At 33.4% G+C, this 576,716-nt stretch overlaps 11 protein-coding genes across 12 annotated transcripts; 2 read left to right on the top strand and 9 right to left on the bottom strand.

The window, feature by feature from the left end:
- Nucleotides 1–4,926: 4,926 nt before the first annotated feature.
- Nucleotides 4,927–30,476, top strand: LOC124370950 (flocculation protein FLO11). The gene is made up of 4 exons (XM_046829279.1): nucleotides 4,927–6,580; nucleotides 18,194–18,386; nucleotides 28,217–28,441; nucleotides 28,542–30,476. Exons 1-4 carry the CDS (start codon nucleotides 4,927–4,929, stop codon nucleotides 28,600–28,602), a joined length of 2,133 nt encoding a protein of 710 aa, XP_046685235.1. The 3' UTR covers nucleotides 28,603–30,476.
- A 4,158-nt stretch (nucleotides 30,477–34,634) lies between these two features.
- Nucleotides 34,635–49,334, bottom strand: LOC124366826 (myosin light chain kinase, smooth muscle-like; the record flags this gene model as incomplete). The annotated part of the gene is made up of 5 exons (XM_046823428.1): nucleotides 34,635–35,403; nucleotides 40,462–40,585; nucleotides 45,906–46,058; nucleotides 47,467–47,666; nucleotides 49,185–49,334. Coding segments are annotated over 5 exons (1,140 nt in total), but the record flags the coding sequence as incomplete, so codon positions are not given.
- A 126,633-nt stretch (nucleotides 49,335–175,967) lies between these two features.
- Nucleotides 175,968–328,119, bottom strand: LOC124370871. The gene is given in 33 exon segments (XM_046829199.1): nucleotides 175,968–176,468; nucleotides 188,588–188,720; nucleotides 191,766–191,996; nucleotides 196,436–196,706; nucleotides 197,287–197,447; nucleotides 200,587–200,843; nucleotides 201,770–201,994; nucleotides 202,961–203,124; nucleotides 206,697–206,872; nucleotides 211,593–211,605; nucleotides 213,484–213,592; nucleotides 214,571–214,743; nucleotides 216,993–217,310; nucleotides 219,360–219,485; nucleotides 220,874–221,125; nucleotides 222,181–222,368; nucleotides 222,581–222,735; nucleotides 223,360–228,032; nucleotides 228,034–237,156; nucleotides 239,220–239,486; nucleotides 239,635–239,815; nucleotides 243,126–243,281; nucleotides 245,445–245,581; nucleotides 246,420–246,617; nucleotides 247,613–247,795; nucleotides 249,447–249,665; nucleotides 253,867–253,958; nucleotides 254,689–254,858; nucleotides 256,494–256,618; nucleotides 262,088–262,268; nucleotides 265,794–266,073; nucleotides 303,749–303,896; nucleotides 327,993–328,119. Coding segments are annotated over 33 exon segments (19,218 nt in total). The 5' UTR covers nucleotides 328,009–328,119; the 3' UTR covers nucleotides 175,968–176,351.
- Nucleotides 328,120–333,273: 5,154 nt separating this feature from the next.
- LOC124366817 (titin) lies at nucleotides 333,274–373,608 on the bottom strand. Its single transcript, XM_046823422.1, is given in 10 exon segments — nucleotides 333,274–336,517; nucleotides 337,727–338,466; nucleotides 339,581–339,753; nucleotides 341,745–341,872; nucleotides 346,608–346,671; nucleotides 346,673–346,896; nucleotides 347,831–348,053; nucleotides 348,303–348,565; nucleotides 353,454–353,573; nucleotides 373,476–373,608. Coding segments are annotated over 10 exon segments (4,101 nt in total). The 5' UTR covers nucleotides 373,537–373,608; the 3' UTR covers nucleotides 333,274–334,412.
- Nucleotides 373,609–376,392: 2,784 nt separating this feature from the next.
- LOC124366809 (melatonin receptor type 1B-B-like) lies at nucleotides 376,393–447,666 on the bottom strand. Its single transcript, XM_046823412.1, has 4 exons — nucleotides 447,613–447,666; nucleotides 436,311–436,382; nucleotides 397,808–397,992; nucleotides 376,393–387,996 (listed from the first exon to the last, which is right to left on the bottom strand). Exons 3-4 carry the CDS (start codon nucleotides 397,989–397,991, stop codon nucleotides 387,065–387,067), a joined length of 1,116 nt encoding a protein of 371 aa, XP_046679368.1. The 5' UTR covers nucleotide 397,992; nucleotides 436,311–436,382; nucleotides 447,613–447,666; the 3' UTR covers nucleotides 376,393–387,064.
- A 4,501-nt stretch (nucleotides 447,667–452,167) lies between these two features.
- LOC124366801 lies at nucleotides 452,168–459,646 on the bottom strand. The gene is made up of 2 exons (XM_046823404.1): nucleotides 459,491–459,646; nucleotides 452,168–452,568 (listed from the first exon to the last, which is right to left on the bottom strand). The coding sequence occupies exons 1-2, from the start codon at nucleotides 459,599–459,601 to the stop codon at nucleotides 452,392–452,394; spliced, it is 288 nt and encodes a 95-aa protein (XP_046679360.1). The 5' UTR covers nucleotides 459,602–459,646; the 3' UTR covers nucleotides 452,168–452,391.
- Nucleotides 459,647–459,693: 47 nt separating this feature from the next.
- LOC124370785 lies at nucleotides 459,694–477,679 on the bottom strand. The gene is made up of 4 exons (XM_046829113.1): nucleotides 477,598–477,679; nucleotides 462,335–462,496; nucleotides 460,070–460,272; nucleotides 459,694–459,871 (listed from the first exon to the last, which is right to left on the bottom strand). The coding sequence occupies exons 1-4, from the start codon at nucleotides 477,646–477,648 to the stop codon at nucleotides 459,694–459,696; spliced, it is 594 nt and encodes a 197-aa protein (XP_046685069.1). The 5' UTR covers nucleotides 477,649–477,679.
- A 7,848-nt stretch (nucleotides 477,680–485,527) lies between these two features.
- On the bottom strand, nucleotides 485,528–499,388 carry LOC124366791. Its single transcript, XM_046823396.1, has 7 exons — nucleotides 499,154–499,388; nucleotides 496,203–496,369; nucleotides 491,800–491,990; nucleotides 491,228–491,371; nucleotides 489,558–489,698; nucleotides 487,263–487,450; nucleotides 485,528–486,136 (listed from the first exon to the last, which is right to left on the bottom strand). Exons 1-7 carry the CDS (start codon nucleotides 499,312–499,314, stop codon nucleotides 486,067–486,069), a joined length of 1,062 nt encoding a protein of 353 aa, XP_046679352.1. The 5' UTR covers nucleotides 499,315–499,388; the 3' UTR covers nucleotides 485,528–486,066.
- Nucleotides 499,383–529,291, bottom strand: LOC124370703 (condensin-2 complex subunit G2-like). Its single transcript, XM_046829023.1, has 17 exons — nucleotides 529,139–529,291; nucleotides 526,332–526,513; nucleotides 521,328–521,582; nucleotides 519,632–519,769; nucleotides 518,699–518,884; nucleotides 518,121–518,234; nucleotides 516,679–516,870; nucleotides 515,033–515,206; nucleotides 511,687–512,019; nucleotides 509,658–509,813; nucleotides 506,504–506,699; nucleotides 504,816–505,072; nucleotides 503,491–503,745; nucleotides 502,522–502,692; nucleotides 500,083–500,184; nucleotides 499,809–499,910; nucleotides 499,383–499,499 (listed from the first exon to the last, which is right to left on the bottom strand). The coding sequence occupies exons 2-17, from the start codon at nucleotides 526,503–526,505 to the stop codon at nucleotides 499,383–499,385; spliced, it is 2,922 nt and encodes a 973-aa protein (XP_046684979.1). The 5' UTR covers nucleotides 526,506–526,513; nucleotides 529,139–529,291.
- Nucleotides 529,292–535,337: 6,046 nt separating this feature from the next.
- LOC124366780 (U1 small nuclear ribonucleoprotein A) lies at nucleotides 535,338–549,894 on the top strand. Of its 2 annotated transcripts, none has more exons than XM_046823383.1 (6): nucleotides 535,338–535,483; nucleotides 538,886–538,983; nucleotides 542,461–542,633; nucleotides 547,260–547,470; nucleotides 548,724–548,829; nucleotides 549,637–549,894. In XM_046823383.1, the coding sequence occupies exons 2-6, from the start codon at nucleotides 538,920–538,922 to the stop codon at nucleotides 549,794–549,796; spliced, it is 714 nt and encodes a 237-aa protein (XP_046679339.1). In that variant the 5' UTR covers nucleotides 535,338–535,483; nucleotides 538,886–538,919; the 3' UTR covers nucleotides 549,797–549,894. The 2 variants fall into 2 exon arrangements, with proteins under 2 accessions (XP_046679339.1, XP_046679344.1); XM_046823388.1 differs by having other exon boundaries at nucleotides 535,342–535,479.
- A 15,090-nt stretch (nucleotides 549,895–564,984) lies between these two features.
- LOC124370610 (solute carrier family 35 member E1 homolog) lies at nucleotides 564,985–571,883 on the bottom strand. Its single transcript, XM_046828928.1, has 4 exons — nucleotides 571,794–571,883; nucleotides 570,937–571,062; nucleotides 569,824–570,066; nucleotides 564,985–567,277 (listed from the first exon to the last, which is right to left on the bottom strand). Exons 1-4 carry the CDS (start codon nucleotides 571,881–571,883, stop codon nucleotides 567,101–567,103), a joined length of 636 nt encoding a protein of 211 aa, XP_046684884.1. The 3' UTR covers nucleotides 564,985–567,100.
- Between the last annotated feature and the right edge of the window lie 4,833 nt (nucleotides 571,884–576,716).

Here is a 576,716-nt window from a genome sequence, read left to right as displayed (position 1 = left end):
ATAAATGAATTTATAAACTGACTGAATACAACCATAAGAAATTTTTACATGTGACATGTAAAAGTTTACATTGATGCATTTTTACACATGCATCTTTATGTTAGCAAAAATCCTTAGCGAAACCTGTAACGCGACTCGTGGTTTGTACTTTGTAAATGGTGATTTCTACTTCAGATCAGAACTCGCAAACACTGTCGGTATAATCTTTCAATTTCGGTACCTCTACAGCTCATCGGAAGAGGATTGCCAATCTAGTGAAGGAGCCAACACATTACTATCTACACAGATTTCCCCGTATCGTTGCCTTAATTGATGCGTTTTTAATCATTAAGTATGGCTTTGAACTGTATAAAAGTGTCGTTGTGTGTATACTCTCCCCTTGTCCGACTTGTATGACAGTGCACACTAGTAGTGTTTTGTGTCGATGGTCACGTATGACAGTTCTAGATTGCAGGTTGTAAATTGTTGGAGGCTAAAGGCATGAAGTTCAAATAAAGTAATTTGTAAGTTGAATGGTTTTCGTTGCTCTTGATCGAAAAGTTGTACACATTTACAACATTTTTCTCCAGTATAGGAATTTTTAATCTTTATTACAAGTCAAAATTACCACCCCCCTCCACTTTGTGTGAAAGACTGAACTTGAAAAAATTTTATATAGAGAATAATTATTGTGATCCAAATCATGCTTAACACTTGCCAAGCCATGTTAAGTGCTAGTAAGCCATCTGTCTAATGGAGGTGTTGATACCATGCAAATAGGTCTTGACCTTTTCAGTTTATAGAATAAAAGGTTTTAATACTTTGCGAAGAGAAAGTTATCGTAATGAATATGTTGAGGGAAAGGTACTTAGGGATGTATCCTGCGGAAATACTAAATCAAAACTTACGTTTAATTCTGATTATTCAAATTCAGAACTTATACTCTCATCTGTTAAAAGTTAATAACACACAGCTGCCAGACAATCTCGTAATCAGCATATCAAATTAATCTATCCCCCTCCCTTCTAACACTTTTCTTTCCTTTGTGTTTTTTGGATTGTAATCATAAATATCCATTCGAAATTAATAATTAAAATGAAAATATTCCGAAAAGGATAATGTAAATTTTGTGCAAATAGTGCTATGCTATTTATTAGCCAGATAATTAAAAGTCAAAGTCGTTTAATTTCCAACTTGAAGCTGTGTAAAACTTTAATATTTCTTTCCCAGTATAAGGTATGCAAGAGATATAAACGAGTTATTTGATTCCCTGTTTCTATCCTAAGGATTTATCTTTTTGGTTATACTCAATTAATAAACACTTACAAAACTTTTTAAAAGCCTTGAACTTTTAAAGTGTTAGTTATTGAATAATACAATATTATAAATGATAAATCACTACATACATCCTTCATTAACAAAGCTACTTGAAATGATTTATATATGTCTGTTATCGTGGGTATTTTCCCCCTTCATTCCAATCGTGTTGATTATCAGTCTTGGGCACATGAGCCATAAAATGTAGGTAAAATTCGGTCAATAATAAAAAAAACCCGACCAGTACCTTGCCCTGTTTCTGTAATGAAATATTTCATTACAATATTTTGCCATAAAAATCACTGTCATATTTCGAAGATCAATATTAAACAAGGCTTCGAGCAAAGTACTTGTTGAAAATTGTATTTATCTCTGTGCTCAACCATTTTAGGTTCAATTTAATTGAATAACAAATTTAAATGTTGTATTTACAAAAATGTCATCTAATAAGTCAAACGTCAGACATCTAAATGGTGTTTATGCCGTTTTTGTAGCAGGTCGGTATCAGGCTAAGTTCAGCTAACTCTCTTGTTGCAAGGACGTAGCCAGCGAGGGGGTCCAAGAGTCCGGATCCCCCAGATTTTTTCAACTACTTTTTTAGTAAACGATTATTATTAGTTAAATAATTCAGTATTGTTCACATGTACTCTGAAAGATAGATCTTAACAAAGAAATGAGTCAAGAACGTTTTAAGGAACAAAATGGGGCATTACTCTCTGTCCACTACGGGACAATATCAGTTGTCTGGACCCCCCAACATGTTTTCCTGGCTACGTTCATGTCTTTGGAGGTTCTAGACCGTATCGTAATCAGTATAACAAATTACCTTAAATACTTGTCCCCCAAACACATTTCTCTCCTATGTGTCTTAGTGTCCTAAAGCAAATTAAAATAGTTTATTCAAAAGGTCTAAATACAGTAGAGTTCCAACCGACTCCAAGTGACACAAGGAAGGCACCGGCACGACAACGGTTGTCGCATGCGGTGTCTTGACACCGCTCATAAATCTGCATCGAAAGCACGAGCCAGTTGCAGGTTTGAATGTCTAGGGACAGCTTCACTCCTTCCAGTGTCGACCGATACACGTTCAAATTGTTGATATCATATTGTACGTGTATATGTAATAACAAAATGTATAACCCATTCATAAAAATATCTGTGATTTGTAAAATAATATTTGTAAAAAGGTTTAAAATATATATTTTTAATATTTAAGCGATATAAAATGAACGTTAGAGAGAAGGGTGGTCGAATTAGGGATGCAGAGGAAGATACGGTTAATGCTGAGTGGTACCATTTAAAGAAGTTGCGTGAGTGTAAGTGTAGAGACGACATACCTTTTTAGTTTTATTGAGAAACATACTTTGGACTAGAAAATTATGGGAGAGTCAATAAGAGATGTAGAAGAAATGGCCGAGGTGCAGAGGGTTCCAAAACTAATAAAGCTTATAGCAAATCTAGTACACCACACTGTTTTATACGTATACATCACACGGTGCAAATGATACACACTTGTATTTCATTTTTTAAATACATGATACAAATTATGCACACTGAAAGGATCTTGTAAACTATAAGAGATACAGCAAAGGTTAAATGGACAAAGTGGTGTTGTACTACTATTATACAATACCAATTATGTTATACTTTCATCATGTCTTTCATCAAATAATTCATAAAAACCCGTCGCTAAAAAACTAACATGCTATTTTACTAATACATTGCAAACTTTAAAAACAGTAATTTTTAGACTGGCCATGTCTGGATTCCAACAGTGCGTGTAGTGAAACATCAGTAAGGTTTACCAACTATTCGAATAGTAGAATAACAATTTCCTTGACACAACCATAATTCATACAAAAACGGGTTTTTTATGAATTATTTGATGAAAATTACGAGAAAAGTATATTGTAAAGGTTTTATAACATAGGATGGCAATTTATAATTATTTAAAATATATTCTTTCCTTTGATTAAGAAAAAAATGGGAAGTTACATTACAAAAACTGATTCAAACCTTATACCTCCTGGTGTTGAAAAACTTTTCATTATAACATTTAAAAATAGAAAAATGTCATGCAGATTTATTTTAAAACAAGTGTCAATATAGGTACTAATAAGAGAGCTGCAACGGTTTGAACATTTTTATTTAAAACAGTTTATTGAGCGCAGCGAGTGAACAACATAACCAACAATCAACTAGACCACATTAATTTGTTGGTCTTGTTATTAAGCACAATTTTAACAATTTAATCTTTGATGTATCTCTTATAGATTCCAAGATACCTTCAGTGTCCATAAAATTTGGAACACACTGTATACTATGACTTGTAATCCAGCATCTAACAATTCGGTAGATGAAATGAAAGGGATAGCTACGAAGTACGAGACTAGGCACCACGAAACTTTGTCTCCACGAACTATTGGTACCACGAACCTGCCTAAAACAGGGCCCAAAATAATTACATTTAAGCCGGGATATTAATTAATATGAATAAAATAAAAACTCCTTGACCCGAAAGGATAAGCAAGGAACACATGTAACTAACCACTTATTAACCTTCGGAAAAACACAAAAGTAGAAATCCTCTCACATTAACACTAGAGACTATTTTACAAACAATGTTTTGGGCAGGTACTCTTGTTGAAGAATACGCGGTATATCTGTCTTGGAACAATGTGACAGGAATAAAATGGCGATATATATATATATATATATATGCTGCTATTTAAGAATTTTGTCTGACTCCTTGTGGACCGTCCCCCAAAGGGATTATCCGCTCGGTAATTGGGCAGATGTGTGCGTTACTATCACCAGTAAGCACGTGTGAACTTTGGTATTTCTTTCTATTATGGTTCAAAAATTAAAAAAGAGGTTCCAGACTTAATTGACACCCTGTATATATATATATATATATATATATATATATATATATATATAAAATTAAAATTAAAAAACTCAGGTTATCGGAAGTTTTCAGATGGCTAATTCATTTAAATGTATAATTATTTATTTCAAACAAATTCTGAGTTCAAATGTTACAAAGACAGAGAATATTAACAATCCTTATTGATAGAAGTGTGCTCTGACAATCCGCTAATGTTGTATGGAGCATCTTAAAATGTGACTAATTTAAACATTTTTTCCCCAATGACAGATAGTGAAATTATCTATTTTTGGCATGGCGGCTGTAATTATACCATTTTGGTTCATAACAAGTATTATTGATGTTGCAAACATTTCAAAATAAATCAATACTATGTACTTCAATACGTTATTGTAATATGTTGTATTATGCAATGTGCTATGTTTATTAATACCTTTGCTTCAAAACTGTAAGACTTTTAAGAGTATTTTTTAATTTTTCGTTAGTAATTTTATATTTAAAAAAGTTTGATGAGTACAAACTACTAACAATCAAAGACACATAAATAACACAGAAGTTGTTAAAGTAAAGTGTATAAATGGCGTCTTAGCGTCTAGGAGCGTTAAAAGTTTTCCAATTAGAGTCGCTCAAGTGTTATCGCGGTCGTTACCGAGTAAAAGGCTTCATTGTGTATTGTGTGGCGGCCTTGGGACCGATCGGTTCCAGCGATCGACCTGACCTGATCGGTGATTGTTGCAGGGGCGATGAGCGGCAAACGGCGAGCCGGGGGGCCAGTGCGACAGTTGAGCCTGCAGCAGTCGCAGAGGAGGCAGCTCCGCAAGCAAGCGTCAGAGGAGAGTCCTAGAGCGCGTTACTGGGGGGACCACGGTCTGCGTGTGTTAGCCAGCTCTCTGGTGTCACAGGAGCCGCCGCTTCCACGACGGGAGGCACAGCCCGTGGTGGTGAGGCCCAGGCCGGTGAGGATCGCGTGGACGGAACGTCGTCAAGTCTCCTGTGAAGGCGATGTCCCGGTGGGGGTAGTGGTACAGCGATGTAAGGGGCTTCCCCGCCCCGTCACTGCGAAGCCCGCCAAGACCGCCGCCCCGCCGGACACGATCCTCTACTCCCGGCAGCAGCTCGCCGAGAGACTTCGTATTGCCTGGAGGGATCGTCAGGAGCGACCGAATCTTGACATTTTCTTAGCTCACAACAGCGTCGACAAAGGGGACGAAGACGCCGTCCTGAGTGTCAGAGAAATCGTTACTCAAGTGGAAAATAACTCTTTAAACTGTAACGAAGACTTGAAAAACAGCAATTTCAATCCTCTATCAGACATAGTAAACACGAACTTCACCAAAGACTTTCGACAGTTGGAAGATGACCCGCGGGAGAGGCCACGATTCAAAGTATCATCAGTGCAGACGTTCCCGACAGCGACCTTTCCTTTGGCAGCCTTTAGGGAGCCTGACAGTGATGTGGATACCGTGACGCAGCCGGTCAGGCCAAAGTTGACACCATCGATAACGATATCGTTCGATCACGCGGACGACTCCGAGCCCGCACCCAACGACAACGAGGCGGACGACGAAGTGCCGTGCCCAGAGAATACCACAAGCGAACACCTTTTGAAGCCGGAGAGCTACTCTCGGATTGACCTTGGGGACGAAAGATCTCAAGAGGGTGAATTAGAAGGGAAGAAAAATGATAAGGTGAAAGAACCTGATAAACCGAAGCAGGATAATTTGACAGCAACGATGAGAAGGGCAAATTTCAGAAATAGCAGCAACAATCCTGTGATGTCCGGGAGTCTCAGTGTTTCCTCGACTCCTCCAGCAACTCCTTCACCACAAGCGACCAAACCTATATTGAAGAAATCGTTAATCCAACCCTTAACGAGAATGATGTCTGCTCCCGCTGCCGGAAGGAGCGCTCCTACCAGAGGACGTCTGGTTAAAGACAACAATTTCAAGGCAGAAACCACGGACCTCGACTACGATGAGGACGATATCGTCACTGTACAGAAGGAGAGAAACATAAAGTCTGCTCCTGCCCGGAGAAAGTTTACAGGTGGGCGGCGGAAAGTCTCGAAGAGTCATGAAGATGACAGCTCAGAAGAGGAGAACTACGGAGAACCCCTGCCAGCTCCTGCCAAGCCCCGGAACCGCAAAAGATTCATAGAGCGGGGAGCAGACATCGTGACCATGGTGTCGCTGCTCAGCCCCAATGAAAGTGAGGGCGAGGATCTTCCAGAACCAGTCGTGCAGCTGCCTCAGGAGTCGCCTTGGTCTCGCTCTCATGGTACCCAACAGGAAGACACCAAGTCAAACCCCGCCTCCTCTGCCGCCACTACCGTCACCATCACTACTCCTGCCACCACCCCTGCCATCGTCTGCCTGCGCAAGTTTCCAGCCAAGACCGGTAAGTGGGCATACACTTACCCTAATGTTTATTCTTATTATGAAAATATTGTTCAGTAAATCCTACAAAATGAATTGAGAAGGTTCCAAGCAAAAGCAAACATGTCCATAAAAATAAACATTTTAGTTAGCAGCTGATTTGAAATCATGAACATCATTGCTATCACTCCATTCACTTTTATTTCATTCAAAAAAATACATGTCCTATTTAAAATAAACACTGAAATATGCAGGTTTCAGAGCAAAGAAACACATGTCCCCGCTTAGTTTCCAAGCAGACACAAACATGTCCCTCTAGCCAATGGGAAGGCTCCATCTGATCATGTGATCTGCAATATTATGATTTTTTTATTTTCAGTTACCTGCTATTTGGGTTTGAGGTTATTATACCAGTGTTTGTATTGCACAGTCTATCAATAATTTGCAATAGTGTTAATGATGTTTTAATTTATCAAGTTATGGAAAATATGGATGACAATGGTTTAGTCAGAATTGGTGATGCTAATCAAGGCTCAAGAAAGAAACCAAAAAGACAGCAAGTGTAAGGACATTAGCTAAGTTTAAAACGACATGGTGCCCCTCTTGGTTGTCGTGTTTTCCAACCTTTGAACAAAGGTGTGAAATGTGCTCTAGTGAGACCTAAAGATGCTTTGAACACAAGACAAGTCCTTTATAAGGAAGCAGAAAAGAACAAACAAGATGGAATTCATTGCCAGCTGGGTAAGTCCTAAATAACATTTAACGAAAGAGACCTAGGCCTACCTCAATTAGCTCAAAGGAAACACAACTTTACTGTGAAGTAATATATAATTTCTGTAACTGGAAAAGATAATACCTGTGTGCAAAAAGTTTTTTATGCATATCACCCTTTTTAAAAGCAACCCCGCTTGCACAACATTGCTCTGAAGATAAAAAATGGAGAAAACTATGACAGACAAGAGAGGTGGCGATAGGTGCAGCCAAACGTGTGAGCCCAAAAAACAGCTCTGAGGTTATTTTTATGCAATCTGAGAGGAAGAGAGAGCCATTACAATCGAAAGAAGTCGAAGAGAATATACCTGCAATCAGATTTAAACAAGGGAAAATTGCGCGTTTATATACAATTGCCACACAGTGTCAAAAGATCTAACAGTTTCAAAAAGCATGTTTAGCAGAGTTTTTAATGAGTTCAATATAGGGTTTTAGGTCCCCTGCCACAGATGTATGCTGCACTTGCTATGAACTAGATCTTAAAATCAAAATCAAAAAAGCTAAACCTAATGTAGATAAATCAGTCATCACCAAACTTATGTTCGAAAAAAGAATTCACAAAATAAGAGCTAAGTGCTTTTATGAACTCATGAGGGAGAAATAGAGATGACGAAGTAACTTTCTGCTTCGACCTACAGCAGGTACAACCTCTCCCCAAAACCCCCATCCAAGAAGCGTTTTATAAAAGGCAACTTAAGCTTTTACTGCCTCTGTGTTGTTGGATCAGATGCAAGAGATCCAGTTATTTTATACTTGGACTGAGGAACTAGCTGGACGAGGGGCAACCGAGGTATCCCCAGCTATTTTGGATTTTCTGATTTCAGAGGCAAAAAGTTTGTCTGAAAATGTCCACACAATAAGACTGTTTTGTGATGGGTGTCCAGGACAAAACAAAAATAACCCCCTTGATCCACACTGATGTATTTTTTAGGCACGGAAAGTCATAACTTAAAAGAGATTAGCATTACATTTCCTGTTAGAGGGCATAGTTTTATGCCCGCTGACCGAGTTTTTTGGCAGAGTAGAAGAAGTTATTGAGGAAGCAGCCTACCATGAGCACCAAAGAAGATTACTACGCTGTCTACCAATCTGTAGGAGAAGTGCGGAAACTGGGAGATGAGTGGTCCTTGGTAAACACAAAATGTTTATCTTCAAGATTAGGAACGTTGATCACATTTTCTGAAAAGAAGAGAATTTTCTTAAAGAAGGGAAAGGCAGTAGTGGAAAAAACAACTGGCCGTCGTGAAGTTTCCACTGTTAAAGTGAAATCAACTGATCATTTCAGATTTCAAAGTGATACTGAACAGTTCATTTCCCTGCAGAAGAAGGGTTTGGTCATCTACCAAGTGTTTTTCAACCCCTTTAGAGCCTGTTCGACTTGGACATGCTATAAAAGCATCTAAGAAGAAGGACGTTGAATCGTTGCTGAAGTTAATGTAACGGTGACGAATGGAATAAACAATACTAACTTGTCTTGGTACAAGATAATTCTTGAGGAGACACCGGAATGTCATGAAATTGAAGGTGACGAAGAAGAGTGTGAGTGTGACTGCTTGGAGCCTGATATGGGACTGCATATCTGAAAATTTAATTATAGCCTACTTTCTAAAATAGTAATTCAACATAATATGTAATAAATATTGTATACCATAAATAAAACTAGTATTATTACTATACATTTTATTGTTTACTGAATTTTTAAACCGTGCAAAAGAAAACAACATGTCCAATGTAGGTTTATGCAAAAGCAAACATGTCCTTTGTGATCAGTCAAATAAGAACATGTCCATATTTGTATTGCTAATAACGAGCACATTACGTGAAATATATTTGAAATGTGCACGTATTTCGACTCAAAAAAGTTTACAAACAATCATAACAAATATATCAAATTTATTGTAATTTTGCATAATGTTGTAATACTAGTTTTTTCCAAATTCCCCAAAGTTCCATTTGGGTGACATGTTTGCTTTTGCTTGGAACCTCCTCAATTGAAAAATGAAGTTTAAATACTCAGTGTTGAAAGGCTATCTAAGAAAACAGAACACTTACTTGTACACTAACAGTAACACGTAATGTGACTTGAAGTAAAACTATTAGTTATCAAATGGTCAACTTTAATGTTATTAATAAGTTACAAATAGAGATATAATAACAACCGCAGGGATGATTTTTTCAGTTTTATTCGGCAGATAGAACCTTCTGTTGCCCATTATCTAGCATTTCTTAGATTTTAGTAAACCTATTCTTAACATAAGATCGGTATTTTATGTATATCATTAATATTGTGTGTGGTTATCCTGGTATTTTTACCTGTACTAAAGTAGTTTCAAGACTGGTTTAAAATCTCATTTAAATTTGTTCCAAACTTTCCAGAACTACTAACTAAATTATACAATGATCGCATTCGGTACTTTGGCATATTTAAGGGTCTAGTTGAGGATCTTTAGGCAACCTTGAAATTCAAACATTGTTAAATGCGCTCTTGTGAAAAGACATTGGACATTTTGTTGTACAGTGTACTGTGTATCAACATATGTATTACTAAATGTACAAATTTGTTGTTTCGTTTACAATAAAGGAAAATGTTTGGAAAATAGATTTTAAAGAAGTACGAAGTATACTGTGTGTGTGTTGTTCAGAGGTACATTAAGACAGTAAAAGGGAACAGTACAGCACAGAGTGCAGTGTTGTATACAACTATGCACCTACACGACACCTGAGGCAATTATAAGCGGGAGGTGCTCGGCGCGTGTCTGCCAGGCAATTACAACTTACACCAACAGCTTGTCTCTACTTCCGCCAACAACAACTTCCGCTCTCTCGATAGGCTTCTTTCATGCGATCAACTTCACCGGAAATTGAAATGTATCGCCGGCCGGCAGCACGTTATAAAACTTCATGTCGTCAACTCTCCGCACGAACCCTTCACGTTTCGGGTCGATGCTGCTTTTAGCTGATGTTAAATCAAGTAGGCTTTTAGTAAATTTAGTAATCTGTAAACCACTGGGCCGTGTAGATTTTAACCAAAATAGATGTATAAAATAGATGTATAATATGACTGTCCTACCGATGTAAAGTATTTTAGTATCATGTCGAAGGTACGTGAAGATCGTTAAGACGACAACTGGTAAAAATCGCTGTCAAACATTTTATGAAACAACAAAAATATTCAAAACGTCAACAAGAATCACATTTTGTCATAACCATTATGAAACAAATGAAGAACAAACATGAATTAAATGTAGAGAATACGCGTTATACTGTTTAGTCGAACAACAATTTATTAAAGTTTAACAACACAATAATATGAGGATAGATTGTCTCAGATATTTTCGAACTAAATAAATGTGATAGTTTTTTTCTAATAATGATATAAGTCTATGGTTTTGTGTAGATTTTAGTAAAATCTGATACTGAAGTTTTATTTTTTTATCATTTTTAAATGTAGTAGTAACTATAAGTTTAATATATTTTAAAAAAGACAAAATAGCAGGAACAATTACGAAAATGTATGAAAATAAAGTTACATTATTTTGCATTTTTCGATACCTATGTGTATGTTATATTGGTTGTAGAAATAATTTATTTTCGTAAAGAAAGTTGTACTATAATCTGTAAAGAATAATATATATACTAAATAAATATAATAATTTATTACTTTAATTAAAACTATCCCGAAGTACAGTGGGTTGTTAAAAAAACAAAACAAAAAACATGTACCTGTATGCTTTCAGAACTGACAATTATTTATTGTAACATTCTGCCATTATTAACTGACAGTTGTCTGTGATGAATCGCTGACCGGCTTAATAATTAAACCGCCTTTTAACAAATTACAATCCCTGTATGGCCCTGAAGACTTCTTTTATATCAACTCAAATTTCCCAAATAAATGTTCTAATAAAATAAGTCCCTTTAAGCTGATGGTCATCCGAACTGGTAATTCAGAAATGTAGACCCCGAAGTGTTGCTCATTAAATCTTTGACCACGAATGTTGATCATGAAATCCTAAAACACCCGTCTAAAACAACCACAAATGAATTAGCTTTAAGCCGAGACATTAATTATTAATATAAAACCTGAATCACCATAAGAGTAGAGCATGAACAACTACTGGTTTTAATCATAAAAAATAAGAACATTAATAACTGAATGGCTTTTATAACTCACTGAATAACATGTTAATATTAACATATATACAGGGTGATTCAAAACTAAACGGTAATCTCTCGAGAGCTTATTCTATAGCTAAAAACAAGTAAAAAAGTTCATATAACCATATGCCCGGAAACGCTTCGTTAGCGAGTTACGCCTAGCGAAAGATTTCGCCCGGATTTCAGAACCCTTGGTGAAGTCAGGCCGTATAAAAATGGTAAAGGTAGTTACAAAGATACAAATACGATTGTTTTTTATGTTTTTATATCTGACAAATTTATTAAAATTCGTCCCAGAGCTGTAAATGCAATACTTTCAGAGATATCTTACGTAAAACACAAGAATTGGTGCAAAGAAATAACACATTTTTGTGTTTAACGTAAGATTACTTCCATAAATGTTAAATAAAGGTCATTTTTTGACGTGACAACGTCTTAAATTAGGTTGCGGCTCGGAGTCACTCATGAAAAAGTGTAACGCCCGGTAACGTTACGATGCCCGTCCAGTGGGTCCGCCGCACGGGATCCGCACGGGATAAAGCAGATAACTATGTTTATTCGTGAAAATGTGGAGTGCTTAGATTCGTCATTTACAACAACTACAACAATAAAGGTAAATAATTGTACACTGATATTTCATTATCGTTAACTATGATTGATTGATTAATTGTTAGATTGACACAAAAGTTGAGAAACTGAGTTTATAGGTTATGTCATACTATTGACAAATGTTGATAGTGTTAAGTAAATTATTAGTTTAAATCACTCTGCAATCAATCGTAATTCAGTTGATTGAGAAGAAACAGCGCGTATTGCTAGTCAAACATTTAAAATAACAAATTATAACCTCTAACCTGTCATAACAGTGCGACCAAACAAACGAACTAAACCGACCAATCACCACGCGCGGAGTTAGAATTTAACTGTGTTTAGCAAGAATTTCAAATTCCAATTTTAGTAAATGTTTTATTCAACTTTACCATTTACAATAACAAATTTTAATTAATTTCAAATTATGTACAATGTTTTAGTAAACAAAATATATTTCTATAGTTAAAATTTGTGCAATTCTTATTTTCATTCAATTCCTTGTTCCTATTGTGCAATTTAATAATATTCATATCAATAAATATTCTACCGAGAAAAAGACGTTGTCACGTAAAATCTTCGCCCGTAAAACCGACTTTACAGGCAACCATAATTTTTTCTTAAACAGATTTGTAGAACATTTAATTCTGAAAAGATTCATGTGAATTACTTAGGAAAAAAATTTAATAATAGGTATTGAAATTTAGCTTTATTTAAAAATAAAACAGACGCACAAAAATGCATATTCTTATCTGCATAAAATACAACGAATTATAATAATGGAACGCGCTCTGGGCCGGAGAAACTGAGCCGAAATCCTGGGCTGCGTTCCGAGCCTGCAGGCGCTGGAAATGGGCAAGAACTAACTCCGTCCATATGGCAGGCATTATAGTAATGATCTTACATCATTTTAAAAACGCCTTCTAGACTTAATACAATTGTTAAATACTAAAATTTATTTATTATTACAAATGTTAGTAGCTGCTTTTTACCGTGGATTTTTATTTTTAGTTAAAAAAAAACTGATTTTTGTACAATATCAAAATAACTGAGATTTTGACTTTTTATTTTTCTTTCAAAGTCGGAAACAAAGATTACAGGCATTAAAATATTTCCCAGGTGAAAAAAAACAACTTTTTATTGACAGTATTTTATTTCAAATTAAACTACATAAAATTTACAAGCATGACATACTTAATTTACGTGTTAGAAAATAAAATTATTTTGACCAATTTTTTGCCTTATTTCTAAGTTGGATTTTTTTATAATGTCAAAAGTTTTCTGTTTTTTCGATGTAACGAGATATTATTTAAAAAAATAGTTTAGTCCCAGTTTTAATTAAAAATAACTCGTGGCTTCCAGTAAATTCGTCAATTTAGAAGTGGTCGCATTTGTTTGAGATAACTAGAGCAAATAACAATATTTTACAATTTTCAATGCCGTACATCATCACTTGATCTACTTAATTTACCCTTAGATTTAAAATCAATAAACAGTTAATGTGTTCTAAGATCAGCATCATTGGCATGGAGTACAGAACTCGGTGAGTTCTTGCCCACTTTAAGCGCCTGCAAATCCATGGATACACCAGTAACGCACAGCTGTGTGCGACCGGAAAACACAACATGTGGCTTATGGGCAGTGCGCGTTCCAGTAGTATAGTTCGTTGATAAAATATTAACTAATGTTTAGGTTGTGAGTAACAGCTGATCATTTATTCAACACTTTTTATCGTCATATTTTCTTTGCAAAGGTTGGCAATATCAGCTGATCAACAATTAAGTTCATGAAGTAATATTTGAATAACCTTTATGGAGGTTTTTGTATTGTGGCGTGTGAAGATTGTATTTTGTGAGATCCTGTGATTATTTGGAAATATTTTATACAAGTGTATAAAATATTTTATTAAATATTTATTTTTAAAATATTTTATTAAATATTTTTTATAAAAGTGTATGTAATTATCTTAGTAAATAATGGCAGATAATGTAAATGGTATGTATTCGTTTGAAGAGTATACGGACATGATACTGATTTACGGCAAAGTTAACAAGAATGGTTTAGCTGCAGTTCAGGAATATCGTGATACTTTTCCACATCGAAGAACACCTGATCGCAAAACATTTGAAGCTGTGGAGAGACGACTTAGAGAAACTGGTAGCTTTAAACCGAAGCGAATAGATACTGGTCGTCAACGTAGCGCAAGGAACTATAATAATTAACAAGCAATAATAAATGCTGTAGAATTATCACCAACCACAAGCACCAGACGATTATCACGTCAGTTAAATATTTGCCAGTCAAGCGTATGGCGGACACTTCATGAAGCACAGTTGTACCCATTCCATATAACACGTGTTCAAGACTTATTACCGCAAGATCTTAATAAACGGAAGATGTTCTGCCGCTGGTTAAGAAGAAATTGTTTACGACATCAGTATTTCTTTCGGCGTATTCTCGTTACTGATGAATCCTGTTTTACTAGAAATGGAATTGTAAATTTTCGTAATACCCATACTTGGGCGTACGACAACCCACATGAAACTGCGACGAGGCATTTTCAACATACATTTTCAGTCAATGTATGGCTTGGTGTTCTGGGTGATAATTTGATTGGTCCATTTTTCCTCCCTAATCGACTTAATGGAGTAGCGTACTTAAATTTTTTAAGAACAAACCTGCCTACCCTCTTGGAAGATATTCCTGTTCAAAACAGAATAAATGCATGGTTTATGCACGACGGAGCACCTCCACATTTTTCTAATGATGTGAAAAACTATTTAAATGATACATACGGTAGACAATGGATTGGTCGAAATGGACCAGTAAAATGGCCACCACGTTCTCCTGACCTCACGCCAGCAGACTTTTTCTTATGGGGTTGGATGAAGTCAATTGTTTATTCAAAACGGATTAACACCATAGAGGAGTTACGTAATCACATTACAGAGGCGGCAGAAACTATCAAGAATGCTCCAAACGTTATGAAACGCGCTAGAAAAGAGTGGATTCGTCGTGCGAAAACGTGCATTGCTAACAACGGAGGACACTTTGAGCAACTATTATAGGTGATTATTACAGTTTTATAAAGGTAAATACATTTTATGTTAATGTTCAGTCTAGAATAAATGATCAGCTGTTACTCACAACCTAAACATTAGTTAATATTTTATGCAGATAAGAATATGCATTTTTGTGCGTCTGTTTTATTTTTAAATAAAGCTAAATTTCAATACCTATTATTAATTTTTTTCCTAAGTAATTCACATGAATATTTTCAGAATTAAATGTTCTACAAATCTGTTTAAGAAAAAAATGACCTTTATTTAACATTTATGGAAGTAATCTTAGGTTAAACACAAAAATGTGTTATTTCTTTGCACCAATTCTTGTGTTTTACGTAAGATATCTCTGAAAGTATTGCATTTACAGCTCTGGGACGAATTTTAATAAATTTGTCAGATATAAAAACATAAAAAACAATCGTATTTGTATCTTTGTAACTACCTTTACCATTTTTATACGGCCTGACTTCACCAAGGGTTCTGAAATCCGGGCGAAATCTTTCGCTAGGCGTAACTCGCTAACGAAGCGTTTCCGGGCATATGGTTATATGAACTTTTTTACTTTTTTTTAGCTATAGAATAAGCTCCCGAGAGATTGCCGTTTAGTTTTGAATCACCCTGTATAATTCTGGGCTTAATAACTACTCATTGTATGCAAAATCAATACTTACGGGCACAGATCGTGGGAATTTGGTTTCGTGGCTGAGACGGCCAATTTGTCTAACATACACCACCACACTTATGCCAGAATTGGGTGTTTACTTGTATGCAAAATCAGTACTTACGGACACAGATCGTGGGAATTTGGTTTCGTGGCTGAGACGGCCAATTTGCCTAACGGACACCACCACACTTATGTCAGAAGTTGGTGTTTAATTCAGATAGGTAGAAAAGGAATGTTCGGGACAATTGTTGATCGTATTACCAAATATTATAATTATTCCGTATGGTAAAAAAACACTTTAAAACGTATAATAAGATCAACTCATATTTGTATATACAGTATATATAAATTTACCATGCCGGAAATAATATTTTTTAAACTTATAGTAACAAATAATGAAAATATAATTGAATGAGTGAATTAAATATATATTGTTATTATATAAGCGATGTAGATGTAGTGAGTCAACGACACACACATCTATAACAGTGTTACATGTGTCTCAGTGTGTGTTGTCTCTAACTGGTTACAGAAAACAAGTTATTGCATTACGTTTGTTCAGAAAAATGAATAATTCTAGTTCAAGAGATATCTTGTGAACATGACACAATTAAGGTTTGAATTGTCGCTGTAGTATTCTGTTCAAGCAATTGGATTGTACACAGAAGTGTAGTTCTTATTTAACGGTTTATTATATAAAGATCTCAGTTGACATTTTGGCCGACATTGTTTTATATATTGAGCTACTACAATTTAACTTAGCGATCTTGTAGGACTAGAGAATATTGACGATGTGACTGAACAATATCAATTAAGGACGATTGGTGAATTCCATTGCAATGATCATTTTGCTCCTGTTCACTGAAAAGGACTCCTGCAATCAGAAGCTAGACGAGTACAGCCATAGTACGCGTCGCACTTTGACCACAGGAGCACGGCGCCCGGCGCTGTATGGCAATATAGGTACTAAACAGTGCTGCGTACATTGCGTACAAGACGTTTCGTTAGCAACCTACAGCAAATCAATGTGAGTTCATTAATTATAAAAAAAACATAGAGAGAGTGGAGACCAAATAATAGAAGTCAAGTTTTGTGTAATCTAGAAAAATAATTTACAGTCAAAATATATTAATTTACAACTAAATTATATAACAAATGGAATGAAGTTATTACTAAATGAAATGCAATTAGAAAGGACTAAAATATCATTTGTTTTTTACTAACCAATTATTAAACGTTTAAAGTATGAATCTGAACTTTCATCACCGTTTCTAATTTAGTTAACTACTACTATATTAGTTTAATTGGAAACAAATTAGGGTATGAAATGCTAGTATCAACTATAAAAATAAACCTATGAAAACAAAATTAAATGTGCATGTTTATCTACAGTATTTTTTAATTTGGCATTTAAGTGCGTAAACATGTTGAAATCATGTATTGATGGTTGAAAACTCAAATCCACATTATCATTTGTATCATACATGTAAATACAGTAAATATTGACAAATTTGTTACTAGTTGGGAATTTCGCGGAACTAGTAGTTCTGAGCCACTATTCCAAGTTTCTGGAATTTTGTGCTTTATAGCAAATAAATATTCCGAATTCCTAGCGGGTTTTATATACTAAACATTCCCTACCTTCTATAACTCCCAGACATTCTGAATGGCGGTCACAGAACTGCCAGTTCTGGGAGATTCCCAACTAGAAAAATTGCTGCTAGCTTTAAACATGCTTCCGTGTCCAATCACAACAATGCCTTTCTCACTGACATTACCATTACTAACGCTGATTAGAAATCATGAAAAAAAAACAACCTTATAAGAAGAATAAACTACTATGACTACGGATTGGTATTGTACTAAACCATACATACTACTAGTTACCTGAATATCGTGTCTATACTATTTAAAAATTTAGATAATTTTAATTATCTGCTAAAATTAATTGCACGCATTTCCATATGCAGGATTTCGTACTTTTTAATTATTAATGTCTAATAAATAAAACTAATAACAACAGCTCAATCAAAGAGAGTTTAAATTTAATACTGGTACAATGAATGCGCAGACGTAGAATAAATACTAATACTAATAAATAGTAGCACTGACCTTTTGAAGTTTATTTTCTAATTTTGTCCCGTTTAAACAAAATTGTGGTGGGGAAGTAGGCAGATCGAAATGTTCTAATTAAAGCGACTACAATAAATCAAAATAAAAACAAAGATTTTTTCGAAACACTCAATAGTACTGCATGTTACTACTGCTTGCAAAATAAGTTATTTGCAATATTTCCTATAATTTTGTTTAAAGGTAAAGACTATGAAACTATCGTATTTGGTTTTCGATTGTGTTCAGTTCACGTTCACTCTAGTTACATGTGTTCCAGTGAGTTTCCAGCAGGGCGGATCCCGCAGTTATACGGCCAGCTTTCCCTCACGGCGCGGGGCCGGTTCTCTACTCGTACTACCGCCCTCGGAGCCGCCCTCGCCGCCGCCCGCGAGCACACCGGCCCCAGCGACACCACCGCCTCCATTGGTGCGCCGTCGTCTCGTCAAGGCCAAAAGTACAGGCAACATCGGGTCAGTTCATTCACTATTTCTTTTCTTACTGAATATAAAATTTTAAATACTGAACGAATACATCTTCAAGTAGGTTAGGTATAGAGTAATTGATGTGGTAGTCACTCACTATTTTAGATGTAAGGAGTGACCTGAAAGATGCACTGGTCCGAAGTTTCTAAAGGCAAAGGTAAAGAATGTCTTATTTTACCAGGCGATGTTAGGTCTAACAAGCCCTCTCTTACATTTAACATGGGGCCAACGGCTTAAAGGTAACTTCCCAACTACCACCAATAGCCGGTAGTAGCCTCGCTTTATTCGGTTATTTTGCGATAACCGCTGTATTTACTACGCGGTGCCATTGGCTTCTAGTCTGATTAGATGTTTATTTTCAGTGCCGATAATCAACTGTTATGCAGCTGAGGTTTCTTCATGTGCTTGCCAGATTTGAGTTGATGTATGACTTGATGGCATACATTGATATGGGAGGTTGTTTTGTTGAGATTATTTGTGTTAAAGAGCATTGCTTGTCAGAAGGCAATAGGTGAATTTTGAACCGTTTAGATGGGTGTAACGTTAGATATTTTTTTGGGAGAACTCATAATACTTTTTTTGGGGCGGTTCGTATGTGTCTGTCCAGAAGAATCTGGAGGCAAGTCTATGCGCAGATATTCAAAGCTTTTTAATTGAGAATATAATAGAGCGTTCAGCAGTCGAGATGGAAACACGATCATCTTCTTTCCCTCTGATTGTAATAATGTTGTATCACCCCCCCCCCCGATTCTAATAATAAATTGTTTTTGGAACAGTTTGAACATATTTTATCTGTGCTACTTAAAGACACCTCACGAAAAGACATAATTTTTGTGGAGATTTTAATATTGATAAAATTGGGGATTCAATAGTTAAAAGGGATTTGTTGTGTTTATTTGAGTCACATTTCATCCCCAACGTGGTTAGCGATAACCTCCAAAACCGCAATTGATTACGGTTTGTATTTCTCGACCTCTCTAAAGCATTTGACTGTGTGCATCATGAAACACTGTTGTACAAGTTAGAAAGGAGTGGTTTATGGGGTGCAGTGTGTGCAGAGGTCCCGGGTGCTTTATTCTCAAAAGCAAAGATCACCCATAGAGTCCCGCAGGGATCTATCCTTGGGCATTTTTTTTCTTCTTTACGTAAACGATCTGAACCCATCGATCCAAAATGGAAAGGTGGTTCAGTATGCTGACGGCACGACTCTCTGTTTTAAAGTCAAAACTTTATAATTATGTATATAATAATAATTATAATAATTAATTTTTCTGAGTTGAATTCCTGCATTTAATTTTTTTCTGAAACCAACCTGAAAACAAATGTATCAAAATCAAATTTCATGAAATTTTTGCTAAGGAAACAAAAATCTGAAACAACCTTCAGTGTTTGTGGATGATCTCCCGCTCGATGAAACGGAATCAACAAAATTCCAGGGAATGTTCCTAGATCGAGGACTAATCTGGGACGTTCACGTGGATCATGTCTGTGCCAAGGTTGCGTCGGGCATCTTTGCCCTTCGCAATTTGGCAAAGCACTGCCCAATTATGGAATTGAAAATGGCATAATATGGTTTAATTTATCCCCCACTTGGGATATGGAACTTAGGGGCAGTTGTGCACAGCACAAGCTGGAGCGAATCTTCAGGCTTAAAAAACCGTAAGCGTAATTCTGAATTTAAACACTAGAGAGTCGTGTAGAAACGCGTGTATGGAGGTGGGATTTCTGACTCTGCCCTGTCTCTACATTCTTAAGGTGATCCTTTACTCCGTGTCGAGGTGTGCTTTGGTTTGGGGAGGGATTTTCACCAACACGAGACGAGAGACAGGGACAACTTTCGCGTCCAACAGAACAGCACAGGACAGATGCGTTCAGAAACGTACCATCCCAAGTTGGTGTCAGATTGATCAATAGTCTCCCTGAACACATCAATAAAAAAAATGGAAATAATTCAAAACTCAGTTGAAAACCCTTCTGATTTCGAGAGCATTTTACTCAGTTGGCGAGTTTATGATGGATCGCTGGGATGATTGAAACCAAAAATTCTCAAAGACCTCAAAGCAAATAAATTTGCCGGGCCTGTAAATTATGTGAAAGAGGCGTGAGTGATATAATGTATGTCTGAATGGTCTATTACCAGAATGAATGATTAGGTTAGGGAGGACGATTGTGACACAATGTGTGCATTGTCTGTTCACAATAAAGTTTATTATCATTATTAAATGAATAAAAGTGAAACACTATTGCAAAATTAGAAAGTGTGCTCAACATAAAAATTAGAATTTTGTTTCAAGATCTTCAATGTAAATCAATAAACTTAATTTTTTTAATTCATAAAAATTAAAAAAAATTAACAACTTTAAATAAGATTTGGAATGATACACAGTATGGGTTTTATTTTTAACATAACTTTTATTGTCAGTTCATATGAAGTGAAAGCCACAGGGGAAGTAATAGAAATTGTATAACGCAAGATACGAAAAATGTGCTATGATATGACTGACAACTATCAACATTTACAAGAAACAAACGTATAGTAAACAAGCAAGTGAACGTTCCAGGACATGCACATATTTTGGCAACTTTATATGCTAACTTTTGTCGTACGATAACATAACTTTGTGCCACAGGTACTTTCAGAGCCTTGTGTGCCACGGAAGGAAAGAAGTGAAAACTGTTTTAAAAACAAGTATAAACTCGTAAAGCAGTTGAAAAAGGGTTCAAGAAAAAGTAAAGTAGGCACAATGGTTGTTTCTGTACGCACAGGTACGTACAACAGTCACGCGCTCCACACCCCACCCAACATCCTGTCTAGTTATAACCGACATTAGGAAATGAGCTGCCACCCTCACGCGACCCTCTCTTTCTGCAAGGAACAGGTCACATTTACTTACACTCACAGAGGAATTATACTAATCCACAAATTATATTATAAAAGAAAATATTTGTATTTCAAATGTAAAAATAAATTTTTAATTGTGGATTGTTGTTAAAAGCTATGTATAGTATTTCCTAAATAACGGGGGAGGAATCTTAGTACACCTTGTCTGGATTTATTTTTGTTTAAGATGAATTGATCAGTCTAATAGTGGCAACCATGAAGTCAAGTAGGGGAGTATATTGTGTGTTTTATTAATACAAGATTTGAACGTAGGCTATGTGTTTTTGTTTATCAATACCTGTGTATACTTTAGTAATTTCAATCATGAATCGTATTATTTCTCTAGAATATATAAAAAAAACAAGTTTTCCTTTTAAAAATCTATAGCAATTCGATTACAGTCTTGCCATGTGGTTGCAGCATTGGAACAATGGATCAATCGCCTAGTCGGCAATCAATTTGTAAATTAAACAAATTGGAAGAGACAAGTACAGTATGGTAAATAATTTATCCAGAAAATTGCCACCTTAAACCCTCAGTACCCTTGCCATATGGAAGTTATAGTCCCACCATTTGTTATATTCCCACTCACATAAATAAAACACAAGTTATAGGTAAGCTGCAGTTTCGGTTCATTGAGTTATGTCGCAATATGTGATTCCCGATAAAAGTGCACATATCAACATGTGTGATAAAGTTGATAAACATGTGGTATCCTATTTATATAATTAATATACAGAACTTCTTCACCGGACTGTCCATATCTAATGTTAAATCCTTATGTCGAAAACGGTTTCCTACGTAAAACGTACTATAAAATTTGTTTTATCAGTTTACGAAACAAATATAATTTGGTGACTCTAGAGCTGTTCGAATTTCCTACAAACTATGATTAAATGACAGCTCCTCTTTATAATCGAGCAATAGTTCAACTCGTATAAAGCCAGCATTCCTTCCCAATACTGTCATGGAGCCTTATCTAGACCTACAGTTTTCTGTTAATGATGAGACACTAAAAGGTTTGTGGAGAAGAGTTATTGATATACTATAAAGAGTTCAGTGGATTTGGTGTGGCAATAATTTGAGGTTTAGAATATATACGTATACCGTTAACATGCGCGTGTGCGCTCGACAAGACAGCTGTCAACTGACAAGTCACACCCTCCGTACGTACCGTAGAGTAGTAGTCCACAACTAGGCCACAAGAGGAGTAACCATCGATCACCTTACTGTATTTCTGTTCCGTATTCAGGTTACAATAAAACAGAGATAAATATCGGAGAGTTAGTGTGACCTTCCTTACATTCTTGCAGATGTCGCAGTAGATAAAAATGGCACGATCGATTTATATTACACAAGGCCGAGTCTACAGTAGTAACTAAAGTATTTGATATAAACCGTTGTGTAAAATAAACTTGACAACAAACAACATAAATAACATAAATGAACAAGATCCTATTCATATAAAATCCTCTACTCGGTATTTGGGGTGAAATTGGAAACTTCTTCTTTTTCACTCCTTAAACGATCAAATTTATTATTTATGTACGATGTTGGTGGTTCGGACAGAGGCGGATTTATGTAGCCTATCTTCAACCCCTACTACTACTAGTAGTAGGCACCATTATGACGGCTCTCCTCTGTCATAGTTATTGCACATTTCCGGTGTCATTTTTCTATGGCAATGTCAAGTTCATTATTTTCAGACAAATTATGCCAAACATGTGGATAGATTTTAATAAAAGAAAGAGTTTTTTTCTATTTTAATTACATCACTTTTACAAACTGTTAGTTATAAAATGTTTAAAAATAATTTATAAGGTGTATGACAGTTAAAAAGCTTGATCAGTATTAACTACAATTAATGGATTGTTATAAAAGCCTGAAATGGATATGACAAATAAGAACTAAATTTAATAGCTAGTTAGGAAATTAAACATACTCCGAGATTTTTTAAACTGACATATCAATACGAAATACATAGGTTAGTAAACTAATTTTATTTACTATCGGGTTTCTTCTACAAATTACTGAGAAAGATCTTCAACTATGAACTTGCCAGCATCGGCTCGTAGGCTACAACAGCCAGCGAGTTTAGTTCATCTTCATTGATTCTGGATCCAAGACAAGACTTTATTCTTTTAAAGAATAACTTTTTCAATAGCCTACACAAAGTCTGTGTTCTCCATTTAACAATTTCGCAGTAAAGATATATTTAATTCTGACCGATCCCTCTTTTTAATAATTCATCAATAAGTAGTGCCATTTATTTCCAATTCAATAGGGTCGTTACGTACAGTGAATTTTATGACAATTTGTTGTTAAATTGAAATATCCGAATATGAACTTCCACTTAGTAGTAGACCGCTACTGAGTGTGAGATTATCCGTCTCTTCGCCACACATTTCGCGATCGATATTTTAATTGTCTAAAAACGATGTCGACTTCTTTCAATGATTTCATAACATTTTTTTCACACAACTTGATAACTTAAAGAAAGGAAATACACATATTAGTATTAATCTCTTGCAGACAATATCCGTGCGTTCGGTGCACCTGCTGTAGTTCGTGACGCCCTGCGATCTGTAGGCTAGTCTTCTGTCAAGTAACAAATGCCCCTGAGTCCTGTTAACTTTTAACAATGTTACAATATGCGATATGATTTTCCTAAATAAGTATCTAATAAAAGTATATTAGAATGTTAAGAATCTAAATAATACCAACTTAGTTATGTGCACAATTTAATAGAAACGTTATTTTTATTTTATTTTATTCTCCTATAATAGTAAATAGCCTACATTATTCACGCCTGCAATGCTAAATAATAAAATATTAGTGAAATTAAATTAACAGAGTTTTAAATTCAAGCGATTTATTACGCATTCTCTATTTATCTAAACAAATATAAAATTAAAACATTGCTTAAAATAATTATAGCAGGACTGAATAATTTTAAATTTTAAAATCCAATAACCGAGTCAAACATTTCACAAACTTTGAATAATTTAACAAGTTACATTTTGATTAATTATTATTGGTTCAAGTTTTTTTTATAACTAAATGTGTAATTTTAATCGTGGTTGGAACCGTGCCTAACTTGTTACTGTAATGGTATTTGGTGACGTTCGTTTCAAATTGTGTGTAAATATTGCCGCTCACAGTTTAAGGGATGACGAAGAGTCGTTACTATGAAACAAGTCTGCAAAGAAACGAGGTTAATTCTTTGCTCGTTTCACAAACACAACAGTAATGTGACAGCGTTACAAAGCCGTCTATCGGAACTGTCATGTTCGACTGTCAACGTTACCAGACGAGCGGGAACCGTACACATGGGGAGAACTAGGCCGTGTCGATATCGGTGACCGGGAGCGGGAGCGGTGACCCCGACATGTTAGCCCTGTACCCTACCCTACCCTAACCTCACTTTTATACTCGGCCTCTGCTATTGTTAGACACAGTCTCCACTATGCCGCCTCTCAACTACCACGGTTTCATCCCCAGGTAAGAACGCCCACTGAAGGTCAATTATGTTAAAAAAAATCTTTTGTTAGAAAAAACAACTCACAGTTATTACTCCACAAACGGAGCGGCACTATACGATAATTAATGATGGACTCATTGGAATCAAAGATAACTCAAACACATGTTCTCAGAAACTTAATTAGGACACATTATTCATCACTATGAAGATATTTTCATATAAACAATTATAACAATAATTGTAATCGCTCTCATAGTATCGTACTTACTGCAAAAGCAGGGAGTGTGAAATGTCGAAATGTGGAACTCCTTGAAACACGTTTAGAGTGACTATGCAAGGCTTTATATAAGTTTGGCTCATAGAATGGGAGTATGTGATTCAACTTTTAACACTTCACTAGAACAACTATAAATGTTTGATAATAATTTTAAAACTCAAGAGTTTTAATATTATTATTAAATGTAATACCAAGTATATTATTACTTTTACATAAATAATTCAAAGTAAAATTAGAAAGTGGCTCATAAGTAGGTTTATAAGCCTATTTATTCCTCAGACCAATAATATACAGTACTACCATCTACCTGTGGATTTGCAGGTGATTTCCTATTGAATAACAGGTAAATTATAGGAATAGCCTTACACACACTCCTGAAAATGATTGATTGTCGCTGGAAAGTCTCCTGAACAATTTCAGAATAAGTAAAATTTAAGTTTACACAGCACCAATGAATACACAAACTTCTCTATAACATCCATTTAAATTATTAGCTCCAACAATTTCAGTAAAACTTGAACTATTTAAGGCCAGAGTGGAAGAATACTAAGTCCGTAGTAATTTTTGTGTAAGCACATATGATATAGTATGATGGAACTCTATAATTTTCAATCGAATGTAGACATGTTAGATGTACATATTATTGCAGTATTCATTGCTACGAGATTCAAAAGGTAAAAAAGATTTGCTCTGTGTTCCTACTATAAGTTATTTTTGGCGTAGTAGGAGTTTGTCGGTCAATGAAGTTATCTTATGAGTCTACTTCAATCAAAAAGTGAGCATTTCAGGTACCATAGCAGCGTTTGTAATGTTGCCTCAATTAAGAAAACATTCATTAAGTTGGTCTAAAAATCTGCTTTGGTCACAAGGTTACAATGTCCTTTATTATAACCTATTTCCTGTTTAAGGTATTTTGGGTAACCATAGTCTGTCAAGGGAATATTGACATGTGTGTCAAATTTCACTTTCTAAGACAGCTGGATGTTTTTTTTTTTAAAATATAGTTTTCTACGTGTTTCAACCCCATTTAAACCTCTACAGGTGGTTGATCATCATGCAAATGATCTTGTTTTCCAATGTTAACAATGAAGATCATGTGTGTCTAATTTCATATTTCTAGGACATTGGAAAGTTATAAAAACACAATGTATAGCTCTTATAGGAGTTGCAACACATTTTAACATCTTTGGGTAGTTGATGTTCAAGACACATCTTTTATTTATATGCTGAGAGAGAGCATAAAACATGTATGCGTAAAATTTCATAGATGTAGGACACTGAGGAGTAAAAAACAAAATACAGTTCTTCTAGGAGTTGCAAACCTATTTCAAACTCTGTAATGTTTGATATTTAAAACATATCTTTTTAATTTTATATGTGAATCAGGATGCACGTGTGAGTAAAATTTCATCTCTGTAGGACATTTAGGAGTTGGAAAAAAATATAGTTCTTCTAAGGATTGCAATTTCATTTAAACCCCTATTGGTGAGTGATGATTTTCATAAAAATGATTGGTTTTTCTATTTAGGTGATGAGGAACATCTGAGTGTCAAATTTCATCTTTATAAGGCATTGGGAAATTCGAAAACAAAAATATAGTTCTAGTAGTTGCAACAGACATTTTATCACATATGGGTGGGTAATCTTTGATTTGTCTATTGAGAATATAAGACGTGTGTAGTTGTTCTAGGGGTTCAATTCCATTTCAACCCCTATGTACGCTTTATCTTTATAAAACTACTTTAGATTTTCTATTTAAGTTGTGAGGCATACAAGTGTGAAATTTCAAGTTTCTGGGATATTGGAGAATTACTGATGAGTGAGTGAGGACTTTGACTTTTATATATAGAAATGACAGTCAGGTTGAGGATGAGTCTAACAAGTTCAAATACTGATATACCATAAATTTGTGAACGTTTTATATAACAGAAGTTAAATTTAAAATTAATATAAATAATATACCAGTAAATAATGAAATGAGACTACTTTAAATGTCATAACAATTCTATAAATAGATGTCTAAGTAAATAGAAAATGTTATTACTTAAAAGATCGTTTTTATTAAACCAATTATTCCAATGTACTATTTATACAATATTAAATATTTAAAATGAAATAAAGACATGTCTCAGCTGGAATTGTGAGGAATATGATTTATTGAGAGAGCTAGAGGGTAGAAAGTTACGGCTGATACAGTCGAGTCGATGACAGACGGAAAGTTAAATTGAATCTGACTTGTACAATACAGTACAGGTATGGAACATATCCATATATGGAGGGCACTGAGACGATGCCATATCCATATATCTGAGGACATGGAGCAGTTGGACAGTTCTTGCTGTTATGTCTTCTATCAGCCCTGTCTCGTGTATGGCATTGAGATGGCAGCTTCATCATTTTTTATTTCTCTAACTGGATTGATAGTCTATTCTTCATTACTCTTTGTAATTATTTAGTTGGATATAGTTGTCACTGTGTGTTTGATTTTCTAGGTTAGAATAATTTTGAAATAATAAAAGTTTTACAATAAAATAACAATACATGTAAAGTTGGTGGATAATTTTCTCTGCGTCCTACCAAATTATTTGTTGAAAAAATTTTTTATTTATCTACTGATTAACATGTAACTGTTCTTTAATCACTGAATGTCAACTATTTGTAATACAGGACATCTCTTCTTGAGAATATTTATTGCTAGTAATTATTACTTTGAAATTAATCATTAGTTCTTAACAGTGAACTATGCAATAATAATTTATATCTAACAAATTTAGCAAACATGAGTAGTTGTGGTAAAAATGTATTAAAACATTTTTAATTTACATGTGAACTTATAGCACACAGAATACACGCAAATGTATCACTAAATTAATAATATCAAATAGTTATTACAAATTATCCTTTTTGTTTTACAACTTCATAAACCTGTTGTTTAGTGACTGTATATTTATTACAATAATGCATAAAAAAACCAAAAAAAAGTTTCAATGATATTTTTGTTTTCTGTTCCAAAACAATGTTCCTATCAATATTAGCTTGCACAGAGCTGAATAAACTGTATCAGATAAAAATAGCAATAATCATTTTTAGTTGTACAAAACACCTTAATTCTCAAAAAAGATATCTTTGTTTTCAGCATTATATACACTTTTTTTTAAACTGAGATATTATTGTTGCAGCCAAGACAGCAGCTGTGATGGTGAGCCTCCATCTGAGGTAGAGACTGAACAGCAAGCACTCACTCCACCACCCCCCACTGCCTCGACCACTGTCCCCTCTGTGGAGCCCCCTCCAGACCCTGATGCTGAGCCCAACTTCAAGACTGATAAGGAGCGCCAGTGCTGGCAGATGTTCCGTAAGATGGCAGATAAGGGGGTGGCCATCTCCTACGACACAGTCTTGAGGTATTGATACTCGAAAAGTATGTGAGAAAAACTGAATACAATGTATTGCAGCTGAGATAGGTAAAGTTAGTATGATTTCTAAACTGTTTATGTATTTCAGAGGTATGCTGACGCCTACGGAGTATCGGTTGCACAAAAAATCTATGTCTTCCACGTGTTGAAGCGTCAAAGCAACACCAACCAAGATAACTCAAAGGATATGAAACGACAAGTCAGGAGCATTTGTAACTATACATCTAAATTGTATATCACAGAAAGATCTCTATTATTGTTGAAGTCATTGAGTATGAGTAATCTCAGGGTATTTTTCTGCCATAGTCAAAAAATATCAGTGCCAGTTGGTTATTTTGGTCACTTGGTAATAACTTAATTTGTATGCACAACTATCAATTTTCCAAAAAACCACCAAGTTTTAATAACATGAAATGGAATAAAAAGTAAAAAAATCCTTGATTATATCAAATTAAGAGTATCTCGTATTTGTAATAAATCCAGGTGAAGATTATGTGTTAAAGCTTTCTGACTAAATATATCTCAGAAAATTTGATGATTTAGTCATATAATACTAAAATTGTGCATCACACATTAGACTTGTAGATGTGGTAAGTGTTCATCAAAACAATGACAGAGTGGAGTAGACAGAATATAACATATGTTGTTTTTAATTTAATATATGAAAGTTGAAAATACATAAATAGAAGAAAGTGTTATCAGTCTGTAAACAGCACATTCAACATATATTGTGGAGGAATATTAAAAAAAATTGTCTAAAAACTTCAAAACACTACTTCTATATACTGCCAAAACTTTCACTTCCTTAGAGGAAACCTAATTCCATCCCAACTTCTGTTATACCATTTTGTTTCATCTCCATACTATATCAACTGTTTAATGTCCCACAAAAGACCATTTTAGACACATCAGTAAATCCAACTATCACAAGCTCCATTTATCAACATGATGCCATTTTAATTGAAACTCTTGTTTTAAATAACAATACTCAACTTCATAAACACTGTTATGTTTCTTCCTTTTTCACCAGTAACTGGAGTTGTCAAGTTACTGCTTTGTAATACTTTTGTTCCCTTCCCCAAACATTTTTTCACTAAAAGCTCTTTTTAATAATTTGAAAATTTCAGTAAATAGAAAGGTGAGCCTAATTATTTTCACTAAAGATTATTTCTACCAATTGAAAATATATTGCACAGTCATTGGTAGACTATTATTAATTTTCTGATAGTTGGAAAATTTTGTAGTAAAAGTGTTTATTTACCAAAGAATAAATAATATAATTGATAAAATCACACTAGCAGATCAAATAACATTGCTATATCTGTTTATGAACAATACCATCACTCATCATGTCTGTGGTAGAAGATTGATGGGACATATTGTCCATTTCATAACACATTCCATTTTTGTTGTGTGTTTATATTTTGGGTAACCCTTGAACATATTTGTAAGAACTCACTTAGAAGTCCAATGAGTCTTTTTAACAAAAGCTGGGGTTTAATTGAGGATAATTTATTATAGAAATCTTAATTCAATTAAAACTTAAGCAAACCCCATTAAGAATTATGTCAATGGATAATATAGAATACACTAAAGATGTATATAACTTATATTTAAGTTTTATTACACAAGAAGGGTTCTGATTTATTTCAGCATGGTGTACTAAGTTGTACTGACCATTTAGAAATCCTTTGTTTGAAACTATGTACAGTTTAGTGACAGGGACTCATAGAACAACATAACTGTAGAAACTATGTGGGTTAAGGCCATAACAATGATAAGTGATGATGTGAAATCGTGCCTACAAACGCTTATACCATATCCTCAAGCACAACTTTATAGATTAAATAAGATATATGTTAGTTGATACATGGACATAGAGCTATATTATGTGTTACGTACTTATATAAAGTTTGTGAATTACATATAAAATGTATTTTTAGAAATGAAGATATGTTATTGAGAAAGTTGTTATACACAATGAAAATGTTTGTTGTTCATTGAGTAACAAATTAAACTTTTAATAAAATGTTGACTATATTATTGTGTCTAAGAAACATCCCTTTAAGTACAAAAGATTTTATCATATATGAATCAGTTCACTTCTAGAATTTTCTTCTACATTTTATTTCTGTTCTACTATGACCACTCTTGATGTACTATAATTCTTTTTCTACGTTGTACCTTTTGCTGAGGTCTTCTTAAGCCATAATTTTTGCTGTGCATGCTAGAAGTAAAGTGAAAATCAGTAAACCAACCCCATCACATTTCCAGCAATCCCACAAACCAGTTAAAATAACTAGTAAAACTCCCTCTTAATGAAAAAATATGGGTAACGAAGGAATCACTTTCAAAATTTTAAAGAGATGAGCAATATGCAGTTTATATGTGCTGGCTACATTGTTACATATCTTGTGAAGGTGTTTCCTCAATTGCCCACGGCCCATGATCAGGTCCACTACCCAGGAAGATTAATATATACCAACCCAAAGACGTGTTGGAGGTAATATTTTTAAGAGATTGTGACCGAAGAATCAACTTGCTCATTCTTGAACGCAGCAATGATTGCTGCATCCAGGGATGTTCAGAGTGATGCTAGCACCCAGTCAAAGCGGACAGGGGTGGCACTCCTTTATGTCTAGACTAGCGACTTCCTTTAACACTTAACCTTTAACCAATTCCAATAATCATCCCCTGCAGTAGACTAGTAGACTAGACAAATTGATCTGCATGTGTACCCAATATCTAAATATTTGTGGTTAGTGATGTGCCACACCTGAACATCTACAAGATTACTCAGATTTGTGTGTGACCCATCTGCTTTTCTGAACCCAGTGCTAGAATCCAGCCACAAGTGCAACACTCCTGGAGCAGTGCCATCATAGTTACCCATAAGACCAATGTAAAAAAGTTTGCTAATGCTCAGTCAAATCCCATTGCGATATTGCCTATATATATACATGAACACACACACACACACACACACACACACACACACACACACACACACACATATATATATATATATATATATATATATATATGTAATAAAATATAAAAAAATATTATATTCCTTTACAGTATGTTATTTTGATGTCGATTATTTAGAAAAATATAAATATTTATTCATTTATGAAGTTGCCTAAAGATGGAATCATTGATTCTGAAAGACCTTGCAAGAATAAAATTAATATTGGAAAATGTGTATTTAAATACTCGTGATATTAAAATAATATGATTATTACCCAAAATTTAAAATAAGTAACCAAGTTAATACAGAGTACATATTGTTTAATATTGCATATATTACAAATAAATAAAATATAATTTGCAAAACCATGATTATTATGTATTAAAATGTTTTGTGGATGTAAATGGATCTTTGTAAACAGTTAATTAAGTATAAAAATTTCAATATTCTACTACAAATTCATTAAAATTAAATGGAGACTGATGATTGAAACTCATTTATACAGTTTACAAATCTGTAAAATTTAAATGTATCAGAAGGTTTCTAGGTATCTCATTTCCTATTTTGAGTGTATGGATAGCTTCACATAGCGGAAAACTGAAGATAAAAATCAGAAATAAAATACTTTATATAACAGGTCTCTGGTATTTGATAAAACAATTAATGCATTAAGAATATGGTGTCTAAACTTATCTATATAAGAGTTGTCAGTTTCAAAAACAAATAAATCAATTTTTGTAAATTTTTAACTAAACAGAAAACAACAATGTTAAATATTATTAGAACAAATAGAAAGTAAGTACAAAGTTTTGCATTTTAGATCTTAATTTTAGAAAATGTTTTAACAGCCTTATTCCATCTTCATGAGAATTATTGGTGTATTCCACATCAATTGTTGCCAACCGTTGGCTGAGGTATTTCAGATAGTTTGTAAATGAAGTATCTTCTACTCTAATAATTTAGTTAGAGGTTGCAGACAATCATCAATGTAAACAATTTAACACTATGAATTCTTGAAAATAAAAAAACCTATGGATGACCCATCGTTTCCAGCTTTGATTCACCCTCTGAAGGAATTTCCATCTGTTGGATCTTTTGACAATAATTTATAGATTGTAGTAATGCAGAGTTGTTTTTCAAAACATCAAAATCATGGATGCAATCACAAGAGATCCCATCAGAAGTTGAGAGCATTGTGTTTTATAAGATTTTTATGGAGCATTATGACTGTTTACATTGTTTTCAGTGGAAGAACAAACATAATGAAGAGAGTAGTGATAGGCCCTCTCTTGTCAATTATTAACAGTCTTTGGGATGCTAAGAAGATCTTAGCCATTGATTTCACGGCATGTGGTGAGACCACCACTTCTGAAGATTATTGTGGAACTTTTGAAAGACTAGAAAAGCAATACAAAATAACAACTGGTCTTCTCAGATCTGGTGTTGTGATGAAGAATGACAATGCTCAAGTTTAGAGAGCTTGACAAATAATTAAAATTTCAAATGAGATGTTTTGACCATCCCTCTTACAGCCTGGATCTGACTTCTAGTGATTTTAATTTATTCACAAATATTTGAGTAAATTATAAAGACACATTAACACTTTCAATACATCAAGAGTAACTGTTTGTTTGTGCCACCATTTTTCCACAATTGTATTGTTTGACCGAAATTGTATTTCCAGATGATCGGTTTTTAAATTAAAAATGTTTAGTTTACTTCATGTATCTTGTCATGAGCAAACGATTACTTGCACTGTACTGGTATTAAGTTATTATTTGTACCCATTCAGTGCAATTTTTCCCTACCAGGAGAACTACCACTTGTATTTCTCTCCTGCCATATTGGACGTAAATCCATCTTTTTAAATACCTACGTTAGATATATGAAGTTATGAATTCAACCAAATTCTGTGTGTGGCACAAGCAACCACTGATTCTTTTAGGCTCCTAATGACTTCCTTTATTGGCCATAAGTTGTAACAGTTCTCAAACTAATCTAGAGTCCTCAACAACTGTCGGGTGTTGAGGTAGACTGCACAGATAGTTCTCCGCCCAACAAGTAATGTTTACTAGTATCACACATCTAATGTTTCTATAAGAGTAATTGCTTACTCATTACTCACACAAATAATGATCATAAAATTCGAATAAAGCAGTAAATGGTTAAACATAAACATGATTAATACAAGTAACTTGAACTCCAGAATTTTTCTGATGACGAGAGAGCATCAACACCATAACAGTTTGGATATTTGTTATGCAGTAGTTATTTAGAAAATATTCAAAGCAATAGTCTTTTAACTTACTATAAATTACTTAACTTTTAGTTACAAATATTTTTGTCAACATTTACAGAGAATGAATAATAGTACTGATTTATTTGTATTATTTTGATTATCATCCTCTTTTTTCACCACATACAAATTGTTCTCTATAGTGAGCTGACACCTCACCAACATAATATAGCATAGTCAAGTTATTGTTTTGAGCTGTAACTAAGTTTGTAAACACCTGCTAATTTGTATGGTATTATGGTGTTTTTGTGTTGTACTTATTGTTGCTTTCTTATGGGTTTATCTTTTTTTATTTATTAAGAGTGGACATTTTACAAAAAGTCACTTAATCTTAGAGAGTGTAGTATTGATATACAGTACAGTATATTATATAGTCTTTCAAATGTAGTATTTTATTAATGTTATTTAGCTTAAACCGTAATAACTTGTGAGAGATTATATTTCTTAGATGACTTACCTATCTATCTGACAAAAAAACAGATGTGTGAAGTTTTTGTACACCAATCAAAATAGAAAAAATATTGTGACTCTAAAAATTAGGACAAATATTTATTTTTTAAGTCATTACAAATTTTGAACAAGTCTTAGTCTTGCAGTCTTGGTCTCAAATACACTGTTTAAGTTACATAACAGAATGTTTACAAAATTATACATATTTTATTTGCTTTAAACATTTTCTTAAAAACATAATTTATTATTATTATAATTTGTACAAAATCTAATAGATTATAAAGAAACACTTGCATGTCTGTTGTTGAATTAGTGATGACTGTGAGTGACACTACTGCTACTTCTAGAATTAACATTCACACTTTTATCAGTCACTTACACTAATTTCAAACCAGCTAATTTGTGAAAGAAAAGTGCCAATGGAAGGAGTAGCAAATCACAGGTTAGTAAAGAAACTTTCCTCATAATTTTTTAAATAAAATTTTAATTTACTGACACTAATAGTAACAATACAGGACACAATATAATAAATGATATGAAATAAGTTATCAGTATGATAACAGATGTTAAAAGCTATATATTTACTCAGCTATAAGCATAACAATAGTTAACTAAACAATAACAGACTAAACAGAAAACATGAACTGTTCTATCGAAATAGAACAGTTTCCAAATTAACAATAACTTTGGCAACGGACGAGGTGTTTGTACATTTGATTGTTACTGTTTCCAAAAGGCAAAGGCCTTTTGGAAGTTCTCATTTTTGCTGAAGAGTTTAGCGTCCTTTTGAAGCGTGGGTGAAGGCGCTTTGGCCGGCGGCTCAGCACGCGGCCTTAAGCTACTTGTCGATCGTATCTTGGCTGTGACAGAAACACCAGAAGTTAACTTACCATTGACACCGTCACACGATCGGTTAGTGTTCACACCGGGTCTACTGTAACTACTGGGGTCACACTCGGGTTCTTCGCAGATGGAGTATTTCTTGCCGAGCAGTGGACGTGCGGCACATGTGTTAATAGAGCTGCAGTCACTGATACCGCTGTCACTACGCTCACTACACATGCGCGCGCGGTTAGTCTTGTTAGCATCCGACTCCTCCTCGCCAAGGCTGGACAAGCGTGAAGTGGCCAGGCTCGGGCGGGGAGAGGGTGGGGTCGAGCCACTCGAGTTGCGGCGACTGGCGGCAGACAACGTTGCCATTCGGCCCAGAGCCCGTATCGCGTTCCCTGTTTTCTACGGGTTGAGCACACAAAACCATGCAATATTAGATCACACAAAGCGGTTTAATACATATGTAGTATTATTAAAACTGTTAAATAATTCAAAAGCTAGTGATGAATCAGTTCAGGTTCTCAATAATCAACAAGGTTCTCAATTCTACAAATTACGTTATTTGCACAATTAAATGGCTCAAAAAAGATGTTTTTATTGTTTATTTAAATTTATAATAAATACTAGTAGTTATTCGTTGCTTTGCACACAATTTCATAGGTTTTGCATCTTTATGAGCACTTCTGGTTTGAATGAATTATATTTCCAACACCAATGTTGAGTTTGCCTTATTGATACGATCAAGAGAATGTGTAAAAAGTGTATATTTATAACCATTTTAATTTACAGTATTTCAGTATTTTAATATACAGTAATCTTAGTATTTTTTGTTCCATAGTCAATTTTGCCTTTTTCAAGAATATATATATATATATATATATATATATATATATATATATATATATATATATACACACAATTAAGGTTAGACTACTTTGTCTTTTAAATATAATACTTAATATTTGCTAAAATGTACATATATTGGATATTTTTATTTACATATTTATTTATAAACTGAAAAATACCTTTTTATGTTCTAGAACATTTAGAGCTGGAATTGGTACATTAGTTCTAAAGCACAGTCTAGTGAACTTTCATCTAGCCGACCGCTTCAAAGGAAATCTCCAGAGTCAAATTGTGACCATCTTATGTTATAGGACATTTTCTAAGGTGTACTTATCTAGTTACTGAAATCTAAAAACGGCATGAGAACTAATGATTACTCTTTAGAGAATTTAATAAATGTAAATAATTTGGAAATAATGATTAAATTAATGAAATATGTATGGTTGTGCTGTCATAAAACAATGTTTATGAACAGTTGATTACATTTCACAGGTTCTTTCAATTAATATTTCACAACTTTATAAGCCAAGATGGGATTTCACACTACTTTATAGACCAGTGAGGGGTAGCCTAGAGGAATTTTTGAAATAAGAATAGGCCTATATTTTTACCAGAGACCGTAAGAATGTCCATATAAAATTTCAGTACAATCAGTTGAATAGTTCACACATGAAAGCAAAAGGATAAAATAAAGGCACTTTAGTATTTAACAATGTGTAATGTCTGTGAGATAATAATAGATGTGTCAAAAGTAATTTATATGTAATCCTCTGCACATGAGGGATTTATCCAATAGAATATAGCTTTTTTCAATACCTGAAGTTAATATTTAGAGGACTTTAATGAACAATGAACTACTAACAATAGAATAATGGAATTGACCCATCACTGCTTTATGCTAACAAAAATAAAACGAAAAAGCATTAAAACAATCAAAAACTTGTGAACACTGCTTCAAACAAATGTTATTAAGTAAAACAACATACAAATCAATGTTAATAATATCACAACAAAAACACAATAATATCACTCAAATAAATGTAATGAAGATAAATATAAGTATAAAAAATATATTAGTTATTTTGTCTTTTTATATGTTAAGTATCATATAAAAAGACAGTACAGGGTGGTGCAGAGAAACAGGGAAATTTTGAAGTTGTTGTTGGTACACCTGCAAGTCTCGTAGGAGTGGGGGACGGAACTCTTGACGCCAAGTAGTAACGGTCATTTAGTTGAGATGGAGCAGTGGAATGGTGTGGAGCATGCCGTTGCCGTGAGAGCATATTACAAAAATGGCGATAGTGTAACAGCTGCACAACGAGTCTTCCGACACCATTATGATATTCCTCCCCACGGGCGAGTTCCTTCTTCACATGCCATATCATCATGGTTTTTGAAGAGGCTGGTTCGGCCTTAAAGAAAAAACCTCCTGGGTGTATAGTGACTGTTCGAACCCCAGAAAATGTCGATGCAGTGCGAGTCACAGTGGAAAGGAGTCCGCATCGTTCTGTACGAAAAATCGCCTCATCATTGCGACTTGAGCATCAAAGTGTGCAAAGAATATTGCACAGCCTGCAGTTTCATCCTTACAAGCTTCAGATTGTTCAAGCTCTAAAACCAAATGACGGTGAATTACGCTTACAATTTTGTGAACAGCTACTGACTAAAATCAATGAGGACGCAAATTTCCTTGAAAATCTTTGGATGTCAGATGAGGCCCACTTTCATTTAAATGGGCATGTCAATTAGCAGAACATGCGTTACTGGGCTTGCAGAAATCTCGGTGAACTTCATCAACGTCCGTTACACAGCCTTAAAGTTACTGTATAGTGTGCAGTGTCTTGTCGAGGGATAATTACTTCTTTGAGGATGGTAATGGTTCCACTGTAACTGTCACATCTGAACGGTACATTCATATGCTGAAGACATTTTTTGCTCCACGGCTTCATGCTTTTCCAGATATTGATATTCAGTAAACCTGGTTTCAACAGGATGGAGCCACCTCACACACTGCCAATCTGTCAATGGCAGCACTGAGGCGTTTGTTTGGGGAGCGCATAATTTCAAGGAACGCTAAAGTCACTTGGCCTCCATAGTCTCCAGACCTCTCAGTATGCGACTTCTTTCTGTTGGGACATCTAAAGAGCGTTGTGTACCAGACTAGGCCAAGAAATCTTCTTGAGCTCAAGACTCAGATTGAAGAACACATCGCTAACATCCCAGAGAACACATTGCTTCGCACAATGATGTTTTCGAAATCGATTGAATGAATGTGTTAGGCGCAATGGACAGCACTTAACTGATGTTATTTTTAAAAAGTGACTTTAGATTTATTGTTATTTCCAATATTTCTCATGTAATTTCCACTCTTGCCTAACACATTTTAAGCATTAAAAAGCTGTACAATACATTGGTTTATTATGATTATTTCAAAATTTCCCGTTTCTCTGCGCCACCCTGTATTATGCGGACATATTTCAGAGAATTTTATTAATGTGTATTCACAGTTTTTAAATATAATAAAAACATTAATCAACAGTTTTAGATTGAAAGTATTTTAATGCATTCATAAATAGCAGTTTCTCACAGGAATTGTAATTATACTGGATTTTTTTTAATTCTTCACAGGTAATGATCAAAATAGCAATTATAAATTTTAATCTGTTTTAATTCTTCACATGTAATGATCAAAATAGCAATTGTAAATTTTAATCTAACCAATAATTAATTGTTAAACCAGTTGTTGCTAAACCTTAAATAAATATGTACAAGAAATAAAATGAAATGTTGGTTTAGAAAATATTATTTTTGCACTAAAACATTAATCAGTTCACTGTTGTATTGTATTTAACTTATAAAATCAACCTAAAACTGTTTTATAGTAATACAATTTAGGTTTGGATATTTAAAGTAACAAGATGCATTTATTGTCTACTTGGAAAATGTTAAACAAATTTTAATAAAAAAGAGTACAGAGTTGAAAAATCAGCATAAAAATAAAATTGTTTTGTATCTTCTACAAATTGTCTTTTACAGCAAGGTGATTAACCAGGCAACTGAGTAATGCAATTTATAGTAGGAATCCAGTTTTAAGACAAAACATAAGAAACATTAATACATTGTGAGTATTATATTTCATGTGGATTTTGTAAATACTTGAAATTCATTTTAAATTATACAAAAGTTTACATTTCCCAACAATTTTTGGATGAGAGTCATTATACGAGGCATGTTCAGAAAGTAAGTACCGTTTCTTTATATTACTGCCATAGAACTCCAATTGATGTCCGTGCATGTGCTCTAGTCGTCCTTGTTCACTGCCTATCGACTCACGCCATTTTAGTTGTTCTACATTGTAATTTCAGTTTTCTCTGAACGTTTTAAACATTTAACACAATTAGTGATCATGCCGATTATGAGATTCATTCTGTAATAAGATTTTTGAATGCAATGAATGTGAAACCGGCTGAAATTTATCGTCAACTTCGAGAGGTTTTAGGGGGAAGACGTGATAAGTGAAGGAATTGGATTAGAATGTTCAATGGCGGTCGAAAAAATGTGCATGATGAGAATCAAAACGGTAGGCCTTCTCTCGTCACCGATGATCTGGTAAGAACAGTTGACGAAAAAAATCCAAGAAAACAGATGTTTCACTATGACAACGCTATCTGACGATTTCCAACAAATTTCACACATTCTTTTGTACAAAATTGTTACGGACCGCTTAGGTGCTCACTGACGTGCACAAAACCAAGAGACTGGGAAGTGATGGTGAGGATTGTTTAAACAAAATCGTGACAGGTGATGAAACTTGGGTCCGTCATGTCACACTGGAATCCAAACAGCAGTCAATGGAGTGGCGACACACGCAATCCCTGAAGAAACAAAAATTCAAGACAACAATATCTGCACAAAAAATCATGTGCACTGTCTTTTGTGATTGGAAAGGTGTTTTGCTTATTGATTTTCTCCCAAGGGGTGAAACTATTAATGCGGCAAGGTATTGCAAAACTTAAAAATACTAAGGCGGGCAATTCAAAACAAACGGAGACGAATGCTCAGTAACGGATTTGTGTTGCTCCATGACAATGCTCAGCCCCATACCGCTGGTGACACTCAAACATTGGTTTGACAATTTTGTTGGGAGCAGTTCGATCGCCCGCCCTACAGCCCGGACTTGGCACCGTCTGACTACCACTTGTTTCTGCACATGAAGCGCGAACTAGGTGGCCAACACTTTAAAACTGATGAAGAAGTGAAAACTGCCAAAGAGTCATGGCTAGATTCGTTGGCGGGAACCTTCTACGAAGAGGGTATAGACAAATTGATCACCCGCTACGACAAGTGTTTGAACATCAGTGGAAACTACGTCGAAAAATAGCGTAAGGTTTGGGCTTTCATGTAGAAATAAAATTGTGTTGAAAAAAATTGTTTTACTTGTCTTTTTTTTCAAACGGTACTTACTCTGTGTGTGCGTGTGTTTTTTCAGAAGAACACGCCTCGTATTAGTGTGAAGATTTTCTTTCAATAATATTTACAAGTCATTTGAAGACAGTGTAAACTCAGTTTCTTGCCCCTGCTCACAATCTCTGTGAATGTTAAATGAGTACATACCTGCCACTTTCGCCTGATGATGAACTTTTTCAGTTTGTCAGTGCTCAGTTTAACACAGCTCATGGTCATATCACACTGGGTCAGCCACTTGTGCTGCAAGCACTCCTCAGCAGTCAGCCTCTTCCTGCAACACAAAAATATAACCAAGAGATTTATTAGGCATGCTCCTTACATGAAAAGTGCTCTTTACACATATTGTGGCATGGTGTCAATATATTTCTAGATTGATGTCACATTAATTAGAAGTGCCATTAAATGGGTTAAAAAGATCTTAAGACCTATAAATATGCGTATGAATAGATCAATAATCGTCTACACTACAGTTTTTATGCTGTGTACACTCTTAAATCTAGTATAAATAAATACATAAATTGTTCAATGTTTGTAAATATTTTGTGAGAATCTGAAATCATAGTGGCAACAACACAATTTCACTGAAAATAACCTTTGTTCGCTAAGTAGTTATTCAGGAAGTATTGTTCATAAGCAGATGTTATTGGAAATAGTGTCTAAACTCTTGAAAATTGAAAGAATTAAATTTTTAACTATTTTGTACAATATTATATTTTAAAAACCAGTTTCATTGTTCACAGTTTAATATTTTTCCTTGGCAGAAGTCAGATATATTGGGCCTTCAGACATCCATTCCTTGCACTAATCTGTTTGTTTACTAATTTTCATCAAATAATAGCACAAGCATTCTAGTTTACAGCAATATACATGTGAGTTTGAGTTGCGATCTCTGGAGTTAAAGACTTCTAACAGTTGTTGGTTTGTAAATCTTGGCCATTCTTTCTGTCTGCCGTTACTCATGTTCTACTATTAGGAGTACGTGCTATCAGTATTTTGTAATCAGTATTTTGTAAGTTGTGTTATGATAATATTAACCCTCTCCCGGTCACAAGCCATGAATCGCCACGCACTGTTCCGAGCCACTGAAGGTCAAACGCCACAAATCGCCACGATCTACATTACCAACTGTGTCCGTCTGGTGCTGACTCCCATCGGCATTAATTTGAACTATTACAGTTTCTAGCCTATACGGAGTCCTACTTCTTAGTATTGAAACCATTACAACGAATTATTATCTATTATTTTGGCAGTAGTTGAGTGGTAAATATGGCTGATTTTAGGTGTTCGCTTCGCAACAGTGAGATTGATCGGGAGGTGTGTAGTAATAGTGATATTAGTGATGTTAGTGATGCATCAAGTGTTGGTGATTTGAATGATGTTGACGATAATATATTACTGACTGAACAAAGTGATTCGGAGAGTGCTGGTGAGTCAAACGATGTTGCTGACCTTGAGCCTGGCGAGCCGACGACTAGTTGTCGCCGACAAACATGCGGCCGTGTGCCCCCTCCCTGGTCTCGCACAATAACTTACACAGAACCAAATTTATTTTACAGTGATTTTGGGCCATCTCACACTTTGCCTGTTGGTTCTGATGTCGTAGAATATTTTATAGGCCGCTGAGCGCTCACCGTAACGCGCCGCCGCGAATTAATAGGTCTCGTTCTGCCGTGAGCGCCTGAAATTAATGTGACCGGGAGAGGGTTAAAGTTGTTTTTATTGTAAGAGACTTTATTGAATGTTACAAAGTTAAATATGAGGCTATTCAGAAAGTAAGGAACTTTTTCACCTGAAGCTGCCAGGTGTGTGCCAGTTGTGTATATATCGGTGTGCTCATGCTCGACATTTCAGTCAGAGTCCAGCTGTGACAATGGGAACATCTCAATGCTGCCCATATTTTTAATATTCAAATTTGAAATGTGCACTGCAAACTCAATATAAATTTATCAGGAACTGTGTGAAGTGTACGGGAACAATGTAGTGACTGAAAGTTCTGTCAGGAAGTAGTGCATTCAGTTTAAAAATGGCAGAACAAATGTTCATGATCAAGAGAAGAATGGACGTCCAAGCATTGTGACTGACGATCTGGTTGCCAAAATTGACAAAATGATTCGTGAATACCACTGTTTCACATGAACCAAGCTTTTTATTGATTTTCTCGAGCGTGGTGCAACAATAAACTGTGAGCGGTAAAGTGGTCATGCTCGATTATGAGTTGATGGATTTCATTGGAAACAGTGCCATTGGAATAATTGTAATAACAATTTCAAAATAGTTTTACCTTTTAAAAATTGAATAACATATTTAAAACAGCTGATGTCTATCAACAGACAAAATGTTGGTCCGGGCTTGGTGTAGGCATACCTACGAGGTGTGTTCAAAAAGTATCGCGAATTTTGAATTTTCGCAGGGTTCTGTATATTTGAATTTCGATTTTTTTGTGGCGTTATGTTGGTACATATGTCTCTCACTTATGTTGAAAATTTCGGCCATTTTGAATGTTCAGTTAATTGTTGATAGCTGCTTTGATTGTTTTGGTTCGTCTTCGATTTTTACCTATTCAAAAAAATGGAACAAAGAACCTGTATCAAATTTTGTGTGAAAAACGAAATTAAGTGCGCAGATGCATTCCGAATGTTGACTGTGGCATACGGAGAAGCTACTTTGGACAAAAGCAACGTTTATCGGTGGTACAAAATGTTTTCAGAAGGGCGAGAAGATGTAAACGACGAAGAGCGTGCTGGATGCCCGAGCACTTCAACAACAGATGAAAATTTGATGAAGTGAAGAAAATGGTATTGGCCAATCATCGAATCACCGTTGATTTTCGAGGACCTAGGCATATCGATTGGCTCGTGCCATTAGATTTTAATCGATAATTTGGGCATGAGACGGGTCGCCGCAAAATTCGTACCAAAATTGCTCAATTTCGATCAAAAACAGCATCATGAACATTGCTAATGAGATGTTGGAATCTGGAACGACCCGAATTTGCTCCAGAGGGTCATAACTGGTGACGAATCGTGGGTTTATGGTTATGATGTGGAAACCAAAGCTCAATCATCTCAATGGAAACTGCCGCACGAACCTAGACCGAAAAAAGCACGCCAAGTTCGGTTGAATGTGAAAGTTTTGCTTACAGTTTTCTTCGATTGCAGGGGCGTGGTGCAACATGAGTTCTTGCCACAAGGTATAACGGTGAATAAGGAATATTACCTGCACTTTATGTGCAATTTGCGCGAAGCAATCCGCCAGAAACGCCCGAATTTGTGGAAAAACAAAAATTGGCTTTTGCACCACGATAACGCCCCTGCTCACACATCGCTGCTTGTACGCGACTTCTTGGCCAAAAACAACACACTAATGATACCGTAGCCACCGTATTCCCCAGATCTGGCCCCCTGTGACTTTTTCTTGTTCCCGAAACTGAAGAGGCCCATGAAAGGACGACGCTACACCACGATTGACGAGATAGAGACGGCATCGAAGGAGGAGCTGAACAAGATACAAAAAAATGATTTTTTGAAGTGCTATGAAGATTGGAAAAAACGTTGGCACAAGTGTATACTATCCCAGGGGGATTACTTTGAAGGGGACAAAATAGATATTCACGAATAAATCAATAATTTTTGAAAATACACAAAATTTGCGATACTTTTTGAACACACCTTGTATAAAGTGAGCATGCTTGCTTATGCGTTGACGGATTTCATAACATAAGGTACCATTGGAATTGTATGAAAATGGCTAAATAGATGGTTTCTTGTGCATTTTTATAATTATACTGGTGCTTTTGTTATCTGACTTCTTTTAAATTTTCAACAGATGCAATTTTGTTAATATTAAAGAAAATAACACAATTATTTTTATACATTTTCCATATGTCTATTTAATCCTATGTGGAAAATTTGATTTCTTTAGCTTAGCTAGTTTTAGAGATAATAATTTCTTTATACAAAATGGCGGCTAGTGCTAAACAAATTATTTCTCGAAAAAGTAATAACCAACCTAACTACCTAACTAGGTAGTACCAGTACTTACCTTTGTTGGTAAGTTTATATGACATTTTTTGTTTGATTTGTTGAGTACTATCAGCTACAGAAGTTTGTGATACCCTTTTGTGAACACCTGCGTATATACATATATATTTAACTTTGTTTAAGTTACAAACAACATTTTCTGTGAATTTTTTAAATATACTTGCACTCTGTTAAAAAAAGTTACCAAGCAGTTTTTAACACTGTCAATGGGAGGGCTAGGTAAAATACAATATTTGAAGTATTAAACATTTTCAAGTATTAAAACTCTAAACAGTAGCCAGAAGTGGAATTTCACAAGTAGTATAAGTATAACAACTGGTATGCTACATTAATCCAACGCTATTGATAATAAATGGTTGTACCAACATTGATAAATTATGTTAAATACCTGCTAGAATTACTCCTCCTACAAATGGTGATTACTTAAATAATATAGATCTCACACATGCCCATTTTGATTATGTTAGAGTGCACATGTCAACACTATCATTGTGATTTATATGCCACTAAAACTTGAAACAGTTTCTGATTTTTGTGGTACATTTTGTTTCCCTGTATCTATAAGATGTCTTGGTGACAAAACAATGAATAAAAATAAAACAATCGCTTGCCATCATTTTTGTTCTGTTTAAACTAAAAAGGTCATTATTTGATGAAATATATAGTACTACATAGTCAGTCTTTTATGAATAATTCGATAGTATGAAAAAATATCTGTGACATAGTGTAATTCGTAGATATAGCTCTGTACTCGAGGCTAATGTGCTACCTACATGTTGTAATTATTTTAGTTCATTTTAGGCAATAATGATTTAGTGACACATACTTTTATTTTATAGTGCGTTCTATGTTCTAAATTCTGGTATAACTTAGACATCCGTAGTGTAAAAATAATGTTTTTGGGGAATTTTCATAAATAAATAAAAAAATTATAATTTTCCATAAAATATTTATATTGTAACTCTAAACAATTTATGAAACCACATACATTTTAGAATGTTTTAAAATATTATTATATTATCACATACTTTGTTTTTGGACACAATCTTACCACTTTTTTAAAAACAAAACAAAAAAATCTTTTTAAATATTTGGCTAGAGTGAAAATATTTGTCATAAAATAAAAGGCTTTATGCAAGATAATTAGCTACAGATTCTTCTGGAAATTAATATTATTATATATAGTTTATAGTATATATACAGAATTAAAAATATTGTTGAAGTAAATATCCAAAACACACAACAATGGCCTGCTGATTAAGGACTTTTCAATTGCATGTTGAATAGTTAATTCATTAAATAATTCAACACAATTGTATAAATCATTTCAGATTTATTAATTAGCCATACAAGCTTTTGCTATAATCAATCATATAGATTTGATATCTTTATTGATAACAAATTAATCACCACTATATAACAATTACAGCATCTTCTGTAATAGCACTAATAAAAAATAACATAATACAAGAGATAGCACTTGTGACAGAAACTCTGTTCTAAATATAAAGTTGTTAGAGAATAAACATTAACATGTAATTTCATACATACTCTTTCCTTTTAATCAAAAGGGCACTGATGAAGTCCTTCGCATCTTGAGAGATGGCATCAAAAGCCTCATCATCAAAGTCATAGTCGGCTCTCGTGATGTTGGCAAACGTTTCTGCATCATTGTCTCCCATGAAAGGTGAGAGGCCAGATAACCTGGGACATAAAAGATGATAGTACTTTCTGACAAAATAGTAAAAAATTTAGTTGGTGATTTCTAAAATTTTACTATAATTTCTCAATTTAGTAAATTTATGGCTAAATCCATGGTGCTGTAAATTATACTAAATAAAAGTATGCCACACTATGTGTTGCACAACAGACTTTGCTAAGGCTTGTCAAATTTCAAATCTATAGCTACGTGTGTTACTATGTCACATATGATTGTATTAAGTTTGTTTATTCTATGGTTTTCATGGTTACCTATAAGACTACTGTAAAAATGTTTACTAATTTTTAGCTAAAGCACATGCAGTGACATGGTACCATCATTGAACTCGATGTTATATATATATAGAAATAAAACTTTACTGACAATTTCAAGTCTACAGATCACTTTGTTCTTGAGATATCATGCAGATAGACATATGAAAAAATGTAAATTTGCGAGCACCATGAGTAATAGGCTCTGCTAATGCTCAGCCAATAAACAAAAACATTTTTTTATTGAAGTAAAAAATTGTAAAAATGAGATTCTTCTTCAGGCAGATAGCAAAATTAGTGGTAACAAAACAGGACCACTTTTTAATGCACTGTCAGCGTTACACACGTTTCGTTTTGTTTCCTCTCTCTTCTAAATATGGTACTCTACATCACTATATTTTTATGTTATTATTGATGCCACTGATAAAAAAATGTTGTGGTATATTTTAATAATGTTTAAAAAATAGTTTAAAATCAAAATGGGTTAGTTTAATCACCTCTCCTTTTGGATATTACATAACTAACTTACTCTGTCAAACGAGTTAATCCTTACTTACATTTTTAAGACTAGATGCCAAAATTGTGACAGAACTTTTTCTTTTTTTTTGTAAGACAAGAAGTTTATAAATTGCACTTATATCTATAAGAACCTTAGTGCTGCTTCTGGAGTGACAGGATATTCAGGATGGGTAAGGTTAGGGAATATGATTTTCCAATCCGCCTCCTATTGAAATCCATGAGGAAGAATTAGGGCACTAATCTCAAAGTCATGTCCCCCGGAAGAAGGGGAGGCCAGCTCTGAACCAGCCTCTCCAGTCATAGCAGGTAAGGGGTAGCACGCCCTTGTTGAGGTTAGTAAGAACCTCTGATACTTAGGGAACGAATCCTACCAACTCCAACAGTCATCTCCGCAGTAGACTTATTGAATTACTCTTGCACCCCAGAATCTCGACATTTGTGGTTAGTGATGTGCTGCTCTTGGACATACATAAGGTTGCCCAGATTTAAGTAACATATCGGTTTTTGCTGTGCCTAGTGGTGGTAGGTTCAACTGGAAGGTTTAAACCAGCCAGAAGTGATTCCTGCTGGGTGATGACATAACTTTAAAGTGTTAAGATAAGGTATTATTAAAAGTACTCACAATACGTAGCAGATGACTCCAACTGACCACATATCGGACTCTACACCGATAGGCTCGTAGTTGATGATTTCTGGAGGGATGAACTCTGGAGTTCCAAATAGTACTCTCACTGGAGTGCCAGATTCTAACTTCTGGGCCAGGCCAAAGTCTATGATTTTGATTCTGTGAGATGTTCTTGTGTGGCACATTATGTTCTCTGGCTGAATAAGAAAGATTAACTCAGATTTTTACCAATATTTTTTTGCTGAAATTGTATATCAGGCTAGTTTAATTCACATACGTTTTAATGAAAGCAATGAGTTCCGTTTACTGTTCGAAAACTATTCAACTATACAAGTATAGTGCCAACTGGATAGTGAACATGGATATCTGGTTGATTTGAGATCAATATAAACACTTATCAAAGTCATGTCTAGTTTGACAGGGTATTGTTTGGATCCCAATAAGCGTGATATTTTTATGACAATGTATTGGGAGACCTTCACCTTTACCTATTCTCCTGACTTGTTCAGAAAAGAGATTAAGTGCCAATTTGCACTTATAAAAAACACAACCTAGTTTTTCGAGAAATTGATAGAGGAATTGTCCTCTAAGAAAGAAATTAATCATAATTAGTCAAATCCACTTTGGTAGGGGTCGAAATAAGAAGATCATTAAAGGGTTTAAATACACAAAATTATACATTTTTCATAGGTCATGCGTTTTAACTTGAAACACTTAAAACCCATAAACACATAAATAATAGTTACAATAACCTTAGCCAAACAAGATAAAGATATTGTAAATGGTGACTCGGTCTCTTTCTCATTGGTTAACTCTTGATAAAACTATTATTTACTTCTCTGATGGTCGGTTTTAAGTGTAATGATAAAAATATTAAAATAATAATTTAATATATCTGGCTCTTTTGTTACCATACTAATTTAACCCCAACAAAATTAGTATGATTAATGGTCAATTCCTTTCTTAGAGAACATTTTGAAACAATTTCACAAAAACTAAGCTTTGTTCTTATAAAGTACAAATTGGCTCTTACCTCTCATTCTAGAATGTTTGTTTGTTCGTTGTTATGTTACCTACATAATGTACGTTTTGTTATGGTCTGTGAAACAAATGGGTAGCCTATGAACAGTTATACTAGTGCATAAGAATGAAAAACGATTAATGTATTAAAATGTATGTATGTTTGTGTGTATTATCATAAAGTGTAAAATCATGTTCATAAATTGTTCTTGAAATAAATTTGACTAAGAACAAATGTCTAAAATTCCATGACTTCAAGGTAGAATACTATTATAAATAAAAAGTTGTTTATTAATATCACTTTAAACCAGTTTTGATATTAAAATATCCCATCACATATTTCCAAGTGGAAGTTGGTACAATACAGTTATAAGATAAATAATTCTTTATATAAATAGATTTTTGTTGTACAAGTGTTTTATTTAAACTATTAATACAAAAATATACACACTATACTTAAAATGGAACTTTAACAAAAAAATCAACAAAAATGAAAATTTATTAAATATACTTTAAGATACAATTGTAACATTTTATAACAAATGTGGTTACATTTTGTATCAGTGATAGTCTTGCTAATGAATGATTATGTTTAGTGAATACAATCATACACATGAGAGATATAATCATGAATCAAGATAAATCAAGTACTGTTATCAATACAATCGTACCACCATCTATGTTTCAAAGCCCACCTTGAGGTCCAAGTGCACGACATGACTCTGGTGCATGTAGCTCACTCCCTCACAAATCTGCCTCAGAAATAGGATACAATCTCGCTCTGTCAACGTGAAGTCGTCGGCCACGACACGCTCGAACAGCTCACCTCCAGATATGCTAAAATATTAAATACACTTGGAACTACAACTTTTTAACTTGGTTCCCTTCAATAAAAATGATCAGGAATTACCAATTTCACTAATTATGAGAAAGGCTAACTTAAGATTAAAGTAAATCTCATAAAAATTATTATTTCTTAATATCATAATAATGAATAAAATATTATGTAAACATTTGATTTAATATATTGTGTACTGGCTCTTGAGTTGGCTCATTGGTTAACTTATCAGACTAGTTATTTAAGAGTCCTTAGAGTGGATCATTGCAATTGGAAATGCTATGTCACAACGCTCTGTAACTGTTTCAGTTACGGAACAACAGCAACAAAAAATAAAAGGTTTTACTGGAACTATTGTGACAATACAACCAATGCAACGTTAGAAGTGGGTTGTTTCTACTAGTACCCTCACGGCATCCTTTAACTTTGTCACTTAATGCAATGAAATAAACCTCTTATGTGCAACGGGTCGATATGTAACAAAGTAAATTGGTGTTCCGTTGCAACGGAACTGTTAGCTGAAACCAATCCACAACTGGAACAGATTAATACACCTCTAAGAGTTATTGGTTTGATTATAACATTGTACTGATCAGATACATTCCTTCTTCTAATAATGGATCCCTAATTTGTTTAAGATTTATTGGACTGAATGAGTTTAATACAAAAGGTTAAATTGAATTAAATATTGAAACAGAATTAATAATAATAAATAGCACTAAACACAAGAACTGAAATTTTAATAATGTTTATAAACAAAGTTGCAATCAATTTAAAATGAACTCAATATTAAAAAAAAGAACAGTTACTGTATGTAAAAAAATGTAAATTAAACTGAATGTTTCTGAAAAATTAAATGTAACACAAATATTATATAGAAACAAGTTGACATATAGACTGATACTATATTCTAAAAGTGTAATACAAATTAATTCATCCTTATTTTATGTTACTGTTGTTGATAATTTTATAATAAAAAGTTGTTACCTACTTTAGTTACTCAGGACAAAATACTTAGAGCCTTTGTAAATTAATAGTAAATGGAGTCATGATGAGGCATAAATTGAGCAAAATACTTGTGAATTAATTTCTAATTGTGTTAACTTGTACTTAGTTCTCCTATTTTAGCACTAACAATATGGCAACTGAAGGAATCTATTAATCCAGTCATATAGTACCAAAAAACTGACCTTATCTATATAAAATTGAAATTGAATTAGGCACACTTAATTAATTGCAGTTGTGATAATATATGCAATGTCAATTCATATAACTATCTAGGAAATGTGTTTGATACACAGATGTGTTAGGTAGTGCATATAGATCACATGAAAAACAAAATAAGAACATTTATTTTTGTGTTTATATTACTCTGTGTATATATAGCAACCTAATCCTTAGCAACAGTCAGAATATTCCAGAAAAAATCCTTATCAAACATAAAATACTAACTTTAATTTCAAGTGATTTCCAGAATCGATCTTAGCCACCCATTTGTCAGTTCCAAAACTTGCCTAATTAGTTGGTACCATAACAGGCATAATCCAATGCCCGTGTCATTTGTTACATGAAGATTTTCTCATTATTGTATATTAAACAGATAAATGTATACTCTGAAAGAGTATTAGATTTTATGCTTTCATATGTTGGCAACCCTGTGCACTTAATATCAACTCAAAAGCAGTACAACCAAAACAAACAATGGTAAATATTGTAGCTTTACCTATTCACTGAACTGAAGTTTGGTTATTGATTAAAAAAAAATTGTTTTTAATCTTTTGGTTTATACAAATGAAATATTAAGGATCAATCTGATTTTACTGTAATTGCTGCACTAGGTAAAGGTATTCCTCAATTTATGTTCTCCATTCTTACATGCCTCCAGACCGAGTCTTTGGTATCATTGAAAAAGACATGAAAATAAAGAAACAATCATACAGCCTCAAGAATATTTTAACATATTTTCTCAGCACAGTACAGTTGTTAATCTGTCATTACCAGACTGTCCAGTGTACGTTTGGTAGACAGTAACTGAAATAACTTTTCTAAAACCTGGTATTTGGAATTTTAAATTTCTTCCATCAAAAAGGATTTCTGATTTTAGATTTAACTGTGGTATATTAAACTAAGAGATGAAACAATCTATCACCCTGTTCTGTGTGTTTTTAAGGGTACTAAAAAATACAGTCTCATGACATAATGTGCACAGACATTGTTGCACAAAGTACCTTAATAAAGACAAAGATGCAAATTACTAACAAAAAATTTTGTAAAAGGATAGCAAAACACAATTTAAGTGATCACCCAGAAAATGAAGAAGAAATTCCGTAGCAGAACATGTAAAACGATGAAAGTTTTGAGAACATAATAATGAAACAATTGAATGAATAATTGAAACAATGTGACTTTATTGACAAAATCAATAACATTTTTATATGGGTTTTGAATTTATTTATTTTTAATCTCTGAAATTTCTTTTAAGCTTAATTTTAGCTGCAGTTACAAACCTAATCTTTTCATAAAGTCAATTTTCAGAACTGATCTTATCCTTGAGGGCAATTTACATAACTGATCTTATTGATGAGGGCAATTTCCAGAACAGATCTCATCTATGAGCGATTTCCAAAAGTGGTCTTGTCAATACTTTAAATGCTTATTCATTGAAAAAATTGTTAGCAACCTTCTATTTTTAAGACAAATATTTTATTTTACACTAAGTTAAAATATAAAAAACATGAATTAGCAGCATACATAAAGCAATAAATATTTATAATTTTTTTGTCTTTCTTAAGGGGATTCTGCATCTAGATGGGTGTTTTTTTATATTTACTAACATTTTATTATTTTGATGTATTTTTTCAATTCCCTACATGTAAAAACTAATATGTAAATACCTTTGGTGTCATATTTTAATTTTACCTGGATACAATAAAATAAATACTCGTTTTTATTTTGTAAAAAACGTTAATTTTTAAAATTGATATTCCATAGCTGAATGGACAATCAAATTGTTATCCTGTTTATTTTATTTTGATGCTATTGACAGCTACTACATTCCTATGTATTTTCATTGTCATACCCCAATAGATTAAAATTCCATGGGCTTTTAAAAATTAAAAAAAATATTTTCTCATTTTATTTTATTTGTTATAATTAAAAAAAATAGGTTAGGTAAGCTGTAGAGTTATGAAAATACATAGGAATTTTAGACATGATATGAATAATACCTGGAAAAAATTTCAGCTCTCTATGTATTATGGTTCTCAAGCAATATCAATTTTTATTCAAAGAAACCTAACTTTCGGAAAATCGCGATAAACTAAAATAGTTTCATTTCTTCAATGTAATCTACAAGTTTATATTAATACAACAATTTTATATAACATAATATTACATTAATTTGTTATTTTACATAGGCCTATTAGAATAGTATCCATAAATATTTTTGTTGGTCCAAAATCTAAGTTTTGAAGTCTTAAAAAAAAAAAAAAAAAAATTAGACCTACCGTATCAAGTAGTGGTTCCAGCATTCAGATCTTTACAGCCAATGTAGCCTACTAGGTTTTTAGACCTAGAATTCTCCTGCACCATACACCAGCCCTTCTGTTGCTCTTAGTCTTTCTTCTTCTGCTATCTGTTGCCACTTTCAGTCTCCTCCTATATTCTCCAATCTGTAACTCTTTGCGCCTTTTTGATAGTCGTTAGCCTGCTTTTATCAAAGCGCTTAGCTATCCTATAACTGTGCCTCCCAGGACTAATACCTGCAGCCTCTTGATCTGATAGCTTGAACAAGTTTTCATATAGCCTGTGTTGTAAATGCTGATGGCTTCAAAAATACCCAGTTCAAGTTTTGTTTTAGATGTGTAAACAGTTTTGGGGCACTTTGACCAAATAACATTGTGGAGCGCCTCATTGGCATTTTGAGTCCGACCGGCTAAACACCTAGTCAACAAAGTTTCGGTGGAGAGCCTCTCATATAAAGGAAGCATTTCTTTCACTACATTAGGAGAGAGAGGTGTTTTGATTTTCAATGCATGTGGTTCAGGAGATCTTCCATCAGCAATGGCTCTTTGGTTAAAAACACCAAGATTCCTTCCCTAGCGGACATAACTTATGATGTGGTGACTCATCAGTGGATTTACAGTGAAAGAGAGTGGCATATATTGCCTCTTTCATTTTGGTTACATTACCAAGGTTTTTATGTATACCATTGTGGTAATACCTTGTTAGTTTTTGTATAACTGGTTCACTTAGGTGGACCTCGAGATCGACCTCCAACTGGGTTTTTTGATTTTGAACGATCCTTTACTAGTTTTCTCAATCCAGTGCCTAACCTCTTTGCAACATGATTGAGGCACTCCACTTTTTCAATCTGTTTGTCACCATAAATATTGCAAATCATTTAGATGTGCAATTGTTTTTGCATCGCCATCCCGACAACATGGTTGTATATCTAAATCCAATGCTTTTCCGAACGCCCGCACCACAATCTTTCTGCTGCCTCCACCTCCATTCCTGGTGATGAAACCTACATAGTTTTGGTTACATACACCTTTGTGATTGTTGTACCAAGTCTGAAAATGCTCAGGGTTGCTAATTTTTCGTTTTGCTACCTCACATATGTTACAAAATTTGGATATCACTTCAAAATCTATAACAAGACCTGTCAAAATTTCAATTACAACAACCAATCCCATATTTGGATGTGAAAACCACGTTTCTGCCCATGATCCGTCATAACTCACAGTTATGTCAAACACCTCATTGTCAGCATCTAAAGTGCCATAACACTTTTTTACTTCCGAATTCGGGCTAATTCCAAAACATGTTCCATTTCTGTTTTTGAAGAAGCGTGTAGGCTACTTATATGTTTTTGAAACGTTCTATAATTCATTGGACTCATGTTCAAGGACATACAAAACATATCTAAAGCCCTATGCCCTTTGCCAATAGAAGCAATTGCTTTGACTACTCTGCGGTTTACGTCATAAGAACCTCTCGGAGTGTCGTTTGTATTCGTCGACTGGGACGTACAAAAGCTAGTCTCATAATCACAGTCATCACATTTTTACATTCAGGGTAAACAGCAAAAAACCTTTTATGCATTTGGTTATTACTTTTGACCTCTCAGAAAAAAACACATTTTTTACAAGGAAAAAGAGCCTATAAAACTTTCAAGCTTCTTGGTTTCGACTAAAATGTATTCTGATGATTCGTTTTTTTTCTGGAATTATCTCATTATAACTAGAATATAATGCAAATCCAGTAGGCCTACTTACATTTTCCACAGTCTCTTCACTTACTTGTTGTTGGACAAATGGTGCATTTGTAACATGTTGCATACTAACACTAGGTTGTGGATCACAAGTTTGTAGGTTAGGCCTAGGCTCAACTGGAGCTCTATTTCCATTGTCACTTGTATCTTTCCATCTTAGCGAAATCGCTTGTCTATTTCTATCACTTAGTCTCTTTTTGGATGTTCTTTTTTCGACCCATATTTGACCTAAACTATTCACTTATTGTAGACACTAAAAACACAAGAAACTGCACAATTTACAATTGTAAACAAAACAGAATATTTTGTGAATGTTTGTTTGTGATTATGCTACCATATGACTCAAATACATTTGATCAGCTGTTTGAGCAAACAGTTGTTAGCTAACTAAACATACAAGCTAGCCAGAAAGACAAACAAACAAAGATAAATAACTATAGAAACAAAGAGTAAACAATAATGCTTATTACATGTAAAGTTTTCTTTGAAACCAGAAAATGTCGAGTTCACACTCAGGACATGGCCGAATAAAATAAAATATTATGAGATAAAATATTATTTTTTTAGTCATAAAGTTATGTTTTTCTGGTTCAGAATTAAACAGAGAACAAGAATATGTATAAATATTTTTTTTCAAATTTTTGTCATTTTTTTGCCATTTCTAGATGCAGAATCCCCTTAAAAAGTTATTATGAATGGTGGGGTGGGGGGGGGGGGGGGTGGGGGGGGGGGGGGGTGGGGGGGGGGGGGGGTGGGGGGGGGGGGGGGTGGGGGGGGGGGGGGGTGGGGGGGGGGGGGGAAACAAATCCTATTGCAGATTCTCCACGTCTGAATTTTAACCGAGATGAGAATTCGCGCACAAATCGAGCTCTCACGAAAGTCTCCAACTTGGACTGCTCACCTCACACTCCTTGACTTCTGAGGCAATGAAATACACGGCGTATATCTTGGTAGAGCAAAGCTCACATTAGCCCTCACACGTGCTGGACGGGACTGACAGCGAGCCATTTACTGGAACGGTCGAAAGAAGTGAATAAGTCTGGATAATGGAAAGAGGAAAAACAGAGAAAAACCCCGCTGGAAATTAGCGTCGTGAGCAATAGATAACCACAGGTAGATATAAAAAGTTAAAAATAGAACTCTATGTGGAGAGAAGATAAAGTTCTATAATCCCCGGGTTTGAAAAATATCTTCCGTCAGAACTACGAGATATCACGTTTTTAATTTTAGCATGTCAAACCCGAAACAATGACTTCAAACGAATATACTTTATTAAAATGAATTTGCTATACAAAAAAGATTATATGATACAATTTTTTCTTTTAAAAAGTGGTTAAGATTTGTACGTACCTTCTGATTGGTTTATACCTTAACTATCCTCATGGACGACCATACCATGTATGTGAGGCGATATGAAAGTCGGAATGTGAGGTGTTTATAATAGCAGAAATATTGTTTAGCACTGTAATTTATCCAGGTTATGTCCCGATGTTGCAGTACAGTTTCCACCACTGGCTACTACTGCCAGCGACAACCACCCTTCCCACAAGAAAAAATAATTGCGTCGCTGTTTCAGACCAACGCTATTAAAGACGTATAGAGCTAGAATCTTCCACGCCTTGCGGAAGCTCCCCCCCCCCAAACTTAGCTGATCATGGATAATAATCCACTCTTCGGCCGTCACGTCTCGTCGAGTCGACTCTCCGCGACCGGCAGCTAACGCAATCCGAGTTCACGACCATGAAACTCAGCACCCAACAGCGCAGCACAGCGCCCTGCGGAGTCCCATTGCCGCTCTCATGTCCTGCATGCCGACCTGAGAATGCGGCTCCTTTGTGTTCCGAGGTATTTCCTAACAAGCATTCCCTCGCCAAATTTGACCCAGAGGCCTCTCCTCGGATGCCTTTAATTACAACAGACCTCGTACAAGTGTCGCAGCCCATTCTTTCTAATTACGAATGGATTATAACTGCAGTCAATCAGCAATTACTCATTAATATTTAATTGTTTGTAATATAAATTCGAAAATTCCGAAATTTACGATATTTTGGTCTAATTTAAAACGTTTAACTTAATATACTTAATTAATGATGCTTTTGACAAAAGGTTTTTTTAGACTAAAGTGACACTTACATTTTTTTAAACAAATTATTTATAGGTTTTCAATAAGATTAAAGAAATCAGGCCTGAGTTTGAATAGTATGTGATGTCCGAAATGTATAGCTCATTGACTAGCACATTTTTATCACAGCGATATTTCGGCAACTATTGAACATGAAACTGTCTCTAAGCATATCTTTTCTGAGATTATAAAAATTTAAGATGTGATATAAAAATTAGACCAAACAACGACATTGCATTTTATGAGTTGTCGTGATAGCGACAAGTCAGACGCGGCAAATAATAAATAGTAAGTGAGAGTATGGTGTGAGTCCATTTAGTCATATAATGGTGACAATTCTGAGGTCATAAGGCTGTATTCTGTGTCAAAATTCAACATAATTTGTTCGATATTTTCTTTTTCAAAGACACACTTATTCGAAGCTAGGGGTCACGCAAGTGTGAACAAAAAAAGAGTAATGTTTCAATAGCACTCAGACTATATTATACAGACAAAATATTCAGACAAGCAGTACAGACACAAGGAGTTCACGTTTCCTATAGCACAGAACACACCTAGAAGTGTTAGAAGTGTTTCGCGTGGGGTCTGACACTTTATGTTTGTTAGGTCCTTCAGATCATCTCATTAACAATAACAGTCACGTGTAGGTTCACTCACAGGACGATGACTGTTCGCTTCTGTCTGTTTGTCAAGTCAACAACGCCGGTGTCCAACAGACTCAGTGGACACATAAGAAGATGCCGATCTGGATTTCGGAGCTTGTCAGACCTCAGAGTTAATTAGCTGACTGACTGACAGCGGCGAAGGCGGGGAGGCATGAGTAGAGATGGATAGCAAATTAATTAGGCACGGTCCGATCTACTGGTGAATAAGCCGAGAGCAATCGACCCGACCATCAATCTCGACATCGGGATACACTGACACTGACACTGATATCTGGCCCTTGTCTAGTCGACCATTAGATCTCGATTATGATCAGATGTCATCAATCTATTTGGGTCGCTGGATCTATGTAACCTAACATTTCACAAGACAGGAAACCTAAAGCTAACTAGTTTATAAGTTGGTCACAACGGTGGTGAAACTAATAGAAAAATACTAGTTTTTTTATATTGAATGGTTTTACAGCAACGGTGTACAGATGAAATGAGTGATTTTCATCAAATGGTGAAGTCTTAGTAATAAATCACGAACCATCGGTACTAGTACGTAATTCCTTAAACTACTCTGCCACACTATTTCACTCAGATCCAGAACTCCATCGCTAGTTGTATTATATAAGAAAACTTCCAGTTAGTTAATAATAACAGGCAGATTCTAGTTGGTATTGTAATCAATATTGTGTTGGTCCACACATAACTATTTTGTAATAACTCTGCCTTCTTACAAGTTCAAAACAGTTTTAAAAATGCAAACAAAGAAAGTGAATCAATTCTTAAGCCACATTATGCAGTCAATAACCACAACTTGCATGATGCTCTTTGTATTGCGGATGACGTAAGTGGCCACGCCAGGTTCAATTATCTGATAAGTATCTGCACTAATGTGCCGCCTGTTCAACTCTGAACTGTCTATGCCAGGTTAAAGGGCAACTTAATCACTCAAATACTACTTGCATTGCTCTCATACGCTTGTCTGAGACTTATACTCATTATAGACAAAGTAAGAGTTAATGCTACACCACAAGTCGCGTAACATACTTTGCTGAGGTTGTATGCACAATTCTAAGTATAGACTTATAGAACTTATTTCACTCTCGAGATTTCCTGCGGATATCTGATAGACTGACAGAAAATTATACAAAAGAATTTTATTTACATCCTTCTAGCTGACGAAAGAGAAATTGTGTTAGCCTACTGAGTGATAGGCTGAGGTGATGGTTTGACATGCACCATCATAGATCACATTCTGTCTATAATAATAACAATAATAATAATAATAATAATAAACTATTGCTTTTGAACATGTACATGTTACAGCTATTGTCAAGGAAGAAAAGAAAATTGTCTACAATTTGAATTCATTTATGATATCTACGTTCTTTTCATGCATACATGTGCATGTGCTATGAACTCGTCTGTACTGTAAAAAGCTTCTGAGAGCAATGCGGGGTTCAGACGAGTTTTTAAATGCCATTGCGGCACTTTTAATAAAATTTGGCAGTTTGTTGACTAACTGAGCTCCTGCCTGAGAAGGCAAACGTTCATGTACTACCCGTCCTGTGTCTCCTAGTTTGGTAGTTGTTCCTGCCTCTGATCTCTTGCGAGTGTAGTCACTACCTCTAATGTAATCGTATTTTGATCTGAAAAGCAGAAACGTCTCTCAGGGCAATGTCAACAGTTTTAGATTCATTGAAGTTTTACAATTGTTCATCGGCTTTTTTCTGGAGTGTAAACACTATAGAGGAATGTGTGTTTGCACAACCTCCCCACAAGACCACTCCCCACTCCGTATGGCAGGTGAGGGTATATCAATCCATAATACGCCGTCATCAGTAACTGGGTTGGGCAGCGTTTAGATAACTGCCTCAAAACATAAATGCCTGAGGATAATTTTGAAAACGATGTCAACTTGACTATTCCATGTCAACCCTCGATCAATGTGTATTCAAAGGAATTTAGTCGAGTAGACTTATTCGATCTCAGTCTCCTCCAGCATCACTGTAGGACTGTTTTATCTGAGACGGCTGGCTGCAAAGGAAATGGGACAAACACGGATTTTCACGGGTTTGTACAAACTGTGTTCTATTACTGAGATACGATTCAAGCCACAAGACTGACACTTCTCGTATCCCGCAATATCCCAGTCTGCGAATCAGTCTGTGATATTTTCCCGTTGCAGTCACGGCTACTTATAAAGGCCAATGTAAAACTATTCGCTCAAGCTCAGCCAAATCCTATAGAGTTGCATGCACTATCATCGAAACCAGTGTTGCCTATACAGGGTGAATATAAAGTCAGGACCCCCCCCTCTACTTTTTTCTATAGGTAATATAAGGAGATATCCTTTGGGTAGTGGTGCAATATGGAAAGGAAGTTTCATTTTATGATGTGGGGCAACCCAAAAATTTCAAATGTAAACCCCTATCAAGTGACCCCTCATTTTAAAGAGCATGAAAAAACCTAAATAGTGGTGAAAACCAAAGATCGCTATCTCTTTCCTAATCCGAAATAATAGCCAGTATTATCAGAACAATTTTAATAACTCACCACGTCACGAAGTCAAATCATGTGTTCAAACTGAAGCCCTCCTAATATTTGGCAGTGAGACAAGCATAGGGTGAATGCCTCTCTGACGTTTTGGAAAGTCTGAGGTGGTATTTGGTTGCAAGAATCAATAATCCTGTTTCTTAAATCTTCAAGGTTTGCCACTGGTGTTTTGTAAATTATGGATTTTATGTGACCCCATAGAAAAAAAGTCCATGGGTGTAAGGTCCGGAGACCGTGCAGGCCATTCTATTACACCACGCCTACCAATCCACTGACCACGTAGCTGAGTTCCCAAGAAATGTCGTACAGCACGATGATAATGTGGTGGGGCACCATCTTGCTGGAAATGAACGATTTTTTCTTCAAATTCATGTTGATTCTCCCTAATAACAGTATTTATTGCAGGAAAAATTGATTCTTGTAACATTTCCAAATACAGTTGACCATTGAGATTCCCATTAATAAAAATGATCCTATAATGTGATTCCCAAAAATCCCGGCCCACACGTTAACTTTTTCTGGGTACTGGGTGCGAGATTCACGGAAAACATGGGGATTTTCTGTGTCCCAGTACCTGCAGTTGTGTTTGTTTACATCTCCATTGACGAAAAAAACTGCATTCATCACTAAACACAACGTTTCGAACAAAAAATGGATGATGAGCAGAAATCAGTGCTTCCATTTCTTCACAAAATTTTAGACGACGGTCTGGATCGTCTTCGTTTAACTCATGGATAAGCTTAATTTTATAAGCGTGACATTTATTTTTTTTTCAGTAACTTTACCACAGACATTTGGGAAACATCCCAAAGATTTGCTACTAATCTGGTGGACTGCTGCGGATCTTCAACAAATTGTGCAACAATTTCAAACAGTTTGTCACCGCCTAAAGGGGGCCGACCTGAGCGTGGGGCATCTTTGATGGAACCAAATTCTCGGCACTTATTTACTAAAGTTCTTAAGTATTTCCTTGTCATAGGTCCATCAGGATGTGCCAAATTAAACCGCCTTTCTGCCTCATGATAATTTTCATTCGAAGCCCCGAGAGTAAATATCATTTCTACTTTATCTTTGTGACTACGTGCCATTTTTACTCGTAATCAGTATTAATTAGATAATATTATTTAAAACTTACAATGCGAAAGTGCATCTAAATAAATTATTGTAATAACACTAAAACACATAAAAACTTCTCAAAATACTTCACGGAACAGTAACCACACCATACCACTGGATAATAATGATCCACTAAGATAATAACTACTGTCAAAGTATGACCTGTTCTCACAAGATTGAAACAAAGAATGGACTAGTTTGTACTAACTGTACTTCGAACCGGGAAAGCCCAGTCACTCGTTGACAATAAACTCCTTATCAGTATACTTTCCAACATTGGATTCTTCGTCCATTACATGCCTCACTCATTGAGAACACAAACAACCAATAAACCTGTTTCCACGCTGACGGAAACTGTACCCAAACAAAATAAATTTAGGTGTAAAGACTTAATTACAATTTTTATTGGCTATGTTGTTGGAAAAGAGATAGCGATCTCTGGTTTTCACCACTATTTAAGTTTTTTCATGCTCTTTAAAATGAGGGGTCACTTGATAGGGGTTTACTTTGAAATTTTTGGGTTGTCCCCAAAATTTCGCATTTTTGGGGGACACAAAAAATTTTCAATATCATAAAATGAAACTTCCTTTCCATATTGCACCACTACCCAAAGGATATCTCCTTATATTACCTATAGAAAAAAGTAGAGGGGGGGTCCTGACTTTATATTCACCCTGTATATAAATGAAGGTTCCTGAAAAATTCCTAGTGTATACACCAGGTTGTTTGAACTAGAAATAAACTTTTTCAAGCCCGCGAGTGATAGGCTTCGCTAACGCTCAGCCAATTAAATATTTGATCTTCCCGATACACAAACGTTTGAAAAAACGTAACGTAAAAGAAATCGCCGAACATAGTAAAGAACTCTGCGGTATGTCATGCTGCTCTATATGATATGGATAGCCGTTGGAAAATTTACTTTTGTAAAAGCCAAGGCATTTTACTAGATAAACAAGGTAGCTAACTAATAAGCGGATAGTAACATAATGTCGGATGATCTAGTGGGACAGAGTGCAAGCTGCAGCAGTAGACACTCCATATAAGCGGGATATCACCGGCATGCGGCTCAAAGTGACTGACGACATTCTTCCGTCAGCACTGCCTTATCCGAGGCTACTAGTAGGCACTCGTCAAAACGTACTTTTAGTATAATGAGCGTCCACTATAATTACTGACGAGTATAATGAACGTCAGCAGGCTGAGACTGGAGCTGGAACTGGAGACTGGAGACCTCCACTGGAGTGATGGCCGCGCCGGCTGGAGGGACTTAATTGGTCAATTAATATAACGGCCGTGTTCCAGCCAACTCCGCTAATAGTATAAAATTCGATAGCATGATTTTGTGAACAAAAACTAGCTTTTGCTATTTGTAACTTATCAGTGCACTGTAACTGTCAATTTTGTCTAATTATACTATACATCGTCTAATTTGTACTGGATGCACTCTACAGGACTTCGTAACATCCTACTAACACAATACAACCTACTAATACAAAGTCTCTCTAACTGACACTGTGTTACTCTTGCTGACAGCACGGGTTTCAATGTTGTCCTGACGGTCACTTTAGGAACTGTTAGCTGATCAGAGAGAGGTCCGTCTGTCCTTCTCTTCAAACAAGATTTATGCAACAGTCTTCTGCAGATAACAATACAATTAAAACTGTTCTATGCATTCCAGACTTCATAGTCTTACAAATGAAATTGGTCACTCTGTATCCTTTAATTTGGTCTTAGAATTACTTATCTAAGACCAAATGAAAAGTATACAGTGACTTGTTCAAGATTCTAACCCGGGATTTCCGTGAAGAGGTTGACACTTTTACATTCTTTGGATTACCTTGAACTTCCTCACTTTAACCTTATTTGACGCTCATGTTAACACTGTCTAAGATATTCGTACACTGTCCGGCCACCATTACGTCCTGTGAATGATAGAGAATGTAACTCAGCACCTCTATAAAAATCTCTAAACTTTGCTTAAAGTCCATGTATTTATTCATGTATATAGTTTACTTACTTGATCTAAGTTTATCTGGTTCCAATTCCATTTAATTTTATATCCTTGTATAACAAACAAGTTAATGAAAAATTAAAAACAAATTCGTAGAACGTTATACTGTAATGAATTCAACGTTCGAGAACCCAACCAAACCCAAGAACCTCGACTAAAATGGGTTTATATTGTTCGGGATCCATGCAGTTGAATATTTTTAGTTTATACTGTTTATTTTGGATTCCAATATTTAGTATACCAAGACTTTTATAACTCCTCACTCCCGCCTGAAGACAACTATCACTACCCCTTTTACACAACATTACATAGCGTCACCTCCTGTAATTGCTCTTTCGATGTTCCTCATCACACTGAATTATACACATGTCAAAAATTCACTTACTGTTTTAAATTTGGTTATATATAAATGTTATATATAATTGCAATGAACATTGAAGTACGAAAAGCACTTACCCCGTTTATACTTACATATAATTTATATATTACAACGTTAGCATACGGTTGTTTGTGTTGTTTTATTATTATTGCATACGAGTGTAAACCGTCGTATAGAAATTGGAATTGGCGAAAGTTGATAAATTGGTTATAAGACAAATCAATGCAAGCCTAGACGTTGGCTTTATTGTTTATTAATAATGTAAGGTGATCTCAATTAATAATTATAATGCTAGTTTTGTTGCAAAAAGTAATCTTCTACACTCGTGTGAAGTTTAAACAATATACCTCAGGCATAAGTTAATTAAACAAAAATGTATTTACCACACTTTATTTACACAACCTAGCCTTGCAACAATCGTATAGTGAATATTACAGCAAATCTTCTGATATTAGGTTGGCTAGTCGACAATAACTTGCCTGAGCAAGACGTATGTTTTAGTAATCAGCTGTTTTATTAAATTAATCAAAAATATTCTCATATGATTAACATTGGAACTTTGTAACCCCGATGGGCAGAGCCCTGTAGCCGGAAGTATTTACAATCCACAAAAGGCACATCTTGAATGTAACAGATTTCGATTGATACCAAACATGTGTAAAAATATATAAATTATATTAATGAAATATATAGTGAGTAAAAGTTGCGTCTTTAGTAAAAACGTGACAGTTTCGTTTTTCATAATGTACCTAAAGCTATTTTATCTACATGGGTTTCAGTTTAACATTTGAATTTAAAAATATACTGACATTAATTACACATTTAATATGGAATATATATGTTTCTTTGACTTAATCACAAAAGCCTAAAACCCATAAAATAACGATTTTTTGACAGCTTTTGTATATACTATACAATATATTTAACTATACAAAACACTAATGAGTTGGACTCACTCGTGTATATATTAAAATTTTGTTTCACTAATGTAGACTAAGGCCTTTGGGTGTTAGACAGATATGCCAAATATATAGATAGCTCGATTAGTGTCAGGTACACATAACTGGAATACAGAAAAAAGGGTATTATAAAAAACATTTCAGGGCAAAAACAAATTATGAAAGTTAGCTAGCTGTCAAGGATGTGCCACATTTAGATGAATGTCAAAATGTAGGACGTCCAAAAATGGCCTATATTCCCTACACTTTGCTTGGATAATCATTATAAAGCTCCACCCTTGAAATGGGACTGTAAAGGTGAATAAGTATTATTGGCAGTTTCGGTTTAACATCTATTGACTGAGATCACATTGAGGTCGAAATATTTGAAGAATGTAATTGTGTAATCAATTTACTGACTCAGATCCAGCCCGTTTACCTCAGGAGTGGCGCGTTAGCCTAGGGAGTGGTATTCTCTTAGTAATCCATAAAATAAGACGTTGAATATGCACAGGAAGGAGCAGGCCGACACAGGAGGACAACAGGTATGAAGGAAACATATGAGCAAAGCTGCGAAGAAAATTATGTGTTCAGAGACAGGAACAATCATCTAACTATGAAGCTCTCTGCAAATTATAGTTACAACAAAGGTTAATTTGTTGGCCAACAATAAAATCATGTACCGACACATGTCTGGCCCTATGTACCCGCTCAATTTACAATCTAACATCACATCATCGATCGTCAGATATATCCGTGTAAGTGCATTCACGATTGGAACGTAATTGATTTTGCTGGCGTTGTTTTGATGGTGACCGGGTAAAATGTAAGTGGTACCTTGTCAGGAAAACAGAAAATTTTGTCAGATACACTTTGAATCTTTAAACGCCAAGAAAGCATTAGACAACACAACTTCTATCAAGTTCTGCTCCCCTCCACCCCAAACGGAGTAAAACCTTCATATGACCTCTTGCTTGAGGAGAGTGAAATAAGAATGGAGACTAGATGAGAATCTTTATGAGTGGAACAATCTAGAGATGTAAGTGGATTGTGATAGTTCGTAGTTTTATATTATAGTATGGTCTATTTTATAAGCTCCACCATTATCGTTAGAGCCTTGTTTTGCTTAGTTGTGGAAGCTGTCTTGAGCGCTTTGACCTAAGATTACATATATGAGATTGAAATATAAGCTCATAGACTCTAAAGTCACATAGCGGGCAATTGGATTTTGTTGATGGCATCCTCCTGTTTGCTTAGTCGAAGAAATAACGCTAGATCGGTTGAAGATAAGGTCTAGGCGCATGATTTGCTTTAAACTGTAAGAGCAACTCAAATGTTCACCTGGTAGATGATAATTAACGCATATGTGTCTTGTTTGAGTGATCTGAAGTTGGTTCTCCATGGTAGCAATGTCAAAACAACGACTCACTGGTTGTGTCATAAAAGTACAATGTTGATGCTAATAACACACAATATTGTAATTATGCATGATAACACTGAGCAGATGCAATTATTTTGGGGTACAATCCTTGAGAAATATGAGTGGGGTCAGATTGCCCGCTTTTCCTACCCTACGTGTGCGAGTCAAGGTGATCAGTATTATGGCTTAGTGTGACAACATGTGAACGACAACATGTTAACACAAAACCTACAGAAGCACGCGTGGTCAGATTGCCGCTTCCCCTTCCCTACCTTACGTGTGCGAGTCAAGGTGATCAGTATTATGGCTTAGTGTGACAACCTGTGAACACAAAAACCTACAGAAGCACGCGTGGTCAGATTGCCCGCTTCCCTACCTTCCTTGTGCGAGTCAAGGTGATCAGTATTATGGCTTAGTGTGACAACATGTGAACACAAAATCTGCAGAAGCACGCGTGGTCAGATTGCTCGCTTCCCTACCCTACGTGTGCGAGTCAAGGTGATCAGTATTATGGCTTAGTGTGACAACATGTGAACGAACAACATGTGAACACAAAACCTACAGAAGCACGCGTGGTCAGTTTGCCCGCTTCCCTACTCTACGTGTGCGAGTCAAGGTGATCAGTATTATGGCTTAGTGTGACAACATGTGAACACAAAACCTACAGAAGCACGCGTGGTCAGTTTGCCCGCTTCCCTACTCTACGTGTGCGAGTCAAGGTGATCAGTATTATGGCTTAGTGTGACAACATGTGAACGACAACATGTGAACACAAAACCTACAGAAGCACGCGTGGTCAGTTTGCCCGCTTCCCTACCCTACGTGTGCGAGTCAAGGTGATCAGTATTATGGCTCAGTGTGACAACCTGTGAAAACATCTGCACAAGCACGCAGGTTCAGGTTGTCTCCTTCCTACTCTTCTTGTGCGAGTCAAGGTGATCAGTATTATGGCTCAGTGTGACAACCTGTGAAAACATCTGCACAAGCACGCAGGTTCAGGTTGTCTCCTTCCTACTCTTCTTGTGCGAATCAAGGTGATCAGTATTATGGCTCAGTGTGACAACCTGTGAAAACATCTGCACAAGCACGCAGGTTCAGGTTGTCTCCTTCCTACTCTTCTTGTGCGAGTCAAGGTGATCAGTATTATGGCTCAGTGTGACAACCTGTGAAAACATCTGCACAAGCACGCAGTTTCAGGTTGTCTCCTTCCTACTCTTCTTGTGCGAATCAAGATGATCAGTATTATTTAGCTTATTGATACCAAAACGTTTCTATTTTTCATTTTCTCTTAGAGAGCCATCATTTGATCCAATGTTCCGTTTATGTTAGTAACGGTGCGTAGAAATTAAATTATGACAAACAATATTTTATATAAAACATTTTTTTATTATTCATATTCTAAACTAGATTTAGAAAATTAGCTTAAGGCCTAAGACACGTAAACCATTAGGAGTTATGAAAATACAAGTTAACCAAACATCATTTCGCGTATAGGTTTAATGGCATTGTTGAAAGGAAAACAATTATATAGGAATAGGACAAGAATTTATGTTATAGTAAAAGTCAAATCAATCTTAAAGTTTCAGTGGCTCTATAAAAAAGGAAACAAACATTGGTAATTTGTAGTGTTGGAATTACGGATATCAAATCAACCATATAATTTGTTCACAATGATCAATCCAAATATAAAATATAGGATTTGAGTTCCAGAAAAGCTCGTATGTGCAGTTTGGCTTGGTTATTAACTGTATTAACTACTTTTGATTTTGAAATATGTTTGATCCTGAACATATTACAAATGTTTTATTACTTACCATTATTTAAAAATTGTAGTAATTTTCGCGCAGTTTTGTACTTATTTTTATTTTTAATCATTATGTTTATAGATACAAATTTAATCATAAGTTGGTTCCTAAAAGTGACCTATACTTTGTTTAAAAAGTTGCCTACGAAAACCTCCACTTTTGAGGGGACGTAACAAAATCATGACAAAAAACAATTGACAATTAATTTAAATTTGAAGCATCTCAAACACGATGTGATAGTTGAATAGATGAATTAGCCCAGAAAAACTTGATTATCATAATACACGGACCGCAAACTTGTTTCGATCTGATTACGTGTTATTAACTCGGTGACTGTAATAACTTTGGCGTGTTTATCCCACGCTAATTGTTTCATAGTTTTTGCTCTTTGTCTAGTGTTTTGCTCTCTTTTTGCGCCAAGCCCTTAGTTTATAAAAGCGTTCTATTTAAGTTCAATTACGTCGTATCAAGGACGCTGACAAATAACTTGCATTTTTTCGTAGCGTGACGTTTGTATATATGTCTATTTAAACTTCATATTGCCTTTTAAATACGATTTTACATGTGTCGTATTAATAGTTGATGATCGTATTGTAAAATTCAGCGTCGTCTAAGCTGTACATTCTCAGTTCCGGCACATCACATGAGGGTACGACCACACCGAGCCCACACAAAATACTGTATGTGTATTCAAGTTTGACAAATGAATAACAAAATGTGAATAAAGAAAGTTTGTATAAACACAAGTGCTACTATAACAGCAAGCAGTCTAGTGTGGTATACCTAGTTGTTAGCTTGTATATTAGGACAGCCTGCAGAAAACACAGTATTAGTCATTATTTGTCTACCTCAATGAGAAGTAATATTTTGTATAAAGTGACTTAAAACCAACCAGAAACTTCTCATAAAGTTTTCGTATTGCGTACGATAATTTATAGCGTGCATTTATATACTATAGTAAATAATTATAGTAGTAATTTAGTGTCTCAGAACTTCTCAGGAATTTGACAATGTTTAAAGCAGTTACGAACCAATAAAAACATTTAGAATTGAAAATCGTATCAATTATATAGGCACAAAAGAATATTAAACTCAAATGGTAAGTTTGTCTTCATGTATTAATATCCTAATTTATTTTCTACCGTTATTTAATAGTTAAGTATTATTACTAGTTAATATTATAATGTGTTTTAATTTGTTGTCTAAATTTCATACTGAGTTTACATAATATATATTCCAAAATATAAAAGTTGGCAAGGGGGTGTAAAATGAGCACCAAATTGAGAGACACCGCGCAAGATAATAAAAATAAAACAAGGGCAGAAACTGTGCTAACACTGCTCATATGACCAAGGAACATTACTGATGTTTTACTGGCCACAGTATGAAACGCACTATAACATTTATCGCTCCTGTTGGTACCCATAAATTATGTTAAATAGTAAACCGGTGATTTATTGTAACCGTTGTTGTCAATAGAAAATAGTCACTAAATTATCGCTGTTGTTCGGTGCGGAATCGATTTGTTCCGTGGCGTCGGCTTCACTGTTTAGAACCTGATTGTGACTAGGTGTCTGGAGTGGTCTAAGTGGTATTGGCTAATATGAACGGGAGCGCAACAGGCAGTGACAACATTCAATGTAAGTTTTTGCAACAGACGAATAATACATTATTGCTATGCTTGCAATACAATTTCAAACAGAGCTCATTAATGACTCCGAACTATGTAAAATACTGAATGCACCTTAAAATTCTTGGAAGGTACGGTTCGATTCACAAAACATTAAACACTGCCCACCAGTGTAGGATTAGTAATTATCTTTGTTCCATTAGTGAAAAGTATTGATCTCCGTCTCCCGACATATTTTCCTCGGTGCCTTAGAAGTCGCCACTGATGGCATAAACATGTTTTAGACCGTGTGTCGAAGTGCAATACCTAAACCCTAAAGTCTATTAGATAAACTATTACAGATTGTTCAGAAATATTCAAACTACAGTGGATCACGGTGTTCTCTGAGAGATTACCTCGCACACGAGGGTTAGGCCCGAATCTTGTCGCCAACTACAGTGGATCACGCTGTTCTCTGAGAGATTACCTGACACACGAGGGTTAGGCCCGAGTCTTGTCGCCAACTACATTGGATCACACTGCTCTCTGAGAGATTACCTGACACACGAGGGTAGGGCCCGAGTCTTGTCAACAACTACAGTGGATCACGCTGTTCTCTGAGAGATTACCTCACACACGCGGGTTGGGCCCGAGCCTTGTCACCAACTACAGTGGATACGCTGTTCTCTGAGAGATTACCGCACACACGCGGGTTGGGCCCGAGCCTTGTCACCAACTACAGTGGATACGCTGTTCTCTGAGAGATTACCGCACACACGCGGGTTGGGCCCGAGCCTTGTCACCAACTACAGTGGATACGCTGTTCTCTGAGAGATTACGTCACACACGAGGATAGACCCCGAGTCTTGTCGCCAACTACAGTGGATACGCTGTTCTCTGAGAGATTACCGCACACACGAGGGTAGGGCCCGAGTCTTGTCAACAACTACAGTGGATCACGCTGTTCTCTGAGAGATTACCTCACACACGCGGGTTGGGCCCGAGCCTTGTCACCAACTACAGTGGATACGCTGTTCTCTGAGAGATTACCGCACACACGCGGGTTGGGCCCGAGCCTTGTCACCAACTACAGTGGATACGCTGTTCTCTGAGAGATTACCGCACACACGAGAGGATAGGGCCCGAGTCTTGTCATTGTCAACAACTACAGTGGATCACGCTGTTCTCTGAGAGATTACCTCACACACACGCGGGTTGGGCCCGAGCCTTGTCACCAACTACAGTGGATACGCTGTTCTCTGAGAGATTACCGCACACACGCGGGTTGGGCCCGAGCCTTGTCACCAACTACAGTGGATACGCTGTTCTCTGAGAGATTACCGCACACACGAGGGTTAGGCCCGAGTCTTGTCAACAACTACAGTGGATCACGCTGTTCTCTGAGAGATTACCGCACACACGCGGGTTGGGCCCGAGCCTTGTCACCAACTACAGTGGATCACGCTGTTCTCTGAGAGATTACCTGACACACGAGGGTTAGGCCCGAGTCTTGTCGCCGGCCGGGTCCGGTGATAATGATAGCCACGCAATTACTCGCAGATTTATTGCGTGTGTCAGCTCGTTGGAAATCCAATTATCTTTCGCCTCCGGCGCGATTTGACAGAAAGAGTGTTAATAGGATCTTTAAAAGCGTGTTATTAGCATTACCCGGCTCGTAGCAGTGAGACGTCGGACCTTACATGGGATCTATCTGGCCACTAGAGCAAGGAGTTCTGACTGGTTCAGAATTCGCCCTTCTCGTGAAAGAAAATAGAACATCGCAGTAGACTGTGACTCTTCTAACGCTCATACAATACCAGAGATATAGCCTAACTCGGAAATATCAGGATGTTACTACAAGGTTTTGTTCTAAAGGAACAAACATTCACTGAAGGTAATAGGAAACATCTTCTTACATAATTGAGATGAGATTTTGAAAACTACAAACATTTTGTACAAACATTATCATAGAAAAATTTAATATGCTATTCGTCTTGTCTCTCAGGTGGCAAACATATCTGATTGTTGTACAGGTTCTTATTCGTTATCATACGTTTAACATCTCATATAACTCAGATAAAATTAAAATGTATGATTTTAGTCAATTTAATGCCTGTTAGCATATGATGGATTTTGATTCTCCTTCACTTCTGCAAAACACATTATTCGGAATGTTTAATCCTCTGAAATGGGGAGATGCAATGTGTTTCTATTGCCATCTGTAGAGGGTTCAAGGCGGTCGGGATCTTGCTTGTGTACTGTAAGTACTGTTTAGTTCTACGGCGTCCGATGTTCGCAATGGACCTTCAGCGTCGCCAATCCTTGCAATCGCAAATCGTTGATAGCTTCGGCATAAAAGCCGAGATCGTCTAGAAAGAGGGAAAGTTGGCACAATACCTCCTTGATGCCGGCCATCAGACTTAGAGATGACAGGTTTGGCGTCCAGTAACACCGCAACACGTTTCTGCTATCTCGAACATCGACTTTTTTTAACTGTTACGCTTCAATATTATTACCATCGATGTTGAAAAGTATGCTGTCATCAATATTTTGATGTAAAACTACAAATACATTTTATAAATAAATTTAAATATTTTAATGCTAGACTCACCACCAGTTTATTCTTTTGATGTATCTAAGTTTGACATTAAATTTTAAATCAAGCTGTACTTGTATTGAAGTCTGTTTCCTTTTTTAATAGAACGTCAAACACTTAATATTCGCTGAGGAAATCATGTTTCAGTATTTCCCAGCATCGATAGTTGAGTATCGATGCTGTGAAATACGAACTATCGAATATCGATGTCAGATAACCGATTGTCAAACACTGCACACACATCTCCGAAGGCCGGGTATCGCGAAAAGCGGCGAGTACTGGGCAGCAGCCCCAGCCTGTCATTATGCCCAAACATGCCTCGGATTGATTGGGCATTATATCGTGTAACTTAAGCAATCAAATTAATAATTAGAGGTGACGTGGCCGCGGTGGAGGCTGTACACTTTCACTCCATATCGAGCGGCATTGTCCCGGCCCGGCCCGACTCAGCTCCCGCTGCTCTCTCCGTCACGGTCGAGTCTACGACAGCGGCAGGACAGAGGACAAGCGCAGAACACAATTAACCTCTGTACTACTGGGAAAAGTACAAATATGAACAAAATTGAATGTTCTATTTGTCAGTACGTGCGCGCGCGTGTGTGTGTAAAGGAACAGTGCAAAGTAGTACTCCTTAAAAATCTAAGAAATAGTAGGAATATCTTAGCGATGATGTATATTGTTTAACCTTGACAAAAACTGAGTATGTAATACAAATTATCCAATTTGTATGATTTGTTTTATCTTATTTTCGCACATAAGAGCCCACAAGATATACTGGCGGAAAATCTCTAGAAGCTAATTTGTATACAGTCCAAAATTTATAAGATATTTAGATATAATAAATTAGAAATGAATAATGGCTTTTTTATTTGTTATATTAGAATAAAATTAACATTTTTAACTCTAACGCTGAATAACGATTTAGACAGGTAATATTTATGTTCACGTCAGATGAATAAAATAAAGGTTTGTGACGAAAGCTGAAAAGCTAATGTTAATTATGATTAATTAATTAAGGGTTCATAAATGCTGTTAAGGATATAACGCAGATGATACGATACTAACTCCTCTTGCTATTGTGCTTCACTCATTGCGCTTTGGTCTATGCAGTGGGTTCTTTTACGTGTAAATTTTTATGTTGGGTATCAGAATAATATTTGTATTCATAGATATTGTGTTTGACTTTGGCTTATTCAGAATCTTGTTTCTTGTTCTGTTATATTTTACGTATGGTTAATAATGTGTTAATTTTGAACTTGAATTTTGACATGAAATAGAAAGCAAATAGAAGTTTTCGAGACAAAGAGTTTAAGTTTTCCACTAGACTTAACGATGACAGTAATGCTCGCGATCTTTTCAGAATTGTCTATTTATAATGAATTATGAACTTTTACGAAAGAAATACAAATATGCGTAGCAAATACATTATTAGTCTTCATTATTTTAAATTAATAATTAATGACAGTTTTCTTACATTGATCAATGTGTTATGTTTTCGACTGATGATTACCTTTACAGTAATTTACTGATCGATCTTGTTTGTTTTTCAGATATCATACCAACTACTGGTGAACCAGTTCCCATCCTCACTTTCCTCACTATAAAAGAACTTTTTTTGATTAAACAACACACAGCATGAAATGTCTTATTTCATAGTACATTGAATGTTATCATTTTACTGTTTTCTTTGTAGAAAGTCATAACATTTTGCTTAACCCTTAATTAGTGAGGTACAACAAACTTGCGAGTTAGGTGAGTTGGGGTCTCACAAAACATGCAAAAGAATTTATGTTATGTTATGTATCCAGTATGCCTGGAGAATGTGCATGCGATACAATATTTTAGTGAAAAATGTATTATACAGTGTTTTTAGAAAGTTATTGAAATAATTTTCGGAGACACACTTTTTTCGGGGAGGGAGAGGGAATACATATTACTAATTCTGAATTATTTAAAAATCTGTGTGTAGCTAAAGCACAGCACTATGTAGAAGGGTTGAGAACGAGGTGAAGTGGTAGAGAGGACTTTATAGTCCTAACTTCGCCTCTAATAAAGACATTTTTCATTTCATTTCATGTAGAATGTTATACAAAACTTGCTTCAAAAGTTTATATATATATATATATTATATATATAAAAGTTATATATATATATATATATTCAATAAATATTGAATCACAAAAAGTACTTGCTCGCCGGGACTCGAACCCAGATATCTCAGTTGCTGGGTGAATGTGCTACCATTACACCATAGAGCCCCTACTTTTTACGATTCTATTATTTTGTATTTGGCCGTATCTGTCACATATGCGTTTAAATATATATATATATATATATATATATATATATATATATATATATATATTGTTTCTGTCTATTACCTTTTCTTTCACTTCTTGATCTTCATGTAAAATACATGTTTCTTATTCTGTATTATGAACAGAACTGTAGAACTGTTCTTATTACCTGAGCTATTCTTAGTAATGTCTACATCAGACTCACTATCTACCTGCGTACGTGTCACGCACATTGCTAGAGTTATGTGCACGCATTTTCATTGGAAAAGAAGCAACATTACAAAAATACACAAAATACAGAGAAAAAAAAAACAAAACGTACATGGTGAGGTGGGCTCGAGGAACCCCACAACAAATTTAAATATAGTTTGTCACAGACTACGTACAATCGCTTGTGATCTCAAACAACACGTTGTACTGTCCAGGAGTAATTTACCTGGATTTAATTGCACTGTTAGCTTTCCAAAAAAACTCAAATCCAAACTGCCCTCGGGTCTACGAGACCACACCTCACCAGTTAGGGGTAAATATTGCTCGTTTAGCTTCTCTCAGAACCGCACAACACCTAGAAAATGTAATATTTGAAAATTGCATGTCGGAATTCCGCCTCTGAGTATGCCCCAGTAGTGTAAATTAGTGTTATTAAGAACCTGGGTACACAGTATATTTATATTATCTGACATTTCAAACCGAATAGCAGAATCTAATAAATATGTTAATGAATATTACAGAAATAGTAACTATAGTCTAAGTGTTTTAAACTAACAGCAAACTACACACTAGTACAACGAAGAATTTGATTAAAACTTATATCAGTAACGGCGTAATGTTACACTGCTTGACCCAAGATTACAATGACAAATAATCTCCCTTTCACCTTAACTAGTGATCTAGACCACGATACAATGCCGCATAAGGGATTTAATGCGGATCAGACACCTAGAGGGAGACTCTCACTAATCCTTAGTGGTTTAGACAACGTTCTATGTTGTCCGAAATGTTTTATGATGTCATCGGATAACTACAGACAGACCATTATCACTAGTTTCACTATTCTTTGCTGATTTATACCATGTTTCGATGTCACCAGGGAGGTCTAATAAAATTACCAGTCACCATACGACGACCCTCACCATTAATCTCACTAACCATGGATGATCTGGATCCCGCTTAGATTCCGTGCGAGTGTGATCGGATTGGTAAGGAGAACCCCATCACTAGTTTTATTAGTTATGATCTGAAACCAGAATTTCATATGGTGATGAGATACTGCAAGGAGAATGTCAACACTAGACTCATTAATCATGTCTGATCTGGACCACGTAGATGCTGCCCACAGGGTTGTATAAGGTCATCAGATACCACACCGAGACCCTCATAACTTGTCTCACTAACCATAGGTGATCTGGAACTCGTTTATATGACATCCGTAGTGTTTTCTAAGCTGATCAGATACTACAGCAAGGCCTTCTCTCCACTAGACTCACCAACTATGGATGACCTGAACTCCGTTTCGTTGCCATCCCTAGGATTAGTGAGAAGATCGATACCCATTCTTCATAACTTCAATTAATTTTAAGTTGCATGCCCTCTATAAACTTAATTTTCTTAATAATGAAGAAATATCTTATTTTGTTTAATTATGAACGGACATTGGTTGTTGTTTATACACTTTTTCAGTAGTTAATACACGAGCTCTCAGTTAATTGAGTGAGCAAATGTTAGTGATCGTGCGCTCAATTATATCTGGCAGAAGCAGAAGAGCCGACACATGAGAGACGTGGGCCGGTGGAGGTCCGGAGACTGGGGACCTTGCAAGGACGATCGACGACCTGCTTCACCTGACCGAGGGACCGAGCTCGTTGACCCTCTACGCACCAGATGGCGCTACTGTCGCCGAACAGTGATGTCTCTATTGATTCGGACTTTTGTTGTTTAAGGAAATCCACAATTTATTACATTTAGAAACAAAAATAAAAAGTCAGCTCCCTAGAAAGACAATCACAAACTATAGTACAACTGTAGTTCAGCAAAATATCACTATTTGTTTTGTCTCTATCAAGGTTTAGATACAGTTTTATAGTTAAAACTGACTTGTTCTAAACAAAAATGTTAAATTTGTTTAACTGACTTGTTTTAACACGCTGTAAACGGTGAAAAATTGGGTATAAACGATAAACATATTTTTGAATATAAAACTTGCTGCGACTTTCTTAGTATTACAAAATGAAATTGTCATGTGTTGTCATTATTAGAAACGAATGACAAACTGCAAACTATAATATAGAACTTTTCGCTGGAGGTATTAGTAAATCTAATCACTACATTCAATAAAGATCAGGACGTTATATCTCTTAATGTCTCAAACTTCGAATGTTTTGTTAAAACAAAACACGATTAGTGTAATCAATGGCCCATAATCCCGAAACTTCACACAGCCAATACCAATTCAGAGAAACCGTTTTTATCGTAAGTTAAATCAAAAGTCTTTTATATGTTAGTAGAAGGCACAAACCTCGAGCGACGCCATTCTCGCAAAACACGTACCAGGAAGCTCCCAGGCATTTATCCCACGTAACATGAAGGTAAATGACAACAGAACACTTGAACATATACGTATAGAGTTATTAAAAAGAACATTTACAAGGTTTGCCTCTAAATGTCAACAGACGTTTAGGTGGGAAAAAGATATTTTAAAGTTGTTTCAGAAATAAATTCTTGAGCCAATCTTAAACATAATTCCGCTAATTAAAAGCCAATCCAAAATGGTATATTTCCTACCAGATGCAAGCCGGGTAAAGTTAAGCCCATCTTCCAAAAAAAAAACTGGATGGGAAGAAATTGCGCAAATATCAACAGATCTCACTACTGCATGTTTTACCAAATTGTAAAAAAAAACCTTTCTGTGACTATCTGGTAGTCAAAATTAATTGGCTCACGTTATTTTAAGAGTAATTGCATTGATGCTAGCGAAATTGTAATGGCAACATTTAAGTTTAGAATTGTACTGTTCTGTTGCAAGTCTGAGGTCCGTGTGAAAGACACGGCCTTTGTCTGGATAATCTCGTGCCTAAGCAATCGGCACAACGCAATGCCTTTCCTTTTTTAAATTTACATTAATGACATCAGAAAGGTATTCTCTTGGAGAAATGTGTTTACAGAGATGATTATTTACATAGAATTTAGGTGTTCTATAAAACCATAAAATTTTCAACATCCTTGAAATCAACACCTTTGTAAAGTTGCAAGTTATAATAATTTCATAAAAACAAAATTTTGGCATACATACACTTTTACTTTTTTACGTTTCACATGAAAGGTGAGCGGTTAGGGGCAATATATTTTATCTAAAAGATTTAAATTGAACAAAAACACTATATAAGTCTGGATCGAAACAAGTCAAAACAGATTTCAAGTAGTTTCCAGGAACGACATGTTTTCATAGGAAAAGCCAAAACAGTCACAAGCAAAGTCGCTGGGGTTGAGATTGAGGGGGGAGTGATTTGGATTACAGTGAACAGTTGGAACAGATTAAGCATTAGTCAAAGGAATGATTAGGAATACCAATACATTGATTTACATATTAAAAAAAAAAACAATCTATCACTGTTTAATCGGCCTCACATTTCCTACTCAATAATTCTACGGGGAGACGCCCAATAAAGAATTAAGCAGACTTTCCATTCGCAAAAAGGAGATTGGCTATATCTTTGGTTTACCTACATTGATACATTTAGAAAATTATATATCTTAACTGTAACTACGGTATACATATATTTGAAACATCTTTTTACATTTTGCTTAATGCATTATAAGTATGAAAGGATTATAAGATAAGATTTAGAGATCATTTTTGTAAGAGTAACAGAATTAAACTTTTTGAAATACGACATAGCAAACTAAACACTTTTCTAATATAGTATAGTTTTTATTAATTGATAAAATTACATTGTAAACAACAAATTACCTATCACGACTTCTCTGCGGTCTAAATTATGCCTATATTTAACCTGAACTATACAGATTTTGTTCTGAATGGAGAAACGCTGGGTTGGAGATCTCTGAGGTCGTAGTAATGAATACTCGGTATAGCAAAGTTTACTTAAAGTATAATTATAGCTAATAAAACCTACAAGCAAAATGTTAACATAAAAATAAGACTTGCCACGATGCTGCCAAAATTGAGTAAATTAACTACAACGATATCTGGGGGGTGGGCCTGGTAATTCCAATGTTCTTTGGAACTTTGCCTATGAACTTAATGAAATGAATTAATAATGCGTTATTTCAGTGGAGGATGCATTCACAATAAGGCAGCGACCCCTGTGATCGTCCATACACATTGGATGCCCTGTCCTATTTTGAACTCATCCACGTACAGTGTATATCGCTGCTCTCATCTCGCCAGTCTCGGCGGACCGCATTATAAAGAGAATGGCTTTATACAATTAATTATAAACTGCTCAAACAGCTGAGAGGCGCGGGCGATAAGGCGGCTAATAACAAATGCCGACTAATGAGTGTGTGTAGAGACAAAGCAGACACACGGGCAGCACGACACGCTCGTGTACGCGCCCACGTACGCGCATGTGCAGCACAGATAAGGCCACTATCGGTTGTACTGTATGTGGCAGTCACAGCTACCGCGTACAGTCGGCCCCTTGTACTACGCTTGTCCCAGGTCACTCTACACGACAAACGCGGCTGGGTACGTGATCTGGGCAACTGTCCATGTATACTTGTCGCTTGATACTTGGAAACTTGCCACCTGAAGATCTGTATTGTTTAAATGACTGATGTTTGTAATGATACCACCTTCTAGAGGAGCAGGATTTAATTATCTCTTCTACAATAGGTGGAAGGACTTAAGTTATATTTCGTCCAGAATCGAGTTTCATAAGAAGAGTCTGTTGATCTATCTCCATAATGCTTGCAAAAAAACAAAAGATTAAGTTAAAAAAATTTGGACCTGAAAGGGTTATAGATTGTTACACAAAATGTACTTTTCTCAGTAATATAATCTCTTTGTGTAAATCCTAACAATTAATCATAATTACATGTTTTCTTGCATGCAATATGAATACCAATTTTATAATAAAAGTACTAAAACAAATTAGGAAAAATTTTAAGTACTGAAATAAAAAACATAATTATTATGTAGTAAATGAAAATTCATAGTGATGGTGTGCACAGTAAATGACTTTTAACTTGTTTAGGGAATGTATCTTAAATTAAGAATGTTAGGAAATGGTACTTACTGCTTTCTATTAAAATGTTTATATATTTAAATACTGTATCAACATTTGAAATGCCAACAACTTCTTTAGAGTACAGTCGATACAATTATAAAAGACATGATAGTTGTAACAGTGTTTGTATAACATGCACAAAATATTACAACTTTAAATGGCAACAATAATAACTGAGGCATGAAGTTCAATCTCAGCTTACACTGCGGTTGATTAAAAACGTTAAGCATTACAGTTTAGGAGTGGCTTCACACTGCGGTTGATTAAAAACCTTCAAGCATTACAGTTTAGGAGTGGCCTCACACTGCGGTTGATTAAAAACCTTCAAGCATTACAGTTTAGGAGTGGCCTCACACTGCGGTTGATTAAAAACCTTCAAGCATTACAGTTTAGGAGTGGCCTCCTCACACTGCGGTTGATTAAAACCGCCAATCATTACAGTTTAGTAGGGTGCAATGCACGTATAGGTTTCAACTTTATTTCTTAGGCATTTAACGTGGTTTCAAGCGACATATTCAATTTCGGTCGACGTACTAGCAGCGCATATGTTGCTTTATGTGATTGTTTTTACTGACGTACTAGCAGCGCTTCTGTGGTTTCACACGACAGTGTCGGACGACGTACAATAAAGCTTCTGTGATTTTGCACGACAGTGTCGGACGACGTACTAGCAACGTTTTGGTGGTTTCACACGACAGTGTCGGACGACGTACTAGCAGCGCTTCTGTGGTTTCACACGACAGTGTCGGACGGAGTTTCTGTGGTTTCACACGACATTGTCGGACGACCTACAAGCAGCGTTTCTGTGGTTTCACACGACAGTGTCGGACGACGTACTAGCAGCGCTTCTGTGGTTTCACACGACAGTGTTGGACGACGTACAAGCAGCGTTTCTGTGGTTTCACACGACAGTGTCGGACGATGTACTAGCAGCGCTTCTGTGGTTTCACACGACAGTGTCGGACGACGTACTAGCAGCGCTTCTGTGGTTTCACACGACAGTGTTGGACGACGTACAAGCAGCGTTTCTGTGGTTTCACACGACAGTGTCGGACGACGTACTAGCAGCGCTTCTGTGGTTTCACACGACAGTGTCGGACGACGTACTAGCAGCGCTTCTGTGGTTTCACACGACAGTGTCGGACGACGTACTAGCAGCGCTTCTGTGGTTTCACACGACAGTGTCGGACGACGTACTAGCAGCGTTTCTGTGGTTTCACACGACAGTATCGGACGACGTACTAGCAGCGCTTCTGTGGTTTCACACGACAGTGTCGGACGACGTACTAGCAGCGCTTCTGTGGTTTCACACGACAGTGTCGGACGACAGTACTACTAGCAGCGCTTCTGTGGTTTCACACGACAGTGTCGGACGACGTACTAGCAGCGTTTCTGTGGTTTCACACGACAGTGTCGGACGACGTACTAGCAGCGCTTCTGTGGTTTCACACGACAGTGTCGGACGACGTACTAGCAGCGCTTCTGTGGTTTCACACGACAGTGTCGGACGACGTACTAGCAACGCTTCTGGTGTTGTTTCAGGCAATGTATGGCAGTGCTTCTTTGGCTTCACGAGAACGACACATTTTGGAGCAGATCGTAGCCTATACAATATATACTTCAGTTAGGACTATTTAAAGTCGTTGATTTAATAAATAGGCAGAGTATACGAGTATATTAGTGTACATTTACGACTCTAAACTACGTGTTTTATTCGGTGATTTGGCGAAATCAATATAATGACTTAACCAGTTGAGTGCTCCTACATTTATTGTGTGGTGGTGTTTATTAATAAGATCGTCTCAAATTTACGCTGTGTATTATGTTATCTAGTTACATTTTATGTGTTGGGTCATAATTTCAGTCAGTCTAAGTAATTCTTAACATACTATTTTTATTATTAGTCTTCTATGAAGTGATTTAGTTGGATGCACTTTGTAGGGCTCAGCAAATTGTGTACAGTTAAACTAAAAAAAAACTAAGTAACAGAGGATTTTGACCACATACAATAACACAGTTATAAGTTCTCCATACATATGAAGTAAATTAAATCTAGTGTGTTCACAATACTTACAACAGACAACCAATACGTGTAATATAATAGTGTACTTCTACACTTTATTAGAAACATAAACTTATAAAGCTATCTTTTTTAGAGTCTTCTTGTGTTGTGTTTTTCACAGATCAATGGAAGAAAGGACAGAGTGTCGTCACCTTTAAGAAGAAAAATGAATCTTTAAAAAATAGTTGACTGAATATACATACAATTATTTAATCTCTGGATTATGCACTTAATTCCGATACAGGTAGATTTTTTTATAAGAGCGTAAACTACTGTATTACGGTTGTGGTAATTAATGTTTGGTTGGGTTGACTACTTTTTTAATTTCAGAGTAATTTCTCTTAAAGATAACTTCTGTGAAGACTGAAAAAATATAGTAGCTTTCATTACTGCACAAGAATGTACAGGCATTTAAAGTAAGAATTTAAAGTAATCAGACCAAAAAACAAGTTTTAAAATTAAATATTTTTAAAGAAACTATATTGTTACGCTTAAACATGCGTCACTCCCTTCAATCATGTTTTATTACTTATAGTAAAGATTTATTATCCTTATCTTTAGCCGTATTCCCGTGGAACTAATTAAGAAGTACTTCAAAGTTCTTACTTTAAATACCTAATATTCCTCGTAAATGTACGGTTAACATGTTTTTTGTTTTGTTTGTTTTTTTACTAAACATAAAGTTACCTCAACCGACCACCGATTACGCCATAGAAACAGTCGCCGAACTGAAGTTCGGATGACAAGGTTTACTGTTTCTCCCGGATTCCAGTATGGAACTGAGCTCCTACAGCGGAAGATCGGTCCGGGCAGAACTGAATTATAGAGGACAGGGTTCACTGTTCTCCGGATTCCAGTACAAAACTGAGCTCCTATAGCGGAAGATCGGTCCTGGCAGAACTGAATTATAGAGGACAGGGTTCACTGTTCTCCGGATTCCAGTACAAAACTGAGCTCCTATAGCGGAAGATCGGTCCCAGCAAAACTGAATTATAGAGGACAGGGTTCACTGTTCTCCGGATTCCAGTACAAAACTGAGCTCCTCTACAGCGGACGATCGGTCCGGGCAGAACTGAATTATAGAGGACAGGGTTCACTGTCCTCCGGATTCCAGTACAAAACTGAGCTCATATAGCGGAAGATCGGTCCCATCCGAACTGAAGTACACACGACAGGGTTCACTGTTATCTCCGGATTCCAGTACGGCACCGAACTCATATAGCGGAATCTCGGGCCGGCCGAACTAAAGTAGAGATGACTGGGTTCACTGTTTCCCGGATTCCAGTACGGCACCGAAATCATATGGCGGAAGATCGGTTCTGCCTGAACAGATGTGCGGGGAAAGCGTGAGAGCGAAATATTTCAGCGGATTAGAAATCAAACTGGGCTTGATTGATATGCGGATGCGGAACCTCGGCAGCGAGGCAGCGGTACCGGGACGGCGCGAAAACAGAAACGGGACGCGGGAGATTGCTCATTAAGGCTGTACAGATGTAATGCTATACCATTAGGTGACGTGGGTACAGAGTAATGTATTGGATGCGGGGTAATAACGCATACATATTTATAACGGCACCGAGCCACCGCGACTGATACACATACACAGCGGGAGTCGATAAAAGTAATCGGGCCTCATTTAAATAGACTGGCCGCATAATTAGTGAGGGACGCCGTAAATAAATCTCGTTACTCGAAGGTTGATTGAATTACCTTACCGCGAACACACATATGGTGGTTGGCATTTGGCGAGATGTTTTACTGGCCACGCTGCTACCGCGTCCCCGGTTCGGATGGTTTCCGATCCGGTGACTTTCAACTCGTGATGGCTTCAATTAGTGAGTGCGCCGGCGTAATGCTGACCCGAATTGGTTTCCGATCGATCGTTTGAAGTTCGATTCGGTTGCCAGAAATGAGATTGCAATCGTTGCAAACTTAACTGTTGGTGATGAAAGAGCTACGTCATGAAATAAGGATTACTGATTTTGCGTAATGCTCTTGGAGTCATTTACTATGGACCAAGCGTTTCTATTTACCTGGGGAAGTTACTTCCATGACAATACAACTGTTGAAACTGAGTCAGAACTTAAAGTTTAACTACTCACAATTACTGCGTTAATTATTAAGCAGTTGTTGTAAATGTAAAATAATTATCATATCTAGTCCTCTGCTATCGTATGTATTAGCAATGCATGTTTCCATTGATACACTGTCCGTGTACAAATAAAAACTGTCCAAGGACTAATAATAATTAAATCCATATAATTCTGTAGCAAACTATACAAGTTCTCAGAAAATTCTTGAATAAACGTGGAGAAATAAGTGACACATATAGAGAGAACATCAGATTCTTCATTTGTACAAATTATTATCACTGTAATAAAATGAACCTAAATTTGAAAAAAAAACTTATATTGAGCCTCCAGAAGTGACTATTTTTAACTCTCTGAATTCGGATAGGAAAAGGACATGTGTTTGTAATTGTCGCGGGCTTTAACGCGATTTGCATGCAGAAGACAATTAAACCCGATCGCTCCCGGATCTTTGACTGCCAGACACAAGATACGATGACACAAGTGGCCCAAGGACCGAGCCGTCAGTTCCAGGGTTTATGTCCCGGTCCCGGGTCGAGTGTGTGGGCCGACTGCTCAAACTGGCGGCAATAACAATCCGAGATAACTGAGCGTACATACATCCAGACTCGGTCAAATCATTAAGTACCTTAAAATCACCGGAGCTTCGTATTTTAAAATTGTATAGTTCCACAAAAATTGTGTTTTTTCTATTCCCCAGTACACGCAAGGAAGATGGCCAGAAAAAATGGCGAGTGGTATTAGTATGACTGTCTCTACACTTATTCTTTATATTATTATTACACAGTTGCAATCGTTGTCTCTTCAGAAATTACTAAGAGTCGAGGTAAGTGTAACTCTGACTTGTGGTATTCAGAGAAAATCATTTGCTGACTGAAGCTCCTAAAAGCGAGGGCGGAATATCTAATAATTTTAATTGTTTTAGCAAACATTTAATGAGCAGGAAAACGTAGATGATAGTCATAACACTGAAAACGTACCACAAGAATTAAAATTCTGCTTCACATGTGTTAAAAAAAATTTTAACAGTTTAACGCTACTGGGCTAAGGCGAACTGAATTTATAGACTTTGAATGATCCATAAATCTATAGTAGATCTTGAAGCCCAACAAAAGCTCCGGATTTTGAATTTATTGCAGACTTCGTCACTAACCGGTATTCACAACACTACAGTAAGCAGTGAGCTCTACCGGTATTTGAAAAATGATGTGGTTAAACATGTTATACACGGGGTCTTCTAACGTTGGGTAATCTAATTGGGTAGATGACCAAGTGGCATTACTAACCAAATAAAAATGGCAATCCTTTCCTAATCACCGTAACAACGAAGTCTCTACCAGATTACGTTCCGTGAGAAGTGTAACACGAACATCCAGACCCAACTTCAAATCATCTTTTACAGTACTGTACGTCTTGTCCACAGGGACTTAGCTACATATCAGGCTCTGGAGGGGCCCACCGCCTTGGCTACGTGGTATAAAGCCCCATGTGGAAGTTGGCAAAATATTTGTAAATTTACATTATAACAATATAAACTTCTTAGTAGTTTAGCAATCGCCAGTGTTGAAAATTATACTTATTATTATACTATAAATAACGTTAAAAACTTACAACAATTAAATTGAAATTTCCTTTTATTGCCCCCTTCCTGGCTAAACCCCTAGCCGAACACCTACTCTAAGGTGTCAGATATAGGATATAGGAATATATAAGGTTATAGGAAGGATATAAGGATATAGGAACACGCTGTCGCTATAACAATTACAAACGCTGATATGCTGTCTCCAATCGGTATAGTTTTTTGACATGCCGATACACAAAATACTCGTATAATTCAAAGAGTTTACCAATTTGTATTTACGTTAACTATTATTGCCTTATGTTTAAGGAACAGACACAGAGTTTGTCGCCAACAATATAACCATCTGATAATTCAAAAGATGTAAATCGGCTACATAATAAAAGCTGTATAGTCATTATTAGATCATCTACGGTTTTTAATGGATCGAAATATTGTAAGATACGAGGAGGCTGAAACCTAAGTTACCTTTGATATGGGTGCGCGGAAAACTTATTCTATGACAGAAACTATCCTTTAGAGCCCATTTCGAGTTGGATAAGTTACGTTCAGAATCCTAACTTAATATTTCAAACTTAAATTTCAAAAAAGGGTCCGTAAGGAGTAATTCACTACCAGTTAGGCACATACCAGGTTAAATTATCTCAAATATGGCGATACTACGGATCATAGAAGTAGAGGAACCAGACAGAATGTACCCAAAGCCTATGCCGAAATAGTATGCCCATGAAATAAGAGTTGGATGTCCTTTTTAATCTATTGTCTTCAAAATTGATTGTCTTTACTGCCCTATGACCTCAAAACTATTAGAGGGTTTCCTTGGATCAAAAGGAACCCTACGTTCCAAGTTTCTACGATCTTTCTATTGAAAGTTATTGCACACACGTATGGACTGACAGACTGACAACGATTCGACGTTAAGAAGGAACTGTAAGATCCTTAATACTAAATATAAACAGTGAAAAAATAAGATGCAATATTTCTCCTTTCACACACAAGATGAGCGTATATTGTGCTGTTATTTGGTTCATGTTTGTCCACAGTAGAACGCTCTTTCGGTTCCACGGATTCAATTAGTCTAGACGTAGTGAACCAATTTGCGTTGTACGTATAAGCACACAAACTGGTTTTTTCCGTGACGTCACTATAGCAATTTCCCCTAAGAAAGAAATGGACTGTAATCCGTAATTGAGTGGATGTGGTGAGGATCGACATGAAGGGGTATCAAGAGGGTTAAAAATATGAAATGATGATTTTTATATCGTATTATATTTACGTCACTTGGCACACTAACCAACCGTTAGAGAATCAAATAATCGTTAAATCACCGCCAGTTAACGAAATTAAAAGAGTTTAAGCAAATATTCAGTCTTTATATGGTTGGCTGACCCTCATTTAACTTATGTTGATATGTTTGACGATTGTTTTCAGGTGTGTCAAAAATATGATTTCATAACAAATTATCGTTTGTTTTTAACGATATTCCTTTACACTACTATTTTTTAAAACCTTTAATTTTGTAAAAGATATTACAACTTTTTTAGAACATTTTTAGCTCTTAGATTGACACGAATTTTATACAAAAATTCTAAATTTTAAAACCCGGTCACATCTAGGTAGACATTGGTCTCACGTTTGGTAATAAACGACCTCACGAACGTTAGTTCTATTTGTACCATTAAATGTAGTCTCCTGCATTTTACATATGCACTTGGTTTCCTACATTGTAACAGTGGGCTGTTCTAATTGAGGACTGTAGAGAGAGACGTGACACGGCCGAGTGGCTCTGGTGGGTCTTGTATTGACAGTTATTAACTAATGTGGATCCTCTGGGCTGCTGGGTCCAAGTGTTGCCCAGCTGTTTGTCTGACCATGAGGATCAATAAATGTATAGCCTCGTATCTAACGTGAAAGGTGAACCTGTGTATACTGTTTTCAGGATATTTGATGGAGGAAACTTAACAGAGTTCATGAATCGTCTCACAAGCATAGAAGGGCCTTCTTCTCTTTTTGAAAATTCAGTTGACGAACTATGTGTAAAATTTCATAATATTTTTATGCAAAACTACTATGGCAGCTGTTTTGTATAAAACAGACGAAGAGAAAGACTTAGAGGATATTTTCATCGATAGGGAATCTTAACTCTGGCCTCCCTTTTAGTCAAATCTATTTATATTTTTGTTTTCAACAATAAAAGCTTATTTCCTCAATATACCCATCAGTATAATACAAGAAACAAAAACGGTTACATTACTATATTTGGGACCAAAAATATTTAATTTCTTGCCTGACACCATAAAGAACTGCCCTAAAATTTATACTTTTCAATCTACGCTGGGATCCTTTCTTATGAATGGTGAATTTTACAACTCATCTGAATTTTTTAACTCTTGTTCATAGTTTCTCATAATTGTAGGAAGTTTTAACAGTAGTTTACGAAATAGTATTTACTATACGTTATGACTATGTTCGAAACATTGTAATATGTGTATGAACAATAAAGTACTCTATTATATTCTAGTACAAGCAGATTTTTCATCCGGCGTGGCGCGGCGTGTTTGTAGTACTCGGGAGTCCGTGTTTCGTCAAGCGTGGAGATAGTTTACGACTTTGTTAATTAGTCTATAAACCTGAGCTATCTACATGGTTCAAACGCCTAGTTGTGCTGTGAATCTCGTAACTTTCCTGGCCTACGATCTGTTAATTAAGAGTTCTGTCTACAAATTAGCATTTAATAGCTACTAATTTCCTATGTTCATTCCATTCATCTTTATTTCCGTAATCGTTCTAGATAAACAGTTTCAGACCTCTCAAAACACCTAAGTGTTTATGATGGCTGTCTTCTGGGAATTTTCCTCCATGATTTATTTGAGTTTTTATGGGTGACATTAGACGACAAATAGCACAACCAGTTATGATAGTAAATTATAGCTTATAAAATACAAATACAATAATAGCAGTTGATTCAATCAATAGAAATTGATCTGTTACGCTTGGTAAATTCGTATTTTGTATTTTTCTTAGACCAGATTCGTATACGAGTACAGTACACTTTATAATGACCAATTAGAGAGATTTTAAAAATATATTAAATCATACTGAATTGCTTATAATAGATTGGTTTAACGTCAATATTTAAGATGTTAAAGAATACGTTTCTAACCACCCCTAACTTAAATAAAACTATATTTTAAATGTCATCGTCACGGTCATCATGTTAGTGCTCGTACGAAGGGCAATTGGTCTAATTAAAAGGGAATGTGCTGCCATGTACTGTGTATGTAGAGTATTACGTACTGTCTGGTATATGACAATACTGTTACTTTGAAATATCGAAACTAAATGCTTGTTATACCTAATGTAGTGGAAGGATGTTACGGATGTACTTAGTACGGTTTTATACTATTTCCTTAATAATGGGACGCTTGCGAATTATTTAACTTTGGTTCATTTTTAACAACATTCTACTAATATTAAATACAGGATTATTATTCATTTCATAACTGTAGTATACGGTAATATTGGACATGCGCTTTGGAGGTATTGAAGTTTGGTTCATTTTTGGTGACACCGAACTATTAAATATTAAATACAGGATTTAAACTACTTTCGTAACTGTAGCATACAGTTAGAGTTAACATTCTCATTCCGATCAGCCAGATAAACGTTACTCCGTTGAAAATATAGATCAGGAGACAGGTCTTCACTGTTTCTTGTAACGAAACATCCATTATGGAATGATCTAGTTTTAGTAAATCTTACAAATCTTGGCTCTCTGTTTTACCCGGTTGTAACCATTACATTCATTTATGAACGAAATTAAAGAGAACAATTTATTTTCCCGCATCCCTTCACACGGTAAGGCCCGGCCCGAGCTGTCACCGCAAGGCCGGGCAAGGCAAGACGGGACACGAGGATGGAAGCTGCGAGACCGGGTCCTTATCTGGCGAGAGGAGAGTGACTCACTCGCAGTTCCCAGGCAGCTCACGTCCCAGCAAGGCTGCAGAGCGCGCTCCCTGCTCACTCGCCGTCAACCACTGTTACGATTACGATTTGTTTAAACACCGGCTCCAATCACATAACGCCAATTCTGACCGTACTGGTGCTACGTCAGTAAATCATTCGGTTCTCTTTGCCTCCGCCGAATGTCAATAACGAGGGAATTAAAAAAATCGACATCCGAGGAACGAAACTAACAGAGCCAGAGATGTACGCCAGACCGTGTCTTGTTAAGCTTTTCGTTGAAGAATCATACAAAGTATTAAATCTATTACTTATTTCGTTCTCGAGATATCACGCGCAAAGACACACTTATATACATTATTTTAGGTCCATGATTTTATATACTTCGAGGATACTTAGCAGGATCCCTAGGAGAGACATGCACCTTTATCGAACTCAATGTTGCCTCAATGTATAAACATGTGCTGAGATATCCTACGGAAGACTGACAGACAGACAACAAAAATAGTGGAAATCTTCCCTCCCCTCAGTAACAGCAACATTTGAAGTATCCTGCGGACAGTTAGGCTTCGCTGACGCTCAGCCAAAGTCCATGAAGGAACATGCACTTGTGGGCTGGGACACACATAAGTGAATTTGTTCCTGCAACCTGATTTATATTTTTACTCAGCACTGAACTGCGAACTTAAAGGCTCATGTTCGTACAATACGGCAATGGTGAACAAATATAATAATAATAATAATAAATAGTACATATTATAATAAATAAATAATAACATAGAGCCATTCCATGACAAACTAACAAATTCAATTTATCTCACATTTTACTTTCTGCTAAAATTTTGTATAGTCGTAGTCAATTCTGAGACAGAAAAATAATAAAATGTTTATATCCGAATTACGCCTATTTATAGTCTCCAGAAACTCACCAAAAATACCTGAACAGTTGTTTTGAAGCATTACAGTGCTCAGGAGCTCTTGTAATGTTATTGACATAGAGAGCTGAGAGAGTTATAATTTTTCAGTATTTCTCGTGTTATTTCTATATGTAACAAAAATGTGTTTCGTTGAAAACATTTGTCAATGTACATATAAAGATCGTAATAGAATTCGTTCATAAGGAACATAATTTATTGGTTTCAATTATTTTCGATGATTACGTAGTAGTTATAAATAACACAATAAACTATAGATTTGGAATAAGAATGGGTTCTTGGTTAAAAACACATTTCTGACACTAGTTTTTCACAAGTAGCCTGTTGTGATAAAATAATAATACATATCTTTAAAAATTGATATTTTTGATTTGAGGCTCTTCCACAAAGTATAGGCCTATAATTTAAAGTAGGTTATTCAAACAAATTTTAATAAATGGTTATTACAGTTGTAAATTTACTGGCTAAAATATGAATAAATGATGATAATGGTTAGTTGTTAAGAAAATTAAACACATTCTAATATGATACTTAATTTAATAATGGTTTATCTTGTATATAGATAAAAGCAACAACACAATGGGTACTAAAGATAACAAAACTGCTGTATTATATCATATATAAATATAACTGTACTTAACAATCTAAACTTGACTTCATCTTCACATAAAAATGCATATCTTATAAAAAGCAGAGCTTAATCCATTTCAGTGCTCGAAGTATTTGTAATAAAATTGATCAAATAAATGTTTTTTTGGACGACACGAATCCCGATATAGTTTTGCATCTCTGAAACATGGTGATAACTTAAATAATGTTTTTTTCATAGTTATAAATTAGTTTCTTTTGAAAATAGAAGGAACCATGTAGGTGGAGGCGTTGCAATTTTTTCAAAAACTTTTCTGTGCAGAGAAATCATGGAAAATGTAAAAAGCTTGAGTGTGGAATCACATATAGAGTTGACAGGTGTATCAATCTCTTTTCTTAGAATTAATGTAATTGTTATCTACAGACCTCCAACTGGTAATTTTTCAATTTTTATAAATAGACTAAATGAATTATTTCTTTATCTTGAGTCTTCTAGTTATAGCACAATTTTTATGTGGAGATTTTAATATACCCTTTCACAATGTGACTAATCAAGAGTGTGTAACTGTTAATGACATGTTTCATTTATATAGATTTATAGCTCTTATAAAAGATTTCACAAAAATAACATCCACTGGTAGCAGTATTATTGACAATATTGTGACTAATGAGGATTCTAATCAAATCTTGCTGATAAAAAAATCTTGGCATATCTTTTTCAGACCATAGAGCTCAAGGAGTATATTTTAATATTTCACCAGGTGTGCCATTTAAAAACACATTCAAATAAAAAAACGTTCTTTTACAGACAATGCTTTTGCTACATTTACAAATTTAATGCAGGCGGAGAGATGGGACAAAGTTTATAATGCTACTGACACAAATGAAAAATTTGCTACATTCTCAAGAATTTTTAGGTATTGTTTTGATATAGCTTTCCCGCTTAAAACAAAAAAAAAATCAATGTTAGAAAGAAACAGCCACAGAGATAGATAACTCCGGATTTAAAACGTGACCATGAGAGTATTCGTTTTTTACTCTCCTTACGGACACCTGAAATCGAACAAACAATATTAATGAGAGGAAACGTGAGTACAAAATTGAGGTTGACAAAGCAAAGCGATCTTTTCATGATAATCGAATCATAGATTCAAAAAAATCGTTCAAAATCAATTTGGAAAACAGTCAATGATACCTTGAAATTGAAACCACAAAAAGATAAGGAAAATATTGAACTAAGTGTCAATGACAAACGAATAAGGAATTGCAATGATGTTGCAGAGTATTTTAACAGTTTTTTTCAGGACTGGGGCGGCAACCCCTATCACAGCCTAGTGGGGCTTACAACCCTGTGGATGGTATCACCGCACGCTTGAATAGTACGTATGTATCTTTCTGAGGTGTCAGTTTCAGAGGTTGAGACGGCGGTGAGACGGCTGAGGAGTACAAATGCCGCTGGAGTGAATGAGATTCCTTGCACAGTGTTAAAGACATTTTTTCCTTATATAAGTGTTGTATTCTCTCACATTTGTAATTCCAGTTTATCTTCAGGTATATTTCCAAACCTCTTAAAAATCAGTAACATCATTCCAGTCTACAAATCTCACAGTAAACAACTACCAGAAAACTATAGACCGATTTCAATTATATCGTCCTTCTCAAAAATTCTTGAATCAATAGTGTCAAAAACTTGTGGCTTTCCTAGAAATCAACAACATTCTCTCTACTCAGCAGCATGGCTTCCGCCAAGGGAAATCCACTACATCAGCCATCTTCAATTTTATAAACGAACTATCGCTTTCTTTGGACAATAGACTTCATTCCCTTGGTGTTTTCTGTGATTTAAGCAAAGCGTTTGATTCCGTTGATCATAATATTCTCCTTGAAAAACTAGAAAAATATGGAGTTAGACGTCACTCTTTTCAATTCATGAAGTCGTATTTGTCTGATAGGAATCAAACCGTCCAAATCCACGATGGCCAAAATAAAGTTTTCTCATCATATAGAGCCATTACTTGTGGTGTTCCTCAAGGCTCTATTCTTGGTCCTGTATTATTTCTCATTTATGTAAATGATCTTCCAAAAATTTCAACAGACCTCAAAGTTACGATGTTTGCTGATGATTGTTCTTTTCTTGTTTCCAATAAATCCCCACATTTGGCTATATCGAATTCAGACATCCAGTTGCAAAGTTTAAATCAGTGGTTCAATTTAAATAAACTTAAATTAAACATCAGCAAAACTAATATCATCCAGTTTCATCTAGGGAACACAAACCAGTTTAATATTCAGGGTCTTATCAAACTAGGAAGCGAGGAAGCCAAGCAAGAAACCTCAGTTAAATTTCTGGGTTTATATATCGATAATAGGCTCACATGGAGCGGCCACGTGGAACATGTCTGCAAAAGGCTTCGAACCATGGGATTTGCTCTCAACTGTCTCGCCAAGGTCTGTAGCTAAGATGTTCTACGAACAGTATAATTTTCTCACGTTCAATCGATTTTGAGGTACGGGTTAATGTTCTGGGGTCCATCCAGTGTAGTAAATTTTAATAGAGTATTTGTCCTCCAGAAATGGTGTTTGCGAATCATCTCAGGACGTAGGAGATTCGAAACTTGTAAACCTCTTTTCGGTGAATTAAAAATACTTACTATGGCGGGTCTGGTGGGGTAAGAGCTATGCTCTTTTGATAAGGGCAATCCAAAGCTTTTTGTAAGCAATGGATACTACCATCAGTATCCGACCAGATCAAGAGGGCTGATATCTGTGGCTGCACATAGTACCACCGCATTTGAGAGGGGTCCATACCACTTGGATGCAAAAGCTTTCAATGCATTGCCATTGAATATTAAAAATGAGCAAAATCTACGTTTATTAACAAAAAAACTAAAGACACACTTTCTTGATAAATGTTTTTACTGTGTAAGAGATTTGTTAAGTTAGATATAGTTTTTAGTATTTGACGTGTAATGTAAATGTATTTTGCATTTACGAATAAAGATCTTGAATCTTGAATCTTGAACTATACCCACTCTGTGAAAGAGTTAAGCATCAAGCTGAAAGTAGATTTCCAATAAAATGTTTGTACAGATTAAATTTGCCCAATCAGAGTAATCACATTTACTTTTGTTAACCACATAACTATAACCACAAGATATCCGCATATCTAAAATAGGCGAATGATCTACTTTGGGAGTATATTGTGGGCATTATCACAAAAAGAAAATCTGGTAACTCTGATAGACAGAACATCAACTCTACGTAGAAGTAATGTAGCCCAACAACGATCCACTTTAATAGAATATAATCTGTACAAAACCTATTTAGAAAATACTACTTTTTACTCGATACTTAACTTTTTCAGAGATTTTTAAATTATGTATATTTGATTCTTTTTTCTTCAATAACTATTCTGTTGTTGCTTTTAGTTATTTAAAAAAATAGCTATTATTAAGTACTGGGTTTAGAGATTTCAAGCTTTAACGTCAACTTTTAACAATTGTCATGCTGCGTGGTACTTAAAGAATGTTTTGTTATCAAATAGTCTGATCTCTTTTTGATTAAGAGTTCTTATTGATAAAGAAAAGTCGTGTAATACCCAGGTAAAGGTAAAGGTGGGAATACCCAGATAAAATTCCCCCTCCAAGTTACTCAAATACCCAGCCACGAAGTAGCCGTTCAAGTTACCACAGGAACTTCACTGGAGCCAGTTTATTGTATTTTTTAATTGAGATACTTAGGTGTCTACAAAAAAACGGAAGCATTTGCATACAGAGTCAACAACAATAGACATATAAAAATGTAAAACAACAAAACTTTTGCCATCCCTTTCGCTCTCACTTATCTAAAAAAAAACATTCCATAAATATTGATACCATCATGGGTTTTAAACATGTAAATAGTGTAATAACTCCTGTTTTTGTCCCGACTCTTAATAAAGTAGTCCATAAAACGAGCTATTAATTGCAAATTCTTATTGAAAAATTAATTTTAAATCCGCTTATGATTCTTACTTTGATATATGATGCATGAAGTAACATAATCAGTCCTGGTAATAAAATCTAGGCCATAAAATATAAGTGTGATAATCAGTATTGGATATTTTATCTATTGCGCTTAGAAGAATACGCTAAATTAACTCTGTGATAGCATATGGCTTTGGCACTCAATTGTTGTATTCAAGGGGTTTCCTCACTTGTTAAATACACGTACTTCTATATGTATTTACAATAAACCTTTCAGCTGTGGTATTACAGACTAGCTGTTAAACGTATATTGTTCAAAATAGAATTTGATATTGGAAAGTAGTATGTAAAACGTCTTGAGAGTGAACAAAAATGTTAACGTAATCTCTATCAGGTGTCTTATAATAATTCTTTTAAATATCGTAAACGCTAATAATAGTCTTGGCGAGGTATAATTATATATTCCTTCATATTACGTAAGATGTGTCTTAATTTTCCGATTGCCAGCTTATTGAAAGAAGCATGCCTCAGGGCTCTAGATTGGGCCTGTCTTCTTTTTGCTTGCGATCTCCGCGAATACCGTCTACACGCATCCTTCGTGCTGAGAGAGTATAATTAATGCATCACATGTTGCTTTTGGTAAACTGAAACCAGATGGAAACTGACCGAATGCTTATGAAATCATGTTCCATAAAAACTATACACTATAATATTTTGTATATACTTTCATAGAGGCTCAACTTCTGTGGATGACTCTCGAGCCTATTTCTAAATTTTTGACTTTAAATATGAATTGAGTGCAGATATATACCGACTTAAGGCCTGTTAGTGTGCGACATTTCATATCAAATTGATGCTGAAAAATATTACAATCATTACTGGAGTTGGATCGAATCTACATTGCAAGAATCTTTTGAAAGAGATTAAATATTTATTTGTTCTTAATATCTCCCTGTACTTTGGGCAACCAAAACAATCGAATAAATATGAAATACCAATATTTTTACGAAACGTTAGACGAAGAATGTACGTTTCTATTATAATAATCAAATTAGTAACTAATCGAGTTATCTATATAAAGAAAACATTAAATGAGATAGTGAGTAAATTAAACTGCCGTATTAAACCGTACTAATAAACTATGAATTAGGGAATAATAGTTGATAATGTTCAAATCAAAGAAGCACATAAAGGTAACAATTTCTCTTAAATCACGTTTAGGGCATTCAGAAAAAATTATTTTTGATGCAATGCAATAGAGATGAGTTTTTGAATTTTTACATTTACATAGGACACGTTGGTTTTATATTTGGATTACCTTGTCATGTCTTCTTACATAATTCAAGATTGCTAATTTACGACCCAAATCTTTTTCTTGAGATTATGAAAATAGAGTTTCAAAATTGTTTAAAACATGCTCACAAAATATAAAGAAGATTATTTACAAAAACAATTTTCAATCAGTAACTGTATGCATCTAATAAATAAAATGTAAACAGGAATAATATTTACATTTTTTATCAATATAGTACAATAAAATTGAAGCAGGCGATAGTAGGCGTATATTTTATTTTATTACATTGATGCCCTCATAGGCACCTGTAGCACATAATAATTGATCTGAGACGATTTTTCCAAACCCGTCCAGTCACAGGAAACATTTATGTGAATTAATCTCATGTTAGAACGTATACAATTATTCTTTTTTATAAATATTGTACTAGCATTGTACTGATGGTTGATATTTTATGATACCGGTTACTCATGTAAATCTGTCCATGAGGTAAAAATAATACGTAGCATCCAAACAGCAACAGAGAAACCTCTTCTTCAAATGGACGAGTTTTTACTGGTAGTTACGTAACGGCCGTAGGATAAACAGTAAACACTCTATGTTACCTGACTCTCGGAGTATAGTGGTTAATGAATAACGCCCAAATGTATACTGAAATAATTGTTATATACGTTTTAAACAACACTCAAAATATATCTTCAAGATTTCAAAAGGAAGATTTGTCTCCAAAAGTAGCAAAACGTGATGTATATAAGAAGACACGAAGACGAGACCAAAAGTGAAACAACATGTCCTTGAATGAATGAATCATTAAACATTAAATATATTTTAATTGCATTCAACTGACAGTTCACATAACCAAGTAACAGTACCGGAGGAGTAAAAAGCGTTGAGTAACATAGGCAGAATAATGGGAAGAGAGTGGTTAAGGTTAATTAGAATTGAGAAATTGAGCCACAAAAATATCTAGTGACCACAAGTTTCCTAGAAAATACTTAAAAGATTTAAAAAATTACAAACTTCTAAATTTTTATCGATTATATTATAAGGTTTTTATAAGTACATTTGTACGCATGAATAACTCGTTTAAACTGAATCTTGTAGATAAATATGACACAATTTTATAAAGTAGGTGGTTTAAAATCCAATTTTTATTCTGAAAATATTTTTAAAGTTGAAAACCATTTGTGATTTCGACACAATTTCTGACTAAAACTAGTTATGGTAAAATATTGGGTTTTTTATCTGATAAGTTATGATGAGTGGTGGTTAACCTTTATATATAGGTACTACACGGAATCTAGAATTATTGAGTTTAAATTTTTTCTATTAAGAGGTTAACCTTAATGTGATGCTGTTTGATTGATTCTGATTCCGAAGGGGGAAAGAATGAACGTCACACGACTGGGTAAGTGGGCCATTAGCAAAACGCCCAAGGAAGACAAACATCGCCCAAATCTACTGTACAGGTGTGTACTATAATCAACGTAAGCAGTATCGGTATCAGTCGGCCTAAATTTAATTGCGCGCGAGTAGCAGACCTTGGGCTTCCATCTACGGCAGTGGTCGTACCTTGGGCTATCTTCCTTACACCATTCATTTGTGCAATTCCTAGGCACAGTACCTTGTATTCCAACCACCGTCTTTATTGCCTTCCACAGCCTGTACTTAAAGTTCTCACCATTCAAGTAGAAAACGCACGACCGCGACTAGTGCAGTAGTTAGCTGTGTGTGTTAAAACAACAAACACGGACGTAAATGCCAGTCTCGTCATCGATCCCTTGGCGGTCAAACGCACAAAGAAGTTAATATTTTTATAAAACATATGTTTTTATAGTACATATATTGTTTGTAGTTTATGGAGTTGTGTGACATGCACTTCTTACAACTGTAATAAATCCAACGATAAAACGAGTTTATGGTACAATATACACGAGAGATATCTTTTTTGTTCGTATGCGGAACGAAGTAAAATAACAAACCGTTGACTAAGACTACTATATACTATTATAATTACCTCCTACACCACTTTGGTAATATATTACGAGTACAAGTTAAACCAAAGAGCGAGTAGTAAGCTACTATTATAGAGACTTTAATGAGGCCATCAAGCAGTATGAGTCTCATTCATCGAACACAATATAACATGGTTGAATTCATGGCAACTAGACAATAACTTGTGAATTGTAATGATCAGATCATGCTAGTGGCAATCAAAAGTATGTCTGAATTTATGGTGTACAACTGAGAGTTTATCGAATGTAACTTTTTACATTGTCTTTATTTTAATGATTATAAAATGTCACAAAAAATGAAACCCTCTAACAAAAAATACGAATATATTTTAGGAGCAAATTCACAAGATATATACAATCCTCATTAAAATACAAAATACATTGGCTTCAACCTTTTGTTCACTGTAATTCCAATTTCTGTAAATTAGTTAATTCATACAAACTTAGAATATAGGAATAAAACATTATGTATGGGAAATCGTAAATTGTGTATTAAAGCCCAGGTGCAAAGCAAAGTAAACAGTGTCATATTTCGTAGCCCAGCGGAATCCATTTTATACAAACATATCAGTAATATAATTTTAGCTAAGCTCTGATTTATTTGCACTTAGTTAGAAATTAAGATAATGATTGTACTTACTTTTAATGTTAGATTCTAATTGTATACTATATATCATACGGTCACCATACAAAAACCTCACTAAAGTACAAGTTACTACACCTGAATGCAAGTTGTACGCGATCAGTGAATATACCGCTTTTCAATTTTGCTTTATGAAGATAATGGCAAAACATACTCATCCAAATTCGATATTTTTAATGGCCGTTCACTTGGAACCTTTAGAGCCAAAAGTTGTTATTATGTTATTTAATTCCTAATTTTTTATATTTTGATATCAATATATTTGTAAATAACTTTAACAAATTTCAACTGTCCGCTATCTTGAATCATGACAAGATAATAATATAATACTAATTTATTTCTCGATTTAGGACTGCAAGAACAATAATTGTGCCTAATTTGAATTTGTTATCTTTAATAGTATTTGGTACTTCTAAAAATTTAAAATCTTTAATTGAAGAGGGCATTTTACAGTATCGTTTAGCTTAATATACCCTGTTGAAAATGTTTAACAGTTGCTTAACATACCGGGCCTACGCGTTCAAAATATTAGTGCATTCCCCCCAATTTACGCTTTAGTGTTATAGATATTCAGACATTAAAAGGAGCGACAGACAAATACGAGAAAACTAAGTAATATTTTTATGATGCCACTATATACTATGATGCTACGCGTTCATAGGCCGATCTAGTATGGTCGGAACCTTCTTTGCCACACACTTGGTACATACAATCTGTGGTGACAAGTGGTATAATGTAATCACAAACCCTGCGTGGGGTGGCAGCGACGCGCCGGGAAGGGAAGGTACGGCGCGGCGCGGCGCATGTCCGGCGCCACTAGTACACAGCCGAGGCCACCCTCACTTGGGACTTGGGCAACGCCTCATGTAAATGACTCCAATTAAAAAACGTCCGCCAGGAGGACAAACTCGCGTCCATATTTGGTGCGGCCCCCGGCGGCCCGCAACTGTATCACACTATAATAACATCGCGCGGCCCCGGCCCGACTTTCGCCGCCATCGCCGCTAAACGTTCTATAACGCACCACCAGACTGCTCCGGTGCCGCATGCCGCATTACTCGTCACGTAGTACATGCGAGGAGACACTGGCACTGGACTCTCTTGGTCAGACACTGAGATAATACGATTATTAATACAAATCACAATTTAAGTAAATATTATTATAATAAGTTTATAATAGTGATAAATAAATGGTGTAACCGATAAATAGTCGACATCAGCAACCAAAATAAAATTACCTATTGATATACAAATATATATATATATATATATATATATATTTGTGTATGTACTAATCCGTGGTTTCCAACGCAGCGTTAGCGAGCGAGGCGCACGAAAAGTCAAGGTAATTCACGTATTGAAAACCGGGAATGCTCAAAACAATTTTAGAAGTCTCTATCTTTAACCTAGAAAATACAATACAAGTATTGGCCTTTGGAATAAGACTAAACTATAAAGTAAAAACGTAAAAAATGAAAAGGCAACGTTGCATCAAAAACACACCATTCTCACTCATAAACAAAAATACTGATCAGGCAATAACATAGTAATCAAAGTGACAGTCTAATCTTAGTTTTTGTAATCTCAGTTATGGTTTAATGTTTGTTGACTGAAAGGGGCTCTCTACAGCGAGGCCACAATAATTCAAGAACTAAATAATGTAAGCACTGTTTCGACGTATTTGAACCGGAAAGTTTGCATTAGAGCACAGACAAAGGTTTGCTTCTCTGTGATCATAACAACAATTATAGTGTTTAAACGTCATATGTTATAGGTCAAAATGAAGCAGAAAATTTCACTGGAAGTCGGTACTGTAATAGTAAAAAGAACAATATAAAAAACAACTTATTAATTGCTCTTTGAAATAACTAAACAATAGGCTAACTTTGATAAATATAAATATATCGATAAACTAATTATGATCATAGTTTCCATATTTAAGATTATTAAATGAACGCGGGGCTTCAATCAAAGTTTTATTCGACTTAAAAATACAAATTCATAATAACACACAAACACAAACAAATAGAAGCTAAAACGGCGGTTGTATAAAATCAAATAAATTGCAATAGAGACACAGCCACTACTCACCGACACCAAAACTATATTGAAGGGACAAAAGGTCATTCATGCTTTCTTCTCTGCTTACCTGAAATCAAAAATAAAGACGTGAACATTACATCAGAGTTACAGACAGTACAATAAAAAACAATAACTTTAACCGGTAGCCCCAACAATCTCACCGCACCATCCCTGTAACTTATATCCCTGTAACGGTTGAGACATTTCAAATATTCTGTGGGAAAATATTATAACCTGAGGACCTTTATGACGGATTTTAAAATTTCCTCCCTCCTCCGAAATAGTGGATAGGGGAAAACCGAAAAATATTAAATGTGATGACAAAGTAAATAAATGCGTACATAAAATTACAAAAGAGTAACAATAATGAGAAAAAGTATAATACTACTAAGAAAAAGTTGATAAAAATATAAGTTTAGGAACTAGAAGAAAATACGGGTCAGCTGGGTTCTCTGTCATTCCCAAAAATATAGATTTGTGAGGTAAGTAAAATAATTTTGTTTCATAACTGAACTAAATTGGTGTATCACTCAATAAGCTATCCTATTTAAAATTGTTCACTTGCGCTCCGCACCTCATATTATGAAAGAGGGAAAGAGGAGTATAATTTTTAATTAATGAAAATCATCAGCAACTGATTCTCTGAAGCGCCCAAAAGTGATATTTACAGATATTTAAAAACTCTCAGAAGCAGTGTTTCCAGCAATAAAACACAAAGACGAGTTCACTCGGAAACCTACAGACAAGAGACGGAGAGGAACGTGCACCAGTAATAATCACCAGAGCACGACAGGATTGTTATCGGATACGCTGGTGAGCGATACCTTACCAGTAGGGCTTACTCGGTCTGCAGGTAATTATCGTGGAATTGAGAGTGAGATTCTAGCGGGATAACATAATAAGGATATAACAGATCACAGGAATTTTACTCAGAGCCGCCGGTATTAGACATTACTTGACACCACACAGGATGCACCGTCAGGTCCCAATGCAGAAGACCAATGTTGAAGCAGTATATTATACGAACTCCGATACTTACGTAATTGTCTACATTACTGTATGGTGTAGCTCTACTTAAAAGACAAACAACGGTACTGACAAGTAGCATTATCCTCAACATAAAACTGAATATACCCTACATTTTTAAATTCTTAAAAGAATTTGTAATAACATTGTATGTTTGTCGATGTATCTAGTTTTACAGTTAATTAATAAAGACACTGACAAAAGTGTAAAAAGAAACGGGACCAATATTTTATATAGTATTTAGCTTATCAAGAAGTACTATTAAAACATTTATTCTATAGAGTTTGCTGTCTATTGTGTTACATGTAAGTAGTATGGAACGAAACTGTGTCGGAAAACATCAAAAAAATGCATCCATTTGTTCACACAAAGTTCCTATATAATCCCAAGCTCGACCAGTGTAAAAAACATTCATTCAGCAATAAACCTGTTCCCATGTGTAGTTACAGTTGTCATTTTTTATGAGAAGTAGACAAAACAAAACTTGTTATAGAAGGCATAGCTCTCAATGCTTGTGTTTCTTCATTTGATGGATCGAAAGACTGTGTTTGTTTTTTGAATATTTTTATTTTCTCTATAATCTACAAATTAAGGTAAAAATTATGTTATATGCAAACCACAAATAGCTCGACAATAGTTGCATTATTAAAACATACAGAAGATAATAAGGTTACCGTACTTTATTTACACATTGCACGTACTAACTGACAATTAGTTAAATATAACAGTTTAATTCAAATGTATTAATTTTTAACTTTTAAAGTGCATTAATGTTTAAGGTTTATGTAAAATACGTTCCAGTGATAACGTTCTATAAATATGCCTGCCAATACAAGATAGGTTGTCGAGTTGGACGCAAAACATCCGGGACGCAAAAGATGAAAGGAACAACTCATCCATAAGCATGATTTGTGCAATATACTTAGTACATGAAGGCAACTACACGGATAATGCCATAAACCCATATAATCCGCGAGTGCGAAGATAATTCGAGAAAGTGGCCTTAGACCCGTCTGTCGTAAAATACATTTTAGTAATCGCCATTGCTCATAGTCACTGAAGTATTAAAAAATGGAGATATGTACAAATTACATTTTACGGAGATGGTGTAGTTTTTGTGTGGTTTATTCGCTGACCTACTTATAAAGGTAAAAAGTTTATAGACCGATACGATTGCAAACGATCCTCTTAAGATTGTACTTAGAAGCCTGGGGTAACGTTACATGTCATTGAACAAATTTAGTAGCCAGAGCTGTTGGTGTTGCTTCTCTCAAACAAGCATCGTAGTGATCAGTAAGGCTAACAAGACAAGCGAAGATGCTGGAAGGATCGCCAACCTATTACAGTGTTGAGAGCGAATGATAGATCGGCCCAGAGTGTATGTACCGGCCGTTGATGTATCGTTTGCAATTAAAAGACGAAGCGGGACTCGCTGTTTATCTTGATCACGACTTCACGCCCGCCCCTTCATCAGTCGAATTCTGCACGATAGGTGCAACAATTAAGACATTTAAACGCGACGATCCATTTCCATCCGATTCGCTGGCAGAGTAACCCGAAACGATTTTGTTGATTAATTGGAGACCGAATTGGCGACGTCTCCCGAAGTCGCTGTGATGACGTATATCAGGCCAGTTAGACACAGAAGGAAACCACATCCATTTCATGTTGATTAATTAAGTGGTCTGAACACACCTGCAATAAAGCAGTAAACAGAATTTATGATAAGGCGATGCGTGCGCTTGTTGAAGGGTCGATTCGAAGATAAAATCACGCCTCACTGAGGCGCGGCGGGCAGGGGTAGACACGACGCAGTGCCGCGTCTACGGCTAGCCGAGCACGGGTGCCGCTGACAACATTGGCCTAGTAAGGACAGGGATTTGAAGGCGAGGTGAGTCACTGCTGCCGGATAAGGAAGCACAAGGCCGTCGTGAAGGCGCCGGTCCAGCGGATCGCATCTCGGCCAGATACTCGGGCTTGTACAACTCGACAACAGCGAGAACACAAAATTTGTGAACACTAATAGAATACAGAGTCAAGAATCTGGGGGATTTGAGAGGTTTTCCCAAGGTGTTCCGTGATTGGTAGAGGTCCGCTGGCCACCGTGCCGGTACTTCCTGAATCTGGGTACGCCTCATTTGACTGAGAACTGCCACTCATCTCGTGTTCACATGTCTCAATCAGATTAGTTTTTAAAACCCATGTAAACTAAAACCTTTCAGAATACAAAGAGCTCCAGCATCGTTCTCGAGGTCTCTACCGTCCCATTTTTGGAGTGATGGGCACATTTGAATTCTCCTAAGTGAACTGATCAAGAGACTATTATTTATTTAACCATTATTATCAATTGATAATAATTATTAAAATGTAACAAGACAAATAACATACCATCATCTCATAGAAAATACTCAAGTTTGTTCTTGAAAGAAAATAACAGATAGGCTCTACGCAATTATTTCAGTTCCGGCCAATACAACAGTTTCAGTAACTTGTAGGTATTTTAAGAGGCAAAGAAGAAATTCATAAGTACATTTTTAATGCCGATTATTTTGTATTACAGATTCATGGGTTTATATAGCTATACCATTATATTCACGTACCGACAACTATTTAGTACCGATAATAATTCTCTACTTAGAAGTTAGAATAATCTGTCAATGAGCTATGTGGATTTCTATGACTCTATAGAGGTAAGGCCCAGTTCATGATTTCGGGATTTCGTATTTCTATACTATCATGCGATCTGGGAGCAACCTAATAACGCATAGGTTAAAAATCGACTTCACGAGCTCGAGATTAAGTTATTATGCCGTTAATTCGATCATCCTAGTTTTAAAATATAGCTTATTTCTTCACAAGCTTCACAGCCCAAAATTATGGCGAGTAGTATCTTTTGCTGTATCATTTTTCTTTTCAAAACCTATCTGAAAGTAGTAGTACGAATAGCGCATTTTAAATACATCTACAAAAAAAGTAATATTTTTGTCTAAAACCGAAAATTTGTATACCTTGATGAATGTTTTATAAATGAATAAAGTGGGATCAATAGAAAAACACAAACTTAAGCAATAGGACCTAGACTATTTTAAAGGTTTAGTTCTAAGACATCATAACAAACAGCCAGTAATGTACTGCACGTCTTAAAACGAAAAATTCAGAAGGCGTTTTCGAAATACATTTGGGTTTAAAGAGCGTATAAAAATGTAGATATGAATGATACCAATTAGATAATGTTCTGTAGAGATCCAGCTTATAAGACTTCATACTTGTGTCGAGTTTATCCTAGACGATGGTGAGTTTAATAGGTATTGTTTCGATTTAGGAGAAAGCAGTACACGGGAGAATTTATATTTAAAATCTTTATAAATCTAATCCAGAAGTGAGTAGTTTAACTATACTGCAGAAAATAAGCTAACTGCAAGATACAATGAAACAAAAATATATTGGTTAGTGTCAGAAAGTACTGCTAGCATTGGCAATACTCAAAATCGCATGTAAAATGTGTTAATTCAGTACATTAACAGAAGTATGATCCTATTTTGTTCAACATAATTATGTGATAATGTATAAGTAAAAATAAATACTAATAGTAAAGAAATAAAGGGCCTCTACTCTTTTAGCGCCTCCTTTCAAAACACGCGATGCGGTAATCCTCACAGGAACTCTGGACGGTTGCAGGACCAGATGAAACCCTTGCTGCGAAGGCGCCCAGATGGCCTTTCACACGTTGAGAATAAGTGACAGTAATTTATGCCTCGAAGTGCCCTCCTCGCAGGACTCTTCTCCGTGACCAAGCGCTCGTCTGGAGGATACGGCTCCAGCAACCCACACTTCTCTTATCATCAACATCTCAATCCTTCTGGACAAGTAATCTTTGTTCGTGTTCGGGACGATATCATGATATCCCACATGTTCTTTTCTCTGACAGCTAATTAGCGTTATATTAGTAGGGAAGAGGGCGCTCTCCATTCCACAAACTGTAGGAATTAAATTATAGAATGCTTTGTCAACGATATACTTTCATAACAACTGAAGTATTGAATAAAATATGTGATTACTAATTTTAAAAAACAAATAAAAGCAACAACATTGTTTTAAATAAACTATTTCTACCCAAACCCTACATAAGAATAGACACCTCAGATTGGTCAGCGTGTCGGATAGTGATGTCATATGTAGAAATGATATCAGAGAGCTCAAACTCGTACATGTAATCATTTTGTCAGAACTCATTTTACCTTCATTATAATTCAGTTAATACTGATATTATAATTTTCTGCTAAGCTATATTCAAAGAAGAGTGTCGATCATATGAGATTGGAGCAAGTAGATAGAATTACAACTTTGTAAGGGTTACTACGGAGACGGCGATAGGTACATATAAGTATTTTTTTGGTAAATCCAACTCATTATGTCATTTCTCCTTTAGTCAATATGTTTCAATCATTTTGAACAAATGATTGTGCCATCACCACTGGAAGTAAGGTGATAATGACACACAAATATACATAGGGAAAGGATCAGTACCAGTACGGTGTACACATCTCGTCTGTCGGTTGATTGTTAACATAGGAAATTAAAATTCTATTATGAGAACATAAATGATAACTGACACAACATATACTATATTATACTGTTTCACTGTGTAAATTGACTGAGATTTTAAAAATTACGAGATAACATCAATGAATTTGTTTAAAGATGAAAGTTTAGTGGCAAAGTGTTATTGGCGCACATTGTAAAACTGTAAAATGCTATTATCGCTCTGGAGTTGAATCCAATTCATAGCCTGTCAGTGCATTCATAAAATACTGTTCAGTCAGGATTAATCCGTTTAAAATTAGGGGACATATACAGATTTGTGCTCAATACTAGAAGCCCCAGACGAATGTATGAACATATAATAATTTATTTCCACAATTAAAAATGTTAGATCCTAGTTATTTGTTGTAGAAGTAATTAAACTACAATTATACAGTTTGATATGGTCCTAAAGAGTGTTATTTATTATTGTAAAATGTTTTATAACAAATGGTTATTGCTATTTAAACCTCTCTATTGGAAAGAGGTATACATTTAAAGCGTACAACAGGAAAAATAGTAAATTAGAATATTTGATTAGCTAGAGGACGAAGTTAAAACAATTTATTTTATACAATTCAGAATAATACTTGAAAAATAAAGGACGGGGTAACACATCTAAATAATATTTATATCTGATAATCCGAATGGGTGGTCTAATAAAACCAAAACATTCTTAATATTTTCGGCTATTGCAATACAATATTTACTATTTTATTAAGTTTTAGTCAAATGATGATTTGTTTTAAGTGGTAAGAATATTTATAGTGTTTCAAATTGTCTGAATTCACACCTACCTATGGCATGTTTGATGTTCTGAGGACTTCTTTGATATTCAATTTAAAATTACTGGAAAGTTTTGTATTTCTTTTACTAAAATAGTTGTGTTACAATACGAAGAGCATTTCCTTCAATGATGTTTCTCAGCGGAAACCGTTCCTTTGTTTAAACTGCTGATTTTTCCAACAAAGAACAACACAACTGACGCACAATTCGGAATGAAAATATTTTGGTACCAGCACGATGGAGCGACTGCTTTTTTTTCGTACACGGCATCTGCTTCACGAATATTCCAGGGAAATTTCATTTCACGTTTTTATGACACCGTCCGATTTCATAATCTGCCTGTTCATGAGTTTTTTATGTCTGGTTGTAAAACTACATTATGACCAAAGGTTTTGTTACAAAATCTTACTTTATTTTCGATAAAAAAACTGCTCAAGAAATTAAGTTGCTTCAATACCAATGTCCATGGTACACGAGTAAGTGTTCAGAAGAGATTAGACACGTTCGTGAAAATCGTAAAAATTCGTGATGTATGTGCCATAAATGAAACTTTCAAGCATATTTAAATAATTTATAAATACTATTTCCTGTAACGTCTACTTATTTGAAAACCCGCCAAGGTTTATTGGACCACCTTGTACATAGAAATGAACTTTAACGACTGCTACTTTATTCATTTTTATATTAAACCTTAAAGCTTACACCGCAATAAATGAACTGCACCTCCTAGTGGTTAATCTTCCGTGTCCAATCACCAATACATTAAATATTTTCTGCTTTCTTGTACGTTAATGTGATAGCAGTGTGATATAAACATCTTGCATACTCATGATTAGTTTAGACATCAGATGAAGTCAGTCCTTCACAAGAGCTCGCAAATTGAGGAACCTTAAGAGTATAAAATGGAACCTGAATAAGTTTACTGAATAATTAAGTAAGCCAAATCTCTATACAAATAGGTAAGTATTTTCTAGTAATTGCCATATAAACTTGGAGCCCATGTAACCGACACCTGACATAGCGACGATCGTGAGGGCGCCATTATCAAGCCACCACCACGAGCCGATCTTACAGTCAGATACCAGCGTTATTAACGGTCCAAAAAACTATGTTACCAAAAACGGCAGTAGCCCAATATCTAACTAGTATACAACCGTCTACGGCAAATCGCGATAACACCCTAAGTTGGCAGCGTCGCGTCCGATTACTGCTCTATCGAAACTGTGAAATCACAAAACAGTGAGCTGTGGGTTCCGAACTGACTCCAACTATGGATGTATTCTGTGAAATATCTGTGCTCGCTAATACGGTTCGACAGAGGTGACCCCTCATTAGGAAATTAAGATAATCACGTGACGTAAGTGTACTGGTAGAGTAAGTAGTCTGAGAGGCGCGAGACAATTCGCATGATATAAGGACACAATTCACCGTTCCGTGAAGATGCAGAATTTAAGGAAGAAATCGATCGACATGTGTTATTAAATTCAAATTAGTTCTCGCACCCCAGGACTACAGCCATTACTCCCGTAAAATATAATCTGTTTCGCGACTGTTCAAAAAATAAACTACGAAGACTTAACAAAAAATACATTGCTTTATATATATACTTCTATGTTATTCCTGTCAAGGTTTTAAAGTGGGTAATTCTTCTACACGTCGACAGTAGTCAATGCACCAGTTTCGTGGTGTGTTCAGTTCCGGAAACTTGAATCTGTTATTTTCTGGCATGAACAACTTAAAAATGACAATGAAATAAAAACAAAGAATGATTATTATTAATGTTTTTAACTCAAGTCAATACGAAAATTACAGAACGCAACATATTAGAACCATTAACTAAACAAACATCGCCAACCGGATCCTGAGGAACTACGATGTTATAATAAAACAGGCATAATAATAGGTTTATAGTTAATGGTTACCCAAAACTGTAAATAAAACTTAAAAATACGAAAATCAAAAAGTAAAAAACATAAATGAAATTAGTAAAAATAAAAAAATGAAATGAATTCGTAACATTTAACAAAAAGGAAAATTAAATCGTACGCCCGCATTAAATCGTACAAGGAGTATAAATAATACGTGTCACGAGACTAACACAAAGATATACCATAGCCTCCATGTATAGTGCCGATGGAAGATAAAATAATGTTATATTCAATGGAGAGTGTAAAAGTTTTATAATAAAGAGTGTAGGTATGTACACGTGTCACGAGATTAACACAAGGATATACCATTGCCTACATATATTGTCGATGGAAGATAAAATAATGTTATATTCAATGGAGAGTGTAAAAGTTTTATAATAAAGAGTGTAGGTATGTACACGTGTCACGATATTAACACAAGGATATACCATTGCCTACATATATTGTCGATCGAAGATAAAATAATGTTATATTCAATGGAGAGTGTAAAAGTTTTATAATAAAGAGTGTAGGTATGTACACGTGTCACGAGACTAACACAAGGATATACCATTGCCTACATATAGTGTCAATGGATGATAAAAAAATCATAGTTACTGAACTGTGTAAAGATTTTATAATACAGAATGTAGGTATGTACACGTATCACGAGACTAACACAAAGATATACCATTGCCTACATATAGTGTGAATGGATGATAAAAAATCATAGTTACTGAACTGTGTAAAGATTTTATAATACAGAATGTAGGTATGTACACGTATCACGAGGCTAACACAAAGATATACCATTGCCTACATATAGTGTGACTGGATGATAAAAATGTCATAGTTACTGGACAGTGTAAAGTTTTTATAATACAGAATGTAGGTATGTACACGTATCACGAGGCTAACACAAAGATATACCATTGCCTACATATAGTGTGAATGGATGATAAAAATGTCATAGTTACTGGACAGTGTAAAGTTTTTTATAATATAGAGAGTGTAGGTATGTACACGTATCACGAGGCTAACACAAAGACATACCATTGCCTACATATAGTGTGAATGGATGATAAAAAATCATAGTTACTGAACTGTGTAAAGATTTTATAATACAGAATGTAGGTATGTACACGTATCACGAGGCTAACACAAAGATATACCATTGCCTACATATAGTGTGACTGGATGATAAAAAATCATAGTTACTGAACTGTGTAAAGGTTTTATAATACAGAATGTAGGTATGTACACGTATCACGAGGCTAACACAAAGATATACCATTGCCTACATATAGTGTGACTGGATGACAAAAAATCATAGTTACTGAACTGTGTAAAGATTTTATAATACAGAATGTAGGTATGTACACGTATCACGAGACTAACACAAAGATATACCATTGCCTACATATAGTGTGAATGGATGATAAAAAATCATAGTTACTGAACTGTGTAAAGATTTTATAATACAGAATGTAGGTATGTACACGTATCACGAGGCTAACACAAAGATATACCATTGCCTACATATAGTGTGACTGGATGATAAAAAATCATAGTTACTGAACTGTGTAAAGATTTTATAATACAGAATGTAGGTATGTACACGTATCACGAGGCTAACACAAAGATATACCATTGCCTACATATAGTGTGAATGGATGATAAAAATGTCATAGTTACTGGACAGTGTAAAGTTTTTATAATATAGAGAGTGTAGGTATGTACACGTATCACGAGGCTAACACAAAGACATACCATTGCCTACATATAGTGGGAATGGATGATAAAAAATCATAGTTATTGAACTGTGTAAAGATTTTATAATACAGAATGTAGGTATGTACACGTATCACGAGGCTAACACAAAGATATACCATTGCCTACATATAGTGTGACTGGATGATAAAAAATCATAGTTACTGAACTGTGTAAAGGTTTTATAATACAGAATGTAGGTATGTACACGTATCACGAGGCTAACACAAAGATATACCATTGCCTACATATAGTGTGACTGGATGATAAAAAATCATAGTTACTGAACTGTGTAAAGGTTTTATAATACAGAATGTAGGTATGTACACGTATCACGAGGCTAACACAAAGATATACCATTGCCTACATATAGTGTGAATGGATGATAAAAATGTCATAGTTACTGGACAGTGTAAAGTTTTTATAATATAGAGAGTTTAGGTATGTACACGTATCACGAGGCTAACACAAAGATATACCATTGCCTACATATAGTGTGAATGGATGATAAAAAATCATTGTTACTGAACTGTGTAAAGGTTTTATAATACAGAATGTAGGTATGTACACGTATCACGAGGCTAACACAAAGATATAACATTGCCTACATATAGTGTGAATTGATGATAAAAAATCATTGTTACTGAACTGTGTAAAGGTTTTATAATACAGAATGTAGGTACGTACACGTGTCACGAGGCTAACACAAGGATATACCACTACATGTAGTGTGAATGGATGATAAAAATGTCATAGTTACTGGACAGTGTACAGTTTTTATAATACAGAGAGTGTAGGTATGTACACGTGTCACTAGGCTAACACAAGGATATACCATTGCCTACATATAGTGTGAATGGATGATAAAAATGTCATAGTTACTGGACAGTGTAAAGGTTTTATAATACAGAATGTAGGTATGTACACGTATCACGAGGCTAACACAAAGATATAACATTGCCTACATATAGTGTGAATTGATGATAAAAAATCATTGTTACTGAACTGTGTAAAGGTTTTATAATACAGAATGTAGGTACGTACACGTGTCACGAGGCTAACACAAGGATATACCACTACATGTAGTGTGAATGGATGATAAAAAATCATAGTTACTGAACTGTGTAAAGGTTTTATAATACAGAATGTAGGTATGTACACGTGTCACTAGGCTAACACAAGGATATACCATTGCCTACATATAGTGTGAATGGATGATAAAAATGTCATAGTTACTGGACAGTGTACAGTTTTTATAATACAGAGAGTGTAGGTATGTACACGTGTCACTAGGCTAACACAAGGATATACCATTGCCTACATATAGTGTCGATGAGCGATAACATAGTGTCTTAGTCATTGGACAGTGAACAAGGTTCCTACACTGTCCAGATTGTCACTTTGTGTAATAGGAATATTGAGTAGTAGATCTGCCCACCACTGGTTTTCCTTTTAAAGATCTGCTATTTCTTTATACACTACAATACATGCAAAAATATATCGATATGTATAGGAATACTTTAATAATTTTGATTAAGTTATATTGTTATGTTAAGAGACATTGTTGAATTCTGGATTTGTATACCCAGAATTATAATATTGAGCAAACAAAGTAATAAATGCAATTTAAACGTGTATCTGATTTATTATATTTTTCTTTTTGAAGAATACCCAAATATTCAAATGTGTACAATTAACTTCAATTGGCTTAGAATAACTTTTAAAATATATCTTCCCTTAGATTCCACAAGGAACACTGTAGCGTTTGAAATAGTGATGATAGGAAAATTATGATTTCGAACGATATGACGGCCAGACGAAAACGGCTAAGATACAAGATACAAAGATGTGAGTTCTCCGAACATGTGCATATGTCTGAATTAATTTTTATGTAGGCCTACTGTCGTCTTATAAAATCATCTAGTTCTTGGTCTTGCAGGCGTTAAGCATGCTACTACTCTGTTGCTTTAAAGAATGAAAGTAATTTGTCCCAAATGACTTAAAACAATGAAAAATAACTCAACGGAAACCCGATTGCATCATTGAACAAGTACTAATCCAGCTGTTACCAACCAAAGTACTGGATATGTGGTGATTGGCTACTTTAGTCTCTTGTATAGTAATCATTGAGTGATGTTAAAGAACATAATCATTATTTAGTTCAGTATGATCTCTAACTTATAAATAAGAAATGTCTACATAAATAATATCTCAACATTTAGCATTTAGAGTCAAATTTCACTTCAATCCTATTAATTAGGCTAGTACCAAATTAATATACATTCCACATTAAAAAATACATTTAAATTTACATTACAATAATACGTTTTAATTTAACTACCCCAATTTGTGTTATGAAAATGATACATATGCATTATGCAAATCAGTCGTTTAAAATTCTGTGATTGATAAGCGCGACTTAGTCTCTATACAATTTAAATAACAACAGAGCTGACTAGTCCACGTTTGATATGAGAAGGAATTTCTGGAATTGAAATACCCATTACGATATACAGCTGATCTTCAATAATTAGTGTGCGCACTCTGGGGAGAACCGGATGGAGTTTTTGCTTCTAGCTCCTTTAGTAGTTGCATCCGATTTGATAGCCTTCACTGACAGTTTTTATTGGTTTGAGTTCGCTTTTATAGTGATGGGCCTAGCGCGGCGCACTTTTTAGGAATAAAATTGATAAGACAAGTAATGGTTCTGGCGGACTATTACTGCACTACAAACGCTCATAACACACACAGAGTACGGTAAGTTGGCGGCGCGGCAAGCATCACACACGTCGCGCCAGTTTTATTGCACCACCTCGTATATTCACATCTGTCATTTGTGTCATTGATCCTCCGACTGGCATCACATGCAAGAATACATTTTTATTGTAAAAAAACTGCTTTAGAGATACAAACTTTTAACACAAGTTAAATCGATGAAAAAATAATACTGTATTAACGTAAACAAACAGTGAAACAGGAAAAACTAGCGTTTCAGCAGCAACAGTATAATTATATAAGTATAGTATAATTTTATATATATATTTCCTATCTCTCTAGTTATCATCCTCTATTGCTCTGTCTTTCATCGTTTTCCTGACACATCCGTAATAAATAAAGTTGAATTTAGAGGCCCAAACCATGGAGAAAACAATATGTTTATTTTTTTTCTATTCAGTCATTTTAAATTTCTACATTACATTCTACATGAACACTACATTAACATTAAAAGTTCAATATAACGTTAAGGAATTCCCAGATGATTTTTGTAAATAATAACATGAAATCAAATAAAACTATGTAACGTTAAATTTATCAGAATTTTGTTTTTTATCGAACACGGGTTTACCCTTCGAAATTCGCTCTGCATAAATGGAAATTTAATATACAATATTTATCTTATGGTATTCAAATAGTCCTATTATCCATATTTTTATTTTGCGATGCCAATGTCCGAAGACTTCTTGTCATAGTGTTGTCAGTTTCTGGTCCTATTTAGTGTAATGATAGGCGATATAATAAGCTGCTATAGTTCCCGCCCAATGACTATGATTAGACAGGAGATGTTAGAGAACGATGCTCGTGTTTTTTGTTTCCCGGCGCTGCGTGGTTGATTGCGAGATAACATGTTTTAATCTAAAAATAAGGATTGTTTCGGATAACTATTGGTAAATAAAGGATACTTACTGATATATAAAACCAACATCCAAGAAAATTGTTGGATATTGTCCCGCACAGATTGTTGATAGAATTATATCAATCAAAAATACAGATAGAAACCTAAAATATTGATTAAGAATCAAACCTCAAGCACTTAAGTCGCGCAGGCCACTAATTCAAACGACCGTGTTTAAAATAAATGCAAGAAAAGTATATTCAAGGAATTAACACTACGCAAACCATACACTAAGGTACAATATTTAATCGTCCTTTTTTCCGCAGAAAACCGCTTCCACCCGCCGCGCCGCAACGAGATTCGCGAGAATCGGTTTATAATTGACTAGAAATTGATTTATTAAAGGAAATTACTTTTCAACAACCGTCATACAACGAGGAGTGATGGGGTAACGAGCTCGAGCTGACGTGGCTGCCACGAGATTGATTGGCTGAAGATTGATTCATTAGGAATGATAAATATCAGTAGGAATTGTCTTGTCACAGGTTTTGGCCGATCAAGGTCGATTCAGTCTTTTTTACATAAGTAAGATTTTTACATGGCCCACGCCTACAGCATTCGTCAAATACGGGTCTATTAAACACGGGGAAATATGAGCTTTGGCCCATCGACAGCACCTGAGGTGATGCCCTGCACGTTATCAATTATATTATAAATTGTACTGACGTTATCAAAACTAGTTAATTGCACCTGAGGATATCATATCTATTAATCGCACAACGACCAGTAATCAAATATAATCTAAGATAATGTACAAGACAGCTCAGACTTTGTACTCAGATTCTGACAGTTTATTAAAGGAATGTTACGAAATAAAATTACGCAACAATATGGCAGTTTAAACATTATCGAGATATTGCCATAAAATATACTCATGTTACCAACTTCAAACATGTCTGAATGAGAAGTGTCTTCATCAATCAAGAGTAATATTGGGAATTATTAAATTCTAGAATAGTGTTTACCACTTTGACCGTTCAACAATATATATCCGTTTGGAATATATCTAGGGGTATCAGAACTTAATTTATCCTGTATATATATATTTATTATATATATATATATATATATATATATATATATATATATATATAATTTTCAGTAAAGATTGAACCATAAAGAGTACTTACAATGCCGAGTCTCGAACCCGAACTCTCACTTGCCGACGAGCATGGACACTTACACTAAAATTCCCACCATCCTTCCTACACGGGTGACTTAAATTATTTTTTGCCATTGACTCACCACGTAATCTAAAAGCCAAAACTCATAGTGGTAAAAGTCTCATGGATTGCAGATTAGCAGGTTACTAACAAAATAAAATTTAATGTAGTTAATTAATAGTTAACATAGTTAAAATTTGATAAATACTATACGTATAAATTTGCGTATTGTTTATGTTATTTTGGTTTTTACAGGAATTGTGTATGACCTGGTATTGTTGCCAAAGGTAAAAGAAATGTGTCTAGGGTTAAAACTTTTGACACCCAGTACTAATCATAACTAGAGGAGAATTGTCTCTTTCTCTATTACGTAGAGTAATAGAACGTCGTTTACTACCACACAAAATGTGTGTTAACTAAAAACACGAAGAATTAAAAAAATCCCAGAAGAATTAACCAGTTACCACTGCGTGACGCTGTAATCTCTCCATCTCGGGTTCGAATATATCTGGAGGGTTAATAGCCACGACCGTACATGGTAGGCCGAGCCTCCCAGAGCGGGGTTCTATATGCAAATGTGAACCCATCACCAGCATCTGATCTTCCTGCATTAGACGCTGAAATTAGCTGTCACTGTTACTGAAATATCATTGCCGATGCGCTCGCAAATATGTGCAATAAATTAGTTCTCCTGATATACAGCCGTATTTCGAACTTGTACTTGAAATTACGGACTTGAAAGAATAAAGGCAAAAACGAACTAATGATGGGTTAAATACTATCAGGTACTTGGAACACCCTTCTGGAATGCGAAGTTTTGCAAAATTGTCATAAACATTTTCAAGAAATTCTGATGACGTAGCTGGAAAATGGTGGACTTCCCTATCGGGAATATAATGATATAATAAAATCGGGAATATCGGTGAAGCTTTATTAAAAGTGTAAGGTTGACTATTTTCGACATAAAAATGTATTAATATAAACTCCTGCTAGCCACAACAACCAAGGGAATTCTACTGTTATGTAAAATTGAAATTGTGGCTGTATAGGAGACTACCATTATTTGACTTATAATGCCATATTCCAATTTTTTGCCATCCAAAAGTCTCACATGACTAAACACTTTTACATATGCTCAATTTCATTAAAATTGGCGCTATAGATGCCATCTACGAGAGACGCTTTACATTAAACAAGTCTCAAATTAACCTCAATATGGTTAACTTACAAGTATCTGGGGAACTGTGACTCCCTCAAGAAAATAGAAGAATCAACTCTATTTTCTCAACGGTTGAAACTTTTCCTAGGTGCAATGTAGTTCAAGTGCGGAAGACGAAAAAAAAGAATTCACAATTTCATAAGAACAATTTCATGCAGAATTGTGGTACACCTTATAATCAGGGCCAAACCTGGAGATATAGATGATCTTAAATTATATAAAAGATGACAGAGAGAATGAAATAAGTTTTATTTATATAATTGTTTCTCATAAAATTGTTACATAAAAATGCATTATCATTACATTTGATAAAAAAATAAAAGTACATGATTCAACAAATCAATTAATAAATTTCACTCTTAGAAGCTATATCTCATATACATTATGCAAATAATTCATATCTCTCAACCAAGAGAATTTTTGGGGCTTAGTTACAAAATTATCTACATTAATTTTCCTATGTTAAACATACGTCATTCTTCGTGGAGGGGGGTAATCAAATAATATCTTGTTATATTTCATCCGTTTTCATTGAAGTAATCTTAAAGGTTATGATTTTATGACAATTTCTGTCCTTATAACAAATAAAAAATTTCCCAACCACAAATTTGAATGCACCATCTTAATCTAACGTCGACTCAGTGATTACTGCATGACCGCTTCAGCACAAAGTTGCCTCAGAGGTGCTGCCCTATAGGTCAGATTGAGGTCATAGACGATCCAGCCGTAAGACCGTTTACTGAACCCAGTATTTCTTTACAGGCAATCAATATGTGAAATACCACTATTACCGGATCGAAATCAACCTGTGCCGATATTACCAGTCCCAAAAGAGGTTTTCAGCTGCAGATTGGCACTTGCGACGGTAACGGCTTTCCAACCGGTGCACCACGATCGGCCTCGACCTCCGCGAGACCTTAATAATCTGAAGTACCTATGGAGTGGTGGTGGAGAACCCGAAGTGTCTGTAGGGTCCTCAAGTCGCCCGCGTGACTGGCACACCACCGTACAATAGTCGTAAACGAGATCGGAATGTCTCGTCGTGACGCAATATTGGCATTAGGAGATAACTTATGAATAGATCAAGGGCAGAGGATGCACAGTGACTCTCACTAATTACATCGAGTCATCTGGGTGTCGTAGACTACCTTACAATGGCAACAAACGAGAGCGGAATTTCTCAAAGTGATGCAATATTGGTATTTGGGTTCAATTGATGATTAGATAATGGGACAGAAGAGGCGATGGAACAGTCCATAATGATGTCGAGTCATGTCCGTGACTCGTAGACCACCTTACAATGGCGGCAAACGAGAGCAGAATGTCTCCTAGTGACGCAATATTGGGATTAGGCGATAGTTCGATCTAAACCAATATTTAAAGCCTCGGTTTGATCGAAACTTGAGTTTGCTAGTGTCGTTTGGTCCTCGTATACAGCAATACACATTGAACTTGCAGAACCAGTGCAAAAACGTGATATTATGAGATAATTAATGAATAGATCATGGGGAAAAGAGACACTGAACGTATCAATAATGATGTTGAGTCATCTGCGTGATTAGGAGATCAATTTATAATCGCGGCAAACATATGTATAATGTCTCGTAGTAACGCAATATTGGTATTGGACAAAAATTGATAAATAGATCAGAGGCAGAGGAGGCACTGAGATTGTCAATAATGACTTCGTGAGATCTGTGACCGACAAATAACAGCAAACCACCGACCAATAGCGATAAACGAGATCTAATTGTCGCGTAATAACGAAATATCTATAACTGCTGAATACCAATATTTCATCAGGACCAATTTTAGTAAACTACCATATAATAGTGGTATATGAGAACGTAATGTCTTGTGGTGACACAATTTGATATTCAGAGACAAATGGTAAATAGATTAGGAAGTGGACTGTCAATAATGACTACGAGTGACCTGCGTGACTGGCAAATTTCAGTAAACTACCGTACAATAGCGGAAAATGAGACCAGAACGTCTCGTGTTGATACAATATCGGTAGTGGAAGATAATAGATGAATAGATCAGGGGCAGAAGAGGCAGTGGAACTGTCACTAATGACCTCGGTCATTATCACATATTCACCCGGCGTTATATTGATTAGCGCTTCAATGTGGACAAACATTAATCATTCTTTTATTCTGCTGGATCTCGACATGAATGGCTCTCCTTGTACCAATTCCACGCTGTCTACTTCGGTCTCTGACTCCATCTCTACACCACGCCACACCGTTTCTCAGGACGTCTCGTCACCTTTTATTTGTTTCTCTCAGGGCCGGGTAGTGAAGCAAACTACATTCCTATTCAGGGCACGGAAAACGTACCCATGCGTTCTCTAGATACAACAATTCACCATTAATGAGGTTTTACCACTAGTTTGTCGATAGTGAGAATTGTGCAACCAGTGTCACTCTGCAAACGACGTGACGCGGTGGCTTAACGAAGACTCTTAATTATATCAACACATGACTGCATTGTGTGATTTCGAAGTTTTGAAATCCAAGTCTTCTTCTAAAATACATTTTAGATAATTCTATATGCCAATTAATGATAGTAGTAATGATATATATATATATATATATATATATATATATATATATATATATATGATATTAGTACGAATACAAATATTTAATTGAGATATTACTGGTGTTTAAATTACAAAGTAGAAAACTAATTACAAGTATAGAAAGCTAAGCATAGAGTTGAGCATCGATACACGGTATTGGTACTAAAACAAATATTTCCTGAAGAGGTATAGATGTTTATTTTCATCAAATACAAGTACAAGTACTTAGACGAAAGATATCGATGGTCTCCTTCCTATACCACATAGGTATTAATCTAAAATTCGATACTGTTGCGGTCATAAATATTGCTACTGTAGTAATATCGATGTTTATAATAGATGGCAGTACACGAGTAAACATACCCGAGATGGTATAACCGTAGCCCGAGGAAGTAGGAAAGATCCATTAGTAGATGAGTTATCAGCTCACTATCATTATCCTGGAGGAATGCTTTTACCAAGAGAGACGGCGACGACAGAGATACGGTTGAGATGAGCAGGTGGACTGAGTGTCCACTGGTTAACGTCAGTCTTTAGACTGTCGCATCTACTCACTTCCGGTAGCAGAACCACTGTGACGTCATCACTACTACCACCTTTCCAGGAGAGTAAAGTATTACAAATACGGAGTGCGAAGTTTATGTTAAATGACGGTGCCGAAATTCGATTATCAAGCGCTCACCGGAAATGGGCAGTTCTAGTTTCCATTATCTAACTTTATGGCGCCAATTTCAAATGAATCGATATTCCAATTTGTTCTATTAAAACATCAATTCTGCTGACAGGTTTATATACATTTTCCTACAATGGTCAATTGTTTTCGATTATAATAAATTTTGTTCACAGTGTATAATATGAATAGTGTTAGTAAGATAAGTGGTCTGCAGCAAACAATTTAGGTAACACAAACACGTGATTTACAATACATAACATAAATTATGAATAACACATACGGCCATGTGCGTCAATTTGCGGATCGAACAGGTTTGCGGCGTTTAACTCTAATGAGGTATCACTCGGCCCATCCTCAGATTTAAGATTACTTTGACACCCTCCATGGGCCTTCCACCAAATTTTGGCATGTGATAATTATTGCAACAAAAGTAGTAAAGAAGGCGTATAACACTATGAAAAGTTTATAGATTTCATCTGGAACAATTTAAAAAGTATTAAGGCGTTTCCAGACTTTTCAAACACACTATAGATAAAATCAGACAACCTAAAAAATAAAGACATTGTTATTATAACAAAAAGAAACTAACCTATCCTCAGTAGATCCTATCGGTTGCAATTTCTTAACAGGCTACCAAACCAATCGAGAATAAAATACAAACACATTTATCTATCATTAAAACTAAAACAACATATAGCACTGATTTTATCGCACTATATCAAAACAGGCAATTTTAATTTGATATTTATTCATGTTCTATTTATTAGTCGAGTAGAACTACTGGACGTGGGGGTTGAAAACAAGACTATCATAATTATATTTGTAACATATTTAAGGTATAACGGAAACAAAATTTTCATACTTTAAAAGGAAAAGTTTGGTTTCTAAAGTAGCAAAATGTGATGTATGAAAGGAGGACATGAATGTGAGATTTAAAGATAGAAAACTGCTATTTATACGTACGAAAACCTACAAGTTCACTCAAAACAGAGATGACATCTCATTTTGCAAGCCAAATATTTCTACAGAATAGATAGAACGCTACGTGGCGATTATTCACTTTTTTAATGCTGTAAAACTAAGAAAAATTTGTATCCTATGGGGATTTTTAATTTTTTTAATACATATGACTGTTTTGTATTTTTAATTAACTATCATAATTTTGGTAGACATGTTTAATTGATTATCGCTAGTATAAATAGTAAGTTTAATATTTATTATTTGAATAAAACATTGATAGATTGGTAATGCTATTTCGATGTTGTATTCGATATTTGTTCTGATACGGAACAGCTAGATATTATATTGCTAGTGAACTTAACAGCTTATAATATCTTACTGAATAGATTTAACGAAGATTTTATTTTATATATGTTTAAGTGAGTTTATCTACAGCTGATTTATCTAATTTGTGAGTTTATCTACAGCCAGTACATAGCATTCATCCTTTGTTCGAACCTTTAATGTCGAGTATACCAAAAATAGTACACGCGAAATACACATTGAAAATTCGATACCATGGCCCTCTTTGCTCCACAATCCTATTTGCAATCTTTAATGCATGCCAGTATGTGGGATTATCTATTGCTAGTGCACGACAGTAATCCTGTGTTCGAATCTTTAATATCTAGTATACAAAAAATAGTACACGCGAAATACACATTGAGAAGTCGATACTCACGCCCGCTTCATCCCACAATCTGATTCGCTATGTTCCCGTGTTTCTTCAGCACATGATAAATCATTGTTAAAAGCTTTAATCACCCGTGTATCTACCCAATTTGTACTATTCGGGGAAAGTGATTCGATAATGCAGTATCCAACACAATTACATACTGTATATGTTAGCAAGTTAAAATCTCCTGGATTTAATTTAGAAACGGGAATTAATTATTTATAAAAACTATACGATATCAACAAAATATTATAATATTACAAAAACACAATCCGCACCTCGAAAATAATATGTGTTTTAGTACTGACTTTATAGATTTTAAAAAGTTTTCTATAAGATTTTTGTATACAACACAAGGATATAATACAACGTTGACAACTGTAATTAAGTTAAAAAAACTATACTACTTCAAACACTAAGTTCAAACACGTGTAAAACAGCGAAAAGTGACTTATACATCTGATTTCGCACTGTGTCCTATAGGCTAAGGAAAAAAACTTGATGGAGTTACTGTTAATGTGGTATTTGTCAAGGCTACTGGAAATATACAGTAGTTTATATGCCGCACATAAAATCACGAGACGCAGTAAAATTAGAGAAAACAGTCATCATAATGGCTTGATTTCCTTTTTATACTCGTATATTACTCGTCTAAACAATTTATGTTATGATCTCAATATTTCTTTCTTGTTTACTGCAAATGGAAGTCAACGTCATAAATTGTCTCTAAACAGTACGTTGAGGGGACATACATACTTAGTGCTGATTACGAGGCAACACGATCGTTTTCCTCAGTTGATGGATATTTAATCTATGTGTTTGTACACGAAACGTGTTGACTGACTATAATATTATATGTCTGTGATTAAATATTCCGTAACATAAGAATGTCTGTCAATCAATTGGGATTAAACGTGTTGATCGATTACAACAAAACTGCGCTATAAGGTTCATTGTAAATTGGACTATTATGCACGTATTGATAGATCGCAATGTCATATAATTGTTCATGGTAGATAGGCTAATCAAGGACAACTATCATCTTTTCTCTAATTGTGGCCAAACGTGTTCAGTGATTGTATGTTTGTAGAATACAGGCCAATCAAATACCGGTAAATACATCCGTAAAATTATTAAGGTCAAACATGTTGAGTGAGGAAGAGTCCTTTGAAGATAAAACCGATCGATTACATGTTTCGACTGTCCGTCGAATTATTACGGCAAAACGTTTTGAGCGGTTACAAGTCGATGGAGACATACCGTATGATTAAACAGAGTGTCCACAATTTACTCTATCAGACCTTTTTCATTTGTCAGGTCAATATACGTAAAAAAAGGCATTTACAGTACAGTCCTATCTTGCTTAGTTTACTATCTGTCTATCAATTTGTTTTGTTTGTTTGTTAATATTTATATTTTTAAAATGAATAAAGATTTACTAGTTGAATATAGATTTAGTTCAAACTTTTGAAAAAATTTATTGTAAGTAGGAACTGTCTAAAAACAAAATCAGAATATATCATATCGGGTTTAAAACGACGACTATACACAATTTTTATACTATGATAACTAAACTCTTGGATGTTTTATGAAATATTAACAAATATAGTGGGATATGGGTTAATTTTATTTGGACGTTGGACGTGATACCAGATTTATTTTGCTCCGGCAAATAATAACCTAACAGGGTTTTACTGAGCTCTACCTCTGTCTTAAATATACTAATAAAGTTATTAATTAAATTTAACTGCTGGTTAATAATCAGCTAACTGTTATAAATAAAGTTGCAATCACTTACTAATTTTTAACTTAATAACATGGCTATTACATTTGCTTGGACTCTGTAGATGTTGTTTTGTGAATTGATGTATAGATGTTGTATAATAGCATAGCTCGACGTTCTAAGGAATGGAATCATTAGTGCCTTAAAAGTTAAAACATTCAAAATGTTGAAAATTATATGCGCTGAGTATTTTTGATAGTTTTCACTATAGTTTTCTTCATAACTCCGAGTTGCATTACTGTAACAATGTGCAATAGTTATAACTGCATTATAACACCTGTGTAATAATAATAGAATTAGTTCCAGAGGCGTTGAAGAAAACATTCTTCGGTCCTTTTCGAGTCGTCCGATTTGTAAAGTCTTGTTCATTGAACAATCCTTGGCACTCATACCTGTAGCAACTTAGTGTTCCCGGGAGTGCTACATACACCCTGTGTGGAAGGGCGGGTGAACACAATGTGCTACCGGTAAAGCCTCAGTGATACGAGTGTATTAACTGACAAAGTAGTAAAATATTATATTCTATTGATAAAATGGCAGAACGAGTGTAGTTTCCCTGTGTAGTCTCGATACTATCTCAGGTTTTGAACCACCGGTCAGGTATTGAGATGACTGTATTGACTGTGCCATGTAAAGCAACAAGCTCCCGACTCTGGTCCGGTCCATATTGGGATCATCTCGTGTAAGCTTGTTTGTACAGCTGATGGTGTTGTGTGGTGATATGTTAATCACAGTCCGAGATCGGACCAGCCCCGGAGGTCAGCACAACACGAGATAGCGCGGGCGCTGCTCCTCACGGCCGCACTCTGAGCCAGTGTTGACACTTGACACACGCGATTCCTTCAACAATTCGGCTACATCAAAACATCGTGTAAGCTTGTTTGTACAGCTGATGGTGTTGTGTGGTGATATGTTAATCACAGTCCGAGATCGGACCAGCCCCGGAGGTCAGCACAACACGAGATAGCGCGGGCGCTGCTCCTCACGGCCGCACTCTGAGCCAGTGTTGACACTTGACACACGCGATTCCTTCAACAATTCGGCTACATCAAAACATCGTGTAAGCTTGTTTGTACAGCTGATGGTGTTGTGTGGTGATATGTTAATCACAGTCCGAGATCGGACCAGCCCCGGAGGTCAGCACAACACGAGATAGCGCGGGCGCTGCTCCTCACGGCCGCACTCTGAGCCAGTGTTGACACTTGACACACGCGATTCCTTCAACAATTCGGCTACATCAAAACATCGTGTAAGCTTGTTTGTACAGCTGATGGTGTTGTGTGGTGATATGTTAATCACAGTCCGAGATCGGACCAGCCCCGGAGGTCAGCACAACACGAGATAGCGCGGGCGCTGCTCCTCACGGCCGCACTCTGAGCCAGTGTTGACACTTGACACACGCGATTCCTTCAACAATTCGGCTACATCAAAACATCGTGTAAGCTTGTTTGTACAGCTGATGGTGTTGTGTGGTGATATGTTAATCACAGTCCGAGATCGGACCAGCCCCGGAGGTCAGCACAACACGAGATAGCGCGGGCGCTGCTCCTCACGGCCGCACTCTGAGCCAGTGTTGACACTTGACACACGCGATTCCTTCAACAATTCGGCTACATCAAAACATCGTGTAAGCTTGTTTGTACAGCTGATGGTGTTGTGTGGTGATATGTTAATCAGAGCCCGAGATCGGACCAGCCCCGGAGGTCAGCACAACACGAGATAGCGCGGGCGCTGCTCCTCACGGCCGCACTCTGAGCCAGTGTTGACACTTGACACACGCGATTCCTTCAACAATTCGGCTACATCAGAAACATCGTGTAAGCTTGTTTGTACAGCTGATGGTGTTGTGTGGTGATATGTTAATCACAGTCCGAGATCGGACCAGCCCCGGAGGTCAGCACAACACGAGATAGCGCGGGCGCTGCTCCTCACGGCCGCACTCTGAGCCAGTGTTGACACTTGACACACGCGATTCCTTCAACAATTCGGCTACATCAGAACATCGTGTAAGCTTGTTTGTACAGCTGATGGTGTTGTGTGGTGATATGTTAATCAGAGTCCGAGATCGGACCAGCCCCGGAGGTCAGCACAACGCGAGATATCGCGGGCGCTACTCCTCACGGCCGCACTCTGAGCTAGTGTGCCAAATACTAAGTCTGTGTTGATATGATATGAATATTTTAATAATAAACTATTCATTTGCCTTAAGTCTAGATACAATTATACATGGAGAATGTTTAAAAATGTATTGAACTCATTTTAGTTTAGTTGGTCTAATATCACTCGCATAATAATTGTAAAACAGAACATTACTTATTTCTTATGGTATTACATGTTTCGTGGAGTATTCATGAAAAATGTGTTCACACGAATTTTAATGATTTAAAACTGCAATAAAAGAGACATAAAAGTTTGTATGCACAATTTTTAGAAATTAGCAACAGAGAAATTGTACTGTAGGGATATGCACTACATTAGTGCATGTCTCAAGACCGTACTTCCTGTTACATTCCTACAAATGATAAACATTCTTAAAACATTAGAAAGGCCAGAGAGCGAGGAGTAGGCGGAGTGTGAACAACTGCCTTCCCTTAAATTACACTTATGTAAATGATATTACAAAGCGAGGCGTGGCGTCATGGCCGAGGCAACGGGACCAACTACTGCCCATAAAAGCGTGATGAAGACCGCTTGTGCCACATGAACCGGACCGGCCCTAATAAAACACGAGTGTCAGTGTTAACTTCCGCGTGTGCAATAAACCATCATTTATCTGCAGCGCGAGTACGTCACTGCCTGTTACAGTGTTGAATAGCGCGGCTGGCTAACGGCTGCCGTCTTTCGCAATGTCATCTCGCAAACGTCTCGGATGACCTTTCTTACACAAAGAGACTTTGTAGCACTGCTATGCTTTGTTTTAAGCTTTCATACATTCGATATAGTATTGTCATAACATACATGATACCTGAGAAATGTATGATATTCATATTTTATACAGCTCAGACAAAATACAAAAACATTATTATTTCGAAAGCCACAAGGAACTTTGGTATTTTATGTAGAACCCCCCAACGATAAAGACTTATAGTGCAAAAGCTTTATAGTGTCTTGGTTCGAAGATATGGATTGCATAGGCTTAGCAATTAATTCTGTATAGAGTAATGCATGAAAGCATCGCTACCTTTAAGCCCACTGATATTGACTTGACTAGTTTTTCTTCTGTGTTCTGTACGTACCAGAAAGAAGTAAAGGCCTTAGAATTAATGGGTATACCTTTCACAAGAGAGGACCGTCCCCTCGTGACCACGTTATATTAAAAATCTGAACGAAGTTAATTTTTCAAAATGTATGTAATTATTTTACTATTGTTAAATTGCTAAAAAAGGAGTCTCGGTGTATTACGTATTGCAATTTTTATGTAATATCTCCATTTGATATTTGGTTGTACTCTAAAGTGGTTTCATGCGACGGCGATACGATTATAATGGTTAGTGAATTTAACGGTTTTGCTATTTAATTATTTTTGTGTCGTTATAATTGGTCAATAACTAAGCAAACATTTTAACCATGGAGATAAGTGTTTTTATACAATCATTTTTTATATGTTACGCATCTATTGTACTTATATATGTATTAATAATATAAATAAAGGTTGAAGGCTAGAAAAATTTTAAAACGAGGTTTGTTGTCCGAAGTATGGGTACGCTAACACAGATGTCTCTAAGTATGTTAATCTCAAAATGTAATATGCATAGCAAAAATTTAAATCAACAGGTAGTTAACAACAATTATTATTTTAGGAATGTAGACATCGTAAAACCTCAATTTTCTGAAATGTTAACTATATGAAATATTCAAAATTGTTTAAGTAAAGTTTATAACGCTATTTAAAGAGCAAACTTTTGTTCTTAGAAGTCCTTATCTTGAACATATTCTTATTACATACCTCCAATAAAAATAACCTTTGGTTATAAAAGTTATGGACACAATAATTTACTGAACACCTGGCATATGTTCTATAATATATAATAATATTATATTATTTTCTATTATTTAACATAATACCTACCGAGGTATAAGGTAGACAGTGTGAGTACTAATTAAATCTGAATTTTAATTATTCTAACAATGTTTAGACTTCTTTGCTGGAATTTATGGAATTAATTATACTTTTTATACAAAATAGGACATTAATAGAACAGTTAATGGACGTAAGTACGTAAATACTTGTATTAAAACAGTTATTGCATCTAAAATAATTACCCACCAAATTTCAAACAGTGACAACTTACGTATTTTTGCTACTTTGATATATTAATGGAACGTCTGAGCGAAAATTTATTAATTAATTACGTAGGACGTAAACATGAAAAAATATTAAATTAATTCATTTAGATTACCCACTGCAATAGTTTTAAGGGCATATTCTAAAAACCGACATATTATTTTGAAGTCCATAATACGAACAGAAAACAGAAATCCTTTTAGATTCTATATATCAACAGATTACGCTTGGATTCGCATCTCTGAATTATGTAATCCATATAGGATACTAAGGAAAGGTTAGAAATTACGTAGACATTACTGTATTGGCTGCGAATAAAGTAAAGATCAAGTTCAAAGAATGCAACTCGAAACAAAGAGATTTTAAAATGTTTATGGAACTTGAAATTAAAATATTGGAGGCAACAATGATTGTACTACTTATATTTCTAATACGATTTATCTATTGCCATTGTTTAAAAATAATAAATCAAACAATCATTTGTAATAAGTATTTGCAACACTTTTATATATTATACGTTTATTTATATCTTAATATATTTTATACCTTTATTAAACATTGTATACTAAAATGAGTAATAATAACTACTTGTACAATACATTGAAACGTATGTGGCAAGTAAGACGGTTTGTCAAAATGACCTAAGTGCGAACAGTCGAACAATTAACGTACTACATTACAAAACAAATTATAATAATATGTTAGAATTAGTTTTATCCAAGAAATCAATATATCTGCCCATACGCTGTGGCTCTGTGATGCTATATATATCATACAGGCGTGGCTTTGTATTATCCGCCACAATTTATCATAATTTAAGGAATACATATTCTTTAGACGTATAACTTTAAAATTTTTTTAATGAATAATAAGATGTATGGAACATTCAGAAACAACTAATAGAATTTATGATATAATTCGTCGTAATAGTTTTGTGAGTGTGTTTGATTTTGGTTTAGATATTCCTTCTTAAAACATAATTATTTTAAACTTTGCACGACAGTTATTAACATGATTTAGCATGTACTAAACATAGTTTTATATTTGTTAAATATTAACTATAGTCGGAGTTATGAAATAAAAAATTAAAATGTTCATATATTTCAACTAAAAGAATCGTAGAGCTCCCTGAGGTTAGAGCGATACCAGCCGACAATTCATCGAGAAAGTGTAGTAGTAGCGAGTAGCGAGCAGCGAGCAGCCAGCCAGCACCATTACATATGACACGTTGCCTTACAAATCGGTTGATAATTATAATAACCGAGTGCGAGTGTAGACGCCAATTATGTGGCTTTAAAAGGGCTATAAGCTCAAGTAGGTTATGTTAGGTTGGTTACAATGATGAGTCACTGTCGGCGCATTGTTCCCGCCAGATGGTGTTTACGTCACCGCGCGCATGCGTAGTAGTTCGCGGTTGCGCACGCACACAGTCGACATTTTACACCGTTTTTGGCGCACACTACACTACACCGGTAACACTAAACATTTAGTGGCGGCAGATAGTGTTCTCGCCACGCCTAACACGGCCTGTTTATGAAGTAGATAAATATCGCCGCCTTGGCACCTCTACGACTGTTGAGTTTTACTGTAAAAGAGCACCTCCCCGACCTTTGTATTGTAATGAGGCGCTGACAAAATACTCGTGATGATTTACTCCACGCTCGTTCCCCGAGTCGTAAGTTTTTAAGAGCCGGCAGGAGAGCTCTCACAATAGTTTCCGGTTAATTTCGAAACTAACAAAGATTCAATGTGACTTATACAAACAACTTTCCGCACATTACGGGTTCATATTACCAATACAGTATTTAAACGGGAATATAAAACTGAAGGATATATCTTCATATCGTCATGTTCACAAGTGTGTGTGTATATATACTCGCCTTCAGCTCGCTGGGGGCTACGCCCCCAGGTCCCCTTTTGGGTGTTGGCCGAATACGGGGATAAGCGGAATTCGGAATTAAATAAGATCTATTTTATTGAATTATCCAGTTTTAATCAAAGTTTTGATTGTAATGGCATTTTACGGCTTAACCGTTAGAGATACGAGCAAAAGTGACTGGATTTAATTATTTCGATTCTGGCCTTGATTTGAGCTATGATTTCTGGTATTCTCGATATGGAGCTTGGGAGAAAAGTGTGCACTGGGCAGCTAGTGTGAATTGTTGAGTGTAAATATAATAAAAAACCAACACTAAGTTAGTATTTTTAACTTGTTTAGGGAGTTTAATTTGATCAAGTGTTTATCTAGTCATACCAGGAAATTCCAGGGGTGAGGTTAAGGTTACCGGGTGTTAAGACACATGTAGGCCTCTTTTTGAGTGTGTTGTGTCTGTGAACATAATTAAAATCAGGGGAGTGGGTAATGTTACTGGGGGTTAAGACACACGTGGGCCTCTTTTGGAGGGTGTTGTGTTTGTGAGCATAAATAAAATTCACTATGTCCCTAATTACTATTGACCTTCGCTAACGCTCAGCCAATTCGCAATGTGCTCTAGTAGACGTATACTAGTCAGTCGTTTACGCAGTAATACAAACTCAATCTCAACTGTTTTGAATTGCACAATTTTTAGTCGGAAAAATCCAAAATCCCAAAAACTGCCAATTCACAAAAAAGATTTTGCCGTTGAAAGTGTAAACAAGTTTACGGAAAGATATAAAACAAACAGCTACTGAACCTTTTTTGTAGATCGTATCAATAGCTATTTCTAAATGTTTTGAGATTTAAGCTAGCACAATCGGGTCAACCCCTATCGACGCCAATAACAAAATATTCACGTACAAATTACAAAATATTAACATTTATTAGCCAAACTGATGGAGATAGGGCAAAAAGTCACTAGAACTTTTTTGTAGATCGCTTTATTTTGTATAAACAGATTATTAAGTTGATCAGGGGGTATAACTTAATCAGGAGTTCATCTACCTGGAAATTCCCGAGAGGGGGATTTATGTTGTCGGAGGGTTATAAGTACGCGAGGCACTTTTGTGGGAAATGTGTGTCGGTGCTACGAGAATATGTGTAGGCTACAGTAATTTTCATCAAAATAAAAAGTTGATCAGAGGATTTAAATTACTTAGGAAATTATCATTCCATACCAGAGTGTTGACAATGAATCACTATTTCATTAAATTAATTAACCACTACTATGTTCCTATTTACTATTGACGCTTCGCTAACGCTAAGCCAATTGACGATGTGGGGTTGTAGTCAATCGTTAACGTAGTAACAAAAGTTAAATCCGGAACCAGAACGGATTGCACAAATTATAGTCGAATTATATTTACAACTCCTGAAATTGCTAATTACGACCAAGATTTTGCCATTAAAAGAGATTTTAGGGCTTACGTAAAGATATACGACAAAAAGCAAGCTAACATTTTTTTAGATCTCTAGATTATCTAGTTATTGAAAATTTGGGATTTAAGTTATGAGCAATGGTTCGGCTGCTACCGCCTCCAGAAACAAAATTCTCACGTAAAAATTATAAAATATTTCCATTAAAACAGGTTTTTCGGCCAGACCATTTAGGATAGGGCAAAAAGTTACGAGACTTTTTTGTATAACACGTCATTTACTAAAACTTATTAAACTACGTGTTTTGAGCTACGACCAACCGTTTAGCCGCTATCAAGCGTGGAATGTAAATTTTTAGGCGAATATTTCCAAATATTTTCACTTAATCACGTTTTGCGGTCAAACTAATGGAGATAGAGTAAAACGTTACTGGTACTTTTTTGTAGATCATCTCATTTCCTAAATGAAACTTTTGTGTTATTTTGACCTCCGACCAATGGTTTTCACCACTATCGACCCCAAAACAAAATTTTCACGTAAAAATTACACAAAAATTGTACATAATCACGTTTTTCGGCCAAACCAATGGATATAGGGCAAAACGTCACTAGACCTTTTCTGTATATCGCGCAATTTACTAATTTTATGGGTCAATCAGATTTGAGCTACGACCAACGGTTCGGCCGCTATCGGGCTCAAAACGTTATTTTTAGCGAAAAAATCTCTGGAATGTCAAATATTAGAGCGTTTTGTCGCTTAACCATGGAAGATATAGCAAAAAGTTACTAGCCCTTTTTTGTAGTTCAATTCATTCCTGACTAACTAATTTTCGTCAGATCCGAGCTAGCTCCAACAGTTCGCCCGCTATCGGGTTTACAAAAAAGGCCTGCAATGTTGAAAAATGCACGGATTTTCTCGAATCTTTTTGAGGGGTTTAAAAGTAAAAATGTCTTGTTTTCAGACTTTTCCTGTGGGTTATATCGCAAAAGGTACCTGTGTGCCAAATTTCAAGTTTCTAGCACTTCTATAACTATGTTAGAATTTGTATCTATATATCAGTCAGTGAGTCAGTTACACATCCGGATGTATAGTATATCAGATATATATATATATATATATATATATATATATATATATATATATATTGATATCAATCACAATTAAAATATTACATAATAAACATACCTTATCTTTAAGAAATAAGTTCATAATTATATGAAAACAAACGAGCTCAACTATGAGCGCTTGTATATATCTTTGTGTAAAAATCAAATAATCATACTTCAAAGTGGATACTGTCCATAACGCCAGCGTCTGGAAAAAATAGCGACTTAATATTTCCAACTACTTAGCAAATCAAACAAGGCAAGATTACGCCAGACTACATATCGTGTAACAGGCATCGTTGAAGTTGCATGTAAAATTTCAAGATTACATCTTATTTCTTTCGAGAAGTGCTGCAGACAAACAGACAGGCAGAAGAGAAATATCTCCAGCCCACTGTCATAGGTTTCAAAGACGCTTACTCAAATACCATAAGGGACAGTATTACCATCGAACTCTTATCTTGTCTGTACATAAATAAACCAATACATTGGAGTATCACAGGATCCGGCAGAATGTAATCAAGTCTTACCAATCAAAAAGTTTAAGGCAAGGTTCTGTGTTATTTAGTGTAATTTAATACATAGTCTATAAAATTGTTGATATATTACAACTACAAAATAATACATGCTGCATGAATTCTTATTTATTGAAATATAATTCTTTACTTTTGACAGAAAAATATCGCTCATATATAGTTAAAAAGCTGTGCGACAAAGTAAAACAAGATAAAACAGTTTATTCGTAAAATAAAAATACTTTTGGGACACAACATAACAGAAAAAATAATTGTGAAAGGAATTCGAAATTCAGTTAAATCTCACTTACAATATGTTTCTTCAACAAACATTAAGTTTGGAAAAGATTTTCAACATATTTTTTAAACGTTTGTATATACCAGATTCACAACATAAATAATTTTTCTTAACGCAAAACAAAGTTTCCATGTATGAGTTATAAAAAAATTTCAAAAATACTATTTTTTGTACTTTTTTTGCTAACTTAAAGTTTAATTACCTGTAACCTAATATGTTACAATTTTTTCTTTATAATTAAACACGTTTCATCTAACATTCATGATCTATTTATTCCATAACAGTTCTAACTGTAACTAATTATCATTGTCTTCAAAATACATTGCAGTAATTTGAGACATCTCGTGCTGTTAATTACAATAATGCATTATTTTGAGACAGTGTCTACTGTACTGATGAGGCTACCAAATCGTTATCACCAAACTCTGTGCTTTGTCCAGTTTGCTGAGTTGAGTTATCGATCACAACCCACAAAGCTAGTTTCTATCTCAATTGTAGTGGGTTATTACGTTCTATTTACCTATATACGAGTATTAAAATAATAGTAATATATTGCAATTTTTCATTTTTGTTCATTACTCGCTGCACTGTGCATCGGTCTGCCAAGGTATCCTGTTAGTACTACTAGCAGTTACCTACAACAACGATGAGAACCGAAATAAAAGAACAAATAATAGGATCTCCAGGTAAGTTTAGATGCTGCTATGGAGATTATCTTCAATTACATCCGATAGAGGCGATGACATAAATGAGAGTCTCTTTTGCGCTTGTAGCGAAATAGAAGGCAGTGTCGTACAAAGAAACACATTCAGAGTGGGAAGGGGATTGTTAAGCTTAGAAAACAGGTATCAAAGAAAAGCGATAACGATATTTTTCAATCATTAAATCTGTTAGGATTACTTTTATTTGAGACAAAGACGGTACGCTCAGCTTTTGAATTTGTTGTTTCATTAATTGTTTAAAACTCTCAATTGTAATCGCATCAGTAGGAAGTGCAGGGTTGTCAGGTCGATATTTTAAAGTTTACAGAAAAGAAGCGAAGCTTGTAACATCGGTTGGGCTCAAGATTCCGGTCAAGGCTCTCCCCCGGCTACAACACTATGAAGGGATTAGTCTTGGGTTGATATACACCGCTCATTTCTCAAGTCGCTATTCCATTTCCGAAGGAATGCGAAGCCCATCTGGCATAGCAACCTACCGTCTGTCCTGCACGCAACGTGCGCTATTACTGCCGACAATCTGCTAGGCGTATATATCTATATATTACGTTCAGGAAAAACTGTGCCGTCACATCAAAGTTTAAGTAAATTGGATAGTTTTTCGAACGGTTCCTGAATTTTGCTGGGCTCGCTAAACATTTATCGTTACCTTGGAGGAACAGTCGACTTCATATCCGTTGTTTATCCGAAGTTGAGACAACACCAAGCGTTCACAACCATCCTTAACTCATAAGCAACCATGAATTTGGAATATGTATCTATTCTAAGGCAAAAGTCAAGATTCGGAGATGAGGCATTTTGAATAAACCTAATCTTTTGTAATGGTAGACCAAAATTTAATGCTAAGTCAGTAGCAATCTAAAAACAACCATATATGTCCACTTAAGTTGTTAAGTTGCTTGAACCCAGTTACCAATGCCGAGACGCGATATTTTATTAGCCTACTACAGGAAGCTCAGCTAGATGTTATGAATGTGTTGATTTTTGAAAGATCTGACTGGTGATATAAATATCACGTCCATTGGGTATCGACCTTCTTACTGTCTAGCAGAAAAATACTTAAATGAATCTAGTTTTACAAATGTCAGATCAGTAGTGGCGTAGATAGAACATCTTGGATAGCAGAGATAACCAAAAGTTTTCTCCTATCTGGGGTCGGATAAATATAACTGCAATCTAATATATCATTTAAGTAGCTAATTTGCTGAGGAAATGTGAAATTTCTTAATAATTGACAGATGATCATTTGGAAGATCTATGCACTACTTAGTAAGCAGTGGCGTGAGCGATATTCATTGTTAGTCCTTTGACCTACTGACTTACTTTAATCCCACCTTTTCTATAACAATTTTCCTGTTAACAGATGGGACTGAAATTTCTATCTGGTGGCTATACAATATTTCTGATGGTGCTCTTAGCCCCACCAATCTAACACTAACATCTAGCCTAGACACTTTTACGGAGCTCAGCGTATCTTGCGGGCGGGACAAATAATACGGTAAGTTCGATTGCAATAAATTATTTCCTCAACCCCGACTTTAAATAGCAGGTTACGATATAGCGCCGCGCCGCCAGCCCAGTATCGCCCGATCTGCCCAGTCACGACCTCAGCCGGTGACACCGGGCGTCACGATAAGCCGGTGTTCCTAATTAATCACCGGCGAATTGCCCGGATAATCGCTGTTCCGCATCGGGTTCATTTGTTCCCATTCAACACCCACCGGGTCGGAACGTTTGACGATTTATGGGCCACGATGTATACGATAATAGCTAGCCGTTGGCTTCGGTCGAGCCTCTGGAACATTGGCGAGCCAACGACCGCTGACAATTCGTGAGGTGGACTTACACGGTCATCACATCTCTGTCATTACCATAAACTCCATCTGCGATAGAGGGCCGTGACACTGTTTGGGTGGATGGAAGGTTAAAACCGCACGATTGGCTCAACAGGTGTCCAAAATACATGGTCCTGCATATGGGAAAATGATTCCACCGAGGATTACATTATGACTAAGGAAATATTAAACGAAATTGACAACGACCACCTCAGTACAGTTTAAAGTATAGGCAGTAACGTCACCTCTAAATAAGAAAGACCTAAGTCAATTCTGAACAACTAATTTAGCGGCAAAATAAAATTATTATTTATGTTTTTCGTGGGAACATTTGTTCCCTACTCAATACTGTGTATAATTTCCTAAAATATTCTAATTCAGTAACAATTTAACTGGAGTACTGGCTCAATAGACTGAACAGACTACAAAATTTGAACAGAGAACTCGTTAAAAAAACATGGAAAAAGTAACATAATTGGTTCCAAAAATATTACTATCAGTGCAGGTATGTAGTAACCGAGTGCAGGACGGTACCTCGTTCTTCCCTTCACCTCCGCTTATATTACACTTACAATTGGACCAAAACTTAAAAATAATAATTATGCAAAAATTACAAGTTTAACCCACAAAAGTATTCCACATAAATGTAAAAATCAAGTATACCATTTTATTAAACTTGCAAATAAATCTGAAATTGTAGCCGATATTTTTGATGGGTCTAATACGTTAAGTGTGATTTTTAGGATATAATTTAATTTAAAGTATTTTATATTGGTTGGATACAATGTATCCAACCAATATGAAATACTTTTATAAAATACCTTTATGTCATAAAGGTTGTGTTGTAGAATTAGATCAATTTCTCTATAAGTTTTTTCATATATAACGAGAGCACTCGATTATATAACTCAATTATATAAAGGTTACTTTTTATGTCCTGTCAGTCTAGCTTATTATTCTTCAATGAACTTTTCATATTCATCCACTGAAGTACATACCCCGAACAATAGGCCTATATACATTAATATTCTTTCATTGTTATTTTATTTATTATTTTCACTAATTTCTTTTCCTCTTCCAGTATCCTCCTCTTCTTGGTATAAGAATATAGAGAATGTCGACGTTACTCGCTTACTTCAAGTATGTACGTAAAAGATCTTTGCTTTTTCCATTTCTTCCCAAGTCCTCTGCACGTCTCTCTAAATGTCGATATCACTCACTTAATAGTACCACAAGGTTCAGTTTTAAGTTCCATTTTGTTTATGTTTTCACGCTAAAATAGCAACTGAGAAACAACAATTAAAAATGTGAATGCTGTGTTGCTACATAAGTGACTTTCTAGCGATCAGAGAAGTGGTGAAATTCAACAGATGATGAGACTTGCGGTCGCGGCGGTGCGGCGCCTCCGGTAACCGGACACCGTCACCGCGCAGTAGCGTCTCAAGGGCTCTGTTCCGCTTCTGATATACGTACACAAGTTAGTCTTGTTCTTCTCTTCATTCTGTCAATGTTGGAGTAGGTCCGCTTACACTTCACAAAAGGAACATGTTGTTTATACGTTTAGTAAATGTAAAGACAAATTTATTAATGTATATTTAATTGAGGTATAAACATTACTAGAGTGCCATTCGATTCTCTTAAACACATTGAAATACGGTAAAGATAACTTTGGCTTACGATTTATTGTAAAAAAAAATAAATAAAATATTTCAAAACCATTGCCCAAATTCAAAGAGTATTGATCCTTTGTTTTTGACGATGGAAGGATTGTGAAGGAAAGGATTTTCCGGACATTTGCCATCGTTCAGTGATACACAAACTCAACAACACTACGTTTCGAGATTTGCAATATCTCTTCTTCACGTTAGCTGTTTCCTTCAGTATTGATCCCTGCTTTTATAATGGAAATAGAGTAAAAATAACATTAAGAATAGCGTCTGTTTGTACCAAAAGGAAGTGTAGATGAGAGGATTTTGGAAATAAGCAATGAAATGTGCCAGAAGCAAGGCTGAACACTAAATAGATCAGGAAGATGAGGATTACATTATATACATTAAGCTTAACCCTGGTTGATGTCAGTTTAACCACAACCACATAAATTAGCTTAAATTACAACAACGGTGTGGTAGAACATGTAGTGCTACTTGGTGCTGAGATATTTTTATTTCTTTACATCAGGTAAAAAGGAACAAAAATTGAATTACATAACTAAAACTAATTAAATAACGTAATCCGTAAACTAGATGCTATATGCACCGCACAAGCAGAAAAGTCTTATTCCTTGAATTAATTTATCCATTGTAAAATACATTACCTCATTGTACTAATAAAAGTGGCCCTTGGTGTTATAGATGTAATTTACTAATAATAGAGGAATCCTGTACAGTCAAAACTATCGTTGCTTACCGCTCTAATTTGTTAATGACTATAGGCCATGACTACTACAGGTAATGAAACGTATGTACCCATCAGGTACTACAGCTAATGAGGCACCGTCAATTAACATAGTGCAGTACTGATAGCGAGGTACTGTCAGTTAATATCGTTTATTATAGCTTATTTATGGTTAAAAACCACTTGTACTCGCTATTTGGTTTTGAAACATTTACATTGTCTTTATATACGATTTTGTCTTTTAACAGTCTTTATAAATGGAAATTACTAAATATTTCCAAGCAAAAGTTATTATAATAACATGTCTTATAAGTTATTATAAAAATATGATCTAAGAAAGTAATTATCTTTTTATTTAATTTTAACTATTTTAATATCCTCCAATTACTACTTCTATATCCATTTCTAGACAAATATGGTTGTATGTTTATACACGTATACAATGCTAGTTGGCTCTCTGATCCTAGATTGTAACTTTGGACGCAAGAACAAAACTTTGTGTAACTTTATTCGCAGTTGCAGTATAGATTTATATGTGCGTTAAATAGATATTCATACGTCCAAATTGATTTTCTTGTATAATTCCTTCATCACGCTACTTCTCTGTAGCACATTGGTTTTGACTTTCACACATGTCCTTGTTACATGTTGGAACTTGCTAAGGAGTGTGATCGGTTTTCGTTTTAGTTCATTGTTTTATAACTTCAAAATCTAGCTCACCAAGATAACCACAAAGAATAACGGGGAAAATAATAAATTGTTGATCACTCTACGAGGAATCGCATTTTGGACGATATTAAATTCAATATAAAAACCCAATGAAGTTAAGGACATGTATATAAATTACGAGATTACGACTTAAGAGAATTACATTATATTTAATTAATTCAAACTAAGAAAAGACATAAAAATGAAGATCTGCACCATATACCAGTATGGAGGACTTTGTCCTTTCCTTCTGCAGTTAAGTTCACACCATCTAAACCGCATAATGTAACCTGTATTGAGTAAAAGTTTGATTACTACAGTCTACGAGAGATTATTATTTATCGTTCAACATATTTGTCATTCACATTTATTTCACGCTTATGATAACGATAGTATCACTTAACTTATCAGTGACGATAAGTTCTATTTACAGTTAAGAACGAGGTAGGAGAGGTACGCCAACCTTAGTAAGGCGTAACAGGCGGAAGTTGCATGCAACATTTCAAGCCTATCGCTTATTTCATCAGGCTTTTGTTACTAAATATTATATGATACATTGGCACAAAATGTCACATTTTGTTAAAATTTCATATGGTTGCATTCCGTTTTTCTACAAATTTATTTATTCTGCTATTTTCTCATTACCATCATGGTTACAAATAAGACCAAAGTAATAATGCTCACTAAAGCTCAGCCAAATCCCATGGATCGATTCTAACAGCAGACTCGTTATGCTGCTTATATAGAACTGAAACTTCATCCGTAATTCCATGTCTATGGACCAGTTCGGTTTCAAAATATCGTGTTCACAAACAGAAAAGACAGAGAAAGAGACATTACACTTTTTCCAGACCTCGAATAATAGACTTCGCTAACGCTCAACCAATGACTGTCAACACCGTTACGTCTTGCAGCAGCGTGTGGCTCTCCCTACATGTATCCATTTTTAATATCAAAACATAGAATATGGAGTACGTTGTTTTCAGACTCACTGTGCTGTCTGAATTCCCTAGTTACTGGAAATCTAGAAAGCCAGGATTAATTTAGAGTAAATTAAAGGAGTAAAATAGAACTGGATGCCTCTACACAATTGCATTGTGTTATAAAGGGATTTTTTATGCGACATACAAAATCACCAGCTATCCGTAAATTATTTCTCAAATAAAATGGAGCTCACAATATTCAAAAGCCCTATCAAAAAACATTCAAACAATGTATCAGTTAATAATGTGGGTTAAATTATTGTCATGCTCTATTATAATTGAAATTCTACATTTCTTCTGCACATTATGTGATTAAAAACTTGTTAGATCTATCACCTCACGTAACTGGAACAAAACATTTAAATATGCCAACACCTTTATTTTTGTCTTAAACGTTGCTGTTTCATAGCATCTCATACTGGCATTTATGAAAGTGATCAAAATTAATCAGAATTACTCTTGGTTACATAAAATGTTACATAATATACTCATTTGGCATGACAATTTGAAACACTCAAGGAAAATAAAGATTTTGTTGAGACACATAATTAAATGTTGTACGATCGTACATTTAAATTAGCCTCAACTGCCTTTCATTAATTTTCCGACAGACTCTCTTGATTTCATTATGATGATTATTAAAAATACATTTCCTTCAGTATATTTTAAAACTGTTTCAAATTGAAGCTCTTCTTTCATAGATTTAAAAGCACATTGCAGTGGTAGAGACCGCGTGTAGTATGAGTAGAGAGTCTCCCAAAAACGAAACAAAAATCTATCGGGACTCCTCTCCAACGCATGCGGACATGTCAATGGGGAACATAATGTACGCATTGCACTCGGTATTCACGAGCTGTCACCTAGTTGACGAATGTGCGGGCACAGATGGCAGCAAGTACCGGCACAAGCACCGGTACGCCGGATAGCGGTCTCGGGTCCGGGAACTGCAGCTCCCCGGCACATAAATCTGACGGCAGCTCAATCTCAATAACGAGGAGCTCGCTGGGAACGCGATACCTTCCATCAACCTCGCCGTCCGCCACGTTCGTGGCCGGTTGCGGCGTTTACGACTCTCACGGGTAGTTCACATTTTCCACCCGACCACTCTAATAAAGTGCGGCCGTACGTCTTTATTGCCGCTACTCCGGACACTCGACGCTCGCCAAAATGTGAAACGGCTGAGTGATATTATTGCACACTAAACCATCTTTCATGAGATTTAATATACTAATGTTAAATTGTTTAGGTTTTATTTTTTATTGGTATTATTTTTGTCTTACTAAATAAGTAGGTGTGGGAATTTGGAATTGAAGGTTAAAGTGTCCATGTTCTAGAGGTGGGGTTTGGGACACTACAAACAGCACTAGCTGTAGTCGGTGACTTCGCCTGTCCTCCATCTAACGACTGAGGTGAGGACAAACAGGCTTTGGTCCTCAGGTCCAGTTTGACAATTGTCCTTTTCACGTAACGCTTGGATTACGCGCTGATTACTACGAGTCTAACCCAACATCGGAACCCCGCTACAAGTCAATTATAACCATAGTATTATGTCCCGGACCCAATGGAAAGGAATGGTCTGCACGTGACATTGCAACGACGTTCATGTGAATCTGACTGGAAGCAGTGTCTTACTGATCTCTTTCGACAATTTCTAACGTCCACATTCCGACACAGTCCGAATATCGAGCGGCCACATTTGAATATTTAAGCCTACTTATAGAGGAATCTTGGGTGTTCAGACAAGCGACAACAGAGAAAGCGTCATTAGCAGATAATTGATTTTCGAAACAACCAAAATACCTGATTAGGAATTCCTTTGATTGAAAATGTGTTTCGTGGAATGCCAACCAGGCCGCAATTCTCTGTTTGGATTGAAAGCATTTGCTGGGAGGTTTTTTAAATTCCTCGTGTGAATATTGCAACAGTCTTTCTGGAATACAATGTACTGGCGATTAGTTGCCCAGTTGTTCTTTACAAAGGGGATCGAAACGCAAATGGATTAATGGAGGTGTAAAACACTAAATGGATTATTAAACTTAAACTGTAGTTTCTTTGAAGCAAAACTCAAATCGTTGAATAAATCGTTCATAAGCCTTTAATTACTATCACCTCCTTCTAAATCAACTAACTAGGTTTGATACTTCAATTAATTCTTTGTTTGAAGTTGGTTTTTGACGATGGAAGGATTGCGAAGGAAACAGAATTTTTCCAGACATTTGCCAACGATTAGTAATACCACGTTTCGAGATCTGCAATCTGATCTCTTCTTCAGGTAAATAATCAACCCAACAATCACAAACCAGGATAGAACAAACAAATCATACTAGAGCGTTGTGTGTAAGTCAGGAATTACAACCACCAAGTTGTGTGTTAACTTCACTAACTCTAAGACATGCACTCAAACCAAAAACTACACAGAACACTAATTATTAAAACTGAACAACATAATACAGGTCAAAATAAGTCTTCATTCGCCGACCAACCACCTACGACTGACCAAAGACCAACAGCAAATGGTAATCGTCACGGCAGAAACAAGATGGCGGCGAAAACAGAAGGAGAGGGCAGCCTCACTGCCCACTGAGTATGACTACGGACTATAATATACGAGGCCATTCAATTTTCATGCAGTAAAGTGTAATGCCTTGAATGTAATTATATAGACACTTTATGAAACGGAAATTACTTTAATTTTTCGTATTATTAACTATCGGTTGAAATATGTAGTATAAAACATAAAATATATGATACGGTTTTAGATTTAATATGAGTTCGGTCCTTGAGTAACGATTTTATCTTAAGTAAAATATGTCAAAATTAATTCGTATTCAAGCTCGATTTTTTATTTAAGGATAGCACAATATTAATTTCTTACGGATAAATTTATATTTTTAGTTTTATTTCCAAACCATTAACATTTTTAGAGAACCAAATAGTTTTTGAGTGACTGAATTTTATTTCGACGAACGATGAAACATTTGTAAAAGTATGTATTATATTGGTTAAAAAGTTAATAGGACACAATATGTGGAATTTATTTAAAGATACGAGCTGTTTAATTTATGGAAATCCGTTCTATTAAAAAACTAACTTTTCTATTTTTTATATTCACTACAGGTGCGGTAATAAACATTAATAAGCATACGGTACATAGTTATGGTTAATACTATATTGCACCTGTTATGCCCTGTGAAAATGATCTGTTGTACACAAAATTCCAAAAAGGATAGTATGATAATGTGCTGTGTTAACAACCCGGTCGCAAGCAACTTGTTCAGTTACCGACATACAATTTTACTAAAACTTGGACTATCAGGTTCAGTAGAGGGAGGAGTAGGTTGATTTCGTGACAGTTTAAATAATAATATGGTTTTTTTATTAGTGCGGGATTCCAATTACACTTGTACAAAAACAGCTCTTGTCTAGATCCATAAAAAACAGAATTGTGACTTTATTTAAAGTTTAAACAGCCACTGAATTCAAACTAAACAGCAAACCAAGCTGGCCATTAAACTGTGTCGAGATACTTATAAGATCAAGTCAAAATTTTGAATGGAATGTTTATGAGATACGAAAAATAGTTTATAATAAAACGTTTCAGGAATATTATATGAATTCCACAACAGTATACTGTACATACTTACACGAAAAGTAATGCATATTAAAATTGTAATGCAATGAAATTGTTTCTTCAAATAAAGCTCTTCCTAGAGGTGAGCTTCCAGCAATTACACCTCATATTCGAAGCTATAAACGTCACGTAGACATCCCACTTGACCCCGTAACGATAATGAAGACGCTCTGCGGGACAATGCGCGGTCCAGGAGCCAAATGTCAGCGGTGATCAGTCCAGTCGCTGACCCGCGGCTTCATTACCCACTCTCCGGTTTATTAGTTATTACAGAACGGTAAATTGCAAGGTTGCCACCGCCACTGCTCTCAACTTCCTCAGCGTCTGGGACGTGGTAAAAACAATGATAAGTGGGCCAGCTGCGAGCATTCCATTACACTTACATACGCAGTCTCCCTTACCCGCTTACCGACACATGCCCCTTACCCCCGCTCTATAAACACATACTCTAAAGACACACAAATACACATCTTCCTTACCTGTTTTACATTACACCTTGTCTCCTCTCAACAAGCACTTGTCCCCAATCCACTTCATTAACACACGAATCTCTCCTACCGACACATGCCCCTTACCCCCGCTCTATAAACACATACTCTAAAGACACACAAATACACATCTTCCTTACCTGTTTTACATTGCACCTTGTCTCCTCTCAACAAGCACTTGTCCCCAATCCACTTCATTAACACACGAATCTCTCCTACTGACACATGCACCTTACCCCCGCTCTATAAACACATACTCAAAGACACACAAATACACATCTTCCTTACCTGTTTTACATTGCACCTTGTCTCCTCTCAACAAGCACTTGTCCCCAATCCACTTCATTAACACACGAATCTCTCCTACTGACACATGCACCTACCCTCAGCTCTACAAAAAACATGTATCATCTTTATCTTCCCTACACACAGTGTACTCAACGTTATGCATATTACTTGGGATACTAAACTTAATGTAATTATTATAAGATACATTGTAGACTGTAGTTAAACGTTCTCGTAATAAAAATACAGTATAAGTCAAACATTGGTCTAAGTTCAGCATTTGCCAAATTATTTGGTCGTGGGGCTAAAAACGTATGCTACATTAATTAACTTCTCAAATTTAATAATTTATCACTTTTCTTGTAACTGTTGGAAACTGTAATTCCTATACTAATATAAGGCAAGATATACCTGGGCGAGTGCTAAAAACACTTATCATTACAAAAGACGGTCAGATATTACTCGTAGTATTAAAATAGCTGTTTAACAATTAAATATAAAGCCAATATGAGGTTCAGCCAAGCTAAGTAAGAAGTTGCCCAGACTTTGTTTTCAGTTGCTGTTTATTGAACCTGTTCGTTGTTGTACATATATTGCATACATTTTTTGTTATCTAACAAAAATAATTTAATCACTAACTAAAACAATATAAATAAAGTGGATTAATTTTAATAAAATTTGAACATTTATTTGAAGGTATCAATAAAAACTTCTTTTACCACATATGTTTCATTCGTCTAGAAAATAACAATTTGGTCAGTAAAAAAATCTAACTAACATTTGTTGTTGGCGATAAAATAATGTATCCACAGAATCTATCTCGACAACTTTAAATCCATTTTATAAAGTAAACCGTGACAATCAAGTTTTTTCTCAACTCAAACAAATTCGGTGTGTACATGGTTTTGTTGAATATGAAGTAATCCAATATCATAATATGTGGAAAATATATTATCTACACCAGAAGTACAATTGCAGCGTAACGCGTTCAATCACTCCAGTCAAAAAGACCAACTCTCTGACTTCTCGTCCAGTTCTTTTGAAATGTCACGCGTAATTTGCTCTCAGCGCAACAATAATTGGAGGCTGCATGCTTACGGGCAATTTACGAGGAAACCTTACAAAAAAGGCTGATTGCGAAATAAAATAAACTCTCTAAATATAAGAGACACAGATTTGCCAGAGTGCGTGAAGGTAAACTCGCATTTCCAGTTCGTTGAGAATCTGAGGTAGAGAGAATTGTATGTTAGTTCAAGTCAATATTGTACTACGCTATAAATTTCAGAATGAGTAAGAAAAAACGTATTACCATAACCATGTTTAGGCCTTCCTTAAAAATCACCAAGATATTACAGTTTTACTATACCTGCACTTTCTTTTTCCAAGAATATTCTTAAAAAGAGTATAATATGAGCAATTGGAATTTTATTTATTTGTTTAAAAACCGTGTTGTCTGTTTTGGAAAGAATCCAAGATAATGATTCCATATAGAATATGCGGGTGTACATAGCAATGCAGACAACCAAAGCCCTATCAAGAACTACAATTTCTGAAATTGTAAGAAGGAGAAAACGAGCTCTATCGAAGGTGTTTGAAAGGCTACTCACGTGAGCTTCCCAGGTGACAAGACTCTCTATCTCTATCTAGAGACCCTCTTAAAACGGTGTTTAGCAGTGGTCAAAGATAGGAATCGTCAACTCTTACAAGCCTCTGGCAATTAAAGTGAAGGTTTATTGCAACTATCCTCTCTGTATTAGGAAGCAGACCATTGTCAGAGAACCACTTTTTAACAATGAAATTTCTGTTTCATGATTTTGTAATGACCGGAAACTATTTAGATTCTTAATGGGAAATGTATTGCCATCTGTGTACAAAGTATGGTACAATATGACAGACATTTCGAAATGTAATTAATACGGGTATGAAATATATGATTGCATTATAGATCTCCAAAAAACTCCGTTTTTTAAGTTGATCTGTATAGAATAAATAACCTGAGATGCAATTATTACTTTTTAGAAAAGAGGAGATATGTTTGTCAACTATCCCAGGGTGTCCAGCCAACGTCAATCTCGAAATTCTTGCACAATTCCCGTATGTTTCAAGTACATAACTTTAAAATTCCAGGACGATCGAACTAAAAATTGTAGTCCTTACAAGTCTTTCCCAAGGCTAGATAATGTTTAGTTAATGCCTTAAAATATAGCTGATACATTAAGATGTATTCTTTTATATTATATTCTACCTTTTAATAAATAACATTAACACATTTAGTGGCAGTGACATTATTTGCATAAATTTAAATTTATTTTGAATAAATAAGGAATTTGAAGAAGTAAAGTCTTGTAATACTTATTTATCAGTAAAAATACAAAATAGCAAATGTATTACACTTTATAAATTAAAATAGAAGATCTGTTTATCGTAGTAGAAGAAACGCATGAGTATGATAATTCCTTTAGAGCCAAAAACGAATTATGTTGTAAGAAATTAAGAATTTTTAGTGTTTATTTTTAAGAATTAAGACCTAAAAATTGACATGCAGTTACCAAATATAAAAAAGACTTACTACGTTTATAACGTATTTTCAACTCTAAAAGTTCAAATTGGTAATCAAAGAGTTATAGTAGAAATCTTATCATAATTCATTTAATATGTATCGTTATATAAATAATCTAATCTTTATATTTTATAAAAAATATTTGTTAGTTCTAATTTAAAAAACTAAAATGATATAGTAAGAATCTAATTATAATAGATTTAATATGTATCAATATACCAATTATTTAAATGTTTATACTTTACGAAAGAAACTATTGTTAAGCTTATTCTCGATGTGTTTTTACGTAAGCTATAAACGACTTGTATTTATTCTGGTGAACCTCATACAAAGTTGCTAAATAGAGAATTACATTCAACAGGTATGAAATCGTGGTGGCTGTTAGTCCAGCAGTGATCGCGAAACGTGACTGCGATCTTTTCGCTACCAGTATAAATAGCGAAAACATTTGATCATAAACAGTATCGCTATTAGTAATTGAACGAAAGTAGCAGGTAAGAAATCGCGGTGCTGATAGACCAGCAATGATCACGAATCGTGATTGCAACTTTATCGCTATTAGTAACCGAACGAAAGTAGCAGGCAAGAAATCGCGGTGCTGATAGACCAGCAATGATCACGAATCGTGATTGCAACTTTATCGCTATTAGTAACCGAACGAAAGTAGCAGGCAAGAAATCGCGGTGCTGATAGACCAGCAATGATCACGAATCGTGATTGCAACTTTATCGCTATTAGTAACCGAACGAAAGTAGCAGGCAAGAAATCGCGGGAGCTGATAGACCATCAGTGATCGCAAACAGCGACTGCGACTATATCGCTATTAGTAACCGAACAAAAGTAACAGGTAAGAAATTACAGTAGTTGATGTTATTTTATGCGTTCTCTCAGAGTCAATAGGACATTTTAGTAAATGAAGATGTACTGTTTTATGTTAAAACGGTGGTTATTTAAACTTTCAAATTGTAAAATTAAGTTAATGCCTGTAAATAAAATGAACACTTACAAGTTTTTATGCACATAAAACGTGTTTATAGGCTTCGAAGGTTGAACTTAGTCGTTAATAATGTACTTTGAAACTAGAATTATAGCAATAAAACATATATATATATGTAACATATTTAAAACATATTGCTTAATACGATTTGAAATGTGTAATATGATTTATAAAATAGTAATACTTGTAAAATGATTACAGTAAAACAAAAATGAAAAGTAAACACACGAAACATGAGGTATATATACATATATACCTACCATTTTGGTGTGTTTACTATTTATTGAAATTTCAATAATTTTACAATTATGGCTTTATTTGATAAATCACATTTCAGGCCACACACACAAATATATATATATATATATATATATATATATATATATATATATATATATATATATATACGAAAGCTATATATCTTATAATATATGCAGAAGCAAGAATCTCTATTCATTTTTCACATCAACAGCTCATAATAAGTCAAATTGCGAAATCGAGGAGTAGCAGGTAAGTAGAAAGGGGGGGATCAGAGATCACTACAAAAATGATCGGCCGACGGCGGCGGGTCTACGTGACATCACGACACTTTCACTGGTGGCGAGTGGCCTCGAACTGTCAACTCACCTCAACCCTCTACCCTCTCTTTTACGAAGACGGCGCTGTCCATTATCCTTGAACTTGATCCCAAAAAATGAGCGTTAGACACGCTTCATTCATTTTACACGTTTTACGCATTTTCCTCAAAATTCCTGTAAATATCCCGTATGTTTACCACATATAGTGTATTTAAGTACAATTCCTGCACGCTGGACACCCTATAACCTTTGTTGCATGAAACAATAATTTAGGTAAGAGGAGATAATGGTTTATCAATAGTGTTCTATAATTTATCAAACGCAGAAGTTACTAGAAGTGTAAACGGCAAATTGCATGTTCTTTTTTCTGCAGAATTTCTTTCCAATGGAATGTATCAGTGTTTAAAGCAGATTTACTGACTTTTATGTAGCGCAGGTCGAAAATAATTGTCTATGCACGGATAGTAAACTACGAGCCGTGGGTCTATGATTTGACTGTAAGAACTTTGGATTACTTTTTTGAGTCGAGCATCAACTTTACCAAAAAATAACCTCTATTTAACTAAAGTCCATATGAAGTAACAGCCACTTTCCACTATTTATAGGAGTAAATAAGTAAATGGAAAACTGTATTCCATCTAGGCTCTAATATAGGAATGCAACAATGTAATTATTTAATTTGCATATCCAACATTTTTAAATATTCGTACTAAATATTCGTTTTAAATATTTCGAACTAGTGAGATGTAAAAAATGGTAATGAGCAATGCTAGAAGCAAACCGAGTCAGTTCCTGAAGTATAAATATTTTGAAGGAGTTTAGTTTAAAATCCTGATATCACTAGTACAGTCTCTAAAGGATAATATCCATTCCGGCACCCTTGGGTTATTAAATGTTTCAATGGCGAAAGCAACATTAAGGCTTCTTGAAAATATGTTGACCAAAGTTGTTGGTTTGACAAATTCTCTAAGCAATACTATTTTTACAAAAACAACAGTTTTGACCAAAGCTGTGGAAGTTGTAACGCTTACAGTCACTAAGAAACCCAAGCTGTGCATAATCGTGTTACGTGTCAACGAGTTGCCCAGGAAGACCCCACGGCAGGGATAAAGTTTGTGCGGTTTGCGGTGACTGGCCCAACCGAATTAACAGTGAACCAACCAACCAACCAGTCCCAACCAGGTCTTGTGGTTGCGGTCAGCAGGTCAGTTTTAGAAATGTCGAGTCGAACGAGGTAAATAGACCGTAAACAAAGGTGCATTAGCAGCAACGGTCAAATTATAGACTCTTCTTCGTTCTTACATCACACGATAATTTAAGAGGATGACGGCAATGGATTTCTAGGAACAGGTAAAGTGCTCAGAAGCTTTTGTAGGTCTAATCCTCGGGAAAAAGACGAGAAAAGAAGTAGATTATACTTATCGTTCCGGTCATTCCTCAGCTATGCGGTCTGTGGGAACTGGCTGGAACATTCCTGCCCTCGAGTTCTATCAGCAATATGAAAAACATCAACTGTCACATCAACGTGGAATTCTAACTATGAAATACGTCGTTAAGGTTAGCGGTAAACATGTGCCATGCTCTTTCTTGTGAGGATTCTTTTACGTACCACCACCATTAATTGTATATATGTAGCATGATACTCAATTTTTTTTCAATTAGATTCAATGGTGATACACACCCGATATGGGTCTAAAATAAACGTTACGACTTATTTCCTTTCACCGCTCCTATAAGATCTCGTGTCCAATCGATTTTTAACAATTTTTATTTCACTGTGTCTGGACTTTACCCGCTCTACTGCATAGAAATACGTAATTTACACCCATTCCTGTTTATAATATTGAATTAGAACAGTTATTCAGTTAATTTATCAAAGTAAGCCAAGTTTTCAGAGATTCCTAATAACAAGAATATAAATACGATAGGGTTTATTACACTAATGGTAACTCACAATTAACCGCTGCTGCAGCTAGGTCTATCGAAATTTATACTCCATTATCCGGAATCTATTAAAAATAATATTATTAGTACACAATTAATTCACAGAGTTAAAAAATGATTAATCCAATTTAACATTTAATCATCCGGTTGTTTCTTTGTTTGAAGTTTGTTTTTGGAGATGGAAGGATTATATAGGAAACAGGATTTTCCGGAAATTTGCCACAGTTCAGTAGTGTTGTGTTACTTACTTATTGTTTTGTATCAATCAGTGAAATATGGCAAGTATCCGGATAAAGTCTGTTCTCATCCGGTTTCCAATTCGCGGTCACATAGCTCTACGGATCAACCTGGATAAGACTAACATTTTAACTTGTGTAACTAACAAGAGTGAACTCATCCGATCTGTGCCGAGTGCGCGCGAGTGGCGCCAACGGCAGTAACCGGCACGAAGATTAGTCGCTGTATAAGGAGGGTCATAGGTCTGGCGAGGCTGCATGCGTACTCACTGCGCCTGCGCCCTGCACTCTCTTATCTCGCGACCATCGGCCTCACATAAACACTGCCACATATCTAGCCAGCGTATCTTTCCAGGTTAAGTACTAGTAAAGATAATATTATTACGGATTTACCATCACTTTGCAATGCAAACATAACTTGTGTTGTGTATTAGAGACGTTAACTAACGAAGTAACGCCAATCTCAAGAAACCCAACAGAAACAGTCGTGTCACAACAATTACTAAATAACAATCAAAGACTAATAAATACCTAAATGTAGTAATGCTTTGTTCAAATACTTATTTATTCTTAGAACATAGTCTTGTAAAATGTTTCAACCAAAATAATGCAAGAAATTATTAAAGTTTAACACTTAAGAGACACAACTCAAGGTCGCGTTAATGGCATTGTGTTCAACAAGCCAATATTGAATATTCAATGTTATTCCTGTAACAGGCTCGTATCTGAAGCCAAGTTCATCTTAACCATGTTTGGATACGGAGAAACTTATTTAACCTTGATCAATTATAGCGGTACCACATAGAAAAGTTGGTTGGCTTCCGTATATGGTTCACTCTGTACTAAGCATCCCGAGAATGCGCGTCGGAACACGATGGAATACAAAACACAGCTATGCGGGTGACGCAGTCTATAGATGTGGTAACTACGCGTTCATTAAATCTTCTCACCTATATCTTATCATAACTCGTAGCAACAAAAACTCGAGATAATCAAGTCCACACCAAAAATAGAGCGGCCGAATCGGATTATATGGATGTATTGTGCAACCACAGGATCTAACCTTTGTAACAACATGAGAGCCCATAAATATTCATGAGTGCTCAAACAATTTGAATGAGGAGTACGACTTATAAGATTTATGAGTCACAACTGGCGTTGCACAAACATTGCCTCTAGGAGGGATGTACTGAACACGACTAAACTGTTACACACACTATCATGACATTATGACAGGCCCAGTGCATGTTGCTTGTGACAGATTATGTACATTATTCATATTGTATAATAGAGCTTACTTATTAATCTCGCGAGAAGCAGGAGGAGGCACAATAGCTTTTCAATGTAATAATAGTTTCCTATCACTCTCTTTACTCGGCATTACTTTTGTAAAATGATTCCTACTAATTTGAATTGAATTTGTGTTTTTGAATAATTTTTTCTCTACAGTATTTACAAGATTTTTAACAGTATCGTGTGTGAAAAATAAAAAATATTGTATACACATTACGCATTGTAATATTTACCTACAAAGAATAATAATAACTCTACATGCTAATGAAAGCGCAGGTGAGTAAAGAATGAATAAGACTGGTCACAAAACAGAGCCTTGGGGGTACTTCCTGCACGATTAGAAGAGTGTAAGACATCTACGAATATATTTTTCATTTGTTTTGTAGCAGACTTTCCCAAACCGCCAGTAGCACGAACAGTAAGATACCTTCTGAACCATTTTTTCAGCGGGTAGATAAATTTACATTTAAATAATCTTATTTAAATACATTTGTAAACGTTTAAATTACTTGCAATATCAATAAAGAAACGCCTTTACAAATAAATCCAGCTGTATGCAATCACACACTGATACAGAAGTACACTAAAATGTATTTATTATTTTTATATGTACCCAATTCAAAATAAGATCATTACTGAGTGATGGATTGCCGTAATTAAACCGTTGTTGCGCGTTATCTATTGTCAATGATAATACACACATACCTTTAGCAAGATACAGATAAAAGAGACACCGCCGTGCCGTGCTGTGACGCTCTCCAAGCATCGGAAGCCCTCGAAGTGAGATTATTTATGATCGCAGATGTATCGAACAATCGCGAGGATTGATGGGGCTCGTTTAAATAGTGCGCTTGTCTGGAGAGAGTAATAACAGAGATACGTCACTGTACAGAGCTATCCGCTTGCAGGAGCCACGAGCGTGCGTATGGCTCAATCTGTCGAGGTATCTAAGGCTCTGGACTGAATTTTTTTTTAAAAGGAAGAAAAAGATAAACATATGTTGAAATTGTTAACCTCTTGTTGTGGTGACAGGCGTTGGTATAGGCCAGATAACGTAACCCAATACAAAATTCCTTCTTGTTGACACTTTATCTTCGATCACGTCTCAGTGGTTGTATAAGACACGTCATTTACAATTAAGTATAATATTTATATAATGTGTAATGGACTGATCAAACAGGTTCAACAAATTCCGTAACACAAACACATGTCACATAATGTTATCTTCATTCAGAACTTTCTGAAACTGTTTGCTTAATTAAGTTGTTATAAAGCAAGTAGTTGGATGTACCAGTTAATTTATTTAAATACCTAGTGTTATGCAAGCCCTTACGTTCTATATACTTTATATGCCAAAATATCGGGTTCTTATTACAAATTTGTTGTTATTTTCATTGATGGCCATATTTTTGTTTGTTGTTTACATATTGCATATTACACAGTAAACTTATAATTCACTTTGTTCAATACGGTTTACCCAAAAACGTTACGTACAAAATGAAATTTATAGAAATAAACAGTTTTCAAAAAATAAAAATAACTCGTATATGAATTACTTTTAATTATCTCCATGCAGTGTAACTTAGAGATATGAGATGGACTCGATCCTCCTCGTGTTCTGGTATCAGTAACACCCATGAATGATGGCTTCTCATAATAGATATAACTGATGAGCTGTACTCGATCACGAGCATGGGATGTTCAATGGTCGTAGAAATCAAATTTCCTTCCCAGAGAAAAAGGACTGCCAAAATAAGATATTAGGAGTAAGAGAAAAGCCAAAGTTAAAGTTTGCAATTCTCTAAATCTTTGTTTGTATAAATGTAAATAAAACACGTTCACTGTGTAGTAAGACTATGTTCAGTTGGCTGCTGGTGATTTACTTCGATCATAATCAATAGGCTACATGTGTATTAAACAAGCTGTAATAAGCTTTTTCACTAACCTTTTACATATATAGGCTATTTATATTACACGATAGTAAAGATGCTGCTTTAAGTTGCAGTAAATACGCTTAATAGACTAAATGATAAAACAGTACGGTGTCGTTAGCATACATTATCCTGGAAGAAAGAGTATTCTTTAAGAAATTCTGGTCGGTAGTTGGTGTAAAGCATAACTAAGACTGGTTGTAAGAAAGAATCTTGAGACACTCCCGTCACAATTTGAAAAGAGTTTGACCTCGGTGAGTGTATTGTTTTGTTTTTTTTTTTTGTGTGTGCAGACTCCTGTAAACTGCTATGATTTTGCTGCGGAAAATAGTTCCTGCACCATTCTTCAGTAGGCCGACGAATTACAACTTTCTTACTTTTCTATTATTAGTTCGTGGTCTAAAAAACGAACGGTTTCTTAAAATCACGTAATATGTCTGTTGCGATTTCTCATACAGTAATGTTAACGTTAATATCAATAAAACATGCACATAGTGGTAATATGGTCAATCTTTAAAGCTGCCAATATTGTCAAAAGAATATGAAGTTTTTGGTTACTTTAGGGAGACAGATACACTTAAATATTTTTGCATAATCATTTTATTATTATTATTATTTTTATTTTGAGTTATTATACATTCTCATGGTTTGTGTGACTATGTTTAGTAGTAGCAGTTCCAAATTAAATGTTTTGCATGAGTGGTTTAAGAATTTATAGTTCATTGATTTTGTACAAAAGATTTAGTTTTAAATACAGTTTAGTATTACAGTTGTTTCTTTGGTATTTCCTAAGTAAAATAACACTGAATACATATAGTTTATGTGACTATATTTGGTATAAATGTAATATTGTAGGGACATTTTCTGTGAGGTCATTCAATTTCGGCCATATGGGGACATACTTGTATTGTTCAAATTTATAAAAAACTGTTTTTATACAGTTGATAAACAAGTATAAGTTCAATATTTTTGTAGGTATTCAAGGCAGTACAGTTTCTAATCTTGAATAAATTTTCAAGTTTTTCAATCTGCTAGGAAAGAATATGTATTTTAAGAAAGTACTAATTGATCACCAGTCAGGAGTTTACAACGTTCTTCCGCTTAATAGCCTTAAAAGTTTATAGCAAATTTATAATTTATACCAGTTACTTAGTTTAGCATTAATGACATAATTAAATCGTCATTGGTATTTGTCTTTTTGGTTTATTGATAATTTCGATATTATCGCATCGTATATTTCTCAAGTTGAGAATGTATAGGTATAAAATGAAAGGTCACTAAATTAAAATACATATTCCATCAACAAGGACAAGTCTATAAATACACTTAACGTTTACTAACATAAATGTATTCCGGTTCACATCGTGTTGATACCTAAAAAACTACAAGCTTAAGAAATACCACACAAGGCTAAGAACTAAGTAGTTCGTTTGGGAGACGAAACAAATGAAACAAAATCCCTTTAAAACTCAAATTACCGCAACGTTTTTACAGTGTATAGAAAATAGGTGTTAGCAATTTAAACGTGACAAGAACATTCTAATGATTTATGTATGAGTTAAATGTTTTAACTCATAACACACGTAACACTCATAACTAACAATATTATGTGGTAAGTGAGAATATCTCAATGCTCGGTCCGTGAATTACAATGTACGTGACTTGGTACTTAGAACAAGTTGACGAGGTTCAAAAATAACTTATCTCTCATTTGAATTGTAGAAACAAGTTTTAAATGCATGATAACAGTAAACATATTTAAATCTTAGAAAATGTTTAATGACTGTGCAACAACAATTAAAAACAAATAATTTTTTATTCCAAACTTGACAATAAAGATAGTCATGTTTGCAATAAAAAAGTTTTCTGTCATTTCGCGAACCAAATGATATAATTTATAATCAGTTGTTTTGCACCACAATTTCATTTGAAAATATTTCTAGTACGTTTATAATTAAAAGTTATTTTCCCAGTCTATACTAATTAAGTTTTCCATGTATTATTAATTGATTGGCTAGTTTTAGAAAAATTCATTTGGCCAAACGATAAACATACTAGTGAACTAGAAATCAAACGGTGTAACATTAGGCAACAAATGACGCTGTAAACTGTAAATGAAAATAAAGTGGACAAGAAAAAACTTTTAAGGGGGAAATGATAAAATGCAGTCACCCGTTTATGTCCCACAAATGATATAAAATAATATGAAATTATTACATTTGTGGTTTTAATACGCATACGACTAACCATCACCCATAGTAAGCTCGATCGAAATGTTAAATAAGTAACCAATACTCCACATTGTATATTCTTACAACACGGGAAACATAAAATTTGAAAGAGTTCACGACAATTGCTAGTATTTAACCTTCTTGTAGGTTTTACAACACTTTACAATATTGTACCAAACGTGCGTAATATTTTACAGATATATTTTCATGTTTACGATATAAATGAGGATCATACAAAACTTTAATGATCTAAAACGTCTTACCGTTCAAGCTGATATTTTTCTAAATGTGTTTAAGACCATTTAATAGTACGATCACTCTACATTGAGCAACTTGATCTAGATCTTTAACACAAATCTAGCGAGATACGGATTTCCAATATATACATGTTATTTAAAACATTAAATTAAAATTGTTTAAATTTACATGGCAACATGATGTTTATACAACGAGCTAAGCGTGGGCATTAAATTTATTGAAAGTATTGCGCGTTTGTCAGCAATTTTATAAGTAATTTAATTGTAAAATTCACCCTTGAAAATTGTACTGGATTATAAAAATGATCAAATTATTCGTAGTTAACTCTACAATTTAATATATGAATACATCAACTGTCCAACGATTTTGAGTATAGTGTAAGTGCGTTTAAGAAGTTCATATATTAAAAGTAGAATCCGTGTAAATATTTTGTTTATTCCCATTAAAACAAAAACGGCAATAAGCGCCCACGGAAATAATTTTACGGTTTGAAAAACAAGAAAAATGTATTAAAAATAAAATAAACATAACTCAGAAACCAATATTATCGGTAAGTCATAAAATTCAAATGTTAAACCAGTAAAATACATCTGTAAATTAATATTAATTTTTATTTGATTAAGTTATACACAAAATGTAAGAGTTGCCGTCCAGTATTAATATTTTATTAAGAAACATAATTTGTTTCTGTTATCAATCATGTGGATATTAAACTGTGTAGGGAGTTATCGTAGGAGAAACGTTGTTATCAAGCTGCAATCAAAAAATTGAAACAGAAGAATTTCTCTCTGGTACAATCTAATCACAAGTACTAATTGAATAGTAATAGTAAGTTATTACTGAACAATACCGTTGTGGAACGGAAAATGCTTTTTACATTTAAAAAATTTAAATCGGCGAATATTTAATTTGAATGTTGATGTAATGGAAATATTAACTGTATTTGAAAGTTCCTTGGCTAAAATTTTGTTATATGGACAATGAGATATATATATATGAATAATAGTAGTAGTTGCTCAATCTTAATTACTAAATTGACTTAAATACGTAAAAAATATTTTTAGAAATATAAATATTTTAGACCAGAATAAAAACATGGAAGTGTGAGGAATTGCACTCTGATTAGGCCTACCTATTGAACAGCGCGTGCGTACAGGCGCAGGTGCAGGTGCAAGGGTGACGACACTACTCCGCGACACGACACCTACGATGCGCGCTAGTGCTGACTGACTGAGGGAGACCAGCCGCTTCCAGCCGCCCTGACCCCCCCACCCCCCCGCCATACCAAGCTGCCACATGTAATTGACGGCTAATCACTGTCGTACAGTATAACACACTATGTACCGTATATCCGTGGAACTGCCGGACGATCTAAACACTTCTCATTTTAATTATCTCATGTGTCATACGAATGACAGTACGCGTCTGAAGGCAGTGGATGAGAAATTTGAAACGGAAGCAGCTGGATTAATAGTATAAAATCCGGTCACGATAATACAAAAATTAAACAAAACTTGAACTGACCTCCAAATATTAAATAAAACTACGTTTATCATCAATTTGAGTAATTTTGATCGTCGTGAATAGTCTCTCGTGCTTTACGGCGGCTTGTGCGTGATGGGTTATTTATTACACACGCTACACTATTTCTCCTTCTCTTTACTAACTTGCATGAAAACAATCATTCTTGCACCAAAATAACAATCTGCATTATCATTCTTGCATAAAAATAACAATCTGCATTATTCAGGATCTCAGGAGCTATTTGTTCATTATAGGAGGAGGCAATACTCACATTGAGACGTTGAGGTGTTTATAAAACACTACTACGGACAAATAGGTTTTTATATGATAGGTTACTTGCTAAAACAGTAATGCAAGCCAAGAAAAACGTTGTTCTTGTTCTGAAAAGATAACAAAGCATTTATTGTTTCCGATATGTGTGACACTAATTCTTCCGTGCACACTGAAGCGACGATTGAAACATATTACTCGAGATAGTGCCTATCACGTAACTGAATATAATTCTAGAACTTCTGCTCACAAATATGTGTGAGAGCAATAAAATATTATAAACTGTAATATATAAATACATTTATATACAAGAAAGTTGGAATTTTGCGGACTGCCAACGGAATTTGATAATAAAACCTTTGCGTTAATGGATTCCTCACTGTTCCTTACACCTAGACATGTATACAATGTACTTGTGCAAGTCAGAACTTTGACTATGAAGATGGAATGACTTTTTGACTATAAACATAGCAATTAAATTTTAAATTCGAATCAAAATATTTGATATAGTCTATTATAAATGACTTATTGTTTAAACTGATTTATAGTGAATGTACTAAGGTAACAAATACTGTTTGAATAATTTCTGAATGTAATGTCATTAGTTTTTGAAGGAAAAAAGAAGTTGGTCACAGATCATAGATTTTCTGCAAATGTCAAGTTTTAATGGTTTGTAGGCTTTCCGGTGAGAGGACTGGGTTTATAATGACAAAGCATAAGTGGCTACAACAGAAAGACAATGGTCCAATCAATGTTTAAGGCTTCGTCTTAAAAATAAAAATCACGAGATTGTTTGTCCCTGTCCTGTTTTCTCTGCACTGCTTCTCTAAACAACCAGTAGTCTAAAACAATTGCTCCTACCGGATCTGTAAACATGGTTTAGTATAGCAATGTCCGCATCAATAGCAATATTTATGTAAATTAACTTTTTATACAGTCTTCCTCTTGCTAATTGTCAACAGTTTCAGATATAAAAATTAAACTTCGGAATGTACATAAATCAGTAGTGCCTACTCTCGTTTTTCTACTCAAAACTTCAACTAGGAGATTCAAATTGAAAATTGTATTTTAATTTCAAAATGTTGTAATTTCGACATTTTGAAAAACATAATTTTAAGACTTGGATGAGCAATTTACAAGTTTATACAAATGGACTGTTCCCTAAAAATGTAAAATAATATAAAGGGATTCAATGGGTTTAAATTGTTTACATTACCGGCAAAGCATTTACCTCTCGGAGGCTTAAAGCTTTTATCCTACATTGTTACCCTGAAAGTCTTTTACAAAGTATAGTATTTAGCAACAAAATTTTAAGTTTTCACATATTTCAATTAAGTTTATAAACTTTTGATATTGGGTCCGATATCCAGTAAACATTTTTATATTTCGAGATACTAATGAAAGTCTTTTCCATCAGCTGTTGTATATAATAATAATGTTTCGACAGAGAAATACAACTAAAGAAAAAGGAAGAATAGAAATTGATCTTGTATTTAAATCTTTTGTCTTCCTAGATTTTAAAATAATCAGACGTGTGATTTCAACATACCTTCAATTACCATTACGTTTGGAATTTAGTTTTAAATTATTCCTTTTAGGTTAAGCCGCTTTCGGATTTTGGGTACGTTGAATCGCAAATGTATATTATGAGAATTTTGGTGAACAGTTTAAAACTAATTATCATTTGGTTTGGTTAGTCTTTGTTATAGATGAGTGATTGTCAATATAATTGTTGGAACATTATGTACATGAGTACTAAGAAACCTACTATAGTCAACAAGCACCTACTTCCCAAGTACCTCACTTCTGGTTTAGTGAAAGATCTGAACTTCCTGATATACTTTACTCTTCAATAAACTTACATAGTGTTAAATCTCGGGTGTACACATTAACACACACAGACTTTTCAAACTGTTCCGACTTACCAATAATAGTTACGATTAGTTTAATTCCCTAAAGTAAATGTATGCCTGCTTTGGGGGTCACTTTTGTCTGTACATTAGTAATCGTTTTTAGAAGGTATGAATGTCTGTAACCTGACAAAATACATTATATGTCCTCTCTTTCAAGTATTGTAGTTCGCTATATCATCCTATCTCCTTTTAATCTAGAAATTATCTCATCGTTTCTAAATCTAATCGGTGTCGTATGCATCTTCTGCAATAAACGGGCGCAATATCTCCTCGACGATTTATGACATAAGCATTTGCGTATAATGGCTAGTGTACAGCTCTGTGGTACCATTTACTATGGTTACGGGCTCACTGCGCTCGCTTGCTTCCTGAAATTGTAGTCACGGAGCGAATGATTCGTTGAACCATGTCAGTGCCCGATCCCCCGTTTTTGTTCCTTCAGCTACTGTAAATATTGCCGACCCACATTGCCGACAAACAGGAACAATGTCAAGTATCTTACATGTAAAAATTCTCAATTTTGTTCCTTAATTAAATTTAGAATAAATTAATGGTTTGAATTTGTCACTGCTGTTATCTATAATTAAAGATAGATAATACTATTCGTCATTACTATATACATAACATAACGACAACTGGTCGTTATGTATTCATACAAGTACGTACGAACAACTCGTATACTGTGTAGTACGTTACGTTCTGTTAATCGTTTAGCGGTAATAAATATTGCCTACATTATTTAGATATGAGAATAAAACATATGAATTCAGAAATACTACCCTCAAATACTCTTTACAGTAACTTAAAGGAAAAAAAGGATTTATTGCAAAAAATGGCAATATTTTATACCAGCTGTAGTTATGTTGCGTACAATCTAATAAAAAAAGTATTACCTATTTGTAATTTAGTACATACATACAAGATTATTCAACCCAAGTGAAACGAAAAAGTGTTTTCTTTAGCCAGAAAATTGTGAGATTCGTAATATTTGGTACACAAACATTAATAATAGTCTGGTTTACAAATTTTTTTTGTAAAATTGAACTCGTATAATGTGTCAATAGTGACTGATAATTTAATAATTTCTTTCCTATACATGTACAGTAGGCTAGTTTTATTTAACATAAAATACGCATATAGCCTACGGAAAACGAAAAACTACGACCGATGCATTGAAAAATTGTGTTTCTGGAGTTACAACGTGTCCTCCAAAATTTGAAACTAGAAACACCTTTTACCACCAAGAACTGACAAGTACCTCTCTGTAGGCCTGGTAAATGTTCTTGCTTCAACCGGAATGAAAAACATTCTACCCATCTAACGACCTGACTCCGTAAACTGTTTCCAAACATCATACATCGACTGCACCTGCTTCTGCTCACCCTCTACCTCTCTCTGCTAGCCCGTCTTGGGTGTTACAGTATACTGCACAGAGTCGTCGACATCATACAGTCCTGCGGGATTACAAATCTCCACTACCGCTTAATCAGCAGACAGTTTCAACTGCTACAGATTATCAATAAAATACACCTTGAAACATATCATATTAAAAAGCGTAGAGGAAATGTTGCTTCTATTTTTAGGTAGGAGAATTTAAAGTTTGGATTACACTATACGTTTAAGTTTGTATATTGATGTGTTCGCTGTTTAAAACTGAGCATAACCGACTTACCAATACACCTTTAAGATCAAAATGCAGTTGATATGTATTCCATTATATACAATCGTCAGTTTTTGGATTTTTTTAAGTATACAAGATACTTGATAAAAACAGTTTCAAATTTATGTAACATTCCTTGCGTCTTCGTATACTTTTAAATATATACTCTTTTTATATTAGAGTATATAATTGTATTTAATAATACTAATAGTATACTATACTATATATCACATGTTTAACTTACCCAGTGAATAATTCAAAACTTCAGATTCATATTTACCTGCACAAAGAAAAAAAATGTCATGATTAAAATATATACTGCCTAGTACTACGAGTTTAAGTCAGATTAAACCTATTACAACTTTAATGAGGGACGCTTTATTTATTTAGTAAGCGTTTACCACATTTTGGCATCATTTGATTTGGTATGACGCCAGGATCGAGTACATTGCATGTACGAGGTGGTTAAGAACCAAATGCTTAAGAGGTTTCATTAGAATTATGAAAATATATAACAATTTTTGTCGGATATTGCTTTATAATACGGCAGCTGCATAATATTATACGTTGAAGAGACGTAAACTTCTCTGACTTATACGTTCGTTTTGTTAATGAAAAACTTTGACCATAATATACAGATTTACATTTTAGTAGTAACTGAATTTACTTTACAATATTTTAGAGGCATAAGGGCGGATGATTAGGCAAAAATATACTACCGTCTTATTGGAACAATGTAGTACAGCTCTAGCAAACGGCCAGTCCTAACACAAGATGGCGGAACCGGCTTCAAATGTTTCATAGCGCGTGTATTGGGACATTTACTCTGTGTATGTTGTGCTCTGTGATTGTGACACATCACGGTTTTATGATTAATCTATCTCCATTCCATTAGTTTGATTATAAATACTTAATCAAGTATTGTCTTGCTAAATGCTACTTTTAATATTTCGTGTCAGTGCACACACATTCTGTAGCACAACATTGAATTTCTGAGGTCTTCAAAACCACTATAGAACAAGAAAGAGTAAATTAAGATAAACGCTGAACTCATTTAGAAAGAAGAACACATTTTAATTGTTGTAATTAGTTTTCATGGGCTAAAAGGAGTTGAGATGTTACATTTATTAAACAGAAATGTTTACGAGGTATCTCCGTCGGTACACTCCGATACTATCAGCTGATCCACACCGGACACTCAGAGTGCTCCATACACTGTACACTGTATGGTGTGGTGCGTGACAATATGTTATTAAGAGTAGACAGTACAGCACAGCGGTTGTGGTCTACCCGCATACTCACCACTCAAGCCTGTTTACTGTGGCGACCAAGTGTGCACGTGTACCACCACAGCAATAGCCACAACTGATTTATCCCCCCAAAACAAGCAATGTTGTAATAGTAATTGTTCATTGATTGTAATTGTCTCAGATGGATTTAATAATACCACTTTCTCACGACTTTCACAAAGTCAATAACCAAGAATACATATTACAACAGTATACTTTTGTGGACGTATTAAGTAAATAACACATCACAGACTAAATATTACAAATATCTTAGACAATTAATGCAGTATCGGTATTTGGAATATAAAGATTCGATACACACTTGCTTCGTCAGCCTCTTGGTAACAGAAATACATACATAAAGAATACATTGGGGCGTTAAGAATGCAATGGGTTTGCCAACAACCTTATCTCACCATTTTCGAGGCAGTATTGGGGATACAGTTATCACAAACGATTGGAATATGCCAGTGGCAGATTTTATGGTATTTACAATACCCACTTCTCCCTACATTAAACCTCAAATGACGGACTTTAAAAAATAATAGAATTTTACATTATACTGAATATAATTTACAATCCTAGGTTTTTATGTGGTTACGTAATCCTAATTCTAATAATATTGTAAATGCTAATGCTAAAATATTCAACTGATTGTACTAAAGTTTTACATGGGCATTCTAGTCTTTTGAGAGAAGTAGGCTTCTCTGATCTGTGATATTCATTATCTTAACCGGGAAGCAAGACAAAATCAACATCGAAACAAAAAAATACTAGAACGAAGTAAATTACAATAGTCATAAATATACATTTGTCGACATATTTTCTTCATCGTGGCAAAAAGGCAAGTTCAACATAGGCGTCCAAAATATAATTCACTCAAACCAGCAGCAGTCATACACGTGCAACACCTACTAGATTGCGTGCAAAGCAACGGGTATCTGCTAGCATCTGAGATATAAAATACAAAGTAGTGTAACTTTACTATACATGTAAGGACTGTTACGAAACCTATCCTAGTTGTCGTTTAATAGATGTAAGCTACTCATAGCTGTGTATTTATAAATATTTTCTTGGTCGTAAAAAGGGAAAATTGGACAATGGAACAAAATACTACTAAGACCGGAGTAAATTATAATCGCCTTAAATTTGTTAACACATTTTCTTGATCGTAGCCAAAAGGCAAACTCGACATTGGCGTCAGAAATATAATTCACTCGAACCAGAAGACCTCATATAGGTGCATAACCTACCAAATTGCGTGCGAAACCGTGGGTAACTGCTAGTAATCTATAAGTACAACTCCTCCCGAAAATTCCGGATATAACACTGGATATGAATGTACAAGATTTTAAAACCAAACAACATATATACATCTCCATTAAATTCTCAATCAAATTAATTTCTTATGTAACGTGGACATGAAAAGAAGTAAAAAAATCAAAAATATGAATTGCCAGTTTAAAATTGATAGTACAAAATGATGTTGAAAGATAATTGATAAACATTAAGAACATTTGTATGTGTGTGTAATTTAATTATTTAAATTGCTCGTAGAACACAACAAACTAAGTACCTAAAAGATTGTGTTGATAAACTGTCCTACAACTTCTAATGTGTGTACACTGGAATTTATTTTAATAGTTGCTTTTGGATACGTACACTCTTTTTGATACCTCATTTTGGATAGTACAAATTCACATAAACATCGATTCGGAAACACAATAAACCCCATTGCATGAACCATAAATATTGGACTAAGTAGCATTTAATAAATTAACCGAGTTTGTGGCTACCAAGGGATCTTTAAAAATATCTAAACTGCTAGGAAAACCATTAGGTATATTTAAGAACTAATAAGTATTTAAGAATTCCACATACAGTAGCATTAAACTTTCTATCCAATAATGTAACCTTTATTGTTTACCACAACATAATTTTTACATGAGATACATAATAACTATATTTTATCAACTATAAAACAAATTTTCATTTCATGGATTTTATCCCTCATTTGAGACAGGAGAATTTCGTATCCTTTTTATTTTATCTTACTATTCCAGTGAAAATAGAATAAAATTTTAAATTTTAATATTTTTTTACTATGATTGTATGGATTAGTGATCGATAAAAACTTAAGCCTAGAATTCAGTAATGGTGTTCATTAAAATAAAGATATTAGATGGAATGTTAGTGTCATTGTTATTTATATGAAACTAAAGAAAATTTCATTGAGAGCCGAGGATAGAACTACTGATACAATTCTTTTATCTCCTAAGTGTTATTGATAGTGGGAGAATAACTCCAGGCTCGCGATCATCGATAAGATTATTCGTGAATCATAATCACAAATTGCCGCCACTTCGATCGATACGCTGACGACGCGACGCGACGGTTCGCTGAGACGTTTTCAACTGCCGATGAAAGTAATTTATCACAGGTGTGGCCTTATTTTCGCTCCACCACAAGTTATTCGAACTAAATGTCTCTAACTATGAAATACATTGTTCATTGGGGGCTGTAATATTAGAGTTAATTACAATATTAATTATAAGCAAATGTTTTTGAATGGGTATAGCCTAGTTGATGAAATATCATATTTTCACACAACAATTTCCAATAGAGGTCTATGCCAATTCCAGTTATCATAATTTATTTAATTGTACTATAATTGATTCTAATTTCTATAAATGGAAAATCAATGTCGGGGGTTGATGGTGCTACCAACTTACAATAATTATAAACGTGTTTAAAACAAACAAACGAAGGCAAATCCCACCGATTGCTTATGCTGCAGCAATTAATTTGTATAAGTTAGAAAGTAAAACTATTAGTAATTGCTGAACGACCCCCAAGCTCAGAGACGACGAGTACAGCTTTCAAGTATATTATGTCACATGATACTTACTCGCATGCGTTAGTTGCCGACTGAACATTTTGGTGCATTATTTTATTATTGCGAGAGCTTTCTCATTTTTATAACGTCCTCGGTAGCATTATAAATAATATCTTCGTTGGAATCACAGGTTTAAAAGCTTTCTACGTAGTTAATTTTTTTGATACAGTTTAACTGTCCGGCAGCCGAGGACTTTTACACAGTCCATTTGCTGAGCGCCGCAATTCTTACTGCCTACCTGCCGTTAGTCAACAACTCACTGGTACTATAACGTGCATAAATAACCTTTATTTTCTCTAATATATTGACATAATTTTATGAAACATGCTAGTTCTATGAAATATAAATAAAATGTGGCCAAACATAACGTTATATGTTTAAATTATGAGTCATAATTTTAATACAGTACTATTTAAATTATATTACCCTATTTAAAAAGTTCATCGTATTCGGACTTCACTCTATTTCCAGTTCACATTGCGTAAACACATTTTGAATACATTTAAATAATTTAAATATTTCGCCTTGTTAAAGAGAGTTAACTGAGGTTAAACTGTAACTGCCAATTATGCTAGTCTACTTATACAGATGAGTTAAAAGGGAACGGATTGTAACGCGGTTGGCCATAGGTTACCACATCAACGACTAATAGTGATTAAGATATCTTTATCGCAGGTTTCCAGCTTTTTTTGATAATTTATTCTTTGTTAAAGTTATTTTCTTTCTGTATTCTATTTTTCTGTATTCTGACGTTTCGTGAGCCTAACGTGTTCACAAATTTATGTAAATATCAAACGTATTTTTTCTTCAATATAGACTAACACCAACTACAGTAAATTCGTAGACTAAAGATTTGTTTCGTAGGCCTTTACTAGCCTAAAATAGTTCTTCAATGTTGTAGTTACAACATTGTAACAACAACAACGTTACAGTTGGATTTAATATAGTTTTCATATTACATATTTTTAACTGTCTACATATTTGATCATGCGTTCCTTGAACATAGGGTGGCAAGCCAGTTCTTGACATTCTTCATTTTGATTTGGATCTAAGTACGACAAACTGTGGCATTTTACTTTAAGACCTCCTTTTCAAGAGATGTATTGATCTCTAATATGCCCATTATTCTGTAATACCTTGTGCAATGTTCACTGGTATCTGGTATGTTGACTGCTGGATTAATAAATGTATTTAATTTCCCGAACTAGATTGCTATAAAGTGTTGAGGTTAAGAGTTCAATGTCTATTAGTATGTGTTAGTTTCCTGTATACAGATTGTCCTTCATCCCGTTCAATTGGACTGTTGTCATCACGACAAAAAATAGAAAATGCCTGTTATTTTCAACTTCTACGGTGAACTTGTTGGAAGGTCTATGTTTCACACATTTATCAAAGCCGTATTTAATGTGCGGTCGAATAAACTTTAGAACTTTTAAAATTTTAGTGTGACGGTTATCTATGTAATAGAAATTCCTGGATTAAATCAGAACTACTAATGTGGTCAGTGCACATGGCGAGCACAGCTGACAACTTTAGAGGATAATCTGACTATCTGTGCTTCTAGTTCGTGTGCGAGAGCGCTTAGGTTGGGGGAGTAGTTAATCCGTCATGGCCACTGCTGTTCGAACGGAATGTATTGTCACCCAGATAAAAGAAGACACCTCATACTGAAGTTACGCGCACTCATCGTCCACCCGGCAGTCAAGGGCAACTGATGGATGTCACTATCCTCATTACCGACTGCAGCAGGTCTCACGGCAACCGTATATAAACAAGAGCCTGAGAACTGACCCTATTATCAGCGAGTGGGTGGGCAGGCAGGGTACCGCGCGACACGACACCGACACCGCATGCTCCGAGTGGCATGACGGTCAAGGTACTGACCACTACCCGTGCCCACCTCACCAGCACTTTATTTACCCAACAGTTACACCACACACGTGTCTCTCGAGTGGAGTGGTCAAGGACATGTACTCGTCTTCAGTCTCTGTGTTACAGGGGTGCAAAATTTGTAAGTGGGTCAACGGAATCGTATGGTTTATCATATGACGCAAACCCTGCTATCCAGCTAAAGCTGTATACCGAATTATATTATTAATATCCCTAATAAATTATGTAAAATAAACATATGTTTTCAATAGGTTTACTCTTTGTAACAGAAATTGCGCTATCCATTCGGGGGAAGTTGGGATGATCAAAAGTAATGTGAGTTGCCATACCAATATTAAACGCGAGTTTTGTCTCTAGCATCCTCTATCACAGCCTAACAGACGAGCCTTTGCTGTAAACTTTAAGGTTAAACTTCTTCCTTGTCTATTGCCAAAAACGTTTGCTTGATTCATCTCAAGCCATAAAAATCCCAGAAAACATTCGCACTTGGATATGGTTCCTTTAAGATATCCTCCTGACATTTGAATCCAGGTGATCCTGATGATCTCATTGGCTCTAAGATTTTATTCAAGTATTCCTTTGACGTTTTTTGAGATTTGTGTAGCAGTCTTTGTGGTAACTGGTATAGCCATGGTGCCTGCATGTGGAATATTTAAGCTAATGCATGATTCATTTTAAAGGTAAGATTTGGCACTGCGTTTAATTTAGTAGGTAAAGCCCGCACCAAAACAGTCCGATGACTGTCCGAACTGAGGCGGTGTTGCCATATCGCTGCTGACCACCGGACATTTACACCACTGCGTGGCTGTGTACATAGCTTATACTCTGCTTCATTTACATGTAACCAATTATGTTTGTTTGTTGCAACATATGTTGAGAGGAATCAGCGATTTTTCATAAGAGCAAAACTGGAAACAATATTGGGGGGATTCAGATTCACCATACACCATCGGACTATGTTCGTACGAGCTGCTCTAATATTTCACTCTTGTTAAAATAACTCAACTCAAAAAAATAACAAATCCAAATTATCTAAATGTATGGATTTGATTTTTATTATTATAGGCTCAGAATCATCTAAGATTAAAACCAAGTTGGTTTGACCGATGGCTCACTGCAAAAAACTCAATTTAACTTCACTTCAAATTTAAAAGAAGAGGAAATACATACAAAAGAGGAAGTACACTTGTAAATCACTGCAGCTTCCGTTTCGTGTCCTCCTGGACACAAAACGTCGAGATACAATCAGTTGCGTGTACAGTATCAGTATCGATGTGGAGTCTGACAACCGAGGGGGCGTTTTTACGCCTCTAGAGAGATAATGGGTGTGAGAGTTGCTGGGGCTGCCGAGATGCAATCAGCTGATGGCGTATCACTATCAGATCATCGCAGATAACCGGACACGCCATCCAACACCTGTCACTGGCGCCTCTATAAGGCTAACTGCACGTTGTCATTACTGCACGCTCCCGGGCACGGCAGCTGCAGCTGCTGCTGCTCCTGATTTCTGGGTGATCTTCCAACTGCAGCAGAAACACTATCATCCACCGTACAGAACTTTAGAATACTTTCTTCTTAAGGAGAGATAAAGACACTCTGAAATTCATAGTATCTTTAATGGGACGACGTGCATTGCTACAATCCTGTTCAGAAATATAGGGGATCTCTTTGTAGACCAAAACGGCTTCTCAGGCGCCGAAAAACAGTTTCACTGATGACTAAGATAGTCTTTTTTTATGGTCTGGTGGCAAATGATGACCATAGGAACTCGTTAAATTAACAATGGTCTAATATTCTCCTAAGTAACACAAACCAGTCCAAGGAGTTGATTAGTTGTAGAGTCACTCTTTAACCTTTTCTTGAACGTGGAAACCTTTAAAAGCACTTCACTTGTTAATTCACCACGGCTAATATAGTAAGGCGAGTCTTAGAAAAACATGGAAGCGAAGATAATATTTGAAAAGTCTTTTTTTTATTTGTGAGTATAATGATATTGAAAGATCATGAGATACCATGACTAAATCTAAGGCCTTTAGACCACAGCCCTGACTAAACTTATGCTGGTATGATAGCGTTCTTTGACAACAAGCATCTGATAGTACAAGCGCCTTCCTTTTCTGACGAACGCCACAGGCTTTCTTCTGAACTTAAAGGATGTACCATGATGCTTTCAATCGTCACCATCGATTTTTCTGCACTGCAGTAACCACGTGAGATGGAAGTGAAATCTGTTCTCTGTCCACAACTACAATTTACGTTTCTTTCAGTGTCACACACCTGGTTATTAGTACTGGGTCATAAATTCCGTCTACTACTCAGCTACATTTGTCAACTAATTGGTAAGTTTCATAACTAAGGACCTTTAAACTTCTCTTCCCGGAAAGTCTGGAAATGGTCGGTTCGTTCTATGTCTAACTGCCGTGTCGAAATTTCTCATCAAGTTTTATGACCTTCGAATGTTACTTAAAACGTAGTTGTTACGTGTCACCATAGGAGCATTCTCTTCTTTTGCTTATTTGCTTCAAGACTTATGGTGTACTGTAGTTTCATTAAAATTCTACAGAACTTAATTATGAAACTAAAAAGGTATGCGTAGCCTGCGTAGGAAAAACTGAGAGATAAACTGGTAGGCATAGCTTTAACTCGTTAATGAAGACATTCCATTTAATAGTCAGGACGTGACCTAATATGTAGTCCACCTTGCAGGTGTTGTTCCTCGAAAAGGAAGTTCCTAAATCGTTACTCCGGTGTTCCACGCCACGAACGACTTAAATATTCTACATCAGACTTTACAAGATGAATGGAAATATCTAATTGTAGTTCATGAAATAATAAGTAATGTATTAATTAATGAAATAGTAAAAGAGTATCTATTTTAATAATTATTTTTCTGAACACAATAGTATTTTGAAATTGAACTGAAGAAACCAAATGAAGTCACATCAGTAATGGTAGTGAACAACGTCGAAGCAATCATAATGATAAACTAATAATAGACATCATTGAGTAAACAAATCATAGCACAATCACAGCAGTAAGTAATTTCAGCTACAGGCTGTAAAACGATCTTGATTTTTATCCCGTAAGAACAATGTTAAACTTCAAATACTTTTACGCCCTTATTTTTGGTCGTAGAATTGTGGGGAATGTCTTATATTTAACTATATGGTCAAAATAATACAATATACGAAAAATAAACTGACCTGAACAAATTCATTTTTTAATTATTTTCCTGTAAAAGAAACTATATTCCAAATTGAAACTATTTATTTGTTTCATAATAACATTTACAATTTATGTACATGCCATACTTAAAAGCAATATAGTCAAAGTTATAAACATTGCTAATTATGATTATCAAAGGAGAGAGGTTTTTTTCATGGCTCTTGAAGTGACTCTACATTGCCAGCAGGACTCTAACCTCGTATTGTTTGTGACAAGAGCACTCAGAATGCAGCACTCATAACCAACAACCCTACATGTTGAGTGAATTAGAAATAGGATTACATGATCCTCGTTGCTTTGTGTATCAAATCTCTGATGCACTATTTTTACATTTTGGTCCAATACAACTTTTATGAATCGAGATATTAAAAAGAAATCCAAACCGCAGTTTGTTAAAGGACACTGTGAGGAGGACCCAAATATTACACACCTGTGAGAGAGAAGATTGAGAAAAAAAGGCAAATGAAACAAACAATTCACCAAACATCGAAACCTCACAAAGTTCATTGATTTTCAAAAGTCGATTTATAAATCGCTGTGTTGGCAATAGGTAGTTGCAACGATTACATTGGAAACATCGCAGATTAGTTTTATTCAAATACTAAAATATGTTATGGCATTTAATGTATTGTGTTGTTTTGACTTGCAACAAAAAGTGTAAATTTTCTAAGGCGTTAATTTGAACTGATTTGACTAAATGCATGCGTGTTCTACTTGGGAGACATTTAGATTTGTCTACGTAGACTCGGAGACTACAGGTTTGATTAAAACTTGATGGACTACCGTTCAACAAAAAAAGCGATTATGGGGGATTATTTTTTTTTCCCGAGGAGTATTCCTAACAAGGTGTTTTCCTGCAGTTCAAACCAGTCAGCCAATCAGAGTTTTTCGAAACCACTCTAACTGATGACGAAGGGATACTGCTAAGTAACTTCCAGTGGAATTCCACAGAACCAGAGCCGTTTGGTACTGCTGGATGTGCACAGGAATGTCGTTCATGTAAATTACAAATAATATTTCTGATTTACTCTCCAGTTACAGTCAGAGCACAAACAAATGACGCTGCATTAGATCCAGAAGTAGGTACTTACACGGAGTTGCAATGAATAATTCAATATCATTTATCAACACCATTCTCTGGAAACATAACAAAGGTCTGGGGTGGAGTAATCGAGGAGAAGAACGAGCTCTCGTAAATGTCTTCTCCGAAGACAACACTCCGCCTCACGGTTGACTTATTTCATCACCAGGGAGGTGGGCGGAGTACGGAACATCTGGCCATACCGCAGCGCCGCCACTGCCGCGTCGTGTAGTACACAGTTCCAAAGATTTAGCACACTTGTTGGAGGAATGTGGCATGCGCCCGGTATCGGAGTAACAGATGTCCGTCGTTCCCAGGTCTGGTGGCTTAATTCAATTACTTACGTGAAGGGCCGGTGTCGGAGTGGGCGGAGACCTTGACCTGACTTGCATCACTGACTGTGGCGCCGACCACACCGCACCGGGGAGTCCGTGACTTTCTGCTGCCTGAGTGATGCCGTTCCGGCAAGTGCTCTATTGAACTTTTACCCAGTGATTGATCAACGATCGCCCTTGTACAGACCACCCAATGGCGGGGTTCACTTCACTGCTTCCAGAAGAACCATAATATGATCAAGACGTGCAACGAATTTTTCATCCGTCAGGAGACTTGTAAGTCCTTGGGGATCCGGATAACTTTTAGTGTTTCTTACATACAACGAAAGTGGTAAAGTATTCAGATCTTCATTCAATTAGCCTGGTTCTATTTAGGAAGTTTAATACTGAGGCCAGTAGTAAAAGATCACTTGGCATGGAGACTGGCCGTGTCCAAGCGCATTGAAGTCTCTGATCCTCTCCTTCTCCATACTTGCTTGCCTCTTGCTTAGTCATCCGAGGGATTTCAAGGCGTAAAATTGTATATTCCAATACTCCAGATGTTGTAAAGAAGGTGGCAGTACAATCATTACCACGGACGTGGGATGATTCCACCACAATTTCACCTATCACCCATGTCTTGTCCTCATTTAAAAAACATTTTTATACTTATGTAAATGCTATTTGGTTGACGATGAATACTTGTAAAACTTTCTTTGACTCATTGGCTGAAACTGATATAGAATTATTGAGATGTCCTGATGGTTTGTTATAAGCGTGCCATACAACTGAAAATTTACAAAAATATAAACTAACAAAGTGTATACTTTTGGTGTTTTGACTCTTTCTTAGCGACTTAAGACTCCTACCAACATTAATACAACTGACGATAGATTTCTTTCGTAGGAGGAATTTCTCCGACTAGGTCGTATGGTTGGTTGCACAATGGAAATCGGTTTATGCCCGGTACTAGTATAATTTTGTCATATTACTGGAAATGAAAAGTCCGTGCATCTGATGAGCTAATTTGGAGACATGTTTTAAACACATTAGCTCATTCTATCTATAATCTCGGTTTTACTACAACCAAAGGCGGATAACTGGAAGAACTCTCTAAACTTCTCTTTTATCTCGTATAGTAATTTCCAAGAGAAATTCCTAACCATTATCAACACCATCCAACACCATCTCAGTCGGAATGTCAGCCGTAAAACGATCGGGTAAATCGGATTCTCACCTGCCAGGAACTGTTTTTATGTGACACAGACCCACTTACGGTTTTTCTCCAGGTTCTAATCCGAGTTGAAACGCTCGCCCATCAGTATTCACAGTACATTGGGAGAGGGCCGAGCAGAGGGCCGGACCAGGTGGTCAGTGAACGATTGATGATCAAGTTCCCGACAATGTTCTCGAGCCCATTCGACTTTAGAGCTTTCTCGTGTTCCCCCCCTCTTATCTGGAAGTGTCAGGAGAGGAAATCTCCACAGATTCCAATCTTCAGCAATTAACTTCATTTGTTTGAAAAGTACTTAATTCCCATCGGCTTAAATGGTCGATTTAGCGCAACGGCCCGAAGTGACTGTTAATTGAAACGAACAAGTTTCCATCTTTCGCTCTCGCTAGTTGCTATCAAACTGCCGGCTGGTCTTCAAAAGGTCGGAAAGCTTGCCATCGGGTTGCCTTGTGCTTCTTTGGCAAATGAAAATATCGTGGGTCGTTGTTAAAGGATAACGCTTACCTCACATAGACATCAATTAATATCAACAAGGCTTCCATTAAGTACTAGGAAAGACAAACGATTATATAGGTTTGTTTGTCTGCTGTACTAAAAACCCATATACATATGTTACTATGAATACGTATTTCGATGTTATGTAGCTCTAAATATTCCTACAAAAAAAGGGAAATGGCGATTTGATACTGAAATGTATATAAATTATAACGTACTCTTCTCTTAATCTCAATATGAATACAAACCAAAGAGCAGATTGTCAAGAGTGTATAGTGTTTATACATGCAAATGTTTCACAAGGAGTTCATGTAATATCGTAAGAACTTAATTTTGTTCCAATGAAAAAATATACATATTTGATGACAGATGGAGCATTTTTCTGTTTCTGAAACACGAAGTCCGTGTTAAAATAACTACTGAAAATCATAAATCAGTCTACCATATAGAAAACCTTTGCGGAGGATTGCGTGTTTTTTATGGGAATAGTGATAAAATAATATCGTTTTATTTAGCTTTTAAACATTTTATCTACAATGTAACAAATTGAAAACCTTATATCTAACATCCATAAGGCCTTGATTTATTATAGAGTAATAGAACATTTATTTTTGGGTAAGGGATATCGGATATTTTGGGCTCTTTGGGGCCTCTTCTAGGTTTTGTTAACTAATTAAAAAAATGTAACTTTCAAACCAAAAGTTTTAGGGATTATGTTAAGGGAACTTAGGGTTATCCGAATATTTTTGGCTACCTCACCAATCCCCAGCTTTTGACTTTGTCGGGTGAATAATAACAAATCGCTCTGGCGGGCGCGGCCGGGCCAATTACCCCCCGCATCGATCCACCTTACTAGCGGGCCCGGCAAAAGCCGATAAGACTAATTTAAAGCGAAAGCTAATTCAATTAATTACACGCGTTCTAAATCGGACACGGCGGGACGAGGCAGGTGGCAAAAACTGTGGGAGTGGAAGCGCCGGCCGACGTCACACAGTGACACGCTCGCGCTCGCACGCACGCGAGTACAGTAATGGACACAGATACGCGGGTCCATAACACGTGTCACAACCGATTACAAGCGTCCGACACTCGGCCATTATCGGCAGAGGCCTTACAACCGCCGCGGCCGCTCTCCGCACCGCGTGTAAGTAAACAGTATTAATCTGGAGCCAGAGAAGGGAGTCCACTCGACAACTAAACTGTGTTTACTTAGTGAAGCTCATGAACATTGAGAACGTATGCATTTCCATAGGCAGACCGATGACCCAACCAGTGCACAAACAAGAGGTTACGATAAAATGCGTCAGCACTATACTGACGATATACAATTCGCGGAATCTCATTTAGAAAGCCGTCTTTTACTCACTCCAAGTATAGTAAAACATTCCGAATTAGCACTTTGAATCCAGTACTGGCAGTGGCATAGCCTTGGTGGGGTGTTATGGATATAACAACTCTTTCCCTTGGCACGTCTCATGAGGACTGCCGTCTTTTACTCACTCCAAGTATAGTAAAACATTCCGAATTAGCACTTTGAATCCAGTACTGGCAGTGGCATAGCCTTGGTGGGGTGTTATGGATATAACAACTCTTTCCCTTGGCACGTCTCATGAGGACTGCCGTCTTTTACTCACTCCAAGTATAGTAAAACATTCAGAATTAGCACTTTGAATCCAGTACTGGCAGTGGCATAGCTTTGGTGGGGTGTTATGGATATAACAACTCTTTCCCTTGGCACGTCTCATGAGGACTGCCGTCTTTTACTCACTCCAAGTATAGTAAAACATCCAGAATTAGCACTTTGAATCCAGTACTGGCAGTGGCATAGCCTTGGTGGGGTGTTATGGATATAACAACTCTTTCCCTTGGCACGTCTCATGAGGACTGCCGTATAAATAGAAAATAATAATAATAAAAAACGGAAAAGAAAACGTATTAGGAAAATTAAGCCACATATTAACAATTTAACAGTTACTCTACAGCGTCAATTTATTCTTGACGAAACTTACAATCAAGGGTTTTTATTTGGATTATTCCAATTTCCATATGCACAAACCCCCTTTTGGAAATCCACGATACATCACTTATGCAATCAGTTGATTTTACCGTGAGTATTTATATGGAATGTTGATACAAGCTGAAGTGGCCGGTTTAGGCAATTTTAGGGCCATTAAAAATAAACATTTTATTTCAATTTAATTGTATACACGATTTAATCTAACTTTATTAACATACAATTTAACAGTTCTTTGACATAAATTACACGTTTGTGACTTTTGTAACTATCAACTGTTTTCTGATCCATAAGCTTTTGACTTCCAGAGGTTTCAATTAAATCTAACCACGGCGTACGTTATTGCTCTCGTCGGCAAGATTAGCATCCAAGATTCTCGTCGACCACCAAGATTATGACTCCTGTATGGCGCCCAGTAGACACGATGGACCGGGACCGCGACCAAATGTCGCGGGGGACGAGGCTGCTCCTGCTGCGCCTTGACCCGCTCGCCGAGAGGTGAGGAGAGATTCTCGGCGACGCGGTCGCGGAAATCCGCCAAATATGGCCATATTGGGCAGTCAATTACCGGCAAGCTGAGCCGAGCTGGCCGGCTGCCACTCCACTCTCTCGCTCGTCGCCGCTGTTGCCGCTGTAGCCGCGCCAGACCCAAGGTTCCTCGTGGTTTTCCATTAACTTCTTCTGTTTCCAACATTACCGAAATTCGTAATAATATTAATTCATCTATTTAGCAAAACAAAGCAGACCAAATAAATAGCAATTTAAAAATCCCTTAGCGCGACTAAAAATGAGCCCTTCTAGTGATTTAAAATTACCTTACCTCAAAGGAAAGAGATTGAGTTATCTTCTATTATCAATCTCTTAATAAAGATAACTAGCAGTTATCTTCTATTATAAACCCTAATTTGGACAACTTATAATCTACAAAATTATGCAGAAGTCTTCCAAAAATGTTTTAAATACCGCACAATTTTTCATAAGAATTTGAATAAGCCGTCAGTACTAGTGAAGAAATGCCACTACTATAACACACAGAATTCCCCTTCTCGTTAGAGATTTAACTATAAATTAGTGGATAGTTATGATAGATCCATAGTTAAGCACAGAACCATAGTTATGACAATTAAAGCATAGAATTAGTAATTAGTATAGTTAGTGAAATGCAGACAAACCCAATAGGGTTTTTACATTTATGAATAAAATGATTTGTAATTTTTGTTGTTTCAAAGCATAAATAAATAAAAAAAGATCGTCATTTTTATCCCCATTATATCCCTATATCACTACCGTGAATGACATCACATTGGACTCTACTTCTCGGTAGAGTTCACACATGCCAGCTATTTAGAAGATTCTGGAAATTTTAGTTAATTTCATTAATAGGAAGTAAATAAAAGTTTATACTCGTAATTCAAAAATCAACTAAAAATATCTCTTCTGAGTTTGAAGTTAAAGTCAGTGAGCCTCTTAAAGTTCACTTCTTTCTTGGAATGTACAGGTTGGTAAAAATTGCAAGTCTATTTTGATGAAATGCTTCTAGTATAATAGTAGTTGATAAATGTTCTATTCTCACCAACTTTTATAGTTCTTCACCACAGAGTTATATAAAAAAAGGGCTTCAAAAAGAAAAATATCTCTCTGTGGTTCTTGTAAATAATGTGTTATATATCAAGTTTTATAATATTATAAGCAGGAAAATGATGTGAAAGAACATTAGATTGATTGGAAATAAACAATTATTAACTTATAATTATGTTAACACAAGGCAAAGATATTATTATTAAGGTGATTTATACTCATATTATATGTATAATAACAAAAAGATGTGTGATATCTCACAATAGCTTGGACAGATCGCCCTATAAATGCCACTATTATGACATCAATTTACACAATTTCTTCTTGATACAATTCGGACAGTAAATTAGGTAGTGAATAGCATGGATAGATCACTGTTTATATCTCTATAAAATCCACTACTGTAACGTTACTAAGGAGTCAGGTAGAACCTAAAGTAAAATGGTTCACAGGGCTCAAAAACCGTGTGTACAGTTATGTAAAAAAAGAAAAGTAATGCATTATTTTAGAAGGCGAAGTTAGAGCTAAGAAGCCCTCTCTAACAAACACATAAGTTGTATAACATGTTGCTAGTAGTGAGGTAGGGAATACACAAGCGAGTGAAATAGACCATTAAAGAACCACCATTATACCATTAGAGAAAGGGGCTATTAGAACAATCTAAAATAGTGGGATGAACATAATATGCTATGAAGAGAGAATTTTTAAACATAAACTAATTGAAGTTAATATCATAACACTAGCTGATCAACCGCTGATATATTCGCTCTATTCACTCTGGGCCCTTAACTATGCTTAGTTTTTTGACATATAGGCTAACTTTTGCCACATATAGATTAGTGTTTAATTTTAGTGGATGCTTAACCTAGGTTTGACACCTAATGAAGAGAAAAGATCCCAATCCTTAAAACGTAGTGTTTGATTTTTTTTTAACATTTGCAATGATAAATGTTATAAAACCTGTTATCTTATTTAATAATGCAATTTCTAAGAAGACAATAATGTAATAGATTCACCAGCTGTGAATGATGAGTAAATCTTGGCATTTTGAGCACTGCCATATAGATTTATAAAAACTTAAAAGGAATGAAAACTTTCTTGTATATAAAACAATATTTGTTGTACTTAAGTAATGAAAAGTACACAATAACAACATTATTACAAATCTGACATAAAGTTCTGAAGAAAGTTCTTAGTCATATTGTTGAGTGAAGCTTATCAAATAAGCCTGTTTACTAAGTAAAATATCTATAAATAACTACCTGGTACCACTGGCTTTGCATGTAATTTTCAAAATCGAAGTCCTTATACAACTTAGTAAAAGCTCTAACGACATTTTTCAAACATAAGGAGACATACATCATGTAGGCTACATATTATTTTAGTAACCATGATTAAGTGGATCAGATTTAACTGGACTCTTATATCATGTTTTGCACAAATTAATTAAATTTATACAATTTAAACGTCTACAGATGTTTTTGCTACATTGTTGAACTTCAGTTGAAAGTGTCAACAGCTGTGTGACACAGAAGTGTCAGTTAAATTTGGAATATGAAACATAAATATTAAAATTTTTGACGTGACAACGTCTTAAATTAGGTTGCGGCTCGGAGTCACTCATGAAAAAGTGTAACGCCCGGTAACGTTACGATGCCCGTCCAGTGGGTCCGCCGCACGGGATCCGCACGGGATAAAGCAGATAACTGTGGGTCCGCCGCACGGGATAAAGCAGATAACTATGTTTATTCGTGAAAATGTGGAGTGCTTAGATTCGTCATTTACAACAACTACAACAATAAAGGTAAATAATTGTACACTGATATTTCATTATCGTAAACTATGATTGATTGATTAATTGTTAGATTGACACAAAAGTTGAGAAACTGAGTTTATAGGTTATGTCATACTATTGACAAATGTTGATAGTGTTAAGTAAATTATTAGTTTAAATCACTCTGCAATCAATCGTAATTCAGTCGATTGAGAAGAAACAGCGCGTATTGCTAGTCAAACATTTAAAATAACAAATTATAACCTCTAACCTGTCATAACAGTGCGACCAAACAAACGAACTAAACCGACCAATCACCACGCGCGAAGTTAGAATTTAACTGTGTTTAGCAAGAATTTCAAATTCCAATTTTAGTAAATGTTTTATTCAACTTTACCATTTACAATAACAAATTTTAATTAATTTCAAATTATGTACAATGTTTTAGTAAACAAAATATATTTCTATAGTTAAAATTTGTGCAATTCTTATTTTCATTCAATTCCTTGTTCCTATTGTGCAATTTAATAATATTCATATCAATAAATATTCTACCGAGAAAAAGACGTTGTCACGTAAAATCTTCGCCCGTAAAACCGACTTTACAGGCAACCATAATTTTTTTTCTGAATTCCAAGCTATTCCATAAAAATTTCCCCATCTTTCTCTTCATATAAACCTTCCTTAGATTTCAACAAATATTTTACAAAAATATTAGCCAGATTGGTCCAGCTGTTCTCGAGATTACAACCTAGCAACACACAATGCGATTCATTTTTATTTATAAGTAATGAATTTCTGATAGTACCCGAAGATATAAACATAAAATATTAAGGTTAAGTATTACGAGCAGAAAACTATATAACTTCACATGTAATAATGACAGCCAGCATTATAGGAAGTTTCATAAAGCAAGCAGATCGTTTCCTCATCTTTGGTATACCTGGTATCTGGTCTGCTGCTAGCAGATAAGTCAGATCACCACCTAGAGGCTGGCCCCACCTGCCATTGTTCTGACCAACAATTACGTACAGTATGGTTCTATGTGCAACACGCCCCCAAGCAACATATACGTGTCCACTCTCAAACTCCACAGATATCTCAGATAAGACAGCGACCTTACCCAATAATCAGCTGTGCAATGAACTTGACCTTTCACTTACCGCACTGATACTACATAAACGATACACTTTTGGTTTTCCAGCAGAGAGTTCAATATGTGACAATAAGAATTCCTACTTAACCAAGGACATATGAGTCAAATATGAATGGATGATGTGTTATTAGAGGGACGGAATGAGTGGATGAGGTATAGACTTTTACCAAATAAGATCTACTGTTTCTTAACAAATGGAATTAGTAATCCATTAGTTAAAATTCCTATAGCAACAAATGAACAAGGAGAACAATTTTAAGAAGAGAACCATGCAGATTCTTTGCAGCCATATAAGCAAGCTTCAGACTGATTCCAATATGTAACCTCAAAACCATCTTCAGAACCTAACCTCTAATATTTAGCGGAATTATATGACCATCCACTCCAGCATTCCCTTATTAAATTAGAATAGTCCTAGTTTAATAAGTTGGCATCTTCACTCGTTCACCAATGGCTTATTTCTGGAGCACTTCAATATATCAAGATATTTAATGAAAATCATTTATTATTTCAATAAAAATCAATTTTTTGTATTGTATAATTCTAATCTAACAAGAATCCAAACCTCTATAAAAGAATAACTGGATTACAGGATTTAAGTAGCTATTATTACAGGCACTGTTACAATATACTATGTTTATGGGAAAGCTTTTCTTGCCTCAGTGTTAGGTATCATAACCATAGTAGGCCTGTAATTTACAATTCTTGTGTTGATATTTTTACTTCAGCATGTTCAGCATTTGTTCATTTCCATACATTCTTACCCCATATTTTAGGCTGAAGAAGAGAGCAGATCCCAGTTCTCAAATTGTTTCTGTTTTTTATAGCATGGCAAATGTCAATAATCTTGTTATCCTTTCAAATCTTCCTTCACCAATAATGAATTTTTAAAATTAAAAACAAGTTATATTTATAATTTTTTTATTTTTTGTAAAATATATTTAATTTATTATATCATGAGTAATACGTCATCTTAATGTGTAACTAGTCAATCCTAGCTTTATTCTGACTTTTTCAAAGATTTTAAACCTTGGATTAAGGTTTTAAAGACTTTTATGCATAGACATTTGCAAAAATGTAAAAAAACTGTACCTATTCAGGATTATCATCAAGTGGTATGAAAGTTAAATTCAAATAATAATGTTTATGTGGTATTAGGTATCCCTTTATACCTGAATTACAAATCTTTATACAATCTTTTGACATTTATTCTTCATAAATTTTCACTCTATAGGTAAATTTAAGTAAAAACAAACCACTCTAATTCGATACAATGGGTTTTATAGTGTATGGTTGGATTTCTATTGTCAGAAATAAAAATGGATAAAGAATGCCACTAATCTAACATCACTAACACATACTATGAGTGATGTAACTTCCCAGCATTTGACACAGCATGAAGGAAACTGTACCTCACTGTATTGGTCAGTTGAAAGAGCAGTACAGTTGGGTTCTGTACCATTCAAGATATTTGCACACAAAGCCACTCTATATGGTAATTTGCCGTCATAGCAGTGGAACAATAGCCAAGGCATGTAAGGCCTGAAGCACTCGAGAAAAGAAGTAGTAGGAAAGAAATAAAATACCTATTGAGGCAGAAAGAGATAGGTCAAGGGTCAAAGATCTTAACATTCATTGTATTGCTAATATCCAACAATTCGCTTCATCCATTCATAACATGCAAAACAGCCACTATTGGAATATTTATTTTAAAGCCAAAACAAATTATCTTTACAACATTAAGTCTAACTCTTTATTCTTGTATATGAATCCTTACACAATATATTGAGATGGAAACCGCCTCAATACAAGAAACTGAATTGATAGTAAATTGAATTCTGAAATATACAATGCAGTACAAAAACAATATCTATCAAATTTGAATTTTTACCATTTCAATAGCAGTATTAGTTTCATTAACAATCAGATCTATATTATATTTTAGTGGAAAACATTTTAATTACTATTTGTATTTAAATTCTGTTTATATTTATAATTAACCAGTACAGTAGTTTTAATTCATGCAGCCTATGTAAGCACTTTGCAGAATTAACAGAGGCCAGGGCTGACTTGTGACTGCACAACAAAAGCCATGTCTAGGGGACTGCAGCTCAACAGCATGTTCCGACACGCCGTCAGCACAGCACTGGAGTGAACTTGCTCATAACATTATCTTGCCGACGATGCTGTCCCGGTGCTGTGCAGTTGATGTGTTGTGTAGTATGAAAACACACTTTAATCTTTTTCATGTACTACTAGCTGTTAGCAGTGGCCTCACTTGTAATTTTCTACAATGTAACTGGAGCTAAGTGTTATAGGCATATCCTTTTTAAATGGTTTACCAAACACTCCTGAGATAAGTAATGTCTTTGGATAATCCCATTGTAAGATCTACTTTTGATTAATTAGATATAAACATTTTAATCATTATCATACATATCAGTTTTGGTATGATAGAAGTACGAACTTTAAAATTTTCACATCCATGTATGATAATTAATCAAAATTAAGATGTAGGTACCAATTTCCTATTTCCAATATTCTATTACATGATTGGGGAAGTATTTCGACTAATTTGTATGATATTCTTTTAAAATGTAATAAAATAGTATTTAATACACGAGCATGTAAAAGAAAGTGTTATATAATTTAGTATAAGGAAATAACACGTTTTTAAGTGTAGTTAGAAGATCCATTAATTGACTCACATTATGAGGAAAGCATATATTGAACAAAGCTACAAAAAAAACAGAGTCCATTGTATGTTAACAAAATACAACCTAACTAATTATTCCATTAATAATTAGAATAGAATAGAATGCCTTTATTGTCTTTTATCAATGTACATTGCAATAGACAACGTCAATCAAATTAATATTTCACAAGATCATGTGCCATTTAGCAAGTCATTACAGACACTACACTTGTCATTTTAAAAATCTAATATGGGTTTAACTATTATTGCTACACAATAATTTTATTTTCATAAACCAGTAATGGTTTAAAAATTTAACAATATGAATAAAAATATAACAGTATAAATTAAGAACACAATAGAATAAATAAATAAAAACACAACAGTATAAATAATAACAAAGAATTAAACTATAAAACAATTAATAATTGCTTAGGTAATGGTATCAACAAGGTTAAAATTTGTAGAAAAAATGTATCAAGGAAATAAAATGATTTACTTAAAAGCCAGCTAGACAACTTGGCTGCAAATGGTTTTAGTTCTAAGCTTCTAAACGTTAGAGGTAATTTATTGAAACATTTAATTTGTAAATAAATATAGCTTACTAATGTTTTTCTTAGTCTAAAAGAAGGTGCAATAATATTATGAACTCATCTAGTTCTAGTATCATAATCGTGGATTTCTTCAAAGCAGTTGAAGTTATTTAGGTTTGCTCTCAAATATAATAAATTTTGAAACAAAAATATAACTGTTATTATATTATTATCAATAAGACACTGTTTACAATCAATTACTCTACCAATACCTAAATTATTCCCTCCATCGTTATTTCCAGGTTCCATTCCACGGATCTCAAAAAAAAACAAAAAAATATATATATATAATGTTCTGCTGTTCTGAGTACAAGTCCCTAAACTATCAAAATTCAAAATTATATCAAGTTTTGTGATACTTTTAAAGTACTTTAGCACTGCTATTGCAGTTTATAACATTACTTACCAATTCATGGGTTTGGTATTGCTTAGCTTCTTTAGTGGGCAGGAAGAAGAAAACTAGAGAAATTTCTTATATGATCCTCTGTAGGTTTTGAGTTCATAAACTTTTACAGTTAAATTATTTTATATGTATGTAATATTATCAAACAAACATATTCACCCAGTAATATGAATACTTGCACAGTTTGTGTGCAGCATTTAATCTACACATCATAGAATCATATAACATTTAAAAAAAATGGTACAGGGATAATTCTCTAATGGACCTACATTGTTGTAAATAAAATAATTTTAGGTATCAAAAACCCAATATTTTTAATATTTAAAAAGTGTAGCGTTTAGGTAAGTGTTTATTGATTTTTAGCGCAAATCAGTGCTAGTCAATGCTCCTGTGAGTAGGGAAACTAAAGGACTTATAATGTTAGGAGGTATTTAAACCAAGTGGTTAAATACTTAAGGCTGACCCTCCTAACTTAGACAAGTCTACACGAATCCGTTCTGCTGTTGCCGAATGACACATGACCTGAGAGGACAACAGCAAGGCAGCAGAGTCAGCCAGCCAGGGTCCTGGTGACTCAGCGACCTCTGACCTCGCCACAGAACACATGCTCTGGCTGCCTGCCACACTCGTCATCAGACAGATTCACTGCTTTCGTGTACAAATTTGTATACAACAGCAGGGAACAGATAAAATTCTGAAAACAACTCTTCGGCAGAGGTATACAATGACACTTCTTTTCTACAAATAGCAACAGCCGGTACTCAGGTGAAAGATCCTAAAGACTTCAAACCTTATACTGAAATGTTTTCTTCTCTTTATATGGAATGTCAGGTTGGGAGTTTCTATTAGCTTATGCATATGTATTGAGAGCCAACATTATTGCCAATATCATAAGGTCTGACTCAGAACTCACATTAAATTACAACTCCTCTAGTAACTAGACGACTTCTTTGTATTAAACAAAAAACACACAAACTTCTAGACCAACAAAATTTATTGAATCAAATGTTGATTTATGTATCAAATACTATGAAAAAACTGACAGTTAGTTACTTTTTGAAGCACTCAAGAGGCAGTACTGATCAGAATATTAGAGGTAAAGAAAATATATTTTAAAGTCGCTTTATATAAATAAAAAAATAAGGATAAGATATAAGATTTAGGTCAGGATAAATTTTGTGGATTAATATAATTTCTTTCAAATTAAATTTCTAGAAGAGGAGCATTAAATAAAAAGTTAATTGTAATTGCTATCAGTGAATTGAAATTGTGAACATATTTTTTAGTAGTTCGTTAAAACATCATATAGATAGTTCTTAAAGTGAGCATAAATTATCTCACCGAGGTCAGCATTTACGATTGATAAATCTGTCAGTAATAATCCGATAGCACTTGGTTCTGCTTATAACAATAAATAATGTACTTATTAACATTCATATTTATGCTGGAAACACTCCTACACCTGAGAGATTTACAACCGACCCGACATAAACACAACACCGGCCCACGCGGTGTGTGATTTACGCAAGACAGATTATATCGGCAGCAGCAGCCCTGTAGATGTGACCGGACCGAGAGCGGCACATGGTACATGGTACTTGGCAGTTGCTGGCGCCAGGTGAAAGTGTAGTATCTCTGTCTCTTTCCCACCACAGTGAGTCCTAATGCTCTCTCACTCCCACACATACTTAGTGCTCCTTCAATGGCCTATCGCTCCTATCACTCAGTCCATCATATGGGTGATTAAACGCCAGCTTTACGATGCACGTCTCATTCTCCTTGTTCCGTGCCAACTACATAACACTGACCTACATATTAGTGATCAAGTCCTACAGTGCTGGAGAACATAGATAGGAACATTCATTGCCTTTTATAACCTTTCTTACTCACTGGTCCATATCAAGACATGTTAACAAATTATAATGCAGCAAGAATTTACAGTTTCAAATTATTCTGAAAAATATGTGGTTGCAATAACATCTAAACTTTAAAATAACAATAAATTATATTTATAATTTTAGTTTGTAAAGTATTGCTTTCAAATCTTCATTAATAACAAATAAAACTTGAATGGATAATTTATTATAAATTATTGATAAGATATGTTTGTATAAAATAAATTAGTCTTTCTGTTAACTGATGCTTGTGAAAGCATTTGATTCTCTAATATTATGATTGTGCCCATAACTCTAAATGGATCATTACAAAAATTAATATTAATGTTCAAGAAATATATTTCTATACTTGTTGTAGAGGCAACTGGACCAAAGAGGTCAGTGTTTTCTACACAACTACTCTAGATGTCTTGTGGTTGTATATTGTTTAGCTATAATTAAGACACTTTATGGAAAAAGTAATAACGCAGGATAGTCATTTAGTGTCCTTTGTACCAAGGGGATAGAGCACCAGTGTTTAAATAGCACAACTACACTACACAACTTATGAATGATTTGACATAACATTAGTATTGATATTTTATAAAACAAATATTAATCAAGAATTGCTTGAGACCAATTTTGGCTATGATAATGGAGTCCCAGACTCAAATAATTTTCTAACATCAATCCTGGATGTTCCAGAATCCACACATTTTTTTTACTAAAATTGGTATTTTTATTATATGGAAAACATTTTAACCAACATGTTCTACCTAACTAGTCTGGACTCCTTTTAGATCAGGACTAGTGATCCAATATTTTGACTGAATTGAAAATAACATGACTGTTCCATGCAACAAACAATAACAAAGAAAATTTTGAATATAAATTTGGATGAAAAGGGAATGAGTCTCTAGACATATAAACCTTCCATCACAACCGACATGGTTGTTAAAACATGGCCACAAGCATACAACAAGTTCCTAAAGTCTATTAGGTTGAACAGGTCCTTGAGGTGAGTTGAGATTTGTATGAGGTGATGTTTGTAGTGGGGATCTCCCAGAGCCCAAAACTTCTACAATCTGAAAGCTTCTAGAAGTTGAAAGGTTTTAGTTGTCTGAAGCCACTAGAGGCTGGAAATTGCTACAGTCCTAAAGCTCCTGTCTGTAGAAGCAGATTGAGTTACTCCTTTCCACAGGCAAAGATCAGTTGCTCTTAGAGACCAAGTAATAGATAGGTGATCCTAGTAGTCAGTAGGTAGTATACAGATTGTAAGCTTTTATATGCTACCTTGCTCTAGAGGTGGCATACTAGGAGATCTGTCATGAAATATGGTCCAAATCTTTAGGATGATAAGCAAAAATGTTTTGTGTAAATTGTAAATAGCTATAGAAAGTAAATTTGAAAATAGTATCTCCTTAAATTCACCATTAGATGTGGATACTTTCACCAATTTGGATTCATACTAAAAGGTTAATTTTAAATTTATCTTCATTCAACACAATTCTATCTTATTTAAAGAGTAGAATTAAAGCAAGCTCAAAAAGAAATAGTATATTTGAAAATTATTATTAATATAATTAAGGATTGTTTTGAAATTTTGTTAATGTTGTTACTTTCCCTAAATACGGATGAGCTACTTAAAACCTATTCTTACTTGACTTTCTGAAAAAGTCAAATTCAGCACATGAAAAAATAATCCAAATCCATTTTCAAACAGATTAAGTTTTACCTTTCTCAGTGGATAATTAAACATAAAAAATTTCAGTCCATCTGCTTAACTTTTTCTGATCTTACCTCTGGCATAATATGAATTTAAACCAATATTTTCATGTACGTGTATAATATACTATATATATATATATATATATATATATATATATATATATATATATATATATATATATACGTTAAATTGTATAAATGGCAATAGCCTTATTTAATTTCAATAAACATTGAATCACAAAAAGTACTTGCTCCGCCGGGAGTAAGCGCTATATATATATATATATATATATATTTGACTTAGTTACTTTCCCTTCATAATTAATAACATACGTATAATCACATTGTGACGATTAAAAACTGAATTTTGGTTACCAGAGAAAACATCTGTTTTCAAGCTAAAAGTAGGATCCACACAAATTTTAAATAAAAAATTTTCATGCATGAGTGCAGCTAATTACAGCTTTATACTATTTACAGCACAATGAGAATAATTGTGATAAGACACAATCTCCCTTTGTCTACCGGGGGATGTAAAACTTATTTTCTGTATCATTGTCTATTTATTTCCTTGTCTGTTTGTCCGAAGGACATCTCGAGAATAAAATGTCTAGAAATTACTAAAGACTAAAAATTTTACATGCAACCTCAGTGAATCTTTTATGCGACACAAGATATGTGGCGTACTTTGTTAAATTTAATTTAAATTTTATATATAAATGTAACTGAACTAACATGAAATCTTATCCTAGGTTATCCAGAATTCAATGGTATTGGGAAAATGCTAAAGTACAGTGTCAAATACGTGAAGGGTAAACTTTATTTTGTAGTTTTTCTTGTCTCAAGGTTTTTAAAATGAAATACAAGAAATCTATATCTTCATTAGATTTGCACCTGCCTAAGGGTAGACTTATGAGGATCTTGTCAAAACAAAGAGCCTATAAAGTACAAAAAAATGTTTATTTATAATTCTAAAATTTTTGCATAGAGGTTACTTACCTTCAACCAATCTCGAAGCCACATGACATCGGGCTGAGGGTCTCCCACCACTTCACAGTTGATCACCACTGTCTCCCCTTCTACTGCTTCACTGGAACGGGGTTTCGTCACAAATCTGGGTTCCTTTGAGTACCTGAACATTTTGTAGCATGTCAGTATACAACACGAGACTCATTGGGTTTATTTCACACTTACTCAATGTCAAAATGAACAGTTCAAGGGCTATTTCTTACAACACAAGTTTTGTTGTCATAGCCTTAACAAGTTACTCAAGAGCGATTGTTGCAGTTTTGTTTATATTAAGTGCAGGTTTTAGAGTTTACAAACACGTTTGTTGTCATTTTGTGATCTGGTATGATTCGTTTATTTTAACCTAGATTATATTTGTGTTAGGTTAGTCATTCATCAGAGGAAGAAATCAGATTGCAGATCTCAAAATATAATGTTACTAATTTTTTGTATCTTTGAACGATGGCAAATGTACGTAAAAGGCATGTTTCCTTCACAGTAAAATATTGTTCATATATTAAAGGGAGTGCATTAAACACAAGTATTACAATGGATCAGATTAATTAATTTCTAAACCTATTTAAGTACGTTGTAATTAAACAGTTTATAATAAAATCAATGGCTTTACTAGAAACAAACAATAAAATAGTTGTAGCATATATTCTCTGAGATTGAACATTTAAAAGTCCTTGGTGGGTTATATTATCACATTTTACTTTTTTGTCACATTGCTAGTAACTCAATACATTTGACCAACATTGTATATGGATTTGCTACAACATTTTTAACTTTCATTTTGACCATAAAAAAAACGTTTCATTATTTGTCTGACCATTTGTGCTATAACTCTTGAAAGAAATGTCCTGGAGACATGAAATTTGGTACACAGGTTCCTTTTGGTCCAAAAAGGATCTCTATTGAGTTTGGGATTAAAAGGTCAAAAAGCAGTAAAGTAATTAATACATTTCTCACATTTCCGCATTGGTCTTATGGGTAACCATAAATGCAGTGAGAAAATCACAGATTAAACAAATGAGTAAACAAACAAAGTAGACAGAAAAGTTAATAATTTTGAATTTTCAGTAGGTTACCAACAATTGTTGGTTGGTTGGTTTCGTACAAAGATACTCTGTTGTACAGATTTTTTAAATTTTTTTGGACTTGCTTTGATATATGATACTACTTTTGTAATGTAATGACGAAGAAGTTAAAAGAAAATAATAGACAGAAGTCTCTGAAACTAGAAAGCATTTTTGAAAACATAATTGAGGAGATGTTCTTCCTCCTAAATTTCTTAAACATTTATATAGATAAACAATTAAATTTTAAGGAACACATCAGTAATGTTTGTTCCAAAGTTTCTTCTGGCATCTATGCATTGAGAAATGTAACTCGATACTGCACAAATGTATTACAATTGGCCTATTATGGCCTTATATATCCTCACTTATCATACATTATTGCTATCTGGAGATGTGTAATGTAAATGAGTTTCAGAGACTGTTTGTCTCACAATAAAGTCCACACAAACCAAAAACTACACTTGAAAGAGTTATGTAAATCTGGTTTTAAAGAATTAGAACTTCTGACCTTGCCTTGTCTATATATTTTAGAAGCAACATTGCATTCAAAATTTAAATGTAAATCATTTTAGGGAAAGGATTACTACGAACACAACACACAATTCAGTGAAATCCCTAGACCTTAGCAACACAAACAAAATTTATTAAAAAAAACTTCTGTCACAAGCAGAAGTCAGATTTTGTAGCAAACTGCTAGAGTGAATTAAATTAGAAAACAATGACATGCAAAAGATTTTTGCTGTCCAGGGCATTCAATATAGTGGACCCATTCATGGAACATAACATTGCATGGATACGGAATTAAAAATTTGAGATTCATCTATATATATAAAAATGAAACTGTTCGTGTGTAACAGCATCACTCACAAACGGCTGGACGGATTCGCCTAATTTTTTTTTTTAATTTGTTCGTCTTGATCTGTAGAAGGTTATAGGATACTTTTTATCCCTTTCCCGATTCAGGATTCCGCCCCACTGGTTACAGAAATACCCGTAAGAAATGCATTGCAGCAAACATATGTTATTAAGTGAAAGAGTCTTTTCAAATTTTTAATCAGCTGTTCTTTGTAAACATATATAATGCGACAAAAAATATATTTATATATAATTTAATTACTACACTTATAGTTTTAAAGCATAGAGTAAGCTTAAGAGAAACGACAAATTTTGTTTAAACTGTTTCTGCAATCACTGTTAAACATAGACTTTACTATCCAGATAATACAATTCAAATTTGACGTAAAAATTCACCTTTAACTGCAATATTTATTTAATATAAACCATGCTCATGCTTGATCAGAAGAGCAATGCAGATATCATAATTACTATCTTACGTTGGCTACAAATATAAAGAATGTTATAAAATCAACCTTAGTTGTTTTTTTTTGACAGAAGTATCAGGAATGTGGTACATACCTTCATAATGCGCCCAAGAAGCTCACGAAGGAACGACTATCAATTATCTCAGCAATGTTTAGAATGTGATAGAAAATGAATAAGTGAATATAGTGTACTGTTTTCAACGGGAAATTGCGTGCGAAGCCGCGGGAAACTAATTGAAATGCGAAGCGAAGCGCGCCGGGTCCGCTAGTATTTTATAAATCTTAAGCATTTTTTATCTAAGATTAACTGGATATCTAAAAGGTTACTCAGTTATTATTAATTTTATTTACTTTTTAATATTAAGATATTAATTGACCACACATCCTATACATTAAAAAAAAATTGTATTCAATATTGACATTGATGAAACGACATAATGTTATATAGATCAAATGTTTCTTTGTTTGTTGTTACATAAGATTGGAAGATGTGGAGATAGTTATAATGTGTTTGTATATTGTGTTTTAAAGTGTAACAATATCTCAATGTTTGTTTATGTGTTTTTGACTACACATCTACAAAAAATTATAAATGGCTATTCTGCCCTAAAAATAAATTGAAAAATTAATATTTCTTACTGACAAATTATATGTAATTTTAAAGTAGAATAAAATGTATAACTCAGTTTGAATAAGCCATCATGTAGAATAAACTATTGCTTAAAATTCAAAGGACATCAGAGAATTAGAAAAGGGAACACTAACGGGACTGAGGGTGCCAGAATGGCTGGCAGATTGGCAGTGATCGGGGTAGTGCCACTGGTAACAATAACTTGACAGGAGGTCTGAGCTCGGCCCACAGCATTCGTAGCAGTACAGCAGTACAAGCCAGCCTCACGAGCTGTTATGCCGGCCAAAGACAACTGTAGTCGGCCCTCGCAGTCCACTGTCATTACTAGCCGACGACTCGGTCTAAGCCGCACTCCATCCCTGTGCCTGCAAGACAATTATACATTACACTCTAAATGTTACGAGTAATAATCATGTATCGCTATTTTTTCTGTTATTCTTTGGATAAGGTATTTTTAAATCAGCGATTGCATTATCAGGTCACTCAACAAACAATGATTAATTACTTCTCTGAAATTCTTCTTAAATTCAAAGAATTTACATTTTATGTATTCATTCAATTTTAGTAATGAAGGCATTCCCAAATATTAAGAGCGCAAAGGGTAAGGAGTGTAAATAACTTTATGTTCCAGTATTTGCGTCTCAAATAGTTAAAAAATTTATCTCAAGTCTTTATACCTCTTTAATTTTTCCTTCCAAATTTTGTTTCTTTATCTGTAATATGTCATATTCTCAGAGAATAAATTGCATTTCAACTGAAAATAGTTTTTAGGGTAGCTAGATAACTGAATGTTATTATAACGCTAAAGATTTTTGTTCCTCTTTTTATTTTTAAAATGTAATTTCTTATTTACATATAGAACACAATAGTAATTCAACTATAGTAGTTTTGCTTATCAAACCTTCACTTTAACTGACATTTCATATTATCCAACATTACAAACTATGAGGAAATGTATGACAAGCATCTAGTTTTGTTTTAATTAACTATACCACAATACTACAGTTCATAGTTTTAGTTACTGAGTTTTTAAATAAAAATTTATAATGAACTGATTATAGTAACTATAAAAAGAAAACTGTTTTCTTTAAAAATTTGAGTTCATAACAAAATCTATAATATGCAACATGTACATGTATTAAATAATCTAACTCGTAGGTTTTAGGCAAAATGTTGGTGTTAGACAAACAGCACTCAGTTGGTTTGAAAGCTATCTCAAAAGACGAAAGCAAATATTGGAACTAAAGGAAACAACCAAGGGACTCACACAATCACTACAATCTCACCCCCTACCAGTGAGAAGAGGAGTTCCACAAGGCTCGGTCCTTGGACCAGTTTTGTTTATTTATTTATAAATGACTTTCCAGAACACTTGAGAGAATATTGTCAAATGATCATGTACACAGACGACATAGTTCTGCTTGCACCAAATAGAAATACTGAACAACTGGAAATTAACACATACATAGCTTTCAACATGGCTCAAGAATATACAATGAGAAACGACCTCGTTCTCAATGAGAAAAAAACAAAACAAATGACTCTAGGCAGTAAAAAGGCCCTTGTAACTGAACTACCAATGCTGATGAAGTTAAACATCTTGGCATAATACTTGACGAGACATGCGCTGGAAAAACCATATAGACAGCCTCTGCCTAAAGCTTAACTCAGCATTGTTTGCATTAAAGAGAACCAAGACAACTAGTACTCATAAAGCCACGAGAACAGCATATCATGCGTTATTCGAAAGCCACCTGCGTTATGGAATAGCAGTCTGGGGTGCTTCTTCAACTGGCAATCTCCACAGAGTTCTGGTGATGCAGAAAAAAGCAATAAGGTTAATGGCTGGAATAGGACCTAGAGAGAGCTGCAGAAACATCTTCAAAAACTGGAAAATATTGACAGTAACATCCATTTACATCATAGAAACCATACTTTACTGCATAACTAAGAATCCTCCAAAACAAAGAGATCTCCACAGCCACTACACTAGACAAGCAGGGGATTACACTCTACCAGTCCATAGAACAGCATTGTTCGAGAAAAAACCATCATATGCTGGAATGAAACTGTTCAACAAGCTACCAGATCATCTGAAAGACAACCCAAGAGCTATAAAGAGAACCTTACGGTGTTGGCTGCAAGACCACGCATACTACACGCTCGATGAGTTCTTCTCATGGAATGATGAATTTTAAATAGACCTCTCATTTAATAATACAATTCACTTTTAAAAACTGTTTGACTCTGTAACATGTCTTGATGATATTGTTAATAAAGCATATTGTCTATTAGTATTAAGCTAGGTGTTAAATTTCTAGTGTGTCAAATTATAACTCTGTTTTACTTCTATTCATCTCAAGTTTATGAATAACTAAAGTCATGGCAGCCTGTTATACTTAATTGAAATTTAGTATTAACGATGAATAATTTGAAAAAATAAAATAATTTCAGAAATGTTTATCATGTTTTTATATAACAAAAATAGAACACATATTTCAAGAGTTCAAACCTAGTCTCATCTTTAGGAATCAAAAACACTATTTAATATAAAGCATGCACAATTTAATATAATGGTAAAACTTGCCGTAAAACTTGCCCAAATCATCATTCCTAAGTTGTATATCAAACTATCAAGCATATAGGCCTACCTGAGAGCCCACAATTTGTCTATGTAGAACTTGTTCTTTTGTCAATGATAACTTTGGCAAGTACATCGCCATTATATTTTTTTGTGCTTACTTAACCTTATGCCTTAAATTTATTTGACAACTGCAGAAAAGGATAAATTCCGATACTCAAAATGTGGAGTTCTATTTATGTTATAAATATTGCAAAGTATACAATTCTGTAATCCTAACCTGTTAATATCACATTGTGATTTGTATGAAATATACACATAAGTATACACTTTACAGGTTTGTATATCAAATATGGTATGAAGTTACAAAACCAAATATATTTATAACACGTTTCATGTGATTTAATTCATTTTACTTCAACAATAAACACCAAGAAAACATTGAACCTCACTGGATTTCATGTACTGTTTGAATTGTTTAGTATGTCATTACTTTAATATAATCTTGTATCCAAAGATTTTACAAAAGTTAACTTAGAATTATTGTCTAAATTTATGTAGTAATAATATAGGTGAGTGGTTAAAGTATTTAGTAATGTTTAATTAACGGATAAATAATAACGTTTAATAATAATTTAAAAACTGTAAAAATTATATATTTCCTATTTTAATGAAATCATTGTAATAAGAAAATTATCCAATAAAACACTAAAATTAACAATTTTGAGCTAATTATTGTATTTTACTTATTTATCGATAAAAAAGGGAAACACTTCTTATTATAAAATATATTAGAAATTCCTAAAAGTGTCTGAAAGTTAAACAGTAATTAAATAAAACAATAATACTTACTTATTTGCTGTTCATTGCCCTAGAATGCAATTTACAATTTCCAACACTAGAAAATCCATAATGTTTAAACAGTCAAAAAGTTGTCAATGTCTTTACAACTTGAAACCAACGTTTTTCAATGTACACCAGTCACTTTAACAACTACCTTATCAGTACATAACAAGGCTGATAACTGTGAAATAATGCCAATGCAATGTGTTATTTCAAATAACATCTCATAAAGAACAGTGTGTTTACAAAAATGTAATTGGAACATAATATGTTGACTGGAGCTTACAACAGTACACATTTTTACAACAAATAATAAAAATATTGGATCAGAAAATTTAGCAAAATGTGTAATGATCTTTTTTTCCACCATGGCCTTAACATTCCCATTTTTAATCTATATAGTTATTAATCTATATAGATATAACTATCTATAAAATTGTAATGATGTACTTCTGTTAGATATGTCTCCAAAGCAATAGAAATAACAATTTTAAGATTTTTATTTAAAAAGTAGGTATTAAAATTAATCTTTTTTAAAGCAATGAACACTAAGAATTTGTGGGATTATCTTGTTCTTTGTATAAACTCATTAAAGTGCATGGTATTTTTATAATACAGTAAAAGACCATTATGTTTTTTATTTTGTAATTAATTTGTTAGTTAGGTTTACTATGGTTAGTTAGGTTATCATTGGCTTGAACGGTTTAATGTGTTAAACTGTTGAGCTATAACAGAGGGACAATAAAGCATAATGTAGGTACTAATTCCTAAAGGTTTGCAGCATTGATTTTGTCAAAAAAGAAAACAAACAAAAAACCATAATTCTTCTTGAATTGCTTACCACCTTGATATTGAATAAAAGAACCATTTTTTTCTGTTTTATATAAAATAATTAATTGGTATAAATTGTTTTATCTACTCAATGATCAAATTGTAGACTTCGTTACAATTCAAATTGAATATTTTATCTGAATTTAATGCGAGTTACTTCTTAAAAGTAGTTCCTTCAAAGTAAGTAATTGTAGTTGAATGTAGTTGTATCATTACTTAAAAAAAATCATGAATAATAATAAAACATCAACTGATTTTGATTTATATAACGTAGCTATAGTTATAGTTTATCCTCTCCTGCTGCAATTTCTCATTTCTGTGATATCATACCTCTATTAAATTTTTGTTTTGTATATAGTTTTGATTAGTTGTTAGTTTCTATTGGATATAATTTGTAAAAAAATCTTCCAGATACGGCCTTTAATATTTTAAAATGTTTTAGATCACATCACTTTATGATACAATATGTTAAGAATGTTTTATTTAACTGTAAAATGTAATTTTCATGTCAAGCTTTGAAAGTTATCTATTTATTGTTCAGCTGTTTACCAGGCAATGCCGACTGTAGGATAAGCCTCTACTTGGGCGAAGATATGCAAATCTGATCCTTCCCGTACTGAAACCGTAGACTCTAGCTCTGAGGTGTAGTCCGGCGCTACGTAGGCTCGGATACCCTTGTCTACGGTCAACTGACAGTGACAACTCACTGCTCCTAGACAATTTTGGGCTGTCACCGTGTATTGACCTCCATCCTCCAGCACTGTGCGACAAATCTCCAGTGTATAGAAGTGATCTGCCTCCGCTACCAGTTGGTGGCGATCTGTATCAACCACAATGAAGATCAGAGTTGGGCTCATATGGAAGGAACTAAAAATATATCAGTGATCAAAATTAGGATTTCAGCTAATTGCCTTAAACAAGCAAAGCCTTAAAAACAGAATTGACTGATTAATTAATTTTTTAACCAAATTTGAACAAATTTTATATTTGTGACCAAATTTGTTTGTTCTTTATTTCACATCTGAAAACATAACATGTGTATAGATGAATGTAGCATGTATAAGATAATACAGATTATTTTAAACACACTGAATTAGAAACAAAGTACAAAACAAGAAACAAGACTATAATTTAAATGTTCAACTCATTACACAGTTCTGTGTGACAGTACAAAATTTAGTTTCTCCGAAATTTGTAATTGAGCTGGTTGTTATAAACACATATATTTCAGCTGTTGTGTGTGTGTGTGTGTGTGTGTGTGTGTGTGTGTGTGTGTGAAGTAAGCATTGTTCAATTACAAGCAAATCTTTAAACTAATTTCGAAACAACTTTTAATTTTTGGCTTTATTGAAATACAAAAAATATATTAGTTTTTGCTTAGATGCTATAGTTAAACATACCATCAGGAGAGATGGGATTGCCCTGGTGGGCCCAACTGACAGTAGGTGTAGGGTTGCCGACCACCTGACAACTCAGGCGCACAGGGTATGTAGCCTGCACCCTGCGGTCTCTCAATCTCATGGTAACCTGGGGAGCTGACTCTTGGTTCTCCACCAGATTCCTGCACCACCAGATACTTGGTTTAATAATGCAAGCATGAAACATAAGACTATCCAATATTCAAGAAAATGCAACTCACGTGAGGTATAATTTTGTTTGTTGCTATTTAAGTTGGAAATAATTAAAAGTGGCTTAGAACAATTGAAGTCAGTTGAATCCTGTGCTTGCTTATAAGTTGATTAATTTTGTTTTTACAAGGTATATAATGTACAGGAACAGTTGATTATTTAGGATTAAATATGCTGACCATGTCATAAAACTAACATTCAAAACTGTGAGTATAAAACATCAAATGTTACAATCAGAACTGAAGTTACCACTATGTCCACTAGGTTAGGGCCTGAGGGCACACGCCTCCTAGTGGTGTATTGTGGCTTTTATAATGAAATTTTAAAATAAAATTCCCTATGAACCTAAAATTGTATCAAAATTTAAATTCAAAATATAATTATGATATAAAAATGTATGCTACATCTAACGAAATATTTAACTGATTTAGTCTTATGAAATTGTTAATTCAGTATTAGTTTTGATTGAACAATCTGAGTAGCATTTCATTACTACTAGAGTGCATCCTGCTCCAAGTGTGGGATTGGTAGAGGAGTGTACTACTCGCTATCATTAATAACACAAGCGTCACTTTAATGAGAAATGAAGCTAAGGCTATGAACATAAATTAAGTTCCCTTGAGTTGACATTAATGACAATTTTATGCAACACAGTTTTAAAAAGATTTAATAAGGCACATGAATGTAAAGTTCCAATATAAAACCTCATAGTTGAGGGAAAAAAATAATAAATTGCTATTAATATCTTTGTGTTTTTTTTTTCAACAGTTGAGAAATAAGTTTAATCACTTAGAAAAAGAGCCAAAATCCAATTGTGAGCAGGACTATAGAATTGATAAAAAATGGAAAAGGAAAACCTACAAAGCCTGAAGAATTTGGTGATCCAATAAATGAAGTGTTATTTACAGGTTCTGACAATTTCCATGTAAATACTTTTAATGTAATATTGGATTCCTTGCATTTTGAGCAGCAAAGACGAGAGGAGAAGTACACTATTCTTCATAAAACGTTTGAAGTTTTAGAAATAATTAAAGGACAGGCTTAACTTTAAGCTCCAGAAATAACAGAAAATGTGCAGGAGTTGTTAAATGTGTACTCTGAGGACACTCAAGAGTCTCCTCAGATCTCCTGGATTTAAAAGCATTTTTGTTGCAAAACACTGACAAGGAAAAACAAACAATGAGTTACTTTACATTAGTAAAAAAAACCCCTGTCAATTTGACTTGGTAGATATATACAAAAATACTAACATAGTTTTGAGAATGGCACTTAGTGCTCCTGCAACAAATTGAACAGGAGAAATCCTTCTCCATACTTTATCATGTAAATAATTAATTGAGATCTTCAACTAGATATGATCGGCTGATGTCTCTGGCCCGTCTTACTTAATCAGAACATTCTTATACCGAGAGTTTTTTAACTCTCAGTATTTAAGTTCTTGTAAATATTTCTATAAAATTACTTTAATTTGTTATTTTATTATACTATGGGTAGTTCAAAAATTTATATAATATGTAACAATATATCATATGGTCTAAACAAGTGTTTATTTAATATTGAAACAAACTATGGATGCCCAAAGTTATATCGAACATTACTTCAGATACTAAAATATCGTTCATGTGAAGTAACAAAATAAATTTTTAATAACAATGTGAATTTTTCATGTACACTTATATTTTTAACCCTCCTTATGTTCAATTTGTCTATTGAATGTGAGACAGGTTTAGTAACTTTTCATAGTAGTATTAAAAAATGGGATAAGCAGAAAAACCAGTAGTAAAAGGGCACTATATCATATTACTCATGTGGTATTTCCTCATTATCTCCAATAAAAGCGCCACAGGCATATATAAAGTGAGAATATAAACATATGTTTGACATAGAACACATCTGTAATCGCTAGTACCTGAACATTCAAAGTTCGGTTGAAAAAAGGGACTGGGTGCTATCTTCCGGTAGTCCTATGGCATCAAATTAATAAATCTGGCTCTGGTTTAAACAACAGTAACAAACAGTTATAAAACAGCATTCAGCTCAGAATTCAAGCAAACCAAACCTAGCATAACACATCTAATTTTCAACAAATTCTGACAATGAATAAAACACTTGCTTGATTCATCAGCCATATTCAAATTTTAATAGTTTGTGTGTATGGCTGAAATGTAAAGAAAATAATGAAACACACTGTGTAAATTAGAATTTTAGCTACCTACTACCATATTCAAGATAATTCACTGGATTTAGAATCAACCAATTACTTGGCCCTTTTGAAGAGAAGATGGAGAGAGCTACCCAAGACTGAGAGGAATAGAAAAGTATGAAAAATCTCATGTGTATAAAAATAAGGAGCAATAATCATCTCACCTGATTTAGAATGCACTTCTTAGGACCCACATTACCATCTTAACTACTGACCATGATAATCAAGAAGTGAAATATTATACTGACCACCATCTGTGATACTCATCAACAGAAATTGTAATTTTTCCAAAAAGTAATAATGACTATTTTATGTCTCTGCATTACATATTTTTTATGCTCTGAATTAGCTGGAGTCTGTGTTAATACTGATGCAGACAGTTCTCAAAAAACTAAGCTAAAAGGTATTTCAACATGTTTTTATTGGATAGTTTTATTGAATTTATCAACATGTATTTATTAGAATGTGACTCTGCATGATTGATAATGCTTTATACTTAATCAAATACCTATTAGGATAAAAATGTTCACTATACAATGGTATTACATGTATTATTTGGTACAGAATCCTAGATAAAATAATGCAATTAAGGTAATTTCAGCTTATGTGTATCTTTAATATTATTTCAACACAATACATAACAAGTAAAGAAACACAAAGAAAACTTTAGTTTATGGTGAAGTAACTTGGTATAGTTGGCCTCGTGTAAGAGTCCATTATGATGTCAGCATGTATCTAGTTTTTTAAATGATTTTGATGACATATATTATACTCAACAAATAACCAATTTAAGTTGTAATTTGCTGATCCTTTTTACTCATATAACAATGAATCCAGTGAAGGGCTCCTTCTGAACTACTATCACTTACTCTTTCAATTTCCGGTCGGCCTCCAATAGACGGGGGTCAGAGACAACCAGCAACCGAGCATAGGTGGAGGCTCGACCCAATTTGTTAACTGCCTCGCAGACATAGCGTCCTGAGTCATCCTCGATCAGCTGCTTGACGATGAGGCGATGTGTGAGCTGACTGTCAGACACAAACACTCTGCCTTGAAGTGCAGCTATCGTTCCCACATCCTGTCCATCTCGCAGCCACTGAACATACGGTGGTGGGTCCCCTCCCACCTGACATACATACATAATGTCTGAATACTTTAAGTAGAAGAGGTTCTTAATTCTAGGTATAATATAAGCAAACTATGTTAAATGTAAAGTGTTCTCATTTAACATCTCGTAATTATTCAAGATTCTCAGTGTTTAACATCTTCAGCAAGTAAAAAATATGTTAGCCACTTATAAAAAAATCAGACGTAAAAGTCCTTAAATCGATTTTTTTTATATATATAATGTTAGAATGTGTTTTAAATTTAAACATCAATAAATAAGGTATGAAATGTAAATAAATTAACTACATTGAAACACATTGTTTGAGACTTCTCAACTATATACATCTATATATATATATATATATATATATATATATATATATATATATATATATATTTAACCTACAATGCTTCTAATTTGGATATATAATCATTACAAAAACTAGAATTAGGAAATTCATGCAACTGTTTCCATCATTGCATGATACTCAGGGCCAAATTATTAAAACCTGTGAAAATATTACATTAATTAGATTTCAAATTAAATACCAAACTTCTAGTAAACTTAAAAACTGTAAACAAATAAACTATCATTTCCATGTTGTTGTCATTCTTCATGGTCCATTCACTTTAACAATTCAATCTCTTTATTTTGCAAGTTTGCAGCTTTGGACACATCAAAACTGAAAAATCAGTAACTTCTCTCTCTTATGGGATTGACTAAGTGCTCAGTGGGCATAAAATATTTCATGATTTTGTGTTCAAATTACTGACGAAGATTTCATCTCAAGATGAAAAACATTAATTTTTTAATTTGGTTAAAGTAAATTTGCTGTTCTTATTTATCAAAACTCTTGTTATGACCGTACTTTCTGCTATTTTTTACCTTAAAATAAAATTTATTTAACATAATTATAAAGATACAAGAACATTCTGATTACTGACCTCACACTCCAGTGTTATGTTGTCACCCTGGAGAGCCTTGAGAGGTCCTGGCAAATCGCGCAGGATATCTGGTGGATAGTTACTGGCACTGCCGATAGTCACAGACTCTGTAGATGTCACAGACTCCCCCCACCCGTATCGGTTCCTTGCTGTGATACGAAACTTGTACTCACTACCGGGCTTCAGGAAGAATGCATCAAAACTGTTGATCGGCGTCACCCCAAGCTGTCCAAGAAGAATAAAAAATTTCACATCTAACAACAAATCAATCTATAGATCCAATATAAGGCCTTCAGTGATACAGTACCCTAAATAAGATACAGCTTTATTTTGGTGCATTTACAAAACAGAATATGGAATAATTGCAATTCAACCACAACTTTTACAGTCTCTAAAGAATTGTTCTACAGTTGTAAGAATTGAAAAGCAAAGCAAAAATATCATTGTAATTATTGATATTTTAAGTAACTATTAACACCAACATAAACTCATAAATAAAGGTATACATTACAAACTTCAGGGAAAATATAGCTCAAATAAATAAAAAAAACACAAAGCTACATGTACTAAACAACCAGTCATCCTGCTAATGTCCACACAACATGCTAATGTCCATGTAACTGGAGACATGTTTACACAAATATGCCCCCATATCAAAAACTAGATACTTAGAGCGAATAGTCAGCAGTTTTGGAAAGACCAAAGTAGAAAATGAAAAAACAATGAGAAAAAAGAACAAATAAATTTAATCTTAATTAAATTAAATGTAAGATGTTATAGTGTGGTATTAATTCAGAAACTGGAAAATTAATTGATAAGCAACTCAAAGGGAAAAAGAGCTTGGCCTTGTCTAAAAAAAAAATAAGATTATTTGTTCTTATCCCACAAGATTAAACGGTACAGTTTTCATTCACCATAAATTAATTCATTACATAAAATTAAACTAATTCAGTAACATGAATAGCTTCCATGCATAAAAGACAGCTAAAATTAATAAATACAGTGTTTGCTTTAAACTGTATGTTTGTCTAATGTTTAGAAAGAGTCTTCTTGTTACACATGAATGCATAGTAATCTAGTTCTGACAAATAAACCTTACAGTTTCGCTTTATGGAATGCATGGCATCCTGACTGTACTGTAAGAAAACGTTGAAATGATAAGAAGTACAGTTACACCAAGAACCCTCTAACCTCGTTCCAGTGAGCACCTCCCTCGGAGCCAAGCAGCCAGGCCTCTACTCGGTATGCTAGGACAGGGGCTGCCCCTCGGTTCTCTGGCTTCCCCCATGTCAGACTTACCCAGTTCTTGCCAGAATCACTCACAGTCGCCTCACTGGCCACTGGTCCAGGCACATCTGCATTTCAACATTAAAAAATAATATTTACAATTTCTCCTGAAAACCTTAATATATATACTGATGTGACAGCACTTACTATTCTCAGGATCAAAATGTAGGGGGAAATAATGGAAATTTTTGAGCCCTGAGTAAATTATTTATGAGCTATCTTGTAATTAAAAGTTTTTACAACCCAACAAAAATCATAGCCTCATTAGTAGTTTTAAAATGGCCTGATAATAAAATCTTGGAAGGACAACATGAATTTGAAGCCAAGCACACAGAATCTTCCATTCCTACCAATGTATGTATGTAACTATGATTCATAAGAACTTTTTCTGTCTACAAGTAACATAAAAGAAAATTAACAGAAGAAAATGTCCTAGTTCTTTCTCCACCCTCAGCAAAAGTTTGTATGTAACACCAGGCTACTTTTATTTTTATTTTTCTTTCTTCCTGTTTACTATTAGCATTTTTTTATTTCTGACAATACAAAATTGATAACAAATTCAACTTTATGAATTTATTTTTTCATGCACAAAATATATTAACCTTATTTTTAGTTTTGGAACATTCATCCAAATTGAAATTTGATATGGATTGGCATTGTCCTAATCTATATCTAAGGGACTTTAATGGTTGTGTATATTTTTTGTCACAGCTCTCACATAATGTCATCAGTGAAAGCACTATATCACAAACCAAATATAGCAAGGAAAGGAATGTTGGACAAGAATTCTGGCGCTTTAAATTTAACCAAATTCCAAATGTGGGATGGGGAAAACAATTGCCTAACTCATCTTTTCCTAACTCCTAAAGTTCTTATGGCTCTTTGATAAATCCAAATCATGATAAGGCTTGAACAGAAGATATGGAGGTCCAAAGTTATCAATAACTCTATACTCTCAAATTACTAGATTCCATGCACATGTTACCCCAATATGAAAAAATCTTAGTAATCTGAATATTGCAAATGTTAAAGATGAGCAGACCTCAAGAATTTGTTACCCTCATATTTGGCCAAATTTGTGGCATAGAAATCTCTTGACATAGCAATTTCACTCACTACCTATTCTCAATAACAGCATTATAACACTGCATAGTGTGATACAACAGGAGCACTAAAACAATCCACAAAGCTAGATACATTTTACAAAAGACTAAAATCTGTTTTAAATTGAGGCTCATACAATAGTGTTGATTAAGTAAGTTATTGACACCAAAAATAAAACCAAATTGAGGAATAACCTGCTGTTGGGTTTGTTTCAACATTGCATTGTTGAGCTCAATATCCCACTCAAAAAACAATTTGCTTTGAATATTTCACTGATTGCTATATTTATTAGATCATAACCCAGGTTAACTGAGTCTGTCCGATTATAATCACATCTTAATTAGGGCACACAAAGTTAAGAAAACAAACAAGTTAATAATACAGTTTATTAAATAATTTTAGAATTTTTTAATCACACAGAAGTTCATTTTAAATAACAGTTCAAATACAACTATAAATGAAACTATAATCAAATGTGTAAAACCTGTCTCCACCATATTCTTTACCAACAAGATATATCAATTTAGACAGAAACCTACTGAATTTGAATCAATCAATGATATTTTTATTTATTACAAAATTATTTTCTCCATGGTTAAATCAAAACTCCATGTTATATTTTAGTTCAAAATTTCAATATTTAAATGAGCTGATTGTAGTTAAACTTCTGCCTAGTTGTGTGAAAGAATATAAAAGCTTTTTATTATTTTTGTAAAAGTAAATTGTTGAATACTATACGTTTCGAATTTTTAATGAACATTTTGCAATGAGGTCTGATAACATAGTGAGTGAAGTGCAGGGCATTGCCCTGATAGTAACTAGATCTGATGCTCCTACAGACCCATATTGTCCTGACTCATAACCACTGCTCTGGCTCGGTGACAAGTGCTAGAAATAACTGTGTTTTCTATGGACGCCACACATTCATACCTGACCAACTATTCCCACACTGCCTTGCCCTTTCAAACTGTATTATCCCAGGTATACATTATTTTATTTGTGTAATCTCAAAATTAAACTGTCATAATTAAACTCTGATACTCTGTAAACTTGTTTCTATCAATGAATAATTTTTTTGAGTTATTTTTAGCTAAACTAGTATATATCCCTGCTTGCTTTCCGGACCTCTCTTCTAGCCTCACTCATCAAATGAGACATCTGGGAAAACAATACAGCCAAACATAAAAAGGTGAGATGGTTTAAGGTTTCCCATTGTTCTTATAGAACAAAACTCTAGATCACAAAGCTTCTTCAATACAGCTGGTTCCTATGTGCTGAGATGGATTGATGTTTGGCAAAGGATCACACACAACTGTAGTTGTGTTGTCGTGTCAGCATGCCTTAACGGTTAAAAGCACTGTTTTTATAATGGTAAGCCTTTCTCCTTTGTGTTTATTAAAGTAAAGTTGTGTAAAATAATTTACAACTAGAAAGTTTAATATGTTTATTATGTGCATTTTCTGCATGAAAAACAAATTAGAGGATTAGTAACCATTTCACGTTGTGTAGATATTATATTTATTAAATATACTCGAGTACAAACTATAAAATGTAAAATTATTTTATTCTTGATGAAAAGCTCTGAACTGAACTGCAAATATGAAATGACATAGTAAATACATAAGAACTATCAAAACATTGTAGGTTTGCATTTTATTTGCAATATAACATAACAAAATTATTATTATTATTATTATTCACTCTATATCAACACAGTTGCAAAAACTCTATTCCATATATATATATATATATATATATATATATATATATATATATATATATATATATATGTACCAGTTCTATATAATTTATCTTTTCTCCCTAGGAAATAGAATTTAACCTTTACTCCTTTTTTTAGAGAAAATAAATTGCTACTTTGCATAACATACAATGAAAATCAAATTGTAAAACACAGCAATCAAATTCTATATATTCTGGACAACTGCCAATACTATTTTACTCACTCTATTATTTATTAAAAAATCATTGTAACCAACATTTGAATAAAATGATACTCATTCACCTGAGTTGGGAATTCAATGTATTATAATATAATATCTAAACTGACAAATGCTACTCATACACTTGTACATTGTACATAGCTCCATGATGTGATCACAGATAATGTTATGGATAATATACAGGGATCATGAGTATCTCAGAGATGAAAGCTACACAGTAAAATTAAGCATTTATAAACATTGTCATTGATAATTTTATAATTCCAAAGAAACAACTGTGGAAGTAATTATTGTAATTAACTCGGTATGTTCCAAATGTGAAATTAAGTAATAACCTTTCTGAGTTAGAAAGGAGTTTGATTTTAAATCAAATACATTATTGTGTTTTGCTCCTCCGTAAAAGGAAAAATATAATAAATAATAAAAATAAAATACTATTCATTTTATAAAATAAACAAATACACTAATTAATATTTTTATACATCCATTGTGATATAGGACCACTAAGTTGAATTACACAAATTGAAACTGCTTCATTTGCTAAACTTAGTGTCACAAAGTACGAGATGAATGACCTTGACAGTCAGTAAGGTAGAGAAGGAAGTCGCTGACAGTTGCAAGGCAGTCGCGAGCGGCCCATCTCTGCCTGAGTACCTGCAGCGGGTTGTCATCTCTCACTACCATCGTACGCGGCCCACCGTCACACACTGGGTAAATATAGCTCTGACATCCACCCCTCCTCATACCCTCCCTGTTAGTAAACAATCACTGCCACCACCTCCACTTCTGTTAGCTCAACGCTTAACAATTCTATTGTGATGAGAGTCTACATTTGCCTAATGAGTTCCGTTAAACATTTCCAAGTTATGGCAGAATAAGGTGATTCAAATTGTGACAGATCATATTTTCCTGTCTAATTTTAATACGGTGTGTGTGTGTATTGTTTAAGGGGGTTTATTTTTGGTGATCCTGTCTTTGGTATAATTTTAATTGTCATACAACTCTTTCAGCCTGAAGAAGAGGATAATTTAATATTTAGCAAGACAATACAAAAAAGTGTATAGAAAAACTAAAACCATCTTATTAAAGAACTAAATATGTTATTCTCTGGTGTATGATAATACAAAAGAAAACAATTAAAAGTTAATTTGCAAGAGATTGTGCTTTGTAAATTATAAATCATACTCATAAAAACCATTTTCACAACAATTGTAATAGAGAAGCATGGTGATAAGCAAAATGATAAACAAAGCGACAATTCTTCATGTTTTAGAGTTGTTTTACTGGCAAAGATGATTGTGTTTAATCACAGCTTGTTAGTTAAATCTGCTACTAAGGCAAGTAGAGAGACTTGCGGTTTAAATGTGTTTCATAAGATACATTGAAAAGAAACCAACAGCAAGGGCGACATTTATTACCCAAACAAATAGCTTTTATTTCTAGCTATTATTATTGGATCTAAACTTAGCTCTACCACTGCAGACAAGCTTGTAATTTCAGAGGGAGTAAGAGCCACTGCAATGGTAAGTCTGTCGAAAGCGTGACAGCCATACATCTCTATTGGCCAACACCCTCCTCCCACACATCTCAACGTGCCAGAACACACTCAACACATTCCTCCTTGTTTATTATGTTAAATGGTGGAAATGATCCAGCAACTGCAGTCATTAGAACTTTACTATTAATCACTTTTATCAGATTTTATGAGTTAGTGGTTTATTACAATTTTATATTTTAATTATTTATATATGTGTCATTCAGAATGACCAGAATTGTTAAATCAATAAAGCATTAATTTTCTTAGCATTAATTGATGTAATACGAAACATTACATTACAGAAGGACAATGCTACTATTAAACATCAGATATTTCTATTAGATAGGGCTCTTATACATTTTTAATAAGTTTTCTGTTAATCAGGCCTAGGCCTATTATTCAAATATATTAATAATGATCAAATCTTTTATTATATATTATATAAGGAAACAAACTAACAATTGAAACTAATTCTTTTTACTATTATTTTTAAAATTTACTACTTTTAAATTTAATTTACCTCAAAAATCTTTCATATTGAACATGAAACTGCCATGCAGTTAAATTACGGTATTATCTTTTTAAACTAGGTAAAGATTTCAAAAATATATATTATAATACAAAAACTTTAAAACATAACAGATGGCCAATGTTTTTCTTTCATCTCATCCAAAATTAACAACATGGGCCGTGCTAACATTTTAAGCGTTATTTTCAGTGTTATTTTTCAAGGAATGTGCCAAGTCCTGTTGCCAAAATGACTCATGTCATATTACTCGACCCAACACAAATGACTTACACCCTGCTAAAAACCTGTTACTTCTTGGCTTTGACCCAAGACTAAATATAAACGACTTCTTGGTCCATATTTAAATCTTTTTAGTTAAAATTGTTGCTGTAAAGCATGTTAATTTAATTTTAAAAGCTTCACTCTAACATTGGAATATTATTGCTGCCTTCACCAACATAAGTTTACCCAATAATATGATTTATGAACTAATTTAATTTGGTTTTTAAAGTCCTGAAAATTGTATTTAATAAGAAAAGTATCCATAATTGATAATTAATGAAGTTTCAAAATGCGTGTATCATAAGAGGCAGTTAAGTTAAAATAGGAATCAAAAGAAGTGGATAATATTTTATCATACAACAACAATAGATCACCAGAATTTAATATTTTATGAATTTAAACATTACAAGCGTTCTGAAAACTGGTTCTACTCAACTTAAGAGTTACTGGATGGTTACAATAAAATAATTAAGTAATGTTATGATAAAATTCATTATGATTTTTACTACCCTGATTCAATTATAATATTTCAACCAAATTATATTGTATTTGTTTTACAAAAGAAGTTATCTTAACACAACTACAACTTTTCTGTAGCCTCTTCAACTTAAGTGTTCAGAATAATTTTTGTCTTTGGATAAATTAGCATTATTACAATCAGATTTTCAATCCTTAACAATAAAGAATTATTTTCATTACAACTGAACTGAGATTATATTTAAGGTGTAAAAATCGACCTTCACATTCCAAAATCCAAACAATAGTCTTTAATTAAATAAAAGTCTATTGTTTGGAGCGGCCAAAATGTAGTTGGCAAGCTAACAATTGTGGCGAACAACATTATTTCATGGTCAGTCTGACAGCACTAGGGATTGTGAGTAGGAAATACAAATAACATCCTTATCACAGTAATGCATCTGGGCAATATCAAATTATTTTATCTTTGTTATCCCTCTTTATAATAATTTAAACATCTATAATATGACAGTCATTTGGCTTTGTAATGACAGGCCAATTTTTGCTTTCTTGCTAAGGTACACAGAATTCTTTCACAATATGTACATCATAAATCATAAACTATTACAGTGGTATGCATTTTTGTCACAAAGAAATAACGAGTTTAGTAATAAAATTACCCATGCTTATAATTGAAAGTGTACAATTGAAATACACATGTGTGCTTTTTCATTTACTAAAATTCCTAACTAGGAATCTAAAAATGTTGTATTTTTTATGCAAAGATATAAAATATTAAAACATTTATTTTTATGCAAAATATAATTTAACCACTGAGGTATTCAATAGACTTGTTTGTAGGTTTTATGTAACAAATGTCAAAATATATAAACATTTTAATTTTTTTATGAAGCACTTCAGTAGGCAGAAATGAACGTTTTAGACAGAAAACTGAACTGAAAATATACTATGCAGATTTATAGATCTGCTCTAATGTAAAACCACTATCAGAGTCTTTAAAATATAATAATTTGTTTCTATCTAAAAATATTCCAAAAGTGGCAAATTCAAAACATATTAAAATTTTCATTATTACAGTGTTTAAAATATAAAATACAAATACGTTTTACAAATTTTATGCTGTAAAAGAAATATAATATTGTTATACTTATAAGTATTTTTTGAAGTTGCTCAACTTGGTCACATAGTACTTTCAGTTTGTGGTAATCTTGGCAACTGTACTGCAATATTGAATTCTGTATACAATTGTCAGCTTAACAAAACCTAAATAGTTCATCTGTGTTTTATATTCAAAAGTGCTGCTATTCTTTGGAATATCTTTTTTAATGTTAAGGTTATTAAAATCAAATCCATGGACTGAAAACGGTTGCAGTATTGAATTTTTGCAGTAGTAAAGCATTTCCTATTGATGATATTTCACCATTAGACACTTAGATGGTTTACAGGTTCTGGAATCTTTATAAAGAGCAAAAGAAAAATATTCAAAATAAAAACAAATGTACTGTTTAACATGTGTAATTCAATAATATTGATTATTGTTTTATTTTTTTATCATAATTGTAAAAGAGCCTGTCAGATTGCTAAAAGAAGATGCATTTAGGAGAATGGGAGGAAGAAGACCAGTACCGGTAGGAAAATCTGAAGAAAGGGAGGGGGAGAAGGAAAGTGCAAAGAGAAGACAACAGTTCTAGATGAGCGTTTCGGATGAGAGAAGATGTGATGATTGAAGCTGTTGGAGATGTTGGTTACTACTATGGATGATGGTTCAGAAATTTCTCAAAGGACAGTTCTTGGGGATATTTATAAAATCTGCAGAAGGTTCTTCCTGTTTTCATTATAGTGTTACACGTACATCAATAGAATTGTCATGTTAGCCATAAAGCCTTCTCAAAAGGTTTGTCTTAGTTACATACTACATAATAGTACTGTTAAATTCCACTATTCATATACCTGTAGTTTTTCCACAAAATAAGTTTTTATCAGCAATTTGTAATCAGATGGGTCAATGTTATCTAAACATGTGACAAATTTAATGTATAGTCAGTGTATTAATCTGTTTAATACCATCACAAGGTTTACCTCAAGAGTTCTGAGATAGGGACAGTTTTTGTTATAAACGTATAAAATTAAAGCATATTGAAAACTACACTTCTAGCATCAAAATCCATTTAAAAAGGAATTTTCAAGGCCTTATCAATTTTTTCTAATAAAGCCAATAATTCCAACAAATTGCATTATAAATGGTAATATTTGCTTTGAAAAGTCCAAACTTCATGGTGTCGTGAGGGGTGACGTATTGAATGGCAAAGAATTAGATCTCTCTAATTTATTTTAAAGGCATGTTCATTAATGGGAGTATTTGGTGTGTTATTTCTGCCCATGCCTTTTATAAAGTTATTGAGCCGGATAATGTACATTACATTTTCTTCACAGACCACAATTATTTCACACTTGGATTAGGCTTATCTTCAAACAACAATACACAACTCTCTATGAGGTAAAGTGTCACAATTGTATGCATTTCATCACAAGTGAAATTTTTATAAATAATCAAATAACCTTGCATGAGGAAATTCCAGGTTTTGCCAAATCTTATCTTTATGTTTTTATGTACTGTTATTTGGCATGAAGTGAAGAACAAACTCATTGCTAAATGCACAACTATACATGTGAGCCCATGCTGGTCACATTCATTGTCAATTAATCACATATGTGTGGAAGTTTTTAAGTACAAATAACCTCAAAATGTACATTTTGTTGCACTTTTGGGCTAAGTCTTGGAGAATATTTGTAAACAATTTTGTATATCCAATTTATATGCTAACAGCCCAAATACAAATAGTATCGAGTATTAGGTAGGTTTTATAGATATTTGCCTATTGCAATTACTCTTATGATAGAATTTACATATTTTTTTTTAAATCTTCGCTTAACACATCACTCAAAACATACAACAAACATCAGAAAAACTGTTTTTTAATAACTTATGGCTTATGCAATTTACATATGAAACAGACTTCACATCAATATTCGTACAGAGATAGTACACCTGAGATGGGTGTGTTTAGTCTATATCAACCAATAAAATGTTTCAATATGGCAATGTTCAAAATTGTGCAACAATTTTAATTGAACTGTTTCATAACATAGACCCAAAAATGACATGGTTTTAAGTAATGTTAAGCAATTTCCAGCTCTTTTTATGCTAAAGCTTTAAAAATGACACCTTTTCTAAGTATAGAAGTTGAATGGTTATATTGTATTAGGTATTGTGAAATAAAACAGAAAAAAATGAAAACGACAATTCAATATACATAACGTTTGCTTTTACATGATTTTTGATATCTCGTAAGATTCAAAGTAGTGATCATACAATGTTTTCAAAAGTATACAATAACATTGAATTATTGCAAGTGAATTTTTCGCACTGAAATCTTGTAAATGTTGGAGATTATGGAATTTCTAAACATTTAAACATTTAAAAGTGTTACGTGTTTATGACAACCATTAAAACTGCTTTAAGTTTTTTATGACAGCCACATATAAAAAAATCTTCCAAACTGTGCCATAAGAGATGTTACATTTGTTCTTTTTAACTGTGTTATTGAGACTAAACTATATGTATAATGGCATGGATTTATTGAATAAGAATTTCCAGCCATAGATGTGTTTGCTAATGTAATGACATTTTACTAATATGAGTATGATGGCTATGGAGAATAAGTTTTATTTGTATTTTTAGTTCTTAGGCTTATGCAGCCAGTTTAATCTAAGGTTGTCTACACAACATTAAAGCTTTACTCACATCAAAACATTGTCTACACAATTATATATTTTTGGAATATGTTGGCCATGCTGTGATAAGTTAGTTTCAGTCAACAGATGTTTAACTGAAACTACCAGAAAGCCATCTGCTTATACAGGTGAGTTAAAGAAGCATAGCTTAGTGTTATAATGCAGTGGCTTAACCAACCAACAAACAATTTGAAAAAAAAAAAAAAAAACAGTGATCAATATGGCTTCTTTATCACTAGCTGCATGCAAGCTTTTTGATAATTTCACACTATCTTCTTCATTTAAGTTATTTTCTTTCTAGATTATTTCTATGGTTTCTCTTATTATCATTCGATACTAATACAGAGCTTATGCATGTTCTTTTGTGTAGACAAATTTTAAAGCCACTTTTTGGTTTTGTAAGTTTGTTCCGCTATGGTCTATTTTTTTGTATCATCAGGTTTTTTATGTATTCACTAACTCCTGAATGAGCCACTACTACATGGCATTTATCTTACACAGGAATTGTATCCCTTATGGGTCTCATATATTCTATTATATATAGTTTTTATTCCTAAACTATTATGTCATCTGCGCACACCACCAACTTCCTCTTCTCTCTCCCTTCATCCTCCTTGCTAGATCTACAAGCGCTAGTGACATGTCAGTTAATCTCCTGAGTGCCAAGGACAACAACATTCTTATAAGTAACTGACATAGAACATCTTACAACATTATTAGTTAGCAGGTGAACAAACAAACTCATTGCCAAGCTATAACTCACCATTGACGAGAGCTCTGGTAGATTCATGGATATCTCGTAGCAGCGTGGAAGTGTCGGGACCACTCCAGATGGATCGAGTGGGCGTCAGGGATCGAGCCCTCTGTCTTACCTGCAACAAAAAAGTAGATTGATTATTTAAAATAAAAAATATAGATTTAAGATACCAAACAAAATTATCAGTGACTGAGTGTGGTTATAGTAGGAAAAAAATACAATTCAATCAGTTAATCCATGATTACTTTAGCACAGAATCTCATCAAAGAAAATATTTTAATAATTCTTGTACATTCTTGATTCATTGAGAACTACTGAATTTTGACATCATGTGGTAAAACACAACAGAAGGTAACCTGCCTTACCAAAACAGTATATTTTCTCTCAGTTGATTCTCAATTGGTTTTTATATCTGACTTGGTGAACAAAACTGGGCACAATTACAAATTATCGGTTACTTAGACTGAAGTGACTATTCTACTAGAGGTTTGATGATCAGATGGAGCTGGTCAGATGATAAAGCTGTATTAGTTCTCATCCTGTTAATTAATGCCAGAGTTTCTGTTTACCTTGAGTCTTAGTTCTTGTTCTTGTAAATATGAGCAGATCTGAAATAGTGTGAAACAGAACAGAAAACCAGACTACACTCTCTGAACCAAAACACAATTAAACAATGCTTCCCTAGAAAAGGGCTCCCATTAAAAAATTGTTGCATAGTTAATTGTAAAAGGCTGTAATTTTGATGAGGAAGGTATGGTAAATTCTGCTCTTCAATTATCTCCTTCTCGTATTTTCTATTTTCTTCATTATGTACAATACAAATTTAACACTGAGTCTCCACTTAGGAATGTATAACACTCCAGATAGCTTAAGAAAAAAATTCTTAACTCATGCAAAGGAGTTAGTATTTTCTATAAAATGAACCTAAAGCTGAAAACCATCCCTTCCAACCCCATAGCAAAATACTGAGTGCTGAAACAACTATTATATCAAAAAGCTCCATAAATCAAGGTTAAGTTGGTATTTTGTGGAATTGTAGGAAAGAAAATTCTCCATACTTTATTGAGTACAAACTATTCCTATATGAACTAACCCTGACAGTGACAAAGGCATGGTCCGTCCCATAAATGTTCTTGGCGGTAATGAAATAAGTGCCAGAGTCCATGATGGTGGCATGTTTCAGTGACAGGCGAACATAATCATTGACAGTTTCTTTCAGTGTCCGGATGTTGTTGGTGATATCCTTCATGTTTTTCATCCAGGTTACTGAAACCAATCACATAATTATATAAGAGAAGGATAAAAACAAAAAAGACCAAAATTAGATTACAAATTTCAATTAGTTCCCCTTTTCAGGATATAATTTTGGCTTTGAGTCTGACAGGAATCAATAGTCCACTCAAAATATTATACTTTAGAGCTTTAATTTATATAAATAAATTTAATTTAATAAATTACATGAGTTTATAAATAAAAGTCCAAAATAGTGACCAAAATCAATTTCTCTCCAAATAATTTTTATTTCAATAGCTTTATTCAAACAAAATGTACATCAGTGTACAATAACTAGTGTAATTTATAATTTCTAATTACATTATGTTCTTAAAAGTATGTCTTATGTATTACAGTCATTTTACAAAATGTATCTACATGTTGTAAAACTCATCAATTGTGCATAATACTACTTCAACTACTATGCTGTTTTCTCTTCTTACCATTTATGGCAATGGTCTAAGAAATTTTGTTCCTGTATATGTAGCCTTCTTTTTATAAAACTCTAGATTGTGATGTGTAGGTATGATGTGATTTATAGTATTGTACAAATGTATTTCAAAAGGTTAATCTATTCTATTTTTCTTTATATTATATAAAATTGTGTTATAAATAAATTGTCCATAATCTGTCAGAATTTACATATTCTTGAAATATTTCCTAGCTAATTAATCAGGTCATAATTTGTTTATAATTCTTATGGCTCTTTTTTGTTGTTTAAGTAACATGTGTTTTTTTAGAGGTATAGAAATTTAAGTTGGCAATACTTTTTTAACTGGTGGCCATTTTGTGAGCTGTCAAGTGATTTATGTTTAGTTTGGCTTGGCATTTCAACATGAATAGACTGACACCTGAACAACGCTTCCAAATTTATTTTGAAAATCATGGTTCTGTTCGAAATACGTATCACGCACTATGTTCATTTTACAGTCAACATAATTGTCCATTAGCAATTAATTCGATTAACTATAGTACGTTTTTACACCAAGTTTACGCTAAATGATAACACGCATCCACAGAGATGTCATACAGTGCATACAAAAGAAGTCATTGCTACTGTAGAGTGTAGCGTACAGGAGAGGAAGACCCGAATGAGTCTGTCCGCCATTGTGCACAGGAATTGGATATGTGTCCATCCACTTTATGGAAGATTTTGCTGAAAGATCTTGGTTTGGGTGCTTACAAAATCCAACTCGTGTAAGAATTGAAGCCACAAAATTACCTAGCAAGGTGTAGATTCAATGAATGGGCCCAAAACAAGATTGCCGTTGGTCCCAATTTTCATAAGCGAATTTTGTTTAGTGACGATGCTCACTTTTGGTTGAATAGATATGTCAATAAACAAAACTGCCGTATTTGGAGTGATGATAATCTTCAAGTGTATGTTGAGACACCATTACTGACTGTTGTCTGTTTGGTGTGCTTTATGAGCTGGTGGTATGATTGGTCTGTACTTCTTTAAAAACAATGCTGGCCAGAATGTTACAGTCAATGATGACCACTATAGAGCCATGATTAATGACTTTTTCATTCATCAATTGAACAACCATGATGTGTGGCAACTGGTGTCATGTGGAAGGTCTACGGATTAACCCATCAAAAACAAGTATGATAACCTTTACCAGGAAAAGAAAGTTCCAGCTTGTACAACCTGTTCTGGAAGGTATAAGGATAAAACACTGATGCAGTCAAGTATCTAGGCGTAGTTCTGGATAAAAGGCTAACATGATACCCAGATATTGAGAACACAATATCCAAAGTGACAAAGGTCATTGGAGCTTGTAAAAGACTGTTTGAAGTCTGAAATGGGGACTAAAACCCAAAATGATTTATTGAATCTATAAAATCATCACATATGCTGCATATGAGTCACTTGTTAAAATGAAAATTTTAAAGTGGTTTAAACAATAGAATCTGTTCAGCATAGGTCGTTTCATGGAGAATCATGTCTACTAATTTGTGAATAACAAATATTTTGAGAATCTAATAAGGGTCATTTGGGTTGGAAATTCAAACTTCTATTCCAAGTATTCCCACTAAAATCGAATGATTGGCAGCGATTTTTGCTAGAATATAGAATATATAAATAAAGTTAGTCCTTGCAGTCATTTTTTCAAAATAAATATAATTGAAATTACTAATATACAAATTAATGATTTAAACTATAATTATTTATGAAATTCAACTACAGACACTATAACACATAATAAAACTTCCTTATATAAGATAGCTCTAAAACTGACCTCTGGGTTTGGGGTCTCCAGTGACACGGAAGGAAATCGTGATGTCCTCGCCCACTGCAATGTTCATGCTAGTGTCTGGGCGGCTGACAAACATGGCAGGCTTGCCCCGAGCTCCACCCACTATCTGTACATTAACACTAGTGTCCCGGTAGCCATGCATGTTGCTAGCTCTACACGTGTAGGTTCCAGCTTCAGTGATGCTAGCGTCACTCATCACCAGCGAGTACACACCTCCATCCTCCAGGTAGCGGAACCGTGAGGACTTCTTGGGCAGGGGCTCCGAGTTACGATACCAAGTCACCTCCGCCTTGGGTGTCCCTACAGTACACATAACAGATGTCAACTCTTGTTTGAATGAAATCATTATTAAAATTTAAAGCAGAGTCAAATATTTAATTAAATGCGTGGTTTAATTCAAACCATTCATTTCATTGGATGATATTCAAAGCTTTATTCTTTAAAAAGTGTTTTGAGCAATACTACTGAAAGGTTTTAACCCTTACATGGGAGCTCTGCCACTCACGAGAGTTATTCCGCCTCCTAACTCTGGCATAATGAGTCTCTGGCTAACATGCCATTGTTATTTCCCATTTCATTGAGATAATTTTTAAAATCTAGCAAACAATGAATGGCTACAATGATAGGAACACTTACTACATAACTGTTGTTTTATAAATGTTGGAGTGTTACTCTATCTTCCTAAATGCTGGGCTGAAGAAGTAGTAGTTTTTAATCAATTGTTTCCAACAATGGAAGAGAAATTTGGCTTGCTAGCTGACTCACTGGTGGTTTATATACTTTGCACTGCAATATATATTGTGAAAGGGAGGGAAAAAATTTAGAATTGAGCAATATTAATTAAATATTTAATGCTTAAGGCTAATCGAATTTGGAAGAGCAGATGGTCGAGAAGACTACGGTGTTGTACTTTGTTTTTGAGTAAGAAAAAGTATAGGTTCAAATCCTGTCTATGACCATTACACTTTTTATCAGTACTATCAACCTTGTACTGTATCAACACTTCTTATTCTGTTTGATAAGATCCTCACTCCTGCCAGTGACCCATGAGGCTGGGCAAAATTAGCCTTAGAAGGAGATAAGCCTTTTCTTTTGACAAAAAACAATCAATACTTGTGGATGAGTAGGTTCTAGAAGTAATGAAATGAAAGTGTAAGTGTAAGATAAAACATTAAATAGCAATTAAAAATTTTATTAAGTAATTGGTATGATTAAAATAGTGACAGAATGTGTAGTGAATACATATATTAAATTATTGTTATATAGGGGCAGTTATTTTCTAAAATAAAAGAGAGAAAGAAATGCATTAAATTTATGTCCAATATTTATTAATGATGATTAAAATCAATTAAAATATAAAATTACTGCAAAATTGCGGTACAACACAATTTGGGAATTTTCTGAATAGTTTGTCACATATTGAAAAAACTAAATGTGCAGATATGTATTAATTATATTTTAAGAGACATATCTCACAAGTGTATGAAATGAAATGGGTGTAAAAATGTTTGAGGTTTAACACATTTCCTCTCAGAGCTTACTAGCTGACAATGTTGCTCACCTTAAAAAACAGGATATAGCTATAACTTTTGAACATTTTTAGATAGAAAGTAGAATAGCCCAAAAGATGCTTACAACTGAATGTTTTCAATTAGTGATTTATTTCTCCTTTTACAATACATAATTCTAAAGAAAAAAAATCAAGAATCATGGCCCAAACCATAGGTTTTTATGTTTATATCTGTTTTAGATATTTCAGGTCAAAAAAATTGAAATTTTAATTCAAAAAAACAAATCATATAGGTACTTTAATATGTTGAAAATGAAACAATTTTAACCTTTAACAGGGAATGAAAATAAAGTTTTGAAGTCTTTCTTGGAGTTAAAAATATATTAAGTTAATGGATAATTGTCTTAATATAGCTTGCAGAGCTGAGCAATAGGCACTCCTAGTTTTATTTTCCCAGCGTTCAAACGTAATTAATACATTTATTATGGCATTGGGAGCATTCCTTCAATATGTTAAATGTGCTAACTAGTAAGTTCCTTTGACATAGCAGTATTCCCTTTTTCCTTCTTTGATATGAAATCATTTTAAAACAGGCAAAGGAAAGGTGAACTTCATGATCGCCTGCATAAACCCTCTATAAACTTGCTCACTAAAAATAGTCTTTGACTAAATATTATGGTAAGCTATAATATATAGTTTAGAACTTGTGGTCGGTGTTATGCACATGTTATGCAAGTGAATGAACTGATAAAACTTCCTAGTTCCCAAAGAAATTGTTTCCTATATGTTGAAGAGTAAAACTATTTTTTTTACTTCAAATGAACATACTAATGATTTACCTTTGATGGCAACCTGAAGTGCAACAGTACCACCTTCCCTCACAACATGGTCTGATAGGATGTTGGTGAAGCGAGGCACCTTGGTATCTGTGAGGTTTCTACTGGCAGCCAGATGTTTTTCTCTACCTGGAGTGGCATATGTTGGAGTGAATTATAATTTGATAGTATGATATAATATTTGATTACACTTTACTGACTAAACACTGAATGATTTAACAATTACTTTTGACACTGTTTACTTGTACCATTAATGTGAAATTTACTTTATCCTACAACATTACAGTGTCTCCGAAACCAACAGTTTGTCTGTCCTGGGATATGGAGAGACGGCATCTCTACACCAGCACAGATTAAAAAAGAAGATTGAGAAAGGGTTTAGGAAATATTTGGTTTTAACAACTGATGAAACATAGGAATTGAAATGAATTATTTCTTAGTAGTGCCAAGACATAGGGTGAAAACAGTGTTGTAGTAAAACTGATGTTATTAATACCGATGATAAAGAAGCATTTATTAGGTCTCAAAAAGAGCAAAGTTAGATACGAAATCATTTTAACGATAATAATAAAAGATATATTGAAAGAGTAAGAAATGTACTAGTATATATATATGATATATGAAAAAGTGTTGCTACTTCATTGCCTCATTACCATGACCATAAAAATTAATTTGCCTCGTATTTTCTGTTCTCTGGGATTGTTTACAGTGATTAAAATATATATTGTGCCCACGACTGTTAGATTTTTTCTGTTATCTGGTGTTTGAATGTAAGGTACAGAAAAGCCAACCTAAATTCATCATCAAAAGTTTTAGATGTAAATGGAATGATGCAGATCTTTGGTGTGCAATTCAAATCAAAAGGAAAGACATGTTCAGTTAAGGAATTGTACTGCTCTATGACAATTCTCCATCCTAGCTGCTGATGACACTCAACGGATAATACAACGGTTCAGCTTGGAGCAGTTTGCTACACTTCTAGACCCACATTATGGTAAACATTATTACACTGGCAAAAAAGTTGTGATATTTCTATTAAAACAGTGCCTACTTTCCTGACACTGTCATTTTCTACAAATGGTGGCACTTAATGTTGAATACTGATTGAACCAAATCTTCCTGATTTGTTTTAAAATTACTTTATCCCCTTAAACTATCCTGACAAGGAAAAATGTATGGAATAGAACATTTATTTGTAAAGTCCATTTTTAACCAAAATATTAAATAATATGAACGTATTACAATGTATTCAAATATCTTTGACTGCCACAATTTTTTTTAAATCTTGAAAACTGAATGTTCTAGTTTTGTTTCCGAGATTTTAATGCATGTGGAATGGTTAGTACCAAAGCCTCTTCCGAGGAATTTTCCAGCAATCTCTAATATTGATGAAGTTGGCAGCCAGTACTGCACGTTAGTAATAACTATATGTTTGATTCAGTAGATGTTTGGTCAAAATGAACAATATTGAAAACGTTTGAATAGTAAAATTATCCTATTTGTCCAGTGGTAATAACCTTCAAACATGACGAAGCCTGAAGTCTGCTCTGACCACACCAAGTTCTCTGCCACACACTTGTAAAGGCCAGAATCGCTGGGCTCTGGACCGTGGATGACCAGACGACAAGTGCCATCCGTCAGCACACTCTGCTGGTAGCGGGAAGCGATTCTGAGTGGCTGACTGTCCTTGAGCCATGTTACAGATGGTAATGGATGACCCTTCACTCTGCACTCGATAACCAACTCATCTGATGAGCTCTTGTATTGATCTACAAAAAAACCATATATTTTAATGTAAATAATAAATTCTACCATCATACTACAATGTCCCAATGATCACAAAGCCAACAATTTCGAATTCAAAATAATACAAGTTATTTCTAAAGAAATGTAAACCCTCTAAAGATTGAATATTAGAAATAAAAACTTTTTCTTATTATGGACATTGAAAGGATACAAATACTGTAACATTTTATTGTGTCTAGTTCCACTCTTCGAGAGGGTTTCAACTTTAAACTCATTTTCCCCACAAATCTTCCTGGTAACAACGTTAAGAAATCTTAATTAGTTTTATCTTTTATTCCTTGACATCAGATAAAGTTGGACTGTTATTTTAACAAAAATTTTCCACTTTGAAGTAACAGTACACCCTAAAACAGCATCTCAAAATTTGTATAGACAGATTCTAATACAAAATCCACTATGTTGCACATAAAAATACTCCTAAACAATAACTTGAACAATAATGTCACCACTTGAATTCAAAATAATTTCTAAAAAATTACTTCTGTTTTATTACTTTTTATAGTAGTTTAACACTAGAAAGTGTACAACACTTGTAACAAATCATGCCACTACAGTTATTTACAATATTTTACATAGTTAATGATCACAGATTTTCTATAATTTTAAAGCATAAACTAGAGATATTCAAGCCTTAAAATCTGTGATGAAAAACTATGGATGTAAAAGAATACGTTCTATCAACTAGTAGAATACTTGCATGGATCTTATTCAGCTATTTTGATGAATTAAAAAATTTAACTTCACAACTTGACTTTTTTCACAATTTAAGTTTGGCTAAATGGTTTATTTTTCTGAATTCAGTTCTACTGATTGTTAAATTATACAAATACACATTGATATTTGAATAAAATTTAATTTAAATCAGCTTATTAGAAATTAACAATTTTGTTACGAATCAGTGCCATGATTTGGTTCTTTGCTAAATAAAAAGGATCAAACATTTTAATCTAGAAATTCCTAATCCTTGGCTTATAATCTGAATAATTTTCAATTATAATTAGTTATTGCCAACCCTCACCTTTGACAGCTTGTGTGAAGACTGGGGCCTCTGGAGCAGACTCTATGTATGAAAATATCTTGATGGTGGAAGTTGTTGAGGTTTCTCCACTAGCATTACGAGCAACACAAGTGTACTTCCCGGAGTCTCCCAAAGTTGCCTCGGTAATCTCCAGACTGGCCAGTCCATTGGATAATCTCATGTGGAGTCTGTACAGATGAATCATGAGGAAAATATAATTTTGAATTTTGCAAGGAAAATAAATCTATACTATTTTCAAGAATTTAAAATTCAGTGAGGCATAAAAAAACTTACTAAACTAAGCACAGAGAATTGTTTTCATATCCCACCATACATGATAATTATCACTAGCTTTAACCAGGATAAATTATAATGTATTCTGATTTAAATATGATATTACCTAGGATCTTGGACGGCACTAATAAGATGACCATCCTTGTACCACTGAACAGTCGGTTCAGGGCTGCCGGTGAGACTGCAAGTCACTTTGAGTTTGGAACCTTGAGCTGCTGTACGATCAACCAGTCGGCCACAGAACACAGGCTTGCTGGTTGTCTAAACCAACCAAACTATTAGGACGAAACAGTTAAGAAATCATAAGCACAAAACTTTGTGCGTACAATGCACATTTATGTTTGAAGTTAAAACATGCTTTTCACGTCTTACTATGTAGGAACTTTTCCCATATATAGAGATTCTCACACAGAGCTTTGGCTCCATGGAACGGGCAAAACTTGCCTTCAAATGATACTAAAACCCCTCTATTTATTAAATTATAAAAGTAAATTTTAAATATGGCTGTAATAATTGTAAAATAACATATTATAAGCAGTATAAATGAACTACTAATGTACTTTATTAATGTAACTTTTGATCACCAAAGAACCTATTTGGATTATTGTTTATACTTATTACAGTGATATTTCAGTTTTAAAATCATGAGCTAGTACATCATGTGTGTAAGTAAATGTTTACCTAATACTTTAATCTCTTAATTTGATAGGGTAATTTATCGATATTAACCCTTTAATTGATCTGCATCCTATCTGAGAGAAAGATCTGAAACTCAGAACATTCACTGAAATTGCAGCTGAGTGGTCTGAATACTCTGTATATGCTTAAAAAGACCTTAGATACTTAAAAGAACTTATTTTAAGGTGTGGACACAATAGAACAAACCTGACGTCGCTGGCGCTGATAACTGCTTTTCTCATGTAAGATTGTACTTGGTGTTTCGTACTTCTTTTCTGTAAGTTTCTTTGTTATTACTAATTGGCTTCCTTCTGATTCCTCTTTTTTACTTTCAGATTCATACATCCATTGCCGAGTGTCATAACTTTGACTTTTCTTGATTTTGAATGACTCTGAATACGATTCAGAGCTGTAATCTGATGTTGAACTTTCGTCCACAAATAACCTCTGTTTTGTTTGTATTTTATCGCTGGACTGAATATACTCTTTTTCTTTTTCTTCGCCTTTTGGACTAGGTACCGATATTTTAGATCTTCTAATAGTTACATTTTGATCTTCAACATTATTATATTTCTTTTTTATAGGATCACTGTCATCACGTTTTACATCAGAAACGAATGTGTCCCCTGATAATTTTGAATTAGTATCTTGGCTTTTTTCTTCATTGGCTTTAATCGATTTTCCCCCTTTCATGTGTTTGACTTTGTCAGGTATACCAGTTCTCTCAGGAGTCTTGGTTTTCTGATGTACTTCAACATTGTCTTTCATATTTTTCAAAGATGAATATTCTTCTTTATATTTATTGTTGATATCACTAACTTCTCCTTCTATAGTGGAAATATCTTTGGGTTTTTCAGAAACATGCATATCAGGGTATTTATTAGTATTGAAAGATTGTTCAACATTCACATTTTCAATAATTTTTTCAGAATCTGTTACATCCAATAATTTTATTTTGTCCTCTGTTTCTTTCACTTCAGATTTTTGTTTTTTGATGCTTTCTTTTCTCTTTTGAGTTTCTTTAGAAGTTTCGACTTTCTTGACATCATTTTTCTTGCCATGTATGTCTTCGTTTTTATCTTTTACAGATTCTGAGATTTCACTTTTAGTAGTTACTTCAGATACTTCTGGCTGCTTTGATGTTTTAACTTCCAAGGTGTCACATACATTTGCACTTTTATGATCAGGCTTTCCTTCATCCTTGAACACACTTACAGCATCTTTGCTCTTTTTCTTTTGTTTGACAGATTTAATTTTCTTTATATCTTCTACCTCCTCTGTATTATCTTTTGTTTTTGTTAATGCTGTAGAATCTTTGCTTTTCTTCCTGTCTGATGTTGCTTTCACTTCATATTTAGGTTTTTCTGAAGATCTGAGTTCAATGTCTGCTTCAATTGTTGGTTGTGTAGATTCTTTGTTTAATTCTTCCATCTTAAGTTGTGTTAATTTTTCACTTTCAACCTGAGTTACACTTTCTTTTTCTATGTGTTTATCATTATGTATTTCTGTAGGGGTTAGGCATCCTTGAGTTCCAAGTTCCAACTTTTTCAGTTCATTTTGCTCCTTAACTCCTTTTTCCATTTCATATTTGGTCTGTTCCCTATGTTCGACATTCTTCTCAATCGTTTTTGGTGTTTCATGTAAATCAGTGTTTAAGCTTTGAAGTTCTTTTGATGACTCAGTTTTAGTAATTTTTTCTCTGTCATGAATACTTTTTATACTTACATCCACATCAACAATCTTTGTTTCATCTGTATTTTTTATTTTAATAGATTCTTCTGTATCTTTAAGTACATTAACATCTTCATATTTTATATTTACACTCACATCCTTACGTTCAATATCGGACTCTTTAAGATTTTCCCCAGTTTTAATAGTTTCAGATTCTTTAATTATGTTTTCTATTGTCTCAGTAATTAAACTTTCATCTTTAATTTTAGTTTCCTTTTCATTAATGGTTTGTTTTACTTTTTCAAGTTTATTACTCGTTTTGATTTTTTCACTATCTTCCGTTGTATCTTTGATTACTGATGTAATTTCCAATATCTCTTCTTGATTGGCAGTATCTAAACTACAGTTATCCTTCAATATATTTATGTGTGTATTGCTTTTTACTTTACTATCCTGGTAAGTTCTCTCTTCTTCAATTATCGTTGATTCTTCTTTTCCTGTTCCTGATTTTGTAGAAACATTACAATCTTCTACCAGTTTAGAAATTTCAGAATCTGTAACTTGATTTTCCTTCATAATATTTTCCATTGCAATTTCCTCTTTTGGTTTTGAACGATCCTGAAGATTGGTACTCTTTTTCTTCTTTGAAACCTTTTTGGTTTCCTTGTTTTCTTGCTCCAATTTTATTGGTTCCTTCACAAAATCCATTTCAACCTTATTTTCTTTTTCCAAATCCAATGCTACATCAACAGTTTGTGTTATTGGAACAGGAGGTATTTCCTGTTCAATTTTATTATCTTTCTTTTCAAATTCATTCACTGGAGATTTATATGCTATGTGAATTTCTTTAGGAGGTTGTGGGTGAGAGCTTTCTGTTCTTTTTATATTGTCAGAATGTTTGTTTTCAGTAGCATCATTTGTTTTCATGTTTTCATCAATATATTTACTTTTAACTTCTTGAGTCTCATTAGTCTTTGATATATCTTGAATAGTTCTGATCTCTTCATTTAGTTTGCTCCTGTTTATTTCAATCAAGGACGGCTCTACTTTTATCTCAGTTGTATTATTTAAACCTACAGGTTTAAATTCCGATCCAAAATCTTTATCTTTTTCAATATCTATATGCTTTATGTTTTCTTCACTTCCATAGCTTATTTCTTTATTTGAAACCACTTGTGCTATACTTTCTATAGGAACTTTATCAATTTTTATATTTTTTTCAAATTTACTTTCAGTAATATACTCCGCGGTTTTAATGTCGTCTGCAGGTTTTCCTTTGGCATTTTCCTGATATTTATCACTTGTCCAAGATGTTTCCTTAAGATCATCTTTTTCTACTACTTTAGGAACTGTTGCTTGGTTTTGGTCTTCAATTTCTGATTCTTTTGATGTAAGAACCATCGTTTGATCTGATGTATTCAATTGGTTTGAAGTTTTAATCACACTTTTCTCAGGTTTATGTTCTTCTGTAATTTTTATTTTATGAGTATCTTCAACTTTTTCAGGCGTTTTATCTTCTTCTTTCATAAAGTTTGTTTCTGAAATTTTGAGATTTATAGAAGTAGTATTTTCTTCAACATTTTTAAGGTCTTTAATGTCAGACGTTCCTTTCACTGTTCGATCTAGTACAACTTTTTCAACTACCGTTTCTTCTTCCTTGGTAATTGTTTTACTGTCAGGAGTAAAGCTAGCAACACCTGACTTTTTTGCACATATTTGAATACATGGGGCATGTGTGCATGAAGCTTTTGCGTTATCCATTGCATGTTGCACTTCTTTTGTTGAAAATAAACTTTGTTGTAGTTCAACTTGTGCTGCAATTTTTAAATTAGGTGAACTTGTAAGCATACTAGTTACTTCTTTGACTTCACCCTTCTCCAAATTTTGAACACTACCTAATAATTCTTGGATTTCGGTTTGTGCTGCTATTTCAGTGATTTGAACTTGGGACATTTTAGCTTCAATGGTTTCACATATATGTTCTAGCTGTTGAGTTGTTAATAATATTTGTGGTAAAGCATTTTGTGCTACAGGTAGATTTGGTTCTAAGGCACACTTTGCTTGCATTGTTTCTTTTACACCCTTCAGGGACTCAACTGCACTTAAAATCTGTTGGAATTCAGTATTTACTGATGCTAAAAGAAGTGGTTCATCCACCACTTTAGCTTGAAGATTCTCCTTAAAAGTCATCAGATTTTCTGTAGTAAGTAGAAATTGTTGTATTTCAGACTCAAGGGCAACAGTTAAATGTGATTCTTGAACAATCAGTGATTTAAGAGTCTCTGTAGCAACATCTAAGTAATCAACTGCTGATAACACCTCTTGCACGTCATTATAATAAGCAATTGCAAGAGGTGATTTGCCTACATAAACTGTTTGAGAATGATCTCCCTTAGGCAAACTTCCTTTCTTCAATGCAGTTGTTTCGTTCGTATCAAAAGTCTGCTGGGTTTCAATTTGCACAGCGTGTTTGATTGAATCGCTCAAGGTAACTTTTTCTTCCAAACCTTCCTTCGAGCATTTACTTTTTTCTGTACTATCCAAATCCTGTTTTTGAGAATGAGTGATGCTTTCAGAAGAAGGTACATCTGTAAAATCTGATAAAATTGATAGTTCCTGCTCTGTTTTCTTCTCAAAATCTAAAGCTTGTGCTTCCTGAACATCAATATGGAATTGGTTTTGCAAATTAGTGACTGCTTTGGTTTCTGATATCAATGCTACACTATCATCACTCACAACTTGTGTTTCAATTTGGACTTGAGAGCTTGTCAATGAGGAAAAGTCTCTATCTGATGATGATAATGAATGAACAAATGTTTTGCTGTCTTTTGAGGTAACCGATTCTTGAGTTCCTAATTGTGATTCTTTTACACTCTTAATAAGGTTTTCACCATCTTTTGAAGTAAAGATGTCTTCATTGTTATTGTCATGCTTTTTATCCATGAATGCCACATCTGACCGTTGATCCTTTTGAGAAGACTTTTCTATACTTTCAGACTTGGTATCAGTATTGCTAGTGTCCTGAACTGTTGTTGTTTTTGCCATTTCTGTAGATGGTTTTCTGTCAGTCAAATCCTTATTATGAGTGTGATTATTATCAGATGATGATTGTAGCTTCTCAAGTTTTGTGCTGTCTTTCAATGAAATGCAATCTTTAACTATTGAATGAGGTTTTGTCTCATCCGAAAGCTCATCCTTACCTACATTTGAAAGCTCACTCTTTGTTAAATCTTTTTTCTGTACTTATTATACTAGTATCACTAATCACAGTTTCTTGAACTTTCAAAACTTCTGATATTTCTAAAAGATCTTTTTCTGGAATTAAAGGAGCACTTGTTGTGGTACACAATTCATCAGTTACCATCAGTACACTACCAAGTTCCTTTCTTTGTGCTGAGGGATCTAATTCTCCTATTCCAGATTTGGTGTCATGCACAATCCCAGGAATAATACTATGATCCTCTTTAGAAGTATAGACATCTTCTTTTTGAATAATAGGTTTACTTTTGTCATTTATATCTATGGATGCTAAGTCTGAATGCTCAACCTTTTTCAAATATTTTTCTGTACTTTTTGAACTGATATCACTTATATTTGTAAGAGCTTCTTCTGCAAGCAATGGAATTCTAGTGGGCGTACCCACTTCATCAGCTAATGATAGCGTAAGCTCAGGTTCTGTACTTTTTTCTGAGGAAACAGCTTTCACAATTCCTGATTTGATATCTTTCACAGTCTCAGGAATAACACTTTGTTCCTCCTTTAAAGTGTTAATTTCTGCTTTTTGAGTAATAGAGCTTTTGTCTGTGGATGTTACTTCCAAGGTTTCGACTTTAATCAGAGTATTTTCTGAACTTTTGGAGCTAGCATCATCAACTAAAGTTTCTTGAACTTCCAAAACTTTTGATTCTTCAGTAAAACATTCTTCTCCGATCAAAGGAATACTTGTCAGAGTATTATCTTTATCTGATAATGGTAGTATTTCCAAAGAATCTTTTCTATCTGTTGAGGTTAACGCTTCTTCAATTACTAGTTGAGGTTCTGTTGTACTCTTACAAACCTCTACTGAAGTGTTATCTATTTGTTGAGATATAAAGGTAGCTTCTTCTTTCTTAATTATTAATGGCACATCTGAACACATGCCCTTTTCTGAAGCATGTTCTGTACTTGAACTAGTATCACTTGAAACTGTTTCTTGAACTTTTGCGAATTCTGATGATTTTTTCAGATCTTCTTCAATCATAGACGTAACGTTTTCATCAACACTATGTTCTTTTAGTGAAATATCATGTTTCAGTTCTAAGGTATATTTTGCGTCTACTTGTTCTTTTATGACATTTTCCTGAGAAACTTCTACGTTTTGTAAGCTTGTATTTGATGGACAAACTTGAGAAAGAACGACAACTTTTTCATTAAGTGTTTCAACATATGTTTGGCTTGCTAATGCTTTTTTAACACTTTGTACAGCATCTGCAGAACATAAAATCTGCTGCAGTTCATTCTGAATAGCTGTCTTAATATCTAGTTCTTTTCCAGATTGAACTTTAATAGTTTCTTCTATAGTTTTCAAACTTTCACAAGCAGTTACAATTTGTTGAATTTCTATTTCAGTTGCTACATCAACAGTTTGTTTCTCAACAGATGCCACTTGGAGAGCTTCATTGATAGATTGTATTTCTTCGGCAATATTAAATATCTGCTGAAATTCTTTCTGAGCAATGCATTTTAGGGTTGGCTCGGTGCTAATTTTAGCCTTTAATGCTTCTGTTGTAGTCTTTATATTGCTTGTCAAAGAAATTAATTCCTGAACTTCAGTTTCCTCTGCAAATTGAGGAGTAGCTTCTTCATTAAAAGTTTTTTTGATTATAAAACTATTTGTATCAGATAAAACTTCTCTTTCTGTCATTTTATTTAAATCAGCATGATCTGGAACAATTTCTGTAACTGTTTCATTAGGTCGATACAATGGTTCTTGTAATATTTCAGTTTTAGAAATGTCATTTGGGGACAAAACTTGATGAGGCTCAGTTCGAGCATTATTTAATGATATTGCCTGTCTCAGGTTATCTAAACTCTGAGCAGTTGATATAATTTGCTGCAATTCAACATTGAGACTTTCACACTTTTTCAGCTCTTCCACACGTTTCCCATCCAATATTTTCTTTAAATTTTGAACACCTTCATGAGTTGATAAAATATCCTGTACTTTTGATTGGGTTGCTGTATGAAGTGCTGGTTCTTCTACACAAACTACCTGTAATGCCTCCTTGATTGATTGAATGCTTTCAGCAGCAGTTAATAATTCTTGGACTTCTTGTTGAACAGCTTTACCATAAAAAGGTTCGTTTTCAATTTTTGCTTTTAGTTCCTCTTTTATATCTTGTATTACACCTGCAACAGACATAAATTCTAAAATCTGGGATTGGACTGGAAGTTCCCAGAAACCTTCTTCCATTGTAACAGCTTGGGAATGTCGTGCTATGCCTGAATCACTAGTTAAGCTGTCTATATTTGATAAAACTTGCTGGCACTCAGCTTGAACTGCTCCTTCCAGCAAAGTTTCTTGTGTATTTGCTTGACTATAAACATTTTCTTTACTTTTTAAATCAACAACATTAGACATAGCTTGTTGTATATGAGCTTCTAATGCAATTATTGGTGTTGTTTCTACTACAGATGCCAAATCTGAGGATTTTTTAAATGTTTTTAAATTTTCTTCAGTTGATAGGATTTGTTGAATTTCATTTTGGAATCCAGTTTGAATGTCTTTTTTAACTTCTGCAACATGGGAAGTCTTATCTGTTAATATAAAGCTCTCAGCATCTGATAAAACCTGTTGAATGTTAACTTGAGGTTCAATCATAAATGATGATTCTTCAATGCTAATAGATTTCAATGTTTCTTCTTCTGTTTCTAAACTTTCAACGTCTGCTAAAGACTGTTGAAGTTCACCCTGACAAACAAATGCAGGCTCAAATTCCATTTCAACATTCTTAACTTGCACACTGTCATCACATGTTAGAGATTTATCATGAAGTAGTGCTTCTTGAGTTTCCACCTGAACTGCCATTTTTAAAGAACTGTCTTGTTTAATTCCTGATTCAAACTGAGGCTTTTCAATAGTAAGATTACCAGCAGGTATTAAAACTTCTTGAGTTTCTGCTTGAACAGCAAAATTACAAGAAACATCTTGAACTTCTGCTAACTGTAATGTCTTTGATTCATTTACAGAGAAGGTTTCTACTTGTGATACTGTTTGTTGAATAGCTACTACTGGTGAACAAACCTCTTTCTCGTTAACTGAAGCCAAGTTTCCATGGTCAATATTTTCTAGTCTTATCCTTAAGTTACTTTCTGATGTATTTTCAACATCTGTTAGAGCTTGCTGCTCTTCAATTACTGCTATATTTAATTGATTTCCTCTTACAGCTTCTGCCATATTTAAATCAGGAAAATCAGCCTTAAACGATACTCCTTGTTCCAATACCAAATTTTCGTTAATATTTAGTACTGCACTTACCATTGAGATATCTGTAACATTCGCTAAAGTGGAGAAATCTGATAATGTATTGTCTTCTGAGTTAACATCCTCTACAAATTGCTGTTCAGTTATTATGGCAATGTGCTTTGCAACTTCTTGTAAAGGCTTAGCAACCATTTTTAATAGTGATATATTGGTTTTAACTGACAAATCATCACCAAGGGTTTCCAGAGCAAGTTGATTTTCAACTAGTGCAATGCTTTCTTGAAGAATGTGAATGGGCTTAGCAAGCATTACTAAATTCTCCTTAGCTGAAAACGATTCTACATTACCTTCCATAATCTGATTTACTTCAATTGAAGCTAGTTTATTTTGCAATTCTTTAGCAGGGACTGCAATTGTTTTTAAAATGGATATGTTTTCAGATAAAGACTGTAAATCTGGCTCAATCAAAAGCGTTTGTTGCTCAATAATTGATGACAATACTTTCTTTAGTTCTTCAACAGGCACAGCAAGTGTTTTCAATGATGATGCTTTTGTGTCTTCTGATAACAGCTCCATGTTAGCTTCCATAACCACTTGTTCTTGAATCAATGCTACTCCACTTCTCAATTCTCTTATTGGTTTTGCTATTTCATATAGAATGCCAGCACACGACTTTCCAGGGATACCATTACCACTTGACTCAAGAATAATTTGTTCTTGTATTTGTAAAACTCCCTCTTGGATTTCCTTAATTGGCAAAGCAAGAGTTTTCAGCATGGTTAAACTTGATTGATCTGCAACTGATTCTGAGATGTGCAAAGAATTTTGTTGTTCTTCAATATTATGGATGTATTGTACAAGTTCTTCAATTGGATGAGCCAACACATCAATATCAACATTTTTCAGACTGGAAAAATCACCAGTTGAGTTCAATAAAGCATGCTCCAACTTCATTAAACCTAACTCCAAATCTGATGCAGATTTTTCAAAACGTTCTAGACATAAAGAAACAGCCTCTGGTTCTTTAATTTCAGATGTGGTCACAGGTGAATCTTTAGAAATCGTATCTTTAAATGTTTTCAAAGGACCACTTAAATTTTGTAAAATGTATATTTCTGATACTTCTTCTCCAAACATCAAATGTTCCTGAACTACTTCTAAGCTGTACTTTAAATGACTAATTGATTCCAATGCATCATGATTGTCTGTAAGATAAGTTTCGATTTTTTCAAGTTGAACTTTCATAGCATTAAATGCACTTACTAATGCCTGTTTGTCTTGTTTTTTATTACTAATTGAAGAATTAACTTTATCCAATGTGTTCTCAAGAAGAGCTTCTTCAGCAGTTTTTAATGAATCACAAAATGTTTGTAATTCTTGAGTCACTTGGATTAATGCTGCTGAGTGAATTAAGGGAATGTTTGCTGATTGTAAAGAAACTCTTGTCTCAGTAATATCATCAACAATCGTATTTACATCTTTAATTGTATCACTAAATGAAGCTGAAGAAATATCAGTGATGTCTCTGTTCATATCTTCTTTAAATGATAGTTCACCTTCCCATGTGCTTTCCATATGTGATAAGTATTCTAATAGATCAACAAAGGTAGTGGAACAGTTTTGGCAAAATACAAAATAGCCTGATGATAATGATGATTCATCTAACTTGCAGTTCATTAATATGTTAACATTTGATGAAAGTTTGGATAAAAATGTTTCTGTACCTTTTTTTAGACAATGAACAGGATGCTTTACATCTTTTATAGCTTTGTTAGATGCCAGTACTATTCTATTCTGAAAGTTTATCACATCACTTCTAAAGGAATTTACAGATTCAATAAGTTTAATATGAAATAGAGAATCCGGCTTTGACTCATTTTGGCAAATGAGATCTACTCTCTTCAAAGCATTTTCAAAATCTTTTAATAGCCCAGACAATTCTTGAAAAATAGGAAACATATCTAAGCTGTCTAAGGAATGTTTGTTAAGGTAGTTTTCTTGGATCATTATTGATGATATTTTGAGCTGCAGTTCATGATTCACCCTAATAATGGAATGTAAGTTTTTATTTTCTTTTGAATATGAAGATGATTGAGTCTTATCAGCCAGTAATCCATCAATTTCTAAAAATTGCTTCTTGAGAGCGTTCATGGGTTGTACAAGAGACTGTAAAGTTACAATGTTTGATTCCATTGTTGCTGGCTCATCACCATACTCAAATGATACTTGGTCCTGAATGATTAAAATACTTCTCTGAAGCTCTTGGATGGGTTGTTTCAGTTCTAAAAATATTTCATGGGAAATGATTTGAGAGTCAAGTTTATCCGAAATATTAATTAATGACTTTTGAAGACATTTGAATGGTTCAGCTAAGGTCTTCAACATATTAATATTTAGACTGTCCTTGTCTTTTTCGTGAATGTTTTCAATTATTTTATTTAATCCACCTTCAACTTGTGTTAATGGTTCTGCCATTCTACAAAGTACTTCAATCACAGCGGTCTCTGGTAGAGACAAACATGTGGTTGAGTGACGTTGCAATTCAGCTAATTCAGCTAAAAGATCACTCGCTGATGACTTAACTGCTTGGATACCTGTAGTGGGTTCTGGAAGTTTAGATATATCTTTTGAGACCAACTCTTCGGTTTTTATAATACTTGAGTTCAGTTGGTTAAAAGGAAGAATCAATTCATTCAAGGCAAAAAGTACAAATCTTAAATATGATGATTCATTTAAAGACTTTGACAAAACAAATTCTGTGCAACTTAAAACGCTTTTATGAACTTGATCTAAAGATTTAAGTACAATAGCTGATGCTGACTCAGGATTTACCTCCTGTAAAGGATCAGTCATTAAAGAGAGATGACCATACTGATCGAGTTCAATCTCGTGCTGCGCCAATGACAATTCTGTTCTAATAGCCTGCAAAGGTTTACACAAATCTTGAGCAAGATTATATAACTCAGAGCTGTTCAAATTTTTGCATTTCTCTGGCATCTTAATTTTATTTTCTGTCTTATGTAAAGTCTTCTGTAAATCAGCTAACGGTTTACATAGAGAATACAGTGAACTAAGAGAACTGTAAGTTTTCAAGGATTTTGTCATTGAGCGCAGAGAGTTGGATAGACTTCCAACAGTGTCATTCAGTTCCCTGATGATAATTACACCATCTTCAGAGACATTTTCTGCAAATCCTGTTTTTGCTAACTCCGGTTTAATAATAGATGAAGCATTCATTAAATGTTCAACTGGTGTAGTTAGTAATTCGACTGAAGTATGCTCTGATAAATTTTCAACTAGCTTTATGGTAGTCGTGAGTTCTTCTAAAGGAAATGATAGTTTGTAAAGCATCTGAATCCCTAGGCCACGTATTTCTTTGTTTGAATTAGAATTAGCAACAATTTCTAATAATTTGACACTGCTTCCAAAAGCATGAATAGAGTGCCTTAAAGCTGTATTCAATGCCAAATTTGCGGCTCTCAATTGTGGATCTATTGATTGGTCATCTTCCACAACAGTCAATAAGCATCTTTCGATAACAGTTCTGAACTGTTCCAGTGGAGCTATCAAATTTGATGTTAAAGTTAATATGTCCTTTATTTCATTATCAGTTGTATGATGTGCTTTTTCTTTTAAAGATGTAGTGCAATATTCCAGGGCAAGGGAATGCATCTGTAATTCATTGCGTAAATTGGAATCTTTAATAGTATGCAATGATTGTTGACTTATTATTGAATCTGCTAAACTTTCTTCTATATCTTGTACAGTAAGAGGAACAAATGACTCACTCTGTACTGCAGTGTTTTGCAAAAGATTTTGATCCGTGTTATGAACTTCGGTTTGTAGTTCTACAACTGACTGAGCATAAGTAGGTTGTGGAATAGTTGTTTTTTCAGTAAGATCATCCAATTTACTAGAGAATTCTCCTTCAGTGTGTTCTACACCACCCTGGACTATCAATAAAGAAGGTTTGAATGATTGGAGTATTTCTGAATAAGTTTCTTCGCCAGTTTCAATCACAGCTTGTTGTTGAATGAAAGCAAGTTCCCTATGTAGCTCATGTAAAGGCTGACTTACAGTTTCCAAAACAGATTGGCTTGTTCTTTTAAACAGTGTCAGCTCTTTGCTATCTAGGATATTTTGTTGTTCAATAACTGCTAAATTTCTTTCCAATTCTTGGATGGGTTCTTTGAGTGTCTCTAATATTGAGCTTGGAGAGTATTGTCCAGCTTTTCTTTCTTCAGCAATCTTTTCCACTTTTACAAGTCCCTGCTGAATCTCATTTATTGGTTGTACTAAAGATTCTATTATAGACAAACTAGATTTAGCTGATTGTGGTTCTTCACTAGATTCAGAAATAATTTTTTCTCCCACAGCCATCAAACCTTTTTGTATTTCTTGAACAGAATGGGTTAGGGATTCTAAAACCGACATTTCACTTTTGTCATAGGCACTATCCTCTGCAGTATCAAAATCTGCTGAATGTTCTTCTTCCTCCTGGGCTCTTGATTTATCACCTATACTTTCTAGATCGGAAGTGCTTCTCATTCTGTCAAGGTCTGAAGTACTAACAACTTTTTTACCTTTGAGTGGTTCACGATCTACTGATTCAGCTTCTGATGAAGGAGGTACTTCAATTTCTGACTTCTGGGACTGATCTTTTTTCTCAATGGAACCTGATTTCTTTACTGACTTCTTTCTTTTCTTTCTCAAATTAACTTGCTCAGATGTTTCACTTTTTATTGCAAAAACGTCATCTTTTTCAGATGAATCTGTTGATATACTTTTTGAAAATGGAATTTTTTGCCTTTCTGATTTTTGGGTAACTTTATCAGACAAAACATCGCTAGAAATTTTTCTTTTTTCATATTCAATCAATGAATCATCCTCTCTGCCAGATGAATCTGAAGCAGGTTTTATGTGATACCCCTTGGTTTTATTAGTTTCAGAAACTTTTTCACTTTTTTGCAACGATTTACGGCTCTCAAATTCTTGTAATGAGTCATCTTCTTTCTCAGACTCAGAAGACTTGTTTTTCTTTACTGCACCTTTTATTTGTGCTTGTCTAGGAAGATCTTCTTGTTCAAAGCCAGACTTTAAAGTTTTTCTTTTTTCAAACTCACGCAATGAGTCATCTTCTTTCTCTGAATCTGTTGATTTCCTTTTCTTCAATTGTCTTTTTAAGCTTTTCTTTTCTAAGTTCAGATCTTTTAAGACAGTACTGTTATCTTCTGAAATTGCATCTGGTTGCTTTTCAGTGGACTTTGACCTGCTCCTTGATTTTTTGCGTATTTTCTTTCCCTCAGACAATTTTCCGTTGTTTTCTCCTAAAGATGCTCTCAATTCCTTAGTGTTAGTATCACTGCTTTTCAAAGCTGTTGGTTCAACATCAATTACAGCTTTCTGTTTATCTCCCGAACTACTCTTGACACTGGTTAAACTATCTTTCTGAGATTTATCTCTATGTGAACTCAAAGCATCAACAAACTGTTCACTACTATCTTCTTCTGGCGAGACTTTAGCCTCTTTGAAACTATGATATGATGACTCGCTAGCATCAGCAACTCGTTTTCTTGGTGGTTTAATGGGAACAGATTGTTGTGTTGAACTGATAGGTTGAATTGTGCGTTCAAGGAAGTCTGCACTTAATTTTTCAAATGGCATTTCATCTGGTGTTATAACCATTGGAGACATATAGCCATTATTATCCTCGGTGATTGAGAATTCATCTAAGTCAGCCTCAGTTCGATCCTCTGCAGACGCATAATATTCTGGACTGACGTCAATCACCACAGCTTCCATCAAGAGATGTCCAGACGTTGATGTCTCCTTCACAAATCTCATAGGTGGTAACTCCACAACATTGTGTTCTGAAACATGGAATATTTAGTAATTTCTAGAAAATATGATTATGATGCATCTATTTAAAATTACACTAAAACTCTGTTGGTTATTTATCCTTTGTATACATTTTATACATTATTAAATATATTAATTTATTTTTATCCTTTGAGTGCCAGTTGGAAATTCTAAGAGATCTTGTTGACGATTCTTGAGACTTTTCACATTTGAGTCTACAGACTCAAAGAATTAATATTGCCTGTTGTCTACTATAACAGCAAAATAACACTACAAATAACACTACATAAACCTCTGAGTACTAACTGCCTATCCTAAGATCTTAAAGATTAGTCTACCTGTAAATGTCTCCTAGCAATTATAAGTATGAGCAAAAAACTCTAAAATAATAATTAGTTATTTATTTTTTTTAGTTTCTGGACTTTTAAGTTCGGATCTAATTTGGACTTCTAATTTATTAAATCCAATACAAAATTATAATACATTTCTATTAGAACACAATGAATTAAAATATGATATTATTCAAATGGTTTATTTTCAAAGTATAGTAAAATTGCCAGTAATAATTTCATATATAGTAAGTAGTTTTTACAAACAGTATTATATAAAGTATTCTTGTACCTATGAAAGCAGTGCTCTATTTTTGTGCAAGGGCACTACCATCTATTAATACCAAAACCCAAACATAATATGAAAGCAAATTAATATCATTCCAGTTATAAGCATTTAAATCCAAACAAAACATAAATATTTATAAAAAAGTACAAAAATTAGGAATATATAATCTTGTCATATTCTTAAATAGAAGTAAATAAAAATAACTTTTTAAATTGTGAAAGTGTTTTACTTTGATAAAACCTGAAATAATTTTAAATGTATAATGATTTCTGATATTGATATTTATGTTATATGAATGTTGTAGAAAAAGGTATAATTTGAATCTAGAATGTAGGCACTGTGGAGTGAAATAAAACCAAAGCGCAAAATATTACATTCATAAATGTAATTTAAAACTATTTAAATCCAAAAATGATCAGATTCGTATTTAATGTGTCTTTAAAGCTTTCACAACCACAAAAAATCAGGATGGCATGTAACTGGTGAAACCAATATAAGCATAAAAATAACTTAATTGAGGTCTGAATCAAAGACCGTTCATCAAGAAGTGAACACAAAGTAAAACTGTATTACATACTGTACCTAGACTTTTCACTTCTTGAAGACCTGAAATCAATGTGTACAAAAATGTGTAAATATTGTTTAAGATACACACTATGGTGACTTACAAACAAATAAAACTACCACCACACTTACCAAATGTGTTTCTAGTCAAAAAGCAATACCATTCCTTTTTTAAATTTACATTTTAATAAAGCTGTAATAAGTTAAATCTTTTTTTTAAACATTAAGTAAATCGGGTACAGAATACATAACCGACACCTTATGTCGGTGCTATACAATACTTATGCAATTTAAAACTGTTTACATACGAGTATTTTCAATTAAATGATAATATGGTTTGTGTTAAGTATAGTGTTTACTAAAACTAAAATGAATTATTATGTGGCAGTTATGATTATTTGTTATAAATTTCTACAAAGTTATCTTAATGATTACACTCTATTTTTTTGTTTTTTCAGGAAATGCATGATACACTTTTTTAATACATACAAATTTATCCAATTCAAGTAATTTTAAATTACGTTGTGCAAAATTTAATGATGTACAGTTTTGAGCAAGTCAAAACTCTGTGTAAGTAACCAGAAATTTGCTTTCACCTGCCTTTGAAACATTTTCAAAATTAAATCTTTTGAATATGTTTAATATCTGTATGTCAATTAAAACTTGTAAAGCTTAATTTTTCTATTTTTTGCAATGGAAGAAATTTTAATAAAGATTAAAAAATTGATATTTTAAATATTTATAAATATCTAGGTCCTGCTAATGTACTAGTCTCAGGACTGTATAATTATAACACTTTCTGATCTAAAACTATTACAAAATGATATTTTCTTACAACCAATGTCCAGTATTGCATGAAAGAAACAATTTTCAGTATGAGTGTGACAATTACCTGAAATGTGCTCAGACAGTTCCTCTGCGTACATCTCAACTACTTGCAGAGCCTCTTCCTCAGTGAGATCTGGTGTCTCGTATAGTGACACAGAGACTTCCTTGCCATCGAAGGAGAAGGATACTTCGGCTCGTTCGTCCAGTGTAGTGTCATGCATCTGGGAGGTTCGCTCTTCCTGTATTGTGGACAGCGAGGTCTGGCGGACCAGATGGGCTGCAGGAGGAGGCAGTGGACGCAGAGGCTCTGGTGGTTTCACCTGGCCACGATCTGCAGAGGACAACAATCCACCATGGTATTATGTCATGACCCTTTTCCAACTATTTCCATCAAAACATTAACTTAACTCTGTTACTGAAATTTTGAAGCTGTGCTGCATTAAATGTGTAAAGATGTTATAAAATTATTCAATTTTTACCTTCAAAGCCAAGAAGAGAAGCAGAACTTGAAACACTGCCCATACAGTTAGAGGCCTCACAAGTATAGGTGCCAAGGCAGCAGGTGCCGTCCTGGCCGGAGATGATACGGTGGATATCTCCAGGCTTCAGCTCACGTCCATCCTTGTACCACTTCAGGGTGGGTTGTGGCACACCAATCACCTGCATCGGTCAAAGTTATACTCTGTCTATGCATCTTATGGTAAAAGATTAATGTAAAAAGGATAATCAACTAGCAATGCAAAAAGGATAATCAAGTTATACTAGTCCTAGTTTTTTAGCAAGCTAAAAAAACTAGGACTGTAGATGTCTAAAATGAAAATTTCTTGTTTAATATGATAAATTATTGATCCAACAATATGAAAAGCAATTCAATTTCTTATTGAATATAATGTAGAAACCAGTTTATAATATAAAGGAAAACATCAATAATTTCTTTATTGTAACTTGGAAATGGGATGGGCATCTAAAGAAAATGTTCTCCACTAATTCTTAAATTATTGCACTATAAAAGAAAATTTTATTCTAATGATATTTTCTTGTGGCTCTTAACTATTTTTAAACAGATAGTAATATTATGAATATAGAGTTTAGCTATGTTTGTCCTTCCTCTTACTGCAGCATCCAGAATCTGATGATGTTACAGACTTGACTCCTGGAATCTGAAGTCATGTTCATCTGAAGAGACCGAAAAAAAGTAAACGATGAATAAGCTCAAATGAACCATTTACATTGTTTCGACATCATAGACACCTAAATTAAAAAATATAAAATGTAGTGTAATCCAGGTAAACTGGCATTCTCATTGTTTCATAAGGTGCACAATTGGCTTTGTTGTTTGTAGATAGTTTATAAATAGGTAGTTCATATATATTCAGAGGGGAAATACTTCATATACATTCTTATACAGCATATAGTACTATTTTTCTTTATGGCTCAACTACAAAATTGGTGTTGACCTACTTCTTCAAGCCATAAGAGATAAATTATTAGAGTTAAACTGTAGAATAAAGTGTCAGGTAATTTTACAATAAAGTAGCTATTTAAAAAAAGGCCCTTACATCTTTTAGGGGGTTATACCTTTTCCAATTTCATTTTAATTGATTATAGTAAAATGTTTAAGGTACATTGGTTGAAATCCATTTGCAAATTTTTATTGACCTTCCTGAGAATTAAATCTGTCACCTCTCGGTTAGAGATCCGCAGCCTTAGCTTACGGTTAAGGAGTTTTAGAAGAGTTATTCTTTGAATTTTATGTTGCAGACAAATGAATTTTGATGAAATTAACACCAGAGTTGTAGGTTCTGAGCAGAGTTATATATTCTATCAACCTATCCCACAGTTGAGTAATATTAGAATGAGCACTGTCATGAGTACCAGCATCTTTTCTTATTTTTTTTTCTTATATTAACTGGACATTTCTTCCTGTTGCTAGCTAGCAATATGTGTCTGTCAAACAAATACAATAAGTAATACTTCTGAAGATTGTTTTATAAAAGTATATTATAAAAGTGAGAATCATTACATTAATTGTATTTGGAATTTAATTATGAAATATACACATAGAACATAACTGCTTAGTATTAGAATTGTGTTGTCTGTACATCTATATAATAACTCTTTATAGAAAAGTCCTAGCGACTTGAAGTTTGGTATATAGGTTAGTCCCAAGAAGAACCATATTGATTCTGGGGTCAATAAATCTAATGACAGTCCATCCATTTGCCTGTCCATCTGTCAATTCGTCTGTACAATAACTCTTAATAAGGTCTTAAGAGACTTGAAATTTACTACATAGGTTTTTGTTTGTCTAAGCAGAAACTCTATTGATGTTTGGGTCTAAAGGTCTGTCTGTCTATCTGTTCAACTGGTGGTCTGACTGCCTCCATCTGTAAGGTAACTCTTTCGTTAGGTTTTGTTGGGTTCTTCAATATGCCATTGTATCAGTTTACTATCCTTCAAGTGTTTAGTGAAATTAATAAAATGATTTAACTTTATTTGCTGGCTTTCTGGGTAAACCTTCCACTCATCAGAATAAACAATTTGGATTGGCAAACTGGCCCTTTATGCTGTCCATTATACCTGCACTCTTTACCTACTGGTTGTAATGTACTTCTGATCTCAATCATGCAACTTCAAAGACAAAATCAGGTTGGCTATTTTGGTTAAGAAAAATTATAACTGGCCCTTATGTTGTTCTTGCACATATTTTCTAATTGTTTTGCTTATTCATAAACTGTATTTTTTCTGAGGATGGGTATATGCTAGCTATTGATTTTGGAATTGCTCAATTCTTTGCATTAATCAGTCAGAAACAGAAATATAAAACTTTAAGCTTCAGTTTATGTTTAATTCTGACAAAAATAAATTTCTGGATATTTAAAACACAAATGAGAAACATTGAACTATGTGTGGATATAAAGTTGTCTTTGGGTTAATTTGATTTCAACAGTTATACAATTGATTATACGAGTTCCGACTAGTAGATGAAGAGATTTGTGTTATCACTCGCTCCCTCCCTACTGCATTGGTAAGCCACAATGTGATGTGAATGTATAATTTTTCAGCTGAGTTGAAGAATGTATGAAAGCTGTAGATAAACCACCCGCAAAGAACCTTGCGAACAAGCAAAACTATCTGAGCAGCCACATGCAAGAGGAGCCCCCCTCCAGTGGTTGGATGTGGGACAAGCAGCTTATTGTCTATTTTATCAGCTGTGTGGATTGTATTGCCATTTTTTTACACTGCAGCTACCTACCTATTCTATAAGTATATTGTATTTTTGTGTGTAAGCCTATACAAGCATAAATATTAATTGAGCAGACCAATGTAGCCATAGATGTATCCAGGGAACTTGCGTTTTGGTGTGAGGTTAACCGCTAAGTGGCAGTGGCCAGGTCAGGGGATAGAGCAAATGGGCGAGTGCCGATCAGTGGTGGGGATACTGAGAGAGCGTCACAACGGTGGAGGGGTATTTACCCCACCCTGCGTGAACTAAAATCACCCAGTGTCTTTTTGAAAGCGGTTTGCCTATAACTAAACACTCAAGAAACACATCTGTAATAAAACTCGCAAATAAAAATTGGTAAATTTTTAAAGTTAACCAGAATGGTATTGAAAACTTAAAAACTTTCTTAATTAAAAAATTATAAATTAAATAATAATCTGACTGATCTGAGATTCAGAATAAAATTTGGAGAATTAGTGTGTTGGGGATTCAGCTTGGTAATTGAGACTTTCCAAGCATATATTAAGCATTTCTGTTGATTTTATAAGAAAATACTTTGAATAAATGGTATCAGAATCTATACTACTGAGCATCAATCAAGCTATCAAATATTGGAATCGACCCATCAATATTTAAAAATCTAAATTGAAGATTACAGTAGCAAATTTACGATCAATGTCTAACCTTTATAGAACTAACACATCAATAGTTCTATACTTTTAAAGTCTATTTCAAAGTTCTCACCTTACACTCAAGATTGACAGCACCCTCTTCGGACAGAACCGCCCTGAGGTTCTCCAGAAAGCGAGGTTTCTTGTAGTGTCGTGGCACGGCCAACTTGAGGAAGCATGAAGTGACACTCTGACCGTAGTCATTAGTGGCAACACATCTCCACTCAGCCTTCATGGATCACAATTACAACTTAACATGAGATTATAGGAAGTCACTTGCAGCAAAGTATTGCGTATCATCTACTCTTGCAAAATGCACACAACTAAATGCACTTGTGAACTTAAGTTTATTTTCTAAACTACTGTAAAAAAAATCAGAATGAAGCATTAAAATTTAGTAATTTATATTATGTTATACCAAAATTTGTTCTCTTTAAAAATGACTAAACTTCCACTGTTGTAAATACAAAAAACAAGACTACCCTAGAACTGGATACAAATCGTTAAAAAAACTAAACTACACAACAACACTCCTGTTTGCTTTACAAACCAACTCCAGCTTGCTGTGTTTGCTTGAATGTGTAATATTGGCTTTATGCCAGGGTAAATAGGCAATTTTATACCTTGTAATTAATACTGTGTATGTGCTCCCTTATCAGTCAACTCGAGCTAAGTATGCTTACTAGTTCTCTTGGTTTTATACCTGGTAAAGTCAGTCGAACATTTGCCTTTTGTCTGCTTTTCATAACCTTGCTACGATCACAAATTTCATCAGTCTTTGTCTTTAGAAAGTACAGAGTTTTATGCCTGGTTCTATATCATAAACGGATACCCTATTAAAAAATCTGGATTGCTACACACACATATCTGGCACTTGGTATTGTGCAACATGAAAGATTGTACCTTTCTTGTAAAACCTTTTGAAAATGACAACCAATAAACATAATAATAATTGCAGGTTGAAGTGACACACATTATTGGTTACTGCACCACTTGGAAGATAAAGTGTTAATACTATTTGTTGTTAGATGCATAAAATTGAACACATTATTTTGTAGTAAAATAATAAAAAGACACATATATTCTAAGTTTGTAAATGCAAAATTTAAAGGCCTGTCTGAAAATGCACTTTGGTTATAATTCAGATACCTGGTGAAATTTAAAGCAATATCTTCATTTACAATGTTGATCCTATTTTCCCTTAAACATGCCTATCATATAGACATTTAGACAGTTACTGTACAGAAATACTGCTAACCATAAAATCTTTCAGATGTGTTTTTGCTGCTTTCAAAATAAATTCACAAGTGTGATGATGAAATAAAAATTAGATATATGATAACAAATTGCATTGACCCAAAATCCTCACTTAAAGGGGCAAATCAGTAATAAACGGTAATTTATTTTGTTACCTTTGTTTGAGAACCTTATACACATTATTCTTGTAACATTTTTCATTATACTCTCCTGCTATTCTTTTAGCATTTTTCAATATAATCTCCTGCATGATCTACACACTTTTGCCACGTTTCAGGATTCCCTGGTCATAAAAAATTTTAGGGCAAGTTTAAGCCAATTACACACATGCCCCTCAACTTATTCATTGCTCAAATTGTTTTCTTCCCAGTGATTCTTTCATAGGCGAAAAAAAATAGTCACAGGGGACAAGTCAGGGCTATAAGAAGGGTGCTCAATGGTTTTCCAGCCATGGTTTTCAAGTGTTTCAAAGCCACAGTGTCTGGCATTGCATTCAAAGCCTGTCATTGTCATGGATGAGAATTCAACCTCGGAACCCATCGAGCACTAATTTTTCTGAAACCTCGCTCATCAGTGATTATGGATTGAACACTTCAATAGTTGATACGCCTTTCTGATGAAATTTCTTCCACGGTTAACTGGCGATCATGTATAATAAGCTCTCGAATGGCTCGAATTTTATCATCTGTGAGGCTTATCCTTGGACGTCAATCATGACTTTCACTTTCAACCCGTTCTCGTTCACTCTATAAACACACGATTCTGAGACAGTGTACTGTTCCCAAGCTGTGCCCACAAACGAGTTAAAATTTAAAATGGTTCTCTGCCTTCACTGGTTAAAAACTTTATGATAATCCGTTACACAACAGACAAAAGGACTTCTTGACAGGTTATGCCGAACTGAACAATAACCAAAATGGTTCCCCCACTCATCATAAACCAAACATCTACTCCACACAGCATTATGTAGTTAGGACCTGCATTCTAAGAACAATAGAAAAATTACTGTTTATATTTGATTTACTTTTTGTAAATTGAATATAGACCCTATTTATTGTATATTGCTAAAGCTAAATGAACTAGTAAAAGTAATTCACATGTATCAGTAGATTACTAGTGTAGAGATAAAACTGACCTGATCTACCAACTCAAGCCTCTTTATGACAAGATGGCAGATTCCTTTTGTCTCCTGCTCCTTCTTGTACTTCTCAGACTCTTGCACTTCCTCATCATCTCTGTACCAGGCAACTGTTGGCTGAGGTGAGACACTCACTACCAACAATAATACAATATTTTCACTCTAAAAAATCACAAATTGTAAGAAAAGTTTGAAATGTTTACTACTATAAAAACATAACTTAATAATTTAACTTATAAACTTTTTAATTAGCAAATTTATAATAATATATTATTAAGTATTACTATAAGTGCAATCTTGTAATAAAATTAAACTGAGTCTAGTTTTTATAACATGTCTTATGTGCTTTAAAAAAATTTATATTCAGTTATTTATATCAGGTCTAATTGAAAAATAATGAAACTAATTTTGAGCCAGAACTGACTAAGGCATCAAGGTCAACACCACGGTCAGATGACATCGTCTCTCTCCAGTTGGTGCTTGGTTTTTGTTTATATCAGATCTTGCATCAGCTGCCCAACAGAAAGATGCAAAACATTTTGAAAGAGCAATGGACTAACATGAAATACTTAGTAAAATGTGTAAGTCCACTTCAGAGGCTCATTCTCCATTGAAATAAGTGTATGTTAATGAACGTTTGTCACATACCCGTTTTTGAGTAGTTTAAAGCAGTTGAAATAGGGGTGATAACATGCTCTCAGAAGAGGACTTCAAGTGTTGAGTGTTCTAAAATACTCCTGTACAAGGATCATGAAGTGGGATACATTTAAAGGCTTTTCTCTAATATTACTTTCCTCTACTTACTTTTCTGATTAATACTGGGATCCACACGTACTTTATTGCTAAACAAAGTAAACAGAAGAGGTGCAGACACATATTCTTTGATTGTTAATGTTGTGTATAATCCACTTCCATTTTTAAGCATTTCTTTTAACTCTAAGTACCTATTGAAGCTGAGTAGCGATCACTTACCCTGTACAGTGAACCGGAGAGGATCAGTTATCTTAGCTTCTATACTTTTAAGACCTTGCAGGAAGCGAGGTGGCTGGTTGGTGCTGAATAGCTGCAATCTCTCCTCCTCATTCAGCTGACTCTGGATATCTTCCACTGTCAATTCAGCTGTGCTACTTGTCTCTCCCATACAGTTCTTGGCTATACAGCAGTACGAGCCTATACACACAGTATCACATGTTAAGTTTTAAATTACTGGAACAAGAGATAATCGATCTACATATAATATTCATTATGAAGGTTTCAATATAGGTTAAATTATTGAATTGGGCTACAAAGTTTCTTTTATAAACTTTTTTTTAGTGTACTTCTGTGTTCATTGGTTATATTTTTCTACCTAACTAACTTCACCTCCATCTGTTCCATAAGACATTGGTAGTAGTTATAATAATGATCAAGGTAATTGGTACCAATAATCCAGTACTGACAGCATTGAACTGAAATATTGAGCCTGTGAATGATACTAAAATACTAAACATAACAGGCCGCCCCATAGAAAAAGAACTACATGTTTAGTATTTCACTGCTGTTACATTTGTTACTATGATACACAAACAAGGAGTTATTCTCGAAAGTTAGTATTGTTATTACGAGAGCAATACTCATACAGAGAATTATAACTAATAGGATGATATTGCTTTGATACTAACACAACTAGACAAAGCTATGTTCCTCATCCACCAGTGAGTATTGAATAAATGGCACAGTAAATTAGTTACTACTGAACTACTGAGTTAGTGATATAATAATGACACAAGGGGGGAGGAGGTTATGAAACAGATTGCAGTAAATTAGTAGTATGACTTTCACCAATTTTATTTTACAGTGGATTAACATAGTAACATCACAAAGGGAATTGTTACTATGGTACTGACACGAGAATTTAATACTACTATTCCTATACAATGACATAGTATTATGATACTGACAACTGTTATTATACAGTGGATTAACATTGTAGTGTTACACATGAAATTTTCACTATTATACCAAGAGACAACTTGATCAGATACTAAACTAACAAGTCATTATTCAGAAACTTAACTAGGCAGTTAGTATACTGTAATATGAAGGGAATTGTTACCTACTAATACACTTATACAGAAATTTAGTTGTAAAATTGTGATCCATTGAGTAAGTACTATGATACTGACCAAGAGAATTAGTGCCAGTGAGCTGATAGACATCCCCAGGCTTCAGCTCCTGCCCATCCTTGAACCACCTGAGCTGGGGTGTTGGGTAGCCAACAACTTTACATTCAAAGGACACCAAACCCTCCTCAGTCAGGATAGCCTTGAGACTCTCCAGGAACTTGGGCTTTTTGTAGTTCTTTGGATCTGCAAACCCATTGAAAGTGTCATGTAGTTATTTAGGAAATATAGCTAAGCACTAATACATCATATAAAAACTCAGTACATTTTTTAATAGATCAGCAGTTTCCTACCTTTTTACCCCTTTGAACATTTATTAGAAGCATTTAACATATTCGGGAAGGTACTCCCGTACTCCATTGGGAGATACGGAATATTAGTAGTGGTTACCCACCACCCCCCCCCCCCATTAGGTCGGCCTAGGTACGCCTATGGTTATTGGATGGTGTTTTGTCCTGATTCAGTTTTCAACCAATTATCTATAATTAATGCGCTATATTTATATAATTATTGTACATATCACTCAAACAAACACTCATAGAAAATGACAACACTAACATTTACTGCTGAGTTCAGTAGATTAAGAGCACACCAAATACATACAATGACCGACCAGGAGTAGTTGCATCAGTTTTGAAGCATGCACAGACCAACAACATATGCTATAACACAGTATAAATTTTGCACAAGCAAAGTTCGACTGACAGCTACTAACAGGCATTGACACGGATACAGATTCATAATCAAGGCTTCCATGAAGGCCTATGTTAGGATCATAATGTCTGCCATTACACATTATTTTTGGCGTACCCCCAACCATCACATATCCCGGGTTGGGAACTGCTGGAATAGATGGATTAACACATGGATGGATTTGAAACTAATTATAATTTAGAGAAGATGCTGAAGATTATGAAAAGAAGAAAATGTAGATCTTGAAGATTATGATTAAATAGCTACAATTATGGATGTTGAAATACGTCCTTAATATTCATACTTGTCCAAAATGTATCATCATGATATACAATTTCTATGATAAAATGAAAAAGTAACAAATCAAACTATAACAATAAAACACTGATGAGAGCTTGATCTAACATTTTACATAAATTTCATCGAAATTTGCCAATTTCAATCCCTCATTACGGAATTTCCAGGAAGTGTTTTGCATTTTCTCTGATAATGACCACCAGAATCCAAAAGTACCATAACCTGAGAATGAGTACATATATATATATTTTCAAAATAGCAAAATATACCTATATTGTAACAAGGAATCCTAAGAATCTTTATGTAAATTTCAATACAATCGGTCCATTAGTATTTAAGTGATTATTTAAGTAAAACACACACACAGATACCATTAGATTTTCATATAAAAAATTGTATATAAATATATATTTATTTATTTACTTATTTACTTATTTTCATATATATTCACATTTTTTTGTTAGATTTTTATATTATGGAGTTTGTAATGTGTGAAAGTGTAACAATGATATTAACTTGCCAACATTTAGAGTTAATATGTAACACACTATCAGTGTTATGCAAATTATACATTTAAACTAATAATGCATCTTCAGTTTGACATTCATTTGAAATCTACCTTTCTCCGACTGAGCCGGAAGTGCATCTTTTTAACCTAACTACATCATTTATAGTTCAAAATGTAATCATATGATACACACTTGTCTTATACTGAGCCATACCTTACTGTAATCTCCATGCAAATATGAGCTATACAATACAATGCCTAAAACCACAAGGTCGTTTAGTTGCATCACTTTATAATGTGGTATTTAAGATCTAACTGATCACCATAAAGTCTACTCACAAGATACTGTGACGGTGCAGGAAGAGATACCCTTAACGCCATTGTCACTGGTGGCCACACACTTCCAGTCCCCATCATCAACTGCCTCTATTTGGTCCACTTCCACGCTGTAGGAGCCCAGGCCATCTGCAGTCAAGTGATAACGGCTCCCCTCTCCCCCCTCCACCAACCCACCCTTGTTGAACCATGTTATACTCTTGGGCCAGGGCGGCACCGTCACTGCAACACAGTTCTTGTTTACTCTTAATGCAATGCATGTGAAACTGTATTATTGTTCCCTGCTTAAACATAGGAACGGTAAAATATGAATACAAATATGTGAGGATGACATCCAAATATTGAGTATATACTTGAAAATCTGAATTGACAATTGGTGATACATATGTAAAAATGTTCCACTTTTTATCAGTGTTTGAGATGGCAAGTGATGCAAGGTATAACAACTTATAAAATCGTGCATGGCAATAGCAGATAGAACTTAAAAAATATATGTAACACTAAAAATATACTACTAAATTAAATAAACCTATAATATCCTGCACATGTACCTTCTTGTTAAAAATAACATTTTACTCCTTTGTATATTTTTAAATTGAATCAAATAGTGACAGACCGATAAAAAAATTTAATTCCGACTCTGATACCAAATTTGTCTTGATTCTCAATTGAATCGGTGATTTTACAAAGGGCATAAGTCAACATTTTCTAATTTTTCAGGAAACAAAAAAAAACGATTATCTTAAATGTATGTGATTTAAAACAATTGGTATTTTTTTGGCTGATAATATATATGATTATGGTATAGTTTATGTAATTTAAAAACATAATTATATTATATACAACCCGTAAACAAATTAAAAAAAACACGACTCATGCCCTTTGTGAAATTAGTCATGGAAATTAGCTATTAAAGAGGGATAAAACTGAAACTCTTGTTGTATTATGACAACAAAATTTATTACCAAATATTATATACTAAACATTTTAAAGTCCAGTATTCGGTTAGATAATGACAAAATTAAAATGGCTTCAGTAGTAGGCTTACAAGTAAAACATCTAGCCTCATTCATCTCCAACACTTTCTTCTTGGTCAAGCCTGGATCTACGTTCTTCGGTTGGCCAAGTTGTTATGTCATTATAGAAATCAAGATATTCATGAGGTATGTAACTGATGGTCTTCTTAATATCTTCCATTTTTTCAGAAGGGATGGGTATTTTCCCCATTGTACTTTGGTGCGGGTCCGGGTATGTTTGTTGAGTATCGGTCCTTTTTGCTAGAACAAAAGTTTGTTCTACAACATTATTGTCTATGAATGGACACGTTTTTACTGCACCTGGATGTTCATTTGAGTAGGTAAACATCATGTAAGGTGATGTATGAAAGGATACTTTTTGTTCCTTCTGTACTGCCCTACCAAGTGTCTCATCAGAAATACATGTTTTCTTAAAAAGTTCTGGCCACCAACTACTAAAGTTGAGAATATTTTCAGTTCTTACATTTTTAAGAGTAAAACCTTGAAGCGATTTCGGTAATAAGTCCAGAAATCTCACTGGGAACGTACAACCGGTCATATTTGTTCAATTTTCTTTTCAAAACTCCAAAATCCCGGTCACAGGGTAAAAAAGAATGACCCCGAAGAGGAAAGAAATGAATAATTTTTGAAAAAACGTTGGGTCATTACTAAACTTAAAAAAACATTCTAACTATTGTATTATTCTTATTTTGTCCGGAACAACCATCACTGAAAACGTACAACTCCTTGACAGAATCCGGAAAATTTGTCAATGAAATCTTTCAAGAAAGAGCAAACTTCGTCTGGACTTTTTTTGGCATACCTTCATGATACTGGTGTAATGTAGCTTTGTTGTTGGCTAGATTGTGGATACAAAACGTATTGAGGCCAAGTTGTCTCATGTAAAAAATATTCTTGAACTGGAATTTTGGGAAGGTATATAACTTGCATGAAGTCAAACGCAATAGCTAAAATGTCATTCCTGTTTTTTGACAATTCAGTAATTTCTTCCAATTTCTTGTAAAACTTTTTGCTTCGCCTTTTGTGAACTATTAGTTTCACCTGCCACTGCTCTTTTAACATTATCTAATAGATGAGGGCTTTTCAACTTGGCACCCAATTCTTCACATTTACAGCATGTATCGATTTGTGGCCTACCGATATCTTAAAGTAAAATTTTCTTTGAAATACTTATTATAAAATTCATATTTCACTGATAGGTCTGGGTATTTTTTGACAAAGAGTTCATGCATGGCCTTTACAGTAAGACGGGCATCTAAGTAAAAGCATAATTTGCCTGAATAATGAGTCTCTTTCTTCGGGAAAGACTCTATGTGAGATTTTATTTTCTCACAAACATCTGACGGAAATAACATTTCCGGGTAATTTATGGCCCCGTTTATCACTAGGGATGTCTCCAGTTTTAACAAATCACAAATTCTTCTAACACGTTTTTTCCGTTATTCCATGTAAACTTATATATGCCTTTTACAAACTTCATGCTTTTTGGACCCTACCTTGACATGATATTGAAAATTATAAGATCTATCTCTTTGGCTCATCTTGTCGTGGTCTTCTGTGTTTCACATTCTGTAAAGTTAGAAGTCCTTGCAAATATATATCTTGTTCGTTCTTAGTTTTATAACAAGAAAACAACCGTAAAATATCCATTTTGTCATTTTCAGTAAAGTGGTCAAAAACATTTCTTTTTTTACAGCTGCAGTTTTCGCCAGTCATGCGGTCAGGTACAAGCCTACCTTTAGAATTAGTATAACTCTTACCTTCTATTCTTGCTTTCTTCCTCACATTATGGTAGTACAAATTGTCATTCCTAACACCTTTCTTTCTTCTATTTTGAGTTTCCAAATCATTATTTAAAATATTGTTACCATTAGAATTCATCTTTGAGGTTATGAAACCTTCTAAAACCTCACTCAGAAAACTAGTAAATACGTAGTTTCAAAGTCGTAAACGTTACATAAAAAAGAAATTAGCTTATTGAGTCACATATGCAACTTGATGTTCTATTAAAACACTATAATTGTACTGATAATAACACCGACAAACCCACAAACAAAACACATCAACTTACTACACTTCAATAACCTAGGAAGCAGAGTGGCTAAAAGGGCGGCAATGATCAGCTGATCTAGTTGGCACTTGGCAGTAGTTGAGTGCTGAAACGGCACGAGTCACTGACTCATGCCGTTTGTGAACCACACGTATAAAATATAAGTCTACCATAGCAACACTGAGTATGTGACTTATTGCCGTTTGACAACTAAACAATGTATTGACCCTCCAGCAGTAAGAAACCAATATAAACTCAATTTCATAAAAAATGTGACTCATGCCCTTTGTGAAATCACCGATTCAATTATGAATTTGATACTGATCCATGTATTATACGTAACTAAGAATATAATATAATAAATGGAGTTGTTTTCTTACCGTTAATGCAAATCTGGCACTGCGAGCCAAACAGTTTAAAACTACTCTTAGCCATGACAATACGCCTGAAGATAAAAATATCCATATATTCTTATAGTAGCTGTGAACTTATACTCTACAGCTACACAAATTATGAGATAAACAAAAATTAGTGAATGTCTGATTATTTACCACTGACTAACAGATGACTGCATTTAGACACAGCAGACGTGCAGTGATGCATGGACATAATATTGAAAACAATAGCTGTGAATTAATATACGAGTACATTTTTTAACTTTGGTAATACTTTATCTATTTAAGTTTTTCATACACAAACTACAACAATAACATGTTTTAGTAGTCAGTATTGATTTATCATTTCTATTGATTTAATTCATTATTTCATAATAAAATACTGAAAACATTGGTATCAGAATTGAGTACAAAGAGCCATGATATCAAGAATCCATATTATTATATGGATAAATATATTGAGGTATCAAGATAATAAGTATCAGATTCGACCCAGCCCTAGAATCAAGCCCTTACACACATGATATGTTGGATCAAAGTTACTCAGCATTTGTTAAAACATCACCTGAGAAGACATTTCCAAAACCTTAATAATTAGGGTGTTTAGGGTAAGCTGTAAAAGAAATAACACAACAATCTTCTTGAAGTGTTAAACAAACAATTATAATGTATTAATTTATATTTAGATTGAACCTACAGTAGTTATTAACAATTTATTCTGATTAGTATTAAAAGGCTAAAAAATAGTTCCAGAAGCAGAGAAAAGTATTTTCAGTTAACAAATTAAAAATATTAATTGTAACTTTTTAAAATACATTTATCTACAGTGTATGTTTCTAAAAAAAACCACGTTTATATAAAAAAAACTTTTTTAGTACTTATGTGGATATAAACCTCACTAAGTTAATTGGTTAGGTATTATACACTTAACATATCCTCACCTTTACATTCCAGTGTTAATTTTCCGCCAATTTTCGCTTTCTCGTTTCGAAGTTCTTTGCAGAACACCGGAGGTGGCCCTCTTGGAACGATACTGTACAAATGTCAAACACATGATCGCTAAAACATGTTATATAGTAAAGTCTTTGCATAACTTATTGAAGGATCTTAGACTGGGAAGAAATTCTTCAAATGTTTTCTTGAAGTGTGTCTCTAAATGTCCACTGGAGGTTTCTGAAAGGTTTTGTCTAAGTAGGTCAGAAACCTGGACACCTAGTGGGCGAAGTGTTGGACCTGTAAAAGCACTTTAACTCTCCTAGTTATGGTTACAAGTCCTGGACTAGTGAAATGGATAAGATAATCCAACCAAACTGCCAGGTGACCATGTAGAGTCTCACAAATTCTGTATTAGTTCTCAAATATCTTTATCTGTCAAGAGTGATTCTGTTGTATGCAAGTTATACTACTGTTTGGTGTAGTTGTATACAAATAAATTTTCTATAAGATTACATGTAAGTTTATATCTCAATAGTTTTTACTATTAGTATGGGTAACTTAATGTTTGCTATAAAACAACTAAAATAAACACACCTATAAAGTTTATAAGCAAAAATTATTTATTCTGAAAGTTTACTTTATAATCTATCAAAAAATTAAAGGGTACAACTTTTAATTTTGTACATAATCATTTTCATGGAACATGCAAATTTCTTTGAACTAGCCTGGTAATTGTTTTTACTATCAGACAGTCTCCAAATGGTTAAATTAATACAACTGTCTTTAGAGAGTTAGAAGTTGTCAAGATCATTTTCTTCTCTTCTTACCTGTCAGCCGGCTGTACACTCCCCTCTTTACCCACCACATGTACTCTGCTAGTGGAGTAAGCTTTGCCCATACAGTTAGTAGCCTCACAAGTGTAGGTGCCCAAGGATGTTGCATCCTGAGGGTTGGCACTCAGTGCAAACACGTCTCCTGCCTTGATCTCTTGGTTATCCTTTACAGAACAAATGTATTTATTTATTTTCACTTTATTTTGATAGCTATTGACACTATAATCTATCACAACTCAATCATTGTGTCTCTTATTTGTTGTCAATTTGTATTCTGCTATGGTTTTTACACTTAATTAATCCGTATGATCATAAATACAGTTATTTTTGAACATTGTTAGAAGTAAAGATTAGACTGGAAAAAACTAATGCTATTACTTTACTTTGGCTCTAACATGAGTTACGCTCAGTACTCTTAACCATCCAAAACGCACTAGGGTGTCTGTCATAGTCAGCATGTTGAACTATTGTATAATAACTGTCCAACTATAACACATGTAGTCGACAACTTCACTGTGAATTTATACACATAGTGATACATTGTACTCTTAATGTTCCAGTATGTACTAAGGCGTCTGCCACAGTTAACATGTTAAGATATCTTACAAATTAAGGTCACCACACTGATAACTTTTTGTAAGTTGTATAAAACTTAATGTTAATAATCTTTAGAATTTTAGAATTTCAGATGGATTATAAGTGCTTAATACCGGAACATAAAGGGGTTTTTACCGAATAATTCACTTTTTACTTTGTAATTTTCAATATGTTCAAAATGACAACTGTATGAATCTACTGTATTCAGTCTAAAGATTAGCAATCTTTTCTATTTCTTATAAAAAAACACTATTTTTTGGCTTCATCTATACTTTTAGTAATAATTTAGAATGCTATTCTATCTATTTATTAATTTTAAAATACAATATATTTTTCTTAGACATAACAAGTTAAGAAAAGACAGTGGCACTTTGGTTCAAGCCAGACCAATTTATTAATACAAAATCACAGTTAAATGGCATTTTAGTACTGATTTAAACAATATAATTAAATGAAAATCACAAAAATATTATCTGTAATGTTTTCAAGGATAGGAGTACAATTTTACTATTCAAGTTTTTTTAAAGTACTGTTTGTATTAATAAAAAAATAAAATACAATCGGTCTTGTATTTTTATAAACATTATAAACGATGAGTAACCGTCTTAACCCCTTACCCCTTTAACACTAAACCTGTTTTAGTTGGACTGAAAAAAATTAAAATATCTTTTTGAAATTGCAACCATTTGATTACAATACTAAATTTATATTTTTTTCATGATATTTAGTTTTTTTTGCTTTGAAATAAATATACTTTAGGTTAAAAATTAGTAAGATTTATTTGTTAATTTCTTATAATTAAAAAAAGTTTTGTTCCTAAACTTTTAAAATCATTTTGCCTTATAATAAATGGGGTAAGAAAAAATACTGTGTCCAACTAAATCAATTTAAGTCAACCTATAATTAATCAAGAAAATATTGTAAGCTTATTTTTCTTAGAAGTATAATTCAACACATGTTTTATTTTTCTGCAAACATTCAGTTTGGCACAATGTTTGTTAGTCTCCATGTTAAGTTTTTAATATACTTTTCTTAACCATCTCAAATAATATTTATTACACAGTACCTACAATAAGTTATCTATACCTAGTTCATGTAGATAGCACTCTTTGTGCAGAACTATTCATTATTTACAATTACAAAGAAAAAGTTTAAGGTATGTGTTCACCGATAGAAGTCACAAATTGGTGTACTCCACTAACCTTAAACCATTTGAGAGTTGGTGTGGGCACTCCTACCACCTTACATTCCAGGGACACCGTGCCTTGCTGTGTCAAGAGAGCTACTAGCTCCTCTACAAACTGTGGTGCCTTGTACGCCTTGGGCACTGTCACAAGAAACCAATCATTCAGCTTGACAACAACAACAGCATTTTTCTATTGCTTATTGGGATACCAGGACATGCAATAAAATCTCCAACACCCTGCAGACACTATTGAGAAACTATTATCGTATTATTATGATTATTTTTTATTTTCATTCTACAAAACATGCAGAAGTCGAACTACATCCCAGCAGTTCTATAAAACATAACAAAAGAAAGGAACTAGAGTAAACTTATTGTTACCAATTCCACCCAGCACGAGTTGGTATAAATGTTTCTATTCTCAATTCTTCATTGTTACACTTTAACTAAAACACCCATTTCAAAAGTCCCAATAGGTGCCTGACTACACAAAGCCTGACACCTGTAAACTGATAAACTATCATTGTTTTAATTGAAACAACTAGACTGTGGGAATGTTTGATTGCTACTGCACCATAATGGCTAACTAAAAGTGTAAAAAAAGCAAAAACTGTGAGTTTTCATACTCTGCAATCACCACAGATGTGTGTTCAGTGTGTTTTGTGAGTTTCTATAGTTGTGTTTTTATGTCTTTAATTTTTGTTTTGGTTGGTGCGGAAGGAATTGGCAGAAATAATGAAGACATAATTGTTTGACTATTTTGAATTCCATGAAAATTGGCTATTACAATTTAGGTCCAATTGTTCACACTATCTTTGACAGTAAATACAGAGACATATCTCACACTTTAGTGTTGAATTTTAGTTGTAAATACTAAAAAAAGAAGGATATTATTACAAAATTTATTAATAAATTTGACTGACTGGATAACAGGATTTCGGATATTAGAAAAGGTAGAACACAACGTTTCAAGGATTGGAATCTATCCTCTTCGTCAAAAGGGAGAGTATTAATACATGCAAAAAATAAGTAACAGAAAGAAGAAAAGAAAAATCCAAAAGTTACAGAATAAAAATAAAGAAAAATTTACGTACACGTTGATTTGAAAATATAAAATTAGAACCACTTTTAGAACACAAAACACTCTTAGACAAAGTCTCATAAAAACCAAACCAAAAGATGGTACAAAGGACTTTAAAAACTGTGTTTACAGTATAACATCTCCTTGTAATAGGGAATATACATAGACGAGAAAAAAGATCACTAAATGTGAGAATTAAAGAACACAAAAAAAAGAAAAAAGAACTAGTGGAAAAGTTTAAAATTGCTCAACATTGTGGTCTGAAAATCAATACATGAAATGGAATGAAGCCAATGTAATACACCGCAAGGAAAATTTTTTAAATGAAATCTTATTGAGGCTTCTTCATGCATAAAATTGGCAGACCAACCGCTAAGTCAACCTTCGGTTGAGGTTAGACCACTTTTGGTACCAATACTAAAAAATGAACTAATTAGGATGTCTAAAAAGACTATACCAGCTAAATAAACCTCAACCAACACCAACAAAATTCGTACACACACCATGACACTAAGGCATAGGACCAATAAATGGGGCTGGAAGTGGCTTGCCTTTTCCCTTTCCCACCTCAAACCATCACCTTCCTGTCCCATTGTTTCAGATGACACAACGCAGTGCGACGAGACCCAACATCAATATTCTTGTTAGTATTCGACTTTTGCCTGTACTGGTGTGATGTGTGGTTATGATTTTCATATTCATGACTCGTGCTCGGGACTTGCAATCTGTGCAGTGATAATGTTTGGACTGAACTTCAAGCAGTTTTTGGGTATGTTTCAACTCTTTTCATTCTCTTCTTTTCTTCTTTCTGTTATTTATTTTTGTACGTATTAATACCTCCCCCACCTGACGAAGAGGATAGATTCCAATCCTTGAAATGTTGTGTTATACCTTTTGTTACATATAATGATGGCAAATCTTCAAAATCCTGTTATCCTTTTAAACCTTCCATTGTGAATAACAAACTTTAAACAAAGAATTTGATTCACTATAGAGTAACCTCTGTGTACATTACAAGAATACAAACAGTGAATACAAGTATGTTATAACATTGCTGGGACTTTAGTGATTTCATCTTTATGGTCAGCACATCTCGCCCTGTTGATACTGCAGTAATCAAGCTTTATGGATATGTTTTTCATTTCAAATAATATTCTCATATTGCATAAAAATATTCATGCATAACCATTTAGTATGGACCAATTATGGACATGTCTAGAATAGAAGCCTTTTGGAGCTTTAAAGGCCTGATAATTGAATGTAAACAATATATAACTCAATCAATATAATCAGACCAATACCTAGTTTGACCCACATTAAGTAAGAAGTTGCTCTAAATTAATTATTCAGAGGATCAGACCTTTACTTAACACCAATGGTTTGGACTTTTTTCATGAAAAAAATTTTAACTAGCCATTGTAGTGGACAACAAACACAACATGTCAAACTGAACAACTAATCGATACCTAATGCAACTGTAACATTATTATTTTATATAGCGTGTATAATGTGAAATTATGTATGATAATTTTAGATATTTGTGTACAATTTACAAGATTTAGGAGTATTTGACAGCAGAAAAATATTTTTTATAAAAATAACCCTCTGGGGAGTATTGATGTTTGGAAATGTCTCTACTTTTTGTTAATAAGAGTATAGATTGGTATAGGAAACAAGCTATACCCAATATCGTGGCAAAATAATTTTCTTTTAAAATGAAAATAAAAACTCATTTTAAATAATTTTGCACATAAAAATAGTTATTTGAACATAGAAAGTACATGAACTGAATATTACCAGTAAAACTGAGTATAACTTAAGAATCCGATGATCTTTAACCAGTTTCTACATATAATAATTAATTGTTTACACAGTAAAGAAGCTTCTTTAAGGTTCAAAGCAAACAATAATTTTTATGTAGGAAACTGTGATCAGCCTTTATAGGTTATAGAAACAGCTTTGTACTGTTTTTTCAGCTGCAGTCACACTAAACTGTATAGCAGCTGCTTCTAACTAGCTGCTGGTAATATTGCCAGCAAGCAGTCTAGTCTGATCCAGAACCAGCAGCTGGTGAATTCCAGCAGGCTATTGTTTACTAGCCACAATCAGAAGTTGAACACGTTTAACTTTTTAGCGCTGCCTACCCTCCTCTGGCAGTCATGTCATTTCCTAGCTGGCGCTAAGCAGCCAATATGAACCCCTAGTAGCTCAATTGCGGCTAGTAATTGTGTTAGACATGTCTAGTTCTATGCAGTGTTTAGTGTCATATATATACTGCATTTTTTACTTCTTTCAGTGAATAACAGTGAATATGGTTGACACGAACAAGTGGCCGGGCAAAAATATTATAATATTTCTAGATTTCTGAAATTATCGGGACACTTCATCTACAGACTAGATTTACAAAAATGCTAAAGACCAGCTTATGAGTGATTGCAAAAACGTTGAATGAAATGAAATAGATCACAAGTTGTACACACACACACACACACACACACAATGTTTTCAAGTCATCAAGAGCAACTGTAATAGCGGCTATTTACTTATAATGTGAACCCTACAGATCCACTGGCTGATTGTGATATACCAGCAGCTGGTTAGTAACAACTGCTAAACAGCCTAGTGTGACCACGGCTAACTAAGCAGTCCAAGTAATAGTGTTAGAATAAATTCTGCAACATTTTGCATCCTAATTTATTCTAAATGCAAAACCATATAGTTTTATTTTTTGGTAATTATGTAATCATGGAAATCACATAGTAATTTGAACCACACTGAAATAATAAAACATTATCTAAAAGTTTATTCAAATTATAACTTGATGTTTTGGAATATTAATAGTATTAATTAGCAAATGTACTGATGAGAAACTAATGTTAAGGTTTTAAAATTGTAAAATGTCATATTTCTAAAATATTGAATCTATACAAACTTTTACAAAGTTGAAGGTAATTTTGATTAATTACAGATATTATGAAACATTGTTCACAAAACAAAATATAATATGGAAATAAATTCCAAATTTCACTTAATTTTGGTGTCATATTACTTTGATGTAATAATACCATATTTCTTGAAAAGTTATAAAACTTGTTTTACACATCATGACTGCATGACTGCTGAAATTGAAATTTTGTTTTAGTATAGGTATTATGTTTTAAATTTACATTTTAAAATCAATTTTAATAGGTTTTGATTCAAAATTTTAATACAGAAATTTGTTTGATTAAAATTTCTCTAAAACAAAAACTAATACTACTGTTTTTCATCAGTTGGTAGCGAGAGAACAATATACTGAATATAACAGACTGATGAGTGGTGGAGGCACAGCTGTGGGTATCAATATAAAATATTGCAATCATACTGTAGTCACTTGTATCAATACACTGTATACTGAATATGACAGACTGATGAGTGGTGGAGGCACAGCTGTGGGTATCAGTATAAAATATTGCAATCATACTGTAGTCACTTGTATCAATACACTGTATACTGAATATGACAGACTGATGAGTGGTGGAGGCACAGCTGTGGGTATCAATATAAAATATTGCAATCATACTGTAGTCACTTGTATCAATACACTGTATACTGAATATGACAGACTGATGAGTGGTGGAGGCACAGCTGTGGGTATCAGTATAAAATATTGCAATCATACTGTAGTCACTTGTATCAATACACTGTATACTGAATATGACAGACTGATGAGTGGTGGAGGCACAGCTGTGGGTATCAATATAAAATATTGCAATCATACTGTAGTCACTTGTATCAATACACTGTATACTGAATATGACAGACTGATGAGTGGTGGAGGCACAGCTGTGGGTATCAGTATAAAATATTGCAATCATACTGTAGTCACTTGTATCAATACACTGTATACTGAATATGACAGACTGATGAGTGGTGGAGGCACAGCTGTGGGTATCAATATAAAACATTGCAATCATACTGTAGTCACTTGTATCAATACACTGTATTTGAATATTGTGTTAGAAATATCTATACATACTATAACAATATCATAACATTCTTTACAATATAGGATCTCACAGTATCTCATTTGTTGTTTAGTTGTGTTAAAACATAATATATTATTCCATTGTCTATATTATTTTATTCTAGCATATAGTAATCTTGCATTTCAAAAATAATTTGTGTATATAAAAGTGGTTTAAAGTGAAGTAAGTCACATGCCAATTTAAAACCTATGATTTGTAAAAAGTAATTTTCTTCTCTGCATTAAAAATCAACAATCTTATAATTTTTAATTTGATTTAAAATTTTAAAGGTATGTCTTTTTTCCAAAATTATCTAGGCCTTGTACTTACATACAAGGATATCTGTAGTTGTGAACATATATGATAGCATGCCTCGTTTTTATTTGCAGATCTCATCCTAGAAATATATATATATATATAAAAGACTCTCTTACCCAAAAAACTCTGAATTAGTTGGTCATTCATTTTAAGAAATAATAAAATGTAGGATAATCAAAGTGGACTTGGAAAAAAATAACTCACCAAGAACATTCAAGTGACAGAAGCACTTGGAGACACCATTGGAGTTGTGGGCTCGACATATCCATATCCCTGCGTCCTCTAGTGTCACCGGAGCTACATCCACACAGAAGAAACTGCCTTCATGGAGTAGGTGGAACCTTTCCCCTTCCAGCACAGGCTTGCCCTCCTGCTCCCAGCTCACCTACACAAATTATAGAATTACTTTTTACTACTCAAACATAATAATAGCATTGGAATTTAAGCATTACTGAATATTATTTACTACAAAAAATAAATGATCATTTAAGATAATTTAGATTACTCGGATCCATATGTGCGTTCTGGTTGAATGGACTGATATCTGCAGCCCTTAAACACAAAAATTTAACATTTCAGAAGTACATATTACTGCACTACTAACATCTTTAAATAGCAAAATATATTGAAATAACTGGTTGGAAGAGTCAGTCTAAAACTCTGGACTATAATAAATCTGATTTGAGATGGGTAGCTACAAATCCTGCCTGGATCAGCACAGAGATACTTTTATCAGATACAGATCATTTTAAATAAGGTATTGAAATATTGAGTATCATCTTTCTGTTAATTCTTTTTCCCCTTATTTATATAAATCTTTTCACCATTATTTTCATTTGAAATGCTGCAATTTGTGTATAAGCCTATGGGTTTGAAAGTTTAAAAAATATAATAGTTCTCTAAAAAAGGAACTTTTAGTATTTTTGTTAGTTATATGAAGTTTAATAAAACAAAGCTAATTTACTAGGATTTTTCCAAATTTGCTAATTTTCATTTTATTATCTATGAAGATCAATCAAATACTTAGCAAGTCTATTCAAACAAAATTGAATATACCGTATATCAGGGCAATAATTAAATTTATTATACAATACAAAAATATCAATGTACTGTCAGTATTTTTCAAAACATACTGAGACATTACAACCGTAAATAATCAGTTCAATAAAGTATGTTTACACAAGACGCTTTGGTTTTAGTGGTGTGAAAAGTTTGGAAACAGTCTTGAATACACAGCATATGTCAGTTGCAGCACATTTTGAAAAGAAAGAGGGATATTGTTCCCAACTGCAATGTGTTGGGAACAACGAGATTGATTGAAAGTATTTATAAGCATCTTTGTTAGGCCATTGGATATGTTCAGGCCACACAGCCATCAACCTTTTAATACCATAGTAGTTCCCACTTGACATTCAGGATTACCACAGAAAAAAAACATCATGTTTCTGTGTAACTCTTGGATTGACAGTCAAGGAGTTAAACCATTAACATTGTCAGTTAGTATGAATGTGTATTAAAACATTGACTGTGATGGATCTCACTGGTAATATCCTCGGTGTTCAGGCCACACAGCCGTCAACCTTTTAATACCATAGTAGTTCCCACTTGACATTCAGGATTACCACAGAAAAAAAAACATCATGTTTCTGTGTAACTCTTGGATTGACAGTCAAGGAGTTAAACCATTAACATTGTCAGTTAGTATAAATGTGTATTAAAACATTGACTGTGGTGGATCTCACTGATAATATCCTCGGTGTTCGGCACATATATCATGTCACAATGAAGGTGGTTTTATATATATATAATATACACATATAATATTTAAAATTAGATAATTTATATCAGCTAAATGATCTTAAGATCTCTCAAATGGTAAAATTAAAATGGCTTTGGAAAATAATATTTAGAAAGTGTAACAAATAGGTAAGCTACAAAATATAAATTTTAATCCAAAACATTTACTAGAAAGTTATATAAAATTAAAAATGTTCATATAAACTAAACTCAATGTTAATTAATAAAATAAATCAAGACGAAGGATAAAGTAAAAGAAAGAGGTACTAAATGGTAGTAAATGTTATGTTGTAAGTAACACAGACAGTTTAGTTCCTCCCTAACAAACAACGTCCAGTCTCGGAGTTTCTTCCACTCTCAAACATGCACTTCCAGGTTCTATACTTAGTCCATCGTTTATTTGGTTTACAGCTGTGAAAACACAAGCAAGATCAACTTTCCAGTGCAGTTGTTTTATTTATAAACAGAGGAATATACATTGTGAGATTTTAGTTCTTCTTTTATATTTTTGTGATAGAGTAACATTTTATAATTTACAGTACAATACTCTTACAAAGTATGAACAATAAAATGTAGAATTGGTTAATAGAACAATCTAGTTAACAACGAATTTCATTAACATTTTAACATTTTATACAATCGCCTGAATTTTTACCTTTAACACCTGAGGCAATAATATTTTTAACTGTTACTAAACAAATAAGTCAGAAACCCAGGTTTTTTAAGGTGTGTAATAAGGTCATTAAACCTGTAAAGTTTCAACATCATGTTATAAACCACTTTACAGGTACAATTTATTTTCTATAAAACACATAGCGTCAGATAGGCAAAAAACTAAGCAAGATAGGACTATACTATGATGAATATAGTTTTTTTCACCTGTATTATACTTTGGTAAATTTTTGGTTATTAATCTCAGGACATTCTGTATGTCTCAAAAACCTAATTTGGTCAAAAAATATCAACCGTCTCTTTAGATTAATTTTCTATTCAAGGTATTTTAAGTGCCATAGTTGAGTTTGACTTGTGCCCTGATCAGGAAAATATATACCAACAAAAACCAACTTCGATTAAAAAACGTCTACATTCGGCTCTTTAAATTTATGTTTCATCTAAGATTATTCAAGTGCCATCATAATAGTTTGATTTTTTGTCTTGATAAAAAAAATATATAACTTACATATGACTGAAAAGTTACTATGGTCCAAAAGAGTCAGATACTACAGATTAAATTCACTTCTGCTCCAATTTATTTATGGTTCCACAGTTTAGTTTATGTTGTTGCGCTGACCAAAAAAATAAACACATATGTAGGTTTTGGAATCCAACTTAGGTTGAAAAGCGTATATTTTTTGTCTGCAATGTTTCTGGTGCTATAAGTAATTTTGAATTTTACACCGATCAAGAAAATATGTGCATACGTAAGCTTAAAAACACTACTTTACTCAAAATGCATCTACTTCCATCACTTGTATTCTGCTTCTGATATAAGGGGAAGAGCGTGTCATCCCTTTGCTTTTCCTTTAACTACAGTAAAATTGTTAAGGGAGACAACCACTTTAAATAATCTTGTGCTAAACATTCACAGCTTAGATCAACAATGTGGGTTTTAAAACACTGTTTAAATATTATTTTCAATGCATTGGGTGGTTTATTTGTCACTAGTGAAATCTAAAATAAAAATTAGATGGTAACTTTGTCTTTGCAATCTGCATAACACTATTGGTCAAGCTCAGTATAATTATTCAATATTTTCTAAAATTTAATATAAACAAATGTTTCTGCCACTTTGGTGAACTTCAGTTGAAAGTGTCAACAGCTGTTTGTGTCAGTTAACTTTGGATTACATGACATTGTCATAAATATTATAATTATTTTCTAGAATTATTAAATAAATATCAATTGTCATATCATACAAACTATTCTTGACTTTCTATGATTAAAATATTGATGTATATACCTAGGAACCTACCCTAGTTCATAACGAATTTGACATTGAAAACTGTTCAAAATCCATTGAGTGCTTTAAAAAATATTGATGCACAAACAGACTGACACAAAAAGCAGTTTAACTTATACTATGTATTGATTGATTAATTTTAAGATCTTTTACCTTAACTTGAGTAGGGCTCCGAACTTCCACCAGGAATCTGGTGCGGGTGCCAACCTTGACAGCTAAGTCATTGAGCCGTCGTAGGAAGACCGGTACATCTCCTGGTCGTGTGCGCACCTCCAGCAATAGGTCTGAGTGTGCCTGGCCCGCTTCATTCTGTGTAGTTAGGGAGTACCTCCCCGCATCCTCCACGGTGGCATTTCTCACGGTGAGGTTGACTGCACCTCGCTGTGTCGAGCTGCTAAACCTCTCTCCCACCAGCTGATCATCACCTCTCGTCCTGCAACCATAATTAACTCATTAGGTATAAACATGATTGGTCTATATTGTTGTGTATGGCCCACATCCTCCTTGCTAGCCTTTCTCACAGTGAGGTTGATACCAAATCGATGAGTCAAACTACTCATTATCTCTTCCCTAAATGTTCACCTCCTCACTCATTAAAATTTACAGAATTAAATCTAGCTAGCAATGCTGTTCTAGAATAAAATAATAAGTAATTATATTAAGCATTTACTACATGTCTCTCTAATTGTAACCTAATAATATTTTAACTAATATGTTTTCAGTGTAAAAAGTTTATTTGTCTTATAAATAACAGTCTAGAAAATTAAAGTTGTTGACCCATACCAAATAAAAACATAATAACTCAGAACATTTATTTCTGAACCATATTGTATATAGTTCATTTTATTTTTCAGCCAATTTCAGTCAACTTAAGAAATTACAAGAAAGTTAATTTTGAATGAATTGCTTTGGCCGAACCTTTTCATATCTTCTCCTCATTACAAAACTGGGTAATATTGAATTTATCTATCGACTGCTCGAAGTTCAACAATTGTTTATTTTATTCAATTCTATGAACAGTTTTGTACATTCGTAGTCTAAATATGGGAATAACAACATTTTTAAAGTATCAACTTTAAAATGACAATTCTCAAGGTATTAATCATTATAGATCAGAACCTTTGTAACTTTTATATATTATCTGATACTATTTTGAGGGAACTTATATTTAGTTGCTAGCAAATGGGACCGCTGATGTTCAATGTTTGGCTGGGGGCATTTGTATCCGTCTGGAAATTTAATACTTTACAAGTATTGTCTACAGGGACTTTTTCGTTGGTCACCAACAGCAAGGGGCAACAGATAGGTATTAGTTTTAGATATTGATATATTCATTCTTTCTATATTGGACAGTACTTCATTCCATCTTTAAATGACAAAAAAATTAAATACATTTTTAGTTTAAATACATGCACCTCTTAAAATCATTCATAATATAAAACAAGATTTTTAAAATAGTTGAGAAGTCAGGTAAATTGAATATGTACCAAATAAAAACATTTTACTGTGTAATATGTTGTAGCCCTACAAGTGACTTAACAAAATATTTAAAAAAATTACATTTTCTGATCTGACCCAATAAACACAACTATAGTTCCAGACATTATCACAATCCTGAATTGTGGCAAATAAACACACTGTTTGATCTTAAACTTTGTGTATGGAAGATTAGTTTTTTGCGATATTACTAGTATTAAAATTACTAATCCACATTCCATAACATTATTAATACATAATAAAGCCTAATGTTAAGTCTTGCAATGATAATATGTATCATTCTAGAAATCATATTTACTAGTACATAACCTCAAAAATCTCAAATATTGTTTTAGTCTAGTTCAAATATATAAAGTGATTATACATTCTTAAATTATGTACAAGCTATCAGAAGGATAAGTTTTGATATACTTTTTGTTGAAACGTCTGACAAGACAGCCTTGCTGTTGTTAAGGCTTCACAAAATGTTAGAACTGGTTGTTGTGATTTAGTGATTACAATATCAGAATGATAATTTACTCATGTTTATGCAACATGACAATACTTATCCAATAAAGCTTAATCTTGTTCAAAAATTGAAAGGGAAAGCATAGCTAATCCACTTTACAATCATGTCAATCAATCAACAGATAGTAGGTAGTAAATTAATTTTTGGACAAATTGATAAAAGTGAATGGAAGAGTAGATAATAGAGTGAAAGGTTTATATAACAGTATGAGATTTAAAACACTGACTACATTATTCACCTTTGATTATACTAGTTACACAAGTCAGAGCATCTCCTTCTTTTTCCTCCTGGCTAGTTCATAATCAACTTATCTTTCAAACAACTAGTTTTGTTATCTCTTCCTCATGAATGAAGTCTGGATTCTTGTATTTTTATTATTAGTCTTTGTTTTATAATTTTATTTAAACCTAATTGAAATTTGAGTCACCTAGAATTGTAATTGCAGTGTATAAATTCTTATTACTAGTATTTTATTTATATTATAATTGTTACTGATAAAATTTTCGTTTATTTTGACCTGCAAGTTATTAAAAAATGTGTTGTTCTTAATGCCCTCCCTATTGAACGTTTAAAACAGTTGAATAAATGTTGCATGATAAAGTCCAAAACATTCAAATATCGATTTAAAAGAATCGCATAATTTATTATTGAGAGTAAAGTACAATTGATATCACAATACGAGTATCACCTGCAAGCAAAGCTACTTATATTTGTATAATTATTGAAGGCCAAAGCATATTTAACCGCTTAATGACCACAGTGCCATTTAGGTCACAAATATAACAATATTTTTTAACTTAATACCTATGTGTTCTTGGTGTTGTTTTTGATCACTGGTACATTTGTGGTACCTTCCTAATGCAAAAGAAGCAGATGAAGTGATCTGGTGGTTACTGTGGGGACTAATCAGATTTGCATAACCTCAACAATAGATAATTTCTGGGTTATCTGCTGAATCAAAAGGTTTTTATTCCAGTTTCAAGGTAAGTCTGCACCTTTATAAAACCACACGATATTTATAAATCTATAACCTGAAGTGTTAACAACATGTATATTCCTATTAAGGAACCAAATTATGTTTGTGCCATAAAAGGGCCTCTAGGCTACAAAGGAGAAATTGGCCATGTGGGTTTTGTGATATAAGTGGCACAATTGGATGTTATACAACTATTGTACTATTGTATGGTGTGCATAACGGATAGTGCAATATATTATAATTTGCTAACCTAACATAACATTGATTGATAGGTGACTAGGCTTTTCATTGACTTCTATTGCATTTAATTGACATAAATAAATGTGTGTGTGTTCACTATTAGATGGGACGAGTACGAAGACTGTATCTCCATGCAGTCTTCTAATCTTCAATGGCAGCGAAGATAGCTTTGCAAACGATACGGACGAAGTTCCAGACTACACGCCAAGAGAGCGACAAAAGCGGAAGCGCAATGTCATTTCCTTTAAAGGTATTAACAGTTTCCATTGTTTAAGTTTATGTGTAACCAATCAAACTCATAATAGGCTACACTAATATCCCTACTTGTTTTACTTCAATTCGTATAAATAAACAAAATATAGCGAATATAGTAAGAAATGTATGTTGGTTCCTTTACAGGCAGCTCTTCCGACTCGCCGGATCAAGAGGAATCTGAAAATTAACAGGAAAGGGCTGAAAGAAGAAATAAGTTCTGAACATATATTTTAATATGGTTCGAAGTACCTCAGTATTTTCTGATTAGAATAAGGAACCTTCTGAAGATATTAATTAGGGTGCTAAACTATTTTAAATATTTTTCTCTGAATTGGTTGTTCAAAACATCGCAAACAAAGCAACTTGTAGGCATACAGTGCTCAAAAATCTGTTAATAAGCCACTCAATACAAATGCTGTTTAAATTGAGCAGTTTATAGGAGTATGTGCTTACATGAGTATTTATAATTTGCCACGAAGTAGGTTGTATTGGAGTTTCAGGACCAGAATTGAAAAAATTGCCGATGCCATGACAAGAAGTCGTTGTGAAAAAATACAGTCAAATTTACATTTCAATGATAATGATAGGCAGCCTCCTTTAGATGACCCTGATCGTAACTGCTATTTTAAAGTAGATTTCTTGTAGATGCTTTACAAGATAGGTATAAGGAAATCCCGTTTGAAAATCAAATGCTTTGTGTAGATAAGCAAATAGTTCCATTTAAAGGTTCTTCTACACTAAAGCAGTAGCCTACAACCCACAAAAACCTCATAAGTGAGGCTACAAGATCTTTGTATTAGTGATCAGAAGGGCCTTATGCACAACTTTATCATATACTCAGGTTAAATAAAGCCAGTGAATGATTTTCCAGACATCTGACAATGTTCAAATATAGTTTTGGAGCTAATTCAACACGTTCCAATGTTATTTGTGACATTGGCAAATATGGGCATTGCTGCACTAGGCACTGTGCGAATAAATCGACCCCCAGGCCTAGGATTAAGATAAAAAATACGAAGAAAAAGTATAGATTCTATAGAGGAAAAGGTGACAGACATTGATGGTGTTCCTATTACAGCCATAACATGGTTCGACAACAAATATATTATTATGTCAACAACCTTGGATAGCTGCGAGCCTCAGAGCACCATTGTATTGATAGGAAAGTCAAAGCAAAAGTAAAGATTAGATGCCTTCGAGCTATCACTACGTACAAGTTCATGGGTGGTACTATTGAACTATTGAGGGCGTTAGGTTATATAACAAAACCATGTCACTATTACTGACACTTTTTTATTGGTAAAATACGCATCAAGCTATATTGATTCTAAAATGATTCTAAATAAAAATAATGTAAATGATAAATGGTGTTAATAAGCTAAAAGGTTAATATTTTCCGTATTTTAAACACAGTTCTCAGTACATTCAATACAACACCAATAAATATTTCAACTTGGGTAGATCGCGTTACCAGAAGTTAATTTTCCAATAATGTAAATAACGGTTAACGGTAACAGCTGATACTTTGAAATCAATAATATACACTCGCAGCTAATTAAATACAATGTACCTTGCTTGACAAGCGGTTATTTCGCTGTAGTATCAATTATCGTCAACAGCTGAAGCACGGTTAAACTATTTGGCACTGGTTTAACACCGTGCCATGTGGATGTGGTTGATGCCAAATTTGACTACCACGCATCTCAAGTTGTAGAACTTTCCCTAATTTACTGGAAAGCGGACGTATTGTTTGTCGTCGCATACATGGCGCTAAATTAGAATCGAACAATACTACTGTATTACAAACTTTAATAAAGTTAATATATTCTGGCGTTTATTCAAGTTTTGCTTCAGATATCAATACGATTATATTGAAATATCGAGATAATTTTATAAAATACAAATCTTTGACAACATAAGAGGAGTAGGCAAACAATTTGCATAACATAAACACAATTCTCAATTCAATTACATTAATCTTAATAAAAACTATCGCAACGATAAATCATATTAATGTGAAGCAGTTAAGCATTTGAATTGTAAATATAACAGCTGAAACATTGCAGTTAATGGTATACATCCTCAGTCAATTAAAAACTTAATTTCTTTCGGAATATGTATGTAACTGAATAACATATGTAGCAAAAATTAAGGGATACCCTTGACTCGGATACCATTATACGAAGTAACCGAGCCTGATAGCGTTTGTACAAGCATCGAAATTTATTTTGTCGGATAAGCACATACCTCAGTTTTAGACTGTTCTGATTTTAGACAGCTGAACATCTACTCTGAATAGAGGAATAATGAAAAATAGCCCAATTTTGAGCATGAATTGTACAACATTCAAAACTAGAAGGTTGAGAAACATAATGTATATAGAAGTGCATTTTGTTTTAAGTAATCGGACTTTATCTTGTAAAATATCGCATCATCCTGGACAATTCAAGATGTATACAATATGTATAACATATTTCTGTAAATCACACATTCCTTATTACCTAACTATAATAACTTAGTTGCACCATGAACAAACCTTTCTTTATTATACAAACTTTAAAAATTCTGTAACAATAGCTGATACATAAGCTGATAATATATAAGGAAGTACGTTAGACCACAATTTTGCGTAAAAAGCTTCATTGAAGTTGCATGCAAGATACGAGATACTTTATTTCATTTTCGAGATGCCCTGTAGACAGATAAAAAATTAGTTAGAAAAGACATTTTTACTGCCACCAGGCAGACAGAATAGAATTATTTTTTAGCCTACTAAAATGTATCCATAGAGGTAATTCTCCATCTTCAAACACGACGGTGACCATGTAGTAATGAATTTGCTAAGAAAATTGCATGTCCATAGTTCAATTTGTTCTTAAGATTTCCCGTGAAAAACAATCACACAGCAGATAGATAGACAGACAAAGACAAATTTTGTCAGTACTCTTAGTGATAGCTAAGCAAAATACAAAATTTCAAGTTTATAGATAAATTCATTCTCGTAACATCATGAGATTAAGGATGTGCTAAATTCAGCTAAATCTTATGGAGGGACATGCACCATCATAGAACTCTATCTTGCCTATATGCAATACACCGATTCAACAGAGTATTGAAGGACCCATTAGAATGTAACGGAAGTTTTATCAACCAATCGAACAAAGTAACCTCATTGCATGTGATACTATCTCACATGTTAAAATGTCTAATAAGATTAATGTAAAAATTTTCGCTGACGTTCAGCCAAATCTGATATAGTGGCATGAACCACGATCAAACTCGATATTATCTATATATATATATATATATATATATATATATATATATATATATATATATATATATATATACATATATATAGACAATAAATTGTATATATTTATATATATATGTATTTATATATATATATATATATAAATAACGATTTTTGCAAAATTTAAAGTAATATCGTACTTGAGATATGGTTGTGGCCAGAGATGAATGAAATGTTTCTAGCCCGTCCAGTTACAGACTACATTAACGTTCAGCCAACAATGCGTAATTAATAGAAGGTTTTATATAGAAAGATAGGGATTATTCTGCTACATAAATGTAAGGTCAACAGTATTGGAAGTAAAAAAGTTGTTTGTACGCGTATTAAATAATTATATAGGCCACAAAAACAACTTGTTATTAGACTAACAGCCTGCATCTCGCATAAAAAGCGTAGAGGGAAGAGGGTTGTTATTAACTTACATCTCTTTTCTTCGTTAATATTTTCACCGACCGGTATATATTTTCAGCATTGTGGTTTAAGATACAGTCAATATTCCTTGCTGATTCTTTGGATACTATAGAGGAAAGAGATTTTCAGTTCTTTGACAGCAAGTTTGAATTGACCAATCACGAATTAAGCCTTGAAATCATTCATGGTAACAACTAGCACCAGGACGGTGGCAACTCAAAAACCACAAAACAATAGTCATTGATCACTTGTAGAGCCGACCAGTTTTGTTCGGCAATTAGCACGTTCTTCATGATTTCATCAAAGCTTCGGCCCAACAGTTACAATGTCGATAGTTAAAATTTACAAACTGACTGTAGATAGTAATAAGAAATCGTTTACATAGTTTAAAGTATCCTAAAACACAGATAAAAAAGTACCTATAAGCAGAGTTATAAACAATAAAGAACTTTATAAAACTCGTGAGTTTTTACTTGTAGTTTTAATATTGAATAGTTTAGATAGTCTAGAAAATATTTCTTTTTTTCATAAAATAAATTAATAGCAAGGGTAACTAAACTTGTTCCTATCAGTCATCTTATTAAAGAAGCAAGTAATAATGATTTAAGCTATGCCTGAAACCTCAAAACGCAAAGCGGCTACTAAATATCGCAGTCATTTTTCATAGTTTAAACATTGTCACACAATTCATATCAAATAAATTCACATTCTATATATTTACTGGACTCATTAAACCAATGCACTCCTAGCAGCCATGAAGAAAATTATACTAATTCTTAATATTTCTATGATGTAATTTTTAATTTCAAAATGATTTATTACACACTTAACAAAAATCTGATACTGAACAAAACATCACAACAAACAGAGTTGAAACATGTTGAGCTCACCGCCTCCAGAACCACCGCCAGTACACGAAACTAAGGACGATCCAGAAGGTCACGATCATCTCGATGCATCATCGCCGTATAGATGTTAACAAACCGACAGCTCTTCGTTCAGTGATTGACTAAAAATAACGCGGGCTGCCCGCCAATCGGGAACAGCTTCACTGGTGTCTGAACCTATTTATTTATATTGACACATGTATGAGTACACCGATATTTTAGCATTTCGCTGTCACAAAGAACACAGAAACACCTGCTGCTTCCTTTTCATATCCAAGAGCAAAATCCGAAGAACACCATCTCGTGGGAAGTACGACAAACTGCTTTAAACATTAGTACACATTTGATAAAAATGCCAATTTTTATCAAATTGCTACACTCTTATTCCAACAAACCTCACGCGAGTTTTTACCAATTTTAGTTTCGATCATCATAAGTGGGCTATTTTAGAATATAAATTATTGCAAATCAATTGGAAATGTATATGTATTTATAATGGAACCAAAGGACATTACGACTCTTAGAGGAAAAACCTTTTTACAATCATTATACACGATGTCTTGTTGGATGTCGAGTCGTTTCAAGGATAATATGGATAAGTTAACAACATGATTAATCAACATCAATGTATTACACACACTCAATTCGATATTGTTCCATGGCAGTATCGAGTTTTATTTCATGAATACTTATATGTAGGCTTATGTGAATTTTCTTAAGCGGCTTTTGTACATCTAGTAAGGCCAATGACACCCAGAAAAGTAAAAATTCAAGAATGAAATGTCTCAATCAGCTTTCTAACTACAATTATGCAATAGTTGATAATAGTTGATGCAATAGTGGATATAACAGATATGTTCTCTTTAAGTCTTTATAATAGTTTTGAGATCTATGAGTAAATTAGGAAAATCACCGAATCCGTCGACCCCAAGAAATCTGATTGATTTAGAGCCAGAGCTTTGCGTTCTATAAATCTAGAATGCTTATGATAGTTACTTATGAGGCTGAGCGTGTCTGGGGTTCAAACAGCCAAAAACACTCATCAGCCATAATACTAGAAAAACTACTAGAAAAACACAAGTAAGACGGTAACATGTTATGTCTTCTAAAATGCATTGTGGTAATTACAGTATAATGAATTTAATACGCTTATTGTAATAGCTTATTGAAAAAACCAAAATCTACAAGATTAATTTATGATAAGTTTTATTGATACAATTTATTAAGGCGAGGTGTGGCTAGTAAGGCCAACAACACATGGTCCGTTTATGATTTCAAATTTAGCAATGATTTTAATTAATCCATATTCTTAAATTAGGAGCACAAAACAAATTAGCTGCGAATTTAGTCACATTCCATCTTCCACTCAGTGCAGCGTCTGAAATCTGAGACTGTCAGAGATTTGACCAATGAAAACCTTGAAAACGAACATCACTTAAATGCATTTACTACTGTTAATTTAATATCAATAGGTTGAAGTAAGCCTGACAACCACCTCAACAGAAACAAATACGAGGTGTAATAGAATATGTTATGTAATCCACAGATTGGACGTGGTTTTACAGTTTTATTCCACATATCTCAAGTATTAGAGTATCTTACGTAGTTCACTGTGGTATTCATGTGTTTTTAATATTGAAATTGTATTATAATAGGTTGCATTATTATTTTAATCGGATTAAACTATTAAGAAACTAGAATCTGCACCAAAATGTCTAAAATTACTGAAAAAGACATAATTAAATTGAAGACTTTGAATTTTAAAAAAGGTAATGTTCTAAAATTAATTTTTGTAGGTAACAGTTAAATAAATACTTTGATTTTATTTAAACGTATTACTTTCTAAAACCCTAAATGCATTTTTCTCAAAACTATAGTTTTTCAGAATTGTCTTTTTTGCAACTAACTACTCAAATGATAGCGAAACGATACAGAGATTGTTTTGAATGTCTTCGTTAGGCGAGTTTTTTTATCTTTCCAGACGGACGTGGACTTCAGAATCCAGAATTCAAGTCTATGACAGTGTCAGATTTCAGATGCGGTACTGATCGGAATGTGAAATGGAGCTTAACTAAACAGTCGCATTAAATCAACCCTTCCCACCATAGCTACGTTATCTGTGCAAATTAGCTAGGCTATCACCCTACAACGTTTTAACTTTTAATTACCACAAACGTAAGGCCACAGCGTAATACTTCACTGTCTAAGATTTCAGAAAGCATATTAAAACTTTGGGATTAGTCTATATGTACATGTTTTACATAAGGTGTCTAAAATCGATTGTGAGTGGACGGATTATCCTCAATCCAAATTGTGAAACAAACCGCTTCCCTACAAAACAGTTTTCCTCTGAGAACAGTTTTAAATATTTTCTGGCATTTCTATAGGGTGTACAAAATTCCGCAGTTCTGGGGGTTTGTTCTTTTTCAAATATAAATTGACGTGATGGTGTAAATTATTGTAGAGTTTTAATCCAAACACTTTGATGAAAACGAAACTTATCTTTATTAGGTAGATTTGTATAAAACAACCAGCCTATTGTAATTGTAATTACGTTAATACGCTATATAACGGTTTGTAGAAACGATAATTGCCGCAAAAAGCTCAAACTATTTGAAACTTGCTACAAAATTTGATCTTCTAGATATCTCAAGTAAGTTAGTAGCCAGCTTGGTTAACCATTTTGTTCCAGTATGGCGGCCGTTTCAACCTTTAAAATCCAAAATTCCGTTGTTTAGTGCAAGAAAGTAAATTATGCTATTACTAATAAAACCTTACAACTATAAACAAAAAAATCAATTGGAAAACACGCTAATAAATAAATAATAAAGATACTTTAGTCTTGTAAGATTAATTTTAAAATTGATTCTTTAAAAATGAAACCAAATTTCAAGATGTAGGCTAAGCTAGCGATTACGTGCACACGATGCCAAGTTTCACAATGCTTACAGCAATCGATCTTCAAGAGCTAAAACTGTTTATTGGCAGAGAAGCTTGATTGATTTATTGACTAATAGAAATTGCTGTAGATTTTATATAAATCGTATTTAATTTATAGTAGTTGAATAGTGGATTGTTTCCAGGGACGGTATGGTATCATTGGAGGCCCTCGGCTAGGAACGAATGTGGGGGGCCTTTTTAACTTCTTGTGATGTTACCGTTCTCTGACCTGCGGGAGTACTGTCAATTAATGCTGACTAGTCAGTACCAATTATCAGATGTGTTCTCGATTAAGTGATTATTTTACCTGAGTCCTTGTAAACAATTAGATGTTTTAGTACCAATGGAGAAGAAATATTTGAATACCTGTAACTGCCGAAACTTAAACTGTAATCTGCCACATTGGTATACACCATCTTGTACTTCAATCTTACACAAAGACTCAAGCTTTGCTGAGGTCCAATATAAAAACTTAAGTCTACAACTCATTTCATTATTAACATATAAAACGACTGGCAATCATATGTCAAAGAAATCTTTAGATTCTCCGATAAACGAAAGATAAATTGTGTCAGCCTACTGAGTGATAAGCATCGACGACTCTCAACTAAACTCCATGGTTGGACTGCGACATGGACATAAGATAGTCCTTATTTTTGTCTATGTAAAAATAAAGTTTCATTAAAAAGTTCAAGTCTACAGAATAAATCTTTCACGAGATATATTGCCACAAGATACCTTCAAAATGTTTTGATTAAATTGTATTTCATATCAGTATTTAAATAATGAATATATATATATATATATATATATATATATATATATATATATATATATATATATATATATATATATACCAAGTTACCATAACATGATGTTGGTTGTGTTGGGATAATTATACTACATGTGTTAAAATATCAAATGTTAAAATCTCTTACTGAATTCTTTTAATTGTACAGTATTTAAGAATATAAATGATGAGGAACGAAAAGTTTTGGGTACAAATTATTTACTCACTGTCACTATTTTTCGTCACTTGGTAATATTAAGTATTAAAATTTTACCACTCTCATTCGGTCGGTCAAGGTCTATTCGAAGGCCTTATCAAGCTCTCCAAACGCATTTTGTACCAATAAATCCTTTTACTGTTTATTTAAAGGGGAGGTTCCCAAAAATGTTATTGCGTTCACAATTTGCGTTCGGATTTAGGAACACATCATCGATAAATAATTGAAAGGAAGTGTACGGATACGGATTTTTCAGTTAAAATCGGTTATATGAGAAAATGTCAAGTGGTAAATTACTTAGCCCGGCACGGGTTGGAGTACTCAGGTTCTGTGGGTGCCCTCCGGTGCCTTTGCCAAACCCTCGCTGACCGGCCGATCTGGCCAAACCGCCCCTGACGTCAACTAGATTCCAATTAGTCTTGTACAACTAAAGAGTGCATAATGTTTTAGGATGAGTGAATAGAAGTTTTAACGTTTCTACACGTCATTACACGATGAGCCTCGTTAGTCACAAGTACGAACAATAAAGTAACTGCTAGTATGCTGACGTCATGTTGTCACAATAACACTAGAAGATGGCCACGAGATAGCAGCACAATTTGGCAGCTTGGCCCTGCTTTGTGGCAGAAATACTCCTGGCACGCCTGCCATGTTTACGCCGATGGCCCACCACTGCCATGCCACACGCCCGTCCTAATGCTCACCCTGACATTTCCCAGCGATCGGAGAGCTTTTACCGTTGTCATGTACGAGTGACAGGGAGTATATCGTCGGGCAACGAGGTTGTGCTCTCGCCAAAATTCTCTTGTACGCCAAATTTTATTCAGTGATTATTTTGTAATTTGGATTGAAATTTGTACTCGTACAGTACATTATTTGTGTTCCAAATACAACCTGTATTTCAGCAAAGAAATTCTTGTGTAAACATTTCAGCTATAAATATTTTTCAGTCGTGGATTAATACCTATAGTTTAAAACAAAATATTGAGCAACCTGTAATAGAAGACATTTGAATGAAAATTTACAATTCAGTGAGACTAATCTATAATTAAATTTTCATCCACAATGATTTATTTAATAAACATCAAATTCAGTAATTGATATTGGGTTCAAAATTTGAGAATGTGCGGTAAAAACATAGGAATTCTGTTGCTAGCTTTCATAAATTTATAGTTATTTCTTTATTGTTATTTAACTTGCTGTGCTTTTCGAATCCTATTTGCAAAACGTCTGTCCGTCTGCCCTTATTACAATCGACCTTTAAAAAGTTGTATTTGTTATTATAAAAATGTTACTGTAGTTAATGCATTATTGATTAGGGGGAATTACATGATTTAAATTATTCAATTTGAACAAAACTAATATTTTAGGAAAATTGTATACAAATATGCAAATAGTGCAATCATACTTACAATCATACTTGGCATCTCATACTTACATTCATACTTACAAAGGAATTTTCGGGAGACGTTTAGATTTTTCCCAAAAATGGCTCCCAGAATAAAAAAAACCACCATAATTTGAAGATTTGTACACGAAAACTGCAGTACAATTAAGCGGTCATACATTTTAAGAAGTATACTCACAGTGATTATATTTTCACACCTTCACTGTAAAGGTTCAGAGGTTCAGAGAAAAATTCTGCCTATAGGTAATTTTTTATTTACAGCTGGAAAGAGAGACAATCTAACGGGAAATAAATTTTTACATCCTCTGCCAAACAAAAGAGAAACGGCCAGAGTCTACGGACTGACAGGCTTTAACGACGTTGAGCCAAATTCAGTGGTTGGACATAAACGATCATAAAATTCCTTCTTGTCAACTTAGAAATTTTTCTCGTGATATCTTACAATTAGTGGATATTTTTGTTCATCGAATTGGGCTTCATATCAGTGTTTAAATAATAAAAGTCTACACAACACAATGTCACAATAACATTACGTTGTATGTTACGACATTTAGGCTACATGTCTTAATGTTACATTCTCTTGTAAGTCTACTGAGTTACTTTGCAAATTTACTTATTCTGGTATTTTCTTGTTCTTCATCATGTGTACACATAAGACCAATGTAAAAATATTATTAATTAACGCTTAGCCACATCCCATGGAGTGACATGCACCATCATTGAACTTAGTGTTTCTTATATAAAAATGAAGCTTCGTGTCCAATTTCACGTCTCTCGGCCAGATGATTTTCGATACAGACAGACAGAAATGTTTTCCAGCCCTTCAATTGATAGGCTTCGCTAACTCTCAGTCAAGGTATAAGATGATGAAATTTATACATTTATGAAATTGGTACGGGTATAGTGACATGAAACACATTTAAAATCATATACCATAGTGTTGTATAAATTAACATCCACAGGTTATATTAATTCGTTTACTCACATCTTCCGTTCGTGACAGAGACACCCATGAAATGTATAGGCTATTTATTCCTTTTGTGTCAGAAAGGATAAAGTTACAGCTAGTGCCTTATTATTGTACATGAGTAACTATTGTTCAATATAATCATTTTATTTTGAATACAAAGTAAGAAACTTTTAACAAACTATCCTGGTTGTTATTTCAGGTAAAAATATTAATAACACCATTTAAATAACGCAATCTTAATGTAAACTAAGCAACAAGAAGACTAATTAATATTCAGTCAAGATTACCCAAAAAATAATGACAGCAAAACTTATAACTCGATAGACTAGATCTACTCACCAAGGTCCGGAAGACATGGACGATGCAGAAGTCAGATGCTTGTTTTTCTTGTCATTAGCACACTTACAGCAGTTGCTCCCCATTACTCCCAGGTCTAGGCTACACTAAGGCTAACACTCTGTAGTCCGTACCATTGTAACTCGTTCTCTGCCAGTCCTCGCACGATCCGGACACTGGTGTGAGAATTTTATTACATTACGTGTATACAAACTGTGGTCTTTGTTTGTGTGATTCCTTCATTTCGTATTGTGTTGGTCTAAATTTGGAAAGAAAATACTGTGGCTATCCAACCTTGAAACACTCGACTCTGCGCTTGGAAGTGTCTATTACAGGTCAATTTTTGAAAATAAACATGTGTAATATTACACAAAAACTGAATACTTGACCTAGAACCGTCAGTTTTATTTCATTTTACTCTAGTGTATGTTAGGTTGAATTAGGTGATCATGTAGTTTTCTGTTGTGTTGTTGTTTTGAATCTCGTCCCAGATATTAAAGTGAGGTTATAATTTATTACATCGTAAAGTGTACTTAACCGTGATAATTGCTTTTAATTATTCAGCAAATTGCTTTTACTTATTAGGGGGTTGTGGTAAATTACCCTAAATCTTTTAGAAACACCGTTTGAATTTAATTTATAACTATTTATTGTATTGGTGTATTTTATATTATGATAAATAATAAGCTTTGGACAAATAATTAACTTTTGTTGTAGTACTCAGAAAAATAGTATTTATATACAAATTTGTAATTGAGTTTATTTGGCTTCAACATAATTAGGAATATTTTAAAAGTTTTTCCTGTAATCGTCCATGTTTTTCGTAACACCTTCATAATTATACGTACTTGTTCCTTGTTGTAGTTGCATAATACTACCGGTCAAGGTACATGGTTACCGGTCACAATTTTCAATCCCTCCTCAGTAAGTAAAAATAGTTATAGTTGCTTGAAAATGAACATCTATTTCCAAACGGATGAATATTAATTTTCAATGCTAAAGATACAGTAGTACATAATAAACGAAATTGTGCATGTAACGTAATACACCGTAGACGTTCTGTAGAAGGTAACGCAACGCACAGTTGGATTATTCAGAATTTTAAAATGAAGTGAAATAAAGCGTGTAAGATATGCTTCATCCAATTTGCAAAATTTTACAGAACTTTCGTTTTACATGAATTAATTATTTTTCAGACTAAGCTAGGACTACATAGTTCTTTCTTACACGTCACTAGAGCGATGAGGTGTTTTGCTGTTTTTTTAGATCACTGAACGATAGAAAACGTCCGAAAAACTCCCTGTTTCCATTATAAGGCATTTAGTATGTGAGCGCCTTGAATATTAACGGTTAATTCGAAACCATTACATGTCACTTTTTATCCTACTTTGTCTATTTTCTGGTCTTATGTAATAGCGTTGGGTGTGTTGTGTCTGACAATATGGTATCGACAAGAAAGATTTACTTAGGTCTTTATCTACCAATTTATTCTTCTGGTGTTCCTATTCTTCGAAACAGGTGATGTAAATAATGTATAGGATAAAGTACTGGATTAATAAACTGTTATAGCAAGTCATAAATCTCTCATACTATCACGATTGGACATGCTTGTGAGTAATCACCAGTCAAGAAAAGAGGTCCTATAACGCTGGTATGGAGTTCAATTGTGAAAACATTATAAGTGTCCAACATACACACTAGTATTGTTCACCAGCAAATACATTGTTGTCTACAGCAGTATCTACTTGTGACTACCAGACAACCACTACTGGTGGCCATAAGAAAAAAAAACTATTAGTGTCCTCAACTACTGTCATTAGTGATAGTCACCAAAAAACACTATCGGTGAAACAAAAATATTACTGTCCACCAGCAAAAGCAAAAGCTGTGGTGTCCACAGTAGCCATTAGTTGTAGTCACAAAAAATAACAGTTTGTGGCCGCTATAAATAAAACATTGGTGTCCTCCAGCAATCATATTGGTTGTCACCAGACATTCATTTGTGACAACTAGCAAACAAACTATTAGTTCCTGCAGATGAATACGTTATTGATAGCCACCATCGAAAACAAAGTGCAAATACTAGAATTTTGTCACTACCATGATTGATAATTTTAAAAATCGTTATATAAAGTAGAATTTTATGCTACTGCAATGATTTCAGATGGTTACTTCTGCACAAAACAATTACTTTTAAGCAGTAACCATTCTTAGGACAAGCTTATGCAAGATCTGCAACGACAATTAATCGTGTTCTGCACTTAAATTTGTGTTTTAAGAAATGCCCAGTAGAGCAACATGTCAAAATTATCTGCTCTTGAAAATTTTGCAATTCATTCAGTTTGGCATGTACGCAGCGCGGTGCGGTACTGCAGTGCGTGAACACCTGTTGCATGGCACAGTGCCACGGGCCCTAGGATTGCCAAAGAGGACAGACAACTCCTCCTCTTGATGGGCGTCTGGACCTAGGTAAGAAACAGGACCGGCGCCATACAATACATAGTGCACACTCGAATTTGTTTACAAAGTACATACGCAAATGATTGTTACTCGTATTCTAATATAAGAAATGTTTTATCTCGTAATATGTCCGTACCTGTTGTGTTACAATGCACGTTTTGTTTAAGATTTGTTTTTATTAGATCACTTTTAAAGGCCTTTTAATAAATTGTTTAAAATTATTTATTTATTCATGTGGGCTTTGTTTTAAGGCATGGCTAGTTTAATTAAAACGTAAATATTTTATTACAACGTCATTTTTTATTATGTTTTTGTGTCATACGGAAAAAACGTGTATAATATTCCTTCATATTGATTATTACCTATCTTGGTAAAAAAGATAAAAAAACTAAGTAAAGAAATTAAATATTTGTATAAAATATAATAATTACAGTATATATTTGAATTGCCCGTAGTTGCACGTGCTTTAGGTTTTGTAAAATGTACTACAGCAGTTATAAATTAAAATACCACTTGTATAAACAATAACTATTCAAACTTGAATATTAAGATACAGCGCTTAATTTCAACTAGTGCAAGTTGTCGCGGTGAGTAAAAAACGCTTAAAAGCTGTCATCATGCTCTGGATGAAAGAATAGATGTATTGGAGTTGGCAAAGATCGAACCGTATCTGTAAACCTTTATGAGTTTATTTATGAAGCTTGAACTTCAAGTGCGGGGAACATCTTGGAAATATCTGGTAGCCTATAGCGAGTCGGAACAACAATGGAGGAGGCTTGCCAACTGGCCGCTCCTCGCGAGAGGTAGGGGTGAGGCGGGGAGCTCATAAATAGAAGTTTGACGCCATTACCCGTTTCCAAATTTACTTATAGAGAAAGTGAGAGATTGCATGAGATAATTATGTTAAAATAAATTACTTGTTTACTTTTTAATATTGAAATCTATTCAGATTAATAACGTTTTTATAATGTACTACTTTTCTTGCTACCGCACTTGCTACCGTTCGGATTTAAGCCGAATGAAGTGTTGAATTATTCATGTTAAAATGTGTATGAACACTTTTAATAGTAATGTAATAATATAAAATTGTTAATGTAAAAACTGAATATTTACATAATAAAAAGCCACATTAACTTTATTGTTTACGTTGAGGAGAATGTCAAATTTAGTTTCTTTTGTTTAATTTAGGTTGTTGTCCTTTGATTTTAAATAACTAATACATGCTCTGAACCAGTACCTAAATAATTATTGTATATGGCAATCGTAAGTCACAATCAATAACCTCTTCTCGGAATATTTTTGCTGCACCAGACCCAAGTGTTTGTAGTCTCAGACAGAGACATTGTATATGGCAATCGTAAGTCACAATCAATAACTTCTTCTCGGAATATTTTTGCTGCACCAGACCCAAGTGTTTGTAGTCTCAGACAGAGACATTGTATATGGCAATCGTAAGTCACAATCAATAACTTCTTCTCGGAATATTTTTGCTGCACCAGACCCAAGTGTTTGTAGTCTCAGACAGAGACATTGTATATGGCAATCGTAAGTCACAATCAATAACTTCTTCTCGGAATATTTTTGCTGCACCAGACCCAAGTGTTTGTATGTCGTCAGACAGAGACATGTTTGTATATTGTATATGGCAATCGTAAGTCACAATCAATAACTTCTTCTCGGAATATTTTTGCTGCACCAGACCCAAGTGTTTGTAGTCTCAGACAGAGACATTGAAAACTGTGGCCCATTTTGTCTCAATGTACGAAACTTTGCCATAAATAAAAATACATAATTTGGAAACCTTATATTTTATGCGGGGTGTCCCTAGCATGGCCCAAGAACGATGAAGGAATGTTTAACTTCACGCCTAATTAGTTCCTTCATACAAGTTGTATTGCGCCTTTAAGTCCATCCATGGGTATAATGTAAGAAAAGTATTAGTTACCATATTCGGGTTTTTAGTGAATATTATAGTTCTGTCGTAATTATGTACTAATTAGAGAAATCTAACACATGCAATTTTTGAATTTCATTTCTTATATGGGCTCCTCTATTCCAATATTCTAAAGATAATAGTTAAAAAGTAGATATACATGGATTGTAGTCACCATTAACGTTAAAATTTGTGTATAATTTAAAAAAAAACTAGGTTAAAATTTCAGGTAGACTATTTTGGAAATTGAAGGAAGCGTTTTAAAAAGCTATATAGTTATAATAGATACCAAATGTTATATTAAACAGTTTGTATTAAGATAATGTAGTACAACAAAAAGCCTCATTAAAAATGTAAAGGTAGTTGGAAATAATAACTGGGAATTAAAATGTAAAATATAAACATAAGTTAATGGGATGTGTAACAAGTGAGTGGCTGGGTTAACGATTTGAACAATAAACGGGTTTTTACATTTGTGTACGGAAGATTATTATTAAAGAGCTTATACAAATCAGAACTTTATAATTCGAACAATACAGAATTCAACTAATTGAAGTTTATCAAAACTGAATTCACACATAAAAGATGTTTTGATAAAGCGTCATCTAGTCATCTAGCTTGCACTGGGTGGCTACTGGGTTTACCCAGCTTCTTGTTTACCCAACGTCTTGTTTACAAGACGGAGCTCTTTTATAGTGTTGCAGTCTCTGCTGTCGAAACGACGCAAATGGTTCGTTTTTTACATTTTCGCCGACGACTCTTGGATATCTTCAGTCAGACGTAGACTCCATATTCCAGGTGTCACGTCTGCGACAGTGTTAGGTTTCAGACGCTGCACCAAGCGGAAGGTGAAGTGGAGCTAAACTTAACATTTGCATGTTCCATCTCATTTTAACATCTAGGTGGATAGGCTTTCAAACATTATCTTTGTATACTGTTATAAGCTGTAATTTATTTAATAGCACTATCCACGCACCCACACATGTGATAACATCGTGTTTAGTTGTGGTTTCTCTAACCGAATAAACGCAACAGGCCGACACGACACCAGCAGGACACGTGGCGACTCCAGCTTCCTCTGTCTCTGTCTTGTTATAGCACATTCTTGCCTGGAGAAGTTGGCAGCACGTGGTTCAGATCTAGTTTTGTACCAAATTAGTCCAGCTTTGTTTATTGTTCCGGCCGGCGAGATAAAATCACAATAGAAAAAAGAGAAATTTCTCCTATAACGAACATTGATAATTGATAAAGCACAATAATTATGTGCTTCAATACGAGTAAATACGAAGGTAGATTTCGGTGTTATCCAAGATTTTGTGCTAAAATTTTAAATCGTAACCTAAATAATGCAAGAAAAGATATATTGTTATAATCAGTGTTTCATGCCAATGATGCAGATTACAGTAAAAAATAACATTTGTTGATTTACAATGTTCTTCCCAACATGAATAAAGGATGTAGGAAAATGATAGTTAAAATCTAAATTAAATCAGGAATAAATTTCGTATTTGTAAAAAAATGTGAATACTCTCAAAATGTATTTAAGGGAATTTCTTCAGATACATAAAGATTATTTTGGTTTAATACAAGAAATACATCCTTATATAAGATACTATTATGCAGTAAAAACTGTAATATTCGAAAATAATCATTAAGTATTGTCCATATTTTAACAATCAAAAGAAAACTTTCTGCTGCACCATTTAAGAAAACATTTGCACTATGAAAATGTAGAGATCTACCAGAACAGAAGATTTGTTTGTTTAATTATAGATATATTACGGTTTATTAACTTCCAGAAAATATGAAACACGTGAAAATGAAATATGCACTATACGGATGTAATAAAGTAAGGGGCAAATGAAAACTTATATTCAAAACATTAAAATACTATTTGGACCACGATTTTAATTAGTTATTCTACTCAAGAAATAGAAAATCAATTTTTTGTACGTTTTTCTTAAATTTATGTTGTGAATATGCTCTGTGCTCAAGGATATACAATATTACAATGAAGAAGGACTAGGTAAAAAATAGTGTTCGATTTTTTGTTAATGTTCGTTCCATGCGAAGAATAATCTTAAGTTAGGTGCTTCAGCGTGCACCAATTCTCAATCGTGGCCATACCACTACCAAACATCGAGACAACTAGCTAGTAACTGAAGTTCGTCTAGATTAAATGTAATACCAGGATATATGCAGCCATTAAGAGCTGCCAGCCGCACATCTGAGACTCCGCTTTTAACATGGGGCTACATTTTATAGCTGCGTTATAAATAGGAATTCGTCTCAAATCCATAAATTGTCCACTATAAAAACTTGTATCAATGGTAATGAATTGTAAAAAATACGATTATTTAATAATAATAATGGTTTATTATTGATATTCATTAGATGTTCCAATTAAGAAACACAATATTGAACATAAATCACAAAGAATATTAGAGCGAAAAGTATGTTAAGAGTTGATTAGGATAGAGACACTACAATATGATATTATAAAGTGAAAAGTTTATGGATTAAGATCAATACCTCCTTACTACGTTGTTTTAAACTATCCCATGTTGAAAGAGGTGTCTCAGATGCGCAGCCTGCCTTCTTTCCGCTTTTAAGAAATCACTCAGTTCTTTAGTTCAGTATAGTAGAGAATCCTCGATTTTAAATTGTATTAAACTAAAAGTATTGTCAAGTATAGTCAATAATCCTGATATTGCTGGAACAGAAAAGTCTACATTATTTAGTCATCAACAGAAAACAACCCACAATTGTTTGTTTGTTTATTGTTGGTTGTTGTTTGTTTGTGTGTTGTCACAATTATTTTTAGTTTGTTCGTCTGGTACCCTTAACTACCCACTTTTGTCTTTAGGATAGGATAAATAACCGAAGCCGTGATATGACTTCTAAGCCAGCTGACGCTGGTCTGATAATATAGCCTCTTGGGTTTTCTGAATCTGAAACTTCTTAAGTAGATAACTATGGTTTCCTCAAGAGGGGTAAAATGAATACCTACATTAATCGCAGGATTGAATAAAGTAAATAGACTACAGTCAATGTATGGTACATCAATAAAGAATTTTAATATAGTACTGTATATTACAAAAATATATAAATATTTCAAGAAATATGAGAAAACTTGATAATGTTCATACCTCAACAATGCGTTTGAGTGAAGTGTACAAATCTTTTGGATTATTTTTATTTATATTTTTCCTGCGAGAGTTTTATCATTGAAATGAGTTAGTTAACTCGGGAACTATCATTGACATTGAGACATTAATAACGACATATATTATTAAGTCCAGTTTCTAAGTAAATTTATGTTTCAGGTAACCAGGTCAAGTACAAAAAACTTGAACGATCATATAATATTGTTAACTTATTTGTGAATTGTATTTAATATTTAAAAAGTGGGTCCTCTATAAAAATGTATTAATTTAACAATAAGTAGTAATAGTCAAACGAAACAGGAAGTTAACACTTGTTCATTTGCTGGTATTTATTTATCAAAATACTTTATTTTATCAATTTAAAGGTTAACAGGTTCATTACCAATGTTAACGTGATTGTACGTGTAGTAATTTTTATTATTATAAATATCTCAAGGGTTGTTTAGTAATTTATTAAACATGTTTTGAAAAGCATATTATTTTTAGGTTTGCCTCAAAAACTATTTAGTCGTAACTTATATTATGTCAAGTATTGGTCTAATCTACTATTATTTAATAAGAAAAATTTGTATGAAATCCTATTATGAGTTATTGCTATATGTGATAAATAAAAACCATGTATCGATTTATGTTAAATGTTTAATGTTTTTAGATCGGCAAAACAATTATAGACACCCAAAAACAGGGTAAAACGGAGTGAGTGAGTGAGTGACGTAATACAAGAGAACGTGTTGAAGGACTGTGTCACAGTGTAGGAGGTATACCAGACAGGTGGGTCCGAGTATCCACACAGAAGTTAACACTCGCGGAGACCTCGCGGGAACACTGTCGGGCACACACTGACACTAGCGGTATTTTGGGCCTGGGGCGGGCGTCGAGCATGGTCTGCAGTTACGTCACTACCCTACACCAAGCGTCCTCGCCCTCGCCTCGGTTTGGCTTGGCTCCGCCATCCTCGCACCGCAACAGTAAAACAATTGCAGCTCTAAAGCCAATCCGAGCGGTTGTTCGGGTTTCGCAACCGACCGGGGCGTGTTTGTCAACAATCAAACACTAGCCATGGCTGCCAACCCAATAAGCGGTGTAAAGGTGGATTCATAAAGATTTATGGAAACTGTACACCCACTGTCTCGGGGAAACGTAAATTATTCGTGAAGTTAATACTGCCAACCCACAGAGCTATAACAGGTTTACGGAACTTTAAACGTGTCGGCTGGCTGCAGTACTCGTACACTTATTAAGTAATCCGATACAGAAAGTACTTTGCTTTGTGATAACATCAGGTAAAATCTTAAACCTTTACCTCTCATATTTGTTTTCATGTTTTACGTTTTTACCGATGTGTATATATTATATTTTATGAACAGATATACGACTGTAAAGGGAACCGTTAAAGTTACATATTATGAATTTTGATCTTATGTATAAAAAAATCAAAATTTAATGGATTGCACACCTAAATTAGAGTTTTAAAATTTCACACGTATCAAACTTATGCGTAACTTCTATTAAGGCTTTATTTATCTACATTCAGAATAAAACCACAATTGACCTTTCATCAATACTTCAATATGTATTTTTGGGTAACAATTTTTAGTACTTTTTCCTATAAAAGTATGTAATGTTTTGTTAAATGACAGTTGTGAGAACACTTTAAAACTTTATTGGCGTAACATGTTTCCAAAAACGTATAATAATGTTTCTAAACAGAGAGCTTTAGTTTGAAAACTAACTTTCTTTAAGTTTCCCAAAGATATATATATATATATATATATATATATATATATATATATATAGGCTATATACATATATAAACATATATATGTCTGCAATTTTGGCTAACTAAACCAATAGGTAATGTTTTTACAACACTGCGTGCAATTTCAATTATAATCCGAGTAAAGGTAATGGAAAAACTTAAAAATTTATGTTGGAAGATAAAGAGTTAGATAAAAAAGAGTAATGAAATTAATTAATCGCTAACTTCAACGGAACAGAGTGTTACAACAATATAAACATAAAGTAATTACCACATAACTACAACGATTGATATGGAAAATTACCATATTCTTGGAATAGAGGTTTATTCATGTATGGTGTCGAGTTATGAAGCAAAGTAACAAAGGTTACAGAATTCTTTATTCTATGAGTAGAGGGATGAGAGGTTATATATTAGAGTAGAAAATACTCCGAGAATTCACATTCCGGGAATCCTATCTTCATAGACCCCAGGGTCAATAATGTTTTGCACTAGCCAGAGCTTTAATCCTTTTTTTCTTTTCCTTGTTAACAGTGATGTGAATTTTCCTGTTCACATTAGTGTACAATTGCATAAACTAAGGTAAATCAAAAGTTAATGAGGATGGTGGTGATATAGTTAGAAATTAGAATAGTGAAGTTGCTGGAAAGGTAGTGAGGCTGTTTACTTGGTGTTGCAATTTGCAATAATATAGGCATAAAATAACAAGCAATGTGTTTTTTCAGTTTACACCATGTCGAATTTTTTAAACACAATTTAGTTTTTGATATTCAGAATGTCCCAGAACTCTCTACCAATATTCAAACAAACTTTATAAAACTCGATAACTGCTCGAGTATGCGCCATTTTGTTTTTTTCACAAAACTATTTTGAATTTGAAGACTTTTAAAATTTGGTATATATCTTTATAACCTAACGGCCTTATTACAGAAAAATTAAAGCTTTTAGAAGCTTTATTTTTAAGATGGCGGCTTCCTAAAATCTTTAAGAGTAAATATCTTAAAAATGACAGATGATAAGAAAGTTAAAGTTGTTTTATTTTAGTTTGACAATTTAATAAAAAATTCAACGATAGTACGTTTAAGAAAATCGGTTGATAAATATGAGATATCAAACAATTACATCTCAAACAACAAATCATGAATATTCTTAGCTTTTAAACCGAGTACTAAACAATATTCACTATCAACGTGTGACAGCTCAGTTTATGAGATACAGCAATCTGTGGTCATAATATCCTTACGTACTACAAGGATGTAAGTTTTTAAAATATTATAACATATAAATTTAAAATGTTTGTGTTTATGTTTGCTATTATCCGGAACTTAACCAATCGAAGACAAATGTGTGGTTTCTACATTACAAGCTGCCAGATGTTTTTATTACTTGCCACTATCTTCTTTGTTGAAGTTGTTTTCATTTATGACCATTGCATAATACTATTACATTTTTGTGAGTAATAATAATGTAACTTTATTGTTAATAAATACTTATATACATTTTAAAACTTAGTTATATTGTGAACATTGCACATAACTTTAAGTAATTTATAATGTTCACAAAGTATTTCTATGAAGCCATAGTATTAAAATTTGATGTTAAAAAGGTTGACTATATTTATTTAGCATGGTACGTCTAACCTTATAAAAGTAAAATGTAATCAAATAATGTCTCTCTCTTCTAGAAGCAATTCTAAGATAGGATGTTGTAAAATTAATAAGACAAACTGAAATATCTTAGGAAATACCTAATCATTGTTTCGCCGTTATTTTACAGCAGATTTCTCCTCTAGAATATTACTTTGAGAATTTGGTATCATGTTCAGCTGCCCATATTCTCTGAGAGCTCCTCCATATACTCATGGGGATTTTATACCAATAGATTATTGTTTAAAGGAGTTTTAGATACCCACGGAAAACATTAAACTACAAAAAGGGAATATGTATGAACTGACCCTACGATACACATAAAAAAGTCGCTAGTTAATTGAATGAGTCAAGATAAAACAAAATAGTTACATGTTTCTTCTTGCAGTAATCTAAATGGTTATCTTAAAACCTAGAACTGTTTATAAACTGATTAAATTTTAAAATATGTGGTTACATAAAAGGCATAGGAGCAACCCAACCCATGAATAGTCTTCGTTTTTAAGCTGAAGCTAAGCATCAAATTTTATTAACTAAATTCTTTGTTTTTAATATAGTGTATCTTTATAGGGAATTAATCAATTTTAATTTGACAATTTCAATGCATTTTGCACAATGAAGTTATTTAGCTCGGAATTTCCATTATACGTATAGTTGTAAATTGTAATCTTAATACATTTTTACTTTGTAACAATTTCGTCATTTTTGGCTGCATTCTTATTTACTGTACCCATTATCTATACAATTTTGCTTATTACACAAATAAATTACTCAATTGTATTTTCATTCGAGTAAAACGTTCTTGTTACATTTCATTAGTAACATGACAATGAGTTTAATAAACATTTAGGATTAAAACTGTAGAATTTTAAATACTAAAATGAAACGGAACTTCTTAAATAGCTAAAGAAACCCATATTAGTTATATAACAAAGAGATTAATACTTTACTAATTTATTTAATAATATATCAAGATAGTAATATTATTAAACAATGCATTTTCTTCAGCCCAACATAAAACTGTAGGCAATGTTTGCAGATCACCTGTGTATTACTTATTGCGGCCTTCTATAGAAGGCGCTACACAATACAATTCTTATAATAATTTTGTTGTTTACATTAACAAAATTATAGATTTGTAAATTAAAGCGTGGAACGATTAAGAAAGATTGCATTATTACATTACGTGAACATGCTCTGTACATTCTATTTCATTAAGCTATCAAAATAATTACTTCAATTAAAAATAGTGATACTTTAATAACTAAAAACGTTTAAAATAAATAAATACTAGTGAATATAGCTGCACATAAACACCATTTAAGGTATGTTCTTACCACGTCTTACCACATCGTTTCATTTACAAAGGGTGTTTCATTATGGTAGAATAGTCAAATACAGTATTACCTCAACTATTCAGACATTGGTTGTTTGAAAGTTGTCTGACACCTATTAAATAATTGATTGACGTATATAAATAACAATAAAAACCACTTTAAAATCACTTGTATCAACCTGTCGCAACACCAGATGTTGAAAACAACTGAACGAAATATAACACGTGATGAAATAACACAAATATTACTTGTAATACTAAATATAACAAAAAATGTGTAACTGACGTGAAAGCACTATTTACCCTTTGCATATACTGATGTTATATACTTGAACAACAAGAAAACAGTGGAATAAAATTAAAGTGAAGATGGCAACCTAATAAATCAAAAGACAAATTGAAAAAAGTAATAATATAAACGTTATAGCTAATGCCATTCAAGGGAACTAGTTTTATCCATATTTGCAAATGATTATACCAAAAGGGCAAAGTACAGTCTTGTGCATAGTAATAAGTGAAACATATTAGAGGCAAGTACACAAAACGATGTAACCTGGCGTTTCTGGAATGAATTACGTACAGAAATATGCACGCTGACCGTAAATAGCGAATGACTCAGCTTGGCCGCCTAGAACACACGCTAGTGGACATCGCCATCCCGGATTCATTCAGGTGGTGAAATCTCCCCTTTATAACTTACTTATATTTTTTATTTTCGTTAATTTGTTACTATTTAACCCGTAATTTAAAAAATAATCGGACATTGAAATGCATTTCTCATGTTATCAGTGGAACTCAACATTCCATTATAACTACTATTCTGAAATACGGATTAAATTCACAATAATTATTGATTTCTACGAGTACACTTAATCACCATAACGAGTACATTAGAAATGCTTACTAAAGACAGTAAATACTATTTCATATTAGTATTCAATTCTAATGCTGTCTAATGCACTCATTTTATGTTACACATAAGTGCTGCTCATAATGTAATGTATATAACATAATTAGAAACAATAGTATAAAGAAACCGGTTCTTTGTAATTGGAACCTAGATAGTGTGTAGGGAAAACCGAATTACTGGAAAGATATATGTTAAAAATATTAAGCTTACTGATTTTATATTAAAATGAAATTATTATTTCATGGGTTTGTTGTCGTAGCGTTCAAGGATTACAGATGTGCTTGTGTAATTATAAAGCGCCTTCGAATCAATAATACAATAACAATACAGCTCGCATATTGCCTATTTTACGTTAATGCAGGGGCAGTTGGTACTCATTTAGTAAAAACACTACATTCAATTTATTATACTGTAAAATGTTCACTCCATACAAAGTAAATTGAAAAATCCTAATGATGAATTTTAGCTATTTGTGAAAATATTCGCTTAGGACTCCCAACTTTTGAAAAGTAGTTTTCGCAGTCAATCCGATATTATACGCGCTTCAGTTTGTTGATCGTTATTGCTGGACGTTACCTATCTCTGATCAAACATTACCAAAGCCGTTTTGTACAGTAGCAAATTTTGTACCTTAAATTGAAATCCCTACAAATATTTAGTTTTAAATGACGCTGATGGAGAAATTTGTCGACATTCTGAAACAACAACAATGCAGTTTTCATTATAAATATTGTAATTGGCGATGTAAAATACATACTCGCTTTGCATGATTAATCATTTCTGGGTAATTGGTTCTCCAATGGATGTAATTAATTGAGAACTTATGAACTGTAATACAACTAGTATTAATTTCATTGTCGTTCTAAAGAAAATTTAATAAAACCATCAGGTTCTCGTTGGTAGCGCAGCAATTCTCCAAACTGACAAATTAGAATCTAAATTCCAGGTTAATAAGGACAAATAATTCAGAGCCCAGTAGGTTTCTTAGCTCAGCATTCCATAGTAAAATAAACGTATCTATAAATATATGTTTTAATACTGCTTAATGCATATAAACTTAAAATTATTCTCATACGAGGAATATTATTTTGCTATTTAGAATAAACATGTGAATTCGCAATTAAATAAATTCAATATTCTGGTTAAATCTCTAAACAGTTAATAAACATTGATAATTTAAAATTATTTATTCTCTTGAAAGTTATGTGAAAACAGTTGTGTATCTAAATTAAAATTAGTTGTGCTTAGGCAAGAAGTTATAACTGGCTATAGGTTCTTACATTGATTTAATAGCTAATAACGTTTAATAATTGTATATTTAATGGTATTTTAATGCTAAATGAACAATGTACTAGATCAAATCATTTAACAAATAAACTATCAAAGATTAAAACAGTAGTTTTTAAATAATTTGTCAGACGAAATATGAAATGGAAACTATGGCAGGCCATGCGCTAAATAAGTTTTGTGATGTTTATTCAAATTCTTCCATTGGGAAAAATAAACGACCTTGCGACTGCGTGACCCAAATCCGACAACTCGGCGCTTTCTGCTCCTCTCTGGCTTGGTGGGTGGTGGGTAGCGGTGGGAGGAGAGAGGAGTGGTGAATGACATTGTCTCAGGGACGTGGATGTACAGAGATTGTTGGCGGGGGTCCAGAGGTCTGGGGTGACATTCTCCAGCTGATTCACCCATCTGATATTGTCAGAACATCGAGGCTTCCAACGTGTCTGATTTCCGTCTGAGAGGTGGTGATTAAATTTTAAAACATCTATTTTTAAAATTTTGTGTTTTACAAAACTGTAAAATTATAATAACTCCACGATCGCACGATGTTACTAAAAAGTTCAAGTGATCAACATTTATTTTCCAAAGTTTCAGGAATGAATCATGAAAATAACATTAATTGGACACTAATTGAAAACAAGGTATTTATGCATAAAATAAGTATATTTCGATTTCGAGTTTGTTAACAGGTTGCTGAAACCAATTTCCAATGCCAAAATTTAACTGTTTACAAGTAACAGTAGTAGCAACGAGAGAAAACTAGTGGATTGATCATTAGGAGCTTCTGTGTCACTCAATGGATTGACATTGAAAGCACAAAACTTACTTCATCTTTATTTTGTCATTACAATTTAAAATTTATTTTTCGTTGATATATCATACTACCATAGTACTACCGCTACCGCAGTAGTAATATTCCAAAAGAGCGTTTTTACGAGTCATGAGAGTAAATAAAATTTATTAATAAGTATTTATTAATTATGTATTGAAATAAAAAATATACAATAATAATGTATACTGTTACAAAGTTTTTTTATCTTTATACAAATATTATGTATAGCACTGTTTATAGATGGGTTTTAAATAAATAAACCATAGTATCGAAGAATCCGCCACAAAGTAACGAAAGAGTTTTCGTACATACAGACGGACTGCCATTTGACCTTTTCACAACAAAAATCAATGGAGTTCTTCCTTCGTCCAACAGCAACCTATGTACTAAGTTTGAAGTATCTAGGACCTTTAAGTCAAGAACATAGGATGACGGATAAACAAAGACATGATTTAATGAAGGACCTATCTAGTCTTTAATAAACTATGGAATTTTAACAATATGAAATATTAAAATTAAAATAAACTGTTGCTCTCTAATCTGCTGAAATTCTCCTTCTAAACCATAGTTCCAGAATCAGAGGATCGTCATAAGTAAAATTGACTGACAAAAAAAATGTGAGTGACAACTCTATAAAAAAAATTATTTCTTTACTAACATACCAAAAAGGAAAAGAATATTTTACAAAAGTGAAGTCTATGAGTGGTTTTTAAAATATTATTTCAAGACACCTTTTTAATTATCTTTATACAATCTGGATGATTCATTCAGACATTTAATTTTATTATAAATTCTGGAAAGTCAATAACTTAATTTTTGTATGTTATTGTTCTTATTGGCAGACAATAGATTAAAATTACTATTTGGGTTTGCGTGTTCTTTTCCCTTTTAGTTTATTTGCATATATTTTATTAAATTGTGGAAAATCATTTATATAATTTGATATATCCTGACGGTATTGAAATTCATTCTACCTGTATATTGAAAGAAATTCTATTAATTTTGTTTTCAATAAAACGGCTTTAATTAGTTACTATATTACATGTATTGCATTAAGTCATTAAATAATTTAATTAAAGGGATTAAATTATCATGTCTATTCACTTTACCAACTAAGTTTTAATAATTATAGCCAACGATAAATTTCCCCTAGTTTCAAAACAAAGGTTTAGAAAGGTGTTAAAACAGTTATAACTTCGGTGAAACCAACTTTAAACAAATTTGCAACTAATATAGTCCAAAAGAGACCAAAATATTTAGAATCTCACTTGCTATGTACTAATAAAATATTTCCCAGAAACTTATTTTAAAAATATTTTTCATGTGCAAGAATATTAAATACCCATTTACGAACAGTTTAAGTTTATTTCAATAGTAAAATAAATTTTGTCAGGGATATTTTATTCTATCCGCAATGAAGAAAGTGGTAATTGTTGTTAGTATTTGTTTTATACACATATCTATACTATTATGGAAACATTCAATTTTATGTGTATTTGTGTTACGCCTCACGTAAAAACTATCGCTCAGATTGTACTAAAATGTTATTTCAATATTATGGATATACTTAGTCCTTGGTTAACATATAGGCAATTTTTTTTTAATTAGAAAATCCCTCCGGGATATGGCCCAAAGGTCTCTACAGTTGCGAGAAATCCCATCTTAGTCTCTAAAGTTGCATTGCAAATAACTAGTTTTACTAATTGAAAGAGTGTGTTACATGTAATCAACATTTTTTTCTCTAAAGTTGCATTACAAATAACTAGTTTTACTAATTGAAAGAGTGTGTTACATGTAATCAACATTTTTTCTCTAAAGTTGCATTACAAATAACTAGTTTTACTAATTGAAAGAGTGTGTTACATGTAATCAACATTTTTTTCTCTAAAGTTGCATTACAAATAACTAGTTTTACTAATTGAAAGAGTGTGTTACATGTAATCAACATTTTTTCTCTAAAGTTGCATTACAAATAACTAGTTTTACTAATTGAAAGAGTGTGTTACATGTAATCAACATTTTTTCTCTAAAGTTGCATTACAAATAACTAGTTTTACTACTTGAAAGAGTGTGTTACATGTAATCAACATTTTTTTCTCTAAAGTTGCATTACAAATAACTAGTTTTACTAATTGAAAGAGTGTGTTACATGTAATCAACATTTTTTCTCTAAAGTTGCATTACAAATAACTAGTTTTACTAATTGAAAGAGTGTGTTACATGTAATCAACATTTTTTCTCTAAAGTTGCATTACAAATAACTAGTTTTACTAATTGAAAGAGTGTGTTACATGTAATCAACATTTTTTCTCTAAAGTTGCATTACAAATAACTAGTTTTACTAATTGAAAGAGTGTGTTACATGTAATCAACATTTTTTTCTCTAAAGTTGCATTACAAATAACTAGTTTTACTAATTGAAAGAGTGTGTTACATGTAATCAACATTTGTAAAGTATTAAGAGATACAACAACATTAAAATAATGTATAAACGTTGTTTTATGATAGCACATACATTTAATCAATTTAACCATTATTTCCAAATTGTTTACATCTATAGTCCTGAAAGTATAGAGCTGTATAGTCCTGAAGGTTGAAGTAACAACACTTGTTATTTCAACCTTTTCTGCAACCGCTGTTGAGCACAGAGTAAATGAATATTCAGATAGGAAAATTATAAGTTTTAATAATAAAACATACCTTTAACAGTACAGTTTAGAAAATATTAAGTATTTCAGTGTTTGTATTGTTGGCTATTCCCTGAGAACCTCAGAGTGTTCATATGGTGAAATATGTTTATCCTGAGTAATAATGTGGTGTACCTCTGTCAAGGGAGTTATAGGACACTCAGTATATATATTTTCTTGATCGAGGAAATAAGGCAAACTGAACATTGACGTAGAAGTATAATTTATTCGAATCGAAAGTTCTGATACACGCGCAAAACCATGAACCTTGCGTGCGAAGCTGCGGGTAACAGTTAATATTTATTAAGAATTTCTTGTTTTGTAGGTTTTTAAAATTTTACGTTTGAAAAATGTTAAACTGCCTCCTTTCAGCAGCGTTAATATATTGTACTTTTCATCCCAAGTATAAGACAAACAGATGTGTCCAATTTTAACCTTGTTGTTTGAATCAAGTATGAGAGACACCAAATGATGGATGTAATGATAACGTCAGTATTGTTAGGAAGATTACTTGGGAATTGTATCGCTGTTAAATATTTATGGGTGATTGTTGTTTTTAACTGGAACCAGAATAAAACCATACAATTCTTTTAATTAAATCTATATGTAGAAAATATTAAAAAGTAAGTGCACTGCTGTTCCAAAAGAGTAAATGAAACCTGCCACAAAACTAAGTTAAGGAATCATCAAAACTATTACATTCATAGGCAGTGAAAGTTTGTGTATGGTTAATGGGAGAAACAATTGTATATTAATCTCAACACTAAAAGCCAAAATTTCACTATTTATATTTTTTTGCCGTTAAATTGTATTTATGAAATTACGTTCGTCAAACTAGTATTTATAATTGTGCGTTATATGTGTATATATATATATATATATATATATATATATATATATATATATGTTTTATTATAAAATTATATTATTTGGTATAAAATAAGTTTGACATTATTTTCCTTGTCTTCGGTTTCCATCAAGAGTACGTTGTCATCTAGGCTTATGTCACGGTTACACTAAACTAATGAAGTTGAACTCTAATTGATAATTCAAATTTGCGTGTCTGCTCAACAGTGTAGTAAAGTTTATCACACATTCATCAAAAGGAGCTTGCAAACAAACCTGCAGTGACTGCGACCATAATAGTTAAGTAACAACAGTTGATTAAATGTTTCATATGTTTAATAAACACACTAGTTCTATTTCACACAACAATTTTGTGAAATTGAAGTTAGGCATGGTCCATATATTGGTCTTATGTAATCTATGGTTCAAACTAACCATTCTTCTTTATAGTGCCAGAGATGACAAAACGATTCGTAGCTGGTACAAGACTAGTCCAAACACAAATGTTCTCCGCCTTCGTTTTGCTTATTTCATAGCCTTCAGAACGGAGTATCCCTCGGGGTGCCCATTCCATAAAGACGTTTTCTCAATTATCCATGTCCTGCAATTAGGCCAACTATCGGAGAATGTTCTGCTCATTGATCAGATGCTACCCAATTGGAAGATGAGTGTAGAATGTTCTTACCTTACTTACCTGCTAACCTGACAATTCAATACATACAGGGTGTAATTAACTCCTGATACGCCTGGATATATTCCAAACGGATTGAGATATCGATACAAAATCTTCATACCTATTAAAAACATTTTGGCCTTTTTGGAGGGAACAAATTTCACCGCCTTTTTCATAGGGAGGTAGAAAGGGTAACCGTAAATGAACAAAATTGCAACCACTATTGTGACATGTCATTTTAAAGGTCTATTCAATAGAAACACAACTATAATAAGAAAACATCTAGACGCCGCCGCCGTTTCTAATAAAAGTTATAGGCAAAAAATAATAATCTGTAGGGACAATATTTGCATGCGTGATATATTTTAGTAAGACTTTGAGGAGCCCAGCAACCCTTTACTTAGTACCTAATGTTTCTGGTGTGCATAATCTTGGTAAGAGGGGACCTTTTGTTGGTGGCATTACGATTTAAGGGGTTACTATCCAATAACTTTTGTTAAAGGGGGAGAAATACTTTTACCCTTCAAAAATTCAAAAAAATAGTATAATAAGTATGATAAAGATTGTACATAGGTATTTCAATCCGTTCGGAATATATTCAGGCGTACCAGAACTTAATTTACACCCCACACACACACACACACACACACACACACACACACACACACACACACACACACACACACACACACACACACACACACACACACACACACACACACACACACACACACACACAACACACACACACACACACACACACACACACACACACACACACACACACACACACACACACACACACACACACACACACACACACACACACACACACACACACACACACACACACACACGCACACACACACACACACACAGTAAATAAAAGTCAGTTGACAGGTATTTTCTTCCGATCATATGTTAGTTTGGTTATTTTAACATATGTGTGAAAGAAACGGCCAAATACAAAATAATTGAATCGTAAAAAGTGAGGGCTCTGTGGTGTAATGGTTCAGCCAGTAATGTTTCAAATGCGATTGGAAGTTTTGGTAGGAAGCATATCTGAGAAGAGAATATTCTCGAATCCCCAAGGTTCATCTCGCATAGTCGATGTCAGGTCACCTACTGTCCGCTCGCTATGGTTGCAGTGGTCCCTCCCTGTTGGGCAGTTCTGCCAACTGCGCAACTGTCGTCTCAAGCCAAATCCCACATCGCTGCCAATTCTAATTCCACCTCAAAATTTATGAGAATATCGAAAGCCCCTTTCGTCACCGACTATCGACTGCTGGACACGATATAACTAGCATTAGCGTATTCTAGGTTACGTTTTCGGTATGTATACTTCTAAAAGTGCAGCTGGGGTATTTGATTTGTTTATCACTATCCTTTGACAGTTGAAAAAGACTCGGCGTTTCTAAACGTTTATCACAAAATCATTTAACAATGACTAGCAAATATAAACCCGTGGTTTGCTGTAGTCCAATGTCGGTGTTAAATTAACGTGTGTATAATATGTATAACCCGACCCTTAGTGTGGCCGGACTTTTCTATACTTATTTGAAGATTTTTTTGATCAAAATCCAATTTCATTAAAACTTGAACTTGAATTAAATTCTTGAAAGATATCATTATGATCTTAATGGTAGATATCCATAGAGCCTGTGAGATTAGACAATGTATGGTCTTATAAAAAGCTAATTCATAATGTTTACATATAACATAATCGTATATAAGCCCACCCCTGCATACAGAAATTTGCAGTGAGGCTCATGCTTAAAATCATAGGTAATAATCTTTCTTTTATTTGTTCTTCGAGTTTATCGAGGGTCACAATTTTACATTCCATTGGTTGTTTTCCTAATTATTTTCTATATTGTTTAGAAAACATCAGTCAATGTTCCCATTCAAAATCGTTACTAGACCCTCCCAATTCTCCAAATAATGATATAGGATGATAGCGAATCCCTGCAGCTACAGAGCAAAATCCTTCATAAAAGACACGTGTATGATCGAAAATTCGTGAAATTAGGTTTAGTAGCTTGTGTGAGTTTCTATTATTTTAATACCTTTAAGACTATGAGGTAGAGTTAGTCGTAGAACGAAATAATATCATATAGAGAATCCATGATGTAATGAGAATACCTCAGCAATTATTGAGGGTTAGTTTATGATGTTTCAGTAATATTCTAGTGCCTGACCAGTGGGGTGTAGCATACGGCTGTAGAACAAACTGATTTATCAATGAGACAAAAAATAATTGAATGTTGTAATGAAATATTCTGTGTTTTACGTTTTCAAACTGGTATTTGTAATTTTGAATTATATGTATTTATACGATTTATTGTAAAATTATATAATTTTGTTAAAAATAAGTTTGAAATTATTTTCCTTGTCTTAGGTTTCCATCGTATAATGCTATCTAGGCTTATGTCACGGCCACACTAAACTAAGTGTGATGTCTTGTTGTTTCCGAAGGCTTTATTTGATAAAAACTATTTTTATATGCGAGTATTTTGGGATGTATTGCTTAATATTTGGCCAAATGCAATTAAGAGTTTGTAATTGGAGATTTATAAGTAACGTGTTGAGATTTTCTAATACCACGCATTTGAAAGTTTTCATTCCAAAAAACATATTCAATGACTGCTTTGTAGCTACCGTGATATTTAAATGTCCTATTAAAATACAACATTTTCAAAAACTACTGAAGTTACATTAAAAATGTAGTTTAATGAGAAATGTTTGCAACTGTAATGCGTGTTAAATACGACAGTAACAGTTTGTCTCATAACTGCTAAAGCTTACTTTATGGCGTTGCCTCATACCTGTTAACAACACGCTCCAACTAATTAGCTCGGTAATCAATGTCTACATAATTGTGTGCCAAGAAGGCTGTCATATAGTGAGGAAAATGATGATTTATCAATTGACTAATTCTATCACAAACTTAGAACTGTTTGGGACATCCTCGGAATCCAGATTAACTTGGTATTACCTGCCTGTTGGAGGCGATGGGTCCACCTGAAATGAAACAACACGATACGATTATTCTCCCTATAACCACAAATAATCAGATCCTTGATCCTTGAGGACTTTTTATGTGAAAGTTAAGTGTTCCTGGAGAGTGTCCTGTTATCCTGATTACTGGTCGGATTCAGCGAGAAGAAATTAGGATACTTAGGATGACCTTAATTTACTCAGCAATGTTTTGGAACATCTTTACATCTAGATAAGCACCCTTGATCGTATCGTCACTACGCTAATGAAACTTAGAAAATACTCAATATCTTATCAAGTAAGTCCAATATTTAGTGGGTAATGCAAACGAAGTGGAATGAAGTGTCTTCGATTAGTGAATGGGAGGTCTTCAGGGTTTCGCTGAGGTATACATTTTGGATAAAATCTACCGTACTATAATAGTATAACAACAACGTGTCCCTCAACAGGCCTCGAAAATGTTTGAGGCACTGGGAGCTTTCGTGACGGTATCCTAGTGGGATATGGTTCATCCCATTAGTAAACTGCCTTTACTGCTTTCCTCAAAAAGTGCTAAAAGCTGACCCTTTATCATTCTAGAGGCTGCCACACACCCCTAAATACCCACTATTTGGAGGCCATGTATGTATCCTTGGAGGCATCCTTGCCAGATAAGGGGGTGCTACATAATAACTTCAGCTATACATATTTGCAACCGCGTACATTGGTTTGCGTAAACTGTTTGTTCAGGCAACGAAGTAGGTACATCCAAACTTGAGAATACAAGAGGGTTTTAGCTTTTCAGTTAGAAACATAACACTTTAAAAACTAAGTACACACTTACTCACCAGATGATGGATGTAGGTTCACCACTGTCAGAAGCTAGAGGTATCGACAGTATGACGTCATCTCCTTCCTGCGCTGTAACATTCTCCGGCTTGAGTAGAAGTGGAGCTGCCTGGGGCTGCGTCAAGGTCAGGGTCAAGTCACTCACTTCTGTAACATCGAATGATAAGTTCACTATTTATTATTAACGAGTAAACTTGTGTAGAGCAAGTTGTTTTAAATCTTATTATATGCCATATTGAGAAACAATTGTATATACTTTATCTTGGAAACTAATTAAGTTACAATGTTTCAACTCAATATTCAAACATAAATAAATGGAAACGTACTTTACTTCCCAACAATGTATCCATATATGTATGTGTGAATATATGGATAGTAAAGCCTACATATGGCTATTTTTAGCAAACTGTAGAAGCAGGATTGATTTAGAGTAGGTTTATACAATTTTAAGCATTAATATTTGAAACACGTATAAACAAATACAATTCGTCGAGGTTACTATACAGGCCTCTGCTTTTGCTTGGATTGGTTTATATTTAGGATAAAAAATGTATGGGATTAGTATGAACAAAATTATTATTTTAGTATTAGTTTATTATAACATTTAATTATTTTTGCCAATAGCTCAAACATATAAACCAATTACATACAAATTGATTAGGCTACTTAAATAGTGTAAAAGAAAAAACAAGATTTTTCCACTTCTTGTTTCAACAGAAACTAATGAAAAGAATAAAAAACAGAAAATATTCCAATAACTAAATTTTTTTTAAATCTTTTTCAGTACTGAATTAATATTTCCTACAACAATACAGTATATATATATATTACTACAATGGTTTATTTCAGTTTTCACCAATGTGGTAACAATCATTGCCCCTTTCATTCTTCATCTTTCTGCATAGTTTATTGGCTTATTAGAGTGATGACAAGCTTATCACTCTAGGGGCTGGAAAACGTGCATTTATGTGTGTCTTTCTCTCAGACAAACTTACAAAAAATCTTGAAAAATTATGTATTACTGCTCCTCGTACATTCCTATCCTTCGGGGAATTGGAAACGTTATTTTCTGTTTGTTCGCATGATACATCGAGAAGGAACTGACCTGTAGGCTTAACATTCTGCATGATGCGTCATTTCTATATGAGCAAAATCGAATTTGATGATGGTAAATGTCACTCCATGGAGTTTGGCTGAGCATTAGCGAACAATTGACGTTGGCCTTATGGATAACCATAATGGTAACGAGAATATAGCAGAATAAAATTTGTAAACAAACCGACTACAACCATACGACATTTTAACATCAACCATATTAACACGTGTAACCTAATGAAAGGACTTGAAATTTTGCTAAACTCAGCGATATCTGTTACGAGACACGCGGTACACCGTACTCCTATTTTATTTACAAACACCGGCAAGTAGGGGTCAGGTATTTCAAGTTTTATTATAATGGATATCGTCCTCATCAATCCCATGTACTTATAGCATTTATCACCCTCTGTGCTCGTCATTTGTCATTTGGGTCAAACAGATTTGAAGAAGAAATTAAAATACTATCTATAGTAACATACGTAGATTAAAGCCATAAGATAATAGCATAAAATTACTAATGTATGTAGTTAGATAATAAATAAATATAAAATTGATTGTTCTTGCCTTTCGACGTAGGACCTTTAATAGTGGCATTGAGCTAATTTTATGCACTGGTTATTTAATCAGTTTCACGTCATTCATACATTTTGAATCATCTGAGAATATAATTCGTTAAAAAACTTTAGAAACACCAACAGTGCCTTGGTATAAGCTCAAAAAGATTAATAAATTAATCGTTTTCAATTAACATTCATCCAACTCAACGTTATATTTTACTTCGAGTGCCGACAGTAAATAATGTGTATATGAATGTATGAAACACACAAAGAACCGATGGATTTTTCAATACGGTTGATATTTTAATCAATATTTTTCATATCTCTTATCGTAATAAAGTTCAGGTAAACGTTTCAAATTTGTGGATACAACTATTAATATTTAAGCACAGTAAGATTGTTGAACTGAAAAAATAAAAATCAAGGAAAAACATAGAAGGTTTTGAGTAACAAGTTCTCTGATAAAAGGCTCCTGGTATCTCTCAAGTCATGTTGCACGTATACTTTACATTACACAATATTAATTAAGACATAATAAAAATGTCTTCCTCCTTCGTGTTATAGTTATTACTGCGTTACGTGCAGTAAAGACATTCAGCGACGGATGTACTACTGCGTGAGCCAGTGCTGTGAACTTATATAACATGATGAAAGAGAGACATATGAAAGTGTGCATGGCACGAGGTGGATATCGCAGGGATAAGGTGCTCAGGTACAAGAGCATTATAGTGAATCTAACTCGAGCCTTGTCGCATTCGCCCCATGTGTAAATTAGATTTTAGGAGTAGGTTACATGTGGAATATATCTAGTTGAACTAATAGAGAATTAGATACCTCTACATAACCATGACAGACCTTTAAAGTACTTTATGTTGTGTCACGGTTGCTAAGTTGTTTAAGATAAGGATTTTATACTTTATGTCAGGGTTTTATATTATGGTCTACAGAGAGAGAGCCTATTTATAATGATATGAAGTAACACTACAGGGTAGGTCAACATTCAAATACTTGATTGAATTAACGAACAAAATAAAATCGATATGTTTTTGAGACATGACGTATCTATTAACCGGCGTCAGTGGTACCAGTCCTGAACATCTTAATATGGATTCCTAATTACAACAGGACTTCAAAAACTGGCAAAGTGTATGACAAAAAACAAGGCTCTATAAAGTGAAAATCATTTTTAATTTTAGAAAAGGAACGCTACTTAAAGCATGGGAAAAAGAATGAGAGAATCTTAAATATGTTCAAATAACATAGATCTGTGAACAATAATTATGTAAAAATTACAAACGGAATATTATCTTTTAAATTGTAGTATTGTAATAAAACAAGTATATATTGCAAAAACACACATACCGTTGATAAAGAAATACTTATATCAGTAACACATACATATAAATATACATGTAAAATTTATATTGAGCGTACATCATAAAATAGCAATTCTTTATAAAATATATAAATCTTAAGAATTTCAGTCCATTTCGTCATTATTGTCATCATTATTCGTCTTGCAGTATGTTAATAACTGAAAATACTGCGGTATATAATACATTCATCAGCTTGGAAAACATTTAACTGATTCATGGGTTTACTGGTAGAGTAGAACGTGACCATATTCCCATCAGATAAGAGAGTTGTTACATTATAATGAATGACGTCAGTGCTCGTAAACCGGTTGTGTGAGTGGGTGACGATGTCTTACATATTGTGTACTTGACGGACTGATGATGAAGAGTCAGCAGTCGGAGGTGTTCAGCTGTTGAGTCATCGCCAGGGTAACCTCCCTCGTCTAATTGACTCGTAATTGGTTGTCATTGTTGGGAGCGAGGCGAGAGTATAAAAAGAAGTATTGAAAAGAAGAAACGTTCAATGTCACGCCCACACCGCGTGGGTTGTACGCTAAAACTCGTTAATGGAAACTTTTTAAAACAGACTTCTTTATCTTGTTTTCCTCTAAGAGTTAGTGTTTGATTAATAATTAATAGTTTATTTATATAATTCTCCACAATTTCTTCATTTTATCCCTTAATACTAAAATAAGCATTAAATATTACAAAACATTTTATTGTAGATGTACCTAGACAAATTACTTTATTCTTAACTAGCTTAACATAGTATAATATTTGAAATACAATCAACAAATGTTTAGTACTTCACGTTAGTAGCATGTTAATTTAAAAGTAATAATAGTTTTTAAAAAGAAAATGAACATTAAAACCTATTCTGTAGCTTTATGGTGTATTTCTTCCGCTGTAAAACTGAATTTTTACACTTGAACTACACTGATAGACGGTCACACTCAGGATACTATTCTAGTCCCTCTGCACAAAAATATGGTTTTCCAAATGTAACCTTCCTTTTGGGAATTCCTTGAACTTATGAGCACAAACCTGTATACTATAAATATGAGTTACGCACCATAAAACACATTTTACTAATGTTAATATTGAAGCAAATGGGAACATTTAAAACTCTACGTAAAAATAACAAATCTACATTTTTAAATTTAAATTTAGCGCGAAGCTTTTCGAGAAATACAAGAAATAACTTTACGTAACCCCAAAAATAAAAATTTACACGTTTCATATATAAAACTATTAAAATAACATACGGTATAAGTAAAGAATTTGGAACTAGGTTTAGCCAGTATGAACTATTCCGTTAAAGTAACAGTTTAATTTGTTTATACATTTATATGAAAGGAGAATCGAATTTTCAGTGGATTCGTCTTCACTATACGTAAGTTTTCTGGATTTTTCTTAGTTTAAATGTTTGCCAACCTTTTAAGTGCATTGTATTTATAACTTCTTTAAGTTTTCGTACAATTTCTGCGATTATTTGTTCAGACGCAATGGAGAGCTTGGCCATAGCAAACGTTTCTTTACTTCCATATTTTATATGTGCTGTATGTTCTTTAAATATAATTTTTATGTTCAGTTTTCTTTGGAAAATGTAAAATTGTAGTAGTTCGTAAATTTCACATTTGTTTTTATGTGAGTTTTGTGTTTTGATTTCTATAATATTTGTGAGCACTTATAATTTTTTAAGCAATTCCTTAGTGTTTTTTTATATGTTTTATAGTGATTAACGTTTGTTTTAATTAATTTCAAATATTGCTGTATGTTGCACAAATTAATCTTCATTTGTTGTTTGAAAGTGGATTTGACATGTATGTTGTTGTGATACACTGTAGGTATAACCGCTAAAGATGGTAATACTTTTGTGTTAAAGAACGTTTTATAAGTTTATTCTTTGTTGTATTTTTATTTTGATCTGGTTCTGGGCTGATATAGATTTTATATTACGCATTCACAGCTTGAAGTAATTTATTATATTCTTATGCTAGACTTCTTTCACACGATTACGGCATTGCCAAACTGCATTGTATACTTAAATAAATGGTGTGTATATGACTGTGATGTGTTTTTTTATTTATTTGAGTATTTGATTCACAATGCTATAATCGTGCACATCGCGTCCCGTATAAGAATATAATGGATTGCTTCAAGCTGTGAGTACACAATATAGATTTTTATTGTAACTGATTCCGTTTTTATTTATTTTTTTAATGCAGCATAATTTACTACGGTATATTTTGATAAGAATTTTATTGGTAATTTCAATCAAAGATTAAATTGTCGGTGAATTTTCTTTGAATGTTTTATAGACGCTTTAATAGAAAATAAAATCTGTTTATTGAAACACAAATTGAGTTTCTGATATTTCATTCAGGCAAAAACGAGCTTGATGGTTAAACATGCAGAATTCTACCAAAAGACAAAAAAACTCAATTTAAAATTGTAAATATAGTTTCATATGTTACTAAAAATTAATTTGATCTAAAACTGTCTTATTAGTTTCATATTATTTGAAATTTAAAATATAATCTGATTAGAAGTATATGTTTGAAGCTCTGTTGCTGTAGACACATTAATGCTGCCAAACACCCACGTAATCCGCTCCCTGTAGTTGATCTCCGGCTTGAACAGCATGTCACAACCACTGTGTATGTGGTGTGCCAGATTTCACGTTTCGTGTGACATTCTCGGTCAGAACTGCAATTTGCAAGAAACTTCTCACAGTGTCATTCCATATACCGAAAGTAATATTTCATATTTCATAAGTAATTCATTTGAAATAGACAAACATTTCACGATGCTAGAATTTTTTTTATATAATTCACCGGAGAGAATGAAACACCTATTTAAAAGTAATGACATGGTAATAACAAATTTGTATCCCTAAACTCAACAGGAAATAGGTTTACATTAGATATAAATACTTTTTGAATCAACATAATTTTACTAGCAAATCTAGAAATGTTTAATGATTGACATAATTCCTGTTCTTTCAATGTAAATTCGTGGATATTTCCTGTATGTAAATTTATAAAATCATTATATTTACATAAATTATAATTTATATTTGCTACTATATTATATCTCACATAAAAATCATACAACTAAGACGTTTGATATTCAATAATGACGATTAGGATTACAAATTCACATAAGACTCAGGTTTCAAACACTATTTTATGAATGGATTTGCGAAGAATTTCCATAAATCTAAAGACAACGCTCAGTCTCATTACATAATAGCACACCGTTGGGAGCTTGGAGCCGGTGGGGGGGAAGGGGGAGGCTGTGGCTAAATATATTCACACCTACGCACCGTAGTCGGAATGGATTCCTAGAATTGTCGTCATTTGTCTTTTGCGATTTGCAAGGTGTATCAATGAGATCATCTGTTGTTTCGATCTGCAGTATCTCTCCTCCCAACTCTTATTTTGAAAGGGACGCCATCCTCAGTAAACCGTCTGGTCCGGTCAGAGCCTTCGTAAACATGGCAGCAATGTGACAGCTAGACGAAAATTAAATATAGTTTGCCCACATACATACAATATATTTTCTCATATAATTAAAAACTATAAGTTTTCGTGTGTTCAAACCCTTAGATTAATAAACTAAATTAATATTGATTAATTGTAAGTTCTATATGGACTATAAACTGGTAATACTAGTTGTATATATAGGGTGAGTCAGAAATATGGTAAAATATTTTAAGACGTGATTGTAGAGCTAAAAATAAGAAACAAATGTTATATAAAGGTAGGTTCGGAAACGCTCCATTACTGAGTAATGGCTGGCGAAAGATTCTGCTTTGTTTTCAGTTCACCTGGTGAAATTAAGTGATTCTGAAATGTTTTGTTCATACTTTTTAACTCAAATAAGGTGGATTTATAAGGAAAATCATTTGAAAAATCAAATAAAACCACTCTAGAGGTTGTAGTGTGAACAGTTTTTTTAAAAAAGTATGAAATTTGCCACAAATCTAATAACAAAAATACCGTCTTAAATGTTTGATGTCTAATTACATTGTTAAATGTCCAATAAACACATAGTTTTTCATAATACAGATTATAGAGAATTTAATCCTGAAAACAACCATAATAAGCAAAGTTAACTAAATGTGTAAAAAAGTTATGAAATTGACTCCTCACGTATTACACTACACAGCAAACTTTTCAATTCAACTTCAAAAATTTCATACTTTTTCTCAAAAACTGTTCACAATACAACCTTTAGAGTGGTTTTATTTGATTTTTCAGGTGATTTTCCTTATAAATCCACCTTATTTGAGTTAAAAAGTATGAACAAAACATTTCAGAATCACTTAATTTCACCAGGTGAACTGAAAACAAAGCAGAATCTTTCGCCAGCCATTACTCAGTAATGGAGCGTTTCCGGACCTACCTTTATATAACATTTATTTTTTCTTATTTTTAGCTCTACACTCACGTCTTAAAATATTTTACCATATTTCTGACTCACCCTATATATACAACTAGTATTACCAGTTTATAGAACTCTGGTTGTTTTGTAATTTTTCATTTTTAAAAGGTTTTGAAGTGTTGTCTAAACTGTTAGTTTTAGAATCATTAAAGTACTACAAATGTATTATTTATTTATTTTTTAGCCTATGTTTTATACAACAGTTACAAAACTTACATTCCTTGTTCATGACATGTAGAGATGTATAAATACAAATCTTTGCATATTGTTTTGATACTTACCAACGTTACCAAAAGTTACCACCAGTTAAGTTCCAAAATGGGACAGTAAATTATACTTGGTGATTTATGTTCGGGGATTTGAACCTGAGATCTACGAAAAACTGGCGTAGTGTAATCATATAAAATAAAATAAATAATTGTAATATGTAGTAAGTGAACTACAATCTAGGTTGAAAAAAATCATAGAAAAGCGTTGTGACACGTAAATGAATTGTAAACATAGAAGACATAGAAAGTGAGTTGTCGTCTTACAAAATCGTATACTACAGCTAGTGAGGCTTTATCATATACTTATGTCCAGAAGTTACAAATTTTTCATCTAAGAAGAAAATGTTAAGCATATTTTACTTATTGTAAATAGATAAATTTACTATTCCTGACACCATAAATAATATTGCGTGAAACATGTGTCATGATAAGTAAACGTAACCAAATAGAAAATAAATTCTCTATTATATTTGAAAATCCTGGCAGAGTTTTTTCAAACTTTTTCAACAGATCTCAAGTAATACAATACATGAAATATTACTATTTATGTAAAATTACACTTAATTAATGTACACTGTTCACTGTTCAAAGTGTACAAGTTCATTAACACGGTGTATTACAAGCTTAATCGACTTTTAATATTAATTTCAATTTAATGAACACTTTTCGTATTCCACTGGTATTCTATTGCAAATACTTCCTGCGAATATGGATCAGCTTTCATTTACAATAACTGTGCCGCATGTGTAGGTGTACACACAACAATGTCTGTGTCAGTGTATGTCAAATCGTCGATCTTAAAGATATTGTTTTCAGAAGAATTGATCAATACAACTATTAATTTTGACATTCCTTTGATTGTCTTCTTTATTTAATTAGGTTTCATCAGGTGAATGTAATTGAATGTTAATTACAGTTCTTTTCTTCTACAAAAAAGGTGAAAAGTTTAAATCGATTGTATCGACCTCGGAAAGTCATATAATGTATTCCATATAAGATAAATAACACAAGATAGTATAATAAGGTATTTCGTAACTCTTTTTTTATTCTTTACAGGATTGTTTAATTGGATCGAAACTATAATCCGAATTTTATAAACCTATGTATGTCTGATACATTGAGTTTTTGTACGTATATGAACATGTTTTACTTCAAAATATATGATTCACGTTAAATTACTGCATTGCAATATATTGTTACAAAACAAAACTTGCTACAAAACAAGATGATGTTTGACTACAAGTTATAAACATTATCGTTATGATAATAATAATTATATTTAAATAACGACCATTTTAATACAGTATTAACTTTGACGGAAACTGAAGTAATAATAATAACAATAAAAGTTTAGAAAGAAATACAAAAAAGACAATAAGTCGGAAAACGTAATTCTCACGCTTGGATACACACAATTTAACTGAAAGAACGAATATTTCATTCTCTTTTGCAACATACATACGGGGATATTAATAGGGTGTGTAGGAACTTCAACAGTAAAATGCCATTGTTTGTTGTGAAATATCAGGTTTTAAATCGAATACTATTTTAAAATGGGTGTAAATATACTATATATTGTGCCCAAAAATAAACCACAGACAAATTAATTATAGATATACCAACCAAATTACAAACATATATAGACAAAAAAACATTAGTAACACATTTAAAAGATAGTCCAAAATTACCGCTACACTAAAACAATTATGTTGCAACAAACTTTTGTGAAAAGGCGTTAATCAAAGTAGTATGATTTGAAAAAGATCTACCCACTCGTGCTATGGCGTTTTTTATTCTGATGGTAGTTTTGGGGGTTTTCAAAATAGAGGGTTTACTTTCATTTAAAGAATGTTTATTGGAAGGTAAGAAACATTTGTCTGAAACGATTTTGTCTACTTCTGACTGTTAATAAACCAATAGCAAAGTGAAACCTAAAACATAATAATGCTTTTGATAAATATTTCTGGATGCGAATATCACATTTAAAATACTTTAAGTTGAAAAAGTTATATTATTTTCTGCAAAATATAATTAATTAATTATATTGAACTTAATTATTCATGGGAAAATATTCGCTTTTGTGAAATAAAACAGATGTGACAATTTTTTATTTATATGTAATGTCGGAAAGCCTACTCATTTAGTTGTGGAAATTTCAAGGTTAGGAGAGCCTATGGTCGACTAGTATAGGACGTCGCACTTTGAGCCTGAATTAGAGATAAAGGAGATTCGAATCTTATAAGTGATCGTTGTACTTGATCTTGATCTGTCATTCTTCCCCTTGTATAGTTTGATAAGATCCTCGGACAGGCCAGTGCAGTAGTCCATGCGGGTGGGCAGAATATGGCCAAATGGGACTCGACCTCTTCTTTTTTCTAATTTTCTTTTTTAAATTTTACCTATTGGTTTTACGCGAGCGTACTTCAGAAGACATCCAAAAAGTCATCGATGAAGAAAGGCCTCTTTTGTAGTCTAAAGGTCTCATCAGATCGGTCTCTCGTGGGATCTGCATCGATATCCATCGAAACGATGCAAAGAGTTCTCTTTGAACGTCTTCATATCCGACTTTTTGTTAGTCTACTGTGAAGGACGTGGACTTCAGACTCCAGCGGTTAAGTCTGTGACAGAGTCAGATATCAGACTCTGCACTGAGCGGATGGTGTTAATGGAGTTAAACTCAACATTCGCATTCACCCCTTATTGTTACAAGATTCTCTATATATGGGGTTTTTGGTTCCACGTCTGATTTTACCACGGAAGGATATAAAATATTCTGGTTACGTGATGTTTTTGACAGTTACATAATGTGCAAAAGCCTATCTCTTAACATATTTATGTAACTATTACGGCTTAAAAACTTCTGTTTCTTCTCAATATTCTGTCTCTATGGGGTTTAATGGACTCTCGTCAGATACTCAATAGTTTTCCATAAATTCCAATTTCACAGAGAAGACTGAACACTGGTTATGTTTTACGTTTCACCTTGCTATTTTTATAAAGTCAGGATTATAAAAAGCTTTTCAAACTAAAGTTTCTTACTTTTTTGTACAAAATTTGCATTTGTAGTGAACAGTATGAATTCCTATTAACAACCAAAGTGGTCCCATAAAATCCTGTGAAGGGAAATAAGAATTTTGAGAATGTTTCTCTAAAATTTATGCTGAGAAAATGTTACAGGGCTTTTACACGTTTGGCCAGGTAAGTGCATCTAGTGGATTACATTTAAAGAATGAACAATACTTGAGCAGTTTAGGAGGTAAAAAACATTGAATCTATAACTACTGTTCAAAATTCCCCATACATTTTAAAAGGTAAAAGCTGATTTTATACTAGAAACCAACGTTTTACAAAAATGTGTCCGTTATGTTAATAAAAACAATTAATATACTACATTGTTAAACATACTAATGTAATACCAAACAATCCTTTTACGATTTCTATTAAATCTAGGAGTTTAAAAGTAAATTATTACTTTTAATAATTTTGGAAAGTAAAAAATTCAGCGATTGTTAGATTAAATGACCACATAAAAACCAATCCACTGCACACGTAGAATAGGTTTCCAAGAAATTACCGTTAAACTTGAAAGTGATAGAGCAGCTTGTTATCAATGAAGTTTGTATTTTTATTTATGGGATTGTTGTGTAACTCCCACATAGGCAATGCTAATTATTCTTAGTACAGGAATTTCTCTGTAATTTACTATCAATTCTGAGCAAACAATGATTGAGTTAAGCTAAACAGTAAGTTGAAAGCTCAGGGAAGATTTCAATTACAATTCAGTTCAATATGAGAGGCATGCGCTGTTTCACAATACACAGCTTGCGCTCTTTGATTGTTTGATGTAGGCTACATAAAACGATCAAATTTTATGTTAAAAAGACTTGTGTAACCATTATACAATTTGTATGTAATCATGACCGGTTAATTCTTAAACAGGATAAACTCGTATTGATACTCGTATAAACGAGTACTTGAATGAAGTAAGAAAATAACCAATGAGTGAAGCAAGACACTGATATAGCTTGACCTTCTGACATTTCCACTAATTGTACACGGGTACACATACTCCCAACCGTCTGCTCTTCCTATTGTGTTCTTTCTTGCAAGTTACGTCGTTAATGCTACGAGATAGGCCCTGTGATTCGCGTTATTACGCGCCTGTTGGCCGAACGAAGATCAAAGTTTTCGTTACTTTTGACGACTACTTTTAGAACTCTTTTAAATTAATTATTATATTAGAATAATAATCTACAAAATCATTTCAAGATTTATTCACCAGTACGTATTTAAAATATCAAAACTAAAGGGTTAAGCTTTTGACCCCAAATTCAATAGATTTCTTCCTTGGGCCAACAAGTACCCATGTCCCCAATTTCAACGCTCTAGAACCTTTCCATCGCATATATGGGCAGACGGGGTGACCCACAGATAAATATATGATTAATAAGGCCCTTAAACCTGGGCCTTGAGTGGGAACCTTAACAGTTCATTTGATTCATTGTTGTTTCTAGACACTACAATTTCCAAAAATCGTAAGTGCCTTCTTTTTTGTCTGGTCTTCGTTTCACCTCATAATGTTTCTTTATTGGCTAAGGGTCAGCGAAGTGGTGGCAAAATGTCTCTTCTATCTATCGTTTAGCACGAAACATAAAGAGCGTATTGGCATATTATGAGCTTAAGATTTTTTAATAAACGTTCACTTTTGAATCAGCAACATCCAGTTTAGCTGATTTAATATCATTTATGAGACTTGAATGAGCGTTAAAAGAACCTAATCTGTCCGAAGGTTATATCGAAAACAGAATAAACAAAAGATTAAAAAGTCTGGATGAAAGTTTAGCAAAGGAAGTTACGTGACGCGTGATGTGGTGTACTCTTACGTTGAATTGAAAGCGAAAAGCATATTGTCTGCTTGAGATGACTGGGTTTTAATTTAGTTTGTTTTGAAGTAATTCTCAAGATATATTTTAATAGATACTGAATTCCTTCTTTCCAAGATTGCAAGAAAGATATAAAAAATGATGAATAATTAATTAATTTATGCAAATTATTATTTACATTAATATAAAGTGAAATTATGTGGCATATGCGTATAATGCCATTATGAAATAAATGAAATAAGTGGCATTATGTAAATTAAAAAATGAGGCTTAGCTGATTACAAGAGTATAAAATGTGTTGCTTTTGTAAAATAATAATAATTTTAAATACCCTCATTTCTAATGACTGAATACTACATAAACATAGTTTCCAAATTTCATTAGTCGTAAATCTGCTAGTACCAACTCCCAACACCAGTCACTTTAATACCAGTCACCTAATACTGATACCACCTCCGGGAAATATCTCAGGACTATCATACTTACCTGCATCCGGTCAAGGTCACATGCAACATTGTGTGCAATGGTACCAAAGTTTGTGACACGGAAACAATTTTCCCTCGTTAGCGTTGATGCTTCAGTTCCGGGAACATTGTCAATACAAAGTTTCCTTGCATCTAATTTGCTATTGTAATTTATTCATTGCAGACCACCCGAAGGGATGTTATTCAAGGTGATCATCCGAGTAAAACAATAATTTAGAGTGCACAAAAGAACGGTTTTAATATTTAAAAGATCTTGTAAGCATTTAACAAACGTCCATTTAAAACAATTCAATTGAATGAGCTTATATGATCTAATTGCATCCAAATTATAAAATATGTTGCGTAGAGATAATGTTATGATTGCAGCAGATCGTGAAGTAATCGTTGAGTTCAATTCCTGTTCACCTTCCGATAAGCGCAGAGTCTAAAATCTGAAGCTGTCACAGATTCCACTCCTGCAATCTGGTGTCAGCGTCAATCTGGAGATCCAAAACAAGTCGGATTTGCATTGTTTCGACATCAGAGTCATATATATATATAATTTATATATATATACATATATATATATATATATATATATATATATATATATATATATATATACACACAATATTATTTTATAAATATTTGTATATTTCCATTAGATAACAATGGTACCCTCTAAATAAAAATTACGGTTTTATTTTGGAACATTCCAAGTCTAATAAACTTATAACATTATATAGGATTTAACCTTAAATGTAAAGGAACATATAACTTTGTGTTCATTTTCTACAGCGAATAAACATGAAAATACTCTTGAAGAACTAAAAGTGATTTATCCTCATCAACCACGGTAAGTACCTGACAAGTAGAACGTTGTTGTCTTTTCGAAATAACGATAAAATGTGGATTCAGTACGTGATTAATAAATATATTAAATCGTATTTCTTCCTCAAATGTACTTACTGATCACAAATTTATATTTTAAAGTTTGAGAATATGTTAATATTATAATGGTTTTTATGTAATTTTAGAGGAACATATCAGTTTACGCAGTGACGATCAAAGTGTTGAGATTTTACTATTTAACAAAATGAAATAGCGCCATTTACATTTGTAAATATAGTCCTCATCGCCAATTAACTGGATATAATCATTTAACTTTGATTTAATACACTCAGTTTGATAAAAAGTGGACAATTTACATTGTAGGTCATTGCTTTAGATTATTTCATTTTAGATTATTAATAATTGTACGATTGAGAAACGAAAATTGAACAGCAGTTCTGTTCGGCATGTTCACATTATATTCCATTACAAAAATCTAATACATTGATTCATATAATATATTTTTTAACACCTTTTGCATATCGAATTAATTTTTGAAAAGTGTAAGTAATCAAGCAATTAAGATATAAAGAAGTTACGAAAACCCGGAGCGTTTCTCCCAGTTGCTGAAAATGTTTTCAGGTTGAACACACCACTCACCTTGCGAAACATAGAATGCGACTATTATATATAAATAAACCGGTTGAATCAGTAGCCATCACACTCGCATTGGCACACGTTCCTCTCGCACATTAACTGTAAACAAAGAGAGTCCTATATTATGTCTGGGTCGCCCTCCCTCCCCTCACCACCACACCGTTTGTGGAGCAGCTATGTTGTGGATAATGCGACGGAGAGCAAGTTGGAATGTTGGAGAGACAGAAACAAAACTGTGTACCCAATATACCAATATTTTGTGATTGACTACTGGTAGAAACGTATTAGAATATAGTGGAAGCAACAGAACAACCACTCATGATCATAACTACGTTTTATTTTAAATATTCCACTCAAATGTTTATTTGGAATGAAATATCTAGTTATTTGTTTTAAGTTCCGCTTATAACATTTACTTAATTAAATTAGTACAGTATTAATTTAATACTTTATAACATTTTACTACTGATACGAATCCTAAAATACATGCTGAATTCTGGATCTGAACCTACGATCATTTTACTCAACATTTCTTAATTTGGTAGACTTTTTATTCATGTAACAATTATATAACTCAATTCATATTGTAGTTAAGAATTTAGCTCCACGAGTTTAAATTAGCGAAGTAATAAAAATTCATACTTGTTTGAAGACTACATAGAAAATACATTGTCTTAACAATTTTCTTATCTCGAATTTTTTCATTAATACGCAACATGCTTGCTTATTTGTAGAAACGAATGTTTAATTCTTGTTCAGTTACAAAGAAGTTTATGTAGAGATTTTCAAGATAAAATTTTCAAATATTTTATATAACTCCAGCCCCATTCCATGGACAAGAATATAGCTAAATTACCAAAATACCAAATTAACAATTACCAAATTGGTATTGCCCGATTTCAACTTAACACCAACTTTGTCAAGTTAACCAGAGTGTAAAATAATAATTCATAGCCGAGGACAATCTTTTATACGGCCTTTCCTATAAAAATAGGTACGTTTAGCCAACTAATTAAAAATTTCTTTTACATGTTGTCTTTTAACCAACCAAAAGTCAAATTAGATGTAATATAATTAATATATGTTGATTATTATATTTTACATTTTTATAGCCTACTTAAAACGCACAATTCCTATGAATTAACGAGAAAGATGTCCCTAATGTTATTTTTTAGGGTAAATGTTATATTTTAGATTAAAATTCATTAATTAGCAGATTATGCACATATAAATTATTTTTCATAGACTTGTTCTTTGGAATAGTAGAAATCTATTTATATAATGAATTTAGAATAGTTAAATTAAATCATTCTATCTATTAATTAATTTGTTACGTAGTGATTGAAGAGTAGCGTATTCATCCTTCTTTTCCCTCTAATTTATAAGATCGGAGAATTGTTTTAAATAATTTACTTGCTAATTAGGTGTAGTCTTTTGCCTTATTATAGGTAGTTATTTGCTATCTGAGTTACTCGCTAGTCGGTCCACTAGACTTAGTCTGCAGCAGCGGTCGATTGCTCTGTAATGTCTGAGTGCCAGACACTGCACGCTCTAAAGCCTTGGAATGTCCGCGAGGCCGTTGTTTCCACACATTGCAATGAACGGTCTCACAGATTCGCTCGCTGGGGGTTATTTCTGGCCCGTACTCGCGTTATTATCGCGTCTCCCTTGCCGCCATTGTCGCAGACCGCCACATTGCCAACTTCTGCTGGACCGGTGCAGGCCGATTATAAGCGCCAATTTTACAACCTATTTAAACTCCTTATGCGAATCGGTCGCCGTCTTATGTAATCACTCCATTAATAATGTTGTAATCTTTCTTAGACTATCTTGAATGGATTTGACTGTACTTATTTAAAAAGGACATGGAAAAACTATAAAAGGTTTGTAAATTAAAGCCGAAGGAATTATGGGAATGAATGCTCTTAAAGAGATGGTTCCAAGAAGCAAGTCAGAAAAAACGTATGAGGACGGATTTTGGGCAGGGCGAATAGAAATAGAGTGTCTTGGAGAAAACTTTCCGGGGTTTTTGAAGATCAATGGCCTCACGAACAGGAAATTTGTGAAGTATGGAAACTCTATTCATGACTACTAGAAGACTTACGACTTAATAGAGACTCGTACTTCATGGGTAAAAGAACATAAAACACCTTATTCGAGACTCACAAATATTTTTTTAGTTTCCTTGAAAGGCAGTGAAAGAAATTTATACTGCTAAGATTTTACGTTATTTTGTGAAATAATCGAAGCAAGCTGAATTTCTAAACAGAAACAATGATTGTTTATTAATTTACTCATACACTAGTTTGTACTGTGTTCTGCGGTAGAGGTTATCATGCAATTCATATATGTAATAGAGTCTTGCAATAAGGTTCGAATCTAAACAGAATGGTTGGAATTGTTAAAAGAGTACATTGGCCGTGTACAGTATAAGACGATGAAAAATGGAAGACTATCATAAAATATCGGTTTGTTAATTTTAACACTCACCAAAAAGGGGTGTTAACCTATCTCTGTCAACCTTTTTCAGGTTGAACAATATTTCTTCAAGCCTGTGAGAAGTACGAAAATTATCAGTTCTTTACTCATGATTCTTATCAGTTCAACTCCTTCATCTATCAGCCTAATCTTACCGCATATGATGAGTCGTGATGAGCTGTATAGAATGCTCAGAAACAATTAATTCTACAATTCCCAAATAATTAATAATAATTTGTATAGCTTTTAAACAAGACACATTTACATTTGAGCACTAGGAATAGGCAGAGACCTTACCAGAACATAGAGTCTACCCGAAGGTTGAGCAATCGGTTGATAGGTTAATCTTTTAAAATTTCAGAATATAACAAATTTTTATAATAACTTACTAAAATACCAAAGTTTTAGAAAAAATTAAAGTTTAGAACAGATTTGAACTAGGTTGAAGAGGCAAAGGTGGAAGATAACCATTCGTATTTTCTCTCTGTGTATATGAATTAATGGTTTATTTTAACCTCCTTAAGACAATGATGTTATTTCAATCAAGTACAAATTGATAAAATTTCTTACTTCCTTACTAAACATTATTTAACAAAATTCTTTTATAAACAAGAAACTTGTAATTCCGTATTGCCATAATTCACATACGCAATGTAATAATATCATATAGTAACCTTTATCAGTTTGTCTGTGTGGACCTGAATCTAAGATATATCCAATTACTAATATAAAGTAGATTCGTACTTGTAGAAATATAAAACGTTTGAAATACTTTACAATCTTCAGGAAGATTATCTTAAGGGCTGAGACAAAAAGTTTAGAAACGCAAAGTTACACGCATACATGAATTAATTAAATACATGCCCCAGTGCCTTCGTTCTCAGCACGCATTTCCTTTGTCTTGGGAATGACAGAGACAAAAGCTAACTGCTGAGTCGCAACAAAACTTACTGGCCAGCGTCGTGACTCGATCTCTTCCCCAGAGACACATTTTAATCAAAGTCGCTGTGGCGTATTTTATTTGAACCTAATTCTAAACTGATTTATATTGTCTAGTTCTTGAAACAGTTAAGCAGAAAACTGACACAACCTCGTGAAGAATTGATTCGCGTGCACTTCTTGCACTCAACCTCATATCTTGCTCATATTGGAATTATTCAATTTATGTGTCTTACATCAAGTTATTTAGGAATAGTTTGAACAAAGTCGCCTTGAAGATGTAGAGATATTTTTTATATTTTAATAATATTCTGGTTACTTTTATCTGACTTAATTTGAAACTAATTCATTTAGCCCAAACATATACGAATCACAATTTTATTTATGAGACAACACGTCCTCATCTTAGTACTAGACCTCGCTGCGCTTTTTGGTTTGAAGGGTGTATCAATGTACGTCCTCAGGAAACGTAGGTAAAAATCTCTCTAACATAGCTGCAGTCGAATCTTGCTATTTCATCATATCCCATAAAGATACGACGTTTTAGTTCTTGAATTAACAAAATAAGAAAAACAACTATTGTTACCTAATCGGAATCGTTATTATTCTAAGAATAACAATTTGTCAAAGTAATGATAAACGAAAAGTCGTATAACCTTTCCTAGATAATCAGTCGGTAGGTTAGTGTCTGTTAGAAAACTTGTTTCGTCGCAGTTTGGACGTAAGTGTCAGGTCTTGTTCATGGAGGACTTGAGTTTTAATTAGTTCTGAAACTTTCCAACTGATTGTATTAATGCAATCAAAATGTTGTGAAAAGCAAATCTTGACAAGCTAGTAATGTAGCTTCTTTTATCATTATTTCTGATAGTGACGGAGTTGGTTTATATAATAACAAAGGGTTTCTCAGTCTTCAGAACTAAAAATATCCAACTACTGTGAATTTGGAATTTTTCATGAATTGTGAATCACAATATTTACATTCTTTTAATAGTAAATCATAATTGCATAAAATTGTAAACATTGTCAAAGAAAAGTAATAAACCATATAAAATTATAACATAATTATAAAATAAGATAAGAAGATTTAAATTATAATAGAAAACATCATATAATTTCATATCTTATAATTGTGGGTGAAACGTTCAGTTAGCTGACTATAATTTATCTATTTATCAATAGTTCCTTGTTTACTATTAGCCATGTTCAACTGGAACAATTTGATCAGTTGAGAGATCCTTTAATGGTATGATCATTACAACTGTGAAAAACTATTATTTATTTCAAACGAAAATATAAACAAGTTTATTTGCAAAGTTAGTGAAAAGCTGTATTTTAAAATAAATTATTAAATACTGGCTTCTTGTAGATGGTTTATAGCGTAGTTGTTTCCCAGACGTTTTTCTCAAGCCTCAACAAGAATTTGTTAATAACTACAACCTTACTTGTGCAGTTTTGTATCGGTCTTTAGTCACACTTTTAGCAAACTTTATAATTTTGAAACATAATTAAATACACTATTTTGAGCTTAAAATTGGAATTTAAATAACGGGCATTTAAATATTATTTTCTTGAATTTTAGAAACAGAAGAAGTTCTTTGTAGATGAACAGGATTACTGTCAGATTTACAAATGGAATACAAGATCTGAGATAAAACGATCACATATATTCTCCATAAAAGCATAAAACTGACACATATGAGACGTCATAGTTATAATTCTTGACGTTTATAGCCAATCATCTCCGTTACACCGCGGATTTGTGACACAACTCCGAGCACTAGAACTTATATTTGTAATATCTCATAAATACCGACAGCACAACATTTTTGTGAATTGACCTGATGACATAAAAGTACACCACTCCAAAGATTTAATAGTGTAGAAGTAATATAATACACATCTGTCATGAAAAAGGGATAACTCAAAGAGAATTGACTGGAGAACTAAGAATACGTATGTGAGATTTTGAGGTAAAGGAATTTCAAAATGTTAAGTTTAAAAAAGTACACAAGATTTTTTGTGGTCCTAACTGCCTTTGTTAACAAAGGATTTAAAATGTCATTTTATTGTTATATATAGGTAGATTTTAGAAGATATTTCAGGTATTTTCTTTATTCGGTACATTTGTGTAAGTTATAGTTTTTTATATACTGTAAGTAAGTAAGTCGTATTTAAAGATTCTCAAAAGGTAAATCAATAATGCTGATGATCTTCATGATGATAAATATATGCTTAATTATCATATTGCAAATTTAGACTAAAATAGTAGACCAATTTAAAAAAATCCCTTTAGGATTTGACATTCACTTTCACATTTTGCAAATGGGAAATTAGAAGTTATTTGTAGTGCGTCGAGTTCAACATGATCATGGATATACTTGTTTGGGCAACATAACATATTATGAGTAATAGAAATCTAGTCTCGAAACATAAAGCATGTCCTAAGTTTAATTATTCTGATTCTAATACCTTAAAAATCTTCAATTGTATTACTAATTAGAAGCTTGAAGTTGAAATATAGAAAAGTATGAAAGTTGAATGCCAAGGCAGTCTTTGATGTATTTCGTTTAAGTTTCTTTGCTTTTGCTATGCAATGTTACAACTCCAGATACATAGTTTACCAAATGTTTTGTAGGTTTTTGAAGGAACAATACATTTATCAGGCCCCATTAATCTAGATTTATGACAGGATATCATTATATATTTCGTTTAATTTCGACTCCATCATGCTACCAAATACAATTAAGTAAAGATTGGTTTTTTCAAACTTAGGCACACATAAGCAAAATTCCTCACAAATTCATAGCAAATACTGAGAAAAGCATATAACAAATAGCGAAATGATAATAACTTAGACTGAAATTCAGATGAATTGTGTATGTTTTTTATTTTGTATTTCATCAAAGCGAGTGTTTACTTTTTATTTTTATTTTAAAATGTTTTTTTGTAAACTGATGAAATCGATTACAAAAGAAAGAGCTAGTTTCTTTTTATTTTACCAAATTTTTATGTACTAACTAGTGAAACAATATACACAACGGCAAATCAAATATATTTAGCATCGTGTTAGTATCAATATAACACGTACTTTTAAATATAGCGTTTAGCAAATGAGCATGAATTACTTAACAGTATGTGGAAAAATAGAATTAAATTAAATAATTCATTAAACTTTCCCATTTAGTAATAACATCATATAACCACATAAAGTTCAAATTCCAATTAAATTTTAATCCAAAGGCATCTACCGAGAGTGTAGATAGACTCGCTGCCGCAAAATCCGAATGACTGCTTTCGTCGGTGTCATACCGATCAACTGTGGACTCGCCAGGGTTTGCTACTCTAATTAATTTAGCACATATAATTGTTTAATATATATATATATATATATATATATATATATATATATATATATATATACGCCTAGATAAATAGACCGTATTTCAAGCATGACTAAACGAGAGAGCAATAAACAAGTTTAAGAAGCAACTTGTTGCGGTTCTTGGAAAGTTGGCGCATCAGGAATACAAATGACGAGAGAGACTGTAGCACCTGAGTAATGTGAGTACGCCAACTGAGGTCATTATCTATATGAATTTCTAAGCAAATTCCATTGCAAAACTCCAACGTTTTAACGTTGGGTAAGTTAATGACGTAAAGATACAACACTGTGAATTTCTTTAACAGTAACACTGGCAAAAGTGACAGCAATATCATCCGCTAACATAACTATATTTGTGTACAGCATTCCCACAAGCAAGCCACGTATTTAAATATAGTTTATAATGCACTACAATCGATGTCTGACAAGGATCCAGCATGGATGACGTCCACATTATGCTCTCAAAGCAAGTGTAACAATCAATATATCCAAACACTCATGAGTTGAGAAAACAAATTCTTAAAACGTGAGTAAAACGGTGGTAGATAATGTTGTTATTAGTCGTATTGTTGCAATACGGTGTGCAACAAGGCTCGATATTGGTCAAATATCTTTATATTGTGATTGTTCATTACGACCTCTTTGTGGATTTCTATATGTTGTTAATCTTTATGAACACAGATAAGTAGGTACAGTCTGCTTTACATAATATGTTTCATCATTTACCAACTTCACCTGTGGAATATTGATTGGGATTCTTTACATAAATTAACAAAAGCCAATCATTAAAAAATCTTAACAAGCAAAGTTTTATAAGCTTTCATATTAGTTATTACAATTTCCACCATTCTATTAAGTAGATTTTTGGTTATACATTTATTCCAGACTTTGCCACAGTCATCCGTCATCTAATTACAAACATTCAATGCTATTTTATACTATCTAATACAATAGACTCACATACAAAAACAAGAGTATCTTGCTTATGCTCATTCTCGTATGGTGTAATGTTCTGAGGCGATTCAAGGACAGTCTTTAGAGTGCTGAAAGGACCTCTAGTATTTGATCCTGACAGTAGGAGGATCTGCCGAGTGACTTTTAGCCAGCGATTTGTAATTACAAGATAAACTATATATCTTATTTTAAGTGCGTTTTTGTAACCCCGCCACTCTACTTCCCAAGGATTATTTATATAATGGTGTAAAATTTCATAAAAGTCAAGGATATGCTTATTGGTAATTTTGTCAAAATCTCTCTCTTAAGTCTTAATAACAAGTGTTTATGTTTTCGTTGAACATATAATATATTACTATGTGATTTTATCTTAGATATATAAGACATGTAATAAACAAATTTATCTAGAAATAGAAAATACCATATGGAACAGTATTCATGTTACTTGATACAATTTTCAGTATATAATGTTTTAACTATATTTACTTCTAATCTACAAAAGCTTAGGGATATATCCTTAACAATTATAAGGGTGCAGAGGAGTTTAATGTACCCATTTGTAAACAGCGCCGCTTTCAATGGAAACAATTCAAGTTGCCATTTTTTTAAATTATCGTTGGCATATGCAACTTATACGTACATGAAGACAAATCATTCATATTTTATATTCTAAATTAAATTTGTAAAGCTCTGCCAAAAGCTGGAAACAACTTGGCAATAGCTCGTTAGGTGTTTTTTGTCTTATTCATTTACAACAGCGTGTTTTATATACGAGTATGCTAGTAACAAATAATGTTGATCTTTCTAAATGATATATTTCCGTTTATTACCAAAACGTATTTTAAAAATTTGCATTAATTTGTATTTCTTTAAAACATCACACGTTTGATTTTAAATCACATTATGTTACACTCACTATTTCATTTTTTAAACAGCTAATAAAAGGTATATGACGTTTTTCAGAAAACGTCATTTTACATGTCCATTTTTTTTAAATGGTACAACGATATTATATTATATAGACTCACGCTAGGATGAAGTGTGAGTTTTAGAAAGGTTCTAATGAGTATTTAGCGGAATAGATCACTAATACATGATTACTTCACAGTTCAGCCCAAACATCGTCTACAGAAACCACACGTAAGCAAAACCGCAGAGAATGCAGGTAGAATGCAGCCGTGCGCTGCTGAATCATCTAAACCTGCACTGACCCTCGACACGGGACTAATAATAGTGTTACTTCCACACATACCGTCCACCGGCATCGTCTCTCGTGCGAAGTAAACTAAGTCATGCGTGTCACACAATCTAAATTCCAATGAATACAATATATGTTACATAAACTCGTATATGTATATGTACAAAACCACACTTAATGTTTTACCTCATGTGTGTATGTGTGGCCAGATCAAACTATAATTCTACACTTTTTGCGAAAATCCATGTTTACTGCAAGTTGCTATGTTATTGACGATATGTAATCTAATTAACATTCAATTTTAATTCCAAAATTATGATGCGTGAACTACTTATATTCTTATATAATGTTGGTATCTTCCATTGCAGGCGTCAATAATATGAATCAAAACTGTCAAAGCAATCAAATCGAAATTTCATTTACTTAAGGTTTATTTATTTATTAAACATTTTCATTTAACACTTTTTTAACTTTTACATATTTTTTACATTTGACAGATTTTTAGTAGGTTGATCGAAATTAAATAAATATTTGGAATAATGTTGATCCCAAAAATAGTTAAACATTCTAATTATCTTGAGTCAAAATGTGGTCAATGAGACAAATGAATTAGTTTGATTTTAGGTGTGATTTCTATAGCCTGAAAGTAGGGGATGTAGCTAAGGATTAGAGTACGGTGACAGTCATTGTATAATGAACACAAATTAGATTAATTAGTAATAAATTTACCTGAACGAAGAGTCATGACGGGGTCACTGGGGAGCCATGTCTGACATAAGGTCGAGCGGGAGGTCTAGCGACGCGCACCTGCCAAGCAAAACTGAGCCTAACGACGAAGCGGCGCGGCGCGGCGGCGTCCCAGGCAGCTGCGGCTATATGTGGCGCGGAGGCATGCGTACTTGTGGGGCGTCGCGACGCTGCTAGCCGTCACGCATCAGTCACTGGATTCTGGACGCTGGACATGTCGTGGCAGCGTGACGGCGTGGCGCTCCAGCCGCCTCCTCAGCAAGTCAAAACTTAGGCTGACAAACCGATCGAGCAGACAAATAGGCTGTGACATAGTTGCTGAAGAGGGAATGTTCTACGAGTATAAGTTATTCCAGTGATATTTTAATTAGAGCCAAATAAAAGTGATAGTAATAATATTTTTATGGAGGAAAGATTACAAAATGAACTCCATAGCTGTCTATATGTTTCCACAAACATTTGCTTCCAGCTCTTTCTCCCCCTTCAAATATAACAATACGTTTTTCATATTTAAATAGGTATTAAATTACTGTTATGATTGAAGACTCTTGCAGCAATTGGAAAATTCTTTAAATATTACTAAATGTTAATGAAAACAATACATTTTTTCAAGTTGTTATGATGTTACATGGTTTATACATTGATCCAAGGAATAATAAAAAGTGAAGTAATATAAAAAAATATGAAACAATAATTATTTCATATTTGGAGCAAAAGAGGAAAATAGAAATATTTAGAATGCAGGTCTAACAACATACTAGCTTTAACAAATTTGAAATGTAACATGGAAGACCATTTTTTAGTTCGGAATTAGGAATGATTGTCACAAGGCTGGGGATCCTTTATTATTATAGTCTAAGTAATGTTTTGAATAACGAGGAATATATCTTAGTGGAATATTGTCACTTACTCCCTCACCGTTCGGAGTGTGGAGAGTCTGGGGCTTTGTTACTCACTCTGTCCAGTGTCCAGCACAGGAGTTCAGAGGCTGCATATTAAGGATAATTGGCTCTACTATTCTTACTTACTTTGTTTCGAAATAAAGTAGGATCATGCCGACCTTTATACTTTAACATAAAAGATTTTGTATAAAGTGCCAGTGCGTTTATTTGTACATTGTTTAATATCAAATCGCTGAACTAGGTAGGTGTCTCAAATAATGAAAATGTTGCTATTTACAAAACTTTTTCATTTTTTTTTTGGATGATAATTGAAACTTTGGTCCTATTAATCAAAACTATTGTGCGTTAGCTAAGAAATCCTATCAACACATAAACATAGTTTTACTTGTTGTTTGGTAACTATTTTCATGTGAATATGGTAGTTCTTGGAACTGTCTAACAAGTTTTAACAAATTTCTTTTAACTTCGGTACTTAACAAAATATTTATCGCTAAACCTCTCCCACCGGTGTAGCTTGCTTAGTGTTGTCTACTCAATCGAACACTTAAGGAGAAATTTGCCATTAACTGTAAAATTGGATAAGATTTAAGAGATACCTTAGTTTTAAATTGCTATTAGACCGTAGAAGTAACAATAAGAATGTCGAATTCCGTGTCTTTCATTTATTGTGAAGGAATGCAAACTTCAATATATTGAAAAGATAATGTTGATATTTTTAACGACTTAGCTTCTATCTACACAAATAGAGAATTTTCGGGGTTGAACCTAAATCACAATGTTTTATGAAAATAAGGGAGTTAGAATATATATATATATATATATATATATATATATATATATATATATATATACAGGGTGATTCATGAAGTTCTCCCCCCCACTTCTACAGCACATTTGTGCTAGTAAAAAATAATGAAAAAATGTTATATAAACATAGGTCCGAAAACGCTTCGTTAGCGAGTTACAGCTAGCGAAAGATTTCGCCTGAATTCCTGGATAAAGAGTAAAATAAAGCCATACTGAACTTTTGGAAAGGTTAATTAAGTAAGAAAATATCGTGGATTCTTATGTATTTTTTACCTGATAAAAGCTAATAAAAATAGGTTTCAGAACTGTACCTGTAGTAGTTTTTTGAGGGATTCAGGGTTAAATGCAAAAGATTGGGGCACGAAAACAATGTTTTTTTAAGTTTGATGTACAATAACTTTGTTAAATTGGTAATAAATACATAAAATCAACAAACATTAATTGTAGAGAAATTTAGTTCTGAGAAAATTTATATAATCAAAGTCTAAAATAAAACAGAAATAAGTACCAAAAAATCGATTTTATTCAGTATAATACATGACTAGCTGTAAAGAAATACCTTACGGTATTTAATTAATATAAAACAAAAACAAAATGTTTGTTCCTTAATGATGAGATAAATTGAGAAAACAAGATTAACTGTTAAATAAATTTGTTTGTAAATAAAAATATGTTTTTATTACGTTGTATTTTTTTTTATACAAATTTACATCAAATGTTCGAAAAATAAATGAAGCAAACATTTTTCCCATTATTGTTTACTAATCATCGAAATGCAGTTTTTTGTTTTATTAATTTCTAAGTTGGTAACGCACGAATAACAGCTGATCAACAATGGTTATTCTGTACTGTTACGTTAGAAACTGTGTATTAGTGGTGTTTTGCAAGCTACAGCAGGAGATCGGGTTCTGTGAATCGTGTTATTAAATGCAATTTTTCTGCGAGTTATAATTCGATTGTTTATTCAGCGAAAAAATGCCTTACTTTATTTACATCAGGAGGAATACGCTGATATGGTTTTTATTTTGGGTTACTGTAATGGTAATGCTAGAGCTGCTGTAGAAGAATATGAACTACGTTACCCCTAATAGGAGGATTCCAGATACCAAAACAATTTCAGGAACTTTTCGTACTCTTCGGGAAACAGGATCACTACCAAGTACTAGAACCAATTATGAACGAGCTGTCCAACTTGATGATGATATTGTTATTAATGTTGTTCATCGTCGCAGTCCAGGTTAATATTTATATGTTTATATGTACACGACGTATTTTCTAGGCGGATAGGAGTTTCGCAGTAAACGGTGTGTGGAGGTCCACTTAATCGAAACAAATGTTATCCGTTTCATAAACAAAAGGTTCAACATCTACAGCTAGGGGATGGTCCCGCTTCGCTTGGAGTTTTGCAACTTTTTGAATATTAATAATCAACTCTACAAGCGTATTTTGTTTACGGATGAGGCCACAATTTCACTCGGGAATGGTGTCAATAACTTGCACAATGAACACTCATGGGCAGAAGAAAATCCACATGAGGTAGTGGAACAGAACTTTCAACACCGATTTAGCGTCAATGTCTGGTGTGGCCTTTTTGCACAATCGGCTGATTGGACCTCTCATATTACCTGGACGCCTAAATGCTGAGTTCTATTTGCATTTCCTTCAAGAAGAGTTGCCCGCAGCTGTTAGAGAATGTTCCTTTACATCTCAGACAAAATTTGTACTTCCTGCATGACGGAGCACCTCCCCACTTTTCACGTGCCGTTTCTGCTTACTTAAATCATCAATTTCCTGGACACTGGATTGGTCGTGGAGGGCCCTCACCCTTGGCCACCAAGATCACCAGATCTATTTCCATTGGATTATTGCATCTGGGGATGGATGAAAGACATTGTATACAAGACAAAAGTGAATTTTCGTGATGAATTAATTGCCCGTATTATGGATTCGGCTGTGCAGATACAGGGAAGTCCTGAAAAATTAAGAAACACAACAAAAGCAATACACAAACGTGCTGCAAAATGTATTGATAATGATGGCCTCATTTTCGAACATCTATTATAAAAAGGTGCGTACGGTTGGCCCAACCTGATTAATTTTGCTTAAAACTAGTTTATTACACTGAATAAAATCGATTTTTTGGTACTTATTTCTGTTTTATTTAGACTTTGATTATATAAATTTTCTCAGAATGAAATTCTCTACAATTAATGTTTGTTGGATTTTATGTATTTATTACCAATTTAACAAAGTTATTGTACATCAAACTTAAAAAAAAACATTGTTTCGTGCCCCAATTTTTTGCAATTTAACCCTGAATCCCTCAAAAACTACTACAGGTACAGTTCTGAAACCTATTTTATTAGCTTTATCAGGTAAAAATACATAAGAATCCACGATATTTCTTACTTAATTAACCTTTCCAAAAGTTCAGTATGGGCTTTATTTTACTCTTTACCCAGGAATTCAGGCGAAATCTTTCGCTAAGCTGTAACTCGCTAACGAAAGCGTTTTCGGACCTATGTTTATATAACATTTTTTTCATTATTTTTACTAGCACAATGTGCAGTAGAAGTGGGGGGAGAACTTCATGAATCACCCTGTATATATACATATATATTATAAATTATTTATTATGATGAAACAAAGTAAAAAATAAACTTAATATTGTTTGCATACATCGTTGAAGAGGTATTTTACAAAATACATAAGCTGATTGAGCATAAAGTACGTTTATTACACATTTACATATTTATGTTTGAATTTATGGTTTGAATGTATAACATAATCTTACTGTAAATATCTCCTCTTTAACAATAATGCGCTGAGTAGTCTCGACGAAGAAGTAATGACTTGAATCAAGTACAAATATTCATGTAACCAGCATAGTTCGATGGATTCCAAATAAATTAAATATGAAACCGATATAATAGATTTATTTAATACAACGTAAAAAACACAGATACCTCAAGGTAGAGAACACTTTGCATAACTATAATATAAACTTCAATCACAAAAATTAAACTTAACAATTGTCATTATAAATATATATTTACGAATATACAATAGATTCACATTATTATGAGCAATAGAAACGCACATACATCTTTTTATATACACAATAATATATATATATATATATATATATATATATATATATATATATATATTAATTATATTACTTACTATCATTTTTATGAAGGAGGCAAGCAAGCCTTTGTAAATGATGACTCATGTATTGATATTGTTCAAGGTTACAGTTTATATTTAAATTTTTTAAGTAAGCATGACGTAAATAGTTATTATTAAGAAATTTTCTTTACTGTCTTTCATTAAATTCTTCTGAACTTTATAGACGTGGAACAATTATTTGAGTGTTTAATAAGAAAATAACTCAACTAATAGTAAATTATCCTTCAATTAGTTATCAGCAATATTTATTATAATATTTTGTTAGCACGTAAAAGTAATACAAATATTATCACCAAATAAATGTAGTTATTGGCAAAGGAATACAATGTCTCTGTCTTTATGTTTCGACTATTTATATTATGATTAATATTACGAGTAAAAATATAGTTTTTTTTTTTCATTTATCTAACCCTTCCTTTTTAATCAACCCGATATTGTACTTTGAAAATGGTAAGCAACTGTCTATATAGATTAAATCTTGAATTTAAAAATACTTTTTATAATGCAAGAAAGAGTTTAGTTAACTTGTAACAGCCTAATGTATCCATAATATGGACAGATAAACAGCACATGGTCATCAGACTACATTAATCTGGACTGTGACGGGTTAGTATTATGCTCATTTTATATTTCAGGTAATAATGGCATATGAGTTGTCATCCACTTTTACTATTTAACAGCGACGAAAAGAAATCTTCATCACTAACAAGCCTCAGCCTAACTGACTTTGTTAAGAATTAACAATTTGAAAGACATAAACCAACCGCTTTAAATCAATCCCTTTGATCAGGAGTGCATACTTGTCATCCCTAATCATTAACGGAAATGACTCTTATTTTTTAGTGCATCTTTTTAAATCTGAAATCTAAGCTGTGTCAAACAAACTAATACAACCATTGAAATTTCATTAAATGGTATTTAATTTAGTAATTTTTAACGAGTAAGACGCAATAAAAAATACTTAAAATACTAATATTTTGCACATATTTTTACAATAATCCAACATCTCGTTAATATCAAATAAACATGCAACAAAAACGTGATGTAACATTGTATTCTCATTTGAAAATCAGGTAGGGGATAGTGTAGTAATAATTCTAAATAAAATAAATTTTGATTTAAGTTTACCATAGTAAATTATGTAATGATTTATTTTGTTTGTCAATAATAGATTAATTTTGGTGGAAATTAAATGAAACGCCGATTGACTTCATCAGTGAAAATGTACTTTGATCTTTAAAATTATTTTACTAAAAATATAATTAATTATCGAAACACCATCATTTACACAATTTACTAAATTATATGACCTGCACACATTCATTTATGCTAAAAAACTGAGAGGGGTACATTACGTGTGTTTTACTTATAAACTTTCTAAAATTATTATCGAATAAAGACCTTACGTCATACAATTAATATATTATTATAAATTCAACGCTATCTACATCAGCAATGCGAGATGGACCTTGGCAGTTAAGAATGTTTAAAAATATTAACATCATTCATCCCGCCTCCAAAACCGTATGCGTCTTGGCATTTTGTTTCGAAGAGCTTCCATTTTTCTCTGGAATGCTTCATTTGCTTGCCTGTAGATCATCAAGCAGAGAACAGGAATAGACAACCGCTCATCCTTGAATATATACAGCCAACAGGCCAAAATAAATAAAGAAATGTCCATCAAGAAATCAAAGTAAGAGTGAACCTTCTTTTCTGTCGGTGTGTATAATCGAGGAGGGAGTTCTGGCGAGGGTGTTCGAATATAATCAATTTTTTCAGGGGGAGAATCTTGTACAACACTGGGTGGGATGGGTGGAGGTTTGGGCTTACGAGGAGATGCAGATCGTTTCTTAGCCGGCAATGGAGATTTTTTCTTTGGAGTATCGCTGACAGGTTCTAGCTTTATTTCAGAGCGATCTTCAACATAGGCTTCCAAATAATTTTCAGTTTTAATTTCTTCAAGAGCTTGTTCTACTTCAGTCATAGGTGCTGGAGGTTCAGGTTCAGGTTCAGGTTCAGGTTCGTATTCGGGTTCGGGTTCGGGTTCGTTTACCACGACCTCTGGCACGTCAGGTGCACTTTCCTCTTCTTCCTCAGCAGCTGCTTTCAATGCTTCGTAATTAAGATATAGTTTTTTCGGTGGTCTTCTTCCCCTACCATATTCTGCAACAATGTCACTATAGTGGCTAACAAGAACCATAGTTGCATCTCCTTCATCTCCAAGAGATCCCGTCCTCTCTCTTACTGGTTCGTCAGTTGAGACTTGGGTTTTATTGGTTGGTAGAAACTCTTCTGGAACACCCACTTTTTCTATAACAGGCGATTCTCTAGCCGTCACATCTTCTGGTTCTTCTATCCTTACTTGTTTCTTTTTGGTCCCTGTCTCATAGTCCGATCCTTCGTCTAGATTTGTCTTGTTCGGTTCTAGGTTTATTTCCTGTTCTACCCCAGCAATTGGAGCCCCTCTTCTTTGAACCAATGGTGAATTTGGCTCTTGAGAGTTTTCCCTTACTTTTAGGATTGGTTTTGGCATCATAGCACTGAAGTTCGGCTCAAACCGTTTTTCTGGCGATGTTCTTATTTTCGGTATTTCATTATCAACTTTTAAATTTTGATCATACTCTGACGTCTCGTTACTCTTTATAGGAAACTTATTATCAGCTGTAGGTTGCTTTAAGATTGGCTTTAATTTTATTTCACTGCGAGATGTAGGAATTTGAAACGGCGTTGATTGAACTGATTGGGAGACAATGGAGCCCGAACCTAAAATCAGAGGTCCTCTCCCTTCATAAGCAGAAATTAATGTATCTTCATTGTACTTTTTATTTATAGCGCTTGGGTGATATGTATCTTCTTCCATAGAATAGGAGTACCTACTTTCTTCTTCTGATTCTGAAGTATACAGAGATCCTCTTTTCTCGTCATAACTGAATTCTTCTTCATCTTCCTCTTCTTCTTCTTCTAATTCTTCTTCCACTTCTTCATCAACAATCTCATCAGTAATATGCTCCTCTTCCTCCTCATTGTAGTCTTCTTCATCTTCATCAAAAGAAGAATCTTCATATTCCATATCCTCCTCCGACGCTTGTTGCACTAGCATAGATTTCCTATGAGGATCTTCGACAGATAACATGCTGTCCATACTGTCTCTTGAAAATGTCTTCTTGTCAGAATATCCTCTTTGTGATGTGCTTGTTTCCAAAAGTTCTGGAACAGACGGTTTACTGGGAGTGGCAGGAGATAACGTATCCTTTCGTTTCGCTGTGTTTTCAAACGTTTTAACGGACGTTGGTATATCCTGCAGTGAGCCTGCAGTATCGGGAACGTCCTTGGGCCTGGGTGGCGAACGACGTTCAAAGCTCCGTCGTCGTTGCAGGCTGTTCTTCCGTTGCAGAGAGGATTCCGCTTCCTCGCGCGCCATATCTTGGTAGAAGCGAGCCATCGCACGTTCATGCAGCAGTTCAGTAGAACTGAAGGCTGAACGTACCGGTGGGAGCTCAGGAGGATCTCCATTGCCGAGTTCAGGGGCGGATAAAGACATCGGGGGAGCAATATCATCCCCTTCAATCGCCATGCTACTTTCAAAAAGTTCCCTTTTCGACGTTTCTGTAACAAATAACAAATATACCATAAATTGGAGTAGCCAACTTAGAGGTCGTAAACTAAATCTTATAAGACTAAAGTAATAATTCGTCATTTTTGCTCAAATTTTGCTGTAAAAAATTATTAAAAATTAATAAATGTGATATGGGTATTAAATACATATCCGATCACGAAAGCGTTATAACTAATTTAAGAAATGATATTTGGCACTGATAAGGGATTTAAGTTATACAACTACGTTTTCTAGTCACATTGATCATCTCTTTTTCTTTCAGCGGTTTGCATTTTCTATTTTGCAAATCTGTTTTGCTGCCGACGGATTACTGTAGATATATTTAATACTTCTGACAGTAAACCATTCTTATAATACGAGAATAGGAGTATTTTCATACTCAAGTTAATAATGAAAAATGTTTAGCGTAATTTAGAGTTTGTTGTTAATGAAATGTGAAATTTTAAATGAATTAAATCTTAATGAACATTTTACAGAATTAATATTTGAATATGATATAATTATAATTAGCATGTTAACATAATAAATGTTCAGTTAATAATGCAATATCGGCCAAATGTGTTTATAAATAAGGGTCGTGAGTAAACGGCTTCATTCCTTCAAAGCACCTACAGTGGCAATATCAGAACAATAATTTGTCTAATTTTCTAAGTCACATTCTCATATGTCTGCTTTGAAAAGCCCGAATTATAATGTCTTGTTCCCCAATCATCAGAAATGTGAGTGCGGATTATTTAGAAAGTCCTTAGCCGTTGTCTCTTCAGTTTGTACTTATTTGGTCATACAGCTTTATTTCATTACACTAAGTTATAAAAATATTAAAAGTGATGAAATTCTACATTGAATATTGACCTGTATGGATTTTAGTTACATCTGTACATCTGTTGTAATTAGTCGTTGAGTGCACGCTAAACATAAATAATAATTAAAAATGTTTTAACTGTGTGATTAAATGCATAAATCCATTGAGCTGATTGAAAATATAACTTATTATATTTAATTAAAAAGAAACATTATTTTAGCTACAGGTTCTACGTCCACTATGCTTGAAGGTGTGTTTATTCTCTAGTTCTGACGGGCGAACAACAAACCCTTCCGCGATTTACAGTTCGATTTGTAGCTTTATATTCTCAAATGCCGATTTTTCTTAATTTGTATTATAATCAGGTCATAATTTAATCACCTTTACAGATTCCTACCTCTTTCCTCTGTCGTAGCTCGACTATGCGGTAGAAGGACCAACATCAGCTCTGAACTTCCGTGAAGGGGATCGTGTTCTACTCTCGGAGTGTGAGATTTCTGAGGATCTTTCTGTGGTAGTTGTGTGTCTTTATGAGATGAATTTAGGTCCTTCAGAACCTTTGGAGGCTCATTTGTAATCGTCCTAGGTTCTTTCCGTGGTGCCTTCTGCGGAGCCTGTGTTTCCTTCTTCACTTTTAACTCGGACTGTATATTCGCAACATTTTGTTTAGAGTCTTCTGGTGTCTTCGGTTCTTCTGGTTTTCTTAGTTCCTCAGACCTCTTGAGCTCCTCAATCCTTCTCATTTGTTCGGCTTTCTTGATTTCATCAAACCTCTTGAGTTCTTCCATCTTTCTCTTTTCCTTCTGATCCCTCACTGACTCTTTGTCCTTTAGGATTTCCTTCTTCACTTCGATTTTCTCCCCCTTCCCTCTCCTCTTGGGTATCACCGGCTGGAAGTTCTCGGGTGTCGCTGGTGGAGACATGCTATCCTCACTCACTATGGAGTGCTTGTCAACCTGTCCCAGATCTGGCGTGGTCTGAGGAGGGGCCATGGGTCCTCGCTTTCTCTTTGTCTTCCGCTCGCCGTACTGTTCATCGATGGTCAAACCAGGAGAGATTGGTCTCTTCTTCTCCTCCAGCCAGACGTCCATCGCCGTCTCGTTCTCCGCCGACCCGTGCTCAGGTGGTTCCAATAATCTGGAATCAACAATCACCACTGAATAGACAAAACTTTAAACTTAAAACTTATGTCAGACTACAGTCACCAATAATTAATCATATTGAAAAGTAGCAATTATCAAAGGTGTGATTTTTGTAATTAGAAGTCTTTCAATAGTTATTATTTTTATAAGTCTCAGAAATTTAATTAATCTACATTAAAAGTAGTAATGGATTTTATCAAACTCTGTGATTAATTATGTTATTTTAAACTCAAATTAATAATTAAACTCACCTGTAATAATTATTCTTTAAAACAAACTTACATACTGTAGTTGTTAATGTTCATCAAGACGGATATTTGTACCATAACTTAGTCGATAGTATATTCAGAGGATAATATTGTTTAAATTGGTACGTGAATAGCAACTTTTAACTTTATTATACCATGGTAAACTATACGGGTATTACAATATGAACTTTGACAAAGTGATTAATTATTTTTTCTAGGCCAATGCCAAAGTTAGTTTAAATTCTGAAGCCAGCCAATTATAAAGTTCAACGCAAACTTTGCCTGTGCTAATAAAACTGGAAATATTGTAGTATTACATTAAATCTCGAGAGGCAGACAAGATATTCGTGCCCTCGTATTTTCTTTCAACCAAATCCAAAATTGAAAGTATGTTGTTTCCTCCTTCCTTTACAGAATTGTGATACATCGCAGATGGATCCACAAAACACCTGTTTAATGTTTGATTTGTGTTACTTCACAGCACTGTGTGCTGTTTATATTAATTAAGCTTATTAATTAAAACAATGCCATTTGTGTTAAATGAGATTCCCTTGTAACTCCTGTGCCCAGTTTTCACTTGCTATAAGCAAAAACTTGGATATCCCTTGACTGCTTCGAACTTAGAAATGTTGATAGTGAATGGATAAAATCTTATCTCGACCTAAACTACTCACCAAAACTGTACATCATAGACTGTCTAGATATTCCCCCTATTACGCCTAAAAATCCAAGAAGACGCAAAGGCATGTTGATCCTAAAGAACAGTCACTTCCCCACAAGTATTAAGTAACTGAATGCATTACTATATGTAAAAGTAATCCGTTTCGTACACTCTATGAAGAGTATCTCACTAAACCTTACCCTCTCTTCGGATCCGGGATGAACACGACGTCGGATTCAGAGCTGGGGTCACTAACACCGTACGGGTTCTCGGCCTTGACCCTGAACTTGTACTCCGAACCCTCTATCAGCTCCCCCAGGGTGGTTGTCAGCTGACGGCACGTGGCGGCCTTAAGCCACATGTTCCAGCCCAACTGTTAACACCAGTATTCACCAACGCATTATAAAATAATACAGGGTGTCAATTAAGTTTCGGAACAGTAGAGTTACAAACTTTACATGATGTGCTTGAAGTGCAATAAATAACTACCTTATATGTGGTGTTTTTAAATTTTATCCTGTCACCATTGTGCTCATTAGAGATAATACTTAAATATGCTCACAATGTTTTCATACTTCAAACTTTTAAGCCACCAACTTATTAAGGGTCAATTTTTTTAAGTCGGGTTTGCGGCATTGTGTTCTACAAACATAGAACTTTAATTGTATACGCTATTCGACCTATCCTCCACTAAAACGTTTCCTCTAACTCATTGCGGGCAGTCCCCCTGGGATTGTGACTTGTACAGGTACGTATTAGATTGTTCAAAAAATTTTTAATGTTCATTAACAACACATGTAAAGTTTTGTAACTCTATTTATAAAGTTAAAATAATATTAAGCCGTCCCGAGACACAATTTAAACCATGTATGGAATGTGTTGAAACGTATTAAAATACTATGGCAGTTTTTAGGGTTTTCAGTAGGAATGAATTACTTTTTAGTTATACTTGAAATAGTTTTATAGTAAAGACAACCACTCCATCATTAATACTAAATAACTGCTGATCGCAGGACTAGGAAAGATAGAGCTTCCATCTTAGAATTTAACAGTGCTTTATGAATACAATTGTTCTGATAGGATGTCACAAATACTGATATACGAATTAACAACTTCACTGCGGCCCTATACTGAGTGAGACCGACTAGTGTCAATCTGAGTATGTGCTGTAAGGCGTCTGCCGCAGTCATAGTGTCAAAAGTGTACAATTGTGTGAATCCATGAAATAGTATAAAAACAAATTCACAAAAATGTTTTATGACACTATGTCTTAGGACACAAGCTGTTTACATGTGTTAGCAATGGAAATGTGGTACAGTTTCCTCATGTTTATCGATGCTTAATTAAAGCCAATTAATTTAATTTTACTAAATGAAATATACTAAGCACTATCTTATTTGTAACGGTGTACGAATATCGAGTAATACAAAAATTCATATTTCAAATATTTAACTGAAAATATTTATATAAGCTTTGAATTAACAGTGATTTAGGCTACTATCCAAATCTTAAGAAATAAAGGAGTGTGCGATAATGTTGTCCAGGAATATATTTCTAATCTATTACGTTATAATTGCAAACCGTAATAACTTTTACCATTAAAGACCTATGTGTTAAAACAATGCAATCACTACACAAAAGTAGGCTACATATGAATGTTTAAATAAATATTAAATGACATTCACCCGGCAAGTGAGAGATAAGGGTTCGAGTCCCGGCGGAGCAAGTACTTTTTGTGATTCAATGTTTATTGAAATTATATATATATATATATATATATATATATATATATATATATATATATACATATATAAATAATGTTGTGAACCATTACGATAAGTTGACAAGTTGAGTAAAACCCCAGTTCGTTGAATTTTAACAGTTTACTTTTTGGATGGTAGGAACAACGACCCAACTCTAAATAAAAAAAAATCAATTAAATAGACAAGGGAGTTTTCTACATTTATTGAGCAATGTACCCTTTTCATTTTATTTCATGGGTAGTGACAACAACTTATACAACAAATTGGATGTCGGTTACTCAGTAATAGTTAAAAAGTCTTGATTTATACAATTTTTTTAATATTGTCACGTCTATAACTCTTAAGATTGTATTGATACATATTATTTATTTATTGTTAATGTTATGCTTTTCTGTTACTTAAACTTGTTATTACTCTTTAGTTGTACTGGAAATTGTATCATCGTATGAGTGACCATCGCATAATCTCATTGAAATAATTACTGGTCGCTCTTGACTGGGCCAGAGAGAGCCACCCTTGTAGTGAGGCAGCTGGCTGGCTTCACTTCGGCAGCCTATATTCTTACTCTATTCATATTTAGTGTTCAGGTACCGGTACTCACCCTGTAATACTCCACTATGTAGTTACCAATTTTACAGCCACCATCATCTTCCGGTGTTGTCCAAGAGAGAGTAACTGAGCGGCCCAAGGTCATCACCACCTTGGCTCTCCCCGGCGGCATGGGTCTGTCTGCGTTACAACACACGTCATAGCTGTACTACAGGAGATATTCAGTGTAGATAAACAGAGAAGGCGATAAAGCTTATGACGTTTGCTCAGGAATTTTTAGTTTTATTGATAAGTTCTTGTTACTTTCATACATCACAAACAACCCATCCTCCCCCGTAAGGATCAATGTTTAGGCTTTCCTGCCAATATCAGGAATACGAAAGTATAAGTAGAATAAGTATAATATTAAATTCGGATATTCTTTTATTAGACTGACTACTAACCCTTAATCAACAGATCACGTTATAAATTATTTTCAATTAATAATGTAAATATGTTTCAATTACTTTCAAAATTTAAATGTAATTCTCTACATTTTATTAAATGCTACAGTAATTGAACAATTCTGACTTAATGTCTGTTCTCTTTTAATTTCTTAGTAAAATAATAATTTTAATTCACAAACTGTTGTTGTTGTCTTAGCTCACCTTTTCTCATTATGCGGAGGAGGCATTTTAAGTTGCAACTGTATTATTATTATGTACCGAGTGTCCCACAAAGAGGTTTAAACGTTTGATTTTATATTACTTACCCATTTACGCACCGAACATTTTCAAACTGTACTAAATGCATTAAATAGGTTTTAAAAATATTTTGTGAAAATTTCAGCTCTCTAGCAACTGTCGAAACAAAATGGTGACATTTTGGAAAACTATACTTTAAAAACGGTAAAAAACTGTATTTTTGGTTTTGTAAAATTATTTATTGTCATATTCTAGAGAAATAAAGCATTTCAATCAGAAAAATTTAGAACATAGCCTATTAAAAAAAACCTACAATTACAGTATACAATTATTCGAACTGTAATCCATTCACAGCGACACACTGATAACAGCGCTTAACAAATTAATCGTGATTTTCACAGAATATTTTAAAAACCTACTTTATTAATTGTGTAGGCTTTAAAAATATTCTGTGCATAAATGGGAAAGTAATAGAAAAACAAATGTTTAAACTTCTTCGTGGGGCACTCTGTATTTCTTATAAATATAAAATAAACTAATAATAAGACTATTTTAAGTAAACTTTTCGGATCGGATAACAAGTTGTTGATTAAAGACTTATTAAGGCTATGGTTCTTTGGGGAACCACAAAAACATTATTTGTATTACTACTGTAACACATATAATTAATTTTTAAATATTATTTTGATATTTATAAATACAGATATATATAAAATTTTGATTTATGCCAAATATGATAAAAAATTTATAAGTATGCCAAAATGTACCGTTATTCTTGTTATTGAATATCTCTTTGTTGGTTTTTAGTTAGGGTTCTAGCTTCTGTATCCCTAATGTTTAATCAGAAAGGCATTACAATGAAGGAGGAGGAGCTCTTCTTATTGGAAATATCAATTTTCTATTATTTTACAAAATAAAACTCACAATTCTCCAATAATTTTTTGAGAATTCAACAAAAATTATTTGTGAGTTTTCTTTGTAAAATAATAGAAAAAAAGAAAGTCATTAGTTTATGTGATTCCTAACTTATAATAACATGTTTTAATTTCAAAAAAGCTAATGTCCACAGAATTTCGCCAGGTAAGAAAATTTATAGTGTCAGCTGAGAGAAACTTTTACAAATAGTATAGAAACAATAATATATACATAAAGTTTTTTTTAATATGTACACAATAATCACAATTGCATAAACAGTAATAAAAGTATGTACAACGTACAATTAATTATACCAATATTGTGAATAGTGATGGGCCTGCTAGATCACACACACACACACACACACACACACACACACACACACACACACACACACACACACACACACACACACACACACACACACACACACACACACACACACACACAATTTTGTTTCTACAATTCTACATATACATATATAGAATACAAATATACAACTATAGGGTACAAACGAGTACTGGGAATCGGACGGCCATCAGAAACAGGCAGTGTTGTCCTTTTAAGTGGTTTTCGTAATATTAAATATTACACATTGGTACATTTTAATTACTGTGTTTCTATCACAAAAAATTGCTGTTTGCAATTCAGTAAAAATTTTGGCATGAACTGAGACAAAGCTTGAAAGAATTGTTATATTACACTTACCTATTTACACGCAAAAAATGTATTATTTCAAAGTTATTATGTTATTTCAAAGTTACTAATTGAAACTATTTCGTTCTCCGACCTCGTTTACTGCGTTTAAAAACCAAATTATTTGAAAGTGGGTCTGTATATTGGAACATGTTTCAATGATCATCATTTGTCACAGAAGTTCCAGAATGTTGCGAATCCGTGTGTAACTGGTATTGTTATATAAAACTAGGTTACTATAATTTCTTACAAAATACAAAACAGCATTTTCAAACAGTTAAAAATGTTACATTATTTTCTATTTTCAGCTTAGCTTCCATATTTCATCTCATATCTTGTAATTGCTGTTTTTCTATACATTTATTTTTGCGTATTTCTACGTAATTACAAGTGGAAAGCCAATAGCCAATACAACTCTGTAGAAGAGAGCCAAGCCAAAATACTGCTGAGTCACCAAGGAGACATCTGGAACTTGACACCGGCCAAAGAAAACTTCTAAATGAAGAGTTAAACTTTCATGTGACCGAAACTCTCTCGTCCCGCTCTCCAACTTCGGACAATAAACCGAACTAATATGTTTAAGCTGGATAACTGTCTGAACCGAACTAACTTTTCTATTCATATCCAAGTGGAATTCGCTAATACTAGGGTCTTCTCTTATAGGCTACGTATTCAAGATTTTGTGTTAGCCATTCATTTTAAAATAAGTTTAAACTCTTGACTATAAGAAGCGATTCAATTATATGTGGTTTATTAGAATGTTACAAGGATATCACAGAATCTTGGAATTCTGCAAATTCAACGTATCCTCGCTGTTTTATATCAACAAAAATGTTAAAGATGTTACAATAGGTTATGAAATAGCGTGGATGTGATTTTGGTCTTTTAAATTGATTAGTGGTCTTACAATTAAATCAATAAAAATGTTTGGCCTTGTTAAAAACTTTTCTAATTTGGGTCAATATAAGAATAAGTAATAATGTTGATGAAAAATGATCCCTCCACATGATTTTAACTATTTTACTACAGAATACACATCATATTGTATTTTACGTCTTCATTTACATAACTAACACCATTATTTGGTATATTCAAAACCAATAAGCTCTGTTGATTTGTATATCTAATCGGCTACCTAATTCTCTAAGTGAGTCGAACAAAAATTTAAATGTTTCATAAGCTATTTTAAACTTAGAACCATATTGTCAGAAATTAAATCGAGCAATGGGCTTCTTCCAAACCAACCTCTATTAATTCATAGTCCATATCACATCGTATCCAAAGACAGACTGTTCGATCATACATCTTTTTCTTTGAACACGCAGCAGTCTTATTGGAACGATACAAGTCTCGTTGAAAGTCAGTGCAAAGGGCGAATGCACGTCCAGGCTTAGTATTACTATTGTACGAGACCTAGACACATCAGGGGTTCTGTTGACTGGTCCAGATAACTAACTTCAGTGGAATATATAGGGTTCGATTATCTATAAGTTCAATAATAATAAAAAATACATTTATTAAATAATATTTGGTTCTTGATAACTTACTTTATCCAAATAGTTTGTACTGGAAAGCCTAACTAAATAAGATTTTGTTTATGTATTTGGGAAGATGAAATATTATTCTAATATAGGTATAAAGATAACATAGGTACACCGAATAATTTAACGGATTTCTTAACGAATTTAATTTCCTAGCGAATCGTAGTGCAAATACCTTATGAATGTAATCAAATAATTTAAGTCCAGTATTAAAAAAAAAACAAAATTTAAAGTGTAACATTACATAATTTCAATAAACTACCATTTTTAAGTTTTTCCAAAGATGGGGTTTGAACATCAGGAGGCAGACTATTGTATGACTTAATAGAAAAGAATACAACGCTTACTGAATCCTCGGTAGAATTGTAGCATACCTCCTAGTATAACGATTCGTAACGTCTGAATGTCATTCACATTCAGTTTCTTTTCCAGGTAAGAAGATCTACCAGAAACAATAGAGAATATATATATCCTTTTTATACCTCCTTTAACCATGTTCTTTGTTACAAACACAAAGTGTGACACACAAATGTATGATCATTGTAGAGAAACTTCAATATATTATTATAAAGAAGAGACTCCTGCAATATTGTTATAAACATATATAAATAATCAAAACTATCACGCCAATTTAATTCTTGACGTCTGTATTACTCGTCAATCACAGTTGAAGTACACAAATTCTCGTAGTTGAATCCCAATCCTTAAAATATTGAGCTTCCAAACAAGTTTAGTACAGTGATAACCTTAAATATGGAAGTGCTCTATGGAAGTAAAGAGATTAGTATAAGAAACATAAATGAATAATTAATGCAAGGAAGAAAAGATAATATAAATAAAAATCATTACTGTATAGATACTACAATGTATCTATAAGGAATCAATTTATGCTAAGATTTTTTTTCACTCTCACAAAGTATGAAAGAATATTGTAAAGAAAATGAATGTAAGTGTAAACAATATCTGAATAGTATTATAAATCATTTGGCAAACTACTTACAACCCCTACTTGTAAGATTAGTTGCCAGTTCATATAAAGATACGTGTGTTTTCCGTGTACTGACTATCGTTACAGCTGACCTGCGACAGTAACGAGGAACGAGGCGACATCCTCCCCCAGGCGGTTAGTGGCGCGGACCTGGTACTCCCCCGCGGTCCTCCCTGCGGGCCTCCCCAACTCTGAGGGTGGCATATCGCTCGGAGTGGCTGGCCTCGTAGCGACCTCCCCCCGGCACCGGCTCGCCGTTCAGCAACCACGTGACCTCGGGTATGGGCCTCCCTGCCACCGACACCTTTAGCCGGATCACCTCATCCTTCTCGAACAGCAGACCCTCCTCGTACTGGCGCGGCAGTCGAATACTAGGCGGAGCTGAAGAGAACACACAACAATGGTTTACACTGTTTACAATTTCTTCTATTAATGAGAATACCAGAAGGTGAACATTTCAAGTTTTATGCATCAAGAAATTTCTAAGAAAAAAGTTCACATAAAAAAACACAAACTAAACGTAATTTTAAAATAATGAAACATGTTTACTGAATATATATATAATAATAATATAATATATAAATATACCTGTGGATGCTGCTGAGACTCAGGATTATAATTATCACTAATATACTTGCATAATTTATATAATATAAATATAAAAATTTAATAACAAAAGATATGTAAAACTTTAATCGCCATAAATCTTAATATTTATTACTGTGATTTAAATAAGAGACAGTAATATGGATTTCGAGAGGGGTATAGCAGCAATTTAGCTGTATAATGAATTCTCCATAATTTCCACACTAAGGCAATTTAAAACATATTTAGTATTTAAAACCATATCATCATTGATGTGCGAAAAAGTTTGAAATAAACATATCTTCTAGAATATAATCGAAGAAGGCCTCAAGGCTTAATAGAAGCCAAGAATTGTATAATCTAGAATACGCGATGGCTGCCACAATTTTTGGATGCACAGTCCTAATGCCCATCTGTACTGCTAATTACTGTGAACGTTGAGTTTAGCTCCAGTTCACCTTCATTTTAGTTCAAGGTCTAAAATTTGACGCTGTTGGAGACTTGACTCCTAGAATATGGAGTTCATTTTGAGCTTCTATGTCATCGACTTTTTATGAATCTCTTCAGACGAACATGTGTTCAGATTGATTCAACCCCATCCCACCATAGCTACTTTATGCAATTAATGTTACCAGAAATGTAGAATACACTTTCATCAACATGTTTGTAACTATACATAGCTCGTCTTGTCACAGTTATATATTGTCGACCTCCCTTTTCTTGTTATTACCTTCTAGCGTGAGTTTGGCCCTGGTGACAGCGTAGCCGACTCTGTTGGTGGCCGAACACTTGATCTCGCCCTCGTCAGTGAGCGCTGCTTGGTGGATGATCAGTGTGCTGGTCTCGTTGTCTGTCACGATCCGGTAACTGCGGCTGCTGAAGATCTCCGTGCCGTCCTTGAACCAAGCGATGGTGGGGGTTGGCGTGCCTCGCACTTGCACTGAGAGTTCAGCCTGCATTCAGGTACAGTTAGATTTAGGTGTCCAGATAGCTGTATTTCACAATTCGTTTATACCGATTCAATTGTTATTTCACCACTTAGAACTTATTGATCCATCGTCTGATAGAACAGTAAAACAAACTGACACTGAATGTTTAAAGGAATTAGATGAGAGTAAAAGTTGATTGATTACGTTCTTTGACACTTTAGTGTAGAAACTAATATATAAACACTGGAGAGATATCTGTAGTTATATGAATACCTTTTCATTCTCTAGAGCAACCGTATTCCTGAGTTCCTTGACGAAGTGGGGTGCCGAGGCCGCGGTGCGCTGCAAGGTGACAGTGAGCAAGTCCGAGAGTTCACCAGGCTCTGAGAGGCCTGCAGTGTTCTGGGCGGAGACCCGGAACTGGTAGCGCCACCCCGGCTCCAGGCCGCTCAGCGTCAGTTCGGGGACTCTGACCAGGGAGGGGGCGGAGCGCACCCAGTGCGGCGACCCGGTGCGGCGGTGCTCCACCAAATAGCCTGGGCATCGACAGTGTTCGGTTAGACTTATACTAAAACACCAGAGGCAATGGCGAGATGCTTATACTCTATATGAATACACAACTCGAATTATTGATTAAAACTCGACAAGAGAATTCACTAAAAGATCAATGAAAGGTATTAAAAGCAACACAGGAAACAAACAACAACAATTAACCAACAATTAATGGAATAATTAATTACCAGAGATTATGAAGTGGCATTGTTTGAAAAACTGTTTAATATTCAGAAATACAATATTAAGGCTGTAAATGTCAAACGAAGATGTATCATACTCGTACTTGATATGGTGGCCTCAAGCTATCGGTTACTGTGAACAATATCTCGCATATCTTGACTATTCATGTATTCGAGCTATTCTAGTCTATTCAGGTGCTTTAATAATGAAAATACATTAACAACCAGGTTTTGCTAATACATTTTTATTCTGACTTTGGCATACATTGAAATTTGCATTTCGCCTGTAGGGGACATTCGACCTTGTTTGTATCCAAATTTAATATTGAGTATACTTAAAATTCAACTCATTCACAATATATATTTTCAAAATATGGTAAATATTATTGTAATCTCACATTGCCGATTTGTTATTGAATTTTAACTTACCGTTGTGATGTTATAATTATAGACAACAATTCACAATGCCTTTTTTATTTCAGACGTCTTGGATCATATTCACTATTGAGAATGATTCAGTAATATGTCTAGTATTAGAAAAATGTATAGGAGTCACGCCTCTGCTTTGTACTTCCTCCCAGGACGTTCTTCAAGAAGCTGGTGAGGAGGATGATGTCCTTTTATTACGTGGCTGAAATGTTACGGGGATTTCTGACCCTCTATCCCCTATACTCCCATTTGAAGGTGATCTGTTTATCTTGATTAAGTAAGTAGTATTAATAGTTGCAAAAGATACATATCTGAAGAGTTTGTACTGTCTATATAGAAGATAATATATGCTAAATTAATACCTTAGATCTACTGGTAAAGAGATTGAGATATTTTAAACCAAAATATACACTCGTAAGCTATTTTGAATTATCCTACATTAAAAATTCTTAGATAAAAAGTATGGAACTATGAACAGGTTTGACAAATTTACTAAAAAGCTTTTACGAAGAGTTTTCAGGCCGACCGACGACCGATTTACAGGCCGTGGGCAGCTGATCGAGAGCACAGCTGGACTGGAGATGTCGAGAGATACATGAAGAGAAAGGAGAGTCTACTTGCACCCTAACTGCCTACTGCAGCAACTGTTGCTGCTTTGCTGGGCCATTTGCCCATTACGCGTAGTTTTACACCTCGGAGAAAAATTTACTTCGTCACAAAGCCTGAGTTGTCCAACTCTTGTGATTTAAAAAACGTTGTAGATTTTGCGTCATCTGTGTTGGCTCTTGACTTATTTTTATTATCTCTGATAAACAACTAAACTAGTCTGGAATGGATATGGAGGAAATAATAATCATATTGACAAGTTATTTGCTACTGTGATATCAGGGTATTACTGTTTCCAATGATAACGTTTTAAAATCTTTCTTATTCAAATAACTTCATCTGAGAGGGTTTCAAGAAACCGGTGTTCTAAAGAATGACCGCCAACCTTCTAATACATGTCGTATTATAATGCTGAGATTCCGTTTTGGAGGGCGTTTATGTTGACGAACTGATTAGAAACAACGGATAAATAAACATTTAGAATTATTTTGGCAACAAGCCAATTATTAATTATATTTGCTTTTAATTTCTATGGGACTTAGAATATGGACAAATATAGACGATGAAACGAGGGCAAAAAATACATTAAGGTGGATTGGGTAAATTTATTCAAGCACTACAATGCAAAATATGAGTGGAACAGTATCGTGAAGTAATCGTATTACTAATCAACTGTCAATTTAGTTAACTATCAAGTTAAATATGTACCAAGAAGAATTAACAAATGGATTGTGAATATGATGTTCCATACGGTCGATTTGAGGTTGCTTCTAGTTTGATAATGCGAAGGCGCTTTCATGGTGCTAAACAATCGCGAAAAGGACAGACTGGCCTACCTTGAATAGAAGACGAATTCAGCTTATCTCTATCGTGTAGTGTATCTCCAACAAGCTCGCCCGGCAAGTGAGAGACCCGAGTTGAGTACGGGTGGAGTAAATACTCTCTGTGATTCAATATCGATTGAAAAATTAAATCAGGCTATTGCCGTAACGTAGGCTATGTTAAAAGACGTTTGACAGGTATTTGGTTTTCTTACCATATTTTTGTTTAGTTATTATCTATTATGACAGAAACGGCCAAATACAAATTAGTTGATAGGAAAAGTAAGAGCTCTGTAGTGTAGTCGTACCATGATCGCCCGGCAAGTGAGAGACCCGGGTTCTAGCCCCAGCGGAGCAAGTACTTTTTGTGATTCAACCTGTATGAAAGTAAAAATTCTTGAACGCATTTTCTCACTAACGCCACAACACATGTTATTTAGTGCCGTTTCTATTGCTCGAGATGCACAAGGTATGGTATGGTTTTATCACCTTTGATAAAAATTGAAAAATTCCATTATGGCGTTGAAAGCGTTAAACTCTTCTGACAATACAGAACCATTAATTTGTGTATTCAACACATGAAAATACGATGAAGTTGCGAGAGTGCGTGGATAGAGAACACTAATGTCAAGTAACTAATCAACGTAGGTGCACGCAACTTTGTAATTAAGTACAAAGTTCAAACCCTTCAAGTTACTTTTACTGTGCTTATATCAGCGGAGATAAGATGCCATTCAAGATGCTTTCTGAGTATAATTCGTATTTACTTGGTTTTTAATTACTACTATAAGAGCAGTAAAGTTTAAAACGTACCGCATGGTTACGATAGTAGACCGGTGTTTAGCTTAATGAAACTTCGAAATCAGGAATGGGCCTTGCAGACTGTTCTATATTTGCATCTGATGCTCAAATTTAAACTGTATCACTCTAAATTACAAATTCTGCTGTATTAAAAATGAACTACAAAGTTTGTTTTGTAGTTCTAATCTTGTTATAATTATTAGATCTCCTCCGTGCTTACATCTAATCATATTGTCTTACATATATACCTAATAACTAAACTACATCACTTAAAATTTCCCAATGACTACACATTCACCTGTGATCCTGGAGCCGCCATCGTAGAGAGGAGGCTCCCACCTGATGGTGACGACATCAGGCTCAGCGGAGTGTTGGTCGCTGGGTACCAACTGCGGCTTACCGGGCGGCGACGGTCTGTCTGGCAGAAACACATTGGTATTAGTAATTATACATGCACCTGTGATCCTGGAGCCGCCATCGTAGAGAGGAGGCTCCCACCTGATGGTGACGACATCAGGCTCAGCGGAGTGTTGGTCGCTGGCACCAACTGCGGCTTACCGGGCGGCGACGGTCTGTCTGGCAGAAAACACATTGGTATTAGTAATTATACATGCACCTGTGATCCTGGAGCCGCCATCGTAGAGAGGAGGCTCCCACCTGATGGTGACATCAGGCTCAGCGGAGTGTTGGTCGCTGGGCACCAACTGCGGCTTACCGGGCGGCGACGGTCTGTCTGGCAGAAACACATTGGTATTAGTAATTATACATGCACCTGTGATCCTGGAGCCGCCATCGTAGAGAGGAGGCTCCCACCTGATGGTGACGACATCAGGCTCAGCGGAGTGTTGGTCGCTGGCACCAACTGCGGCTTACCGGGCGGCGACGGTCTGTCTGGCAGAAACACATTGGTATTAGTAATTATACATGCACCTGTGATCCTGGAGCCGCCATCGTAGAGAGGAGGCTCCCACCTGATGGTGACATCAGGCTCAGCGGAGTGTTGGTCGCTGGGCACCAACTGCGGCTTACCGGGCGGCGACGGTCTGTCTGGCAGAAACACATTGGTATTAGTAATTATACATGCACCTGTGATCCTGGAGCCGCCATCGTAGAGAGGAGGCTCCCACCTGATGGTGACGACATCAGGCTCAGCGGAGTGTTGGTCGCTGGGTACCAACTGCGGCTTACCGGGCGGCGACGGTCTGTCTGGCAGAAACACATTGGTATTAGTAATTATACATGCACCTGTGATCCTGGAGCCGCCATCGTAGAGAGGAGGCTCCCACCTGATGGTGACGACATCAGGCTCAGCGGAGTGTTGGTCGCTGGCACCAACTGCGGCTTACCGGGCGGCGACGGTCTGTCTGGCAGAAACACATTGGTATTAGTAATTATACATGCACCTGTGATCCTGGAGCCGCCATCGTAGAGGAGGCTCCCACCTGATGGTGACATCAGGCTCAGCGGAGTGTTGGTCGCTGGGCACCAACTGCGGCTTACCGGGCGGCGACGGTCTGTCTGGCAGAAACACACATTGGTATTAGTAATTATACATGCACCTGTGATCCTGGAGCCGCCATCGTAGAGAGGAGGCTCCCACCTGATGGTGACGACATCAGGCTCAGCGGAGTGTTGGTCGCTGGGCACCAACTGCGGCTTACCGGGCGGCGACGGTCTGTCTGGCAGAAACACATTGGTATTAGTAATTATACATGCACCTGTGATCCTGGAGCCGCCATCGTAGAGAGGAGGCTCCCACCTGATGGTGACATCAGGCTCAGCGGAGTGTTGGTCGCTGGGCACCAACTGCGGCTTACCGGGCGGCGACGGTCTGTCTGGCAGAAACACATTGGTATTAGTAATTATACATGCACCTGTGATCCTGGAGCCGCCATCGTAGAGAGGAGGCTCCCACCTGATGGTGACGACATCAGGCTCAGCGGAGTGTTGGTCGCTGGGTACCAACTGCGGCTTACCGGGCGGCGACGGTCTGTCTGGCAGAAACACATTGGTATTAGTAATTATACATGCACCTGTGATCCTGGAGCCGCCATCGTAGAGAGGAGGCTCCCACCTGATGGTGACGACATCAGGCTCAGCGGAGTGTTGGTCGCTGGGCACCAACTGCGGATTACCGGGCGGCGACGGTCTGTCTGGCAGAAACACATTGGTATTAGTAATATACATGCACCTGTGATCCTGGAGCCGCCATCGTAGAGGAGGCTCCCACCTGATGGTGACGACATCAGGCTCAGCGGAATGTAGGTCGCTGGGCACAAGTACTTTTCATATAAGTAACCATTTACGCACCTTGAGAAATAAAGAGGGCTCAACAAACTTTTTTTTTTAATATTCACTATTGTTCTCTTCTCTTATGTGACATGATAAACTCAATAACATTAATTTCACATATTTTGGTTTTATAAGAATATTAGAATTATTATTACGTGTAATAATGCGTTGAAACATATATTTAACAAGTTTCATTTTGTAATAATAAAAAAACTTGCATTCATAAAAACGTTGTCTCAAAAATACTGTATTAGGAGACTATAAAATTAGGTTCTATCTGCAGATCCTTAAAAAAGGATGGCTTAACTTATTGGGAAAAGACGTGTGACTCTTGACGTTACTTTGTATAAAATAATTTACTAATCTGACGTATTTTTTATTTTTAATGTGGCCAAAGGTTATATTTTTAGTAAAAAAGTACGATCTAAGTTGCATTTTTATAATCACATGTATGATTAAAATATATGATTTTCATTCTTTTAAGGCTTTAAAAATTTAAATTTGTCAGCAGGTAAACCGCGGTAGACGCGAATAATTGAAATTTTAAATCATGAAACGCTCATCGAAACAAAACACTGTATTATTCCGGTTGAAAGAGAAAACGTTTTAAATGTGAGTTTGATTTTAACAACTTTAATATTCAATATTTATATATTTATTTATTTCATTTTATGTCATATTGTTTATGCCATACAAATTGTATAATCTAGATAGTATAATACAAATTTGTGATAAGTAAAATACTGTTCTAAAGGCTACCAATTAAAATGATTCTATAATGTATATAGTCAATAAAATAAATAAACGCTTTTGGAAAATTTAAGAATAATGGAAAATCTCATATTAAGTAACATAAATAATATCTCAGTTATTGATTAAGGAACTCATCACAATTGTCTGAGCGTTAACGAAGCTTATCATTGAAGGGCTGGAAACTGTCATTTCTGTCAGTCTGTCTGTATGTATCAAAAACGAACTAACCTATAGACTTGAAATTATGCATGAAGGTTAACTATTGTATGAAGAACACTGTGTTGTGCACGTCACTCCAAGGGATTCGGCTGAGCGTTAGAAAATATTTTGATACTTGTCTTATGGGTAATCATAATGGCAAAGAAAAATTGCAGAATAAATGAATTTGTAAGCAAATTCAATAAGAGATTTTAACATAGCCTGAATATCGCAACACATGCATCATTTTATGGTATGTACTCTTGTACACCCAATAGAATGAACAAAAAGTGTGTGTATCATGTGGCAGGATATCTTGAGAAAGATTTCATCTGTCGGCTTGAAATTTTGCATGAAACTTTACTTCTATAATAATAATAAGAATGGTGTATATCCAACAATGGAATTTGGCTGAACGTCTTTAAAGCCTATCAGCGAGTGGGTTGCCCAAATTGTATGTCTCTTTATGCTGGGAGTTGTAAACAATTCTTGTCTGTATGATTGTCTCGTTTTATCTGCCAGTAACGAAATTAGGTATAGACTTCTGCATTGAATCTCAGTGTGGCGTACTGCTACCTTTTAATAAATTTGGCGTAGATGTTAAAGCCTAACAAAACTAAATTATATTGCCGTAGACAAACAGCTGCAGTCCTGAAACAATCTATTCTAAACTTTTAAACAGCAATACTTTGTTATACAGAATAAAATAAGAGAAATCACTAAAAAAAAGTAGTAAAAGCATCCTTTTACTTCATCAATCGTCTATGGACTTTCCAGGTTTAACAAATTTAATCTCCAACTGTCCTGTCACTATTTAGTTTTTTTGTGCCTCCTAAAATCTTTATCTACTCATTTTCCCCCTGTTTGCTCTCATGCGATTAACAATATTCTATTGTGTCCTTTAACAGCAATATGAAGATTTGATAGTATGATGTACAAATATTAACAAGACATAAATGCAAAGACTAACAAAAATTCTACAAAGAATTCTAGATTTAGGATGAAGTATATATTAATAGATATTCTTAACTATTTTAATATATTTAGAAAAACTCAAAATTTGTTTTACACCTTATTTAGTTTTGTTAGTACATGTATTACTTTATTCACAACTTTTATGTTTTTTTCCTTCGTATACACGTATCAATACAAGTTCGATTGCATAGCTTTACATTTTATTTTTCAGTTCGCAGATTTTTGTCTGGCACTGTATTTTATTTTAAACTACTATCACTTCAAACAAATGAAATGTTGGTTAAATAGCCAGCTCTAATGTGGTAAATATCTGTTTTTACTGCTCCACAGTTTTAAAACAGCGCTCTAACATTTTCTAATAAGCCGGGATTATAACGATGCTGTATAGAGAGAAAGCAATAAAGATCCCATTGTTATGGTTTCATAAATAGCCTTGCGAGAGCTTGCCAGACTACAAATATACAACCTCTTTCTGTGTGCTTTCAAAACTCGGCGATGTCAGAGTGATTGAATGTTCTTAGCTTCAATGACCGTGACTTTCAGGTTCATACCACTCCCCTACTAGGTTTAAACATTTTCCCTCGCTTAAACCCTTTATTTTGTTATTTGAGTAAAATCTGTTTGCTTTCTACTAAGTTAAGTATACTTATTAGTTAAATGACTCGTATGTTTAGTGTAACTGTAAATAACTTAACATGTACAAAACCTTACAATTTGAAAAAATGCTTTACATAATTTTACCATGTACGGTTTACTTTGTTTATGTTATGTTTTCGTCATACAATTCATTTGTTTCTCATTAACTTATGAGTCATTTTCCTGTTAATGGCAAAAATATTACTGTGATTGAGAATGTTCTTTCGTTCAAAGCAAAATAATTTTATACCAAACAATTTAAATTATGATTAATATGTTAAAAAATGTTTTACGTAATTTTAATTTTATAATGGTCAATACCCTTGTAACTATATATTATGTGCCCAGTTTACAATGTGTATTTTCAGGAGGTCTCAGTGGGCTTTGGTGGGGGGGGGGGTGATTGGAAGCACAAAAACGCCCACCACATTATTTTCTGCTGAAGGATTCGGGAAAAAACTAATAATGACTCTATCGCCCGGTAAATGGACAACAATATTTTTGACCATCAGCCTACAATCCTCTGCATACATACGTAGAGAGGATGAGAGAACTAAGAAAGCAGTTGAACAATAATATTGTATTAGTAACCATACATTATATTCCATACATTAACAATGTAACAAATCTCAGTAAGGTTCCTCTCAGGAGTGCATTAGAAAGCTTGAAGCAATGCTTGAAACGGTCCAGAGATGGCCGAAGCCGGCCTTAGTGGAATATATATGTGCTACTACAATGGAGTAGCATTTTCTCATATATCGCAATATTTCTGTACTCTGTCCGGAGGGCATGACCTATGGAGGAATATGGACCCTCTTCGACTCTTCCCTGACCATGATCTCAATGTGTATTGATAAACATTATTATCTCTTAGTACATTTATTAGAATATACCTTATTAAATATTTAATTTATATTTAAAAAATCAAGCAAATGAGTTCAATTACGATGTATTTATGAAATGATAAAAACTGTTTAAAACTGTATTAAAACCTTCAGTGCTAACGCCTCAAGCTCCTTGACACTGACTAGAAACACAATACTGTGGCAATGTAGTTATAGTTAACAATATAGTTAACAACATAGTATAGTATAGTTAGCATTCTATCGCTGTATAACACCACCTAGTATAGTTAATTAACAATCGCTGTATAACAACACACAGTACAGTTAGTTAGCAATCGATAAATAACAACATATAGTACAGTTAGCATTATATCAATGTATAACACCACCTAGTATAGTTAATTAACAATCGCTGTATAGCAACACACAGTACAGTTAGTTAGCAATCGGTAAATAACAACATATAGTATAGTTAGCATTCTATCACTGTATAAAACCACCTAGTATAGTTAATTAACAATCGCTGTATAGCAACACACAGTACAGTTAGTTAGCAATCGGTAAAAAACAACATATAGTATAGTTAGCATTCTATCACTGTATAAAACCACCTAGTATAGTTAATTAACAATCGCTGTATAGCAACACACAGTACAGTTAGTTAGCAATCGGTAAATAACAACATATAGTATAGTTAGCATTCTATCACTGTATAAAACCACCTAGTATAGTTAATTAACAATCGCTGTATAGCAACACACAGTACAGTTAGTTAGCAATCGGTAAAAAACAACATATAGTATAGTTAGCATTCTATCACTGTATAAAACCACCTAGTATAGTTAATTAACAATCGCTGTATAGCAACACACAGTACAGTTAGTTAGCAATCGGTAAAAAACAACATATAGTATAGTTAGCATTCTATCACTGTATAAAACCACCTAGTATAGTTAATTAACAATCGCTGTATAGCAACACACAGTACAGTTAGTTAGCAATCGGTAAAAAACAACATATAGTATAGTTAGCATTCTATCACTGTATAAAACCACCTAGTATAGTTAATTAACAATCGCTGTATAGCAACACACAGTACAGTTAGTTAGCAATCGGTAAATAACAACATATAGTATAGTTAGCATTCTATCACTGTATAACACCACCTAGTATAGTTAATTAACAATCGCTGTATAACAACACACAGTACAGTTAGTTAGCAATCGGTAAATAACAACATATAGTATAGTTAGCATTCTATCGCTGTATAACACCACCTAGTATAGTTAATTAACAATCGCTGTATAACAACACACAGTACAGTTAGTTAGCAATCGATAAATAACAACATATAGTACAGTTAGCATTATATCGATGTATAACACCACCTAGTATAGTTAATTAACAATCGCTGTATAGCAACACACAGTACAGTTAGTTAGCAATCGGTAAATAACAACATATAGTATAGTTAGCATTCTATCACTGTATAAAACCACCTAGTATAGTTAATTAACAATCGCTGTATAGCAACACACAGTACAGTTAGTTAGCAATCGGTAAATAAACAACATATAGTATAGTTAGCATTCTATCACTGTATAACACCACCTAGTATAGTTAATTAACAATCGCTGTATAGCAACACACAGTACAGTTAGTTAGCAATCGGTAAATAACAACATATAGTATAGTTAGCATTCTATCGCTGTATAACACCACCTAGTATAGTTAATTAACAATCGCTGTATAACAACACGCAGTATAGTTAGTTAGCAATCGGTAAATAACAACATATAGTATAGTTAGCATTCTATCGCTGTATAACACCACCTAGTATAGTTAATTAACAATCGCTGTATAACAACACGCAGTACAGTTAGTTAGCAATCGGTAAATAACAACATATAGTATAGTTAGCATTCTATCGCTGTATAACACCACCTAGTATAGTTAATTAACAATCGCTGTATAACAACACGCAGTATAGTTAGTTAGCCAATGTGTAAATAACAGCATATAGTATAGTTAACATTCTATCGCTGTATAACACCACCTAGTATAGTTAATTAACAATCGCTGTATAACAACACACAGTACAGTTAGTTAGCAATCGGTAAATAACAGCATATAGTATAGTTAACATTCTATCGCTGTATAACACCACCTAGTATAGTTAATTAACAATCGCTGTATAACAACACGCAGTACAGTTAGTTAGCAATCGGTAAATAACAACATATAGTATAGTTAGCATTCTATCGCTGTATAACACCACCTAGTATAGTTAATTAACAATCGCTGTATAACAACACGCAGTATAGTTAGTTACCAATGTGTAAATAACAGCATATAGTATAGTTAACATTCTATCGCTGTATAACACCACCTAGTATAGTTAATTAACAATCGCTGTTTAACAACACGCAGTATAGTTAGTTAGCACTCGATAAATAACAACATATAGTACAGTTAGCATTCTATCGATGTATAACACCACCTAGTATAGTTAATTAACAATCGCTGTATAGCAACACACAGTACAGTTAGTTAGCAATCGGTAAATAACAACATATAGTATAGTTAGCATTTTATCACTGTATAAAACCACCTAGTATAGTTAATTAACAATCGCTGTATAGCAACACACAGTACAGTTAGTTAGCAATCGGTAAAAAACAACATATAGTATAGTTAGCATTCTATCACTGTATAACACCACATAGTATAGTTAATTAACAATCGCTGTATAGCAACACACAGTACAGTTAGTTAGCAATCGGTAAATAACAACATATAGTATAGTTAGCATTCTATCGCTGTATAACACCACCTAGTATAGTTAATTAACAATCGCTGTATAACAACACGCAGTACAGTTAGTTAGCAATCGGTAAATAACAACATATAGTATAGTTAGCATTCTATCGCTGTATAACACCACCTAGTATAGTTAATTAACAATCGCTGTATAACAACACGCAGTACAGTTAGTTAGCAATCGGTAAATAACAACATATAGTATAGTTAGCATTCTATCGCTGTATAACACCACCTAGTATAGTTAATTAACAATCGCTGTATAACAACACGCAGTATAGTTAGTTAGCAATCGGTAAATAACAACATATAGTATAGTTAGCATTCTATCGCTGTATAACACCACCTAGTATAGTTAATTAACAATCGCTGTATAACAACACACAGTACAGTTAGTTAGCAATCGGTAAATAACAACATATAGTATAGTTAGCATTCTATCACTGTATAAAACCACCTAGTATAGTTAATTAACAATCGCTGTATAACAACACACAGTACAGTTAGTTAGCAATCGGTAAATAACAACATATAGTATAGTTAGCATTCTATCGCTGTATAACACCACCTAGTATAGTTAATTAACAATCGCTGTATAACAACACACAGTACAGTTAGTTAGCAATCGGTAAATAACAACATATAGTATAGTTAGCATTCTATCGCTGTATAACACCACCTAGTATAGTTAATTAACAATCGCTGTATAACAACACGCAGTACAGTTAGTTAGCAATCGGTAAATAACAACATATAGTATAGTTAGCATTCTATCGCTGTATAACACCACCTAGTATAGTTAATTAACAATCGCTGTATAACAACACGCAGTATAGTTAGTTAGCAATCGGTAAATAACAACATATAGTATAGTTATCATTCTATATCGCTGTATAACACCTAGTATAGTATAGTTAATTAACAATCGCTGTATAACAACACGCAGTATAGTTAGTTAGCAATCGGTAAATAACAACATATAGTATAGTTAGCATTCTATCGCTGTATAACACCACCTAGTATAGTTAATTAACAATCGCTGTATAACAACACGCAGTATAGTTAGTTAGCAATCGGTAAATAACAACATATAGTATAGTTAGCATTCTATCGCTGTATAACACCACCTAGTATAGTTAATTAACAATCGCTGTATAACAACACGCAGTATAGTTAGTTAGCAATCGGTAAATAACAACATATAGTATAGTTAACATTCTATCGCTGTATAACACCACCACCTAGTATAGTTAATTAACAATCGCTGTATAACAACACGCAGTACAGTTAGTTAGCAATCGGTAAATAACAACATATAGTATAGTTAGCATTCTATCGCTGTATAACACCACCTAGTATAGTTAATTAACAATCGCTGTATAACAACACGCAGTACAGTTAGTTAGCAATCGGTAAATAACAACATATAGTATAGTTAGCATTCTATCGCTGTATAACACCACCTAGTATAGTTAATTAACAATCGCTGTATAACAACACGCAGTACAGTTAGTTAGCAATCGGTAAATAACAACATATAGTATAGTTAGCATTCTATCGCTGTATAACACCACCTAGTATAGTTAATTAACAATCGCTGTATAACAACACACAGTACAGTTAGTTAGCAATCGGTAAATAACAACATATAGTATAGTTAGCATTCTATCACTGTATAAAACCACCTAGTATAGTTAATTAACAATCGCTGTATAACAACACACAGTACAGTTAGTTAGCAATCGGTAAATAACAACATATAGTATAGTTAGCATTCTATCGCTGTTAACACCACCTAGTATAGTTAATTAACAATCGCTGTATAACAACACACAGTATAGTTAGTTAGCAATCTGTAAATAACAACATATAGTATAGTTAGCATTCTATCGCTGTATAACACCACCTAGTATAGTTAAGTAACAATCGCTGTATAACAACACGCAGTATAGTTAGATAGCAATCGGTAAATAACAACATATAGTATAGTTAGCATTCTATCGCTGTATAACACCACCTAGTATAGTTAATTAACAATCGCTTTATAACAACACACAGTACAGTTAGTTAGCAATCGGTAAAAAACAACATATAGTATAGTTAGCATTCTATCACTGTATAACGCCACCTAGTATAGTTAATTAACAATCGCTGTATAACAACACGCAGTATAGTTAGTTAGCAATCGGTAAATAACAACATATAGTATAGTTATCCTTATATCACTGTATAACACCACCTAGTATAGTTAATTAACAATCGCTGTATAACATCACGCAGTATAGTTAGTTAGCAATCGGTAAATAACAACATATAATACAGTTAGCACTCTATCGCTGTAGTACAACATAAAGGTATAGTATAGTTGATTGACTATCGCTTTGTAACAACACGTAAAATTAGTTGACTGCCGTTGTGTAACAACACATAGTGTAGATAGTCAACAATCGCTTTCTAACAACATATAGTATAGTTAGTTAACAATCCTGTATAACAATATACATGCACGATAGTTGATTGCCTATTATTAAAACAACATATATTATAGTTCGTAGTTAGTTAACTATCACTATATAACAAACCTCCTGAATGATTTAACAGGATACACTAATGACGTGATTATACTCATTTTCTTGATGGAGTTACGTTGTTATTACACTGTTGCAATACATTACAAAAATGTTTAACAGTAGTTTGTGTATACTATAGTACCAGGTACAGGCAGGTAGAATGGGTTGCGTACTGTTATGGGGCACGGTTCCCCGCACAGAGTATAGTTATACCCTATAGTATTCAGCTCCCTACCGATAATCGCCTACTCGGTATTTCTATATTAATTCGGGTCAGTGAGAACCAATCAGAATAATATTTCAACTATAATAAGGTTACATCTAAAATATAATAAGACCTAACAACGCATACAACGCACATATGCTTGTGTACTACATCTTCGGAATCTGACGTAAATATAGATTAAACCGTTATAAAAATATAAAATCACGAGTCTATAATAGTGGAAACCAGTGTTAAACTTGACTCAAGCCATAAAACGATATCAAATGTGTCTTATAATTCAATTGAATCACCTCCCCGAGCTCTGAAATGTTAATCTGCGTGTAATGTTCTCTACTTGGCCATGCCAGGAATCTGTAGACCTAGCACATAAATGGTCATCTGTCCTGAAGAGATAACTAGATCTTTCCACCGATAGACCGAAGTTCACTATTAGTAGAATTATACATTTAAAGTCTAACCTACAAAAAAGACTTAACTACTCTAATAAGAAATTTGTAAAGTAGGTCCTGGATTAAGACGAAGACAACTAATAATGAATCAATGGTTTTTGTAGGTAGTGAAATTAGTACAGCGTGTTTTTAGGAGGTTTTAAAAACTTTAAAGTGCCCCGAAACATTACATTGCCAATATCATGGCTATCACGAAACACTTCCACAGCAAAGAAATGGTCTTAAACAGAACTGAATTTCTGTGACCACCTGAAAATGAATATTTACGTCATATATTTCCGTATTGTTTAGTGGGATATTTAAAATAATGTTTTATACTACAAATTACCTGTCTAGTCATGTATTAGGACTGTATATGAGAATTACAATACATTTTTATTCATAAGATAAGAAAAACTACTACAAGTTTATCAAATCCCATTGTAAAATTAAAATAATACTAATGTTTGTGTTATTACAAATCTCATTTATTGGATTAAAGCTGTTTAATTGTATAAAATAATATGATAAATTTTGTTTTTGGGTGCTTATTTAATAGAGACAGACATAAGGAGAACTTTAATGCGATTTACTATTATTGTCATCTAAAAATGTTAGGTTTTTAGATTTTTAGTATTCTTTAAGTTTGAAAATTGGAATATCACTGGCTACACTTTTCTTAAAAGAATAGCTATGCAATTGGAAAATATTTAATATACCTTCTCATATATTAGGGTGTAAGAAAACAATCAATAATTAGTATTTTTCTTAATTCAGACTTTTATCACTCTCTATGATGAGGTTAAAGATAACCAACTTTTACCCTGCGAAGATATTCATTGTAATGAGGCCTTTAAATTATGTCTCACAACTCATTTGTTCAATTGTTTCCTGAGCATTCTCCTACATTAAATCTGTCATGTTCCAGAGAATAGACTTGTATATCCAAATGGGAATGCTAGTTGGGAATCTAGTTAATTTAAGCATAGATAGCGCTACTGTAATAAATCACTTCTTTAGAGCTTTCATCCATTTTAATCTAGTAGTATTTCCCTAAATTTTATGATTTCAATAATTTTTCTTACTTTTTTCAAAATTTACTGAATATAACATGTTTAATAGTTTTCTGTTTTTAGATATATTTATAATAGCTGTTTCAATCGTTTGTATACTATATCGTCTACAACCACAACGGTTCAAGTGGCAACACATTTTAGCATTGGATGTAATATTTTCTAATAGACTGATATATACTTATATCAGTCTATATATATATATATATATATATATATATATATATATATATATATATATATATATATATGATAATATATGATTATGTACTTCACTGTACATAATCGAATACTTGGCTTACAACTTTCAGGGAGCGGAGAAGGAAGACCGTATGCCAATTTTATCTCATGTATTATTCCATTGAATTGAAATATATCTGTGTCTAACAAATATTATTTCAAACCTAAACGTATTATATGGGCACTAACATCTTTATTTCTAAAAGTAGATCATTATCACAGATATTTCTTACTCTGCTAGTAATCCAGTAATAGAAGAGTTTTATTTGCTACGATTAATTCGGCTTACTATTTCTTATCTTTGACATGTTGACTAATCCAACAATGAAAATTTAAGTTTATTACAATAATTACAAAAACATTAAATGTATTATATTTATTCTCAATTTTTATTTTATATAGTTGATCAGTTGACTAATACTGAAATATAATAATATTTTATTAACTTTTAATGTCCTCCAACAAAACTGTATTAACATTAAGTGCGTTAAAATTACAAGTTAAATAATTTGACACCTATTTTGAAAACACAATTAAAATTATAAATTGGACCTATTTTCTTTTAACTAATGTAATTAAGCAATTAATATTGTTGGATACTATTTATTTTTATGTTAAGGCTGCGCTCTACCACTCTGGTGAACGCTGATGCAAGGGTTTTGAATCTTCTTCATTGTAGGCTTATTTTTTTAGCTATTACAAACATTTTGATGTCATTTAACTAATTAAATACTTGTATACGTGCATTGGTTTTTGAAATTTCAATTTCGATTCAACTTAAGCTGCACATCAGGTGGAAAGTTTTTAAATAAAGGGTATTTTCAACGCTTCATAAAATAAAAACGTGAGTTTTTATTAAAGAATTGAATACAGACATTCGTAGATTGGAATATAGTAAGCGTAAAACTGCAAACGGTTTATTAAAAAGTTCTGAACTTAAGGTACAATAAGGCAGACATGAAAGGTCTGCAAGCGCTATACAACGCTCTGTCAGGTGGCACGCGTGGCGGCTACAGCCGGAAACTGTAGGCAACTCTCCCACCACTACCTGCTGGATATTTCCCCTCACCCGCTTTCGCTAGGTTATAACGTGTGGCCTTTCAGTCCGTACGTACCTTCAATTTTGTTGATTTATAATATCTATTCATACATTAATAACCAAGTTTCTATCTTGCACAAATGAAAAATTGTAGTCAATATTTTGTTTTTAAATAATAATGTACTATGAATAAGTATGTATAAAGTATGAACTACAATATTTTTATTTATTCGTTATCCGATAGGATAACAGGCCCCACTGAGCTCACGGGCGGCGGTGTAAAGGGACCGCGCTGCGCCGGGTCTTTCCAGCGGGCATGGACGAAACACTACTTATGCGCCACTGTGGCGCTCCCATTCTATGAATGATCGTGTCGTGTGGAAGCTCTCACATACATCTTCATATCACCGAAATAGTGTTTGCGAACTCTTTCCGTAACAATAAATTCGTAACGTGTAACACCTACCTCTACCTCCTGGGGAATAATAAATTATTGATTAATGTCAATATTTTCAAAATGTGAGTGACATACCTCATTATGAGGTATTTTGTTTAGTGCAATATTATAGTCTAACTATAATAATTTTATTTCACTTAATGTATGATTGCTTCATTTGATTGTTAAACAAATCTCATTACATGAGAAGCTATTACCCATTACAAAATAAAGGAATTAAAATTGTTGATAAAATTAAAATTATTTAAATTTTCTATGGGTTTCATTACAATTCCTGCCTTGCCCAGTTTTTCCACGTATTCCAGATCGGTAGACACTCTGACCTGACAATATCACTGGAATGATAACGTTTCTGTTCGTTTTCAAATATTTCAGTGGACCGAATTTAAATTAACAAAAATAAAATATATTTTACTAAAACGTTTTATTGCATAATAATAAAAGTATGTTGTACCAACGAGTAACGGTAGGAAAAGTACCGATACAGTTTCATACTGATTTAGCCGATCTCCGCGTTGTTACGAGCCGTACGCCACCGAACGCATTTTCTTTCGGCAAATAACTGAGATGCTCCGTAGTCTCGATACTGCGATCTGATTGAATCTCATGGCATCAGAGGCGTGCCGCTCCAATGGATTAGCTAATTTTTAGGCCACAGAAAACAAATCGTCCAAATCTCAAAAAATTCTCTGAACCGATTCAGCTGAGCTATGGTGTCTCTCAGGGATCAATACTCAGTCCGATTCTTTTCCTCATCTATGTCAATGACATGGAGTCATCACTACTGCATGGAAGACTTGTGCAGTACGCTGATGACACGATACTTTGTTTCACCAACAAATCAAAAACTATTCTGGAACAGCAAATCTTTCTTTACACCAACAATTGTGTCCAACACTTCAACAGCCTCGACCTCAAAGCGAATTCTTCAAAATCAAATTTCTTGACTTTCGCGTTGCGATCAGGAAACTCCAATGACGGGCCAGCCGTTTTATTGGATGACTCTTTCCTGGAGGAAGTCGACTGTTCAAAATTCCTCGGAATATTCCTGAATCGGGGATTGACTTGGAATTATCACATTGATCATGTTTGCTCCAAACTGGCCTCGGGCATCTATGTGTTGAGGTCTTTAGCCAAATACTGCCCTATTCAGATACTGATGACGGCTTATTATGGCTTGATCTACCCCCACCTCACCTACGATTTGCTGCTGTGGGGAGCCAGCGCAAACTATCAATTTTTCAGAGCATTCAAATTGCAGAAGCAAGCGATAAATCAGAGAAACATGCAAGGAAGCTTTTAAAAAACTGCAACTGTTGACTCTGCCGTGTCTCTACATCCTAGAGACAATCTTTTTTTGTATGTCTAAATGTGCCATGACACGTGGCCGAGACATACATTCGTATGGGACAAGAGGCAGAGATACCTACCGAACTGGAAGTCACAGGACGGGGGTTTACGAACACTTGCCTTCGCAGGCAGGAGTTCGTTTTCTCAACAAGTTGCCAAATTCAATCAAAAATGCCCCAACACCCAAGTCGTTAAAAGCTCGTTTAAAACGCTTTTTAGCGTCTCAAGCATTTTATAGTGCTGACGAGTTTATGGCATTCGACTGGGTGACCGCGTAATTGGAACACTGACAGCCGGCGTTGGAAAATGGGAAAATTGGCATGAGTGAATGTGGTGTGACTGAAATTTCTGTATGTTTGATTGGTCTCAATGTGGAGTGATTGTTCCAAATTATAGAAAAATGACTATTGCTATACATTGTTTGTAGTGTTCTGGCAAAATAAAAATGATTTGATTTGATCTCTGGCCTGTGGTACATCGCAGTCTTAACAAATATAAAACATGTACTGTAATATAAGTGTCATATAATGTTATTCACATGTAATATTTGAAGGAAGCCACTCCCAGTCTGATTTTTTCTATAATATTTTACGTATCATGTTTTGCCTAAATTATACTACAATATTTTATATATGTTTAGGGATACCTTTCATGTGTATCTTTGTGTCCATTTACTGTCAGTATATAGGGGCAGACTAATGTGAATAAAGCATAGCATGTGAAAACACGACTTCTGCTCAAGCAATTGCAGCATAATGCAGTGGTAAATAATGAGCGGTTTAGTGCAACTGATGTGTTTGCTTTACATTACTGGCTATTAACTAATGATAGTGATGAAACAAATTCAGTTGGAGATTTCATCAATACCATCAGTTCTTGTCGGTTGTTTGCTTTAGCAATTTGAAAGTATGTTGTAATTTTGGTGAAACTATTCTACTATTATATTATCTGTGTCACACACCGAATCTTCACCCTTGCTAACTTAAATTGTGCACATTCTGGTTAGCTGTATATTTTTATGTATAGGTATAAGCATTTTTCAACATTTGAACGATAAACGATATAAATAAACATATTAACTGTGGTTGATATAATAGTTTCTTAACCGGTAAATATTATAAGTATGATTATTTATTACTCGTGTGCACACTTCTGCACAATTCACATGGTTACCTGACTTTCGGCTATTAAATTGACTTATTTTTACTTTTGGGAATGAAATTGACAAAAATAAAGACGTACGTTTTGTATTTTCAACTTAACTAGAAAGTTCTTTGGATTAGCGGATATTACGTGACTATCAGTTTAAAGAAAAAGATTAGTTATACAGGGTGTAAATTAAGTCCTGATATGCCTAGGGATTGAGATATCGATGTACAACCTTCGCCATACCTATCAAAATAATTTTTTTATTTTATGCTATTTTAAAGGTCTATTTAATACAAACACAATGACACTAAGAAAACAGCTCTAAGCCATTTCTAGTAAAAGTTAATGGCAAATAACGCAAAAAATAATAATCTTTAGAGATAATGCGAATGTCTTACGTATTTTAACCCTATGTTTGCGTGATATCTTTCAGTAAAACTTTGAGATGCACCAGTTATCCCTTTACATACTACTAATGTTTCTGGTGTACATAGTTTGGTTCAGGGGTAATTTACTCCCTGTATATTGAAGGAAGGTAGACTTAAAAATTGATAGGCCTACTACACATTTTATTATATATTTCATTAATATTATGTTATTAACTCCACATCACAGAGTAATCTTTGTATTTGTATCAAAAATAGGCAACTAAAACAATTTTTAAAAACATTTATTTGTCATACACGTGTTTTGGCATTAAGATAATACACGGAACACTGAGGATGGCTTAATATACGTATATGGCAAATAAATGTTTTTAAAAAGGGTTTAGTTGCCTATTCTTTATATGCATTGATATTGTATAATCACCCCACTTATAAAACTATCTTCAAGTAGTTTTATTTCATAATGGAAATGAAAAACCACCCATTCCGGTTTTTGTATTCAGTTTCTAAGAAATAAACTTACGTTAATATGGTAACCAATAATAAAAGTGACTTAAAGGTCATACCAATCTTTATGATAGTGGCTTCACAAAATACTGTTGTTTTTTATGCTTGTGAGCAGTATAGTAGAGAGCAACATTTTCATAAGAATGAATAGCCAAAAAATAACTTATATAACAGGTGAAGAAAAGGTTTTAAACACCTCTCTGATTGACCATAAGCAAATGCTTCTTTCATCACTTCATACCAAACTGGGGCGCTTAAAGAATTTATTAAGGTTATGTATGAAGAAGGAAGAGGCTTCAAGCATTCTTATTGGCCTTCCCCCTAAATTAAGTAAAGCCGAACTGAAAGAGAGAATTCCTACCAAGACGAACATCAGAAAAGTAATTTAGAGTTTCTAAATTTAAAATAGAACTTAAAAAAGGATCGATTTGCATGGAATAAAATTCTCAAAGTGGTTACAGGTTTTCCAGCCATTAAAAAAGATGAAACTGCTAAAAATCTTATACAAACCGTTCTTAAAACATTGTCATTTTAACTTTTTTCCCAAAACTCTTGGATTAGTAAGTTGAGTAAGGATAACGCTTCCACCAAGACATCAGCACTATTTAGACTTGATACCAAGGCCGATAGGATCCAGGAATGAGGGGGACTACTGTTGTATTTTAAAAAAAAGATGATTTGACACCACAAAAGAGAAAACATTGAAAAGGAGAGAAAATCCCCTAATTTTAATAATGTCATTTCAATCTGTCTTTCATATTGGTGAAATGTAAAAACAATTTCTATTAGTTTAATAGTTAATATTCTAAATACATAATTGTAAAAAATATAATTTTCTTATTTTACATCTTAATAAGAAAAACAAAAAATGTTCTTTCTATAACAAAAATAATACGTACTAGGGCATTTTTATTGGGAAAAATGGTATTTGTAGGCCTTTGAATTTTGTACACATTTAAACAGGTGATTGTAAGTGATTGTAAACCTATTACAGGTAGTTACACTTTACAAAATATGTTATGTAATGTCATAGATTTTCTTTGTCTAGGTTGGTTTTTGTTCGGATCTTATCCAAGTACAGTTAAATGTCATATTTTATTATATAATAAGAGTTTTAACTGATAAGCTAAGCACTTCGACTTTACCCTCACTTAAGACTGAGGATTTCTTTACACTGGCCTAAATAGTTCAACAATTTACTGAAATCGTTTAAGCTATTCAATAACGTGAAATGGAGATACATTTCAAAGATACTAATAAAAAGGAGTTTCACTCTCCAACCTTAGGGCTCCATCTTTAAATTAAACCTAAATTGGATCAAGAGACTGGAATATCTTTCAGTACCATCATTTATCTTAGAACTATTTGGTGTCTTTCTCAGAAAAATATGCTCATAGTGTCCTTGTTTTTTACGATTTAATCATGTACAAAGCCCTGGATAATTGCTAGTGTTCATATAAATGCAAGGGGAATCGTATAACTTTCATAGAATCTATTTTTACAGCTACGCAAAGTAGATCCCAAAAGCAGTTAATTTTTTATGCATATGTGGGCGTTGTGTATGCCGGTTATAAGCTCATTATTTTGAAAATTGGCTAAGCTGCTACATTTCCATATCTTTAACAAGGAATGTGCAATAAACATGACCAAGTCCATCAAGCACAATTTTCACGACAGGAAAACGCCCGTTAAAATATCAAAACATTAATAGTTTAGGACTTAACTCCATGAAACTTGTAATAGGGTTCTTTGAATTCTTTGAACTTATAATGAGCTAGTATATTTTCAATAAATAATCACTGAATAGCATGAATCGATATTTAAAAATCTTTCTTATAAATAGGAGTATAAAAAATGTACAACCAAAATTTTAAAGTTTCAGACACCTTATTAATAATCTTCTATGCTTACAAACTCTATATTTACAATAACCTACAGCATAGGAGGTACAACAGCATTAGTGTAATCCGAAGCGTAAAACCATTACGTTAATGCACTTGGCTTATTCCTTATATAACAAATCCATTTATACATTAGAGAGAGTAACGACGCGTCTGGTGACTTTCGCAACGATCAGTCACTCGGTGAAAGGCAGGAAATATGTTTGATCGTTTTACGAGGGTTTATAGACACTTCAAGCAGTATTTAGGGACATTATATAGTCATGCTGAATACAATTAAAGTATATATGGATTTTTACATCATGTATATAACATAGAAGATAACCGAGTGTAAAATTTGTCAAGAAAAATGTATTCATAAAATATGTTTAGTTAAAAATTTATTTTAATTAAAAAGTCAATAATTTTATATTTATTATTTATCAAGTCAGAAATAAACTATGTGACGTCATGGTAAAATATACTAGTATGTTATTTAATAACAAGTTCCTAGTTATAATGGGTCCATTACAAAAGGTTTAAACTAAATAAAGTAACTCAGTAATAAGCCCAACGTATCAGGTAAAATCTGGACATTTAAGTTTCACTCTTGTTTAAGATTGAGATGAAGCATGTTGAATATTTTCAAAGCAACGTGGTACCACAGAGTAATAAGGTAACCTTATTACTCTGTAGTGGTACGGCGCCTTCTCATAGTGGGTCAATCGATGAATATGGTGGTACAAAGTTTCATGTCTCAGCTGGTACTGACAGGTAATTTGATTTTTTTAGATTTCGAAACAGGTTATGCAGTTTTTAGAATATTAAAAGTGAGTTAAAAGTTAATTCAGCTCACTGGGCCGAAGCCAGCCCCACTCACCGCCGGAACTATCGAACAGCTCAGGCCCTGCTTTATTTGTCAAAGTCGTGACATCCTCAAAGAGACAAGTGAAGCATCTGAGACAACATGTCGAAGGTCGTTTATATTCAGCAAGAAAAACTTAGGACCTAATACAGACCTCTGAGGAACACCTATGTCATTAATGAATCAGTCTGAGTAATGTATGAGTCATATACTATCTGGTAAAAACGTGTCACTCCCTGAAGGTATACCTCAAGTACATATAGTAATAAATTCATATTTGTATCTACGTCTGTTATTATTTGGGCTTGATTAAAATATTGCCTAAGAACTGCCTTGAAGGAAATTGTCTTAAAAACCACGCCTGAGAAAAAAACAGATTCCATTATCATATATATGAATGCTTACAGTGTCGAAGTTTGATCTACTGTACATAATCTCAATTTACATGTATTTAAAGGAAAAATAATTAAATATTTTTATTTTGGAAAATAAGTACGAGAATTACAGTTGTAGCTATGTATAACTAATAACCTTCTAGTACTACAGCTTCTCTTATTAGCAGAAGTTACAGTGGTGTCTGTAGGTGTGTTTATAAACAGACCCAATGAAATCCAAACAATGTCTAAATAAGAGGTAGAATTAGAAAGGGGCGAGCTTACATACGAAATGATTGACTTTGTTTCTAATTATCTTTATTTACGCCAACTGTTTATCAACTACTTTGAAATAGTTTAGATATCAGAGAAACAATGTTCAGCATTGAGTAAGGTCAATATAATTTATAACATTTTTTAACATGCTTTTAATTTATATTCTTAAATAAAAATATAAGTTTCAAGTATTTAATACATTTCGAATGCTAATGCAGATTATATGTACATTTTTAGTTTTGCAACCGGAACAAACAGTCAAAAAATAATAATGTATTGATTCAAACACAGCAATTTAAATAAGCTAAATTTTTTTAAATTGTATCTATAATGCTTTATTTTTTTATTTCATTTAAATAACTAAAAATATTTCGTCAACAACCATAAAAAACAGTATTATAACAACAGTGACAAGAACAAACCGAACTACTTTTAAAGGCAGCAGTTCTACTCGCATGTCCCAATAGTTATAATTACATTTATTGTTCGCACTGGCATAATGAATAAACACATTATTGTTTCCAATCTACTTTTTAAGAGATCCTGCGATAGGAGTGGGTTAAGTTCAAGTGGTTGTGGAGTGGGGGAGTACCGTGCAGAGGAGGGGGTACAGCATCGGCCACCTTGCACAGGGCATGTAGGACAGGTACACTGTGCGCTGGTTAACAGTTTCGTTTATACCACAGAATCTATACATCTATAATGACGAGACTTACCTGCTATACGTGAAGGATGTCTGTTGGGTCTTGCCCTGTGCTTGGAGTCCGCAGCTCCCATCCCATGTCTCTCCTCCACCCGCCCAGCTCACTCGGCACGTCTCTCTCTCCGTCTGTACAGATTTAGCCGCAGCTCCTCTGGCCCCCGGCCAACTCTAAATACTCATCCGCCTCTTTTGTTTTCACACTTTTCACGCGTGTTTGTTGACAAAGGTGGACGTGAAGCGATAATTGGGGAGGGATGGTTCTCGGAATAATATGACGTTACTGTAATAACAATGACGGCTGCCAATTTAGACTTCAACTTTATCCCAACTTGATCGATCGGTTGGGTTGTTGCTAAAACTCTCATGAACGAATATTCCTCAATTCCCCCGAAAATCATATAAAGACATGTGATTTTTCTTATTTCTTAGTAATAACTAAGAAATGGTTACTAAACCATTGACATAAGTTATTTATATGTCTGTACATGCTATAAGTTCGAAGTTTGGTACACTGATGCGCCTTTAATGGGGAGAGAAGGTGTCAAATAACAGAATGAAAAACATCAATATTGTTTTAAAAGATTTTAGTGGAGAATTAAAAGAATTAAAAAATAACTATCAAATAGTTCTTGTGATACAGACTTGATACACATTGAAATATCAAGAGGTAATTTTATTACTTTAACCTATGTTTGATCTATTAATAAAGAAAAGTAATCATGACTTTCCTAAAATAATTACTTTGGAAAGTTCTTAAACAGCTATATAAACTTATTTACTTAAACCTTTGACCACTGAGCGGCGCAGCGTCTATTGTGAGTATGCAGGAACTACTGTTAAGCTGCGGTAGTGAACGTGTTATGGTATTTCCTTACACATAGTACATACTAAAACAAAACAAACAAAAAACAAAAGAAAAAACTACAGAAACAATTTACTTTAATTTGTTTTGGAAGGGGAGGAGGTAGAAAGTAAAACAATTACTCTGGGCCACACAAGTTTAACATTTTCAATACAATCTACAAACAATAATTGAATCCAAAGATTGCTTGTCAAGACAAGTGAGCTAGCGGCAGCGTGATTGTTTTATATTTTCATTGTTGGTTCTGTTGAAAGTAAACAGGTTTTCTTAATTCTTTAAAACAATCAGCTGTTTGAATTTTTTTTATTTTGAAGGTTACATATCAGTTGTTCAAGTTGCTCAGATGCTAGAGAATTCCACAAGCAACAAATCTTTCGGCAAAATGATTCGCAACCTTTTATTCTCCCAAGCTCCAAAAGCCTTTTTTTCTGATGGTCGCATGATGCATTGCAGTATACAATAATTAATTTGTTAGATAATTGAATTTAATAGACAATTTTGATTTGCATTTATACTCTCAAATCAAAAAAAAACCCACAAGTAGTTTGAAGCTTTCTTGGAATGGGTTGGTTCCAAGAATTAATGTAACTGTTGAGTTCAGCTCCGATTGTGATAGTATCAGATTTCATGTTCTGCACTAAGCTGTTGAACTCAACACTCCCATACGTTTATATACTTTGTAAAACATTCAGGTATTCTGCACTAAGCTATTGAACTCAACACCCCCATAAGTTTATATACTTTGTAAACATTCAGGTATTCTGCACTAAGCTGTTGAACTCAACACCCCCATAAGTTTATATACTTTGTAAACATTCAGGTATTCTGCACTAAGCTGTTGAACTCAACAATCCCATAAGTTTGTATACTTTGTAAACATTCAGGTATTCTGCACTAAGCCGTTGAACTCAACACTCCCATAAGTTTGTATACTTTGTAAACATTCAGGTATTCTGCACTAAGCCGTTGAACTCAACACTCCCATAAGTTTATATACTTTGTAAACATTCAGGTATTCTGCACTAAGCTGTTGAACTCAACACTCCCATAAGTTTGTATACTTTGTAAACATTCAGGTATTCTGCACTAAGCTGTTGAACTCAACACTCCCATAAGTTTGTATACTTTGTAAACATTCAGGTATTCTGCACTAAGCTGTTGAACTCAACACCCCCATAAGTTTATATACTTTGTAAACATTCAGGTATTCTGCACTAAGCTGTTGAACTCAACACTCCCATAAGTTTGTATACTTTGTAAACATTCAGAAGTTTGTATACTTTGTAAACATTCAGGTATTCTGCACTAAGCTGTTGAACTCAACACTCCCATAAGTTTGTATACTTTGTAAACATTCAGGTATTCTGCACTAAGCTGTTGAACTCAACACTCCCATAAGTTTGTATACTTTGTAAACATTCAGGTATTCTGCACTAAGCTGTTGAACTCAACACTCCCATAAGTTTATATACTTTGTAAACATTCAGGTATTCTGCACTAAGCTGTTGAACATTCAGGTGAGAAAAATCTGTTTTATAGAGATCGTTTCCATACTCAATATTACCACCATTTGAATTAATGCCATAACCATTAACAATTAACTATGTAGTGGTATGGAACTCAAAAATTCTTTATATTCAACTAACCAAAACTAATACTTAAATACAAGAGAATTTTTTTAATACTAATTTTTTAACATATTACAAATGTGTAATCATAAAAACAAAGTTATAATAAGTTATTACCGTCCCTCTAGTGTTTGGAAAGTGCTTCGTAATGTAAGCTACAATATAAAATCACACTGAGACGGAAAGATGTGGGAACTTCAGAGGATAAAAAAGCAAATTTTAGATTTTTATACATGTTATTCAACAACAGTTACAAAATATACAACATTTATCACCATTTAAACATTTATTAATCATATTAATTTTTATATCATATTATATCTTAAAAAGTTTGATCTAAAACAACAAAATTCATTAGTCATTATTTTTAGTTTGATTATGGTGCTTTACCTACTTATGACTCAAATAAATTATCAAAATATGCATTTCTAGATAAAATTACAAAACAAGACTAGTGTCATTTTCAAACGTTACTACTAAAACTATATATTTAAAAAATAAAACATTGTCTTAACATTAATTTTGTATGTATTTTAATTTCTGGAAAACTTAAAAGTCATGAGTTATGAGAAGTAAAATATGAATCAATATAATTGTGACCATACATATATTGTGAATACTGAACTAATACAGGAGAAAAACATAGAACTGTGTGCATTCATAAAATTATTCTGTGTTTATAAAAATTGAGGGGTTTTTTATTTTAAAGGATTTAATTCTAATTTAAAACCAGAAATATTTTAAAAGGCAAAAAATACAAGCATGTAACTCACATGTAGTGTATGCTTGGAATTTAAGAAATTATCAAAATCTTGTAGACAATTAAAATATCATTGTTAATATTATAATTGGTCATCAACATGACACAAAAAGAAAATATTAATACTGAACTACTAAAATAGAATGAAATATATTCCCATAAATTTTGTTAAAAAATACATAAAATATAAAAACATTCATATTTCAAGTATTAAATTACATAAAAATTCATTAAATTATTATCATAAAGTTGTAATATTCGAAGATAAAAATCGAGTAATGTGATTAAATGCGCAAGATTTAATTTTTTTTAATTGCATATATTTCTTTGTAAAACTGTTAAAAAAAACCTTTTAATCTTGTATTTATCCAATATGTAAAGAAGAACCTAACAAATGGAATGTAAAGGAACCATCAATAATCTAGGTTCGAAATAGATCCAGGAATTCTGTTTTAAAAACATATAAAAATACACACAACATTGTATACTCTAACTTCTCAAAATTAAAAATAACAACACTGTACACATATAACAACAATAGGTACTTGTGAACAAGGGGAGTAGGAAAATACATACATTGAAAGCATCCATTGCTACCAACTACGCTACATTTTGCATGTATCTTGGTGGTACATTTACGGTAGATATCACATTTATTTGTCGTTGTGACGCAATTGTATTGGCGTCTCACAGTGCAAGCTGGGGAACATTTCACATCGCAGCAACAAATAACCAACCACGTTATGCACAAAAGGTGCTCAAACAAATTATTGTAAGACTGCTTTTTGTTTACGTATTAAACAATATACGCCTACGTAAATGATTCATTATACTGTTTTTAATATGTCTTGGAATATCAATCACTGTTGGATGCAAATATTTTATTGCTTAATATTTTTAGTTTCCGGCTGTGATTTGAAATTAACACATTAAAAAACCTAATTACCACAGTTAGAGAAAGTCTAACCGTGTGATGGACGTAGGTTTTGGGTTTGTTTTAATGATGGAAGCGTAGCCTCCAGCTATGTTTGTTGATCGTTATGTTAATACATGTTGAGACTATACTTCATACTCCCAAAGTTTGTAACGAATTAAATTATTATAAATTAATGTTAAATTTTACATGAACTTGATATTTTTATATTCAGCCCATACCAGACATTTAATCACTTATTGTAAAATATTGAAATATTAACGAGTTAGGTTGAAAATATTCAAAACTACAACCAGAGCCATTACAATTTGTTCGTAACCTTAATATTAAATAACGAAAAACAAGAATTAAGATAGTCCATGTCTTTTAAATTTATCTCCGTTGATTTACTTTGGCAAATACACACACAATTACTTTAGGTAAGTTTTATAATGAGCCTCTTTTGTGCATTTATAAGATAAACCTATTACATAAACTAAGTTCCATTACAAAAATTCACACTTAATATTTAAATAGCTCATAAAAAAGATTTGGACAGTCATTTCAGTATAAATACCTTAACATTAGGAACCAAACATAATGAAGTGCGTTGTTAAATTCAGCATTCAGTATTAAAGTGCATACAAAATATAAATATAGAACACTAAAGCACCATCGGGTTGATTCCTCAACCTTTAGCAAGGACGGTTTGCAGACGAGGATAGAGTGGTGGGGGGGGGGGTAAGGATTAAAACACGAATTGCAGACGACATAGACACGTTTACATGTGATATGGCATGCGTGATCAGTTGGTTTAACGTTAGGCCTTAACCAGTTGAACGCTCGAGCGTCTCTCGAGTGAGTTAATATGGTCCCTGACCTATGGAGTGGATCACAGACTGGACATGAATACATACAGGGAACATAACACATCCAATATAGAGAAAATATCGAGATGTTGTCAATGGTACTTCATTCAACTATTCACTTGTCATCTATACTAACCTTCATATCTTTTCTGTAAGAACATGTTCTCATAATATATAAGTTGAATATGTTTATAAATATGAAAATATATTATAACTTTTGGTAGAATTTAAATTGGAATAAACCGGTTCAGACGTAAAATAATTAAACAAGGTATTATTTACTTTAATAAGTATACAAGATATTATGATACTTGTAATCTAGCCTTTGGGAGACCACACAATAACACAAACCTAAATATAAACCATAATACGAGGTTATGTTAAAGGGATAAAAGTGTTTTAAATAAATGTTTAGAGAATTTAAAGAACTATATGTTATAACGCTCTACCCTTTTTTACAGACTGGAAAATGGGACCCCAAAATATATGTTATATATATATATATATATATATATATATATATATATACATATATATGAAATATATAGGCTATATGTCACTTAAATGTTTTAACCGAGTTTAAACTGCTCATATCCAGAATAAAATTTATATATAAGGCCAGGTTTAATCTTATAGGAACCTATACGAAACCTTATACGAAAATAAACGAAATACGGTATACACAAGTATATACGAGTATGTGTTTATGTATAAGACCAAATATGCAGTGTGAAATATCGAATAGTATAAGTGTTTTAAACCGTGAGTGATTCATTCTAATTTAACAATACTGTAACCAAGAATAAGTAGTATTGTAATGGACATGCTTTTAATACAAACTTGCATTAAATTATATAATCTTTAGAAAATGTACATATTCAAATTTGACTCTCCACAAAAATTGAAACACTAATTAATGATATAATCGCACGGATATTTGCAATTCGATTTGAATGGATAGATCTCACACCATTCAACACTCTTGTCGATGTAAATGTACACTTACGCCCCTTACTCCTTACTCTCCAATGAAGTGTCATTGCTATTGTGCAACGGCATCGAGCACTTCAACATCAAAGTGAATTAATTTTAATGAGATGCAATCAGTTTTCACGTTGATAAATTATTGCTGTACTTAAACACGTAACTAGACAATTTATATTATTACTGTTTAATAGAGATTCTTAACCATGTAATGTCAATAACTTTTAAAGACAGACAACAGTAACATTATTTTTAGGCGTTTTATTTTTTACTAACGAAAATAGAAACAAAACTGTAGTAAAGTATGAAATAAAGTTTTATGTTTCACTATTTCAAGATTTTGTAAAACTTAAAATGTTTCACCAACGGCTTTATTGATTGATTGGCATTTAACTCCTTCCTTGAATTCCTTAATACAAATCAAATAATACGTTTTAAATATTTTTTAAGTAAAAAAATACTTTGAAATTAAAAATTACTAGGCATACCGTGTATTATACAAACTGTATATTTCTGGTTCGATAAGTTCTTTTAAGTAATTTAGAATTTATAGAGTAATTAAGTATATAATATTTCTTTAAGTAAAATAGCATCACTAAATTTCAGTTTGTTGTGTGAAATAATGCCACTTCTTGTATTTTGTCTCTTTTAAATATATTTTTACTCCTAAATGCAAATTCTACTGTACTTAGGAGGCGAGTACTAGAAAGTATACCTTCCGGCTTAGTCATATGAAAGATAGATTTGACAGTTAACTGTCATTTAAATATTTCAAACTGTAGATTCATACACTTAACTTGCCCAACACCGAGTCTCAAGTCTGGCATGTTAATGTACGCTTAATAAACCCATCGTCTTGATACGTTTTACTTTTTACCTCTGGCTAACTAGCTGTCCTATAAATACTATGTGCAATACGTTATAGATATTAACAATTACGGCAGTTATAGTGTTCACAATTATTCCCATAACGTTGTACACTACTTAGAACGGCTGCGTTGTATTGTACGGCTGCTAATTTTATGATAGATAAAATAGAAACTTATACGAGTAAATATTTATCTACCTGACATGAGAATTCAGATATACCTTTGGCGTGTTGCTGAAAAATCCATTCTAGTTTAAATATAACTATTTCCTTTGCAAAATTTCATCCTGAAACCTTAAGAGGTAATAACAGTTGTTTAAAATTGAAACAACTGTGTAATGTTAAAATTACACATAGCAAATTTTGAATATGCAATTTTGGGTATAAATTAGAAAGTAGTGAGTTTTTCCACAAATGTGACTGGATTCTGAGAAAATCCAAAAAATCTTCCGAAAATTCCATCATGGACGATTGATATACAATTCTCCTACGAAATCCACATAAAAACAAAATTAAAAAATTAACGTTCTCATGTCATAACCATTCAATAATCGTTAATTTAATAGCCATTTTTTCTACGCTCGACTCACATCGGTTACATTGTATATATTCTTCTAGAAATATCTCAGTTAAATTGTTTTTTGGTCAGTCACTCATTCTAAAGTAAGTGTTTTCGAAGCACCAGCCATGTATAACGAGGGAGACAAAGCCCAGCTGTGAAATGTGATTAAACACTGAATAACACTTTAGCTTCCAATGATGAACATCGTTGTTTCACATGCTGAATCTTGTTTTTGATATATTGTGTGTTTCTTGTATGCACAAGATATCTTGTTTTAAAACAAAAATATACTAACAATTTCATTACCAGTACCATATTTATTTTGTATTGTTGTTGTAAAAGATCATCAATTACCTTAAATGTTCACGCACACAAAAGAACTTGAGATGTATCCAAAGCTGACTTGCCCATGCGCTACCTACAGGTTAATAAACCCCACAATTTTAGAGACAAATCTTTATATATAAAACAAGAGTTTTGTGTATGAAAAGGAAATAATTGTTGTGCACGGAGAACAAAAATATGTGAAACCCGTGTGGTTTCTGAAGGAAACCTTTTAACGCACTTTGGATAGGGTTCTACATCTCTACAGTACTTTAACAGGGATATAAAAGAGATTTAGAGAAAACCCACTACGGATAGTACGGCTTTGTACACTGTACATAATAAGCACCTAATATTTTACATACTCTTTTTCAAGAGTACAGTACAACCCTGTTGCAAGTCCCTGTTATACGTTGTTTGTTTTACATTTCAACAGTTATACTTTGTAACAATTCCACGACTACATTAATTAGTTATTATTCAAGATTAGGCATTCTATAGAAAATTGGTGAAGTACTGAAGTACCATTGACATTTTTGATTTCATTATTGTCACAACACCTACGAAATTGTTTTTCTGCATATTTACTTAAAACATAGATCTAAACTACAGGCTGTAAAAGTACAGTCCACACAAATACATACAAAATATACATTTATATATATATATATATATATATACTATACATGATATAAATACAGTGATTAAATTAATACATGATACCAGTTTAGCGTCGTTTTTCAATTAGTGAGAGTAATTTTATTGCAATGAATACAAACGAGCATTTAAAAACAAAGGTAAATGGATTTCCAGATTAATATTTATTGTACGCTGTTTAGTTATGAAATCATACATTATTTGTCACATATATTTAACCACATCTTAATTTAAAAAATGTTTTACTCCTTACACCTTATTCACTTAATTATCGTTTTATAGTTGGGACTTGGCTTACGAGACTGCGCCTTACAATATAATCTTATTTTCATTGCTGGAACGTATAAGTTAAAATTAACCCAGTATATATATAGCAATAATTTAGAAGAAAACGTCTAAATTTTATAAAGATTTAGATACCATCTTTTATTTATTTTATGAGTACTGTAGTATTTTAAAAATGAGTCATATATGGAAATGAAATAGCTCAAAATAAGTTTTGCGAATGCAGAAAGCTTATGTATAGATTATTATTCTTTACTGTGTTTTTAAACTAAAACATCTTAGAACATTAATTGTATACCGGAAACGTATAAAGTTCCTTTATTTTTACATATGTGCTATTATTTTTTAAATAAAGCACAGGTATTTGATAATGTTTTACTGGTTTAAAAATTGTAACTCTTAAACGAGTCAATGTCAACAAACAGAAAAAATTGAGGAAACGCACATAATGCCAAAATTTGGTACCTTATTTATTAGTAAGATGTACTATTTCTACTTAAATAATGATAAATATTACGCAATTGTAATTCATTAATTTTGTGAACAAAAAAGCAAGTGAAAATGCGTATTATATATAATGTGTTATCCGGTTATAACACATAAAGCCCAAACTGTCTGTTGCACTGAGAAGAACTTGCAGTCTACGTGTTTACTAATTTTCGGCTGATTTGGATATTGTAAAAATGTCAGATATGTCAATGGTAAATACATACTTACATTTATATATAGACTATGAAGAAACTATTATTTATAACTCAAAGCATTATGTGAGTATTTAGACACATAATGATACAAAATGCAATGCTGTAAACTGATACCGTTACCCCGATTATTACTTATGACGTTTAAACCGAAAAACAGATACTCATAGATATCAGTAGTTTAAAATTATGTTTGTAGTGTGACATTATGAATTTATTCGGTGTTTATTCTTCCCTATATAAATAAGTTATATTTATGTTAATCTGGAAATTCACTTACATTTGTAAGTTTGCGTATGTGAATATGAATAATTATTTCAATTTTTATTTGGTTATGAAACTTAATATACAAGAGTAAACATCACAATACATATAGGCACTTCGCTATTTTAAATACAATATACTGAACACTAGGACTGTGTTTTAGTTGGTCTAAACTAATGTTTCTTGTGCTTGCATAATTTAGTGGACTTCTTTTGACTAAATATATCGTAAAAGGTAAATATCTCTTGAATATCCCATTAAAATATATCATTTTACTGTGAACATACATAATTTGATTTGGATGAGAAAATACTTATGTCATTATTCATACAAAATACATCCACTACAATATAATATTGAATTACAATGATGATCAATTTTTATATAAGAGCCCACTGCATTCAAAGTTTCACTATGCTTTCAATTTTAGTCTTTGTAAACAGATATTACAAGATAATTACAATACAATGTTTAACTTCATAGTCAACATTTTTCTCAACGATAAAAAATACAAGTTAACTACGTTATTATGTTTTTATACTAGATTTACTAACATATGTTTACTAAGACATGTTTAATATATAAATTTAAAATTCGTTCCTCATAAAATTTATATTTACGAGTAATTGTATAGTTGTACCTCTTGACATTTAAAACATTCTTGAATGATGAAAATTATAAGAGTTGATTTTGTTATACATGTAAAAACCTGTAATAACTACAATAAACAATTTTTTTTCTTAATTTTTAAGTAAGAATACACAATTTTAGCTTATATAAAAGCAAAAAACTAAACACTAAGTATTGTAATGTCAATGTTTTGGCTGTATGTTTTCGTGAAAAGCAAAGAAAATGAACAACAATGTCCTCATAAAACATTTAGAAAACAGAAATAATTAAAAATAAAGCTACACTAAAAAGCGACATGTAATATTCAAAACTCTGATTGTAAAATAGTATTGAATAGTTTTTTAAATAGCTTTTTAAGACGGAGTGAATCAATTTGTTATTATTCCAGTCTTAAATGTAACCTAAATCTACTTAATATAAGTTTAATATAATGTTTTTTAATTTGCCGTTTTATGATAAATATGATATCCCTTTGATTCTGTAACATTCACAAAACCGATTAAATCTTGAGTATTAAATGTTCATAATATTTTAAGTTTACCGCTAAAGACTTGACCACTTTTTGTTTTGATATTCGTCCTCTGTTACAATTAGACTTTAAATAGTAAAATAAATATTTTCATACAAATATATAAGTATATCTGAGTTCATTTATTAATGAACAAGCAAAATTAACGTTATCCAATGCTTAATTGTACCTCCGTGTGAAATTTTAATTGATAAAAATTCCAGTTTCTGTTTAGCTGATAGCTAGGGGTAGGACTACGGCTTTGTAACCAAGAGGTCACACAGGTCTGATTTACGGAGAGGTCCAAGACTTTGATAAAGTCAATAAATATCCAAAGTTTGAACTCAAAGTGTTTAATATCATTCATGTAAATGCGACTTGAACCCCCTAGAAAAACCCCCTAGCAGATTGAAATAGTAAAATATTTAGGCAGTACACTATCTGTTACATTAAGGAGAGTTATAATTCTGAGAACAACAGAAAACTTAATCAACTGAGCAATTAGAAGTGACATAAGTGCTGTTTATGGTATTTTTTAAGTACAATATTTTAGTCTCAGCAATTTTCCACAGCCTCCTCCACATACTACTATAAACCAAAAGATATTTTGCATTAATCCATTAAATCAATGGGTGAGGGTTTCTAGCAGCTTGTTTGTAGACTAGTTCTTACTAATTAATTATGTTTATCCAAGTTCAGCATCGATAGACACGAAATCATTATACAATAATGTATAATTTTTTAATTCCGTAATTCCTTGCTAAAATAACTGACATTCGCAAACCGATCGAAGTGTTAAGTAATGGCAATGTTAAAAACTACCTTACTAGTGCGGTAGAAACCATCATAACTGATAGTATAATTGGGTTACTAGACTTTACCCACGACAAGTAGGTTTAGACATCTTTCAGTTATTTATATCTATTTACAAACTTGTTTTCTTTAAAGTTATTTGTCAAAGTTCTCACAAACCTGTGTCGTCTTTTACATTGTTAATTATGTATCTACAAGCTAAAACAGTAACATCCCCTTCCCACAAACACCTGTCGGCCACTGCCATCATTATCATCAGTTCACGACATGCAATAAAGCTATCAGGTGAATATTCAATGCCTAGCAAAATTATCGACAGACACTCTGGAACACAGTTCAACCAATATCCGTTGAATATTTTATGTCGCATGTTAACACAGATGTCTTGTTCGTTGTGTTCTTTGCTAAGCAAGAGACTTAATTGTGTTTAAAGCCCTTTCTTATAGAATATTACTGACGATGGAATGTTAACCTGTCAATCAGTTTTGTCGTTTACATTAACAAATAATGCAGAACTACTGAAAACCTCGAGATATATATCAGAGAGAGGTCTGTTCCTACTATCTGATTTTCTTGCTGTCTAATTTAGATAAAACAGGATTTCTTTTCAGAAAGATTGAGTAATCCTAATTATCAGCTTTCAGAATGGTTTTAACTTATTTATTGTTCGTTTAAATTATTTATTTAACCCTCTGGATACTAATCGACGACATAGATTATTGCAGATAGACTTTACCTCACCATACTACCTCGTCAGTGGTTTTAAACAAAAAGTGCTAATGTCCATGCTAGAACGTGTATATGGTCACTAAAAGAGTTAAACTACATACAATTGATACCTAACATCCGATCTTAATGAGGTTACAAAAAATATAATACAAAATATAAAAATAAGGAACAACAAACTATATTTTAAGCTTTTGGTTTTTAACTGTGTCTTTAAACTATGGCAACCTGCCAAAGAGGAAAATAAAGAAGACGTATATTTGTTAGCAATTGTATGCAAATAAATACGTTTTAGTTGTGTATATTTTGGTACATACATACTGTGTTTATATTGATTTAACACACAACTGGCTCTTGTTCTTCCCTGGTACGTAATGTTACAGTACTTTGGTATGACCTTTTATAACGTTCTCTCGTTATAATTTTCTGCAATAATTTCATTTTGTTATTCATTGTCTTCTTTGAAGTTAATTTTTGCTTATCATACATATGGCTATAGTTTGTTTGGAAACTTTTTGTATTTCCAAAAATTTGAAAATTTGTTCAGCCTTAGAGGAAGTGAAAACTAGCTAAATATTTAATTAAGTATTCGATGCTATATAAATTAAATTGTTAAGTTATAAATCAACGAAAGCTATGTTATAAAACGAAGAACGTAATGAGCGAGCCATTCGATCTTGTGCTGTGAATCCATAATAGTAAATTAAATTAACAATTTACTATTATGGTAAAATAGTAAATTGTCGTATAGTAAATAGTAAAATAGTAAATAGTAAAATGGTAAAATGTAAATACTAAAATGTCGAATTTCTTTACCAAAAATATATGGTAATACATGCGTGAGTTGTTCATTTCAGTGTTGTGTGAAAAAACGTGGTGAGTCCAACATTTGCCTTACTTAATTTCAGAATATTTCGTTATTATATTCTAGTTATTTAACTTGAAATAAAAGCAAAGAGACTCTCTTTTCACAATTTCTTTCATATGTTCTGTGCCTTGTTGAATTGTTCGTCCGATATTAATACACTCTTTACATATAAACATTTAAAACATACAACACACGATCAATGTTCTGCAGAAGTTAGAACATGCACACAATTAGACACGAACACCAGACATACAAACAGTGGTGTTTCCTAAGCGTATAGGTAGACACTCAAGTGCGACAGCGGGATACATGACATGACCACATCACAGGCAGACCCTAATAGAGCCGTTCTTACAGATCACATAGATACAGAGGGATGATCACAACTCGTAGACGTCACGGCAGTTGGGTCTAGTCCTGCCCGCGTTACTGCGCTTGCCCGGGGACTTGGAGGCTTCCCTGCCGGCCCGCTGGGGGCTGGTGTAGGAGTACATGTTGTATCCGGGTATGATGTGGACCCTGACGTCCCCCGTGGGTCGGACAGCCTCCGCCCTCGAGCGCCGCGAGAAGGTGACGGTAGTCTTGCAGCAGCAGTAGTGGAACAGGTTGATGTAAGCGTTACGGAAGTGCCGGTTGCAGACACAGTAGAGAATGTTATTGACGCAAGACTTGCCGAGGGCGAGCCAGGCGAGGTTGTAGAATACGAGGGCGGAGGTCTTCTTGCGGGAGGCGAGGCAGAGCACGATGCCGAACGGCAGCCAAAACAGGAAGAAGAGAAAGAAGCTGTAGAGGTTGGTCTTCATCAGTGAGTAGTCCCAGTTGAAAGCGATGGGCGGCTTGAAGCTCGGATTGGCTCGGGCGAGACGGACTTGCAGGATGATCCTGAGATAGAGTGCGAGAGTGACCAGTCCGGGCAGCACGAGGCAGAGGACGGCGGCCGTGGCCTGATACGGCAGGATACTGGTGGACTTGGTGCTGCAGTAGTCCGGGACCAGATCCAGATGAAACTGTAGAGCGACCATCACCCCACTGACCGCCCAGATGGCCAACATCAGCAGCGTGATCCGACCCTGAGTCAACGAGGCGTAGCAGTGCGGAGAGAGGCAGAGACGGGCGTAGTTCTCCCCCGCCGTGGCCAGCAGTGAGAGGATGGTCACCAGCCAACAGACGATGGACAAACACCACTGTAGACTACATACCGCGGACAGAGGCGAGTCCTTGATCCCGGCTAGGATTACCACCGCAGAAGCTGGCATCACTACTCCAGTCACTAATAGGTCCGCTAGAGCCACGTTTGCCATGAACGTGTTACCTGAAACCACATAAACAGTGTCATATTAATCCCAACTGATGGCAACCACACACATCATCTCTGTCAGTAGCAGATTGGTTAGTAGGTAAGGTTGTGTTACCTGAAAGAAAATGTTCTGTACGTACTATGGTAATGAAAACCTAACAATTAACTCCAGCTAAAAGTGGTCCCAACATCTCTATTAACAACAGACGTTAAGCAACGTTCGTCACGAATGTGACATAATATAGTGATATAGTTGCATTATCTTGCATTATGAGTTCCAGCTAATGGTGCCACCACCATCTCTGTTAACAACAGACGTTAAGCAACGTTCGTCACGAATGTGACATAATATAGTGATATAGTTGCATTATCTTGCATTATGAGTTCCAGCTAATGGTGCCACCACCATCTCTGTTAACAGCAGACCCATTAGTGTTATGTTTACCCCATGAATTTATTACATGAAATCACAACTAATGTAAACAATAGTATACTATCCCTATATGGTCTTGTTTGCAGTGTAACCACTCGGTTAATAGCAGATCCGATAGCAAAATATTTGTCATGAATATGTTGTCTGACGCCACGCCAACTGTAATGTATATAGCATGCTTGAGTTGTACGCTGTAGTATCTTGAACTCCATCTGAAACTAACACCTCTGTAGTCTACTGTGCAAGTATTATCCAAACTATATCCCATTTTCTTAGTTTTAATAAACGCGGCATACAATAATATACATACAATAACAGATAATAACAAACAATAATACGCCATACAAATAACACATCTTTGTGATATTATTTTTTAGACTCCCCGCAAAAGTGTTAAAGTTATATTAAGCATTTCTGTACGAATGGATATCAACTTTTGATTCCTCTACCAACTTTGATATCAATTTATTTAAACACACTTTTAATTAAACCTCACTTCTTTAAAAAGTTGTTAAAAATAAAGCATCTAACTGAAAGCTCTCTCGCTAAAAGGAATCTCCTTTATCTAGCAGTTTCTTTCATCCTCTCTATTTTAGTCAAAAGCTTTACAGGGTGTTAAACAGGTAAGGTGTTATTTTCGGAGAATTGTAAGTGTGCTAGGTGTTAAAATCAAGCAGATTACTTTGAATCTAACTACGCGATACAATTTTAACGATAAGTTTTAAATTTTCTTCGTAGGTAAAAATTGATGAGTTTCGTTACAAAACCCCTACGATGACTATTACTATAATATTTTATATGATCTTTAAAAATGATACAAGTAAATTATAACGTGTTGTGTACCTTAAAGTGTTGCAATCGGATTTTTTTGTAATAACTGTAATTTAATTATTAAATTTACAGCCCTTTAGGATAATTTCCCCAAAGGCAGAAAAACATGTGTATGTCACTCCACGAGGAATTATAGGTATTTAAAGTAGGGAGTGTTGGCAATATTATACAAAATGATCAAAATATAACTGATAGAGATAAAAATGTAAATTTTTGCATTATGAACATGATTTACAGCTTAGGAGAGACATGTTTATATCTAGTTGTATATCATTTAAGAAAATTACATTTTGCGATGTAATCATATTTAAAACAATGACATGTTTTAATAAGCATTTTAAAGAAATTGATTTTTTATAAATTGAAAATATAGTTTCCGCAGGCCACCTTTCACAAATATTTTTATCTTCAGCCTTACCTAAGAATCAATATTATTATTTAGATTTTTTGATTATAACTATGTTTTTTTAATTCTGCTTCAAATAACTCCTAGTGAAATGATCAAATATTTTTTTTATTTTTATTTTTTCATAAAAGTTAGCTAAAAGAGCCGTAAGTAAAAAAAAACTTTCTTTAAAAATTACAAAAATATTATTCCAACTGAAAATATATTGTACAACCTTAAGTATTTGTCTTTACGTCTCTGAACAAGATGGAAGTTTTACTATCGTACTAACTTCCGTATGGAGGGGAAAGTTCATAATTCGGCTCATGATATGATACATTGATTAGGACAGGAAAGTTGTTTCTAAATATTACACGAATATTTTATATTTGTTCACGAGAAGTAAATGGAAATGCCCAAAATGCCAGAATGTAATTACCATTGTCAAAAATTCAAATTGCCTGAGTGTCAGCGAATCCTTTTACTCAAGGTTCTGGGAAATTTTATTTCTGTCTGTCTGTCTGCACTATATCAGAAGACAAAATTCTTCATAAAGCCTCATTTTTATATTATCAAAATCAAATTTCATGGCATTGTATTGTATTAAGGTGATCGTTAGTGAAAGTTGTTCATAGGGTTCAGGGGTAATGATTATAACAACGATTTAATCGTAGAATACATTTATTTGTAAACAACCTGAGTAAAGTCATTTGTTGATAAACATGTATCTTAATCAAATGAGCAATGTACTTATAATTTTCAGCCAACCTGATTGAAGCCTACTGTGTGGTGAACTCCTACTTAAAATGCAAGTGACATAGGTATACGAAATGTATACAACCAGTGCTAATTTCTGGCATTGTACTGGGCTTGTTTAAGTAGAAAAACAAGGCCTAAGTCACAGACAATCTCACTGACATTAGTAACTGAGTCCAGTAAAAAAGAATCCATTTGTGTTATACTAAGTTCCGTCAATAGTACTTAGGCTGGTCGTTGGATCGCGCCACAAACTGATATTCCAACGAGACTTCTATTCTAAGAACAACATAGATGTGAGTATAGAATTGTGTAAGCGAACTGTATGTTACTTTATTTTTTGCGTTGTTTAAACTATTTTCAAATGTTATGAGCCATAGGTTTTTATACCTCCGTATATTTGTGATCGTAACATAATAATAACACCGGGGTGACTGCCAATGTCTCAGCGTGTTGTCAGGTTGGCAGCAATGACGACAGACGATACTGAAGGGACATTCCGTCCTCTGTCGGTCATATGTCGGTATGTCAAGACTTCTTACACCTTTTTGGCCACTCGTCTGTGCACATGATGCAAAGACAAAATTCAACTTTCAACTAAGTTATCTATATTTTACATTCATGTTAATAGTCATCTCTATGTAGACGAGGATGATTTCGTTGTGATGTAGTTTCTAGACAAGTCCAAGTTAAATATTTATAACTTTTTTATGTACTCGATCTTTTATTTTCAATTTGTGGGACAAATTATTCTTTTACAAGACCATTGCCTGCAGTTAACAAAGCCGAACCACTACCGACAAAATCATAATTTATAATTTTGGAGCTAGACTTCTTCTAACAAAAAACTACTATATTTAATGTCGAGGACATTTTACTGCTGATCATTATGTAGTTATTGTCATATTTTTCTAAGACACTAACTAAATACGGTGTTATACACTTCAAAATAAAATGTGCTATATTTTGTGTAGTATTTCCCCAAGGTACGAACAGAATTTATACGACATATCACCCAAGACACAACCCAAATGTTGTCCTGTTTCCCAAAATATGAAACTAAACCTTTGTATTATAATTTTCAAGCTTTTGTGTTATTTATATATATATATATATATATATATATATATATATATATATATATATATATATATTGTATATATATATTTATATTTTGTGTGTATATATATATAACGAGGTACAAGGTAACTGCTTTGCTATATTAAGGATATTCGTACCATCTAAGTGGCTAATTGATGTCCTATATTATTGTACTTGGCTATTATTGATATAGCTTATTTCTTTGTTATATTTTCCGGAATAAAACTAACACTTTTCAGTGTTAACTTAAAGTGGAAGTTTCTGGAACATGTCATATTGTTTTTAATCAAGCGAACTAGTGTTCTGTATAACCAGAGACATTACATTTCTACATTTCTGTAAATGTATTGTTCAAGGTGCATCGGTAATCGGAATTTCATATGGTATAATATAACTGCTATACTTTATTTCGTATAAGATTATATGAACAATCTATAGGAAACTTTACGAAAAACCACATAGAGAGTGCAGTTGAGGGAGGAGCCTCTATTTTGCCCGTAACTTGGAGCGGCCAAGAGCAGACGAGCGACGGGCCAAACCTTGTTCCCGCTGTAACCACAAGCGCGCGAGTCCAAGCATTCTTAAAATACTTATCCGTTTACGCTCGCAATGAAATGTTAGAGCTGTCTGGAATTAATTTAACTACGTATTACAAATGTACCGTTTTTACGGTCATTTTAAAAAAAGTTACATATCTGTAGCTTATTTCCATGTTGAGGTAAATGGATTGAAAATAAATTATTGTATTATATTACTTCATTTCGAGATCGTTAGGATTAAAATATTTAGCCGAAATATAAATTAAAAAGAAAACATAAAAATACCGCAAAAACGTTATAATTTTCCGTATTTAACAGTTAGATAATGCCATTATCATTGATATATAATAAGGCATTACATGTGTGCTTGTATAATTATGTTATGTTAAATGGATTTTCAATCTTTGGTAAGAAAAAGTTATTCAAATACATTTGAAATATATGTTCTTTTCCATAAATATTATTCCAATACATAACGATTGGGGAATTGTTGCCGCATACGGTTTTTGTTACGCACTTCGGTTCTCATAAATTTATAACCATTTGAAAGCATTGTCTTACCTGGCTATTAATAGTCTTGAATCAGTGATATGTAAAATTTTTTTTATTTACAAGTGGGTGATTTAATTATTTAAACTGGTCATAGTTGAAGAAATAATACAGCACAAAGTATTTTATAATATGAATGCACTTTCTTATAAAATTCTAAAAGTAACGGTTTTCTATAACATCAATGAATTTTGAACACAGTACATATTAGATGATTCAGACTCGAGTGAAAATGTGGAGGAAACCGGTGAAATACCTGTAATACAAAGCCGCACCAGCCAGCAGTGGTGGTAATACCAGACAGATTGAGTCATACTATTTCCAAAGAAACAGCCCCTTCCTCCTTCCTGTCTTGACCGTCAGTCAGTGCCTATTGTCGCTTATCAGTGGCGGTTTGAAATACTGCATGCTCTTCAAATTCCAGTACGGTATATTATTTTGGCTGAATTTTACTGTTGATGAACGTTTTCGTGTTTTTTTAAGTGTTGTTTATTGGTAGCTATTATAAGTTGTCCGATTATTTCTGTGTAGTGTCAATTGTAATTATCCTTGTTATTGTGATTCCTTAATTTGGACAAAATGGTAGTGTGATGATGTTTTGTTCATACTCCGTGCACAGCCATCGGAATTAGTGTTGGTAGCGGAAAAACCCCTACGTAGTGTGAGGAACGACGTATTATTTACAAACGTTTACAACTTTTTCAAAAATGTCGTTCGACAAATTTCGAGAACACTCTAAACTTTAAGCAAAGTGGGTAAACTGTGTGCTGAGGCTGTGTGTAAGTTGAAAGAACGTTAAAAGAAAGAAATAAGAGTATTTTAAAATTATATTGGTTTTAATTATTTTTTATATTTTTTTTTTTTTTTATTTTTCTTATTATTTTTGTTTTTTTTTTTTCATTTTTTTTTTTTTTTTTATTTTTTTTTTTGTTATTTTTTTTTTTTTTATATTTTTTTAATTTCTTTTTTTTTTTTTAGATAATTTTATTTATTTTTTTAATTTCTTATTTTATAATTTTTTAATGACGCTAAGTTTTTTTATAATTAATAATTTTTATATATTTTTTTAAATATAAAAGATTAATTATTAATACGTTTAATATTTTTTTAATTTTATTTTTTATTTTAAATATGTTTATATTAAATTTTTAAAAAATTATTTAAGTTTAATAATCTTTATTTTATTTTTTTTTTTATTTATTTTTTTTAGATAATTTTTTTTATTATAAAAATTTTAAAACAGATTTTTTTTTTTTATCTTTGATTTTTTTTTTAAATTTTATTAAAATTTTAATTTTCTTTTTTTAATTAATTTTTAAGTATATTTTTTAAGATGCTAAGTGGCCTGAAGAAAGAAAGATGGGACCTTCATCATCAGAAAAATTAAAGTTTTCAACGCCAGGAAAACAAAGAAGTACGAAAAATCAAAAATAACAGGCTTTGGACGGACTTTGAAAAAAAGATGTTTTGAGACGAACTGGTTCCTTTCGTACTTACGACAGAGGGGGAATTTCCACATCAAAAAGAATCCGTAGGATCTCAAACAAAAACTTGATTACAACGGATCGGTAACTTCAACAATGTAGATTATTAAGGCTTGTTGTTTCAGGTTATAGAAACCAATGAATGGTAGAAAGTTTTTTATTGGAACGAAATGATATTTGTAGCGGGCTGTTAAAATTTTGAGAACTATGCAGAGCTTAGAGAATCTGGTGATTGCTAGGGCCCATATATTACTCGAATTGAAACTGGGTTAATGAAAAACCTTACTCGAAAATAAATATGGCAGGATACGACTGAGTCTGGTGGACTAAAGGTTCTTCGGGCAAGGTATGAAGATTTAATAATTTTGTTCATGTCGGTTCGCAAAAGATGGGTTTTTGCAAGAATGTAAGTGGGTTTTTCGGTCTAAGACATCATCCGTTCTGGACTTTCACGTGAAATGAACGCTGAATCGTTTAGAAACCTGGTTTAACAAAATTGCTTTGCTTTTGGAAGAAGGGCTCGATCATCGTTAAGGTAATGCTCCATATCATCGGTACTCGCCGCGAAAATTCCAAATGCATCGTGGAGAAAGGAAGAGATATCAAAATTGGCTGTCTCGAAAAAAAACATAAATACTGTATGAAAGGAAACGAAACCAGAAAACTTATAAATGAGGGGTTCTCCCCATATAAAAAACCCAAACAAAAAACTTTTATGAACTCGACGTATTAGCCAGATGAAATGGACATACAGTTGTCAGGCTCCTCCTTATCACGCAGTACAATCCCATTGAAATGGTATGGGCTCAAGTGAAGGGACAGAGGTCAGCACGTAATAATACGACATTTAAAATAACCGACGTTGAGAAACTTGTTCATGATTATGTTGCTTGGACAAAGTGACTAAAGAAGACTGGCCAATCAAGAGTTCAGCACGAGAAGCCTTGCAGCAAGCTGATTTTGAAAAGGAATGTATCCGCATAAGTGTTGTAGATAAATAATTATTAAACTTTGCAGACAATTCTGAACGAAGTAGCAGTGAGGCAGAAAGTGAAAATGAAGAAGATCCGAGGTTTTGGCTACGATGTTGCCGCCTGATGAGCGAATAAATAACTATACAAGTGCAAAGGTTAAGAATATTATTAAGTCAATCATGCTTTTTTAACGTATTTCATTTATTAAATAGTAGGCCTAAAACTTATTTGTGGAAAATTTGATAATTTCATAATTTAAATATAATTGTTCGAATTTTAAAAATTGATTATCTTGTTATATTGTTTTAATTATTTTTAATCAAGGAAAAACGGCATGCTGTGTCCAATATAAGCAACATGTATATTAATTTTGTGTGTTGTTTAGTAATCGTTTTAAAAATCACTGAAAGTTGTATGGAATAAGCAAGAGTAACTTTTTACTCTGACTAAACTGACGGGACGATTTGATTTGTTTTTATATCGATAATAGTTCGTTTGTAAAACATAATATAAACTATACAAAGTAATTTAATATAATATAGCAAAACTGTCAACGCATTTTAAATATTGTTTTTCAAATTATACTGATAACTGTTTTAAATGTTCGTGTCAGTGTTGTTGTGACAGCGCAGCGGTTTATCAGCCACAATGCGCTCAGCCGTGCGGGCGGCAGCGGCAGTTTTGTGGCAACGTCGCGCAAGCCAGTCCATCTATTGGTCGCCGCCAACTGCACTCTCTGGTGGTTCCTTGTATAGAACAAAAATAAGTTTTGAATTGGTGCTTTACATTATTGTATGTTCTTTTTATTCCCTGTTTTTATACTTATGATATTTTCTGATAACAAGACAATGTCAAAAGTTAACCCTTTATACGACATTGGGTGAATAATTTTCCACCACGTTTTTACTTTTATTTATGTTACTACGCTTGAGATTCTTTGGGATAATAATTTCCCACATGCACAATACATACCATGAAGACTTACTGTAAAACATAAATTTAGTTTTCAGCAGTTTGGCAACACCAGCTGGATTTCTATCCAGCTGATAGTCTGAAAGTGGGCCCACTGTCAGAGATATAAATGTTTTTGTTCTTGTCCATACCTCAAACTTAGGATCAAGATAATTTCACTAATATACATCAAGAAATAATTTAAAGATAAGTAGTATATTCCTTAGTTATCTGTAATCATTTTTATATAAATTTTACTTGTATTTTGCAATGAAAAAATTTCTATTAATGAAAATGTAGCATTGTGAACTACAAGCTGAAAATGTAATGCTTTTTTTCAAAAAATATAAAAAAATAGAAATTTTATATTTGCTTGAGAGATTTATATTTATAAATAACAACAAAAACTTAATCTTTTTTTATTAGGAATTTGTCCATGTTCTGGCAAAGCAGTTATTTGGATGTTACTCTGGCAGTCTTGTAAAGGTTAGGTTACTGTTTGAGCCATTGTGTTATTCAACACGAATAAGGCATAATTGAAAATATTACGAAACAGGAAGGTTATACAACAGGAAGTGATATATAATAAAACAATAAAGATATAATAAACAATATCACTCAGAGTGGTGATATAAGTGTTGTGAAATGGGCGGATAGGGAAAAAAGTGTGTGTCAGTAATATCCACAATGTCCAATTCCTCAAAAAAGTCACAGACATGCAGTCAAACGGTAAAGGAAATCGAGAAGTCACTTGCCCAGAAGCAGTATCCGAGTACAAGTACATGGGTGGAGTAGATCGCTTTGATCAACACATGTCTAGCTACAATCTATCACAAAAGTCTACACGCTGGTGGATGAAGCTTTTTTATTTCTTTTTTGAGTCAGCCATTGTCAATAGTTTCAAATTGTACAGTAAAGATCATAAGGACGCTGCATCAAAATCAATGTCGCATTTGACTTTTAGGTCAAAGTTGGTCAGTCAGTTGATAGGCACTTTTACATCAAAAAAAAAGTTGGCTATACTTCCGGAAAGTCTAGAGCCAGGAAACGAAACAGTCCGTTTAGAAAACCAACTGTGGAAAACAGTCTACACCTTACTAATGTTGAAGATCACCTTCCACAAAAGATAGACACATACAGAAGATGTGCGCACTGCACCACCAAAGCCAAAGAAAAGCGAAACAATATGATTTGTAGTGGCTGTAAAGTCGCACTATGCAAGGGCTGCTTTTCCTTATTCCACAAGACCATGTAATCGTTGACCATTTTGCAACAACATACGTGTAAAACTGAGTGTTTTGTATGTTTTGTTTCATGTGAATAAGTAAAGTGAGTGTTATTGTTTTCAGTTGTATTAGATTATGTCAGTATCTACAATGTTGTTTCATATTGATTTGACAAGAATTGTTATCCCAACCATGGTATTCTAGGAATAGTGATATTTTCCATAGTATTTATACTGTTTGTAATAAACATTCACCATGATCCTTTTAAATTTATGTGTGTTTATTTACAAACCCTTTGAAGTGGGAATATATTATCCTAGTGAATACAAGACAAGACAAAAAATACTCATTGCCCAAAGATACATTGGGATAATAATTTCCCACCCTAAAAATCCTAAAAAACGTAAAAATATTTTTAAAACTATAATGTATTAGTGGTAACAACATAAGGTATCACATTAATATTACACTTAAAAATATAACATTTTATGAACCTCGGTTTCTTGCCACTTAAAGGGTTTTAAAGGAAAGTGTAGTATTTTATTTTTTATAAACAAACACACAAATCAATATGTGTATATATACTATTCACAATACCTCTTTTCTTCAGGTGATCCTCTATCATGATAGCACTGATCATGTAGACGTTGCCGACACTACCGATGACCGCAAGGCAGACGATCACCAGCAGCCGGGCAACTCTGCTCCAGTCTTCACTCAGAGTCACAGGAGAGACCCCGCTCACCTTCTCCAACCCTCCTACCGTCACGTTACTAGTCATCCTGCAACATACCACCTATCATATTGCCATTGATTATGTAGACGTCTCCGTCACTACCGATGACCGGAAGGCAGACGATCACCAGCAGCCGGGCAACTCTGCTCCAGTCTGCACTCAGAGTCACAGGAGAGACTCAGTTCACCTTCTCCAACCCTCCTACCGTCACGTTACTAAACATCCTGCAACATACCACCTATCATATTGCCATTGATTATGTAGACGTTTCCGTCACTACCGATGACCGGAAGGCAGACGATCACCAGCAGCCGGGCAACTCTGCTCCAGTCTGCACTTACAGGCAATCAATTGAAAAAAATTATGTCTGGATATTTTTACGTTGGTCAACATTTTATTGTTCAAATTATATTTTTAACTAAAAACATATAGTAGTTAGATTCAGAACACAAAATGAGATGTAAATAACAAGGATGCTTATGGGTATTTTTATCTTTTTATTTGGGCCTTGTAAAGTTGTATAAAATAGTGTCTCTATGTGTGTATTAAGATATCTCTGAAGATGTGAAGCGGGCTGGATGAAGTGGAAGCGCCTAGCAGTAACGTAAATAACATGATCTTTACATATTACACCTAGGTACCTCTTCATGGTAAGATCTGCAGAGTCATCATAACTAATAATCATCTTAAGTTTCAGCGATGTAATTTGGCTTAGCATTCTATATTATTTATTTTACAAGAAAAATATTTATTCATTATTATTGCTAAGTTATTACTACTGATTACTTTCAAAGTTACGTCATTTATGTTTATACTGAGCTCTATGAAAAAGAGAATTGAAAAGAGGAAAGAATGATATTGCGCCCTGTATACCAATATCTTTTTAATAACACAACGATATTATTTTATTGATTGCACAAATAACAGCTGCCTCTAATACTTAAGTTAATCTTTAAAGTGATTTTGTTGTTACTTTACAACAGAAATCTGAAAATTAGATAGCAATATTTAAGTTATTTCTTCAGTGCGCTAACCTCAAGTATTAAAACAGCTGTTATTTGCAAAATTTTATAAATATTTAGCACGAGAAAAAACTACTTACAAGACATCTGAATTGAATTCATCGATTGTCTGACCAACGTACTTATTCTACTGGTCTACAATAAGTCATTAATCTTGCAAATGCATTCACTCTCTAATCTATTAGTGACAGTGAAATCACTGTACAGTGTACAGTACATATCGGAGCTATACTAGTTAATGGTTGCTTGGCTACAAGTTGTCAGCTCACCCAAAGACTAGCTACAGTCTCTATTATGGTACAATTACCACTCCGTATCGATTCTCTGCCAAGGCTGCGTGCCAGCAACAACTTCCTGTTCATGCCCACCGGAAGTATCCGACACCTTCTCATTTTCTACCTTACCTGGGATATACTGGTGTACAGATATTTCTGTTTTCAGCACAAGTTGCCAATACATACAATATACATAACTCTAAATATAAATTTAGCAAAGATAATATTAAAATGACGTACAAACCAAACATATTCAAACTAAAGAGATCAAAACGATTCAATACATGGATATAAAAAATAATCTAAATTACTCTTTTTGAAATAGGTAGTTATTAATTAAATTTAGAGCAGGTAATATTAAAATGACGTTCTATACAAAACCCAAATAGATCTAAACTAAAGAGGTCTAAACGATCCCAAATATAGGTATAAAATAATGTAGATTATTTTTATGTAGTCTTCACTCAGTAGTCTACTGGAGTCTATTTAAATTTAGCACAAGGAAGATTAAAATAACGTGCCATTTAAAAACACAAAACGGATCCAAACTAAAGAGATTTATCGATCAAAAATATAGATATAAAAAATAATGTAGATTATTTTTTTTCTCAATTACTGAAATAAAATGATCGATGAAGCAACAATAATCGGCATAACATTTGAATACCCAACCTTACTCCAACTTGACCCCAACGTTTTTTAGCCACGCTGACTCGTCGATCACAGTTGTTTCATTTGGCTTTTAAATATAATACCACGAGAATAACACCCGGACATATTACTCCAAATATTTATGCTTATTTAACAGTCTACGATAAAGTTATACTACACATAAGATCATGAAGAAGCTGGCAGAAAAACTCTTTAAGGCCTAAAAGTAAAAGCTGTTCTCCAGGACCAAAATACAGTAATATTATTTCAGACACATTTTTAAAATTAATTTTGGGATAAGATAAAACCAGTACATCATGAAATACCCGTCCGTACATTGAAGTCAACATTTTCTCAACAATGGGCACAGAGAGTGTTGGTTAAATGAGGCGAGAAAAGGTTAGCTAATTGCTAACACTATCATTCATCCATCCTCTGCGAGTTGCTACAGCGATAATTACTCGCATCCAAAACTCGTGGTGTAACATTTGCGATTAAAAACGTGATCTGACCTGTCAGAACTTCATCTGGAGTCACTCTCAGGTCTATATTTATAAAATTCTTAAAACTACGAGAGATTGTACTGTTCAAAATATTAATACAGAATTGTGTACATCTTCCTGAATAAATAATAAAGTAAAATTTGTAAATCAAAGTAGCAAAGAATCTTTCTATAAATTATTGTTCGTAGATGGGGTGATTCAAATATAAATTTCTTCTGCAACTATTTGGTTCACCCACTTTGTGAAAGATGTAGGCCGCAGTGTAATATGACTTCGTCGTATAATAACAGTTCCTTGTACAGTCAATCACTCAGAGTAGATTTTTAACATACAGCACAACACTCACCGGCTCTACCATCGTATCACAAATCCGATACCCCTGTGACTGTCCGTTTGGAGCAGAGGCTAGCTAGACATTGTAGAACCGGCGGGCGGGGGTGGGAACTCGTCTATATTTGTTATTATCGCTGTTATCTATTGTGATAATTCTACTATTACAGTTAACTTTTATTGAAACTTTCAAATCATTTTTTACAATTTTACCTGAAAAAATTGTTTTCATACGTTTAGTTGACGGGTACTTGGCGTTATTTAATTATTCCTTTTGCTCCAAACTCTGTTCACCAATTTATGTAGTATAATATTAGTATACATCTAAATTGTATTTTATTATTTGTTTATTAATGTTGAGTCAGAGACTAGTTTTTTCACCACCATAAAGCATTTGATTCCAAACGACATATCTTCTTTCTATGTTTTTCCTTTAATACAATTTCCACCTCGTCGCATTTCACTTCGTGACTGTTTTCAATATCGTGTAAAGCCACTTTGTGCTTCTCAATATTCTTTGCGTCTCACAAACGGAGTTTCTGATTAAATTGGCCGTGATGTTCGTCTTATGAACGTTCTCATCACTGGAACACGGAATCTAATGCGAATCTTTTGAGAACGTAGGCTCATACGTAGGTTTTATTTTACGAAAGCTTTCAACGAATGAGATCCCACTTAAATTGCACTTGTCGTTGAAAATTTGTTGTTTAGCTCTGCTTTTTTAGATAACACTTTCCTATGAAAAGGCTTACAGGTATTTCTTTTCAAAAGGGAGGTAAACCTTGTAAAATAATAGACTGACAGTGATCAGATTGATTCCGTGATAATGTTTAATAAACTGGGAAGATACTGTTTGATTTTATAAAAATATAGTGATCTCTGATTTCATTTGATCAACACACGATGAGACTATTCGTTCTGATTATCTTGATTGATTTATCCGTCCCGTGGAGATTGGGTCTGGGAGAAGACGGATGAGCGTAATCAAGGTTGGGTGGGCTCATGATTGTTTTCAGTTCAATGATGCGACTAACTGATTTGATGGTAAGGGGTAATGCATAAGACGAAGTAAAATTAAAACAATAAAGTAAGAATTTAAAGCGTGTTTTTTATTTCAAATTATTATTATAGTATCTGTTGTAGAACCTTTAATTTAGATTTACATTTTTGCCTACAACGAAGTATTGAAAAAATTGTACATAATAGTGTATCTACGCAACTTAAAACAGAGAATTTCTAGAAATAGCAAAGTGAAAATGATCATTTTAGCGTAATATGTGTTATTAAGGTATTTTAATTTTTATATACAAATGGGAATTGTAAGACTCCGTCTGTTCAAAAGAACTCTGTAGGCTCCAGTTCCAGGTAATGTTAAGGACCCTCTTCTGGAGTAAAAATAATCGTCGTCATATTTGATTGGATTGTGAAACCCACAAAATAATTCCATATGTTATCAAGGAATTGATATGTATCCAAATATGCTAGTTTGAGACCCTCCCGTAAGCCGGTAGAATCCACACATCCCAGGCTTAAATAGGACTTACCGTTTTACACTTAACTTAAAGAATTAAATATTACAGAATTGAAGAATTATCGATCTTGATATAACTTGAACATTGTTCAGCTACCATATTCATAACTTAATACTAAAGATTGAGCTGCAAAAAGATGAAGGTAATAAAATATAAATTTTATGAATAAATTATTTCCTTGAATTATACCAAATATTTTCTTAGTGCAAAATACACTATCTAGATTTAAATTTGTACTTGTTACATTTTACATAAGCTCTGCAAATACATTGATTTACACTTTAATTATTATATTGGTTTTTGGATTGTAACTGAAATTTAATTCGTTTTTGGCTAGAGATATTAGTTTTTTTAATTATGAAAAAATGTTTCAATTTTATTTTACTTTAGAGCAATTTTTTTATATTTCAATTTGTGAGGAGAAATGAAATTAGTTTTGGTTTTAAAGCTTTGGCAAAGAATATAACGATTTACAGCGAGTTTTCTACTAACTTTAATAAATTAAAATTATATTAAATATTGCCTTAAAGTATATTTATTAAACATTTTGCCCGAAAGTGTTTTTTAAAAAACTGTATTTCGTTATTTTCAAGATATATTGAAATTATATGCAGGTTGTATACACACCATTCATATTACTACCTTGTTTTGGAAATTGAGTATTTCAGCGGTATAACGTCCATATCACAAGTGGACTTAACATTAATAGGAAAATTTGGATACCGAAGCTTAAAATATGGACTGAAAAGTCAAAACGTTCACTTATAATTATGTATGTGATTGAACATTATTGAGATTATGGGTCTGGTGCAGTGGGGAGATTTAAAATTAAAGACTGCCTTCTTATTCATGTACGCCAAAGTGTTTTGTTGTTTAGGAAAATTAGAATAAACACAGCACATTACTGCCCAACACTGCACTGAGTAAAACTCAAGATGAATTTTAAATATTACATGCATGGCAAAAAAAGACAAAATTGAACATGTGAAAGCTATTTAAAAACAAGACTAATCCAAGTAGTGCAAAACGAGAAAATGTACCTTAAACTTAATTCATAAAGGGAAAGGAATTCTCTTACAATAGACACTGATTACTGTCATTCTGATGACAGAGTTAACAACAGAGTCAGCGGTGACGTAACTTGATCTTGCAGTCTTCTACGTGAGGACTTAATGTTCGGTTTGGGTAGACCTGCCAACTTGTGTCCACCAATTTCTGTTTCGTGAGTTTGAACTAAGTGATGTGTTTTGATTCTCTAACAACTCCGACGAAGCTTACAACAGTAAGTATTCTGTACACTTTGATTATGTAAATTGTATACCAAAACATGGAAGAGAATGTCCACTATGGACTGTATAACACTGTACGTTTGGGCCTACATTGTTGAAATTTGCAGTTTGGCGTATTAGACATGCATTTTTCATAATCAGTAACTGAATTTAAACCTGGTTACCATTTTGTATCCAATTATTTAAGATATTGAAGCAGTATCAAATTAAAATACGTATTTTTGAATTGCCGTGCTGTCGATTTTTAATTAAAATAATGTAATTTTTTCATTTTAAAGACATTACTTTGTAATATTACTACGCTAAAGATAGAAACAGTCCAAAGCTTTTCTAATTAAACAACTCTATTTAATAAAGTTCACGTTTTTAGAAATAGATAACATTTTGTACTCTTCAGCTATCTTTCACATATATACTAACATTCTACATACCTATCTACATACACTAAATGTTACATAATTAAATAATATTTTTATATATTTTCATTTGTCAGCCTTTTTCCTTTAGGTCTGATTGTAAGACCATTTTATTTTTAAACGCTTACCAATCCATATGGGATAGTATAAAAATATTCATTTTTTTCCCATTTCAGGAGAGGTATTTTAAAAAAATATACAGCCTTTTTAGGCTGTGACCAATGTTTTGTTCCAAAATTAAAAAAGGGTATTCAAACCGAAAACCGATTGCACCATAATAGTAAATTACAGATCAGTATAAGTGGAATGCTCCATATAATGTTGTTAATACTAATCATTGTTTGCAATTAAGATTTTAACAAGCGCCAAGCCGCACTCACCATAATCGATACTCATGTCACTCTGATTGTACAGAAGCAAAACTGTTGATCGCGCAATCGTTTAGTGGCGGTGGTTAATGAAACCCGTAGTTTATGTCTGGCCGGCTACAATTCCCGAGGTGAGAGTGGGGCAAATGAGCTGGGAAATGTCAGGGAAAGGTCATCTCTCTTCCCACCTTTGTGTAAATCACCACCTACCTTATTTCTCTGATACTGTTTTGTCTTTATTACTACCAAGCACACAAAGGTACAAAGACATACCAAGGTTTAGGTGACGAAGGTATGTCACCTATTATATTATTTATCCTTTCTTCCTTTCTTCCTACCCATCCTTTCTTCCTCACCTTTGTGTAAATCTCCACCTTCCTTATATCTCTGATATTATTTGTTTATCACTAACATACACAGACATACTACGTTATAGGTGACAGCGGTTACTGTCTCTCTCTCACCTTTGTGTAAATCACCGTTTACATTACTTCTCTGATACTGTTTTGTCTTTATTACTACCAAGCACACAAAGGTACAAAGTTTTGCTTATCACCTTTCACGCAAACGTTCACAGAAATACTACGTTATAGGTGACAAAGGTCACGCTCTTTTCCCCACCTTTGTGTAAATCACCACCTTCCTATCTTACTTCTCTGATGCCGTTTTTTTATTACCACCTTTCACGCAAACATTCACAGACATAGGTGACGCCATAGGTGACAAAGGTCACCCTCTCCCCTCCCCCCCCCCCCCGTTGATTATTAGGTATTTTTGATTCATTAGGTATACAAAGTCTGCATACTGAAACTCTGTTCTCAAGGTAGCAATTAAGACAAAATTGTACTTAACATTACCGAACATGAACCCCAGAACCCCCAAACCATCCACTATTAAAAATTGTATATACATATCTTATAAATATTTTGCCTAAGCTCGTTGGCAGGTTGGTACGACATTTCATTTCAATATGGCACCCAAAATAAATATTCATAATATTTCAGTTCTTACAAAATCTACCTGATTCTTCTGACCAAAGATGGAAGGACTATTTTACCTTAACCTTACACTAATAAAAACAACCAACATTCTTATTTATTCTACAACATTGAATGTGCTGCACTTCCCAACATTGTAGACTAGCCTGCGTTGCTTGACAGCGAAATTTTAACACAATTTTTAGTGTTTAAATTTGTCCAAATAGGGGAAATAGTGGGGTATAGGGGAACATTTCCAAATTAACATAATCGAGTGAGCTGAACACCCGATAGTTGAAATGTATTCAATTCAGGGCCTTTGGAAACAAATTAAAAAATTTCCAAACCCTGAACAATAACTTTTTGTGTAGGCTGGGGTTTCCGGGGGGGGAAGGGGTCGGCTTAAATGAATTTTAAGAAGGATTTGGAAGTTTTAAAACATTGTCTAACTGTAAAAATTTATGAAATTCAATAAAACACGATTTAAAATAATGGATTTATATTGGGTTTTGAATAAGAGCTCGTTAAAATTAATAATAAGTAACATTTGTAAATGCAATGTACTAGAGCGAATTTGGAGAAAAGCCCATTATAATTCACAAGCATTTGAATGTGGCAGACGTGTTTATAAGCATGATTTTGATTGAACGGTTTCTCAATTTGCAGTTTTATTATTGACATGCAAAACTAGAATAATTTTATTTCATGTTTTATGTCTTAAAAATTTTTTAATCGGTTGGTATAAATTTCATATTTTTTACTTTATAGGGCAATTAGTTGCAAACAGAAAAGTTTTTAATTGATTAAAATATTCAAGTTTGTATCGACAATAGTTTAAAATACATTACTCATTAACACTCAATTTTACTTAGGCTATTTTATAATCAGGCCGAAACAATAATGTAGATTTTTTATGTATGTGCAAATGTACGTGAGATACAGCTTGAGGAAGTGACTTTTACAACTTATGACAAATGAAATTAAATTAAACAGCATTTCCTCAGGTCATAATTTATGTACATTTTCAAAATTCTGCTTCATATTCCTACTACTTCTCATGGAACGATAATACAATTTTTGTTGTTATAATTTTCAGAAAAGGAACCTTAAAGTGCAAAGACCAAATTTTAAAATTATTCCAATCAACAACTGATTGCTCTACATCAAAGACAAAAATAATGCGTATTTATAGAATTTATTAAACAATTTATTTTAATCTTTTACGATAAGAGGCCTGGAACACTTACTATAATTAAATAATATTGAAGAACAACGCTCTTATATTAATATTAAATGTAGAATATCTTTAACTAAATATCAGATTTATACGTGATCTTGGTCACGTGAGTTTGCTCATTTTCAAACATTTTAAAGAATATTTTTATGTTCGTCATAACTCCAGAATGATATTTTAATTATATATGCATTTGACCTCTTTTCACGAGGTCAAAATTAAATTAAATTATTAGCTTATTTCATCTGTATGACGAAAAATATCAAATAAATTTTTTTTTTCTTAATTACAAACATTTTATTCGGGATTTTACTACAATATATCAAACAGAGTGCTAGTCTAATTCTAAACTGTAATCCGAAGAAGATTACCATAGATTTAAACCATTGTATCGTAATTGAATGACATAGAGTCGGAAAGTATCACTGGTAAGAAACTATAAAAATAATACTAGAGAAGCAAAGCCAATCTATCAGCGTTATCCAGGGATTGTGGCCAATCTTGCGCTAAGCTGGCGAGATGGAACTGGTGTCTCGTGAACAATGGCAAAATATGAAACGGCCCTTTATAAGTCTTTTATTTTGTCACCAAAAACTTCAAACAAATCAATAAATTATAACTATGACATATGAAGTAAATTTTATGAAGCTTTCTATTTAAATGGAAATCTTACTTACGAAATAACAAACTTAATGCTGATCCCAGATTTTGGTAAGATAAGTTTCGTTTACTTGAATAATTAATATATGCTTATCTTGATACCTTTTAATAGAGAATATTGAAAATTTACATACTTTATGTAACACCCCATAAAGTTTAAAGTTTAAACATTTTTATTAATTCGTACAACATTTTAGGTAAAGTAAGTGCATTTTAAACTTTTCTTTACATACAAGGTGACATATTTTATCAACTTTTGAGTTTTTCAAACTAAGACAGTCCAAACACACACGTTTCTCTGAAATTAGTAACTAGAACCAGACAACAGCATTCACAATATTCAATCAGTTTTAGTACTAGGACTGGCCGCCAGATTTGTGAAATAACAGTTGTTCCAATGAGACTGTAGTTTTTTCGCTCCTGTGATTTTTTGAAACTCTAGTTTAAAATAGTTCATTTTAAACTTTTCTGCGTGCAGTGAGAAGTAAATGTTAAGCTCCAGAACATCCTAACAACAGATGGATGGATTCTAACAACATTCTAACAACACTAGCAAGTGTTACAACAGAACATTGCAATGAAATCACAATAAATTGGTTATTTTGATAACTCAATAGCTCCATTATCTGCTAGCTACAAGATAGGATTGCGCCACATCATAAAAGGCTTTGCTGAGGTTGCATGCAAAATTTCAAATCCATAACTCATTTCATTAGGCAACGTGTGTTACTTTATCACATACTAAAATGTCACCATTATTGTACTCAGTATGTTTACGAATGTATTTATTCCGCGATTTTCTCGTTGCTATCATGATTACCAATTTGAACAATGTGAAAATGTTCTCTAACGCTCAGCCAAATCCCAAGGTGTGACATATACACCACAATCGAATTCGGCGTATATAAAAATGAAGTCGTTTCATTTATAAGTCTGTAGATTAGATCATTCTCGAGATATCGTATGAACGGACAGACAATCGTATATGGAATTTTTCCAGCTCCTAACGCCCAAACGCAAGGCCCAATCAATGCAAATCAAATAAATTACTTAAAAATCAAGCACGGTAGTTCAATTTTACCGCACCGTCTCAATGTACATGTTTTATTCCGCATCTGTTAAAACACCAAATCTGGTTTATTTCAGTTCTTTCTCATCTTAATAAAACTCCTCCAACAAAAAGACAAACGTCTAGTATCTATTGCTTAGCCGGATGCCATAAAGACTGCCGCTCACGTGGTACAGAGTTGACAACGAACCCGTAGTAGTCTCACCAAACAAGCTGACTATCTAATCTTAGTTCTTCATATGATTGTGTGAGACAGACATTGTTTTGTATAATAGGATAACAGTCCCAGCGTCATGGAATTTGTATAGATAATTTTTAAAGGCAATTTGTCATGGATGATGAAATACCACAGCAACAACGATTTAGTTACACAACGTATGTAGAAGCTATTGATACTTTAAAAATGTATTTTTTACGACAGAGTCGATTTTTTAGAAACCTGAAAGAATATATCTCTCCTGTGTAGTCGTGCATTGGTGAACCTAGAGTTGCTAGTACAAGCTACAATGGTAGAACAACAATTTATGTTGCAACTTACATCTGGGCGATCCAGTGGATATCGAGTGGTTTATTATTAACCGACTATGTTAACTTATTGGGGGAAAGGACAACTTGATCGATAAGTCTAGTTTACTGCGGAAGATGGTTGTTAGAGTGGGTGGAGCTTCCTAAGTCTTAAGTGTATTTCAAGGCCTATCGTGAGAGAGAACCCATCCCTATCCGCTTTGACTAATAGAGGCTGAACGAGAGACTGACCCTCCTCATGATGGCTTACAACGAGATCTTGGCAGGAGGCGAGCCCCATCCCATCCTGAACATCCTGTTCCCTCCGGGAGTCAAAGAGAAGTCTTCATAGAGACTAAGTGTAGTTAGAGGTTTTATAAGTTCTTGCCCTAATAACCATACGAAGGTCATGAGACTATATACGAATATTTACTATTTACTTTACATCTCCAAACAAATCTCTTATCTCATTTATTATTGTATTTTGTGGAATTGGTTAAAATAAGAAGATAAGCTTTCAAGCCACATTCACCAAATCCCCATGCATTTATACGTGATATTTAATATTCAGTGACATTCAAAATGTCTGGTCACAATGGTATTTTAGAAAATGAATGTGTGTATAAAACTTTAATTCAACTGAACCAGAGGTTTTGTACGTGATGAAATGTTAAACATCAGTACATTCAAACTGTGACCTTTTCAATATTAGAAGGATAGTAAGTTATTACTTAATGTTTGAAGATAATTTCATTGACTGCATATCGTTAATTCAGTAATATGTGTAACAGGAACGAGTATAAAAAATACGCTTGAAATAATAAGAGCATAATAACACTATAACGATCTTTGGCAACTATCTTCGACTTACAGAATTTTCCGTGATATGTGTTGTAAACTTTGCATTTCTGTACATGTTAATCTATACTGTAATATTGATTGAGAAGGAAAATAGCGTTTTTACTCCCCTGCAGCTCGTTTATTTACATAATTGATCAAACTCTAAACAGTGAAGGTTCTTGCATTTCCAATGATAACAATCAGAAATCCAACGCCTGATCTGAACTTCCTGGTATCGTCCTAATAAGATCAATGTTGACACTGATCACATGATCAGGTTCAGTGCTCACAGTTCAGTTTGACTGGTCTCAAGCTCAGGCTGGCACTATTTGATTAGCTTTGTGCTTCGGTTCTGATCTTGTGTGTTTATCTTTTCTTCAACAGTGAAGGTTTCATCGATTTATATTGTTTTATATTACTACACATTTCCTGCTGAGGTTGCTGTAATAGTAGTCTGTTCAAGAGAACATTTTATATGGTTGCTCGAGCAGTGATAAGCCTTCACCGGATAAAAACAAACAATTTATTCTGTTGTAAGTTGTCAATCCATTGTGTACTTTTTCAGCTGTAAGGATGAACTCGGTAAATATAACATTCAAGGGGTGGTTTTATTGATTATATTAATTTCTGATAGAAACCCTCATACGAGCACTAAAATATATGGTACACGATTTGAATAATATTATCCTTAAACCTTCTATCGTTTTTCAGGTCTTACAAAAAAACTCCTTTGTATCATTACCTCACGAGTAACCCGACAAACTTCTCAGGTGGTTTCCTCTCATCACAATAATGAAAAGGTTCATATAGACATATGTCTGGAAACGCTTTGTAAGCGAGCTACGGCTAGCGAAAGATTTCGCCCGATTTTCTAGGAAAGGACAGAAATAAAGCAAAATTGATGTTTTTTTACGGCATAAAGATAGTTGTTACATTTTTTGGATGTGTAAAATGAACTGAAAATGTTAACAAAATACGTCCCAGACCTAGAGACAAAAATACATAAGACAAAATACATAAGACAACCGATTTCTGAGATATCAGCCAAATATACAAAATTCAGTCTCGAAAAACATGCTTTGTTTAGATTTGAAGTACATTAACTTCATTAAATGGGTAATAAACACAAACATTTGTAACCAACACTTGGAGCAGATGTAATTCTGAAGAGAGTGATCTAAAATAGGCCAATAATAAAGAAATACAAAATTTAAAAAATAATTTTTAATTAAATTAACACATAAGAAAAATAAGACAGAAAATGTAATATATGTTTATTAAATTAGCGATCTTCGCAAAAACAAAACATTTAATGATATTTTATCAGTCAAGTACATGGTTAAAAAATATTTGCAGTATAAAACATTTTATGTTGGGAAAAATATTTTAAAAATACAGCGTCAATTGAAATGCTTTTAGTTTATTGGGAATCGAGAGTTGATAGCATTGCAACAATACCTGAATACAAGTTATTATTGTACAGCTGTGCAACAATTCAGCTGTTGAATTAATTCGTCTATCAACTTTTTTATTTGTATATTTTTTATTTTATTTTTTATTATATTATTATATATTTTATTATATATTTTATTATTTTAGTTTTTTAACAAGATGCAATTTACATTTTCAAATCAAGAGTACACAGATATTATTTTCGTCTATGGTTTTGCCAATGGAAATAGTTGTGCAGCTAAACTTGAATATGAAAGACGATTTCCGAACAGAATAACACCTACTCACGTAACTTTTGCATCGGTTTTCAATAACTTACTAATAAATGGAACCTTTCCAGCCTTTAATTTTTCGAGAAAACGTCCTTTAAATACAGCATGTACGCGAACAAGATAATATTGACATGATACAACGCAGTCCTCAACTTAGCACTCGCCGGCTTTCAAATAGATTAAACATATCTCATAGTACAGATTGGGGAAAATGTAAAGAAAACAACATATCATATCCTTATCACTTACAAAGAATTCAAAATCTTCATCCAAGTGACAGTGCATAAGATTGCAATTTCCACGGAGGAATTAATTTTTACAAGGTACGGAATTCTAAATTTTAAAAATAGTCATCGATGATCGACTGAAAATCCAAAAGCAGTTGTAGAGTCGATCTTTTAAATTCTATTTTCGACATATTTATGTGTGGTGTGATATAATTGGGGACCAGTTAATAGGCCTATTTTTTTGGAAACCGCCTTACTGGTCTTGTGTACAAAGAACCAACTGCCAGTTCTACTTGAAGATTTTCCACTTGAAAGAAGACATCAAATGATATTCCAACATGATGGCGCACCGGCACTTTATTTACAAAATGTTGGAGAGCACTTAGAGATAAGGTTTCCAGGCAGATGGATTGGTTGAGGTGGACCAATTAGTTGGCCTCCTAGGTCCTCTGATTTAAATCCCTTGGACTACTAACTTTGACGTCATTTAAAGCAACTTGTATACGCAGAACCACTTAATTTCAAAAATGAATTATTGAACCGCATTTGAAACGCTTATAAACTATACTTATGAACGACCGAGATACTATCAAAAAAGCTACACGTGGGTTCGTTAAACGCACTAGATTGTGCATAAATTATCAAGGAAATCCTTTTGAACACCATGTATAATTTATAGAAATTGGAATAAAAGATAATGAATTTAAATGTTTTGTTTTTACGAAGAACGTTCATTTAAGAAACAGATATTGCATTTTCTGTCTTATTTTTCATATGTGTTGATTTCATTAAACATTAATTTTTGTACTTTACGTTTCTTTACCCTCAGGGTAAGTGTTAGAGAGGGCTTTCTTAGCCCTAACTTCGCCTGGTAAAATAAGACATTACTTTACTTTACTTTTACTTTTCTTTATTATTGGCCTATTTTAGATCATTCTTCATAATAACATTCTCTAAACGTTGTGGTTAAAGATTTTGTGTGCTTAATTACTCATGTAATGAAGTTAATGTACTTCAAATCTAAACAAAGCATGATTTCGAGACCTAAAATTGCATATTTTGTCTGATTTCTCAGAAATGGGTAGTCTTACAGGTCTGGTACGTATTTTATTAAAATTTTAATTTAATTTTACATAAAATCCAACAAACTTAACAACTATCTTTACGCCGTAGTTTACATCGCCTTATTTCCATCCTTTCCTAGAAAATCTTTCGCTTGTCGTAGCTTGCTAACAAAGCATTTCCGGACATATGTTTATATGAAAACTCGTTTGACACCCGTATATTTTTTATGTACAAATATTTGTATATCTTTATTAAAAAGAGTCTAGCATTTTAGTTCATACTGCACGTAGAAAATCTACATTTTACAGGTATGAGTTACCTGTTATTGTATTAGTAACTGGAATCAGTTTGTGTGATGTTTTGTGCGCTGGTATATTTTGAAACCTACTGGGGTCCTTGCTACTTAAAAATGTTTCTGAAATTAAATAACTCATTTATCCCATATAACAGCTCACATTATTAGATAAACATGAAGGAATTAACAAAACAACTGAAAGTTTCAAGTGAATCAGGGATTAACAGATTATCCGTGGAAAACAGCGGCTGAATCACACGGCTGCAACAACAGAATGATTCATCGATTGCTGAAACCACTAAAGTGCTAGATTCTGTTTATACTTGCTTGAAAGGTATAAATCAGTGACAACTGTGTTTATTATTATTAATTAATTTACTTGTCAGAAAGGGTTTGAGCCATCATTTATGGTCTAGGTTACGTAACTGCAACAACTGAATAAATTGAGCATACCTTCATTCTGTAAATAAATAAATAAACAAAATATTCCTTTATTTAATTGCATTTCTCAGGAAAGGCACTGTTTTAAAAAAGCATTACAGTAAATTCATGTTCTAAATAAATATTAAATAATGATGAATACACAGTTAAAATATAGAAAACTCCATGACCTCACCGTCCATAAACAGCTGTCTACATAGCTAATCTAATCTATTATTTATTACGTAAGAAAGAAAATCATTTTAGGTCAAGTAGAATAGCAGAATTTTATTTAGGAACGAAGTATGTAAAGCGTTTCCTTCCCTCTTGGCATTGTGGAAGCTAAGCAGGTAGACATGGCGAGTGCTGAGTCACGAAACCTCTTCTCGAGACAACAATAGGATCTGGGTTGTCTAGCTTACAGCATCGCGATAAGTGGACACGTAAGTAACACATAAGTCGAAAAATGATGTTGCCATACACGCAGGGTAGCATTTTTAAGTTACGTAAATATGATCGACTATATGTGATCCTATATACATAGTATACTGTATATCTGTACGAGTACATGTCCCGTAGGCTGGAAACTAAGCATGTAGACATGGCGAGTGCTGAGTCACGAAACCTCTTCTCGAGACAACAATAGGGCCTGGGTTTGTCTAGCTTACAGCATCGCGATAAGTGGACAGGTAAGTAACACATAAGTCGAAAAATGATGTTGCCATACGCAGGATAGCATTTTTAAATTACGTAAATATGACCATAATGTATAACCGTACAGTCCTGTAGTCTGGAAGCTAAGCATGTAGGCATGGCGGGTAAAGGAAGTAATTTGCACTCGTAGTTGGATATGCAGGATGAACCACCACTCAATTGTTACAAGGTATTGTAATAAGTCCCTAATAGACACTTAGGATCTATAGGCCAGAAGTATTTCGAAAAATCTAGATTTCGTTCTTCCAGAGCAGTCACTGTTCCGATCTCAGGAGTCTCAGGGGTCTAATTCATAATGCCAGTGGTTATGTTCCTCATCCCTCACGCGGAGTCGATATTCCCCAGGGGAGTCCATCATAACGAGTTTACTTATGAAAAAAGATCTTTATTATTTTGTTGTCTAAAAAAAGATTAATGTCCAAGAGAAAGTTTTTAAAATTCATTTTCTTGACAGAAATTAATATTACAATTTGCATTTCCTTAGAAGTGTACAACTCCTATTCCAGTTTTAATTACTGTAATTAAATACGTTTTCAAATAATGTTAAATACGTTATTACTTTTCCTCACGCTTCTTTTATCAAACTCGTTAATTAATTGGCATATTTAGTTCTTTTTCAGACACAACTATTTCCCATAATGTTTTTACTGGGCTAACACACTTTTTGAGGCCATACAATGTTTAAAATAAAAATTGAATTTTCATTCCCTCCATATTGAGTTTTTATTACGGTCAGCCATTCTCATTGATAGGTAATACGGATGCCCATGAAACTTATTATCTACTCGTATCTCGATAAATGCACAAATGTACTGCATTACTACAGTTTTTTTTTTAAAACGTTAGTGTTAATGACGGAAATCCCTACTAGTATTAAACGTTAACCGTTTGAAAGTGCAATAAAGGAGTAAGTTTGCAGGGCATAAATCGATGACGTAGAAACTCTAGTGGAGCGGATAAGAAGGTCACTGACTGTTATGAGTAGAATGGAGAGTAATAAGTGGAAGAACAGGAGAAAGAATGGAATGAAGCGGAAAATGTCAAATAAAGGTCGTCTCCGCTCCAACGTTCCCGATGTATCACAACACGCTTCTGTCTACCTCATGCAGAGTTTTGTACGAAACGTGTTTTATAATGAAATTATTAAAACAGCTTCAGGCCATCCAATAAACCACAAAGTCATGGTGTGTGTGAACTGGAAGTCGATGGGAGGGCCACCGGTGATCCTAAAGAGATAGCCTAAATGTTCAATTTTTCTTTTTGTTATCGTATCGGAGCGTTTTATTTAATCGGTTCATCAAATCCTGTATGTTGCGCAGTATTCTACATAAAATATAGAAATACTAGAAATAGTTTGCATAATATAAACTACACTCTTCCTTTTTTAATTGAGAGACATCTGAGATAATAAAATATATATTAAATAAACAGCAATTCAACTAATATCTTTAGATTTTCATCCTCTCTAATTAAGAAATTTGCCACAGAATTGGCTTCGGTACTAACATTTCTTTCTAATTCCTCCCTTTCTCAATGGTATTTTCTACAGACTTAAAAATAAGCTAAAACCTCTCCCTTGCTTGAAATGGCTTTATTACATGTGATGTAAACTCGTATAGTCCAATCTCTATTTCTTCAATCTTTACTAAGATATTCGGGAAGATTGTCCTGCCAGATTTTACACTTTCTTAGGGAGAAATACTATCTTAATGCCCTTTTCTATTTGGATTCAAGCATAATTACAACACCTCATGTGCCACAGCATTTGCACTAAAGAAAATGCTGTCTTCCCTCGATGATAGTGAGCTCACTTTGGGACTGTTCTCTGATTTAAGCAAAACCTTCGACGTGATCGACCATTGCTTTCTCCTAGATAAATTAGAAAACTATGGCATCCGTGGACTCTAGCTGAACAGACCTCCGCTCATAGCTTGTTGGTAGAGTCCAGTGTGTTTAAATCAAACATTGTGAAAATACCAACCAATCAAACTTTGCGGCTATAAAATCCGGGGTAGCTCAGAGCTCAGTGCTGGAACCCTTGTTGTTTTATTTGTATATAAATGTTCTCCCGGACTATCTCATTGACAATAACAATAAAGATTCACTTACGTTATCACCTTCTCTTTGCTGATGACACTTTTTTAATTTTTAAACACACAGTATGATTCTTAGTCCCAGAACATTTTCACAGCCTCATCAAGACTCTCAGATTGGTTCTCCTTTAATAAGGTATTCTTAAATCTATCAAAAACGCACATAATTGTATTTCACACTGACAGAGAGCTACAAGACGCAGTCCAACTTAGTGCGGCTTAGACCAAGTGTGTTTACTATATTAAACTTCTCAGGCCGCGTTTCCAGATAATTAAGATTGCGACCCTCGAATTTCTAGCAACATTGTACTATAACTATACAATACATCCATGGACCTGTATAATATCCACTGTATAATCCTCTGATCCCGAGTGACGATCTAAGTTGATAGGAAATTCATATTTACTTTTCTGTAAAGCCTATTTCTTAAAGCCAGAATCCTTAGTCAAGGGTATTTCGAAGGTTACAATTATTAATTATATAATTTTATTATGTAAAATATGTCATTACTATTAAGAATAATGCAAGGTTGCAAGGAAAATTAAAAAGAACACGGTTCCCATTGTTAGTACGGTACCAAGTAAAAATGTACCTCTTTACTGAATTCATCGCTAAAAACATTCGCCAACGGTAAATTTGTAAACGGTTTTCAGGAGCAGGCTCTTTTCTGAACAGTTGTTAGCACATGCTCAAACGTTTGGAGAAATACCAATTGTTATAAAATTTAAGAGAGATCAGTCGCCAGTGTTCGTGTACGAGTATTATATATTTATATTTATTATATATATAATATATATAATATAATATATATAATATAATATATATATAATATACGAGTATTATATATTTATATTTATCCGCTAAAGTTTAACTCTTACTCTTACCATAAATAACATTACCGTATGATCTATTATGACACGTCCAACGATAAGGAAGTCAAAATAAAACGGTCTATAAAAGCAGAACTATGAGAGCTTCTTTACCTTAGGCCAGCCATTATTCTCACAATAGGCTTTAGCAAAACAAAGACGCGGCTTAATAATCGCTGTCTATTGAGAACCTGACTCCCAAACAAGACGGCTCTTATTTACATCACTGTAAATGGATTTTAAATTGAGTAGGACAAGAAACCTCCCCAATCAGTAGTTAGTCAAATGCATTTGTAAATATAAACAGACAATATAAATTACACTTTTTTATTAAAAACTTACAGAATCATTGAACTAACCTGCTAAATATCGAAACTTCTGTAATATAACAGCCAGAACTAACTACTTGGCTCTGTGTATTCACCTCCTTGAAAATTATTACGGCAACCATTGAACTAGCCTGCTAAATATCGAAGCTCCTGTAATATAACAGCCAGAACTAATTACTTGGCTCTGTGTATTCACTTCCTTGAAAATTGTAATGGCAGGTGAATATTGAAACAAACACTTCAGAGATTATTTCTAACAAGCGGTGACCCACGGCCTTGCACGCAATTTCATATTAAACAACAGGGGAATCATAGGTATGTCCCTTTTAAATGGTATAATAAGAATTCTTGAGATAAGTGAAGGTCTGTAAGATATTCCAACCATTTTAGAATAATTAGTTTATGTATATCACTGTTGGAAATTTTTCCTGAACGTAGGTTAAACACTATATTTAAATTTATGTTTTACTTATCAAATTTAAAACATTTTATTACATGATTAGAAGTTACTGGTGGATTTGCACGCGATTTCGTATTGAATAACAGATATCTCATAGGTATATTGTTTTTAAATAGTGAAGATCGTTGTAAAATATTCCAATCTCCTGATCCACTTGGAATTGAAGTTTAAAAAGGCCCTGAATTCGGAAAGTGAAACAATTGTTGATGATAACATGAATAGACAAACGTCTCTACAACATTTAATTAATATTTGAGTAAATAGCCCTAACAGTTTTAGCAAAACGTGTAAATTAAAATCGATATTTTTCTGAATAATTCGCTAAGTGGTGTATCATTAAAAGATCTGAACGAACACTGTAATCTTCACTAATTACTTTTTGAAAGCGCAAACTTTTCAAAATATCTTAATATTTGATCAAAGTTTGCAAAATGTATTTAACTATCAGGAAGAAAAAGAAAATGTGGTTTTTCTAGGCGTTCCAGCCCTTTGTAGATCTTTGGCAGTTCTAAATCTCTAAATATTCATGAAAATACGTTTTTTCTTCTTTTTAAGTCATGATGCATGTGTGAGTCTTTCTAGGACATTGGGCAGTTTGAAAACAAAAACATAGTCCTTCTAGGGAAGCATCCCCTTTTTCAACCCTTGGGTAGTTAATATCCATGAAAATGCTTTCGTTCTTCTTTGTAAGTGATGAAGCACGTTTGTACAAATTTCATCTTTCATCGGGAAATTTTTAATACAAACATATAGTTATTCTAGAGAGTTTTACACCCCATTTCAATCCCTATGGGTGGTTAGTCTTCCTGGAAAAATCCTGGATTTATTTGTTGAAACCATAATACCATTGAAAAACAAAACATAGTTCTTCAAGGGGAGGGCTTGATCTTTATGAAAATGTTTCAGTTTTTTTAATTATGTACAAATTTCAAATGACGTGCCAAATTTCAAATCGGAAAGTTGGAGAAATAGTGATGACTGATATATATATATATATATATATATATATATATATATATATCAGTCATATCATATATATATATATATATATATATCAAATATATATTTATATTTATATATATATATATAAAATAATATAATATAATATATATATATTACTTATATATATATATATATATATATATATATATATAAGTCTTCACTAAGTTTATAGACCCCGACTTATCTCAGGAGAGCTTGATGTGCCATTTAAAATAAATATGCATATGACTCCTCTGTTACAGGACAGGATGATGCGCGCGGGCCGCTGATAACAACTAATATGCCAGTAATAAAAACTAGAGAATCTTTGTTACGGCACCGTGTAAAATTTTTCAATATCACAACAGCTGCTTCAATACGACTACAAATGATATTGAACTACTCAACCCTGATATAGCTTGATGCCTGATGAATAATGAATGAACTTGCATCAAAATTCCAATCGCACTTACCTCTTTCCACGGTTGTTTTCCACATCTGTCTGTTATTCTATGTGTACCGACAAATCTTCCTATTCGACTAAGTAATTGTACTCCTCAGCCAACTGTAAATACATTACCTAACATATGCGCTGTAAAACTTTGTAAAACATTATTTGATAACGTGTCAGTCAGTGTAAAATGGGACTTGTATAGTTAGACCATATTTTTATTTATTTTTTGTACTATTTAATTTTACACATTTTCAAGGACATAAGAGTGAAGTTTATAAATTTCAGATGCTGCATTAAGCGGTGAAATGGAGGTAACTTAACATTCGAAGCAAAGCATTTTTAGCATTTTTCAAAATACCTCAATAAGTTAAAATTTTGCAGATTTATTTAGGGCCTCCAGATTTCCTCTTACCTCCTGTGTCTGTGAGGAGCCAGAGGTAAAGCCAGAAAACTTATTATGTTTTCTGTAATAAGTTTAAGAAGCATTTCTTTTAAAGTAATAATAAACTAAGAACAAGGATAATAGAACAAAAAGTTTAATCGATATAAAAATATAACATTGAATTTACAATACTCAAATACTAAATATAACAAATCAATCTGTGTATATAAATGAACAAAATCTTGTATTCTAAATACGAACTTAGAATAGTCAAATCTAAAAAATTGTGAATTTAAATTACATTGTTTAACATAATTTCTAGATCACTTATGCTTCAGTAATATGCTTCAGTTTACATCAATTCTGAAATACATTTTTTATCTCTCACTATATTCAATCAAAGTTGTGGTAGACTTTTATAAGTGGTATATTTACACATCTAAACTAATTTAAGATGTCTATGTTACAGTTAAGATTTTAAAGTAGAGGTTGGAAACTTTAAATGAACAACATGTTCATGATTGTTAACATTTTTTTTAATTTTTCGAATGCCTTTTAGTCCTTAAAATGATATGCACTTATGATAATAATTTAGGTGTTCCACCAAATCTTTATGTGCCATCTCTCGGATGAGTTAGAATTTTCATGAAGGCATGAAAGAGATGGTTTTGTGTCAGTCTTATTTCATTTTAATAGCTTCCTTTCACAAATTAATTCAAAATATACATTACGCCATGTCCACGCATGTTTTTTTAAATAGTAAACCAAACCCTTGCAGGTTATTTGGGCAATAATGTAGCCGTATCGTACGTAAAAACGGATTATTTTTGCTAACTGTCTGTCTTTTTAAAAACATCTTGTTTCCTAGAGGATTTATTAAAGGGTTTTGTTGCTATATTCAGAATTTTATCCTCTGATATATGCAACAATCTCAGAATCAGCAGAGATTCAGCCAGGAAAAGAATCATCTTACCATATCTTGACTTTTACTTGATTCTCCAGTTGAAACAGTTTAAACTAGGAACGTTACTGTGAACGTATGAAATAATGTCGGTTCGCCGAACATTGTTAATTGATCCCAGCGCGGCGGTGTGGCAGACAATCACAGGAATGACAAAGTTCGGAGTGGAATTCCTGCACTGAAGGACTTTCTGCGGTGAAGATGGTCAGATATCAGTATTGGAGACAGGCAAGATTGAGTGAGATATTTGCTAAGGCCACTGAATCTACTTCTCTTTCACTTTTTTGTAGCGCTGGGGTATTTTGGAGAAGGGAGTTCTCACAATCTCAGTTTCTTAAGATGGTGCACTCGATTCATAGGCTTTAAATATAATTTAATTTCTGAAAACAGAAAAATATAAACACTCCACGACTATTTACTACAGGCTATTGAAATATAGAATGTAGGCAATTTTGTTGTGCAAGTTTTAGGGATAATAAAACACTGTTTGTAACAGGAATGAGAGTACTTTAATAACATTGTTATTATTTAGAAGAAACGTGAGTTATTACCAGTTACTTTCACAGCTTGACTTGTTTCAAAGCGAGAATTTCTGATCGAGAAAAATATTACTTCACTCTATTTGTATTTGGCATTGCACTATGCAATGTAGCGTTTATTGTGTTTTGGTATGTTATTAACCTGTGCTCAGCTACCAGAAAACATAATAAAAAAGAGGATAATGAATGGTCTTAACTACATTAACATGTATAATCGTCTTCTCTCAATAAATTTATTATATCACTAATTACTTTATTTGTGGGTTTATAACGGTTTCATCATTGCGAAGGATCATAATAAGAAACAGTTTATACAAACAAAGGTGTGCCGTCCAACTTTTTCAAGTTTTTGTGGCTGATGATGCTTTTATGTGGCAGAAGTGAGTAAAATAAATATAACTGATACGGGGTGCAACCAAATAACCATGATATGGGAAAACAGCTAAGTTTACTTACGTATATAACCTATAAAAGGACAAGTCTTTTTACTAAGGATCTCACCAAATCCGAATGTAAATTGTCACATCGATATGTAACCATGTAGAGGATGATGGGAAATAAAATTATGGGGTAGGGGGTTTTCAAGGTCATACACTTTTAGGTAATTTTCAGGTTTTTGCCTTGGCCAGGTAATTTAAATTGATTGATTTCTCTACATGTGGCAATGCTAACAGATGTTGAGAGTATCTTGTTTGTGTGAGATCACATACTGTTTTGTAGTTTGGATCGTTTGACGTCGTTTTATTTACCAAAAAGAAAAGTTACAACTTTGTTTCTTCAATACAGTATTATATCCAAATTGTATGTAAATAAATATTGGATAACCAAATCCTATTATCGTACCTACAATAATTCTATAAACTGCATTTCATTATTCAATTTTTCGGCATATGTAATGACAAAATAATAAAATTTTCCCTCTTTCATGTGCGCTTGGTCCCCTGTTCCATAATATATTTAATCCCCATAATCTATCATATTGGAATGGAATAATTTTATCAATAAATGTTACACTGTGCGCCTGGGAGGAAAACAGTAATGTCAGCGGAGATTACACTCGATTTATCAACGAAATCCCAGCAGATTCTCAGATTGCACGTATCAAGGGATCAAAGCGCGGGAGGGGCTTGTGTCAAGTGTTACATTTATTGATTTATACGTCTCATGACAAGAGGAATCTTGGTCTGGCTGAACCTCTACACATTCTGAGATTGTTGCATATATCAAATGATAAAAGCGCAGGAGGGGCTTTAGTCAAGTGTCACTTTTATTGATTTACACATCTCATGACAATAGGATTCAGCCTGGTTGAATCCCTATAAATTCTGAAATGATTGTATGTATCAGAGGATCAAAGCACTAGACGGCCTTGTGTCAAGTATCACTTTTATTGATTCAGCCGTCTCATGACAAGAGGATCCTTGGCCTGGCTTGCCCATCTCATCTACTTACTGTCTCATCTGCCACATCTCACTTAAGCTAGACTGCAAAACTTCTTAAACTATGGTTAAATCTTATGAGAAATATACGTAAACATTCTGGTGAATATTGTAAATGGTTTTAATATAACGTAGTTGGTGAAATAATAAGATATTGCCCTATATTATCATAATACGTAATTACATAATTTTTATAATGTAAAATATTGTTATACAATATTTGGACATTTTACAAGTCCAATGAAAGTTTAATTACTCTTTTAACACTTAAAAATATAAAAATGTGTAATTGTAATTTATAATTATACTAATAGCATATAGAACCAATGTTGAGTTGAATCTTAAAATAAATTAGGCTGTTTTTACCAAGTACCTTTGCTCATATACTTGATAAGACACTTCTGAATATAAAAACATTGATAAACATTAACTTTTCTGTCTTGTTCCAGTTTTAAAATTTGTAAGTAATTCCTAACTACATAAAAGAAGCTGTCACCTACTGCTATCGTTATGGAAATAACAAATAACACATAAATTTAGAAAAAGTAACACCAATTGTTCGTACCTCAATAAATTTAAAATACAAAGATATACAAATTATGGATTAAAATATTAATAATATAGAATATTATGATGATAAAAGAGTAATTTTTACAAGACTGCACAAATGCTAGCTTTTTTTATACTTGAGCTGGTCTATAAACTGATTGTTTTTCGATACCTTATAACTGAGATCTGATAAATCAGTTGGCGCACAACTCAAGTTCTTTAAATGTCGCGAACCTCAAACTTTGTGATTAAAAATAACATTTTAATTCCAATGTTCCGAACGATCTCTTAAAATTTCTACTCAGTATCTTGGACCAAAATGGTTTAAACGTCTGTCTGAAATAGATACCACGCTAATTTGCATTTGTTCATATTGAACAATTTTTAAATGGTAAAGAGTACTACCCTCCGAGATATGTTATATATGATTATATACGACACAATTATTGTCCTAGTTGTGAAACGTTGTAGATTCCTTTTTTAACCTTTCATTTATTTCTTTTAATATAATACTGGTAACTCAACTGTAACATACCTATATAGACTACTAGCGGACCCGGCGCGCTTCGCTGCGCATTTCAATAAGTTTCCCGCGGCTTCGCACGCAATTTCCCGTTGAAAACAGTACACTATATTCACTTATTCATTTTCTATCACATTCTAAACATTGCTGAGATAATTGATAGTCGTTCCTTCGTGAGCTTCTTGGGCGCATTATGAAGGTATGTACCACATTCCTGATACTTCTGTCAAAAAAAAACAACTAAGGTTGATTTTATAACATTCTTTATATTTGTAGCCAACGTAAGATAGTAATTATGATATCTGCATTGCTCTTCTGATCAAGCATGAGCATGGTTTATATTAAATAAATATTGCAGTTAAAGGTGAATTGTATTATCTGGATAGTAAAGTCTATGTTTAACAGTGATTGCAGAAACAGTTTAAACAAAATTTGTCGTTTCTCTTAAGCTTACTCTATGCTTTAAAACTATAAGTGTAGTAATTAAATTATATATAAATATATTTTTTGTCGCATTAAAGAACAGCTGATTAAAAATTTGAAAAGACTCTTTCACTTAATAACATATGTTTGCTGCAATGCATTTCTTACGGGTATTTCTGTAACCAGTGGGGCGGAATCCTGAATCGGGAAAGGGATAAAAAGTATCCTATAACCTTCTACAGATCAAGACGAACAAATTAAAAAAAATTAGGCGAATCCGTCCAGCCGTTTGTGAGTGATGCTGTTACACACGAACAGTTTCATTTTTATATAATAGATCGGAAACCTAACTCTGATAATTATTTGCACAATGTATTTTTTTATGATCAATAAATATTTGACTTCCATACAAGTAAATACAAAATAAACAGCTGTTTATATATGTAAACTTCACAGTATTACAATGTTGAATTGTCATTTAATAAAAATTAAATAAAACGTGTAAGTTTTAATTTTGTTTTCCCTATGATAAAAACTGTTATTCACCACCGAGCCAAGGTGTCTTTAATCGCTTAACCGTATTTCCGACCTTGGCTTCACTTCGTTTGGCAAAACACGAAAACAACCACTTTTGCTTCTATCCATGAAAACTACTACTTCATCACTCCGAGTATAAATGGTTGTTTTCTCTGTGCAACTGTGTTTGATAACATAAGCGTTGAAAGACGCACACTCCCCTTGTGGGATGAAAAAATTGTTTATCATATGAAAATCATAATTAACTTATAAATTAACTTAATTTTCAAAAAACTTAAATTTTGCGCCAGCTTATTTTTAAATTCCTACTAAAATGTAACACAAAAAATTTACTTCATAGGATAAAACATTTGTTATTTATTCAGTATAATAAAAATATTATTATATCTACCACACAATTCAATAACTTTTAATCATATTCAAATTTATTCTGTTTATTTCTTTTGTTTTTTTATTAGATGAAAGAGATTATTTTCATTTGTGTAAACTTGTTTATAATTTCTGTTAAATATAGAGAATATATATTCAGCAAAATATACTGATATTTCATGATTGTGTGTGTGTGTGTGTGTGTGTGTGTGTGTGTGTGTGTGTGTGTGTGTGTGTGTGTGTGTGTGTGTGTTTCTGACCACGCAACCATATGACTCAAAATTGCACTAGGCGTCCGGCGCTAAACTGCTATGGTTACTACTATAGGAGTTGTAGGCTTCTCTAAAGTTACATACAAAATTCATACCTAGAAGTACATCTTACAGAAAAGACATTTTTACATCCCCCGGTAGAAAAAAAATATTTTCCGCCTAATACGTACCTCAATGACGCTAATAAAAATTCCATGGTTTGACATGCACCATTATTGAACTCATTCTTGACTGCGTAGAAAATAAGTTTCATGCCAAATTTAGAACCTGCAGATAATCTTTATGGAGATATCTTGCCACAGACATTCACGTTTGTTTTGTTGAGTTAGGTTTCATAGCAGGTTTTTAATACTAAATGTTCCGGTGAGGTGGGGAGGGTACTAGAACAAAGGAGTGCGCTGAAATTAGACCCTCGACTTTCAGACACTAAAATTATTTCAGACCCACGAGTGATAGGCTTCGCTAAAATCTCAGTAAATGATTGTTGCTAGCTCCCATAGGTATCTAAAGCTTTCGATCAGCTCAGCAGAGAAGGGCGGGGTCGATGAGATCTAGGGAACGATAATGATTTGCTATTTTTAACGGCGCCTCCCTTTTGCAGAATCTAGTAGGGTGAGAATGAGGAACTGTCCCTTCTGCAGAAAGATGTAGGTAGGCTAGTCGAGAGCACACCATCATTGACTTGATTTATCACCCTCAGATTAAGACAAACAAATCGGCTGTTACAAAACATATGCATGAAACTAGGTATGAAAGGCTGAAAATAGTGATTATCACACGGAAATATAGCAAGTTAGACTCGTACTAATTAGTGATGAAATATATGGGATTTGTGTGGCTGGTTCTGTAAATTGAAAGTTTGAAAAGAACAGGTTTGATAGAATTTAAACTATGAGTCACAGTACTTAGACTACTAGATACAAAATCGAAATCAAGTAATCAATTACTAGTTTTAGTGTGCAGGAATAATAATTAAAAAGTTAGGTGAGAGTGCAACTTAAGGTATTAATAAGTAACCCAGGCTGGTTAACTTAAGGAAATAAAATACAATGCTTTATGTAAGATCAATTAAATGATGTTAATGGAAACTATAACCGTATCTCAGCAAGCTCCAACGATAACAACCGTTACCAGCGGAAAGAATAAACAATATATGAAATGGACCCTTAGATAATAAAGCCTACTTAAAATCATTTATAAATACGCTGTGAGAGCCATTACAATTGTCTATACTATAAAAGATAAAGAATGATGTAATCAGCGTACAGTTTATAGTTCAATAAATATATAATACATAATTACATGATAGCAATAAGAGTTATGCCAATAATATAATGTAATATATGCCCATAGAAATAGCTTAAATTATAAATAATATAAGTGTAGACAAAGCAATATGTCTTGTCGGGTGACCACTACAGTAAATAGAGAGATATTCCTTAAAACCAATAAGTGGACGAGGAGAAATAATTTATTTCAATCTAAGTTACAGCTTAAATTACAAGATGAGGACTGACGGTGCGATAAGTGACTGAGGATCCGAGCTCATAACTATCCCGCGTTATGTGCACAAAATATTCTATCAGTCTCAAATCCTCACAACCATATAATTAAATTCAATATAGACTGACTTATCAGTGGAAGTTATCATAGGTCCCTAAGGTAGGTGCAAGGAGATGAGAAGTTATCGCGTCGCGACTTTCACACCAGCAGATGAGCGCCGGAGACCTTAAGCCGACCCCTTGTCGTCAACCAGAACCCTTTCACAATAACTCCTCGTTCTTAAAATCTAAATATATTTATACGAACAACATTTATGGGAATGACCAATTGGTTTGTAGTCATGATTCAAAATTATAAGTAATTACTTTCCATTCATTGTAAAATGTATTTCTCCTTTACTACTGAGAATGCACAATATCCGACCTTAATGTTATTAGATATAATAAGTAGATATTCCAGTTTAACTAGAACTGAGGATATTAATGCCATTATTACTCAAAATACTAGTTTTAGTTAATCACGATTAGCAATAAGTTAATTATTAAATTAGTGAACATTATTAGCGAACAGTTAGTTACTAAATTAACTGGAATTAAATTACTTTTGGCCTTGGTTTGACAATATAATAATTTAATTAAAATTTAATATGACAAAAAGAAAAGTCATGGTTCAGTTTTAAACAAAACATAGCTTATGTGGTAACGTGATAAGATTGTGTACAGAACAATTAAAATTTATGTTAATTGTTATCAATGGACATACTGTTAAGTAACATGCATAAATACATTCGTAAATAATGCATAAGTAACTACTGGGCTGTTATCAGTTACAGTTATTTTAACGAAATTAAAGCTTCAAGAATAAATTACATAAAGTTACACGAACAAATTACGTACAAATAAATTAGCAATAACAGTTCATTGGTTATTATATCACAAATGAGTTAAAAGGTATTTGAACTAAAAGCCGGCCTGGTTAAGGCAGGATTCAAAATGCACACTTTGAGAGTTTTAATTAATCAAACATTTTGGAACAAAATTTTCAAGTGTTTCACTTTGAAACAAAATAAGTCGAACGGACACTGCTCTCACCTCAAAATCAGTTCTCCAAAAATTTCCAAAACTGTACAGTGACGATTAGGAAGACCAGAGGGTGATGAAAAATTCCTCACAATTGACAAACCTCGACAGGCGGATCTTCAAACGGCAACTTAATAGCTAAGATCGTCGCGCGCTCTAGGTCAAGGTCGAGCTTCGCCTAATAGTTAGTCTATCGGTTCACCAACAATGAAAATAGCAAGACTGCGATTCTAATGTTACTCCCATCTTAATAAATCAGACAAATTTGGGCACGCTCCAAAACTGATGAATATTAAATGAGGGGATCGGTCTCATTTACCGATTAGTAAATAAATTGAGGATTTATAACATCACATGCATGGTGCGATACTGCTATAGACCTCTGGACTTACTATCGCTGTTATCAGAAACCATATACACATCGAGACGATGGCAGTTGAGATAAAATGGTTTACGAGGCCAGGCCGTCCGTTACTATGGTATCGTCAGGATCGATAAGGTGATAGTGAGATAGTTGCTACCCGCGACCACTAGACATAGCTGTTATCAGAAACCATATGGACATCGGGACAAGTACAGTTGAGATGAAATGTGTTGTGAGGCACACAACACATTTCCGTTGCTATGGTAGCGTCAGGATCGATAAGGTGATAGTGCGATAGTTGCTACCCGCGACCACTAGACAGCTGTTATCAGAAACCATATGGACATCGGGACAAGGACGTTTGAGATAAAATGTGTTACGAGGCCAGGCCGTCCGTTGCTATGGTAGCGTCAGGATCGATAAGGTGATAGTGCGATAGTTGCTACGCGCGACCACTAGACAGCTGTTATCAGAAACCATATGGACATCGGGACAAGGACAGTTAAGATGAAATGTGTTACGAGGCCAGGCCGTCCGTTCCTATGGTGGCGGCGGATCGATAAGGTGATAGTGCGATAGTTGCTACTCGCGACCACTAGACAGCTGTTATCAGAAACTATATGGACATCGGGACAAGGACAGTTGAGATAAAATGTGTTACTAGGCCAGGCCGTCCGTTGCTATGGTAGCGCCAGGATCGATAAGGTGATAGTGCGATAGTTGCTACCCGCGACCACTAGACAGCTGTTATCAGAAACTATATGGACATCGGGACAAGGACAGTTGAGATAAAATGTGTTACTAGGCCAGGCCGTCCGTTGCTATGGTAGCGCCAGGATCGATAAGGTGATAGTGCGATAGTTGCTACCCGCGACCACTAGGCATCGCTGTTATCAGTACTATTTGATATCGATACGGAAGATTTAAGGTATTTATGAAGGTAATTTCAGGTTTTAATTTTAAAACATAAAATGGGATTGTTTGTTCTAGCGGCAGAATGAAACGTTAAAAGTGCGTTATTTTCTACTCGCGACTATTAGATAAAGTTACAGTATTCTAATCTTTATCACTAAACATATGGATATCGATACAGGAGATGTTGAGTTGAAACACATCAGAGGGACAGGATACCCGTTGCTATGGAAGCAGCAAAGTATATAGCCAGTGGAGTCAGTGATCGCGTTTTCTCTCCGGTTTTCCTCATCCTTTTTTAATGCTTAGCAGGTTTCAAAACTTTACACTGTTATGATTCCTCGTCGCTACACCAGGAACAACAAGATAACTTGCTGTAAGTACCCTTACGCCTGGCAATGGAGAAGTGGGATAGTAAATGTCATATTTTGAAGAACAGTTTTGAAATATGAGATGTGCACATGTCACTCGTTCAAGAGCATTATTCATGGACTCCGGTTGCCTTAAAATTAAAGGTCAGGGGTTTAATAATGTGTTTCAGGCTTCTTACTAACAAAAATAGTCACAACAGGAAAGTGCAGTCGAACGCATTAACTATCTACAAATATTAAACTTTATTGTATGCTACTTTAACAAATTTAATAGTAAAGTAAACCAATAACACAGTCTATTATTGCTTTGAGTAGATTAGAAAGTATTTCTAGTTTCCGAGCGGTTTTAAACAATTCCTCCGGCCATTATTGCAGACTGTCTCGCATTGATGGCGACGAACGAAGAACTTCCCTCGAGATAGTCCTTATCACGTAATAAAATAAAATTATAGAGGGTCTTATTACGAATGTCTGAGATAGCTAATAAATATTATAATCTCACAGGACCAAAGTTGGATTTCCAAATCCGGGTGACCTTTAGTCCTGCCTGGTAAATCAGTTTTTTTTTTTAAGCGATAAGCAGTTTGATTCTGAAAGTTTCACTGATAACGCCGAAACTGATTCTCAGTAGTGAATGCAATATACCATGGTGTATTACATTTTTTTAGTATTAACTAACTGTATAAAAAGTTTAAGTTAAAAGATGACGTGGAGGCATCTAACGGAATTTGAACAGAAATCGCAATTTCCATATCAGTCCGAGACGTCTGTCACGTGATCAATAGTAGTTCTTAAAGCTGTAGATCGCATCAAACGTCACGATTATCATTGCCACGGTTTTATACAATTCTGATGGCACCGTGGTACATTGACCAATAGTCCGAGAGTAATGGGGATGTCCTAAACAGATATTTGGATAAAATAGGTAATATGAGGTAATGTAAGATATATAAAGGCATATAAAACCATAAGTGATAAATGGAAATCGTTAGTTTGTTAGTATAATCGAAGATCAAACAGACCAGTACAGAAATTCAACAGTTTTGAAGTTAGGTTCGTTTCCAAAGTATGGCACTGAAGCCAGTACCAAACGTTTAATGCCAAGCTGAGTCACTGTACGCAATATAACTTAAACTCAATTAAAGTGTTTTTTCTGTAATACCTTAATGGCTGAAATAGAAATGTAGACCAAAAAACGCTGTCCTTATTATTGTTTCGGCGAAACTGTAAAGTATTTCTACTATCAAAAAAATCTGACACTAATGTCTCCGGCTACTGCAGGCTGCACCTTCGGCTAATAATGAATAATATCCCACGAAATAGTGTCTATCACGTAAAAGAACAACATTCTCAAGTGTTTGATCACAAATTTCTAATTTAGATACCAAATATAAGAAACTCATTAAACTTTATATTTCTATAACAAAAAGTTCTAATGAAAATAAATTTACGGACAGATAACCGAATTTGGCCGTAGATATCTCTTAGTGCGGCGTACTGGGTGACTTTGAATAATCACAACAAGACCAAATTTACTCTAGTTTGAAAAATGAGTTGAATACCGGAACTGCTGCATACCGTATGTTTGAGATCAGGCAGTTCATTAGGATAAACTTACTAAAAAGGACGAGAATACTATTGTTTCATAAGCGCAATATCTGCCATTATCTTCCTTTCTTATTTATTGTTGTTGTATATTGATAGCAATTTCTAATATAACGGATATTAATATAACTGCCTTTTAGACACAGAATCGTTATCACAAAATCTTTTGGGTATCATAACAAGAAATTGCTGGCATAAAACGTGCCCACGGGGGACCAGGACGCCCGTCTCCATGGTTACGGCAGGGTCGATAAGGTGATAGTATTTAAGATAGTAACCGCTCGCGGCCAGTACACTCCTAACCGGTCATTATATTTAATTGCGGAATACGGAATTATGAATCAGATATTTGATTAGAAATATTATATTTAATTTGTAATTTTATGAAGAACATGATATTTCTGAATCATTTATAATTTTCCACAACGTTAATATTCACCTGGTTTATTTCTATCTTACTCCAGTATTGGTAGATTCCTTTCATTTTCAAAATATTTAATCAGACCTACCCCTTAAAGTTTATAACACTTTTTAGACTCTTACTTTAAAAAACTAAACTAAATTTCAAAACAGTATAACCCAGAACTACACCATTAAAATCTTGAAAAGTGCATCATAGTAAAATTTTCAAAATATTCAAAGTCTTAGTTAACATGCACCTATTCAAATATTTATAAATCCTATTGAAACATTCATAAAATGGTAAACTATATGAGCAAAATGTTCAGTCTGACTAGCACGTCTACAATAAAAATAGAAATTTGTGTTTATATCTTACAGAAATATGGGGTATAAAAGCCTTGCAGTCTCCTTTAATTGCTTAATGTTTTAAAACCCTACCATAAATGTCTTTTTCGGATCAAGTTAAACTGTACCTTCAAAGTACCTTCAACTACTCTGAAAGTAAGAATTATAATTTATATTCACTGTTTAGTTAGAATTTCTATTTTTAAATGGTTTCATTAAACATTGATTTTGAATAATTATAAGATTTACGAAAAAGTATTTTGCGTCCTTTTCAATAATGTCAAATACTATCACGAAAAAGTATTTTTGTTGTAGTCTAATAGTTACGCTGATTTCAAAGTTTCGACAAAACTAACCTGCAATTAGAAATGAATCAATAATTTTCAATTTCATATTTAACTTGCATATAGGACAGCATGGTGGTGAACAAAATTTGATTTTGGTATTAAGAAGCTATCTTAAAAGGCCTAACACAGACAGGGCAAACTGACTACTCATTCTAATCTAAATTCCTTCCTTATTCGTCCATGACATGGCGTTCGGTATATTTAATAAGAATACAAATATCTTATAATGTCTTGTTGGATTGACTATTTTCTTAAGAAAGCGAAAATTTACTATAAAGAAAAGTTTGAAATGTTTCCCATTGGTTCGTTTTGTCTACCTTTTGTTTGCGTGCATTATTTTATTACTTTTGAAATTTAAATTATCTGTTAGTAAAATGAGAAAATATAAGGACCAGTCCAGCCACAAGACTGCGACCGCGGGTAGATTAACTCCGCTTATCAACCGCAGGGACGAGTTTGATTGTCATTCCATTAACTACTCCCCACCCTTCAACTTCTCTCTCCTTAACCATCAAACAAGGCCTCCTATCGTTTCTGAGCTCTTCAGTCAACATCTGCTAGGCTCGCATTACTTACAAAGTTGAGGAAGCATTTCACTTAAACACGCAAACGCAGTGTCGGGAAACATGATCCTTTTTAGCTAATGTAGATTCTTGGATTACAATTTTCTCTTTAGCAACCAATATTACCTTACGCAATTGGCAGAATGACAACAGCCATCCCTTGTACATTATGAGACCCCTTACACTTGTATGGATCAATGTTTACATATATAATTATGGGCCAATCGTCCGCCTGGCGTATAATAATACATAAAAAATACGCTACAAACAATTGTAATTTCAGGAAAAATTACAATTTTGATTTGATGAAAAATTTAAATTATCAGAGAAACATAAATATTATGCTTTTTTATACTAAAGCCCAAATGTTTACTTCCTCATGTTAGATTCACTGCTCTCCAAAGGCAGATGGAAGTTTACTGTAAAGAAAAATTATCAAATCCTATTATTATTTAATTATAAAACTATCCTATTGCTTCTTTTTAATATCTTGTATTTACGTTTTATATAGTTTTATCTATGGACTATCTACCGCTCTTGGATTAATCTCACATCGGTGTAACCGGCACGTCGTCGATCGCTGTTCAAGGATATGAGTCTCAACACTCAATAACAATAACAATGAACAAGTCACTACAGGTCATGTCTTAGACAGTATAATTGTATATAATATTGTTATAGTTTGTTGTAAACCATTTATGTGGGTATAGTGTATTGTATTTTGTACAAGTAATTCACACAATGAGAAAAGTTAAACGTAAATAAGGGATATTATCTATGAAACAATCATTACTATAAATCAAGTTAGTTTTATTATATTTTAAGATTGAATAATCAAGATTTTCGTTTTAACCGACCTTCCTCTTATCCGACTAAGCTTCGGTCCCGTAGGTGATCCGTTAATATGACGTCTACTGCATAATACAAAAATAATTAACTCATTATCTTTAGTTATGCTTTTCCTTCGTTGTTAACCAAAGTTTTATATTGATCAACGTTATATTCCGTTTAATTTTTTCTCACTTAAAAAACTAAATTTTATTATTTTTTTTGTTGTAAATGTGTTAAATATATTTATACGTACTTTACTAAATTGTTCAGCAACGGTTCATGTTGTTTAATCGTTATATAATATACTATAAATGTTTTCCTCAGGAGATGCATGCACGTACATTATCCGCAATAGAGTGTGCATGTTGTTTGGACACACATGTTTGTTATGATTCCAGACAAGCGTGTCACAACGCTCTGATATGATTTGTTTATTTTAGTGTTACTGATACATTGAATCTCTCTCTTTTCCTCTTTTTTCAATTACACTTAGCCTGGCATTACAATACCATAGTTCCATGACACAGATCTACTATAAAATATTTGATTATATATTCTCTATAGAAGAAAATATTAACTAGACATATGATCACATTTCAACGATTAAAATATTTTATAAATTACACAGTAATATTTGCTGTCAAAGACATATGATAATATATTTATGCCATATAACTATGATATGGCCAGCCTTAGAAATGTTCTATATTACAGTTGATGGCAAATTTGTCGTTCATGACATTCATTCATTTATAATTATTGTTATTGGATAAGTAATTTATTGAGTTCTGTTTAATTTAATTCGGTGATGTTCTGAACATAGATTTTGGAAATCAAAATACAAGCATGTTCAGTCATCATTACTTATCTCTGGACTGTTTTGCACGGCATTTAAAAACGGTGTGCTTATGATGTCCCTGTTATTCGGCAGACATTTCCGTGTGCAACCACAGCAAGTGCTAGTACTATAATAATATGTATTACATTAACTAATTTACTTTACATTAAACTACATTTATGTAAGGAGTAGTCGGTCAGCATTGTACCCCTTTCTCTCTTATTCTGGACAGCATGGGTTTTGCAAATTGTCTTATTTTAAGTATGTATAAAACGTACCCATACGTCTCAGCTCTTTTTATCAATTAATTATCAATAGAATACTTGAACCATATCAAAAAGCCCCCTAAAGGAAGGAAATCCTTGTTTGAGCGTCATTTGACACCTAGAAGCATCGGTCCATTCTTTTTTTTAGATAGACGATCTAAACTGGAATCTTAAAACAATAATATCAATGACTAACATTTTAAGTTTCTGACTTTTAATCGCAAACAAATAGGCTAATGGAGGTTAAAAACGAGGAAGTAAAATGGTTTAAGCATGTTACTTAATTTAACCAAATGCAGGGTGACCGACTGTAGACTTAGCTTTTGAGTGAGGGGCCAGGAAAATATAAAATTACTTGAGATCATAGAATAGCAATAAACTATCAACTGACGTACACGACCGAAGTTCGCTTTATTAAAGAAACCCACTCTGGCGATTAAAGTATGCTTGCTTTTAAGTTGGATTTTAGCCAAGTAGTGATGTTATCCCTCCCTATACAGTATATTACAATGTGTTAATGGTTGCCTATTGCAGCAGAATAGCTCTCATCTCACCCCCAATATTCAGTTTAAAAAGTTCGACATGAGTTCGAATCCTTCTTCGAGCTTGTTACTTTCATACGCCAAACAATTTAACTCATCGATAATTTAGTCATCTGAACCAAACTGAAATATTGTTTTAGGCTAGAGAGAGCATCGGTACAACAATTACAAAAGCGTCATAAACATGAAGTGGAAGTAAAAGTTGTAGGGAGAATTCTACTTTGTATTTTTAATCTGTACTGTATTTAGTTATTTTATTAAATATATTAATTTGATATGTTAATACTTCATCCAGAGATATTTAATCAGCATACTGTAAGAGTCTAAACATTAATTTTACATAGAACCACGGAATAGAATAATAAGTAAGTACTCAGAGGTATAAGAATGATATAGCCTACGTGACCAGCAAAGCAAGTCTTCTTCTTTTTCTTCTTCTTATCTGTAAGACCCAGCGAGATGCAAACTAATTTGTTCCTCAGAAGAGGTTGTATGAAAAATAATTTCCTTTAAATACGTTAGTTTTGCTAACATCGTTTACTTTAGTAATTTGAAAAGTATTTTCCGAACTGATGACATTAAGGATGAATTTTGGACGATATAAAAGGATCCTAGGAATTAATCTACAGAGTATTCTATGAAATAGGAAAGATGGGATGGGAATACGTTTGAAATTATTTTAACATGGTAAAGGTACGTAGGGTTCTGTTAAATTTTCAAGGTGTCTGTTTAGCATGAAATAGGTAATACGCACTAAGTTGCTTGATGGTCTTGTCGAAATAGAGATATAACACTTCAATTCTACATTGCAGGTTTATTAATAACAATATAAAGTTATTAAATGTTTTCTCGTGCTCGCTCACAGTTAAAATTCTCAATTATTCAATTTAAATACGTAATTAATAAGTTAGGATAGTGTGAGTGATGAATTGGAGAAAGAAGCAAATGAAGTTTTGGTGTACATTTCGTTAGTGAATTCTCTACGCGCATCACGATAAGCAGATTCTTACAGGTTTGGTGCTCACGTTTTTCACCCAGTAACATATATTACTCTTATACTCTTTTTATTATTTTGTTATGTAGGATAAGTGTAAGCCTACCTGATTGTTGTGCTGAAATCTACGTGTGTGGCCGGCCGCTACTCATCTCCCTCTCTCCCGAGCATCCTCTCTCTGTCAACAAAATCAAAACTTCTTTAGAAAAAGTATCGTTTAGTTCAAAAATGTGGTTATACAAAACAATGTCAAAAAATACATTCTTTATTTCTTTAACCTTTTTACTAAGCATCTCACATACAATACTCGCAGCAGCAGATTAATGATGCATTATTCTTAATAGACTCACATACAACTGAAAACAGTTGTATGAACGGGTGTTATAAAACGCTTTGTTCTCGTTCTCTTTATCCACATTAATTTAATAAATCTAATGGCTCTAAAACATACTTCAACATTCGTTATGTTTACTGTGGTAATGTAGTATTACAAAGTTTAATTCAGCAACAAAGGATTTTCATTTACCGTGTCATTTATTCTGTTACGGTGTAAAGCCTTTCAAACTTTTCAATTTAATTGGTAACACTTAGTGTTTCATGCTCTAAACTGGAAGATGGCACAACGGAGTGCTATGAAAGAGATTCTTTATGTCAGGATAATGTTATACATATATCTACTGAGTCTCAAAACACAGGCCTTTCAATTGTGCTGATCACCTCACAAACCTCTTAATTCACAGGTTAAGTAGTAAGCCTACGTAGTTTTTTAGTAGCGTGCATACAGCCATGATTTAAACTAAATTACTCTCTGTTAGATTAGGACACAATATCCGACTCCATAATTAAAACTGACGAGAACGTCCAAAAGATAGTCATACTGAGCTTTTTAGGAACAGAGTATACTGTAGTAGTTGACTTACTGCAATGACAGTTACTGCGTTGTATTTCAAAAGTCATAATAACTTGTTTATAAATATATATGTAATTTAATCGTCCTTGCACACACGTGAACGCAAGTGCTACATTCGTTTGTTCCAAACACCACTTAGGAAAAGTAACTCATTGTTTAATATTACAATTTTTACAATAGAAGCCAAATTTCTCAATGAGATAAAATTGAAATGTAAAAAAACAGTCCATGAAGAAACATTATTCTACAGAATCGAATGAAAGACGACTGAGAAATTAATTTCATTTGTTACCTTATATGACGAAATCTTCTATGGGAACACATAGTACTCACGTTCATTTCAATATTACAAATGATTTTCAGAAGAGTATAATAAATGTACAACATTATTTGTCATGTTGACAGTCATTTATTTACGTGTATGTTTATGTGTAAGTGTATGCTATTATATGGAGATCACAACATTTTAAAAAAGAGCTTCATTTTTTGGATCTATAAAAACAGTGTCTTACCGCGTTAGGTTAAAAATTTGTTCTTCTAGTAAAAAAATATCAAGTGTCAGATAACATGAAATGATTTAAAAAATTGATAAAGAATTATTTAGCAAAGCAAATTAAATATAACATATAGTTTTCGGGACTGTTTGCTATGCTTTTATTTTAACCGATTTAATCATATGTCATATTTTGTAGCGAATTTTAAATCTCGTCATTCTCCGCCATTTCATTAGTCCTCTGTAATGTGGCTACATTCCTACAAACTTAAAACTTAGGATGCATTCAAGGAACAGACACATAAAACGAGAAAGCGGAGCTGGCGCCTTCTCAGACAGGATTGCTGCACGGAAATTTCTTTCCACTTAGTAAATTGCAATACTGTCCCGTTTTCGAGAAACGTAGAAACGGCGCAACGCCCTTTTAAATAAAACTGCTTCAGCATCATTGTTAGCACCGTCCCGTAATGCAAACATAACTATCTCACTGTCATTCAGTTGTTGGTGTTACCAATAATTGCACTGGATAATTCAAAATGGTTCTTATTGATTCTTTACCAGTTTAAACAAAATTTACATTTCCCAACTACATGACCTGAATCCATTTCTGCATTTGCGAGTTACTAAGACTACGCTAATTCTTGTCATAACATACTTAGAGGCAATCTTTCAATTTACCTAACCTGCTAGTCAGGGAGCCAAGAGCCAATCTTCATTACGTAAGCACATGGAGCCTTATTTTCATGGAAACTTCTAACCAAGTAACGAGGCTGAGTGTCACCATTTTCAGCCTAAAAGTCTGTCTTCTTGGTTGGCTGGTACTGAATTTTATTTATGCGTCTGGCGGTTTGGTTTAAAGTGTCAAACTATAAAAACTGTGACTTAATAAAACATATCGTTTGATATTTTTAACATTTTTTATACCATATTAACGAGGCTGATAACTTATTTCCAGCGAAATCATCTTCCCTTGGGGAAACTGTTCTGTCGATTTCAGGAATACTAATTCGATTGTGCCCGTACTCGTATAATGCTAATTGGCCCTCGGCTCATTGCCTAATGAGTAGCTGGATTCTTGCATTAGCCTAGGGATCCAGCCAATCTAATTAAGTTCGTTTTAGAATATATTTTAGTGTTACATTAGGTATTTGGGAAGATTTGGAGCTTAATAGGTTTCTTTACTGCAATATCATTTTCTTTCCATATATCCGTAATAAGGCTTCTAAATAACGCTCTGTTATTTGTCTTAATATACCACACATCGGATTATTGTACATCACTTTAACAATGACTAGACTAAATGTCCAAAATCGTCTATTTACATATATAAAATTAACATAAATATTTCTTTAAGAATACAACTTATAATAAAACTAAAATATTTTCTTTTTATAGTTCTTTTTTCACAACTGGCAACCAAAGCGGCCTAATATAACTGGCGGGTCCATAAGTGTAATGTATCAAACTTGAATATTTTTAATAAAAGGTTACCAATATATTATGTTAGCTTCATCCCAATTCTAACTATAAATCCTCGCACCAACAATGATAACACATTTTTACCTTTCTGTCAGTCTCTTTCTCGCGTTTTCTTTGTGTTTTTTTATTGTAATATTTAATGAAATGTATTTTTTTATCGCCTATTTATTCCCCGTTACAGCTACATTTTATAATGTAAATTGTGGAATTCTGCAAGTCATTTTTGTTTTGTTTTTTCCTAGACTTTGGCTAAGACTTTGTTGTGAGTTTTAAGGACTATTGTTGTTTGTCGATTATTTACTTTGTTATCGCTTACGGTCTAACTTAAACTACGTAAGCAATATTTCTTCCACAATATCTTATTGTAAATACTAAAAAACGAGAATCTTCTTTTAAAATAACGAGCGAATGAGTAAACACTTATTATCTGCAGGGATTCCATTCACTGCTAACGAGATATCCCACACGTCAAGTTTGACCTATACTGACCTCACTGTCACAATAAAAGGCTTAGCGCTGAAAGTGCGTGTCGCGTTAACTTATCCAATTAACCTCTATTCCATTATAGCTAGCCGGGTCGCGCCACAATAGTCTCTCACCATTTCTATAGTCTTGAGTAGGAACGATTTGTGCTGCAATCCGGGGTAACATCGTTCAAATATGCACTTTCCTGGATATAGAAATATTACTTTCTGAACTGCACAAACTTGTTTAGTGCTATTCCACAGTCATCCATTCAATGTATGCTAATATTCAATATTTCATTAAAGTCCTTCCATTTTTATCATCATTTTAACTGTATTTATTATATATATACTGTATGTATATATATATATATATATATATATATATAATATATATATTATTATATATTTATGTATTTTTAACTTTTTATCAGGTTTTTTTCTGGAAATGTGGAACTTGTTTTATGTGTGGTCTGGTTTAGAGCTTTACATTGTGTGAAATTAGCTATAACCGTTAAAGCTCTTATTGAAAAACTGCATTTTTAAATGAAACTACAGGTTTTTATGACTCGAGTAAGAGTATTTTAATTTATTTAGCTTTACAAAATGTTTAAATTTTAACAGTGCTAAGTTGAACACATGACTTTTTATTGTAGAAGTGACTTAAAAATTAAACTAACAAGGTTAAAACCGTTATACTAATCTAAAAGTGACATAAACTTATAATCTAAAACTACTCACTAATCTAAAACATAATATTGATGTACTCTTCAATATAGTAATATTCCGATGTATACGGTGGCACTTGATGGCACTTAGTGTTGAACAGCCGATGAACAGGATAACGTAATATTTGATTTCTTGTGCTATAGGGATGGATTGCTTGATTGCGGTGAAAATTTCACACTTAGATTTATAAAACTTAATATTTCAAAGATTGTAAGGGTAAAAATGTAAATTTTTTTGAAAAATAGTATGTATGACAATTAAGATTAAGGTATTAAGAGTTGACATAATTTTTAATGATACGTTTTTGCATTATAAAACCTATTTTGTAATGAATGTCCTCCTTTTAAATAGGTAAACCCGTTTGAAATACTATATGAGTATATTGAAGTCTTGCAATAGATCATACACTAATGCGAACATAATCATTACTTGGGTTCGACCTGCAGGTACCGTATATATTAAATACTTCACAAACCGTGCAATGAAACTGTTTAATACGCAGCAAAATTATGTTGTACTAATTTGTCAACACATTGCTATTTATCGATATAAAATAAATATGCTTATTTATGTTCTCAGTACCGAATAAATCATTCATCCGTTGCTAAGACCCTCCCTGCATCAGTTAAACTGTTATCATATATTATTAGAAAACGGTTATCGTACTCTATTATCCTTCATTATTCCTACGTACTCAAGACTATTATAAACTGTTGTCTTACAATATTACAAGGTAGAGGTACGCCGTACCACGGTCCGCGTAACAATCTTCCCTGAGGTTGCAGCAACACATCACAATTATACAGCTCATTAGCTCATTCATTCTCAAGATATCTGCGCACAGATATATAGGCAGACAATCATACAGGAGAAAGTTTGTTCGTCCCCTTGGCAGACAAAAGTAAATTGTGTCTCCCTACTAAGTAATAAGCTTCAATGACGTTGAGTTGTACCGTATAGGTACAAGTAGGATATTGAAGGTTTATCATACACTGTTATAAACATTTATCATACACTATTTCATACGAGAAAGAAACAGAATTTTTTTTTTCCGGACATTTGCCATTGTCAAAAAAATCACTGACGTCCATCAATTGTGTCATACATTGTTATAAAGCTGTTCTCGCTATTGCAAAACGTTATCATATACTGTAACTAAACTCTGTCTGTAAAGTGTTGCGACTATAAAAACTAAAGACATTAAATAAATCATACCTGGCTTTCTTATATAGATACCAATATAATGAGGGTAGAACAGCTGTTCTACTATTACAAAACGTTATCATATACTGTAACTAAACTCTGTCTGTAAAGTGTTGCGACTATAAAAACTAAAGACATTAAATAAATCATACCTGGCTTTCTTATATAGATACCAATATAATGAGGGTAGAACAGCTGTTCTACTATTACAAAACGTTATCATATACTGTAACTAAACTCTGTCTGTAAAGTGTTGCGACTATAAAAACTAAAGACATTAAATAAATCATACCTGGCTTTCTTATATAGATACCAATATAATGAGAGTAGAACAGCTGTTCTACTATTACAAAACGTTATCATATACTGTAACTAAACTCTGTCTGTAAAGTGTTGCGACTATAAAAACTAAAGACATTAAATAAATCATACCTGGCTTTCTTATATAGATACCAATATAATGAGGGTAGAACAGTTGTTCTACTATTACAAAACGTTATCATATACTGTAACTAAACTCTGTCTGTAAAGTGTTGCGACTATAAAAACTAAAGACATTAAATAAATCATACCTGGCTTTCTTATATAGATACCAATAGAATAATGAGGGTAGAACAGCTGTTCTACTATTACAAAACGTTATCATATACTGTAACTAAACTCTGTCTGTAAAGTGTTGCGACTATAAAAACTAAAGACATTAAATAAATCATACCTGGCTTTCTTATATAGATACCAATAGAATAATGAGGGTAGAACAGCTGTTCTACTATTACAGACTAATGTCATATTATATTTTAAGTCACAGTCGTTTCGTTATACCTTTTTAACGTTTGTAAATGCTAACTTTATTATTTTATTACTATTTCATGAAAGTTACGAGGGCTGTTAAAGCTTTCTTTGTTCAATTTTCAGAGTCTTAGTATTAATTGTTATATTACATTTATGTTTAAGGTAGAATTACAAACCTTTATGGTGCATATAGTTTCGCACATGGGTGCTTATAGATCTGTTGTGCCATAATATTAGTTATAAATTGTTTAGAGTAACTTATAAATTACGTGTTTATATTAGGTTTAAATTAGTTTTATAGATATGAAAACTTTTTGTTCAAGTTAAAGTCTTTCATATTTTTCTACTATTATGTAAAATTGCTCGAATGGTTTATTATTATGAAACGGTCTATTATTATTTTAAAATATGGAATTTTTTAAATGTTACACATTTTTACCATAAATAACTATTAAATTTAGGTTTCACATAAACTTATGATAATTATTGTAATACATACTACAGTAAATGCAGTTGTGAACATATCTTGAGAGTCTGGTTATCATAGCTATGGTTCTTGGTTATCATAGTTCTTAAAACAGTGTCCAAGTTAAACAAAACACGTGTTTTGAGAAATTCAACGTTAAGTTGTGTTATCTAATAGCCTGTCAGAATGTAAATTACTTGTCTTTTATTTATATGTTCAGAATCAATCATAAACACACAGAGTTCATAAAATCAATGTTTTGATATTTTAAGGCGTACCTCAATCAATTCTTTTCGTAAACAAATGGAAATATTCCCTAAAGTTAATTAATACTATGAGATTTAAATTATTAAATTTTTTATTCCAAACATGTATGTATAATCTCACGTTTCGAAACACGTAAGAGTATGCAATGCATTTGGCTCGCATACAAAAGAGAACAGGAAACAGTAAATCTCGTTGCGCACGTCAGTTATATTTATACCCGCAAAACTAACACAACTGACTTACCAAGATAGCGCCTATGCCGCTTCCTGTGTATTCTTTATAAGGGAGGAAAACACCTCCGCGCGAATTTTATTACAGTTCTTTCGAGGAATTCCCCATATCAATGTTACAGTTATCACTGCCACATTTGCTGAATTTAATATCGTTGATTTCGAGTGTCTCAGAACGCAAACTAATTGTCTAATTAAATACATTACTTAGTTATTAATAGAGTGATTATTTTTTGTTGTTATCTCCGGACTAAACAACGTTTAGGAAAAGTACTTCATTATTAAAGAGAGTGCCTTAAAATAGTTTTTCAATAAACAATCCAACATATCTTAACATTAAAAATATTAAATACGTATTTTATCTGGTGATTTAACTTTGGGGAAGCAAGAGTAGAACTAGTTTTAAGAACTGTATTGTATCAAAAATCAATATCCAAACTATAAATGTTACTAAAGAAAATGCTCGACAAATTGAGTTTTATTGGACAGAAATATTCAGAATTGATTTCTGTCTTTCTGGTAAGGGTTGTAGACACAATTCCAAATAAATATCCATCAATGTCCCTTCATCAGGGTAGATACCGTTAGAAAATGCTCAATTATCACTGATCATAAATAGTCTTTATAATAATTTATATATTTATAATTCACTATCTGAGGAGGCATTGTCTAAAATGGCTTCTCTTTGAGAACATTAAATATCTACTGTGCCAGAGGGTTGGTTTAAAATTGTTCAGATTATATCTATCACATCCGAACCAATATATGAGAACATTATTTATGAAGCTAAAACCGACTTATTTCTTGTCTCAAAGGTTCCTCAGGGTTCTGTGTTGAAACAGTGATATTTATAATGGTAAACTATCTTTGTGGTTATCGCAATGGTTGAACTATTCAGTATGCAGAAAACACGTGTCCTCTTTAAAGCTTCTTTAGTTCAATTTCTTTCCTTCTCCCTTTCTATTTTCCATTCCAAGTAAATATGTTTCGCTTTGGGTGATGCTCCCATAACCAAATCGACCATAGTTTTTGGGATTCATTTTGGCAGATCGTTTGTGATAAACACATCTGTATGGTTTACAAGAGATACAGTATTTTAATATTCAGTCCAATGTTGCTATCCAGATTTATGGAAAGCGTTCTCATTAGTTAGTCTGGTTATTTCCATTAAAACAGTTTTTTTTCATATACTAAAAAAAATGTGTCACTATGTCATGAAACATGAACCATATGTCACGAGATGGAAGCCCTTTTGGAAAACACACAAAAACACCTTTATAAAACAAGAAACGAATTCAGTACGATTTTATGAATACTAGGTTAATTTACCAATTCGATGTACTCTTTGACATATTATATTGATAATATGTGATTTAGTATCATGTGTTGTATCATCCATGATAGCTTATCCAAATACCTGTCGCTTACACAAGTTTTGCAATGTGGCTTTTATTATAAAGATTATCTGACATAAATGGTATGCAATTGCAATCCATGAAAAATATGCATTTTAGATTTATGTAGACTTTATCGGTCTTGTTTGTAGGTGTCATTTTTCTCCTCCTTAAAAAATTACAAGAATATTTCGGTCTTATGGAGTATAGTGCTGAGAGACTACAGTTGTACCGGATATTCCTGTGTTCAGACAAGTACTGCCTTGAAAGATTGATGACTTTGTTAAATGATCTGTTACACAAGAAAAACAGTTAATCTTCAGAAAACCTCCAGGTCAAGTACTAATGAGGCGTAAACATTAAATTAAATTGGTTATTATAATAGTATAAATCAACACACGTACTATATTCTCGACCTATTGGCTATACTATCAACTCTTAGACAAGATATTGTTACAACTGTTGGATTCTTAAAATTCCATCTCATCCCAGAGATAGAAACCAATGTATGCCGATTTATAATATTATTTAATAATAAAAAACACGTAATGAGTCCGTTAGCCAATTTATCTTCTTTATCTACGTCAACGATCTACCGTAAATATATTAGAATACTCCAGACAAGATGAGATGATTCATTCTTGGAAAATGTTTTTTATTTTAAATCAACCCCAAAGAAGAGATTGCAATATTTCGCTCTCAAAAACTAAAAAGAGGTAAATGTTTTTTTGAATGTAGGCTAATCTAAAACCCAACATTTAAATGCATAATAATTTAAGTGTCGTCAGGTAAGACGTCTCAACCCGGTCTCATGGGCGACATTTTCCTAAAAACTACTTTCTTGAGAATCGATCGTGATCAAGATAACCACCAGTTAGTTATATTACCTTAAAGGTTTCATCGTTTTTACTACAGTAGGTATATTTTACGTGCGAAAATCTTGTGACTTGGAAAGCAGCTGTGCCTATAAACATACTCTTGCGAGTTTTAGGTTTCAAAAGGACTAAGCAAATATTGTTATAACTGTATTTTAGCCTGTCATGAAAGGTTTTAGGAAAAATGACTTACTTTACTCCTTTTCTATATTCATGACGTTCTTGTGCTATCGTTTGGAATTATAAAAACACGGAACCCTTTATAAAGTAAAAACACAGTACTATTGCTTGGATCTGTAAACACAAACAACTTCAGATCGCATTACATCTGAGAGCTTACGTCTAGCATAAATAAAATAAAACAATTATCTTTATTGAGACTCAAGGTTATCTATAGAGCAAGGTTATCTCTATTAACGCAGCTTCCGAAAAAAATATTACGGATATTACAATTGAGTATTACAGAAACAAAATAATTTATTCTTGATTGCTGGTATTTAAACTAGTATTTCAGATAAAAGTATTTACAACCAAATAAAGGAAGTAAATGCTTATCTAAGACAGCACAACATAGAAACTTACTTACCCAATGAACTTCTGGTTCTGATATATTGGAAATTGTCTGAGAAGCAATATTTAGAGATTGGTAGGAAAATAATGTTGGCGGTCGGAGATAATTTACTTCTAATATCAATTAATTATTGTTTGAAGAGTAATTTTATCGTCGTGTCTTGGATTGAAGAGTCTTATACAGCAATTATGAGCAGGCTGGAGATTATTTGAAATCAACCTTTACAGTTGGGTAGATTAAGTGGAACAAAACGAGATTTTACCGCCTCCTTAACATCCAGCGTCAATTATGAAGCCAGCCGCTTGAAGCTATGACTGTCAATGCTTGTCAATAAAGAGTCCAATATTTTGTTTCCTTTCTCAGAATAATCAAAATTAATTGTTATTGAGTTTTATTTAGACATAATATGCTTAATATTGGCGAATGTATTAGTAAATTTAAATGCTTTTTGTGGTTTATTTATCGTATGCTCTAGAAACTTATTTAAACATTTTATTTCGGTCATAGCCGATTTGATCAAATCTATTTGAAAGGTTGAAGGCCCAACTATAATAATTGCATTTACGAGTATTATAATGGATTATTACTAATCAGTAGCTACATATTTACTGTATAACTATGTACATAGCTTAACACAAGGCTTGATCTTATTGTTTGTGTTGTATTTTTAAACGGACACTTAATAATTTAATTGATTGTTATGTTTTCCAGATATCTTTTCTATTCTTAGATTATCACTGTTATGAGTATTTGTTTCATCCGTAAAAGTATTCAATCCACTTCATACTCATATCAGGAAAGTCGCATCTAAAAATATGATTGCTTTTATTTGGAACAAATCAGAAGCAATCTAGAAGAGACAGGTGGAGTAAATACGTTATCAGTAGCCGCGGCGCTGCGAGACAGCTGATGTTATCAGACATTTTGGAACCCAAACTTCATTACTCTACCTCGACTCTAAACAACGCTATCCAGATTCACAAATGTTATCGTTCGTACTTTTGATTTAAAAGTTGAACCAGACAAAAATATTTTGTCCTAAACTGTCTCTAGTCGTTAAATTCTTAATGGACTCGTCAGTTGTATGATTTTATTTAACTACAGAAATCTGAAAAATACTATAAACTCAGGTCTGAAAAATATTTGAAATGTAAGTGGTTTTAATGTAGACATATTTGTTTCCGTAGCAAAAACATCATAATAAACAACAAATCTTTGAGGATAAAAATCCACATATCTATCCAAAATCGCCAAAGCAATTGGTGATAGGCCATCTAATTATTTGCCTTTGTGGTATGTATACCAAATAGCTTTTTAACAAAATATTGAAAGAAAGTTTGTTTACAACACCATTTTGTTACAGCGCTCTCGTAGCTGTAGTTCTATGTAAACTAGGTTAAATCGCTGAGCTACCTCGGTGGATGCCAAGTTGGCGGCGCGGCCCGGCGTCCTGTCGTAAAACTGAAACAGCTGACATGTTGCATATGCGTCACGCGTCACAGCGCTCTATGCACAAAAGTAGCCAAAAGGCCTACCTGCGGCGGCGGAGACGGCATGACGTGCAGGCCCTGCCATTCCGGCGTCTTCTCACACACTGATGCCGGACGCCGCCCTCGCCCGCCCACGCACGCGCATACACGCGCGCACCCCATAACCACCTGATGATGCCTTATTGACCCTCTCAGTCTAATAGCATTGCTACAATATCACTGAATCCAGTTTTCATCCGATAATCGGCTTTGATTATGACTATTTTCGGGTTTATGTGCTCTCTATTCGAATCTTACCTTCCTGAGTTTACAAACTCTTGTGGAACTTATTGTTTTCATTTCAACAACAAATTTGTATTGGATACACATTTAATGCTAGTTTAATCAAATGCAAAATCAAAGGTACTCCAAACTGTATGAATACTATTTGAGTGTAAGGCCCATTACTAAAAAGTCTTAACTTGGGTTTGTAAACCCATTGTAGATTGGAACCAACGTTCTGAACTTTAGGAACCGCTAAGAGCAGAAGGGGCAACACACACACACACACACACACACACACACACACACACACACACACACACACACACACACACACACACACATATATATATATATATATATATATATATATATATATATATATATATATATATTGACAATTTCCAAGTCAGGTGTGAATATTGTCTCATAGGGCTGGCTAGTAAAATTTCTGAGAAGTGGATTGTTTCGGACTCAGTGAATCCAGCGGCTAGGTGAATTAGATGACAAAACAACGCCATGACAGTAATAAATACCATATCTAGAAGCAAGGAAAGTCAAGTTCCATGACGCTAAGGAATCGACAAGTACAAAAGGGCTACAACACCAAAAACAATAATACGTATTCCTATGCTAAAAGAAACTGAGAATCGTTATCCGAAGAATATGGGAAACCGTCAAAAGCGACAAGCAATCCCAAATCGTGCCTGAAACTCTCAACTCGATATCTTTCACAGGTCTAAAACAAAGTTATTATACTTTTGGAAGTAAAATATCAATGATTATGTGAACGAATAACGGTCAAGTTGGGTAGGGGTAGTTTTATAGTACTATAGAACCCTAAGACACCGGATAGAACAGTCGAGAGGGGTGTACAGAAGGATTCGGAAGGAAGAGGCAGTTTCCAAGTGCGGCTCAGACACGAGTTAGTGTTAGCCGAACAGATGCTAATGCAAACACAGCACCAATGATCATTGGATAGGCAGGCGTTCATCATCGCCGAGTCGGAAACAAAAGGACATAAAGTGGTGGTTTAGGATGACTGTCCTCATTACCTAAACGTCCCCTAAAACTATCGTGGCTAGTTAGACTCGAGCTTGAAACTAAGAAACGCTGGTGCCAACGAACGTCAAACGACTCAGCGCCCTCGAAAAGAAACAGTAAAAACTAAACGCGGACACTGCTTCGCTCGAAATCACGCCTAGCTTGACTTAAGCTTGAAACTAAGGAACGCTGGTGCCAACGTACGTCAAGCGACTCACCGCCCTCGAAAAGAAACGATATCTAAGTAAAAACTAAACGCGAACACTGCTTCGCTAGAAATCGCGCAAGTATAGCCAAGCAAAATCAATATAACATACGGCTAGGACTTACGTGTACCTTAGCACAACGTATGGTGTGGCGGAGAGAGCCAGCCAGGCGCAGCGGACTTACGTACCGTAGTACCTTAGCCCACCGCTGTAAGGCGCTCCGCCTTTGAAGCGATCTCCAGTGGACTTATGCCGAACCTTCGTGGTGTCCGTAACCTCATCGGGCTATAGCTCTCTAGCTGACATCTTCTGCATTGAAGTTGTACTATTAGGGACTAATTGTAGGTGATATAAATAAAGTTCATAACATTTTATTTAGACTAGGAATAGTGTCCTTTCAAAATAAAAAAAAATTTCCTTAAATAACCCCCTAAAAAGTAACATGCTTCAAACGGTTGAATTACACTTATGAATTAATTGCGAACCTAAGCAAGAAAACATAATCTTAAATAATTTTATATATTTATCTAACTTAACAGTAACTAAAAGAGATTTTGCAGTATTTATACATAATTTTTAAGTATTTCTGAAACTTTGCAAATTGCAATTCACGACTCATTTGCATGCAAAACATCACGTACACTTGCTGTATATTGTTAGTACATTTGATGCGTGATTCAAACTCATGGTACAAATATGTGTTTACATTCCAAAACAAAGAAATGTGAATAAAAAGAAATATGTATTTTACTAAATGGTTTTATCTAAGAAAATAACGAAATTGCAAACTTGAATTTATAACTAAACTACCTAATTAAATGTTATTAAAATCTAACTATGACAACAGATATATTTTTCAATTGATCGGTCATTAACAATGGGTGTAGACTTCATTAGTTAATTAATAGGACCCGACTGATTAACTGAACATGTACTTAACCACATTGCGTTTAATATGTTTAATGACTTCATTAGAAACGAGAATGAATTGTAGAATTGGTTACTTTGTACTAGAATGGCTATTACAGCAAAACGATGATTTGGGGAAATTAACCTCATTTGCTGTAAACATGGTCGCTACTGGCAATAGTGACAAAAATAACCAAGTGTAGCCAAGTACTATAATACCACAATAATCTCACAACTCGTTTATTCCATCAAAAACATTAGTCGGACACATGTTTTGCCCTCCTCCAAGTTCCCACAGTCTGTAGACAAAAGCCCTTTCTTAGTAGCTCGAGCCAACGAGTCAATGAATCTCCTCACTTCCCCCGCAATGACTATTTTCCCCTCTCACCTGCTCTCCTTCTGGACCCTGTCGTCCTCTATACCAGAGAGACGTATTGGCCTATGAAAGAAACAAGATTTTTCCGGACATTTGCCATCGTTCAGTGAAACAAGAAATCAGTAACACTACGTTTCGAGATCTACAACCTGATCTCTTCTTCAGGTAATAACTAACCTAATACATAATTACAAACTAGGTTAAAATAAACAAATCATACCAAAGCGTTATGGTACGCCTACGTCAGGAATCACAACCACCATGTTGTTTGTCAACTTCACTAACTCTAAAAACATGCATTTAATAAAAAAACTATACACAACACTAATCATTAAAACTTAACTGCAGAATACAGGTCACAATACGTCTGCATTCGTCTACTAACCACCTACGACTTACCAGAGGGCACTAGATTTCAGACGAGATTTAAATGCCTTCGGCATTGGGGCCTTTTTAACGAATTTCGTAATCTGTTGAGAGAGAGAGAGAGAGAAACCTCCTGCCTGGGAAGGCAAACGTTCAAACAGTACCGTCCTGTGTGCCTTCTCTAACTCAATCCTACGATTACCCTGAGTTAAATGATCAAGGTCCACATACCACTTAAGTATAATAATACATAAGTATATGCTATTTACTAAATTATTTTGGTTATCTTACTCGTTCCTTGTCCCAATGTTTACGCCAATCTTCTGAAGCATTCAGATACCTTCACAGAGGCTACCATACACTCCTCTTAACCCATGTTAAACACGTCTTCGTCAAAACTTGTCTTATATCTATCCTCATACTTCTCACAATCATGGTCTAAGACCTTTCCTCTTCTCCTCACCACACACGCCCCTCAAACCAAATCTCGCTAATTACACTAAGATGACCACCCCTGTCAAAGACTACGTCATATAGTGATCCTAGAGAATCCTTAATCATAAACTCTGTCTCTCTCTCGGATCAAGCCAGAAGTCATACGTTTTCCTTATTCACTTTCCACGATCTTTTCACACATAATCTATCTTTCCTGTAACACATCAAAGCTATCCTGCCACCTCATTCCATTCCGTGCTCCACATTCCTCTGTTCAACATATTAATTAACATCCTTATCTTACCATACGTCACCACTTTCTTTTGTTCTTTAACCTCAACAACACTCTTATTATTCGTATTGAATCATCCGACACTATATAAAAAAATTGAGTTACACCTAACAAAATTGTTTTTATCTGGCGCCATTAATCACTATCCTATTCTTCACCACCTCCCCACACAATTCGGCCCCGTATAATAACATCAGCATGATGATACTTTTATAAATAATATACTAATTGAATAGCGTAATGTGAGCAGTACTAAATGTGAATTAAAAGAATAAATTGAATGTCAGAAAAGGGCTCTCATCTAGCCACATTCTACTAGAATATGTAATAGACATATTATAATAAATGACAAGTTCAAAACATAAGCGATCACACCCGCTCTTGCAACAATCTAAATTTTGATATGATTTTGTATGATCTTTCAATATATCAAATTATTTTTTGTTGTGATAATTTGATAATATTCTTCTTTGAGACACTGATCCAAAATTATTTTACTTGCTTAAACGGGGTGGACTAAAACCGAAACGGTTAATATCTCTGTGTTTGGTGCTTCATCATTTGTCCCTTCTTTACATAAATTTGCTTACTCACCCTTCGGCCAATATGTAATGGAAAGACAAACAGATAAGTCCCACTACCATTTCAAGAAAATTTCCTAAATGGTAAAATAACGATGAAAAAGGCACCAAAATATAGGTTTGTACGTGATTTCTGTATCAACTGAATTTAATATAACCTCAATGAAAGATTAATCCTTTCAATATTATTTCTAATCACTGAACAATCCATCCTTAGTAAGTGTTTGTCGCTCTTATATCTTAAGTGAGTTTAACAAGACATCTCTGCCGAGTAACTAGGTAAAAGTCTACAAATATATTTTCTATTCCTTTAACAACGAAAAAAAAGCATATATAATGTATTTAATGTAGTGTTCAAGAGGTACAGCGAGGCTTAGGGAGCTCCTTGGGTCCTGTGACCTTGACGAAGATGTTGTTGCAGGATTTGAGAGTGTCCGTCCACAAATTGAGGACCATTTTGTAGCAGCCCTTGGGTACCATGGGTGGCAGTCGTTTGAGCGTGAGAGAAGCATCTTGGAAGTGATACTCCCCCTGTAAATAATACTGCAATGATATATATATTTACACACACACACACACACACACACACACACACACACACACACACACACACACACACACACACACACACACACACACACACACACACACACACACACACACACACACACACACACACACACACATATATATATAAAATTATACATATACTTTTTCACTCTGTGTAATATTACAGTATCATATATACGCACAATGAAACATTAAGGTAATTTATTAATAATATTAAATTAATAATTTTTATTCAATCAGGTCAGTTAAACTGTTGCCGGTCGCTTAGGTCCACTCTCTTCTTTTTTATCTATTTTCCAAGTCTTTGTACTGATTAAACATTGTTTGTTTAAAACGTTGAATTTTGATTGTGTTTATTGAAGGTATGTGTTACTTATAGGTTAAGATAAGAAAGGACGTAACAGCTCTGATTATCTGTTGTTAAATACATAAATCAAATAAACATATTTTTCGTGTTGGTTGGAAAAGTCGGTATTTATATTTGTATTAATTAATAGTTCATGTACCCACACGATAACTACCAAAGATTTTGAGTCCAAAATTTTACATTTTACTACGAATATGCTAAAGATTGTCTCTTCCCATAAGGAAGGTCCTAATCAAATTTGTTAAGTATCTAGTGAGTATGGCCGGTCCACATTCGAATTATCCTCAAGTAAAGGAAAAGGGACCTCTTCCAGATAATTAATGACATTTCTTACCTTGAAACCACGAGGTAAGAAAGTTCTTCATGTCTGTTACAGAGATCATAGTTAGCTACAGGCTGAAAAGCATTTGTTTTCATGGCCATTGTTTCAGAGACCTTTTCCACCGTCAGAAGGGGTAGATACCGAATGATATCTCATTCTCTCGTCATACTCATCGTAGTCGCCATATAAAGGTACGGTTCGTCTACCATCCTGACTTGTGTATGTCATGAAAGGAGAACGGGATCAGAACTAGTGATCGGCTTGTGAATCGAAGTCACTCAGAGAGATGTGGAAGACAGCACCAACAATAAAGGCGTCACTTATAGAGTTTATTACCTCTAGCGGACTTAACTCCGCAAATGTGAGATGTGTACCCACGTTTAGAGCTACCAGGTCAACGTACCAGAAGTACTCAACATATATATCATGGCGGAGAGCATGATTGCCAGTATATATAACTGGCACGAATTTTATGAATCTCTCTCACACAGTTGCTCTAACATTGGAGGACTGAAGTTCCAAACATGACACCTACTAAAAACCTATAAAAAAATTGGGTGTAATCCACAAGAATTAAATCATATAATAGTTAGCGCGGAACTGCAAGATTAACGATACAACTCAAATAGGCTAATTTGTAATTACTGCGAACAACTCTTTTGAGAAGAGTTGTGTATTTTTGTATTTTATTTAGCATCTATCTCAAGATCTGTTTTTACAAGATTGGTTTAGTATTGTGTTTTAGATTAATCTAATGTCAGTTGCCTTGAGCTTAAAAGCCTTGACTACACCCAAACAGACATTTATTATTACTTTTATACTAAGTGAATAAAAAGCCAGGACACCCCCCTTTTATTTTGTTCTAAAGTTTATATAAGGAGATATTCTTTGGGTAGTGGAGCAACGTGAAAAGGAAGTTTTATTTAGTGATTTTAAAAATTGCGGGATATTGGGTGCAACTTAAAACTTTTTAACGTAAACCCCTCTTACGTGACCTCTTATTTTGAACAGTATAAATCTTAAATAATGGTAAAAACCAGAGATCAACATATTTTTTCCATACAAAATAATAGATTGCCATAATTGTAATTAAGTCTTTACACTTACATTTTTGTTGTAAAGTTACTGTCGACTCTGTGGAGGAAATAAAGATTTGTATCTTTCTACAACATGACTGATGATTATGTTGTTCTATCTAACCCAGTTTCTTTCTGGCCATGGAAACCTGTGTCGGGAATAAAATAAATAAAGAATTGTATTTGTAGCTAGATTATCAAACACTTTATTTATTTTTAGAATGTATAAAAAATAACACTGCTTAAGAGAGCTTCTTTTGCATTCATAGAATTCTGATTATGTAAAATCAGTAATTTAGTACTGACACTCCTGGTTGTAAACTGTTGTAAACGGTTGTAAAAAGAGCAATCGTCAAAAATAATTTCGGCACAAACAAAACTCGAATCCTTCGCTTAGGAGGTTAAGGAGTAATAAAAAGTTGGATTTCCCGAAATAACTCGCAAATGTATGAAATCAGCGACATTGCTGCGCCATCAATAAACAGATTAGTGAGCGGTACAGGAGTGTGTGACACACGTTCTCTCGCGTTTCTGCGCTTAACTTGACACGTATCTCCAGTATATTTACACGTATCCTGCTGCAATATTACAAAATATCGTAGAGGACGGCCTTGTTGAATTTTGAAAGCTTGGAGTGTCTCTATGGGGATGTGGAGCACGATGAGGCCAACCATATGTTCTGCTTTGCATAAGGAGGGCAAACGAAAGAAAGGGGCTCAAACTACCATATGCTCTTTCACTGACCATTATTGTTCGGAAAATGTTGGGAGACAGTCTTGCTTATGTAGAGGGGGTGCAGAAATAAACAAAGAAACTAGAAGGAAGTAATAGCCTCAGTGTTGCCCAACCGATGGACTGATACTGTAGGAGCCCCCTGTCGGCTTAAGTACTCTTGAAGTAATACGCATAGTAGTCCCGAGAGGGAGTGATGCCTGGGCCGGTAGCGTTTTAGTGGGTGCGCGTGTGTATTTTCCTCATCAACACAAAAATATATTACAAAATATCAGAAACGGTGGTGTAAAGTTTACAGCCTAGTTTTGTTGATATTAACATACTCGATAGCAATATCCTGAGCTCAAACAAGAACATGACAAAATTAACTGCTTACTAGAATTATTTTAAGTGGAAGCACATTAAAGTATATGTAAAATCAACTCTTTAAAATTTCAAATTCAATTCAAAACAAACTATATCTGTCAACGTTACTGAAAATTTTACAAAAGTTAACCTTTCACGAGTATGTGTATTTGTTTTATTACTACCACTATCACGCGTAAACCCTAAACAAGCTAAACTGAAATACAATAAAACAAATAGTGTAGCTAGAGGAAGACTTCATACACTTACTCCAGTTTAGAATGTTACTTTAGATGGTATAAATTGTAAATATAATTTAAAAGATTGCTGTTGTGGTTTGTAGTACTCGTATTATTGTAGAAATATCCATTTAAGTGTATCCATAATTTTTAAAATAAATCTTATGAAATACCTGTGAGTGCGCTCGCTTATTATTTAGTGTTTATATGGTTATCTGTCTGTCCCATTCTCCGTCATAACGGATGTCATACGAATGGTCAGATTTTTTTAATCACGTCAACACTTCTTTTTAACTCCTTATTCTTGTACACTATTCTGATATTTAACTTTAACCCAAATTATTTTTTAATTGAGACGAACAATTGTGTCAATGTTTTATTGATTGAATACACATAACTTGAAATGCGTTAGATAGGCTCCTACAGCCACATACTCAATAAAACGCTATTAAATTTGTATCTAATACTAAGTCATGGATGAGGTCAGTTTTAACTATAAATGTTCAAGGTACGGAAATATATAAACATATTTATAAAAACAAATGTATAGTACTAATCTAAAGTATTTATCAAAATAAATTTCAAACATCGATAAATATTCTTGAGTTCCTTTTTGAATGGCGGTTGATAACAAATTATCTGCAGCGGTTCATAGGATTTGTATTCTAATTGAATGAATTACTCAGCCAGACAAATGCCCTACCTGCGTCAGCAAAGGTCAAGCTGAACTTATGCAAGAGTTAGTTATAAAGTTGTCCCCCAGCGTGGGCGTTGAGATCAACTCAACTCTTAATATCGGATATTCAAATCCCAACGTAGAATCACGATATTGTCAATTTATATTCAGATGATTGAAATATTCCTCTAATAATAAATTATAATAACATTGATTTAAATCTAGACTTTTTTTCAGATATTGGATTCTGCATTCTCCTCCTACAACTAGTTCCAATTATACAAGTTTAATCGTTAGAGTTATACAACTTAAAAAATTAGAATTGCATCAATAAGATTAGTCTAGACTTGTTTGGTGTTTCAAGATCTGGAAAATCGTTATCCAACTTGGCAGGTTTACCGCCCTATCGTAACGCCACGAGCTTCATTAAACCCTGTAAGTAGACCGTACTTACAGTGTAATGTCGAGACAGCATATAAGGTCTTTTTATGATCTTTGGACTAATAATTATGATATTAGAGCATCAGCTATTGGTCATAACTTTGCAGTGATTCTTGATTATACTAGTTACACAGTATATTGTGCAACTAATATGAAAGGTAGATTATACTATAGCCTGGAGTTTGTGAGCTTCTGGATACGTATACTACAAAGTTTTGAATGCATCAAAGATTTGCGTGACAACCGTTCCATTTATGCGGAGGCGGATATTACTCAGATTGTGACTGATGTGTTATGTTCTCTATTAGACATTGGGATTATATATGTTGGTAACACATAATAATGTATAATATATAACAATATATCACACATAGCAACACGTTTCATACAGCACTTGGTTTCGCTTCATTGCGAGTCTTTCCCCCTTGTCCTATAATGGAACCTGTTAGATAAACTTGTAATATATATTTCATAATTAATCTACAACTAAATGCAAAAAAAAAAACAACAAAACTCTGAGTTTGTATTACCATTCATATTTTTTATTATTAAATATAATACAAAAAACTATGAAAACATTCTTATCAAAACATATAAACTTATCCACCAAAGATGTAATACATGAAATAAGTGAATATGGATTAAAAGTCACCATTAATGACGAATGAATTTTTACAAATCCTACGCAAATATAAAACCATTTTTTTACGGATTATTATTTTTATTTTGTTCCTTGGGTGGTTCTTTTGTTCTGTAGAAAGTTTTTGTTTTCTTTGGAGTAATATCGGTTTTCCAGAATGTCCATAAGAAATAATTAGAACATATTCATATTACTGGTTTCAAGACCTTAACAGAATACTGACAGTATCAATACTGCACTTCAATACTCACAGATCAATACTGTACTTCAATACTCACAGATCAATACTGCACTTCGATATCAACAGACCAATGTAACTGATTGATATTCGACGTGCATTCCACTCGAGTTGTGTATTTTATGAGATAAATTGTTGGAACTTCCGAGTTTGGTGGGTGGGAAAATTGACTTTTAACCGCAGCTATAGTGTAAATTAGCTAATCATCTGAAATTGATGGACATATTATGGAAATCCACGAAATATTTCATATATTTCCATAAGCATTTCTACCACATTCTGTAGAATAATGATTCAAAATAAAATTCTGAAACCGAAAGCACGAATTTAAATTAATGGGATTTATAAGGACTACTAAGGACTGAATTTGGTTTTCGAATATTCGGAATATTGCAAAGAAATATTATCAGTGTAGTATACGTTGTTCTCAAATGCTGCTTTCGGGAAAAATGGGCTCAGTTTCGATTATCCATGTCATGTGGTTTGGCTATAATACGCTCATCGTGGATATTTCTATCCGATAATTTTCTAAATAAAATGTTTACAACATATTGTAAGTAAATTTATTTCAATGTTTTATACAAAATCTATACAGCATTTCACTACTGTATATTTGTATTATTATAAGTTGTAAAAATATAAAAGTGTTAATTCGATATTGACATATTTAAAATATAAAAGTGTATATGTTACCACAGAAAATAAGTAACGTACCAACGCAATTATAGTGGTCCGACTAAATTTATGTAACGAATGTAAAAGTCTCACTAATTTTAATGTGATAAAATGGAATTATTCATCTGACTTCACACACACACACACACACACACACACACACACACACACACACACACACACACACACACACACACACACACACACACACACACACACACACACACACACACACACACACACACACACACACACACACACACACACACACACACACACACACACACACAAAACCTGATTGTTACTACATGGATAAGAATTTGATAATATTTACTACAGAATTTTAGTAATTTGCACTAAGCTTTTTAAACTGCTTGGAAATCTATAGATTTTGATATATCTGCAACATAGCCAATTCAAATTTGTTGTAAAAAAAAGAGTATTTTGTAAAAGCATTTCTCAAGTCTCGTGTATTCTTATATTAACAGCAATGTTTTACTAGACAACGGACATGCGCAGATTTAAGATTTTTTTTTTAATTCTTTTTTTTTTTAAAAGATACCAAGGAAGTAAATAAATAATCGATTATATTTATGGGCCTCTCGTAATTTTACTGATTAGGAAATGCAGTCTGTCAACATTCCGAAGAACAAAAATAAAACATATTCCCTGAACTACCATAGTTTAACGGAAGACAGGGCAACACAGAATCGGTTCCTCTCGTTTCCCTTTCATGTGCAAAAAACGTAACACCGAACCACTTAAGAGTGTGGTCTTGTAACTGTCCAGCTACTGAGAGGTCATGTTTGAAGGTTTTTAGGTAGTGTATACTGATCTTATTGGTGCCTACGGTAAGTAACCCTTGGATAACTTCTATGAAGAAAATGTTTCATCAGTGGAAAGTTAGAATATACCAGCATTTGGAGCTCGATTTCGACACAGCCTTTCCGTGTAGCCAAATCGGTTTTGCATGCATGAATCTCACTTGAAGGCTTCCTTGGTTGCTCAACATAGTAATTCATTTCTTACATAGTAACATAATAATATTCTTCTGGATAACCTGCTGATTATGATCTGTGATTGTTCACTATCAATAACGAAGATACTCGTGTTATGTTTATATTTTACCTACCTTGTTTAGTGGACAGGCCGCAGGAACGTCACTGATCTTCACAAAGGCCGGCCAGAAGTAGTCGTCAGTCTTGATGAACTCACAGACTGTCACTACGTTGGTGTCCACCATCGACTTGGTCCACGTGCCGTGACTGTTCTTTGAAAAGGCGATTAGTCTCATCTGTAACATAACGTATTAGCTGGTCGTCAGTCTTGATGAACTCATAGACTGTCACTACGTTGGTGTCCACCATCGACTTGGTCCCACGTGCCGTGACTGTTCTTTGAAATGCGATTAGTCTCATCTGTAACATAACGTATTAGCTGGTCGTCAGTCTTGATGAACTCACAGACTGTCACTACGTTGGTGTCCACCATCGACTTGGTCCACGTGCCGTGACTGTTCTTTGAAAAGGCGATTAGTCTCATCTGTAACATAACGTATTAGCTGGTCATCAGTCTTGATGAATTCACAGACTGTCACTACGTTGGTGTCCACCATCGACTTGGTCCACGTGCCGTGACTGTTCTTTGAAAAGGCGATTAGTCTCATCTGTAACATAACGTATTAGCTGGTCGTCAGTCTTGATGAACTCACAGACTGTCACTACGTTGGTGTCCACCATCGACTTGGTCCACGTGCCGTGACTGTTCTTTGAAAAGGCGATTAGTCTCATCTGTAACATAACGTATTAGATGGTCGTAAGTCTTGATGAACTCACAGACTGTCACTACGTTGGTGTCCACCATCGACTTGGTCCACGTGCCGTGACTGTTCTTTGAAAGGGCGATTAGTCTCATCTGTAACACAACGTATTAGTTTGTTACATCTGTAACATGGTTCTGAAGTTTCCCACTTATTTATCACACTCTGCGGCCTTAAGGGTTACGCATTCCGTATTTGGAATGCTGAAGTTAATATCTGCCATAGAATCTGAGAATAAAGGAGAATCCCTAGTTAAAGTATTTAGCATAGATAAATATGTTAAAATCACAAAAACATGGGACAGCTGTTGGCCGCACGGACCAGGTCGTCTGTTTCGATCAGTCTAAGTTAAGTGACAGCGCGGTGGAGGCTAAATCCTGACTTGACCGGTAAACATTTTATCAAGGGTATTTTTTCTAAATCTATAAGCATTTGGTAAATGTTGAGATAACACATTGGCCTTTCCTTTTTATTTAAAAACATCAAAAAATATCGTCTGGTTCAGTACTTTATAAAAAAAATATTGTACAATCAGAAAAAAAATGTTATCCGTATGGAAACTGTAATATGAGTGGATGTGAAAAATAAAAACTGTATAAAATACAATACATTCTAAAAACAACTTGAGGTGGAGTTACAAATTTTCGTCTCTTGCATAGATCAAACTATTATAGATCAAGCTGGATTTAGTTTCTTTATCTCAAAGTAATATAATAAAAGTAATTGTCTAAAACGTGTCAAAAAATTAATTTTTATAGATCAGTTTAAAAATATTGTAATACTGTTTTTCTAAATAGAATATTGAGAGTACTTCAGATTCATGTGTTTGTTGATATTTAAGTTATCAAATACAATTGTTCGATGTTCTAGTTTGTTCTGTATTAAACATGCTATTTACGATAAATAAATGCATACCGATATAATTGTACTATTGGCATTTCTTAACTAAACCACTCGAAATCAAAGCTTCAACTAAATATTTAATAATAACAGCCACTTCATCTGATATTTTAGTTCAAAGGTCAAGTTAAAGGCACGTGTACAGTTTAAGTTAAACTTACTTAAATTTTCCTGTACCAATGTTCTTGTCTCTCTCTATTATATACAACTTAAAAGACCTACGATTTGTTCCTGTCACTCCGTAAGGAACTTTCATCAAATTTAATTTACGTTTTATGTAAATTATTCAAATTTTACTTTCAACATGTTGGGCCACAGAACAGTTTTATGCAATTCAGAATCTAGATCCAGTAAACTTTGTGTTATCTTTTTTATAGATAAACATCAACCAGTTTAATAGCTCACTTTACATTTATTACATAAGACAGATGATTCTTACAAGATGATTATCCTGTCAAATATTTAGTATATGTTTTATGTTATTCCTCACATTTTGTCTAAAGTAGAATAAATATTTTATTTGTGTATCTATATTCTATATCCTAATACTTTATTCCACTTTTTCTGTCCACCAGCACTGTACAAACCTTAAATAACCCAGAATAATTATATAATACGTTATAGTAGGTACTAGATGTAAATGAATAACAAAAACTGTAAGTCAGTACTTCACTCTAGGGCAAATTTAAATTTTGATCATCTTAGACCTATGTGACTCCGGATCTCCCTAGTTTCACATTATACAGGTGTAAATAGATTTACTTTTTATAGACAGGAGTTGCGCTAGTCAGTAAGAAATAGTAAAAAAGACGAAGTTTGGAAATTGTCACAAATGGTAATTTCTTATAATTTTGGGTAAAAGGATATAAGGATTTACTCTCATCTACAACCCAACATTAAGGTTCTGAGTTCAGTCTGCACGAGAAGGAATGTTGGTGGTTGTCTCAATAGATTTACTTATTTATATATCCATCCAGAATGTATACTAACTTTATATTTATTTAGGAAGAAAGAGTGTGAGAAGTCACCCTTTACAGAAGCTCTATCATGATAGTCTTTAGATGCTGGAGCTAATTTTGAATTCTGTACGGATTACGCGTTACATCTACTCTGCGTTAAAAATTAACAAAACATCGCTAAATAATAAATGTTTTGCGTTTTTATTTTTTTTGGTTGAGCGCGATGCCAATTAGGGTTAGTCGCCTTATATTAGCTAGGTCTACTGCAGGAAATAAAAAGTAAGGAAATTCACCATACTTTTGTCTTTTCATCGACGGTCTGCAGCATATTGAGGTTCCCTTGGATGGTTAGGGTAGTGCGATTGTAGTGGGACGCCTTGATAGAAGAGACGTCCACCAGACTGTCCAGTCCACTACCGCAGGGCGTGACACCCTCGAACCACACTTTGTACAGGCCCTGCTGCAAGAATAACAGAAGTGTTAGACCTTATCTCTCAAGATATAGAAACTATCACCTACGATCTGGCTGAGTGTTAGAAAATATTTATACACTGATTTTATGGATAACCATGATGGCAACGAGAGAATAATAGAATACATATTTTTTAAACAAACTGAGTACAAGCATATGAGGTTTTAAAAGGTGACATATTAACACGTTCATGTACGTGTACTCAAAGACTAAAATAAAAAATAATAGAGTGGAATGTCAGTGTTAAAATGAGGTGACATATTTCGATTTTAGCCTACTCTTGCGTTGTAGTATTCCCCCTAGGTCACCAGAACTTTTATTATTAAAACACTGATATGGAACCTAAATTAATGAATAAAACTTTTGACGATATCCCGAGAGAGGTTTTATGTCTTCATTAAGTTTGGTATGAAACTTAATTTCTGAATAGACAAGTATGTTTTATATAGAGGTGCGTGCCCAGCCATAGAACTTCGCTGAGCGTGGTTGAAGTATCACTCTGTAGGTTAACACAATTTATATTTTATTTGGGTAGGGTAAGATAAGCGGACCCGGTTTTTTATATCGAAGAATAGAATCATCGATACCTAATATTCGCATCTCGAATACTACACTATAAATTATTCATATAAAAGTATGTATAGTCCTAAATAACAATCATATTTTAAATTAAAATATAAGTGTATAGGAATATAAGAAAACTCATAAATAATTTTGAGGCACAATCCATATAGTTTATGTCATAATTATTGAATTGTTTATAACTATACACACGTAATTATATATTATTACGTGTATGTATAATAAAAATTTGTTTATTGTTTTATATATATACACGTAATCGTATATAATAATACTACGATTACGTGTATTATTTGAAAGTGTTTACAGCTGTAAATATAGATTAAGTTAATTAATCAAAATAATTAATCAGTATCGATTGGTTATATCAATGATTATGATTAAGTAATATCGTTTGCCAATTTCCATATAAAAACCGGGTCCGCTTATCGTACCCTACCATTTTATTTTTTTATTCATGTTGTATAATATGTAAAATATCTTCTCTGTATGATTGTCTGTCTGTATATCTGTCCGCAGAATATATTGAGAATGAAATGAGCTGTAGACCGTGACGCGAAACATTGTGTGGCGTACTCATACCTTATTGTGTGGTGATATACTTATTGAATTGATTGCAAACCTAGTTAGGATACCAATAGTCTTAAAGTATTAATATTAAATATCTATTGGAAAATATTTTATTAGTCCGTTCGAAATTTAGATTAAGGATATAAATTTAGTCTGTAAGAACATTTGTCACTAGCAACGATATTCAAATAAATTGAGGAATGTACCGCCCTGCCCACTACAAAATAGATCTGCATCAATTTAATACCTGAGTTAGTGAATAGAAATCAAATTAAATAGATCCAGACTTTACTACATCATTAAAGCCAATAGAACCGTATTTTATGAATCCTTCGGATGACCATAGCCTCCTGTTACTTTAATGGTTGCAAGGATTAACTGAAACTCAATATTTCTTTGGCACATACGTCACTCTGATATAAAACACATGTTTCAACTAAACGAAATCGATACGTATCGTCATCATTGAAAATTGAACTTCTTTACTATTTCAAAAATTTAACAACTTTCACTTTTTTATAACTTATAACTTTGGATACATCAATTCTTTCGGATGAGATGAGTACAAAACCAGATGCTTTCTAGCGTCTGTATAAGCAAATACTAATCCAGTGGGTGGAATGGTACGTTCCTCAGCCAATACGATATATTTCCTAGTGATAGATGTTCTTGATCACTTCATTAATGATATTTATACCCGTATAGTTAGTTTTGTTTTATATCCTTGTTTCTTGTTCGAAAATTATTAAAAACCTAAAATGGATTTAACTTTTAGAAATTCTTTTTTATTGATTTTAGAGTTAGCTATGATAAGTTGTGGAGTTTTCTATTTATCTATTGAGAGATGACATAGCACACAAGATTAAACCTGTGTTCAAATAGTATATATTGTATATATGTATATAACATTAAAGTAACATGTCATTAATGAATTATTCTAAGAAAGAAATGGGAAAGAATACATCCACATTCATAGACTTCAGTTGTCTTCCATTCATATTCACTAGATGGACTACGTAAATTGTCAATTTGTCAACGTCACCAGTTTGTATTTGTCGTCCATTGAATATTGCTGGATAGGCCATTATTCGTGTTGAGGCAATAAAGTAACGCTGTGCACATAATACCGATGTTATACCTCGTGTTACTTTATAATTTAACTTTCATCTTATATGAAATAAATTTGTGCTATTACAAAATTATATTTAGAATAAGTTAAAAAGATGTGTTTATTTAGTACTATTATGATGTTCTGTTTTATCACATACTTTTTCTAACGAACAACATTGCGAACGAATTATACAATAACGGCTGGCCGACGCGACGTGAAGGAATATCGATTTTATGCTAAACTATCGTTGGAATGTATTCAAATTAATTAAAATTATATTATTATTTCTCTACTATTTGTTTGTATTCAATTTTTATTAATGTAAGTTTTAATCCATAAATATTGAGAATGTCTCTAAATAAGATAGTCGATTACGCCCCATCACGTGTCGCGGAACAGGCTTCACTAAGATTGTATGCAAAGTGTTAAGTACACAGTTCATTTCATTTGGCTGCATATGTTACTGCCACATTATAAATGTCGAATTATTGTACTCTGTTTACAAATGTATTTATTTTGCGATTTTTTCGTTGCCATCATAGTTACCATAAGACCAATGTAAAATTATTTGCTAACGCTCAGCCAAATCCCATGGAGTAACATGCACCATCATCAATCGTGATGTTGCTTCTATCTTTGAAATAAAGTTTCATGCAATATTTTAAGTGTTTCAGTTAGTTCTGGAGATATCGTGCAGACACCAGAGAAACAGAAATGAAATTGTTCCAACATCTCGCTAACACAAATGTAACTACTACAGTACGAAATCCAATTAAATTAAGCACTTTTATTCATTTGCAAAAGATTATACCTCGTTCACAATGAACGTTTGTCAAAGAATGAACAAACGTTACTTGTTTCGTAACTACTCACCTTTATATTAATGAAACAATGGGTTAAATTATTATAATGTATCTATATGCAGAGCAAATAGTACAATTACTATTGAAATATTGAAGTTTGAATCTATAGCAATACAGAAGTATATTCTAATAGTAATGTTAGTCTCTAAAGTATACATAATTTGACGACTACATTCTTACAGTTCGTCCTATATTGTCCCGAGTTCATTTCATTGATAATAGGGATAATCTATTAAGCATATTATTGCTGTGGCGTCATTGTATTCGTATTAAACAGTTTTTTTTTTTTTTTTTTTATCCTTGTTTGTTATTCACTGATTATAAAAATCATAAAACAACGTACAAGGATCATAAAATCTCGTAAATAGGATTTTACAATTTTAAACTTTTTTTAATTGATGAATTGGGAGTTATGTGTAATGAGCAGTATACATTTAAGAAGTGCAGATTAGGTTGAACTCAATATTTAAAGCATTCAAAAGGATATTTTCACTTAATTTCCAGTTTTACATTTCTTTATACATTACAACAAATTGTTTCCATTGTTCAAGCTTTAGACAATATAGTAATAGGCTGCGTTCGTTTAATATATAATTAATATTCATAACCTATAAAAGTATAATTTTATTTTATGTGCTGATACAGGACTTTTATAAAGAAATATTGCAGAGAAAAGTTGCATTTACTTTTGCTTATATTAAACATCAACAAAATGCAAGTTTAAGCAAAACTTACATTTAACTTAATACTGAGTACATTACATTTTGATAGTCAGTACACATTTATTCGATATCGTGTGCTACGTTGGATAAATAGCCAACTCCATTTTATTATTTAACGAGTATGCACGTTCACAAAGCAAAGCTTTGCATGATGGTGTTTGTTTTAAGCAGGAGCACCATAGCTTCGACAAACAGCAGCAACGTCTGCTGACTCGCCCACAATGGCTGTTTGTTAAATCTCAGACCAACCAACAGATCAAAGCTAAAGCCTTTATTCACGATTCCATTCCAGACAAGCCCTGCCGACACGATCCCTGTAATTAACGTTTGAGTCTGGCTTCCGACAGAGCGCTCTCTAGTTCCTGCACCACAGTGACTACGGTACGGGCACGTCTAATCGTTTACAAGACAGAACTCGGTTGAGCACATTTTTAAATTGTAGGAGTTTTTGTAAAATTTGTAATTATTTTTAAAACCAAGCTTTAATTATTCAATCATATTTTTGGAGTTAATTAAATTACAATAGTTTTAAATGTCCTTTTCAAAATACTTCGAAAGTAAAATTTTATAATATTCAAAGCATTTTATTTTTGTTTTATTTAGTGTCATAACCTAGATGAAAATAACGTAAAAGTGTTGACGGGGCGTTAAAAATTAGTTGACGAGTAGTGCAAATAATAATAAATAAAAACTATAAATACTTTGTTGTTATGCTTACCGATACAATATTACTTACCGAATACTTATGGTAGTTTTTACTATTTCACCCATATAAATTTAATCCAGCTAGTTCAGTTTTTTTTTTTTTTTTTTTTTTTTTTTTTTTTTTTTTTTTTTTTTTTTTTGCAAAACTATTTACCAATCACATTTAATACAACACATAAAACCAAATGTATAGAAATCCCAGTTTAATATTTTATCGCTGTAGCCGATTCTGAGAATAATTACCGAGTTGACGCATCCAAAATTGTATAACAGAAACACAATGTAACAATTGTATTTGTACCGGGTAGAGATACAAAATATCTTCGGGTAGAGAAATGCGGGTAAGAAACTCGCGTAATTTCCGCCACCACTGCGCCTTCGTTAGCAAACCGATAACATCGACTTTTTGCTTATATTCTTCCTTACATAATCTCTACATTACCTGGCAGCCTGTTTTAAAAATTATTCGTTATATTGATTTATCTAGTTTTTCTACAACCTACTATAGCTATTTTATCATATAAAATACTGGTTTATAAAAACAGTACAATGTCAGACAAAAGCATTTAAACATCTTACAATCTGTGTAATATTACAGAATGACCACGAATTGTGCTGGGAGTATTACTGAACCCTTACAATTATTGTACATAACATGTCTTTACACTCCAAACATTCTATTTACGCTACTGGAGTTTTATGAATACATATACAGATCAAATATAAAGTACTAGCGGGCCCGGCGCGCTTTGCTGCGCATTTCAATAATTTTTTGCAAAAGTTGCCCGCGGCTTCGCACGCAATTTCCCGTTGAAAACAGTACACTATATTCACTTATTCTTTTTCTATCACATTCTAAACATTGCTGAGATAATTGATAGTCGTTCCATCGTGAGCCTCTTGGGCGTATTATGAAGGTATGTACCATATTCCTGCCTCTATCTAGCTGTTACCCACGGCTTCGCACGCAAATCTTAAGAACCGAAGTCCTTATATTACTTAGTAATTTTTTTTTTTTACTATAATAAATTTTAGATTAAATTAGTTATATCTCCGATGCCACGATTGAGCTTGCTTTGTTGTCTCGATCGAGAGAATATGTACACACGGAGTTTTGAGAACCATACTTCTGTCAAAAAAAAAACAACTAAGGTTGATTTTATAACATTCTTTATATTTGTAGCCAACGTAAGATAGTAATTATGATATCTGCATTACTCTTCTGATCAAGCATGAGCATGGTTTATATTAAATAAATATTGTAGTTAAAGGTGAATTTTTACGTCAAATTTGAATTGTATTATCTGGATAGTAAAGTCTATGTTTAACAGTGATTGCAAAAACAGTTTAAACAAAATTTGTCGTTTCTCTTAAGCTTACTCTATGCTTTAAAACTATAAGTGTAATATATGTTTACAAAGAACAACTGATTAAAAATTTGAAAAGACGTTAACATATGTTTGCTGCAATGCATTTCTTATGGGTATTTCTGTAACCAGTGGGGCGGAATCCTGAATCGGGAAAGGGATGGGCATAGCTTATAAACCTTCTCCGTGGAAAAATACATATACGTACAAATTTTCATCATGATCGGTCCAATAGTTCACGATTCCATAAAGGACAAACATACAAACATTCATTTTTTATATATATAGATTGTACTACTCGCATAATAACCTTCTGCCACAAGAGTTGTTTCAGACAATAATCCGTGTTTAACCCACATGTTTATTCTGCACAACACTGAGTGTTTGTTATCTCCTCGGTATTTGGAAACAGAACCAGAACATCTGTTCTACTATAATAACCTTCTGCCACAAGAGTTGTTTCAGACAATAGTCCGTGTTTAACCCACATGTTTATTCTGCACAACACTGAGTGTTTGTTATCTCCTCGGTATTTGGAAACAGAACCAGAACATCTGTTCTACTATAATAACCTTCTGCCACAAGAGTTGTTTCAGACAATAGTCCGTGTTTAACCCACATGTTTATTCTGCACAACACTGAGTGTTTGTTATCTCCTCGGTATTTGGAAACAGAACCAGAACATCTGTTCTACTATAATAACCTTCTGCCACAAGAGTTGTTTCAGACAATAGTCCGTGTTTAACCCACATGTTTATTCTGCACAACACTGAGTGTTTGTTATCTCCTCGGTATATTTGGAAACAGAACCAGAACATCTGTTCTACTATAATAACCTTCTGCCACAAGAGTTGTTTCAGACAATAGTCCGTGTTTAACCCACATGTTTATTCTGCACAACACTGAGTGTTTGTTATCTCCTCGGTATTTGGAAACAGAACCAGAACATCTGTTCTACTATAATAACCTTCTGCCACAAGAGTTGTTTCAGACAATAGTCCGTGTTTAACCCACATGTTTATTCTGCACAACACTGAGTGTTTGTTATCTCCTCGGTATTTGGAAACAGAACCAGAACATCTGTTCTACTATAATAACCTTCTGCCACAAGAGTTGTTTCAGACAATAGTCCGTGTTTAACCCACATGTTTATTCTGCACAACACTGAGTGTTTGTTATCTCCTCGGTATTTGGAAACAGAACCAGAACATCTGTTCTACTATAATAACCTTCTGCCACAAGAGTTGTTTCAGACAATAGTCCGTGTTTAACCCACACATGTTTATTCTGCACAACACTGAGTGTTTGTTATCTCCTCGGTATTTGGAAACAGAACCAGAACATCTGTTCTACTATAATAACCTTCTGCCACAAGAGTTGTTTCAGACAATAGTCCGTGTTTAACCCACATGTTTATTCTGCACAACACTGAGTGTTTGTTATCTCCTCGGTATTTGGAAACAGAACCAGAACATCGTTTTTATGTACGTTTCCACATCAACGCGCATTCGACAATCAAAAATCACATTTATGTAATCTTGTTTGGTATGATCGTTTTCCTCAATATGTGTAAACAGAAACAAAACATCGTTTTTATGTACGTTTCCACATCAACGCGCATTCGACAATCAAAAATCACATTTAAGTAATCTTGTTTGGTATGATCGTTTTCCTCAATATGTGTAAACAGAAACAAAACATCGTTTTTATGTACGTTTCCACATCAACGCGCATTCGACAATCAAAAATCACATTTAAGTAATCTTGTTTGGTATGATCGTTTTCCTCAATATGTGTAAACAGAAACAAAACATCGTTTTTATGTACGTTTCCACATCAACGCGCATTCGACAATCAAAAATCACATTTAAGTAATCTTGTTTGGTATGATCGTTTTCCTCAATATGTGTAAACAGAAACAAAACATCGTTTTTATGTACGTTTCCACATCAACGCGCATTCGACAATCAAAAATCACATTTAAGTAATCTTGTTTGGTATGATCGTTTTCCTCAATATGTGTAAACAGAAACAAAACATCGTTTTATGTTTGTTGTCACATTAAAAACCATTTGACAATCAGAAAACCACATTTTGTTCTTTTGCTTGATATGCTTGTTTTCCTCAGTATATGGGAACAGAACCAGACATTGTTGTTAGGTTTATTTTAACATCAACACCCATTCGACAATCAGAAAATCACATTTTGTTCTTTTGCTTGACGTGCTTGATTTCCTCAGTATGTGAAAACAGAACCAGAATATCGTTTTTATGTACGTTTCCACATCAACGCGCATTCGACAATCAAAAATCACATTTATGTAATCTTGTTTGGTATGATCGTTTTCCTCAATATGTGTAAACAGAAACAAAACATCGTTTTTATGTACGTTTCCACATCAACGCGCATTCGACAATCAAAAATCACATTTAAGTAATCTTGTTTGGTATGATCGTTTTCCTCAATATGTGTAAACAGAAACAAAACATCGTTTTTATGTACGTTTCCACATCAACGCGCATTCGACAATCAAAAATCACATTTATGTAATCTTGTTTGGTATGATCGTTTTCCTCAATATGTGTAAACAGAAACAAAACATCGTTTTTATGTACGTTTCCACATCAACGCGCATTCGACAATCAAAAATCACATTTAAGTAATCTTGTTTGGTATGATCGTTTTCCTCAATATGTGTAAACAGAAACAAAACATCGTTTTATGTTTGTTGTCACATTAAAAACCATTTGACAATCAGAAAACCACATTTTGTTCTTTTGCTTGATATGCTTGTTTTCCTCAGTATATGGGAACAGAACCAGACATTGTTGTTAGGTTTATTTTAACATCAACACCCATTCGACAATCAGAAAATCACATTTTGTTCTTTTGCTTGACGTGCTTGATTTCCTCAGTATGTGAAAACAGAACCAGAATATCGTTTTTACGTTTGTTTTCACATCAACACCAATTCGACACTCAGAAAATCACATTTTTGTTATTTGGTTTGGTATGCTTGTTTCTACATAGACACCCATTATTATATATTTAGACATCCATCAAAAGTTCTGTTCGTTTGCTACTTTTCACCGATTGAATCTGGCTAATGAACTATATGAATGAAATATATGATTAATATTTCTATATCATGTATATACTGGATCAGATGAAATTTACGTTAGACTGTGTTGAGATCCACACTATATATCTCATATGACCAGTGCGGATTTACTAGGCCCAAGAAGGTCGCAACTTTTTTTATGTTATCAACAGTAAAATTGTATTAGTAAAATGTATAAGAAAGCTTTGTTTTTACTGTATCAGCTGTTACCCGCTGCTTCGCACGAATTTTTTAAAATCGAAGTCTTTAGCCAAATTTTTTATAAAGCATTTACGATGTATTATGACGATGTCCTATTATATCTTTAAACGTAAATAAGCATACATATATAAGTATTATTTAGGTTTTCATCCTTAAGACTTCAGAGGTTAAGCGACAAACTCTTTTATCTGGTTATGTGTGTGTGTGTGTGTGTGTGTGTGTGTGTGTGTGTGTGTGTGTGTGGTGTGTGTGTGTGTGTGTGTGTGTGTGTGTGTGTGTGTGTGTGTGTGTGTGTGTGTGTGTGTGTGTGTGTGTGTTCGCCCACAGATGCCAGATTTCTGAGTCTGACTAGTTTCAATGCAAAAGCAGACATACTATCTGCCATCAACTATGATGACGTCATATGGGAATTTTCGTAAAAGAAGGAAGAACATTTTGATGTTCTCATTGATTGATTGTTAATATATTAATGTACTTTTTCATCTTTACTATTGTATAAAAATCTAATGGTGTCTGTTTGCGTGTTCATGTATCCGTTATTCAATCACGTAAACACTACTGGACCGATTGTATGTATGCTTATGTAATTTAACCACTATTTTCAATTTGTGTTCAAATCATAGGTTAAGCTTGATAGTAACAATACTTCTTATTTTAACCTCTTCTGCAACCACTGTTGAGCACAGATTAAGAAATTATCCAGATGAGAAAATTAAAAGCTGTCGTAAAAATAAATTATTCCTTGTAAAAAACTATTAAATGTATATTTTAAGCAAATACCTAAGTATGCCGTGTTTGGTCAGCCCTGTAATAATTCATAATTCATAATCTCTTTATTGCGTGTTTGACAATATGTAACATTGTATTGCAATAGTCAAATGCATCATAAAATATATCCTAACTACACATTCACTCACAGTCATACTTACATCTCAGCATTCTCACGACACAATCACACAGACTTCGGATCCATGATTTTCAATCATCCCAACGGCTCGTCATGAATTCATCAATCGAGTAAAACGCTTTAAACACCAACAGGCGTCTGAGACGAGTTTTGAATTGATTGAGGTTGTTGGAGTTTTTTATATCCTCAGGGAGCTTGTTGATTAGTCTGACACCCACCTGTGAGGGAGGTGTTGCGATAATGTCAGTCTGCGTTGATGAGTTCGCAAGTTGTCCCTGCCTCTAGTTTCATGTTGGTGAACGTCCCTGCCACTTATCAAGGCACATCTCGATCTGCAGTACACGATCACCTCAAAAACGTAAAGGCAGGGCAATGTCATCAATCCCAGCTCCCCGAAAGATGCCCTGCACGACTCTCTATAATTCAGTTTTAAAATTATCCTGACTGCTTTTTTTTTTGTAATGAAGATACCAAAGAAAAAGTTAGCACTGTAATTTAACTTTTATACTATAAATTTGAAGATTGTTATAAAATCCATCTTAAATGTCTTTTGACAGAAGTAGGCTTCTCTCATTTGTATGTACGTGGGTTGTGTGTGCGCGCGCGCGTGCGTGCGTGCGTGCGTGCGTGCGTGCGTGCGTGCGTGCGTGCGTGCGTGCGTGCGTGCGTGCGTTTGGTCGAGGAAACAAGGCAAAATCAACTAAATGGTATGAGAAATGCTAAGACAGGAGTAAATTACAATTATAAGCCAAACTCAACATTGGCGTCGGAAATATAATTTACTCGCACCAGAAATGCTCATACACGTGCAAAGGCTACGTACGATATTGCATGCGAAGCTGCAGCCTATGGGCCCAAGAAAGTTAAATCCGCATATGATCATATAGTTTTTGTATACACAATTTCGAATGGTTATTCAAGTTCCGATTTTGGGAGGAGGTCATAATAAGCGAAGATACGTTAAAGATTACTGTAGATTGTATTATGAGAATGGTTATAATATACATATTTCCAAGAAGTTCACTGAATGTATCACTAATTTTAACTTGAAATAAGAAAACCATATTTTGAACTGTATATAACTTAAATAATGTTCTATTTAATATAACAAAATATTGCTTAAATAACAGAAGCCGGTATATTAGAGGATCGAGGAGAATCGAGAAGTTCAATTATGCCCAGCCAGACGGTTAGCTTCCAACCCAATAATTGCACAACTGCAGTGGTTGAGTGAGTGCATTTCCACTTAGATCTTTAACTACACATCTGTCCAATTACATCCAAGCTAGAGACAGGTCAAAACCAATTTTAAACATTTTCATTTATAAAAAACGAATTTATACATGATTTTAGTCCAGTACTAAACCAGATATCTATTTATCGAATAATGCATGCGTGAATATTTATCATATAAAATGACCGAATGTTTGTTTCTTCCCGCTGGTGTAGGGAAACAAAGGCAACATCATTTCGTACGTATATTTTCAAGTTGAATCCCAAAAAAACACAATTCTGTTCGTAGCAACGTGTTTTTTATTTCACATCAACTCACAAATGTTACATTTTCTGTTCAAAATCTTGTATGTGCCCGCAACTCTTAAACTAATTCTATAGTCCCTAAATGTGTTTTTAGGCATTTGTGATCGACCCTCTAGTATGTTATTATGTTATATGACAGGATTTACATCGAAGATCTTTTTCGTTCTAGGGCCAATCAGTCTAGGTCAAGCAGCTCGCACTGAAAGTCGGAGGCATTAATGCCAGAAGGTTTGAAAACTTAAAAATACTTTCTAATCTTGATTAAACCAATCATAAAGAATGTTTCCTTGGGTTTCATTACTATTTCAGTAGTTTTAAATCTTAAACTAATTCACTAATTTTATATCGTCAACTGTGCTGCCCTTCTCTGATAACGGCAGACATATCTGGAGATAGTGGCTATCGTGTAACAGAATAACACTCTAGAGGGTCTGATCGGAAATGTCTGGGAGTGCTATCAATTTTATAATTTAATTTTTATAGAATAAAGCTTGCGTTTTAAACCCGGCTGACCAGTTCCAAGTTCGTTATTTTTATAGCGATAAACCAGTCGGTACTTTCGCTGATAACGCTGTAAAACTTATGTTCAGTAGTCATTATTAATGTAGAATGATTTATGAAATTGTATTAAAGTTAAATAGTTGTGTTGAAAGGGTGACAGAGTTGCGGGCACATAATCTTGATCTATTTATGTTAATAAATGTTTTGTTCGCTAGTTTCGAACGTGTTTTAATATCGACTCAGATTTCATCAACCAACATTTCATATTTCTGTTCCATTTTTTCACACAAACGACGATTTCGACAATTATACGCTCTATGTGAATCGCGATTTGTTAAAAGGGCATTAGTCCATTTTTTTTTTTAGAAATTCACTTTTTCACGGTTTTGCATTCTTCAGACATAGATTCATCTAACTGTGTTAGAAAGGCACAAATCCACCACATAGCATAAGCTACAGAGCTTGTTTGGTATTGAAAGTTTTGTTAAAAGGGCACTAGTCCGGGACTTGTGCCCCTTTAACAAAACGTTTGTTGGCAGCACTGTCTCCAGCTGTGTTGTTTAGTTTGTGTCTCAGCTGTTTTCCATTCCCAGATTGTTGCTCCAGACTAACCTTCTGCATTTTAAGGTTATAACTTGCTTTTGTTGTCAAATGCTTTGTGTTTAACATGTCAAACGACGGTTTTCCTGTTTTAAATGACGACGTTGCAATTGAAAATAATATTTCAAAGAAGAGGAAATATGATCCTGAGTCCTACAAGAGGAACATCATAAAATGTTCCATTTTGAAAGGAAAGGCATACACAAACCACAAAGGAAACTTTGTGAATGAAAAACGTCCAAAGTTATCTTGCGGGTTTTTTACAGTTTTTTACAATAATAACTTATAGAAAACTACTGATTTCTTAAAAAGGCAACTTAAGAAATATGACAGACTCTTCACCCCCTATGAAGTTGTGGAGCAAATTGTTAAAAGCAGCATACCAGGAAAGTTTTTGGTTAAGAAAGTGAACTGTGATGAAATATTGGATTTCAAAAACTGGTGGGGCAGGCATTACAAACTCCGCACAGTTTCTGATGAGACGAAAAACTTGAAAAGAGAGAGTAGGGTTTGCTTTGGTATTAGTAAACTATACCACTTTGTGTATAGGTCAGACTTAAAGGGTACATCACGGCCTATTCCACAATTAATGGCCTAGACAAGCAAACATTTTTCATGTCTGCTCAATCAGGTACGCCTTCAGCTCCAACCAGACTTGCATATCCGGGAGGGAAAATTCCCTTGAAGGAAGCCAAGGCCAATTACATCAAGAAAGCTCTTCAATATGTATCAGTAGAACATCTGGAATTTTATAATGAAATTGTAAATGGGCCCATTGGAACAGCTGAAGAAGAAGATTTGAGTACCAGAGGTTGAGACCTTATAACAACATTAAAAAGTGGCCAACTAATACTATGGCTCAAAAATATTTTCTCAAATCAAATGAAATGTTTATTTTGTTAATTTGACTAATTTATAATCCAAATGCTATACCAAACTACTAATGTAAGCAATAAAAGCATAAGTTTGACCAGAAATTGTTTATTTTTTATCCCTTTTTAGTGCACTTTGTTAAAAGGGCACAAGTCCATAGTTTTAAATAATTTAAAAAGTAATATAAATGAACAAAAAACACCATATCTATTGTTTCAGTAATTAAAAATAGTAATAAACTAAATATAACTAAAAAATATAAAAGATAAAGTTAATATTTTTCAAACAAGATGGTTTTTTGTTGATTCCTGAAAGTTTTACCAATTGGACTAGGGCCCTTTTAACAAATCACGATTCATGTACGCAAGCAATTCAACTAAATCGAGAGAGTGCTGTTTATATTTTTTTGTCAGACACCCTCCTTTTGTTGGTAGGCGTCCTACGTTACTTATTTTTGTAATTATTTGTATAAAAAAACCTATTTATAGCAATTCATAATAATAAGTATATGATAAAAATATTGCATACATGCATCATATTATACATACATGTATTGTATTATTATCGTGTTTTACACTGTAACTCTAGTCAGTGCAAGATTTGTACCTGGTTATAATTTAAATTTCCAGGTTATAAAAAAAGTAACTTATTGCACGACATAAATTATCCTACTTTGATATTAAATCACAACTTAACATAATTAATTTTTAATCATGTGAAACAATATTGCGATAAAATATATAATAACAAAATCTAACTTAAAGCATGGGATCACCTATATCAATTTATATTTAATGCAGCAATTCGATAGTTAACATAAAATGTTATTACTACGTAATTTTACGTAGGAAGTAAGTTTAGAAATGTTAAGTATTCAATGTTTATAAATTTTAACGTTCACCAAATTATTATATATAACGTTCGTAAATATACAATAAATGTTGCACAATAATGTATGATCCTATCCCGCTTAATTTTCGTCTGTTATTGTATTATATATAAATGTCTGTATTCATGGATAAAATTCAATTTGTCCTACGAAAATTCACCACAGTAGTTAGACTTACAAAAAAACCATATATACTTGCTAAAATACTCGTATATCACTCCAGATATCTGGTTTTAAAATGGCGGCCATTTTAGACCAGTGATGTCAACTCGTATTACAACAGACATGACTGCTATGTTGAAGTGATGTTTAGTTGAGAACCGATTGCTGCACTAAAATCTAGGATGCAAATGCTTCCTTATCGTCAACATCAGAAGTTAGGCTTTTTTGTAGTTACTCTGCAGTAATACCAGCTTAAATAATTTTAGAATCCACCGATGGCGTTTCTAAAAAATTGGGAACAACATTTAGGCTAATCCTGATTTGAATAGTTACAATTCCTTCCTCAGAACAAACAGAGGACAGAAGGATACGTACTTGGGCTTGGACGACGGACCCCAGGAGGAAGACTGCAGCGTATATCACCATGGCAACTGTTAGAGTGCCCTGAGACCGGAAGTGATACTGATCAACCCTGGATGTGACGTATCACAGGAAGTGCTACACCGAACACTATCGTCCGTATCGGCCATCGTATTATCTGATCATTTTACAATTTGAAAACTCGACACAATGAATCATAAAATCGTGATATATAGAAAATATGAGAGAAGTTTAATATAAACTGTTGTATTAATCCGTTAGTGTTAGGTGTAAAAGTGTATGCCCTAGCAAGAATTTGCAGGATCGCCCAAAGAGATGCTTTTCACTCGGCACTCGGCAAGGTCCGGGGTCAAGATTTATAAAACGTCTTATAATAATAACTCTCGTTCTGTGATACTTGTACTATTCTAAGAAAACAATTGAAGTAGAAAGTTGTTTTACTGTTTGAGTTAAAAAAAAAATAGAATAAATAACTTTCTTTATAATTTATATAGTTTATATTAGAAATAGACATAAATGATTTTTGTGATCAGACAACTGCTTAAATATAATGGGGGAATTTAGAGGTGTGCAAGAAAGAATTAAAGAAATTATGTGCTGCGATGGTCAAACTTGGTCAATGTTCATGCAGTTGGCAAAACTTGCATATGTTGTGACTTTTTTCAACTATATATTAGAGAGTAAAAAATGTGTTTTTGAGTTTAGTATATATGTAACAGTACCTTCCATTGCACAAAACTTGCTCGAAATTATTTTCATCTTTATAAATGGTTAACAGAATTTGCAACTTCAGCCAAAAGCTGATTCAGAAAGAAAGCCTCATACACCATTTTCCTAAATATAATAACATTATTTTGGCTGTTATTTGGGTACTCGTAGATGAAATAAATTTGAGAAATTTAACTCTGCAATCCCAGAATTAAAAAAATAATTGTATTTTAATTGTAATGTTTCAATTTTAATAGAGAAAAACAATTTCAGGATTTGAGAGAACAAATAATTGGCTGAGGCAGAGAAGCCTATCACTTTGTTTTGGGGGACATTTGATACCCCCAAATTCGTCAGTGTGTCAGATATACCTCATTATTTCTTATAAAAGAAACAATTACATTTTCTGCCAATATAAAATGGTGTACTTATTGTTTAACTATTATATTAATAAAACATTTAAAAATGTTTTCCTGTAGATTGAAATAAATATACATTTTCAATATCAAATAATTCAAATTTGAAATTACTTATTCTATTTTACATCTTATTAAAGAAAATTAATGAACTTTAAATTAAACATGTACAACTACATATAGAATGAAATGTCAATATCATAATCATCAATACCTCTAAAAATATATCATAACTATATATTTTTTACCTGCATAACTTTGAAAATATAATTCTTGGTATTTACATATTGTGTTGTATTAATTAATTGACTGAGCCTTAGCAAAGTCTGGAAAAATCATTTCTGTCTGTCTGCTTGATATCTCAAGAACAAACTGACCTATATACTTAGAAATTAGCATGGAGCTTCATTTATATATAAGCAAAATTGAGTTCTATGATGATGTGTATGTCGCTCCATTGGAATTTGGCTGAGCATTAGCTAATATTGGTGTAATGGGTAACAATGATGACAATGGGAAAATGGCAGAATGAATAAATTCGTAAACAAACTGCATACAACCATGTGTTATTTAAACATTTGATATTTGTATTCATAGAGTAAAACTACTCGTAAAAATAATGTGGAATCAGAGTGGATAGTCGGCGACAAGAATTTATTTCAATCCAACAACAACATACGCAGTCTTATGTTGTTGTACCCCCCAGTGGCGTAGCTATCTTGGGTGGCACCCGGTACGGAAGTTGGTGGTGTCACCCCATTGAAAGTGAAAAGCAATAAATTTTATATGATAAAGGTCATGGATATAATATATTTTTTTTCTTTTTATCATCTATCACTATAGAATAATACACGTTTAACAATTCACGCCAACCAAACAAAACACTTCACGAAACAAATGAGAAATATTGCAACTGAAACGTCAAAGATCGCGAGTATGGGACAGGGAATCCCCCACGACAGCGTCAGGCTCTTTTGCGGAAATTCCCAAAAGAGAAATTTTTGTGCTAGCAATTTATTTCTTTTTTGTTTGTACATTGTTCTTAAAGTTGAGAGACCGGGTGGGTGACACCCGGTGCGGCCCGCCCCCGCCGCTCCCCTTTGCTACACCACTGGTACCCCTCCCTCCTAGCTCACCGGAACATTTATTGTTTGAAAATAGCTATGAAACCTAAGTTAATGGCCAAAAATTTGAATGTATCATGTGGCAATATATCTCAAGAAAGTTTTTATCAGCAGATTAAATGTTACCTGAAATTTAATTGAATTAATTACATTACTTTTTTCAACATAGACAAGAATCTGTTCTATTATGGTGCAGGTCCAACAAAGGAATTTTGCTGTTTGTAATTTTTGTGTCAATTTCTTTTCTGTATGATTGTCTATCTGTCCACAATACATCTCGAAATTTAAAGGAGTTACAGATTAGAAATTTTGCAAACCAGTGACACTTTTTACATGACTGTTGTGGCATACTCTTACCTTTTAATATTACAGTATGGGGAAAAAATGATCAGTAACATAGCAATCAAAGACTTGCAAATCAGGTAATTTGCACTCCATTTTGGGATAACTTACTATCATTATCCTTTGCTGAAGCTGTTGTATTGTAAATGTCTATAAACTGCTGGTAAATTCCACTTTATGAAAATCCATACTACACCATTGAGATGTACTGTAACGTGTAATTTTAAGTGTGAATTTGTTACTTTAATGAAGAATATTTACTGCACACATCTTTCTTCTTCAATGCATAACCTAATTTTCTAGGTACAATTACGATTACATGAAGTTTAGTTTTTATCTACTCTGAACACTAAGGGAAATCCCTGCCCACTTCATGTGCCAGGTAACTGCCCCTGTTTGTTTCTTTGACATCATAAAGTTCATTACTGGCAAAGCCAGTATCAACTATTGTCCTGGATTGTGGTACCTTCTGAAGTTCTCATAATTCACGCTACTGTCCAGGTTTTCCAGTTCATGCCTCGTCAAAACTTTGTTAACACAAATGATACTCTTTATATTTTTTGGTCTCACTGTCGAGAGTCACCCTTTTTGCCACTGAATTATTTATTTAATCAAGTGATTTTTGGCTAAGTTAGACTAACCAAAAATTACTCGATATGCAGTTATTTAGTAAATATAACCCTATATTTCTAATTTTCAAATATTTCATATCTCACTATTTAAGAAACAAGGAAGTATTAATAATATAAATTATTTGGATTCATGGCTTTTCCATATGATTATGTGAATTCCAAAGTTAGTTCTTTAGTATACAAGCTCTTAATAGTGAATTTTGCTCAACAGTATTTCAATTTTTGTTCATAGTCAAAACCACTAACGATGTTCATACTTTCTCTCCCAAAGATTATCATGAGTGGTACTATACTAGCCTCTGCAATTTTTTAGTGAATATGATAAATACATGTTTTAAGTTATAATATTTAGATTTTAGGTTTATTTAATGTCCTTATAATTTTGTAACTGTGATTAATTGACTAATAAATTAAGACATTATGTCAAATGCAAGTCAAGGTTAAACAAAACTCCAGATAGTAAGTAAAATGCAGCTTAACTTCCAACATGTGATAAAATGTGGGAAAATACAGATAAGCGTCTGAATAAATAATATGCCTCTGCTAACAATAGTACTAATATAGAGATGAGAATTTTCAATTTGACTATTCACAAGTTTTGCCTATTTATATTTTGACTTGTAAAATTAGAAATGATACACAAAGAAGAGAATTTTCACTTAGACTATTCACAAGTCTTGACTGTTTGTATTTTAAATTGTAAAATTATCAACAATAAACAAACTAAAATCAATAAAAGTTCACTCTCCACAAACATTTTTAAAAGAATGTTGCTTTTCACTATATTCCTACGTAATGTTTGGGAAACTAAAGTATATAAAATGTGTTACCACAACAAAGGCATCATATTTATATATTTACACCCGTTGCATGTAGAACATGTGCAAGCTGTACATTCGATAGAGTAAGATGCAGTTCTCTACTTCTACAACAGTACAATGATATACCATTTGACTAAATGATAACTTTCAGTTAAATACGTAACCCTTACTTAGCATGACTATATCCATTTAGATAAATCATCCTGACCTTTAATACTCTCCTTGTTGACACACTAATTATATACTGCTAAAAAAAGGGTTAAACAAGGGCCCTTTGTCAGAGCAATGAGTAACATAGATGTCAGTACAGAAGAAAAGTTACCTCTTGTTTTATCAGCTGCTAAAAATATTGAAGATATCCTTTACTGATTCACTGATGCACTTAAAAATTAAAGTGGAACATTCTAGATAGATACGTCAAAATTAGATAGCAGCATTCACAATTGATGGTCCTCTACCACTTGTGTACAGTGCAGTAAACATTTCAAAATGCAGTAAAACCTACTTATTTTCTAATTTGTGGTTATTATGTGTTTTATTTAATTTGAATCAATATATTAAGTAAATATTTGTAAAACAAAATTTTTAGTAATCCTTTTTGTGCTGTACATGTTGGCAATTTAACCACTAAATTCAAGAATTTTCATATTATTAAGTCACTGTATTCCCATACAACCCTTATTGATAGATCTACATTAGACAATTCTTTAAATTCCCAACAAAATTGAGCACAATTACAAATGAATTCTAGAATATGCACTTTTTAATTGGTTCCAAATTAACATACTTACATATAAACTTTATTAACCCTGGAACTGGCAGTAATTTATTCCTCATAAGGCAGGCCATTTTTTAAAGTTTTGTATCCGTAATTAAAATATTCTCTAAAAAATACATTTTACTATAAATCTATATGTGTAATACATTATTTTCTGAGGGGAATTCGGGGATAGATATAACATAAAAACATTATGCATAAACCTTTAATAAATAAATATACATATATGCATACAACAGAAAAAAAGTTTAGGATCTGAGACAGCCAATTTAATTTTCATTTTATTTAGTTTCAGAAAATATACAATAGTATCCAGGTTCTCTTGAAGAAAGATTAAATATATTGTAAAACCTACAAAACCGTACACAAAAGGTGAATTTTGTTGCTAAACAAAAACATAATTCCTACATAACATTTTCCCAATATAGGCTATAACAAAATTTGTAAATTATATGCACTACAAAAAAATTAATTAATTAATAACCAATTTCTAAATTTTTTAAAGTGATTGGATGTATCAAATTTTCACCTATTTTCAATTGCTAAACAACACAATACAATAACAAAATAAAATTGACTCTCAAACAAATTAATTTTTTTATTTTCATTTTTAAGGAGTTAGCTAATATAGAACAGTACATAAGTCAGTATATTACTTCAAAATTAACAAAAACATAAAATAAAACAAGATACACTTCTACTTCATACTCACAAAGACAGTAATGTCAGATTCCATTAGAATATCACTTGATGTATAATGATCACCCATTTTTATGTATTATAATAAAAAGTGTATGAATAAGCTTTGCTCAATTTGAATAAAAATCTTCTAAACAAAGAACAAAATAATTTATTTATAATAAACAATCTCTGCTGCACAGAGGTTAACATCAAAGTCACATGTGGGAAAAACCACAAGATTGTTAACTAGAAACAGGATAAATGAAAATCAAAGGCCACTAAACATTAAAACAACTCACAGACTTTTAATTTATGTATAAATTAAAGGTCTTTGACTGGTAATAATGCTTTTACCGGTAAAACACAAATTGACACTTTCAGTGTCAATAGCACTATGGTTGTTTCATGATCGATACCAAATGGGTTGGTTAAACTTCACTTTCCTTCACTCTGTTCAATGTTCTTATAGGGCTAAACTCTTGATGGCCACCCGTACAGCCAGGTCTTACGTCTACTGTAATATCTTAAGGCATAAAACTATTTTAGCCATTTATTTCCTGACAAAAATGTAAAAATTAAGATTTTTTAACAGAAAAGGTGCATTTTATTAAGAAATAAACACAAAATTAGCAGTAACTAATAATAGTGTTAATAATTAGCAGTATTTCATAAGAAACACTATTGCAACATTTAAAACAATGAATCAAAAGACATAAATAATTTTTTGCCGGAGACAGATTTTTATTTTTAAATTAACTTAAAATCACAAAATTAACATTAAATTGCAATTTTTAAGGTATCTTTTTTTTCAAAACTTATACATTATAATACTAACAGTTACCGACGGCTTCGCACACAATTTTTAAAACTGAAATCTGTAGCCTTCTATGATGTAATACGATAGAGCCCTGATATTCTTCAAGGGGAAATAGGCATATTCAGAAACATATTATTTAAGAATAAGTAATTTAGAGGATCAGAGGTCAAGTAAAATTGCAACAATTTTATATCAGTTTTTAGTTTTTGATCATTCTGGAGTATTTCTGGTTCGAATAAATTATATTTTGGACTCACCAGTTGAGTTTGCATTGTTGTCCTAAGCAAGAAACATATGTAGGTCTCAGATAACTACTTCGGTAATAAACCCGACTTCTTCTGGACCTTTCAATCTACTTCTGGTCTGAGATATTTCTAATGCCATGGTTGAGTTTACCTTGTCCCAATTAAGAAAATGTATAAACGTGTAGGTCTCTGAAACTACTTTTGATCAAAACTTATCTATTCCAGCTATTTCAATTCACTTCCTGCTCAATGTATTTACAGTGCCACAGTTGAGTTTACCTTGTATCAATCAAGAATATTTATACATATGATGCCAAAAAACCAACGTCTATCAAAAAGCACCTACTTCCGGCCTTTCTAATAAACTTTTGGTCTAAGATACTCCTGATACTATATTTTACTTTGCTTTGTTGCTCCAATCAAGAAAATATATACATACATAGGCTGGAGAAGATTACTTCTGTAAAAAAGCATCTCCTTCCCGATAATTGTAATTTACTTCTGGTAGAAAGGGAAGAGGGGAGAGTTCTAAGTCCAAGGAACATTTTAAAAGAATAATTTACAATAGATTTGGCTTGATATTATTATATTTGGATGATTTGATACTCAATCACACAAAATATAGCGGACAGGTTTAGATAAAATTTATCATGTGTAAACAAAATATATAAATTAAACACAGGCCTATTCTTATTATAAAATAGTACTAATTATAAAATACTTATTCCAGCATTTTGTTTGCATGAACAAAATACCATCTGTCTTAATGTGCTGCAAATAGTTACGATAGTAGTTTCTAATTTTCACTATAGATGATAACAGTGATGAATTCAAACCATTTAGTTTATTTTAGATACTATAAATTATTTTCTTTTTACATTTTGCGGAGGCATATTTAGAGTAGCTGAATGAATTGCATTATTCAAAAATTTGTGCAAGGTGGGTCCCTCGCATGCTTACAGATGAGCACAAAACCAAGGCCTCATGCAGCGGGGATAACACAACAACTTCTGCAGCAATTCAATTGGGAAATTTTCGACCATCCATCGTATAGCCCGGACTTGGCCCCTTCAGATTTTCATCTCTTTACAAAACTTAAAGAGTTTTTGGCGGGAAAAAGATTTGACAGCGATGAAGAACTTAAAGAAGGCGTGACTACGTATTTCAATCGGCTGGTGGCGGAGGAATATGACGCTGGAATACAAAAACTCGTCACACGTTATGACAAATGCTTAAATTTGGTTGGAGATTATGTGGAGAAGTAGTTTAAGGTATGCTCTTTTCAATAAAAATGTTAATATTTGTCAATATTTACTTCTGTGTCTTTATTTCACAAACGGGTACTACTTTCCGGATGGCCCTCGTAGATATCTCAAAAAGGTTATGAATTTAACATAAAAATGATTTTCCCAACAAAAATCGATTCCACAACTAGTACATGATGTAATATTTAATAATTGAGCCTCTTTTGGAAACCAAAACTTGTTTGACCGTAGGTCATGTGTAGAAAAATGTTTTTGAATGAAAACTTTATGAATATTCTGTGACTTTAGGCAAATTTATCAAACAGAAATATTAACATCAAATAGGGGAGAGGTTTGTTCTAGCCTATGGGGATACTCAAAACATTAAATATACAAATTGTTTTATATTTAATTTTGTATAAAAATATTATTAAAACCTAAGAATACTAACAATATACAACTATTGATTCATACAAAAATACATAAAACTCTTCTTACAAAATAACTTAGCATATTATGCAGTTATTAAAAATGTATAAAAAGATTTTATATACAGAAAATAGACTTTAAAAACAGTATTAAAGCTGGGCTAAGAAATGTTCTGAGCACTGGTGAGATCTAAGAGACACAGTCGAACACGACAGAGATGGTTGTGTCACCGCAGTGAACAGTTGAGATACACAGATAACTCCGTCAGCACGGGTGTCGCAACCTTCTTCACATCCCTGCACACAATAGACCACCTTAACAATATATACTTGAGAACAGTATTTAAGAAAGTATTTGTATTACATGTATAGGTCAAGTTACTTTACAATATTACTATATTTTATATTGTTGAACAAGAATTAGGTTTTTCAAAAACAGAGGATAAAAAAAATATAAAGTGTTTGAATACAAAACAAATTAAAATAATTAATTTTTAGAATGAATACATTTAATTAACTATGGTCTATAAGGTTTTTAGCACTTAATCCATTTAATTTACTGGGACGGAAAACGCTGTTGGAGAAGTAATTCAACAACGTTCCCAAGCATGTAGCAGTACCAATTGTTTTCACTGTCATGTGCTACAGTCTAGTGGAGAATTTGTAAACTTGTTTAAATTACATGAGTGCACCCTATAATACAATATTTTAATATTTTCTTTGTTGTTTGTTTCAATGCAGTGTAACCTATTTTGGTTGAGATATTTCCAATCAAGATAATCTATATACACAAAAAATCTCATAACAGGCAAGAATGGTAGTAAAACTTTTATGATAAAATTATTGTTGGTTAACTGTGTACCCTAGATAAATTAGGGCAGTGTATGTTAATTTTGCCTTATCTGCTGTATCTGGCCTGATTGGTTTGCACAAAACATCAGAATAACATGTGATACAATTCTTAATATAATTGAATTTCTATAAGCTGAACTAAACGAATTGCACATTGTGCACATTCATAGAACTAGGCCTAATTGAATTTTATTTAATTTCACCATAAAAATTTGTTGCTTACCTGCAAATAAAAATAAATTAAATTTGTTTGTGTTCAACATGTCAAGTATACAACTAACTCAAAATCAATAAAAAAAATACAAAATATAATGTTATATTTCATTTCAAGTTAAAGCAAAATATAATATAGTATATAAGAAATGACTTGCTAAAATGTTTTAATGCACAAAATATTACTTCCAACAAAACATACTTCTTTCTCTTTTGATTTTAAGATTAACATGTGAAAACGTTCAAATAGTTGAAATGCATGTCAAAATTATTATAAAATGCTTTACACTCAGCCTATGTTTCAGCTATTTAATGAAACTACACTAAAGATTATAAATTGATCATATCAGCTACTCACACACTGTCAACGGAGAGAGAAGAATCTGAGTGGTCAGGGACGGACTGTGTGGACTCTCGTGAGTAACCTGTCACTGTAGAGTATGCCTCCCTCACTGCAGCCCCAAGCTCCTGCTTAGGTAATGACAATTCCGGAGAATGTGCAAGTGTGTGAAGTAAAGACACCACCGCCACCAACAGGTTACCATCCTGTAAGAACAGTTCATATTCAAACAAACAAAGACATGCGTGCACTTTTTGTAGCTAATAATACAACGTATTTATTTTATGTGCCAGTGTGATTCTGAAAATGTATTCTGTTACTGCACAATTCAATAAGCACGGTAACAAGAAGGAGAAAATTATTTTGTACTACATATCCATTAGTTCAGGGTGTAACTGTGCTAATGTAAATAATATTAAAAGTTCATTTCGTAGGACTCATACATCACGTAGGTCAGGATACTGATTTAATTGTAGTATTAGCCAGATGTAGGATACTGTGCTTATTAACGTCTAATTTTTACGGATCACATAATATAGAAACTTGCTTGCACAGTTACATTCTTGAAATAATTCAACTTCACGGTGGAGAGCTACCTTCAGTCAACATACGTTGAGCCAAAACCACTCAACATATATCAGTTTGCAGTTTAACATATTTTGATGAAAGATGGCTCTCCACAGTGAGGCCAAAATATTTCAAATATGTAATTGCGTAAGTAATGTTTCGGCACGGTATGAACCAGAAAACTTAGACATTATGTGTTATGACACTGTCCATGTAAGCCTAAAAACTTAGATTACTGTGCTAATTTTGAATCACACAACATATTTTTATAAGATATAAAATATATACAACCCTATCATGCTGTATGATTTCTACCCATTTTAGTAGATTTCTCAGAGGTTAAACATCTATCGATTTAAAGAAAACCAAAGAATATAAATGTACAAGATTAGAAAGTTATAAGTGTATATTAACTTTCTAACTTACTTGTAAAGAAATAATTGTGTACTTCATATAAACAAAATATTTTAAAACACATTTTAAGTATAAAATTTAGTGATTTTAGTATTATTAATTTAAAATTATTCTGTACTTGTCTATAAAATTTAACTACTGTATAAAAACTGTTGTGTAGTGGGTTTTTTTGAGAAAGTGATTAATGTATAAATTGGCAGTTATTTCTCCAATGTGTCTCTTTAAATATAATAAAATTATGTCACAAGATCGAATTACAAGATCGATACTCATCTGGAATAACAGTTTGAAAATCGTTTGAAATTTTAAAGACATTATCAATATATAACAGAATTTTTTTTTAAATCATGTACAAAATGTCAAATCATACTAAAATTAACCTAGTTTTGAAGCAATCAATTCCAGAAACAAGCAGAAATTACAAAGATTTGAGAATTCACAATTTGTCAATATTAATTAAAATAGACCAATTCCAGATTAAAAAATAAGACTTGATTCATTCACACATTTAACATTCATCAAGTATTTATTTAATTTCAGCACTTTAAACAAACAAAACAAAGAAACTATGACAAATCTTATTATTGGATATTCATTGTTCGAACTACAAAATTATGTTTCTCACTCTAATACTTCCTTTAATACACAAACATAGGCAAGGTGCCCACTCAAAACCTATTCCCAAATTACAAGATTTCTTTCCCTTTAGCCTACTTTAAAATTAAAGTTAAGGAACTGTAATACTGAATCTAATCCTTTAAAAGTTGCATTCCAAATGAAGTTACTTCAACAGCTGTATATGTGAGAAACGCTACAGTAATGTTTCTTTGCCCCCATATACCTCCTTTAAATCTCTGATGTTCAATGCTTTGACATAACAAGTATATCTAATAAGGAAGAGTCCTTTAACACTCTGTGGTGTTACATTCTAAAAATACATTTATCTAATTTGGAAAAAATTAAGAGATCTAACAACTACCAGCACAGCATTGTTATTGGCCGTAAAGCAAACAAATGTCCTGGAAATTATGGTATGAGACATTTTTGCTGAAACACACTTTGTTTGGTACAACCAAAAAATAAAGTATTAAGAAATTTTTATTTTTATTCCAATTTTAACTTTGCATAAGAAACAAAAATGATTGCACAGGTTTCAAAATGATCAAAATGTGTTCATATTATAACTCCTACTAAAATAGTATATTACTAATTATGAGTTCTTTCAGAAGTAAGTAAAAACTTTTAATTCCATAAGCAGCATTGGAGAACACCCGTAATGAATTTCATAAACAGAAAATAATATATTTTTAACTTCCTTGGAACAGAACTCACCGTTGTGTACAGCTGAGAGATGGAAGAAGGCACAGTCCCCAGCCACAGGGAGACAAGGTTGGGTCTTACTACGATAGATATTAAAAACCCACACACAAACGGCAATTCCTGCACTTTGTCCACTGTGTCCAATAGTTGCAGCTGAAACAAACAGTTTGACACAATTTTGTAACCTCAAATAAACAAAGAGGTGAAAACTATAATTACGGTTTTCCAGTTTAACCATGTTTGAAATAAATGCTAACAAAACTCAAAACTAGAAATAATTAATTTAGTCTCATTGTAGATAGAACCATCTTCAGTCAACAAATATTGGACCCTGTGAGGTAAACGCTATTGGTATTTTACTTTTCTACGTAATCTTAATTAATATCTAGACTCTTGTTAAGTCTGTATCACGTTTTAAATAGTGTTATCAAGGCTTTGCCATATTTCCATTTAAATATTTTGTAACAGTTTCTTTAACAAATAATCAATCTCCAATTGTCTACCACACAAATCTGTATGTTTTCATCAAAACTAAACATGTATGTATGTTTTCTGTTGAGTGTTAAATCAAAACTATAAGGTGGATGGTCCAGTAATTACTATTGAATCGTATCTGGTTCCATCAAGGCTATGAAATATCAAGAAACAAAAATTACATCATTCTTGTTCTTAATGTTGCACTTAAGTTTTAAATTTGTTTGAATCACTTAATATATCTGATTCTTTGTAATGTGAAAATAGCATGCTATTTTACAGGTTGTCAATTTGCATTATCCTTTATATAGCTCACTTTAGAACCACCTTTCCAACTAAAATTGGTAAAAATAATATTTTTTTAAATTGACAGATTTTGCTTGCATTCTGTACTGTTATCCTGAGTGTTATTATTTTGATATCTTACATTCATTTTGTTTTTAATATTTAAAAAACTGAACAGTGTATATTTAAATTATTGAACTGAAACTAGAGTTTTAGAATGTCATCGTTAATTAAAAGATTATGTTTACAATAAATCAAACATAATTCAAATTTAAAACAAATATATTTTATAAATAAAAAATATATTTTTTATATTAAAAAGCAATATAATTGCTTTGACACTTTGTAATTCAAATTTTTACTTTTCACAAAAAATAACAACAAAATAAAGCTGCTACAAGGATGGTGTGGTATTTTATTTTGTAATTGCTTTTGGTTTGTTTCTAGATATGCAAGAATTATCTTTTGCATGTGTTCTCCAGTGATTATTTAGCTCAGTTTCCAAGACTGTGTTCTATAAACAATATTTCACATTGAGAACACTAATACAGGGTTAAGAATGTTTCAAAATACTCTCAGCATTGTTTCCATTATTATATCTTCCTCGTGCACTTTTTTATAAATCTTAGCGAAAAGAGTGTCTCGCATTTATAAAACATAATGCTATGGTCTCCATACTCAATGAGATTATAAATGGTACAATAATGTTACATCATAACCAAACAATCAACACAAATGGAAGGTTGATTATGTACTAGCAAAGCAATAGATGGCCGACTAAGTATAACGGAACTTGAACCGGGCTTAACCGACATCTTGCATAAAAAATACGTACAATCGGTTCTTACTACATGTTTTTCCCATTCTACCATTTTATAAGTAACTTGAATTCATTCAACAGAAAATAATACGAGTAAACTTACATGTTTGATATCGTGGACAATGATAGCGACCAAAGCGTCCGTGAAGAGTTTAAGCACGGTCTGCAGCAGTGTGGAGTGTGGGCCATATATCCTCTTCAGGCAAACTAACACCTCATATATGGCAGTCTTCACTTCGTATATATTCTGACAACACATCAAATGATTGCTTGTAGTCCTTGTATAATTTAAATATACACATTTTATAACATACTACAGAATAATGTTATTCATCACACTGATGTAAATACTCAAACACTAAAATGTTCGAGGAAATAAACAATTCTGAAAGTTTATCTTAAGCGCCTTGTTTTCTAACTAGTGTATTAGGAATTTTTTTATTATTGTATTTCATTGTAAAGTAAATGTCTTTCATAACTGCCAAATATAACCAAAGCGAGTCACAATCCACAATGTGATGTAACCATGATGTAGTTCATGAAATATATTAAGGGTGTCACAAAAAATATTCCAAAAAACTTAACAAGTGAATGTCAGGAATCACAATCAGCTGATGTCACATTTCCACCCCTAAATACAATTTATATAAGTAACATCGTATCTGACTGACTAACCTTGATGTAGTCTGCCATCTGGTCCCTAGTATACTTCTTGACTGAGAGAAGCCTGAGGGCCTGACTGAGCAAAGAAGGCACCACCTTCTTCATCAGCTGTGCCTTATCCTCAGCTCCATACTTTGCCTCTGTGTAGTCTTTCAAGTGCTTCACCACAATCATGCTGGACTCCACGAACCACAGACCACACTCTATTCAGGCACAATGAAATTGTCACTTAGTCTACATCATTAATGTAGCTACAGAATTTGAATTTGGTTTTCAATTTTAGAATCCACCAATTCTTGATGACATCAAGATATTTTTCATAGTTAATTATATTTACTCTGTTATAATACTAATTAACCTTTTCCGGCCCAGGCGGCAATATATGGTCTCCTTGATATTCGTCATTTTCTTAAATAAATACGGTGTCAAATGATTAAAGTTTTGTTTTTTTATTCCCTAGTATATTTGTAGATAATTAATATGAATATCGTTATTATTTTGGAGGTCTATGCATTTTTATTTCGTAATTGTCACATGACATCTTTCGTTGTTAATTCTTTATGCTTTAGTGTAATCGTATTATTGTATGCTGGATTCTTCTTCATTATTTTATTTTGTGGTTGTAAATATTAGTAGTTTTAGTTGTTACGTGCTTAGCTATTGTGTATAGTAGTTACAATGACTGACAATTTACGATCTCACAGGAGTGAAATTGTAAATAGCACATTTGTAAATAGAAAAAGTGTAAATACATTTCAAATAAAATTGTGTACATATTTCTTGGTAAATAGTGTTTTTTAACTGTATTGAAACTGTTTATGGATCCTACAATCATCTGTTTACCGGTACATCCATAATGTGAATATTTATTTTAGGCTTCTTGCAATGTAAGAGTCAGTTGCTTTAAAATTACTTAACCCTAGAACTGGCAATGGTTGTTCCTGAAATGCCACAGTATTTTAGATCAATATGTAATGGGTTTTTTAGACAAGTATTTATACCAATTAACTTACTCCAAATGTAACATATTATACATGATTTTTTTCAGGAAAAGTTACAGAATCTAAATATGCCTAATGAAATTAGAAAAAAACCACAAACAATTTTGTTTTACTTTAAAAAAAAATTTTAACTTTTTTTACCAAAATATTCCGTTGCCTAGCAAAATTCCCGTGTATTAAGTAAGAAATCTGATATATACATTTTGCTCCAAATTTTATGCTGATTTCGGAAATATATAGTTTGTTGCATCTAAATGCATAAAAATTATACTTATACTAGTTTATATAAAAATCCGTACCCGTATTTTATTCTATTCTCAATTAATACAAACTGATAATTTCCAGCACCTGCATGGAAGACCCTAAAACAATATATCATGTGTAAATCCATTCAGAATATAACTAAACAGTTTATTAATAAAATATAAAACAGTTATTTTTACTTACATGTATTTACAAGTATATACAATATGTACAAAAGAAGTCTGCAGCTCTACTCGGAATCCACGTTGGAAGACACCCGCCTCTTTTTCCTGCCACAATTTGAAGGCCTGTAGAAATGTTCCAAAAAATGGTAGCAGTTCTGGTGTATTCCACAATTACATGCTAGACACCAGTAACTTGTCTTCTTTTTTAGATTTTGTTTTTCTGAGCAAACTGCAAACATAAACGGTTGTTTGTATTTGCAAGCAAGACGAGGCCATGAGGAGGCTCGAGTACATCACCCCCTGCTCCTGGTACTGGAGGCTGGCTTGGAGCTGGACCAGGTTGAAGACATAGTTCATCAACTATACTGCACAAGAAATCCCTTTTTGAAAGAGACTTATCTGTATTGGCCTTATACAGAATATAAGAGTTATGGAGTGCCATGTCAAGGAAGTTACTAAAAATGTTTTTCCAGTATCTTCGGGTTGGTCTTGAACAAGTGGCATGGTAGATGCACTTGTCTTTTACGTCTACACCTCCCATGTAGGCATTGTACTCCGCAATCAAAAGTGGTTTTATAACTTCTGTGCCCCGCTTGCTTCTCACTATCCTATTTTTGGCGTGAACTGCAGTAGAGAGACAATAGACTGGTTTGGTGGACTTTTTTTCCCTAAAGCCTACCAACAATACATTGTCTTTTCTAAAATAAACTATTTCTTTGGGCTGTAACTTTCTGCTAAGCAAAGATTTAGAAAGTTCTTTTGAATTTTTCCTAATAGTGCCAGTAAGGTATGTATTCCTTTCCAAAAGTTTCTGTGCTAGTGCCACTTTTGTATACCAATTATCAGTGAATAAATTGTAAACCCTATCCAATAGATTCAATTTCGACAAAAGATGGAGAACAACTTTTTGGGCAAATGGATCTGTGCCGTCTGATAAAAAGTCTTTGCCAGAATACAATTCGGAATGAAGTACGTAACTTGTATTACTGTCACATACTTCGAACTTCTTTAGGCCGAATCTACAGTGCCTTTTATTGGGCATGTACTCTCTATTGCACAACTCTATTCTTCATTCCTATAAGGCTCTCATCGATGCATATCTGTTGGGAAGCTACAAAATATTGCTTGAAAGTATGGTTGAGTGCGTCAATATATGGTCTTACCTTAAGGATCATGACCCGGCTGTCCTCTTCCTGGATTTCGGTTTGAGTTCAGATGGAGCATGGCATTAATGCTTTGAAAACGTCTCAAAGACATCGTTTATTGGAAAAAAGGCATAACATGATTTGGATGTGTATCCCAATAATGTTCAATGTTGTTTTGGAAAGCTAGGCCCATGTTTATCATAACAGCAATGTATTTCTTTACCTCACTCACGGTAACATCAACCCAATGGTTCAGTCTGCTCCATCTTTTAACCCTCCCTTCATTTCTGGCCTTCCTACATTTCTCATCAACATACAAATTGGTTTCTCTTGCTATCATTCTCCAAATGGTTTGAGTGAAGAACAAGAAAAAATAGTCTATGGGCTTACTATTTCGTGCAGGACAATTTTGAGGCCCAGTGCTTGATTCCCTCACAAGAAATATTGCCTGTTGTTCCGGCTCAGGGGGATAAATAGACAACCACATGGGGGTTCTCGGTACATTAGATATACTACAACTAGGCCCTGGTTCATCCTGAAGCCTAGGAGGGGAACTAGGCCTATCAGCATCAGAAAAGCCAATATGAGGTAGGCCCACATCATCTACCTCAGAATGAGTGTTGTGTTCTTCGCGCCAATCACGCATATCATCACTGTTAGGCACATAATCATCCTCACTTCCTGATGAAAATTCAGTAAAACTGTCGCTAATGTTACCTGAACCTACATCAAAATTAGAGTTATCCTCTTCATCACTGGACACGGGTTCTTGTACCAGTTCCCGCAAATCGCTCGATCGGTCACGAAAGTTTTCACACATTGTTCGAGTTCAATTGAACAAAAAGTTTTGGATAACACTTCAAATATAGTATGAAAACAAAACAAACATAGCCTGTACAAAGTATGCGGCAACGACTGATCGACTTTGATGAAACGAACGTTGTGTAACAAGCGCTACAGTTGTCGTCAGCTGTATACCGACAGACTAGTGCGGGGCGGAATAGCATTTTGCAATGTACAAAGAGAATGCAACATAAAAGCAAAGACCAACAAAACCGGTATCAATATGTAGATTGATTCTTCATCTTTACATTGGTATGATACAAAACGTGATTGGTTAATAATTATACATTCAAGAGTCGTGAAAACAAAACAGTGCAAATGGGCCGCATATGCGGCGATGTCAATTCAGGAACACCAAATGAGCCGCATATGCGGCAATTGCCAGTTCTAGGGTTAATTACTTGCTTTACTACTTATAAAATGTTACAGTAAATATATTTTTATTTGTTTTTTAAAACATTGTACAGTAAAATTGTATAATTTCAATTCAAAATATCTTTATTTATTTGTGTTCATATCCTACAGTGAACAAATAATAAAAAAATAATTTTATTGCTCCCTTCAGCTTCAAATTATCTTATGTTTCAACTGTATTGATATTTGATCGAGCTAAGATATAAAAAGTTACTCAAATTAACTACTGAAACACACAGATCAATGATAAAGTCACTAGAGAAAAGTTTCCATCTTCATTTTTAAGATTACTAGATTAATATTATATACCGCTTAATATTTATATTACTCTGTCCATCCAGTTATACTCCAAATCACATAAGTTCCTCCACAATGAGCACTCTTAATGTTAAATGCAGCACAGTTACTTTCAGTACCAGTAGTACAATCAGTAATACAAAACTATAATGGCAATTTTTTTAAAGAATGTTGTCATGATATGTATGACTTTGCATTACAAATCAGTTATTAGTCTGGCTCATTATCTTTTACAGTGAGAATGAGACCTGACACACTATAAGGAAGACAGATGTAGCAGTACCAACCTGATGAAAGTAGGCCCTGTATCAGTTCTGCTATTTTCATGACTGTTTCCTCATTGGCGTACATCAGGTCTACAAGGTTGGCAGCAGCACGCAAGATATCCTTTATCAACAGAACACTGATATCTGCCTCTGCTTCAATTTCTTGTGGCATCAAAGGTTTGATAACCCTATTTAACAAATATCAAAATAAATTGAACACTTATTAGATACAAAATTGTATTTGCAAAACCAGAACTTGTAAATATGTAACAATATTGAACTATGTAAATAGACTTAAATACTAATAATATAAGACTTGAATAAGAAAATTACCAGATCTTTGGACAGTCAAATGTTGTTATAATCAGATTCAACTTTGTTGCCAGCAAAGCTCCTGAATTTGGTGTTATTACAGATTCCTAATTTTCACACGTAAAGTCAGTCTGTCACTAATATTTTTATTTTAAAAATACCTCAATATTGAATAGAATCACGTATTTTTTACAAGAAAATTTACTAAACAGAAAAATCAGTTATGGTGTATTTACCGTGTTATGTCTCCTAAAAATCAAGCATATACTATTCAAAAAAGTTAATTACAACTGTTGTAACAAATAGGATAATAAAGGAAAAGATTAAAATTAGTCATCTACAGCACATGTAAATATTCAGCTGGAACATTTAACTATAGCATAAATTTACAAACATCAATTTTAGTCGCTAATACCCTGTACAATGAGCAAAAGTTTGTGACTATGGTGACCAGGCGTCCCAAACAAATTATCCTAGTTTTTTTACCATGATATACAGCGTCACAAAAAATCTTCTAGGGTCACTCTGAGGTTTCTGAATATAATTTTTTTAAATAGGTTTTATAACACTAATTAGAGATTTCACCCTTATTTTATTCATGACACATGGAAAATAAATTAATGTATTTGAGCTTTTGTTTTTAACTAAGCAATTTAATTTCTTTTCACTGTGCTGTTGACTCTACGTATTAGCAAATCATGTAAATTATAAATAGCATCTGCTTGACTTTCCACTAAACACTAGCATGTTACTGTCACAATAATGTGAGTTGTTAAGTAAGTTATGTTTATATCTGTTAGAGAATTACATTTAAATCCCGCTCATTTGTGAGGTCAAAGGTCAAATAGTGCCATTTAAATATGAATCAAATTGACATGCATGGTTATGCAATCACCCAGTAGAGACTCTCAACCCACCCAGCCAGCCAATACGTGTGGCCCGGCAAGCTGAGAGTGTAGCTACCTAAGCTGAACACAGAGTCCAAAAAGTTGATAAGTATTTAGATTTAACCCTTCCCATGTGCATTACCATAATCTGGGAAATTTCACCCAATTAAATTTGCGCAAAACATGTATGAAAAAAATCTTGTAATTTAAGATTTAATTTTTGTTTTTGTTGTGAATTGCAGCTTGTAAAACCGGTGATAGAATGCACTAAAGTGTTGAATGAAGGTCAGACAATAGCTGTGCTCCATTCATTGTTTTTAGCCTCCTATTATCGAACCAAAACTGGTTTTTTTAGCTACCGACCACCACTTTGGACTTGACGCTGGTGAGTCTGATAACACATACAAAAATATAAAAGTAATTTAAAAAATTCACGTTTTATATTTTCCTCTCAGCCAGTGGAAATGTTTGGCGTTTTTTCGTTTTAACAGGATTATAATAAATCAATATCTGGTAGAATGAACTTTCGATTACATTAGTTTTATTTGTAAATGGTAGGTGGTAGATCGCGTTATTTGTTCATTTCTTAGCTTCAAATAAATGTAAGTAAAATATTTTTGTTTCATATTTATTTATACAAGAAATGTAAAAACAATGTATAAAAATATGTTTTAGAATCGTAATTAGTACAATAAAACTGCTGTGTTTAAAATCTGTACATGCCGTAGGCTGGCAACATCTACCACTTGAAGTAACTTCACCCGCAAGGTGTCAAGGGCTGAAGTTTCTTCACTGCCCGCAATGGATTAAAGGTTTGTCGTATATAGAGAAAGATAATGTCACTAAATCACAAACTATCATTGGTTCCTTAACACTAGTAAATTATTTACTGTATTTTGTAACTTTAGTGTCCTCATTTGATCTAAACTTATATAAACGAGTTAGAAGGTATAAACAAATTCCAATTGCTGACACTATGACGGATTGTTACTCTTAGCTTCAAGACTATTGATTTTACTTGTAACCTAGCTATAGCTGTTTGAATTGTTAGGCTTGTTTATAACACACTGCATTTACTCAGTTAGTTCAGGTCAAAGACCTTGGGGTAAACTTAAAGCAGTTACCATTTATTACCAAATTAAATATCAGACCAGACAAAACTTTGTGAATTGTGAATAAACTCATATATAGGCACCAATAAATAGTATAACAAAATAATATTTAATTTTGATAAAGACTTCCTTAAAATTTTGGAAAAAATATAAATTGGAATTTCTTCTAGTGACTTGGTGAAGATAAGGTTTAAATATCAAACTGAAATAATTTAGATACTTAATGTACATGGCACAACATAAGTTCTTTACATGCAGCATAAATTAAATAGCCATGTAGTCTTTATTGGCTGAGTTGAAATGGAATATCAAAATTGGAATGAGTTAGCAGAATGATTTATACTATTAAGAAAATAACAAGACAATAAACTCTCTTTCTTCGCAATATAACATGCAACAAACTTAGTGATTTATACTACGACACCTTTAATTTAAGTACATTATTAGTTGTAATAACACTTAATTGCTTTACTTGACTTAAATATCAAACAGTTATAGAAATATATAACAAATATCAAAGTTAGAATAATGAAATCAACACACTCCAATGGCAAGAAATAAATCAATTAAAACTAAACTCTGGATTTGAACTCAAAATCAATTGTTAAATTGGGTGATATCATAGGAAAGAGATAAACATCATCGAGATAACCCTTGTTACCTGATAGTCCAAACAAGAAACTGGTAGAACATGACCGAAGCGTCAAACGCATCCACAACACTCTCGTCATTAGCAGCAGTCTGTGGTTCAGGTCTGTGTAAGATCAATATCAGTATGGCGTAACGGTACATGCACTTGAGCAGAAAGTTGTCACTGAGCATTGGTGAGTCTAACGGCAAGCCTCCCAAAAGACGACGCTCCACTACAACCTGTACACGTTAACAACAGATTAGGAATTTATCACTATCAGTATGGCGTAACGGTACATGCACTTGAGCAGAAAGTTGTCACTGAGCATTGGTGAGTCTAACGGCAATCTTCCCAAAAGACGACGCTCCACTACAACCTGTACACGTTAACAACAGATTAGGAATTTATCACTATCAGTATGGCGTAACGGTACATGCACTTGAGCAGAAAATTGTCACTGAGCATTGGTGAGTCTAACGACAATCTTCCCAAAAGACGACGCTCCACTACAACCTGTACACGTTAACAACAGATTAGGAATTTATCACTATCAGTATGGCGTAACGGTACATGCACTTGAGCAGAAAGTTGTCACTGAGCATTGGTGAGTCTAACGACAATCTTCCCAAAAGACGACGCTCCACTACAACCTGTACACGTTAACAACAGATTAGGAATTTATCACTATCAGTATGGCGTAACGGTACATGCACTTGAGCAGAAAGTTGTCACTGAGCATTGGTGAGTCTAACGGCAAGCCTCCCAAAAGACGACGCTCCACTACAACCTGTACACGTTAACAACAGATTAGGAATTTATCACTATCAGTATGGCGTAACGGTACATGCACTTGAGCAGAAAGTTGTCACTGAGCATTGGTGAGTCTAACGGCAATCTTCCCAAAAGACGACGCTCCACTACAACCTGTACACGTTAACAACAGATTAGGAATTTATCACTGTCAGTATGGCGTAACGGTACATGCACTTGAGCAGAAAGTTGTCACTGAGCATTGGTGAGTCTAACGGCAAGCCTCCCAAAAGACGACGCTCCACTACAACCTGTACACGTTAACAACAGATTAGGAATTTATCACTGTCAGTATGGCGTAACGGTGCATGCACTTGAGCAGAAAGTTGTCACTGAGCATTGGTGAGTCTAACGGCAATCTTCCCAAAAGACGACGCTCCACTACAACCTGTACACGTTAACAACAGATTAGGAATTTATCACTGTCAGTATGGCATAACGGTACATGCACTTGAGCAGAAAGTTGTCACTGAGCATTGATGAGTCTAACGGCAATCTTCCCAAAAGACGAAGCTCCACTACAACCTGTACACGTTAACAACAGATTAGGAATTTATCACTATCAGTATGACGTAACGGTACATGCACTTGAGCAGAAAGTTGTCACTGAGCATTGGTGAGTCTAACGGCAAGCCTCCCAAAAATATGACGCTCCACTACAACCTGTACACGTTAACAACAGATTAGGAATTTATCACTGTCAGTATGGCGTAACGGTGCATGCACTTGAGCAGAAAGTTGTCACTGAGCATTGGTGAGTCTAACGGCAATCTTCCCAAAAGACGACGCTCCACTACAACCTGTACACGTTAACAACAGATTAGGAATTTATCACTGTCAGTATGGCGTAACGGTACATGCACTTGAGCAGAAAGTTGTCACTGAGCATTGGTGAGTCTAACGGCAATCTTCCCAAAAGACGACGCTCCAATACAACCTCTACACGTTAACAACAGATTAGGAATTTATCACTATCAGTATGGCGTAACAGTACATGCACTTGAGTAGAAAGTTGTCACTGAGTAAGAACGGCCAGCCTCCCAAAAGATGATTCTCTACTTCAACCTAAATAGTTTGACAAAGCGAATTATAATTTTTATAAATAAGGCTATAATGGTTTTTCCATTTCATACCAAAAGGTAAATCAATATAAAAAATATTCCTTTTCACTCAGTCGGAGGAAGAAGGTAGATTTTGTGACAACTGAAATACCATTAATGTATTCTTATGAGATTTACATCTATGAACCCGATATTTCAAACACTGTTTAAGATACTTTTATATACTTAATGTAAATATAGGACACTTGTAATGTCGGTTTAACATATTTGTGGTTAAATGCATTCTGAGTAAATTACAAAATCAAAACAAAACAACATGTGATTATAATCACGATAAACTTTTATAACAGATGGTAAAAGATACCAAAACACTGTGTGCAAAAAAGTTTAGGAAATATTATAAGCATTTCTGAACATTTTTATTTCTTCTCTACCTTCATAAATAACAGTTGTGATTTTTTTTAAGTTTGAATAGCCACCATGATGGATCAAAATGATGTACCAAGCTGCCAACAAACTTAGTCGAGTTACTTATAAGACCAATTTTTCTACCAACTTTGAACTTGATTCAGCATTCTTATCGCCAATTCTTGGTTTTGAAAAATTCTTATGAGATTTTCATGTAATCAATATATCGAAAACCGTTTGAGATACAAAAATATTGTTAATTACAAATTGTTTATTAAATGTTATAAGTACTCCAGAATACTTTTTGTTTTTTCTAGGTTCATAAATAACAAACCAGATTTTAGGTATTTGTTCCGACCAGTCCATTGTAGAATAGCCCAGAATTGAAAAGGGAAGAACAGAATCGCAAAGAGAATCAATAATAATCATGTAATTTGAGTTTCGGATACTTTTTCACCATGTTTCATTCCGCATGATAGTTCACATAGATTTCATTTGTGTCTTTGTGATTCAATTTTTCGTAATTTTTACATACACACGTAATTTATTAGCTCCACACTATGTTACAGTTGATTTCCAATTTTTTCAATGTTCTTATTATATTACACCACAACTAACTTGATTCGAGCATTGGCTAATTAGTTACTAAAATATATATAAATATCATACGCTTTAGTACTCAAATCTCAAAGAGACATATTAACAGGATATATATATATATATATATATATCAATATGTACCCACATGTGGTATGTGTGTGTTGGTGGTTTGTTATTCACTAAAACATTGTCCAACAATAACAAACACTTCAAACAAGGCCTGATTATTGTAAATTTTCCTATTAAAACATCTCCAGCCATCAGCTCAAACCATTATCTTGTGCAGCCAAAAACCAAGAATCTACTCGTAATTACAGACAAGAAGAAATTGTATTGAAATCGAGTAAATAAATAAGAAAAACAGAATTGTTGTTACCTCAATCTTCCAATAAATTGAATGATTCTGGAATTCTGGAATCCTACATATAGTGTGTTTTCTTAAAATTTTAAACTTACTGACTATCCAAAATGTACAGTTAACATTTCTTCAAAATCAATAGTAATGTTTTCTGGGAATACCTTTATTCGTTCTAAGTAGATGTAAAGGTCATGGATCATGTTGTAGGACTTATTCAAAACTCGGGTGGAGTTGAGAGGGTGACCGAACACTGTATCCAGCAACTGCAGGGCCACCATCGGCTTGCCTCCTTTGGCCACAAACCGCACCCTTCGTTGCTTCATCTCTTCTTTCTGGACAAGTAAAACAAATAAGTTACGGAGTAAATGAAACTATATTAGAAGTCCAAATATAGACACATACATACATGGTCAGTATATAAGTATATTTTTAAAATTATTAACCTTTCAATGCAGGAACATGATATATGTAGCACTATTCTTATGTATAAGCTATATTTTACTAACGTAATACTAGCAATAGCATCCAGCTTTCCTGGATTCCGGGTTATATTTTTGGGAATGATAAATTTAATAGCAATGCATTACACAGTTGAAACTATTTATATACTTTATATGTCCATCAACATTACTACTAAACTTCTACTACCACCTAATATAGATCACTAATTGGTCATATTGATTGCTAGTTAGTTAAGCTTCAGCAAATCATGATACAGCTATGCTCCTCTCAACCCACTAGTATAAGTAGATAAGTAGTATTAGGTGTACCATTTTCGATTCAACATGTTATGTTGACTGAATATGGCTCTCCACAGTTAGGTTAAAATAACTGAAGGTTTAAATGTTAGCAATGTTTAGATACGGTTTCAACCGGTAAACTTAGATAACAGTGAAGACAACACCTGTGTAGGCCTATAAACTAAGATAGCAATCGTAGTATGAGATCTTTATTTCCTTGTAATTGCACAAACATGAAATTCAAGCATTAAATTCTATTGACATCACAGGTATAATTGTATCTAAATACCTAAAGAGCACCTTGTAACCTCCATTCATCTCATAAAGGGGTTTGAACAGTTCCTTTTAAAAATTAATTAATTAATTAAATTTGTATTTAAATCAACTCACTGGAACTTGAGACTGGTTGAGGCCCTCGCATCTGAAGGCCTGATCAAGCCAGTCGATCACCAAATCTTGAATATCTGCAAATCTACCCCAGGAGCAAAGGGCGTGGACTACAACCTCCAGCTCAGCAGGAGGAGTAACCTCGGACACTTGCTTCAGGTGGGAAACACAGGCACTACACACCGTGGAAACAGACTTCAGCCTGTCAGGTGGCACGAAACTAGCCAGGTGAACCACAGCATAGTACGTAGAAGTACCCTGTACAACAGATGAACACAAGTCACATTGGCTTCACCACAGAATTCAGATGGTTAAGAGAAACCCCATAAAATCTCCTGAAACTGGGTCCCACAAGTTCCACTATGGAATATTAATAACATTTCCAAAGAACATTTTGAATAAATTTTATACTTATTATCCATTTTTTCCAAATTAAGTGGTATTTGGTAATTCAAAAATTTTAAATTGGATGACCCATAGAATGATGCCTTAAATTAAAGGTCTTGAGACAAAACCAAAAATAATACCAGAACATCAAAATTCTTGCCAATCTTAACAAAATAAGTACCATTTAAAAAAGGTAAAATTAACGTTACAATGAACATTTAGAAGTAATAAAATTTATTTTTATAGACGTTATAACCTTCATCATTCTTCTCCTTTTACAAAGACTCAAAATAAGGTGTCACACAAGATGTGATTTCACTGTGATTTCAAATCTTTTATTCCCCTACAAAACCCTATTCTTGGGAATGGTAAATTTTTTCAAAGTAATTTTGTTAAAAATTTTATTTATTTCAATGTACAGAATCACACTTTAAAGTTATTTTATCTTTTAATTTAACATAAGTTTAGCAGTTTTGTTAGTATTTATTATAAGTATTAGGTTTAATATTTTAATCATTTACTTTATTTGCATTGGTATATAATATGAGGTTAAATGGTATAGAGAGTTTGAATGCCCTAAATCCACTACTGAAATAAGGATATTTTTCACGTCATTAACTTGAACATGAAATATAAAAATATTAGCTAAAATGTGCACATATTTTGTAATTCATGCTTGCAGGTTCTATTATGATGAATGATAAGACAAACTTTAATGAATACATGGAGCCTTAAAACAACTCGAGGAGCAACATCACTAGACTTTAAAAAATTGTGAATTGGTTTAGTAAACTAAAAAAAGGACATATTATTGATACCTAATCTGAAGTCAAATATGAATGCTAGCCAATTTTCTATATGAATGAGGACATGATCAAGAAATGAATCAAAAGTTAATAATTGGTGGCTTAAACCAGCAGAGTGGTAACACTACTGCCTACCCTATAGTATTTGAGGAAGAGAGGGATTCCAGCACAAGCCATGTCCATCAGGTTGTTATGGTCTTCTTCATGGCTGGGGTCTGCCAGGCTCTTGGAGTGGATGGACCACAGTAGACTGACAATGTCTACCAGAGCATGGGCTACCCCGGGCTGGCTGTATTCATCTTTCTCCTCCTTATCTTCAGTTGCTGAACTACAGCTGCTACTGTTCCGCTGATTCTCCTTGCTTCTGTCATTCTCTTTATTCTCACTGCCATCTACAACCCAACAGTACTACTAGTCACTTTCAAAGAGGATTAGATGGTTTCAATACACATAAATTGGATAGTAAGGTTTAAATGAAATGCTAATGACGCAAATATAGTAAGATAATAAAAATCTTTAGAAGAGGCAAATATTCACACTTCTGTCGAATTAGAAAATATTGATGATTATTTAAAAGCTAATAATTTACTCCAGAATACAAAAAAATCCAATTTACCCCTGAAAGTAGAATTTTGAAGGATCCAATAATAATCTATGACTCAAAACCAAATTGACAAGACAACCAATATAACATTTTTAGGATTAATAATAGACAAACATATAAATTTGAATGAGTATATACACAAACTTTTAACTCATCAGTTCTGGAATTTATGCAATGTCGAGAATAGGTTACTTATGTGACCTAGAAACTTTAAAAAATTTACATTTTGTCCATGCGCACTCATACATTTCATTTGGTGAATAATAGAGTTTTTATAGGTCCCTAGCAGGAAAAACTGTCCCACAAATAGTGGCCTCAGGATAATACCAAAGTACCTTTTATTGGGGAAGGCAAACTCAACTTTTGATAATGGATATATCTTTTACCAGAAGTAAATTACAAGGAGCAAAATTGGTTTTTTTTTAATCAGGGCATAAGGATAGGCAAACTCAACTATGGTCGGAAATATAATTGATTTTAATCAGAAGTGCATTCTCCTATACTTGCAAAACCTGAAGTAACCAGTCAAAATGTTATTTGACTTTCGAATCTCTTATTCAGGGACACTTAAATAATATGTATCTGACATAGTATGTCATCTTATTTTGAAAAATAAAATAGGGCTCTATTATATTACATAATATATGCTTTCACAAAGAAAGCCATGTCCTTCTTAGTAAGAAAGTTTAAATAAGTGTAGTATAGTATTTATTTATAAGTGTCTGGTAGAAAGGCCATTTAATGACTTGTTACAGTTTTATTCATCTGACATCAATGGGGTGGTTTTTTTAGTATATTGTTCTGCTAAAATAGTACACTTTTCTCTCACTAACATACTGTATTATTCTAATATACTTTTGCATGTACATTATTGCATCTTCTATTAATGACTATAATTTACATTGTTTTGATATTATTTTGCTGTTAGCATAAGCATTCTGGCGTGATCCATTGCATGTAATGTGTTATGATCAATAAAAATCTTATCTTATCTTACCTTTGATTTTAAAATAGTGTGAAGCCAGGGGTAACTGCTAGTATGTTTATAAATGTTGTATAAATATAAATATACATAGCAATAAAATTATATATTGAAAAAGTAATAATAAAAACTACATCTATCAAACATAAGTTAAACCCCAAGACCACAATATACTTGAGGAATTTATTATAAGGAATTATTTTATTGTATAGTAAGTTAGAAGTAACAAAAATGTACCCTGATCATTTTCACTGATAGATTGAAGTACTTCTGCTGATCTTCTCTTTTTCCTTTTAGGCACAGACTGTCTAACCTCGTTTTCCTCTTGATGCTGTTCAGGACAATGGTTTTCTGCCTCTTTTTTCTTCACATGCGCTCGCAGGTTGAGCAATATTGTTATCATCACTCGCAATGCATTCTTATAATCCAGCACCTGTTGTAAAAACGGCAGCTTTAGTTACTGGTTTTAAGAATTGTACCATTTCATATGGTAGATTTTACTCATATTAAAAGTTCAGGAAAATTTAATTTTAACTCCTCATAATGAAATGTTGAAGATGGAGCTTGTATTGGCTACTTGTTAACGTATTTACAGAATAACAATCTATTATTAACAACAATAATAGATTGTTATAGGCCTTGCTATCAAAAGGCCTCACAAAAATAAAAGTTTTAAATATTGGTTTAGGTGTTTGAATGTAAATAAGTCATCATAATGAGTTGAGCTTGAGAAATTAATTTTTATTTATCATTATTGAATGACTTTAATGTGGCGTAAGCTTTCTGTGAATAAATAGTTGAAGACTAACAATAAACTAAACAGAGTGTTAAAATTTTCTGGGATTTGTGAAAAACAAAGCAGATCAAACTGACACACATTGACTGCAGCTGACACTTTAGTGTATTCAAAATCACTCAATATAGGCCAGCAGTGAATATGTTTCGAATCAGTAGGAAGGACCATGTACACACAACTGGCAGGGTTTTCCCAAAACATGTCTATAGCAATTGCATTTGGTAGGCCTACACAAAATGTGTCAAATATTTTTTATGTTTAGGGACCATTTTACAACTACATTTTAAACATAATTTAATTATAATATTAAAATTAATAATACCTAGATTTGAATACGTAAAATGGCGTTAAAGTGCAAAAATTTATTATAGCGATTAATAAGAAAAACAAATAACAATAATGCAACAAAATCAACAACAACAATGGTTCTATAAAAATAACAAAACAAAAGTTTAATTAACAAGTAACATAAATAAATGAACATATCTAATCTAAATAATTAACGTACTGATGTCACAGACAATGTCTGTTCATCTACAAAATAAAAGATATTTTCATTTAGCCATTTTTTAAATTACAATTTCAAACTTTTTCAAAGGCACATACCATTTGTTTTCTGGCAAGTTTCATAAAAATATGACTACTCTGTTCAGTCTTACTGAAAGTAAGTAAAGATGATTTTCTGTGTAGAATAGTGATGAGTGCCTTTTCTGAAACGAAGTTTATTGAAGGATTCTTTAACATCTATTAAGCAAAAGCAGATGCTTATAATTCCATAAATAGACAGCTGACAGATGTGTACTGTGCTTAAAGTTCATTATTGACAATGGACAATTTGAAGATACAACAAATAGAAACCAATTCATTCAGTAAAAAGTTATCAATTGTATTGCAATGTTATTGCAAACTTCTCAAAACCTACATAAGTCCCACACCTTACAACTTTACTACACACAAAAGTATTAGAATAAATTAAGAAAATTGTAAAAATACTTCTGAGTTTAGGTCTACATTCAATGCATAAAGATTAGATATAACTATTACCAGATAGTTAGTTTGAACTGTGATTGTCTTAAAAGTCCGGAAATAAACTGCCGATGACAGTTTATTTCCAGACATTTGTATTTGCCATAGAATTGTTCAATAATGGTAAAAAACTTAATTTTTTTACATTAAATGTGTAAGTCTTACAAGAAATGTATGTAGGCTTTCCAATTTTGCACAAACAAATTTATTTAATATGTTTTTTTTTCAATTTTTCTTTGTGTACCACCAGGTGCACCTAAAAAATTAATTTACCTTCAAAATTAAGCAATCAATCATACGCCCAACGGGGTACACAATAGTATCCTATTACAATCACATTGGATTTTAATTTAAGCGCAGGATCATATTTAACAGACCCCCACGACAGGAAAACAGTAAAAACACAATAAGGAAATGCATAGCAACGTGTACCCCATCAGACACACCACAGGCTTTACAAAAGCATGGTGTGCACCCAATTGGTGTATCATTCATATTTGTGCAAAATTAAACTCAAAATAATATGAACTAATTATAAATAACTTTTGTTCTCTTATTTTTTAGGTTCTTAATATTTTATTCACAATACCTTTTGAGATTTCAAGATGGCAACCAATCAAGGTTTGGAAAAGTAATGGTTATACCTCAGTTATTATACATAGTAGAGCAAAATAAAAGGTGTTTTAAAATTCTCAGGTCATTTAAAATCATGTTTGCTCTTACGTGTTTTCTCATTCTTGTACTATATATACTCTTGTAAAACAAGTACATGTCAATTCCCCAGACTAAATATTAAAAATAGAACTTACAAACACAACTTATTGTAGTTCTTTACTGTTGACCGTTCAATCTTCCTGTACAATATTTTGTTATGTAAATGGAAGGTCTCGGATTTATTTTTGGCTCTTAGATTGCGATCTTGTGCAGATTTTGTAGAGATGCTATTGATTGCGGTGGTCGACATAGATGCTTAATGCATACCAGTAAAGATTGCTATTTGTTTCAGTTGTTGCGCAACGTGGCGGCACATTTTTAATTCACAAAAAGTATTGCCCACAAAATGACTACATGCAAACTTTCATTTTAAAATTTAAATAGAAGTTCTGTACATTAAAATTGTCATTATAAATAAAATATTTTTTCTACTTCTATACATCAAAATCTAGTTGACAAATCAGTTTTTAAAATTAAAATCTGTTGAAAATTAAAAGAAAAAGAGAAAAATAAATTTGGCCACAGTTGCTACCATCTATTAGACAAATGTTGTAACATTTTCCAGAATGTTTAGCCTTAAACAAAGTTTTTCTTCAAACATAATAATTTGTAATAATAATGATAGCCAAATATGCTACAATCTGATTATTCAAACCAAATATTAATTATCATCATTCTTGATAATTATCATCCTCGAAAGATATTATGTGATACTCACTTATTTTTATGACTTCTTAGTAAAAAATTGGTTTTATTTTATTTCATGATCTGTGCTCAAAACTCATGATTTTTAGGACATGGAAACGTGTTAGCCAAGTCCAAAGACCAATATTGGTAAAAACTTTAGAAAATTACCTTAATAGAGAATTGGAAGAGTTTGCGAGCTGCCCGAGGACTGATTTTGATAAAGTTCAGAAGTCGAAAGAGAAACTTGTCAACACTCTGATCCGCTGTGTAGATGTTACTCATGAGGAGCTTTGACAACTCAGAGCCAACTTCCAAGTTTTCTAACTGAAAAGTATAATTTATTTAAACCTCAGTTTACAGACAACAATTACAACATTAATAAATACCAAGCATAAATAATAATTTGATTTTAATAATTGGTCATTTTTATTTAGAGCAGTATCAAAAACTAAACTGTTCATAAGAAACTGCATCAGACCAGTCTGCCATCCAAGACCAGTTTGGTACAATTTTATTATACTAAAAGAAAAATGATGCAATAACACATTTATTAAGCCTCAAGATGTCAACTGTTTCATATACAGTAAAAAGCAGTCCTTAACCCATTGCGGATCGTGAAAACGGCGCGCGCGCGGGCCTTAGAGTACGAATTAAGCCGTATTACAACTCAGCACCCGCAGTGTTTGCACGCCTACCTGCCTGCTTAGCGCGCTCGCTAATTATACATGTTTTGTTTGTTTATGTTGTTATTTATGTTATATAAACATTATACAGATCATATTAGACAAGTATATTATACTAGAAGTATATTCAAGTATATTCATAAATATCCTCGGAAGCACTACTTTGAGCGTTTTTATTTATATTGAAATGATGTTGAAATAGAGTTTCCACATCCGGTGGTGTCCCAGGAACAATGTCTGAAATAGCCTGAACATCTGAATCATGGTCACTAGCCCGCTCGTCACTGTCAACATTAGTATCCGCGTAATTATGAAAACGTGGACAAATACGCGTGATAGAACCGTCTCCATCCTCAATAACACTATCGATATCGCTTTCATCACTTCCACTTTCTAATAATAGTCTATCTAATTCAGATGATCGTAAATCGTCACCCATTGTATTTACGTACACGCACACGAGGCAAAGGAAAATCGAACGCCACGACTGTACGCCTCAGACAAACAATTTGTCGCAAATAATAACGTTATTGACCGATAACGAGGGGAGTGTTTGTGGACGAGTACCAGAGATAAGATAGGAAGCCAGTCCAGGAAAACTGAGTATAAATATCTCCGAGGCTTATAACAGCGATAAGCGTTCAAAACAAATGAGTCATCCGTACCATGTCATCCGCGTGAGGGTCACGTCATTGTGCTTTTGGTCCACGGCTCGCTCCGCGTCACCCTCACGTCGTTGATCCGCAATGGGTTAAGAAAATCAGACTCTTAATCCAAATTTTTAGTATTTTAGTTCTAAAATGAATATCAATCACTAAATTAAAAAACAGTCGCCTAAGAATTAAAGCTACTTTTCATTTTATTTTTTAAAACTTTTATTCCTCTTTTAAAGTTATCTGTACAAATGAGACAGGCCGGATTGTGTTATACATATAAACATATACAAAAATCTGTTTAAATAAAGGTAAGTAATATTAAAATATTTATATTTTTCCTTTTGTCAATCAAATAAACAACATGTATTTTTAATAAAACTTCATATTAAATATTTACATACTAGTTTATGTTATGTACATAACAATAGTTCTTAATTTCAGGACAAATATGTTTCAACAAACATTTTATATAACAACGCATTTAGTGTATGAGTATCCAGAGTACTGCTTTCTATTTATATAAACATACACACACACACACATAGGATGTTAGAATAATGTTGTATGACCTGTTTTTAGATTTTCTGGCTTTTTCAAAATTCATGTCATTCATTTAAAACGTTACAATAAAAATCAATTATGATTGTATATTTGTATTTCTTTAACATAATTTTTCTAGTTATTGTGCTTTTATTTTTCTAGTGACTAAACAATCTTATATATTACCGAACTTCAATAATTCCTCAATGTATATCTCTTACCCATAATCATCCATGGTTTGAAGTCTTGTCTCATGGAAAAACTAAAGATATAGATAATTATCTCAATACAGATAACAACTTTGAATCTGATGTTTACCTCCAACCGAGCAGCAAGATGGTTCACAGTAACTATCTTCCAGTACTTGATGGGTGGGTCAGGCATGTTTTTGACACCACACAGCAGCCGGACAAAAGATTTCCGCACTTTTTCATTCTCATCGTGTATACAGTCCCGGAGTCCGGGCAAGATCCGGGCTAGATATGCGGCTGACTCTGGATTCAGCAGGAGTACAGCTAGGCCATCATAGAGTGCACGGCGCACCCCCGCATCTGATCCATCACTGGCTAGATCTATCAGGTTACGCATCAAAACCTGAATAGTCTCCGGAGGAAACGTCCTCCAGGCTGAACACAATTTATCGCAGATACCCTGCAAAAGATTATTTGAAAATTCTTAATTTAAAATATAAACTAAAAATAGTTCAAATATTTCATATTTGTGTAAACCAAATTTGAAATATTACTGTATTAAATTTAAATATACGATATGTGTTATCTTTGTAAAACCTATGGGACACCAAAGTTTAGAATCAAAGTATTCACTTTAATTAGGAAAAAGTAGAAATGTATTTGTGAATTATAATGTTTTTAAGTCCTATTAATTATCTTGTACACTCAATGTCTTTTAGCAAATACCGATTAATGCAAAGATGTGTGTGAATACAAGTTATCAAAGCCAAGTACAACATGAGTCAAACTTATCCAAAACGTTTTAAAAACCATATTAAATGAACTTTTAACAACTTTGTAACAATTTTTATAATTTAGCATCATCAGGAGTTTTCAGTAATGCATGTAAATTTACTGGAGTTACAATATTGGATGTGAAGAAATCATACTGACAAAGTAAATAAATGAGTCTTTTCCAAATGAAGTGCAGTCTGTGAGTTTGTATTTTTCCTTGTGCAGTGTGAATTGTCGGGTCTCAGTTAACAGATTTAACAGATGAGGTTGAGTAATGTTTACTTATTAGACTTCTTTCTTATGTAGTATTGTATATCTGTTATTATATTGTTTTCTGGGGTCTAGCAATCTACATTCTTTGTGTGAAATTTGTTTTTGACGATAAAGGATTGTGAAGGAAACTGGATTTTTTTAGACATTTGCCATTGGTCAGTGACTTTTTGTAACACTGATTGATGGAAAATGTCCAGAAAAATCCTATTTCCTTCACAATCTACATTCTTCTAAAGTTTCTTCAAAGGTTAAAATGTTTGTTAAATTTTTATAAATATTGTTACTCGATTCACTTGTTTTATTCTTGTTGTAAGTAACATTATTTATTTGGTATCTAACTTGGTATTTTACTTGGTATCTAAAGGATACCAGTAAATACTGTTTATTATCTTCAGATTCTGAAACTTACTTTACATTTGATTGAGAATAATATAAACTTTGAAATATTAGTTGAGATATAAGAAAAATATATGATTGGATTGGATATTTTAGAATAATACAGTTAGTTGTTAAATTTTTATATTGATATTTTACATAGGTGAATTTTTTAGAACGTCTTATAATTTTAAATAGATTATTATTAAATTTTGTTCAAACAAATAAATGAATAATCTCTTTTGAAGAGATATGTTTTTAACTTACCTTCAATCGATAGTTTTCAGTTTCTTTTTATTTTGTTCACAAAATATCAATTGCTGTATTAGCGTGAAACAAAAAGTGTCAAGCAAAATATTATTTGGAATTATAAATTTAAACGTTTATGTATGATATGCTTCAGTGAAAAAGTTGGTCTTTGTAATAGAAATTCGTTAAATTTGTATTAAACATCCTTGTCCAGAAGCTGTCAATTCAGTTGGTAGGTGGTTGACAGTTTCGGATTCATGAAGACAGGTTTTTTCAAACAGAGAAACATTATACAGAAATGGTGTCTGGAAGTAAGTACTAATCATTATAGTAAGCAGTCTTCGTGATAAGTCAATCATCTTTTGTCAGATTATAGCACTACTCAGAAGTCCAATGTAGCATTCTTAGGTCCATAAATGTTTCCTTTCAGCTATCCTAGAAGTTTCAGGAGAGGAGAGTCACCTCTGTGTTATTGAACTCAGGTAAGTGAAGTTCAATAACAGTCATTACAATAGGCTCTGTCTCAGAAGTATGTCAAGGCCAATAACGTCTCGTAACACATGATCAATTGACATGGGATTTTGTTATCTGAGAGGACAGAGATTGGGGCTGACATATGGTGTTTTCTCATGCAGCCATATGAACTTCAATATGTAGAATAAAATAAACAAAAGAGATTCAGATGCTGTGTAGATTGAAGGATCAGATAATCTCACCCCTCCCTAATGTGTGGTGCCCCGGGATGACTAACACTTATTTAAATGTTCTCACTTACTAGCACTGCTGGCTGTCGCAATTTCTGTGTCAACTTAATTAAATGTTATAGTGATTTTCTTTGTCCACTGAGGTCAGATGTCCTGCAAAGACACACCTACTAATGATTTTTTTCATCTACACAGTTTCCCAGCATTGCTAATCATCCTAGGAATTGTTTATTATGTTATGTTATAACTAGGACCCATCCTGTTCATTCTGCTGACTAAACGATCTCCCAGCCCTAATTGAAAACAACAGTACCAGCTGCATAATGTACGCAGATGATACAACTCTCCTTTTAAGAAATGGCTCAGCTGAAGAATTGTATAATAACTATGTTTATTCTCTACAAAAAGCCATTGCCTACAGCAAATTAAATTACTTAGCGATAAATCCTGACAAAACTACACAAGTGCACTTTAGCAAGAACAAAATTCCTCCCGCAAGCACCCCCAATATATTAGTGCTTAATCAAACTAAGTTTTTAGGTGTAACTCTAGACAGCGGTCTCACCTGGACAGATCACGTAAACAACATTTGCAGAAAGGTCAGTACAGGTATCTACGTCGTTAAACGTATCAAATGGGTTGGCACTCTGGAAGCGGCAAAAGTTACCTACTATGCATTAGTAGAGTCTCATATTGGATACAGCCTCATAATCTGGGGAACCTCATTACACTTACAAGCAAAGGTATATACTTTGTTTGAAGTACAACTTTTTATGTTGTTAAGTTTCATGATAGTGAGTTTATTTTTATTGTATATTTAACTTTATAACTTAAAATTGTTTGACATCTGAAGAAAAGGATGGCTTTAAATTCTTGAATAGTGTTATGTATATTTTGTAGCATGTAATTATTGTAAATGTCCATAATTCTGTTATTCTTTCAAATCATCCATTGTCAACAACAAATTTTAAACAAAGCATCAGTGGTAAATCCAGAACTATGGAAATCACCATAAATAGATTTTAAATAGATCTATTTTTTTTAATAGATTTTTTATAGTGATGAGAGCACTCAAACTTATAATGCTTATTATCTTACCTTGATTGCTATGATGCGAACGACATGACAGTTGTCCGTAAGCAGATCAAACATTTCACTGTGCTGTTTGTTCATAAAGTTACTCTCTTCCACCTTCCCGGAGCCTGGAGTCTCAAGAGGATATGCATCCAGGAACACCTCTGCTGCATTACACCGCTCAATGTTGTTACCACTCTACAGTACAAAAACAAGAAATATTTAATTCATTTATACTTTATTTTACGACATCAAAATCACTTTTATTTAAAATCCTAATATTTATTACCAACTAATGATATTAAAATTCTTATATGTATTTAAGACAAATTGTAAATGATGAGGAGTGAGAAGAACATATTCAATTAATATTGAATTAATTGAAATGTCTCCTACTGAAAACATGCGAGAAGATAATGTAAAGTTTTTTTTATACATTAACTCGAATCTTTTCCTCAGCTGCTATTCTTGCTTCCACTAACCAATAAAACCAAATGACTAATTGATATATTTAAATTACCACAAGACATGTTACACAAATGTTATCACATAAATTTTAATGTGATGCAGATCTATATTATGTCTTGAAGTGAACTCATAGCTATCTTGGAACATAAAGCATTTTTAAATTCTTAAAAGGAAATAAAGATATGTTCAAAATAATTATATTAAAAATACTAAATATAATAAATTTGAAATTACTTGTAATAGTGAACTCATAAAGGAGCAATTACTTATATATTTACTGTTGAGTTTAACTATTTTAGGCCAGTATGAAGAAATTCTAAATTTAAAGTCCTTAGCTTTTCAGTTATCACGCTTATAATTTAATAAATGATGTGTTCTATGTATCTTGAAATGGAAGTAGGCATAATTTAGGTACATATTATTTCATCAATCAGTTTTGTTATTTTAGACTTTGCAGATGCTTGAGTACTTTTGGTTCTAATAAATTATATTCCCGACACTTTGGTTGAGCTTGCTTTGTTGTTTTACTAAAAAAAAATATAAGTCTGAAAAGCCTATTTGATCAAAAAGCGTACACTTTCAGCTCTTGTAACTTACTTCCGCTCTAATGTATCTCCAGTTCCATAATTGACTTTGTGTTTATGTTACGATCAAGAAAATATATACATACGAAGGTCTAAGAAGCCTACTTCGGTCAAAAAGATGTATAATTATTCCATTGTAATTTACTCCGGTCTAAGGTATTCTGGTGGCATAGTTGAGTTTGTCTTGTTTTGCTGATCAAGAAAATATGTATACACAGGTCCAAAACGTTCACTTCTGTAAAAAAATTTCCCTTACAACTTATATGTTGCATGCTGTCTGACATCATGTCTGATGGCATTAGTCATTGTAATTACAACACTTTTACCTGTAATTAAAAGATTTTCCAAAACACTACGAAAGACAAACCAAAATTACCATAACAACACTACAAGAGAATGGAACAGTCACTCTAGTACTTAAAACAGTCTTGACACAGATGGACAAACATATAGACTACTACTGACACAGCTCTTTGTAATTCAATTACAGATATGTTTTATTTTTATATGTACTGTATATGACACTTATCCAAATCTTATATTACAACAATTTGTGAATAAACTGAATAATTTTGAACAATTACATAAATTGAGAAATGTGAGCTGGCATGTACTGACCCGCAAATGACGCCACAATAGCGGCATGTACAGCTCAGAGAGTGTCTTACTGAAGTGAGATAGCGTACGGTTGTGGTGCAGATACGACAAGATGGCAAACACATTATGTCCGAGATGAGTAAGTTCCTGCTTCTTTCTTGGAAACACGAACATGTGCGTCATCAGATTCTGGATACACTGAGACCCTAGTGCCTATGAAATCAGGTTTAAAATAAATATTGACAATCTTATGACAGCTAGCAATTTCTAAATGTACTTTTTTTATTTACAGCTGGGATCTACAACTGTAAATTACTTTGTGTGTTAGGTTTATTGTTATAAACTAAGCAAAACAATATTATATCAAATACAATATTTAACAACATATTTCAAAGTAGTAACCATAAAACAACCAGAGTAAAAAATCAATGATTCTCGTTTAATGTCTTAACATTATTATTCGATAGATGAATAAGTACTAATTATCTTTCACCTGATGAAGAGAACAGATTTCAATCTTCGAAGCGTTGTTTATACATTTTGAAACATATAACAATGATAAATGTCCGAAATCCTATTATCCGACCAATTATAGCCTACCACTCCCTTCAGAATGAGTTAAATAGTTACTTTATGAAAGTACCACCAATAGCAACACAAGTAGGTCTAAATGATGTAATTTATAAGTAATGATGTGGACCAGATAAATACCCAGTGGGAAGATAAATATAAATTGGGTATTTACTCGATGGTCATTTAAATACCCAATTTGAGGGTTTTTTTAGTTAATAAGCATAACACAACACCATATTTTTATGAAATTTTGAACAATAAGGATTGAAACAAAGTCATTTAATGTTTCAAATTTAAATTATAAACAATATTTATCCTTCAATACTAAAAAAAGTGAAAAGTTCGTCCACCTGTTTTGGTGTATTTACAACCTTTTTGCACCTCTATTGCCTTAAAAATTTGTCTTTATGGATTTTTTTCTTAGATTAAGATAGAATTTTGGAAAATATCTCTGTATTGTTTTAATATAGAGTTAAAGTTGTATAAGGGTTTGTAACATTTCATTATAGTGTATTGTACTTTTACTTAGAAAAATACCAGAAAGACTAGAGCGAAATTAGTTACTAGTTTATTATAGGTAGCTTTTATTTATAATACAAATTTTTAAATATTTTAACAAAAGCTTCAGTTTTATTATTACTGGAAAATTATAGCAACAAATATAGTATTAAATTATACCTTGCAACTTTCATAGTAAGAATAGGCCTTAAATAATTATATTCAAGTTTGTATAGAGACAGCTAACAGTAATTAAGAAAGCTATCAAGCTTTGGATGTTGAGCAGACTGTTGTCACTGAAAGTACACTGGAGAGCTCTTTGTATGAGTATGAGGTAGGTTTGGTCATGTAGTTGTAGAAAAAAGTAAAATATAAAACAGTACGTGACTTACCTGTCTAACTTCTGCAGAGCCATTCAACCATGCACTGTGATACACTTCACCATATGCAACTGCCTGGTTTCTCTTGCAGCTCGGCAAAAAGTCTTTCACAGCTTGGTGAAATTTCTGTAAAGATAAAAGATTATTTTAACACATATGATCTGTTTAACTGAGAATTCTATTGATTAATTTTCTTACATTTAATGTTGATATTGTATGTCATATCTTTCTATTGCACTAAAGTATGAGTATTCAATTGGAAATAAAATTTAAATTCCTTCAGAATCTTGCAAGAGTAGAGCAAAGTATCAAAAGTTAATAAAGTGAATTACATTAAAATTAACAATTAACTGTTGTACAATAATGCAAAGCTTTTTCTATACCCCTTTGCAAATGTACTAATGTATTATATTTCAATTTATACACATTGATAGTGGTGTATATTACTATAAAATATAGTTAGGTATTGTCTAAGCACTTTTCCTATAATCAATCGATGATACTCAATATTTTCAACAAACAATGTTTGATAAAATAGAATATGGCATGTATCTGATTTTGTTACAGTTTCTGACATTATCTACAATCACCTTTATCAGTTTGATGTCCAGCGTGAATGTAAAGGCGATAAACTGTCTGCCCTCCTTGCAAGCCAAATAGTTTGGACTAACTACGATGCGCGCTAACTTGTTGACCACTGCCTCACAGGTCTGTGTACGTAAGTTGAGTCGTGCCAATGCCACATGCATCTCCCACATCCGCTTGACAGCCAGTTTCTGTTGTAATGATAATATTTAGCACTGACATAAATGACAATTATAATATTAAAGATCAAGTAATTTTCAAAAACTTAATATGATTACCGAATTAGACAACAAAATGATTAATACATGTAACTTGCCTTCAAGATAAAGAAATAAATTATCAGTTTTCTTGGTATTTTCTTCACAAATCAAGTACAAATATATTTCATTAAGACCTTGCTACACTTTTTAAAATGTATACTCATTTTCCTAAACATTTAATAGTATTACATTTATTTTATAATTATTTAGCTTATCTTATAAGACAAATATTTCCAGAAAAATAAACAGTTATGGTAATTTTAAAGTATTTGGAATATCAAAGTGCAAAATAATAACATGAGCAATCTGACATAAGACACTATTCTATTGTGGTATGGCATATAAAACAATGATGTTCAACTGATTAAGTTTACTTAGAGAGATATTGTTCAAAAGTGTAAGTAATTTATGAAAATTTCAACCAATTGCTTATTAATCTATGTACATTACATCAAGACGAGTCTCACAAATAACTATGAAAATTAAAATGAATTAATTAAATCTGAATTCTAATGAAAAATAATTTAAATAACATATTCATTTTCAACAAATACACAACATTGTTTTAATTAGAATAGCATAACTTTTTCACACATATTGAATATCACAGTAAAAGCACACTGATTAAACACAAACATAAATAGTGACTGTTGAAAATAGATCTCCAATGAATCTTACCACATCAACAGCCTCTGTCTCCTTCTCACTCAGAGTGTAGTCAAAAAGAAAATTGAAGGTATTCAGGTAGAATTCACCTGGAACTCGAAGTTCTTTTATGCAACAATATTCACTCAGTTTACATATTTCATTTTTTACCTGTAATAAAAAAAATTATTATTTGGTTTATCATTACTTATTGATTTTTATGTAGAGTCCATACACATATATTATTGAATAAGAATATTCATTTTGTATAAATATGACAAAACTAAATCAATTAATTCAGAGCTCAAAAGTGCTGCTGGCATAAATGAAGCAAGGTACTAAAAATATTGATGCCCTGGTTGTTATACACTGCATAACATAACCCGAATAGCTGTTAAAAATCTAATTTAATTAGTTTTATACTACAACAGCTGTTTTGTTTCAAATTGAAACAACCACCATACATCTTATAGTGTGGAGTCCACACTCCACATTTTTTTCTAGACTTAATAATTTCAATATTCTGGAGTATTATGAATGATGAAAGACTGTTTCTTAAGATTACTTATAAGAGGTGATTGATGATATACTGATGTATACTGCTATGTGGTTATTTATGTTTAAATTTGTTAATTGTAAAAGGGAATATTTAACATTCTAGACAACTTGCAACACATAATTATAAATAAGTCACCATATATAAAAATTATATAAATTTTAGAGTACCCACATTTAAAATTGTATGCAAACAGTCCAAACATACTTTTTCCTACAACCTAAATTGTACGTATACATGCACATATTTACTTGTACACAAACAGATACTTTTTCTAAAACAACATTTTTCTTATCAAGGATCCATAAAGAGATATATATACAGTACATCCGAAACTCAATATATTGGACAATAACATTTTTCCTCCATATTTGTATGGAGAGAAAAGTTAAATTACAGTTCAAGGAATAAGAAAAGCACTATGAGATAGTAATGCTGCAATTTACTGTTTTGATTATTTATCAATAATGCAACATTAGCTTTAGGTTGTTATTTACAGAGTTAACACAAAATACATTTTCTATATGCAACTCGACTTTAGTTCTGTGTACTGGATTTGTTTTCATCTAAGAATGAAATAATTACTTTGTTTTAATAATAAGTCTTAATGAATTTCATTTCAATTTTAGTGGCAGAAGATTTCATTCTTTAACTTTTATCCAATTGTAAACTAAACATGTAATTTTCTAATAATAAGGCTATAAAAGAAATCACTACCACACACAGTCTTGTTGACTAAAATATGATTCTTCATATCTTTTAATCATACAGAAAATAATGAAATGTTTGTTTCGTGTCAATGAGTAAGAAATAGAATAAAAATACCTCTATAAAATAAAAAGACACTTCTCATGTCAGAGTTAAACATATAAATTTATCGAGGGACTAATATCTTTACACTACTTCCATAATCTTTACTCTGCTAATAAATAGTTCAATGGCTGGGCTCAAACTCACAGAGCCAAAATTTGTCCACTAGTCAACTACATCATGACAAAATCCTCAATTTTATCTATTTTTTTAACCAAAATAAACTACTTTATTTTATGTATCACTAATTATTACATTTTTTATGAATAAACCCCTTTTTTTGAAGCATGACTACATCTATCTCTACGTATGTGACAATAAAAGGCCTATCTCCAAATTAACCCTCCTTCAACACTACATTACCTGCAGCTGACACGTCTCATGAGTCATAGCCAGGTTGAGTACCATAGCCATTTGTGTAAAAGTTTCACTCTCGCCAACACAGTGCAACAGAGCCGTGTGCTGCAGCAGATTGACCACCGCACAGATCTGCTCCCCTACATTCCCCTCATCATCCAGCAGTTGGCGCACAAGCTCTCGTACATACCCATGTAGCTCCTGCCAGAACTGCTCCATGTCATCCATACTCATCTTGTACATCTGGCCTCTCTCTTTCAGCTGAAAATCATCATTATTTGTTTGAAAAAATGGAGTGTAACAAGAAATCATTGTTTTTTTTAATGAAAATTAGACACTGTCTCAACTTTTGCACTGCAACCGCATGTTGGTTTTAAATTTTAGAGAGTCATGTGATAAAAAAAATGGTGAAACCCGAAATCTGGTCTAATATTACACAAGAAAGAGGATTGTTTTACAAATGACAAACACAATTGAGATAAGAGAGGTATTAGAAAAATAAGGTTACCTATGCCACCGAGACAGAATGCGATATGTTGGGAGAAGCTGTCCCTCTCTCTATCCATACCACTCGCGCCTCGCTACGTCCAACAGTGCCGGCCTAGCTGCCTTCGAAGATGGAGCTTCCTAACATTGTTACCACTAGATGCGAAATTCGTGCTGTGATACTTTTTTTAAACGCAAAACAGATTTCACCTATTGAAATTCATCATCAGTTAATCGAAGTTTATGGGGAAAACTGCATATCTGTTCAACACGTTCAAAAATGGTGTAGAGAATTCAGTGAAGGACGCATGGAAATTCACGATGAAAACCAAAGTGGACGGCCTTCGGTTTCAGATGAGTTGTTGAAAAAGTTGAGACAATATTGCTATCACAAAGTGTGTGCGCGGTGGGTACCACAAATGCTCACAGAAAACCAAAACAGCAGCGTGTCATGTGTGCTGACAAATTTTGGCTGGACTATTGTGCCCCATCCCCCCTACAGCCCAGACCTAGCCCCAAGTGATTATCACTTATTCCCAAAATTAAAGGAACACTTGGGTGGCCAACGCTTCAGTACCGATGATGAAGTCAAGGAAGAGGATACTCGATTCCTCAAAGGATTGGCGGCAGAATTCTACAACATGGGGATAGAAAAGTTGGAGCATCATCTACAAAGAGTTTGGACAGAAACGGTGATTATGTGGAAAAATAGCTTAACTTTTAAGTTTTAAAGTGATGTATAACACTAAGTATAAATATAGAGCTGTCTATTTTAAAAAATCATGGAAACCTTATTTTTCTAATACCCCTCGTATATGACTCACAGTTCATGACATATATTGTCACACTATTGCTACGGTCCCCACGTTTGTGTGAAATTCTGCTACGTTCCAGGTCCCAAGTTGGCTGTGCGATTTTGCTACGTTCCAGACCCCCGTTTGTTGTCCCAATTTTCTCACAATCGGTATTCAAAGTGTGCTGCCCCTCATTGGTTATGCGACTTGCTTCGTGTTGGCTAACTCATATTATTCCAAGTTGATATTTAAATAACGATCAAACTTCAATGTCTGTGGTGTTGTTGAAAGTGTAGTTTGTATTAATGAAAGTAGGCTACACGTTATATATATCACTAGCACTGGGTCTACGAGGGGGTACCCAAAAAAAAACCGGAATTATTTTATAAAAATTATATATTATCAAATTTTTTACAATATGACCTTATCTCCTTCAAAATAATCTCCATTACAACTAATACACTTGTTCCAACGGTATTTCCATTGATCAAAACATTTTTTGTAGTCATCTTTAGAAATGGCTGCAAGCTCGAGCTTCGTTTTTTTCTTAACCTCTTCAACGCTGTCAAATCGTTGACCTTTCAAGCCTCTTTTCATGTGTGGAAATAAAAAAAAGTCGTATGGAGCGAGGTCAGGCGAGTAAGGTGCGTGGGGCAGCGGAATCATGCCGTTTTTGGCTAAAAATTGCCTAACTGAGATGGCTGTGTGTGCCGGTGCGTTGTCGTGGTGGAAGAATCAGTCTCCAGTCTGCCACAAATCGGGTCTTTTCTGGCGAACTTTTCGCTGAACCGAGCTCCAAGTTAACCCATTACTCTCTGATAGTTCTTCAATTGTCCATCGACGGTCGGTGAGCACAAGTTCACGAATTTTCTCAACATTTTCGTCCATTCGAGAGGTTGATGGACGTCCAGAACGAGGTTTGTCTTCAATCGACATGTCGCCATTTTTAAATCGAGCGAACCACTCGTAGACCTGAGTTTTCCCCATAGCATCATCTTTGTAAGCTGTATTCAACATTAAAATAGTTTCTGCAGCATTTTTACCAAGTAAAAAACAAAATTTCACAGCTGCACGTTGTTCACTTAAACTTGCCATGACAAAAAACGAAACAAGAACAAAACAGGGTTAGCGAAAACAGTCACTACGAACGAACAGAATGCACTAGGACAACGGAACTGGGGTCACTGAGCTCGCAATGGGTTGCACGACACACGCCTAGCGGCAGGAATGTGTACTACACGCTGCCGGCTGCCAGCAATACAATTCCGGTTTTTTTTGGGTAGGCTACCCCCTCGTATATTATCTCAGGTTTTTTAAGTAGGTTGAATAATGGTTCAAACTTAATATTACTCTATTGAAAGTTCTGATCAATATGATTGTTTATATCATAATAAAGTTCACAAAATATTCACTGTTCTTATCAATCACTTTGAATCAAAAAGTTTTGAAAGTAATATTTTTTTAATTTAAAGCTTATTATCTTACTTACCACATTTCTTTGTAGATGAAAGACAAAGCAAATGACTTTGACGTCAATTTATTTTATATTATACTGTCTAATTCTACTCACTTTGCTTTGATTTTTGTTCACTAACACAACATCCCATCCCTAATTACAACTTCAACGCACTATTGTACAGTTTCAAATTTCATCACTACTGTACTAGGAGGATCTATACGAGTAGACGTCCTTACTGCTTCAAGTCCAGACAGAGAAGAAGGATTCTCCCTATAAAACTACGCATACCGGTTCACACAATGTTCATCCCCTCTCCCGTTCAAATCAGTGTCTTCACGATTGAATATAATTTGATTCTTTTCTTATAATTGTCGAAATTTATCACGTTCACTATGATTGATCAATTTAAGTCTTTTTATTTTCTTTTATTATTTTTCTAAAGCTTTTTTATTTAAATTTTTAGCAACATGTGCTTTCTGACGTCATCAATACGCAAGTCATTTTATCCCACAATTGGCTTTTCTGCGTAATTTTATTTAGTACTTTTGTAAAACACGAATTTTGATTATGTATAACTCATTTTAATTAATTAAATTTTTTCCCGTATAAGGTTTAATATATTTCTCCGTTATTAATTAAATAAATCTCAATTCCGACAACATGTGATTCACTGACGTCACAGTCTGCCGATTCACTGACGTCACAGTCTGCCAATTCCCCGCGAATATTCAAATGTCGTAATTTGACCTGTCACACTATATATATATATATATATATATATATATATAAATTAATAAAAAATATTTCTTTACATTCTCTACATTTGTTGAGAAATCATAAAAATTTATAATAAATGATACAGTTTTTATCATATTGGGAAGCACTTATCCTTTCAATGCCAACTTCATACACTACACACATCTGCCTTTTTTCCTAAACCTCCCTCCAACAACCGTATAGAGCGGACATTAGGATTTTTTTACTTGTAATTTACTGGCTGTTAATTGTAACATAACCTTCAAAATTCATTGTATTGAATTTAAGAGGTTTGCTGAATCAAAATAAGTACTCTTTTGATTTTTGTTTCCATTCACTGTTGAGCTGTGTTTAAATTGTATTATTACAAGTTTTATTTATTCCTTTTAATGAATGGTTTAGTTTTAAATTTAGAATTCTTAATAAGTATCCTGTTAAGTTTTAAAATACCTTACTAAAAATATCTATAATAGTACACTTCTCAATATTTGACTGAGTGATAATATCCTGTCAAGATGACTAGTACTTAACACATTATAGGCTATATGTTTCCTACAACTTGAACTTATTACAAGTAACAAAAGTGGACATTTTTACAGGTGCATTACACCTGGTATTTGACAATGTTTTGAAAGATACAACTACTCTATCTTACGTAATAAACAAGGTAGACTTATACTATCTGGTCTCATATAGATGACAAATAAGAGTAGAATATAATAGGCAACTTGGCCATTTTACTAAATAATGCTTTTTCATAGATTTCAGTATAGTGTATTGAATTTTAAAAAGATTTAATTTTTTTTATATTGCCAAAAATTTTAATACTATAATTTTGTAATTTAATATATAATTTATATATGTAAAGACTATTTACTTTCAAATAAATTAAAAAATATACACCCAAAATTGTATAAGGTGAGAATTAAGGAAGTCTTAAAACATAAGCTTATGTTTTTAGTACCTTAGCAGTTTTTGCATAACAGTACAGTAAAATATGGCTGGCTATAAAAAGTTTAATATTAACTACAACTACTACATTAAATTATCAGTTTTTAATAGTACCTCCAGCATACCCTAGGGATAACACAGTGGTTCACATATGGCCAGAGATTAGTGTTTTTCCACTTACAAAGGAAAATAAAAAATTACTAGCAAGTTTGAACCATTTTCCTTTAAAATGTTAGATGTACTCAATTAAATAAACCATTACTGTACTGTCAGAAATCCTGACTTCCTATAAAGAAAAATTAACACAACCTCTTCAATTCTTAATTTTGGACTCGCATGTAGTTCCTAACACATAAGTTCCTAATAGTAAAATACCAAAATAGTGTTAACATTTCAGTACAAGTACTCAATAGTAATCACTAATAGCAAATATTATTACTATTATTAAGGTAACCATTACTAACATTAGATAACTCATAAATATCTTGTAAAAGGTATGTGATAAAAATTAAATTAATGAAGATTAAGATAAAAACAATTATAAAAACAAAAATTCATACACACCTCTTCTTTGAGAATATTCACAACACATTGTGGTAAAGAGTTAGACTTCAATAAGATTTCAAGACATTTTTGTCTTTTTTCATTTTCTGCTATCAAAGATTTCTTCGTTGATTTGCTCCTTTTCTTCTTTAATTGAACTTCAGTCTTGTGGTTGGCTACATCGCTATCTGCCATTTTTGAACCTGTAATTTTGATCAATCATTATATTTTTCTTCATAAATGTAAATAATCCCACAATCTTATCAGTACTTTATTATCTGGAGACCACTATTTTCTGAAGAATTTTTGGGTAGGGTACGATAAGCAGACCTGGTCTTTTATGTATCACAATTGGCAAACGATATTACTTAATCATAACCATCGATATAACCAATTGATGCTGATTAATTATTTTAAACAATTAACTTCATCTACATCAACAGCAGTAAACACTTTCAAATAATACACGTTTACAATCATATTATTATTATTATTATATATACGATTACGTGTATAAAACAATTATTATTATTATTCATACACGTAATAATGTATAATTACGTGTGTATAATTATAAACAATTCAATAACTATGACATAAACTATATGAATTTTGGCTCATAATTATTTATAAATTGTCATGTTTGATCGTTCTGGTTCTGGTTCATTCATTATTTATGTCATTTCTTAATTATTTATGAGTTTTCCTATATATTCATATTTTAATTTAAGAGATATGATTGTTATTTAGGACTTAGATACTTCTATATCAATTGATAATCTAGGATTCGAGATGTGAATATTAGGTATTGATGATTATATTCTTCAATATAAAAAACCGGATCCGCTTATCATACCCTACCTGAATTTTTAATGGGTACGGTCCAATAAGCGGACCCGGTTTTTTATATCGAAATTGGCAAACGATATTACTTAATCATAACCATCGATATAATCAATCGATACTGATGAATTATTTTTAACAACTTAAATAATCTATATGAACAGCTGTAAACACTTTCAAATAATACAAGGTAATATTTTAAATTTCACGTAACATTGTGTATTAAAATGGCCGTCAATCTTAGGAAGCTTCACGAAATTGCTTTCAAAGACGATAAAATATGTTTTTTATGGCTTCAGGATGTTGGGTTAGTACCTAAGAATCCATTATGTGATATTTGTGGAAAGGTAACAAATGTAACTGTCAGAGGAGCTAACATGGTCGTCTTCAGATGCAAAAAAAGAAGGTAATGGTGGACACAACTTTAGTAAAAACGTTTTCGTTCTGTTTCATTTAGTTAAAGTTATGAGTTTCCCTGATTTTGGTTATGTTCATTTATTATTTGTTATCATTAAATTCACATTTTAATTTAAACATATGATTGTTATTACTTTTATATCGATTGATAGTCTATGATTCGATATGCGAATATTAGGTATCGATGATTATATTCTTTGATATAAAAAACCGGGTCCGCTTATTGGACCGTACCCTTTTTAATATATCAGGATCTAAAAAAAATACATTATTAGAAAGAACAGACTTACTTATATTTAACTGAGAAAATTACATGTCATTATGACGATCGGTTTTTGTTCTCTGCTTCCCAAAAGTAAGCGATATTGGAAAGATGAAGGCTACTCTGTCCCTATCTACTATCTATTACTAGTCTACATAAATAGGTAAACATTATAGGTACATATTATAAATAAAAAAGTTAACAATAGCTCACATGATCTGAGCTTGAATTTAGGTACTATGTCAAGGATTGTTTTTCTTTTTCCACAAGAGCTGTGCGAGGTTAAGTCCACACTGATGGCTAGGGGCATTTCCAATTGGTGTTGGACTATCCCAATATCAGATCATGTCCCAGTTTGTCCGATTTTTCCAAGTCAGATAACGCACTTCTGGTGAAAAAAGGAAAACCTGCCATAAAACTACATGAGGTTTAACATTGTTCTCATGGGAACTAGCTCAAGGTCATTTTACTACAACCAGCTCCATTACTACTGTACTGTACTGTACTACAATAAATGACTATCAATATTACAACACTTTTATTGCGGCTCTATACTGCATGATCTTGACTAGCCTATACCTACAGTGGCAAGATACACTAATATGTCCACCACAGTCAACATGTAAAATTACAAAACAACAGATTTCAAGCTACATTATAGTGCACACACACTAGTGCATCTATCACAATTAACATGTTAAACTTGGATACATTGTACTCAGTGTATTTACATTTAAGTTATTTCAGTTTTAAAAATCGTAGAATTGTTTGCTTTCATTACATTAACACTTCTTGTGAGATAAAATATGTTTTTCCTCATAAAATATATATTTTGTCCAATAGGCTACATTTTAAATACATTGGCTAAGTTACAGCTAAATACAACTAGGATATACTGTAAATAACACTTAACCAGTAATTGGGCCAAGTATGAAAATATTGGGGAGTTATGGCAACAATTGTATTAAATTGTGTTGTATTTATGTATATTACCCTATATTTATTGCTAATGTGAATTGTTATATATTTTGTACATAGACTACTACATCACAGCCTACATTATAACCTAAATCATTGAGTCCATTCATACATTTAGCTTTATAATGGAAAAAATGAGGATGAATAAATTTAAAGATTCACTATACATGCTTAAACAATTACAAATTAAGGAATAGGGATATAAACAACTAGGATCCATATCTATATTCTATAAAGAACTAACAATAGCCTACAGCCTACCATAGATTTTCAGAACCTTCTAAAAGGTTTTCGTTAAATTCAAAATTGATAAAGGTCTATTACTTACAGATATAAATTAATCCTTAAAAAGAGCACAGGTGTATACTAATTTTAAATCTCTTATCACTATTACAACAAAATACATCCACAACAAACATAACACTTAACCTCCACTCAGTCTAACCAAAGCTCAGAAGCCACTCTTAAAATGACAGTTATGTCGTTTTAGGCGGAATAAAATGTTTGAAAATAATGTCTACAATCAGAAACCCAGCATCAAGTTTTTTTCAATAAAAGGAATACATGTTAAGTTATTTTGAATACATTAATTTTTCAAAGAAACTACTTCTTTCGTTTAGTAAAGTCATACTATTGTAAATCCATTTAATAAGAAGTAACTCCCAAGATGAAAATTAATTATTTTATTTTAGCAATAACTGGGATATACTGCTATCGTGTATGTTTTGATGTACCTTTATTTTCTTTGATTTTTATTTCCAATATGTACAGCAATGCCAATTAATATATGATAGCATAAAGATATGGTACAGTAAATATATAAGACATGTGGAATTACATATAAGTAACAGATCATAAACTATTATAACAGTGTCCAAGCAGATTTGCAATTGATAGATCTCATACCTAACTCTAATAAAAAAGAGTTAGTAGAGCAAACAAACTATAAAGTAGAAAAGGCCTATAACACGAGTAAACTATGAAAAAATATGACAATAAATGAACAATAACAATAAGAACATATTAAAGAAAAAGCAACTATAACTAATGACTAAGCCCAACAACTTGCTCGCTCCTCTGCAGATGGCCTCAATGTGATGATCAGATATGCGTGTACGGTTTAGAAGAACGTCAAGAGCCTTCACTATCTCGCAGCACTGTAAGACTGTGTCTTGAATGGTATAATTATTCTGGAGGAGTGATTCGCTACCGAAATCACCAAAGGTTTTAACACTTTAAGTTGCATTATGTTATTAGTGCACCAGTTGCCGATGTTATCCAGAGAGCGTAGGAGGGCATAGTTCTCATCGTTTGTACCCAACTTATCGAACAGCGTAATGTCGTCGGCGAAAAGCAAGAAGTTACTTTTAATAGCCTCATTAACATCGTTCATTAAAAAAAGTTCAACAAAATTGTCCTAGGATGAAGTCTTGCGGAATCCCTGACACGTCTTCAAATGGATCAGAGCAGTTGTTGGTGAATCTAACTGAGGACAGCCTTACATAGAGATAACTTTTCATCCAAGGCAACAAAGTATCCTTCATTCCATATGATTTTAGCTTATAAATAAGAATAAGATCGTTATTTTTGTCAAAGGCTTTGCCACAGTCATGATACATGACATCCATCTGAAGGCTATTACAAAGAGCAGGCACTATAAACACTTGGAATAAGACTAGATTGGATGTGATAGATTGCATAGTTCTAAAGCCACGTTGCACGGGAATGAGAATCGATTTAATGAATGGCTTCAATCTGTCAAAAATTATCGATTCAAAGATGTTTACATCTGGGGACTGGATTGTGATTGGGCGATAATTGCCTGCAATACCATCTTTGAAAATTGGCACGACATAGCTGTATTTTAATATTGATGGAAAAATTCCTTCCTGCAAGCTTTTATTAAAGAGACGTGCTAATGTCCCTCTAATCAGGTCGCTACAGTGCCGCAAAACAACGTGAGGAATACCATCAGGACCACAACCTTTGTGAATGTCTAAAGCATCTATCTTACGTTTTACCTCCTCCGAATTGCGTTGTGTAAGTGATAATAAAATAATGGTGTCTTTAAATGGAATGTTTGGCTCAGAGTACAAACCGGCTAACAAGATACAGATCTCGTGTGAGATAGAGGCTTCAACGTCTCCAAGTACCAACCTTGATGTGGTGACATCGGTTCTTCTCCGGTTGTTAGCAAGGCTCCGGAAGATATTAAGGTTAGTGGAAATAGTCTGGTCAGCATGAGAGATGTAAGAGTTGCAACATCCTGTGGCAAGAGTCTTGCAAACGGCTATAGCTCTAGCAAACGCTGTGTAGTCACTGTCGAATCCAGTTCTCTTGTAAGTCTTGTGCAATATTAATTTATCAATAATTATTGCTTTCAAATTACTGGTGAACTAGCGAGGGAAAGTAGAGATTCCAAATTTTTTAGAGGGTTGCTGTTCATCACAAGGTTTCCAAGCCATAGATGTATTGATTGAAGGCTCAGGTAAATGATTGCTGGGCTATGTCCAAGTTGTGAGAAGGCAGCTCCGATCTTAATTTTATAATGTTGCACTTGGAATAGTTTGGGACGAACCTAAGCTAAAATGTCGAATTCTGTGCAGGAAGAATTAGGTCAACCTCCAAAGCGGGGTTGTGTGTATACTCACATACTAGAGGGTCGAGTGACAGATCAGTGAAAACCAGGTCCAGTTGAGAGCCATACACATTAGAGACATTACTCCACTGTTGCATATCTAGAGTGGTTGACATATCTTATCATCATCTAAGGATAAAATTGATTGAGGACACGTTTTTTTTTATTTGTTGGTATCATTACACCACCTCCGCTTTTCTTAACAGTAGTCTTATAGGATCTGTCATAATGCCAGATTCTGTACTAATGAAAACTCAACTCGGCATCAGTAATATCCAGAATTAATTTTGTTCCAATGAACATAATTATGTCAATGCCACTAATATATGAATTAGGAATAAGTTCGGTAATCTTAGACCTAATCCCATTAACATTCTGGTAACAAACCTTAAACATGGATAACTGTTTGACGTAACTACAGTAGTTTTGAGGCCTTATCAGTTTTAACAATATTTTGGACACCACTGTTGTACTTAATGGTAATTTTTTTCTCCTGCAGCTAGGCATGAATATAGTTTATGACAAAGTATGTTCAGAAATTCAATTTTTCTTAGAATTTTGAAAAGGTATTTGTATGTGATAGAATACTTACATACTTGCGTTATTAAGTGTAAAATTCAGCTTAAAAGTACGTACGCTCCGTTTAAAAATTCACGCGAAAACATTGTGTTTTTTACAACACATTACAAGTAAATAATAAATCATATTAGAGTAAATTATATAACAAACATAGTTTTTTACAATATTCTGTAACAATGATGCCATTCTAGTTCTTGCTGTCACTTTTGGAACAAAAGATGGAAGATAGTTAAGCTTGCACTTTTTACGTTTATTACTCTTCTCAGTAAACATTTATTAAAATCATAAAAATTACTCTTTGCTTTTTTATTTGGACTTTATAATATGAGGAGTAATGAATGTCTTTGTTTCTACAAGCGAAGTTTTACACTTTTTTAAAGCTCTGTACACGGTACTTGATTTTCCACAAGCATCCACCACTTTGCATCTGAGCTGCTTTCCTGACATTTTGGAATACTGCATCGCCGAATAATTATAGACGTAGTATATTGCTTCACGTGTTTGACTGTGAATAACAGGATTTTTACAGTTTTTGAAAACAAAGAAATTGCGGTGTCCATTGTAACGACTAAGATTTATGTTTTCTAGTCACGCTAACATGCATTTCTCCTGAGGAACAGACATATCTGACTAACTGCGCTGATCGGATGAGTGGGCCGGACCGCTCATATGCACAGCAACAATTGTCGTCTGTGCAACCTAGGCCCATTTCACTTCGAAATAATCTGTATGTAACATACAACTATGTGAATGGTATCAAACTACCAATAATACTAAAATTACAAACGTATTATTGGTCTTTGGTGGTATCTACTTAATTTGATGGTTTTTGCTATGAAACTACAGTTAGTTCTGGTATTTTAAAGTATTTGCTAAGAGCCTTTGACTTATTTTTTACTCATACTGTTAAACACAAATGCTGTTAAAAAAGTTGATTTACGACGGCTGGACCCCATTTTCAAAACCTACACTCTTGGTAAACTCTGGAAAAATACAATATATTCCTTTCCCATCTGGTATTTGAGATAAAACTGCATCAAGCTCTTCGAAAAAAATAGTTCCTCAGCTTTTGTTTTGTTTTTTTTATTACAGGATTTTACAAGCTCTGTTGACAGATATCTACTCGTATTATCAAAAATTTCTCTAGGACACACTTCAAACACACGTTCATTACTGAAGGTTACACAAGTAATGTGAGTGTAATCTATCATTAACCACTACGGTGGTGTGTAGTCAAAGTGTTAATGATCTATGGAACAAGTAGTGGCTGTGGTCCAATCTTATGTTACTTGGTCTGTGGCATAAACATTATTTGAACAGGTGGGATCCTCTAAAACACCAATATTTTCTGCAAACAGATGACAACACTGGTGCCTGCCTGATACTAAGACTAAAGTATAACCACGGTATCATTTACCAAGAATAGAGATAATAAACCTATTATAGCATGGCCAAATTTTTATTATTAACAACTCAATAGAGATGTTTCAAACATACCATGGGTAATACGTTTTGCCAATTTACAAATTCAAACAGGATAACATCTGGGACTATAAAATTTCAAATTTGTTTGGTATATCTTATCTCGTATGACGATTCTTCAAAGGATTCACACACAGGATTCTTTGAAATCGCCAAATACAATGTAGGTTTTTGAATGAGATCACCGCCTGTCACTTTATATAAAATCAGAAGTTCTTTCACATATCTTACATGAGATAGTCGCTGAGTCAGATAAGTTAAAAGGAGTCGCTATCGAGTGTTGCAACTCTCTTCCTAATATTAGTTTATATTACCAGTAACATGGAAAAGGCAAAAATAGTTCAGAATATTGTTGTAGCAATTGATTGATTAACCTAAAACAATCATGTACACTAAAATCAACTAAGTATATTATATAGTGAGTGGTGACTGCTAACACGGCATGGTCGAAAGGTTATAAGAACGTAAGCTAAAACATATGTTTTACGTCGTTCAACAATGAAATAATATTTTTTATCAACATTTTATTGATTTATAATCTGTTCAGATAGAAAAGAACAATAAGTAAATATTATACAAAGAAACAAAATTTAAATTGAGTTAGATGTTTACCATTGTTAACACTAACATAATTAATTCAAGAACCTAAACGGTAGATCCAGGATAGCAGTTCGTGAAGTCTGTATACATTTTTAGAATTATCAAGTAGATTTGCCGCAAGGTGGTTTGGATGATCTTCTAATCTTGAAAGATTAATGTGACCGAATTTGGTAATTTCTTCTTTGACTGTTGGGATGTTTAAATCCCATGGCGCTTTTACAATTTTCTCAACAATTTTTATTGATACCGTTGAAGTATCTGAGTTGCTTGCTATGCCCCATAACTGCACACCATATGTCCATACAGGTTTTAGGATAGTTTTATATAATAGTATCTTGTTCTTCAAACTGAGTTTTAATTTAGATCCGAGTAGCCAATTCATTTTATTTGTTTTGAAATTTAGCTATTGTCTCTTTGTTCAAATGTGGGATTTCCGTGTAAGTCTTCTGTATAAGCGCATGCCCAGATAATTTACCTCAGTTACTTGGGGTAAATGAACGTCATTCAATGTAATTGGAGGACAAGAATTTTGATTTAATGTAAACTGATTTATTTTCGTTAATTTTGATTCTCCCTGTCTTTAACCAATTAGTAATTGCATCTAAGCACTGTTGTGAGTAATGAGATTGCAGGATCATCTGCGAAAGTTGCAATGTGAGTATGTTCATTTTCTGTGAGGTCAGCGGTATATAATAAGTATAAAATGGACCAAGTACACTTCGTGAATCAAGTATTATTTAAATGTTTAATTATTAACATAAAACTTTCATAGCGTTATACAATATATAGCCCGACGTCTTTTTCATCTCACTTTTAGATAATTTAAAGTAGACATATTGTCAAACAAACAAAAAGGAAAATTGAAAACCAATTCAATTCCAAGTGACAATTGTTTTTAAACCTTGAATTTTAACGAGTGAGAGAAATTAGTGACTGTACACTGTCAATAAAAAATATTTTGCATACGGTATTTAAATTAATTTTGAAGTTACTGCATTATAAGATAGTATATATGACACGGATACACGTAATCCTAATTCTTGTTTCCCCCCAAATTCATTGGTTTTACTTGAACAGTCATAATTTTTATCTAAGACCTTTGATGTCAAAGCTTAATCTTTGAGTTAGGTTTAATATTTCTTCCTCTTTGTTTCTCGTCTACATCCATTTGCCGGTATGCCTGCCATAGCCCCCGCTTATTTCTGTAATCTGTGGACTGTGGCAGTGGGTTACTTCTCTTTTAAGTTGCTCAATCCTCGGTTGTTTGTGTTTGTCTGCTTTATGTTCATTGTGTACTGTGTAGTGAGGTGTTACGATATTTAGGTATAGGGTTAGTTTGGTTATAACGAACGAGAAAATTGTGAAGAGGTGTACGTAAGTTTAATTTGGTACATTATGAGATTTAAACTTTTCTCAATTAACTTCAAATAATTAAATATTATAGTAAATACAATTTTCTTGGAGGTATGAATGCTTCACAAAAGTTTTTAAGTTCTTTCAAGCCGAGAGAATTTAAATATCTACCGGCATCTAAATTATAGAGGTTATTGTGTGTTTTGATTGGTATAAAGTAAACTGAAAAACAACAAATATTGCAAGTGGCTACATTTACAATTCTGATGATATTATATTTGGTTTAGTGTAATACTAGTGTAACACACCGCCTAACCATTTTCATGTATTTAAGCCTAAGGTTTATTATTGTTGATAGTGAACGAGAATTAAAATATAAACGTAAATGTTTAAAATTTTATAGATCTAGCATAGTTTAAGCCTACAAATTTCAATTCTTATTATTTATTGATGATGAAAATAACCTTAACATGAATTAAATGCTACAGTAATGGGGTCAAAATTAAAGTGGTTAAAGCCTTAAAAATATAGAAATAACTGAGGGTTAAGTTGCCTAGCTTAGGTAATGGGTAGGCCTACAGGTAGATTAGGTTTAGGTATGGCTAGGTAGGTTCAGGCGTAGGAACTTGATCCGTGGTATATATATATAATAATTATTATCATTATATATATATATATATATATATATATATATATATATATATTATTTGTATGAATAGACCTAGGTTGAAATTCTTTTTCAAAAATTATTAAAATTTAACCCTTTTAACCCCGGCCATTAAATCAAGTGATGTGCCAGAAATCCCAAGCCATTTTCAGACAAAATGTAAGGGTTTTGTAAAAAATTCATAACTCAGTAATTTTTTAAGATATTTAGGTAATTCTTTTTTTGTTTTACTTCTTTATACATGTAGCGTACAGAAATATACAAATAAAATTATTATTTTTAAAGTAATTTTTTTTACATACATTATACATACATAACAAATAAATAAAAAAGAAAAAATTTCAAGTTTGATCATGGAAACCATATAGATAAAAAAATATTTGATACAAAAATACCCATTTACTTTATGATATATTTAATCCTTAATAAAAGGAAACAAAAATTATAGGCCTACCTTATTTACAAGTGGAGTAACATCAATTTTTGTAAAGTCGTGTACATTTTTCTTTTTGCCATTTCTGGGCAAGGCAATGTAACAAGACCTTTGAAATTCACAGTACTTAAAATAAACATAAAACCAAAGTTATTTCTGACAAAATAACTAAAACTGTTCATAATCTAAATTTAAAAAAAGTTTTAAAACAATATTTACATCACTGCAAAATGTTTTAGCACTTGTTGTCACCAAAACAATTGGGGTGAATTCCTTTCTGGCAACTAGGTTACTAATTAGTGTATTTTCACTTACGGGAGACTTTGAACGATGTCTTTTACTCATTTTGAAATCAAACAAATAATAAACTAAACTTTAACTGCCGTACTTTACACTGCTTTAACCTAAAACTGTGAAGAAAACGGAATATTCACAACCACGTGATATACAGCTGTCTGCAACAAGCGTGAGCAGTCAGTCGAGACGAACTACAATTGCTCAGTCACAGACTGACAAAATACGAAGTCAAACCATTACAAACTAATATATTTCGATGCAAAATATCTTTGTGTACAAGTCTGTGAAATTTCAAAGCATTTGGTGAAATAGGTGGCCAGTAAAGTAATAAAAAGTGCACGTCCGCACTATACGGACGTCGGGAGTTGACGCCATTTTTACGACGTCTGTATAGTACGGACGTCGGGGTTAAAAGGATTAAATGTACGTTTCACCTGTGCATATCTAAGGCTACCAAAACTTTACGAACCTTTCACTGAATTAGGTGTAGGGTAATGTGACTTAGCCATGTTTTTAAAAATATCAAAAAGTACACTTTAAATACTATTAGCCTTACAACTAAATGAGTATTTTGAGTGTAATTTTATTCTAAATTATCAAATAATGAATTAAGTTGTTAATGCACTATTTTTTATTCACAAAATGTTTGCATATGTCGTTCGTTCTCACATACAAACTAATAACAAAATTGTGTTTGAAAAAATGTATGTTTTAATTCGTGAACAATAAATGTTGGTACTTTTGGTATTATCCAGAGGTTCTATTATTGTCAGATTTTTTCTTCTGGTATCTAAAAAAAAACAAAAAATATTAGTTAGGCCTATCTAAAATTATTAGAAAGAACAGACTTTATTTGACTTACTGTGAACATTACATCTCATTATGAAGATCGGTTTTAGTTTTCTGTCTCTCAAAATGAGTGCATGTTTTATAATTAGTGAAGTTTACACACAACATGGTGGTTGTAATTCCTGACGTATGTGTTTCACAATACTGGTATGATTTGTTGTATCACTGAACGATGGCAAATGTCGGGAATAATCCTGTTTCCTTCACAATCCTCAAAAACAAATTACAAACAAAAAAAATTGAAAACTTAAGTACAGTACGAGTTAAATTGTATTTCAGGTTCTGCGATTGGACTACGAGTATACTTGTATTTCAGAGCGAATGGGTTAACTAAAGTTAAAAAATTCTACACATAATGTGAAACTAGACATTTTTAGGACGTTTTTTGGGAGATTTTATTATTTAGCTTACATTTGTTACTTGATTGTTATTATCAAACGATTTGATATATTTTTCAACTTCAATATTATATAATAATATATGTTAAGTAATACAAAAAAATCTTCTAATTCTGAGATAAAAATAATAATAAATTTATATAAAACAGCTGAATGACGAATGTAGGCCACTTATTGAAGTTTATCCTTTTATTTCCTTCAGAAGGAAATATTTGTAAACATTAAATTATGTCATCAACACTTATACTTTATAGTCTAAATTTTGTACAGGAAAAGTTAAACTTTAGACAATCATACTTTCTATTCTATAAAACACTAAAAATTGAAATGTAAAAAAAGTGAGTTTAGAGATTAATAACTCTGATGTGGGATAAAAAGAAATCTGTGAGTTTCTGTCCATGAAATCCTCTAATCCTCTATCAAATAATACTGGTTTTGAGTTTTAGACTTCTATAGTCAGTCAATTCGAATTTTTTATCACGAAAAGCAGTAAAATCCAATTTTAACACAAACAACAAAACTACTACATTCTTATACACAGTAGAACAATTCAAGGGATTGTAAGTAACATTAAATATCTTACCCTGAGTTTGTTTAGCAGTTGTAAGAGACATCATGTTAGGCTAGGTTTGTGAAAAGACTAGCTGACAAATAGTTTGAAAGTTATTTTTAAGCTAGTCTACATTGTGTACAAATCAGCAGTTTGCACTTCTAGTCGTTATAATTTATTAGAAGTAATTTATTAAGTTATTGAGTTAATATTTTATTGTATTTTACAGGTGTGTATATTAATTAGACTACTGCAGAATTAACATGGATATTAGGCCGAGTCACACAATATATATAAACAATCTGAATGAGAAGATCAAGAAAGAAGGTAAAAATAGTTTGTAGATATTAAGCTGGTACAATTAGTTTTCAGTTGAGGTAATTTTTAAAAATATTAAATTGATGATTGGTCTTCAGCCTTTTAACCCTGGAAGCGTCTTATCAGAAATTCTAAAGTTTTTTGTTGATTTTTGTATATTTTACAGGACCTCTTTTAAAATTTAATAAAATCTTTATTTAGTATTTATATAAAGTGTTATATATAATTTTTCTTGTTAAGAATTAGAGAATAAAGCTAAATAATTTTAAAGTAAAAACAAATATAGGATATATATATATATTTTTTACAGCTTATTATATATGTATACAGGGGTGCTGAAAAGTCCCGGGACGGTCTAATAACTTTTGAACTAATTACAATATAAGAACCAAAATTTACATCAAGCTTTTGCTCATATAAAACTATTATTTTATGTATTTCACCATGATATCCTGCTTATGGGGGACGTCCCGCTAGGGGTTGATGAAAACTCTTAAATAGAAGCATAGGTCGAGTCGTACATCAAATTAAAGCTCTTTTTAATTGAAACATTTTGGCGAAAATCTGATGTAAAACAGTTGACGCATTATAAAATGGCGGACACTCAAAGATTATAAAATACAGAATTTTATAAAATGTTTCAATTAAAAAGAGCTTTAATTTGATGTACGACTCGACCTATGCTTCTATTTAAGAATTTTTACCAACCCCTAGCGGGACGTCCCCCATAAGCAGGATATCATGGTGAAATACATAAAATAATAGTTTTATACGAGCAAAAGCTTGATGTAAATTTTGGTTCTTATATTGTAATTAGTTCAAAAGTTATTCGACCGTCCCGGGACTTTTCAGCACCCCTGTATATATATAATTGGACATGAAAAATAATATATTTTCTATATAAAAATTAATCACTAAAAGTGTTGCTAAGCACTAATCTCGGGAACTCCTGAACCAATACGGCTAATTCTTTTTTTTATGTTCGTTGAAGTCTGAAGAAGGTTTATAAGGAGAGAAAAGTTAAAAAAGTTTTCAAAATATTTAAAAATTCAGAAAAATAATTTAAATATTTACAACACGTAATTCAAAGTGAACGAACACTTAACAGGTGTTGACACTTTGAACTGAAGTTCATCAAAGCGGCAGAAAATTTGTTCAAATCTAAATTTTAGAAAATATTATAAATACAGTGCTTAATCAGTAGTGTAATTCACATTGCAAAGACGGAGGTAACATTATTCAGGTTTTTTTACACCTGAGAGATTTTAAAACTCGAAAGTGTTATACTTTTTTGTGACATATAACGATGGCAAATTTCTGTAACTCTACTATCCTTTCAAATCATTCATCATCAATAACTAACTATGAAACCATTCCTAATATTCCTAATGGTTTAACTTTTAGATTTGAACCAATTGATGAGCTTAAATTGGAAAAAATTGTAATGGCCATTGAAAACAAGTCATCTGCAGGAATTGACGAGGTCCCAATAACAATAATAAAAAAGGCCTTTTATTTAATCTCAAAACCACTCACTCACCTTATTAACTCCTCATTGATTTCTGGTATATTTCCTCAAAAGCTAAAAATCGCTAAGGTAATTCCAATTTTTAAAAAAGGAAATCTATGTGATCCTGCATCATATAGGCCGGTATCATTGCTCCCTGTATTTTCAAAAATTTACGAAAAAGTAGTTTTTATTCAGCTGTTAAATTATTTAGAAAGGAATCAATTATTGGATGAACAACAATATGGTTTTAGGGTTGGTAGATCAACAATAACAGCAAGTATAAATTTTATTGAAAATATAATTGAGTCAGTGGATAAGCATGATAAAGTAATTGGCATATTTTTAGATCTAACAAGAGCTTTCAATAGCGTTTCACATGACACACTATTAAAATGTCTTAGCAAATAAAAAATAAAGAATTTAATTGGTTTGATTCGTATCTTAAAAACAGGCAACAATGTGTTGAAATACAACATGTAGCTGATGATCCTTTATGCAAATACAAATATATTAAAACATATCGCTCAAAATTGCAAACAATGCAATATGGAGTACCCCAGGGATCGATTCTGGGTCCTCTCCTCTTTCTTTGTTACGTCAGGGGGTTGCCTGGATTGGTGCCTGGGGGTGGCTCTGTCTGTATGTATGCTGACGACGTCAGCATCACTGTCTCAGGCAAATTAAAAGAAAGTATTGAAATATCCTCATTCGTTGGTCTTTCAAGGATACAACAATTTTTAGCAAGAAAAAATTTACTTTTAAATTCAGGAAAGTCTAATTTTATTTCGTTTTCCACAAAACAGGCGAGATCAAAGTTAAACCCTCATATCACTGTTTATAATGAAGAACTGCTTCAAGTGAATAGCACAAATTTTCTTGGATTACTAATAGATAATAATCTTAGTTGGGACCAACATATTGATAAGATACTTAAAAAAATGTCATCTGGACTTTACGCATTGCGTCAAATGGCTAAGGTTTGTAGCATTGACTTTCTAAAAATGATCTATTTTTCATTAATACATTCACATTTGGCTTATGGATTAAATATTTATGGAGCAACGACAAAAAAAAATTTAGACAGAATTTTAGTTCAACAAAAAAAGGCACTTAGAATTATATTACATTTGAAAAATACAGAAACAGTTAAAAAATACTTTGAAGAGCTTGGAATTCTGACAGTTTATAGCTTATATATTTTCCAAACCGTTCTTTATGTTAGACAATACGACAAACGCGTGCGTGTGCGTGTGCGTGTATGTATGTTTATATATATATATATGTTTGGATAAATAAACTTTATTGGTAAAATAGTAGTAGTCTATAATACTTTGAACAATTAATTGTAAACTGTTAATTACTAAGCATAAATTATGTTAAACTAATTAATGTTATTTTGACCCTATTCAATGTACAGTGTGCATTTTTACTTGAATAAAGTATTTATTGATTGATTGAACAAAAAATATAATTTAAGTTTATAATACACATGTGAAAATTCTTTGTACTATTTAAATTAATCAAAATATTACTTCGTCCTTAGAGGTATTATAATCCTACTGTTAACCAAATTGATTTACCTTTTTGTACAGTAGGCCTACATTGATAATAATTTTGGTTAATCCAATAAATTAGTAATCTAACAGAGTTTGATTTAATATTAGTAAGACTACTGCAGTAAATTATTATGTATTAGTTTTTGTATGTTTTGAGTATTTTTACAGCTAGATTAAAAAAGTAAAAAAAAAATTCGGATTCTTATAACCATTAATAAAAATAATAATTTCCTCTTAAGAGGACATTAAATAGTTCAAGCTTGCTGATGTAAACTTCTTTGTTTAAACTATCTAACTTTCTTGAAATTAATATTTTCAGTGGTTTTTAACCTATCAAAAATATTCATAACTACATAACTGTGGATATTACAAAATGTGTGTATGGTCCTATGTATTTTAATCGTTTTTCTTTCATTTCAGAACTTAAGAAATCACTGTATGCAATATTTTCTCAATTTGGTCAAATACTTGACATCATCGCTTTGAAAACAATGAAGATGAGAGGTCAGGCATTTGTTATATTCAAAGAAATTGCGAGTTCTACAAATGCATTGAGGTCTATGCAAGGATTCCCCTTTTATGATAAACCAATGGTAAGTTGAGTGTTTTCTTAGTCCTTTAAGAAGCTATAGTTTACTGAAAGGTAAAAATCAATGAAAGATGAAGACTAAACTAATAACTAGTGGTTTTATAAAAATATTTATTGATTAGTTTTGTTAGTAGTTATTTTGTGTTAGAACGTTCAGCAATGTTAGAATAATGCAACTCATAGGTGAACCTGTATACCCCTCACTAGTCAAAGTCTAGTAACAAGTTTTTGACGGCGTGGACCTAGGCCCGGGTTAACACCATTTTGCACTGTAGGCCACACTTTTTAAATAACGTCCCCTTTAAGCCAACTTCTACCGCACCTCTCCCCATCACTCAGACCCACACTAAAAATAAAACCTTATCTTCTCCTTTGATCTTCAAAACGCACAATGTTGATGATTTTTTTGCATTTAGAGAAACAAATAATTAGTAAGTCATCTTAGATATTAGTTTATAAATCTTACAGTACCAAAATTCAGTCTTGAGACAGCCCAGGGAGTGTTACAATAGTACACTACTACCGGCACTGAAATTGTAAAAAAGTACGCGAATAACTAAGGTTATAGTAACAATAACAAATTAATCACAGTACATAATACGTTAGGTAGTAATTCACTTTAATAATAAAAAACTAGTACAAACTCAACCACTTTCACATCTTTTTCTTCCATGCTTTGGCCCATGCAAATAAGTTAATAATTTGGTTCAAGTCAACATTTTTGTTTTACATCGGCTTCAATACACAAGAGTGCAAAAGAATTAGGTCTCGCCTGTGGTATCGTTGACCTGTGATAACTTTTTACCCTCTTCAAACAGGAAAATGACCTTAAAGGAAAAAAAGTTTATTAAAAATGATTGAAAACCGATTTTTTTGAAGAAACAAAATCAACATAATTAATTGTTATTATTGTAAGCAGAGGTAGTTAATAAAAATAAAGTTCAAAAATATCTTTAAGATAAGACTAGTAATAGAAAACATAATGTCAGCTTGTAAGTAACGACACAACCCAAACTGGTTAAGTTAATTTAGGATACCATTGATTATTACACTGCATTAGGTTCAATGGACAATAAAGTCGTTACCATCATGATTTTATGTGAACTAAACTTAATTTAAATATTAAATTGTTTCATACCTCTCAGCTGATGCGTCCGTCACTGGGTAGAGAGTAACATCCTCAGCAAGATTTCTATCCTTTTTCCTCATTAGGATAAATTTCTTGTTGGCCACTTTCATTAAGCCGTTTGCAGAGAGACAGTGGATTTTCATTTTCTTTGAAATGCGATTTCAGATGAAAAAGATTTTTCTTAAACAAAGTCTCAATCATTATGAAAAACATCAAGTATTTTATTTCAATCTCTAGTTGTGTCATTAAAGCCCACAATTTTATAATTGCTCCAAACTTGTCTGTAAACTTCTCGTAGATAATCGTCTGCATTTTAATATCTTCAGTTAAGTTATAAAAAAAAAAAAAAGTAAAGAATGTCTTATTTTACCAGGCGAAGCCACATAGTTATCAATTATGTGTAAAAATATATTCACTCTAAAGTTGTCACGTCCTGAAATGCAAACTTCACTGGCTTGGGACTCGTCAGCTTGAAGTTTCCTGGTTGTTTTGCACTTCATACGTTTTGGTTTTGTAAACTTCTAGTGCTTTTCTTTCATACATAACAAATTGCTCTCTGAGTTCTCCAAAGAAATGTATAAGTGACTTGAAAACTTCTACGACTGCTACATCAACATCTTCATTTTGAACATATTTAGTTAACTGTATGAAGCCTAAGAAAAATAGTTCCCCATAACTGTGCTATTACAGCTGTTTCTAACCTCATCAATCAGACCTCTTGTTTCCGCTTGGGTACGGTTTTTTTGATCTGAGTCGCTCTCTAATTCTTCAAGAGCTCTGATGACCGCAGACTATTCTTCTTGTAAAGCTCTCACAGCGTCATACGTAGCAGATAGTGTCTTTGTACTTATCTAATACTGTCCATCTATGTTGAGCTACAGAAAAATTATACAACTCTTGAAGGAGATCAAAGAACTGTACCGCGTCAAGGTAGGATTAATTTGTGTATTAATTAACTTATTAATAATAAATAATTAAACTGTGTCATTCTACTCTGCTATTGCCTAGGTTGGCCTAGATAATCCGGGCCTGCGTGGACCGGGTAACAGGCTTTCATTTACAGATGCAGTGACCTACCACACAACAATTGTTTTTTAATACTCTCTGAATTTTATCTTGTTGTATTTTAGACATTGAAAATATGTTCATGGACATTATTCACTTCAATGCAGAACATGTTTATTTTTTATGTACAAGCATTTTTAATTTTATGTCAAAATTCCTTTGTCATTTTAAAAAGTACAGGGTTTGTCCGAAAAGTAATAGGACTGATTTTCTTTCGCCGCGATTGTACTTCAGAGCGTGCGCACATCGACTGGATTCGGTAAAGGGCGTTCCTAGCTAACGAATAAGCAGCTGGTCAGTTGTCTCCGAGCACCTGGAGAGTCAGGGTAGGCATTTTCACATGACGTGTTACTGTAAGTGGTGCGAGCAGTTCGTTAGAGCAGAGGTACGCGATTAAACTCAGTGTGAAACTCTGTGACAGACATTTGATATGATTAAGCAGGCTTACCCAGATGTTGCTTTAGCAAGAAGTGGTGTGTTTCGGTGGCACCAGGCCTTTTTGGAGGGCCGGGAAGAGGTCGCTGATAAAGACCGTGCTGGAAGACCTTCGACTTCGACGAACACCGACAATGTGACTCGTGTGCGCAAAGTTTTGAACTCAAACCGTCGACTAAGTATTCGTTTACTTGCCCAGATGTTAAATTGACCGAAATCTGTGGTTCATGACATTGTGACTCAAATGAAGCGTCAATCGGGTCCAACAAGACATCGCAGCCAACTGGAAGTTGCACCACGACAACGTCCCGGCTCACATCGCCTTTCTTGTGAACAGCTACCTGACCAAGGCCGGCATCCTAACGCTTCAGCAGCCGCCCTACAGCTCAGATGTGGCCCCCCGGACTTTTTTTTGTTTCCTCACCTGAAAAGGCCGATGAAAGGCAAGCATTTTGAGACAACAGAGAGGATCCAAGCACCGCAGCTCTCAAGGCTATTCCGGAGAATGCCTTCTGTGATGCCTTCAATGCTTGGAAATCACGCTGGCAGCGCTGCATCGACGCAGAAGGAGCCTATTTTGAAAATTTTTAAGGAATTGTAACGATGTAAAGATTGGCTCAATACATTTGTTTAAATCGACTCAGTCCTATTACTTTCCGGACAAACCCTGTATGATAATTTCAGCTGTCGTGAATGTGTTAATACTATACAAAACTTCTATTATATGTACCATTTTGTTCTTTTTCTGTTCTGTAGTTTTATGTTATGTTGCAAGTTTAACACTTTGTACCCTGGGCCCTTAATAAATGTTTCAGCGTGGCTCCCTGGGGGTTTTATGATGCTTTTAAAAATTCTGTGTTATTACAGTAATTATGTTATGAACTCATACTATATATCTTTTTAAAGATAGAGATACATACTTTTTTTAAATGTATACAAATATAAGGTTTATTTTCAAAATAAAATTATTACATACTATTGAATGTTATGTAAAAAATACAAAAAAAGTTTTTGCTACATAACTTGTTAGTTCAGGTAGTTCGCCTAAGTGTGGTAATTTTTAAAGCACGATGGTCTGAATCAAATACAGGATCTCGCAAATTTTCGTTTAGATCGTTCATAAAATCAATATTTGGCCCCAGGTGTGTATCAAAATCATCGTCACTTTCCGACTCGGAGTCAAACAAAAGATCGCGAATTGCATCACTTTTGATTTCATCACCCATATTCTTTAAACTCGAAAATAATAAGTAAAGAATATAAAAGAAAATCAACGGAAAGTCGAGAAGAAAGAACAAAGCGAGTGTAAATACAAAACAAAACACACGGATAACCTCACATTGCCTTTACTTCATTCAGTAAGAAACTAAAGTTCTGATTATCTACAAACAGTGAAATTCACATTTATAATACATTATAATAACATTTGCTTCAGTATTTGTCGGCAAGATTTGTAGAAAACTTAGTAAGACATCACTAAGACTCACAACGTAAAACACTAAAAAGCAAACTGACAGTACCGACGATCAGCCGCGGCGCCTACGATCAGCTGTCTAGACTGGCTTGTAGTACGACGATAAATATACGTATTTCATTACTAAAACGTGACCCAGGGATCTCAGAACCAACAAATACGAACTTAGACAACCAATGAACATAATCAAAATGTTTGAATCAAAAAATAAGTTGACTGAGCTAAATAATGCAATTAAATAACACGACCCGAGCTATACTCGGGCGCCGGTAGCGGGGGCTGCCGACGCGGCCCGACCTATACTCGGGCTCAGAGTACAAATTGTTAAATTGTTGATTGATGAAAACATGATGGTAAATTTTTTTCCTTTCTTTTTTTACTATGCAATTTTTTCCAAATGTTCATTAAAGATTGCTCATTATATTTCACTCATTTTTTTATTAATGTTTCCAAAGTTTTTATATTTAACAAATTAATTGGACAATTATGTACAATGAATTCAAACACACCAAATCGGGTTTTTACAGAGAATACAGTATGCTAAAACAGATTCAGACATAATAGCGAAGATGAAGGGAACTTATGCAGAACGACCCAAGAAACCCAAGAAGACAGTGCCTCATGATGATCCTGCCGAGGCTAAGAAAGTTAAAAGGAAGGCAGCTAAAGAGCAAGCTCGGGTGTACCAGCAACAGTCAGCTCCCACACCCGTGCAACAGCCCCCGCCCCTGCAAACTGGTGAGTATGATATGTTTGTTTCTCTTTAAAAATATGATTGCAATTATGCAATGTTTCGATATTAACTTCTTTAGCAAAGTTCTTATAACAATTCATAGATGATTTTTATTTTGGAAGAAGGTTAAGTTCAGTATCAGCAAGTGCTTGATATATTCAATCCAAAAACTGATATTATTAACCCTTTGGAGCTCATTTCCAACAATCATATGCATAAAGTGCTCTATTTAGCAAATTTGCAAGTATTGTGGGAAAAAAGCTATTGTATGATTATCCAATAGATTTTCATAATATTTCTTTGTTTTCAGGCATAAAGTGAAGAATAGTATATATATATGTATATGTATATTCTAATATTTTTGGAAGCATTAAAAACCTCATGATATTATTTTTCACAGTCCTTTGTTATATTTAAAAAAATAAAAATTAAGTTGGAACCAATTTTTGGCATATCTTTTTTTAAATTTTGGGATTATGTCATGAAAGGCGAAATAGTTCTGTGAAAGAGAATGAACACGGTTGCAGCCAAATTTGTGCCTTTTGTTTTAATTGGCAAATTTAGTTGAAACATTTTGTATTTTGAAAGAACAGCTTGAAATTGATTCAGATTTTCTCTTGAAGATCATACATAACCAATCAATATTAGCCTCACACACTTTACTCATCTGATCAAGCTACATGTTATTTTTTCCTTATTTTCACTTATAGAAAAAAGTATTTATTTGACAACATTGATGATGTTAAAAAATTAGGGATGAATTGTTGGCCACTCATAACTGAAGATGAATATAACAATTTTAGAACAATGGAATCACTGATTGAACAAAATTGTCGAGACTAATGGAGATTCTTGATGAAAATGAGGTTGTTTTCTAAAATAATAAATGTGCTTTTAAAAATAATTCCGGTGTTTTGGGTTGTCTCTAAATTAATACGTACATGTTTAATAATGTGATCCATTCTCTATGTAAATCATGTCATTGTTAATAAATAGATCATTGATCTACTAGAAATAATAACTAGCTGTTGATAGAACAATATATTAATAAGCTGTATAAACAATTTAAATAAAAACAAAAGGATTTTAAAATTTATATGTAGACTTAGATAACACTATGATTTAAAAACTCCTCTAGTACCTCAGAAATAGCAGGTTACAATATTGGACTGCTTCAATTTAATTAAAATCTTTACTTTGAAAGAAGTATATCTCTGAGCTATAATAAATTATGTAAGACTTCTACTCATTTTTACAGGGGTAGCAGCCGCTTCAGTGCCTGAACAACCTCCAAACCAAATTCTCTTCCTCACAAATCTACCAGATGAAACTAGTGAAATGATGCTGTCCATGCTGTTTAATCAGTAAGTTATACATGTATCAGTATGCTTATGCTATGTATAGCACAAAAATGTTTAGTTCATCAAGTACATTTTAAGATGGTTTTGAGTGATGGGAAAGATATTAGCCTTTAATTTGTAAATTTACCAGCCCCAGCCATCAACCTTGTCCTGCTGACGTAGAATCCATCATAATGCACAGTTATAATCATAATCCACATCATAACATCATAATCCACATCATAACATCATAATCCACTGTATAATGCACAGTTAAGTGTGCCTGTCCTGAGTTGTTTGACAAAGTGAGTAACAGTTGTTATCACAGTGGGGCATCATCAGATGCTGAACTAGGTTATTCAGTTTTTATAAAATTGTCAAGTTATTAAAAAACACTAAAGATTATTAACAAACAACAGCGAAGACATGAACCTTACAGTTGATCTTTTTAACCGATCAAAAGTGTTTTGGTGAGTGTGTTGACCGTATGTGTACTGGCTTTTCAAATCCTTATGGTTGTTGCACTGTCTTCAAATTAATGAAAGTGTTGAAAATGCTGTGAGAACTAAACCTTCATTTAACCCACATATGTCGACATCCTTTCCTTGTGCCATAAAAGTAAATTTATGTATTCACCCAAGAAATATTTTATCTTCAAATTTCAAAAATCCAATAATGGATTTATAACAATCTCCATAAATACTGATGTAAACAAGTCGCTGTATTTTAATTAACAACAAATATATTATTAATGTAAAAAGTTATTGGTTTCATTTTTGATTGTTATAAATATGTTTCATGTATGAATACTCATTTCTGGAATTATTTCAGATTTCCTGGCTTCAAGGAAGTTAGGCTGGTACCTAACAGACATGACATCGCGTTTGTTGAGTTTGAGAATGAACTCCAGTCAGGAGCAGCTAAAGTTGCACTCAATGGTTTCAAGATTACACCAACTCATGCCATGAAGATATCATTTGCTAAAAAGTAGTGTGTTCATATTGAAAACAGACTTCAAAAGTGTTGTATGAATGTGGACTATTCATTTCTTACTGTATTTGTAAAATAATAATATAATAGTAAAAATTTCCTTTCTGTTATTTTATTACATTAAAAATAAGCTAAGTAAATAAGTTATTTTCATCTTAATGCAGGATTTGTTTTCCATGTCACCATAGTAACCATTTTAAGTTTGAAATACGAAGACTGTGATTTTGGAGCACTTGACTTCTTGGCGAGTATGGCAATTACAAAATTTTATACTTCTTATTAATAAACACAAAATTTGGTACGATGAAAATCTTCCCTTTGTAATAGGGTATTAGACAGAAAAAATTATAATATGTTAAGTGTAATGAGTATGGTTACAGAGGTATATAGGTCATGTTAAAATGAGGCACCCGTTGCATAATGTTTAGGGGCTGTGAGTTTTCCTTGTATATAGTTGTAGCAGAATCTTATAGGAAGTACTGATCATTACCTACTTTTGGACAGGCATTAGTTTTATCAGTTTTCTTATTCTAGCCATAGTCTTTATATGCAAGTGTTTCAAAACTCCCAGGTCATTTACAATAATTTTTTATTCCAACATCTCCAATCTTTATTTTGGCCTATAGAACCAAAACTGCTTGAGATTAAGCCAAAGTTTAACCCTTTGAGTGCCGCGGCGTTTTGCTATATGGTATGCATGAAATGCCGAGCCAAAATGCCTGATTTTGCAAGGGTCTGGTTAAAAATTCATAAAAAAATTGTTTATTAGTATAATGTCCTGGGTTATTGTTTGTTTTGTAGATAAATATATTTTCTTTATAAATATAATACATTTGATAATAATTTAACGTTTTTATACCAATAAAAAAAACGTTATCAAAAGCTTTATGAGCAAAAAATGTTGTTTTTTATTTTGACACAATGTAGTGTTATTGAAATATTTTATTTTTTTCACTTTTAGTTATTGTATCTTATACTCCATTTAATTCTTTACAAAAAGACATATAATCATTTTTTTATACTTATAAATAAAGTTTGGAAAATAAATATGAAAATTTATTTCATACAAAACTAGAAAGTTTCTAACCCTAACACTCTGTGTATTGTCTACACTGATAATGCTTAAATCTAATGCCTCCAATACTAGGTCTTCATTGTCAGCAATGTTTTTACGACTCATTGTTTATAAATATCACTGAACAAACATAAAAACTGTACAAACGTATTTAGTAAAGTATTAGATGCTTACGATCGCCATAACTCGCGGCCGTCATTGTTCTACTTACACACAGACTAGAACAACATACCAAAACGAAATAATTTGAAGATACTAACACTACAAACCCATTTACACTTAAAAACTTTCAATATCATTTGTGAAATAAACAGCAGCGCAAACACAATCAAAACACGTGACGGCTCGTCCGCGTAGCGGCCGATTCTAAACGCGACTGACGCGCTCACTTTACAACCGCCGTTAAAATCAGAATCTAACCAAAATGCAACAAAACCTACATTAAAAGTTACGTTGAAGCCTTTGGAATGCGTATGTATAGTAATTGTGCCAATTTAGATAAATACTATATAAAATTAATATAAGCGTTACTGCAGAAGTCGCTAACAGCGATTCTGGCATTTCTTGCATATAATGCGGGATCGCTGACAGCGATGCTCCGGCACTCAAAGGGTTAAATACAAAAAAAAACCTGTTAAAGCTGTTTTTTAGATTTTTTAACAGCATGTACATTTACAGCAAGATAAATTGAAAACTTTTTTCATGATCTGTGTTAAGAGACCTTTAAAATGAGGTACCATACACCCACCTTTATATTTAAAAATTTCTTACAGATATTTTGGAGGATTAAAAATAGTTTGATTGAATTTTTTTGCCACAAAATAGGGGGATGGGGGATTCAGTTGAACTGGAGTTTCTATCTTCACTTGCTAAAGTGTTACAATCAGTGGCCCATATGGTCATGTTTACCCTATAGCGTTATGGGGTTCAGAAAATAAAATGGTAATACATTTTATGTTTACAGAGAAAAACCACAAAGTGGTAAATTTTTACCCATTTTCAGTTGTTAAGCAAAACAATGAAATAAGCACAATCAAATATTTTCATCCAAATTAGTGTTATCTTAATCTTTTTATAAAGTTAGCTGATTTAGAAGAATCACGCATTCTGAAATACTATAATCAACAGTGTATGATAAAACTTTGCATATTTTAAATAAAAAAAAACTTTCATATTAAAGAACAAATTTATTTGTTTACAAATAAACAATCTCCACTGCACGAATGTAACAACAAAATCACATCTGGAAAAATCCACACAGATTGACAACTAGAAATGGGATTTAAGAAGATAAAAGATCACTAAACATTAAAAACAACTCTAGTCTTTCAATTGATGTATAATTTACAGATTTGTGACTATTAATAATGCTTTTATCAGTAAATTACAAATTACATGTTCAGTGTCTATCGCACTTTCGCAGTTACATGATCGACATTAACGCTTTCAGGGTCAAACTACATCAATATATGAGAGGTGTAGAATCAAAACTCACTAACTCTAAAATATTCCAATTTCAAATTGTTTTTGTATATTATTCTTCATTTAGTCTTACATCTATATCTAAACTTATTTCATGACTAAACTCACTAGAACATAAAAAAATACATTTTAAATTACTATTCAGAATCAAATCTTATTAGTTCCATGGTGTTTAGAGAGTTTAGATCCTTAACTTTTTCAGCCAATGATGGCTGAGTATCATTGATATCAACAGCTGGCTTAGTTGGTTTTTGTTATGTTTTTATGCTGTTTTGATTGTGTGCTACACAATTTAATGTGCTTGGAATGTTAATTGCTTTTTATTGGAATGTGAAGTTGTTAATTTCTTCAGTTACGCCAGATAATAAGAAATAATACAATATCCTGAGGAAGTTTACGAAATAATCTCAGAAGTTGCGACCGTAAATATTGTCGGTAAAGACTACAATGTCCTTGGTTTTTAGCATTGTGTTAATAGTACATTCAAGCTTACCAATCAATGGCAATGGCACCAAATCAATTCTAAAAATTTCCAAATGTAAGAGGGTTTATGTTAAAATTCTACCTAAAACAAAAGTTTTCAAGGGTTACCCAGAAATAACATTATGGAGAACCCTTACCTATGTGACTGTGCAAGTTATAGCTTAGTTAAACATTTTAGAGAAAATTGGAATAATGTTGAAGATCTACACTTTTTGGTAGAGTTTTGAATGGAGCTACAGTACCCACATATAACAGAAGAAAATCTGTTGTTTGAGTTAGCTGACGAGAATTCTATTTTGATTGTTTAGTCTCTAAAATGTTATATAATTTAATTTGTATCTTACATTTATTTCAAAGTAATTATAAAAAAGTTTGTATCTCAATTTGTACCTATTTACAATACCTTTAATACCTAGATTAATGAAATCTACCTTTGTTTTGACAGTAATCTTATCCAATAAAGACTAATACTAATTAATAAAACAAATTTTTAAATTAAGTGCTAAGCATTAAACTAAACTACAACTAAATATTACTTATTGAGTTAAAAAAAAATAATACTTGATTATAAAAAATAATAATGAGGATCAAAACTCAGTAATTTCAAATACAGGTTGAAACTCTGTAACTCCAGGTGTGAGTGTTAAAAACTCTCCAACTCCAAATTTGTTTACTAATTTACAAGAACACAGTGTAAGTTTTGCTAATATATGTTGTAACAAAGAGTTTCTATGACTATTTTCAAATTAAGAAATCACTACTGTTATTCCAAACCATGAGTAAGCAACCAAAATTTGTTTGCGATTTCCCAAAATGGTTATTTTTGGTGTTAGTGAGTTTTGATTCTATGCCCCTCATATGTGTTTTTGCTAACTTGTTCACTTTCACCTCAGAAAAAGATCTCGGCTGCTCAAGATTTCTTCCAATGTTTTAAAAATGACAACTATATTTTTCCAAAATCAATGTCAACCAAAGGGATGCCAATTTCAAAATATAGGGGATATACAACAATATGCAACTTTTCGAAGTTCTAAAAAGTGCCATCAAATTTACATGTTGTGGTGCAGTGTCACACCAACTGTCTCTCTTTGCCAAACATTGGTACTGCTTTACTGTAACCTGCTGAATTCTTTAGCAAGAAGGCTTTTTATTATAATTTATTGTTATGGGGGACGTCTCATTTTGAAGATCTTATTATTATCCAAACGGTTTTTAGATTTGCTTGTAAATTTGATGCTTTTTAAATATTTAAATTACAAAGTACAAAAGTGTGAATGAATAATCAATAAATATATTGAAAGGACTGAAAAAGCATTGGAATGTGTGTTAAATTTTAAAATTGAAACATCTCCCACAATTTTATGACTAAAAATAAGGCCACAAGCGTAAATGAGGTTTAACATTGTTCGTATGGGCTTAAAATCAAAGTGGTCATCTCTACAAGTGGCTCTTAGGAAGCCAGTGAGAGATTGTTTTAATGTAAAGTAAGTTTTGTGGAGATTAGTAGTTGGCAGAGTATTGTTAATGTTTTGTTTTATTGAAATATATTAAGGTTTAAACAGTATTTTAGTTTGAAGGCAGAATTAACATACTCTAAGTTTTAGAACGTTCACTCAGGAAGTGGAATCTACAGATGAATGTTAAAAAATTAAAGTGCTAGTTCATTTCAAACAGTTTTAAAAGAATTTATGTTAAAAAGTATAACACTATTTGATAGAAGCATTAGCCAGTTTATGGTATATATACATGTATAAACAAACACACAATGCTCATATATTCTTAGGAGTGTGTGCTTTAAGAACATTTTGTCTAGAGCATCATAACCTCTAAATCAGGTACTGTTTAAACCAAATACTTATCTCCACATAACTTTTTGTATATCATCATTGATTCTTTACTTGGAGAAATAATTCTTTCCATCAGTGTTGTGTAAATTTAACGTCTAAAATAATAATGAATCTTCAATTTTACATTTCGAGGTGATAGCCATTTGCAAATTCTACCTTTCTTTGTCTATAAGCTAAAAAAAAAAAATAAAAAAATAAAAAAAAAAAGCTCAAAAAGATATTTTTATTGCTCTTGATATAGGCATTAGTCACAAGTCAAGTTTAGTCTCCACTAAGTTAAAAGAAATTCAGAACAAATATATTTTGCTAGCAGAAATAGTTGATAATTGACAGGAGAGCTTATCATCAAATTCTAGCTTTAGTAAATTATATGATTCTGTGCGCTGAGATATAGGCACAGAATTTATTGTAAATTGGTAAGTATGTCGACTTGTTCCAACCTAAACAGACAAAATGTATGCAGGAGAATTTAAAAATAAACACCAATGAAATTTGGTCAACAGTAGTATTTAAAAAAAAAAAATCAGTCTCCAAGAACTTATAAAATCAAGATACAATTTGACAGCTTTTTGAATCAAGAATTTATTAATCTCGAAACATCGTATATGGATCGTTAAATTGTGAATGGAGATCAACATAAGTGCGCGAGCTTCATCTGAGGGTTGCCTCCACTAGTGTAGTGGGGTTTATTTTGGTTAGTTCTTCTCCTGTGCCACTCCCAAAAAACACGGAACAATGCATTGGACAATTTAAAATCGGCTGACCGTCCCGGATTGTGTACTAAACGAGCGGCAGAGCAGTAGCGACCGCGATAGAAACGGGGTTTATGTACCGGTATTTAAGTATTATTCAGTCGTCAAAGTGGGACTATACTACTTCGGTTTGTTGCGTGATATATGTTTAATGGTTTGACAAAGAATTTCAGTTAGATATGATATCTTTTGGTGAAGAAGTAGGTAAGCTATAACAAATAACGCCAAGAAAGGCGTGTTTGCGTCACACATGTTGCTCAGCAATGATAGAATGAGCTGAGGACTGAGCGGCAGGAGACACATTTATTGTCTAGAATTGGTGGCAGATAAGCGGCATCGTGTGGTACTGCCCTGCCGCTCGCGTCTGTCGTGAATGTTCCCCATACGTACAACACAAACGTTAAACTTAAGTCGTCGCTCCATTCAGCGCTCACCGCCCACCGCTCATATCGTGACGGAGACCTCGGATGGTCTATGAATGATTGCTCACACTTGCACACTACCTCACACACGTTCCGATTGGTCATCAGGTTAAAATAAAGAAAGTGATGTTATGTTTTGATATCACGGTCACATCCAAACCTCGACTGCACTGCGTCTACACGTGCAAAAAATTGCAAGACCATGAACCTCATAGTGTATTTATTACTCCACCTACACGTTTGGGGAGACAAACATTTTGTGTCCGACTGTAAAAATCGGTAGCAAGTACTTGCGACAGTTCACGCGAGTAAAATTGTTTATCTTGTCCACATTACTTGTGCAAATTCTCTCCACATTACTTGTGCAAATTCTCTCGCAACTTAACTTACCAGTGTAAACGCAGCTTAATATTGTCGCCAGTCAGCCAGCCGACGGAATCAACCACGCACGTCAGAGCGGTATTGGTTGGACGACCGCTGGAAATCCCATTGTTTTTCAGCCAATCTGTGGCAGCTCGCATTGTTATGATGAGTCTTTTCCTTAACTTTTCCCGAAGTTTCTCAGACTTCTGGCATACAAGTAGTGGTGTACTATTCCAAATTGACTGTCCTACGTTGCTGTAATGGCACAGTCATCACATGACTGGTAATGCCGAAGAAACAGGCAATCCTTTGCTTTGACGTGCTTCTTCTACGAACAACTTTGATTGGATTTGGCTCATCTTGAAAGACCCATAAGGTGGATTGCTGTTTTGTTTCAAGATCATATGAGTATATCCATGATTCGTCACCTGTGCAGATATTATAAACTGCTTTTGACGCAACTTGAGTGAATTTCTTTAACATTTTCTTGCACTAATCAACCTTAATTAATCAGGCCTTATTTTGAGTGTTTGTCAGAGCCTTGTTTGAGCGTTCATGTTGGATATGCGGTATCCAACATGAAAAAATGTTTATGCAAATTTTTCACATGCAAATATTTATGTAAAATCTTATTGATGCCTGTCATACTAATGCCTAAAGATGCCTTAATCTCACAATATGTCACATAATGATTATGCTTTATCAGCTCATGCACAGCATCGATGTTTTCTTTCACAACCGATGTTGGACAACCTTCACGAGGTTCGTCCTGAAGTGATCGTCGGCCATGATTGAATTTGTTATACCATTTTTTTACGGTGCTGTAGGAAGGCGCTTCATTACCATATAAGGAATTCATCTGTGCACTCTTGTCACATTAGGGCACGTCAAAAGTTTTGAAAAATTATTGCATGAAAATGTTCGATTTAATTCCATTTTCACCTTAAATCAATTTTTGAACCTAGTGTCAATAACACTAACAACAATGAAATAACAAAATGTTTTGGTTGAGGTTATGTTTAACAATGTGAAATTTGCACTGGAAAGTTCAGCTGGTGCCTAGCAATAATCCTTGGTGTTACCAAGGCCAGAAACGTAAATAGCAGCCCTTGCACTCCATTGTTTTTAATATTTTTAACAATTTCTAATAAACTATATAATTTGACATGTTTTATTTATATTACTGGGAAGGTAGGACTGCAGTGCTCTAGGTTTCTGAGAGAATATAAAAAGATTTAAAATTGCAAAAAAGAATGATTTTAAGGTTTTCATAAAAGCAATAACCTTGAGACATCAAATATTGCAACTTTAGTCAATAAAATTGAAATTATGCTCTCAATGTTAGTGTAAAGGTTTTATGAAATAAATTAATTCTGTTATACTATTTAATTCTCAGCAAGTAAAATTAGTTATCTTGTGTTATTCAACGATCTAAGGTGTAAGTGATGCAGGGAGTTGTCAATAGTATTAGTTTAATTGAAAATGTTTAATCACACATTGGTCATAAAACATTTTATCAGAGCTATACATTTTATATACTTTGAAATTGACTGCTAGTAGTGTTGTACTAGTCACTCTGTTTTAACAATCTATTTCATATCTTTGTTATTCCCACTGTTTTCTCATGTCAAGTCAAAGTCAAAGCAAACTTTATTCGTGAACGTAGAGTACAGAATATGTGTCAATACATAAAAGTAATTATAAATTAGGTTGACAAATCTCTCCAATTTGAAAATTCTTCAACAGAGTAGAATGTCTTGTCGGTCAGCCAGGTGGTGAGACGTGACCTGAATGGCAATAGTCTCTTCTCTTCTTTGAGATGTCTTGGCAGTAGATTGAAAAATTTTGCTCCTGCATAGGAAGGTTTTTTGGCAAACATTGCAAGTCTGTGAGATTGAAGGTTGAAGTTTACTGCGTTTCTGGTGTTGTGGGTATGGATGTCAATGAATCGTTCAGCATTGCTTGTGAGAATGTGAATGATGGACTGAAAGATAAACAAGGCAGTAACAGTTTGGATACCAAGGTCTTTAAAGGCACTCTACAAGTGTCTCTTGGTTCCAAGCTTGCTAGCACTCTCACAGCCTTTTTCTGCATTATTAGGACTCTATTCAGATTTCCTGCAGTTGATCCACCCCAAACTTGCAGTCCATATCTTATGTGGGATTCAAATAGTGAGAAATAAGCAACTTTAGCTGTTGCGAGGTCTGTGACAGCTCTAACTCTTTTGAGCACATACAGGGCAGTACTCAATTTGTTGCAGACCAAATCAACACGAGGTGTCCAAGATAGAGCACTGTCTACAATAATTCCGAAGTACTTAGTTTCTTCCTCCACCTCTAACATTGGGAGTCCAACATTTTCATTTTGTGCTCTACTAAACAGTACTTGCTTTGTTTTTCCTTCGTTTAGTGCCAAGTTGTTAACATGACAGTATTGTTTGGCTACATTTAAAGCAATGAAGGCCTTACAGTCTAAATTATCAGGTTGCTTTTCTGCCAACATCAAAGCAGTATCGTCTGCATACATTGTAGAAGAGGCATACTCACTGAGATGATTGGGTAAGTCATTAGTGAACAGTATATAGAGTACTGGTCCAAGGACGGATCCTTGAGGAACCCCTCTACTGATAGGAGGTTGATCAGATCTTGCATGGTAAGTTGTGTTGTTCACTGTATATTTGATCTCAACCAATTGAGTTCTATTTTTCAAGTAGCTTGAAAACCAGCTTTCTTCTGTATTGTGAATTCCCAATGTTTTAAGCTTTTTAATGAGTAAGTTATGTCCCAGACTGTCAAATGCTTTAGAAAAATCTAAGAACAAAGCTGTGGTCAAGTTTCCTTCTTCCAACTGGTCTATTACACCTTCAACAAAACTTATGATGGCTGTAGTGGTGGATCTTCCAGGTAGGAAGCCGTGTTGGTGTTCAGATAAGAGATTGTTAGAAGAGAGGTGTCTCATCAATCTTGTTAAAACAATTTTTTCAATTGTGTTGAATAAATATATAAATAAAGATTCAACAAACTGGCTACACTACAATTATTTAGTTTTGGTTATTTCTATGCAGTTTGCTGTAAATAAATCAAAACACCTGCTTATAACATGTGTAAAAATATACAATTTTTAAATAAAAAGATAAATTAAATAGGTGTAGCAGCCTTACAAACTAAACAGGACATTTAGGGGAAAATAATAACAAACAATGATAAAAATACCAATTGTTATCAATAAGAATATGATACATTATTTACATCATCTTACATAAATCGAAAGACTTTCAAAATAACAATTAAATCCCATAAAAAAATTAAAACATACAGGAAAAATAAATAATAGTACAATATAAACTTAGAACAAATAAATCACTTTTGTACAACATTCAACAGTTAAATTTTAACATAAAAATGCTCCATACCAAGTAATGTAGGGTAATAACACAAGTTATTTAAGTATATTGTAGTTTCCTATGGTCTCAAACTTATATCACTGTAATTATTTTTTTATATCACAGCTTTTTTTTGACTAATTATTTTCTTCCAAATTTCTTAACGTTAGCACAATGAATAAGACAATACACTTTGTGTACATTCCTTGAGAATTACAATTGTGTCAAAACAGTCGTATAATTTAGGCATTGTCAAGGTTCCATTGATTTCCAATTTAAGAATTCATCAATTGTAAAGAAAGGATGGTGCAGTAACCTCCTTCTTAGCTCTCTCTTCATGGCTTCACAACTGTTCTGAGCTTTCATGATCATGCACTGTTCTACGAAAAAAGTGCAAATTTCCAAAATTATGTTAAATGTTGTGGTGATTAGGATATAAATATTTTTATAGAAACACTTTTATAATTGATTTATACAAATTAATAAGTATCACATTTTATCTCTTATAAAACTTGTTAAAATGCAGAATTTTTGTGATTCAGTACGACTTTATGGCTTTTTACACAAAGCAAAAAGTATTAAGTATTATACAACACTTCATAAATATTTTGTTCTTAAATTTCAAAATATTCAAAATAGTAATTTTTTATTTTATAAACGGCATAAAAACATAACAAATTTAAGTTACATGTAAAATATTTATTTTCATTTTTCATTTTAATAGTTTATTTGAATAAACTTTAGTTATTTAACTTTTGAACTAAATTTTTTATTAAAAGTTTAATTTGTAATTCCAGACTCCCTCACATTTTTGAACACAGCTTCTCAACAACACAATGCACTTAAAATATTGAACTACTAAGTAATATTTGTTATAGTTTTTTATTTTAATATTAAAATAAAAACATTTAAGTTGATTAATTTTTTACTGGAATTATGTATTTGTTTAGTAGTTGGTTTTTTAGGTTATGTGTAAGAAAGGGCCATGTGAACCTAATTTCGCCTCTGTACTCATGTACAAATAAAAAAAAAACTATGATTATGACAACTTCACTTGTAATAAAGTTCACTGTTGTAGTAAAACTTCACTGTTCTGTAAAGTTTTAAAATCAAAACTAGTAACTGTATAAAAGATGAATAAAATAAATTTCATCGCATAAAAGTATGAAATTACCTAAAATTGTTATCAATATTTAAGTAGCAGACAATAAGCCTATTAAACACAAAAGTAATTGTTTTAACTGTCATATGATTTCTTATATTGTTATTTATTTCTTATACTATTATACTTGTAACTTGTTCATATTATATTTAATATGAACTATTGTCCACACCATTAACCCTTTGGAGACCAACATTCAATCTATTAGAAAATAGGCATTTAAATATCAATAAAATTTCAAATATATAGTATGTGTTATTGATTAAAAAACAGTATTTTCAATTAATTTATACCTAGTTACGAAAGAGATGTAAATAACTTCACTAATCATCTGGGCATGACTTGTTCCACTCCTAGTTATGTTCCAGTTGATGGTTGTTTATGTCTTGTTACATTGCTTCTTTGTTTATATTCTAGTGCTGATATAATTAATCGTGTGTTTTACTTATTTTAATAAACAAAATTAGAGTGATCTGCAACTTACGTCAGTATTATCTTTTACATAAGCATAATTATTCTGTAGCAAACAATTTAAGAACTGCTTTATATAAAAACATTTTGAAGTATAATAACCAGAAATAAAGAAAAAATTTAATTTTTAATTATTTAAAAAAATAATTTTGGTAAAGTTTGTAGTTTTTACAATTTTTCAAAAGACTGTGATTTTGCTGCCAAAGTACATATTTTAAACATACTTATAAATTGTGTTAAAGTTCCTATATTGGACTGAAATTTGGAAATAATTTATGTCCCAAATTTGGAGAAAAAAAATGCAACTACTATATCCAAATAGTATAACTGATAACAAACAGAAGAAGTTGAGTACAGATTTTAAAATATTTCCTCATAGTCAGTTAGAAATATTACTTTTTATAAATATTAAATTTATTTTCTAGTCAAAGTTTTTTTACTATCAACATTTTGTATATATAAAAATAAAGTAAGATGTCGTAAAGAATAAATCAACAACAAAATCACAATTCTAGCTACAAGTACAAGCATTACAGAGCTGCAATCATAAAGACAAAACTACGCAAAATGCCTGAAATGAGACCAGTCTTTTTTGGCTAGTACATCTAATTTTTGGGTGGACTCTAAAGGGTTAAAACATGTTTAATAGATGTTTTTACAAATTAATTAAAATTACAAAACCATCAGTAATTTTAACACTAACAATTTAAGTACATCATAGTAATTACAACTTATAAACTAAACTGAGCAAATAATATTCAGAAACAATAATTATTATAGTTTATTAGTGGTGATAATAAAGTAAAACTTTTTTAAATGTATTAAAAAGCTTATTATACAGTAGGATAAGCCAACATTTAAATTGTGGGAGAGAATATTACAGTGACTGCAAGTGGCAATTTCAGATTATCTGGTACCCCCGAGTTATTATTATCGAACTTAAACTGAAATGCATAAAAGGTAAGAACAGGTAATTTGATAAGTAGCACAAAATATTACTCATATTCTTACATAGATGCAAGAAATCTTCCACGGGCATGTGTACCCACAAAAGAATTTAACAATTCTGTCTAACTTTTTTTAAATTTATGGTGAAAACTTTCATGGGCAACTCCAAGTAAATTTTGGTTAACTCCACTAAGGCTTACACAGTATTTTATTCCAACATTCCTCAAGTATTAATTAACTAACATAATATTCTGTGGTGTTGTATTTGTATTTTAATGTATTAAAGCAAGTGGAAGTATTATTACTATCATGAAACATATAAAAAAAGATGTGAGAACTTCTGTGATCCTAAAGTTGATAAACAACGATTTTGAATATAATTCACGTGATAGTGATGTGACAACTTTTTAAAGATTGTATTTATATCTAAAAAAATTACTTCAAGGCTAACATATCATTATGATACAATAATGAACCATGTAATTACTTCACCCGTGTGCAGTAATACGTTTGTCAATGATAATTTTTGTTCTTGTTGTGAATTAGAAAAATAATGCTTTGAAAATATATATTGTTAATTTTTGTGTGAAAAAACAAATATATGTCAGCTCAAATATATTATGAATGATTAGAAACATAAAAATAGTTCATTAAAATTTTGCACAATTTTTTACTACACAGTTGCTTAAATTGTATTACATTACCACAAACAATTACAGTACATGGGTATAAACAAACTCTTATATCTTACTAAATTTAATTGATACCACCAGGTCTGCAGAGGATTAAATAACAAGTATCTTAGTGAGTTAAGTTATCATATAACTTTTACAATTTTTAAATTAAGAATAATATAAATAAAGGAATAAAACCAATAAAAAACACAATTAATAAAAGAACTAACAAAAGTTTTAATTTTATCAAATATAAAATTTTAGTTTTAAATTACCTCAACTTATATAATTTACCAATAAAACAATTTAATAACTTTATGAATATTGTAGAAATGATTATTAATTATTCTTAGATTATATGACAAGTTCATTGATATATAAATATTGTAGATTAAGACAGAACTAGTAAGATTATCAACTTAAAACTCTCCAAGCAATAATAGAATCTAAGGGAAAAACAAGAGAATTAATTAAGGGAAGAACGTTAAAGAAATATAATTTTCTGATTCTTTTGTTTTCATGTTCAAGTCTACTAATCAATGTTTGACTACTTTGATAGCTATTATTAAATGTATTAAGTAATCAAAATGAATGGGAATATTCTTACAACAATCCAAAAACTATAAATTTTTTTGTGTAGTTAACATTAAATCGCACACTTTTGAATATTACAGACATATGCTATTAAAACCATTTATTAAATTGAAGTCAACTAAAAAACCTAATCAAGCAGGAAATAAAATTCCTAAATTCTATTTGTGTGTGCGAAAGCGTATTTTTATTGCTTTGCTATAATACAATCACATGAGATTTAAAATTTTATATGTAAATAATAAAATAACTTGAGAAAAATGGAAGCTATTTTTCAGATTGCCTACACATTTTTTATTGATGGTTTGAATGTCTATACTTATGTCTTTAACAATATAAGATGATCTAACTAGATGTGCAGTAATTATTATTTTCCTAAGGGAAGATACATAATAAACTATAGCAACATGAATTATTAATTTTCAAAAGCAATTATCTAAACGTCTTGATTAAACATTAATTTTAAATAGATCAAACATTTTACAACCACATGTCTAACTCCAGCTGAGATAGATAAGTGACTCATGTGTAACTCAATGCCAGAAAGTTTAGGGGGACGGACACATGGTATGAAACACTTTTCTGTAATACAATGCCTATAAAACCTTATACTAAGAATGTACTTGCAAACACTTGCATGATTAGTAATGAGGTAAAAGTTTAAATTCTCAACTTTTCTAGTAGCAAATGTCTACTTTGGTACTAAACTTTGAAAAGAGATTTCTTTTGTTTCTCTGTTTAATTCTTTATAAAGGACCAAGAAACCTTGAATGAATATGAGGAGAACCTAGAATTCCAGTTTAACCCGCACCAACTCAAACAATCAGGTGAGATGACTACTCTCTGTGAGATAACATTATGCTGCACTACTGATACCATATAGTTATAGTAGACTGTTATGGGTTATATCAATTCATTGAGCTTCTGGGATCAATAATAACCCCCATATGATGTGTTCCATCTCAGCTTTGAGGCAAAGTCACTCCTTAAGAACTGGCTGTACTATACAGCTGTCATTTTTTCAATATTTTTATTAACAGCAAAAAGGAAAATTAAAAACTTGTTTGTACTTTATTGTTTAAATATTTCAAAAGTATACATACTACAAGAAAAACTAAAAACACTTAAATACACATTAATCATATATTTATAACAAAACATCTACAGTTTGTCAAAAAAAATGTGAGAAAGTGTTTGAAGTTTAAAATTGTTGTTATAGGGTAAAACACATGGTCGTTTCACTACAGCCGGCTCTTGAGCAAAATTGAAAGGAAAACAGTGAGTCACATAAATAAAGCCAATCATTGAAAGTTCGGACTTCAAGCTGTATTCTTATACAAATAGTACTTGCCTCAATTTGAAAAAAGAAAGCTAAATCTTTATTTAAAGAAATATTACCTACACAGAACTTGTAATTTTCCTGTCTGGTTTTGTTGTTGTTCATGTTAATTTTGTTAACATTAAGCTCCTGTTTAGTATTAACTTTAGTGATGTGAGTATTTTTTAAGGATCATCATTTTTGAAAACCGCTCCAGAATAAAGGTATTATATATTTATTTGTCAAACTTTGCTGTTCACTTATTAGTAAAGAAAAAATAATTATGAAAGTTTAGAGAAAAATTCTAAGATAATTAGATTTTAAAAATAATAACTAAAACTAAATTCTAAGAATGAACACCATTTTACATAAAATATGATTTAAAAACCTTAAGAATTCTTACACACAATGCAAATAAAACAAACATTTAACTATAGAAAATATTTAGTGTATATAATAATAATTTATAAAGATTAAAATTAAATAAATGTTAATGTTGGATATATATTATTTTACTTCTTTTGAGGTTAATTTTGAGATCATAATATAGTGTGTCGCAACAAAAAACGTTGCCTAAAACATTTTTCTTGTGGGCGCTCTTTGTTTAAATCTATCTGAAAATGAGTCTTGGGATGTTTCATTACTTATAAACCTGATACAAGTATATCTGTTACTAATTTTATAAATAAACACATTATTAACAACTCAAAATGTCTTTTTACAGTAAATATAGATAAATTTATTATAAAAACCTACTGACAGACAACGATGCTTTACTTTGTATTTAACTTGTTGATAACATTTATTTACTTATAATCTTAGTTTTTCAGTTTCAGAACCTTATTACATTTTTATTTGTACATCTTGTATTGTTGTACATAATACAACCAATGAATGCAATTTTATGTGCAACTGCATAAAATTGCTCCAACCAATAGTTTTTATGATTTTCCCCAAAATGAGTACATTTCCAGATTAACAGCTCTTTTCCAATGTTGTCTGGAAATGTGTGAAGACATATATGCAATATTTATATACATATATTTATATAAATATTCTATATTATTTAAATAAACAATGTATTTTGTCAATGTACAACTCTTAATTTAGAAAAATACTGTTAAATTAAGCCTAGAAATGGTTTGCCGACAGAAGTACAGATGGAAGGTTAAAATATTTTAATCAGTTGTTTTATTGGAAGGTAAAATTAATTTCATGATCATACACAGGCAATACTGTTATTTACCAATCTAATTCTTGATTTGTTGTGCAAGCTTCTAATGGATAACTTATTTTAAGATCAAATGATAAAATATTTTAATCAGTTGTTTTATTGGAAGGTAAAATTAATTTCATGATCATACACAGGCAATACTGTTATTTACCAATCTAATTCTTGATTTGTTGTGCAAGCTTCTAATGGATAACTTATTTTAAGATCAAATGATAAAATATTTTAATCAGTTGTTTTATTGGAAGGTAAAATTAATTTCATGATCATACACAGGCAATACTGTTATTTACCAATCTAATTCTTGATTTGTTGTGCAAGCTTCTAATGGATAACTTATTTTAAGATCAAATGATATTAAATTTCTATATACTAAATCATTAACTAAAGATTTTATGAAAACATGGAGAAAATTGTATAACAAAACAGTATATTTGAACAGACAGAGGTTGAATACTGTATTATTTTGTTTCAAATGAACCACTTGGTTATCAATGTATATCTTCCCAACTCTGTTTAATAACATTACAGATAAAATAATAATACTATGTTTTCCTGAACGAGTCTAGAATTAATTATGAATGTTGCAATATGCTGAGATAGCTAAAACATTTGTATAGCTGACTCCAGGAATATGTCAATACAACATTCCCCATTACAATGCTCAATTAACCAACCAAATATCAGATCTCTATACTCAATATTTTATTGTTAGTTTAGTAGATACCATTCCTTTTAAAGTAGATTTCCCTTTATTTGCTTTAACTATATGAGGAAATTTAGGTAAATGTTATTGATTTGGTATTACATACATCAGTGCTTGAGTTGGACTATGGTATTAATATTTTATTGAAATCTATCTATTTCACCTGTCATTAAACAAAAAATGTACATTTTAAATAATAATTTATGAAATAGGTGTGCAAATGATTTTTTACTACCTATTTATTTTTATCTTCAGGTAATAGTTTTGTAACTCCCAAGAAACAGTTTCTTGTATGTAAAGCTTAAAACTTCTAATGTAAAAATTGTTTGTACACCTATAACCAAAGCATCACTATGTACAGGTAAACAAAAATACAGTAGTAAGCCTAAAATACTGGTTCATACAAAATGGACACTTTTGCCGTTGTTGTTGAGACTGCTGTGGGAGTTGTCTTGTACGGTGTACGGTTCATATGATGGCAGTGAAGAGTAGGGCACTCCATTCGGTTCCCAACTTTTACTAGAGAACGGGAGGAGTGTTTTCTGTTTTTCCTCCTGTCTCGCGTCATATTTTGCCTAGAACAGATTTAGTGCATTTTATGTAGTCTAGTAAATTCACTCAAATTCATACATTTTTATTCAGTACTGTATTCATGTACAGAATAGAAAGATTGAATATAGTCATTGTACTGGCTTAAAGCAATGCAATGAAAACAAATTTATTCTAAATTTTATGGCTAAGAAAATAGTAATTAATTAAAAAGGAATGAAACCTAAAATTACAACTATATAATAATAATAATCTTATAAAATAACATAATAATATTACTACAATATTTGAAGTTAGAAATTTAAATAATATTATTATTATTTACATATATTACATATAATATTATGATATAATATATTATTATAGAAAATTAGCTAATGTTTGCTAATGAATATTGCGCTATCCCTTAAAAGATGTTACAAATAAATAAAAAGGATGTTTAATCAAGTATTGTTTAAGATTTCACTTGAAAATATGTCTTTCTTTAATGTCCTTACTATCAGAGATGAGAAAAGCAAAACATTAAAACCCTAAATAGGTTGTTTTTATGTATAATTCTAAGTTATGGTTCTCAAAAACTAACTAATCCTGGAAATGTACTCATGATTTGTAGAGATTCCCGTTAAATTCTGCATACATCACTGTATCAAATATATATTGATTGTAAATATGTTTAGCTCAGAAAACAAGGGTATCACAGTTTCTTCATGCATTAAATTAAATATTACCCTGATTGCTTCCTTTTAATTGTAGGATCTTAATAAATAATTTTCTTTGAAGTTGCGTATTAACGTATTCATTAAAAATATATGGTTTTTTCAGTGACCTAACTTGTAAATAGGTAAAAAGATATTACTTGAATATTACAAGAGCAAGTGCTTTTTTACAACCAATTGAGAAGGAAAACTGTACAAGATATTTAAACTTTATCTAATCAAACTCTTCCTACACTCTTCCTATACAATGTAGCACAGTTTTTGAAGAATGAGACAATAAACAAAGCAGTGTGTACAGGATTTTTATCTTAACATCCCTCAAGTAGGTGTTCAATCTAATTTGTATTGTAATTCATTAAATATATTTTATCTTTGGTTATGCTTAGCTTCAGTAAACCAGGCTAGTAAAATTTTTTACAAAATAAAGCTTATTCTAATATACAGATATCTTCTTAAATATTTCACTGTGTAATTGTTCTAGTTTTCAAACTATTGGCATTAAGGAAATCCTCACAAGTGCAGTATCCTTAAGCTATGAAATGGTGTTTTAACCCAGGATCTGGCAGTTAAAATCCTTGTAATGGCAGGCACTTTTTTGCTACATGTTCACAATTCCTAACAAACAATATACTTTGCTGGGTTGCGCTTTTGACAACCTGACGCCGTCATATTACTGACAGCCCTTACTCTGGCAGGGAAGTTCTTTGGCTAGCCCCGGTGGACGTGGAACTCCTGGTATACTCGTAAAGTCTATTTCTGCAAGCACAGCTACGTTGTTACAGTCTGTTTATAGTCTACTGGCTAACCTACACCAATCCCACCTTTCATAATATGATATTTTCCATTTCCTACAGGTGACAATGTCCACTGTTTATGAGTTGAAGATTTAATTAAAAACTTCGTGGCTGTACGTCTTACTTTGGAGACGTGTTTTCCAGGTTATGTTCGAGCTCTTAAAAATCCAAGATATAGTAGTTCTTTTAAACTTGTTGATTTTTATTATTGGCCAACAGTTATTTGGGATTAGTAACTCTGCATACATAGCAGCCCATATTGGCTGGGTTTGACTGGTTGATAGATTCATGTGGTATTAGTTTAATCCCTAAGGTACAATATTGTGATATAAAGAATCTAATATGGCTTGCAGGGGACAGGTTCCTGGGAATAATTTTTAACTACATTTTATTAGTCACTTTCAGCTATTAGTGATGAAGTGGATACAAGTTGGCACTAAAAAATATATAATAAATTGTAATAATCTAGGATCTCGGCTCAAATCTATTAATTCAATTTTTTTTTACATAACCTCAGATAAAAAGAAGGCAAAAAGTTTTAGGAAAAGATTAAAGAATGATTAAAATTTAATTTCCCAACAGTCCACGTTTATACAATTATTTTATTGAACAATAAGATATTAAATTAACAGGCTTATAATATTCCCTTGTGATAAACTAAAAAAAACATTGGTTTGAACAAAACTTTTTGTTTGAAATTTCTTTAAAGAAACAAAATAAGTCTATAGAATTATTTTTTATATGCATCTGGTTCTGTGTTTTATAAAATGTTCTATTAATAAAAAAAAAGATAACAGTAGGTACCATTTTAGTTTTATAGCAGTACATTTATTTTGAAATAATGATCTGTATTAAAAGCTAAACTCTTGTTTAAATAAATACATAAATAATAATATTTTTAAATTTACTATACACAATTTTGGGAGGTAGTTGATTCTGACGAAAATAGTGCTTATATTACTACAAGATAATATTTCTTTAGCGTACAGATAAGAAGACTTGTTAGCACAATTAAATTCTACTGGGTACAGCAACTACATTACATAGTGCCCTCTCACTAACTTTGTTGTAGCACAGGACTCCGAGTATGGCGAGGCCCATGCCAAACACATTAGTGCCTGTCACTGGGTTGCCCAGCACCAACAGTGATGCTCCGATGACGAAAATACGCTTGGACGCACTGGCCACTGCGTAGGTTAGAGAGGTTACCAAGGACATCACACTGAATGCAAGGATATTCTGTAGCCAGCTGAGCACGCCATCTGTCAGCAGCAGCGCAATGATCCTGTATTTGTCTTTTGACACCTTCAACAAGTGCAAAATTACAAGTTACAATACAACTACAGATTTCACAATAATCATTTTGTTCGCAAAGAACAGTATAATACTAATACAATGATAAGTAACTATGTTAAATATTTTCATTTGAATGTTTTACGTGAGTAGGGAATTTTTGTTTGTTATTTGCGTGTAAAAAAGGGAGAGTGATATGCCATGAAAATATAGTTCAGTATATTAATTTAAAATTCCAAGCTAGCCTAAAGGTTACAAATTTAGTTCAGTTTCTGAAAATGTATAGTTTTGTATGTTTTTAGTAAATAAATTAGCTGTAGAAAAAAATAAAAAGTAGTATAAGACACGAGGTTTTCTTGACCAAAAACACTTAATTTTGTTTATAAATTTTTATTAACTGTAAATAATTTTATTGAAATAAGCTAAAGAGCAGTATTGTGAGAAACCCTATGTTTTTTTATTTTTAATGGTTAGTAAAATTAAAATTATAACTTATAATACGATATAAAAAAGGGGACAATTACTTCATAAAGCAGTTATTCTAATAATGTTTTTGGGTTTTATATATATATATATATATATATATATATATATATATATATATATAAAACGGCATCGTCATTCTAAAATTACTCCATTGTCATCGAAAAATAAAAAATCAGTAGTGTGTTCGGCAAATCTTTACCTTTCCAATAGTATATGAATCACGTTGATACTTGATTGTTTACATATTATAACAAATGATAATAAACGGGCGGTCCAAATCAACGTACATCCTCAGAATGGCAGTAGAAGGCTTAATAATCCTAAAACATTTTACATGTATTCTAATCTTGATGATTATGAATAAAGAATTTCAGATTTCTAAAGTAAAATACTCACAAATATTGATTCATTAATAACGTTCCGAAAATCGTAGAACAACCAGACAGGTAAGAACAATATGAGGGCAAGGCGTCCTAGGATGTGTAACAGACGAAGGTGGTGGACGCCTGTGTCATGTAATACCTAGACATACAAAAACTTGGTATTCTATATAATATGAATGGTTTAGTTTTAATTACATGTACTAATATTTATATTTAACTAAGCATATTAAGTTTAATCGATGAGCAGTGAGAGACAGATCAGCTGTTGTCCTTCAAATACCAATTCTAAATTTATCAAGGTCAATCCACTCTGTGCCTGTATTGCTCGGCTGACCGACCATTGGGGCAGCATCTCTTGTACCGGTATGGTCACAGCCACTCACTTGACACAATCTACCTCACATTACTCCTGTGTGTCTCCTGCACACATTCACTTCTCTGCTCATTATCCCGTCTCACCCTTTCAAGCACACCATTCTCCTTTATTTGTCTATCTAATTTGTCATCCCTTGTTTGTTTGTTTTGTTTTTATTAATTGCATGTTTTAGAGTTAGTGAAGTTGACACTCAAAATGGTGGTTGTGATTCCTGACTTACACGTTCCACAACGCTTTGGTATGATTTGTTTATTTTAACCTAGATTTTAATTATGTGTTAGGATAGTTATTTACATGAAGAAGAGATCAGATTGCTGATCTCAAAACGTAGTGTTACTGATTTTTTTGTGTCACTGAACAATGGTAAATGTCCGGAAAAATCCTGTTTCCTTCACAATCCTTCCATTGTTAAAAACAAACTTCAAACCAAGAATGGACTATCCATCAGTATAGAATTCTGGAGCCCCCCTTGAACTGTCTCTGGTCTTGTCTACCTCTGATCTCATGCGTCTGGTCCAGGGAATCCTCTTGTAGTAGTACTCGAGAAAGACAACTTCTTTTGGTGAGTGATTACTTTGGCACATTCCATGAAAATTGTTTCCTTAAAATTGTAGGAAGTTGGAAACCCTGATTAGTTATGCGAACGTTAAAAAAATATTCTAAAATAACTGATTTATTCATTTTATTTTTTTTCAAACGACATGAATGGTTTGTAATCTAAAAACTTTTCTTATTTAATATTGGATACATACCACTATATTTTATAGCTTAGTAATAATTTAAATACATTTTATAATAGTGAACATTTAAATTAAACAACGTATAACTATAAAAGTCAAGAATGGGTGGGGGGGGGGGGGGGTGGGGGGGGGGGGGGGTGGGGGGGGGGGGGGGTGGGGGGGGGGGGGGGTGGGGGGGGGGGGGGGTGGGGGGGGGGGGGGGGTAGAGAATTTAATTCTGAAAACAACCATAATAAGCAAAGTTAACTAAATGTGTAAAAACGTTATGAAATTAACTCCTCACGTATTACACTACACAGCACACTTTTGCTGTCTTATAATAATGAGTATCTGATTGGTAACAGCTGGTGAAAAACAAACATATTTTTAGTTCAAAATTTTATTATTAAATAAAATAAACACATCTACAATCGCTGTCTCACCGGAAGATTAAAGATGGTGCTCAAAATGACCTCCGTTGTTCAAAATGCACGCGTTCAGGCGTCTTCTCATCGAGTTTCGGACCCGTTCAAAAACTCCAGGTGTCTGCTTAACGGTTTCTATTCCATTAGAAATGTTTAATTGGAGTTATTCAATGGTATCTATTGGGGATGAGTAAACTAATGTTATTAAATGTCCCCAAAGGTAAAAGTCCAAAGGATTTAAGTCCGGTGATCTTGCTGGCCATGAAACCGGTCCACCTCGGCCTATCCATTGATTTGTGAAACTCTTTTTAGGTGTCCACGAACTTAGATACAATAGATAGGCTACCATTAAGAACTCCGATTAAACACTTCTAATGGAATAGAAAACATTAAGCAGACACCAGCAGTTTTTGAACCGGTCCGAAACTCGATGAGAAGACGCCTGAACGCGTGCATTTTGAACAACGGAGGTCATTTTGAGCATCATCTTTAATCTTCCGGTGAGACTTAAACCGATTGTAGATATGTTTATTGTTCAGATAGAATAAGAGTCACTATCGTTTGTGAGGCTAAAAAAACTGAATTTGGTGTATAACTTGTTACATGTTGGGTTTAAAAAGTAACGTTATGTTCTTTGAAATTTTATCTCTGCAATAGTACATAGTGTGAAACGCGGGTGTTAAATGTTTGAACGTCCGCCATTTAAATCTAACAACAATGAATACTCTACTGTGCTCATGTTTTAATTATATTATATAATTACCACAATTCTTACGTACTTCAAGCTGTTAATGTTTAACTTACCTTTAAACGTTTAAAGACTTTAATATGTTTAAATTAAAATTAAATAAGCTAAAAAAAATGGAAAAGTGTAAATAAACTAATCCTTCAATATGCTACACATTACACAACAGATTAAAGTAACAACTTATCGTGACAATCCTGTATTTTTACAGCTGTTTTCCAAGTATTAAATGGAATAATTTAGCTCAAATAGACACAGGTACAAAAAAACGCTGCGTTGTGAAGCTGTGCCTTTTACAAATTAGAGGATTAATTTCAAAATGTAAAATCCAATTCAAATTCAGCATACATGATAGCTATAGTACGAAATTCTTATGATAGAGAAGTAAAATAAAGGGTACCAAAAATATTGAAATTACGTTACAAATTCTGTGGTTTATAAAAATATTATTTCTTTCACACACGCACGAACCAAACAAAGAAACAAACACACACACACACACACACACGCGCGCGCGCGCATCTTTATACGTGTTTCTTTTGTGCGTGTGTATGTCACTGAACTCTTCCTAAACGGCTGAACCAATTTTGTGTGTCTTTATGTGAATACTACAATGGTTTTAAACTTACGATTTGGTCCAGTTTAAATGTTTTTTTATTAATTTTTTTGTTTATAAACTGTTGTTAATTTTGGAACGTTTTACGTTGAATTCGGCAGACTGCGCTATGACACGTAATACAAATTGAATTGACGCTTAACAGCTTTTAACACTTTCAGCTGAATGCCATCAAATAGACAGGAACATTTGTTTATATTAAATTATTTTAACAACATTTTATTTATTTACAATCTGTTCAATTAGAGAACAAGTATGAGTAAATATTATATACAGAAACAACATTACAAATAAAATTGAGTTAGATACTAACCAATGTTAACACTAACATAATTAATTCAAGAACCTGAAAGGAAGATCCAGGATAACAGTTCGGTGGAGACGTACACAGTTTTAGAATTATCAAGTACATTTACCGCAAGGAGGTTTGGATGATCTTCTAATCTTGAAAGATAAATGCGACTGAATTTGGTAATTTCTTCTTTGACTTTTGGGAGTTAAATCTTGATGTTACGTTTTTATTACAGTAGATAAATAACATGGCGCTTTTGCAATATTTCTTAACAATTTTGATTATTACCGTTGAAGTATCTCCAGAATTTAGTTGCTTGCTGTGCCCCATAACTGCACCTCATATGTCCATACATGTTTTAGGATAGTTATAAATAATAGTATCTTGTTCTTCAAACTAAGTTTTGATTTAGATCCTAGTAGCCAATTAATTTTATTTGTTTTAAAATTTAGCTGTTGTCTCTTTGTCCAAATGTGGGATTTCCATGTATACTTCTGTCTAAGGGTATGCCCAGATAATTTACTTCAGTTACTTGGGGAAAATTAACGTCATTCAATGTGACTGGAGAACAAGAATTTTGATTTAATGTAAATGTTATGTGATCTGATTTATTTTAATTAATTTTAATTCTCCATGTCTTAAACCAATTAGTAATTACATCTAAGTACTGTTGTATTAATGAAATGCTCGAACACAATATTTACGGACTGACAAAATTGCAGTATCATCTGCGAAAGTTTGAGTATGTTCATCTTCTGAAAGATCAGCGGTATACAGTACGTTTAAAAATGAACCAAGTACACTTCCTTGAGGAACTCCTGATTCTATTGAATGTAGCTGATAAGAACATCTTGATATTTTATTTGAATAGATCAGTTTGAAGGATACGATTTTAGTATTACAAAAATCTAGTAAAGCAAAAACTTCTTAATTTTGTATAATAGACCAGTATGCCAAACTTATAAAACGCTTGACTGACATCTAGTAGCCGACAATAACTTTTATTTTCTAAGGACTCCCGTATCATTTCAACTATTCTATGGACTTGTATTATTGTGCCATGTTTTGCCTTAAACCAAATCGATGAGCAGGTACTACAGTATCTTCATCGATTACTGATTGTAGTCTTCTCAGAAGAAGCTTTTCAAACAGTTTTGAAATAATAGGTAAGAGGCTTACTGGTCTGTATGAGGTCAGCTGGGTGAGGAGCTTCCCTGGTTTTGGGATGACAATTAGCTGGGCTCTTTTACATCCTATGTGTTATAGTCTCACTATGGCGTTACACAAATAGAACCCAGTTAGTAAATTTTGTATGTAACATTTGACTTGACTTTTTTTAATACTTCTGTGTTTAAATTAAGTATAATTGGCGAATGATCAGAAGATAGATCAAGGCAGGATTTGATATATGCCTAGTTTTGATTAACACCTTTTGTAATAACAAATCTGAAATTTTTCGCATATTAGCTGGCCAGTATGTAGGTTCACTCGTAGAAAGATGATTGTGATGATTATCATTTAGAACCTTTAATAGTGTTGTCGTCCTCTAGAAGAGGTTATACGTGAACCCTATCCTTGCCGTTTCGCGTTGTAATCACCTCCTGCTATAAATTTATTTCCCAATGTAGTGAAAAACGTTTCAAATTGTTGTTTAGTTATAACATGTCTGGGGGGACAATAAATTGCTGAAAATGTAATAGGGCCTAACTAATCTTTAAGAACGATGCTGGAAGCTTGAAAGTGATTCTCTCTAAAGCTGGGTAGTTCATAATGTTTAATTGTGTATTTTAAGAGCACTACTCCCATTGGCCGTGTTGTCAGGATGATTGATATAGTATAATGTGTAGTTAGGAATTTTAAAGTAACTTCTGTCTTTGAAATGAGTTTCTGAAATAAGTAAGACTTCTACTCGTAAGTTATGTTGGGTGATGAATAACGACTTCTTGACTATGCTGAGTCAAACCGTTGGCAATCCATAAAGCTATTTTGAGAAGAATATTCATTTTAAATGAGAAACAATAGTAGTCAGCAGATTAAGTGACGTACTAAACTGTTCTGCTTGTTTAGATAAAATATTTTCAAATCGTTCAACAGATTTTTTAATTATGTTGGACAAACTTTCAGCTTGAGCGAAGGTTACCCCTTCAGTAACCAAACTATTTGAGAGGACTGGTTTTCTTTAACATTAGTTTGGTTGTTTCGTCTAAAATGATCCTGGTTGGTTTCAAAAGTCTCCTTTCTTAGTGGAGGCAATTGTTTGTTTTGTATTTCTCTATGCACAGGAGAACCTTTATAGTTAGCCGGATGCTCATCAGAGCACAAAACGCAAGAAGGAGGTACTGTTGAAGGCTTATTACAAACCTATCTTATCTTAGCGTCCCCTCCCACGGTCCTACGCCTAGCTCTACACCCTTCATTTTCTTTCCGAAAGTAAATCCCTATTTCCGCTTCACATAATACATCTCCTCTACTCCCTCTTATCCGTAAACAACTTGCGTCGTCCTAATTACCCCTGCGTCGTGTCCTAGTTCCACGTACTTCTTTTACCCTGACATTTGCCCGCACCCTAGCGGTTATCCATGTTTCCGCTTGCTATTACACATTTCCTGCCCTCGTGTCC

This window comes from Homalodisca vitripennis, chromosome 1, assembly GCF_021130785.1.
Source record: "Homalodisca vitripennis isolate AUS2020 chromosome 1, UT_GWSS_2.1, whole genome shotgun sequence".
Lineage (NCBI taxonomy): Eukaryota > Metazoa > Arthropoda > Insecta > Hemiptera > Cicadellidae > Homalodisca > Homalodisca vitripennis.
The sequence above is the reverse complement of the archived record's forward strand: the minus strand, read 5'-3'. Positions and strand labels throughout refer to the sequence as shown.

Excerpts from the sequence above, each read along its gene's own strand:
- LOC124370950 (XM_046829279.1), top strand. The coding sequence starts at position 4,927 with ATGAGCGGCAAACGGCGAGCCGGGGGGCCAGTGCGACAGTTGAGCCTG. Across the intron at positions 18,387-28,216 it reads AAAAGTACAGGCAACATCGG|CCAAGACAGCAGCTGTGATG; the intron begins GTCAGTTCATTC and ends TTATTGTTGCAG. Across the intron at positions 28,442-28,541 it reads TCCTACGACACAGTCTTGAG|AGGTATGCTGACGCCTACGG; the intron begins GTATTGATACTC and ends TATGTATTTCAG.
- LOC124366809 (XM_046823412.1), bottom strand. The coding sequence starts at position 397,991 with ATGACTAGTAACGTGACGGTAGGAGGGTTGGAGAAGGTGAGCGGGGTC. Across the intron at positions 387,997-397,807 it reads GGATCACCTGAAGAAAAGAG|GTAACACGTTCATGGCAAAC; the intron begins GTATTGTGAATA and ends ATGTGGTTTCAG.
- LOC124366801 (XM_046823404.1), bottom strand. The coding sequence starts at position 459,601 with ATGGTGGACACCAACGTAGTGACAGTCTGTGAGTTCATCAAGACTGAC. Across the intron at positions 452,569-459,490 it reads CGGCCTGTCCACTAAACAAG|GGGGAGTATCACTTCCAAGA; the intron begins GTAGGTAAAATA and ends TATTATTTACAG.
- LOC124370785 (XM_046829113.1), bottom strand. The coding sequence starts at position 477,648 with ATGGTGATATACGCTGCAGTCTTCCTCCTGGGGTCCGTCGTCCAAGCC. Across the intron at positions 460,273-462,334 it reads CCGTCGATGAAAAGACAAAA|ATGAGACTAATCGCCCTTTC; the intron begins GTATGGTGAATT and ends GTTGTGTTACAG. Across the intron at positions 459,872-460,069 it reads CACCAACGTAGTGACAGTCT|TCACGGCACGTGGACCAAGT; the intron begins GTGAGTTCATCA and ends TTCAAAGAACAG.
- LOC124366791 (XM_046823396.1), bottom strand. The coding sequence starts at position 499,314 with ATGCTCAGTGACAACTTTCTGCTCAAGTGCATGTACCGTTACGCCATA. Across the intron at positions 487,451-489,557 it reads TCTCTCAGCTGTACACAACG|GATGGTAACCTGTTGGTGGC; the intron begins GTGAGTTCTGTT and ends CTGTTCTTACAG. Across the intron at positions 486,137-487,262 it reads TCTCTCTCCGTTGACAGTGT|GGATGTGAAGAAGGTTGCGA; the intron begins GTGAGTAGCTGA and ends TATTGTGTGCAG.
- LOC124370703 (XM_046829023.1), bottom strand. The coding sequence starts at position 526,505 with ATGGCAGATAGCGATGTAGCCAACCACAAGACTGAAGTTCAATTAAAG. Across the intron at positions 505,073-506,503 it reads TATCAGTGAAAATGATCAGG|ATGGCAGTGAGAATAAAGAG; the intron begins GTACATTTTTGT and ends GTTGGGTTGTAG. Across the intron at positions 499,500-499,808 it reads ACCGTTACGCCATACTGATA|GTTGTAGTGGAGCGTCGTCT; the intron begins GTGATAAATTCC and ends TAACGTGTACAG.
- LOC124366780 (XM_046823383.1), top strand. The coding sequence starts at position 538,920 with ATGGATATTAGGCCGAGTCACACAATATATATAAACAATCTGAATGAG. Across the intron at positions 547,471-548,723 it reads GCCCCCGCCCCTGCAAACTG|GGGTAGCAGCCGCTTCAGTG; the intron begins GTGAGTATGATA and ends TCATTTTTACAG. Across the intron at positions 548,830-549,636 it reads CTGTCCATGCTGTTTAATCA|ATTTCCTGGCTTCAAGGAAG; the intron begins GTAAGTTATACA and ends GAATTATTTCAG.
- LOC124370610 (XM_046828928.1), bottom strand. The coding sequence starts at position 571,883 with ATGTGCCAAAGTAATCACTCACCAAAAGAAGTTGTCTTTCTCGAGTAC. Across the intron at positions 570,067-570,936 it reads TTATTAATGAATCAATATTT|GTGTCAAAAGACAAATACAG; the intron begins GTGAGTATTTTA and ends CACTTGTTGAAG. Across the intron at positions 567,278-569,823 it reads GAGTCCTGTGCTACAACAAA|GCAAAATATGACGCGAGACA; the intron begins GTTAGTGAGAGG and ends AATCTGTTCTAG.